The sequence below is a fragment of the Schistocerca serialis genome, chromosome 2 (assembly GCF_023864345.2).
Source record: "Schistocerca serialis cubense isolate TAMUIC-IGC-003099 chromosome 2, iqSchSeri2.2, whole genome shotgun sequence".
Taxonomy (NCBI): domain Eukaryota; kingdom Metazoa; phylum Arthropoda; class Insecta; order Orthoptera; family Acrididae; genus Schistocerca; species Schistocerca serialis.
In genome coordinates, this window is record NC_064639.1 from 1,004,885,598 (window position 1) to 1,005,462,313 (window position 576,716).

The window sequence follows — 576,716 nt, forward strand, 5'->3', positions numbered from 1 at the left end:
ATTTCCAGGAGCAGATTTTGTCTCTGACCACTATTTGTTGGTTACGAACTGTAGATTGAAACTGAAGAAATTGCAAAATTTAAGGAGATAGTACCTGGATAAACTGAAAGAATCAGAGGTTGTAGAGAGTTTCAAAGAGTGCATTAAGGAACGATTGACAAATACAGGAGAAAGAGTTACAGTACAAGAAGAATGGGTAGCTTTGAGAGATGAAATAGTGAAGGCAGCAGAGGGTCAAGTACGTAAAAAGACGCAGTTTAGTAGAAATCCTTGGGTAACACAAGAAATACTGAATTTAACGGACGTCAGGAGAAAATGTAAAAATGCAGTAAATGAAACAGGTAAAAACGAATACAAATGTGTCAAAAATGAGATCGACAGGAAGCGCAAAACAGCTAAGTGGCGATGGTCAGAGGGCAAATTTGAGGTTGATGAAGCATGTATCACTATGGGGATGATAGATGCCACCTACAGAAAAATTAAAGAGACCTATGGAGAAAAGAGAACTACCTGTGTGAATAACAAGAGCTCAGACGATAAGCCAGTTCTTAGCCAAGGAGGGAAAGCCAAGAGGTGGAAGGAGTATATAGAGGTTCTATACAAGAGAGATGTTCTTTAGGGCAATATTATGGAACTGGAAGCGAACATAGATGAAGATGAAATGGGAGGTATGGCACTGCGTGATGAATTTGACACAGCACTGAAAGACCTAAGTAGAAACAATGCGTCGGGAGTAAACAACATTCCATTAGAGCTAGTGATAGCCTTTGGAGATCCAGCCTTGACCAGAATCTTCCATCTGGTCGGCAAGACATGTGGGACAGGCCACAAACCCTCAGACTTCAAGATGAATATGATAATTACAATTCCAAAGAAAGCAGATGCTGACAGGCGTGAACATTACCAAACTATTCGTTTAATAAGTCGCGATTGTAAAATACTAACACGAATTCTTTACACACCATTGGGAAAACTGCTAGATGCTGACCTTGGGGCAGATCAGTTTTGATTCTGTAGAGATGTAGGAACATGTGAGACAATACTGACCCTACCACTTACGTTAGAAGCTACGTTAAGGAAGGGCAAAGCTATGTTTATAGCATTTGTAGACTTAGAGAAAGCTTTTGACAACGTTGACTGGAATATTCTCTTTCAAATTCTGAAGGTGGCAGTGCTAAAATATAGGGAGCGAAAGGCTATTTACAATTTGTATAGAAACCAGGTGTCAGTTATAAGACTCGAGCAGCACGAAAGGGAACCAATAGTTGAGAAGTGAGTGAGACAGGTTTGTAGCCTATCACAAAAGGAGTTAAAGCTCAGGTACAAGGGGGCCGGCCGTAGTGGCCCTGTGGTTCTAGGCGCTGCAGTCTGGAGCCGAGCGACTGCTACGGTCGCAGATTCGAATCCTGCCTCGGGTATGGGTGTGTGTGATGTCCTTAGGTTAGTTAGGTTTAATTAGTTCTAAGTTATAGGTGACTGATGACCTCAGAAGTTAAGTCGCATAGTGCTCAGAGCCATTTGACCCATTTGCAGAAGAGGTTTGCCAGTGACATTGGAATTCTCTCAGAAGCAGGAAAGGACCTGGAAGAGCAGTTGAACGTGTTGGACAGTGTCTTGAAAGGAGGATCTAAGTCGAACATCAACAATTTGTGTTTTGTTTTAATGATAATCACAAAATCATAAATTCGTGTCCAGAACCATATTTTCTATCCTGATCACGAACCTATACAGGGTCCTCACCTAAGTGCTACTAAAACCAAGTATCCTTATTTAAACGAACTATGCTTGATTAAAGTGTTTAAAAGTGAGTTTTTGTCTAATGTAAAAGGTGTAGTAAATGTTAAAGTTAAAAGTATAAAAGTGAAGTTGGATAGGCTTTTGCTAAAGTATCCTTAGATTATTTGAAAATATGGTTTTGTAGAATTACAAATCAAGATTGTGTGAATATTATTGTCTGAAATACCTACTTTGCAGATGATAAAAATGCAAATGTGTGTAGCTCATTTTCAAAGTTAGTGAAGTTTTGATTTTTCGAAGTGAGTGCAGTTTTCATTTTTCGAAGATAACTATGCCAAGTGTTGTATTTCATTGTCTCTCAAAGTAAATTATGAACTACTCCCAGTGAAGTGAATGACTAGATTTTTGAATTAGTCTTTTGTACTGTAATAATCAAAGAGTGTTGTCAAATGAAACTATATTAGTTTGTGGGTCCCCATCATATCTCTCACCTATTAGGAAAAAATTTAACTGTTACTGTTGCTAAGGGAAACATATACATTTAGCGGAGCTTAGCAGTGTATTTATTATATTATTCATCTTAATTTCTTTTCGTGTCAGTTAAGATACAAGCCCCTCATGTCAGAATTTAGTTCTGCACTTCATGCGCTAACATTTTAGTATTTGATTAAGTAATGCTCTTGATTGTATCTGTCTTTAGTATGAGCTTGGTGCTAAATTACTTCTTATAATTTACTGATGTGTGTGTTATTGTTATCTGCTGCTACACACGACTCAGAGTGCAGTTTGTATCCTGTTTGCTATCAGGGGGGGGGGGGGGGGAGGGGGTCCCAACGAAAGTAACTTCAATAACCAATATTCAAATTTCTTCAACATACATTTCCAAATCAACGTGCCAAATTGGGCTGGCGACCGTTAATTTTTTTCATTCACTTATAATTTTACAACTTTCATTTACTTCCAATGTTAATGTCCATTTGGTTTTTATGTTAATTTCACAAAATTCAAAATGATAGTCTGATACATTTGTCCATTAGACACATGTCCGATCAATCTTCTAAACCCTCTCAGAGGATAACATTAACGTGTTTCACATTAGATTGGTATACATTAGTGTTATAAGTTACTTATATATATTTCGAATCCTTACAAACAATCACATCCACAAAAAATTAACAAAAGCAACTTAATGAATCACATCCACAAAAAATTAATAAAAGCAACTTAATGAATCAATATCACATTAAGAGTAATTCAGCATAGAAACTGCACATAGAAATGAGCCCAATAAGCAAAGACAGATATCATTTTTTTTAATACACTAACGACAACTTAACTAAGAACACCATTCACATTCTTTGTAATAAAAATACTGTGGACTAGTGATATCTAGAGGATATTAAAATTATAAATCTCTCTGATGAAGCATGTAAATGTGATAATGTATATAGAGACCATAAAGACATTTAGAGACCATAAAGACATAGAGCACAAGCATGTGGCACATTAATACCCTTTTTACTACATTTTGTAATAAAAAGCCTGTTTATATCAACGATGCACGATTTATTAAAAAGTTATTTGCTACAGCTGTCCCAACTATGTTGCATGGAAAAAGAAAATTAGTTAATTGTGTTGACGTTCATGATAATGGGTGGGATTCATAGAACTTTTATTGTATAAAACTGAATAACTTCTGTATTGGTTACATTTTGCTACCTAGTGGCACATCTAAAGGTAAATCCACTACAACTAGACTCAATAGTTATCATTTACATATAAACTTTTGACAGTAACTGTATGCTGTAAAAAGAGACAGAGATAAGAAAATGGTGTAAATTTATTTATATTTTTAGGCATACCTATTGTGTAAAGATTATGGAATACTTAGAAAAAAGAATGAAGGCTTTAGTTAAAATGAACACCTGTAAGGTAGACATGGCATTTTCCATGAACAATGCGAGACTGGAATAGAAGGGAGAACCAATAGAGGTACTCAAAGTACGCACCGCCACATACCGTCAGGTGGCTTGCGGAGTATGTGTGTAGATGTAGATGTAGATTTGTTCAAGTTATTGATGTGCACATCAGAGAGAGACTGAGTTATGCTACTGTTAATAGTTTTTGGTCTTGTTGTTGCACATTCTCAGGCTCTATGCAGTCTAATTCATTCTTAGTTGAAATGTGGTCGGGCGCTGATAACCTCGCTGTTGTGCGCCCTAAAACACTAATCATCATCATCATCTTGAAATGTGGTAGGTGATGGACATATTAAGTAGTGCTGTGTTGACTTGGGATTGTATCTGTTAGATGAAGAAAGATTTATTGTCAATGAAGGCAATTGTAAACATGATGCATATTCTGAAAAGTGAAGAGAACATAAATTTTCAATAATGTTATTATTTATGAAGAGGAGAAGTTTGTAAGACTGCAGCACTACACAGCCAATTTCTTAGACTAATTACTGTGAGCTAGGTACTTTGCTCAAGGCTGAAAGAAAGATCACACCACTTCCCTGAGTCATTCCTTAAGATATCAATAGAGTAAACTGTTGGGCTCTATAGAAATTCTTTGTAAACGTTGTATTCTTTTCAAATCATTCTTCACTGTGTTTCAGCATAGTATTGTTCAGACCATTGTTGTGGGTGAAGATCTTTTTGAATACATACTTCATTCTAAAATCGTTGTCTTGGATTATTGTTTCATATGAACAGTTACTTCAACCATTTCACTGTTTAATGAAGGTTTATCATTAAGCATTACCACACTGCAGCCACACTTCGAATATTTATTTAGAATAAGAAATCTAGCTTAGCTGCAAAATTTTTATATATTCTGTTCTGCTTTCACGAACCGTATAATAAGGTTGTCAATATGCGAGGTAATTGTAAGTTTTGATTAGGGCCAGATAATTATTTTATTTCTGTTGAGCATTTAATATAAACGCTGCAGAACGTTATCTAGTCCTACTTAGTTTCACGTGAGCTCCCGAGGTCCGTGTCCGTGAGGACAGCATACTGCAGCGACATCATCCGTTATCCCTTGCCACACCCTGCCACGTCATCGCAGTCCATCGCAGACGTACCTGATGGGGCGAGACATCGGTGTTGCAGTACACCAAGTCGCCAGCCGTCGTTACCAGCAGCAGTATCACGAAATTGTACCATTATTATATATCATACGAAGTGAATATTCAAATGCTGAAAAAAAAACAGAGGGTATGGAAGATGAGCTCGCTCCGACGTGGTTTTTTTCCGGGGTTTTTCCCATTGGCCTTTGCCCGAATGGGAGATCGTAACTCAAAATCCCTGAGACTCAAAGGTAAACAAAGCACATGCTTCCAAGTGAAAGAACACACAAGGAACAGACAAGGAAAGTAAGCCTGCTTGGATGTCCAGTCAAACAACTGTGACTGTACAGCCAAAGGGGCAATGCAGTGCTACATCGATGAAAATTAATATTGCGACGATGTCAAACCTTATTTTCATGATTTAAAGAAGTATTCACGATACTAAAAATGTAATTATAATTTTATTATTTTCATTTTTGTGCTCAGTGTATCAAAGACTTTCCAGTGCACGGAAGACATTAGCATTGTTTGTACTACGAAACTATATATGATTGTTAAGGGTTAACCATGTAATAATTCGATGTAAGACGTTTTGATGAGTCTGAATTTTGTTCTCGTACTGGTCGGTAGAAAGGAAAAGTTTCTTAATTGATGTGAAGGTATAAAGACTGTAAAAAGGAGAGAGAGAGAGAGAGAAGGTAAATACAATTTATTCAAAACAAATATCTCGTAGGTGTAACACTTTGTGAATTCCTATAACTAAAAATTGCAAGGTCTAATCTGAGCCGGTCCGAAATAACAGCGAAGAACATTTATGTTATCATATATTTTCTTCGTTTGATCGCGGTTGTGATTCGCATGTTTCTTTTTGTTACGCGACGTGTTATGAATATTTTCATTATACGCGCAAAAGTGCACACAGCTTTAATCGAACCTGCGTCTTTCGGAAACGATAACTTTTAATCAGTACAATTACGCGAATACCGTCTAAATCGCAACCGGGATCGCAAAAGTGTTTCCTGGACCAAATAATTCTTATAAAATGTGTATTCTCCAAAGCGGGCATCATTGCACTATCGCTGACTCGCAATAATCGAGAGTGGAAAAAAAACATTGCTTAAATAAAATTGCCACCTTTTAATAATTATTATTATCCCATTAAATAAATTAATAAAAATTCAGTGACTATCCAATCCATAAACAGAGGGGGAATTCGTAATGGAATTGGTGTTAGTCGGCCAGGTGGTTTCTGAGGAAGTGCCTTTGTCCTCTGGCACTCTCTACAGTGCGACACATAGTGAAGGACAATCCTAAATAAATCTGGCCAGAAACATCTCTTGCAGATTCTACCGTAGGTCTTAATAAATCGTAAATGTCTGTCTTCAGGGGTGTCATGGAATTTCTGCAGAACATCTAAGTGTTTAGGAATCACTTTCCAATAGGATCAAAAGTAATCCATTAACTTCCTTAAATTGTCATTTCGCATTCCCTGACGGATTCAAGGCAAGCATAATTTGAGATATCTGGGCATCCTTCTTGTATTCAGCAGAGAGGTCCTGGAGTGCAGCGAGACAGTGACTATCTTCATCAAAGACTTGATGGTCTTGCATAGGGTTTCTTGAGAGAAAGTCGGCATCTTTGTGTGGTCTTCCACTTTTGTACACTATGGTAATGTCATAATCTTGAAGACGTAGTGCCAACCTGGCGAGTCGTCCTGTTGGATCCTTAAGACCTGCTAGCCAACAAAGTGAATGATGGTCTGTAACAACTGTGAATGACCTTCCATACAGAGATACTGTCGAAATTAGCACCTGGCCCAGATAACAGCAAGACATTCTCCTTTTGTAGTTGAGTAGTTTCTCTCGGATTTTGTAAGTGTCCTAGAAACATTGGCTATAACCTCTTTTCCATCCTAAATTTACACGAGAAGAGCACCTATCCCATACCCACTGGCATCTGTGTGTAATTTGGTATGTGCTCTCCTATCATACAGACCAAATACAGGGTCAGACGTCAGAGCTTTTCGCAGGACATCGAAAGAATCTTGTTAAGCACGACCCCAGATAAATTTAGCATCAGCTTTTAACATATCTTGGAGTGTCCTGGCTTTGATACAAAAATCTTTCGTAAAACGACGGTAATAAGAATATAATCCGAGGAAGCTTCTCACATCTCTACTGCTTTTATGAATAGGAAATCCTGTTATACACCTCACCTTTTCTGGGTCTGACCGCACACCTTCGTTTGACGCAAGGTGTCCGAGTATTTTGACTTTTTTGGTTCAAAGAGTCACTTTCCTGTATTAAGTTTCTGTCCGCCTTGTTGGAGACACTTAAGAATGGTCCTCAGTCTTTTTATATGTTCATCAGACGTCTGTGAGATCACTGTAATGTCATCTAAATAACAAAGACACGTCGTCCACTTCACGTGATGTAGAAGATTATCCATCATCCATTCAAAAGTTGCTAGTGCATTACACAAACCAAACGGCATTACCTTAAACTCATACAGGCTCTCAGGGGTGATGAATGAAGTTTTCCTACGATCAGCATCATCTACTTCGATTTGCCAGTATGTCCATGGTTGAGAAAAACTTAGCCCCCTTCAGACAATCTAGTGTATCGTCAATTCGTGGTCAGAGGGTAAACGTCCTTTTTAGTAATCTTATTAAGCTTCCCGTTATCAACATAAAAGAGCCAACAGTCATGCTTCTTCCTGACGAGGACCACTGGTGACGAACATGGGCTCTGCAAAGGCTGAATAATGTCACTCTTCATCATTTTCCCTGCCTCGTCACGAGTTACTCGACGTTCCGTTGCTGACACACGGTATGCTTTCTGGCTTATTGGTTGATGGTCTCCAGTGCTAATCCGGTACTCTACCGTCGATTTGTCTAGTTTTCTCTTCACCTGTGGATTGAAACATTCAAAGAACTCTTGAAGCATGGCAAGTAGCTTCTTGTGTTGTTGCTTTGTGAGATATGGTGATAGTCGAGCTAGAAGATCTTGTCTCGTAGTGTTTGGGCTAATTTCGCCCATAGACTCGGCATATGAGGTTTCTATTACGCGCATCTGTTCTCCAATTAACGGCTCAGGGTTTGCTATGCACATGCGTCTTGAAAGCAACTACGGTTTTCGGCGACAGTTAACTATCCACAACTGACCGATGACCGTAGCAGTCTGGTCCCTTTAATCCCACAAACCAACCAACTATCCACAACTAAACGAATCCATTCTTAAACGAGACGAAAGACGCTGTGATGACCAAAGTATTCTTCAGTGGTATGCTTCTCTTACATTCTACTACAAGATCCATTGGTTAATGCAAGGCATAACACGTGACAGTTACCTTTCTAGCGCTGACTCCCGGAATGATCACTTCATCCAGCACACATAGTCTACACACACTCGGATGCGCATCTTCCTCTCCATATCTCATCTCGTCTAGCATAAGCTTCAAGTGACCACAATCTGTAATTGCCTGGGAAGCTTTCAAAAAGTCCCATCTGGGAATGACGTCATGACTACACTGTTGGAAGACGGTGAATTTTAAGGGCTGTGTATGACCACTTATACCCACACGAATGGTACATCTCCCTACAGGTTTTACGTATTTCCCATTAGCCACCTTCAGCAGAGATATTTTGCTGTCGACGCGTAAGGTTTTCAGCAACTGGCGATGGTACTTCTCCGAAATGACTGAATATGATGCTCCAGAGTTCACAAGAGCTTGGGTTGGTCGGCTATCCATGAGGATATCGACGTAGTTTCCTATCGTTTTTGTAGTGTTCGACGGCGGAGGATTTTTCTCTTCGGCGGCCTCACCTTAAAGAAGGTCGCATCCTTTAGTTTTCCAGGTTGCGGCAGCTTGGTGATCGGTTGGAGCTTCTAAACAGCGATGGAGACCTTGATCGGTGTGTTGTGGAGCGTCCTCTCCAGCGGCTAGCTTGCATCAATGGTGACCTACGTCGTCCTACACCATCTTCTTTTTCATCTTCGTCGTCCCGGAGTTGGCGTCGGCTAAGAACGGTCTGCTGTCTTCTGGTGCTGGCGTCATCAAACATCCGCGACCTTTCTCGACAATAGCGCACCACATGTCCTGGTCATCCGCAATGGAAACATACTGGTTACTTATCGTGGGTCCTTCAGACGTCAGTCTTCCTCGGTGCCCAATCTAGTTCCTCATGCAGCTTTGTAGGAACGTAACTCCGCCTGAGTCTCGAACCTTTCACCGTTTTAAAGGGAAATGATGGACGACAGATTGGGTTCAATGTCTCTTCCAGTTCCTCCCTTATGACCTCTTGAAGCGTCTCGGGGAAGCTATTCCAATTTCTTGGGTGTAATTCTTTTTTGATGCATTGTCTCGATATACTGGCACCATTTCATGAAGTCGTCTGCTGTCGAAACCTCCTTCAGGAGTAGGGTTGATACATGTTCTCAGCAACACCCCTCATGAGATGTGCAACTTTATCTTCCTCCTTCATTCTAGGATCACTATTTTACACAGCTCTAAGACCTCTTGAATGTAGGATGCTATAGTTTCTTCCGGACGCTGTGCCCTGCACTTTAATTTATCCTCAGTTTGCACTTGTGTCGTTGTTTGTCTCCGAATATTTGCGTGGTTCCGCCTGGAATACATCTCAGCTTGTGAACTTGTCGTTCTCATACCATTGCTTGGCAGTGGCCTTCAAGTATAAATATAGCCAAACACTCGGTGTCATCCCGTTTGTTGAATTTGGCTATACGCTCACATACCTTCAGCCACTTGTTTGTGTCTTGGCCATCGTCACCAGAGAACGCGGAAGGAAGTCTCATGTGGTCGCACACAGCTACTATCGTCGTAACGTCCTCTTCTTCTTCTGTCGTGGCCTGATGGGAGCCACTGTGTTGTCGATAATGTGCGCTATCACAAGTTCCAATACCCAGCGCCTCCACCAGAATAATGTCACGTAGAAGAAGGTGTAATTATATGAATGACAACCACTAACTTCACTTAACGAATGTTTATTCAGAACTTGCACATACAAGAGCGCGGAGCGAACTACCTCCGGCCAGAATACATACAGTATTTATACAGCCACAGAACATTCCAGTACCATGATTATTGACATTTTTGGATACTTCTAGAATGTACGCGAACTGAGTATAGAAATCAAAACTGTACAGTCCAGGTAAGTTTTTAATTCACGACCCTCAATGCAGCAGTTTACTATTATAACCACTACTCTGATTCGTCTGTGACAATATTGGGAGAAGAGGAGAACATATTAAAGTAAATTAACTGTAATATGTCGATGGTTGCTTTATTCTTCCTTAATGCCACATAAATGCAGCAAGTCAGTATTCTGAACAAAACAACCACAAAAAGGGCTTAAGAGCCGTTGTAGAAGATAAACAATATCTTATGAACATATATTGATCAAATGTAATTCATAAAATGTAATAAAATCAGATATTTGAGTGCAGGAACTGAGGGACATTGTTTAAAAATTCTTCTGTAGGTGGGAAGATGCGGAAATTAATCACAAAACTCTGAAATGACGAAGATAAACTAGTAAAATAACTCCCAAAATCTTTTAAAATAGATCTTTAGAAACACCACTGGAATCAGATGTCTGTAAACAAATTTGTTCTGCGTTATGTAGAGTAAAAATATTGGGAAAAACAAAAATGAACAAAAAACCAGATCTATAACAAACTGTGAATTAATATTGCAACTTTAAATATCACACAACTAAAAATAAAGAAGAGACGGATATTCTGTGACCATTTCAACATATCAGGCAATAAAAAACACTGCATCATACACTAAAATAAGAGGAAGACAGACTCACGGCAGTTTAATTCAGTAAAAACGTAGGTTCATTAATGAAATAAATTGAATGGAATGTTCTTGTATTTTTATAACTCGTATCTGTAATACTGTATAAGAAAGAAAACTAGTCAGCGAAGCTGAAAATGTGTTTTTACCTGTGTCTTCAATACCTTCACTGCACCATACCAATAGTTACAATACCAATGAGAGTACCACTAAAGCTGAGTTACTAAACATGATGAAAAAAAGAAGACCCATGCTTCTTTACAGAGCGTAGGGGAACGATGCGGGAGACCCGCACCGCTTTACTAGGCAAGGTCCTAGTGGAGGTGGTTTGCCAGTGCCTTCCTCCGACAGTGATGGGCATGAATGATATTGATGAAGACGACACAACAACATCCAGTTATCTCAAGGCAGGAAAAATCCCTGACCCCGCCAGGAATCGAACACGGGACCCCGTGCTCGGGAAGCGAGAACGCTATCGCGAGACCACGAGCAGCGGACTTACTGAACATATTTCTCCGAAATTCCTTGGCCAAAGAAGACGAAGTAAATATTTCAGAATTCGCATCAACAACAGCTGCCAACACGAGTAAGTTATATATGTAATCGTAGGTGTAGCGAAGCACTTAAATCAATAGAGGCAAGTCTTACAGTCCAGGTAATACACCAAGTAGGTATCTTACAGATTGTAATGATAAAATAGACACATACCGAAAATTCAAATGCAACCGCTCGTTCGAAAAAAAGATTTGTACGTAAAATCTCAAAGTTACGCAGGTCACACCAACATACAAGAAAGGAAATAGGAGTACCCGATGAATCACAGCTCAGTATCAACAACGTTGATTTGGTACAGAATTTGGTAACGTACAATGTGTGTCAAGTACCCCGAAGGAAACGGTGTAATCGCACATAGCACTGACGCAGAAAATATATGCCTTCTGAACATAACTAGCTCTTTATTCGCAAGAAGTAATTAGTGTTACCGAAAAGGGATTTCAAACTGATTCTATGTTTCTATATCTTCAGAAGGTTTTTGAGACTGTTACAAGCATCCTCTAATCAAATTATGTCCTCTCTCAAAATTATAATAGTTCGTAGTAACTGACGGAAAATTTTTGAATGAAACAGAAGTGTAACAAGCCCTCACTATTCTTAATCTATATAAACAATTTAAGAAACGGTCTGAACAGCCTTCTTAGACTGTTTCCAGATAATGCTGTCGTTTCATTGTGAATTACAAAATGCTTTACACTGCATTTCTGCATTGTGCGAAAAGTGAAAATTATCCTTGATCAACAAAAAGTGTGATGCTCTCGATATGAGTTGTGAAAACATTCAGTTAAATTTCTGTCAACTGATAAAGTAGACAAATTTAGACACTGTCAATTCAACTAAATACCTAGATTTTATGACGACGAATGACATGAAAATATCGTGAGTAAGGCGAACCACGTACTGTGTTTCAATGCCATAAAACGTAAAAGATGCAAGTGATATACAAAACAGAGTGCCTACATTACGCTATCATTACTCTTCTTAGTACTGCTAGGGTGTATAGAATCCTTGCCTAATAAGGTAAGGAGGACATCGAAAATGTCTAAAGAAAGGTAACTCATTTCATATTACAGAGAAATAGGGGAGGCGGTGTCATTGATATGCTAAGCGAGTCACAGTGGCAGTCATTAAAACAAAGACGAATTTTCAGGAAAAATCAATTACCAACTATCTCCGCCGAGTACGAAAATATTATCTTGATACCCACTTACATAGGGGAAAACAACCATCGTAATTTAATAGAAACCAGGGTTCAAATGGAAGGATTTAGGTGTTCATTTTTCATACGTGCTATTCGATAGGTACACGCTAGATAAATAGTTGAAAATGATACTATGAGGTCGTGTCAAATATTCAAGTTGAATTGCATAACAATCATATACATGTAGAAGTAGACATATTTTAAGGTAACAGTCAATTAACCACTCAAATATTACTATATTAAAAATGAATGACATTCCAATTTTCATTAACCAATTTCGTCCGCTTTAAGGGTCTTTAAAATAAATCTATGATGTATAAATATACGATTTATGTTCAGGTATCAGAGGGAAATCGCTACTAATTAGTTTTTAGGTAATTATTAGCGGTAATGTCTTTAAACTAGTATGACTGCATTCTCTGTCCGCGATTTTGAATATTTAGTTTTCTTAAGTCCAATTTTGTCACAAAATAGTTCGTGGAGTAAGTCTCAAATATCTTTGAAAATGCCAGAAACAAATGTAACCGTAGCAGTCTTCTAGGAAGAGCATTTGACCTTTCGACCGACAATAGTCTGTCGAATGTCTGTTTTGCCGAGATCTGACAATTAGCAGACTCGCAATAAAGAAGACTCGGCGAAACCCGTGGCAAATAGAGGAGCCGAGTTTTTCAAATGCTGCTGCCGCTCCATTCAAAAAAGAAGACGGCAGCGGCAGGACGATACCGGGTCGCGAACTAATTAGTTTACGAGCACAAAGAGAAAGAAAGTAATTCATTAGAGCTGAATACTGAATAAATCCAAAGAAAAGCCACTACAGCCAAGGTATCGCGAAACGTTTTTCAGAGTACTTAAAAAACTTCGTAGATGTCCCACGTTTAGCTTCAGATACAGCGAACGGAACGTTTCTGCTTTTATCTGCTGTCAGTGGAGCAGTCTTAATTTCCCCACTGCAGGCGATGTGAATAGAGTCCTTAGAAAGTCATTTACGTAGCTATCAAGAGCTGTGTACCATTACAAGGCCTCTGGAACCAACGTCCGTAAATTTATATTAATTTCTGCCTTTGTTTCGTATCGGCCAGGATTTACACAAAAAGGCATTCAGCAAGCTATTTGATTCTTGTTAACAGCACAGTGTTTTACTTGTAGCGCAAGATTTCGGTGAGAGTGGCAGCTGTCTGGGGATTGCGTCAGCGTGGAATGCTATCCAAATGTTTTGTTTTGTCAACAACAGTTTACAGTGCCAGAGCCCATACGTAAACATACAAGACAAACGCACTCGATCTTCAAAATAATTGCCTTCAAACGGAACAGTAATTTAAAAAATCGAAATACTAGTGCCACAGTAATAAATTAATAAAAGCGTCAGTGGGTACTACGAACATAAGAAGGGTGTGAGAAAAGAAATTATGTCGATTTTTTTATCTACCACAGTTTCTATGTTCTTAAAACTGCAGTACTGTTCCCATCAAAGGGGTTCCCTTCGGCAGCTATACACTGGTGGAGTCGTTGTTCCCAGTGTTGACAGAAGCACTGAAAGGCTTTAATATGACGGTCACATTCAATTGAATGTTCTCCTAAGTTCCAAAATGATGTTCTTTCAACACGTTTTTCAATTTCGGGAAGAGAGAAAAGCCACATGAACACAGATCTGGTGAACAGGGCGGCTGTCGGAGGACTGCCTTTTGAGGACAAGAATTCGGTGATGGAAGTGGATATGCGACATGGGACGTTGTCATTATACAGCATCCACTTGTCTGCAATGTCAGGTCTCACCTGATTAACGCTTTTGTTGGACCTTAAGAAGTTTTTGTAAGACATTTGGCTCACCGTTGGTCCTGGAGCAATAATCTCACAGCAGCAAACACATATTCGACGTTTTCGTCAGTTTTCGAAGGTCTCCCTGAGCGAGGCTCGCTTTCAATGCGTTCTCGGCCTTCCAAGAACTTGTGCTCTTGATAAGGAATGTTCTTAACTCGGCTGTCTCAACTTTTCACATGTCACGCTAGCTAATTCTCCGAGTTAAATATGAAACTTGATGATATAACATTAAATACCGCTCTTCCATTTTTGTAACACACAATAAAAACACAACATCACTAATGGTGCTCTCAAAAATTGCGTGATAGCTGTAATGAGCTGAAACTAAACTCAGCATCTGGAAGAGGCGAACTCACCGGTTTACACTAGTAGAACACCACAGGATTGCTAGGTCGCTTGCAATGCTTCCAGTCCCATTACTTTTGTCACAGACCTCATGTAATGGTATTTAAACTAGGATATCTGCTTACACATCACTCATAAAAAATATTGTTTCTGTACTTTCAACATTGCAGCACAGTCAGCAATCGTGATAATCTAAAATATAAGAAAATATCAGCCTCGACTGCGGTACTGAAATGAACTTTTAACTAGGTTTTAGGCCCGAATAATTGATATGTATACTAACTTCTTTCGGACATGTGAGACTCAACTATATATATATATATATATATATATATATTATATATACACTAAGATGGTATCTGTTCTTTCGGACATGTCTAAATTACATCATATTTCACGCACTCTTTCACTCAACAAGAACAATGTGTTTGTTTTTTTGTTTTTTTTGTTTTTGTTTTTTTGTTAGGTGTTCGGCTATTTGTGAGTTTCTTTATCATGATGCAAGTCCATTCGTCCTTCCGACGTAACTGACTATCTGCAATTACAAGTTCATGTCATTCCGTTCCAACATTGATACAGTTCTGCAACGGGTTTAATGATATAGTCAGTAGCAGTTCCCAACACTGTTACGACTCACCACTGTTGCTGACTGATAGATAAAAACACTTGCTCTTGAATTTTAGTTTGCCTGGAATGTTACGTCCACGCATATGGTCCCAAAAACACCCTGAATATTTGGCATTACTAAACACTCGTAGCACAAAATTTGGAAACGAAATCATGGTAACACAACTCACTCACTGAGCGTCCACTTTTGTGTTAAATTCCACTCTTTCGCCAGTGAAATAAAGTTCGTATGCGTAGAGGATAATGTTCACAGGAAGTCTTTGTTCATAGGTCATCTGTGACATGTTCACTCCACCACGTAGTCGCTTGATCACAGTTATCAAGTCTGACAAGGTAAAGTCCTTGTGCTACCCATAAGAATGTCTTTACACAGTCTAGTTGTATAATGATAAATAACTGAATGATTGTACATATCAAATGAAGTACGTAATTGTAGTCATTTACAATATAAAAGCAAATCCTAAGTCATATATTTTCTCGAAAAGGTGCTCCTGGACTTACAAAGAATTGTGCAGTGATAAACACAAGTCTGTATATGTTTGTCTGTGTAATGATCTGTTCAGTCATGGTCAACATCTTGTTTGACCTCGTTTATAGCTCATGCAAGTCCGAGCAATAACTAACGGTGGAAAATTTGTTAAACTTATACGTAACTCGCGTAAGCTTTACATGTTGTAAGTGTATCCTGTACACAGTCTGAAAGAAAAAATAAAACATAACCTGCTCACCCTAGTGAGTTCAAAATAGTTAACAATCAACAAAAGGAAACGTTAATTTTCTTAAGTCACTATACCCTACTGTTGTGTGAAATATGCAGTTCTGTTCACTGTTCGTAGTTTCACACGCATAAGTTCCTGAAAGTTTACTAAATCTCAACTAGTTTGTATTATGTTTGATTAAGTATCTTAGGGTGGAATCATCTTGAAGCAATTCTTCTTCTCCTAGTTGCAGCTCGGCGGATTCCCGCTCACGCTGCGGTGAGTTACGCATAGCTGATTGTCGCTGTTGCTACTCGAGATGTCGGGACGCGGAAGGGGACGCAAAGCAGCTGCCTTGGCGGAGTTGCTGCTCACGCTAGCAGGAACATCCGGGAAGAAGAAGAGGAAGACTGCAGCGCAGTGTTTTCGCTGCCAAAAGCTTGGCCACGTCGCTAAGCACTGCAGCGGAGCAGTGGCGTGCTTGAAGTGTGCGCAAGCACACGACACACGCGACTGCAAAAAGCAGAAGGACGCCCCCTGTACCTGCGCCAACTGCGGCGGCGCACACGCGGCCAACGCCCGTTCCTGCGCTTACAGAAGAAATTGGCGCGGACCGGAGAAGAAGACGCAGAAGCAAGTGACCACCACACACGAAGAGGTGGTCACTTGTACAGAAGACGTCGTCACCAGGCGCCTTAACGACGCCGTCCAAGAAGCCATGTCCGCCTTCAAATCCGCCATGGCGGAAGAGAGGGCGGCCATGCTGGCGGAACTGGGCGAGGCTCGCCGTCAGATTGCTGTGCCGACGCAGGAGCTTCGCTCAGCCGAAGCAGCTTCCGCCACAACAGAAGACACCGCCACCCAGACGACTTCTCCACGTGAGAAGGAGTTTGCGACGGTGGGTGGCCACGCAGACCGACGAGCCTGCCGAAGGGGAGGCGACACAGCACAAGGCGGACACCGAAGCAGCAGTGCAAGAAGAAGAGTGTGATGAAGTCCAATTCCTCCTGCTTCCAGACATGTACAGTGCAAGCGCTGTAACGAAGAAGATCGCTGACTCGCTTCGCGATGGTACATACCCCCACCACGACCACCCTTATCCTTTCGTTCCACCTAACCATCCTATACCTCCACTCCCACACCGCCCACTTGGGTATCCAGAAGGCCTTATTGGTCTTTCTAGGGAGGAGTTCAATCTGATTGACTCCTACCCTATCTTCACAGAGCTGCAAATGCGCTGTATCATCATCTCTCTGGTCAACGGAGAGTATGATAAATTAGGAATCCGCATGCACGGTATCCCAGCCGAGGAAGAGACCTCAGCAACAAGTAAGAAGAAGAAGAAAAATCGTCATATCGACAAGCCCAAGAAATAGGTCACCGGCACGCCTTGCCAGTCCAGAAATACCTACCAGTACAGAAAGAAGATTCGTCAAGATTCCCAGGGGAGTAAAGGCCAACAGGCCACAAACTTCCAATCGAACATCCTCACAGTGAGGAAGTCATAAAAGGAGCAGCAAGCAAGCAGCTCGGCGTCCTCTTCTCCGTCGAACTGGAGCTGAAATTTTCTTACAACTAATTGGTATTCTGAGAGAGCATTCGTCTAATTTCTTTTGTTACTGCTTCCCTTTTCGCGCTGGGTATTGAGTACGTTTGATGACAGTAAATTTCATGGGGAAAAATTTGCATGTTGTACACGTAACCTTTAATTAGACCAGGTTTTTTCAAAAATACTTTACGATAATTAGTAAGTGTGTCAAATAATTGCTTTTGTTGCAGACTGTCAAGACCAGAGGATTGTTGTACTTTTCTGCTATTTCAGAGAGGTGGATATTCTCCTCGTCCTTCACATCTTCCATGACCGGGAATGTACTGCAATTGAAACTATCTTGAAGCCGCCATAAATGTGCGCGAATCGGTTCTATCTTTAAAATTTGACAATATTTGCCGTGCAATTCTTTGGTCTTTACCAAGTCTAAACTGACTCTCGTGTCACCGATACACATGCTGCGTTCACCCTTTGCGAGATCGATTATAGTTTCCGTCTCGCGCGAAATATCTAATCCGAGGAGACAGTTCACGGCTAAATTATTACGATAAGGAAGGTGCACTCTTTGACTCCCATTCCAAAATTAATACAAATCCGTGTCTGTTCCCGAACTAGTTTGGCTTTCTGACTAATGGCTCCTGTAACTCGACAATTAGTGACCGGAAAAACCGGAATCAAAAAATGGTTCAAATGGCTCTGAGCACTATGGGACTCAACTGCTGAGGTCATTAGTCCCCTAGAACTTAGAACTAGTTAAACCTAACTAACCTAAGGACATCACACACATCCATGCCCGAGGCAGGATTCGAACCTGCGACCGTAGCGGTCTCGCGGTTCCAGACTGCAGCGCCAGAACCGCGCGGCCACTTCGGCCGGCGCAACCGGAATCTTTCTAATCTTCTTTAAGTGAAGAAAGAACGATTCATTCAGCACAGATACAGATGTTCCAGTATCTAAAATCACCGTAGTTTGAATACCATAAATATCACAAACTATAGCTGCTTGTACAACTTCCCGTTCAAACAAATTACACTTCTTCCGAAAATCTTCACATAATTCCTCTCGCATATCGACTCCGTCATTATATCTTAACATCTGCATAGTTGAACTACGTTGCTGAGCAACATCAACAGAATTATTCCTACACACTGCATCTTTGGCGTCGTTCGACCCGATCGCTGCTGATTCTATGCGACACACATTCTCATTGTTACTACAGCTGGTTGACTGCACGTTTGGTTGCTCGTTATTACTAACATCATAAATGCTAGTGCCCCCTAGACACCCTGCGACTGACACACGGGAGCAGAATGTCGTCGCATCTAGTTTGACTGACTGGTACTGGTTGATGGTTGCGGTTCACTTACCTCAATGATCTTGATATTTTGCTTCGGTGGTTGCCATGGCTGAGCATTTATATGATGCTGCATGTTATTTGACATATTTGTATCGTACGGGGGCTGTACATGATTGTTGTTGTGATATTGCGGTCGCCTAGGCTGCTGCCATTGCTGTCGTGCATAATTCTGTGTTGACTAGTTATGTGGTGGTTGCATGTTTTGCTGATTATTTGAAAAATTACCGTTATTGTAATTGGCGTTAGCTCTAAAATCTCGTTTCCGTTTCTTTGAAAAGTTTCCGTTGTTGTTCTGTCCGCTATTCTTCTGTGGATGATAAATGTGATTCGGTGCATTACTGTACTGTCCATTTGTATTCATATTGTGGTTCTGCCCTCCTGAATAATTCGGACTATTCCAATGATTTTGATTCCCATAGTAGGTGTTTCTATTACTATTGCTCTTGTGGTTTCGCCCGTTGCCATTACCATTACTATTATTCGACGAATTATTCCCAAAATGGTGTCTGTCCTCTTCGATAACCAAATCTGATGAGTCCAATAGAGAAGGAAAATGTTCCACGTTGTCTTCAGGAATGTGAAACAATTTCTCCTTTAGATCACGCGGTAACATCTTCTTTAATATCTTTAAAACATCACACTCAGGAACTGGTGTGGATAAATATTTCACTTTGTCCAGATACTTGTCGCAATATTTCTGCAAAGTACCGCCTTTTGTATTAAATGACTCAGGACTATAAACTTCTTTTCTTAATCGTTCTTGTACCCCACGCGACCAATACTTGTTTAGAAAAGCTTGTTCAAATTCATCGAAGGAGCTGCATTGTTCAGCTTTCTGTGTCGCGAACAACGCTGGATCGCCTTGAATATGGGTAATGGTAAAGACAATTTTCTCCCTTTCGTTCCAACTTTTTGGCATTATTCCGCGGATCCCTTTGATAAACACAATTGGATGGGGTCCGTTCTTATCATTGGTAAACTTCTGAAACCGTGAATTCTTCACTAAAGCATCCTGAGTCACCAATGATTGTGTGTGGTCCTGATAAACGGATGTTACTCCACGTGTTGGATTGAAATTATTGCCCGTCTGCCCCCTACTTTCAGTTAAAGGCGTTTCATAATGATCAGGGTGTGTTTGTGTGATACTAACACACTCCGGTGAACTGTTATGAGATGTTTGCATACGTGTTTCATTAAGCACTTTCCGCACGTTTTGTAATTCAGTCTGGAGTTCATGAATCTTTGTGTTTTATATTCATGTATCAGCTGTGTTCCTGCTCGTTGTAACTTCACAGGTAGTTCCTTCTGTGTAACAGTACTAATTTGTTTGTCTTTGTCATTTAGCCATGTGTTGAATGTGGTCACAACGCGTTCTTCTTGTTCTTTGCATTTTTGTTCTATTACGTTTTGATAATCAACCGGAAGGTTTTCTATACGTGTACTTATGTTGCGTATTTCTGCTTCCAAAGAAGTGTGTGTGTGTTGTAATTTGTCCACATCCTGGGTTACTTGCTTTACATTCTGTGGTAAGTCATGGTATGTTTGCTGCATTCATGAAATGTTGTTCTGTATAGCAGACAACTGGGCATCTATTTGCTGTCGCAGCTGGCGATCGTGTTCTTTTAACCGGTTTTCAAACTTTTGATCTATCTCTTTTGAGAACTGTGAAAAGCTTAACTGCGTACGCTCGTCTAATTGACTGATTTGTTCATCCAAGGTACTAATCCGTTCATCTACTCTGCTAATATTATTAATCTCAGTTGCAAGCTGTTTAGCAGTTTATTGTTCGCGCTGTATCTGTGATTGTTCCTGTATTTTAAACATTTGTTCCATTTTCATCATTAAGAGAGAAAATGGATCCATTACTGTTTGTGTTGGCTCTACCGGTGGTAAATCGACTGTAACTGGTGTTTCGTGTTGTTCTGCTTCAGTATGCACTTGAACTACCGTCTGAATTCTGCCTGAGTGTTCTACAGCTGATGGATCACTGACTTTAATATTAGTGTCCTGTTCTATATCCTATGTCTGATCTGAAAACATATTATCAATTTCAACATCACTAGTTATTCCTTCCTCCTCTGAATGTTCTACAGTTACTTCCTGATGTGCAGCCTTTCTTACAAGTCGCACTGTATCCACCATGTTTGCAAATGTTTGGGTGCAAGTCTAATCGGGAAAACGTCACACGCAACACATCAATTATTCCGTCACAAAAAACATAAAATAATTACTACATTGCACCGGATTGGAATCAGTACAATAAATGTTCACTTTCGTTTGATTAAAATTCAGTTCCAATCTCGTTCGGTTAACCTCTACTGAAAACACTTGATGCTGTATTTTACTGATCCTTCTCGCAGTTATTTAAATATAATTGACTCTTATAGCTTCCTAAGAGGAAACAATCACATTAAGTATTTTTTTTTTTTTTTTTGTTTCGTTAGTAAGATACAGCACCAGGTCGAAGAAGATGTTGTGCCTAACTTATGCAGTGCTTCGTTCTGCTGCCGCTGGGATGGAATGGTACAGCAAAATTATCGTGCTTAGGGTCGTCGTAGACGTCCGCTCATTACAGCATGAAACAAATAGAAAACACGCACATTAGCTCTCACATATAAGCTAGTCCTGTCAATAGGTTGCCTCTGAATTGCCCCCTCTGTTTATTGATTGGATTGCCACTGAATTGCTATTTATTTATGTAATGGGATAATAATAATTATTCAAAGGTGGTGATTTTATGTAAGCAATTTCTTTTTCTACTCTCGATTGTTGCGAGTCAGCGATAGTGCAATGCTGCTCGCTTTGGAGAATACACATTTTATAAGAATTATTTTGTCCAGGAAACACTTTTGCGATCACGGTTGCGATTTAGACGGTATTCGCGTAATTGTACTGATTAAAAGCTATCGTTTCCGAAAGACGCAGGTTCGATTAAAGCTGTGTGCACTTTTGCGCGTATAATGAAAATATTCATAACACGTCGCGTAACAAAAAGAAACATGCGAATCACAACCGTGATCAAACGAAGAAAACAAATGATAACATAAATGTTCTTCGCTGTTACTTAGGACCGGCTCAGATTAGACCTTGCAATTTTTAGTTATGGGAAATCACAAAGTGTTACACCTTCGAGATATTTGTTTTGAATAAATTGTATTTACCTTCTCTCTCTCTCCTTTTTACAGCCCTTATACCTTCACATCGATTAAGAAACTTTTCCTTTCTACCGAATAGTACGAGAACAAAATTCAGACTCATCAAAATGTCTTACATCGAATTATTACATGGTTAACCCTTAACAATCATATATAGTTTCGTAGTACAAACAATGCTAACGTCTTCCGTGCCCTAGAAAGTCTTTGATACACTGAGCACAAAAATGAAAATAATAAAATTATAATTACAATTTTAGTATCATGAAAACTTCTTTAAATCATGAAATTAAGGTTTGACATCGTCGTAATATTAATTTTCATCGTTGTAGCACTACAACCAGCCGAAACGCCTTTCTAGCGTGTTGGGATTGACCTCGGACGATTTCCAACGTCTGCTAGTGGCAATAGATGGATTATTGTTTGCACTGATTATCTGACACGCTATGCCATTAAAAAGCCGTGAAAACAGCTAAAGCATCAGAGGTAGGCACATTCATCATGGAAGACACTGTATATAAACACGGTGCCCCAAGGTCGTTAATTATTGATCGAGGGAAAGTTTTTCGGTCGAATCTTGTGACAGAGATAAACCGTCGGTGCAACATTACTCATCACAAGACGACTGCCTACGATCCGCAAACTATCGGGCCTACTGAAAGCCTTAATAACACCTTGGCCGACATGCTATTAATATTCGTCAATATTAAGCACAGGAACTTGGGTGAGGTGCTATCTTTCGTGGTGTTGGTCTACAACACACTCAAACAAGACACCGCAGGATTGACGCAATTTTTCCTGGTGCTTCGGCTTGAGGCTACTACGACGATGCACACTGTGTTTCCGTTACGTCCTGATGACGTGGACGACGACTACATCGGCCAGGTGTCAAGTAGAGCTGAGGAAGCTCGGCAGTTATCTCGACTCCGCACGCTACAGGCTCAAGAAAACGATCGCCGAAGGTATGACGCGAGCCACCGCCCTGTTGTCTACCAGCCTGGTGACCTCATCTGGATCTTCACTCCTATTCGGAACGTTGGTCTCTTTGAGAAACTCCTCAGGCGCTATTTTGGATCTTATAAGATCGTAAGCCAGTTGTCTGATGTTACTTATGAAGTTGAATATTTCGACCCAAACACAAGACCTCGAAAGACCAGAGACACGGTCCATGTCCTTCGAATGAAGCCCTACAAGGATCCTGCCACCCAGGGTAAATTCGAAGCTCAAGTGACAGGTAACAAGCGGAAAGGTGACGAAGAGCGTAGCGGCAAAAGAAGTTCTATGAACATCACCGCCAGGGCGAGCATCAGTCATGTGGAGTCGGAGCATGCAGGACTGATGACTCGTTCGCGGACTAGGACGACGTAACACCGAGACGCTGTTCTCTTAAGGAGGGAGCAATCTACATCTACAACTACATCCATACTCCACAGGCCACCTGACGGTGTGTGGCGGAGGGTACCCTGAGTACCTCTATCGGTTCTCCCTTCTATTCCAGTCTCGTATTGTTCGTGGAAAGAAGGATTGTCGGTATGCTTCTGTGTGGGCTCTAATCTCTCTGATTTTATCCTCATGGTCTCTTCGCGAGATATACGTAGGAGGGAGCAATATACTGCTTGACTCTTCGGTGAAGGTACGTTGTCGAAACTTTAACAAAAGTCCGTACCGAGCTACTGAGCGTCTTTCCTGCAGAGTCTTCCACTGGAGTTTATCTATCATCTCCGTAACGCTTTTGCGATTACTAAATGATTCTGTAACGAAGCGCGCTGCTCGCCGTTGGATCTTCTCTATCTCTTCTATCAACCCTATGTGGTACGGATCCCACACTATTGAGCAGTATTCAAGCAGTGGGCGAACAAGCGTACTGTAACCTACTTCCTTTGTTTTCGGATTGCATTTCCTTAGGATTCTTCCAATGAATCTCAGTCTGGCATCTGCTTTACCGACGATCAACTTTATATGATCATTCCATTTTAAATCACTCCTAATGCGTAATCCCAGATAATTTATGGAATTAAATGCTTCCAGTTGCTGATCTGCTATTTTGTAGCTAAATGATAAGGGATCTATCGTTCTATGTATTCGCAGCACATTACACTTATCTACATTGAGATTCAATTGCATTCCCTGCACCATGCGTCTATTCGCTGCAGACCATCCTGCATTTCAGTACAATTTTCCATTGTTACAACCTCTCGATACACCACAGCATCATCTTCAAAAAGCCTCAGGGAACTTCTGATGTCATCCACAAGGTCATTTATGTATATTGTGAATAGCAACTGTCCTATGACACTCCCCGAAATCACTCTTACTTCGGAAGACTTCTCTCCATTGTGAATGACGTGCTGCGTTCTGTTATCTAGGAACTCTTCAATCCAATCACACAATTGGTCTGATAGTCCATATGCTCTTACTTTGTTCATTAAACAACTGTGGGGAACTGTATCGAACGCCTTTCGGAAGTCAAGAAACACGGCATCTACCTGTGAACCCGTGTCTATGGCTCTCTGAGTCTCTTGGACGAATAGCGCGAGCTGGGTTTCACACGACCGTCTCTTTCGAAACGCATGCTGATTCCTACAGAGTAGATTTCTAGTCTCCATTAAAGTCATTATACTCGAACATAATACGTGTTCCAAAATTCTACAACTGATCGACGTTTGAGATATAGGTCTATAGTTCTGCACATCTGTTCGACGTCTCTTCTTGAAAAAGGGGGATGACCTGTGCCCTTTTCCAATCCTTTGGAACCCTACGCTCTTCTAGAGACCTACGGTACACCGCTGCAAGAAGAGGGGCAAGTTCCTTCGCGTACTCTGTGTAAAATCGAACTGGTATCCCATCAGGTCCAGCGGCCTTTCCTCTTTTGAGTGATTTTAGTTGTTTCTCTATCCCTCTGTCGTCTATTTCGATATCTACCATTTTGTCATCTGTGCGACAATCTAGAGAGGGATCTACAGTGCAGTCTTCCTGTGTGAAACAGCTTTGGAAAAAGACGTTTAGTATATCGGCCTTTAGTCTGTCATCCTCTGTTTCAGTACCATTTTGGTCACAGAGTCTTTGGACATTTTGTTTTGAGCCACCTACCGCAATGGCATAAGACCAAAATTTCTTAGGATTTTCTGCCAAGTCAGTACATAGAACTTTACTTTCGAATTCATTTAACGTCCCTCGCATGGCCGTCCTCACACTACATTTCACTTCGCGTAATTTTTGTTTGTCTGCAAAGCTTTGGCTATGTTTATGTTTGCTGTGAAGTTCCCTTTGCTTCCGCAGCAGTTTCCTAACTCGGTTGTTGTACCACGGTGGCTCTTTTCCATCTCTTACGATCTCGCTTGGCACATACTCATCTAACGCATATTGTACGATGGTTTTGAACTTTGTCCACTAATCCTCAACACTATCTGTACTTGAGACCAAACTTTTGTGTTGAGCCGTCAGGTACACTGTAATCTGCCTTTTGTCACTTTTGCTAAACAGAAAAGTCTTCCTACCTTTTTTAATATTTCTATTTAGGTCTGAAATCATCGATGAGGTAACAGCTTTATGATCGCTGATTCCCTGTTGTGCGTTAACTGTTTCAAATAGTTCGGGTCTGTTTGTCACCAGAAGGTCTAATATGTTATCGCCACGAGTCGTTTCTCTGTTTAATTGCTCAAGGTAGTTTTCAGATAAAGCACTTAAAAAAATTCACTGGATTCTTTGTCCCTGCCACCCTTTATGAACGTTTGAGTCTCCCAGTCTGTTTCCGGCAAATTAAAATCTCTACCCAGAACTATAACATGGTGGGGAAATCTATTCGAAAAATTATCCAAATTATCCTTCAGGTGCTCAGTCAGAACAGCTGCTGAGCCAGGGGGCCTATAGAGACATCCAATTACCATGTCTGGGCCTGCTTTAACCGTGACCTTCACCCAAATTATTTCACATTTCGGATCTCCGTCAATTTCCTTCGCTACTGTTGCTCTTCTTCTGGCTATAAACACGCCTTCCCCTTCACTGTCCAGCCTGTCTCTGCGGTATACATTCCAATCTGAGTTTAGGATTCCATTACTGTTTACATCAGGTTTCAGCCAACTTTCTGTCCCTAGTACTATATGGGCGTTGTGACCGTTTATTAATGAGAGCAGTTCTGGTGTAACGTCCCCTTTCAAAAATCATACAGGACTGTGCGTAAACTGACACACAATATTTTGTTAGCGCAACGCAATCTGACTTTCAATAATCCCTACAAAAGAATGGGCCCTGACTAACAGTAAACTATACCTTTCACAAATCACTTACCTCACAAAAATCCTCGCTACTCAACCTACTGCAATACAGCGAGCGCCACTACCGCCAGCTAAATAAAAGATTCAAACTACATAAGGCACTAACTACTGATAGGGATAGTTAGCAAATGAAAGATATTAATAGAGAACAAACAATGTATTTACTTGATATCATCATATATAAATATAGCAGTTCATGACGAATTTCAAAACTCCGCCATCTCTCTCCCCACATCCACCACTGCTGGCGGCTCACCTCCAACTGCGCAACGCTACGCGCTGTTCACAGCCAGCTGCCTAACACTACAATGGCGAGTATTACAACAATGAAAAGCAGCCACAGACTGCACACAGCCCAGACAGTGATTTTCATACAGAGGTGGCGTTACCAATAAAAAAACCTAAACAGCCTACTTACGTAGCCCCCATGCTCCCCACAAAAAATTTTACAAATTGGTTTGGGCAGTGGCCAATACAGATTTGAAAAAATTTTTCATAATTAAAATAACAAAGAAATCAAATGCACCCACTTATTGATACAATGTTGGTCAAAAGCTTAAATTTTCTCACAGTCCATAAAGACAGTCCTGATCATTCATCATAATAGTAATTACAGTTTTTTTTGCAAAGTCTCATTAGTAAAAGAAATTGCACACAGAAGTAGTGGATTTCCATGCAGACTTGAAGAAGTAGTGTTGTCCTTCCAACGGAAAGACAGCGCTGACTCTCGACATGCACACAGGTAATGGGCTACAACAGAGCAAACCCACAGCAGAGTCATTCGATGTTTTGAAGAATATTGGTAGGTAGGTCATCACAGAGCAGACCCACTGTAGCCCTGGTAGAGATTACGGTATTGGTGGGCCACCAGAGGTGCAGACCCACTGCAGTCCTTGCAGAGACGCCAGCAGCCATCTGTTGCGACTGTGCAGGTGCACAATCACCATCTAAGAGTCTTGCGGACAATATGGCAAGTCCATAAACCACCACTTGTGCACTCACAAAGTTTTTGGAATTGTCCTTAGAACCAGCAATGCTGTTATCCAGTCCCTTGCTGAATTAGTAACACACGTGCAAACACTATCAATCCCAACTTGTTACATATTGTGCATTACTATGACCAACAGAAATGTGTGCAGTGAAATGAATGCTTACAAGTTACTTAATTTGATGAACTGGTGTCAATTACAATATTATAACATGAGAATACAATTACAAAGGTACAAAATACATCATTAAAACATAATAATACAGAAAACATTTGTAGATAATAGGGGCTTTACAAAAGAATAGAAATAAACATATACATCAGTGTTACAGGAATTATGACATAAGTACATACATAAAAGATCAGAATAACTTTCGAAACATCAATTTCACACATGAGCATTAAAGCAAAACAGAATAAATAATGTCTAAGCATATTTACAAGGTAAAGAACATATTATTAATGCCAATTATATTTGATGATAACAGTATTCCTCATCATAGTGAATATAGCTTAGCATTAGAAGAAGAAAAAATCCTATGAAACTACAAAGAGACAGGAAGAAGACAAATACACAAGGGTACACAAACATATAGTGGGATAATACAAAAGGAAAGGACAGGGTTTGTTGTACTGCAGTATTTTGCAAACAAAACTTTCTTTACTTCTTGGAGATCTCCCTTCATTCATCATTATTCCCAAAAAGTCCTATCTATACCTGCTTTCTGTATTCTATTGATATTTTCATTCATCATTATTCCCAAAAAGTCCTATCTATACCTGCTTTCTGTATTCTATTGATATTTCTTTCAATATAATTATTTCTCAGTGTACAATACTCATTTTGGCCCAAATCTTTTTCATATAGCTTCTCAATGCATTCTTTCCCTATTGTCCATAGTCAGTTTCTTATATAGTCTACCCCCTCTTAAGCTAACTTAAATCTACTGAGCTCAGATGCTAAACTAAGGGACGAGGCAATGCAGCAGCACAAAACATTTAACACAAACAGCAATGATAAAAAATACAAAAGGCAAAGCAAGCAGCATAAATTACAACTAATATAAGGCAATGAGCAGCAAACAAGAAAAATAAATGCGTAGTAAAACTGGCTTAACAGCGTAATACAAAGTCAAATTCAGTAACATTATGCCTGGCTAACAGCAGCAGTAAATGCTATAATGTATACCTAAGCATGACAAAGCTCAAGCAGAAAAAATAGTACATTAAAAAGGTAACAATGCAGACAAAGGTAATGTATAATCACATCTTAATGTCTATGTAATTAAAGTGGGGCACCACAAGAAGTTATTCTACCAAAAAGTTACCAAGTACGTGAAAAGAAAATTATGAATGCAGTTCCTGTGAAGGTAAATGTCATTTTGTGCTCCCTCATTTTTTTGAAAAAAATTATTATTTACTCGATCTGTAGACAGAAAATATTTATATTAGTACATCTATAAAATTTTATTTTAACCAATGCTGCAGTGCAGCTAGAAACTAGATATCAAATGAAATAAGCAACTATATACAAAGTAAGGCGTAAGAACATCATTCAGTAGTCATTAGGCATTTCATAAGTTAGTAGAAAAATCTCTCAACTAGAGAGACAGTACTCATAATCAGGTGTGTAGACACAAAAATATTTCTCGTCATTTCATTAGGCATTTCAGTAAATATCATAAATTAAGAGTTCCGCAGTGTAATCATATGTTATCAAGTTCGACCGTGTCGTTTTTGCGATGCTTTCTACAAAGGAATGTCGATTGCGAGGATAATGGCCTCCCCTTTTTTTTTCTACCACCTAATGGCTTTTTCTCAAGGCGGCTGGCACACCTGGCCGCTCACGACGCATTACGTGCAGATGTCACTTAACTTTCTTACCGAAATATTTACGACACCAGTTTCCGCTACAGTGACAGTCTCATATAAAAAAATTCACAGGTTAAGAATTTGCGTTACAAATCTGTAGAAACAAAATCCTGTAAATATAACAGAGTCCAAAAAATTTTCGCCAGCATTGTGATACATTCACGCATATACACACATTTCATAACTCTTAAAGTACGATTCTTGGTTTACAACAACCTTTTTCACATACCAGAGTCCCTAACCACTACTCATTATTCCTTACCTTATTCGTCGACACTTCTTCAATATTTCGTCATTACAGATATGTAGCATAATCAAATAACTCATATAGCATCAGCTTACTGATCATAAACATACCGCAACAGCATAATACACATCGTCGTCATAATAATAACATCATAACACCTCAGTCAAATCTCAAAAACGTCGTAGCTTTTTGCATTAATGTCAAAACCTAAAAAAAATTCTCTGCTCATTTCAAGAGTGTCATCTACCTCAAACGTACTTTAAAATCATGCTCCCTTACCAAATACATCATTCAAAGCTCTTATAGTATCACAATGGTTCCGAAAAAATATGAACAATTCATGAAGTACAGCCAAAGTACAATTTCATAAGTGTGAAGTAATCTAACTCTGTAATTGCGTAAACATGTGTCACTGATGTAGTAAAAAAATATTTATCTCTCAGTTAAATGATCAGATAGCTGTGTAATTTGTGTGTTAGAGAAATATGGTACCGATGTGTAAAGTTGTATAAGCAAATACCATATTAGCTAGGGCTCCTTGTGCTTGCCAAACACATGGTACACAAAGTGAGCGTGTACCCCCCTGAGGATTAACGTAATTATACCCTCAGGTGTTACAGATTACAGCAATGGAATGAAATCTATCACTGAAAACCTTTGTATCATTGTACTTCAAATATCTTTAAAAATAAATACTTTTAAGTACAAAATCAATCACTCAAATACGTGTCCTGTAGCGCTAAATGTGCGTCTTGTTGCAACATAATCTCTGTAGAAGTGTCGTAGTTATCGTCCTCCGAAAGCTAAGTTCTGCAGAAGTCAATGTACTTACCTCATGATAAACAAAAATGAAATGCTTGGTTATAGATATCGTAGTTATTACGCTTATTGTTGTGATGAAGAAAGTACTTTACTGTAACATATTGTTGTGCTACGGAAAACCCTGTCTCATTGTAGCTATACTACATAAGTTGCTACTAAAACCTGTTTTACTTTCCAGAAGAATTCAGAAAAACTGTGCAGATATAAAACAGATACACCGCAAAAGCAACATTGTAAATTGTCACTCATTAGTAGCGTCGTGATAAAACCGTGTAGTTGTCACATAAACTAACCACTGTGTCGTCTGGTATCTCACAGAAAGTACTTTAAACCCAGAATGTATTTTCAAGTAAACCAAAATGTTGCATTAAAATCTCATTAGCAATACCAGTATGTTCTAAGTATGTGAGCCTTATAGTCGCTACGTAATCGTGCAACTAACAAGCAAGAATGTACACACACACAATAACAATGCATTCGTAATTTCTGTTTAAATAAGTTCTCTTGGTTCTTGACTGGATATTTAACTTCAAACATTGTTGCATGGTAACAGTTTCTAAAGCATACGAGAAATGTGACGTGAAAAATTTTATGGCAAAGACTAAGTTAAAAAGCAGATTATCTCTCAATAAACGGTTTTACATGTGAAATGTGGTGTAAACCTTTACTCTTCCTAGTACGCAGAGTTTCAACTAAAAAGCAATTGTCATGTTTTATACGTCGGTAAGGAATGCTAAACCTTTTCTCAAGGTTAGCGTCTGTGTTATTTTTCTCTGAGGCAGCCGGCGCAGGTGGCTGCCTGTGGTGCGAGTCATTGTCTGTTCCTTTGTTGGCGCGCGTCGTTATTGGGATTAGGAGACCTAGCTTCCACAAATTCGCCTTGCCGCAAGGGCCCAGCCGTGTTAGAATCCCACCAGTTCTGATGAAATTGACGTCTGTCGTTATGATTATATCGTCTGTCGTCATGTCGGTAGATTCCGTAGTTTCTTCCTTGTCGGTCACGTGGTGGAGAATTTCTCCCTGAGTCGTAACTGTGCGCTGAACTGTTGCGTCTGAAAGTATTCTGTCTCCCTTGATAAAAACAGTTCTGGTTACCATATTGTCTGTTTCTATGATTGTCTCTGTCATATTCATTACTACCGAAATGCGATCTCTGTAACTATTATTACTCTGCCAGTGGTTGTCATATAGGTGGTGTCTGTTTGCGTCACGATTTGCGTTGTAAGAATAGCCTTGTCGTGTCCAGTTATTGTTTCTGTCGTCACGGAATTGTGACGTATGTGACCTGTAGTGATTATTTTCCTGTTTTCGCATCCGGCGACTGTCTGTGTCAATTTCTAATTCTAGTAAGAGTCCTTGAAAAGCTTCAATGTCGTCTTTGCAACGTCCTGCCAAAATAATATGTCGTAAATGTTCAGGTAATTTGATTAAGCAAATGCGGATGAGTTCTGAGGTGCTGTATGGGTTTGACAGATACTGATTCTTGTGCAACATGTCTTCAAAATATTTCACAAGACTGGAGAATTCAGATTGTTCGAAATGTTTCATCATTATGATGCCATGTTTTACTCGGTCTTGTGTAGCTTGAGACCAATATGCTGAGAGGAAGGCATGGTAAAATTCTAGTTCACTGTAACAATCGTGAATGACTGATTGCATTCTTACAGCTGGTTCATTCTCTAAATAGCCACACATAAATTCTAACCTGTGCTCCAATGACCAGTTGGGAGGAAAACAATGAGAGAATTGATGGAGCCACGCTTGTGGATGAATGTCATTGCCGGAATTCTTAAATGTTTTGAATTTACGTGTAGTAATGAACAGCTTATAGTCAAAATCATCATGTCGGCGAGTCGCATGTCGGTCATTGTTACGTCGTGTCGGCTGTTCAATCTCAAAATTCGGTGCACATTGCCAATTTCTTTCATCATTTCCGAAATGCGCTGTGTTATTATTTTGTGGCTGTTCCGTATTTCTATGTCCCTCTTCCCCTATTGGGGCGCGAGTGTCCTCTGAAATACGTAATTCTTGTACTACTTGTGCCAACTGATCTTGCACTTCCCGGATTTCTCTTTTATACTGTGTATTGATTTGATTTTGATTTTGTTTGAATTTTCTAATTTCTACATACTCTTCAGTGTCAGTGAAGGCTACAGGTGTTGTGTTATTCAGATCATCATCTACCTTTGTAGATAAGTTAGTGAACTGATCTGAAAGTTCGGCTACTTTATCCGATAGTGAAATTATTTCATCTGTATGTTTTTCTGAACCAAGTTTCAGAGTATCTACTGTGTCCTTTAAGTTTTCCTGAGCTTTGCAAGTTACGTAACCGAATCGGTAGATGCAACTGAGTCAATTTTAGCTTGCAAGGTGTCGTGATTTTTATGATCAATGGTTTGCAGTTCTTTTATGGCTGCTTCGTGATTCTGTAATATATTTTCATGCCGCGAAAAAATGGGTTGAAAATGCTCACAAATTTGTGTTTTTACATCATTACAGACTTTTTGACATTTCGATTCAATGTTATGTAACTCACTAGTTAAATCTTCACGTGTTTGTTCAAGTGTGGTGTCTAACTTTTGAAGATTTTGTCCCATTGCGTCTAACTGTTGCTGTGTTTGTCTCTGGTGTTGTTCCATTGTGTCTAACTTCTGAAGATTTTGTTCCACTGTGTCTAACTTTTGCTGTGTTTGTCTCTGATTTTGTTCCATTGTGTCTAACTTTTCAAGCTTTTGTCCCATTTGTTGCATTAATTGTAATAACAATGCACTGGTGTCTGAAACATGTTCCTCAGTGCTTTTCGGCAGTGAATTTGCACCGGCAACATTCACATTTTGACAAGCGGAAAATGTGTCTTGACTCATTTGAGAAAACGGTGAGGACGCAAAACCTGAATCTACAGTATTTGCAAAATTGTGTCCTGTCATTTCGGATTCCTGAGGCGAGCTGTTGCCGAGCTATCGATCGATAATGCTTCCCTCTTCACTAATTGTTTCACTGTCCACGCCATTGTTTGCCGCCCGTTCCATTTCCCTATGCACAATTACCAAATTACTACTTTGAACATCAGTTAATTCATTACTCGGTGGCGCTAACACACTGCTTTCATTTTCACTGTCATTTCTCAGTTTACTTTGGAGCCTAGTATTACGTTTTTCACACGCCATTATTGTCACAGTATTTCACACGACAACACAGAAAAACACAATTTGAAGATCAAAAATAAGAGAACACATTAACATAGCACTGAAAATAATATCTAGTTAATTGCAGCTGCGAAATACTTGGTGCAAATCTACATGCATGCCACAACTGTTTTACTGTACAACAATGAAAGACTGCAACTACAGAGGAGATTTTCTCTACAATTACGTGCTAGCAATAAACAAAAACCACACTAATTACACAAACTACAACAAAATATCAGAAGATTCCAGTGAGGTATCCTCGGCTAAGGGTCGACATATGTAACGTCCCCTTTGAAAAATCATACAGGACTGTGCGTAAACTGACACACAATATTTTGTTAGCGCAACGCAATCTGACTTTCAATAATCCCTACAAAAGAATGGGCCCTGCCTAACAATATACTATACCTTTCACAAATCACTTACCTCACAAAAATCTTCGCTACTCAAGCTACTGCAATACAGCGAGCGCCACTACTGCCAGCTAAATAAAAGATTCAAACTACAGAAGGCACTAACTACTGATAGGGATAGTTAGCAAATGAAAGATATTAATAGAGAACAAACAATGTATTTACCTTGATATCATCATATATAAATATAGCAGTTCATGACAAATTTCAAAACTCCGCCATCTCTCTCCCCACATCCACCACTGCTGGCGGCTCACCTCCAACTGCGCAACGCTACGCGCTGTTCACAGCCAGCTGCCTAACACTACAATGGCGAGTATTACAACAATGCAAAGCAGCCACAGACTGCACACAGCACAGCCAGTGATTTTCATACAGAGGTGGTGTTACCAATAAAAAAACCTAAACAGCCTACTTACATTGGGACCTTTCTATAGACGCTTCTGCAGTTTACTATTATCACATTAATATTGTTATTCCCTGTTGCATTTTGCCTACTCCTACCTTGCCGCGTCTCAGGAGGCGTCTTGTCGGGCCTAGGGAGGGAATTCTCTAATCTAAAAATCCCACATGTGCACTCCACACGTACTCCGCTTTCCTTATAGCCGCTTCCGGCGTGTAGTGCACGCCTGACCCATTCAGAGGGACCCTACATTTCTCCACTCGATAGCGGAGGTCGAGAAATTTGCACCCCAGATCTCCGCAGAATCGTCTGAGCCTCTGGTTTAAGCCTTCCACTCGGCTCCAACCAGAAGACCGCGATCGGTTTTGGGAACGATAATACAAATAGTTATCTCTGATTCCACCCCGCGAGCGAGGGTTTCCGCCTTCACCAATTCTGCCAACCGCCTGTACGAACTGAGGATGACCTCTGAACCCAGACGGCAGGAGTCATTGGTGCCAACATGAGCAACAATTTACAGTCGGGTGCACCCAGTGCTCTCTATCGCCGCCGGCGGGGCCTCCTCCACATCTCGGATGAGACCCCCCCCCCCCCGGCAAGCAGACAGAGTAAAAAGTGGCCTTCTTCCCCGATCTTTCCGCTATTTCCCTAAGGGGCTCCATCACCCGCCTAACGTTGGAGCTCCCAATAAATAATAAACCCCTCCCCCAGTGTGCCTGCTCGGACCTTGCTGAAGGAGCAGCCACATGTCCACTCACAGGCAGAGTGGGCGATGCCACACGGCCAGCCTCCACATTGACCCCCCGCCTCGTGCGCCGTGAACGCCGCTGAACCCGCCACTCCCCTTGGGGAGAGAGTTGCCCAACCGCGCCCGGTACCCGCGAAGATGTCTCGGCAGCAGGGACAGTGGGTGAAGCGTGTAACACCTGGGGTATACCATGGGACGCACCAGACTCCACACTGCCGCTACACTCCGAGGCAGCAGCCTGAAGACAGCTGACCGCGGCCATCAACATGTTCAGCTGTTCGCGAACAGTGGCCAGCGCCTCCTGCGTCCGTACACAGCAGTCACACATCCTATCCATCCTAAGAAATCAATTTACTGTAGAGAGTTAATCAACTTTTAACTAGACTGCTAATTCACTAAAGGCGGCTGACTAAACTGTGGTTGCTAGCCACTTCTTGTAGAAAACATTGAAAATAGCACTACCTGTCTCTGGACTGTATTGAAAACAAACACTAGCACTACTGGCACTATGGTTGACTAAAGGGACTCTCTCTGACTGTATTCAAAACAAACACGAAATCTATGGAACACTATTACTAGCACTCAACAATTAAAGCTTCCTAAAAGCAAAAACACACGGAAGAAGAAGTGACAAGTAAGAAAAATACAGTTAATACTTAAATTAAGGTAGCTTGCTGCACAGCAGACGTGAAGCAATGTCACGGCAAAAGCTGAATAGCACCGTGGTGTAGGGGCTATGATAATGAACTGGTGCTTGGAGGGTCGTGAGTTCGAAACTCACTTGGATTGTACAGTTTTAATTTCTATAGTCAGTTCCAGTACGTTTTAGAAATATCCAATAATATCAAGAATCATTGTAAGGGAACGTTCTGTGGCTGTATATATACTGTATGTGTTCTGGCCAGAGGCAATTCGCTCCGCGCTCTTGTATATGCAAGTGCTGAATAAACCTTCGTTAAGTGAAGTTAGCGTTCGTCATTCATCTAATTACGCCCTCTTCTATGGGACAATATTGTTGGTTATGTTTTATATTCTGGTGATGTTTCATTCCATACGCAAATTCTTCTCTGTAGACTACAATTGAAGACATTCTTAATAATAACCTCTTGCCTGATCTTACTCAAGATGTCTGTTTATGTCTGTGGTTGTACGCCATACAACATTTTTGGTAACAGTTGAGGACGATTGAAGATAAATCCTCGACTTGTCGTATTTCAGTACTGAAGTGTTTGAATATTTATTTCAATGAAAAAGAAAGCATTTTTGACATGTTCATCCACTACAGTGTTTTAAGTATAAAACATATAATTAAAGTGATGGAGTTCGAGTGCTGCAGTGCGGGCTGCATACGTCGCTGCACGTTCATCAAGAAGTTGTCTTCATTAATCGGCTTACTTTTGGAGTATATTAAAAAATTAATAGTTCCCTTTTCTGCCACCAGGTGCAAGTATGGTTCTGTAAGCAGTTAGAATACGAAATGATTCCTCTTTTGACGTCGGTATGCTGTTTGTCGCTTGGCGACAATTGTTGATTTCCTTTGTGAAGTGACTGTCGGTGCAAGAGATGAATAAGGTTGAAGTTTAACCATGCCAAACGCAGTGGCTATTGAGAAGAAAGACCACACACTGCTGGTAATGCTTCTTTATCAGAACTGCACTAATGACAGTGCTGTGAGAGTATCACCGACGGAAACAGCTCTGAAGAAACCCCGTGTCAATAAATGGACCAAAGAATACTACTAATAAATGTGAAAAAAAAGAAACATATGAATTAGATGGTACAACAGGCAGAGTGAGGTGGCCCATTCCCGAAGCAGTTGCTGATGAAGTTGCTTTGGCTACAGCCTCCTGCACAGCACACGACTCAGATTCTACAATCAGAGCTCACGTTGTGACGTGTGAAATGTCTTTCCTCGTGAAGAGTTTGTATGATTTTGCGGTGTAATTGACACTCGTGTTCATGTAAGATTCACAATGAGACCCCAAGATAAGCTACAATTCCGTGACTCGTTTTTGGCATTCATGGAAATGGATGCATTTGTTTCACTGGACGAGGCACATTACTACTGGCGCAAACTGTACGTCCATCTGCATATTTTAAAGCATTAACCAAAGCATTATCGCAACTTTTACGCAGTTATCACATGTAACAGACATAATCTTAAGACCCCCTGCTTTGTAAGGTTTACACTCATACAATCACTCCTTCCTCCCTCCCTCTCCCTCACACTTTCTCTTTCTCTTCCTCTCTCTCCACATCCAGCTTTTCATATCTACCTGTGAATCCGAAACAAAACTGTTATTTGTGTTTAATTGTATCACAGTAGCCAACGTAATTATTGTACTTAAAGTTTGTAATACGTCACCTGATTGTATAAAAGAGTATGAAGGTTAAACTATATTAACTTCTCAAAATCGTATTTATATACCTCCTGAAATATTTATTCCAACGCATTTATTCGATACCTCAAAACGAACATCTCCAAAATCATTTAAAATTTATTCAGTAATAATGTTGTTACCATATATATCCTTTGTACTTTGTGATAATGTTTACTCTTCTTGTATACGATCCTTGCACCTAATAGTTTCCAGACGCCATATTTGTTTACAAAATATGACTATACACGTGATGTGTTCCGACAATGAAAGGAACCTGTTCCCACTGGAGGTAGTCTGATTTACTTGTTTTATTTTTACCTTTAGATATGCGTTTAGTTTTTTGTCAAAAGTGACCCATAACCTACTTCTGAAATATTGGTTTGTTTCTCTACAAGACAGTGCCTAAGTTCCTCCAAAATATCGTATCAAGACACACACAAAAATGTCATACAAACAATTGAAGAGTCCAGGGGAAAATCCTTGTAAGTGCAAAATTCGAAAATTTCTGTTTCTTTCATAATTTAATAGACCAGAAAGTGTAGTTGTTGCTGGCTTTACAGAACTGGTCAAAATCCTGATAGGTCAAGAGATATTCTGCTATCTTGTAAGCATGTGCAGGCGAAAAACGGAAGTCCACACAAAACATGGGAATATCCCGACAAGTCCAGAGAATGAAACGATAAAATTTTATGACTTAATGATTCCCAGCCCGCATTGGTCTGTTTTCACAAATTTTATCTTTGTTTTATCATTGTTGCCACAGTCATTGTTGTGTATAAGTTGACCATTGTTGTTAACTTTGTGGAGTATATGAAGGAAGTTAGATCTAGCACTGTATTCTGTCAGTGTAAATTGAATAAAGAAGACAGTGACTAATGTACTTGCGAAGAAAACTATAGAATGTCATAAAAGAAGCAGACAAAGAAAAGGCTTGCCGGAATGGCCGAGCGGTTCTAGGAGCTACAGTCTGGAACCACGCCACCGCTACGGTCGCAGGTTCGAATCCTGCCTCGGGCATGGATATATCTGATGTCCTGAGGTTAGTTATGAATTCCAGTCACCACCTCCTCAAAAATGTCATATACTTCTACAAATATGCAGATGATATAATCATTTTAATCAATGGTACAAAAGATGACATCAGCGAACTGAACCAATTATTCAACAACTGCCATGAAAACATAAGATTCATAGTTGATGACCAAGCAACAAACAGTATAATTTTTTTGAAGACAATAGAATAAAGAGTAATAGACATCAGTTTCACATGTATCAGAAGCCTACCACATCACATACTAGAATCTACAAATCCTCTTGTAACATAACAACCTACAAAATGGCAGCATTCCGCTACATGATAAATAGAGGTATCTAACTACCACTTTCTGAAGACAAATGTGAACAAGAAATTGAAATAATGTAAGAAACAGCTATTGCAAATGGTTACAACGGCTCCACAGTAGACACCCTAAAACACTCAACAGTGAGAAGCAATCACATCACAAAAAACAAAGGAAAAAAGTACCTTCAATACAGTCAGCTTTCTAGCTAACATTTCATATCTTATTAGAATTGTCTTCAAAGGATAAGGCATAAACATATTTACCACAGGCAACAGGATTGGACAGAAGTTATCCCACAACATCAGCACACGAAACCCACTTCATCACACAGGTGTGGAAAAAATTTGGACAGTGACTGCCTCTACATAGGTCAGACAGGCACATCATTTGAGATGAGAATCAAAGATCAAATGTCAGCAATAAAAAAAAAACACAAATTAGCAATAGCCACCCACCTTTATGAAGCAAACCACCATCCAGCCCGAAGGTAAAAACTAGACATCCTTGAAAAACTTCAAATATACAAACACCAAACAAAACAACCAGAATCCATCTTAAATTACAAAAATGACAATATTTAAGATATTAGCATCTCTGTTTCCAGCAGCTGCCTACGTTATCAAATTTGCAATGCGCGCACACACACACACACACACACACACACACACACACACACACACACACACACACACACACACACAAAAAAAAATCACACACACATACACACTCATAAACACACACACACACAACTTAACATTTACCGAAACTATTTAGCTATGTTATCATGACAGTCCCCAGATGTACAACTGATTGACTTCATTTTACAAATAAATCATCACATCAACAGCTTGTACCTCCTGTCAGTTTGAAACTACATGCACATCAACTACTGGCCTAAATTGTACGTCCAGTTGCATATTTTAAACCATTAACCAATGTAGTACCCCAACCTTTATGCAGTTATTACATGCAGGAGATATAAATTTATGACCCCCTGCTTTGTCAAGTTTGCTCTCACACATTCACTCCTTCCACCCTCTGTCTCCCTCTCACTGTCTCATTCGCTTCCTCTCCCTCCACCTCCAGCCTTTCATATCTATCTGTGAATCCCAAACAAAACTGTTATTTGTCTAGAATTGTACCACTGTACCCAACACAAGTATTGTGCCTAAGGTTGTAATATGCCACATTATTTTTGAAATATTTATATGTGTGTGACAAAAAGAACACCAAGGTGAGTAGAAGCTTTTTCAAAAAAATAATGGCTTTGTACTTTGGCACCGGAGATGACACAACCATGCTATAACAGTTACTGCTGAAAGGTACAAATATTTTCTTTGTCTCAAGCATCATTGGTTTCAGGAAAAGCAGTATCTCCTATCCAAACACTAAAACCATGCTGAACTACTGCCCATCACTTTTTAAATAATTCCAAATTAGTTAACACTTAGCACATGAATCGCAGGTTATACCGATAAACGTGTAGCATAGAAGGAGGCAAGCATTATGTTTTATTTCTAGCGATCTCAGTTACTCAAGAGGACGTGATTTGGGGAGATACATATCATACTGGAAACTGAAACAATTACTAGGTAACCTTCATTGCATTTCATTCAGTGACAAGCAATCTGTAAATAGAGATGCTGCACTCAGCCACTCACTTGTATTTAAAGTGTTCATTACGATTTTTCGTCTTATCACATTTTCAATTCCTCGACATATTAGCTTCTGATTTATTTATGACCAGAGAGAGTTATTAGAACCTCCTTAATCCCATCTATTTTTTTCCGTCAGTCATCTCAATATTTTGGTGCGGCTGGCCTCGACTCTTTACCGTGGGACAACCGCTTTATCTCAAAGTAGCAAGATTTACACAAATAATCTCAGTAATTTGTTGGATATATTCTTATTTCTGTCTTCCCCTACAGTTCTTACCCTACACAGTTACCCATGTTACAATGTAACTTAATGTCTGTTTTCGTAACAAATGTCCTATCATCCTGTCCATCCTTATTGTTTGTGTTCTTTTTGCATATTTCTGTCCTCTCCGATTCGATACAGAACGTCCTCATTTCTTATCTTTGCTAGTTCACCTACTTTTCAGCAAAATTTCACAGCAGCACATGTCACTCGCTTTGATTCTCTTCTTCTCCGTTTCCCCCCCAGCCCATGCTTTACACCCATATAATGTGTACATTTAGAGAAACCTATTACTCAAATTATGGCATATGTTTGCTACTGGTACTTTCTCTTGATCAGATATGCCCTCTTTGCTTGCGCTAGACTGCTTTTCACGTTCTCCTTCTCTAGTCAATCACAAGTTACAACACTTCCAAGGTTGGATATTTCATTTACGTCATCTACATTGTAGTCCCCACTTCTGAAGTTATCTATCTCATTTATGCTACCCCTCATTTGTTTCCTCTTACTTCACTTTTCTCCCAATCCGTAGTGTGTGTTCATTATACTGTTTGCTCCATTCAGTATGTCCTCTAATTCTCCCTCCTTTTCGCCGCAGATACCAACATCATCAGAGATACCTATCTCAGCACATCGTTCAAGTTCTTCCAGACTTATTGGTCCTTCCGGGGACTTATAAGTATTACATATTACTCATCATTTCATATGGCTTCCATCTATTTTTCTAGAATGTACAAAATCATGCACTATTTTACATCTTCGAACGCTTTTCCTAGGTCGACATATCACATGACATTTCTTAAGCCTAAGTATCGTTAACAATCAGAGCGCCAGATTTGCCTCTCTGGTCCCTTACCTTTCCCAAAGCCCAACTAACCAATTTCGAAGTTTGCAAGAGCTGAAAAGTGTAAGAAAAATTGTGCAATCAGCTTAACAGCTCATTCACCTAAGTTGCTCTCAAGAATAATATACATAAGAATGGAAAATAATATTGAGGATGCGGTAGACGACGATCAGTTTGGCTTTACGATAGGTGAAGGCAGCAGAGAGGCAGTTTTAACGTTGTGGTTGATACTGGAAGCAAGACTAAAGAAAAGATACGTTCATACGATCTGTCCATCTGAAAGAGGCATTCGACAATCTCAAATTGTGCAACATGTTTGAAATTCTAAGAAAAATAGACGTAAGCTATATGGAAAAACAGGTACAGGAGACAAGATGGGACAAGAGGAATGGAAGATTAAGAACGAAGTTTTCAGATTAAAAATGAAGCAGGACATGGATGTAGGGTTTCACACATGCTGTTCAGTCTGTACATCAAAGAAACAATGACAAAACAAATGAAAGATTCAAGACTGGCCTTAAAATTCAAGGTGAAAGGTTATGAAAGATGACATTCACTGATGACTTTGCTATCCTCGGTGAAAGTGAAGAAGAATTACAGGATCTGATGAATGCAATTGAAACGTCCGTTCAGAAAAATTAATGAATTACTGTGCTGGTAAGCCCCTACGTTATTTGATCTTCCAACAGCTGAGCAGAACTGACGTACTCAGACATTTCGCATTTCGCTCTTTACCTATTCTGGTCAACACTAAAATGACACACAATATTTTTTAGCTCAACGCAGTCTGACTTTCCATAATCCCTACAAGAGAATGGCCCTGACTAAATTAACCTATATGTTTCACAAATCACTTACCTCACAAAAATCTTCGTTACTCGAACTACTGCAATACAGCGAGCGCCACTACTGCCAGCTAAATAAAAGATTCAAACTACTGAAGGCACTAACTACTGATAGGCATAGTTAGCAAAAGAAAGATTTTGGTAGAGAACAAACAAACCTTAAAAGTGTTCAAAAGTAATTATATATATATATATATATATATATATATATATATATATATATATATCAGTCCATGATATCCAATATTACAAATTTACACTTTCTGATGTACACACGTCCAGATCGTCCGCTCTCAGAATTCCACCATGTCTCTCCCCACATCCACTACTGCTGGCGGTTCACCTCCAACTGCACAACGCTACGCGCTGTTAACAGCCAACTGCCCAACGCTACAATAGCGATTATTGCAACAATGCCGACCAGCCTAAGACTGCACACAGCACAGTCAGTGATTTTCATATAGAGCGCTACGTGGCGTTACCAATAAAAAAACCTAAACAGCCTACTTACATAGCCCCCATGCTCGCCAAAAAACATTTTACAAATTGTTTTGGGTACTGGACAATACATATTTGTTAAAATTTTTCATAATTACAATAACAAAGATATCAAATATACACACTTATTGATACAATGTTGTTCAAAAGCTAAAATTTTCTCACAGTCCATAAAGACAGTCCTGATCATTCATCACAGTAGTAATTACAGTTTTTTTCACAGTCTCATTAGTAAAAGAAATCGCGCACAGGGGTAGTGGAGTTCCATACAGTCTTGAAGAAGTAGTGTTGTCCTTCCAAGAGAAAGACAGTGCTGACTCTTGACATGCAGACAGGTAATGGGCAACAGCAGAGCAACCCACAGCAGAGTCAGTCGAAGTTGAAAAATATTGGTAGGTAGGTCATCACAAAGCAGACCACTGTAGTCGTGTTAGAGATTAGGGTATTGGTGGGCCACCAGAGGTGCAGACCCACTGCAGTCCCTGTAGAAACAATGGTATTGGTGGGCCATCAAAGAGTAGACCCACTGTAGTCCTTGTAGAAATAATGGTATTGGTGGGCCATCAAAGATGCAGACCCACTGTAGTCCTTGTAGAGATAATGGTATTGGTGGGCCATCAAAGACGCAGACCCACTGTAGTCCTTGTAGAAATAGTGGTATTGGTGGGCTATCAAAGATGCAGACCCACTGTAGTCCTTGTAGAGACAGTCAGCAGCCATCTGTTGCGACTGTGTAGGTGGAGAATCACCATCGAAGAGTCTTGCGGACAATATAGCAAGTCCATAAACCACCACTTGTGCACTCATTAAATTTTTGGAATTGTCCTTAGTACCAGCAATGCTGTGAACCAGTCCCTTGCTGAATTATCAACACATGTGCAAACACTAACGGTCCCAACTTCTCACATATTGTGCATATACTGTGACCAACAGAAACGTGTGCACTGAAATGAATGGTTACAAGTTACTTAATTTGATGAACTGGTGTTCATTACAATTTTATAACATGAGAATACAATTACAAAGATACAGAAAACATCATTAAAAACATAATAATACGGATAACATCTGTAGTAATACAGGCTTTACAAAAGAATAGAAATAAACATATAAATCAGTGTTACAGGAATTATAACATAAGTAAATATATAAAATAATGAATATAGTTTTCGAAACATTAATTTCACACATAAGCATTGAAACAGAACAGAATTAATAATGTCTATAAACACCTTTACAAAGAAAATAACACATTATTAATGCAAATTATATTTGAGGATAACAGTATTCCTCATCATAGTGAATGTAGCTTAGTACTAGAAAATTTCTACAACATAAATCGTATTAGCTAAACACATAAAGACAGGAAAAACAAATATAAACAAGAGTACACAAACACATAGCAGAATAACACAGGAGGAAAGGACAGGGTTTGTTTTCAGTGTAACATTTGGTACTGCAGTCCCACCCAAAACTTCATTCCACTGATCTTTCGTCTAATTTCAACATTTGTTTCCACAAAAAATATCCTATCCAAGCACGCTTTCTGTATTTATATGTTCACATATTTCTTACCTCATTATTTATTTTACATTATCTTACCTCATAATTTATTTCCAAGAAAAGCCTACCTAAACTTGTTGTCCCTAAACCCTACTTTTTTGTTCATATCCTCATTTAAATAATTTTTTGGCCAAACCGTTTTCCGTGATAAATTTCTTCCAATTCATCACAACTCGTTCTCTTATATAGCTAACCCCACCTTAAGCTAACTGAAATCTACTCAGCTCAGATGCTAAACTAAGGGATGGGGCAATGCAGCAGCACAAAAAAATTAACGCAAACAGCAATGACAAAAAAATGAAAATTTTCAAAGTAAGCAACAGTATATTCAAATTAGCAAAGCAGATGCAACATTACAACTAATATGAGTCAATGTGCAGCAACAAGAAAAATAAATCAATAGTAAAACTGGCTTAACAGAGTAATAAAAAGTGAAATTTAGTAACGCAATCCTTGGCAAACAGCAGCAGCAAATGCAATAATTAACATCTAAACATGACAAAGCTCAAGCAAAAAAAATAGGACACTAAAGACAACAATGCAGATAAGGGAAATGCCTATTCACATCTTAATGTCTATGTAATTAAAGTGGTGCACCACAACTTATTCTACCAAACAAATTACCAAGTACTTGAAAAGAAAATTATGTATGCAGTTACTGTTATTAGTCCCTTCTTATTGTTCTTTCCTTTCCAAGTGCTGCTTTTTCGAAGAATGTAGATCATAAAATAATTATTTACTAGATCTGTTGACAGAAATTGTTCACATTAGCAAATGCATTTAATTTTATTTTATAAAGCCAATGTCGCAACACAGCTGGAAACCAGATATCAAATGAAATAAGCAACTACGTACAAAGCATAAAAATATCATTCAATAGTCATGTGGCATTTCATAAGTTAGTAGAAATTCTCTCAATTCTCGTAGCAAGACACTTGTCATAATCAGGTGTGCAGATGTAAGAATATTTCCCATCAATTCATAAGCATTTCATTAAGTAGCACAAAGTACGATATGTTTCCAAGTAATGAGGGTGTCGTATTTGCGATGCTTTCTGCAAAGGAATGGCAATAGCGAGGTTAATGGTCTACATTTTTCCCCATCTGTGCCTCTGAAGAGCACACACTAACGGCTTTTTTCCAGGTGACTGTCACGCAGCTGGGTGCTTACAGTGCATTTCCTTACTGAAATATTTGTGACATCAGTTTCCGCTACAGTGACAGTCTCACATAAAATATAAAAATTCAGAGGTTAGAAATTTACATTAGAAGTGTGTAGAAACAAAATCTCATATATAACAGTGTCCAAAAAGTTTTGTCAGCATTGTGGTAACTAACATTCACGTATGTACACACATTTCTCAACTCTTACAGTATGATTCTTGGTTTCCAACATCCTTTTCATAAATCAGAGTCCCTAACCACTACTCTATATTCTTTACATTATTACACATGTACATATTAATATTCATCAACACGTCTTCAATATTTCATCATAATAGATACATAGCATAATCAGATTCCTCATATTGCATCATCTCATTGATCATAAACATACCTCAAAAGCATGATACACATCATCGTTGTAATAATAACACCATAACACCTCAGCCAAATCTCAAAAACGTCGTAGCTCTCTGCAATAATTTCAAAACCTAAAAACATTTCTCTGCTCATTTCATTTGTGTCATCTACCTTAAACGTACTTTAAAAATCATGCTCCCTTACCAAATACGACATTCAAAGCTCTCATAGTATCGCAATGGTTCCGAAAAAATATGAACAGTTCACAAAGTGCAGACAAAATGCAATTTCGTAAGTGTGAAGTTATCCAACTGTGTAATTGCGTAAACATGTGTCACTGACATAGTAAAAAAAAATTTGTTTCTATGTTAAATAATCAGATAGCTGCGTAATTGTGTTTAGAGAAATATGGTAGCCATATGTAAAGTTGTATAAGCAAATACCATATTAGCTAGGGCTCCTTGTACTTGCCAAACGCATGGTACACATAGTAGGCGTGTACCCTCTGAGGATTAATGTAATTATAGCCATAGGTGTTACTGATTACAGCAATGGAATGAAATGTATCACTGAAAACCTTTGTATCATTGTAATTCAAAAATCTTTAAAAATAAATGTTTTAAGTACAAAATTAATCACTCAACTGCGTGTCCTGTAGCGCTAAATGTGCGTTTTGCCGTAAGATAATTCTGTGGAACTGTCGTAGTTATCGTCCTCTGTAAGTAAAGTTCTGCTCAAGTCAATGTACTCACCTCCTCATAAACAAAAGTGAAATGCTTTGCATCTAGATATCTTAGTTATTATGCTAATTGCTGTGATGAAGAAAGTACCGTGCTGTAACGTATTGTTATGCTACGGAAAAGGCTGTCTCATTGTAGTTATACCACAAAAGTTACTACTAAAACACGTTTTACTTTCCAGAAGAATTCAGAAAAACTGTGCAGATATAAAACAGATACAGTGCAAAAGCAATAATGTAAATTGTGTGACTCATTAGTAGCGTCATGATATAATTGTGTAGCTGTCAAATAAACTAACCACTGTGTCATCTGGTATCTCTCAGAAAGTACTTTAAATCCAGAATGTATTTTCAAGTAAACCAAAATGTTGCATTAAAATCTCATTAGCAGTAGCAGTAAATGTTCTAAGTATGTGAGCCTTATAGTCGTTATGTAATCGTGCAACTAACAAGCAAGAATGTACACACACAATAACGCTGTGTCCTCTAATCGCTATAACAATGCACTTGCAAATACTGTCTAAATATGTTCCCTAGGTTCTAGACTGGATAGTTAACTTCAAAACATTGTTGCATGTTAACAGTTTCTCAGTGTGACAAATTGTACTAGTAGCATGAAGTGAAATATATTATGGCAAAGACTAAGTTAAAAAGCAGATTATCTCTCAATAAAGGGTTTTACATGTGAAATGTGGTGCAAGCCTTTACTCTTCCTGCTATGCAGAGCTCCAGCTTCAATGGAATTATCATGCGGTATATGGTACATCGGTAAAGAATGCTCAAATTTTTCTCAAGGTTGGCGTCTATGTTATTTGTCTCTGAGCCAGCCGGCGCAGGTGGCTGCCTGCGGTGCGAGTCATTGTCTGCTATCTCTTTCTTGACGTGCGTGGTTATTGGGATTAGGAGACCTAACTTCTACAAATTCACCTTGCTGAGAGGGCCTAGCCCTGTTTGAATCCCGCCATTTCTGATGCAATTCAGGTCTGTCGTTACGATTAAATCGTTTGTCGTCATGTTGGTAGATTCCATAATTTCTTTCTAGTCGGTCCCGTGATGGAGAATTTCTCCCGGAATCGTAACTGTGCGGTGGACCGTTGCGTCTGACGTTATTCTGTCTCCCTTGATAATAATTATTTTGGTTCCCATATTGTCTGTTTCTCTGATTGTCTCTGTGCTAGTCATTACCGCGGAGAGGTGATCTTTCCCTGTAATTATTACTACTCTGACAACGGTTGTCTTATGGGTGGTGTCTGTTCATGTTGTAAGAATAGCCTTGTTGTGTCCAGTTATTATTTCTTTTATCGCGGAATTGTGACGGATGTGACCTGTAATGGTTGTGTTCGTCTCCGTGTCCCGTGATTGCCAGTATCGATATCCAATTCTTGAAAGAGTACCTGAAAAGCATGAATGTCGTCTTTGCGATGTCCTGCCAAAATAAAATGTCGTAAATCTTCAGGCAATTTGATTAAGCAAATGCGGATGAGTTCTGAGGGGCTGTATGGGTTTGACAGGTACTGATTCTTGTGCAACATGTCTTCAAATTATTTCACAAAACTGGAAAATTCAGATTGTTCGAAATGTTTCATCATTATGATGCTATGTTTTACTCGGTCTTGTGTAGCTTGAGACCAATGTGCTGAGAGGAAGGCATAATAAAATTCTCCTTCACTGTGGCAATCGTGAATGACAGATAGCATTCTTACAGCTGGTTCATTTTCTAAATAGCCACACATAAATTCTAATATGGGCTCCAATGACCAGTTGGGACGAAAACAATGAGAGAATTGATGGAGCCATGCTTGTGGATGAATGTTGTTGCCAGAATTCTTAAATGTTTTGAATTTATGTGTAGTAATGAACAGCTTACAGTCAAAATCATCATATCGGCGATTCGCACATTGGTTATTGTTACTTCTTTTCGGCGGTTCCATCTAAAAATTCGGTGTACCTTGCCAATTTCTTTCATAACTTCCGAAGTGCCCTGTGTTATTATTTTGTGGCTGTTCCGTATTACTATGTCCCTCTTCCCGTATTGGAGCGCGAGTGTCCTCTGAGATATGTAATTCTTGTATTACCTGTGTCAATTGATCTTGTACGTCCCAGATTTCTCTTTTTTGTTGATATTAATTTGATTCTGATTTTGTTTGAACTTCCTAATTTGTTCGTATTCTTCTGGGTCATTGAAGGCTACAGGTCTTGTGTTATTCAGATCATCATCTACCTTTGTAGATAAGTTGGTGAACCGTTCCGAAAGTTCGGCTACTTTCTCCGATAGTGAACTGATTTCCTCAGTGTGTTTTTCTGAACCAAGTTTCAGAGTGTCCATTTGTGTTGAAATCCTATCTACTGTGTCCTTTAAGTTTTCCTGAGCTTTTGCAAGTTGCGTAACTGAATCAGTAGATAAAATTGAGTCAATTTCAGCATGCAAGGTGTCGTCATTATCATGAACAATTGTTTGCAGTTCTTTTATGGCTGCTTCATGATACTGTAATGCATTTTCATGACGCGAAAAAATAGGTTGAAAATGCTCACAAATTTGTGTTTTTACGTAATTACTGATTTTTTAACATTTTGATTCGATTTTAAGTAACTCAGCAGTTAAATCTTCACGTGTTTGTTCAAGTGTGGTGTCTAACTTTTGAAGCTGTTGCTGTGTTTGTCTCTGATTTTGTTTCATTCGTTGCATTAATTGCAATAATAATGTATTAGTGTTTGGAATCTGTTCCTCTATGCTTTTTGGCAGTGCATTTGCACCAGCAACATTCACATTGTCACGAGCAGAAAGTGTGTCTTGACTTATTTGAGAAAACGGTGAGGACGCAAAACCTGAATCTACAGTATTTGCAAGATTGTGTCTTGTCATTTCGGATTCCTGAGGCGAACTGTTGCTGACCGATCGATCGATAATGCTCCCCTGTTAACTAATTGTTTCATTGTCCACACCATTATTTGCTGCCCGCTCCTTTTCCCAATGACAATTACCAAATTACTACTTTGATCATTAGATAATTCATTACTCAGTGGCGCTAACACACTGCTTTCGCCTTCACTGTCATTTCTCAGTTTACTTTGGAGCCTAGTATTTCGTTATTCACACGCCATAATTGTCACAATGTTTCACACGATAACAGAGAAAAGCACAATTGGAAGAGTAAAATAAGAAAAGACATTAACATAGCACTGAAAATAATATCTTGTTAGTTGCAAGTGCAGCTGCAAAATACTTGGTGCAAATCTACATGCATGCCACAAGTGTTTTACTGTACAACAATGAAAAACTAAACTACAATGAAGATTCTCTCTACAATTACATACTAGCAATATACGAGGGCGGTTCAGAAAGTAACCTCCGATTGGTCACAGTGCGGGTTGTGGGGGGAGTAGCGACGCCATCTGTGCGTTCACGCACTCAACAGGTCAGTCGGCATCAAGCCGTGGTCGAGTGAACGTCGTACCTGCGCTAGTTTAGTTTTTGTGGCAGTTTGAAATGTGTGCTGCAATAGAAAACCCCGCCAAATGTGAAGTGCGTGCTGTCATAAGGTTTTTTACAGCCAAAGGATATTCTGCAGCAGCTATTCATCGTGAGCTTTGTGCCGTGTACGGACCAAGAGTTATGAGTGAAGGAGTTGTCCGTGAATGGGTACGTTTATTTAAAAGTGGACGAGAAAACGTTCATGATGAAGAGAGGAGTGGTAGACCATCATTGGTGACTGACGAACTCGTTCAGACAGTTGATGCAAAAGTTCGTGAAAATCGACGTTTCTCAATGTCGGAGTTGTCTACTGGTTTTCCACAGATTTCTAAGACTCTCTTGTACGAGATAGTGACAGCAAGATTGGGTTACCGTAAGTTCTGTGCATGATGGGTGCCCAAAATTCTTACCGACCACCACAAAACTCAAAGAATGGCCTCTGCATTAGACTTTCTGTCACGTTATGAGGACGAAGGAGAACCATTGTTAAACAGAATCGTGACCGGTGACGAAACCTGTATTAAGTACGTGAACCCTGAGACAAAAGAACAATCAAAGATGTGGGCACATTCAAATTCGCCTACCAAACCAAGAAAAGCCTCGCAAGATTTTTCTGCCAGAAAACTGATGGCAACGGTGTTTTGGCATGCCAAAGGGGTGTTGTTGGTTGAATTCATGGAATGTGGTACGACCATTAATCAAGACGTGTACTGTGAAACAATAAAAAAGTTACGACGGGCTATACAGAACAAACGCCGTGATATGCTGACTTCCGGTATCGTTTCTTTGCACGATAACGCCCGTGCTCACTCTGCTCACAGAACAACAGCCCTTCTTGAGTCCTTCAAGTGGGACGTTATCAACCATCCACCTTACAGCCCAGACCTGGCGCCAAGTGATTATCACCTCTTCATGCATTTGAAGAAATGGCTCGGGTCACAGCAGTTTGATGATGATGAAGAGCTCAAAGATGCGGTCAATGGCTGGCTCCAGGCACAAGCGGGTGATTTTTATGCAGAAGGAATTTCAAAGCTTGTGAAGAGATACGATAAGTGCCTCAATCGCTATGGAGACTATGTAGAAAAGTAGTGCAAAGATGTAGTTGTAAGATGTATATATTAAAATATTTTTATTTAACTTGGTGTATTTTTTTAAATCAACCGGAGGTTACTTTCTGAATGGCCCTCGTACAATAGCTACACTAATTACACAAAATACTAGAAAAAATCAGAAGATTCCAGTGAGGTATCCTGGCAGGGTCGCCATATGAAATACCCCTTTAGAAAAATTAATGAATTACTGTTCTGGTAACCCCTACATTATTTGATTTTCAAACAGCTGAGCTGAACTGAACATACTAAGACATTTCGCATTTCGCTCTTTACCTATTGTGATCAACACTAAAATGACACACAATATTTTTTAGCGCAACGCAATCTGACTTTCAATAATAGAATGGCCCTGACTAAATTAACCTATACGTTTCACAAGTCACTTACCTCACAAAAATTTTCGTTACTCTAAGTACTGCAATACAGCGAGCACCACAACTGCCAGCTAAATAAAAGGTTCAAACTACTGAAGTCACTAACTACTGATAGGCATAGTTAGCAAAAGAAAGATTTTGATAGAGAACAAACAATGTATTTACCTTAAAAGTGTTCAAAAGTCATTATATATTATATATATATATATATATAATACAAACAATGTATTTACCTTAAAAGTGTTCAAAAGTGATATATATATTATACAAACAATTTTTTACCTTAAAAGTGTTCAAAAGTCATTATATATATATATATATATATATATATATATATATATATATATATATATATATATATATATATATATATATATATATAATGAATATATATGTAATGACTATATATATAATGACTATATATATATATATATATATATATATATATATATATATATATATATATATATAATGACTTTTGAACACTTTAAAAGTCATAATATATATATATACTTCGCTTATATATATATATATATATATAAAATAACTTTTGAACACTTTTAAGGTAAATACATTGTTTTTTCTCTATCAGAATCTTTCTTTTGCTAACTATGCCTATCAGTAGTTAGTGCCTTCAGTAGTTTGAATCTTTCATTTAGCTGGCAGTTGTGGCGCTCGCTGTATTGCAGTAGTTCGAGTAACGAAAATTTTTGTGAGGTAGGTATATATATATATATATATATATATATATATATATATATATATATATATACCAGTCCAAGATATCCAATATTACAAATTTACTCTTTCTGATGGACACACGTCCAGATCGTCTGCTCTCAAAATTCAGCCATGTCTCTCCCCACATTCACCACTGCTGGCAGTTCACCTCCAACTGCGCAACGCTACGCGCTGTTAACAGCCAACTGCCCAACACTACAATAGCGATTATTGCGACAATGCCGACCAGCCTCAGACTGCACACAGCACAGTCAGTGATTTTCATATAGAGCGCTACGTGGCATTACCAATAAAATAACCTAAACAGCTTACTTACACAATGAACAATCGAATAAGCACAGATTATGGATTAAGAGTAAATCGAAGAAAGACAAAAGTAACGAGAAGTAACAGAAATGGAAATAGCGAGAAAGTTACATGAAGATTGGTAATCCTGAAGCAGATGAAGTTAGTAATTCTGGTACTTAGACAGCAAAATAATCTACAACGGAGGAAGCAAGGAGACATCAAAAGCAGACTAACACTGGGGAAAAGGGCTCTCCGGGGCAAGGGAACTCTACTACTAGCTAATGTATCCGAGATGTCGTGCTACAGGAGAATGGGGAAAATTTGGTGGACTGATAAGAAAATGAATGAAGAGGTTCTCCCAGAAACGGCGACGAAAGGAATATATATAAAATACTGATAAGAACCGGATGATAGCGCACATGTTAAGAGGTCACGGAATATCTTCCTTCGTACTATAGGAATCTGGAGAAGGTAAAAACTGTAGAAGAAAAAGACTGGAATACATCCAACAAATAATTGAGGACGTAGGGTGCAAGTGCTACTTAGAGATGCAGATGTTGGCGCAGGTGAGGAATTCGTGGCGGGCTGAATCAAAATCTTAAGACGGCCTATGACCCCCCCCCCCCCAAAAAAAGGGGGAAGCTAATTTAATCGACAAAGTTAAGTGCAGGACGCGCAGCGCCATAGTTACTCATTGTTTTTGTGATATCCGGCATAAGCTAATTTACATTAATTAGATTCATTAATTACAAATAATTCATTTAAATACAGAAATGGTTAATTCAAATGGTGACAACGAGGCAGCTTCTGTACACCAACGTATGTTCCATGAAACATGTCCGTCCCCAGGGTATTCTGGAAATAGGGAGTCTGTTGTATATCTTTCTCTTTACTTACTACCGTTCCTCAAGTATGTGTGGATATCAGAATATCAGAGGTTGTAGGATATAATAAAGCCCAACTCTGGTCGCATACCATGTTAGCAGCACGAGAGGATATACACAGATAAGCTAAAACACAGTGACCATTGCCCACCGCGACGTTGGATGACGGTTTGTGTAGTTAGGGACAGACTCGAACCTTGGGTCACCCTAGCGAAGATAAGAGCTACAAATAGGAAAATCCATTGAGATAAGCGACTTTGACAAAGGGCAGATCATTATTACTCAGAACTTGCGAACGAGTATCTCGAAAACGGCGAAGCTGGTCGAATGTTTACGTGCTGCTGCCGTGAGCATTTACAGAAAGAGGTAAAAGGACAATGTAAGTTCCACTACGTGCTAAATAGTTGGGCGTCCACGACTCTTCAAAGAACTTGGGTTTCGGCATCTTGTCTGCTCTGTAAAGTAGGATAGACAGTGCGCTACGGCATCTCTTCTGAAAGAGCACAATGCAGGTGCACGCACAAGTGTTTCGGAGCACACTGTTTTTCGTAGATTGTTGGACATTGAGCTCCGCAGCAAACCACCCCTTCATGTTCATATGTTGACACAATGATAACAATTATGACCACAGTGGGCACGGGACCATCGGGATTTGACTGTCGATCAATGGAAACGTGTCGGCTCTTCAGGTGAATCACGTTTTGCTTACTAGGTCGATGGTCGTCTCCACAAACGCCATCATCTACGTAACCGGGGGCTCGAATTGTGCAGAGAGCCAAGGACGCAGGCTTGTAGAAGCGATATTATGCTTTGGAAGACATTCTCCTGTGCTTGCACTGGACCTGTGGCTGCGAACCACCTGCATCCCTTCATACTTGATGTCTTACCCGAAGGCGATGTCATCTTTCAGCAGTACGACTGTTCGTGTCTCGGATCCAGAATCATGGTACAGTGGTTTGAGCAGCATTATAGTGAACACACGTTCATCTCTCGGGAACCCAATTGGATCGCTGTCGGGTGCCATAACCGAGTACGCGCATTAGCGGCCCGTTATTTACCGAATTATATGACCTGTGCGTAGACATCCAAAGCCACATACCTCCACAAAACTACCAGTGTCGGATCCCTGATACGTAGAATCGTATTTCGTTCCAAATGTGGAAAAACAAGCTATTAAGCAGATGGTCATAATATTTTGGCTCATCAGTATATGGTGCCTTTGATCCATACGATACGTCGCAGCAGAAGACTAGATCACCATCTGATCGTGTGGGCCGGCCGCGGTGGTCTAGCGGTTCTAGGCGCTCAGTCCGGAACCGCGCGACTGCTACGGTCGCAGGTTCTAATCCTGCTTCGGGCATGGATGTGTGTGACGTCCTTAGGTTAGTTAGGTTTAAGCAGTTCTAAGTTCTAGGGGACTGATGACCAAAGATGTTAAGTCCCATAGTGCTCAGAGCCATTTGAACCATTTTTTTGATCGTGTCGACGTCTTGGGTACCCTATATATTTCTCGACAAAACCGTTATAGTTTCTTCCAAAATGTCAACATCCAGTACTCCTTGGAGCAGCTATGAGCCATAATTTGTAGGCAGCCACCATCAGCTGATGACTTTAAATGTACACTAAGATGCAGATCGTCGACGTTTTGTGATCGAAGGCAACGGTTGAAAGCTCGAATGACGTCGCTGTTGAAGTAAGTCGCTTTATTGGGCAACTTCCAATGCTGACAAACGTTCTTCCAGATTACAGATGCTCTGAGCTTGAAACGGCTTTCCGAAATATGCTGACATATTTAACAGTGCCACTCTGTCCTGCTAGTGGCAGGAGACTTACCCCATCTCTAACGACCTAGATGTCGACGGGACGTTAAACCCTAAACTTCCACCCTTTCGTCAAGACTCAGCATGCTTATCTACCTACGCTGAGATTGAAAACTTACTCTCATCTTTATTATACAGTAATTTTAAGTGATCGAAGGGTGTATTGAGAAAGAGATTTCCCTTCCACAGAAACCAAAACTATGGAAGTAATAAGACAGAAGTGCAAAACCAAAGGAGAAAAAAAATTCAATCCTTTTGGTACATCAAAGTAGGCGAAAGACAGGCAACACCAAAAAGATGAAAGGTTGTAAAGGAGGTAATTACGTGGGGGAAAATGACAACAGAAAGAATGATTTAAAACGATACAGCAATACAAACTGCGGAACCATATTACACCGAATGTTTTGCCGGATCCTTCCATATCTCTAAGTAAATTCTACAGTCCGGAGGGAACAGCGTACCCAAAAGCTCGGCGTTCATTCCTCGCTGTGTTCGTCTCCCCATCCCATGTCGTACGCCCACTCTCCTACATTCTATTTCTCTCTCTACTAAACATGAATTCAAAGACACATGCACACCCACAGATTCACCCGCGGACACACGCACACATCAACATAAATTACAGAAATGCTATCAAGGGATACTTTCGTGGAGCAGAGACGGGTAATTGTACTGCAAAGCAGCTGAAGAGGAAGACGGTTTATGACAGAACGACGCTGGACTCTCTTCCAGTTTTCAAACAGTTCGCGGGCCATGGAGCATGGGCTTCATTTTGCGACCAGAACTAGAGTAATTTGTGACGAGAAGATGAGACACTGCGGCGCTCCGAGTAGCTCTGGTTAAACTGTATGTATACCATTCTGCAGGGACGTGCAGCGTAAATGTATCCTCGTGAACGAAACTTGCTTGAATTTACTGGCGCACGAAGCACACATTAACAATTCACTAAACCGGCACACAAACGTTAGCTGTTACTCTCAACTAGTGAACGTTCTCTGAACCGATGTACGGAGGGAAACAAGCTATCACAAATATCCGTCGGATGTAGAGTGACGGATTTTATTAAGTAAGATAAAACATAGACAATAACATTTCATTGTACAAAAAAAGGATTTTTGTCATGATTACCCAATTAAATTTCACCTTCTGCTTCCTCCAACTTCGTAGTATATTCCTCTACCACACAAGTGATCTCTTTTGATTTTTCCTCCTTTGTCCGTTACTGTTGAGATGACAAAAAATATAACAGATGCAGTTGAATCTTATGTAATATATCATCTATAATCCTGATAAATTGATCACTTTCGATTTAATTGACTGTGCAGATGTGAAACGGACGTACCGGGAAGTAAACACTGAAATTAAGAAAGCCACTCAGTAGGTGACTAGGTCTCAGAGCCACGTTTTAATTGAGATATTCGGTAGCTGATGATGCCTGTCCCAAGTCTAAGTTGAGATGGAGAGTTGGCATTCCGACCATCGGTAGAATGTAGAGAGCCGGAATTGTATTTTTGTCGTCATACCAATTGATCACCTACAGACGTCCTTCGACTTAAACTAGTCGCGTAGTTGAAAAAACGCTATAACGGCAACCACACTAAAATCCAAGCTCTCAAGGTATAATTTCTGTAGAATCGGCAACACAAGTAAAGAAGGAGTCACAGCCTCTTAAAATCTCTTCGTTCTTAGAAACGGAATTTTTTTTTGGGTGCAATTAATGTTAGTGTGGTATTGCAAACAGCTCAGTTTAAACATCTGACAAATACTCTGGGCAAATTTCAAATTTAAGTCGCAGCTATAGAGGGAACAAGTGTCCAAATAAAATCTGTTATCATACGGAAAACTACAATATATACAGTGGTAAAGTACTCCCAAAGTTCAAAGAATTCTGTTTTTGGGGCGGCGGTTGCTGTAGGACTGACCTTTACCTCTGAGAGAATCTCGATACGTACTGTGAACTCAAATAAGTACACCCTTCATCACAGCTGGATGAACAGAGCCAACCATTCGCCCCACTCGCTTATTCTTCCAAACTAGTATAACCACATCCCTTTTCCGGATGTACATGCTTTCCCCTTTCTTCAGATTTTAGACAGCAGCTAAAAACTCAGGTGTAAGTCTCCTATTCGCCCTTACTGTCCCACAGACCCAAGTCATCCGTGCAAGCATGTTATTTGTAGTTGTCACACTGTTGTAATAGTTGTCCTTATAGACATGGCAGATGTCGAAGAGTGGTGCCAATACAGAAAAAATGGTTCCGTCCAGTCTTTTGTATACCCCTACTATTTATTTCTATGTTACGTTTGTAACCTGTTGCGATGTCACATACCATTCGCACAAGTTGGCCATATTTCACCAGCTTTTAGAGATTACAGGCCCTAAACCTTAGCCGGACTCTCCAAGGTATCATGACCTCATCAAGTAATATCACCTGGGTGGGTTTCTATGCGGTCAGAAAACGATACACAAAATGCTGGAGAGCTGGTCAGACCTTACAGAACATTTCTGCTGCATCATCCTCTAGTAAACTGTCAGAAAAGTGCCACGCATTCTCAAGCACTCACCATAGCTGTCCTTTCTAACTAGTCCCACCAAAAGTATGACGGCTAAAAATCGTTTCATTTCAAAAACTGAACTGTTAGTCCACTTTAGTGTCTAGGGTGATGCTTGATACTTATGTAAATTCTGACTGCAATGTTGATTACATTGTAAGACGAAAATATTCATCACCAGAAAAGTGAGCTGGAACCTCTGCAATACTACATGGCTCACGGGGAACAAATGTAAGGCTTGACCGATCTTCAAAAGACTCCAAATGTGTAACTACATTGTCATTAGTGTAGCCTTTGCTTGTATCTACCCCGCGTACAGAAACGTCTACCTCATTATCACTACTAGCTTCACTGTCACGCAGAACACACGTGGCAGTTTCCAAGGTTTATTTGACGTAGAGGGCCCAAACTCACTGCCACCATCACTAACATTGCCACTATTGTTATTCTCTATATACCTTGATAGATCCTATAAGGAATCTGAATATAAATCGTCGCAGAAAGCACGTTGCCAATGGCGCGGCATCTTATGCGTTGACTCGGCACATGAGATCATGTTTGTATACAAGCAGATTCGACAGATATCATGATCATACAACTGGTTAAGTATACCGACGCTGTCATCTACACTCTTCTCACTCCATTACTTACCCGCAAATAGTTCAGTTTTTACACGACACGAAGTACAACAAACCGTAAATGACGTCCGTGCTGGTAAACTGAGATTTCCGTGCCCCATCATCCGCCTCTGGCTGCTGTAGTACGGAGATCTCCAGGGTCAGTCATCAATGTTTTAATAGGTCAGAAAGCCTACTGTTTTTCCAACAACAATCTTTATGTGGTTTTTTCAATTTCGGTCGCTCCGAATAAACAATTTTTGTATTTTATGATCGCTAATGTTTCCCGTGATGGGCCCACATCACCAAAGTGTATTCGAACAGTAATGCTTCTTGCGTAAAGTAGTTTTGGATGTGACGCTGCGTCATTATGAACCACTTAAACTGGTAAAACACCGACGTTTCGACCGCCTTTGCCGGATTCCTCTTCACGGCAACTAGCTGCTACACCCCATTTTGCTTCAAATTACAGACTTCACCCTATCAACAGCACTGTTACCTGGCAATAACCTCCCGTCTCCTCCTACACAATTCACAATTAATTTATATTCATCATGACAACAACGACCTTATAACATTCCATCCGGGTACAGTCAACTGTAGCTACATATCTGACATTAAGAATGACGTCACCAATTTTTTCTGCTACGAAATTCATAACTCAGTGACAGCGATCGTGGAATTGTATCGAACTGACTACAATACTCAGGAAACACGGTATCCTACTTGGACGCTCCTAGGGACAACATTTCGTGGCCGATTTGACACTGATTTCTACAGAGGACGTTTCGAAGGCGCATTGAAAGTATTTCATAACTAGGAAGCAAAGTGATGTCATCTACATTGATCTGTGTAATCACTCTTGTTGGAAACGAGAATGACCGAAACCTTTTTCCAATCTTCTGGAAAGCCTTAGTCGTCCAGTAATGTAACAGAAATTGCTGCTGAAAGGGACGACAGTCTTTTCGCATAATGTATGTATGTTCATTAAAGAGCCCCATTAATGTCTGCCATCTTTCTTCTGTTGAATGATTTTAGTTAGAATTTTAGTTTACGGTTACTTATCCTAATTTTTTATATTTCGATGTTCTTTTGACGAATGACTGAAGAAATCGTATTATTTCCAAGTAAGTAATTCCTTATTTTTTCCTTGTTTTTGTCGTTCCTACAGTTTTGGCCAACACTTATAACCGGGTGAGAACAAATTCACTTGCTTGAAACAATTCTTGCAGTGCAGGGCTGCTATAAACTATGGAGTAGCCCTACGGCGGACAGACTCACATACAAAAATATCTAGGAAAACATTCATTCCAAATGGATTCTGTGGAACAAGGACAAACCTAGAAGTAATTCTCGAAATAAAATTTCATCTCGACGAATAATTAAGGAATTACGATCAGCCCGGTGGATCAAAGAGGGCATGGGGAGGACGCCCCTTAGTTCTGATAAATAATGAAGATATAGTAATTCAAATCGTGGAGATCAGAAATTTATGGCACCCGAAAAAACAAACTGGTAGGTCGCTTTTTTGGGGCATCAGGGAGTTGTTAATAGCCGGCCAGTGTGCGCTAAAGGTTCTAGGCGCTGCAGTCTGGAACCGCGCGACCGCTACGATCGCCGGTTCGAATCCTGCCTCGGGCATGGATGTGTGTGACGTCCTTAGGTTAGTTAGGTATAAGTAGTTCTAAGTTATAGGGGACTGATGACCTCAGATGTTGAGTCCCAAAGTGCTCAGAGCAATTTGAACAATTTTTTTGAGTTGTTGATTTGGTAATGGAAGCGTGTATGGGGAGGGAGATGGGGATAAGAAGTAGGGAGAGATCAAGCGTTGAGTACAGTGAAGAGATACAAACAGGTGTCGGTTGCAGTAGTTGTGTCAATTTATTCTTCGTAGAAACAAAAACATCAACGTATCTCAAAAAGGCCTTTTGACACCGTATGTACTGATAAATCACAAACAGGCTATTGCCTAGGTCTAACGATGGACCAACTCCAATCTGTAGGCTAATCGCTGATGAATTGATTCGGGAGGTGAACCGGATCAGTTCTGTATATTTCCTACTGCTCGTCAAGTAGGAAGCGTTAAAGGATTTGTTGCCATACACAGTGTAACAGAAATGTGTGGCCAAAGGTGTAGGAGACAGTACTCACATTCAAAGTAAGAAAATATGATGTATTGACATTGGTCCAGAAACGCTTTATTTCCATATGAGAGCTCAGTTTCAAAAACTCTTCAAACATTAATCATCTGATTTGAAACGAAGCCCCACCCGTGTACAGTACATTACTTTCACTAAGATGAGAACTGAGACATTGTTGAATAAAATATTCGCAGAAGTGTACCCCTGAAAGAAGATTAGTTTCTGATAGTACCTGCTCACACTGCTCATGGCACAATACTGCAGGTTCTCATGTATCATTTTCCAGTCATGTGGTTAGCGTTACTTGTTGCAGCTAATTGTCTTACGCTGATATTTTGGTTGTCGACAACTGCACAAAAAAGGTTGTCCTCCAGTTGAAGCGCCATCCTCGTCGATCGAGTAGTACCAAGTAGTAAACGTAAACATCCCATGCCCCCTAAGACGACTAACATTTGCTTCAAACTTTCTCCTGTCGGGGCAACGTCTTTGTAAAAACCTCTCCCACTACTATTGTTGAGCGCCACCGCCATTACCTTCCCACAATCTGTCGAGCAAACGGTCAACTGGCCACTCCGTATTTGACACTTCCTTTGCACTGCACCGGAAACCATGCCTGTGATGAAAACGCATACAGTATGCTTCATGAAAAAAGTGCAATTAAGTCAGTCGCACGTCAACACAAGCTCTAAAGTTAGTCACATCTCAACACTATGTCAAAATTATCTTAGGTCAGTTAGAAAATAAAACACTAGCAGTGAACTTGAGAATCACAACATATTGTACATTCCAGCCAAATGTAACCAAGAGGGTAATTTGAACATTTCAGAGTTCCATGTAATCCTGGTACGTTCAGTTTCTGTGTACTTCCCATTCCTGAATTGAATTTGTGGTAAGATCTTATGGGACCTAACTTCTTAGGTCATCGGTCCCTAAGCTTACACACTACTTAATCTAAATTAAAATAACTTAAGCTACGGACAGCACAGACACTCATGCCAGAGGGAGGACTCGAACCTCCGACGTGGGGAGCCGTGCAGACCGTGAGAAGACGCCTGAAACCGCGCGCTACCCCGCTCGGCTTTCCCATTATTAACATGTTTATAAACGAGAAGTAGAAAATCAGCTCTAACAAGATAATAATGCGTTTACGGACCCACGTCCATCTAAAACATTTTATTGCTCTAAGTGTGACGAACGTTTCCTGAAAATATGGCCACACCTTCCTGTTAAATCCTATATACAGAGTGACCATTACTGAGCTATAGGAAATAAAATCGCTTTGCGTTAGGGCGTTCAAACTGCACGATTGGCCGCGGAGGCGTGTTAGGAATTAGTATGTGAATACATTTTGGTTTAGCGACGAAGCCCACTTTCATTTGGATGGGTTCGCCAAAAAGCAAAATTGGCGTTTTTGTGGACTGAGAATCCGTATTTCGTGATCGAGAGATCTCTTTACCCTCAACGGGTGACTGTGTGGTGTGCAATGTCCAGTCAAGAAATAACCGGTGTGATATTCCTTGATAGCATAGTGACTACCGTACTTTATGTCATTGTTCTGGAGGATGATTTCATCCCCCTTATCTAAAGTGACCCCGATTTCGACTAGATGTGGTTGATACAAGACGGAGCTTGACCCCATCGGAGCAGTAGAGTGATGTCCTGGAGGTGCTCTTGGGTGCCCAGAGGCCACTGACAAGTGCCTCGATTGGCCGCCTTAGGCTCCGGATCTGAACACATGCTACTCATTTTTCTGTGGCTGTATTAAAGACAAGGTTTACAGCAGTAACCCCAAAACCATTGCTGAGTTGAAAATAGTCATTCAGGAGGTTACCGACGGCATCGATGTTCCGAAACTTTATCGGGTCATGCAGAATTTTGCTATTCGTCTGCGTCACACCATTGCCAATGATGGCATACACATCTAACATGTCATAACCTAAATCCGAATATCTATAGTTACGTTTATATGTTGAATAAACTGTGTGCACGCCGTATATTGTAACTAAGATATTTTTTTCCATGCAGTACAATAATTGTCACCTTGTTAATGGTCTCTGATAATTAATAGTGTAAACGCATGCATTTAAACGTACACAGTACCAGAAGCAAAAATGTCTCAGCTATCACAGTTCAGCAAACGAACCGTTGGTGAGGTAATTGCAACTTCTTGGTTAACCACTACCTTGATTCTGTGAGCATATCATCCGAGTTAGAAAAACGTAGCAATACTGTGCAACACTAAGAAAATTTATTAGAGATACTTTGGTAGATATTCAGGTGTTTTGAAAGACCACGACATCAATTATATGACTGTACTCGTTGATAAAGGAGATGTTCAAAGCGTCGTCCTTCATCCAGGATGCAGGAATGTACCCTACGTCGCAACTAATTTTAAATCCTTTATAGCACGCCTGGAGCATTACGTATTTCTTGACAGGCATTGACAAGTCTGGTCTAATCCTTCAGCCCTGTTAACCGAAGTGACATGCACTACACCCCTATGGTCTTCACATCAGGTGATCTTGGAGGCCACGGTACACGTCCTCCTCACCCAATCAGTCTTGGGCCATATCGGAGGGTTAGATTTCGTCTCATCACAACACTTGTTATTAGACCCCCGACAGAACGGTAGTCTTAGACCAAAGTCCGCCGTACTCATGTACTGGTTCAAATGGCTCTGAGCACTAGGGGACTCAACTGCTGAGGTCATAAGTCCCCTAGAACTTAGAACTACTTAAACCTAACTAACCTAAGGACAACACACACATCCATGCCCGAGGCAGGATTCGAACCTGCGACCGTAGTTGTCGCGCGGTTCCAGACTGTAGCGCCAGAACCGCACGGCCACCAGCGGCCGGCACTCAGGTACTGATATCGTTCGAAGTGGTAAGGGTACATAACAGTGCGAGGCATTATTCTCCGATTACTATTGCGTCTCACTGCAGGAATTTTTGTGACAAGTGTCCTTGTCGAGATACCTATTCTACTGTTTCCAGCACCACATCTCCAAGCTCAGATGCAATTCGTGCACGCCTACCAGCTCCCGCACATGTGCGATGCTCTCAGTTTCTCACAGGCGTTCATGCACCCTCGAAAATGTTCGACTCTCTGGGCGTAACAGCGTGTTGCATCCCATGCGTTGCCGTTAGCCATGCCATACATGAACCGCAGATCAGCATATTCCGCGTAACCGTACCGTTACCGTAATGTTCCACATTACCAGCAGTACTCGTACAACACAACTGACACTCCGTAGACAGCTAATATGAATAGCGATCTGACTGTATACTGTACTGTCGCATCCATTCAGGTTCCAACAAGACGCCTCTAAAACGTAAAAAAAAAAAAATAGACAGCAATGACTGGCGTGCAGTGTTTACTCAGAATCATGTCAGTAGTGTCTGGTAACCACGAAGTCCCAATTATCTGGCAAGCGGTTCGTTTGCGTACCTACATCCAGTAACGTGAACCTTCGACCGTATGAATTTATGCAATTAAAGTGACCATGTGAAATCGGAATGTAAGTTGGAAAGCAGGAGACATTGTCTGGTGTGTTTATCATGTATTAAGGTTTCTGAGAGACTGTACCATCGTACTGAAAAAAAAACTTTGTAAAATACACTGTAATACAGTTGAAGCGTCACGTTTTTGAAACTCGATAATTGTATCCCATTGCGACGCAGAAGTTTGAATATGCCTACTACTTTCCACTGTAATGGTACACTAACGTGGTCTTGTGACGTCACCCTCTGGCTTGGTGACAGTTCAAATAGCTAGGTGTCAACACATTAGAAGAAGAAACGACTACCCACATTTCAGCCTTCCTTTCAAAGCCTCTGCTATACAAGTCAGAACAGACGCCCAGTCGAAATGACGCTGTTTTCTTATGGTTGGCCGAGGAAAACATTTCAGACACTCCGTCGCTCAGAATGGACAGAAAAAGGCCTCAGAAGGTGACGCATAGGGCATCAATGAAACCGCCCATTCGCTTGAGGCATTGGTTCCCGTACAGTCCAGTCCACAGTGCGCTGAGCACCCAGGCGATGCTCTTGACAACGTTCGGCTCTGCTCACGCCCCGACGTGCCAACCATTTACAAAGACATTATGAGACTGCTACCCCATTGAATGTGATCTGAAACCTTTGGTACTTTGGAGTGTAGTACGACCACAATTTTTGCTCTGATATATAGGGTGGAACCACTAAGGACCTATCGAAATCAGTCGTTAAAATTTGAAAGTGATCTGAAGCAGAAAAGAGTGTTTATGCTCTTTTCACTCCTGTTATTTGATCACGGAGGGAGGGGAGCTGGAGAGAGTGGTTGCAACCTTGACACAGTCGTGAATAAAATGGCAAAACCTCCACGGTCGGTAACTCTCTAGGTACCACTTGCGCATTTTGTAAAGCACATTGCCTTTGACACTCGTTCAGCTAACTGGCGTTCCGTGCTGCTCAGGTGCCAGGCGATAATTTCGACAACTATTAGATACTGCATGCCCGCCAGCTGGCGCTAGAGTGGCAGCAGAGTGGCACTCAGGTGAAAGATTGTCAAAGTCTCTGCGCCGGTACATTTTTAAAGTGCTTCCAGGAGGCATCGAGAGCGCAGCAAAGGTGGGTGACCTCAGCGGCATCTTCTGACATTTTATTCATGCTTGTCACTGTTGAATCCCATCTGGGATGACGCCGCTGGAGTGCGTGAAACAAGAGGCCTGAAAAAACATAAACACCAATTGCTGCTTCAGATCACTTTCAGATCATGTCGAATGGCTATGATGGCCCCTAGTGGTTCCACCTCGTACACCAGAGCAAAAACTGCGATCGCACTACCCTACAGATGGGTCATATTACGTTCTGTGGGATGGCATTATTACAGTAATGCCCTTAGTGAGGGGTTGAATTGTCTGGGGGAGTGGGGGATGGGGGGCATGTTAGCAAACGTTGTCTAGAACATGGTCTTGTTGCTCATCGCACTGTGGACTGTCGTTGTGAACCGTGAAATGTGGGGGACTCCGCTACAACGGAAGGGATGGCCTCATTCAGGCCCTTTATGCCACTTCTTTTGAGGAGTTTTTATGTAGGTTCTTAGTGGCACTGTTTTCCTCGGCCACTCAAAACAAAACATGGTGATTACAAAGCTGGGCGTCGAGACTGAGCACCATATCAGAGAAGTGAGAAAAAGGGGTGAATGCAAGTGAAATGGGTACGACGACCCGTCCATCTTGATACCGTCCATCGTGGTGTTGACCAAAATTGTGGTGAAATTTGATACCAATATCATTAACCCACCTTACACGTCTCATGAACTTCTGAGCTCTGGCCTTTTTCATCTGCATGTGACGATACCCCACAGTTTGAAACGTTGCCGAGCCCGCGGATGACGTCGCAGATAGTCAAGCATTTGCACTGTTACAGAGGAAAGCTTTAAGCATCTTTCAGCCAAACTTCAAATTTCCAAGCCCCAATGGGAGAATGTTAGTAGTTTCCAAAAAGTGCCCCTTTAACTGTATTTCGTCCAATTAATTTATTGAGTGCTCGTTGCACAGTAAGTTTATATACTGTAGAAGACGTTAAGTTGGAGTTTGTGCGTTAATGTGATTGTCCACGAATATCAACGAAAGAAATTATTTTTCCATTTAAACATAATCGGATGAGTACATGGGTAAAAGGTTCCAATATTTTTCCATCATCTTAATGAAATTATTAAATCTTAATTTCCTTTTGCACTGTTTGGCTTTCGTTTTTGTGTTGTAGACGGAAAACGTAAGGAAATATTTATTCAGGGACGAGAATGTCACACCGCATAAAATACAATTACAGCTTGTCACGAAAGTACAAGTCAGCGCCACATAGCGGAATAATTTGGGGTTCCCCATCTTTGTCTGCTAAGAAGACAGCACAGTGGAAAAGATTCAGCAACAAAGCTAAAAGGACAAAGAAAATCAAAGAAAACAGGTTAAAAAAAGTTTCAGTGCTGAAAGTAAATTCACCAGACCTCTGCACCCCTCCATTCTTTTTAAACCCTTACATTATTATGAATTATTTGGATATAAGACATGTGTATGTTTTTTCTGATAGTTAAATTCAATGTCAGATTTACCAAGTTGTTGGTGTTGGGTAATATAAAGGATGTCAGGCATATGCCATGTTCAGCTTACTGGTAAATTAGTTTCATGAAATTGATTATGGATGGACAGTAGAGTCACACATGTTGTAATAATATGAATAATTACAGTTTCTGTAAGACACTCTTAATTGGCTACACTACATTTAATCCTGAACTTTTGATATGGACTTGACATTGTAGCTGTTTTGATTGTTGATTGGTTTTATGCTGTCTGGTTTTAGTGGTTATTGTTTCTTATAACATTTTAAGCTTATATGTCTATCTACATTTTTTATTGTGGTACTGTCCTTACCAAATCTTTGGTTTCTTATGTGACATAGTAATATCACTGTAACAACACACCACATAGTGCAGAAGCTGAGTCGCAGGCGGGTACAACCGAAAGTCTGTCAGAAAACTAGCATTTGGCCAACAAGGTCATTGTCAGAGGTAGAACATACACACACACTCATGCACACACAACTCACACGCACAGGACCGCACCCAGCTGCTGAGGCCACACTGTGAACATCAGCACATGATGGGAGATGCAACGTGGTGTTGCAGATAAGGAGGAGCCTGGGACAGGGATGGGAATAAATAGCAGGTTAGGACCGATGGACGGTAAAGTGCTGCTTGTGGGAGCTTATAGGGACGAGGTGAAGAGAGCATCAGGCAGCTAGGTACAGCTGGGAGGTTAGACCCTTCCCCCACCACTTACAGTGATATTCTGTCACCCACCAAACCAACACAATATTCTCACCCAATCTCCAGTCTCTTGTCTCATATTCCTCTAATAGACCTAGATGCAAGAGTTATACAATACATCCTCCCAATAACACCTACTTCAGTCCAGTCACATGCATCATCTATCCCATGAAATGCAGGACTAACTGTGAAACCAGTCTTGTGATCTACAAGCTAACCTGCATTCACTGTGGTGCATTCTACGTGGGTATGTCGACCAACAAGCTGTCTGTTCACCACATGAACGGCCATCAACAAACTGTTGCCAAGAAACAGCTGGACCACATCACTACTGAGCATGACACCCAGCACAACATTGTCCATTTCAGTGACAGCTTAACAACCTGTGCCATCTGGATCCTTCCCACCAAAACCAGGTTTTCTGAAATGTGCTGTTGGGGACTCTCCCTACAACATATCCTACATTCCTGTAGCCCTCCAGACCTCAACCTTCATAGTCTTTGTCCTTACCCTCTAGCCCCCTCCCTGTTGTCTTTCTATCACTCTATTCCACCAACTCATGTACAGTCTTTTTACTTTTCTTTCTTTCCGCAACCCTTTGCCCAACCTCCTGGCTGAACCTAGTTGCCCTAAGCTCATCCCTATTTGCTCGTGCAAGCAACACTATACTGTCCCCAACTCCTACCCTGCTATCCCTGCCCGTCCCTGCCCTGGCCTCCTCCTTAGCACAACGACCCAGTTACGTTGTACATCATGCACTCCTGCTCACAGAGCTCACTGCGGTCATGTGCGTAAGTTGTGTGTGTGTGTGAGTGTGTATGTTCTATCTCTGGCAAGGGCCTTATTGGCCGAAAGTTCATTTACTGACAGTCTTCTTGTTTTGCCTATCTGCGACTCATCATATCCAATCTAAGAGTCGCTACTATCCCTTTCATAATCGTTACGTTCCATCCTGGATTTTCCATTGTTTAATTGTAATATCACTTGATTTTTCAATAGTATCATATGATTATTATATGTCATAACACTGTAAGCAGCATTTAGTTCCATATTTTGTTGCACTTCCTCAAACCTCTGACGGCTATCAATTTTAATGTTTCATCTTAGCTAGATTGCTTAACATAGTATTTTCAACATCGCATACCGATGTACAGTTTCATATGATGTAGGTTTCACTAAACGGTAAGATAGTTTACCATGTCACATTGTGCCATGTGACACTGCAATACCATTGCGTGACTTTTATTGCATATTATTGTACATGACTATATATGTTTTTATTATTTGGTTGGTATCACCAAATGGTTTGCATCATGTGGCTACTTGTTACATAATATTGAACTGAAATGAAGAGAAAAATAAAAATAGGGTATAAAAAATTATACATTCGTACCTTACTTTATTGAATTTATTTTATTGTAATTTATACATTTGTATCTGCTTTTTTGCATTTCTTTTATTGTGATTCTGTATTTCTCTGTGACTGTACAACAGTGTACACATATTTTGGAAATTGTTTCTTTACCTTGTTCTTTTACTCTGACTTGCAGCTTCTTGGATCAACACTTATATATATTAGAATACTGGATTGTGCTGTGAACTTACTGTTGTCACGTGGTTTCATTTTTCAATATTTCGTGTTTACTTAAGCTGGTATTATGGCGTGAAATATCTTTTTCTGATGTTTGCAAGTCAGCTATGGTATCTTTTCTGGTTAAACAGCATGTATGACATGTGAAGTTGTCACAATATTTTCCGTAAGTACACTTAATTTTTCCGACTAATAATCCTCATGAAATGTTTCCATTTTCTGGTAGCAATATAAAGATGGTCAATAGTCAAAAACGAATGCGAATAAACATACTGTAACACAGCTTAGTAGTGAAAAGGACGTAGTTCTTGTATATTTGCAATGAAAATCTGTTTATTTTGAAATATGTCTTCTGTTTGGACTTAAGTAATTCTGACCCTATTCAGTCGACTTTATAGTCTTCTCTCCTCCTGCTGCCATAAAACCCTCCCACTTCCGCCCTACTGATTCCAGCCGCTGCTCAGGAACCCGTTGCAGATAAAGGCCTCCACGGTGACGTACGCTGTAGGAATGTCATGTTGCTGAAACCGATCACATTCTCATTATTTGAGGTATTTAACAGAGCTGATTGTTAATTGCATTTGAATTACTTCGATGTGACGTTGGTCGTGCAGAGCGACTCCATCACCCTGCACATGAAAGGTGCAGTCAAAAATGCAAATAAATATTTTTTAAGTTCCAGAATGAGATTTTCACTCTGCAGCGGAGAGTGCGCTGATATGAAACTTCCTGGCAGATTAAAACTGTGTGCGGGACCGAGACTCGACCTCGGGACCTTTGCCTTTCGCAGGCAAATGCTCTACTATCTGAGCTACCCAATCACGACTCACGCCCCGTCCTCACAGCTTCCCTTCTGCCAGTACCTCGTCTCCTACCTTCCAAACTTTACAGAAGCACTACTGCGAAACTTGCAGAACTAGCACTCCTGAAAGAAAGGATATTGCGGAGACCTGGCTTAGCCACAGCCTGGGGGGTGTTTCCAGAATGAGATTTTCACTCTGCAGCGGCAAAGGTCCCGAGTTCGAGTCTCGGTCCGGCACACATTTTTTAACTGCCAGAAAGATTCATTTCTTACATTTTGAGAAATATCCTGTACTTGAAGCCAAATTTAATCATTTATGGTTGTTCCTGACCCTACTCTTAGCTCTATAACCAAAAAGATGAAATTGTACAAATTTAAACAGATATGTTACTGTTGGAGGAGTGCCAGTCTGCCTGCCGGTGTGGCCGTGCGGTTCTAGGCGCTTCAGTCTGGAACCGCGTGACCGCTACGGTCGCAGCTTCGAATCCTGCCTCGGGCATGGATGTTTGTGATGTCCTTAGGTTAGTTAGGTTTAAGTAGTTCTAAGTTCTAGGGGACTGATGACCACAGATGTTAAGTCCCGTAGTGCTCAGAGCCATTTGAACCAATCTGAAGTGCCAGTCTGAATAGTTACGAACATTGCAGTTGGTATAGGATAAAGCACCAGCGTGTCTCAGTGCCACAGCGGACTGAGAGCAGTTCTAGAATTCCTGAGGGAAGAGTCACAACACTGTTACCGATTTTCTGTAATCATCACAAAGTTCTGACAAGGGCCGCAGGGGACCCGTTTCCTCACACGATCAGCTGGCGACGTCTGATGTTGTTAGTGGCTCCCGGTCGTTAGTAGACGGTTAACGGCGGGCGGCGTGTGTTTGACCGATAATTTCCGGGAAACAGGAGAAGTTGGGCCGAGGCTGACAGCGGCGGAAGTTGCGGTCGCAGACAGAGACCACGCACGGCTGCCGGGTCCCGGGTCCCGGGTCTGCGGCCGGCGCGTCCGTCTGGCGCCCGCAGGCGCCGCCGACTAACAGGGAATGCGGCCTCGGGAACACCGGCCCGTTAGACAGTCCGATCCGACCACTTCATCTGCGGTCATGTTCACTTATCACGCACCTGCACAGGGCATACAAAGTGTGCCCGAAGATAATTGTAAACAGAAAGAGAAAAATCGTACCTAACACATTACTGGAAGAACAGACAGGTTTTCGGAAAGGAAAGCCCTGCCCAGATTACATTTTCTGTTTAAAACAGTAATAGAAAAAAAGAGATTATAATTTAGTAGTCGTTGTAAACTGTTGTAAAGCATTTGATAATGTGCACAGAGGAAAGCTACTGAATTTCATAGAAAAAAACCGTCCAGGTACGTGTAGAAGTCACACACTCAGGACCGCGCGGGATTAGCCGAGCCATCTGAGGCGCTGCAGTCATGGACTGTGCGGCTGGTCCCGGCGGGGGTTCGAGTCCTCCCTCGGGCATGGGTGTGTGTGTTTGTTCTTAGGATAATTTAGGTTAATTAGTGTGTGAGCTTAGGAACTGATGACCTTAGAAGTTAACGCCCATAAGATTTCACACACATTTGGACATTTTTTTGCAAAAATCCAAATGCGTGTCATATATGGCAGTACCTTTTTATAGCCCTGTCTCAAATACTACATTACTTACATTGCCAAGAGACCGTAGACCTTAACAAGTCACATAACTTTCAACTTGATACATCTTCCAGTTCCTACGACAAAGGGTTTTCACCACTCGGACAGACACAGGCATATGGATAACAAAGTGATCGTACAAGGGTGTCGTTTTAACCGGTAGAGGGACGAAACTTAAATAAGAGTAACACCAGTACAGCTGATCGAAGTTATTCAAAGTACATCTGTAGCGAAAAAGAGAAATGTAAAGGGAAATATCTGGATATGTTGTCCAAGGAAATATTAATAAAGGTGCAAAACAAGGATGTTGTATTTCACAGTTACATTTTAATTTATATCCAGACGACATTGCGAGGGAACGGAAACTACGAATTACAAAACTTGATATAAAAGGAAAGAAATTTTATCAAAACTCTTATATATGATGATAACTACACTCCTGGAAATTGAAATAAGAACACCGTGAATTCATTGTCCCAGGAAGGGGAAACTTTATTGACACATTCCTGGGGTCAGATACATCACATGATCACACTGACAGACGCACAGGCACATAGACACAGGCAACAGAGCATGCACAATGTCGGCATTAGTACAGTGTATATCCACCTTTCGCAGCAATGCAGGCTGCTATTCTTCCATGGAGACGATCGTAGAGATGCTGGATGTAGTCCTGTGGAACGGCTTGCCATGCCATTTCCACCTGGCGCCTCAGTTGGACCAGCGTTCGTGCTGGACGTGCAGACCGCGTGAGACAACGCTTCATCCAGTCCCAAACATGCTCAATGGGGAACAGATCCGGAGATCTTGCTGGCCAGGGTAGTTGACTTACACCTTCTAGAGCACGTTGGGTGGCACGGGATACATGCGGACGTGCATTGTCCTGTTGGAACAGCAAGTTCCCTTGCCGGTCTAGGAATGGTAGAACGATGGGTTCGATGACGGTTTGGATTTACCGTGCACTATTCAGTGTCCCCTCGACGATCACCAGTGGTGTACGGCCAGTGTAGGAGATCGCTCCCCACACCATGATGCCAGGTGTTGGCCCTGTGTGCCTCGGTCGTATGCAGTCCTGATTGTGGCGCTCACCTGCACGGCGCCAAACACGCATACGACCATCATTGGCACCAAGGCAGAAGCGACTCTCATCGCTGAAGACGACACGTCTCCATTCGTCCCTCCATTCACGCCTGTCGCGACACCACTGGATGCACGATGTTGGGGCGTGAGCGGAAGACGACCTAACGGTGTGCGGGACCGTAGCCCAGCTTCATGGAGACGGTTGCGAATGGTCCTCGCCGATACCCCAGGAGCAACAGTGTCCCTAATTTGCTGGGAAGTGGCGGTGCGGTCCCCTACGGCACTGCGTAGGATCCTACGGTCTTGGCGTGCATCCATGCGTCGCTGCGGTCCGGTCCCAGGTCGACGGGCACGTGCACCTTCCGCCGACCACTGGCGACAACATCGATGTACTGTGGAGACCTCACGCCCCACGTGTTGAGCAATTCGGCGGTACGTCCACCCGGCCTCCCGCATGCCCACTATACGCCCTCGCTCAAAGTCCGTCAACTGCACATACGGTTCACGTCCACGCTGTCGCGGCATGCTACCAGTGTTAAAGACTGCGATGGAGCTCCGAATGCAACGGCAAACTGGCTGACACTGACGGCGGCGGTGCACAAATGCTGCGCAGCTAGCGCCATTCGACGGCCAACACCGCGGTTCCTGGTGTGTCCGCTGTGCCGTGCGTGTGATCATTGCTTGTACAGCCCTCTCGCAGTGTCCGGAGCAAGTATGGTGGGTCTGACACACCGGTGTCAATGTGTTCTTTTTTCCATTTCCAGGAGTGTAGATTCTGTTTACTCAGAGCGCTATATAAACTACACAAAATCGCAGAGCAACGTACTTGAAGCATATCGATAGCTGAAACCAAGTTTACGGTATAAGAAATCTCACAACCCTTAAGACGTAAACACTTTCAAACTCTTGGGCAGTGACGTACCGTAGAGATACGATATTTTTTTGAAAAAAGTTTGAGAGATTGGAAACTATTTGAGGCACCATAAAGAAAGCCCTGGGTAGAAGCAGGAAAGTACAAAATTTTAAAATTTTGTAGTGCCATGGCAGTCTTTTGTAGTTTCTATGGAATGGAAAAGTGGAACATACACACACAAACACACACACACACACACACACACACACACACACATATATATATATATATATATATATATATATATATATATATATATATATATATATATATACATATAAGAGACGCGGGGTCGCAAATATTGGGAAGTACCAGAAAAGTGTATGACAAATGGCTCTGAGCACTAGAGGACTTAACTGCTGAGGTCATCAGTTCCCTAGAACTTGAACTACTTAAACCTAACTAACCTAAGGACGTCCCACACATCCATGCCCGAGGCAGAATTCGAACCTACGACCGTAGCAGTCGCACGTATGACAAATAGCAAAATCTGACGTCACCGGATGATGTACCTCGGCGCACTTGCAGCTGCTTGGCCTATCGCTCTATCGCTCCCAATATCCCCAATCCAAGTCCAATACTCAAATGGGTGTGGCACTGGACCCACGTGCGCAACTTTAGCAAGTTGAGCTCAGGGTTCGAGTCTTCGTCTGACTGGCATTAAATTTTTCCGTTGCGTTAGACAATTGTGTGTTTACATTTAGGTAAGATTTATTATTTTATTTACCGTCCTCACGATCTCCGCAAATTTATTGCAAAGTCCTATACAACAAAAACGTAGCAACTGAGCATAAGTGTCCGAACTGCGTCGTTACCAGTAAATGACCTAAGTTTTCCTTAGTAAATAATGTCTGTAAACAAAAAAAAAACACAAAAGGAAAGAAACAAGAAATAACGACAGCTTTTACTTGGTTACAGCGATAACAATAACGATGTAACATCTGTGTTTGCAACAGATCACATTTACAAAAGGTGTTCGAAATTTGCCCAGTTTGCTCCAATGCAAGGTATGCATCGGTCAATGATCTGCTCACGCCTACGCGCAACCGCTGCACGCGCGGGAGGTACGTCATCTGGTGAAGTCATATGTTCAACTTTCCTCATCCGTTTCTTAGAAATATAGGACCTCATGTGCCTTACTTATGTCAGCGTCATGTGTCATTTACGTCGCTTTAGAGATTTCTAACATTAAATATATACATAATCTATCGGAAACTATCCGTGATTGGAGGTTGATTGCGTTAAGAGGAGACATTTTTTTGTTCACTTGACACTGAATTCAAAACAACAGTTTTTTCGAAGTAATTTGAATGTACAAATCAGGCAGTACCTGGTTTTAATTTAAGCTCATTCGTATCTTTAGTTAAAGCTGAATAAAATGATAATCTCCATAACCATTGTCTTGCAACTTAGTCAGCGGACGATTCCTTTGATTAAAGAAAATTTCTATTTTTGTTCTGAGCTCAAAAAATCGCATCAGAGCTTTTACCATAGGTACCACAGCACATTGCTGTAAAATATATTAGTTAGATTTCTTCAATATCTTGAATAAACTTGCGGAACCAACGATGACAGAGACTCGTGGCACTGACAATGACAGAGCGCAAGAGGTCTTACATTATTAACAGCTGACATGACTTACTTCAAATTATTTACATATTCTAGTTTTTTCCTCACAAGAGTGATGATGAATGATGTAATGTACCATTAATGGTCTTGAGCAACCGTCTTTTCTGCCGCGTTTGACACAATATGATAGGCACCATTATTTTTTCCACGAATCTTTTCGCCACCATCAGTTGTAATACACCGTAAGTTCTCTGAGCGAAGATTGTTTTCTGAACAGCATTTTCCACTCCTTTAAAACTTTCTTCTCCCGTGGCTGCGCCAGAACTGCTGTGAACGTCAACAGGTTCGTACACTCTATAATTTTTGTTTATCCCTCGAATAAAAATCTGTACCAACGCAGTGTCTGAAACACCTGTTGCCCCATCCAGAGTCAAAATAACCGCTCTGTCTCGGGTTTTCTCAGACTATTGAGTTACTATATTTTCAGAAATACCATTTACTCTTCGAGCCACAGTGTTAGCTGACAAACTGATGTTTTAAAGTAAATCAGGTTCTCTGGACACATTTCTTCAGCCGCTGCAATCATGCAAACCTGCACGAATCCGCCGTCAGTAAATAGCTGTCGGTGTTTTGGTATCAAGTAAGCCACGCACAAACTAGAACGAGTTTCTGCTTCTCGTTCAATATCTACTTCCTTAAACAACATTTTCTGAGGTTTCAAACAGCGTCTCAAAGACATATATTTCTAACCGTTGGCTTCCAGTATATGTGGAATAACTCTGACAATGTTTGGTCTCATAATGATGTTTCATACTGCATTCTATGTTTCATTACAAATCACACGCATTGTCTCACTACTTGGCTCACAAGCACCCATTGAGTGCGACGTCACAAGTTCAGTCTTTAATAAGGTTCATTTGAAAGTGTTGTGCTAAGAATTACGACACGACAAATGTTACTTCCTGCATCAGGAGGCCGACGGAAGGTCTGTGTCCGGGAGGTGAAAAGATTAACCTTCTACGGGATATATGTATTACATTTCACGAAAAGGACATCGTCGACATTCAAGAAATGTTCAAAACTAGCCATTAACTTGCATCACGAACACCGAGTGAAGAACAGTGCGCCAAAGTGATCACAAAGGTTCGCACCATCAAGATCGAAGGCGAACTCTGTGGGAATTACAAATGGTGCAGGACGTTCTGCTAGGTATCCACTCATAAAGAATGGTTGTAGAATCATATTGGTGCAACAGGGTGATACGAACTGGTGGAATGTGGTGGCATGCAACCGAATGATAACAGTCTGTCGTGGAACTCATCGTGGAACTGGCTATCTTTTAAGGCACAGCTGCCGGCAGTGTGATAAAATGTTTTATAAGCACTGAAAAAACAGTTGCAATGTAACTCACTTTTCAGCAGGGACAGTTTACTCTAAAGGAGTAAGATTTTCATACGCAGACCAGGAATAATAAAAGAAAAAAGTTATAATTTGACCACCTATTGGCAGTGCTTATACCACAGACTTAGTTCTCTTACGCTCATTTTCCAATTCTTGCATGCTTTGACATAATATTCCCTACTATCCTTGCAAAATCACTCGCAAAGGAAAAATCGAAGGAGCAGATTACTACTACTTCCTCACAACTCAATAAATAACTTTACAGCCAATTATCCATCCAGGTTGAGAGTCGGCGTAATTGTATTAATTTTATAGGAATGCGTTAAGGCATCGATGTAAGTTCATCTTCGCACAGTTCTCTTGACACGTAACTTCTAGGATCTCTTTCATATGGATTTCCTCTTCAAATTGGAATTGGTCGGAGCTGAACGATCGGCAAGTTTATTTATCTCATCTACAAATTTTGTGGTCGATTTCGTAGTTAGCTGTGTGTCATCAAGTTGACGCTTTGTTTTAAATTGCGTTGTCTTACACCTCCCAATTCTATAGCACTGTTTTAAGTTACACAATCATCCACTGCTTCCCTTGAATTGTGACTCCCTGTTCGACAATTAACGTTGTACATAACGGTTCGGTACCTGTTTCAATATCACTTTCACTTGCTAAGCCCGTATCATCATCATTGTACTCCTACACTGTCCACATAATTGAGCATATACGACACCACACATTCCGCTGACTCGTCTTTCAGAAACGGTAATATTTGATCGGCCACTTATTTCTGACTCTGTGAAATTCCTTTGCTTCCTTTCTGACGAAATGTCAACTTCGTCCTCTATTGGTGTACAAATAAAGCCATGTTTGTGTTGTTTATCGTTGCCATTTGTGTCATCACCACTAGTACTGTAGCACTGTTGTGAGTTACTCTTCAACTAAGCAGTACAACTACCCTCTGTATCCCCATGCTGTTCTCACCATTTGATACCTCCAGTCCCGCAGCCAATATTGTGCTTGTATGGCAGATAATATGTGGAGCGTTGAGCCCCGTTAACATTCGGGTCCTTTCGCGACCTCACTCTTAAGGGGTACATTCTAAGTTAGGAAATACTTACGTTCTCATCGCTCATTAAAATTTCTGCGCTCAGTGTTTATATCTTCCCTTTCTTTTTCATATTTACGCAAATTCACACAAAAGGGGGGCGGGGGGGGGGGGGGAATTAAGCTCAAAATGGTGCAATTAATAGCGTCAAGAGCAAGGGTTCTCAGTGAAGAATTGTGCTGCATTTTTCTTTAAGGCAATTGCAATTAAATTGAAGATTTACTGTTATACACATTGTATTTTCACTAAGGAACTGTAGACACGAAACACACTAGTCTCACTATATTTTGCTTTTTAGATCACACGTGTTGGCGCCACCTACAATACATGCTGTACTGCTGCACTTCTCTACTGTCCAGAAGATGTCACTAGTATACATTCAGCACTGTCGGATGTAGTCGTAACAATACGTATGGCGCAGTAGGCACATCGGCTATCTGTTGGCAGCGTGGGGGTTATGGTGGCAAAGATAAACAACAATTACATTGTTCATAATAACTGTATTCACGAAGAACGAGTTACGTGGTACACACACAAACTGGACCTTCATTCAGAGACAGCCGACACCCCTTATCTACCGAAGACAAAGAAAAATCAAGGAGACAGATTAGCAACGTAACACTACCACTTAATCTGGTGACAGTTTCAAGCTATGAACAAGATACATATGTTGCTCTACAGCATGTGGTATAGATAACACATCAGCAGGCATTTAATTTCACTGCAAGTACTTAACAACAGTCTCACTACTTTTAACACTTTGTCCAAAAATATGCCTTTTAGGACAAATATGGTTCAATCTGAAATGCAACACAGTTTTTTTAATACTCTAATAGAACTGCGGTTGTCATGATAAATTGTTAAACGATTCTGATGCTTTTCGATGCTCATTCTTTGATAATTCTCCTGTTAACCGTCTCAAATACGCTGCCTCTTTGGCTACAGAATTTGAAGCTACGTATTCAACTTCTGTAGTTGAGGTTGAACATGCTTCAGTTTCTTGCTCACCAAGAAAATTGTTCTTCTCCTCAACAGAAAGCACTTTCATATTGTGAAAACCCTATACTTAATTCATTTTCAAAATTTGTGTCAACAAAATGGATTGTATACAAAATTTTTAAATCTTCTTCATGAAACACAATTCTATATTTCATATTAACGTTCAAATAACGATGAACTCTTTTTGCTGATTTCCAGTTCACACTAGTAAACTTATAGCTACATTGGCTTAAAACACTAGCTGCATAAGTACATGAAGTCTTGTATTAATACTGGTATACAGCAAACATCCCACAAATTATTGATATGAGACTTGAACTTTATCGCCCTGCACATCCCAAACCCTTTATCCATATTCCATTAGTGTTCCAAGAGGAGTACAATCACATATAACAAGGTGTTTCAGCACATCTACAATATAGCCGTTCCGTTCAGGTTTTATACTACCTTCCTCCCAGTTTCTAGTTGTCCACACACATAGGTCTTTAACTTCAAAATGCTCAGATTAAGACTTATACAATTTGTCTTTCATTACATTTCATGACAAAAGGCGTGAAAATTGCGTACATACAAAGCTAAAACTGAAATAGTTTTAACTGACCTTTTAATGAACGCACAATTTTCATCAGTATTTCCAACGTTAATTTGGTCTTTTAGACATTTTCCCTTGGCATTCTACTCCCTAGATTAATGTTTTAAATCGTAAATGGCCATAGATAGTTTATATATACTTCACCCTATAACCCTTTTGATAGAAGACCATCTGGTTGGTTCATGAGAATAGTTTCCTCCAAGTCACCACACAGAAAAGCAGACTTAATATCAAAATGATAAACCTTAAGAAGAAGATTTACAGCTAAGCTAATGAGAACCTTAAGATTACTACGCCTCACAACAGATGAAAAGGTTTCACAGCAATTTGTACCAGACTTTCGAGTAAATACCATATAAAAAGTTTTGCATGTTCGTGTGCTGTATCATCTGCATTTCCTTTCAGCTTAAATACCCACTTGTTATCTTCAATACCTTTAGGTATTGGTGGGCCCACAAGTTCCCAAACATGCTTTATTTCCTCTACCATTACCGTTATTCAGCCTTCTCTGTCACTGCTCGACATGGCATCCTCCAGCTTCGTAAGTTCTTCTCCCAAACTGGAAAAATCGCTTACCAAATTGGTGTTAACCCAGGTAGCCATTAGATTTGTGTGCACAGGGTGATCTTCTGACTCGTGCTCTTCTGGAGTATCAGGGTCTGTCGGCTGCGTTTCACTCTCTTCTTTACTACCACTGACTGTGCATCTGGGATGTGGTGTGGATCTTTAATTGTGTTGCCACTGTCACTCCCAGCTCTGCTGACTTTCACTACTTCTCCTTCTCTCTCCATTCAGTCTGCTGTTTATTCGGCCTGAACATACAGTAATCATCGATATTTATAGCTGGTGTTCTCATGCTGGCAATTATGCACTCACTCTCCAGAAAGAACAGAACTCCTGCGTTTCACAATTTTCTTAGGTTTCTCTGGATCAGTTAGTCTGTAACCTTAGGTCATTTCATCTTAACATACAAAAACAAGTTCTTTAGTCTTCCCATCCCACTGTTATCTACTTTCATGTGGTATATGTAGAAGGGTTCGACAGCCAAAAACTTTTAAATGATCCAAATAAAATTCTTTTCCCTTCCTTAACTTCTGTGAAGTCCTACCATTAAGTGCCCCCTGAGGAATACCTTACCTAATGTAAACAACTGTACTGTATGCCTCTGTCAAATATTTCTTAGGCTCACCAGATTCATACAATATGCACTGTGCTATCTCACAGTCTAATCTACTAGCAATCTCCATTACATCATTGTGTTCTGGACCATCGGGCATCGTTATCTAATGCTCTACTCCATTCTCTCTCAGAAACGAATCAAACTTAGAGTTCATAATTTCGTAGCCATCGTTTGATCTAACTGTTTTTATCTTTACACCAACTGTATTTTCTTCCCAAGTTTTAAATGCTCAGAAAAATTCTATTGTTTGATGTTTACTCGCTAGAAAAAACAGGATATCTTTCTGGAACAAACATGCACTAGTACATACTTGAATTTAGCCACACAATATGACATTCTCTCCTTGGGGCTGCTTAAATCAGTTGGTACAAGGCCAAGCAGCTCTGCTGCACGTTCCACTGTGGTCTTATGGAATGAGAATTTTAACATCTTGCGAAGATTATGCGATTGACAAGTGTCAAGAGTTTCAGGTTCACCACACACCAACGTTATGCCCCCACTCTGTCAACATATCTTAAGTCCAGAGTCAACTCTAACATGACAAAGTTACAGTGCCATAAGTCTTAAATCCTTTAACAGTGAGGGTATGCTTATCAAACAAAGCATGTTCAACATTTTTCAGTTTTTGAGTAACATTTGATTCTGATCCAGAACGAAGTAGTTCTCCACTTTTTAACATCTTACATACATCTTCGCAAAAACAACATTTAAGTTATCCTTAACCAAAGCAGACACTAAAGACAGATTAGTGGCTAAACCATGGGCAAGAATAGCATGCCTGATTGACGATATATATATATGGTGAATTGACAGTAAGATCTCCTTTCCCTTCACTTACTAATTGGCAATTACGACACACTTGCAATGTTCTGATACAAAATTGTGAAGGCATTCCTTTCTTGAAGTCATGAGTGGTGATGATGCAGAGTCAATGATACGCTAGTTCTGATTAAAATCCATTTGCACAAAACAATGATTTGTCTGCTGACTTGGAATTGTTATTCGAAGATTCTTGTTTTTCTGGACAGTCGAAATTGAAATGAGCATACTTTCAACACCATCTTTCCTTACTTGTCTTTGGAGAGACCCTGCTGTGATTTCTTACAGTGCTTTGTGAATAAGATAATATCATTGCTATCTTTGTCCAACTTGAGGTGTAATTCCAATTTCTATTTAGCAACCTTTTTTTGAAGTTTCATGACGTGAAATTTTCGTCCGTTGTACTGGACTCTATACCCATCCAGTAACACAGTCAAACGTTTTGTAAACGTCTTTGCATACTAAGAGCAATTCGTCCATCATCAACTGGTTTACAATGCCCTACAGTTTGTCGCCTGTATCCTGATTATGGGTAACGTGAATGTGAACATTTCCTTACAAATTTGGGCAATGGAGTATAAAACAGAGTATCCCAGAGAGTCACCCACCTAGTTTTATTCTTATCGGCAAACAGGTTTTTCATTGAATAACAAGCTTCGTTTGCCTTTGTTGCGGTCTCCACGGGTACATATGGAGTTTTATCATCACACAAAAGAACAAGTCTCCACTCATCTCTATCCTTCTCCTCATTCGTAGCAGTACTTACACAAGTGGCATAATCCCATAATTTTTTGCGCATTAGATAGAGTTGTGGTTCCAAGCTTCCACGTATTGTAACCACGATTGTTTCTCAGTTCACTTACCACTGGAATAGTAGTTTTGATCAAACTTACTTTAGAAGACTTTTCGGATACCCGAATTCACAGGCACTAAATCACGTAACTGATGTCTTTCGAAAACAAAGAGTTCAAACGCCGAACTCTTTGACATAACACAAATAGAAATAAGTATCACTCACACTGTCGTCACACAACCTAAAATCCTTGTTCAGTTATCTATCTTACTATCAGCACAACTTACGTAGTTCTCTGCACGGGTTTACTGTTGGCAGAGCGACGTTTGTGGTGGTAAAGATAAAATGCGATTTTATTGTTCATAGCACTGTACTCACAGAGAACATATTACACACAGACAGGAACTACATCTTAAGGACAGTCCACTCTTCGTACACACCGGGGGCAAAGGAAAAAAATAGCAAGATTACCAACGTAATAACAGTATCACCACGACAATAAAATGACTTGGACACTTTCCCGTCAGTGTCAACAGAAATATCGGACAGGATACCGCCGCTCGTGTGCCATAGATACTTCAATCACTGCCTAGTTGCGAAATGAAAATTTTTGCGCAATTTAAAACTAATTGTTTTGTTATAATGAATATTTCTTGAGCCATAACGCGTTGACGAGGGATCGAAGAGGTAACCACTGTTGCCACCCCGTGGAGAGGACTGTTGCGGTAGGAAGATTTCCCGTAGTGCCGATACCGTACGCAGCACACTACGTTCCCACTGACCACTTGGTACACTGTTAATGACGCACGGAATGGACAAGGTTTTGTGAAAGTGTGTTACATCGACCTTTACTTGTGGTATTTATTTGCAGCGATGTATGTGAAATGAAAATAAGGCCATAGCTCAAACTGCAGTGGCATGATTGTCATTTCGTAATGATTGGCAGCAGTGGTCAGCGTCACGAAAACTTCTGAAGTGTACCGAGGAGTTCTGACCAGTACTATTGTATCATACCTGAAGAAAACAAACTAAATCAAGATTAGGCACCTTGTGGCTTAGCGGAAGAACCGTTTTGGCCCTTAGGCTAAGATGATTGTGACCCCTTGGCTAGGACATTAATTTTTTTTTCTTTCTCTTGCCTTGTCCTGTTGAAATGGAAATTTTATGTGCCTTTTTGAGTAAACTGAGTTTAGTTCCTTAATTATAACTCTTATATGTTGTCTGATGTGTTATTGTAACTATGATATTTTAAATTGCGTAATTTTGATGGGACATGTAAAGTAAAAATAACTTGTCTACTGCATGTATTACTACCATTAAGACACGGGAACCACAATATACAATAGTATTCCCACGAATGCGTCAGTAAAAGGGATGTTCCAATCAGCATTCACTTCCCGAAACGTTTGTGTTTCAGTCAGCCTAGCGCTATAAAAGATTAGCTTAGTTATGTAATGACGAAAGACCTAGTGCGTAAAGGGACACAGCTTGTTTCATCATATTGATATCCACTAAATTAGAAACGTTCGGGACAGAAAATCTGGAAATCCAATTGCCTTATGGTGACAGGTTCACGGTTGGAATATGTAAGTATGAGTTGAACTGGTCCTCAGCGATATGTAGAGGCGCTGAAGTATTGATAAAAAAAAATGATAGTGCTAATGTACCTAAAAAAATATCAATAAAATTATTAGCTCTGAAAGTGACCAATGTAGTTTTTGGTCCATAGTTAATTAATTCATAGCTATGGTTAATGTAATTTATTACCTAAGGAGAATATTATCTTGAATTTGGAAGTCACTTTAGTGTCTCGTGCTTCTTTACCATGAAGTTAACGTTAGATAGGTTCGATCTCACACAAAAGTTCAACGGGTGAAAGATTCTCGAATGGAACAGAAAATGAAGGAATTTTTCAGTAGCACACAAAATAATCTTCGATACAGACGACAAAGTGAGTATTTGAGAATATACCTGACACAGATGCTACGTTTGCTGTGTGAAACAGTGACAAACATTCGTGTAAATTCTTTTTATTCCTCTTCCAGGTCCGAAAATACAGCACATTTTTCTTCAAGATGGTGATATATTTTATTTACCTTTGTAATGATTTGCCCTCGTTGGATAACTTTCATCATTTTGTAATTTATTTCCTGCTAGATTTTACTTATTCTTGTTAGAAACAGTTATCTTAGTGGCGATCGGACGTGAGTGAGGACAGTGGCGTAGTGAACATTAACTGGTGCCTGGGGCACGACACTTAATTACCCCTCGCTCCCCCCACAAATTGGCATCTGGAGCACAACATTTTATTGGTACCCACCGGCCCCCCTCCTCGCCGTTAAGGGTACAACACAACATTTATTGGCGCCTTCTCCCGTCCCCTTGCAGATATACATATAGTGATATCGAATATAGAATTTGGTCTAACAGTAATACATTTTCCGGAAGATCTTGTTCTAGACCATTTGGCGCCTTTCAGCAAATGGCGGCCGCAATATCATAAGCCCCCTTGGCTCCCAGCTACCTGCCTACGCCACTGAGTGAAGGATGGTTAATACAGAGAAAGCCGGTTGTGTTCCCTTAAATGAAAAGGTCCCTTTACTCTTTACGAATATTAAATTTCCCCAGATTTAAATGAAGAATGTTTCTCTGCAAGGTCAACAGGTAATAAAATTTACTTCCTTTATTGAGTCTCTGAGTAACAGAATTTGTCACAATGGGTAGTCCGAATCAGTCCTATTAGTTGTTGACATTTACCTCCAATATCACACTGACGTTTACCTTTTCTGTAGTTTCACGGCTAAACTAGCAATCTGTAACAGATCATGGAGGCATTAATAGTTGTTCAAATAATAATATAGCCCGCCCGCTGCTCACTCAAGCCGCCCTCACACGGGACGTTGCAGCTAAGGTTGACATGGTCACGAATGATACATAGACCTCTCGAGAGAGAACACCATCGGCAGGACTAGCTGGTTAACGTGATCTGTGCCCTTAGCACACCCCAGTGGCCGTTCTCGACTTTACGTGACTCGCTAACCAACCACACAGTTTCTTTACGACAATGGATGCGCGGATTGTAGCTGTGTTAACTCCATTAGCTATTTTCTAACAAGGGAACCTCCCCATCACAACCCCCTCAGATTTAGTTATAAGTTGTCACAGTGGGTAGGCATTGAAAAACTAAACACAGATGAATCGAGAAAACAGGAAGAAATTGTGTGTAACTAGGAAAAGAATAAGCACAATATACAAACTGAGTAGTCCATGCGCAAGATAGGCAACATTAGGATAGTCTGCGCTCAGGAACGCCGTGGTCCCGTGGGTAGGGTGAGCAGCTGCAGAACAAGAGCTGATTGGTTCGAGTCTTCCCTCGAGTGAAAGGATTATTTTCGCAAAGTTATGATCTATCCGTTCTTCATTGACGTCTCTGTTCGCTGTAATAAGTCTTCCCTTGAGTGAAAAGTTTACTTTCTTTATTTTCGCAGAGTTACGATCCGTCAGTTCGTTCACTGACGTCTCTGTTCACTGTAATAAGTTTAGTGTCTGTGTTTTGCGACCGCACCGCAAAACCGTGCGATTAGTAGACGAAAGGACGTGCCTCTCCAATGGGAACGGAAAACATTTGATCGGAAGGTTATAGGTCAACCGATTCCTCCACAGGAAAACACGTCTGATATATTCTATACGACACTGGTGACGGCATGTGAGTCACATGACAGGAATATGTTGTCGATCCACCTAACGTGTACACTTGGCGAATGGGTAAAAAGATTATTCTACCTTGCCCGATTTAGGTTTTCCTGGTATGTGATTATCACACCCAAAAAAGTGATGGAAACATAAGAGTTTGTCACATAAACTGAAAATAAAAAATTAAACTTTCCACTCGAGGGAATGCTTGAACCAAGGACCTCTTGTTCCGCAGCTGCTCTCGCTAACCACGGGACCACAGCGCTCGTGACTTCACATTATCCTTGATGTTGCAGATCTTGCCCATGGACTACTCAGTTTGTATGTTTTGCTTCTTTTTTTCATAGTTTCACACAACTTCTTCCTGTTTTCTCGATTGATCTGTGTTCAGTTTTTCAAGGCCTATCCACTGTGGTAACTTATAACTAAATCTGAGGGCGGTGCGATGGGGAGGTTCCCTTGTAAGTAGAGCGAATAAAATCAAGAAAAAGATTCTGGACTTGTCTGTGGCCTGAGCAGTGTATTTCTGACAGAGCAACAATGCAAAATGCTCTGCAATGACCTGAGACATATGCTGTTGAAGTTCTACGTAAACTGAAATAAGTTATAACCGTTTCGGTTTTAAAATGAATATAATTAGGGTATAGCGTCAGTGTCATTTAGCGCATGCGTAATTTCATATTCTCGATGCTGCATTCCATACAGACACTAAAATTACGTACTTCATCACATACATTTCAAATCTGAGATTCGTTTCGTAAATTAATTCTAATAGAAGAAGAGACGTTTTCAAAGCTGCTTACCATCACTGAAAAATATATTTTATTTCCCATCAAGATACAAACATGGGTCAGTCTGTAAACCCAAAGCACTGCTGCCATACTTCACACAAAGTTTCATAATAGCAAAAACTTCCAGTGTGAACCTTGTGTTTACTTTTAGACAAAGGCTGGCAGTGGAGAATCCTCCTGTTCTACATCTATATCTACATCTATACTCCGCCAGCCACCTGACAATGTGTGGCGGAGGGTATCTCGAGTACCTCTATCGGTGCTCCCTCGTATTCCAGTCTCGTATTGTTCGTGGAAAGAAGGATTGTCGGTATGCCTCTGAGTGGGCTCTAATCTCTCTGATTTTATCCTCATGGTCTCTTCGCGAGATATACGTAGGAGGGAGCCTTGACTCCTCGGTGAAGGTATGTTCTCCAAACTTCAACAAATGCCCGTACCGTGCTACTGAACGTCTCTCCTGCAGAGTCTTCCTCTGGAGTTTATCTATCATCTCCGTAACGCTTTCGCGATTACTAAATGATCCTGTAACGAAGCGCGCTGCTCTCCGTTGTATCTTCTCTATCTCTTCTATCAACCCTATCTGGTACGGATCCCACACTGGTGAGCAGTAATCAAGCAGTGGGTGAACAAGTGTACTGCAACATAGCGAAACAGCACAGTCGTGGGCCATTGTAACAAAAACATTATTTATAGTAAATAGCATGGGCTTCTGACATAATAATTCTGTTAAATGAATAAGAAAGACCCAGAACGTTTTACAAAGAAAAGGTGAAAGAAAGTTTGGTAGGCAATGGACCCGAAACTGTAATATTTCTCTTTCCGACGTAAGAGTTCACAGCACTTCGACATAGCAAGCGAACTCCCGTGTATGGCAAACACTGTTTAAATAATGTATACGCAGATGTCATTATTTGATATTTAATATGCAATTTGTGATAAAAAGATGGGTTTATGGTACATCGTCATTGTGCGGTAGCATTGAAATGGTATACATTCGTAGCACGCAAGTTATAACAGTAAATACGTTACTACTAGAAGCCTTTACATACCGATGTGGTTTTCTGTCATTTCGTTGTAAGAAATCGTGGGTAAAACGACGCGTTTTCGAGAGATGCTCAGTTTTCAGATGCTCTGAAACAGCTTATGTACACACCACGTATTTTTTGAGAAGAAAACCCACCATACAATATGACGGCTCTGATGTTCTGCTTGTGATTGAAAACGATGTGTCTCTCGTCGGCCACGTTCCTCTCCAGCACGCAAAAGTCTGACGTGCCAGATTTTTTATTTGACCCACCGTAGTGTAGTGTGACGTGAAATTCCAAGCTGTGACGACACTATCTCCTCGACGACGTGCGTTTTCTTGTCCCAGGAGAAAATGGCTTTAAGAATGACGACAGCGATTTGTCCCCTGATTTCGCGGGTCCACTGTCTAGTAATAAGCTAATAACTCACTCACTGGTGCGCCAATACTGCACAGACAACATAGAAACATATTTTATCAACATCTAAAACAGTTCACATATTTTTTGTGCGAATCAGCTACATACGACCCCTACTTGCGAAATCTGAAAGACGACTGCCCCCCCACCCCCCTCCCCCCCCCCCCCACCCCGCGTAAAGCAGCGTAGCTTGTGGTGCTTGCGCTCTGTTATACGAAACAGCAGGACTATACCTCCTACCGGCTATGGCGTGCCCAGTTTCCCCCGTTCCAGAGAAAGTGTGATGCTTGACGTGTAGAAGTGATTAGGCTATACTACGATGGTTAGCAGTAGGCGAGAGCGTACCTAGGAACAAATAATGCTTTTCAGTTGGTACTTTGGTGCAGAAATCTCCAAATTTTTTAGCCCAAGGGCCACACCGGCTCTTCCGCTCAGTTGAATTTATGTAATCGTATGGCTAGGGCCCCCCGCCAGGCCGGCCGTTCGCCGGGTGCCGGCTTTCAATTTGGCGCCACTTCAGTGACCTGCAGTCGATGAGGATGATGGGATAATGATGAAGACAGCACAACATCCAGTCCATGGGCGGAGAGCCCAGATGATTGACAAATCTGTCACGCTGACCATTCAAAAAATGGCTCTGAGCACTATGGGACTTAACTTCTAAGGTTATCAGTCCCCTACAACTTAGAACTATTTAAACCTAACTAACCTAAGGACATCACACATCCATGCCCGAGGCAGTATTCGAACCTGCGACCATAGCGGTCGTGTGGTTCCAGACTGTAACGCCTAGAACCGCTCGGCCACTCCGGCCGGCATGACAATTCAGCTGCCAGGGTCGGACCTTCCTCTCAGTCACAAGGGCTAAGACCTAACTACGTCTAAGTTCTCTTGAAGCCTGATACCTTTGTACTACTCAGAACTCTTTGGTAAAATTCAGAAGATTTCCTGACGCTTAGCACTGCTGCCAGCTTTTACGGGCTGATACTGATTGTGAGTGGCATAGCAGTAGTCCGTATGCTGTGAACTGCTTGTTGTTTGAGCTTGATCTACGCAAAGCAAAATATAGTAGAACTAGGGCGTCTTTCCACTAGATTTGCTTACTGATGACACATAGTGTTTAAGAGTGAGTATTTAAATGAATTACATGGCTTCAAGGATAAATACATTACCATTCTTTTCTCAGAACCCCTACTCTTAATACTATTAATTGGCATCACTTTGATTTCCACTTACATACCATTTTTGTGGATCTGTGTAAATATGGAAAGGAAACGGAAGACAGTGAGTGCAGAAATTTTAAAGAGCAATGGGGATAGCAGTATTTGTGACTGAACCAAGTAATATAGTGATATGTATAATTTGCAATGAAACAGTAACAGTTCTCAAAGGATACAATACAAAACGTCATTGTGAGACTAAACATTCTCAGAGTTGTTCCAAATTTACTGGAAGAAAACGGTTAGAAATATACGCGTCATTGAAATGTGGTTTGAAGCCTCAGGAAATAATGTGTAAGAAAGTAAATACTGAACAAGATGTAGCAACATATACTAGTTTGCGCGTAGCTCACTCGATCAAAATGTGGAAAACTACTTACTGATGGCGAATTGATAAAGGACTTCATGATTCCAACAGTTGAAGAAATGTGTCCAAGGAAAGCTCATACATTTAAAAACATCAGTTTGTCGCAAACACTGTGGCTTGAAAATCAAATGATATTACTGGAAGGTATTAACTCAACTGACTGAAAGAACTTGAGACAGGATGGTTCTCTTTGGCTCCGGATGAGTCAATCGATGTTTCAGATACTGCGTTTGTAAGGTGTCAGGCAAATCCAACACCTTCCATGAGAACCCTAACATGATAGCAAATCCGTCAGTATGTCACATAGCTCGAAATAAATCCTGATATTAAATTAACCAAAGTAATACGATCAACGGGTGAGCAAATGGAATACCACAGACTAACACAAGAACGCCTAAGTGCATGTCATACCATCCCACCGTGAAACAGATGCAGTTCCGAGGGGAGAAACGAGAACAGAAGCCAAGAGCAGAATCGTGTAGGCTAGGAGGCCCTACGATAAGGGACGGACATCCATATCGCCAGCTGACCGCCAAAACCACCCCTCAGACCATGTTAAAAGATAGAGCCCTCCAGAAGAACAGTACAGATCTTACGATAACACTAAAAGGCCCACACCAGCTGCAAATTTTAGCGTGAGACTTTTTCGCGTCTCTGTTACGTTGCAAACGTTAAATACATAGCCCCACCACGAAAAGTACAACGTTTCTCATTGGACAGACAGAATTTTTGTAGGCGGAGCTTAAGGTTAACATTGAGACCCTGATTGGTCAGTTGGAAACACAGCCGGATACCTTCGTTTTTAAGCCAACTTCGGTAAATTGTAGTAAGGAGAAGTTAGGAGAGAGTTCCTTCCGAGGCGGCGAGGTGTGGAGCTGCGCCGCCCACCGCCCCCTGACGCTGCCTAACCAATGACAAGGTAATGAACGCACACAATGCCGCATGAGAGCGCATAAGCCTTCACTCAGAACTGCAGAAGTCTCATCTGTTACACCCCCGTTTTGCGTAATACTAGTGTCGATCGTCAATTAAAGCTCATGGTATTCACATTTGCTACATGAAGTTAAAATATGAAGCACGATGATTTTTCTGTTATATAATTATTGAGAAGCCACATCAGCCACTGTAATTTACGACAAGTTAGATAAGTAACTAAAGATAATTGAGGGTCACTGTAGACCATTTTGATAGTTTTCTCTTTTATGAAACTTAATTTAAACCTAAATTATAGATGTGATATGGCATAGGTCATCCTTCGATCCATTGTAGAACTTCGAAACCCATTCAGGGAATATTCGTACACATTTTTGTTGAACGCAGTTGGTTTTTTTCATCCTGTATTAAAATATTTCCTTTTATCAATAGTGCAATTTATAAACAATGTTTAGTGAGTAGAATAAAACTTCCAATGGTAAACTTAACTGCTTTTTCGACGTTATTTTACCAGCTAACTAAAAATAGGAAAGCCTTGAACCTCTTCCTCTAAATTTAATTAGTATTAAGATTCTTTTACATGGAGTGTAGTGGAGCTGACGCTGAAATCATTAAGTATTTGATTATATCATCGCTAGTGTCACTGAACTCTTCTGAACTCTACATGAAATGTGTGGTCTAGCGTCTCCTTACCAGCAACCGGTCCCAGGTTCAAACTAGTCAATTCCCTAAAAAAACGCTCAGAGCGTCGTTGCGCGAAAGTGGTAGGGAGACACGACCTAGAACAAACAGACACCACGCAGAATGTTAGACGTTAGGTAATGATTTTTATTCGAGGAATAAACAAAAATTAAAGAGGGTAAGGCCTCTTGACGTTCAGAGCAATTATGGAACGGCCACCGGAGAAGAAATTCTTAAGGGAGTAGAAAATTCTGTTCAGAAAAACAATTTTCAACGGGAAAACTTAAGGCGTATCACAACTGATCGTGACAAGAATATGCGCGGAAAAATTAAAGATGTGTTTCATCTTGTGTCGAAGTTGGTGGGAAGATGGCGGTGGATCAAAGCCGTTAATCATGCATTATATCATTCGTTAACAGTTTTTGTGTGGAAAAAGGCTGGATAGGTGAGAAACTTTAAGGCTCAATAAGTTAGCTGCAACTTATGTAACACCTTATGCTCTCTGTCATGGTCAATTCCACGAGTTTATTGTAGAGATTGAAGAAAATAATGTTTTAAAAAGCAGTGCCTTGGCTTATCTGTGAAAAAGCTCTCACGCAATTGTTTGAACTCCAAACAAAAATCGAAATTTGCTTCAATCAAAGGAATGAACCTCTGGTTGAGTTACAAAACAATGAAGGGTTATTTAAGTTATCATTTCATGGAGATTTAACTAAACATAGGGACGAGCTTATATTGAAATTACAAAGAGAGGATCAGTTACTGCCTGATTTGTACACACATATAATTTAGACCGAAAATTGTGTTGATTCAGTCTCTAATGAACAAAAATTATCTCACTCATTTTAATGCACTCAGTCTGCAATCAGAGAACGTTTCCGGCAGCTTTCGATAGAGTGATTCTTATCAACATTATTAAAGTTTAAAAACCGCCGAAGCGAAATAGATGACGCATGACACATGAGGTCCCAAATGTCAGGAAACCTAGAAAGAACGGATGAGGAATGTTGAATATATGACGTCACCAGATAACGCACCTCGCCGCACATGCATTGCTTGAGCTTGGGCGTGAAAGGATGCTGGTGTGGTGCAATACTAGCATTGGAGCAGACGGTGCAAATTTCGAACAGCTTTTGTAAGTGTGGTCTGTTGTAAACGTAGATGTTTCAGACTTATTGTCCCTTCTCTCTAACCAAGTAAAAGCTGTTTTTATTTTGTGTTTCTTTCCTTTTGTAAGGTTCTGCTTACAGACATTATTGAGAAAAGGAAACTTAGGTTATTTACTGGTAATGACGCTATTCGGAAGATTGTACTCATTTACTTGTGACGCAACACGTTGGCTTTTGCTGTACTGTACTTTGCAATAAACCACCGGAGACCTCGAGGCCGATAGATAAAATAATAAACTTTACCTCAGTGTAAGCACGTAACTGTCTAACACAACGAAAAAAACTAATGGCTGACAGATGAGAACTCAAACCCTGAGTTCCAAGTGCTACATCTTACATTCATTCATACCTACGTGACCCTCTACCGCAAGCCGAATTGATGGTGTTCGTGGGCTGGTGTTGGCCAACCGGGTCGCAAATTGGAGAGCCATGGTCTCGTGCGTTGTGCACTACAGACCACCACAAGACGTTCCCGTCATTTTGTAGAATTTTTTTTCTTGTCACACATGACATTGTGTTTTATGCCGCATGTATAAATATAAATAGAAGTGCTGTTTAATGTATTAAAGCAGTCTGGGAAATATCGTTGATTCTTAAAATACAGAGTTTAATGGTGATTAAAAAGCTGTATTCTTTTAGAAATACTTCTACAATATGTGTGCCACGCCTATGAGCTTTATTTCAACTTATATCTTTCAACAAAAGAAGAAGTCTTACTGGGAGAAATTCAAACTTTCGAATGAACCGAGTTTTTTAATGTCTATTCAAAAAATGGCTCTGAGCACTATGGGACTTAACTTCTAAGGTCATCAGTCCCCTAGAACTTAGAACTACTTAAACCTAACTAACCTAAGGACATCACACACATCCATGCCCGAGGCAGGATTCGAACCTGCGACGGTAGCGGTCACGTCGTTCCAGATTGTAGCGCCTAGAACCTCTCGGCCACCCCGGCCGGCTAATATCTATTCTATCTGTATACTGAGCAAGCAGTAAAGGAAACAAAAGAAATATTAGGAGTAGGAATTAAAATCCATGGAGAAGAAATAAAAAATTTGAGGTTTGCAGATGACATTGTAATTCTGTCAGAGACAGAAAAGCCCCTGGAAGAGCAGCTGAACGGAATGTACAGAGGATATAAGATGAACATAAGCAAAAGCAAAACGACGATAATGGAATGTAGTCGAATTAAATCGGGTGATGCTGAGGGAATTAGATTAGGAAATGAGACGCTTAAAATAGTAAACGAGTTTTGCTATTTGGGGAGCAGAGTAACTGATAATGGTCGAAGTAGAGAGAATATAGAATGTAGACTGGCAATGGCAAGGAAAGCATTTCTGAAGAAGAGAAATTTGTCAGCATCGAGTATAATTTGAGTGTCAGGAAGTCGTTTCTGAAAGTATTTGTGTGAAGTGTAGGCATGTGTGGAAGTGAAACATGGACGATAAATAGTTTGGACAAGAAGAGAATAGAAGCTTCCGAAATGTGGTGCTACAGAAGAATGCTGAAGATTAGATGGGTAGATCACATAAATAATAAGGAGAAGAGAAATTTGTGGTACAACTTGACTAGAAGAAGGTATTGCTTGGTAGGAGATATTCTGTGGCATCAAGAGACCACCAATTTAGTATTAGAGGACAGTGTGGAGGGTAAAAATCGTAGAGGAGACCGAGACGTGAATACACTAAACACCTTCAGAAGGATGTAGGTTGTAGTAGGTATTGGGAGATGAAGAAGCTTACGCAGGATAGAGTAGCATGGAGAGCTTCATCAAACCAGTCTCTGGACTGAAGACCTCAACAACAACAACGACAGTTATAACTGTCTTGAAACTGGAAAGTTCCACTAATTTCTAATAAAGTTCACACTGATCAGCCAAAACATTCTGGCCACGACCTACTATCGATATAAACTCATACAAACGACAGCGGCAACACTTGGCGAGGAATGGCTGTTAGTCAGACGATCCGTACGATGCATGTAGTGTCCGTGAGCTTGCTGTTCGCGCGTAAAATGGGGAAGCGACGCAGTGTATCTGAATTTGACCGAGGGCAAATTGTGATGGGCTGGAGCTAATTCGGAAACCGCACGACTTGTAGGGTGTTCGAGGAGTCCTGCGGTGAGTGCTTTCAATACGTGGCGAAACGAAGGAGAAACCATGTCGAGACGTCATGGGGTTGGGCGGCCAGCCCTCATTACAGATGTCGCATGTCGTAGAGTGGGCAGACTGGAAAATCAAGACAGGGGGGCGATCTGTGTTGGAACTAACATTAAACTTCAATCCTGGACCGAATACAAGTGTGTCCGAATACGCAGTGCACCGAACACTTCCAAGGATGGGCCCCCGCTGCCGACCAAACACGCATGCGCCAATGTTAACATCACGACTTCGGCGCGACGTCTTCATCTACGACTGAAGTCTTCAGCTCGTGGTCTCGCGGTCGCCTTCTCGCTTCCCGGGCACAGCGTCCCGTGCTGGATTCCCGGCGGTATCGTTTCATATTCATTCGTGTAAGTGACGAGATTGGACTGAGCAAAGGTTGGGAATATGTACCGGGGCTGATAACCGCGCAGTTAAGCGCCCCACAAACCAAATATCATCATCATCATCATCATTTACGACTGAAATGGGCACGTGACCATATGCACTGGAGGTGATGCATTCGCAGAGCGTTGCATTGTCTGATGAACCCCGAACCTTCTTCATCATGCCGATCGAAGGGCAGGTATCCGTTGTTTCCCAGAGGAACAGTTCCTTGACATTTGTACTGCTAGACGGAGACAAGCTGGTGGCAGCTACACTGTACCGAGGGGAACGTTCACTTTGGCATCCATGAGTCCACTAGAGATTGTGCTAGAAAGAATGACGGTCAAGGAGTATGGTACCCCGGTTGCAGACCACGTACACCCCTTCATGACGATCATGATGCCTGGCGGCAATGGCATTTTTCAACAGGGTAATGCGCCATGCGCCAGATGTGGGAATGGAGTGCTTCGAGGAACAAAATGGCGAGTTCCAATTGATGTGCTGCCCCTCCACTCTCCCCTAAATTCGTCGTCAGATCGGAACTCGATCGAACATGTCTGAGAAGTCTTGTACACAGTGTCGTAGCTCATCCGCCGCCTCCCCAGAATTTACGGTAATTAGTTGATTTGTGTGTGCGGATGTGATACCCACTCCCTTAAGCGACGTTCCAGGACCTCAGTGCTTGTATGCCATTACGCGTCGCCACTGTTATTCTTGCCAAAGGTGGACATGCCGTCTGTTGGACAGGTGGTCATAATGTTCCGGCTGATAAGTGTATTTGAAAATGGATTTAGCTTTTAACTTAATTTGCTTTGGTTGTGTAGTAGAGTAATAATGTAACATAGCGACGATTAAATACAGGACAGAATTGCTCAAATTCACCTCCTTTCAAATTTGAGTGTAATGTTCGTTATTAGGCACATGACCACGTTTTACCTTGAAACATGTGTTCCCATTTGGAAAGAAAACCCATTTTTCCTGTGTAACTTCTCTAATTTCAGAAAATTACTGCAGCAGAGAGAAAGAGAATGCCACCACTTACAAATGGAGTGAGACAATATATCAGTCTTTCATTACAGGTCTGGCTAGAGGCGGAAGTTTGAAAAGAGTTCCACACTACAACAATCTCCCCAACTGCTTACATTTGTGGACGCTTTCGTTAGGTTTACTAAAACCATAACATTTGTCTCTTAAAGGTACTTTTGGGTGTCGCTTTGTGCGTTTGCGTCCAATCAGCTTAAAGAATAGCATAAGAGGTTACTACGATGGGAAGGTAGAGGGTATTACAAGTTTAATGCCTCGGAAAGATGTGAACGCCCGGTGTCAGAGCTTTAAAGAGATCTCGCCGGCCGCGTGCGGCACTTTAATAACAACGTTGGCCGCGCTAAAAGCCTGTTGTGACACGGCTGCGTCCAGTTTGGAGAGACCAATGAGGCGGGCTAACGTGAAAAATGCGACGCGTCAGGTAGGGCCGGCAGGCGTCAACTTTTTAATTACAGCCGTGGCGCTGGTGCCGGTGCAGGCGGTGGCGTTAGCGTCGCCTACCCTCCTCCCCTCCCCTCTCCAACCCCCACCCCCCACCCCCACCACGCCGGCCCTGCTCCAGCGCCCTATTCAGCAGGCGGGAGCCGCGGGCGGCTCGTCCAAAATGCGAGCGGAGCAGACACGCCGAAGCGAGCCGCTTCTGCCTCCTCGATTACGCTGAGTGCTCCTAGCGGCTAAGAGCGTTAAATACCGCCCGCTGCTTGCCGGTGCCGGAGCAGCACTTAATACCTGCCGCACTAATGAGCAACTGTCGAAAGTAACAAGTCAATTACTTTTGTTCATAAACCACTTGCTGGAAATGATTCCGAAACGTGGTTTGTGTAGCTTGTTAACCGTGTGAGAAGATAATTTTTCAATTCTACTTTTATCTTTTGATTCGACTTTCCTCGTTGTCTCTTGACAAGTTTATCTTTGCCGTATACACAGTGTTCTTTTCTTTCCTATCTTCCACAACTGGTAGATCAGTATTGGACTTCCACGTTCTCTAACGTCTACATGCTCTAGTGGTCGAAATTTTGAGCATTACAAAATGTATTAAATTGATAGATCATTTTTTAAATTCCACGTTTTTTGACGTCTGCAGGTTGTAGTGATCGAAATTTTGGGAATTACAATATGTATTAAATCCACTTGAGGGCGGAACTTCCGTATATTTGTACGTAAAAAAGAAAGGATTCCCTATGGTTTCAGTTGCAGCTGAGAGTGACATTTGCAAAGTACACTGGTAAACCAAAACCTTATGACCACTGCCCACCGGGACGTTGGATGCCGCCTGTTGGCATTGGGGTCACGTGACAAGTGTGTAAGAGAAGCAGACACGGAAGAGAGATACCCCTAGCGAAGGTTGCAGTTGGGGAAATCCAGTGAGATAAGAGACTTTCACATAGGGCAGATTATTATTATGTAGAGCCTGTGAACGAGACTCTCGAAAACGGCGAAGCTGGTTGAATGTTCTCGTATTACTGTCGTGAGAACCTACGGAAGGAGGTAGACGAACAGTGAAACTACCACCACTAGGCGCTAAATGGTTGGACGTCCATGAGTTTTCACAGAACGTGGGGTTCAGAGGCTTCTCTGCTCTGTGAAGTAGGATAGGTGGTGATCTGTGGCATCTGTGCCGAAAGAGCACTATTCTGGTGCACGTATAAGTGTTTCGAAGCACACCGTTTATCGTGCATGAAGTTCCGCAACAGACCACATCTACGTGTCAACATGTTAACCCAGCGACATCGTCTACGCACGGGACCATCGGGGCTCGACCGTCGATCAATGGAAACATGTCGGCTTTTAGAGTGGATCAAATTTTTCCTGCACTAGGTCAATGGTCGTCTCCACGAAGGCCGTCATCGAGGTGAACGGCGGGTCGAAACTTGCGGGGGGCCATGGCTGCAGGCTGGTGGGACCGGTGATAATAATCTAAGACACAGTGACAGCCGCGAGCTACCTGCACCCCTTCATGCTTGATGTCTTCCCCGATGGCTATGTCATCTTTCAGAAGAATAACTGCGTCTCGGAGGGAGAGCCGTGCTACAGTGGTTTTAGGAGCATTATAGTCAAATCACGTTGATTTTTGGCGACCAAATTCGCCTGATGTAAATTATATGACGGGTGTGTAGACATCTAGTGCCACATAACTCCAGAAACCTACCAACAAACTGTCGGATTCCTGTTACGCAGAGTGAGTGATGTGTTTCTACTAAAGACCGACAAGTCGTAATGTCAACGCGAATGTGTCGGACTGTGCCCGGGACTTGTGAATTAACGAATGCTTTTCCAGAAATGATTTTTAACTGAGAAAAGACTTATTATTATATTGTGAATTATTATTATATTGTGAAATAACGGCTTTAAGTTTTATTGTTTTATAACCAGTTTCCTACAAAGAATAACCACGTAACAAAAGGTAATACCACTAAAAGAGTGTATTGGTTTTGTATTTTCTGTGGAATTCTTAATTCTTATGTTCTTCTTCTCCATGTTGTACGAAGCGGATGAGATCGAAGATAAGCTGAGGTCTGTTCTTTTAATTATTGTAAAAGGTAGTCATAAGTGGTCAAAGGAAAAATGTAACTTAAAATTTAGTAAATGGAATACTAACTAACTAAATAACCAAGTATGAATGTTTTAAGTTTTGTGTCCGCAGCAGTCCAGACTGTGCTTCGTTTGCCGCCATTAACTGAGCACATGGAGCGGCATTTTTAAACTGCAGAAATAATCAGGCACTAATTCTTTCGATCGATATTACAATATTTGAACTGCGAGGACAAGAACCCACAGGAATTTATTGTTTTTCTATTGTAAAAGTGAAGATAACAATCAATAGAAACATCTTAGACTTTATGTAATGAAAGAATTTTATGGCTGGTGCGTAAGATTAATTTTTCCATAACTAATTCATCAGTGACTTTAAATAGAAATATTTACAGCACCAGAGCTGTTATGGGTAGAGATGGTGGTGTGATATATTAGTTATTTGGTGCATTCATTTTAATGCCATGCATGGAATTATTTAAGCTCGTTATATTCGGGCTCAGCAGCACGTAAATAACAATTATCACAGTTCATTTATTTCTCTCAAATAATACTGTAATTATTGCTGCTACATTTTCATATGTTTTACAGTAATACACACCACAACAACAACATTAAATAGAACTCTAAATTACCCATTACAAAGTTATTATGTAGGTGGTCGTAATGTTTTGGCTGATCATTGTATATAAAAGGGTTAGGAGCAGTTGCCACGAGAATGTAAGGATATTAGTCATAAATATTTATTTTTAGAAACAGATATATCTGTGCACCACGGTTATTCAAATGTAATTTACAAATTGCTTTGACTTATGAGAAATGAAATAATTTGCCCATTATAAATTACAACATTCTCAGGATTGTTGCCAGGGTGTTAAAACCGTTATTGCGATGAGAAAAATGGAACTGGCAGGAACTTTGATGAATGAGACCCGGAGTGCATCTTACCTGTCCCGGCAGCGTGAAAACAGCGGGCAGTCGTCCGGGAATCTGCTATAATTAGGGTAACTAGTGACCTAAAAAATGACATGGACTACGGTGAAGCCACAATACTAACACCACGAAACGTAAGTGGAGACACTACTAGACATCAATATTGCTACTGTCCATATGAATTACTGATGTGCTCACTGCTCCTACAATTAGGCAGCGCTATCGAAATCTTAGGAGAACGCTGCCTGTCCTTTGAGGGGAGGCCGCAGTGCACTTGCAAGAGGATGTGTTTCTGGCATGAGCAGCAACAACTTGGCGCTGGACGGCTCTCTTGATCTGTGTCAGGTAAGCGCCATCGACGCAGCAGACGACTGTGACGTGTTGAAGGTCTGCATGTAGACGCACTTGCGGAGTGAGATCGAGTGGCTCCGGCAACGACAGTGTATCCGGCCTACAGTTTATGAACTGCTGCATTAGTTCTAAAGAATAACAGAGAATCGTCATCATCCACATAGCACTGCTATAGTTGATTCTGACTATTTTTTATGTCATGGTTGGTCGTGTTCTTTCAAGATCCTTGCTGGCGTAGATGATTCTATCACCGTCCCGAGAGTTGCTAATCTTAAAGTTTGGCACATAGTATTAAGGCCCATCTGTTCCCAGACAGTTCAAGTTTCTATTACTAGTTCTTACAAACATTTTAAATGGTTTACTTTTAAAACTGTTGAGGCTCTGTTCATGAGGTATGCGTTGTAGTTACAATTGTCTTACAGTTCGAGAAATGCGCGTGGGTCTCAATCGAACCCCCAAGCGACATGGAGCAGTGGTTGGTTGGCACGGTAGACTTACTTTCGGAAGGAAAGGAGTATTGGGGTTTAACATCCCATCGAAATCGATGTACGAGGGCTTTCCATAAAGTAAGGTCCGATCTGACGCGAAATGGAAACCACTGTGAAAATCAACAGTTAGCTACACCTGCCAGCTACTTCTCAACATAGTCGCCGCTCCGACTTAGACATCTGTCATAGCGTTGTATCAGCTTCCCAAAATTTTAATTATTGAAGGCAGCCGCCTCTGCTTTCCGCCAATTCTCTACGCTAGACTACGGCTCTTTGTCTGAACCAAAATGTTGTCTTCACAGCCAGCGGTTCATGTGACCAGCGATTACTAATTTCTAGCCAATTACTGGCTGTATTGTGGGTGAAATATCGCTTCCCAACGAAAACGCTGCAGGAAATCTCTATTGTCCATGCAGAGCGCGGCCGAGAGTTGTCTTGAAAATGAAACGCTTGAAAAGTATGGCATGTGGGTTGCATGACATCAGGCGAAATCTCTGACCGATCCTGATACTTGACGGGAGACACTATCTTCTTCTCACCTGTATATGCTCACTGTGAGTTCAAAACCGAAAAGAGTGACGTGATGTGATCGACAGGCATACTACAGATCTTGCGTTACACACCTGAGACAAGCTTCATTTAATATTCGCTGTGGTTTCCATTTTGCGCTGATCGGACGTTACTTTCCGAATAGTCCTTATAGAGACCGAGGACATGCTCGTAAGGCTTTAAGAATGGAAAAGGAAATCGGCGTTGCCCTTTATAAAACCACGGGAACGTTTTCCTGGAGCGGTTTAGGAAAATAACGGACAACATAAATTCGGATGGCCAGACGTGAATTTGAACCATCTTCCTCCAGAATGCGAGTCCTCTGCGCTAACCACAGAGACACCTCGCTCGATCTCGTACTCGGAAGTACGACGAATCACATGCGAGTCCGACCATCGTGAATAAATTTTTTTCCCCTAAATTTTTCCAGGTAAATATAGGATAGCTACTTTCAAATCGCTCTGCTGACTTCCTTCTTGATCCTAGAAGCTATCCGTTCTTGAGCTCCGTCCCTAATTACGTCGGTGTCGTCGGGACGTTAAACTCCAATCTTAATTCATTCAATCGGTCAGTCAAACCCCGCCTTTCACTGCCCATCCTAACTAGCTGGTCTGTTAAATATTAGGAAAAAGGTCAGTTATTACATATTGATCAGAGAGTCTAGTGTGGCCAGGTGTTTGGTATAATTCCCTTTCAGCTTAGATGTGATTGAAAAAATCGACCTTAATTGATTCCTTTGCAGTTTGATTTGTTGTCAGATGTAACCTTTTTCGATGTAAATTAATTTCGGGATGGCTGCGTGGATGGTTTCGAGTGTTGCCAAATTACGAAAGTAAGAGTTGGGCTGCAAAGTTACCGTACTAGGGCAGAAGCCCGCTACCAGTTCGGCGGATTGCGCCAATGCGTTGCAATAGGTTCCTTCTGCTGTTTCAGAGCAAGAGGCGAGTCCGTACGTATCCCATATTAAAATCATGCTAGCAGTAATGGTCCATAAAGCTTCTTCCCTTAAAATGGCTCATTCTAGCGTTTAAAATTTAAACGCATGGAGGCGGGATTTGTCCATTGTAATAACTGTTGCATGGCGGGGAACAGACGTTGCTTAGTGTCATGACAGTGTAGTGATAGTAGAATCATTCGACAAGTCAGCTTAAAATTCTGGTTCTCTAAATTCTGTCAATAGCGTTCTTCGAAAAGAACGTCACCTTCCCTCCGGGAATTCCCATTTGAGTTCCCGAATCATCTCTTTAACACTTACCTGTTATTTGAACCTTCCTATAACAAATCTAGGAGCTCGTCTGTAAAATTGTCTCCCACCACTGTCTGGCACCTAGAAATTTTGAATATTCTACCTTAGCTGCCGATTTATGATCGAAGTCTATATTTATTAATGGTGTCATTCCATTTACTGTGTGGAACTGTATATACTGTGTTTTGTCAAAGTTTAATGAGACCCCATTTTCTGTTAGGTATGATAGCTATACTTGTATCATCGGCAAAAAGTACCAGCTTTGCATCTTCGTGAATATACAATGGCAAGTCATTAAAATATATTAAGAACAGCGGAGGACGCAAGATCGAACCTTATGGCACCCCATTTTTGATTGCTCCCCAGTTTGAAAAATCAGCAGTTTATTTGTATATTATGTGAACTGTTTATTTCAACTTTCTGCACACTTCCACTTTGGTATGATTTAAATCATTTGAGCGCTGTCCCATTCATACCACAATACTTGAGCTTATCTAGAAGTATTCCATGATTTACACAATCAAAAGCCTTTGAGAGATCACAAAAAAACCAAAGGGTGACTTCCGGTTACTCAGAGCATTTAATATTTCATTAGTGAAAGTATATATAGCATTTTCCATTGAAACACCTTTCAGAAAACCAAACCGACAGTTTGTTAAGACTTTAATTTTACAAAGGTGTGAAGTTACTCTACAATACATTACGTTTTCAAGAATTTTGGATAATGCAGTCAGAAGTGAGATTCGGCGGTAGTTGTTGACATCAGACGTATCCCCTTTTTCATGCAGTGGTTTAACAATGGCATACTTCAGTCTATCAGGGAAAATAGCCTGCTTCAGAGAGCTATTACATACATGGCTAAGAATCCCACTTATCTCATGGGAACAAGCTTTTATTATCCTGCTGGAAATGCCATAAATTCCATGTGAGCTTTTATTCTTGAGAGAGTTTATTATCTTCCTAATGTCAGAAGGAGATGAGGGTGGAATTTCAATTGTATCAAATGGTGTGGGTAAGGCCTCTTCCATTAACTGACTTGTTTCTTCTAACGGACATTTACATACTATTTTCTCTACAACATTTAAAAAACGATTATTAAAAATATTTTCTACTTCAGGCCTGTTGTTTGTCAAGTTTCTATTCGATTTGGTGGTAATGCTGTCATCCTGTACTCTTGGTTGCCCTGTCTCCCTAGTAATAATATTCCAAATTGTTTTGATTTTGTTATCAGAGGTATTAATCTCACACATGATGCACATGCTTCTCGACTTTTAATAACTTTTCTTAATGTAGCACAGTAGTTTTTATAATATTTGGCTGTTTCTTGGTCATTTCTTTTTCTTGTTGTTAGATACAGTTCCCTTTTGTGGTTAAAAGATATTTTTATTCCTTTAGTAAGCCAAGGTTTTTTGCATGGTTTCTTATAATTAGATTTAACTACTTTCTTGGGGAAACAGTTTTCAAATTCTCTTACAAATGTATCTTGAAATAAGTTATATTTTAAATTAGCATCAGGTTCCTTGTACACCTCATCCCAGTCTAACTGCTGAAGATTTTCTCTGAAATTTCTCATTGTTGAGTCATTAATTGAATGCACAACTTTGGAGGGTAAATTTAATTACTGAATGGATCAATATGTCATATACTGTAACTAGCTGAGCACCATGATCAGAAAGGAGATTCTCAAAAGGAAAAGAATTTATGTTTTTAAACGTATCTTGGTCTATAAAATCTATAAAAGTGTTATCTATCAATGTGCTGCTGTCCTTTACTACCTGAGTGGGAAAATTAATGGCATATGTCAAATTGAATGAACTGAGTGAGACTTCCAGGTCATTCTTCCTATTTAACTCTTTCAGTGAATCAACACTGAAGTCCCCACAAATACTAATTAGCTTTCCCCTATATGACAGATAGCACATCGTGGCATCCAAGTTTTCCAGATATAAATGAAAGTTTTCTGAACGGGACCTATGTACTGTTACAAATATAAAAAAATATAAAAGAGCCCTCTTTCAGTTTAAGTTGGCAGGCACTTGCTTCTATATGTTGCTCTTGACAAAGCTCTTCGTATCTAAGCTTTTTACACAGTGATAACTTTTGATATCTATGGCAACTCCTCCTCTTACCTTATTCTCTCTACTCATACGTGCAGCTAGTTTATAGCCACTGATATTTACCTTTCCCATATCAGACACAATGTGATGCTCAGACAGGCATGTTGTTGTTGTTGTGGTCTTCAGTCCTGAGACTGGTTTGATGCAGCTCTCCATGCTACTCTATCCTGTGCAAGCTTCTTCATATCTCAGTACCTACTGCAACCTACATCCTTCTGAATCTGCTTAGTGTATTCATCTCTTGGTCTCCCTCTACGATTTTTACCCTCCATGCTGCCCTCCAATTCTAAATTGGTGATCCCTCGATGCCTCAGAACATGTCCTACCAACCGATACCTTCTTCTGGTCAAGTTGTGCCACAAACTTCTCTTCCCCCCAATCCTATTCAATACTTCCTCATTGGTTATGTGATCTACCCATCTAATCTTCAGCATTCTTCTGTAGCACCACATTTCGAAAGCTTCTATTCTCTTCTTGTCCAAACTATTTATCGTCCATTTTTCACTTCCATTCCATACAAATACTTTCAGAAATGACTTCCTGCACTTAACTCTATACTCGATGTTAACAAATTTCTCTTCTTGAGAAACGCTTTACTTGCCATTGCCAGTCTACATTTTATATCCGCTCTACTTCGACCATCATCAGTTATTTTGCTCCCCAAATGCAAAACTCCTTTACTGCTTTAAGTGTCTCATTTCCAAATCTAATTCCCTCAGCATCACCTGACTTAATTCGACTACATTCGATTATCCTCGTTTTGCTTTTGTTGATGTTCATCTTATATCCTACTTTCAAGACACTGTCCATTCCATTCAACTGGTCTTCCAAGTCCTTTGCTGTCTCTGACAGAATTACAATGACATCGGCGAACCTCAAAGTTTTTATTTCTTCTCCATAGATTTTAATACCTACTCCGAATTTTTCTTTTGTTTCCTTTACTGCTTGCTCAATATACAGATTGAATAACATTGGGGAGACGCTACAACCCTGCCTTACTCCCTTCCCAACAACTGCTTCCCTCTCATGTCCCTCGACTCTTATAACTGCCATCTGGTTTCTGTAGAAATTGTAAATAGCCTTACGCTCCCTGTATTTTACCCCTGCCACCTTTAGAATTTGAAAGAGAGTATTCCAGTCAACATTGTCAGAAAATTTCTCTAAGTCTACAAATGCCAGAAACGTAGGTTTGCCATTCCTTAATCTTTCTTCTAAGATAAGTCGTAAGGTCAGTATTGCCTCACGTGTTCCAGTATTTCTACGGAATCCAAACTGATCTTCCCCAAGGTCGGCTTATACTAGTTTTTCCATTTGTCTGTAAGGAATTCGTGTTAGTATTTTGCAGCTGTGGCTTATTAAACTGATTGTTCGGTAATTTTCACATCTGTCAACACCTGCTTTCTTTGGGATTGGAATTATTATATTCTTCTTGAAGTCTGAGGGTATTTCACCCTGCTCACCAGATGGTACAATTTTGTCAGGACTGGCTCTCCCAAGGCCGTCAGTAGTTCCAATGGAATGTTGTCTACTCCAGGTGCCTTGTTTCGACTCAGGTCTTTCAGTGCTCTGTCAAACTCTTCACTCAGTATCGTATCTCATATTTCATCTTCATCAACATCATCTTCCATTTCCATAATATTGTCCTCAAGTACATCGCCATTGTATAGACCTTCTATATACTCCTTCCACCATTCTGCTTTCCCTTCTTTGCTTAGAACTGGGTTTCCATTTGAGCTCTTGATGTTCATACAAGTGGTTCTCTTATCTCCAAAGGTCTCTTTAATATTCCTGTAGGCAGTATCTATCTTACCCCTAGTGAGATAAGCCTCTACGTCCTCACATTTGACCTCTAGCTATCCCTGCTTAGCCATTTTGCACTTCCTGTTGATCTCATTTTTGAGACTTTCAGACAGGCATAGTACATCTATTACATTATCAGATTCAATGTCATCCAAACAAAACCAGGAGCTCATCTACTTTATTCTTTAATCCCAGAATATTTTGGTGAAAATGGTAACATCATTTTTTTACTTTACTTTTGTGAGAATGTACTTTTTTCTTTAATCCAACAATATTTTGGTTAAATACAGTAACATTATTATTTACTTTCCTGCTGTGAGAATCTTGTGAGTTTTGGACCTCTTTAGCACCTGTCTGCCTGAACTTCTCATTGGACACTGATATTAGACTAAAAAAGAGGTACATCCATGAGTAGTAGTGTCCTCCCCTTACTGATTTCGCTAACAACCCTGCCAGTTTAGCCTTACTTTCCTATTGAGGTGTAGGCCATGCCTTGTGACATCCCCCCTATCAGTAGCCTCGACAGGAACTAATCCAATGTCTGACAGAGTGGCCGCCCTACATAACTGATCCAACTCCATATTTACCCTCCTGACAGAGCGGTTCAACTGGGGCTGATGATGCTGCATGAAAGCAGGCACCAGCCGGACATTGGTATGGGTCCTTGTAGAGGCCATTTTCACTCGGTCACACTCAGTACTGTAGCCCTGATCCTATCAATACTGTTTCCCACTCCACCCACTATCATAACATAATCCTGCTTTGGGGAACCCTTGCACGAGGAACCTATATCCTCTACCACCTGGCTAAGACATGCACTTGGCTTGAAAAAGTTTGTGACCTGGTACCTGTCACCTAAGTTTTCCTGCAAAATCTGGCCCACACCTCTTCCATGGTTGCTACCTAGCAACAGAACTTTCCTCTTACTTTCTACTTTTTTTGAAACAGTTGATTTCCTAGTGTGATTCTGTTGCATCTTAACTACATCTACTTCTACTGGAGCCTCTTCCTTACTTAACTGTGGTAACAAGGCAAATCTATTGGTTGTGCCAATTGGGAAACTGTCAGACACTGTCCTCTCTCTGTGTTTCTGTGGCCGCTGTTCCCAGCTACCACTCCCCACCGCTGTTTACCCTCCTCCCCCCTTAACCTCTTCAATTCCTCCCACGCTCTGTCCAAACAGGTCTGAAGGGCTCTAATTTTCTCCTCCTGTTCAGCTATAATCCTACCTCTTGAGCAAACCCTGCAAAAGAATGGAAGAATCTCGTTTGCTTCCCCAATTCCCACGTCGCTACAATTTCCCCAATGAAACCACCTGCCACAACAGCTGCACAAAACTCCTGAACTAACTTTCCTACTGCAGCTCACACACTTAGTATCCATGGTAGTCTGGAAACTAGTTAAGAGATTTACTAAGTGATAACGATAATATATTAAATACAGATGCAAAAGGACACTAAATATGTTTTGGAATCTAATATATAAGTAAACTATTACCAAATGCACTTAAATTTGTGTATAATTCTAAATATGCACGATCAAAAATTAGGGCTAAACAGCCGAATTTAGCCAAAACTAACTTTTTGTGATTACTGAAAGAATGCGCAAATAAAAGAAAAACATTTAATGGCAAGCTTGAAGAGCCCACTAATGAACGTATTTATTTAATTAATCTATACCAAATGCACTTAAGATTGCGGTACAACGCTAAGTATGCACATCACTCGGAAAGTGAGGCAAAGCCGTGAAATATAAACAAAACCCTCAGGAGTATATCCAACAACTCTATCAATCAATACTAAACCGAATAACTGCTTCCATAAGGGCCAAAGGTGGTCCTACCTGTTGTTGACTTGTTCGATTTGTTAAGCTCTTTCTCTTGAATAAATCATCCAGTTTTTTCTGAAACTGTAGTTACCTGTTTGCCTGTAAGTGTATTTCACATCCAACGATTCAGGAAATTCCTTCGTGGTGCAGCGCCGTGTTTAACGCAGAGCACATGAGGCAGGCGTTTTGCCTGATGAAAGGGGCGCTGATAAGTCATAGTCTATCCGAAAACGGTTTAAGTGTGTGAATAGCGTTAGTTACGGCAAGACTGCCCAGTTTTGGCTTCGCGCAAAGTTATCACTGCCGCGGGGAAACCAATTGCGAAAGTCCCTTCCCTTGTGGAATGAAATGGCTATTGTTCCAACTCCTCATCTGACTATAACTTATACAGGTATTAATGAGAAGCCAGTTTATGCTTTCCGGATTTGGGTAGTTCTACTTCGAAGATGAGTGCAGTTTGATATTCTGCTTGGAATGTTTTGTGCCTTCATTGGGTCTAGCTGCCAGAGTTTGCAAAATGGTCAATGACCAAAAAGTGAAGTTGGTGAATTTTACTTCAAACTGCAGATTGGTGACTTCTCCTGTAACTGTAGGCCTTACGTGGCACGTGGTTAGGCCTTTCCCTTTATTGTTTGATCGATTATATTCTTTTCTGACCTTGACTGAATACAGAGGAAATTTTCCGTCCGTTTTATAAGATAAAGCCGTATGTTTTTGCGAGGATGGTGACTTTTCGGGCGGCCAGTTCAGTTTGGTTAGCGGTGAAAAGTGTGGCCAGTTCGAACATGATGGCCTCTTGCCCCAATAAGCTACCCCAGTGGTGGATATTCCAGAAATATATCACTTTTAAGCTGTGTATGAACTTATATATATACAGAACCACGACCGGTTTCGTGTTATCAAATCGCATTTTCAGCTAGACATAAGATGTGATTTGGTATCACGAAACTGGTCGTGCCCCTATAAATGTATGTTCATATACAGCCGTTTATGTCTGGAAAATGGAGTACTTCAGCTGGTGTTGTCCTCAAGAAAAATCAATTAGTAGCCAGCGGTGGAAGTTATCCTAGACTTTTTTCCGAAGTAATTATCAATAAATTGGTTGTGTTCAAGCAAGCTGAGTACAAAACTCATGGGCGTCATAAGAGTTAGGAACCCTCTTTATCGACTTTTATCACCCCAGATGAATCAATTGAAGAAGTTGGTTGGCTAGATGCCGGAGTAGAAAATAACTGGACCATCCACCACCCAATAGTCTTCACCCATATTTTTGGTGCCAAGTGGGCTGTGTGGAGTCAGGTGGATAGTCGACTACTACAAGCACTAAAGAAAAAGATTATCCCGTTGCTTGATTTGCACTTTTGTTCTACCGGGTCCAGCAAAGCGTGAGTCACAAGGATGCACGTTTAAATGCTGAAAAGTTGCATTGGCCACATTTCTTAAAAACGTTTGCCCTTCACACTGATAAATCTCTTTTCAGTTTTGCCACGGTGCTATTGAGGAAATACCACGTGGATGGGCGTCCACTGGCTCGTGCGTCGTGTCACGAGCAATGTCGTGCTTGGAGTGGAAGTATTATGTTTGTGAGCTGGAGAGGTTAGCTGTTCTCATTGAACTGCAAGAATTCTGGATCTATGAGCAGCGATCTTTCCTACTGCCGTCGATTAGTTGGGTATTTGGGAGAAAAAGTCGTATTGGACTTATTTTTAGATGGATAATTGGCCTCTCGAATTAACAGTTTAGGTTTTAGTGTCTAAGGAGTTCTAAAATTCGTGTATAGTGTACATTGAGCTTCATGTTTGGGGGAAGAGGACCAACCCCATGATAGTGAAGACCTTTCGAAATCCCTAGTCTATCAGGTCAGCCTTGTACTAATGCACTTGAAACTCTTTGTTGATTGAATGGTTGATTGGGGGAGGGGACACAACAGCGACGTCATCAGTTCCATCATTTACGGAAGGCGATAACTTTTACTTGAAAGTCACTCGCCCGGTGTCGGTGAAAAAATTTAATGTATTTCATAGCGGTTGTAGTCGTCGCAATGTCTGTTCCTTCGGTGATGCATGCATTCCGAAGTAGCATTGCTTCGAAATCCGGAATAACATAGGCACTGCAATATTGTATTTATCCGCCGACACCTGACGAGCGGCTCTCAAGTAAAATAGCTCCCCGTAAGGGAATATACATAATGGAGTACAGGTTGCAGATACGTGGTTGACGGCATACGGATGTTTGGGTCTGGCTGTGATTCGTGCTCTGAGAATCAAATGGTAAAGCGACTGCTCGCGGTAAGCGGGAAATCTGTGTTCATGTACCGGTGCGGCAGAAAGTTCCATTGTCGTCATTCCATTATACTTGCTAATGTTTGTCCATATTCGCAAGTGCTAATACATTTCAAGTGCAGTATCGTTCTTCGTCACGGTGGGTCATTGCTTCTCAGGCCAATTGGGGAATACGTTACATTGGCTACCAGTGGCACAATAAGCACACCTGAACACGAACCTGACATGAATACAATTATAGAGTGTGTCGTACCCAAAAGCCTAGGTGCACCATGCTTCTGAGAGTGTTGTAACACAGATGGACATATGCAGTCGTATACAAATAACTCTGCTGTCGGGATGGTCCCAGAAACTAAATCGCGAGCTCACAGATCGATTGACTCTCACAACAAGAACCCTGGAGTGTGCTTCTACTTGTAAACGCAATTACGTACACAATTTCAAATTAGTAAAACAGAACACAGGTTTGTTTTTTATGGTCCCAACTATTAAGCTAATGCATCTAACGTGTCTTGTGCCGTGTTATTAAAAATATGTGCACTGTGGGCTAAAGGACGTAGAAATAACTATAAAAACAGTGGTGAACAGTTTAATTGACATTCCGTATCCTGATGCCGCAAGGAAGAATCGTGCCCCCAGCTGTATTTTATTGCCTTTCGCGCTTTACGGTGGGTGAGGGAGTACAGCCCCCGCTCGTGATATTTAATGAGCTTTTCGTGAATTCCTTCCGTTAGCTGGAAAGCAAGGCTACCGGCCTAAACCAGTACCTTGCTCTATTCAATAGCATATGTGACCGTCTGCCACACTAACAAAAGCTCAAATTTTCGAATAATACTAGTACGTTTCTTAGACGTAGTTGTAATTCCAACCTATTCCAAATAATCGCTTGCATCGAATATCAACGGCTTTATAGGCTCCAATAAGTGAGTAATGCCGCATTTGGTAGTAGGTCGTCTAGTCATTGCGTCTATGATCGTAAAGTGGGTATTTGCTCTGCCGTGCTGTGATACTGCTTTCCCCAGAATATACAGCGTGTAGCAAAAAGTTTCAATGAAACATAAAGCCACAAATCAGCGCACACAGAAAATAAAATATTTTGTGCAGACACAACCTTTTCAAACGTGTTAATTGTGTGATACCAACAATGACGGAACTGAACATCACAGCACTTGAAACTCTACGTCAAGTGAAATGTTGATTGCCTTCTTGGGCATGCTTCATAATGATCTTATTCCTTTGCTCTTTGTCGGAGTCTTATCTCAAATTTCATTCATGGTAATGTGGACAGGCAACACACATCAATCCCCATGTTGCCATGCGACTAACTTACAGCTTCATTAACGCTCTTTACGGGCACGCAGCCGTCTTTCATCGTCCTGAATACAAGATATTTCAACGGTCCTATTGGCTGTCACCTTCAGGAAAGATTGCAGGTGTACAGTCACTCCGTAAATGAGGTAATGTCAGATATGGTGACTACATTATACCCAGGGAACAGGCCGCTGCACGTGTGTGAGAAGCTGAAGGGCCGCCCTCTTCAAAGCATAGAATTGCAGTGCCGCCGACAGTAATTAACAAATGTGATGAATCATGTCGTCAGAACGATGAAATCCGGCGGCACATCCGTAAAGAACATAAACATCTATTATGCTGGGCAACTCTACATAATCACAACTTACAATTTACAATTGGATCAGCTGTTTAAGTGATCCAGCACTAAAATATTTAATGTCTTTCGATGTTTCCCACGATTAATCTACTGTGGACAGTAGTATAAAGTGAGTTGGAGTATGTAATTAGGGGTTTCTGGTTCCAGGCCGTAAGTCAGTACACGTACAAGAACGATTATCATGTATTTCTCGGCCGTCTGTGATGCTTTCCATGCTGGGGTTACACTTTGTGATCAGAAGTATCCGCACACCCCAAAGACATACGTTTCTAATATTAGGTGCATTGTCCTGACATATACTGTCAGGTACTCCATATCAGCGATCTCAGTAGCCATTACACATCGCGAGAGAGCAGAAACGGTGGAACACACGGACTTCGAACATGGTCAGGTCATTGGGTGACACTTGTGTCATACGTCTGTACGCGATATTTCCACACTCCTAAACATCCCTAGGTCTATTGTTCCCGATGTGATAGAGAAGTGAAAACGTGAAGGGACACGTACAGTACAAAAGCGTACTGGTCGACCTCGTATGTTGACTGACAGAGACCGCCGACAGTTGAAGGCGGTCGTAATGTGTAATAGGCAGACATCTATGCAGACCATCATACAGGAATTCCAAACTGCATCAGGATCCACTGCAAGTACTATGACAGTTAGTCGGGAAGTGAGAAAACTTGGATTTCATGGTCAAGCGGCTGTTCTTAAGCCACACATCACGCCGGTAAATGCCAAACGACGCCTTGTTTGGTGTTTGGAGCGGAAACATTGGACGATTGAACAGTGGAAAAACGTTTTGTGGAGTGGCGAATCACGGTACACAATGTGGCGATCCGAAGGCAGGGTGTTGGTATGGCGAATGCCCGGTGAACGTCATCTGCCAGCGTGTGTAGTGCCAACAGTAAAATTCGGAGGCGGTGGTGTTATGGTGTGGTCATGTTTTTCATGGAGGCGGCTTGCACCTCTTTTTTTGCGTGTTGCTGTCACAGCACGGACCTACATTGATGTCTTAAGCACATTCTTGCATCCCACTCCTGAAGAGCAATTCGGGGATGGCGATTCCATCTTTCAACAGGATCGAGCACCTGTTTATAATGCACGGCCTTTGGCAGAGTGGTTACACTCAGTCGTATAGGACTCCTTTGGGATGTTTTCGAACGCCGACTTTGTGCCAGGCCTCACCAATCGACATCGATACCTCACTTCAGTGCAGCACTTCGGGAAGAATGGGCTGCCATTCTCCAAGAAACCTTCCAGCATCTGATTGGACGTATTCCTGCGAGAGTGGAAGCTGTCGTCAATACTAAGGCTGAGCCAACTCCATATTGAATTCCAGTATTTCCGATGGAGAGCACCACGAACTTTTAAGTCATTTTCAGCAAGGTGTCCGGAGACTTTTGATCACATAGTGTGTATGACAGATAGGATACAACTAAGAGCTACACGTTCATAGCGTGAGTGTGTAGTAAGCACAGGAGCGTTACGAAGTTGCTTGACAAACGTCTCTGTCAGACGTTGCAGATCCCTGAAATACTCACATAATGGGAGATCAAAAATTTTCCTTTTGAGGACGTTGCCTCAGCGTATATGCAATGTCGGTCCTGTTTGGATGCATTTGGTAATAATGTCTCCATAGTTCACTTTTTCGCATTTGCCTCACGCACGTCGGAAAGACACGAATGCTACACTAATACCTTGCTTACGTACCGGCATCAGAGTTGAGCCACCCTGCATACACCGCAGCAACGCCCTCGAACTGAAACTTTTTGATCGCGCCTTGTACTTCATTACCTACAACGTTCGTAACACAGCTAATCATCAATATTTTCCTTTGCATTCTCCGCAGTATCTACCTTAAAATCACTGTCTGAAATTCCATTCTGCGCTATGCAAAAGTTAGGGGCACATACTCTTCCCTGTTCATCAGGTCCGGACTCCATGGCCTGGAAAACGACAACCATTGTCATCCAGTGGCATAAAAACTACTGCACGTAATACAATATTTCACGTACTTCTGCTCTGTCAACCATTTCCTTCCGTAAAGCACACGCTTACTTCGTTTGGCTGCGTAGAGATTTCAGACATCACGTTGTCACAAGATTTTTACACTACTCCCCGTTACTTCCACAGCTCAAAAACTTTGCGTATCAAATAAGCTTACAGCAGCTTCCACAAACTTCGATTCATAATGTCTGTTTGCACTGTATTCTCTCACACAAGCACTTTACTACCGTACTTCCTACTACTTTTTCATAATGACAGCCAGTTTCAGGAAATGAACACCAGGTTCACACTAAGGAGTACACAATATACTGCAAGTTACTGCAGTTTTCATAGCGTATCATAGCCCTTGTACGTTCACGACAATCTCGTGCCCAGTGAACCAAAACGTCAAGAAGTGAGACATTTGACTGGCATAGTCTTGACATTTGGTAACTTCGCGGCCAGGAAGATTTCAAAATGTAGAGCTGGCAGGTATCAAATTCTGTTCACGACAGTTAAACTGAAAGCTGGAGAGGTGGGGAAGTTCACACGGCTGTTCAATAGTTACCCTCAGATTACCAGAAACATCCCTACGATAGCTTGGCCAATGAACTATGTAATGAAAGTGGCCATTTCCAAGGTATAGCTGGCTGGTGCGGTCGTGCGGTTATAGGCGCTTCAGTCTGAAACCGCGTGACCGCTACGGTCGCAGGTTTGAATCCTGCCTCGGGCATGGATGTGTGTTATGTCCTTAGGTTAGTTAGGTTTAAGTAGTTCTAAGCTCTAGACGACTGATGACCACAGATGTTAAGTCCCATAGTGCTCAGAGCCATTTCAACCATTTTTTTCCAAGGTATACAAGATGCTTCTCACTCACCGAACTGTATTGTGTGAAGCGTTTTCTACAAGATGAGTGAAGGTGATGTTGTGATGATGACGACTGAAACAGGGCCAGTCATAGCTACCACTACGTCAGAACCACTTCGGGCCACCAGCTACGACCAGGTCAACATGAGGCCCACTTCTGATCACCTGTTGGTTAGCCACTTCCGACTCCAGTAGTATCCGCGTCAGCGTGAAACCCTTTTTTGACCACCAGTTGTAACAGTAACCCCCACCCCCACCCCCCCGCCCTGGGGTCACGATTTGCAATTGGTGTGGAGTCTGAGAGAGTGATGCGGTTGCGTTACAGCTGCAGGAGGCTGAATTCATGAAAGGGTGAGCGTGACTGTCGCACAGCGTAAAGAGTCAGTTAAACAGCGATGTCTAGAAACATATGTTGTGATTTTACAACATGTCTGTCTATTCTGGCATGGTGGAAGGCAATCTGTCTCGCACAATCGAGCGCAACAGGGAATGTGGAAGCAGCAGTCTGGTGTTGTACAGGGCAGGATCCAACAGCAATGTCACCCAGGTAACTGGATCAGAAGTTTGCGAGCGCAAGCCTATAGCGACTCAGCAACAACTCGTGCGGCCAACCTCAGCGCTCTCGAGGAGAGACGTGCACTTAGACGTTCATTTCGAGCAAATCACAGCCTGCTGGTGTCTTGAAGGTGGAAGCTCAGGATTCAAATCAGCAACACCGTGTGCCGCCAGGGAGGCGGTACCACATACAGCCAGCGAGGTGGAACTCACGCTATGATTGTTATCAATGGCACCCTCCATTCTGCATCACTGACGATCCCCGCATACTTCAGATACTGGGTAACACAAAGTATGAGCCTGACCTGGTTCTCTACCATATACGCCAAGTAATAAAATTTATAAGTGCAACATTAGTTCAGTATTCAACAGATTCGTGTAGTATTTTATTTTGATGCCACCTAGGCAATGTTTCATTTTACATACACTACTGGCCATTAAATTTGCTACACCACGAAGATGACGTGCTACAGACGCGAAATTTAGCCGACAGGAAGAAGATTCTGTGATATGCAAATGATCAGCTTTTCAGATCATTCACACAAGGTTGGCGATGGTGGCGACACCTACAACGTGCTGACACGAGGAAAGTTTCCAACCGATTTCTCATACACAAACAGCAGATGACCGGTATTGCCTGGTGAAACGTTGTTGCGATGCCTCGTGTAAGGAGGAGAAATGCGTACCATCACGTTTCCGACTTTGATAAAGGTCGGATTCTAGCCTATCGCGATTGCGGTTTATGGTATCGCGACATTGCTGCTCGCATTGGTCGAGATCCAATGACTGTTAGCAGAGTATGGAATCGGTGGGTTCAGGAGGGTAATACGGCTGGATCCCATCGGCCTTGTATTGCTAGAAGTAGACAAGACAGGCATCTTATCCGCATGGCTGTAACGGATCGTGCAGCCACGTCTGGATCCTTGAGTCAACAGATGGGGACGTTTGCAAGACAACAACCATCTGCACGAACAGTTGGACGACGTTTGCAGCAGCATGGACTATCAGCTCGGAGACCATGGCCGCGGTTACCCTTGACGCTGCATCACACACAGGAGCGCCTGCGATGGTGTACTCAACGACGAACCTGGGTGCACGAATGGCAAAACGTCGTTTTTTCGGATGAATCCAGATTCTGTTTACAGCATCATGATAGTCGCATCCGCGTTTGGCGACATCGCGGTAAACGCACATTGGAAGCTTGTATTCGTCATCGCCATTCTGTCGTATCACCCTGCGTGATGGTATAGAGTGCCATTGGTTACACTTCCCGGTCAATTCTTGTTCGCAATGACGGCACTTTGAACATTGGACGTTACATTTCTACATCTACATCCATACTCCGCAAGCCACCTGCCGGTATGTGGCGAAGAGTACCTTGAGTACCTCTGTCGGTTCTCCCTCCTATTCCAGTCTAGTATTGGTCGTGGAAAGAAGGATTGTCGGTATGCGTCTGTGTGGGCTCTAATCTCTCTGATTTTATCCTCATGGTCTCTTCGCGAGATATACGTAGGGGGGAGCACTATACGGCTTGACTCCTCGGTGAAGGTATGTTCTCGAAACTTCACCAAAAGCCCGTACCGAGCTACTGAGCGTCTCTCCTACAGAGTCTTCCACCGGAGTGTATCTATCATCTCCGTAACGCTTTCGCGATTACTAAATGATCCTGTAACGAAGCGCGCTGCTCTCCGTTGGATCTTCTCTATCTCTTTTATCAACCCTATCTGGTACGGTTTCCACACTGCTGAGCAGTATTCAAGCAGTTGGCAAACAAGCGTACTGTAACCTACTCCTTTTGTTTTCGGATTGCATTTCCTTAGGATTCTTCCAATGAATGACAATCTGGCATCTGCTTTACCGACCATCAACTTTATATGATCATTCCATTTTAAATCACTCCTAATGCGTACTCCCAGATAATTTATGGAATTAACTGCTTCCAGTTGCTGACCTGCTATATTGTAGCTAAATGATGAGTTATCTTTCTTTCTATGTATTTGCAGCACATTACACTTGACATTTCAGATGTGCTACGACCTGTGGCTCTACTCTTCATTCGATCCCTTGCGAAACCCTACATTTCAGCAGGGTAATTCACGACCGCATGTTGCAGGTCCTGTACGGGACTTTCTGGATGCAGAAAATGTTCGACTGTCGCCCTGGCCACCACATTCTCCAGATCTCTCACCAATTGATAACGTCTTGTCAATGGTGCCCGAGCAACTGGCTCGTTACAATACGCCAGTCAGTACTCTTGATGAACTGTGGTATCGTGTTGAAGCTGCATTTGCAGCTATTCCTGTACACGCTAGCCAAGCTCTGACTCAAGGACCAGGCGTATCAAGGCCGTTATTACGGCCAGAGGTGGTTGTTCTGGGTACTCATTTCTCAGGATCTCTGCACCCAAATTGCGTGAAAATGTAATCGCATGTCAGTTCTAGTATGATATATTCGTCCAATGAATACCCATTTATTATCTGTATTTCTTCTTGGTGTAGCTATTTTAATGTCCAGTAGTGCAGATTACATTAGATCTGTTGTGCAACACTTCCATTATCCAGTGCTGCCTTTCCAGTGCTTTTTTTAAAGACGAAACTGGTAATCACCCAAGGGATTCTTAATTTTCATCGCAAGTCTTCTGTATATGACACTTGCCACTAAATTGGACGTATGAGCTGTTAAGCTGATTGTGGGGCCTCTTTTTTTCTGTTGTTAGCTCTTCGTATTTTCGGAACTGGATGCATGATAGTATCCCAAAAATGTAATGTTATTTCTTTAGTCTAATAGATTCTTCACAACAATTTTAATAATTTGGAGAAACCATTTTTGTGCCATCATCTATACAATTTTGTACGTATGTTTTCTGCCGGTTTCAACTGTTAAAATCATCTTCAAGGAAGAAACATGATGATGACTAGAACAGTCGAAGTAGGCAGAGAATAAACATAAAATTTTATAGCTGATGACCTAAATATGCGTTTTGCAAACTACTTAACAGCTGTATACAATCAACTACGTAAAGCACCCAACTAAACTTCGTGTCTTTGCCATTGTCACCAATGTTTTTAGAAATTTCGAACTATACCGGCTGTCATACTTGATCACAATTCTTCCAATGCTCTCTCAAACTCTGGCTGTAATAGTGGATCCCCTACGTCTTTCAAATCTGCTTCCTTTTGATTTTCTGTCACGGCAGCAGACAGCTCCCTCCCTCATGTAGGCCTCAAGTGCACCCTTCTCATCTATCCGCTCTGACCACTACGACTGAAAGCGGAATTCCTCCTGCAGTTTTAATGCTGCACCTTTGCTTATAAATTCACTGAACGTCCATTTTACTTTTCTGTGTTTTGAATCTGTCTTTCCGACGACCATATACTTTACGATTTCTTTACGTTTTTCTTGCAGCCATTTCGAAGTAGCTTCCCTACTATTTCTATTTACTTCATTCCCAAGTGAGTTTATCACTGTATTCCTTATTTGTTCTGAGTCTTTTCCAGATACGTTTTCACCTCTTATGATTACCGAATATGTCTCATGAAGAGATCACAACGACAAAGCAAAAATAGAGGTCATACCAAGGTTCATCGACCGTCGTACTCTCGGACAAACACCATAAGGTGGTTTGCGGAGAGCAGATGTTTATGTAGAATATATTTTCATCCTCCTGAAATTTAGTCGTATCGTTTCGTTACACCTTTGTCTTTGTCATAATCTTCTATTCATCATAATTAAAGACACCCTCTTAACACTCTCATGCACTGGTGTCTTCAGCGATACGGATTACTGTTGCCCCTACCTCTTCTTTAGCGAAGTATATAACTCTTCCAATTTTTGTTTTCTTTTGTTATCTCATACCTGAGTATTTTGTATTAATTACCTCACTGTTCCCATGAGTGTCCGCATCTCGTGGTCTCGCGGTAGCGTTCTCGCTTCCCGAGCACGGGGTCCCTGGTTAGATTTTCGACGGGGTCAGGGATTTTCACCTGCCTCGACATGACTGGGTGTTGTTGTGTCGTCCTCATCATCATCATTCATCCCCATGATGGTCGGAGGAAGGCAACGGCAAACCACCTCCGCTAGGACTTTGCCTAATACGGCGGGGTCTCCTGCATCGTCCCCTACGCTCTGTCACGGAGTATGGGACATCATCTTCATCATACCACGAGTACAGTTGCTACATAATGCAATTAAACTGTATCACAATACTGAAATATTAATATGATACGCTTCCGTTAAAAGAAAATTGCTAAAAGCCATTCAAAAGCCAAGAACACACAAAATATTTTGTATTCAAGACAACCAGGTTCATCAGTCTATGTCAGATGGATAAAACTCAGCACATTGAGAATGATGTCAGCGTAAAATGAACATGTTTGACTAAAAAAAGGGTTTAAAACCTGAAGATGACAACTAAGACTGTTGAAACTGATTTTCTTGAATAACAAGTATTTTGTGCGAGCTTGGATTTTGAATGATTTTAACAATTAAAACGAATTGCCATTCAGCATTCTCATATCGAAAAAATTCAGTTAGAAAATTATTTTTCATGCGATTGTAACTCCGTGCGGCAGTACAGTGATACCACAGTTTCCTCCAACTGAATCGTTTCTGAGCTGCAGCTCGACCATCGCACCTCCCTATTTAAGTACGAATGTAGCTTGCGGTTTCCCTTCGTTTCTCACAGTGTCCTCCGTTCTCTCGAAATGGACCTCTTAAAATTCAGATCCTTCAGTTGTTTCGAAGGAATTGGTTCTCACAGATATTTTCCTCAGCACCCATTCGCAATGTGCCGCGCGTAATAGACTGTCCTCGCATCTCTTTAAATCTACAAGCCGTATTTTCATACCTTTGAAAAAATTTCCTTGCGAAAGGCTGGAAAATTCTAAGGGAAACAAGAGCGTTTAGAAGCGACGATCACAGTTCCAAAGCCACTGCAAGTTGAAATTTTCTTTATAAAGTAATACAGAATAATCGTCAGTAATAACTATACACTCACCCGAAAAAAGCGAATGCCGATCATCCTACTTGTTTGAAAACGACTATGGTCGTTCTCAGCTCGTCATTCGAAAATTGAATTACAGGCGATCTCTAGTCTTGTACAGTTCTACCTTCGAAATAGCTTGGGCAAGTAATATTTAAGATAGTCGATATACTGTACTACGTCTGACCAAATATTCCACACCTTTTAATGTCGATGGATTATTGAAAACCATTAATAAGCTGCCATTCAAGATAAGGAACAATTTACAAACCGAATTCGACACTTAGGAAACAGCACGTGTCACAAAATCAAACGAAACAAGTGCAAAGCGAACTACATCGGCCAAACTGTTCGGTCCTTTACGTTTGGGTACAAAGAATACAAAGACGCTTTTTGGCTTAACAGTTTCGGTAAGTCAATCATAGCCATGCATACTTACGAAACTGGCCACCTCATAAGGGAAGTGAAGAGGATATCACGACTTGCGTATACAAAATGAAGGAAAGAATTTCTATCTACTAGAACAATAAGAAATTACTGTGCATTGCGTGGGAAGTGATAATATATCAAATAAACAGCTTAAAGGTGACAAAAATAACTTATTTAGTAAATTTCAAAAATGGTTCAAATGGCTCTGAGCACTATGGTGAAAGGTATGTGCTAAGGTCTGTTCAGGGTAGCTCCAGAAAATAAAGTCGGTAGTTGCCAACCGCAAGGTTAAGATAGCCGGGTGCGCGCAGTAAAAAATCCGAGGAGTCGCAGGTAGGTGCCCGATGGAAGCAAATGTGTTCAAAATGGTTCAAAAGGCTCTAAACACTATGGGACTTAACTTCTGAGGTCATCAGTCTCCTAGAATTTAGAACTACTTAAACCTAACAACCTAAGGACATCACACACATCCATGCCCGAGGCAGGATTCGAGCCGGCGACCGTAGCTGTCTCGTGGTTCCAGACTGTAGCGCCTAGAACCGCTCAGAGCAGACGTGTGCAGACAGCTTTAAGGTAGGAGTCGCGCTCGCTGTGCAGTTACCCTAAGACAATTTTTGCACGCAAATGAGAGAAGATATATAATGATTTCAAAAGGGTTTTTGTTAGATAATGTTCAGAGTTAGGATTTGTATGTCCAAGGTTCGACAAAGTAAGCGATTTGTAAAATTCGTGCTACAGAAATGTTGGAAATGGTGGGTTTTGTGTATGACTTAAAATTTTAAGAATATATATAGAGACATCAACATTGTGTTTAAATCTAACAGCCTGAATCATAATCCACATCCTTTTCTTGTATTGAATATGAAAATGAGTAGCAAAGTAAAGTTACCCACCAATGAAAGAACATGAAGAAAATGAGTCCTCTATGCAATATATATGTGCAGTTCATAGTTTGAAATCGATTCCGTATTACTAACGTTATCAGAGCAAAGTTACTTCAAATAACTAATTTTATGCCATCGCACAACTAGCATTATTCAAGTCAAGATATAATTTCATTAAATAAACAACGGGGCCAAAAGTTAATTTTTCAGTACCATCGTAATGCCATTGTACAAATGGCATTATTCTCTTAAACTTGATTGCTGAGTCAAATACATGTTGCAGTTCTGGCAAAATGGAGGAGTGCAAGAAACAAGTTCACAGACGCAGTCAGATGCAGGTTTGTTGAATAATTAATTTAGAACATTCTTACGAATGATACTTTCATGAATAAAAAAAAGGTTACAATTTTGTTTAGATACTTTCACTTGACGACATCCTCTGTGGTGACGTTCTTGGATACATTTTCTGCAACTGTGGACTTTGTTTTCGAGCATTCTTTTCGCCACCACTGTTTCAGCTATGCGCTGCATTGCTAATTGCAGCTTGTGAATATTTATTTTTAGCTCTGCTTCTGCTTATACTGATTTTGTGTGTCTATTCTAAATATTTTACCTTTTTGTGTACAAAATATCGTCTTGTGAATTACGATCATTTTGAGATTTTGTCCGCCATATTGTCTCCCTCAAGATGTCCAAAACGAATCGACAGGGTGATAGGGTACAATTACACAGTTCTTCAAAATCGCGTAAGCAACAACAACCTGGCAATGACCTACTTTTGTCAGCTAGCCCACCTACTTCACAAAGTGTTCTGGAATTTGACATCAATGCTGCAGCAAGTAATGATGCCACAGAGTCACAAAATTCCGCATCGGTTCCTCTTCTGCCTTCGGGCTCTCAGAACACAGTAAGCCAATTAGAAATAGTTTCCCATGACTCGTTCGTGTTAATTCAACTTTCAAAAAGCCATGTGGTTGATTCTGACAACCGTTTTCTCTTGCAATATTCTTCCACAGACAGAGAAATTGTTTCATCTGAGAATTTTCAAACAGTTTTAGGCAACCCTCCCCAGCAATATGAGTTGGAACACCCAAATACCGAGGTGACATCCCCAGCTCTAGCTGAAGATAAATTAGATTGTTTTCTTCGACTACTGAACGAACGTGACGCAAAGTGCGATGAACAATTTGCGCAATAGCGTGCAGACAATGCTAAACATGTTGAACAATTTGCTCAATACCGTGCAGAGAATGCTAAGCGTCATGAACAGAACGCAAAACGTGACGAATACCTCACCGGTAGCATTCAGAAATTAACCCAAACTATCGACACATTTAAAGAAGTAGGTGACAATAAATTACAGGATATCAAAGAAACGCATAAGAGCGACTCCTACCTTAAAACTGTCTGCACACGTCTGCTTCCTCCAGGCACCTACCTGCGACTCCTCGGCTTTTTTACTGGACGCGCCCAGCTCTCTTAACCATCAAACATCTTCCTACTCAGAGATATTACACCTTGCGGTTGGCAATTACTGACTTTATTTTCTGGAGCTACCCTGATCAGACCTTTCAATGGTACTTAACATCTGAGGTCATCAGTCCCCTAAAACTTAGAACTACTTAAACCTAACTAACCTAAGGACACCACACACATCCATGCCTGAGGCAGGATTCGAACCTGCGACCGTAGCGGTAGCGCAGTTCCAGACTGTAGCGCCTAGAACCGCTCGGCCACCACTGCCGGCTTTAGTAACTTTGCTGAACTTTTTTTTTAACATCAGTAATTATTTAGTGAACTCGATTACAGTACGTCATTAGCTTCCTCTTCTTTTCGGGATTTGAATTTCTGGGCGTTCTGGCGTGGCTAGGCATCATCTTTGGTGATTCGGTATTTCTTTGATTTCTTGTTCGCTTTCACCAAGTACTCACTCGCCTTACTTCAGTGTTTGTCTTCGAGATATGGCTTCGAGGACCGTGCATGCGAATGACTGTTATTGTGGCGCCGTCGAAATCCTGGAGAACACATGCAATTCCTACTAGACCATTTTATCCGTTGATGATGGCTACATAATTTTATTTTCGTTTTTCTTGTTTAAATTCTGTACTGGTTGCTTTCAGAGGTTCTACAAAAATTCTGATGAAGAAGGTTTGACTGAAACGCTTAAATTATTGTGGTTTTTACACTGTAAATAGTCGGTAGAGCTGACATTTCATTGTTAATTGTTTACAACCACGGCCTCATACGTGTTATGGGCAAAATAAAATGAACCACTGTGCGGAAGGATGCAGTTCTCACGGTTTTATAATTATTTCTAAGGAACCATGCCGTATTGGTCTTGAATCCATTTCGAAATTCTCTTAAAAACAAAAAGTGGAATACCGATAACAGCTGAGCAACACCATCTGATCCGTGAGAAACCCGTGCATTTTACTTTTGCGTACAACCGCTCTCTAAACCTTAACAATCTCTCACAATTTGAGTACAACGAGTCGCACGTATCTTTTATTTATATACTCTCTGCCAGCTGGAAGTATGACTGATTTCTTTTGTGTGATAGTGACCAACAGTGTTAGAATAGATCTTCGTGTAATACTGATCAGTCAAAATCAATTACACTTACACTCCCTACGATGCAAAGGTTTCAGATCCGTTGTACACCCTTGAGCGTGTGATTAAGTTATGAGTGTTAGACGTTTTAAGATATAGTATCTTTAGTTAATATGTTACAGATGGTGGCTGCGATGCACACTAAGAGAAAAAAGATTATCCGAAAGGGAGGGAAATCGATAGATTTAATGTACATGTGCAGACAAACAAATGGATCCAATTCTTAAAAAAAATAAAATTTCAGTTATTTGTTCAAGAGACATAATGTCACAAATTGAGCTCATCAAAAATTCTTTGGATCATCTCTGGATCTTATGAAAGTAGTTATTTCACTTGGCATTGATTGATAGAGTTGTCCGATGTCCTTCAAAGATATATCGTGCCAAATTCTGTCCACTTGGCACGTTAGATCGTCATATCCCGAGTTGGTTTCAGGACACTGCTCATAGTGCTACAACAGTCCTTAAATAGGGAGATTTCCAGTGATCTTGGTGGCCGTGGTATGGTTGGATAAGCACGAAGACAAGGAATAGAAATTCTTGGCATGAGCGGTCGGGTAGTATCTTACTGGAATGTAAGGTAAGGATGGCTTCCCCGGATGGGTAATAAAATCAAGGGGTAGAACATCTTCAATGTACCGCTCTGCTGTAAGGATGCCGTGGATAACAACTGAAGTGGTACCGCTATTAAAAGAAAATGGCACCCCAGCAAATCACTCTTGTTTGTAGGGCCACATGGCGGGCAACAGACAGGCTGGTGTCCCATCGCTGTCTAGGGAGTCTTCAGGCATGTCTTTTACCTCGAATCTCATTGAATGGAGTTCATTTATCTGCAGTGATGAGTCCCGCTTGGACGTGAGCCGCGATGGGCAGCGAAAATAGTGGGATATCACGAGACTGTCGCCAACCATAAGCCCCAACAGCCAAGAGCGATAACCTTGGTTGCCTTCTAGGTCTGAGGTGCCTTCATGGCAAGCCATCCTAGGTTTACATTTCAGCAAGAATATGCCAGATCGCACACGGCGAGAGTTTCTGCTATTTGTCTTCTTGCTTTCCAAAACCCTACCTTTCCCAGGAAGGTAGCCGGGTTTGTCCTGAACTGAAAACATCTGTAGCATTATGGGCTTGGTCCTCCAACGAGCTCGGGATTTTTACAATCGAACGCGCCGGTTGGGTAGAATTTGGCACGATATCCCTCGGGAAGACATCCAACAACTCTATAAATCAATTCCAAGCATAATAACTGCTTGGATAAGGATCAGAGGGAGATCAACTCATTACTTAATTGCTCAATTTGTGAAGCTCTCTTGAATATGTCATACAATGTGTCTGAAAGTAATGATTTATTTGTTTGTACATGTACATCAAATTAACAGATTTTTCGTCCCATTCCTTCTTGATGCTTCGTTTTTTCTTTCCTCTCTTGGAGTTTACTTCATAACGTAGTACATAGATTTAATTGAGATCAGGGTACCAATTACAATATAATCTTCACTGTTCTCATAAACCATTATACTTTGTTAAGTGTCGATGTTCCATCCACACAAGTTGTGTACTTCCTGTCTACCAGTTTCACATCTATGTCACAGACTGCCGAGCTCTGTAACTGATCCCCTTGTATGAAATTTTTTTAATGTGATGTGTCATTAAAATTCTCCTACTGTGAATAACCTATAGAATATTGCTATATTCCACACTACTTTATTAAAGAAAAGCAAACTACAGTGGCAAATCGTAAATAAGCTACGTTTATTGGATTAGATACAAAAAAAATCTTTAACCTGTGGACTGGCGTTACGCTTATTCCCTTCAGATATTACATCTGCAGTCACTTCAGCAGTATGAGAAAATTTACTCTGACAGATGTTCTTTTCTGTATTTGGAACTGGTCGCGAACAAGTCTATATACGATGATCAGAAGAATGAATCGGTTGCGTCGCTATTTCACTCCATCTTACTGTGCTGATTTCACACATCCAACCAGCACGTCCACACCATCTCACAGCCATGACTTGAGTTGGCGATGAACGTACTGGTCCTACGTCACCTGCAGACCTCCAAAGCGATTAGTGTGCTTGTTTAAGGGAGAGGTGAGGTGAACTTCGCTGTACTTGGAATGTTGATCAGCAAGCTTTCCATTTTACTTAACTGCCTGTCTACATACACTTAATTCAACTTCTTCTCATTTCCGTAGATGTTACATATGAATCATTACCTATTCCATCCACAATTTTAAGATGCCAATTAGCTCTCCAAAGGGTGCACTGGAGTGGAGATTCAATATTGTTATTCAGGTGTGAACCGGTAGACTATAGTTTGAATAAGTTCCGTCCTGTGTTTTCTTCTTAGGAGTGTAGTTACTTGGTCAAAAGACGGTCAGAGAAATTTGAAAGCTAGGAGATGTACAGGCAGCTCCTGGAGAAAGAGCCAATATTTAGCGATATGACAGGCATGATCATACGAAGCAATGAAGTCCAGTAAACATGGGCTCTAAAAGACATACCTTAAGAACTATGAGCGCTTCTTCGTCTTCGATACTTCTCTTCTACTGCAAGATCTTTGCTTTCCATATTTTAGAAGGAGGTAGTATGGAGTAAAACAATAAAAAATTGTAGAAATTTGTCTAGTGAACAGCCGACACGAAAACGCATACCATAAGCGCTATGAGCACGTGTTCTGTAGCAGAAATGCTCGAAAGTCGTAAGTTATGCATTTTCGAGTCCATGTTTAGCAGACTTTCCTGCTTCGACATTTTCTCTTCTTATAAACTGCCAGTTGGCTTGAGTTTCGAATTATTCGGCCAAAGTTTGTTTGATGATTTTTCTGGCGTTTCGCCAGCACGAGTGGCTGGCATTGTCAATGTTTCATTCTCCACTGCTGGTGGTAGACTGGAGTAAAGTCTGCGGCCACAGATTATTGGTAGCCGGCTCGCCAAGGTCAGAGGATCTATCCGTGGTTATTTCTGGTGCGATTCTCCCTTGTTACCTGGAACGGTCGTTCAGAAATGATCACGGAAAAGCGACTGGATACTGGCTCGCCAGGTACATACAAACTGCGGCCGCCAGCTCGAATCCAGACCACCACCAGCCACGGAGGGTGAGGCTTTGATAGCACCAGCCACTCGCGCTGTAAATTGTCCGAGAAATCGTCTAACAAACGCCAGTCCAAGAAACAGATACAGAAGTGAACCGACAGTTGGTCAACAAGTGGCCGCGAAAGCATTAACTACTTTGTACTTTGTCGCCTGCTTAGCAGTTTTAAAGTGTCCTAAAAGTGAATTACGTCGCATGCTCCGCTTAAGAGGGAAAGTTTCGATCTGGAAGTAACACATAGACTTCTTTTATATTTCGGGGTCATCAGTCTTCTGAATGTGTCCTTGCGGCCCGCGACGAATTCAACTCCAGCGCTACCTTTTTCACCTCAGGCTAGGCGTTCCAACCTATGTCCCAATTAATTGCTGGATGTGTTCCAACCTCTGTCTTACTTTATAGTTTTTAACCCTCTGCAGTTCCCTCTAATACGATGAAAGTTGTCGTGTCCCTTCTTTTCAGTATTTTCTATATACACTCCTGGAAATGGAAAAAAGAACACATTGACACCGGTGTGTCAGACCCACCATACTTGCTCCGGACACTGCGAGAGGGCTGTACAAGCAATGATCACACGCACGGCACAGCGGACACACCAGGAACCGCGGTGTTGGCCGTCGAATGGCGATAGCTGCGCAGCATTTGTGCACCGCCGCCGTCAGTGTCAGCAAGTTTGCCGTGGCATACGGAGCTCCATCGCAGTCTTTAACACTGGTAGCATGCCGCGACAGCGTGGACGTGAACCGTATGTGCAGTTGACGGACTTTGAGCGAGGGCGTATAGTGGGCATGCGGGAGGCCGGGTGGACGTACCGCCGAATTGCTCAACACGTGGGGCGTGAGGTCTCCACAGTACATCGATGTTGTCGCCAGTGGTCGGCGGAAGGTGCACGTGCCCGTCGACCTGGGACCGGACCGCAGCGACGCACGGATGCACACCAAGACCGTAGGATCCTACGCAGTGCCGTAGGGGACCGCACCGCAACTTCCCAGCAAATTAGGGACACTGTTGCTCCTGGGGTATCGGCGAGGACCATTCGCAACCGTCTCCATGAAGCTGGGCTACAGTCCCGCACACCGTTAGGCCGTCTTCCGCTCACGCCCCAACATCGTGCAGCCCGCCTCCAGTGGTGTCGCGACAAGCGTGAATGGAGGGACGAATGGAGACGTGTCGTCTTCAGCGATGAGAGTCGCTTCTGCCTTGGTGCCAATGATGGTCATATGCGTGTTTGGCACCGTGCAGGTGAGCGCCACAATCAGGACTGCATACGACCGAGGCACACAGGGCCAACACCCGGCATCATGGTGTGGGGAGCGATCTCCTACACTGGCCGTACACCACTGGTGATCGTCGAGGGGACACTGAATAGTGCACGGTACATCCAAACCGTCATCGAACCCATCGTTCTACCATTCGTAGACCGGCAAGGGAACTTGCTGTTCAAACAGGACAATGCACGTCCGCATGTATCCCGTGCCACCCAACGTGCTCTAGAAGGTGTAAGTCAACTACCCTGGCCAGCAAGATCTCCGGATCTGTCCCCCATTGAGCATGTTTGGGCTGGATGAAGCGTCGTCTCACGCGGTCTGCACGTCCAGCACGAACGCTGGTCCAACTGAGGCGCCAGGTGGAAATGGCATGGCAAGCCGTTCCACAGGACTACATCCAGCATCTCTACGATCGTCTCCATGGGAGAATAGCAGCCTGCATTGCTGCGAAAGGTGGATATACACTGTACTAGTGCCGACATTGTGCATGCTCTGTTGCCTGTGTCTATGTGCCTGTGGTTCTGTCAGTATGATCATGTGATGTATCTGACCCCAGGAATGTGTCAATAAAGTTTCCCCTTCCTGGGACAATGAATTCACGGTGTTCTTATTTCAATTTCCAGGAGTGTATACCTTTCCCTGGCGATCCTCCTTAATCTTCACTTTACCAGACCATGTGAATTTCAACATTTTTGTGTAGCGCCACATCTCAGATGTTTTGATTCTCTTCTGTTTCCTTTTTCCCACACTCTGTGATTTACTATCACACAATACTGTGCCCCAGACATACATTCTGAGATATTTCTTCCTCAAATTAAGACCCATGTTTGATACTAATTGTCTTCTCTAGACCAGGAATGCCCTTTTTTGCCAGCGTTAGTTAACTTTTTATGTCCTCCTTGCGCCATCCATCACTGTTTATTTTGCTACATAAGTAGTATAAGTCCTTAACTTCGTCAACTTCCTGATCCACAATTCTAATGATAACTTTTTCGTTGTTATCATTTCTGCTACTGCTCATTACTTTCGTCTTTATTTGATACACTCTCAATCCACATTCTTTATTCATTACACTGTTCATTCCATTTCACATATCCTGTCTTTCCTCTTCAGATTCACTGAGGATAGCACTGTCAACAGTGAAACTTATCATTCATATACTCCCAACTTGAGTTTTAATTTAACTTTTGAACCTTCCTTATATTTCCGTTATTGCTTCTTCGATGTATAAATCTTTGCTGCCCAACTACGCCGAAAAAACCAAATGGCTCTAAGCACTATGGTACTTAACATCTGAGGTCATCAGTCCTCTATACTTAGAACTACTTAAACCTAACTAACCTAAGGACATCACAGACATCCATGCCCGAGGCAGGATTCGAACCTGCGGCAGTAGCAGCCGCGTGGTTCCGGATTCAAACGACTACAACCGCTCGACCACAGTGGCTGGCCCCAACCAGATCAACATATCCTATGAATGTGCCTTGATTTTTCTTCTGATTGGCTTCCATTATCAACCGAAACGTCACAATAGACTCTGTGTGGCCTCTACTTTTCCTATAGCTAAACTGATCGTCGTCTGACAGATCCCCAATTTTCTTTCCTGTCCTTCTGCATGTTGCTCTTCTCAGCTACTTGGATGCATAAACTGGTAAACTGATTGTGCGATAATTCTCGAACTTGTCGGCTCCTGCTATCTTAGGAACAGTCTACTGACAACTTTTTCGTTAGTATCACTATGTTTTGAAAAGGACCTTGCGTAGGGAAAACACAATTTATTCTCTTCTATCCATTGACGTTTCTGTGAATTTGCATCTGCGTCGGGAAGTACATTTTTATTTTATGTCGAACGAAAAATAAAAGTCGCACATTAATGTGTATAACTTTGTGATTGTGGTCATTATATTAGTAACATTTTCAAGAAAATGTTTCCCTTGCTAGCACATACTAATATCCGTTTAACTCCCTTCTGCGTTTTTAGAACGTTATGAATGTAAGGGACACAATCCCAAAACTTAATATAGTACCATAGCTTTCTTCTGTAATTCGACAGAATACATAAACGAACCCACTGTTGTTAATACAAATCCGCAGGATTATATGTGCGTAGAAAAAAAAAAAACAAAGAAAGCTGTGTTTGCCCAAGGCTAAACTTCTTTCAAAGCCTGTTATGAGCTATTACCTCTAATGACATATTCTCTGCTATAGCCTTCCTCCCAGGGCTACTAATCCAGCAGGCTGTGTGGGAGAGCTCATGGAGTGTTTGGAAGAACAGAAGAAAGATAGTCGCATGCCAACGTTTACTCTGAGGGCATGAGACCCTGAAACTACGTCACCTGGTTAAGCAAAAGATTAGGGTTGAAATACGAACTAAAGAACACAACGTTATCAATGAACCACAAAACGTAGTAGTAGTATTACTGATTATCCGGTGTGTTTTTAGCAGCTGCCGCACTTCGATTCTAAGTACAAAGATGTATGAAATGTGTCACACATGAGACATGCTCTTTAACATTTCGTTAACAATATCGTAGCAATTTACATTAACGGCAGAAGATTACATGATTTATATTCAGAAGGAAATAGATAAACTGTACGAAAGCATGAACATGTAAATAAAGGCAAAGTACTGTGAAAGACTGGTATGTTGGAATGACCTTCAAAAGCGAAGTATCTAAAAAACAGAAAGGTCACATTTCCCACATCAGACGAGTTAGGCACCAGGATACAGAACTTAGCTTAGGTCAAAGATAACAAATGAGTGTGTAGTGTAAATTACAACCTTCAAGGACGCCATAAAAATTGTGAGAAGTATTAGGTTGAGATACAAGTGTCAAACGGTGGGTACTACACTCGAAGCTTGTACGTATATGTCCAATCTCAGAAACCCAGACGTGATAGCGGAGGAATACAGAGTTATTTAAAGATCTGCCGACGGAAGGATAAAATATATTAATCAATGTACTTTTCTTCTCCAGAAAGAAATAATAACTGGAGTAACTAATAAATGAGGACGACGAATGCCAGTAGAGTGGCTTTTATTGCGTAATTCAGAGTCTACTGTAGTAAAAAAAAAATGTAAGCATTTGGATTCATTATGCAAACACTATCCAGGAAAAGGCATATAAATAAGTAACTCGCAGTGTAATGCAATCTATGAACAGTCTGTAAGATCTCTGTTACCAAATGATATCTTCACCACTAGTAGTACACATTTCATCGAATAAATTTGGGAACATAGAAGGCAAAATTAGATACACGATAATGAATGCCTGCAGTCATAAACCAGTTATCACTAAATTTTAACGTGCAGGTGGTACTGGTTACTATAAAAATTCTTACAATTATTCTTTTTAGCAAACAGTGTTTTCTTAGTGGCCTAGTGATTTTTATAGTCTGTCTGTATTATTACGGCCAACACTGTTAACCGTGTATTTGATCGCCTCCGCCGGCCGAAGTGGCCGAGCGGTTCTAGGCGCTACAGTCTGGAGCAGCGTGACCGCTACTGTCGCAGGTTCGAATCCTGCTTGGGCATGGATGTGCGTGATGTCCTTAGGTTAGTTAGGGGACTGATGACCTCAGCAGTTAAGTCCCATCTGAACCATTTTTTGATCGCCTCCTAGTGCTGTCTTTTTTTGCTGAAATTCTGCACATCTTTCGGTCCTGATCGTAACCCGCGCAACTTCTTCCCTCGTAATAATTAACGTTAGTAACCTCCGACCGTAATGGGGATGAATGATGATGATGAAGACGACACAACTACACCCAGTCATCTCGAGGCAGGAAAAATCCCTGACCCCGCCGGGAATCGAACCCGCGACCCCGTGCTCGGGAAGCGAGAACGCTACCGCGAGACCACGAGCAGCGGACACAGCTGGTAATAGCAATTGTGAATCGTTTCGGAGATAAAATCGCTACGTAAATGGAAGTGATAGACGGACTCAAACTAACAGATGTAGTCAATATGGATCTCGGTGAAGTATAACAAGCTCAATTACTCAGTTTTTGTAATAGCATTGAATTGACTGGCGAAGAATGGTACTATGGGGTCAGATTTAACAGGTTATAGCACTAGCAGTCGCTGGTCGCGTAACAGGAGAAAATTACGAGTAGTAATTAATTCAGACAGTGAATGTGAGCAAGGGAAATATTATTTCAAATTGTGTTTCGATGGAAGAGGATTGAACATTACCTGAGCCACTGTCATAATGTCTATTAAACAAGTCACTGCGCCAGCGAGCAACAAGATGCTTAAGACGGGATGTATGTGAAGCTGAAATACTTTGAAAGAAATAACCTTATAAATTCTAACGTTTATAAGGCAATAGAACTGAATTTGACACATTCGTTAAGGGGTGTTATGTAGACACACATTTTAATGCTTACTGAACTTACACCTTTTTAATTATAAAGAACTGAATTTTTTTGCAGAATGTGAGTACAAACTTTCCTTTTTTGAAAAACCTGTCAGAACGTTATTAATATATTATTGTACTAAGTTTGATACACCATTATTACAAATGTGGTGGAACAGAATATTTTCCTATATTTTGCTAGTGTTTTACAGATCTGCCAATTTATTCGAAAAAAGTACCTAATCATAGGGCTTCCCTCTTGTGTAAATGCCTTACAATTTTTTAAAATGAAAATTCGTTCCACAGAATAATTCAGTATAGTATTGACTTACTGCATGCGAAATTTAAGTATTATAATTTCAGTGGTTTGTGAGGAAAAGAAACGTAAAGTTACTAAAATATAACTTATGGGAAATCTGATTCAAAGATTTCACCGTGTTTGTATTAAGCTTTACCCTATATGGATGTACTTGTGAAAACCAGATGCATTTTCCTCTGCATCCTGAAGCAGTCTTTTCTTTCCTTTTCCTCAAACGTTAACCTGATTTTCAAACTGATTAGCAATAATGTCAGGTGCATCAATTCCGCTGTTGTCGAGTTCATTCAGTATCGACAGTGTTAAAGGTACTGGATCAAATCCTAGCCTCTGTAGAGTCCGTTGTCTGCCAAGAATAGCACAAATACCATATGCTGCAACTTCATGAGCAACTGTGGAAACAAATGTTGTCTTGGAGCAAGGTTTTCATATCAGGGAGTTGTAACTTTAATTATGATATTGCGTTCTTACATGCACACACTTTTGCAGAAATTCTGGATTTGCAAAACACGGAAAGGTTCGCCACTTTATGACTGCATATAGCTGAAAAAAAGAACATCTCACTAATAAATATTAGGAGGAAAAAAGAAACAGAACAACCAAGGTTCTGGCGCATGCAAGCTTATGTTACTCATTATCATTATCACACTAAGGAGTGGATTTGGAAAGTAATATTCAGGAACTGACATTTCAATATCATGTAGTAAAAGAAGATCCAATATAAAATTTTCCGCAGTGTTTTTTCGCTTTCGCGTACGTCTCTGTTTAAATGATTTGCTCTTCGAAAATCGCCTGTCTTTCTAGGTTGTCATACACTTCAGCACTCAGGAACACTGCCACAACATCGCGAATAATCTCTACATCCAAATACTTCAGAGGCCTCACAGTATCCGTTACAAAAGTTCGTGCAGATCTCTTCAAGCAATACCGAACTTGAGAGCCTCTGTTCCCAATGGTTCCGACTAAAACCTCACCTCTCAAGTAAACAGTTGTTAGAAGAAGATGGCTCTAATTTGTGTAGACAATCGTACTACTTTTTTGTGCAGCTGTTTCGGAATGGCTACTGTGGAACATTCAGTTGCCAAGTGCTGGCGTTCTCTAACGGTGAACTTCACTTTGTACGTGTGTCGCTACACATAAAATCGTAGCGTCCCGCGAATGTCAGAGAACGGTACATCTACAGAGTGGTCAGAAACAGTCTGAAAATCTTATAAGAGCGTAGTAAGGTAGGTTTTGCTGCTGAAATAATTGTTCCGAATCTAATTCTACACACTGCGTCTTTTCAGAGTTAATAATCATTGAAGTTAGCCTTCACACGGTTGGGCGCGGGAATTCAAGTGGCTCATCAAATACAATTAGTGTCAGTAGTTCTTACAGTAGCCGGCCGGTGTGGCCGTGCGCTTCTAGGCGCTTCAGTCTGGAACCGCGTGACCGCTACGGTCGCAGGTTCGAATCCTGCCTCGGGCATGGATGTGTGTGATGTGCTTAGGTTAGTTAGGTTTAAGTAGTTCTAAGTTCTAGGGGACTGATGACAACAGATGCTAAGTCCCATAGAGCTCAGAGCCATTTGAACCATTTTTTTAGTTCTTACAGTATAGATGATAGCGCAAGAAGCTGCTCAGACTTTGGCTCCTGTTCCGTCCTTTATAACGTCCCATGTCCTGATCTTAAACCGCTCTCTTTTTCGGTTTTAGGAAATCAAACTTCTAATTCTCTGATCCGCAAGGGGATATCGCTTATTGACGTGCTGCCAGTAATGGTGAACAACTGTTTATTAAATCGGTAAACACGGAACATTATCCGGCAGCTGTGGCCGAGCGGTTCTAGGCTCTTCAGTCCGGAACCGCGCTGCTGCTGCAATCGCAGGTTCGAATGCAACCTCGGGCATGGATTTGTGTGATGTTCTTAGGTTAGTTACGTTTAAGTAGTTCTAAGTGTGAGGGACTGATGACCTCAGATGTTAAGTCCCGTAGTGCTCAAAGCCATTTGAGGCACGGAACATACGTCACAGGAAAATAGTCACTGCTTGATGGCAATAACGAAAATAAGAGTCACTTCTAGACAATAAGAAACACGGTTACACTGCATCCACCAGAAAAAAGTTTCAATTGGAGTCTAGTTTAATCACTGAAGTAAGATAGTCTCGTAGCGTTTGTAACTACCGAGTTCCACGAGGCAGGGCGTCCGTGGAGAGCAATTTCAGCGCCTAGTGATAGCTAAGCAGGTCTAGAAAGTAATGCAGACTGTGTCCACAGAGGTTGTAGCTGAGTGTGAGCAGCGGTTGGGCGGTGACGGCGTAGCCTCTCATGGATCGTAGGGCCATGGGCTCACGAGGACATGCGAAGACCGCTCAGGACGACGGCGAAACGTGTAGAGAAGCTGGCGAGGTCCTTCCCGGTTGCGAATGGTTGTACTCCGGTCTGGCTACTAGGATCTCGCGGAACGACTGGCTGGGTGTTGGCTATGCAGCTGTTTAAGTACATGCCCGGCGGACAGATACATGAACAAATCCAAGCGGCGCATGACCAGCGTTAGAAATAGGCTCGTTACTGTGACGCCGCTTGGAGTGATACTAACGCCACGGTGCTGTGCGGTGCTTTTGGCAATATGTTTGTCTATTAGCCGCGGACGTGAAATGGCGAGACAGCACCTGGAAGGCTGGGTGTAATGCTGTAGAGCCGAAGTGTGCGGGGGTACCGAATCGGGACACTGCACAAACGACCAAGTAGTCTGGCGACACCATCCGACGGGCCGCTTTAATTCGCATGCGCAACGGCCTGAATGACTAACTTCGTTGCTAACCAAATCCGAAACGGCACAACGTAAAGAATTCTTTTCTTAACAATTATTTCGCAGCACAAACTACCTTGCGATACCTTAGTCAACTTATCAGGCTGCGCCGGCCGGGGTAGCCATGCGGTTCTAGGCGCTACAGTCTGGAACCGCGTGATCGCCACGGTCGCACTTACGAATCCTGCCTCGGGCATGGATGTGTGTGATGTCCTTAGGTTAGTTAGGTTTCAGTAGTTCTTAGTTCTAGGGGACTCGTGACCTCAGAAGTTAAGTCCCATAGCGCTCAGAGCCATTTGAACCATTTATCAGACTGCTTCTGACTAACCCGTATACCTATGTACTGTCTTCACCTATTTATCGTACCTTGGCAGGCTTCAAATCATATACAAAATCCGTATGCCAGCGACACTCTTAAAAATTATTGACTTTACTGAATTAATTTTTAGAATCATATGCTTCCTTTTGTTTTATCATAAATTTTTATACAACTGTAACCATCCCTTGAAGATGTCGCATAATGAGTGGTCTATTTACAAAACGCCAAGTGGCATTTTCTACCGACACCTTCATCAAAAGCCGGAACATGTTAACATTTGCTCAGACAAACCTCTAAATTTGGTCTCCAAACATACTCAGGGAGAGGAAGAGCAAACTTAGAGCAAAGGCTGACAGACAACTTTGTGTTCCCGTCAGTTGGAGAGGCAGTTGCATAGAGCTCTGTCATTTGTTCCTTCCGCCTGCTACCCGAGACCGGCTGAAAGGCACTGAATACGCGTGGAACGACACGCGAGGACGGAACAAGTGGCGTAATTAATGATCCGTCAGCGACGATAAAAAGGAGCGAGTCGGTTGTGCCGAGTGTAGAATAGGAGTGTCTGGCTGCATAAAGAAACCGGGAGACAAAAGCTCGTGGCAGCGTTCTCTGCAGCGGACGAAAAAGTGGAAAGACGGCTGTATCCGTTCTGTGTAATCCAGCTGCAACAAACTTCAAATACATTCACCTTACACGAAGCTCTTATATCTTTACTGCAAATCAATAGTTCGTTTGTCATAAAAGTTTCCTACAATGTCGCTCGCTTCTGCGCTTAGATTTTGGTTTTCCACGGTATAGTGTCCACTGTTCCGAGACAGTCTCTCAGACCTCCTCGCTTTTAATGTTTCTTACAACTGTAGCAGCACTGTGGAAACAACTTAGCAGTCACAAGATTTTATTATGCCACGTTGTAGTAAGTTAAGGGATTATCCTATCTTGGAAGGAAAGTAACCCGTGACGGACGAAGCAAGAAGGACATAAAATGTTGACTAACACAGACAAAGACGGCGTTGTAACAGAAAGAAGTCCGTTAGTATCAATCATAGGCCTTAGCTTGAGAAATTAATTTTTGAGAATGTGCATTTTGAGCACAGCCATCTGTAGTAACGAATCATGGACTGTGAGAATACCGCAATAGATAAGAATCGAACCACAGACATTTGGCGCTACAGAAGTATGTTCGATATTAAGTGGATAGGTAAGGCGAGAAATGAGGAGGCTCTCTGCAGAATCGGCTAAGGTAGAAAATTATGAAAATCTATGACAAGAGGGGCAGGATGATAAAACATGAGTTAAGATATCAGGAAATAGCTTGCGCAGTGCTAGACGGAACTATAGAGGGTAAAAATATTAGAGGAGGGCAGCCACTGGAGTGCATCCACCAAATAACTGAGGATGTATGTTGCAATCGCTACTCTGAGATGAATAGGCTGGCACAAGGGAGGAATTCGTGGCGACTAGCATCAAACCAGTGAGACGACTGATGTGTCAGAAAAAGATGAATTCCAGGGGTTACTGTCAGGTCCTTGGGTATCGGAAATTGTAAATGGTTCAAATGGCTCTGAGCGCTATGGGACTTAATTGCTCTAGCAGATATTAGGTAAAGTGCTTCGCATTTTTACCACACTAGCGTCAAAATAACCGAAGCATAAACGATAATATCACCCTAACATCCGCTGTGAGTGAGAACGTATAGAAATCATCATGGTGTCAGTCAAGGTTACAACGTGACTGATTAAAGATGTAGTGGCGTGTGCTATCCTCCATACCAACGAAATACATTGTTCCCTTTTATATGGCTCCCAAAACGCTAACAGTAATTATATGGAGAAGAATATAACGACTGGTAGATCCGTCCCGGTGGAGGATCAACATACATTTATGGAAAATATAGGAACAGGCGAGGCAAAATTGATCTACCACTATAAATTTAGAGAAAGCTTTCGACAGTGTTGACTGGAACACACTCTTTGAAATTCTTCCGGCTACGAGGATAAATTACAGCGTCGAAAGGCATAAAAGGGTAACAATAGTCGAGGACGGATTGATGCAGGATTGTGGCCTATCTTCCCTGTTATTCAGTTAGTGCACAGACCAAGTAGTAAAACGAACAAGGAAAGCGGATTGATCTGCCAATTATGTAGTAATTCTACGAGAGAAGCCAAATGCCTTAGGAAACAAATTGAACGGAATAGATAAAGTCTGAAATAAAGTAATAAGTGGACGTCAACAAAAGTGAACCAAGCGAGAAGGGGTGTAGTCAAAGTAAATCAGATGAAACCCAGGAAACTACATTACATAGCTATCTGTAACCTAAATTGAACTTCTTTTTTAATGGGGAATTATTTTTAACATGTGTAACAGGAACAACTGACAGTAAAATGCTCTTTTTATGTAATTCATCCAAATTTCTATCTTTATGGTGCGACTTGATGTTTACATGTTATTTCTATGTATGGGCCCTCGAGGACGGAGCTGCGACCCAGAAACTATAGCGAAAAAACAAATGAACATATAAGAATGTTTAATTTTGGTATTCTTGCTTTCATGGACACATGTTTCTTCACCTACGGATACATACTGTAACTTCTTCCATAAAAAAAGTTTAGATCATGAGAAGCTAGATGTTTCATATAAAATGTCGGAAAGATACACTTTAATTCAAAGCAACAACAACATGTTTCTTGAATTCCTTCCAATGCTGAGTGATTACTGATAGGAGAGGCTGGGTTATGTAGCAGATATAAGGCTTATAACTGTGGTGTCACCGCCAGACACCACACTTGCTAGGTGGTAGTTTTAAATCAGCCGCGGTCCATTAGTACAAGTCGGACCCGCGTGTCGCCACTGTGTGATCGCAGACCGAGCGCCACCACAAGGCAGGTCTCGAGATACGGACTAGCACTCGCCCCAGTTGTACGGACGACTTTGCTAGCGACTACATGGACGAAGCATTGCTCATTAGCCGAGCCAATAGTTAGAATAGCCTTCAGCTCAGTCAATGGCTACGACCTAGCAAGGCGCCATTAGTAACATTGCATGTATCTAAGGAGTCTCACTTGTATCGCCACAAGCTCCAGATGTACCAAAAGGATGGATTAAAGTTAAGTATTCCAGAAGCTACGTACTTTTCTTTATAGCATTCATTACGTATTCTGTTTCAGACCTCCCGCCATCCAGCTTTAACTTAGCGCGTGGCTTTCGGCTTCCTCTCATTGTGTCTAGGCTGTCTTGTCTAGACACAACAATAACAGGTGGAGAGTAATTACTATTAGAGTGCACATTATTTGTGGCTAGGACTAACAAAACAAGATAACCACAGAGGATGTCAAAATCACCATCAGTTACGTAAGACAGCACACGGAGGTGACGCTTAAGTTTACGTCAGAGTAATGGTTTCTACAATGACGGTGTTCAAGTGTCATATACTGATATAAAGCTTTTAACTGCTTCTGGCACATATTTCATGCAGGCACTGTAGCCTTCTATTAAACTCCCACAAACGAAAGCGTTGTCATTGTTATGAGAAAAAACAAATACAATAAAACAGGACTCAGACATGCCAACGTATCCTATGTTGATTTTATGCAGTTAAACATAGCTATAAACACGTCCATATATTGGCACCCTTTCCTAGGATGTTGTGGGACAAATACACATATGAAAGTGAATCTATGATCTATTAGTGCTGTCCTGTTACAGAACTACCATGACATTCACAGAAAATAAATATTTATCACCGTTGCCAATTAGAGATACCTTTCTCTACGCGTGATTTTGCAGCTTTGACGTTAAAGGTTATCATATGCAACTGTATTTGACTTGAATTAATACATTTTGAAAGGGTACTGCAGGCTCTCTTAAGCCAGTGGCGTATAAATTGACTTCACGTTTTGTAGATTTACATCGTCGTAAGCACAGGTAACGCTATTTCTATTAAGGTAAGGGGAGACAACATTGATTGTTCAAACTTTTAGAGAACCGTCAAATAAAATTTATAAAATTACATACAGCAGTGTGGGCACCTTATACAATCAGATTTCATCACTATTGAAAATACGTTAAGTGGTATTTCAGAAAAGCTTGAAAGTAAAATGGCAAAAGTGACAAAGTAAGCCGATCGTAAAAGCAATGGTGCGGAAAGATCTAAGTTTTCGCCTTTCGGCTCGCTCTTCGAGAAGGAAACGGTAGAGGAATAGAGGAAAAGTGGTTGCATGAATGCTCTGCCAGACAGTGAAGTGTGTATTGCAGAACAGTCATGTATATGTAGATGACTGCTTACGATGTATCTCTAATATGCAATTATAATTTATGTATATTTTACTTGTTAAGCGTATCGGAGCCTGTGGATGTCTGGTACAGAATTAATTCCCTCATTAGCTTCTGAAAAGTTATATTCAAAAGTCTTCTGAGTTTCACATCACATTAATCATCGAAACTTGGACTGAGCCAGAGATAACCATATCCAGCGCCGCACACCAGTTGCAGTTATATAAGATTTTCTAGAAACTATGAATTATTCTGTGAAACAGTGATTAAGCTGTAACTGAAACTAGGTTCTGAAATACATATGTCGACTTACTCTGAAATTTTCATGTTACACATACAGAAACACACACACCTACACACAAACCCTCTGGCACACGCACACACACGCACGCGCGCTCATGCGCACACAGCGATTGTATTCAGCACATTGCTGACAAATGACTTCAGCATACTCAAACGATTTCATGGAAGAGGTTTAAATCTTGTTAATAGCGAGGTAGTATAAAATCGCATTCTCTTGTTGCACCAACAACAGATGGATTTCATAGGTGGGCTTCAGATCTGGAAGCAATTCCTGTAGCACTTTTTACTCTAAAATACTGGATTATTTTCACGGCGTTGCGTTTCTCTTACTTTTGTTAAGTTAGTGACTTGTTGCAAAAAAAAACGTACAAAAGGAGGTCATATTTCTGTCTGAGTGAAAGAAATATAATTCTAATTTCTTTTAATATAAACCTCAATTAAAATTAGAGCTTAAAAATTGTCTGTGGGTTTTAAATGTTCATTTTGCAGTATGCCTAGCTCGTAAGGAATTAAAAAATTAATGGAGTCAACTTTTATTGACCAAACGTGAAGATGTTTAAATTTTTAAAAAATGCTTATGATAGCACTACGTTCAAGGAAAGTTATTGGATGGAGAAACTACTCACAATCTAGATAATACCACATGTTTCCCTCTTTTTTAAACAAACGGATTGCCAAAGCTAATGCTGTTATATATTATTTCGGTAGCTATGTTACGCATCTTTAAAGTCTGTCTGCCCCAGTGGGAACTATGTATTTTATATATCTTCCCTATACTGATACACAGTAAAACGTAAGTTATTATCATAGTGCATAGACATGATAACAGTATGTGATATTATATGACACAAATGTAAGCAGGTCAAGATAATTTCATGACTAACTTAGAATGCATGAACCCGTATTTTGACATACTGCGTAATAGATAACAATTGGTGAGAGTAAGTCACCTGCTTGCTTGTGACGATGATATCAAAAATAGATATTTTTCGTGTATTTTATTGACATTTGTCAGATAAGACAGAGTCACCGTAACTTGCTGTTCACCTTACAGTTAACGTCACATTAAATATTTAAGATCAAGTATTCGGAACAGACACCCTACGATAAAAGAGCTAGCATTCTCTTGAGGTATTCATTCATCTTAAAAAACAGTCACAGGAAACATAATTACAATACTACACTCAGAGGCAAAAATTGTATTACCCTCAAATTCTAATAGCAAGATTGATTTTTCCCAGTGAATTAAAAGACTGCTATGAGGTCATGCACATAGTTCTGACTGAAATCTGTGATTATGTTTATCTTCCCAAAGTGAGATCGATAAATGAAGTCATATTAGGGATTCTAAGTTTCACCTCTGCCTAGGGTCTTCTTGAACGAGTTTTGACACGTTCCCATATTCTTGCCACTCAATCGCAATTTTCAGTGCCAGGCATATATTTATGGGTGCTCTAGGCTATAACTGATAAAAGGATTTATCTGAAGAAGAAAATTAGGCTCATGAGTGGCTGACAAGGTTCCACGTGGAGATATGTTTGGTTTAATGAATAGTTCCGCAGGAAGGTTTGAGTAAATGAATTTTGAAGGTCTTCCACAGTTATAAAGTAAAAGTATTATACTTGTTGATATTCCGTAGTGTAGGTAAACCTAGTAGGAAGAAACTGAAGATGGAAGTATGGCGGCGGTAAGTAATGGAATAGGGAGCAGGCGCCGTTGGGTGATTTTTCAGTGAGCCTCATTTTACAGTCTTGTGACGTAATGGGCGAGTTTAGATGGTTTGGTGTGGATGATGGTGAATATAACGTAACACAGGCAGACATACTTTTTCCGAAGAAGTTTGCAGTAAGGCACGTGTCAAGTTTTAAAGGTTGATCGTCTAGCTTCCATTTGGAGTTTGCAAGAATTCAGTTGGGCATGTCATTGCATATATGTGTTTAAGTGGGATAGTGTAGGTTAAGTATTGTTTTGGGAAATGGTGAAGGAAAAGAATACTTCAGAAAGTCACAAGCTATAACGTAACTGGGGCAGATGTATTTTGTTCAATTAAAAAATCGTCTGCAGTGGTGATTCACTGAATATTTTTGATACATTTAAATTACTTTACACCTGCCTGTAATTTTACTTGAGTATTAGATGGCTAACGGCATACACTGTAGATTTGCTTATTCATGATTACAGATGATTTATCGTTTCATTACCAGTGAGTTTGAGGCCAAACTTACAGCGAATATCTCCTCGTCGTTAGGTTTCGTCTCTTTCTGAAATTTCATCTTGTTTTTATGTAAATCTCACTTATGAATTACAAAACTCGCTGTGTTATTGAGCGTGCCTTTTTTTTCGTTGCTTATAGATGACAATTTAGAACACACCACACTCCTGTGATCATTGTTGGGATTGTTTCGTGTCAGTTAGTTAATTAGTTAGTTAGTTTCATGTTCCATGGATCACTAGCACAATATCGTGTGTGTGTGTGTGTGTGTGTGTGTGTGTTTTGTCATTCCAGCCGTAATTAATAAATTGAGAGATTTTGTTCTTCTTTACCAAAAGCTGTACATTATTACAACTGGAAAGCCTGGTTATACCTTCAGTAGAGAGAAATTACTGCAAACGTCGAAAACATAACTTATAATGTGATTTTCATCAGAAGACATACAACACAAAGGCATTACGAGACTATGCAATGAACACATGTGAAAATGTGTACTTCACGACACTTTTTGGAATAATTTATTCACAACAATTTCATATTTCTAATACAGTGTTGCATAAGTTCCCTTCCTTAGCATATGCTGCGATATTGTCCACACAGACGTATATCACAAGGCAAAGGAGGGAGGCAAGTTACTGAAGTGTTGTGCTCGAAAATCGTAAATAAAAGACGTGGCTATAAAATAACGGAACTGATGCTGTCGTAACGTACACATGCGCCTAAGATGAACGACTAGTAGCTATAAAGCGTGAAACCTTCTTAGTTGGCAGCTGCATCTCTGGTACCTATAAACAAGTCATTGGGGGCTTTTTTTTGTGAAAGAGTCCTTCTTTTGTTCTGAATAAAAAAGATAAGTGTAATAGAGAACAAAAATTTATTCTGAAGTTTTACATGAAATTTTGAAAAAATGTCACTAAAACGTATCTTTCACTAAAAGAAGTAGATGGCGAAGACTGTTTATGAAATATGCGAATTTTTGAATGGTTCAGGCTTTTCCAGGATGGTCGAAAAGACTTTCAAGACGTCTCACTCGCAGGACTCCATTCAACACAAAAGACGAGCGAAATTGTGAAAAATATATATAATCTGTTTCGATCTGACGATCGGATGATTCTATAGATTGATGAAACTATAGGAATTGACAAAGAATGCGAAAGACAACTTTTACATAAGCAGTTTTACACTAGAAATGTGTGTGCGAATCTGGTGCCGGAAATTCTCACGATGGAACAAAGAGAAGCTCGTGAAAATGTTTGCATTGACATTATGAATGCCACTGAGAACGATACTGATTTTTTGGGAAGAGTGCTAACTTGTGACGAATCTTGATTTTTCACTTGTGATCCGGAATCTAGGCATCCTTCCATGCACTTTAGGGGCCCAACTTCACTGAGAGCTACAAGAGCTCGAACAAGCAAATCAAAATTCAAAGCAATGACGATTATTTTTATCGATTATCACGGAATTGTGTAACTTCACTGGGGTTCTGGTTTCAAACTAGTAATCAACATTATTAACTTGATGTTCTTGCGCAACTCTGTGAGAAAATAAGGAAAAAAAGGACCCAAATTGTGGAACATCAAGTCATGGTTTCCGCGTCATGACAACGCAGTGGTTCATACGCCATTGCCTGTTAAAAGTTTTCTAGCGAAGTACGGCATCCCAGTGTTGGAGCCCCACCTTATTCACCTCACCTGGCTCCAAGGTCAAATCTGTATTGAAAGAAACAAGATTTAAGTCCGTTGACGAAGTGAAAGAAATAAAAATGGCACGCGTTAGTAAGGACCTCGCAGAGGAAGACTTCCATCAAATTTTCAATCAATGGAAACTCGCACGGAGCGTCGTAGAGATAGGGGAGGGAATCAACTGAGGGTGACAAATGTAAATTCGAACGTTTGTGAAGTAAAATGTTTCACAGCAATAGTCCCATTATCGTAAAGCCACAACTGACAGATCAGCAATTACTTTTTTAAATTATGTCGCTATAACCTCTCACTTTCCTGTCTTTGCCTTTCAGTGACAAGGAATCATTTATAACGACGTAATTAACTCTCACACAGAGCAGACACAAATTATTAATTACAAAATGTTAGACCCTTTGTAATAACGGTTATCGGAACTTCTGTCTGTCTCAGTACTCGTGCCAGCCGGTTCTGCAACCCCACACGTAGGATGCGGCGGGCTGTTACCCTTATTTCTCTTCGCGAGCGAGCTTTTCCAAAGTTTTGACTGGATCTCTTACGCTGCTCCACCGGGACGCCGCGGTGCGGAACTTCTCAACAACTATAACTTGCCGACTTTCGACCGGAGAATACCCGCTGGAGGTGCAATCTCACGTACTGCTTTTGACGAGGTGCTTCCACCACGTCCGCTGTTCTGTGTTTGACAAATTAGCAAACGATCTAATTACTCAAGACTGATATTGTCAGGGTAGAAACCGCGCCCTTAATATAACTTAAGAAATAGAAAGTTGTACTCTACAATTTTTTAATACCTATACCCCATTTTTTCCTTAAAAAGTTATAGCACGATAACTAGTTTCGGTGAGGTTTTACAACCATGTTCAGATTGTCCAAAGCTTTTGCCGCGCGGGTAAGCGGCGCGGTCTTAGGCATCTTGTGACGGTTCGCGCGGCTTCCCTCGTCACTGGTTCGAGTCCTCCTTCGGGAATGAGTGTGTGTGTTGCCCTTAGCGTAAGTTAGTTTAAGTTAGACTAAGTAGTGAGTAAGCATATGCACCGATGCCCTCAGCAGTTTGGTCCCATAGTACTTTACTACAAATTTCCCAAACTTTCCAAAGCTGTTTTTTACGGTTTGGATAATCTGAAGATGGTTGCAGAAATCGACCGAAATTAGCTATCGTGATATAATTCCTTAAGAATAAAACAATGCATTAAAACTTTTTTAAATTAATTTTTTATTTAATGAACCAATTACATTTAGAACAGAGCATTTTGCAAGTGTAATTATCGAACGGGAAGTAGTTTTGGGACCAGCTGGAAGAATGTTTCTACGTGAAGCAATCATGGGTGTACCACTGCATTATTGCATCTATTACAAAGACTGCAAGAAATTAAGAGATACGCATAGATATAATAACTTGTAAAATTAATGAGACAAAACACGTTTATGCAACAATGGCTCAGGTAACCCTGTAACTCTTGTAACAGAGCCGTATTCAGGAAACCCCTCCACACACACTGTACGAAATTACGTATGTGTCTCTGTACTGAAAATCGAAGTCAATAACTACGGTAAAGTGGGATAAAGATAAATTATTTCAGTGCAAATAGCACCTATTTCCGACGCCAAAGTTGCCCATGTACTCTAGCATAGCCATGCCTGATTCAACGATAAATGGTTCGAACCGAACATTTGAAATCTCACGTATTTCATTAGTAGTCGAGTAGTTCTAGCCTGGAGTTCTTGATACCAGTACTTCGCATAAATGGGCTGGATTAAGGTCCAAACCGTTGCACAATGTCTTTGGGAATATGGACATGTTAAGGTGTGGGTGGTCATACATTCATCACGAACTTTGAGACCGCCTTGGCGCACTTGGTGAGGATTGGTGTGTTATCTTTCATTAAGAGGCACATAAATACGACACTCACGTGTGCAAGACAGTTATGTTGTGAACAACCTAGCAGCCAAGCTGCCGTAGTCGAGTTAACTTGAGAAGCGATTCCAGGCCACGAGGCACACCAGTGTACATTTCCCTTTCATGATATCTATAAACACAGGCGAGTCCCATATCTTTAAGCCGGCCGGAGTGGCCGAGCGGTACTAGGCGCTACAGTCTGGAACCGAACGACCGCTACGGTCGCAGGTTCGAATCCTGCCTCGGGCATGGAGGTCTGTGATGTCCTTAGGTTAGTTAGGTTTAAGTAGTTCTAGGTTCTAGGGGACTGATTACCTTGGATGTTAAGTCCCATAGTGCTCAGAGCCATTTGAACCCATATCTGTATCATATTCGTAGAAAAGTGTCATTGTTAAGTGAGGTAACGAACATTTCAGACACTTGTTTTATTGGTGACTATTTTCACTAACACAAGGTTCCCTACAAACTACTATGTGTGTGAAAGGAATTTTAATGAGTTCATTTGGAGAAGCGGAAATTCGTTGTACATCCTCACATCTTCCTTGTTGTTTTGGACTTTCTTGTACGGCTTTCATCGTTCGAATAGTAAACATTAAGAACAGAGAATATGGATGTCGCAAGTTTAGCGGCTTCACCTCATGCAGGAACTACACTCATGCTCATAAATTAAGGATAATTGCAGAATGTGGTGCCAAACATCGTGGTACTACACAAAATTGGCGCTGATAGCATAGGCACTTAGAGAACACACACGACACAGATCGGTAAGTTCACAGTATTCGTGAATTCGTGATAAATTGGGAAAACCGTCCCGAAACACATGTGCTATAAAACGCCATAGTTTCCTACGCATGTACCCCGACATCAGTGAGGGATACGATCACGATGCCCACGTACACAGGCTGCACAACGAGTTGGCATACTCTGGATCAGGTGGTCGAGCAGCTGCTGGGATATAGTCTCCCATTCTTGCACCACTGCCTGTCGGAGCTCCTGAAGTGTTGTAGTGTTTTGAAGAGGTGCAGCGATACGTCGACCGAGAGCATCCAGGACGTGCTCGATGGGGTTTAAGTCTGGAGAACAGGCAAGCCACTCCATTCGCCTGATATCTTCTGTTTCAAGGTACTTCTCCACGAAGCAGCTCCGTGGAGCGGTGCGTTATCATCCGTGAGGAGGAATGTGGGACCCACTGCACTCCTGAAAAGGCGGACATACTGGTGAAAAATGACGTCCCGATACACCTGACCTGTTACAGTTCACCTCTCAAAGACATGCAGTGGTGTACTTGCACCAATCATAATCCCACCCCACACCATCAAACCACGACCTCCATACAGGTCCCTTTCAAGAACAATTAAGGGGTTGTTACCTGGTTCCTGGTTCACGCCAGACGAAAACCCGGCGAGAATCACTGTTCGGATTATACCTGAACTCGTCCGCGAACATAACCTGGGACCATTGTTCCAATGACAATGTACTATATTCTTGGCACCAGGCTTTACGGGCTCTTCTGTGACCAGGGGCCAGTGGAATGCACCTTGCATCTCCGGGCGAATAAACCATGTCTGTTCAGTCGTCTGTAAACTGTTGTTCTGGAGACAACTGTTCCAGTGGCAGCGGTAAGGTCCCGAGAACGGCTACCTGCAGTACTCCGTTGCCGTCTGCGGGCACTCATAGTGAGATATCGGTCTTCCTGTGGTGTTGTACACTGCGGACGTCCCACACTGTAGCGCCTGGACATGTTTCCTGTCTGCTGGAATCGTTGCCATAACAGAGAACACATTTTGTGGCACACGGAGGACCCGTGCTACGACCTGCTGTGTTTGACCAGCCGCCAGCCACCCTAGTAGTATACCCCTCATGCGTATGTGGACTGCTGCCAGCGCCACCATGCGACGACCGCAGGTCAAATGCACCGCATGGTCATACCCTGAGGTGATTTACACCCGCAAACCGCCCACCAGAGCGTTGTTTCACCATGTATCAGCATTATCCTTAATTTATGAGCATGAGTGTACATCATGGAACTGTCGGACTCAAGGGGACCACAAAAATGACAAATGAGCTGGCCGTAGGCAAGAAGAAGTCAGTTGTCTACACGTTGCCACCAGAAACACACCATCGCCAGACACATTTAGCCACCACCGTATCATCACCACTGCCGCTGGACTCGTGAGTGTGACAACGTTCCACTCTTCTGGATTCCTCCGATATTCGTCGTCCTGCTGCACTGACACGCGATTGCCGGTCACAGACTCAGAAATATTTCCTTGTGCTATCTGTCTCCCTAGGCCTATGTCTTGTGGAACACACAGAACTACCTAACACTATTATCAAGTGTCGCTGAATGATTTCAATGTAGTTTATTTTCCGATGTACTTTAAATTTTAGTGGATGCATAAATCTATCGATTTAAGTTGTATTTTTATTTTAAGGCCAGTAGATACTGGAACTGTAAAGGTCTTTATTTATTTCAGTAATTTACAGCAGATTTTGCTTTGTCGTGGAACATTCGAACATTGTTGTCAGACAACATAGGCTTCTGACACATGCCGCCAAATCGTAGAAATTGCTCAGATCCTTCAGTTTTCGAAAACATAGCACAAAACTGTATAGATCATAAGCAATGTAAAAAAGTTAATTCTGGATGATGCTCTATCTGGACCAGCTATATTTCTTCGCAGGTATTATTCATGTGGTTTCAGCCGAGGTGTCAAAATAAATTATATCAAGCCTCTCGTTCTTAACCTATTGCCACTTACTCGATTAAGCTTATTTATCTAATAAACAAATGGTTATGACAACAACGATCGACTTAACAGTGGTGTATCCCCGAACATGCACATTACATTAAACATATAACGTAGTACACAAAACAAAGTAGACAAATGATGACCGCAGGTGACACAGGGCACACATTTGTATGTCATAGTAATTCTATGCTCGATTCGAGCAAATTAAAGTTTGTATATTACATTGCACAAACCCTGTTTTAAAGTACTTCTACAGAGGATATGTTGTAGCATCTATTTGGGAAAAACAGAGACATTCCAAGTGTCGCACTGAGTCATACTGACAATATGATCTGAGATATTCCGAACTAAACTTATTCTAGACAGATATCTCTATTATTCTCTATGTCTGTTCTGACGTTAAAATAAGTGCTCAGCGTCATTGGGTTTGTTATTGCCTTAACAGCAATGTGTTGGTTGGGAGAATGTTGGTAACTGGCGAGTTTGAAAATTATTTTATCTCTGACCCGCGAAAATGTTGACACACCGGTATCTAAAAGTTGTGCCGAACCAACGTAAGCGACATGAGGGGTTAAACGAAGCAGACAAGCGGTTCAGAGTGCTATCATATGTGCAACGTGCGCTATATAGCAGGAGAGTGAAATGTTTTGACAATATTAAAACGCCAAAAAGATGAAAACTTTATCTTCATATTTGTTTGGGAGTAAACAAAGCATGTAAGTGAGTCATGTTGTCCCTTTCTAAGAAGTTTGCGGTTGACAGCCAGAAAAGGAATGAAGCAAAATTTCCCAGAAAATGTTTAACGTATATGGTAAGAGTTCTGAAAGAATGTAGCATAGAAAATACACTGGTGTCCAGAATTAAGCAAGAAATCTCTATTTCCCCGTCTTGTGTCTAATCCACGGTATAATCGCACAAACTGTCAACAGACTTCCGTAAAACCGTGTTTTGCACGGAAGGTGGCATTTCGGTCAACGCTGGCCGGGGTGGCCGAGCGGTTCTAGGCACTACTGTCTGGAACCGCTTCGACCGCTACGGTCGCAGGTTCGAATCCAACCTCGGGCATGTATGTGTGTGATGTCCTCAGGTTAGTTAGGTTCAAGTAGTTCTAAGTTGTAGGGGACTGATGACATCAGAATTTAAGTCCCATAGTGCTCAGAGCCATTTGAACCATTTCGGTCAACGGACAACCACGCCAGCGATGAGGTCAGTGCACCTTTCAAACGGGATACTGTGAGCCGGGTAGTCCCACATCCACAGTCACTGTGTATACAGTCAGAGACGGGGCGGTATGGCACAAAGAAGTCGCCTACCAGACTCTCCTCGGTGGAGGGCCATAAGAATAATGGAGGCAGGACAGTCACAAACTCTTGTGGCCCGTTGGGTTCATGAGAATCGTTCTGTTGTTCTCTACTGTGACGACAATTTTTAGAGACCGGAACAGTATCATGAAGACCAGAACAGGGCCACCCATGTGTGACATCAGAAAGAGAGGAGTGCTACATGGCTATAATGACACGACGGAGTCGCCTTACTACTGCACGGCAACTGGCATTTGACCGCGCAGCGGCTGTTCGGCGTGTTGTATCCACACAAACGGTGACAGAAACCTTTGGCAGAGTGGCCTTTATTGTCGGAGATCTGTATGTGTGTCTCTCATGTGTCTTCACAGAAGGGAACTTCTAGAGTGGAGTCGTCAGCATACCACCCGAAAGTCGAACAATGAGTTCCGATTTGGTCTGGAGAGTGATTCGCCAACCATTCGCATCTGGAAGGAAAGTGGAACACGATTTCGGAAGCCAAGCATTGTGGAAAGAGACCAAATGGTGTGGGCAGGGATTATGTAGACCACTCGAACAACTATTTCTGAAATTCTATGGGTGAATCGGCAAGGTTTAATTGCTGTTAGGGGTATCGTGACGAGATCTTGGGACGTCATGTGCGGTTGTTGCTCGGTGGTGTGGACTCAGACTTCGTATTGATGGACGACAATGCTCGACCCATAGTGAACGGGTGGTCGATGTTTTCTTGTAAACAAAAAATGTTGTACGCTTGACATGGCCTACTCCATCCCCCGACTTGAACCCCATAGAGCACGTCTGGGATGCACTAGGGAGACAGGCTGCATCACGTCAGCATTCCTAACTACTCTCCAAGACTTGCGAACACCTCTGCAGGAAGAACGAGCGCTACTGCGTCTACATGAGATTGAGATCGTTAACATCATGCCCCGTCGTTGTCGGACAGTATTACTTGCCAGAGGTGGTCACATCCCATACCGAACACATTAACCAATTTTCGGAATGTATGTGCAAATCCGTGAGTTGGATAAAACGAATAAAATTTAGGTCTACCGTTATACACACAGCAGTTATTTATCGTATTCATTCTTTACACTGTTTCTATTTTACCGTCACTCTTTATACTGTTTCGTGGTGTGAAATTAAAGCAATAAGCTGAAATTATGCATTTTGCGTTTAAAACTTGAAAAATTTCAGTTCTTGCTTTAATTTTGAACCCCAGATAGTTTTTATTTAATGACGGGGAGAAAATATAAATCATTAATGTTTCTGCAGACTAACATAACGTGTTTTGACTAACAATTTTATTTGTTTATGAGGAGTTCATCATACACCATTTTCCACAGTGTTTTTATATTTTAAGAACATACTTCAGTAGAAACTGAAGGTGTACAACTACTCTCTTAGGTATGTATTAGAAGAAATGAAAGAAGATTTCTGGAAAAATATACTGGAGTGGGAATCATTGCCTTTCTCCTGTAACATTTATTCACATGGATGTATCTTCGTTCTTCCTTGTGATCTTTAAAGCAAAAGAAAACAGAATATCATGAAGAACGAAAAATTTTTCTTCAGCTGTAAATTATCTGAGAGGCTTGAATAGATTAGTCCTTACTAAGGAGCTGTTAATGACCTTGCAGTACACTGTACTAAACGCTTGCTTACAGTAGTTTGCTAGTTATCGAGACCAAAGGTGTTCATCATACCCGACAGACCCCATCCAAACGACAAGCTACAAAAGTTCGAGGAACCCGCCATTCGCCAGTTAATGGACGAATGGATACGGCAGAGACAGACACGACATCAGCGAAAAATCTACGAACTCTGCGTCCTCGCAACCCATAGCCTCTTTTATAATCACGTGATGAGACCAAGCAACTGTCAATTCGTCATTGTCCGCACTCAGTGAAACTTTTGAGATGGTATTGATATCTATGCTCAAGACTGTGTTGGAAACAGCTAATATATCAGATTCACATGCAGCTGTTCATCATTGTGCACCGTGAATTCCATCAGAAGAAATTTATTACCTTCGCTCTTGTTACTGGTTTGATGCACTCCGCCACGAATCCTCTCCAGTGCTACCCTTTTCATGTCAAAGTAGCCCTTGCATCCAAAGTCCTCAATTATTTCTTAGTTATAGGCCCGTCTTCCACAGGCTTTACCGTCGACATCTCCAACTACCCTGACGTCTTCACGCATTACTTATCATCGTGTCTTATTTTTTCTTGTTTCTCCACATGTTCCTGTCCTCGCCGATTCTTTAGAGAACTTCATCGTTTTTTATCTTATCAGTCCACCTAATTTTCAGTTTTCGCTCTACAGCACCTCATCTTAAACACTTCCGTTTTCCCGATTTTTCCCATGATTCACTTCCATGCATAACGGTGTCCAAAAAGTAAATTTACTGCAACTTCTTTATCAAATGTAGGCCAATGCTTGGGAATATAAGACGTCTTTTGGCCGGGAATGCCCTCTGAGCCTGCACTAGCCTACTATATTTATTTCGTCAATCATGTTTTATTTTGCTTCCAGCGTAATAGAATCCCTTCACTTCGTCTACTACCCATCACCTATTTCGATACTAAATTTATTGCTAGTGTCATTTCTATCGCTAATCATTACGTTCGTCTTTTTTCGATTTACGCTCACTCTATAGTGCGTGTTCATTAGACTGTTTATTTCATTCAGAAGATCATGCAATTCTTCATTTTCACTGATGATTAGTATCTTCTCATTTACGATCTTTCACCACCAATTTTAGTCCCTCTCCTGAACCTTCTTTTATTTTAACGACTGTTTATTCTTTGACATAAATTTGTGGTTCTGGAATGTTTCTGTGTTGCCCTTACCTAGCCTGAAACGGCACTGTGCGTTTCTTGTAATGCTGTAGCTGTCTCATCATGCTTTGTTATGACGATCTTTTAATATACTACTTAACAGACAAAGCCCTCCTTTGTTATCAGAAACAGGCTGGCTTCCCTTTTTTACATGTCATTTCTGGGATGAGTTTCGGTCTACAGCTTGTATGAAGCTGCTGAATATCTTTACCGCTAGATGTGCTCTGTATATGACAATAGTACTTCAATTATGTTACATATTCTTGCAAATAATTTGTTGTTTATTTCTGTCAGCGTACTTATTAGACTCATTTCAATTTATTCTGCTGTTGCTCTTTTTACGACTAAATCTGAAGTCGATAACTTCTTTAGTAGCACAATCTGAAAGATACCTGGTAAATGGGAAATGTAAACTTTTCAGTTATTTACTTATCTCGCGAGTTGGTTATAGCAGATATTATGCAAACCTGTTTCTGTATTCAGCATCTACTAGAGAAAATGACTATCTTTTAAGTTTCCCATCTATGACCTTTGCTCGAAGTTTTAGACAGGATTTTTCGGTGTAGTGGCCAATCAGCACCTCGGCGTTTATCACGCTGGAGAGTAGCTTTTTAAAAACAAATGGCTCCTGTAGCTTCGTGAAGACGCTTAACCGGTGTTTATGGTGATGTCGTGGTTTTGCAACCATGACGAGATGGTCCTGTTTATTGCGTTTAGCCGAAGGAATAATTCATACGTAAGCCATTGTATTAAACCACTCGTGAAGTTTTCACATTCCACGACTAAACTTTTCACTAGTTTCATGTTGATAACCTAGCTATGAGTTGCAGAAGTGAATGTATTTTCCACATAGTGTTGCAGTCGGTTCGCGTCTTTGTGAAGTCAGTAAACAAGGGTCTAGTAACCGAATCTAAATTTTGTCATTTAATCCGAAATAGTATACAGGCAGTACAGTCACTCTTGCATACACTTTACTTTATTAAATTATTTTCTTTGAGTCGCGTATAGAAATGAGGTGATGTACTGTTGGATATACGACTGAAGTTCACTTGAGACAGTGATGCCAAGGGGGAGAGTGTTAAAGAGTTCACTTGGTTGTGAATCTATTATGTAATGTAACTTCAAATACTAATCTTATTTCAAATTTCTCGACTAGTTTAGTGAGTATTTAAGTGCAAGCTTGCATGATCATCTGTCTGCTGCGATTTTGCGTTCAAGGATTTCTGGTAAGAAGAATATACATGACGTAACCTCTGCCTCAGCTAACTGTGGCACTTTTTACATTTCATTCATTATTTCATACCTCAGATCGACTCCCTTACATATAACAAAATTTATGCCCATTCTAATGACGCATTGCAGCTAAAATATTGATTTCGAAGACGCACATGTGTTGGAGGAATGATCTACCCGACCTTGCAAAAGTGTATTTATTAACGTTTCACAAACGACCTCTAATGAAGTATTATCTCCATCTGTCTCAAACTACTTGGAAAATTATGCACATTAAAAGATTTCGAACTGCTTAACCATTGAACTAACCTTAAGTCGTAGTGCTAGCAGTTATCCACTGGATCATATTATACTATTTCAATGACAGAACGAAATCTATGTCCCCATGGCATACAAATTGCTTACTACAACACTTTAGATACTGACCATGATGATCTCTCCATTGGAAAATTATTCTGGAATAGGCCCCCATTCGGATGTCCGTTAGGGGGCTGCCGAGGGAGATTACCACGAGAAAAAGATTGAATAATCAACGGAAGGATAACGTTCTACGAGTAGGGCGTGGAATGTTACAACCTTGAAGGAGGTATGGAAACTAGAAAATCTGGAAAGGGAAATGCAAAGGCTCAATGTAGATATATTAGGGGTCAGTGAATTGAAGTGGAATGAAGACAAGGATTTCTTGTCAGAGTAGTATAGGGTAATGTCAACAGCGGCAGAAAATAGTATAACTGGAGAAGGATTCGTTAATAATAGGAAGGTTTGCAGAGAGTGTGTTACTGTGAACAGTTCAGTGATAGATATGTTCTTATCGGAATTGACAGCAAACCAACACTGACAACGATAGTTCAGGTATACATGCCAACGTCGCAAACTGAAGATGAAGAGATAGAGAAATTGTATGAGGATATTGAAAGGGTAATACAGTACGTAAAGGGAAATGAAAATCTAGCATTCATGGGAGTCAGGAACGCAGTTATAGGGGAAGGAGTAAAAGAAAAGGTTACAGTAGAATATGGGTTTGGGACATGCAGTGAGAGAGGAGAAGGACTAATAGAGTTCTGTAACAAATTTTAGCTACTAATAGCGAATACTCTGTTCAAAAGTAAAATACTTGGAAAAAGTTTGGTGATACAGGAAGATTTCAGTTAGATAACATCATGGTCAGACAGAGATTCCGAAATCAGATACTGGATTGTAAGGCTTACACAGGAGCAGACATAGATCACAATATAGTAGTGATGAAGTATAGGCTGAAGTCTAAGGTATTAGCCAGAAAGAATCAATATGCAAAGAAGTGGGATGTGGAAACACTAATGAATGACGAGACACAGTTGAAGTTCTTTAAGCCTATAGAGAGCAATAAGGAATAGCTCAGTAGGCAGAACAGTTAGAGGAATGGACATCTCTAAAAAAGACCATCACAGAAGTTGGGAAGGAAAATATAGGTACAGAGAGGGTAGCTGTGAAGAAACCGTGGGTAACAGAAGAAATACTTCAACTGATCGATAAAAGGAGGAAGTACAACAATGTTCCGGGAAATCCAGAAATGCGGAAATACAAGTCGTTGAGGAATGAAATAAATAGGAAGTGAAGGGAAGCAAAGACGAAATGGCTGCAGGAAATATGCGAAACATGGAAAAAGAAATGATTTTCGGAAGGACAGACTCAATAGACAGGAAAGTCAAAACAACCTTCGTTAACATTAAAAGTAAGGGTGAAAACATTAAAAGTGCAACGGGAATTTCACTGTTAAATGCAGACGAGAGAGCGGATAGGTGGAAAGAACACATTGAAAGACTCTATGAGGGAGAAGATTTGTCTGAAGTGATAAAAGAAGAAACAGGAGTCGATTTAGAAGAGATACCGGATCCAGTATTAGAATCAGTATTTAAAAGAGCTATGGAGAGCTTAAAATCAAATAAGGCGGAAAGGATAGAAAACATTCCATGAGAATTTCTAAAATTACTGGGGGAAGTGGCAACAAAACTATTCACGTTGGTATGAGTCTGGCGACATACCATCTGACTTTCGGAAAAGCATCATCCACACAATTCCGAAGACGGCAAGAGCTAACCACTGCGAGCATTACCGCACAATCAGTTTAACAGCTCACGCATCCAAGTTGCTTACATGAATAATATACAGAAGACTGGAAGAGAATACCGAGGATGCGCTAGATGAGGATCAGTTTGGCATTAGGAAAGGTAAAGACACGAGACAGCAGTTCTGACGTTGCGGTTAATAATGGAAGCAAGACTAAAGGAAAATCAAGACACGTTCATAGGATTTGTCGACCTGGATAAAGAGTTCGACAATGTAAGATGGTGCAGGATGTTCGAAATTCTGAGAAGACTATGGGTAAGCTATAAGGAGGGACGGGTCATATACAAAATGTACAACAGCCAAAAGGGAATAATAAGCGTGGACGACCAAGAACGACGTGCTTGTACGGAAAAAGGGTGTAAGACAAGGATGTAGTCTTTCGCCCCTAGTGTTCAATCTGTCCATCGAGGAAGCAAGGACGGAAATAAACGAAAGTTCGGGAGCGGAATTAAAATTCAAGGTGAAAGGATATCAATGATACGATTTGCTGATGACATTACTATCCTGAATCAAAATGAAGAAGAATTGCATGATCTTCTGAACGGAATTAATAGCCTACTGAGTACCGAGTACGGATTGAGGGTATATCGAAGAAAGACGAATGTAATGACAAGTAGTAGAAATGAGGACAGCGAGAAAGTTAACATTAGGATTGATGGTCACGAAGTAGATGAAGTTAAGGAAATACGCTAACTAGGCAGTAAAATAACCAATGGTGGACGGAGCAAGAAGCATCAAAAGCAGGATCGCAATGGCTAAAAGGGCATTCCTGGCCAAAAGAAGTCTACTAACATCAAATATCGCCCTTAATCTGAGGATATTAACATGAATTTTTTTTTTCTTATCACGGTATCACGGCATGGAAGATTCACTTTGCATTAGTAAAAAATTTCTAAGAAAAACAAGCATCTAACAGTTAGATGACCATTCTGGCCGGACAAGTTCATGTCAAACTTCTGATTAAGAGCTACTGCAGGTCATTTCATTTAACGTTTTACTCTATTTGTCCCAAGGTTTTCAACCCTGGAATTCTCTGCAGCTATAATGAATTACCCTGAAATTTAGTAAATATCATTTACTAAATATCCTGAACCGTACTACTTCTGTTCATTTACATGGAACAAGTTTTAAAACAGAATTTCGTTGCTGCCAATGTCTGATGCCTTTGCATGTTGATGAAAGAGAAACTATGCTAATGATTATTAACTCACTACTGTTGGTAGTTAGAGCACATTATTCAAGTGGTAAAGCTTTCCAATTCTTTATTAGTACATTTTGCTGTGGGAGACAGCGTTTTGTGCAAGTTACATATTACTTATTTGTTGCCATCAGATCAGTGTGATAAAATTTTTGTTTCTATACACAGAGTTCTCGCTACCCAAAGTGGTTTTTAGGAAGTTATATGCTCATTCTATTAATTTGGCAATGTCGGATTCTGTGGGTCTCACTTCTAAATGGTTGGGAGCTTTTTTAATCTGACTGAGGACTTGACACACTTCCACATTTGCGCATTTCTCCGTAGCGAATATATGAAGATTTCTTTTGCGGCAATTAAGTTTATTAAGTCAAAAGAAACTTAATACTTGTCTGAACCATAATAAAGTCTTGGATGGCATATTTCAGTAAAAGTACATGTAGCTATTTTAAAATTGGAATAATAATTTTCTCGAAATATTACACTATTCAAAAAGTCGCTCGTAAAATAAGATGATGAAAGTGGGTTTACATTTGCATGTAGTCATATATATATATATATTACTAAAGAGGCATTCATCCGCACTTGTTAAGGTATTTGTTAACATAAAAGTGGTGAATGATGTAGTGCAGTGATTGTGACTAATTGAAACAATTCCTTGTGACTAAACTTAGTGTGTTTTATTTGTTATTGATGTTTGTGCGAATGAATATTGATTTTATTTTCTACTGTTGACACAGGTTGAAAACATCTTGTTTCTATGTTTTATTGTGAGGAGCCTCTGTCTTTAATATGTTTTTGCAAATGTTGTGGAATGTTTTTGGTTATATTCTTGTATGGTATTGCCTGTGGAAGCTCAGTAGTGTCAGTGAATGAATTTTTTTAAAACAGGGAAGTGATAAGAATTTGATGGGGTTTCTTATAGTCTTTTATTTATTTACTTTCAAGGCCACATGCTTGGAGCATGCTGTATGACATAGGACGAATAACAACTATTTATCGTAGACATGAAGTAACATTTCCTTGATGAATTTTTGTTGAGGGAAATTCTCAAGTGTTCATATTAGTATTTTACTGTATGACTTTATTCTTGTTGTATTTTTATGTATGTAATCATCTGGGAAATTACATTCAAGATCTGAATACTTTTCCAGAAGCCTTGAGTCTATAGGGTTCAGAGCAGCTGAATATGTCTCCCACTAGTCAGTGAATCAAACATTTTAAATGGAAGTCACCGGTGGAGCACATATAGGCTTTTGTAGCAGTTAATTTTAATGTAGTGTAATGAATGGGATAATTTTGTTTAATAATTCTGCAACTGAACTTAAGAGCACAGAGTGGAAATACCCATCCCCCCTCAAAGTTTAACAGTTTGGGATATGAAATATCGTTGTTGGTGGTGGTTATCTGAGGTTTAGGAGATGATGAGTACTTCAGAATGCACAGTCATCACATATTTTCGTAACTGGTTTAGAACATGGAAAATTATTGTGTATGGTGCAGGCTTAAAACAGTACTGGACATAAGAAACTGTGAAGGGATAATTCAAGCTTTCAGTATCAACTGCATAATTTGTTGATTAACGCAAAATCTTTGTAGTTTTTTTTTGAGTTTCTTTATGTTACTGTATAGGACATTGATTATTTTTCATGTCACACTGCATTTAGTTGATAAATGGACAATCATAACACTGCTGAATGTTGCTCAGCATTGTTGAGCATTGCGATAGTGATCTTTGATGATGATTACAGATTTCAGTTGATTAGTGGAAAGTAATTTTGTCTTCTATCAGCAGTTCAAATGTAATTTTTATTTTGCATTTTGCCATGTGGTGTGTTATTGTGAGTTAAATGACCATTATATTTGTTCCTTCCTGGTCTGTTATGTATTGGAGAGGTCTATAGTAACATTGAGCGATAGGTTTGAGAAGATCATATATGCAACTCGAAAGTCTAGGGTAAGGGAGCACTGGACTCAAATAACGCTCTGCCCACTGTGGCTGTTCAAGATAATAAGTCTATACATTCCGATAATTCTAGCAATATTCTGGACAACGAAAGAGAGAATGTTGATGTTAGAGGTTATGATGTTACAGTTCAAGAAGTGAATTATGTAGATACGGCAGTGAATAGTCTCTCGGATATTATGGCTTAGATATTCAACTGACGTCACTTGTGGTGTGGTAATGAGTCAGAAGGTAAGTGATTCTGGAATAATTTTCCCAGCGGAACAAAGTAGTGATGGCAGTGTTTTACCAGATAATTCCACGACTTCTACTGCCTGTAATGTTCTAGTTTGATAGCACAATGTTAGGTCTATTAATGACAATCCGACTATATTTCTGCAAATGCGTAATTTTTATTTCCTGTTGAAATGTAGGAAGACTAGGGAAATGTTGGACATATGTTAATCAAACGGTTGAGTTAAAGTTAAAAGTGGAGACGATCCATGTTTTAATATGTTTAGGTGACGTCTGGTGAATTACAGGCTGTCATTTATTAATTATCCAGGGAATTCCTACGAGACCGAAACAACGCTTTTGGTTGAGCCAGACCAGAATGATCAACTGAATTTTTATCAACACTGAATGAATTATTTAAAAGTGGGCCAACGTTTATCAGGCACGGTGCTTGTAACACTGATTTCTGAAATATATGTTCCAGTTTTCATTAAAGAAAGAACTTTTACATTATATCGATATTTGAGTGATAATGTTGAAACATAACGAATCATTTACCAATATACAGTACAATGCAGCTTCACAGTCTTTTCAAATACACTATGTATTGGAGGGATTTTTTTTATCCTGAGATTGAGCTATATTATCCTTGATTCAAACATTTACGATAGGAGTAGTTACGTCTCTCACATAGTCAGGTGGACACTGAGGGCCACCAAAACGACTATCAATGAACTGCTCTTCGGTATTTTGTGTAGTGGGTAAGGTTTCACCTCAGCCAGAACTATTTTCCTTAAGAAGCGTTCGGGAACGGGAATTTGAGACACTCAGCAGTCAAAATCAATGTTTTCAGTCCCATTAAATACCAGAAACGCCACATTGGTGACCTTCTTCCAGGATCTTACTGGGTTTATAGTGATCTGTAACCTTTTTGTGCACCATGGGAGATGTACTTACCGGTAACTATTTTTCATTATTGCATTCATGGGAACTTGTAGCACTTTTGTAATCACCTGCCATTAAGTGGTAGTCCACTGAACCATTGCAGTTCCTGTGTCTTGTTAAATATTACCTATTGGGTCGTGGGGATTATACAGCCCACCATACAACGTCGTTTTGATGGCCCTTGACAAATATACTTACCACCAAAGTACCTTCTCCAAAAGACTTAGGAATTATATCTACTAATAAGTTAATTTTACTTTTCTTGACTTTTGGATGCTTCTTAGCAACAACTCAGTGGTTATATATGTCTTCAATCTATGGATGTACCTGACACTGTACTAGGTGTATAAAATTACAAAAAGAGTAATTTTGTGTTTGTCTATAAATCATTACTGTGTGGCTTGTGAAGTCGGAACATATTCTTTTCTACACACTATTTGTTATTGTGAGTTCTACCAGCTCGTTTCTTATTGTGTGGTCAACGAAGTTTCTGGGACTGTTTTCAGACTGTGGTAATTAAAACAAATACAAAATGCTGTTTTATTTATTTTTTCACTTGTAATGTCTCACAAGATCTAAGTGGAAAAACCACTTATCACCATTTTATAACAGGTCACAAAAGAAGCGTGGGAGATAGACTTCCATAGTATTTGGTCCTAAATCATAAAAAATAACTATCAGCAAGTAAATGTAGTCAATTGATAATAATTATAAAGCATACAAAAAAGAGAACTTCGCTGAGTAACTACTGTGAAAGGGTTAAAGCGACTTTGAGTTTTAGTGGAAGGATTGTATAATCGTTGGGATTCTGCAGCTTCAATCTGTACGTGAGGTACTAGGGATGTTCAATAAATTACATTGTAGAAATATAGTACTCAGTTTCGTATTAGACAAACTGCACAAAATGCCCAAAGAAAAGGTGATATAAAGTTTGAATTTGGTGACCCCAGAAAAATATTGAAATTTGAATGTAAAATAATATGAAAGAATTTGAATTCTGAAGCTAATCTATTTGGAAAAATCATTCAGGAGAATAGGCAACAAATCGTTATTAACTATCAGATAACTACAACGACACGATAATGACAGATCATACAGCAGGGCCCAAGCAAAAAGGTAACTTAAGTAGTAAGAGTGGAACGTTTCAAATATTATCAGAACTTTATGCGTTAGTGGCTTATCACCGTTATCAAAGGTGACAGATTTGTAGCATTTGTTTGCTAAATGTCGGGAAGTATTAATGGTAAAGGTAGCAACAAGTAGTAAGTCACCTGGAATTGGTTTGCATGGTTAAGTTTCGATATCAACTAATGTAGATTTTATAAGAGTATATTTAGTTTTTGTACAAAACGTATTTACATGGGAGAATGGTAACAATGGAACGAAAACTCTACGGTACACTTCCTTAGCATAGCTGCAACTAGATCAACATACAATTTAAGCAGGGATACAAAAAAAGCAATAGAGGAATTAGGTTACAGAAATTTCTTATATGTGACCTAGTTGGTTATGTACCCCATGCTTCATTTATAGTCATTTTACGGATTATTTTCTTTAGGTTGGATAGAATTAAAGAGAAATAGAGGTGTTTTAGTTATTTAAGATGCGATGCTGTCAAGGAGTATTTTTAAATAGACAAATTTAAGGTCTTTAATGGGTTTCAGGTAGCTTTCGAGAACGGAGTTCTGTCTGGTCTGCAAGTGAAATAGAATGTACGATAATTGTAAACCGGATGTCGAATAATAAATGGACTTTAAAAAGAACTCAGAGACTCAGTTTACTTTCTATACTAGTGCCAATGTGTACCACTTTTTTTTTTTTTAAGTCCACTCTTAACGCTGTGATGCCAGTAGTACATTGCATACGTCGAGCAAGTCAGTCGTTCTACACTGTATACACATAAACAAATACATTTGGACATGATCTCGGATCTGATATTTCTTAACTGCTCTATTCTGTTCCATAACTACGTTAAAAATTATTCCCAATCCCACAAGACTAATCAACATGTTTGTGAAGTTCTCCCTGATTGTAAAGCATTCATGTGAAAAATACCTGACTCAACAGGAGGTCATTACTGTGTAACCTCCCCCTTACTAATCGGCCTACTCTGCTTGCGATATAAAATATGACTGTGGAACGTGTGTATACCTAACGGAATTTTTCTAATTGGATAAGGCCATCTTCCCCGAAGAATTAATACCGATAAGTAGGGGAAAGTGTACAACCGACCTTTCTTATCGAAAAGTCTACCAAAAATAGAAAAGTAATTAAACCGAGCAGGGCTACTATTGGGAAAAATGAAAGGTACTTTGTGCATTCACTCACGAACAACACTGGACAAAAAAGGGGTACCATTGATCATGAATCCAAAAGTTACACTAATGAACGAAAAGGAAATAATTACTGTCGCCAGTCAATTACAGCGATTTACATCCAAAATCCTGTACAAGTTGGTGGGAAAGAAAAACATTTATTATTAAACACTGACGTGGCAACTGAAGGTTGAAAATATCCACTTAAACTGTATGTTATCATTGAACTTCGTTACGTGAACAGTGACTTTGAGAGACCTCAACACAAGGTCATCAAAGAAATTTAGAGAAAGGCAAGCACTTTTTTCTTCGCGGCTACTCAGTTTTCAAATTGGCTTTCATATTATTGTCTGGACAACTGAGCCTTTTTTTCACTGCCTTGAACAGAATTAAATACTAGAATACGTACCCAATCAAACAGCCATGTGCTCCAAGCTTCATGCAAAATAAATGAAACTTCCGTGCTGTTAATTTGTGCATTTTCTTTAGATCCGGGTTTTTTTCCAGTGATAGATTCTCAAACTTCGGTTATCACATAAGAAAAAAAGGGAACAAGGACCCTGCTTGGTAACAATATCTGGGGGCAATGAGGACACCATAGCCCAGAATTTAACTGATTATTATTTAAATAAAATTCATTAATCAAATCACATCAGCTCTGCTGCTAGGATACCCGTCAATACTTTCTACCAATGAACAGTCTTACTTCAGTGCTGTGCATGCGCAGAACTCGGAGCCTACGACGAATCTGTGTTGCTGGAACTATTGCTGTTATTGTTGAAGACGGTAGCATTTTGTGGGGCCACGGCTAATGACAGGAACGGGCAATTGTAATTAATACAGCCTCTCCCGCCCGTCCACTGTCCTTCCTCCTGCTACTAGTCATCTGGCCGGTGCGCGTACATGATGCCGCCGAAATGGTACTCTCTACTGCGAGAGTACACTACAAGCGCTGGACCCCGTCTCCCGCTCTCTCCGCGCGGTCTGCGCAACAACTCCCTACCAAAAGATTTTACAATTCACAAGCATTGCTATTATCGTTGCTAGTCGATGCAAATAACAATTCCTTTGGCTTTTCCCCAGAGCTTGTAATTTTCACAGTAAAACACAGATAAATACAATAAAACGTCAACAGACCTCTACCTAAATGTACATATACAGTGAAGCAATGTCCTTACTTATTAAAAGAAAGCATTTACATCACAAATTTTTGCATACAATTAATATATATATATATATATATATATATATATATATATATATATATATATATATATATATCGGTAGCAGGTCCATGCATTTTCGGTTTCATAACTGGGACAGTACTCTTTACCTAGGGTAAGATATGTATATATAAAAATCTTCTCATAAACTCGGTTCACTCTTAGAATGACCAGCAGACAAGTGGTCGAAACATCTGTGGAAAAGGAAGAATTTTAACGGATTACACATTACGCCATGAAAAGTTGAAAATGCACAGCATGCAACTGATCCTGTACCTTAGGACCTTTTCCACAGCAGGGCCACAATGTGTTCAGAGGGCCACAAAGTGACTGGTGTAGTTTTTCTTCGTATGGTAAAGAAATCGCTCGGAATTAGTGTCACTGATTTAAGCAGGCGACACTTACAGCATAGTCAGGTTGTATGTAAAATGTTGGAACGTAGAATTTCGAAGCAAATTTATTCTACATACGTAGTCTCGCTTGCGAATACGTAGTCTCGCTTGCGAATAAGGTGAAACTTAAAGAAATATAACATACGTAAATAAACATGCGAAATGTACGAATTTTGCCGTAAGTTGATTTAGTGAGGATTTTTACACTAGGACTTCGAAGATGAACACGACGAGTCGGTATCCCATTTTAATATTGTGACAGATAATCACACTTTCTCCGTTGTTGTCGACCAAAAGAAACTGTCGTGTAACTCCAAATGATATTTGGTGACTGTAGTCCGAATAAACCGCAAGTTTTTATGTTTGTCTCAGACTTCAGATAGGCATTGCTTCCTTAATTTGCCTTCCCAGTTTATTTTAACTACTTCGTTCATTCACTAAAATTGTGTTAATAATTGCGTAATACCTTTTACTTTGCTGATAGATGTTGTAGGACGTTTAAATTCATAGTACAGTCGTTTTTGTGTTGGTCTTCATTACAGAGACATTGCCTGATGCATCTCTGAAAGCTAGTTTACGCTTCGTAGGCCTCTTCATCTCGGCATACCTACAGAAACATACATCGATTTAAGCCTGCTAACTGTAGTGAAGCCCCAGTCTTCTTCTACAACCTCTACCTCCCACACTTCTCTCCTTTACAACACTGACGATTCCGCGTTGCCTCAAGATGTGTTCTATTGATTGATGTACTTCAGTCAAATATTGTCTTAAATTTCGTTTCTGTCCAACTATACATTCTTCTACACAAGTTATCCCATACACCGATCTAATTTGATCATTGTTCTATAGCAGCACGTTGCACAAACGTATTGTCCCTTCTAGTTTATTCTTTTCTTCGCTCACGTTTAACTTCTATACAAAGCCACACTTCCATATTTTCAGGAAAAAACCTCCCAGCCTTGTACACCTGCGGAAAAAATCGCAACACCAAGAATTTGTGCGTCATAAACGAAATTTCATCGGTGTGTTTCTATATCTGTAAGATGATATCTGTTCAGATTTCGCGTTAGTCGCATAAGTGTAGCGCTAGTGTTATCACTAGGAGGTTGTAAATCAGATAGGCCTTAAATACACCCTGTAACGGTCATGAGCGTTAGTTAACTCTGAGTTGGTGAGTTGATGTTACTCAGTAATGCCTTTACGGCAACAAAGATGCCCTTATTAACACCTCATGTAGCCCAACTGCATGAACACTGAAAGAGGTCTTGTAGTTGGGCTACAAGAAGCTGGATGTTCCTCCTGCGATACTACAGAAAGACTTCTCATCATTGTAACCACAGTGCACGATTGCTGGGAACGGCGGTCACGGGAATGTACGGTCGCAAGAAGAGAGGGAAAAACATAGTGTTCGGTGTATGGCTCTGGAGCATCGTACTGCATCCGCAGCACCACTTTCAGCAGCAGTTGGTAACACAGCGAGTCAGCGAATTATTACAAACGGTTACATCAGCTGCGAACCAGATGATCTGTAGCGTGCATTCCAGTGACCCCAAACCACAGCTATTTGGACTTCAGTGGTGTCAAGCGACAGCTCATCAGAGAGCAGCGTGAAAGTCTGTTGTGTTTCCTGATGAAAACCGTCTTTCTGCCTCGGTTCTACTGATGGCCGTATCTTGGTTAGTGGCCTGCTATCAACCTGTGTGCGTGCTGGACACACTGGACATACACCTAGAGTTATCGTCTGGGATGCGATTTCGTGTGACAGTCGGAATGCTCTCGCGGTTATTCCACGCAAACTGGCTGCTAATTTGAACGTCAGTCTTGTGATTCCGTCTGTTTTGCTGCCACTAATTAGCAGCATTCTAGGGGTTTAAGCTCACCGACATACTGCTGTTGTAACCCAACACGTTATGCAGAGTGTTGACATGTTGGTTTGGTCTGCCTGTTCACCAGATCTGTGGCACAGTTAATTCATTGAATCCAAGACAGAGCTAGTCACCTGATCCGATACTATGGTATAAGGTAACCGAAACTTCAAAATTCAATTATTTAAGAACACCGGCGGGTGGTAATAACCCGTTACTCTGGTATCGGGGCCATTGCCAGGAATCGAGGAAATTGTTGTTGATTAGAGAACATACCTATTCTCTCCAGATGTTTTATTACATGGCCTGAGGAGATCAAGCCCCAACATAAAAAACAGACTTAACGCCTCTGGTAAACTTAGCAGTGACACTTCCTCAAGTGCATTTTGGCTCTTTGCTCATGTGGCACACTATACATAACACACAGCTCCATGTCACACTTCCTCCACCAAAAGTGCTCTGCTGCATGTCTATTTGTCGCACCTCTCAACATGTGGTCATGAGCTTCCTGCAAAACTTCCTCCTGTAAAACTGCTGCAACCACCACATTTGGTCCACACCTTTTCGTTCTACAAAACAAACCCCCGTGAATAACAAAAATGACTTCAATTCAGCATACGTTATCCATTACCTATGTCCGCTGTCATTCTTCCATTCTCCTCCCTTCCGTCTTCAACATCGCTACTCCATGTCTTAGCGCAGCTACAATTACATGTCATCTCCCTAACTTATGGATTACATCATAGAAGAATTCACTAAGCTTCGGTGCTCACCGAGGAAATCTACTATATGGATCTATGGAACCAAGCAACAATATCAATGAGGCATGTTCTGTCACCACCTTAAACTTGCTACCATGCAAATAACATCGGAAACATGTTATACCATATATGACTACCAACATCTCCTTTCAAGTCACTGAGTAGTTACGCTTCAACTTGTTTAACTGCCTCAAAGTTTCAGTTTCACATGCAGCGTCACATGAAAGGGTAAACTCTTTCTTGATATCTGGCAAATTCAATACTTGATTTGTAGGCAATATTTCTTAAATTTTTCGAACGCCACTAGACATTTCTGCGACTAATGGAATTTCGTCTAGTTTTCAGTAACTGGTTGAAGGGTTCTCATGAACAATATGTAGTAATTACGTAGACCGACGAATAACTGTACCTGCTTGGTTGTTCATTGTGTAAGAAAGTTTTGAACTTTGACTGTAAGATGAGCATCGATCTGAATGCCACGTTCTCTACAACGTGACCCATACAGCTTACCTGAGTTTGCACCAAATGACACTTGTCCATACCTAATGACAAAGATACCGACTGCCGTCTACTAAAGACATACAAATGTCTCATATGCTTTGGTAAATCTTTAAAAAAGTCAATTATGTCACCCAGATACAACATACAATTTTTTGGATTTAATCCTCTCAATACTCCGTTTAACAACTGATGAGTAGTTCCTTGTGTGTTCTTTAGTCCCAAGGACATGCGCTTTAAAGAAACTGGCCAACCAGTACCGTAAATGCTGTTTTCTGCCTATCCTCACGCTCCACTTCCAATTGATGGCACCTGCTCCTGAGATTCATGGTTTTTAAAGAACAGAAATTGAACCAGATTACCGAAAATATCTGGATAAGCCTCCAAAATTGTTCGTTCATTTAGATATATTACTTCGTTCAGTCCACTGTTTTTTTTTCAGCACAATCACTATATCCGCGTTCGAGGAGCACCCACTCAGTTCAGTGATCCCATCTCATAGTTGTTGGTCAATAAACTCTTGTACCAATGGTTTCACTTGCCTTGTTATACAGTATTTTTTTTTTGGTCATCAGTCTACTGACTGGTTTAATGCGGCCCGCCACGAATTCCTTTCCTGTGCTAACCTCTTCATCTCAGAGTAGCACTTGCAACCTACGTCCTCAATTATTTGCTTGACCTATTCCAATTTCTGTCTTCCTCTACAGTTTTAGCCCTCTACAGCTCCCTCTAGTACCATGGAAGTCATTCCCTTATGTCTTAGCAGATGACCTATCATCCTTTCCCTTCTCCTTATCAGTGTTTTCCACATATTCCTTTCCTCTCCGATTCTGCGTAGAACCTCCTCATTCCTTACCTTACCAGTCCACCTACTTTTCAACATTCGTCTATAGCACCACATCTCAAATGCTTCGATTCTCTTCTGTTCTGGTTTTCCCACAGACTATGTTTCACTACCATACAATGCTGTACTCCAGACGTACAGTACATCCTCAGAAATATCTTCCTCAAATTAAGGCAGGTATTTGATATTAGTAGACTTCTCTTGGCCAGAAATGCCTTTTTTGCCATAGCGAGTCTGCTTTTGATGTCCTCCTTGCTCCGTCCGTCATTGGTTATTTTACTGTCTAGGTAGCAGAATTCCTTCGTGACCATCAATCCTGATGTTAAGTTTCTCGCTGTTCTCATTTCTACTACTTCTCATTACCTTAGTCTTTCTCCGATTTACTCTCAAACCACACTGTGTACTCATTAGACTGTTCATTCCATTCAGCAGATCATTTAATTCTTCTTCACTTTCACTCAGGATAGCAATGTCATCAGCGAATCGTATCATTGATATCCTTTCACCTTGTACTGTAATTGCACTCCTAAACCTTTCTTTTATTTGCATCATTGCTTCCTCGATGTACAGATTGAAGAGCAGGGGCGAAAGGCTACAGCCTTGTCTTACGCCCTTCTTAACATGAGCACTTCGTTCTTGATCGTCCACTCTTATTATTCCCTCTTGGTTGTTGTACACATTGTACATGACCCGTCTCTCCCTATAGCTTACCCCCACTTTTTTCAGCATCTCGAACAGCTTGCACCATTTTATACTGTCGAACGCTTTTTCCAGGTCGACAAATCCTATGAAAGTGTCTTGATTTTTCTTTAGCCTTGCTACCATTATTAGCCGTAACGTCAAAATTGCCTCTCTCGTCCCTTTACTTTTCCGAAAGCCAAACTGATCGTCACCTAGCGCATTCTCAATTTCCTTTTTCATTCTTCTGTATATTATTCTTGTAAGCAGCTTCGATGCATGAGCAGCTAAGCAGATTGTGCGATAATTCTCACACTTGGCAGCTCTTGCCGTCTTCGGAATTGTGTGGATGACGCTTTTCCGAAGGTCAGATGGGACCCATATATTCTACACACCAACGTGAATAGTCGTTTTGTTGCCACTTCCCTCAATGATTTTAGAAATTCTGATGGAATGTTATCTATCCCTTCTGCCTTATTTGACCGTAAGTCCTCCAAAGCTCTTTTAAATTCCGATTCTAAGACTGGATCCCTTATCTCTTCTAAATCGACTCCTGTTTCTTCTTTTATCACATCAGACAAATCTTCACCCTCATAGAGGCTTTCAATGTATTCTTTCCACCTATCTGCTCTCTCCTCTGCATTTAACAGTGTAATTCCCGTTGCACACTTAATGTTACCACCGTTGCTATTAATGTCACCAAAGGTTGTTTTGACATTCCTGTATGCTGAGTCTGTCCTTCCGACAATCATATCTTTTTCGATGTCTTCACATTTTTCCTGCAGCCATTTCGTCTTAGCTACCCTGCACTTCCTATTTATTTATTTCCTCAGCGACTTGTATTTCTGTATTCCTGATTTTCCCGGAACATGTTTGTACTTCCTCCTTTCATCAATCAACTGAAGTATTTCTTCTGTTACCCATGGTATCTTCGCAGCTACTTTCTTTGTACCTATGTTTTCCTTCCCAACTTCTGTGATGGCCCTTTTTATAGATGTCCATTCCTCTTCAACTGTACTGCCTACTGCGCTATTCCTTATTGCTGTATCTATAGCGCTAGAGAACTTCAAACGTATCTCGTCATTCCTTAGTACTTCCGTATCCCACTTCTTTGCGTATTGATTCTTCCTGACTAATGACTTGAACTTCAGCCTACTCTTCATCACTACTATATTGTAATCTGTGTCCATATATGCTCCTGGGTACGCCTTACAATCCAGTATCTGATCTCTGTCTGACCATGATGTAATCTAATTGAAATCTTCCCATATCTCCCGGCCTTTTCAAGTATACCTCATCCTCTTGTGATTCTTGAACAGGTTATTCGCTATTACTGTTACAGAACTCAATTAATCTTTCTCCTCTTTGATTCCTTCTCCCAAGCCCATATTCTCCGGTAACCTTTTCTTCTGCTCCTTCCCCTACAACTGCATTCCAGTCGCCCATGACTATTAGATTTTCGTCCCCCTTTACGTACTGCATTACCCTTTCAATATCCTCATACACTTTCTCTATCAGTTCATCTTCAGCTTGCGACGTCGTCATGTATACCTGAACTATCGTTGTCGGTGTTGGTCTGCTGTCGATTCTGATTAGAACAACCCGGTCACTAAACTGTTCACAGTAACACACCCTCTGCCCTACCTTCCTATTCATAACGAATCCTACACCTGTTATACCATTTTCTGCTGCTGTTGATATTACCCGATACTCATCTGACCAGAAATCCTTGTCTTCCTTCCACTTCACTTCACTGACCCCTACAATATCTAGATTGAGCCTTTGCATTTCCCTTTTCAGATTTTCTAGTTTCCCTACCACGTTCAAGCTTCTGACACTCCACGCCCCGACTCGTAGAACGTTATCCATTCGTTGATTATTCAATCTTTTTCTCATGGTAACCTCCGCGTTGGCAGTCCCCTCCCTGAGATCCGAATGGGGGACTATTCCGGAATCTTTTGCCAATGGAGAGATCATCATGACACTTCTTCAAATACAGGCCACATATCCTGTGGATACACGTTACGTGTCTTACAGTATGTCTTCCAATAAATTGGTGTGCTATGCCATGTCGATATATGATGTATCATCGAGGTTACTAGTAACTTCCCGTCTGTAAATAATAAACCACTAAACCGCAACAGTTTTTCTACAATCCTTCAACCACTGCCCTTCAAGTGACTTACTTTCCCTCATAACACCTCCATGTCGACGATTTGCTTGTGTCTTTTCTCTTGATTTCCCCTTTTAAATCCCTCATCTTCAAGACTTCCTGAACCGCTCTGATTGCACGCTTTGACAGAGTCGACTCCCCTCTGTCAAAGTTATCCACACTAGCTGGATTCAGGGCTCCCTTGTTTATACTCCTTTTCCTACGCCTCTGACTTCGTCCCTCTGAGCCGCGCAGGGTAGCCGAGCGGTCTAGGGCGCATTGTCACGGTCCGCATGGCTCCCCCCGTCTGGGGTTCGAGTCATCCCACGGGCATGGGTGTACGTGTTGTCCTTAGCGTAAGTTAGTTTAAGTTAGATTAAGTAGTGTGTAATCTTAGGGACCGACGAACTTAGCAGTTTGGTCCCATAAGATCTTACCGCAAATTTCCAATTTCCAGTCCCTCTGGAGTGGATGAGTGGAGTGTTCTTTTACGATCATAACGTCAGCTTGTTCGTGTCTGGTTCAAACTCAACATTCTGGTTGCTAGGATCTGTTGCAACTACAAGTGCTGTTGCAACTGCCATGTACGGGAAATTTAGAGCATGTCGTTGCTCTGTGTTACACTTGATACGTCACATCGGTCGCCATATTTGTTTACATTTCCCATCAGGTTATGTGTCCTTGCCTACAACTGGTGTCGTAAACCTTCCTCATAGAATGTTTTGCTTAATAATTTCCAGTGCCCATTTCTAGTGCCCATTACCCGATGTGCCCTCTGGTCCTGAAACATCTATGAATCGTGCATTTACTTTCAAAACCTTTTCTTAAGAATTTACTTTATTTACTAACGATTCATCAAGAACATTAACTCATTTGATCACACTATGTGAGCGTGGAAGTAGTTGCCAGTGGGTAACTCATTAAAACAAATTACATTTATTTCAACAAATAGAAATTTTATTCCTAAAAAGCCTTTTTTTAATAAAAAAAACAGATTTAAAATGATAACCAGAAAGGACCCTCAAAATATCAAGCTACGATTTTATTCAGAGGCAGAAAAAACAAATATCGACAGTATGAGCTTTTGGGCGGAGAACCTTCCGCTGGTTTTGACACGGACGTAGTCACGACCGCTCACAACAACCTCTGAAAGACTACACTGGTGCTAATCTGCAACACACCAGATTACTTTAAACTAAAAATTGTAACAACTCACACAAGCACATAAACTATGCGTCCCGTAGGAGGGATGGAAGTGGTACAAAACACAAACATTAAAAAAATTAACTTGCCACCGAAGGTGCAACTTGACTTAAAAAAAAAACTTTTACGGTGGAAGGGTGGCAACTTTATATACTAAAATGACCACTTAAGTAAAAACCCATGAAATGCAGTCTTACACAAAATATACAAACATGCTCTACATTACACATATACCGCCTCTCAAGATGATAGGTAAGATCAAAACATATTTCAGGAATTCGGCCGTTACACTTCAAGCAATAAACTCGTTAACACCGAATCCGACAAACATGACAGAGGCAGCTATTAACGTATGGCAGGTTGACAGGGAGATTACCGAACAACCCGAATCGCAGGTTGCTCTAACCCGCCCCTACTCCACAAGGGAAAAACGGATCACTCAATTATTAAATAACCACTTTTCCGCGGGTGGGCAAACAGAGAAGTATGGTGGGATGACACCAAAACAAAGCGGCCGGTGACCTCACCAAGGAAACAAGTAGAATTTAACATGTAAATGAGACAACATATCTCCAGTCACTTAACGCTCTCTCGAATCGTCCGCTGCCAGCCGCTTCAACGGACGCAGGAAGGCGTGCCGATCTCCCGTCTCACGGCGTCGCAGCTCGCACCGGCCAGTCCGATGTCGTGGGTTGACTCCTGTTGCTCTCGTCGACCGCGAAGCCACTACCGCTCGCTATACGGCGAGGCCCACTAGACTCACGTGGCGACCTCACATGCGCCGACGCTCAGGACGGACAAGTCATCTTGTGTCTCAGTGCGCGACCGGCCGACCGATCGATCCAACCGCCGATGACCGTTGCCCGAGCAACTCGAGCAGACTGGCGGCCTAACGCGCAGACTCAGATGCTGGAACTAAGCCCCGACCGGGCGACCACTAGCTGAGTTCTGTTATTGGCGGAGTGGCAAGACTCTGATTTGCCGGCTTTAAAGTTTGATCCAAACGACAGACATACTAGCACTCTGGCAACAGACAGACACTAACTGCCGCACAAAGGCGAACGAGAGACAGACCAGCAACCGGTGACGCGAGACTGACCCAGACTCACTCCGACTGACCAACCGCCACTCGCGAGCTCATAGCGCCCCTTAAATGCACGTGAACAGGCAACCTTTCCCCTTTCCCACCAGAGGGAGACACCAAAGCTGCGACTGCCACAGCGGCGCCACCGCCCGAAACGGAGGACGACTGCTTCACACAACGCGCTGCGGCGTGCTCTTCGAAACAGCAACTTTTTTCACGGCTCAATATACCTTCCGGAAAAGTGTTAAAGAATTCCCCAAATCCATACCTATACCTATTTGTGGCGCAACACAACGTTTTGTATCATTATCGGGAGGGCCTTACAACCAGCTCGAGATTTTGAATATCTAACGCACCAATAGCACTGAATTTGGCAAAATAACTCGCAGGAGGACATCTAGCAAATCTCTCAATCAGTGTTAAGTTGAATAACTGATTTCGTATGGACCAGATGGGGACCAACGAGTTATTGCCTTGCTCAATTGGTGAAGCTGATTCTTTCGAATAAATACTCGTATTTTTTGGAAACTTGAAGCATTTGTTTGTCTCTGAATGTACATGACATCTACCGATATCCGTCCCACGGGACATTCCTTCGTGGTGCGCCGTTTTTAGAGTGCACCTTGATACTGCAAGACACCAACTTAACACAATGCGGACGAATTCAGAGTTTACTCATATCTCTAAAGTCACCTTTTGTGGACGTATTGCGAGAGAATTCTTTACTACACGCTGCCAGTGGTGTTCTTAGTGTTAGGTGTTTACAGCTGTAGAGAACGTAGGAAAAGTAGTCGCCTTCGAGTATCTTTTGGTAATTTAGGATTGTGAGTGTAGTTTGATATTTCAAATAGTTACCATTTACGTCTTTAAATTCCTCCTGCTTTTAGAGTATCCTATTCAGAAATAGGGAGAAAATATAATGACTCTGAAAATGCTGTTCATTGGAGGTTTTTGCCGATGCGTATTCAGATGTTTCTAGCGAGAATGAAGATCCGAATGACTGGGTAAAGCAAGAGTTTATGGCCCTGAGTCCGATTCCAGTGGGAGTGTGCGATTTAAACGTCTAAAGAAGCTTAAAATGGCAATGCTGTGAAGTCCAATCGTCTGAATTTCATCATGGGGTAATTAAATTCCCAACGCAACGTGACTCTGTTCATCCGGATTATCCTTATGTTTGGTGAAGCGTTTTCTTAATTGTTTTGCTAGGAGGTGCGCACCTACCACCATCAAACCTCAGTGAAACGTAAAATGTCGCTTAAAGCATTCGTGTGGTCTTTTGTTATTTAATTCTAATAGTGGGAGAAACAAGAAGATATAGAAAGAAATAGGCCAACAAACCCTTTAGACCTACACCAGCGATGTCACAGACCGTTAGGCGCAATAAATTTGAACAGATTTTGACATTCCAACACTTCAATGAGAACATAAAATTGAAGAATAGCTTTGGTATACTCTTCACATTTCTACTTATACTGGACTGTGCTTCTATAAATTCGGGACACTTTACAAGTCAGAGAAATCGTTTGATTTGGACGACATGCTACTTCTGAGGAGAGGACGCTGTTTCGAACGTAAAACCGTGCAAGGGTTACAACGTGTGAGTTATTTGTTAAGATGGTGTGCGAGAGTGACACAGGCTATATCTTAAGTATGAGAATTTACGCTAGCGAAGGAAAATAGTTCCAAGAATCATTTTTCTCAGTTCCTTGCGCTTATCCTGGTTCGTGGTACCACATCTACCAGGCCAATTATTATAACAGCACCTCCACTGTAGAGTTACTACTGAAAGAGAAAACCAGAGTCTGGAACACAGTTATGGTGAAGAGAGATTCACCTCAAACTCTGAAAGCCAAAGATCAAGATTGAAGAAAGCTAATATACTTTTTTGTAGGAAAGATGACGTTCTTCTTCTCGTATAGAAAGAATAGCGGGGTGTCAGAATGATATCATAATTCGTGACGCATCTATCTAAAATACTGTGACAAAAAAAAAACATATATTGAACCCTTTGTGTGTAAATGAATACATTATCCACATGAAAGAAGTTGATCGTGCGGATAAGTATCTTTCATACTGCACTATTCTAAGTAAATCAGTGAAAGCGGCAAAACAAGTCATTCTTTCTCTAAAAAACTTGTCACTCGTTTAGAGTTTTCAGTATAAATTATTTTCCCTTTTCGTTTTGAAATACTGATCACTGGCTATTATAACGAAGGCTCCCCAGACCCAAAGAAACATATTCTCAGCCCATACCCTAGTGGAATAACGTAAACATTCAACTGGTCGGCTGTCAGATGACATGTGGTAATATGAACATACGCCCATTTCAGACAACAGAAAGAAAAATTTCCTAACACATCCTGTAGAGTTTGTGCTGCCAGCGGGGAAAAAGATGAAGCAAGGTATATTTGCAAATTTAGGGCGGTTACGCTTCACATGGAGACTTGTTTTACTCTGTAATAAAAAAAAAGTATTAGGTGCTTTTGTTTACGTATAGGCACTAAGCTAAATACAGTACATGAAATAATAAAAACTGTGAAGATAAGGTCTCCTCGACAAATCAAACTCAGTGACAAGGTTTGCGAATTTTCTGTGTGTCTCTGTGGAGTTCTAACTGGATATTAGCAACACTAAATACTACAACAAATGAACAGATCAACAAATGGGCACTGCAGAGTTGTATTTGTGTGATATAATACATTTAATGTTGTGTACACTAATATGGTTGATTACGATGATCATATTTAAATGTAGTTTACGATTACGTTATGAATGTAGCTTATAAGAAGTGATAGTTTTCTGCATGCATGCATGAAAGATCGTTGTTTCGTAATATACAGAAACGTTTCAAGTTCAAGCACCGACACTAACCTAAGTTGGAACTAACATACCCCGTCCTTAATGTGTAAAGGAAGTTTGTGTCATTTACATTCACTGACATTTCTAAGTCGTCACGATTTTAGTTTTTTTTGTCAACTTGTCGTCGACCGGCTGTATATGTCTGGGAAAAACTGTTTGGTCCAAATGTACTGGACTGTCGAAGTCTTCATCTGGGATATATAATTTATCTGATGACAGGCCTAGCTACGAGCGATCTTCCACAAACGATGTTTTGTCGAGCCTTTCAAACAATGTAAAGGGAATAATCTCAGAAAACTGTATTACAACACAAGCTCGTACTAATGTGCAGCAGATCATGGTGGAACAGATACTGCAAGCAAAACTCTTGTGACAATATGTAATGCGTGATGTGTGGGTCAATAAAGTTCAATTACTTTTAAAAATACACGTAAGTTGATGGGCCCTAATGATGCATTATTACTTGTGTGTTAAAAATAATGCATAATAATGCGCACACAATCAGCGTAATTTTTTAAAGCACGTTTTTAACAGGTCTGGTAATTTAATACGAGTATTACACAATGGGTAACAGAAAATATGACAAAATTAAGTATTTTCCGTTGTGAAAGGTTCCTGGATGCAGCAAATTTTCCCAAAACTCAACATCCCCATATTTCAAGATTTCAGAAAAGTTAATTAATCCTTTTTTTCTACTGCGTGGTTCAAGCTTAGAACACAAAATTTAAAACTTAAATTCAATAGCTTTTACACTCGAATATGTTTATTGTCGGACAACAACACAACATTCTACAAAGTAATCCAAGTGTTTGCTAAGTGACTTTTCGAAAACAGTCCATATTGTCGGGCACAATTCCCTTTAATCTTCAGCTATTGTTTCGCTACAAAATTAGTAGCTGTTTGTCTTGTGGGGACATCATCATTAAGATTCACAATACTCAGAAACAGCCCAGGAGGGAAAAAGTGAAAGACAAACCCGGAATCGTGAACGTCAAAAAGGTAAGAAGTACACAATTGCACCATCAGATGAAGATCTGAATGTAGACTTAAACCATACGGAAACAACCAAGGAAGCAGCATGCAAAGCATGATTTTTGTGTTTGAGTTATTTTTTTCAGTTTAGAAACAGCCTTTGGTGAATAAGACAAAGGTCGAAGAGGATTATCCCTCACTATGATACATGATCTTGCCTAGAAGATCCAGAGGAAAGGAAGTCGACAACAGTAACCCAAAATATGTGTCAGCCTCATACAACATAAAAGAAGAAGGCCGAGAGATTTCCTCAACAATCAGTAAGGGCACAGGTGACTATGATTTTGTTTTTAGCCCAAACAGAAAGTTAATAGAACGAAAATGATTGCGTGAACAGGCAATATTTACTTCACGTACATTTTTCCAGGAGTGACTGGAGGCAGAGTATGACTATTGTCAAAATGTATGATCTGGAGGTTGCAGTATTAAGAAGATGCAAGATGGACCAACGCGCAAGCTGCAGGCACTGGACAAAGAGCAGACACGGCACTTTACGGTGAAAGAAGTTAAGTATAAATCTTCTCATTGCTCTCGAAATAAAATTAAGCGGTCATATCTTCCACCACACTTAAACCTTGAACAATAATACATGAATGGTACAATGCTTCTCTAGTCAAACAAAGGTTGTTAGGTTGCTCTGTTTTGAAGTATTAGAGGTATTCTACAAATGTTTCCAGCTGACCTTTGTAAATTCTCACACAAAATCCTCATACAGATATTTGCTGATCTTGTCCACACTCTGCAATAGAGGTAAGGTCATGTCAACATTTGAAATTAAATACTAATATATGAACCGATTATAAGTTGCACAAAATAAGGGCAAAAATTATTTTTTGTTGTAAATGAAAATAAAGACAGTACTCTTTTTTTCGACTCCCAGCAGAATCAGTTATTACCCAAATTGTCAATTGGAGAAGTATTTTATTCCAGACAAGTCTGGTTCTACAACTGAGCGACCTTTAAATATTCACGAAAGAAAGCAGACGGAGTAGTTAGCTACACATGTATTGAAACTGGCTCAGAAAGGCGGCAAATGAAATTCCATTTCCTACAAGAGGCTATTTGAATTATTTAGAGCGTGATTTAAGTATAGAAGGTGCAAAAAATCTAAGTGTCGTTAATTTCTTACTGCTGTGACTCCCAAGACAAAAACTTCACAATGCTTGTAAGTTGTAAATGGAACCTCAAACGTACCTAAAGAACTGTATTATCATTATCCAGTACACTGACATAGTTATTTTTCCCTGATAGGAGTTTTGGCTTTATTGAAAAAGAAATAAGAAAACATAAAACACTCACTCTGCCCAGAGTGGACTATGACCTTTTGAAAATTTTATACTTTAAAGTTTAGGGTAAAGCGTGGTGCAGCTACGATACGAAATCGGTCTCCAAACGTATAATAAAAACCAAGTTGCCTTATAAGGAATATGGGGTTGGTTGGTTTGGTGGAGGGGACCAAACACTGAGGTCGTCGGTTCCATTGGATGAGGCAAGGATGAGGAAGGAAGACGGCTGTGCCCTTTCAAAGGGGCAATCCAGCCATTTGCCTGAAACGATGTAGCGAAATCAAGGAAACCCTAAGCCAGGAGGGCCAGACGCGGGTTTGAACCATCGTCTTGCCAAATCCGAGTCCAGTGTGCTAACTACTGCGCCACATCGCTCAGTGACATTTGCCTCAAGAGTACTGGATTGTGTAATAAGACCTAAGACCGGGACGCAGTGTCTTTTTCAAAATGCCTACTTTGCTTCACCGGTAGATGTTTCAACTTCGAAAGAAAAGGGCTTTAGTGATTCTGAGGCACCTCAGCTTTCTTCCGTGGATTACATAAGCATTAATAAGAGTAATGACACGAAGAGGTTTATACCTGATTCTGGAACTGGGTGAGAGTAAAGTATAGGGTTCTGTTCAATAGTTGGAATTCCGATTTAACTGAAGACGAAATTCTATATCTTGACAAAACTTTACATTAAATAGGACTGTGTTTCTGTATTGTTTTGGGTTTCACACAGAATTAAATCTAAACATTGTATTTAAATATGTACTATTGTTTTACCTGATATTTAATAGTGCCCTTGTGAGTCTCATAATAGCTCTAAGACGTGAGACAAAGATTTTGTTGTTGTTGATACTTCTGTTCGTGTGTTAACTTACAACAGAAATTATATGTTATTAATACATGGTTCCCTCGATACTCTCGTGGGTGACACTCGTCATCCATATGATTTTACTGCTCTGTTTTGGTTGACTGGACTGGATTGAGATCCCGCCATTCTCAGTACCTTTCCATCTGTTAGCTTCAGCCACCATCGGCTTTCAGTTACGCAGGACTGCGTTCTTTATAAACCATTATTATAGCATGAACCATGGACCTTGACTTTGGTGGGGAGTCTTGCGTGCCTCAGCGATACAAATAGCCGTACCGTAGGTCCAACCACAACGGAGGAGTATTTCTTGAGAGGCCAGACCAACGTGTGGTTCCTGAAGAGGGGCAGTAGCCTTTTCAGTAGTTTCAGGGGGAACAATCTGGATGATTGACTGATCTGGCCATGTAACACTAACCAAAACGACCTTGCTGTGTTGGTACTGCGAACGGCTGAAAGCAAGGGGAAACTACGGCCGTAATTTTTCCCGAGGGCATGCAGCTTTACTGTATGGTTAAATGATGATGGCGTCCTCTTGGGTAAAACGTTCCGGAGGTAAAATAGTCCCCCATTCGGATCTCCGGGCGGGGACTACTCAAGAGGATGTCGTTATCAGGAGAAAGAAAACTGGCGTTCTACGGAACGGAGCGTGGAATGTCAGATCCCTTAATCCGGCAGGTAGGTTAGAAAATTTAAAAAGGGAAATGGATAGGTTAAAGTTAGATGTAGTGGGAATCAGTGAAGTTCGGTGGTAGGAGGAACAAGACTTCTGGTCAGGTGACAACAGGGTTATAAACACAAAATCAAATAGGGGTAATGCAGGAATAGGTTTAATAATGAATAGGAAAATAGGAATGCGGGTAAGCTACTACAAACAGCATAGTGAACGCATTATTGTGGCCAAGATAAGTACGAATCCCACGCCTACCACAGTAGTACAGGTAGTATGCCTACTATCTCAGCAGATGACGAAGAAATTGAAGAAATGAAAGAAATTACTCAGATAGTGGAGGGAGACGAAAATTTAATAGTCATGGGTGACTGGAATTCGTCAGTAGGAAAAGGGAGAGAAGGAAACGTAGTAGGTGAATATAGATTTGGGGTAAGAAACGAAAGAGGAAGCCGCCTGGTAGAATTTTGCACAGAGCACAACCTAATCATAGCTAACACTTGGTTCAAGAATCATAAAAGAAGGTTGTATACATGGAAGAAGCCTGGAGATACTGACAGGTTTCAGATAGATTATATAATGGCAAGACAGAGATTTAGGAACCAGGTTTTAAATTGTAAGACATTTCCAGGGGCAGATGTGGACTCTGAGCACAATCTATTGATTATGAACTGTAGATTAAAACTGAAGAAACTGCAAAAAGGTGGGAATTTAAGGAGATAGGACCTGGATAAACTGACTAAACCAGAGGTTGTACAGAGTTTCAGGGAGAGCATAAGAGAATGGGGGAAAGAAATACAGTAGAAGACGAATGGGTAGCTCTGAGGGATGAAGTAGTGAGGCAGCAGAGGATCAAGTAGGTAAAAAGATGAGGACTAGTAGAAATCCTTGGGTAACTGAAGAAATATTGAATTTAATTGATGAAAGGAGAAAATATAAAAATGCAATAAATGAAGCAGGCAAAAAGGAATACAAATGTCTCAAAAATTAGATCGACAGTAAGTGCAAAATGGCTAAGCAGGGAAGGCTAGAGGACAAATGTAAGGTTGTAGAGGCTTATCTCACGAGGGGTAAGATAGATACTGCCTACAGGAGAAAAGAGAACTACTTGTATGAATATCAAGAGCTCGGATGGAAACCCAGTTCTAAGCAAAAAAGGGAAAGCAGAAAGCTGGAAGGAGTATATAGGTCTATACAAGGGTGATGTACTTCAGGACAATATTATGGAAATGGAAGAGGATGTAGATGAAGATGAAATGGGAGATATGATACTGCGTGAAGAGTTTGACAGAGCACTGAAAGACCTGAGTCGAAACAAAGTTCCAGGAGTAGACAACATTCCATTAGAACTACTGACAGCCTTGGGAGAGCCAGTCCTGACAAAACTCTACCATCTGCTGAGCAAGGTGTATGAGACAGGCGAAATACCCTCAGACTTCAAGAGGAATATAATAATTCCAATCCCAAAGAAAGCACCTGTTGACAGATGTGAAAATTACCGAACTATCAGTTTAATAAGTCACGGCTGCAAAATACTAACGCGAATTCTTTACAGACGAATGGAAAAACTAGTGGAAGCCGACCTCGGGGAAGATCAGTTTTTATTCCGTAGAAATATCGGAACACGTGAGGCAATACTGACCCTACGACTTATTTTAGAACCTAGATTTAGGAAAGGCAAACATACATTTCTAGCATTTGTAGACTTAGAGAAAGCTTTTGACAATGTTGACTGGAATACTCTCTTTCAAATTCTGAAGATGGCAGGGGTAAAATACAGGGAGCGAAATGCTATTTACAATTTGTACAGAAACCAGATGGCAGTTATAAGAGTCGAGGGACATGAAAGGGAAGCATTGGTTGGGAAGGGAGTGAGACAGGGTTGTAGCCTCTCCCCCATGTTATTCAATCTTTATATTGAGCAAGCAGTGAAGGAAACAAAAGAAAAATTTGGAGTAGGTATTAAAATCCATGGATAAGTAATAAAAAATTTGAGGTTCGCCGATGACATTGTAATTCTGTCAGAGACAGCAAAGAACTTGGAAGAGCAGTTGAACGGAATGGTTAGTGTCTTGAATGGAGAATACAAGATGAACATCAACAAAAGCAAAACAAGGATAATGGAATGTAGTCGAATTAAATCGGGTGATGCTGAGGGAATTAGATTCGGAAATGAGAGACTTAAAGTAGTAAAGGAGTTTTGCTATTTGGGAGGCAAAATAACTGATGATGGTCGAAGTCGAGAGGATATAAAATGTAGACTGGCAATGACAATGAAAGCGTTTCCGAAGAAGAGAAATTTGTTAACATCGAGTATAGGTTTAAGTGTCAAGAAGTCGTTTCTGAAAGTATTTGTGTGGAGTGTAGCCATGTATGGAAGTGAAACATGGACGATAAATAGTTTAGACAAGAAGAGAATAGAAGTTTTCGTAATGTGGTGCTACAGAAGAATGCTGAAGTTTAGATGGGTAGATCACATAACCTATGAGGAAGTATTGAATAGGATTGGGGAGAAGAGAAGTTTGTGGCACAACATGACTAGAAGAAGGAATCGGTTGGTAGGACGTTTTCTGAGGCATCAAGGAATTACCAGTTTAGTATTAGAGGGCAGCGAGGAGGGTAAAAATCGTAGAGGGATACCAAGAGATGAATACACTAAGCAGATTCAGAAGGATGTAGGTTGCAGTAGGTACTGGCCTCATTCTGCCAACGGCCTTGTCAAAGAGGGCGGAGGAGCGGATAGATGTTCAGGGCACTCTCTTCTCCTAGGGGTGGGAAATTGCTCCTAAAGGCGGAAGAATCAGCAATGAACAACGACATGAGGTTTCAGAAGGCAATGGAAACCACTGCTTTAAAGACACGTAACGTGTATCCACAGGACATGTGGCCGGTAATTGAAGAAGTGTCATGATGATCTCTCCATCGGCAAAAGATTCCGGAATAGTCCCCCATTCGGATCTCAGGGAGGGGACTGCCAACGGGGTGGTTACCATGAGAAAAAGATTGAATAATCAACGAAAGGATAACGTTCTACGAGTCGGGGCGTGGAATGTCAGAAGCTTGAACGTGGTAGGGAAACTAGAAAATCTGAAAAGGGAAATGCAAAGGCTCAATCTAGATATAGTAGGGGTCAGTGAAGTGAAGTGGAAGGAAGACAAGGATTTCTGGTCAGATGAGTGAATAGGAAGGTAGGGCAGAGGGTGTGTTACTGTGAACAGTTTAGTGACCGGGTTGTACTAATCAGAATCGACAGCAGACCAACACCGACAACGATAGTTCAGGTACACATGCCGACGTCGCAAGCTGAAGCTGAACAGATAGAGAAAGTGTATGAGGATATTGAAAGGGTAATGCAGTATGTAAAGGGGGACGAAAATCTAATAGTCATGGGCGACTGGAATGCAGTTGTAGGGGAAGGAGTAGAAGAAAAGGTTACAGAAGAATATGGGCTTGGGACAAGGAATGAAAGAGGAGAAATACTAATTCAGTTCTGTAACAAGATTCAGCTAGTAATAGCGAATACCCTGTTCAAGAATCACAAGAGGAGGAGGTATACTTGGAAAAGACCGGGAGATACGGGAAGATTTCAATTAGATTACATCATGGTCAGACAGAGATTCCGAAATCAGATACTGGATTGTAAGGCGTACTCAGGAGCAGATATAGACTCAGATTACAATATAGTAGTGATGAAGAGTAGGCTGAAGTTCAAGACATTAGTCAGGAAGAATCAATACGCAAAGAAGTCGGATACGGAAGTACTAAGGAATGACAGGATACGTTTGAAGTTCTCTAACGCTATAGATACAGCAATAAGGAATAGCGCAGTAGGCAGTACAGTTGGACATCTACAAAAAGGGCCATCACAGAAGTGTGAAGGAAAACATAGGTACTAAGAAGGTAGCTGCGAAGAAACCATGGGTAACTGAAGAAATACTTCAGTTGATTGATGTAAGGAGGAAGTACAATTATGTTCCGGGAAAATCAGGAATACAGAAATACAATTCGCTGAGGAATGAAGTAAATAGGAAGTGCAGGGAAGCTAAGACGAAATGGCTGCAGGAAAAATGTGAAGGCATCGAAAATGATATGATTGTCGGAAGGACAGACTCAGCATACAGGAAACTCAAAACAACCATTAAAAGCAACGGTGATAACATTAAGAGTGCAACGGGAATTCCACTGTTAAATGCAGAGGAGAGAGCAGATATGTGGAGAGAAAACATTAAAAGCCTCTATGAGGGTGAAGATTTGTCTGATGTGATAGAAGAAGAAACAGGAGTCGATTTAGAAGAGATAGGGTCTCCAGTATGAGAATCGGAACTTAAAAGAGCTTTGGAGGACTTACAGTCAAATAAGGCAGAAGGGATAGATAACATTCCATCAGAATTTCTAAAATCATTGGGGGAAGTGGCCACAAAACGACTATTCACATTGGTGTGTGGAATATATGAGTCTGGCGATATACCATCTGACTTTCGGAAAAACATCATCCACACAATTTCGAAGGCGGCAAGAGGTGACAAGTGCGAGAATTATCGCACAATCTGCTTAGCAGCTGATGCATCGAAGCTGCTTACAAGAATAATATACAGAAGAATGGAAAAGAAAATTGAGAATGCGCGAGGTGACGATCAGTTTGGATTTAGGAATAGTAAAGGGACGAGAGAGGCAATTCTGACGTTACGGCTAATAATGGTAGCAAGGCTAAAGAAAAATCAAGACACGTTTATAGGATTTGTCGACCTGGAAAAAGCGTTCGACAAAATAAAATGGGGCAAGCTGTTCGAGATTATGAAAAATGTAGGGGTAAGCTATAGGGAGAGACGGGTCATATACAATATGTATAACAACCAAGAGGGAATAATAAGAGTGGACGATCAAGAACGAAGTGCTCGTATTAAGAAGGGTGTAAGGCAAGGCTGTAGCCTTTCGCCCCTACTCTTGAATCTGTACATCGAGGAAGCAATGACGGAAATAAGAGAAAGGTTCAGGAGTGGAATTAAAATACAAGGTGAAAGGATATCAATGATACGAATCGCTGATGACATTGCTATCCTGAGTGAAAGTGAAGAAGAATTAAACGATCTGCTGAACGGAATCAACAGTCTAATGAGTACACAGTATGGTTTGAGAGTAAATCGGAGAAAGACGAAGGTAATGAGAAGTAGTAGAAATGAGAACAGCGAGAAACTTAACATCAGGATTGATGGTCACGAAGTCAATGAAGTTAAGGAATTCTGCTACCTAGACAGTAAAATAACCAATGACGGACTGATCAAGGAGGACATCAAAAGCAGACTCGTTATGCAAAAAGGGCATTTCTGGCCAAGAGAAGTCTACTATTATCAAATACCTGCCTTAATTTGAGGAAGAAATTTCTGAGGATGTACGTCTGGAGTAAAGCATTGTATGGTAGTGAAACATGGACCGTGGGGAAACCGGAACAGAAGAGAATCGAAGCATTTGAGATGTGGTGCTATAGACGAATGTTGAAAAGTAGGTGGACTGATAAGGTAAGGAATGAGGAGGTTCTACGCAGAATCGCACAGGAAAGGAATATGTGGAAAACATTGATAAGGAGAAGGAAAAGGATGATAGGACACCTGCTAAGACATAAGGGAATGACTTCCATGGTACTAGAGGGAGCTGTAGAGGGCAAAAACTGTAGAGGAAGACAGAGATTCGAATACGTCAAGCAAATAATTGAGGACGTAGGTTGCAAGTGCTACTCTGATATGAAGAGGTTAGCACAGGAAAGGAATTCGTGGCGGCGGGCCGCATCAAACCTGATGACCAAAGAAAAAAAAAAGGTACTGGGAGATGAAGAAGCTTGCACAGGTTAGAGTAGCATGGAGAGTTGCATCAAACCAGTCTCGGGACTGAAGACCACAACAACAACAACATTATAGCTTGAGGGACTCTGGTCATCCACATGAACACTGTTGCTACCATCTGAAATAAAATGTTTGTTACTCTAATGCTTTCCTAGACTGAATCCGACTCATTTGCGCTAGTTTTAGGAAACGAATTATAGTTAATTTGCTTTCTATCGAGCGTACTTACCTGCAAAAAGCAAACAATCTCCTGACTTTTAATTTGTGGAATATATGTCAAAGGTAAGAGAATCTAGGACTCAGTGTAGCAGAGACCCTGAGATGAGTGAGGAAGATCCCGGGAATGATATTGGTGACTCACAGAACGAATGTCGTGTTCATAAAAATAGTCATGGCTTGGGAACAGAAAAAAAGTGTCAGAAAATAGTGAATATGAAGCAGAGGATGAAGCAATAGCTAAATGGAGAAAAAGGAAGTTAGAACAAGATCTTGTAAGACTGTTACGCAATTATCTAGATCCAAAAATGAACTCGTATAACATAGACAACAATAAATATTATGAAGTTATATTTACATCAAAATATAATGCCCATTATTGCCAAATGTACTAATATTTACACAACTGAAAATAATGATTAATTTTCTAGGAAAAGGAAAGCTAAAGAGACAGATGATAGAGAGATCAGAGCTTTCGTTGGCATGTAATATCTGTGTGAATCTCTGAGACATTCTGGAAAGAGTTTATTAAAGCTATAGGATAAATAAAAGTGCAATGTATTCATGCTACGTACACATGAGTGAAAACCGATTCAGGCTGCACTTGGCATTTCTTAAGTTTCACACTATCGTTGACAGAGTTGGTCGCAGAATGACAAGATGACTGCCATTAGAAAGGTATTAGAGCTATTTCCGAACAGTTTCCAAAAGTATTTATCGCCTCGGTATACCTTACTGTATGTATGTATAAAGTGTTTTACATATTTGTGCAGCAAGTGCATTACATTACATTTAAATAAAACACTTCTCATCTGATTCATATACACCGCTCGAAGTGTCCAAATACACTGTTTGTATCGTGGATGACAAATGTCATCCTCGCTGGTGACTGGGTCAGAAATAATCGAACAAGGAGTGGAGAGTTAACGTCTTATTGTGATATTATCTACAAAATATAATTAGGAGGCCACTGAATTCCTTTGCATAGCATTTATATTCATAATACCTAGTTTAATAACGGTACCAAAAACCATGCATCAAGAAGTGGATATGTATCTTCTCTAATGACCATCAATTGTTCCTTCAGAAATCACTATCTACACAGAAAAGTGTGAGGTGATCTACACGAGTTCCAAAAGAAATCCTTTGGAATTCGATTACTCGATAAATAGTACAATTCTCAAGGCTGGGTGTTAAAATTACGAACAACTTCAGTTGGAAAGACCACATAGATAATATTGTGGGGAAGGCGAGTCAAAGGTTGCGATTCATTGGCAGGACACTTAGATGATGCAACAAGTCCACTAAAGAGGCAGCTTACACTACACTCGTTCATACTCTGTTAGAATATTGCTGCGCGGTGTGGGATTGACAGAGGACATTGAAAGGGTGCAAAAAAGGGCAGCTCGTTTTGTATTATCACGTAATAGTGGAGAGAGTGTGGCAGATATGATACGCGAGTTGGGATGGAAGTCATTAAAGCAAAGACGTTTTTCATCGCGGCGAGATCTATTTACGAAATTTCAGTCACCAACTTTCTCTTCCGAATGCGAAAATATTTTGTTGAGCCCAACCTACATAGGTAGGAATGATCATCAAAATAAAATAAGAGAAATCAGAGCTCGAACAGAAAGCTTAGGTGTTCGTTTTTCCCCCGCGCTGTTCGGGAGTGGAATGGTAGAGAGATAGTATGATTGTGGTTCTATGAACCCTCTGCCAAGCACTTAAATGTGAATTACAGCGTAATGTAGATGTAGTTGAAGATGTGGATAATTAGTATTAAACTATTCATATTTTTTGCATCAACGATATTGAGTTCAACTAAAATGTACCACTCCTGTTCAATTCAGAAAATAGCGTTTGTTGATTTTTTTTAAAGCGGACATCAATTACTTTGAAAACTGCAGGCAGTGCCACTGGGTGGCCCCTAGCAGTGCGCGGCGCGGAACACGCGCTACACGTGCCGCACGGATAAACAAACAGCCTGTGGCAACGCGCTGAATCGCCGTCAGCCGCCGCCAGCTTCCCCTTGTAGCGAAGCCCCGCGCGGCGTCGGATTGCGCCGGGGTGTGGACCGCTACACGGCACGGTGGGTTGGAGGCCGGCGGCACGCGCAGCCCGCGGCCACGTGTCAGCGCGTGCGGCCTCACGTGTCACCGCCTCGGGCCGCGCGATCCCTCTCGCCGCTGCGACCACCACGTGTCGCTCTGCGGTTAGGTGTTAATTTGCCGTGCACCGGGGCCGACCGTGGCGCCTCTACAGCGACGGATGCCGACTTCCGGTCCTGAGGGCCTTTAGCTCTGTGGGGGTTTCTGGCTCATCAAATTGAGAGGGGCCTGGTGCCTCTCGTTGACTTTCAGATTTGTGAGCAATTGTCTGCTACCCATCACTTTATACCGTGTTCCTTTTAGTTTCCTTTCTTGTCTGTCCGTTTGGTACAAAGTTTGCCACTGATTTTAAACCAACTTCCCGATAAGCTAGAGGCTTGGAATTTTTAGCATAGCTCAGAAACGAATTACAATGCAATATTAACTCGCTTTCTTGTCGATTTTTTCGGTAGGGGCGAGGGTGGGAGTGTAAATGTTTGGTAATGCCTGATATCTTGGCTGCTCTGCAGGACAGGCATGTCGTGGGGATAATATTGGAATGCGTTGCAGAGGGTATGAAAGCTAACGGGAACGCCTGAGCAGAGAGAGTGAGAAAGATGAGATGGAAGCGCTTTGTTGTCTGTCTGTTAGGTACAAATCTTGCACTTCATTTTAAACTAACTTCCAGATGAGCTAAAGACATGAAGTTTTACACGCAGTTCAGAACTGGCTAATGCAATATTAACTCACTCTCCTGCCTGGTGTGTGGCGAAGGGTAGTTTGTGTACCACTGCAACTTCCCCATTTTCCTGTTACAGTTGTGACTATTTAACAGGAATAACCATTCACGATAAACCTCCACCTGACATTGGATCTTCCTACCTTTTACCTTCATAAGCTTTTTTAACATTTACATGGAAGGATGGAATATATCATCTGAGTCAGATGAAGACAAACTGATATAAACCCGAAATTTAGCACATGTCTCTACTGTAATCTGATCAGAGTACTTGAAATGGATTTAAAAGTGTCGTATCCACAAGATTAAAGCTAATAAAATAATTATTTAAATAAAAGTTCATTTTAAATAGCCACATTTTTCGATTATACTATAAACTATAAAATAATTTCTCCTAGCCCAGTACAGATTCATAAGCTCAGTCAGATGCCTCTGAAAATTTTTGATTGTGGATCTTTAATACTTGTAAGATTTATAACTAAAGACGTGGGGCACATCCATTACATAATTGATGCAAGAATTTACTAATTTTACTAACTGATGGATGAACGGTCACCTCATTACTATAATTCCATGCAGCTTATGTTTTTCATTTTCAATCATACAAATGTAAAAAATCAATAATCAGACACTTGGAGGGCTGTGTCTATGGTATTGGGAATCTGTATAGTGCAAGGAGAAATTTATTTATTCTTTTTTAGTACGATCTCAAAAGGTGATTATTAAATTCCCTTATTATTAAAATAATTATTTTTAGTTCTTTATTGCTATTGCTGTAACTTCAGGCTTTTCACAAGTTTTTATCAACAGACAGATAAAGCAGTTATTATTTGCAGATCTGCACCTCAGAACTTAATAGGGTTGCCATGAGACATAAGCTTGAGCTAAAACAAACGCAAAGAAGATAAATCACTAAAGTGCGATTGAAATTGCCAGAATCAATTACCCATCTTGGTGTAGCAGGATCTCCTTTTGAGAGTATGGAGCTATTATCGTTCCAAACATCTTCGCAATATACGTATATATATTTTGATAAAACAAAAGCCACTGCGAAAATAGCGGCCGGTCCCGGTGGAAGTTCGAGTCCTCCCTCGGGCATGGGTGTGTGTGTTTATCCTTAGGATAATTTAGGTTAAGTAATGTGTAAGCTTAGGGACTGAAGACCTTAGCATTTAAGTCCTATAAAATTTCACACACATTTGTACATTTGAACTGAGAAAAAAACAGAACGAGAAATGGATGGTTCAAATATAACATCGTCGATACATGCACATGGACGCAAGCAACATGTGGATTTATTGCTTCTTCTCTTGGAGAAACAGCGATCTACTGTAAAAGAAGTTCTCACTATAGTCGACCACAGCACTGTGGATCTACATATTTCCAGTGACGCTCTGTATGGCAACGCTGGTGGAACTTCTCATTCTGGTCGCCACATTCTCTGCATTATGAAGAGCAACGAAGATAAACCTGCCTCAACGCGATCGTCGAGGAGATCAGCAGTTCCCCTGAATGAGACGCTATCGTCGCCTACCTGCACCTCAGGACTGTAGTAGGACCGTATACAGAGGACACGGCTAATGTATCCGCACTTTTATCTTCTTGATAGCCACAATCTTTGACCTCGAATGTGACATTCATAAGTGGCGAAGCATACGATAGGTCCAAAGTAGCATTTCAGTAAGTTTTCCGACAGTCCTACTTTCCACTCAGGCATGAAAAATCCATAAGAAGTATCCCATGCTCTCTCTCACTGGATGGTGCTTGGCGTTATAGCTGTGTTGGTCTTGCTCCCTGGCGTGCACTGTCCATCCAGCTGTGTTGCTTCTTCGATCTTGGTGATGAGGTATTTCATGTAGTCACCATGATTACTGTCTGTTTCAAATGATACTAGTGCATCTACTGGTCTAGAAAGAACGGTGTGCATCGTGTGGTGTCTTGCTTTGCGGTGTTGAATACGAATGTCGCGATGGATAGTACTCTGTCCCAATATTTCCGTTAGAACATCAAGACCGGTTCCATCAACGTGTTATTAACACGTTCTCTGAGACCAGTCGTTTGTGGGTAGTAGACAGTTGTCATCTTGTGGATCATGTCACAATACTGGTCTCGACTGGAAAACCTTTCCACGATCAGAGATCATCGCACAGGTCTTCCATGCTTCAAATTGATGTCTTCCACAAAAAATATTATAATTCCTGGAGCTTCGGCAGCTGACACAGTGGGTGATTCAGTCCTTGCAAATTATTATCTATCCATTTACATTTGTTGGTACCGAGAACCTCTCCAAGAAATCGATTCCAGTTGGGCGGGATGATACTGTTGCAGGCACAATGGTAACAGTTGCCCTAGAGATCACTGTGGCACGTACTTCACTCGCTCTCATTCTTTACAATGGCTTACATAGAATCTAGTATATTTGTAGACTCCTGGCCTGTCTGATTAAGTCTAATGTCTACAAATATCCTAAGCGATCAGAAGTTGGGGCAAGACACGGGAATTACAGACATTGGCTGTGAGTGGGCGTTGATTTAAATCAATGGGGAAAGTTGAAAAACTGAGATGGACCGCGATTCGGACCTGGGTGTCCTGACTGCTAGGTCTCACTTAGCCATTTTAAATTCCTTTTGGTCTTAATTCATAGTGCTATCTGTTCTTTTGAACACATCTGAAATCACACCATATATATTAGAGAGAGAGAGAGCGAGAGAAGTTGGAGCATCATGGAAACACTTCACGATAGCCAGACGTTTGTGAGCTTGGATAGTGATTAATCATTGCCACCTGATCTGAACATAGTTCCTCTTACAAAAGTCTCGTTTATTAACTACGAGTCATCATCATCAGTGTTTTGCCAAAAGGCAGGTTTTCACATGGTAGTTCTCCAGGCGGTCCGGTCTTCTGCCATCCTTTTCAGTTCTGCATAACTTCCTCTTCCCTTTATGTCGTCTATCATCTTGTATCTCCTTCTTCCTCTCAGTCCTCTCCCACAAACCAATCCTTCCAAAGCATCAAATAGCAAGCACTCCCTTCTCAATGAATGTCCCAAGCAGTTCGTTTTCCTTTCTCTTACAACCTTCAGCAGACATTTTCTCTCACCAACCCTTTCCAATACTTTTTCAATACTCACTCTTTCCATCCACCTTATTCTCTCCATTCTCCTCCACAGCCACATCACAAATGCTTCTAACCTTTTTTCATCCTCACGTCTCAGCGTCCATGTTTCTGCCCCATCTAGTGCCACACTTCAGACAAAACATTTGCCAAGCCTTTTCCTTAGTTCTTTATCTAATTTTCCACCTAAGAGTGTCCTCTTTCTGTTGATTGCCTCCTTCGCTATGGCATTTCGTGGTTTCACCTCCTGGTGACATGTCAAGTCTTCAGTTATTGTGCTTCCAAGAAATTTAAATTCACTTACTTGGCTAATGGTAGAGTGTCCTATTTTAATATTGGACAGTCTGCGTCTTGTACTGATGACCATACTCTTTGTTTTGGCTGTGTTTATTTGCATCCCATATCCTACACAAGCTTCATTCAGATCTTTGAGCATGTTATTCACTGTCCGCTCGCTTTCTGCCACTAATACCATGTCATCAGCAAATCTTATACAGTCTATGCTCTTTCCAAAAATACATATTCCTCTTTTCCCATCTAAGCTTTTCGCAATAATCTCTTCAAGGTATACGCTAAACAACAGTGGGGAAAGGCAACAACCTTGTCTAACACGTCGTCCAATGCTGCTTCCTTCTAGCAGAGTAGAATACTCCTTTTATTGGTTCATTATTATTCAAGGCTTCTGTTGCTTTCAGCAGTTATGGATATTCCCTCTTTTCAGCAACAATGTCTTTTAATGCAACGATGAGCGAAATTTAGTCCAGACTACTGTGTTGTCATATGACTCCTTGAAAGGCTGTTGGCTTTAGTATGAGTACGACAGATTTTATATGCCACTGTGACATCATACTCCTGAATCCTCATTTTTTTCATTCCAATGCGTCTAGGCTTGTCATTCGGCATAAAAGGTGGCTCCGTGAATGGTATGCCAAATGAATTTGGACGGAACTTTCCGATGGCTCAAACAACTGCATCACGTTCTTTCTCGGTTGTTGAACAGTTCTGTCGGACCCGGAGATTTCCTTGGAACTATTAGGTGTCACCTTTGCAGCATCTTCTTTAATTTGTACTTGTACTGCCCCTATCCCACAAATGCTAGCACTCGTGTAAAGTTTTGTCTCAGAATTCTCGGTATATGGTGCTCGGAAAGGAGAAGCAGTTAGCGCCTCATTAAGGACAAGGGAAAATCTTTCTCAAACCGCATTCCAAGAAATTTTCCGCGTCCCTGCAATAGTTCTGGCAGCTGACGTTCCTTGGAACAGAAGTCCGATACGAATTGTCAATAGCATGAGCACATTTACAGAAAACTTCTCACGTCACGACTGTGCCAAGGCATCAGAAAATCTGTGACAGCATTTATTTTCTCTGGATCAGAACACGGTCCATCGCCATTCACTATAGTTCGAAAGATTAATATTTCTCGTGCAGTAAAGAGGCGTTATTTCGCATTTAGTTGGAGGCCTGCAGCCTAAACTCTTTCAACACGTTTGACAGAGTCCTTAGAGGATCTTTAAATGTCTTCGAAAAAGCGATATCATCCATATAGCAAATATATGTTGTCCACTTAAGGTGTCAAAGCAGGAGCCCCGTCATACGCTCCAAGGCAGCTCGAGTGTTACATAGTCTAATCAGAAAAAATAGTCAGCCTTTCTCCTGGCCAGCCTCATAAACCCTAATTTGCCAGTAGCCAGTCAGTATGTCCTCAGTTGAAAATTAATTTACTCCTCTCAAGTAGACTAGGGAGTCATCACGTCATGGCAATGGGTAGACATCTTGGGAGGTGCCGGGGCTAGCAGTGTATTTAACACTAAATTCTTCTAGAATCTACATATGTAAATGATGCTCTAAGCCCCCCCCTATTCTAACTCCGACTTTTGCTGTTTCACATGGATTAAAAAATATACACGAATTGACTGTAATCAACCCTGCAAATGGAGTAGAAAAGAGTTTGTCACCTGCAATAATTTAATTTGATAAATAAGTTAAATAAAGTAAGGTTTCATTAATGTAGTGAGAAATGATAGGGTTGCTCTACCGGTGAACAGAATGAAAGTTCTGTCCAAAATAACAATATGATTAATTAAGACTAAACACAAAATAATAAACAAAAACACATGAAACATTTATAATACATCAAATTGGCTCAAATTGGATACTCAGACAAACGCTGTGAAGCTGAAGTTGTCCCTAAACTAGATTGTGAGGTTTATGATGAAGTGGTATGTGGAGCCAATTCCTTGCCGCTCAAATCTTAAGAGAGACACACAGCTAACCCAACATTAATTGCTGCTACCCAAGGCAGAACAAAGTTAGAAAAAGACGAACAGGCGCGCTCTGCTGAGCTCTGATTATCACCTAGGAAAATCCCTATCTGCCGGTGCTGCGGACATACATTACCAAACTGTCTTCTTAACTGCCAGAACACAATCTGGCGTACCGGAGGCGATGGCTGGTTGCTTCGATGTCCTGTCGTGGTGATGACAATGCCGGGAGTATAGCCCAAAACGAATTATCCCGGTTTGGTTGTTCCAGACTAAAGACTTCCTAGCAATACAAATGCGCCTCTGAGGGAGACGAAGAGGGCTCGCCACATAATCACTGACGGTACAGTGATTGATTTTAACAAGCGAAGTCACACTGTAACTCCGATACAGTCAACTTTAGCCAAAAATGCTCAAGACAAACAATTTAGGCCGCTTGTACGCAGAACGCTCAATTGCCAACTGTACTCGGAAAGTTACGTTGAAGTCGAAACTTCAGCAACTTCGTCAAACAGCTACAATTAAATAAAAGTATATTAGACAGCCAACAGAAAGCAGGCTGTCCAGAGCAGCGAGAGCTCAGTCTTGTAACCTACTCTGACCGACAGGCGAGAGCCGACTCCCCTAGAGCACCCTTACATGCCGAACACCGAACATTCCCGCCCCCACGACAGTGGCCATGGTTAAACGTTCCAATCAGCAACTCGAAAACCGGCGGAAAATTCCACTCTATTGCCGGAGCACTACCATTCCACCAATGGAGATACTTGGCGCCAATTTCTGCGCCGATATTGCTACGTCACGGGGCTATGCCCTGAGCAAGCCAATCACAGTTACTATACGGCAGAAAACGCGGGAATTTGCGCGCCAAGGCTGCTTGGGAACACAAGTCATTCCCACGCCTTGGCGGTAGCCCGCCAGAAAGTGTTTTCGCTAAGTTTCTGCGAAGTAACGGAACCTCTAGCCCAGCTGCTACTTCAGGCCCCTGCAGGCGTGTCTTTTGACAATATCAGCGTCTGGAAAGCATTCACTCGACTCCCTCACACCCATTGGCTTACCCTTTCAAAATCAGCAGATCCCGCATGTCACCGGACCACCCGGGTGACGAGAGACGCTGCGTGGGAAGTCCGCCTGTGAAAGAATAGCAACTTTCCACTGCATGCAATTAGAGAGGAGAATCGTAAGATAGATATATGAGAGGGGGCTCATGCCACCTCTCATTCCCCCTACGCCATTTTAGATTGTAATTGGTGAGCGGTTGGCTGAGTTAGGAGCAAGGTAGGGAGTCAATTGCCCAAGAACAATCTTGCAAACTGACTCCACATGCCGCACTCTATAAAGAAAATCACTGCAACTGAAAAATGCAGCTCATAGAGGGAGGTTTATTTATGATGTAGTCAACTTCACCTTCTTGATATGGAACTCTAACACTCACATCACACATCCATACCCAGGGAGCCCCTTCCAAACACCGATTCACACAGACATTCATGCTCTAAATATGGCCCGGGCATGTGAGCCAAATATGGAGCAGTTTATTCTTTACAATCAGAGTTGGAGTGCTCCGCAATTAAATGCCCAAGATGTTACGACAATTTGTATGATTAAACTAACCTGAAATCACTCACACGTGATACTATTTAAGTTAACAATCTCTTTGTGAGCTTTCAGAATCTAATTACAACCTCCGATTCATTCTGTCTCCCTGCAGCAAGAATAAACTTTACAAAATGTTCCCTGAACTGATGGTCCATTCACAATGTCACTGGTGGTATCTGCTTCAGTTTATGGGGACTTCAGGCACACTGTTTGCATACACATAACAATAAATAGAAAATACAAAAAAAACAACATGGTGTGGAGAACAATACAGTAATTTGTAATTTGTGCGCCCTACTCTATCACTTACATAAGAATTACAGTGTAAAACACAAACACATATAAGGTATAACATACATTACAAAAACAACATTAGAGAAAGAAATTTAAGAAAGAAACAAGGTTCATGGGGCATCAAATTGTGTGTGCACATTGCACAATGTTCATGACTGTGCTGAGAATGAGGCACTAAATCACATTGTTAGAAATATTCGAAGCACTTCACAAATTCCACAGTACTGACATCACATAGGGCTAAACGCCGGGTGTTGTAGCTACGTTGTTGCAACAGCAATAGGGTATGCTGGAGCATCTGCAGTACTCTGTTGAGATTGCAGCAAGACCCACGGTAGGAAGACACAGTGATAGGCTCTCCTCACGTCGATTAATTGTCTCTGAGGTCTACTTGTTGGGATACATCACTAGTCTAGGTCTCTTCTCTCGCTGGATAGTACTTTACGTTTCCCTGTATTGCAGTTCGACGAGGGATGATGGCACGTGGAGTGACTCCACAAGTGTGTGAGGTCATCTATACAGGATCGAACTAGTAGCGACGATTGCTATAACTGCTCTCTAATAGAGAGGAGAAGTTAGAAATGAGACAATTCATTAGTTAGAGTTTGTGGCACCATACTGCTTTGTGTATGCAGATCGGCCAATGATAGTGAGTTGTATAAACCCAAACAGGTGAGTATATAGCGTGCCTTTCTGTCCTTAGGCACATGAGACGCCGGTTATGACACCATATGTTATCTTCTTCGTGTACTCACGACAACGTGGTCTGCCGCAGGGACTCCCTCCAAACGGCTGCCGCGTCCGGAGAGCTAGCAGGCTGTCGCGTGTGGGTCGCGTGTCAGTGTCGACGGCCAGCCTCACTTTCGCTTGTGGCCCGGCGAGGATCCCGCCTAATCCCTCAGGTATATGGCCAATGACCTCGTGTTTTTGCTCCGCCTGGCCTCTGCATTGCCACGATTCCCGTCATCTGCACAGTTCTGACAAAAATATTATGCCTAACTTTTTCCCATGACCTTCTATTTTATAATAAATTTACATAACGATACATTGAGGGTCTGTCATTTCAGACACTCTTATTTTAATTTTATAGTTATCAATCTATGGCTATCACTATAACCAAATCTTGGTGTCTCTAAGCTAGACATGGAATTAATCTATCTTGATATTTGTGTAGAGACTGATCTCACTACTCTAGATGGTGTGTGACACTATACTGGATGAACAGCTAAATGTGCGGGCCCGCACTTATATTACTATTACTTATATAGAGCGACAGCAGAAAGAGTTAACTACCAACTTCCAACGATCTATATTCTATGTCTTTTGAATAAATTAGGTGATTGTGCAGGTTGAAGTTTTACTGAGTTATAAAGAACATGCAACTATTCTACATTCGCTCGCCCGTTGTCCCTCCACTTGGGGTCTGTGGTTTGGTGACCTGAAATATAGCATCCCAACAGGCGCGCGCCAAACACTTATGGTAGAAAACCCACACAATATTAAGGATCTAGCTATTGCTAAATCCTAAAGTTTAACTTATCCTAGTATATAGTACTCTCCCTTTTTTTCTATTTTTATTTATTTATTTTTTTTTGTTTACCTTATACAATAGTCTTACATAATTCCTGTTACGTTGAGAGTTTTCATTACACCTCACTGAAACTCCGGAGACTGGGTTAGCCATGGCTATACAAGACAATAAATTTGTAGTTGAATTTTGTATGTGATGCAGTTTTGGCAATGAAAGCGCACCTTTCCAGAGGCAATGTAATATGACCAAGCCAAGACAGGTTCCTGTTGAAGATTCAGTCGCCCACCACACGCCAGCTACACAGTATGTCACGAATATCCAAGTACAAGTCCCTGGTTATTCATCTGTGACAGTCGCAAGCAGCATGCTAAATCCCCAACCAGCACATTGGCATGGTAGGCTTTATGCCCGCTCTTCTATCGTCTAGGGCACCATTGGAGTCAAACGCTCACCGGTTTACCCCGACTTGCAAGACAACGATGCTGGCGCAGCTCTGCAAAAACTATACTGCCCATATTCATCCTTGAAATCACGCAATGTACCACAATCTTGCAATGCACTGTTGCGTGCCTGCAAGCATTGGTATGAACGTCTCACGAACTGGTTGTGGCCGCTATAGAGCGTATCACGACTTCTGAGAACGCTTCTAAGAGCACGTTCTAGCATGCGACCGTTTGTGCGACATCTCCTCACTCATCATTATCCCTCAACATGGACACCAGACAGGAAAGGACAAAAACATTGCTCATGAAAAGGTAGTGTCTCCTACTGCATCGACATTGGAAGTCGCGAACATAAACAAAAAGAGGATAGCAGCAGTAAATTCTTATGCAAGACAACGCAGCGTGTTAATACTTTAGCAAACTTAATCTATTAATGCAACGATTATTGTTCCCCAAAGAAAGGTTCATATATTTGCCTATTCTACAATGCACATCACTTACACTACTACTATAGCAAGGTTCATGTATTTGCCCATTCTACTATGTACACCACTTACACTACTACTATTCCAGGAACTTCTTTATGCGAGAGATGTGGTGGAGCCCTGTGGACTTCTTTCCTTTCAGCGTCTCCAATTCATAAGCATTGTGGTGAGCTGTTCTCCTTATACAGTACGGGCCGTTTTAAACAGAATAGAATATTTGGCATTTCATTTTTTGTTTGTTACAGAGTCGGAAAGACTTCACGAGCACCCTTTATCCAATTTGGAAGTGTCGTAGACGAGCTCCCCTGTCGGCACGTCTCTTCCTGACCTCTGCTGCAGCCCGTATCCTCTTGAGAGCGAAATCCACTATGGCTCGGTAGTGCGTTCGCGCCCTTGGCGGGAAGTTTACCACTTCGGTTATCAAGTCTTTAGGAATCCGGTTTTTCAGTACTGTAATGGGTGCCAATTCTGTTACCCCATGGGGTGCCTTATTGATCACCTCCTTGAAGTCTTTAAGGAAAACGTCCCGTGTCGTGTGCCGGCCGAAGTGGTCGTGCGGTTAAAGGCGCTGCAGTCTGGAACCGCAAGACCGCTACAGTCGCAGGTTCGAATCCTGCCTCGGGCATGGATGTTTGTGATGTCCTTAGGTTAGTTAGGTTTAACTAGTTCTAAGTTCTAGGGGACTAATGAACTCAGCAGTTGAGTCCCATAGTGCTCAGAGCCATTTGAACCAACCATGTCGTGTGCTGTTTGGTACAGTACAACCGGCACAAGTTTCCCAGTTCCTTAATAATCCGTTCTGCAGCATTCGAGCTCGGATGGTGTAAAGATGTAAAAATGGGATCAATTTTACATCGACGCAACGTCTCCTTCCATGTTTTTGACTTAAACTGTGGCCCGTTATCAGAAATAATTCTACTCACATGACCAACCTGTGGTAGGAAATCCCGGATTAGGGCTCGTGATACAGTTCGTCCTGTCGCCCTCTTCCGTGCCGTAAAGGTAACGTATTTGGACGTTAGTTCAACAAACACTAATACGTAAGTATATCCTCTTCTTGTTCTTGGCAAAGGTCCCATCAAATCTGTTGCTGCTAATTGTCTTAATTTGGTTGGTTCGATTGGGTATAATGGTGCCTGCATGCTCACAGTGGTGTGCTTAGCCTTTTGGCAGTCTTTACACACCGACAGTACCATCCGAATTCGACGCTCCATGTTTCGAAAGTAACACATGGTCCTTAGCTTGAGATTGCACTTGCGTGGTCCGAAGTGACCATAACTGAGGTGAGTATGCCATATAATCGTTTATTAGGTGTTGAGGAATGCATACCCCCCATTCAGTGTCATTGGCATAATTTCGGTGGAAAATTATGCCTTTCCGCAAGAGGTAGAACTGCCTGACGGTGGCGTGTCTTCTGTCTATCCATTTCTGTTTCAATAACACTAGGGCAGGGTCCTTGTCTTGCTCCTTCTTGATGTCCTGCATACTACAGGTAATATAGTTTTCAAAGGCTACTTTCTGCATATAGAAAAGGCAATAGTGATTTTCCTCCAGATCTTCTTCCATGTTGTGCTCAAATCCGATCGGTGACCGTGATAAGGCGTCTGCATTAATTTTCTGACTGCCAGGGATATATTCTATCGAAAAATTGTATTGCTGCAGATATGATGCCCACCTAATGAGCCGCCTGTGATTAAGTTTTGCAGTCATCAGGAACTCGAGTGCCTTGTGGTCAGTGTAGACCCTCGTCTTGCAACCAAACAGAAGGTATCTGAATTTTTCAAACGCCCATACAATACCCAGCGCCTCTAACTCGGTTACTGAGTAGTTCCTCTCACTCTTGGCTAGTACTCTGCTACCAAACGCAATTGTCTTCCACATCCTGTTTCCTTCATGTACATAGTCTTGGAACACCATGACACCCAGACCTGAGTATGAACTGTCCGTGACTATGCAAAGCTCTTCTGCTAAATTAGGGTGTAAGAGGATGGGTGCTTGTAATAATGCGAATTTTAATGCTTTCCATTCGGATTCGGCCGCCTCATCCCATTCCCAAGGAATCTTCTTTCCTGTAAGTTGATGCAACCTAGGACTGCTCTGAGTTTTGACATGTATAAAGCGGTTATAAAAATTTATGATCCCAAAGAACCCCCTTAACTGCGTCTTTGTCGTAGGAATGGGAAACTTTTCAATCGCTTCGATCTTTTCGGGATATGGGGCAATGCCCTCACCCGTGATGATATGTCCTAGAAATTTGACAGAGGACGTCCCAAAATTCGATTTTTCGATATTGATAGTCACTCCGTATTCCTTGAATGTCGCAAGGAGTTCACCGAGGACCGCATTGTGCTCTCCCCAAGATTTCTCCGCGATCAGCAAATCGTCCACATAGCTGGTGACATGACGTTTCAAATTATCGCTCAGCATGCTGTCCAGCCCCCGAATGAATGCGGCAGACGAAATGTTTAAACCAAATGGCAGACGACGAAACCGGTAACATCTTCCAAATGCTGAAAAGGCTGTATACTGTCTGCAATTTGGATAGAGCTCGATCTACCAGAAACTCAGTTTTAGATCAACTGATGAGAAGATTGATATTCCATGGAAGTTTTGTAAGAGCTCCTCTAATCGTTCCGGTCTGTCTGTTTCGGGTTCTATTGTGGTATTAATCTGTCGCGAGTCAAAGACTAAACGAATACTACTACCATCTGCCTTCTCGACTACTCTTAACGGGTTATTATAGGCTGAAGCCGTAGGTTCTATTATTCCTTCACTCAGCATTCGCGTAATTTCAGCAGACAGGCCGCTTGTACGCAGAATGCTCAATTGCCAACTGTACTCAGAAAGTTACTTTGAAGTCGAAACTTCAGCAACTTCGTCAAACAGTTACAATTACATAAAAGTATATTAGCCAGCTAAGAGAAAGCAAGCTGTCCAGAGCAGCGAGAGCTCAGTCTTGTAACCTACTCTGACCGACAGGCGAGAGACGACTCCCCTAGAGCACCCGTACATGCCGAACTCCGAACATCCCGCCCCCAAGACAGTGGCCGTGGTTAAACGTTCCAATCAGCAACTCGAAAACCGGCGGAAAATTCCACTCTATTGCCGGAGCACTACCATTCCACCAATGGAGATTCTTGGCGCCAATTTCTGCGCCGATATTGCTACGTCACGGGGCTATGCCCTGAGCAAGCCAATCACAGTTACTATACGGCAGAAAACGCGGGAATTTGCGCGCCAAGGCTGCTTGGGAACACAAGTCATTCCCACCCCTCGGTGGTAGCCCGCCAGAAAGTGTTTTCGCTAAGTTTCTGCGAAGTAACGGAACCTCTAGCCCAGCCGCTACTTCAGGCCCCTTCGGGCGTGTCTTTTGACGATGTCGGCGTCTGGAAAGCATTCACTCGACTCCCTCACACCCGTCGGCTTAACCTTTCAAAATCAGCAGTGCCCGCCTGTCACCGGACCACCTGGGTGACGAGAGACACTGCGTGGGAAGTCCGCGTGTGAAGGAATAGCAACATTCCACCGCATGCAATTAGAGAGGAGAATCGTAAGATAGAAATATGAGAGGGGGCTCATCCCACCTCTCAATCTGTTTTCATGATTTTGTTCAGTCGTCGGTAATCTACGCAGAAACGTCATGTTCCATCCTTCTTCTTCACCAGGACCAAGAGAGAAGACTTAAAACGCGCAGCAAGTACTCGCAGCAAGTACTCGAATTCCTCCCAGATTATCTATTGTTGAGATGGCGAAACATTAATCGAGCATTAACTAATTATGTGGGATCCCACGTTGATATTCTATTTTACCCTGCTTCACTTGGTATGTCTTTTCTCCATTAAGGATTTGGAGGCATAGTACAGAAAAGCTAACACTCACTGATGTTGGTCCTTGGTCAGGCTAGATGTGGCAGTTCGATGGTGGCTTCCTCACCTACGTTTTCGCTAGTGATAGTGGAGTATGATCTTCGTCGATGGTAAGAAGCTGTCTTTCCTGGACAGATTCCGTTGTCGCTGGGGCATTCATAATCTGACGATAACAAATATACTCATTTATTCTTCAGTCTCACCTGAACTCTTATAAATACTTGTATTTAGAAAATGTACAAATGAGAATGAAGGACAATTGAGAACTGTTTTAATTATCAGTACATTTGCAATTCTTTTGTGAGGAAAATGTCAGTCATGGTGACTTAGGGACGAATTGAGGCTACCCGTGACAATTAGTGATCCAAGGTCTCCATTAGCTATCTGCAGTGCTTATGACTCTCGCTCGCATGTAACTTTCTAATGTGAGCCTCAGCAGCTTTTTGCACACGACAAAGCCTTCGTAGTTTAACTGTGCATCTCGAATGGCGGCTGGAACTCGACCGTAGATTAATGCCCAGAGCAATCGTAGTTATGTGTGCTTCTTGAAATAGCTTCGTCAATCTGGAGCTCCGATTTTCCACAGTCACATTTTCACATTGCTTACGATGCCTGCAATAATGTTTTGACTACATTCTAATAAAAAGACGAATTCGAGGATCTATGTTCTATCTGTCGCAGTTATTCTTGGAATACATATCCTGTCAGCTAGGCGTACCTCCAAATTTTTTCTTTCAGCGCGATGAGTTTCGTATCACGGATCATAGGCTTCTGGCGACGATAGGCACTCGAGCCGGCCGCGTTGGCCGTGCGGTTCTAGGCGCTCCAATACGGAGCCGCGCTGCTGCTGCGGTCGCAGGTTCGAATCCTGCCTCGGGTATGGGTGTGTGTGATGTCCTTAGGTTAGTTAGGTTTAAGTAGTTCTAAGCTCTAGGGGACTGAAGACCACAGCAGTTGAGTCCCATAGTGCTCAGAGCCATTTGAACCATTTTTTTGACAGGCACTCGCCATTATAGAAATGGAACGTCTGGGTCGACTAACATCCGAAAAGTTTGGACTTTGATGACGTCAGTGATATTTCCTGACTTCTTTGTGACTGACGTCAATGGACGATCTGCATCTGTGACTTTCATGATCATACATGGCCGTCTTATAGTTTTTCCGTCCTCGACGTCTATGCGAACGGCTGATACCTCTATAAGGCGACAGGGAACGGTAACGAGTTCTTGGGGAAGAACTGCGTGTAGTGTACGCCGATGGGCTTCATCCCATTAGTCAACTATAATCTCCTGCAGTTGACTGGCATGAATATAACTGTTATGATGGTTGGCGTCTGGCGGCTTAGTGCTCGCCAAAAACCCGTATTACTTCTCTCTGTTAGCCTACAACTTGTGCAGGGCGTCCACAGTGGACACATACCGTCGTGTTGCCTTGTGTCCTACGTCTGCTCTTCACAGGGACGCTATGTTTGGAGGAGGAGTTTGCTGAACCTGCTGAGGTCTAAGGCCGAGCAGGCCGAATCGTTTTTCGGGAGCGCGTTCGACTGTTAGTGGATAATGTTGCTAGAAATCTGTACACCTCTCCTTCAGCTTTCTCTTTCACCTCCTGCATTAGATATCGAAATTCGTGACCGCCGTCTCTTGCTTACTCGACCTGACAGTTCTGAATGCCCTAAAACGTTGTAGCTTCTCTATTACAACCTGGCGTAAGAGAGCGGCGACGTCATGATGGGCTTCCACTACTGCCACAGAGAGCACGTTCGGGAGTCGGTCATACCTCTTCCATCTCATTGTTTTCTGTTGCATTTCTTCCATGTGGTGGCAACAGTTGATCTATCCCTCTCTTGTCGTGGCAGCCTTTACCAGAAACGCTTGATGCATGTCTTCTCTGAATCGACTCATCAATTGTGAGATTTTGTTTGACTGTCATATTCAGATACACAGTGTGGAATCGTGCCAAAACATTCTGTAGGCCTATATAGGACTGAGCCGGCTCCTCATGATGTTGGGCCCTGTACATCAATTTTTATTCCACAAAGCAGACTTTCTTCAGATTGTTGCAAACGTCTTCTTCTGTTTGACCAATTATTAACCTTCTCTTCATTGTTCTCGAACCACTGCTGCAGTGCACCTTCCAAGTAAAGGTACACGTTTGCCAAACACATCATACCATCCCACCTTTTGTGTGTCGTGACTCTCTCAAATCCTTTCAGCTGTTTCGTTGGGTCCCAGCCAGTGTCTCTGGAAACCCTGATTAATGCTGATGTGAAGCTGACTTGTTGCTGTTTTAGTACCCATTGATTTCCTGAATAAACGTGCCTTGGAACGATATACCACCTGCATTCCAGTTTCTGGCTACATAGGCAACTGCTTTTACTTTACCTAACTGGAGTCACGGTGTTGTAGATTTTTCGGTGTCTCCAGCAAACCCTGACACCTCAGAAACAGAGTTGTAAATTCAAAAGCTGGGTCGTCATTGAGCCGTTCCACGAGCTTTTCTACATATTGATGTGAGAGAGAGCTTGCTGCAAGTGCTGTTTGGCTGGTTTTACCTGTGACTAAACAGGAAATGAACCACTGTCAGCTGCTGCAGAATCTTAGCAACAGTCAGTCACGAAACACTGTCACCTGGCGTTGGTCGCTGAGTGGGCAGTGTGTGTACTGCAGTCATGAAGGTGCGAACACTGAGCAGCGAGGGCAGTAGCGAGTTACAGGCAACGAGTGCAGGCTCTCTGTCTCTTCCCCTCCCTCGCTGCCACAGACAGAGTACGCACCCTGGTGAATGAAATACATGTCAAGTTCAGATAAACATGCACATAGAAGTACCGTGAGAATGCTAGCGTAATTATTGGTTGTGTTTGCAAGTCAGTAAAAAGCCGCCACGACAGTGATCCTCGGTGTCGGCGACATCCTCTCTTTACCACGCATTCAGATCTGAAGCAAGCTATTTAGTTTCTTTTCCTCTTTATTTCTGTACGATGTTACAGTAGTGTAATGGGTTCATAAGATGTCGGTGAGCTCCAGTGGTCTAGGGGCATCGTCTCTGATTAGTATTGTACACGTCCTAAGCCCTGGTTTCGAAACCTGCCACTGCTTAAATTTGGATTAATAATCAGATTGGTGACCGAAGACTTCCGGCATGAGAAGTCACCCTTACTCGGCAATGGCCTTGTCAAAGTGGGCGGATTAGCAGACGTAGGTTCTGAGAATTCTCTTGTCCTTGGTGTGGGAAAGTGCCCCTAAAGAAAGAGGAGTCTTCAATGATCATCGGTATGAGCATGTAGAAGGCAATGGGAACCACTGCATTAATGACACATAACCTGTATCCACATAACCAGGACATCTAACCTGTAATTTAAAAAGTGTCATGACGATCTTCCCATTGGTAAAAGATCTCCGAAAATGTCCCCATTTGGATCTCCGGGAGGGGACTGCCAATAGGGAGGTAACCATGAGAGAAAGATTAAATAACCAACAAAACGACAACATTTATGCGATGATGCCTCGATTTTCAGAAGCTTGAACGTGGTAGGGACGCGAGAAAATTTGAAAAGGTAAACACACTACTGGCCATTAAAATTGCTACACCAAGAACATATGCAGATGATAAAAGGGTATTCATTGGACAGATATATTATACTAGAACTGACATGTGATTTATATTCTCAGGCAATTTGGGTGCATACATCCTCAAAAATCTGTACCCAGAAGAACCACCTCAGGCCGTAATAATGGCCTTAATACGCCTGGGTGTTGAGCCAAACAGAGCTTGGATGGCGTGTACTGGTATAGCTGCCCATGCAGCTTAAACACGATACCACCGTTCATCATAAGTAGCGACTGGCGTATTGTGACGAGCCAGTTGCTCGGCCACCATTGACCGGACGTTTTCAGTTGGTGAGAGTTCTGGAGAATGTGCTGGCCAGGGCAGCAGTCGAACATTTTCTATATCCAGAAAGGCCCGCATAGGACCTACAACATGCGGTCGTGCATTATCCTGCTGAAATGTAGGGTTTCGCAGGGATCGAACGAAGGGTAGAGCCACGGGTCGTAACACATCTGAAATTTAACGTCCACTGTTCAAAGTGCCGTCAATGCGAACAAGAGCTGACTGAGACATGTAACCAATGGCACCCCATAACATCACGCCGGGTGATACGACGAATACACGCTTCCAGTGTGCGTTCACCGCGATGTCGCCAAACATCATGATGCTGTAAGCAAAACCTGGATTCATCCGAAAATATGAAGCTTTGCCATTCGTGCACCCAGGTTCGTCATTGAGTATACCATCGCAGGCAGTCCTGTCTGTGATGCACCGTCAAGTGTAACCGCAGTCCTGGTCTCCAAACGTCATCGAACTCTTCGTGCAGATGGTTGCTGTGTTGCAAACGTCTGACTCAGGGATCGAGACGTGGCTGCACGATCCGTTACAGCCATGTGGATAAGATGCCTGTCACCTCGACTGCTAGTGATACGAGGCCGTTGGGATCCAGCACGGTGTTCCGTATTACCCTCCTGAACCCACCGATTCAGTATTCTGCTAACATTCATTGGATGTCGACCAAAGCGAGCAGTAATGTCGCGATATGGTAAACGGCAATCGCGATAGGCTACAATCCGACCTTTATCAAAGTCGGAAACGTGATGGTATGCATTTCTCCTCTTTACACGAGGCATCAGAACAACGTTTTACCAGGCAACGCCGGTCAACTGCTGTTTGTGTATGAGATATTGGTTGGAAAGTTTCCTCATGTCAGCACGTTGTAGGTGTCGCCACCGGCGCCAACCTTGTATGAAATCAAAGCTAATCAATTGCATATCACTGCATCTTCTTCCTGTCGCTTACATTTCGCGTCTGTAGCAAGTCATCTTCGTGGTATACACTCCTGGAAATGGAAAAAAGAACACATTGACACCGGTGTGTCAGACCCACCATACTTGCTCCGGACACTGCGAGAGGGCTGTACAAGCAATGATCACACGCACGGCACAGCGGACCCACCATGAACCACGCTGTTGCCCGTCGAATGGCGCTAGCTGCGCAGCATTTGTGCACCGCCGCCGTCAGTATCAGCCAGTTTGCCGTGGCATACGGAGCTCCATCGCAGTCTTTAACACTGGTAGCATGCCGCGACAGCGTGGACGTGAACCGTATGTGCAGTTGACGGACTTTGAGCGAGGGCGTATAGTGGGCATGCGGGAGGCCGGGTGGACGTACCGCCGAATTGCTCAACACGTGGATCGTGAGGTCTCCACAGTACATCGATGTTGTCGCCAGTGGTCGGCGGAAGGTGCACGTGCCCGTCGACCTGGGACCGGACCGCAGCGACGCACGGATGCACGCCAAGACCGTAGGATCCTACGCAGTGCCGTAGGGGACCGCACCGCCACTTCCCAGCAAATTAGGGACACTGTTGCTCCTGGGGTATCGGAGAGGACCTTTCGCAACCGTCTCCATGAAGCTGGGCTACGGTCCCGCACACCGTTAGGCCGTCTTCCGCTCACGCCCCAACATCGTGCAGCCCGCCTCCAGTGGTGTCGCGACAGGCGTGAATGGAGGGACGAATGGAGACGTGTCGTCTTCAGCGATGAGAGTCGCTTCTGCCTTGGTGCCAATGATGGTCGTATGCGTGTTTGGCGCCGTGCAGGTGAGCGCCATAATCAGGACTGCATACGACCGAGGCACACAGGGTCAACACCCAGCATCATGGTGTGGGGAGCGATCTCCTACACTGGCCGTACACCACTGGTGATCGTCGAGGGGACACTGAATAGTGCACGGTACATCCAAACCGTCATCGAACCCATCGTTCTACCATTCCTAGACCGGCAAGGGAACTTGCTGTTCCAACAGGACAATGCACGTCCGCATGTATCCCGTGCCACCCAACGTGCCCTAGAAGGTGTAAGTCAACTACCCTGGCCAGCAAGATCTCCGGACCTGTCCCCCATTGAGCATGTTTGGGACTGGATGAAGCGTCGTCTCACGCGGTCTGCACGTCCAGCACGAACGCTGGTCCAACTGAGGCGCCAGGTGGAAATGGCATGGCAAGCCGTTCCACAGGACTACATCCAGCATCTCTACGATCGTCTCCATGGGAGAATAGCAGCCTGCATTGCTGCGAAAGGTGGATATACACTGTACTAGTGCCGACATTGTGCATGCTCTGTTGCCTGTGTCTATGTGCCTGTGGTTCTGTCAGTGTGATCATGTGATGTATCTGACCCCAGGAATGTGTCAATAAAGTTTCCCCTTCCTGGGACAATGAATTCACGGTGTTCTTATTTCAATTTCCAGGAGTGTAGCAATTTAAATTGCCCGTAGCGTACAAAGTATCAATCTATATACAGAAGCTGTCAGTAAAGTGAAGTGGAAAGAAGACAAGGATTTCTGGTTAGATAAGTGTAGGGTAATATTAACAGCAGCAGAAAATCGTATAACGGGTGTGATATTCGTTATAAATACAAAGGCAGGGCAGAGAGTGTGTTAATGTGAACAGTTCAGTGATAGCGACATTCTTATCAAAATCGACAGAAAAACAAACGCCGACAACGATAGTTCACGTATACATGGGTACTTCACAAGCTGCAGATGAAGAGATGGGGATATGAGGATATTGAAAGGGTTCAAATGGTTCAAATGGTTCTGAGCACTATGGGACTTAACATCTGAGGTCATCAGTCCCCTAGAACTTAGAACTACTTAAACCTAACTAACCTAAGGACATCACATACATCCATGCCCGAGGCTGGATTCGAACCTGCGATCGTAGCGGTCACGCGGTTCCAGACTGAAGCGCCTAGAACCGCACGGCCACACCGGCTGGCTATTGGAAGGGTAATAATGTACGTACAGAGAGATGAAAATCTCATGGACATGGGGGACAGCAATGTAGTTGTGGGGGAAGAGGGCCAAGAAAAGGCTTGGGGCAAGAAATGAGAAAGACTAATTGAGTTCTGTAATAAATTTCACCTAGTAATAGGCAAAACTCTGTTCAAGAACCACAAGTGAAGCCGATAGACTTGGAAAAGGCCAGACAGAGACTTCGAAATCAGATACTAGATTGTAAGTAGTGCCCTACAGCAGATAGAGATTGGGATCACAAAGTAGTAGTGATGAAGGCTAGGCTGACATTTGAGAGACATGTCAGGAAGAATCAATACGCAAAGAAGTGGGATACGGAAGTACTAAAGAATGAGGAGATACGCTTGGAGTTCTCTAAGGATTAAGAAGAGCAGGGACGAAATAGCTGCAAGAAAAAAGTGAAAAATCGAGAAAGAAATGATTGCCGGAAGGACTGACTCAGAATATGGGAAAGTGAAAACAGCCTTCGGTGAAATTAAAAGTACGGATGATACCATTAAGAGTGTAACGGGAATTCCTCTGTTGAATGCAGAGGAGAAAGCGGCTAGGTGGAAAGAGTACATTGAAGATCTCTGTGAGGAGAAAGATTTTTCTGATGTGATAGAAGAAACAGGAGTCGATTTAGAATAGACAGGAAATAAAATAATAGAAACAGAAATTAAAGAAGCTTTGGAGGGCCTAAGATCAAACAAGGCAGAAGTAATAGATAACATTCCATTGGAATTTCTAAAATCATTGTGGGAAGTGGTAACAAAATGATTACTCACGTTGGTGTGTAGAACGTATGAGTATGGCGACATACCATTTGCCTTTTGTATCGACACAATTCCACACAATTCCGAGCTGACACATGCGAGAACTATTGCACAATCAGCTTAACAGCTCACGCATCTAAGTTTCTGACGTGAATAATACAGAAGAATGGACAAGAAAATTGTGGATGTGATAGATGATGATCAGTTTGGCTTCAGGAAAGGTATAGCCACCAGAGAGCCAATTCTGACGTTGCAGTTGATAACGTAAGCAAGACAAAAGGAAATTAAAGACACGTTCATAGGATTCTCGGCCTAATAAAAGTGTTCGACGATGTACAATGGTACAAGATTTTGAGAAAAATGGAGGTAAGCTATAGAGAGAGACGGGTAATATAAAATATATACAAGAGCCAAGAGGGAGTTATAAGTGTCAACAACCAATATGACATGTTCGGATTAAAAAGAGTGTAAGACAGGGATGCAGACTTTCGCCCCAACTGTTGACTCTGTACATCGAAGAAGCAATGATGGATATAAAAGGAAGACATACGAATGTAATTAAAATTCAAGGTGAAAGGATGTTAATGATACGATTCACAGATGACATAGCTATGCCGAGTGAAAGTGCGAAGAAGTACATGATATGCTAAATCGGATGAACAGACTAACGAGTACAAAATATGGACTGAGAGTAAATCGAAGAAAGACGTAAATATAAAATAGAGCAGAAATGAGAACAGCGAGAAGCTTAACATCAGAATTGATGGTCACGAAGTAGATGAAGTTAAGGAATTCTGCTACCTCAGTAGAATAACCAATGATGGACAGAGCAATGAGGACATAAAACAGAGACAAGCACTGGCAGTAAGGTCATTCCTGGCCAAGGGGAGTCTGGTAGTGTCAAACATAGGCTTGCATTTGAGGATGAAATTTCTGATAATGTACGTTTGGAGCAGAGCATTGTATGGTAGTGAAACATGGACTGCCGTTAAACCGGAACAGAAGAGAATCGAAGCATTTGAGACGTGGTGCTAGAGATGAATGTGCAAAAGTAGGTAGACCGATAAGGCAAGGAATGAGGAGGTTCTGTGCAGAATCGGAGAGTAAAGGAATATGTGGAAAACACTGACGAGGAGAAGGGACAAGATGGTTCAAATGGCTCTGAGCACTATGGGACTTAACATCTGAGGTCATCAGTCCCCTAGAACTTAGAACTACTTAAACCAAACTAACCTAAGGACATTACACACATCCGTGCCAGAGGCAGGATTAGAACCTGCGACCGTAGCAGTCACGCGGTTCCAGACTGAAGCGCCTAAAACCGCTCGGTCACACCGGCGAAGGGACAAGATGATAGGACATTTGTGAAGATATGACTACCATTGTACTACAGGGAGCTGTAGAGGGAAAAAACTATAGAGGAAGACAGATATTCAGATACATCCATGAAATAATTCGCGAAGTATATTGTAAGTGCTACTCTGAGATGAAGAGGTTGTCCAAGGAGAGTAATTCTTGGCGGGCTGCATCAGACAAGTCAGAATACAAAACAAAAGACATGTATCCTTAGTGTTACAGCGACGTTGACAGATATTATCGTGGATCAGTATTTGGATGACCTCGCCTGCAGACGTTGTGGTTGATCAGTGTATGTTATTTTAACTGTCACTGTGGTTCATCAGGGCGTTGTCCTTTTAGTTGTGTATCTTCCATCATGTATGTTCATTCATTCGGATGACGTGGTCGCCTCCACATGTGAACTTGCTTCGCTTTTAAACTATGTACGCTAGTCCACTGGTATGTAGTATAAATGAGGGGCTTATTTTGAATGTCTAGATTATTTCTCACTCGTCCCTGGTTTAAAATTAGTGTAAATTTTGACATTTCGTTTGCTTACATTTGCCTGAAACTATGTATCTTACAAGTGATGCAAAGGACTATGAACTTTAAGAGAGGTTAAATTATGAAACTTACCTCCATTTGATTGATTTTGGCTATTTAATGCGCTGGTAACGCTGCGGTTGTGTGACACATGATTCGATACGTTTGAAAGCTATTTGGCTAATGTAGGCACCACTGAATTGTGTAAAGTTTAGTGCAACAGTTGCACCAAGTTTATGTCAGAAGTGGTTCAAATGGTTCACATGGCTCTAAGCAGTATGAGACTTAAAATCTTAGGTCATCAGCCCCCTAGACTTAGAACTACTTAAACCTAACTAGCCTAAGGACATGAGACACATCCATGCCCGAGGCAGGATTCGAACCTGCGACCGTAGCAGCAGCGTGGTTCAGAACTGAAGCGCCTAGAACCGCTCGGCCATAGCTTCCGGCTTTATGTCAAGAGCGCAGAGTGAACCAGGCTAATTGAGTTATATTTGTCATACATATTTTTAGAGAGTTTTGTATCGAAGAAATGTTTTCAGAAAAGTTTCTAAGTACTTGTAAATGTCTATAGTGATTCTTAAGGTGGAAGTACCAGTGGTTGCGAAGTTGCTGCTACTGTAACCATAAACATTTGTTACGACATTCTCTGTTTTGAACCTGACCATTACCATTCGCTTTTGTTATCACCTTGGTGAACGTTTGATGTTTGCTGATAAATGGTTACGTTTTTTTTTCCTACAATGTTCCTGAAAGATTTCAGCCAAAAATTTTTTATTTTCAATTCGAAGCTGAAAGACGTGTTTCTTATGGCCAAATGTAGTGAAATATGCCTGGAAATTAAACTGCGTTACTGTCGGTCATGGTGAAATGGCTCTTATAGTGAAGTTAAACGTTCAGATTGTGTTTTAATAAATTATGAATCAGTCCAAAGACTGGTCTTAAGCAGCTCTCCATACTATACAGTGTAAATCTCTTCGTTTTCAAATAACAACTCCAACCAATATTCTTTTGAACCTGCCCACTGTATTCATCTCTTGGTCTCTCTCCACAGTTTTTAATCCCCTCCGGACTCCCCCCTCTCCCTCCTCTCCCGATCTCCCACTCTCCCACCTCTCCCCCTCTCCCCTTCTCCCCCCTCTCCCGCTCTTCCCACTCTGCCCCACTTCGTGTCTCCCCCATCCCCCCCCTCTCCCTCTCTTCGCCCTTTCCCTCCCCCCCGCCATCCCAACAAAAGGTACTGCTCTTCAACACTGAAATGGTGATACCCTGATGTCTCTTAACATGTCCTATCGACCGACACCTTCTTTTAATGAACTTGCAGCACATAATCCTTTTCTCCTTACTTATATTCAGTACCTCCACACGAGCTACAAGGTTTAACCATCTAACCTTCAGCATTCTTCTGTGGTACCATATTTCAAAAGCATCTAGTTTCCTCTTATTTGGACTGTTCATCGTCCACTTTTTACTTCCAAATAGGGTTACAGTCTAAACAAAAACCTTCAGAAAAGACTTCCCAGCACTGAAATCTACATGTATAGTATATTAACAAATTTCTCCTTTTCAGTTTCGATAAGGCCTGAGGAGCTGATTCGCAAAATCTGCGAGGAAACGAGTACCTCGAAACCACTGACAAAAATAAACTTGTCAGTTATAATTACTTACGACTTTACAAATTAATGATATTATATTGCCTCTGTCCAAGGTCAGCACAGGACGTTACGAGGTCGTCACGTTGCTATTTAATTAGTTTGATTAGCTGAGCACCAAGCGAGGAGCGCCGGAAATTACCAGTTGGAGAAACAGGAAGAACGCTGCGTGGAATGTAGAACTAATTAAATAAGGGAAGTTTAGGAAATATCAGAGAGACAGGCGAGTGATAAATGTTTCTACGTATAACTCTCTGTTAACAGCATTTCCAGGGGGTGCTTTCCTCTACAAGCCATTTTCAAAGACGAGCGCTGGTAACGTTACAAAGGCGAGAGAGGGAGTAATTCAGACCCGGTTGCGGCGCACGAATCTGGAGCGGAAGGGCCAATGCATGTCTGTCTCATTCATTTGCTTCATTGGCTGAACGTAGTGTTATTTTTGAATTTAGGAGATTCATGCGAGCGCTTTCCAAACAAAGGACGTACTAAGGAAAGGTTTTGAAAGAGATTTTCAGTAGATAATGCCCCACAGCTTACAGATATTCTCCGAGAAATATTTTGCATAGCAGCAGCTGCTCTGAAAATCTTTATTACTGTCTCTTATTTTGTGTGTTATTTTTATTTCTCTATTTACTATTAATACTTAATCTTTCGATTGGTTTGTTGCCGCCCGCCACGATTTCCGCAGTGGTGGCAACCACTTCATCAACACTTCCATCTTACGTCCTTCATTACATGTTAGATGCATTCCCATTTCTGCCTTCCCATACTGTTTTTACCCTCTGCACTTTGTTCTAGTGACGGCAAATAATTCCTTGGTGTTTTAAAACATATCGTATCACCTACCCTTTATTCTTGTCAGTGTTTTCCGGATGATCCCGTCTTTGTGGGCCTCATTAGACCCTAAATCTTTAACATGCTTTTATAGCACCACAGCACAAACTTTTCGATTTTATTCTCTCCAGTCTCTCACAACCAAGCTTCAAACGTGCATTCTTAGAAATTTCTTTCTTAAATAAAGGACAAGGTTACATACTAGGAACCTTCTTTTGGTTAGCAATGCTCTCTTTTCTTGTGGTAGTGTGCTTCTCATTTTCATACGTGCTTTTCATCTCGAAGTAGCAACTGCGACCTCACTGCCCGTTTAATTGCTGGATATATTTCCAGTCTCTGTCTACCCCTGCACTTTTTACTCTGTACAGCTCCCTCTACTACCCTGGCAGTCATCCCTGAGGTCTTAATAGATGCCTTGTCAACTTGTTCCTTCTTCTTTTCAGTGCTTTCCATACGTTTCTTTCCGCACCGATTCGGCTGATAGCCTCCACATCCCTTAAATTATCATCGCATCTAATTTGCTCTATTCTTATGTAGCATCACATCTCAGAGGCTTCGGTTTCGTTCTGTTCCCGCACTCCATTTCTCACTGCCATGCAATGCTGTGCTCCAGACGTACATTCTCAGGTTTTTCATCACATTGAGACCTATGTCTGGTACTAGCTTACCTCTCTTGGCCAGGAATGTCCTTTTTCCCAGTACTAGCCTGCTTGCTAGTGCTCCTTGCTCCGTACGTCATGGGATATTTTACAATCTAGGCAGCAGAATTACTTAACTTCGTCTACTTAGTGATCCCCGATTCTGATGTTAAGTTTCGCGTTGTTACCATTGCTGCTTCTTCTCATGACTTTCGTCTTTCTTTGAATTACCTTCAATCCACGACCTATATATACCTTTTAGACTGTTCATTCTGTTCAACAGATCCTGTAATTCTTTCTCACTTTCACTGAGGGTATCAATGGCATCTGGGAAGCTTACCATTAATATTCTGTCACCATAAATTTTAAGCCCATTTTTGGGACTTTCTTTTAATGCCATCATTGCTTCCTCGATGTATCTACATCTACATCTACATCTATACTCCGCGAGCCACCTTACGGTGTGTGGCGGAGGGTACTTATTGTACCACTATCTGATCCCCCCTTCCCTGTTCCATTCACGAATTGTGCGTGGAAAGAACGACTGCTTGTAAGTCTCCGTATTTGCTCTAATTTCTCGGATCTTTTCGTTGTGATCATTACGCGAGATATATGTGGGCGGTAGTAATATGTTGCCCATCTCTTCCCGGAATGTACTCTCTCGTAATTTCGATAATAAACCTCTCCGTATTGCGTAACGCCTTTCTTGAAGTGTCCGCCACTGGAGCTTGTTCAGCATCTCCGTAACGCTCTCGCGCTGACTAAATGTCCCCATGACGAATCGCGCTGCTTTTCGCTGGATCATGTCTATCTCTTCTATTAATCCAACCTGGTAAGGGTCCCATACTGATGAGCAATACTCAAGAATCGGACGAACAAGCGTTTTGTAAGCTACTTCTTTCGTCGATGAGTCACATTTTCTTAGAATTCTTCCTATGAATCTCAACCTGGCGCCTGCTTTTCCCACTATTTGTTTTATGTGATCATTCCACTTCAGATCGCTCCGGATAGTAACTCCTAAGTATTTTACGGTCGTTACCGCTTCCAATGATTTACCACCTATGGCATAATCGTACTGGAATGGATTTCTGCCCCTATATATGCGCATTATATTACATTTATCTACGTTTAGGGAAAGCTGCCAGCTGTCGCACCATGCATTAATCCTCTGCAGGTCCTCCTGGAGTACGTACGAGTCTTCTGATGTTGCTACTTTCTTGTAGACAACCGTGTCATCTGCAAATAGCCTCACGGAGCTACCGATGTTGTCAACTAAGTCATTTATGTATATTGTAAACAATAAAGGTCCTATCACGCTTCCCTGCGGTACTCCCGAAATTACCTCTACATCTGCAGATTTTGAACCGTTAAGAATGACATGTTGTGTTCTTTCTTCTAGGAAATCCTGAATCCAATCACAAACCTGGTCCGATATTCCGTAAGCTCGTATTTTTTTCACTAAACGTAAGTGCGGAACCGTATCAAATTCCTTCCTGAAGTCCAGGAATACGGCATCAATCTGCTCGCCAGTGTCTACGGCACTGTGAATTTCTTGGGCAAATAGGGCGAGCTGAGTTTCACATGATCTCTGTTTGCGGAATCCATGTTGGTTATGATGAAGGAGATTTGTATTATCTAAGAACGTCATAATACGAGAACACAAAACATGTTCCATTATTCTACAACAATGTATAGATTGAACAGTAGGGTCAAAGGCTACAGTCCTGTCTAACACACTTTTCAAATCGAGCACTTGGTTGTTGGTCTTCCGTTGTTCCCTCTTGCTCATTGTACATATTGTATATTGCCCGTCTTTCCCTATAGCTTACACCTATGTTTTCTGGAGGTGAAAAATTTTATGCTGTCGAATGCATTTTTACTAGTATACAAATCCTATGACGGTTTTTTTATTTTTCTTCTGTCTTGCATCTATTATCAGACCTGCCTCTAGCTGTTCGTCATTTAGCAGATCATCAGTTTTCTTTTCCATTCTTCTGTATATAATTCTTGTTAGTAACTTGGATGCATGAGCCGTTAGGCTGATGGTGCGGTAATTCTCGCACTTGTCGGCAATTTTCAGAATTGTTGAATGGTGTTTTTCGGGAAGTCTGATGGTATATCGCTAGCCTCTAACATTAAGCACACCAACGTTAATAGTGCTTTTGTGCCACTTCACCGAAAAATATTAGAATTTCCGTTTGAATGTTTTCTGTCCATTGTGCCACTCTCACATCAAGGGTACATGAGTAGGCCTACTGCTCCGAAAGCCCACTTCGATGTTGATTCGTTTGATGGTTCGCAAACTGACACTTGCTAATGGCCCAGCACTGAACTCTGCAGCAATTTGCGGCAGTGTTGCACTTCTGTCACGCCGCAGCAATAGCGGATATTCGATGTTTTATCGGATTCCTGGTATTCACGGTACACTCGTGAAATGGTCGTACGGGATTGGATTGGATTGTTTTGGGGAAGGAGACCAGACAGCGAGGTCATTGGTCTCATCGGATTAGCGAAGGACGGGGAAGGAAGTTGGCCGTGCCCTTTGAAAGGAACCATCCCGGCATTTGCCTGGAGCGATGTAGGGAAATCACGGAAAACCTAAATCGGGATGGCCGGACGCGGGATTGAACCGTCGTCCTCCCGAATGCGAGTCCAGTGTTTAACCACTGCGCCACCTCGCTCGGTGGGTCGTACGGGAAAATCCCCACTTCATTGCTACCTCGGAGATGCTGTGTCCTATCGCTGGTGCGACGCCTATAACACCACGTTCAGACTCAGTTAAATCTTGATAACTTGCCACTGTAAGAGCCGTAACCGATGTAACAACTGCACAAAACACTTGTTGTCTTACATAGGCGTTGCCCACCGCAAGCCATATTCTGCCTGTTTACATATCTTTGTATTTGAAGCCGCATGCCTTTGGAGTTTCTGTGTAGATAATAAGCTGTATTCAGAAGGACTATTAGGCCATGATACTACAGTGGATCGAACCTCCGATGATCTGTAGATTGTTGGGATGGTGCTAGTGTGAGGTCATATGGTGCGAGAAATTTCGTACTAACGTTTAATAAATAACCAGTCACCAGAAAGGCATAATCTTTATACGATGTCGCTCTGATATTCAAATGTGATCTTTAAACTAATTTAGCCTCCACCAGCCAAGCAGCCAAGCAGAAAAATCGTCTAGCTCCAACTATTACAAAATTTCAGCATTGAAACAATGTCCTGGCGTGTATAGATGTCCATAACGTCTCTAACATAATGTAAGCTTCAGATCAACATACGACAATATGTCATATTTGAGAAGTAAAACATTGAAATGGATACGAATGGCACTCAACGGCGTACAATACTAATGATAGAGAATACATAAGCCTTTTCAAACAGAGTGGAAAGAATTTTTTGCCTTAAGCCATTTACCTTGACACAACATTTATCAACGATCAGACAGGGAAACAAACGAAATTTGTGATCGAATTGAAAATTTCGTGACAGAGAGAACGCAACGTGTTATCTTGGGTCGATGGTTTCCGAGAGATGTAGAAGTAATTTGAACTTCAATCTACCTATGATGACTGAAAGTAAAGTTTCATCAACTGATAAAAAAAAATGTTCAAATGTGTGTGAAATCTTATGGGACTTAACTGCTATGGTCATCAGTCCCTAAGTTTACACACTACTTAACCTAAATTATCCTAAGGACAAACACACACACCCATGCCCGAGGGAGGACTCGAACCTCCGCCGGGGCCAGCCGCACAGTCTATGACTGCAGCACGTTAGACCGCTCGGCTAATCCCGCGCGGCATCAACTGATCTGAGTTAAATCCTAAGAGCTATTGGTCGTACGTAGAATCAGTGAGTGGGGCAAAATCGTCTATAAATTCACTCAGTGTCCATAATAGCACCGAAACGGAAGATAACAGAGAGAAGGCTGAAATACAGAATTCGGTCTTCCAAAATTGTTTCACAGCAGGAGATCGTAACACGGTCTCTCCTTCCAATCGCCGTACGAATGACGAAAGGGCAGATATTGTGATAATCAATCGCGACATAGAAAAACAACTACAGTGCCTACATAGTGGAAAGGCATCAGGACAGATGTGATACCTGTAAGATTCTACAAAGATTGTGTGAAAGGACTTGCTCCCATTCTAGCAATAATTAATAGCAGATCGTTTGAGCACCAAAGGGTACCTACTGACTGGAAGAAATTTCAGGTAATTCCCATTTTTTAGAAGGGTTCGCAGGAGAAATGCACTCATTATAGATCTATATCGTTGACGTCAATCTGTTGTAACACTATGGTACATATATATAAAAGAATTATGACGTCCTTGGAGATGGAAAATCTCCTCCATAAAAATCAACATGGATTCCGCAAACAGAGATTCTGCGAAACTCAGCTCGCTCTGTTCAGCAGATCCATGGGATCCACAGCGCCGTAGAGTACGGCACTCAGGTTGGTGCCGTATTGTTTGAATTCAGGACAGCAATTGGCACCGTCCCGCCCTGTTGTTTAGTTAAAAAATGCAAACTTCGAACATTATGGGTTTGTTTTCCTACTCATCTTCATTAACTTACATTTTTCTACATTTAGAGCTACCTGCCGTAGATTACTAGAACTAAACTTCCCGAACAGGCCATGGACGTAATTCCCGGAGTACCCCAAGGAAGTGTGGTAGGCCCATTACTGTTTACAGCATATATAAATGATATAGTAGAGAGCTTTAAGGCTCCTCGAAGATGATGCGGTTGTCTATAACAACAAAGTAGCAACGCCAGAAGACAGTAACTATTTGCAGAATGACCTCCAGAGAATTGATGAATGGTGCAGGCTCTGATAGCTGACCCTGAATGTAAATAAATGCAACATATTGCCCATACATAGAAAACGAAACCCACTACAGTACAGCTACGCTATTGATGACAAACCGCTGGAAACTGTATCTTCCGGAAAATATCTAGGAGTAACTATTCAGAGCGTTTTTAAGTGGATGACCACATAAAAAAACAAAGTGGGAAAGACAGATGCCATGTTCAGCCTCAGAGGAACAATCTTAAGGAAATGTAACTCATTCGCGGTGGATGTGGCTTGTAAGGCGCTCATTCGACCGATTCTTGAATACTGTTCATCTGTCTGGGATCCTTATCAATTTGGAAATTTGAGGTAAGGTCTTATGGGACCAAACTGCTGAGGTCATAGACCTCTAAGCTTACACACTACTGCATCTAAAACTAACTTATGCTAAGAACGTCACACACACACTCATGCCCGAGGGAGGACTCGAACCTCCGACGGGGGAGCCGTGCGGACCATGACAAGACGCCACAGACCGCGTGGCCTCCCCTGCGTGGCAATAGTGTCTTGGTGGTAAGTGAGAAGAGGAAAAATTGAGGACTACTTCTGCAGTAAGCAGCTTCAAATAGACGTACCTTGCATTAGTTATGCAGAGATGAATTCTCTTGCACAGGGCAGATAGGCTTGGAGAGCTTGTGATACATTTCTTTGAGTTCTCCGCGTTTTGACCAATCAAGGATCGACTGCAGTCACTCAGAATATTCCTAGATAGTAATTCAAAAGGAAGTCAATCTTTTCTTCATTATTTTTATGTAATAAATGTTAATTTGGAAATAACATAACACATTTTCAACCCCTACATAAAGTAACTGCAACTATGTGCCCCCTCTTTCATAACACTCCTTTTGTTGGTATTTGTATGGTATTAGGCCCTTACTATAACTTTGCACTTGGCACAGGTCGATAGGAGGAACAATCGATTGTGACGTGTTGAGAGAGCGAGTGTCGAGATGCGCCAGTGTAGTTGGCGGGTATATGTGTGTGTGAGGGCAATTGTTGAAATACAGGGTCTTTAACGGAGAAGGGTGTCGCCATCGCCGTGGTTAGACCCGTATGTAGTAGACTGATACCGGAAAAGTGAAGAAGTATCATTACGAAAGTGATCAGTGACGTTACTAGTGCCGATATATTGTTTCGCGTCTACCGCGCCGGCCTAACCTTCGATTGCAGTGTTGGATGCAGTGATGGATTAGCGTGTGACGATAATGGAAAATGAAGGAAGCCTGTGCTGAGATTAGCCGTAATTAGATATGCATGGCGAAGGCAGTGGCTGTCTCCTTTTTTGTGTTTTGAGAAAAATTTAAGTTCGTAATTAGTGAAACTGTGTTGGTGTTCCTCATTACCAGACACTCAGTATTATAGTATTGAGCAGAACGAACTGTAAAGTAACAATTTCCGTAGCAGTCAATTCCGATTACCAGCCCCATTAGGTTCACGGTCATGTTAATAATAAATATTGGACTGCTATTCGATCAGATCAGGTCGGGATAAAAAACGGAGGTGTTACAGGACCTAGAAACGACGGAGAGGATTCGTCCCCAACGTAGCCCTAAGTGGTTCACAAGCAAACAACAGGCTACAGCAGTCCACTCAACCCACTGCTGTCCCACACCGAACCCAGGGTTATTGTGCGGTTGGGCCCTCAGTGGAGCTCACACCAGACGAGTGTAACCCCAATGTTTGTGTGGTAGAGTAGTGGTGTGTGTGTGTGTGTGTGTGTGTGTGTGTGTGTGTGTGTGTGTGTGTGTGTGTGTGTGTGCGTGCGTGCGTGTGTGTGTGTGTGTGTGTGTGTGTGTGTGTGTACGTGGAGAAAGTGTTTGCGCAACAATCGCCGACATAGTGTAACTGAAGCGGAATAAGGAGAACCAGTCCGCATTCGGCGAGGCAGATGGAAAACCGCCTTAAAAGCTGGGCGGATTCATGTCGGGGACCGGTACGCCTTCCCGCCCGGAAAGCAGTGCGTTAGGCCGCACGGCTAACCGGGCGGGCTTATTCATATTTACTTTTCGCTGATACTATTTCCATCTTTAGCATTATGTTAAAAGTCGCAAATACCTCTTACTCGGTTTCGCGTAACAGATGCCAAACCTGATAGAACACTGCTTGTTTTAGTTTTGACACATGGTTAGAAAAGCCATTCGAGGCAACTGTGGTATTTCTGTAGAATCAGAAAGTCAAAATGACTCAAACCCCATTGCAGTGTCGTTAGGGCTAAAAACGGGGTAATGTGGGATAAGGACAGGGAGAGATAGGGTTGGGGGGGACGAGGTGGACAGAGATTGGGAAAAGGAGATGGAAACATACAAGGTTCAAAATGGCTCTGAGCACTACGCGACTTAATTTCTGAGGTCATCAGTCGCCTAGAACTTACAACTAATTAAACCTAACTAACCTAAGGACATCACACACATCCATGTCCGAGGCAGGATTCGAACCTGCGACCGTCGCTGTCCCGCGGTTCCGGACTGAGCGCCTAGAACCGCTAGACCACATACAAGAGATAATTTGAGGGAAGAGCAGGAGGTGGACAGAGATGGGATGGGGAGGCGGATTGAAAGAGGGGGAGAGGAGACAGAGAAGGGAAGAGGAGAGGGTCATAGAGTCGAGTATGGAGGAGATGGACAGGAAGACGAGGGAGGAGAAGGGGTTTGTAGACGGCAGGTGGATTATGGAGGGGGCTAGAGGACAGGCAGAAGAGGATGCGAGGGGCAAGTGAAAGAAAGAGATTGTCTGAGATGGGAGAGGGAAGGGTTGTAAGGAGATAGGTAAAAGTCTGAGGGGGTGTGAGAATGCACGTGGAAGAGGACAGTTTGTGATGAGGCAGGAGGAAAATAGGAGGGTGGCAGAGGGGCAGGGTGCGATGAAGCAGGCGGGAGAGAGAAAGGAGTCAGAACGTAGATTATGGGAGATATTTTAATTTGCCCTGGTTATTTTGAAGAATCTATTTAAAAAAAGTACATAACTCATATTCTAAATTAGCGTGGAAGTAAGGTAGCCGCACTACCTCACGGATGGGATGAGGATGAGAAGAGGGTAGTATGTATAAATGTTGCAAAACGACCTGTTAGTATTTCTTTATACATTAAAAATACAAGATATAGTTGGCCTTTAATCGCCCTGTTCAGTGTATTGCTCACGGAGCGAGAAAAAGGTCTACAGCGAATCGATAATTTAGTCAACATAGTTCAGGACTTAATATCATGCCACACGCCTCTATGCGACAGATAAATTTAACATTCTAACTGGATGCGTATTGCGTAAAACAGCCGAGAATGAGACTTATTTGTGTGCAATAAATATGACATACACTCCCGTGGGCGGAGCAGTGTGTCAGTAGCTAATTATCTTTTTATTTGGGAAACAGCTTAACTTAAAATACACGCAACTGAATTTTCGTCTTAAGACACGGGGCAATTCTGATCTAGGCGTTTGATTCCAAAAGGTTGATGTTAAAAACCACCAGAATAAAAGAGTCACAGCCGAGGCTGAGCAACTGTGTGACAAGTTTGGAATATGTTAAGATAGTTAGCGCAGCGATTTTATTCTTCAAGTTAGTGGAATTATATGTTGACAACATTGATTAGCGAGATGTAAGATGTCTTTGTTTCCTTACTGAACAATAACGATTAAGTATTATGCAGTTTTTCAAGATTGTTTATGAAGTGAGTGTGGCCTACAATTTAAAATGAATTCGTGAGCCTTAAACCCTGGACAACCGACGACCACAAGATAACAATTTTTACGGGACTTTAACATTTGTGGATCCGATGAAATAAACAATGACATGTAGGTACATCTCAAGCTGTATTTAATTCGTCTTCGGACTTAATATCGCAGCGGCAACAACAACAACGATTGCTGCAGATTAATGTTATTCTGGAAAAAGAAAACAAGAGAGAAAAAAGGGTCAAGAAAGATTAGACTGGTATCTATCCATACTAGGTAGTGAGCTCATTATATGGCGGGTTGGCAAGTGTTTAGAGGCTACGACGGTGAGTGGTTGGGCGGTGTAGAGGTGGTGAAGGAGGCGCTGGCGGGATGCCAGCTGCTGCCGCCGGAACTGATGAAGACCCCACTGCGGGCTCCCACCCATTGTCCGTCGGTCGCAAAGAAATTACGTCGCCGCGCAAACTGGCGCTAAGAGATTACTCCACACTACGTGTTGACACAAAATCGATGTGTGGCGAGCAAAACCAGGCGCTTAGCGCAAATTTCTTATTTGCGTGATCACAGTAAAAAGGATTTGTGGTTTAGGGAAGACCTTTCTTTTGAAATTGTATGTGATACAAAAGAACGGTTGCGTTTGCCACCCAGTTGAAGTAGTTTTCATATGATATGAAATGCTAGCTATTTCTATCGATGGCGGATCAGCAAGTTAATTGTCCGAGGAGTTGTGTGAAGGTCTGAAGTAGGCTTGTGAAAAGGGGGGAAATTTATATCAGTACTGATGGGCGATTCAAAATTACGGCAGTGCTGCTATTACAGCACTGGCTGCACTGAGACTGGCGTTCTAAATTTATGAGTCGATGCTGGGGAAGTATGTATCCGATCGGTATTTAGGCACTTCTGTATCACATGCAGAAATGTTCTGTACTAAAGTGAATCGATTGAGGGGAAAGGTGTCAATAGAGGCGCTATGGATTGGAATAGAATGGTTTCAGTGCTGAACCTGTAGTTGTTATGTTGTTGCGGTATTGGTCTTCAATCCGATACCTGGTTTCATGGAACACTCCACGCTAAGCTGTCCTGAGCAAGTGTCTTCATATCTACGTATCTGCAGCAATCTGCATCCATTTGAACCTGCTTTCCGTATTCACACCATTGTCTTCTTCTACTGTTTTCATCCCCTACATCAGAGTCGCGCATTGCAGACGCGCCGAAGTGCCATTTACGCGGTGCTCCGCACTGGGCTACAACAGTTTAGGATGAAGTGAGTCAGTGTCGTCACTGCATGGATGAGCGAGGCCTACGAGAAGTCAGGCCGCTGCGCGTTCATCAAGAAGGTAGGCCAAGCTCGCTCAACTCAGCAGATAAACTGCGTTTCTATACCTTTTCACTCGTAACTAGGTGTGTATGTACAAACGAGAATTGCGTCTTGTACTGGAATCAATTATTAAGGAATCTTACTGTTGTTAGTTCTACAATGATGGTAAGTCCACAGGCCTCCTAATAATTGGTTTCTGCTGTACAGAGGTACAATACAATTAAAATTATGCCAAAACGAATATCAGTTGTCACACACACACCATCTTCCATGAAATGAGGACTGTTTGGCAGAAGAGACCAAATGCTATAAACAAGCCTTTTATACCATTTACGTCGAGAATTGTTTCTAAGCTTTTTGTACAACTAGTAATTAGTAATACTTCATAATAGCAAATTCCAGTAGGAGATGCTATTCTCGTTAGTACGTACACACCCAGTTGCGAGTTAACAGGTTTAGAAGGGCATTTCGCCCACTGAGTCAAGCGAACGAGCTCAGGTCTACCCTCGTGAAGTACGCGCCGCAGCCTATGTTTCTTGTGAGCCTCGGTGGGTGAGGAAGCTCTGCGCGTAGAGACCGGTACGCTAGGGCACTCAACACTTCTGAGAGCTGCTGTACATGAGCGGCGAACAGGGCCAGTGCTTTCCTTGGTGCGACGAAATGTGTACGGCAGCTTACGTTATCCGTTTTGTCATGAATGCATGGGAATACTTCATCAGACTGTCACGTCTAATCTGACGCCCCTGTCTCTCTGTGTGTCTCTGTGACTGTGTGTATTTCTGTGTACCACAGTTAAAGATGTGTTGGGTTAAGTAACACAACAGCGTAAAGAAGCTGTTAAGGTAGTTAGTTTGGCCGGCCGGTGTGGCCGAGCGGTTCTAGGCGCTTCATCCCGGAACCGCGCTGCCACTACGGTCGCAGGTTCGAATCCTGCCTTGGGCATGGGTGTGTGTGATGTCCTTAGGTTAGTTAGGTTTAAGTAGTTCTAAGTCTAGAGGACTGATGACCTCAGGTGTTAAGTCCCATTGTGCCTAGAGCCATTTGAACCATTTGAAACACCTTATCTTTCGGCACAGAGGAAGACAGGTAGCTTGGTTGCGACGATGGTCAATAGCAGTCCCATTCCTCGACACGAAGTATCCCAAAAGTGATATCTTTTCACGAAACAGGTTCACCTTCATAGGTTTAACGGTGAGCCCTGCTTCCATGAGGGGCTGGAACATCTGACCCAGATGTTCCACAAAGCTGCTACTTTATGCGACCACGTTGTCCAAGTAGTTATACACAAACTTTAACTTGAAGCCTCCCAGTAACGAATGCAGAAACCGTGACAACACCGCCGCTCCTGTGGCCAAGCCAAACGGGACCCAATTCAATTCGAAAATCGGTGCAAAACGGGCAGCTAGCAGCAGCGGATAATAAGCTTGGTTTAAACCCAAGACGGTAAAAACCTTGGCCCCAGCGAACCAGTTTAAGCAGGTATGTAATTCGGGGAGCGAGACTGATTCGAGCACCACCTTTTGATTCAACGCTCGGTAGTCCACCATGGGTCTAAACACTTCCCCAAGTAGTTTAGCAACTAGAAATACTGGCGCGGCGTAGGATGAGACCGCGGGTCGGATGATTCCGTCCATCAGCAACTGATTTAAAATTTTTCGCAAGTGTTTCATTTTGGGCGGCGACAATCGGTTGCTGATCGATAAGTTGGATCCGATATTCAATTTTATTAGTCACTCCCCAACTCATCTGTCAACACTTCAGAGAATCCGTCCAATGCCTCTATTGCCTGCCGAGCATGATCTTCCGGTAAACACCTACGATTACCCCTACCTGTTGAGCGTTGACCCTGCACTCCACTTTTCCGATACAATGGTGCAAAACTTAACCATATGCGTGAGTCTAAATCTAATATTCATCGCCTGTATAATTCAACATACACTGAGTCGACTGCAAGAAATTACAGCCTAAAATTTGTTTAACCGCTAGATTTTTAATTATCAGCCCCTCAGGCACTCCAATGGTCACGAGAAACCCTGTAGACTCAATTTGAAACGAGTCTTACCAATGATAATAAGCGATTTCCCGTCCGCTGCGTGAGGGATTTGAATAAACGCCTTTAATTCAGGCAATCGGCCCGACTGCTTATAGCACAAGTAACAGTTGTATTCTAATAGAGACATACTACTTCCAGAATCGAGTAGGCCACATACCGTCCCTTTTCCTGACATTGTGCGTGCGTAGGGTGGGTACCCGCTGTTTACTGCTAACATCATATGACAGCTTGGATGGAGCTGCCTGCGTAATGCAGCGCCGCCCCTTTGCTGCTCGTGTCAGCTGTCCCTACGCGTATATTTGGTGACAGGACATTCTCTAACAAAATGGCCAGGCTTGCTGCAATGATAACAACGGTTACTGTTAAATTTAACTCTCCGCCAGCTTATGGTCATTATATTGAACACTCTCCACCCTAACCAAAAGCTTGTTTAAATTAGGAAAGCATACTGGTTTCTCGCTACATAATATCCTGAAGTGTCCTCTGCTCACATGCCTTCCAGGATACTAGCCACTGCCTGTTCTTTGGTAATCTCAATACACAATGCTAATATTCCGAGATCAATTTAACTAAGATACTGAGCCAACGTCTCATTTTAGGCCTGTAACCGTCAGACAAACTTTTTCCTTTAAATACTTGAACTCACGAGAGCCCATACATTTACTCAGTAGCACCTATCGGAAATCCCATAACGTGGTATTGACTTCTAAAGCTTCGGGAATAATCCTTCCTAAACGGCCCACTGCCAATGGATCAGATAATTGCAGAACTATCCTATGATTAACATGCAGTACATTAGCTTGTTTGCGTAGCTTGGCCAATAACCACAAAAACTCCGCTATTTCCTCAGTATTGCCTACTGCTAAATATGACATTCCCTTAGTAATGTCAGCTTGGCAAAGGCACTGTTAATTTCTGGTACCCTGTTGCCTCTCCCATTATTAACCTCAACCACCTGCTTATCATCCCGCCAACTTAATGATAACCTCATTCTGCAACAGCTGTACTTCAAATAGCAGACAGCGGTCTTTATTAAGATGGCATATGTCACGAATCCAACTGGCGAGATGACTTAGCAACGCTTGCACTCGGCACACTTGCCTGCGAAATGGAGCAACAACATCAAAGCTTGATACATCGCCCTGAGGATAATCCAACAGATTTTTACAGAATCCTATGGCTTCACTCGCATCTCCCACCACTTCGGCCGAAGTATTTACAGGGATAGACAAGGCGGCACGCAGACGCTGACAGAGTTTCGATACGCTGCTTTCGTCGTTCTGTTTATAGTAGTGCAGACGTACTGCAAGCAACGTTTCCTGAGGCTCGCTACACAGATGACCTTTCCGACCACTAGGGTATCCATGATGAAACAAACAGTCACTATACAGCATGACATATAGTCAAAGAATTACAGACAAAATAAATAGAAGTTTGTCACCAACAAAATACTACTAAAATATAGAACACTATTTTACCACCAGAGTACAGTTGGAATCCTCAACCCGATAAACTGCAACAACGCTCTGCTACCATTGATAAGTGATTGCAAGGCAAACAAGCTGCTGACGTGGTAGGAGTAAGACAAATTGAGGATACAAAATGTATTTAAAACTATGTTTATAAAATCACAGCACTGAACACATACACTCGTGACAACATGTATAAATTTAATTAAGATAAGTTTATTATAATCGGCACTTACTCAAGGATATTGCACTCCAAAAAATTTTTCATTAAGATAGACATATCTAAAATCTACAATAAGGCAAAATTTTGGATAGATGATTCATAGAACGTCAACCAAACTGACAGTATGCTGCTGCATAAACCCTTGACAACTGAAACATAGACTCAAATTAATTTTAGCAAGTTAATCGATTGTCAAATTTTTGATTTAATTACAAGAGCCAGCCAGAAGGGCCACCACTCACTAATATGCTTCAAATATATTAATGAAGGAGAGAAATCTATCACAAGAATTTATATCAGCTTAATAAGGCACCACGTTTAATTTGATTTTCTCAGTTAACATTTCCTTTAGAATATTATCTATTTCATCCAGTTCGGCATGGAGCCAGAAAAAATTATAATATCTAAGAGAAACCAGAGCACCATCTTAACAATTATTTTAAAAAACTGAAAAAGGTGAAACTAATAAAACACTACATTTTTATAGTAGTTCACGCCTTATAGTGTGCCCTCCAATAGCAAGGAGGCCGTCACGACTATTCTGGTGGAAACAACACCGGCCACAGTGTCATACCAACAGGCCAGATTAGATGTACTCTATAGCTTAAAGAACTTATACTAATTACAAGCCAAAAGAGGTGACACAGCTAAGCCGTTACACTTAAGAAAGGAAAGGAAATACTGTTACATCATATTATCCAAGCTGAATGGAACTTTAGTTTTTTAACAATCAGAGTAAGCTTAACTAACTTCATAACCATACATGTGATGGTACCTTCAGTCTCCAGGTCAAAACTACTCGCGATATTAGGAAAAGCGTAAATAAGTTCATAAAGGGAAACCAACGGTTCTCCAATACTAAATACATAAATGCAGTTTTCTGTAACTTAGAGCAACGCAGAACAGACTGTGGCATATTATGAATCGTAATCTGGCTCTGAGAACTTTAAGTTACGTCAGAAATAACATTTAATATACAACAGTGAAGTTATTGATTATGTTTCTTGAAACACTTTCAACAAATAAGTGCCTGTTTCCCACGCATATTAATTATCTTAACACATACACACACACACACACGCACATTGGGAGTCAATAATATAAGGGTCAGTTTTGGAACAAACCGCAGCCAAATGACAAACAGCTTGCAGATATTGACACCGTGTATAAGCAGTCACTTACGCCTAACATAATGTTGTTCGCTCAGAGTTGCACTACGAAGCCGAGACGCTCACCATTTGAATAATCCCAACGGTCACAGTTATTACGAAGGCGTCAGACACAGTGTATAGTTGGAAGCGAAATATCGGCGTGATCCAGCACCGATGGTCCACGGACAACATGGCTTCTACTGCGGCCATGCTAGACCAAGTTCTGCAATGACAGGGAGTTCCCTTACATTCGCTATCCAAGCAGCTGAGCTCCAGGCTACACTGCAGCGAGCGCGTCGCCACTACCTGTCATACATGGCGGCGCTACTCAACAGCGACTTCCCAACCCGGTCACTGCGACACAGCCCTCTCGCAAACAGCACCCACAAACACGACTCATCGCAGAACGTGTGGTTCGGAGGCTTCTCTGGTTTGTAAAACAGGACACATTGGGATCTGTAGTATCTCTTGGAAAAGAGCACAATACTGGTGCATGCACAGATGTTTTGGAGCACATGGTTCATCGTACGTAGTTGAACATGGTGCCCCACAGCAGACAACCCCTTTTCGATTCATATGTTGACCAAACAATATCGTCAGTTATGATTGCAGTGGGCATGGGATCATCGGGATTTGACCGTCGATCAATAACACCGTATAGGCTCTTGGGGTGAATAACATATTTCCTATACTAGGTCGATGATCGTCTCCACAAAGGCCGTCATCCAGATGAACGGCGGTTCGAAACGTGCAGCGCGCCATGGACTCAGACTTGTGGGAACAGGATTGTGCTATTGGAGACGTTCACCTGCGCTTGCATGGGATCTGTGGTAGTAATCCAAGACATGCGGAGAGCTGCGAACTCCCTTCATCCTGTCATGCTTGATGTCTTCCCCGACGGCGATGTCATTTTTCTGCAGTGTAATTATCCCTGTGTCGGAGCCATAAACGTGCTACAGTGGTTTGAGGAGCATTGCAGTGAACTTATGTTGATGTCTTGGCCACCAAATTTGTCCGAGTTAAATCCTACGGAACTCATCAGGGTCGCTATGGGGGATCATCACCCATGCATACACATCTAATGCCATATACCTTCACAAACCTACCAACAAACAGTCGAATATATGATACGAAGAATCTGTCATGTATATCGTTTCAAAGACGAACAAACTAGTTATTAAACATGTGTTCATAATGCTTTGGCTCATTAGTGTATATTGTGCGCAGCTTTGTGTGTGAAATGTCTTAGAAGGCAGGTCTGCAACCACACTGTCGTAGCTGTCCTGCGGGCAGGTGTGCTCATAGGCGTTCTTTGTGATCACAGTGTAACAAAAGCGAAGGAACTTACGAGACAACCCAATATGTGCAAGCCTAGCAGTCAAGTGTTTCTGAAATGGCAGCTCTACTAGCTTCTACTTCAATTCATAACAGGACGGAGTTGTCGGACGAAAATATTGAATAACAACGACGCCATTCACTCCAGATTTCCCGTCACATCTGCGCCTCCACAAGCTTTGTCGGTGCAGTGTTTTTTGAAATTTTAGCATGCTGAATACATGTTGCCACGATATCATCCTTCGATGTGTCCCTCAGATGAGTCATATGAGCCGTTAACTTCGCCAGGCGAAACTGTGAAGCAACAATGGTGAAGAGGTATGTGCGAACACAAAGAGGTATTTCCTTTTCCAAATTCTGCAAAAACCCAGCTGCCCACAAAAGTAAAGGAGTTGGTTTTTTGGCACAGGTATTGATGATGGTCCTACTGTAACAGATAAATTGAAGAGATATTTACACGAAAGCTATAAAATTGAGGAAAATATGGCTCCTTTTTGCAAAACGGAAGGACATAACTTTTCAACTCTGCAGAAGATGGCCAGATAAAATACTGTTAATACAAGCATGCAGTTCGGCGTCAGGAGGAAACTTTAGTTCTGCCGGTTTCATTGACAACGTGAGACCGACGATGTTACTCCAAGAGACTGCTGGTGCTCTCCTTTTTGTTCATAATAACTCTACTAAGCAAAACTCGCGTTCTATGGATTAAAACAGAAGAAACTGCAAAGGGAAAAAGGATTTTAGTGAGATGAGAGCTGGAAAACGATGAGATGTTCTAGAGAATTTCTGGGGGAGCATTAGAAAATGGAATACGGTAAATGAAGAATGGGCATATTTCGAAGATGAAATAGTGAAGGCAGCAAAGGAACAAGAAAGTGAAAACGGGAGCGCTAGTAGAAATCCTTGGCTAATAAAATACAATTTATGAAAGGAGAAATTATGAAAATGCAGTAAATGAAGCAGTTTAGAGGGAATACAAAGGCCAAAAGAATGATACTGGCAGGATGTGCGAAATGGCCAAGCAGGAGTGGAAAACCAGTCCCAAGTAAAGATGTAAAAGCAGAAAGATGGAAGTAGTATATGGATAGTCTATACAAGGAAGATGTACCTGAGGGCAACATTACGGAAATCGAAGAGGACAAAGATAAAGATGAGATGGAAGATATGATACTGCGTGAAGAATTTGACAGAGCACTGAAAGATCAATGTCGAAACAAGGGCCAGGAGCAGACAACATTCAAACTACTGGTAGCCTTGAGTGTACCACCCTTAAGAAAACTCTTCCACCTGGTGAGCAAGGTGCATGAGACAGGGGAAATGCCCTCACACTTCAACAAGAATATAATAATTCCAATTCAAAATAAAGAAGTTCCAGACAGGTATGAAAATTACCGAATTACCAGTTCCATAGGTCGCGGCTAGAAAATACTAACACGAATTCTTTACAGAAGAATGGAATAACTGGTTGAAGCCGACTTTCGGGAAGATCACTTTTGATTCCAGAGAAATTTAGGAACACACGAGGCAATACTGACCGTACGACTTCTCATAGAAGATAGGTTGAGCAAAGGCAAACCTAAGTGTATAGCATTTGTAGACTTAGAAAAATCTTTTGACAATGTTGCCTGGAATACGCCCTTTACAATTCTAAAGGTGCAGGGATAAAATACAGGAGGCACAAGGCTATTTTCTATTTTACAGAAACCAGATGGCACTTATAATATTCGAGAGGTATGAAAGGGAAGCAGTGACTCAAAAGCGAATAAGACAGGGTTCTAGCCTATCTTCGATGTTATTCAATCTGTGTATTGAGGAAGTAGTAAAGGAAACAAGAGAATTTAGGAGTAGGAATTAAAGTCCAAAGAGAAAAGATAAGGATTTGACATTGACATTAAAATTCTAGAGACTTGGAAGAGCAGCATCTTGACAGTACGATATAAGATTAACGTCAACAAAAACAAACAAGGATAATGGAATGTAGTCGAATTAAATCAGGTAATGCAGGCAATTAGAATAGGAAATGAGACACTTAAAGTAGTAGACGAGATTTGCTATTTGGGCAGAAAAACTGTTCTGGCGCAATCACAAGGGTCGGAACGAAGACGAAGAACGCAAGACCAGAGAGGGTTGTGAAACGACGTCGGGCAATGGTGCGAGTAATAGGACCGCACCACGACAGCAGCACCGTCAAGCCAAAGTGAATACAAGCGCCATTCCTGCCAGCCTCGGCCGCTCAGATCGGCTGAGTATATAGACACTACTGCTCAGTAGCGGACGTTAGTAGACAGCATTAGCGCGGCTTAGCCGAGAGTGCCACGAGTTCAGTTATTAGTGATCATCCCTAAACTCAGTGACAAACTTGCATGAATTTTAACTTGGTTGCATATCGCCCATCGCTTGCAGAACCTTGTAAATACAAATTAAGTATTGTCAACCTGCTTTATTGAAATAAAGCTACTAATGTTATTTGCTTGAACTGTTGTATAGCATTCCGATAATGCAGCATCCCTTAGGCTCCCTATGTGGGACGAGTGGGCAAGATCCAACAAAAATAACTGATCACGGTCGAAGTAGAGAGGATACGATCTGTAAAAGGGCTATGACAAGAAAAGCACTTCTGAAGAAGAGACATTTCTTAACATCGAGTATGGATTTAAGTGTCAGAAAAAGTTTTCGGAAAGTATTTGTATGGAATATAGAAATGAATGGAAGCGAAACATGGACGATAAACAGTTTTGAGAAGAAGGGACTAGAGGCTTGCATGTCGCCCGTCGCTTGGAGAACCTTGTAAATACAAGTTAAGTATTGTCAATCTGCTTTACTGAAAGAACGCAACATCCCTTACGCACCCTATATGAGACATGTGGCCAAGACCCAACAAAAATACCTGATCACGCTCGAAGTAGAGAGGATATGAACTGTAAATTGGCTATGACAAGAAAATCACTTATTAAGAAAAGAGATTTCTTAACATCGATTATGGACTTAAGTGTCAGAAAATCTTTTCGGAAAGTATTTGTATGGAATATAGAAATGAATGGAAGCGAAACGTCGACGATAAACAGGTTTCAGAAGAAGAGACTAGAAGGTTATGAAATGTGGTGCACAGAATAATGCTGATAATTAGATGGGTAGATCACGTAACTAATTAGGAGGTACTGAATACGATCGGGGAGGAAAGAAATTTGTGGCACAGCCTGACTAGAAGAAGGGATCGGTTTGTGGGACACATTCTGAGGCATCAAGGGATCACCAATTTAGTACTGGAGAGAAGCGTGGAGGGAAAAATCGTAGAGGGAGACCAAGAGATGAAAACAGTAAGCAGATTGAGAAGGATGTAGGTTGCAGTAGTTACTCGGAGGTGAAGAAGCTTCCACAGGATACAGTAGCATGGAGAGATGCATTAAACCAATCTTCAGAATGAGGACAAACTACTAACAGAGACAGAGGAGTAATTACGCATTAAATATTTTTGAATGTTAAGTTTGACTTTATGTAGTTTGTATTTGCATAAATGTTTCTAATTTTTGCTCACGTCGGTTATTTATACGAAATTTTCTTTTAAACTACTTTTGTTTAATTGACTTGAAATAAAACTATTTTTATTTCGAAACTGTGGTTGAGTGACAGGGACGATATTGTCAAATTTATTTCTATCTCGGACAATCCAGCTGTAGAGTTAATGTTCTGGAAAATAACTCAGTGAGAGCAGATCCAGGTAGAACACGCACGACGCATAGCCGACCAGGGGTACATACAGTTAACCCTAAGTAGATCGAGGTTACATTCCAATTTTTGTTTCTCAAAACATATAAGAAGCAATTCTACGTGGTTATAGTGTAAAGGCAACGAGAAAGACAGACAGGTGGATAAATAACTGGTTTGTAGAGGTCTTCGTTAATATTTAAACTGTAGCCTTGCAACAATATCGATGTTTTTCGTACCTTGATAACAAATAGACATTATGCACTTACTAAACTTAATTTATTCCAATAATACACATACAGAATATTCACGAGAATCATCAAGTCGTGCCTTCTGGATATTATTTTATAATGAATTAATTTCCGTAATTGCTTTTGTGCCATTTTCTACATACATTAAAATGCGTAAATTAATAAGATTTCTATCTTCAGTAAAAATTCTATTATATGTTGTAGACCATCCAGGCAGAGTATCCTCTGAAAATTACGATTCATGACTTAAACAAAAAGACACTAGGAATCTTTTTGTAAGAATATGAACTGAGGAAATCACCTTTCAAGTTTTAAAAGTGTTTTACTGTACCTTACGATGGTTTCTGGTGAGTGATATACTCCCTGCTCCCCATCTTTCCTTGTTCATTTTGCTGTTTCGCGCTCTTTCCTGCTTTCCTTTCGTCCTTGGTCGATGATTTTCACCTTTTTTTGGAGAGTTTAATCTATGTGTGTCTTCATTCATCGAACCCCTTTTAACCTACCATCCATTCCATCACTGGAAGTAATCACATCACCACTATCATGCTTATGCTTTGGATATAACTTCCTAATTATGGAATGGAATGGTTCATTAGCATTTGCTTAGATTCTCACTTTTTGTCATGGTGGCATTTGGTGTGGGTTTACGTTTGTTATTGATGTGTTGGTAAATGTGCCAACACCTTGTAGATAGAGGCGGCCTAAATGCACGCTATCTAACGCAGCCAGGCGTGAATTCTGGAACAGGATAAGTAGTGAATTCTCATAAGAGAAGTATGCAGCTCCTCGAATACTTAACTTTTATTTATCCTTGTTGTGAATACATCGTTCTGATGAGACATTTCATATGATAACTTTCAAACTATGTAAGGCTAATGGCGCCTTGCTAGGTCGTAGCCATGGACTTAGCTGAAGGCTATTCCAACAGTCTCTCGGCAAATGAGAGAAAGGCTTCGTAAGTGTAGTCGCTAGCAAAGTCGTCGTACAATTGGGGCGAGTGCTAGCCCGTATCTCGAGACCTGCCTTGTGGTGGGGCTCGGTCTACGATCACACAGTGGCGACACGCGGGTCCGACATGTACTAAATGGACCGCGGCCGATTTAAGCTACCACCTAGCAAGTGTGGTGTCTGGCGGTGACACCACAGTTATCATTCCCATGTAAATTACTAAGTCTGTCTCCTTGAGCGCATGACATTTTCGTTTTCTAAGATGCTTTGGGCTTTTCCGTTTCTAAATAAGAAAGAAGTAGCGCTAAAACAGCTACTTAGAAAGTAATATGCACATGCATTTCTACAGAGGATAATTGAAGGACTCAACTGTACCTAACATTACAGTCCTGTTCAGTGACACACAAGTATGACACATATATATATTGAAGGAAAACTGACAAAAACTGATAGTCTGGAACTGATGGAGAGAGTGGACATGGAATGCTCAAATGTCACACACTTAAACTGGAATAAAATTTGCTTCAGTTTCGGCTGGCGCTGTACAGCATCTCTGCGACGATCACGACGGTTAACAACAAAATCAAATTTTGGCCTTTCTCACTTGTTTGGCCTTTTCTGTTTGCGTCCCGTTCCTTATCCATTACATATGGAAACATTTCTACACGTGAAACCTCGTGCAGATTAAAACTGTGTGTCTAACTGAGATTCAGTCGGTAGACCAGATGTCTCCGAAAGGTAAAGTTTCCGAGTTCAACTGTCGGTCCAGCAGCCAGTTTTAATCTGCCAGAAAGTACCATTTCTGCATACTCCGCTGCAGAGTCAAAATTTCGTTCTGGTTTTCTGTACGTCTTTTTGCATTCACAGCGCCAGATTTACACCTGCTGTCCACAGTTGGAACTAAATTTTCTCCAGCGTAAATCGGTTCCGTACTGACGCATTAGAATGTCTATCATGTTTCGCCGCCGTACGATAATTGCTGCCCACACGGCATTTCTGTGAGTGGCTGAACTTTAATTACAGCCACCCGGTAACTTGGCAACTAATTTGACCCATAACTGGAGCAGAGACTGAGCCAGTCGAATGCCCATTGCCGAAGACTAGAAGCGGAACTGGGAGCATTCTCACTGAGGTAACAAACGTGATGGGATAGTGATATGCACCTGTACAGATGGCGGTAGTACAGCGTACACAAGGTGTGAAAGAGCAGTGCATTGGCTGAGCTGTCATTTGTACTCAGGTGGTGCGTTTGAGGAGGTTTCCGGCTTCATTACGGCCTCACGACGGGAATTAACAGACTTTGAACCGGATTGGTAGTTGGAGCCAAACGCATGGGTCTTTCCGTTTCGGAAATCGTCAGGGAATTCTATGTTCTGGGTACCACAAAATCTTATGCACATGATGCTAAATTTCTTCATTACTTCTCATTTCGGACAACACAGGAGCCGGTGGCCTTCACTTGAATACCGAGAGAGGCTGCATTTGCTTAGAGCTGTCAGCGATTACAGTCAAGCAACACTGGGTGAAATAACCGTAGAAACCAATGTCAGACGTACGTCGAAAGTGTCCATTAGGGCAGTGCGGCAGAATTTGGTTTCAGTGTGCTATGGCAGCATATGACCGACGTGAGTGGCTTTGATAACAGCATGAAATCGCCTGCAGCGCTTCTCCTTGGCTCTTAACCAAATTTTTTGGGCCCCACACGACTGGAAAACCAGTCAGATGAGTCCCGATTTCGGTTGGTAAGCGCTGTTAATAACAAGGCACTGTGAAAACTGGAGGTGCCTCTATAATGGTGTGGGCTCTGTTTACGTGGAATGGACTGGCTCGTCTGGTCCAGCAGATCCCATCACTGACTGGAAATGGCTACTTTCGGTTACATGGAGACTATTTGAAGCTATTCATGTACGGATGACATTGCTCCGTATCACCGGCCCACAGTTGTTCACTGTTGATTTAAAGAACATCCCGGACAATTCGAGCAAATGATTTGGCCACCCAGGTCAGCATGCATAAATCCCATTGAAAATCTATGAGACATAATCGAGAAACCAGTTCGCGCGCAAAATATAGGTTGCTATACATTCCACCGCGGCTCAACATTTCTGCAGGGGACTTCCAACGACTTCAATCCATGTCACGTCGAGGTTCTGTAGTACGCCGAGCAAAAAGAGGTCCGACACGATATTAGGATCGATCCCACGACTTTTGTCACCTCAGTGGATACTTGCTGAGGTCAGTAGTTTCATGAGAAGAGGAACACTCCTTTCAAGTACTCAGCAGTAGAAACGCCGCGTTTTGCTATCGCGTGTAGCCGTCTAGTCCGCCTCTTACCGTAGATGATGACCTTGACGCAAGATGCTCAGCCAGCACTGTTACTAAGTTCAGCTGCAGAGTACGAGGGTGATTGTGCCGAATATTCCTTGGCTAGTTCCAGAAACCAGCCTAAAGTTGTTGTAGCAACAGTGAAGTCCTCTGCGATTCTCTCATCGGTACTAAACAGCCAAGATCAGTCGTATGACTCCTTTGAATAGTTTTCTCACTGCTAGGGTCAGGGTCAACCGCTCCTACAAAATCCTTGAAAGAATTGCAATCTTCTTAAGCCATAAGTTTACGTGAGCCTGTTTTTTTTTTTATTTTATTTTTTTATTTGACATGAGCACTCTACGTAAAATTCAAATCACTCCATTCCATGTTTACCACAATGGCATTCTTTCAGCAACCGTAATAAATACTTAGGAAAGAGAAAACAGTTCTTGTTGCTCAAGATAGGTTTATTTAATCCTCACATGTGTAGCGCTTTGCTTGTTCTAGGCGCCCGACACATCATGTAAACTACAAACTAGTATAAATATAAATTGCTATTAAAAGCAATTATAAATGAATAAATTAAAAATAATAAGACGACGATATACACCGACTGGACTATGGAACACAGGGCCTCATTGGCGTTTCAGACGGTGACTAGGGATTAAATTTCAACTAATAAAATATTTTACCATAACAAAGTTTGCCGATAAAAATTCTTGCTGATCGTAATCGAGACGTCGAACGTAAGAGTCCCATAGAACTGAGAGATGAAAGCCAGATAGCCATTGGCAATGTTTCATTATTTTATCCAGAAGGAACACGTAAAAGGGTAATGAGAGCAGAAAAAAGAAAGCTACTAAAGCATGCAACGGGGGCCAACTAAGGCAAATAGGCACATTCAATGAGGAGAAAAAAACAATTGCAAAATACACTCATATAATGGCTAGGCTAATACGTCTTTGACAAGTGACTGGGTACCAGTAACAATAAAGGAACAGTTAACATTTAGAGTAAAAATATGAAGTAGCGAAACCAGAAGGAAAACTAATCCGGAAAACTAACTGTAACGACGATAGCTTACCCATTCAGTTGGTTTCCCGGTTTAACGTTGCTTCTGGTTTCAGTGCGTTATATTTTTACTAAAAAATTGTAGCTGTTTCTTTATTCTTTTAGTGCCCAGCCATTTGCCAATATTGTGTTAGCCTAGCCATTATATGGCTGTATTTTGCACTCATGAGCTCTCTCTGCTTATTGAAGATGCATATAACCAGATGTCAGTTACCCCTTGCACGCTTAGGAGCTTCCTATTTCTTACTTTTTTTCGTTGTTGCTTCTTAGTGATGTAATGACTCACTGACAGCGGCTGTCTGGCTGTTACCTACCAGTTCTTTGGAATTCCTAATCATTTCTGACGCCCGCTTATGTCCAGGAAGGATTTTATTGGTGATGTAATGAAGAACTGACAGTGGCTATCGGCGCTTCAGTCCTGAACCGCGCAGCTACTGCGGTCGCAGGTTCGAATCCTGCCTCGGGCATGGTTGTTTGTGACCTCCTTAGTTTAGTTAGGTTTAAGTTGTTCTAACTCTAGGGGACTGGTGACCTCAGATGTTAAATCCCATAGTGCTCAGAGCCGTTTGAACAGTGGCTACCTGGGTGATACCTCCCTGTTCTTGGGGACTCTTAATTTTCTTCGTCGCCTCGGTTACGATTAGCAAAAACTTTTATCGGTAAACTTAGTTGTGGTGCAATATTTTATGAGTTTGAATTTATACTCCTCATCACCCCCTGAAAAACAAATCTGACCCTGGGCTCCATGGGTCAATCGGTGTATGTCGTCCTCTTGTTATTTTTAATTTATTCATTCATTATGCCTTTACTACCAATTTATGATATACAGGACGTAAAATTCCGTCTGAGGCCAGCGATCATTTTCATGTTAATAATTGGCAACCAGGTCTGTACAATCAGAATAAAGTCATGAGATGTTCAATTGACTCTTTTATTAGAACATGTTACACGTTTCGTGATTACACTCATCTTCAGACATCACAAATTTCAACACCTTCCCAACCAACCAGGCATACAGATTTGACAACTCAAAGAAAGTGTCCAATAACATATGACTATAACTGCGACACAAACAGTCGAGTTCAAGTCATATCTTCTTGGACACTTTCTTTGAGTTGTCAAGGCTGTACGCCTAGTTGGTTAGGAAGGAGATGAAGTTTGTGATGTCTGAAGATGGGCGTAATCCCGAAGCGCGTAACATTTTCTAATAAAAGAGTCAACTGAACATCTCATTACGTTATTGCGATTGTACAGCACTGGTCGCTAATTATTATCTACCAGTTTAACTTAACCACTTTTAACTTTCCCAGAGTGTCCGATGAAGCCTAAAACAGGCGAAACGCGTCACATGTGAGGATTAAATTTATATACCTTGAGCAAATGAGACTGTTTTATTTCTGTTCTAAGCAATTTTCTCGTATTTAATTCCGTTAAAGTAGCTTTACCCCACATGGACATGATCAAGAGAAATTGCTTGTAAATTGCGTTAAGTAATTGCAATATGTACGTCTGACGGCGTTCTCAATAAGCAGGTATGTTATACTCTACATGTAGAATCAAAATGGTGCAACTCCTGAACGAATTTTGTCACCGTACTCTGAATAATTATGGCAGTTGCGTCCGGGATGACCACACTCGCCTTGGAGTTTCATCAACTTCTGTACGGACGCCATGCAGAACAAAGAATGTTATTACTAATACAGCCCTCCTGACTCAGCGTCCACCGCAGTTCCGTCAGAATGCAACCCATCATTCTTCCCACACTCGTCACTCTGGGGTAGAATCGACCATCATGGCTGATAATGATTTCCGTGTTCTCGGTATGTCTTCTTTTTTTCATTTTTGTTTTTTAGTTCTCAGTTTTCTGACTTGGTTAAAGCAGTCCTCGGCGAATTCCTCTCCTATGCCACTTTGTGCCAACCCCTTAATGTCAGAGTAGCATTTGGCAGCTACTTCCTCAATTATTCGCTGGATGTATCGCAATCTCTGTATTCCTCTACAGTTTGTATCTTCGACAGCACCCTCTAGTACCACGGAAGTAATTCCCTGATGTCCTAACGGGTGCCCTACCATCTTGTCCCTTCTTTTTGTCAGTGTTATCCATATATCCCTTTCCTTCTCGTTGCTGCGGAGAACTTCCTCATTCCTTCCCGTAGCAGTCCACCTAATTTTCAATATTCCTCTATACCATCACTACTTAAATGCTTCATTCTCTTCTTTTCGGTTTTCTCTCACTCCACGTCTCTCTACCGTACAATACTGTGCTCCAAATGTAAATTCTCAGAAATGTATTTCTCAAATGAAGACCTATATCTTCTCTTGTCCAGGAATATTCATTTTGTTATTTCTAGTTAGCTTTTTATATCCTCCATGTTCCGTCCGTCAGGGATTGTTTTACTGCCGAGGTAGCAGACTTCCTTAATTTCATGGTCACCAGTTACGACGTTAAGTTTCTCGCATTTCTCATTCCATCTACATTACATTACTGTCGTCTGTCTGTCATTTACACTCTATCCGCATTCTTTACTCATTAAAAGAATCATTCCATTCTACAGATTATGCAACTCTCCTTCACTTTGCCCGGCGGGGTAGCCGCGTGGTATCAGGCGCCTTGTCACGGTCGGTGCGGCTCCCCCGTAGGAGGTTCGAGTCCTCCCTCGAGCATGGGTCTATGTGTTGTCCCTAGCGTAAGTCAGTTTAAGTTAGATTAAGTAGTGTGTAAGCTAGGGCCGATGACCTCACCACAAAGACCTGTAACACCTCCGATTTTTGTTTCCCGCTCGATCGGGATCTGATAGCAGCCCAAATAATTATTAATTAATGTGACCATGTACCTAATGGGGCTGGCAATCGGATTTGACTGCTACGGAGTTGTTACATTCCATTTTGTCCTTCTCAAATGCTGTAATAATGAAATGTCTGGTGACAAGAAGAACGCCAACACAGCTTCACTAATCAAGACCTATATTCGTCTCAAAAACACAAGAAAAAGGAGACAGCCACTGCCTTCGTCATACATAATTAATAACCGCTAATCTCAGCACAGGCCTCTTCGTTATTCATTATTGTCACACGCAAATTCAATCACTGCAATCCAACACTGCAATCCAACACTGCAACCCAAATGATGCCGGCGCGGTAGACGCGAAACCAAAAGTATCAGCACAGAAATATCACTGATCACTCTAGTAATTATACTTCTTCACTTTCCCGTATTATTGTAACACAAAGGGGTTAAACCGCGGCGATGGCCACGCCCTTTGTCGGTCAGCCTTGTATTACCGCAACAGGCCTCCACACGGCTCGGCCCGCAACCTCGGAACTAACTCAACTCTACACTCGTTCTCGCAACCCGACACACTATCGATTGTTTGCCCTATCGACCTGTGCCGAGTGCAAACTTATGGTAAGGGCCTACGGACCCCTTACATCCCCGCCCTCGAAAACTTCTTTGGAGCCTCCAGCGTAAAAGACTCGGCAAGGGAATTAGACATTACTGCATCTGAACAAGACACACAGTGTAAATAATTAATGAAATTACAATTCACTGAACAATCCCTCGACTCCGGTAGTGGGCTGCCTCCACAATAATATTCTACAAAAGGTTATTACATCTCGTAAACATGGCATTGTCCTAATTACAATTTTTTTTTATCAAACAGCAATAATTCTCTATAGTCCATGTTGAATGAAACACACAACATACAATCAGAAATTATTACTTGAACACATGACATATGAGATATTTATATTACAAATTAGCTGTTACAGGTTTTTACACCCATTCTCAGGTAATCGTCGATATCAAATATGAAGTTCTAGTTATAATACATCAGAAAACACAATATAAATAAACATTCCCCTTTTTCTAATGTCCATTTAACAACTAAATGTTCTAAACATGTCCTACTCAACTACATCAAGGAGCTTGAACACTCTCATTTCAGACCTTTGCCCTAATCGAGTTCCCCTTCCTCATCTGGGTTATCCCTGTTCTCATGTGAGTAGTACCTTTTTATATTTTCCACATGTTCCTTAGCATGTCCGTGCATATTCCAACTCCACACTGTTAGGATGACCAATTTTTATAATCCTATACGGTCCCTTATAAACGTGGTTGAATTTAATTATTTCAGAGTTTATTTTCTTTGATTTTGCATGAACCTTTACTAGTACCAAGTCTCCCACTCGGTAAGTTATCGGTTTCACTAGCTTGTCGTGTCTTTCCTGTCTTTTCCTAGCCTTCTCCTTCATACTTAATTCCACTAGCTCCAATTTCCTTTCCCAAGTCAATGAACTTCCTGGTGGGTAGACTACCAACTCACGAAAAATGCTGTTGCGTTCTTGATTGAGCAATACTTCACATGGTGCAAACCCTGTAGAATCATGTGGGAGGTGATTCCTGACCCGCTCAAATTCTTCCAGATATTCTTTCCATGAACCATGCTTCCTATGACAGTATGTTCGGCATAAACGGTTCAATTCCTTCATTGCTCGTTCAGCTGGGTTAGAAGCTGGCCTATACCTAGAAATGGCAATTTGCTCTATTCTGTGTTCATTTAGCATCTCTGTCCACTCCTTTGACCTAAATTGTGACCCATTATCACTCAAAATTAGCTTAGGAATACACACCTTTTGAAAATAGTCTTTCTCAAAATGGTTAATGATGGCTCTACTAGTAGCTTTCTTCAATGGGTAAAATTTTATGTACTTGGAAACCAGTTCTTCCACCACTAAGATTTGTGTGTAATTCCCTCGTGAGGCAGGAAGTGGCCCAAAGAGATCCACTGCAACTATGTCCTTAATTGCTGTTTGTACAATTGGATGCAAATGTCCTTTCTGCTGTACTGTAACCGTTTTAGATTTTTGACAGGTGTCACATGTACTCAGTATCTTACATATACGCCTTCCCATGTTGTTGAATGCACAATCTAACTTCAACTTTTCCAGACACTTCTTCGGTCCATAATGCGCATTACCATAGTGCGTATATCAAATTAATTTTTCTACCACATGCTCAGGCACACAGAATTTCCAGTTCTCCTCACTCTCCTTGTTTCTTTTGTAAAGTATCCCATTATGAATACAATAAAATGTGCGAATTCTTTCCTCTCCTGCACACCTGTATTTGTTTTTAATTGTCTTTAATTTCTCGTCCTCGTTCTGTTCCCTGCGCACATTCTTTAGGAACTTCCTTACGAATTCTTCATAATGTACTCCCTTCATCAAGTTAATTCTAACTCCTTTCCCTTCTGGCCTGTCCACCAACATTCCTCTCGAGTCAGCTGGTAATCTTGACAAAGCAACAGGTATTATATGTGTTGCTCCTGGTTCACAAATTATCTCGAAGTCATAGTCCTGTAATGCCGGGGCCCATTGCGTGAGTCTGCTATGCCTCAACTTGCTGGTGGTCAGAAATGTATGGGCCTTATGGTCAGTCACGACTTTCACATGCCTCCCAGCCAAATAATATCGGAAACGCTTAAATCCCCACACAATTGCCAATGCCTCCCTTTCAGTAATCGAATATTTCCTCTCCCAAGCATTTAAACTTCTGCTACCGAACGCTATCGTTCTTACACTCTCACCACTTCCGCTCCTCTCCATATGGTACAAATGTATTCCTAGTCCATAGTCAGAGCTGTGTGCTCCTAAATAAAATTCCTGGGAAAAATCCGGGTGGTACAATATATCTGCACTATATAGTGCTTCCTTGATATTCTCAAACTCGGTTTGGCACTCTGCACTCCAATGCCACGACATCCTCGCCTTGGTCAATTCCCTCATACTCGGGGCATTAAGTACAGATCCTTTGACAAATTTTCTATAAAACTCACAAACCCCAAAGAATGCTCGCAATTGCTTCTTACTATGGGGGGTCAGATTAGATACCCTCCTCGGATATTATATGGCCCAGGAATTTTATCTTTGATTTGCCAAATTCCGACTTGTCCAGGTTTACAGTTACCCCTGTGGTTTCAAAAGCTGCCAAGATTGCATCCAATCTATTCAAATGTTCTTCCCATGATTCGCTTGCTATCAAGAGGTCATCCACGTAGACAGTGACCTTTTTAAGTAACTCCTCGCCTAGTATCTTATCCATCGCTCTTATGAATTCAGACAGTGACACATTAAGCCCAAATGGCAACACACTAAATTGATAGCACCTTCCTCCATAAGTAAATGCTGTATACTGGCGGGATTCTGCGGCCAATGGTATTTGCCAGTAACCAGCAGTTAAGTCGATACTACTAAGCACCTTTGCTCCTCGGAATTTTTGAATCAGTTCTTCTATAGTCTCAGGTTTGTCCCGCTCCGGCTCGATGATTTAGTTCACTGTTCATGCATCCAAAACCATCCTTACCTTTCCATCCTTCTTATCAACAACAAATAGGGGGTTGTTATATTGACTGTTGGCCCTTTCTATAACACCAAGGTCCATCATCCTCTGTATCTCTTCATCTACTGCTCTTCGTTTCGCCTGGGGAATGGAATACTGTTTTATATTGAATAGTTTATGGTTCTCTATCTTTGGCTTACACTCCACCCCTTTCATGATACCTGGCCGTTGAGAAAATACTTTACAACGCCTGTACAATACGGTGGCTAATTTCTTCTTAGTCCCCTAATCTAGGTGTGTCATCTCCTCCAACTTTTTACTGATCTTATCCGCTTTATGTCTATCCTCTCATGCTAATCCCTCAAGGTATATCAACACTTCTTCTCCTAGTTCCTCTTCCCTGTATCCCATGGTGGATTCCTCTTCATGACACAAATTTATTCTTCTGAATTCCTCCTCTTCTTCGACTGCACTCGCCTCAGCAAACTTTAACCTCTTCTCTTCTCCCTTTCTTCCTTTGACCTTGATAGTACCTTCATCAAAACTCACTACCGCATCAACTTCATTCAACCTATCTATCCCTAAAATAATTGATGTGTTCAATCTGGCCACCACCAAAAATGTTGCTTCGTATTCTTCTCCCTCTATCTCGAAGGTAATCAACACTTGTTCCTTAATAGGTTTACTCCTCGCACCCAACGCGTTCACAATTTTCACTCCACTCACCGGGAAACTAGGCAAGCTAATATTTGCTTTTAGTATCTGTTCATATAACCTTTTGGATACTGCACATGCTTCACTTCCTGTATCGACTGATGCCTCGATATTCAGTCCACATAGCTTGATCCCTATCATGGGTAGCATGGGTTCCTTGGGAATCCCACTTCTTTCCTCCAGTAGATCTTCTCTCAGATCTCCACCATTGTCGTGTCTTAATAGGTTTACTCTGGTCCTGGTAGCTCTCACTCCTGACCGGACCTCCTCTGGAGTGTCATTCAGTTTTCCGGTCTCTCCGCCTCTTCTATATGCACTGTGTCATTCATTCGCCTATCCCATTCTCTGTCATGATCTCTTGGTTCTTCACTCCTTCTCCAATCATTTCTCCATTGCCGTTCACCACCATGGTTCCTGTACCTATGGCCGCCACCTCTTCCTCAATAATTAGACGAATTACCAAAATGACTCCTTGGGTCATTACTTCCCCCCTCAGTATTGATCATTAGCTTGATTGTGTTCTTGTGATCCAACAGATTCCAATTGTTCCAGTATTTCCATCAAGGCCTCCCTATCTTTAATTAGGCTCCCAGATACAGTTTCTTGCATTCTCCGGCTCATTCTTCTTTTTATCGCTGATATCATTACGTCATCACTCAGGGGTTGTTCCAAGGTCTCTTTCAATTCCCACAAATGTTTGGCAAACTCTCTCAACGTTCCTCTCCATGTACTAAGTGACTTGCGGTGGAGTAGGTCCTCAATTGCTGCACACTGATGACTTTTGGACCAGTATTTCTTCAAGAATTCCTCTTCAAACTGATCATAACTAGTGGTCCCTTCCTTCTTCCTGACTCCCCAAGTGAAGGCCTCACCTTCCATTCTATCTATTGCAAATTGAATCTTGCCTGAGTCTTTAAGATGTGCTGGGAAAACTCCTTTTAACCATTTCATAAATATCATTGGGTGCAACCCTCCTTTCGGTCAAAATTTCTGACCTGTATTATTTTGGATGTACCGATTATCACTGCTCATCAAGGTAACGACTCTACCTTCCCCAACGGTTAAAGTGGCATTGCTAATTCGTTTATCAATTTCTTCTGTCTTGCTCTCCAATTGCTGCACTCCCTGTTGTAATTGTCTGACCTCCATTGCAACCCTCTTGTTATCCTCTTCTCGTTGCACGGCTATAGCATTTCTCAGATTGACAGCTAGTTGGTTTTGCCTATCTCCTATCCCCTTAACCGCATCATTGCATTGTTTCTGCATCTGCGTCACGTCGGCGATTTTATGATTGCAATTTGTTTCCACTTCGTTGATTCTTTCACCCAATTCGGCTTTCCTTTCTTCAATATCATCTTCTACCTTTTTTGTTAACTTTCCTTCCACCTTCTCCACGTCTCCCTGGATTTGGTCTATATTCTTCTGTAACTTACTCTCTCTCTCGTTGATGTCCATTTTCAACTGTTCTTGTAGCTCCTGCATTTCCTTCTTCAGATTATATTCTATCTTCATTTGTGATGTTTTGATCTCTTGTGCTATAGTTTCCTTAAATGACTCCAAGCTTTCTTGTAAACCCTTTTCTAATGATTCGTGGAATATTTTTCCCTCTTCTCTAGTTTCTTGTAAACCTTTCTCTAATGATGCGTTATTTTCTTGTAAAACCTTTAGTGATTCTCTTGTTTCTTGTAAACACTTCTCTAACGATTCTCGTAAATCTTCCTTTAGTGATTCGTTGTTTTCTTGTAAACTTTTCTCTAATGATGCGTTATTTTCTTTAGCAAGGCTGCCAACATCGACCGTATATCTGCACCCTCTTAAACTGGCTTATCTCCCGTCGATTGTCCCGGTGTCTCAGGATAACAAGTTGAGTGTGTTAATGGGCTATCTAATGACAATCCATAATCACTAATTCCTGAATCATCTCTGTCTTCCTGTTCTATCCCTTTCCTTTCAACTACTGCCTCACAAACCTGCTTATCTTCAGTAGACATGTTTGTTTATTTTTAATGCACAGGTAAGCAATATAGAATAACCTCTAGTAACCCAAAACACTCCTAATTAACATGAAACTAATCAAACAGTACCTGCAGTATTTTCAGTTAATCCCAAAATTGATACACTGCTTATGAATACTGACGATAACAATTCTCAAAAACTAATAATTTCAAATATCAATTCTCACATACACAGCTTATGTAAAATGTTATAAATAAGATAAATCACACCACTCATAAAATCTATAAATGTAAAATCCCCAAAATCAATGAGCATATCTGTATAATTACCATTTAGACAGCGCAGTATGCATCAATAAGTATGCTATATTCCAGAGTATGTTTCGCAAACTTTTCGGAAATTACTGTAATTGGGCACTTTTCCTAATGTGAACTTCCGTTAACAATTGTTTATTTCCCTCGAAGACTGCGCACTACAATTTAATGTTAGGCCAACCAGTTGTCTTCACTCACCAACTGACGTTACCACGAGTCGCGATGTTTTGACGTTTGAAGTGGGCGTGGCGCTGTACTGCTGCCGGAGCCACGGGAAGTCGCGCTGAAGATCTGTGGCGAGTCGTCGTAGTTCTCTGTCGGCCGCTCCGTGGCGCTGCAGGCGCGCGTAGTTTGTAGTTCGGCCGCTAGTTGCCGGGTCGACGCTCGGTGTCTCGAAGTCGCACTGAAGACCGTCGGTGTAGTGCGTCTGTACTTGACCTACTCCTTGCACAGGTAGTTGGGATGACGTGTGAAATCACCTCGCAGATCAGAGCTCTTTGGCGCAGCTGCTACACGGGTCTGCGTGACATCACTCAACAATTGCGTCGCCACAATAAATTGTCGTCTGCATAACAGTTTATGGGTCCACATGAAGCTGTCCGATTTTCACTATTCAAAAAGCAGTTTCAGTCAAAATACTACCACTAAACACTTCTTAAAGGCTTTCGTGACGAATTCTTAGTTCGTTTTGCTATAGTAATGTTCACACGTATTTTCCTTTAGTGCCCACTTTTCACAGTTTTTCGGGCGGATTTACGCATTTGCACATTATAACACAGTTTATTGACACTATTATTCTTATCTAATATGGCAAGAAAAAACAGTTTATTCATTATCGTAAGATATTATTACTTCGTATTGTACAAAAATGCACTGACTTTTGTCGCGATTTTAAAGTTTATGCTCTGTCTCGATCCAAAATTGGAAAAAAATTTTCTCGCGTTAAGCAAGGTAAAATTACCTATTGTTCTTTACGATTCGTCCGAAAATTGCACTTGTCCTTTGATGGTAAGCCAAGGGTGTAACACCTCCGATTTATGTATCCCGCTCGATCGGGATCTGATAGCAGCCCAAATAATTATTAATTAATGTGACCGTGTACCTAAGGGGGCTGGCAATCGGATTTGACTGCTACGGAGTTGTTACATTCCATTTTGTCCTTCTCAAATGCTGTAATAATGAAATGTCTGGTGACAAGAAGAACGCCAACACAGCTTCACTAATCAAGACCTATATTCGTCTCAAAAACACAAGAAAAAGGAGACAGCCACTGCCTTCGTCATACATAATTAATAACCGCTAATCTCAGCACAGGCCTCTTCGTAATTCATTATTGTCACACGCAAATTCAATCACTGCAATCCAGCACTGCAATCCAAATGTTGCCGGCGCGGTAGACGCGAAACCAAAAATATCGGCACAGAGATATCACTGATCACTCTAGTAATTATACTTCTTCACTTTCCCGTATTATTGTAACACAAAGGGGTTAAACCGTGGCGATGGCCACTCCCTTTGTCGGTCAGCCTTGTATTTCCGCAACAGGCCTCCACACGGCTCGGCCCGCAACTCTACACTCGTTCTCGCAACCTGACACAATATCGATTGTTTGCCCTATCGACCTGCGCCGAGTGCAAACTTATAGTAAGGCCTTACGGACCCCTTACAGACCTTACCAAAGATTTCCAAATTTCTCCTTTACTTTCACTGAGGATTGCAGTGTCATCGGCGAATTTTAACACTGATAACCTTGAATTTTAATTCCTGTCTTAAACCTTTCTACTATTTCCGTCATTACTTCTTCGAATTATAGATTGAACAGCAGGGGCGAAAGACTAAATCCCTGTCTTTCGCACTTTTTAATCCGATCACACCATTCGTGCTGTCTTGCTCCCACTAGGTTCTCACACTACTATATTCTGTTCTCTGTGTGGAACGAAAATACCGCAATTTCTAAACGAATTGTGTCACAGTACTCCGAATTGTTGAGGCAGTTGCGTCCTGGATGACCACACTCTCACCAGAGTGTCATCAGCTTCCGTACGGACATAATGCGGAATAAAGAATGGGTTTGCTAACTGACTTCTCTTGACTCCGCGTCCACCGTGGTGCAGTTAGAAGGCGACCCACCATTCTCCCACACGCCATTCTGAGGCAGAAGCGACCGTCATTGTTGATAATGGAGTCCGTATTGTCGGTATCATTACAAAATCATTTGTGTTCCAGTAATCTAACTTAGTGGAAGTGGCAGATGTGTGAGAAATGACAATTCTGTATTTCTTAAGCGACGATTTTCTTGTGTGAATCACATTTACTTGCGATTCCTATTCTACATGTTATATCAATAATGTCCTACCTAAGTATACACTCATTTATCACGCTGGAATATTTACTATCAAGGTGAAACAGGTGAAGAAACGGAACATTTCCCGAATTCACACTTAAAAAGGAGAAAACAGAGGCAACTCCTGCCGTATTTGGTGGATAAGAAGAAATAATTTGAAAATTTACAAATGTTCACCTTGCCTCTGTGACAATCTCTTAGAAAAGAAATAATGTTAGAACCGTATAGAAAAGTTTTTCTGGGATCTACATGATCTAACTCGAGCTCGTTCCTTAACTTCATTCAATTTTTTGTTTTCCAAATAACCGACTTCTACTGTCTAATCTCTCAAAGAGAGACAGCCTATATGTGCATCAGCATTTTGAACTGCTGTATTCTAGCAAAGCACTGTGAAGACGTTTTCATCATACGCGCAAAGGAAGCCCATGAGGTTGTGAGAGGTGGCTTCTTATCTGCGTATGCCTCAACCGTCATGAGTGACAAACTACACAGCAATAACAGTCAATACTGCTAAATATTAGTGTAGTGAGAGTAATCTACTTACCTTAGCCGGCCGAAGTGGCCGTGCGGTTAAAGGCGCTGCAGTCTGGAACCGCAAGACCGCTACGGTCGCAGGTTCGAATCCTGCCTCAGGCATGGATGTTTGTGATGTCCTTAGGTTAGTTAGGTTTAACTAGTTCTAATTTCTAGGTGACTAAAGACCTCAGCAGTTGAGTCCCATAGTGCTCAGAGCCATTTGAACCATTTGTACTTACCTTACAGTGAGTGCCATGATTTGTTACACCAGTAACATTCCTCTCCTTCATTTGCAACTATTACTGCCATTTGCTGAACACATTTGCCCTCATTAGACAAAATTTCACACAAATTATGTAAAGCGTCTTTCTCAGTGTCATGTTAGACTATTTTTAGAAATCGCATTTGTAAACCCTCGTTACATTTATTTATAGAGATGACAGAAAGAAAAGGCTAGCAAGAGCAGATGGGTGGCGAAACTGCAAGCAGAAGAGAATAATTTCGCACTTTATAACGGCTACTGTAAATTAGGTAAGTTGAGAGAAACAAACGTGAGAGTGAGATTTAGGGAACTTTAGTCAGTGTTGCATTGTAATAGCCTCATTTCACGACCCTCCCACAGCGATAGTTAGTGCGAGCATAAATTTACTTAAAGAGTAATAACGCCGTACCTTCAGTGTTTATTACAATCCAAGAACGATATTTTTCTTCTTAAAGGGATAATTGTAACGTTTGTCGACGAAGTACAGTACTACAAAGCAATCAACATTTTCAAAAGTATAGTTGAAGAATTCTCAGTGACGGCTAATAATATGTAACCAAAACGTGGTCGGAACAGAGTCAGAAATTACAGAAGTATGTGTGTAATGTGTACATGCCTTGACAAATACGTTAGCTGATTTTTTTTTTTTTTTTTTTTCCTCAAAGGCTATACGTCGTACTTCAGGGAACGATAACACAAAAACGAAGGGTTGGAGAAACTGATAATCATAGCAGTTAATATTTTTGGCAAAATACAACTAATGTAAGAAGAATTAGAATAAATTGTACCATGAAGGATGTCAAACAATATACTCTGAAGTATAAGATAAAACCCATATATATCAAATGCTTACCATGTCCTTTGCAGTGAAGTCCTTAACACCAGAATAATTAAAGTTAAAATTATACTAAATACTGACGTTTTCATGTTAGTGACAATTTAGATATTACTATCTTTTCTCTTTGCTCTCAAAACTAGGATACATTAGTCGGCAATATGGCTTTTTCACTGCATCTAAACATTTTAATTTTTTTGTCTCTGATAATTTTTAATCGATTGTCAAGATCTTGTTTGCCGCTCACAATCCTCCTCCCATTTATTTTAAAACACGTAATACTCATGTGACGTTAATCACACGTAGAAAGTAACATTAATGGATGGTATCTCGTCAATTGCTCCATTCCACGGAAGACTTGAATTAACACCATTAGAATGTAAAACACTGAGAAGTTTTACCGACTCTGAAACAGCGGAAAGCCTTTCACTGTCAGCGAGCGCATTCGGGAGGACGATCGTTCAATCCCGCGTCCAGCCGTCCTGATTTAGGTTTTCCGTGATTTCCTCAAATCGCTCCAGGCAAATGCCGGGATGGTGCCTTTGAAAGGGCCCGGCCGACTTCCTTCCTCGTCCTTCCCCAATCCGATGAGACCGATGACTTCGCTGTTTGGTCTTCTCCACCAAACAACCCAACCCAACTCTTTCACTGTCTTCTGCTATAAGGAAAGATCTTTATGTCCCGAATGCCCTAATGTGGGGAAGAGAAGAGACCCTTAGATCTCGCTTCTTGGTCTGATGGCATATTTACTGCATGTCATTGATCCGCCAGTATAGATGAAAAGTGATTCATAAATTTATGCTAATGATGGATGATACTAGTCCCATGGTGAAAGTGGGTAATGAAACGTAAATGATTTATCGAATAAAATATAAACAAAACATAGTACATACACTTTCGGTCCAGAAAATCTTTTAGTATGTTACTTATAAAACCACTTAAATCAACCGTCTTAGAGTATGTAGACTGGAGATAAATCAATTTCCCTCTTGAAAGTATGACATTCTGAAACCTTGTGTGGAAGCTAAATGTTCTTATCTTTCCCCTAGGCATAATTTTCAAATTGTGTGACAATGAAATGTGGAAGATTACTTTTTATAATACCACTGTTATATCCTGCGATTCATATTTTGAGGTCTTCTTCTACATGCACGTATAGTAGAACAGAAAAAATAGCCAACGACCGGTTCCCATCAGATCAGCGAAGTGAAGCGCTTTTGGGCCGGCCTAGAACTTGGATGGGTGACCATCGGGTCTGCCGAGCGCTGTTGGCAAGCGGGGTGCACTCAGCCCTTGTGAGGCAAAGTGAGGAGCTACTTGATTGAGAAGTAGCGGCTCGGGTCTCGGAAACTGACATACGGCGGGGAGAGCGGTGTGCTGACCACATGCCCTTCCATATCTGCATTCAGTGACGCCTATAAGCTGAGGATGACACGGCGGCCTGTCGGTACCGTTGGCCTTCATGGTCTGTTCAGGAGGAGTTTCCTTTTAATTTTAGAACAGAAGAAAAACAGTCACAATAACACGTAGTATCAGGCAGGAAACGTTTACGACTTCTAAATTTACCATCCCTGCACACAGTTCTTTGCGTTAAGTGGGATTAATAATATTGACTCATTCGAATGTAACTGCCACAATCACTTATTGTGCACTATACAGGAAAAAGATTTATACTGGAACAACTCTTGTACAAAAGTTATGGTTTTATTTTCAACAGGCTTTCGTGATTGCCCACAGATTTTTTAAATTTATATTAACAAACAGAGACACCTAGAAGAAAGAACGGAGGATCATACACACCAATGAATTAGAATGTGATTACGTGAAACAGCACTTGAAGCAATGGGGCAGCAAGACGTAGAAGGAAATCGTCGTCCACAGCGGCAGACTTAAAGCACTGGAGAAATAATCCTAAAAGTCATGTTCTAGTATAATTAGTTGAGAACAACTGACAAGTAGGATAAAGTTTTGTATGTTAGAACGTATGTAGAAGTAATAAAGGACATCTGTTGTAGGAAAAATGAAATCTGGGTGAATACATGTGAGAGAGGCGATAGATATACGGGGAACAGTATGAAAAATGGTTGCAAATCTGATGGAAGAAGTAAAAGAAAGGAAAGGGGAAGTATTTAAAGGGTTTGCTGAAAGTAGAAAGGGTAGAGTGCGAGGAATTAACTGGGAGATATGAGAGAAACAGAATGGTGAAGAGGCAGATGAAATAACCAGGAAAAGAGGTAAGAAGGCGGCCACAAACGAATGAAAATTGGGAAATCACTAGGTCTTGGAAATGTGTCAGTTCGTTTATTTATGTGTGGTACAAGTATATTCTTTGAATCATAAGTATTACTTAATAAAAGTGTACGGTAAAGGGAGGAATTTCAAGCTGAATTAAACTCTGCTGATATAAGTCCCTTACATTGAAAGGGAAAAGAATGCATCTAGCCTTTATGGAGGCGTGTAACAAGTTCAGTTAGCAGGTCTTACAGGAGGATTTTAGAGTCAAGAAGGATAAGATTACAATAAATGAAGGAGAAAAACCTTTCAATAACATCTTTGCCCTAAGACAGATCAGGAACGAGCGACTCGAAAGGAATCAAAGCAGTTATTTGGTCACCATACATGCTGCGGAAGCATTTGACACAACGCCACTAAAGATATCGTTCAAAGTACTGTAGTCAGCGGAATTGCCAGAAGTTTATGTAAGAAGTATCATAATCCTTCAAAAGTAGGAAGAACTTATCTTTAAAGACGGGAAAGAAATCTTAAAATAAGTTGATGAAGAATGTTGTCTGCCTCCCACCCTCTTAAGATTATGCAGAAGGCACTAGATCTCTGGCGTTGGAGGTACAGGGAAATTGGGATTGGGATTCCCAGCAACCATCAAAATATTGGTTGCGGATAAAGCACAGATTAAACAGAGTCAGAAAGACATTTTGTTAAATAACTCCTCTTACTCTATAGATGAATATCGTTACAGGGATCGTTAGACCAGCTTAAGCAAAAAATGTCTGTTAGAATTCAGCTTTGACAGCACTTGGTCGCAACAGATTAGGTATTTTATGTATGATAAAATTTATTAAAAGTGCATAACTATGTTTCATTAAGACAGCGTATTAATTCTGTAAATATTAAAAGTTCAAGTTTACTGTAATGTATTCACCCATTTTCAAACCTCCTGACAAATGATCAGTGCAGTGAGTAGTGTATTCATATATTTCATGTTCTTTATGTTACACTTTCTGACATATTACACACCGACGAGAATCAAATACCACTTATTTCGGATATGTGGAACGAAAACTGATTCTAATCTAATCTATTCAAATCCAGTCTAGCCAGTGTACATACACACTTTTATGTGCTGATGATCAGGTCGTTGCAACACAAAAGTGAAGATGATATATCTTACATGCTTAAGCAGCTGTAGTAGGAATGTAAGAAAATGGTTCAAATGGCTCTGAGCACATCTGAGGTCATCAGTCCCTTAGACTTAGAGCTACCTAAACCTAACTAAACTAAGGACATCACACACATCCATACCCGAGGCAGGATTCGAACCTGCGACCGTAGCAGCAGTGCGGTTCCGTACTGAAGCGTCTAGAACCGCTCGGCCACAACGGCCGGCTAGGAATGTAAGAAATTGTGTCTGAAAATAAATTGCGATATGACCAAAAATCTAATTTTTTCAGAGGACTTAAACAGTGGTGAACATCAGACTAACGTATTTAAAGAGTTTAAGTATTCTAGTAGTATCTTATCACGCGATGGAAGATATGGAATTGATATCCGAAAAGACATCAGACAGGGAAGGGCATATATGTGAAAATTAAATCCTGTATTTCAGTCCTCGACAATGAGTTCAAAGGTTAAAACACTATTGTACAAATCCACGGTAGAACTAATAACCATTTGTGGAAGGGAGTGTTGGCCATGCAGAGGAAGAAATATAAAGCGAATTAGAGCTTTATAAATTTATCACCTGAGAAAAGAAAGTAGAATTTCACGTCTTCACCGAGAAAGAAATGAGGAGATAAGAGAAAGGACGTAGATCTATTACAGTATTATGTTCACAATAGAGTAAAGGTAGCTGGTTAGGACATGTCAAAATAATGGAAGAAGACAACTGGGAAACAGAGCACTTTCATGGCAGCCTCCTGGAAGAGAAAGGAAAGGAAGGCCACGCAAGGGTGGCTACGAGGTATTTAAAAAGTGATGAAGTGAAGAAGAATATAATGAGAGAGGATGGCGTGATTTAGGCTTTTGGCGAGGGAAATGTAGGATACAGTGACAGCTGTAGGATCTCTGCGACAAGAAGAAGAACAAGAACAAGAACAAGAAGGATTGAAAAGTCTTCTTCTGATCCATATCTTTTAATTTGTACAGGAGTTTTAGTAGTGCAGAGTGTTGCCCTGGAAGGTATTAGGTGAACCCAAACTCCAGTTTCTGAGGTTATTAAAGGAAATATTCTGGTGTAAGGACTCAAGGTCTCTTTTGGCCAGTTCTGTGGTACTAATGCGCTTATGATTTATTATGTTTGTTGCACCAGCTAACTTTGTTTGTATTAAAATCACATTCATAACACTGGAACACATGGCACGACACAAAATCCAGAGTAGTTCAAAACACTCCCATGCAAAACTTCTCTGATGCTCTGCAGAAACAGCTCATTATAGTGTTGTGGCGCAGCTCTGCCATTGCATTCAGTCAATCCAAACATACATGATGTGAACATCGATCAACACTTTACAATCCTCTAGCGGTCTGCTACGATACTGTGACACAGCGATTTCGATGTTCATGACTGCTAACATGGACCAGTAAATTAACCACATATTAGTTTAATTACGTTACTTTGTCTTTTATGGGTGACGATTAAAACACTGTGGCTGCTCGTTGTACGAAGCTGTCCTCACTACTAAGTCCGAGGGAGTCACGAGAAGGCTTAGCAGGCAGTGTTGCGCACTTTCCACAGGCACTTGATGTAACAGTTAAGCTTCTCCCCTGTTGAGCTCTAGTTTAATTACAGTTTCTTCTTTATTATTTTTCTCTCTGTCATTTTCCTTGTCGTGACCTTATTTTTCTATAACTGCGCACCTAATATTGCTATAGAACTTTAATGGATTACCATTTTCAAAGTTGGGTATGTGTTATCCTGCCCAGGCAGTATCATCTCTCACTTTTTCTGGGAAATGCTCGTAAAGTGGTTGATATTTCATAAAATTAAACACTTTGCGACTGCACTTATTAGCTGTACTGTCAATCTATTTGTTTTAAGCCTTTCCATTGCTTCCAGTGATTTTGAGGGATACACAGTCGTGATTTTCAGTCCTCAGAATTGACCATATTGCATTTATTGTCTTATTTCATCTTCTGAAATCAGCAATGTGAAATAAAACGACATGAATGTAATTTAGTCTGAGGAGTCCGTCGGGTCTGTAGACTGTTTCGTATTCTGTTTTGTTCCAGGCCTCTATAAATGGTAAATGATTATTGCAGCATTTTCACACTGCCACCTGATGTAACATAATTTCATTAGTCATCCAATTATTGCAGCGTTCAAATTAACTAACATCAGAAGAAACATAACTAGGCTGTTAATCAAACTTTTTCACCGTGTTATAAAACAAATGTTTCTCCAGAAATCTCGTTGGATCCATAAACTTTATTGCATGGAAGTCTGGAACTGATAATATATCTGGTACATATCTAATAATAATACGTTTTTATTAAGCTGCTTATTCATAAATTACTGTGACTGTAATCACTTTCTGGTGATATTCATTACTGTTCAAATTTCAAATCGTTCAAATGGCTCTGAGCAGTATGGGATTTAACTTCTGAGGTCATCAGTCCCCTAGAATTTAGAACTACTTAAGCCTAGCAAACCTAAGGACATCACACAAATCCATACCCGAGGCAGGATTCGAACCTGCGACCGTAGCGGTCGCACGGTTCCAGACTGTAGCGCCTAGAACCACTCGGCCACGTCAGCCGGCCATTGATTACTGTTACTGAACTTAAAAATTCAGGGTCGGTTTCTAATAACTTGAAACATACTTGATTTTGATAATCGTATCAGGTAATGTAAATCAAGAACACTTGTTAAGTTTAGAGCCCAATTACGACAGGCTCGAACGACTCTAAACAGCAAGGTGCTCTCCAGTCCGAATCTAAACGCCACCTGAGAGAGCATTAGTTAAAAACTGAGGATCCTTGTCAGGAATCCCACTGGTCGAAGCCACACCTAGAAACGCAAAGGGTAATTCGTCTCCCAGACGGACGACGTCTGTATGAAAGAGATTAAGGAACCTGAAACAAAGTAGAAACAGTTAATGGCCCGATTGGAGAGTTGCAGCATTTTGCTCCATCGCCAAAATATATGATTAATACTGATTCTGTTCACGCACTGCTACAACCATAACCATTTCGTAGCCAACGTCGAGTCATAAAGCTGGTTGTACAGTCTGTATTCTAACAGGAAACCGACCATACGTAGTAACGAGCCATGAGCTTTAATTTTATTTTATTAGGATTGATAAAGTAATTTGAATTGTTAGATAGGCGATGTTTTTAGGGTTTAGTGTTAATGTTGGATTCCTGGTTTGTTCCTTTTATATTTTTTCAACTTTTTACTCTTTTACTTGTTTCATCATCGTGCTATGAAAGGTAACTAACACTCTGTTTTGCCGCAGTCTGGATGAGTAACATCTTTTCCAATGTTGTTTGCAAGTAACACCTTAGACGACGATAGTTAAAGTCTGATGACAACCTTTAGAGCAGAATACCGGTTAACATACCAAATTAATCTTGTAGCACAGGCAGAGTATTGTGCTGTACAGTTTTTAGTAAATGACGTCGTTACGAAGTTCCATACTAAATGACGTGCCAGCTACCACCAGTCACAAGTACCATCTGATTAGGCACCTCACTGACCGGCGTTGTATGTCTACCATATATATTCCCCCTGATTCATCACTGACTGTAGTCCTAGCAGTAGAACGGACAAACTATAAAGCTTTTCTCGCCCTTTTGTTCAGAACCTGCTCTCATCTCATTCGACACTTTCCACGTAGCCTTGAGACTGACGTCTCGTTTGAGATGATAACTTCAACGTTCTTTTATAAACGATGGCAGCACTTTTGATGTTCCAATAAATTTCATTGTTCTCCAGTCCGCATTTCTGAATACCTTGTTAGCTGGTAACATTTTGTGGATCTAGTTGTTACCATTTTAAGAAATACGCTAACCACTTGTTATGTTCACAAAACATTGTTTCAGTATTCAACATTAACTTCATTTCAGGTAAAAATCTCCTTCCATCTTGCCTCCATAACCGCGGAAGAGATATAATATTCATTACAACGTAGCTGTAAAATACTGTCAAATCGATAAATGCAACTTACAAAACATCGTTCGTAAACGTATGTTATTGATCTAGTAGTATCTATTGATTATGAATCAGTTACCTCAGTCAGGTTTTACTTCCTGAAGACCTGATACGCTGCAAGATGTAGCAGTAGCACGAAACAATGATTAAGATCTTTTCTCCCTCAAATTCTTTTATATTGATTTTAGTCGAGTCATGAGACCAACGACTTATTTTTCCTGTATTGGAGCTATAAATAAATGAATCCCAGGAATTTATTAATATGTTTCTTGCACTTACTACATTTTGTCTCACTGCATTTAACAGGTAAACGAAGATTCGAGCTAGAAGTAAAGAAGGGACGTTCATTTACTAGTAATCAGGAACTTATAGTACTTTGGTGAATAGATAAATAGCTTCTCACTGCTAATACGTTAAAACTTTATCTTCTTCAGTAAAACTTCACCATCAAGTAGCAGTCAATAAACATTTTAACATTTCATTAATATAAATGAATAAGAAAGATGCATATGTTATTGTCTTAATATACGAGTACTTCTCTTTGTTCTCTCTGCCTAATGCAGCGTCTAATATCTAGGAATCGTGACCACTGATTAGATTTCACTCGTTCTTGTGAAGGTCTGGAAATTCATGAAAGATGGATACTTGTTCATTAAGTCACATGACCTGATCGATATATGTCTTACTTCCTCGCTTTAATGATTACAGAAAATTATGACACATCGGTAACTGAAATACAGTCTTTCAAAGAAAAAATTAAGAATATAAACGAAAAGAGAATATGGCAAATATTTTAAGGTATTGTGATTTTTGTTTGTATCTCGTGCTATATTCAGCACGAAACGCACATTTTAAAGTGGGTCTTCTGCGGAGGGTGCAGGGGGCGAAAGCTTGTGTGGGACTCATTGCACATTTGCTGCTAGGACACACACCACATCAGTCTCCCAGGGCTGCCAGCTTATATACACTGAAGCGCCATAGAAACTGGTATAGGCATGTGCAATCAAATACTGAGATATGTAAACAGGCAGGATACGGCGCTGCGGTTGGCAATGCCTACATAAGACAACAAGTGTCTGGCAGAGTTGTTAGATCGTCTACTCTTACTACAATGGCAGGTTATAAAGGTTTAGGAGAGTCGGACCATGGTATTATACTTGGCACACGAGAGATGGGACACAAAATCTACGAGGTAGTGATAACGTAAGCGTTTTCCCGTACGACCACTTCATTTTTTACAATTAGTAGTCACGAATCTTAATGGGTGCTTATTGGGAAATATGCAAGATGTTATTATGCAGCGTGAAATCTTGCACGAATTTCATAAGAGGAAATGTAAGGAAAACGTAGTGCACGATTTCATTCATTTGCGTTATGGGCGCGACCAAACTATTCAAGAAAAATTTACCTGCCATTTAAACGAGATTTAAACTGAGTACAAGAGTCCTGGGTCAGGATTCATCAGTCGTTAAATGTACGACATGTTCCAGAAGTTATGCGGTCTGAGGACCGACAAAGAGCGGTGGTTTGTGAAAGTTTCTACGATTTTCTTCGCTTCAGTGCTATGGTTTGCCACATGCAGGATGTTTCTATGTTAATGAGTGAAGGAAAGAGGAAAAAATAACGGAAGCCAAACCATTTAATAATACCGCATATGCAGGCCAAGGTAACTTAAGGTGTTTTATCTTGAGTTGTCCTTGGCCAACTGGCCCGGCGATGTCCTATACGTCGAGACAGGTAGCAGAACAACGGTAGTTGACTCATCCCGTGTGGCGACCATGCGAGAATTGCGGGTTGGGTCAGTTACAACCATGAAATGGAGACAGTGTAAACAGCTTCCATACATACAGTGGTACGTTGATAAAGAGCTGGTTCGTGGATTGGTGAATTCTGACAAAGTCCTAATGACGTTGGATCTGGATTGGGTTAGAAGAAATAGTATTTGTTGCAAATGGAAAAAAATTAAACATGACTCGATGCAAACAGTAATAGTTAACGACACTCATGTGGAGATCAGAGGGGTGTTCCATGTCTGTTTGAGAAGACAACACTTTACGTGGAAGGTTAAAGATAGGCTAATAACTAATTTGTCAACTTCTTTTGTTACTGGCTCGGATGTTATAAGGAAGTTCGGGGTAGTTACTGACCGCGCAGATAGTACTTGTTATTTCAGGTTTGCCCAGAAACTCAGATTTACGTTCACTGCCCATGATGGTTCTAAAAGTAAGCTGATACAGGGAAATATTCCAGAGGTGGATGGGGCAGCAACACCAATAAGTGAGGTATCACTGAAAGAGCTGAATGATTTGAGTAACAAGCTGAGGACTCAAGGTTGAAACCTGTGTAAACGCTTTAGTGATATCTTGATCTTAAGCTGGGAATCACTTCAGTTTTTTACTGTAAAATAGAGCTCACAGATGAAATTACAGTCAGGAAGCCACGTATCGATTATCACCACCTAGACTAAAGGAGCGAGAGGCACATTGAGGGAATGTTCAAGCAGGGATTATTACACAATCAAAATCACCTTATATATTTTTGTCCCTAAGCCGTGGGGCCGAGGGGCTCAAGACCTGTTTTAGATCCTAGGAAACTTAATAAAAAGGTAACTTATATATCTATACGCCTCCTGTTCTCCATTCGTCTTTCGCCTGGCTCAAGGGTACAGTGATGTTGACAGTAATTGCTAAGTAGCATATAGTCAGATCTCCTTACACAAGGTCTCTATGGAAGTCACTGTATTCATTACACACTAAGATTTATTGGAATTTTTACGGGTGCCCTTTGGTTTAGCCACTGGAAAGGCAGTATTTTGACAAGTCATTGATTCAATGTTTCAGATTTTATGTTTGATTTCGTTTTCTGCTACCTTGATGATGTTGTGTGTAGTGGGAAGTGGAACGGTGGAAGAACAGTGGGATCGTTTGAATCACATCTTTGATAGATTACATCGTGCTGGTTTGACTGTTAAACCATATAAAATCAAGTTTGCACAGATACCGATTAAATTTTTAGTCAAATAATTTCTGCAGAGGGAGTATTTATTGACCTACGGGGAGTGCAAGCAATTTTCAACTGTTCTAGGCTTAAGGATGCCGAAGCCATTGCCAGTTTTATTGGAATGGCAATTTTTTGAGAAATTTGTTTCCAAATTTGCCCAAAACACTGCACCGCTAAATCACCTTAGGGGAAAAGGACAGAAGTTTGAATGACGTTCATCTCAATAAGCTTCCTTCCAGGCAATGCAAGAAGCATTGATTTCTGCTCTAGTTTTAGCGTTGTAGAATTTTAATAAAAGTATTCATTGTACAGATGTGCACATGAATGTCTGGCGTAGGATCTACCTTATTGTACGAAGGAGATCAAGTTATGTGACCAGTTGCATATTCATGCAGAGGATTATATAATGTGGAGAGGAAATATTCCGGTTACGAGCAGGAATCTCTGGCTGTTCTTTCCGCCATAGAAATGATTCGTTATTATACTGAACATACGACCTTTCAGCTCGAGACTGATAACCAGGCGTTGATCGAGATCCCGAGGAGGCCTTGTAAGACGAGGCAAATAGCAACATTGGTTATCCGAATACAGGCATTTAGGGTTAAGGTTGTGCACGTTAAGGGCACAGAAGATTTGTTTGGTGATAATCTTAATAGATTGGTTAACGTGCAACATATTGCCGAAAGCCAAATGTTACCAAACAAACCGTCTCATTCTGAACAAGGTAATTTAATTTCTACCGACTTTCCATCATTGTACAAAAGTGTTGCAGAATATGAAGTCCAAGATAAGGTCATTAAGGCCATTTGGGGTCGACTGTAACCCACCTCTTCTTAACGTTGTGTACGACACAATAGTACAAGTCAGAGGGATATTTGCTGCACCATTAAGGAATGCTTAATTCGAGCCTTGGTGGAGCAATAGAGGGGAAAGCAGACGAGGTACTCGAAAAATAGAAATTTCAAAACACTTTATACAGTGCATGTGATGGTGTAGTTACGTACTCATGATCCCTAGACACGATAAGGGGTAGGAAGCCACCAGGCCATTTGAGAAACTATGACCTAGAAATATCTTTTTAGATTAGTGTAAGTTGATTGTTCTAGATACATACCTCGGAATACACAGTGATCCTGTAACGATAGAGAATGGAACACAAACAGGGAAATAAGGAACAACAATAAAATAGCGTCGCTAACGCAAGTTATAAATGAAAATATGTGTTCCATTTCCTTAAACAGAATGATCTCTAAGCAGTGAAGTCTGTTTCAGTGAGCGTATGCGCTTTTTCATGAAGAAACACGTCAGGCCCAAAGCAACGTCAATCAGACTGAACCGCAAAAGATACATAAGCAACGGCCAGTGCAATGTAACAAGCCCAAGACCCTTGTCGTGGTTCAGTAACATCAAATTCTTGTTACATTTTGCGAAATAACGCGACGAAAACGATTGAGGTATTGGTTCAAGTGTATGGGATAAAAGCTACATAGAAGGTATGTGATTTTGACTGATTCAGATACTCACTGTGCTTGAAAGAATTATTTTGGCAAAGCGCTGCAAGTACCCAAACTAGTCGAGAGTCAAAACCTGTACCGGCAGATAGCATCTGAAGTATACCAAATCAGAACAAACGAATTTGAGATGTTTTTAAGAGAATCTGAGATTAGCTGAAACAGGGTTAACCACAAGATGTACAAAGGTTTGGTAACCAGATCAGCTCTCAATGTGTGCACAATTCATCTCAAGAGCAAAATAGATGGAAACTGATCAACTTTGAAATATGTAACGTAGACATATCTTTTCTCCTAAAAATTATCGCAATGGTCATCTTCTATCGACTCACTCCACAGAATAATTTCAAAGAAACAAATAATTGCTGATGAAAGCACCAGAAGCTTTGCACTAGTCCTGCATTCTGGAACTATTATTTTATTAATGCTAATAATCTCGTGATTAACTTCGTTGAACCGCGACTGATATTCCGTGCAACAAGTGGAATTACTTTAGAATCCTTCACAGGTTTCTGGCAATCATCTTCGGGAAATCTTGTAGTGCAGATAACAGCGTTATCATCAAACAATTTAAGACTGCTGCTAAAACTACGTGATAAACTGCTCGAGTGCGTACTGCTGACATTTTACAGCTAAACATAATGTCTGCCAATTTTTAAATGACATCTGATTTGTACAAAACGCCTTGGTAGGAAATGGGCGACATCGTGTAATATCTGTACCCCCGGTTGGAAGCTCAGTTTTGAATTTCTATTGCTTCAGTGTTCGTCTCACCGACACAGGGTCTGACGACAGCCAACCTAGAATTTGGCAATTAGGTATTTCATTTTCACTATGCAGTCGACTTGCGGAAAAAAAGGTCTAAGTGTTGAATTAAAATTAAAGGCGAATGTATATGAAAAATATGATTCGCTGATGACTTGCTATCCTCAGGGAAAGTGAAGAACAATTACAAGAGCTGTTAATTGGAATGAACAGCCTAGTGAGTACAGTGTATGGGTTTAGAGTAACCCAGAAAAAGACGAAGTAACGAGAAAAAGCAGAAAAAGAGAATAGCGAGAAACGTATCATCAAAATTGGTGAACATGAAGCAGATGAAGTTAAGGAAGCCATGTTAGGAGCAAAATAGCTAATCACGGGTAAAGAAAGGAGGACATAAAAAGCAGACTATCACAGGGAAAGATGGCTACCCTGGCCAAGTAAAGTCTGCAGCTATTAAACACTGGCCGTAGCTCGAGGAAGTAATTCCTGGGAATATGCATTTGGGGTAGAGCATTGTACTGCTGCGAATAATGGTCGAGGGGAAACCGGAACAGAAGAGAATTCGTGTTTGATATGTACTATTAGAGAATAACGTTAAAAATTAATTGGATCGAGAAGATAAGTAATGAGGAGATTCTCGGCAGAATCGGGGGAGAAAGGAACACAACGAAAACACTGACAACAACACGTGACAGAGTGATGTGACATGTGTTAAGATGTTAAGGAATAATCTCCCTGATACTAGAAGGGGTTTTAGAGGGAAAAAGTGTACGGGAAGAAAGAGGTTGGAATTCAACCAAAATATAACTGAGGTAATTAGTTGCAAGCTGTGCTCTGAGTTGAAACATTAATGCAGAGGAGAGGAAGTCGTGGCGGGCACCATCAAGTCAGTCAGAAGAATGATGACGCAAAAATACAGCCGACTGCTTGTCATGTAACCATAACATTCAGTTTACAGCGGTCGTGCATTATGTATCTTCCAGACTATCAAAATATTTCAATTTCGTCTGCAACATGGTACCCTATTTTGATGTTAAGTTTGTTGCTACTTTTATTTCCGTTACTCCGCAATACTTTTGTTCGTATTAGTTTGCTCTCAGCCCAAGTCTCCAGAGCCATTTTCATTTCCTTTTACGAATGAAACGATTATATGCTAAATTTTAAACTGATATTTAAAGATTTGGTCTAATTCTGTCGTTAATTCTTCGCTATGCAGTTTGAAAAGTAAAGACTAAACTATTCATCCCCGACATTCGCTGTTATTAATCCAAATATTTGTCTCTCGTTTTCCACACATGTCATCCTCGTAGTTGTTGAGAGTTTTATGTATTAGTCATGTATTATTACTTGCGGAGGATTTCAAACACTTTCCACACTTTCCACAGTCGAATTCTTTTTTAGATCAGAACATCCACCAATAAATGATTATATTCGCCCCCCCTCCCTCTCTCGTTCCGTGTGTGTGTGTGTGTTTGTACGTGTATGTGTGTAACTACACCGTAAATTTATCTGTGACCATGTAATATTCGAATGGGCGCTAAAATATGCTCTACTATAGGGTCTCCAAGACCTCAGGATATGAGAGAAATTTAGAATAAAGGGAATTTCATAACACGTTTCAAATCATCTTATTCGCGCCGTAACCCACACACCAAAAACTACAATATACTTCAACCGCTAAGCGATCAGTTAGTCCTTCTTTCTCTACCTACATTGTATTGAGTTGTGTGTGTGCCGTAGTCGCCAGTAAACGCGATTGAAAATTTTCTATCAAGAGATCCTAAAGGCAACTTTCACACTGTTTGTAGTCTAGAATTGATTAATATCATTAGCAGCATATCCAGTTAAAACGTACTATAGTAAAAAGTAAGTGTAAGGATTTCAAGGCTTTTAGGGACATTTCGAGATGTGTAGCTCTCTACCTACCAAGCTGTCATTTCTATTATTGTAGTTTCTCGCCTTTGCTGAATAAAGGATATACATGCTGTAACTGGATTGGCCATTAGGTAACGTGGGGTAAAATTTTCGTTCATTATACATCAAGAAAAGTGCCAGAGTTTTTTTAGCAGTAAAAGTGGATTTTTCACAATGAACAAATGCTATAGTTGTATCTGGCGCAGGTGGATGACTGCAGCATAAAACGTTACGAATGTTAACATAAAAAATTAAACAGGGATTTTTTTCCACTAGGTACTCGCCTTTTCCACATACAAAATATTCGGAAATTTGGAAAATAATCTAACATTAATTTCAGTATATCCGTACTAAAAACAATCACACAAATTTATTTCGTAATTAAATCCCTAACGGCGTGACAATCTGTGATGTATAAAAGCTTTGTAGAACAAATTTTATCTAAGCTGCTAGAGGAAAGCTAAGTACAGAACCATGAAACGAATAATTTCTCTAGCAATAAAAGCATCTTACGGCATGTCTTGCGTAAATAGTAAATAATGAGCAGTACTTTAATCATTGTTTCGTTCCAAAAGAAGTTGCGTTGCTCGCTGCTGCTGATGAACTAGGCAGGCTCCTCTCACAGAGTGGTGAGGATCGAAAGGTGATGGAGCGCACCGCTCCCTATGACAGACAGGCCAATCTGCGGGCCGTCGGCTACCGAAGATGCGGAAGAAAACTCGCCCGCCCGAGCAGCATGGGCGCCAACGAAGGAAAAACCGTTGAATCCCTCCGGCAGTCTGAAAAGCACGTCCCATGCTTGTGGCGTCTTGCATTTACCCGCATGAGACCGATGAGGGAAATGCGACGGTGTGGAGGATTCTGCCTCTTTTGGGAACTTTCAGCACCAAGAGAAAACAAATGAGGACAAAAAATAAATTCGTGCACAAATAATGAAACTTCCTGGTGGTGTTATCGAAGTGCAGCAGTTCTGCCCATACCGATCCCCTTGATAACTGCTGTAGCTGGCACAACGTAAAGGTGGTCTCTGGAAAACCAGTGTTTACTGCTGAACTGTCTGAAAAGATGTCTTTGAGCAAATAATGTCAGCAATGGACAGATATTCAAAAACGATACCTAGGTTGGGGAACTTATTGCGCTTAATGAATAGTACATCCGTCACCGCTATTTCCTTAGTTAAACGAACAATGTGTCAATGCGGTGGAGTTGCAGGGCATCTTGAAAGCTACAGTGAATCACATACACTGATTTCAAGCACTCAGAAGTTATCGTTTTGCCCTACTAAAACCTTCAACTAAGTTGCTAGTCAATACATGCTTTCAATGTATACACAATGCTATCTTCTTGTTGTCGGATCCGGTAGCTGAGAGAAGCTGTAACGACATACCAATTTTCCTTAAATAAAAGGAAAGAAACGTAAGTATATGTGAAGTGTTCGTCATTGAGTATAAATGACTGATATAGAATATTTCTCGCCTGAATGGCGCTTCCTCCACAAATTAGTATCTCCTAGTGAGAGGCGTAATATCTCACTGAACGTAAGTAGCGTTGTGACATGTTAAATAATTACATCTTCGTGTACATATATAACCTGCAAGTCACCGTATAGTCTGTGACAGAGGGAATCTTGTACCATTACAAGTCATTTCCATCCCAGTTGCACTAGCAAACAGAGCGCAGATAAAAACGGTCGTCTAGATATCTGCATAAGAGCCTTCATTTCTCTCACCGCTTCTCTAAATTTTCTTTACAGTCTTCCGCGAAAAGAACGTTGCCTTTCCTCTAGGTATTCTCCCATTTGCATTCATAAAGCAACTCTTTAATACTCACGCGTTGGTCGAACTTTCCGGTAACAAATCTAGCAACCCGCCTCAGAATAAGGGGACTTTCTATGTCCTATGCCGCCACTGTTAACTTTGTGACCCATTATCTTGGTAACTTTTTAAGACACCAACTTACAATTTTCTATAATTATTCGTTGCACCTTTCTGATACACTGACTTAGAATTATTACTAAAGTTGTATTGTGAGGCATATTACCTTTTTTTTAAAAACACTCCATTTTTTGACAGAATTTTGTAAATAAATGAACATAAAAACGAAACAACTGAGGCTATTTTAATTATTCTAGTTCCAAATGTGTTGAAGAGCTGACAAGTGCGAGAATTATCGCACAATCAGCTTAACAGCTCATGCATCGAAGCTGCTTACAAGGATAATATATAGAAGAATGGAAAAGAAAATTGAGAATGCGCTACGTGACGATCAGTTCGGCTTTAGGAAAAGTAAAGGAACGAGAGAGGCAATTCTGACGTTACGGCTAATAATGGTAGCAAGGCTAAAGAAAAATCAAGACACTTTCATAGGATTTGTTGACCTGGAAAAAGCGTTCGACAATATAAAATTGTGCAAGCTGTTCGAGATTCTGAAAAAAGTAGGGGTAAGCTACAGGGAGAGAGAGTCATAGAGTCATATACAATATGTACAACAACCAAGAGGGAATAATAAGAGTGGACGATCAAGAACGAAGTGCTCGTATTAAGAAGGGTGTAAGACAAGGCTGTAGCCTTTCGCCCCTACTCTTCAATCTGTACATCGAGGAAGCAATGATGGAAATAAAAGAAAGGTTTAGGAGTGGAATGAAAATAGAAGGTGAAACGATATCAATGATACGATTCGCTGATGACATTGCTATCCTGAGTGAAAGTGAAGAAGAATTAAATGATCTTCTGAACAGAATGAGTACACAGTATGGTTTGAGAGTAAATCGGAGAAAGACGAAGGTAATGAGAAGTAGTAGAAATGAGAACAGCGAGAAAATTTAACATCAGGATTGATGGTCACGAAGTCAATGAAGTTAAGGAATTCTGCTACCTAGGCAGTAAAATAACCAATGACGGACGGAGCAAGGAGGACATCAAAAGCAGACTCGTTATGGCAAAAAAGGCATTTCTGGCCAAGAGAAGTCCACTAATATCAAATACCGGCCTTAATTTGAAGAAGAAATTTCTGAGGATGTACATCTGGAGTACAGCAATGTATGGTAGTGAAACATGGACTGTGGGAAAACCGGAACAGAAGAGAATCGAAGCATTTCAGATGTGGTGCTATAGACGAATGTTGAAAATTTGGTGGACTATTAAGGTAAGGAATGAGGAGGTTCCACGCAGAATCGGAGAGGAAAGGAATATGTGGAAAACACTGATAAGGAGAAGGGACAGGATGATAGGACATCTGCTAAGACATGAGGGAATGACTTCCATGGTACTAGAGGGAGCTGTACAGGGCAAAAACTGTAGAGGAAGACAGAGATTGGAATACGTCAAGCAAATAATTGAGGACGTAGGTTGCAAGTGCTACTCTGAGATGAAGAGTTTAGCACAGGAAAGGAATTCGTGGCGGGTCGTATCAAACCAGTAAGTACACTGATGACAATTAAAAAAAAAAAGCGTTGATTCTCACACTTGGCATACTAAATAAATGAACATAAAAACAAAACAACTGAGGCTATTTTAATTATTCTAGTTCCATATGTGTTGAATCTTACACTTGGCATGCTGTGAAAATTTCATGTCTCTACAATCAGAACTTTTTTAGAAAACGGGTCATTTATTGCAAAAAAATGTAGTTCAGAGATATTGAGGTTTAAAACTATTTTTTTACAAATTCTTATACAGACTTAAATTTCTGCGTCTTTTATGCACTAGAATTGCCCTGGCCCATTGTCCGTGTCTTCTTCAGTATCACAACAGCCCAGTGCTTGCCTCCTCCTTTTCTTTCTTGGTTCTTTTATCATTAGCTGAGCAGCTAACTCTGCTTCACGTACACGAATCTCATCCAGTGACCGCAGCCCTTTAGCTGTGTTCTGTCCAAATCTTACTCCTAACTTCTCCAGAACGTTTAGTCTTTCATAGTTCCTAACATAGAAGTTATTACAGCATCAGGCGCTGCTAACGTTAGAGTCATAAGGCCAACAAATACATTTTTAGGCACATGGCACCACACGAGATTATTGAAGGACTCATTCACATTTTGTGTCTTCCCATGTAAACACTTCTTTAGTAGTTCAGGATTTGCCAAATCTCTGTAAATAGGTTTGATTGCCTCTATTACTGCCACAGGAAGAGAATATTTATGCGTGAATTCATGCCGGTTGCCAGAAAATTCAGCTTGCCTATGTTTACACCAAGTGTTTGGTGAAGAATAGAAAAATGCGTCGCACTAATGCTATACAGTATGGTTAACAAGCTGGTTAACGAATCTAGCAGCCCGCCTCAGCACTGCATCGATATCTTCCTTTAATACAAGCTGGAGGGGATCCCAAACAATGGAGCAGAACTCAAGACTGCGTCGCATTAGTGTTATGCAGTATACCAGGTCTCCTCCAAAGATGAACCACAGTTTCTTAAAACTCTCCCAACTGACCAAAGTTGATCATTCGCCTTCCCTGCTACCGTATTTACGTGCTCGCTCCATTTCACATCGGTTTGCAACGCTACGCCTACATATTTAACAGACCTGGTTGTATAGAACAGCACAATAGTAATGCTGTTTTCGTACAATATGGGATCATTATCTACCCATCTAATTTAACGTACACTTCTCTATATTTACAGAAAACTTCACATTCAGATGTAAACTAGAACTTTCTCTCTGTCATTTCGTATCCTCCTACAGTCACTCAAGGACAAGATCTCCCCGTACACCACAGCATTATCGCAAAACTCACAGAGATTGCTGCTCACCCTATCCGAAAAAACATTTATGTACTGAGAGAATGCAAGCGATCTTATAACTCTTTCCTGAGGCACTGCTACGATACAATTGTCTCTGATGAACACTCAGGACCAACTGAGTTCTATTACCTAAGATGTCTTCGAGCCACTCACCTATCTGGAAACCTATTCCGTATGCTTGTACCTTCACTAATGGCCTGAGATGGGGTACCGTGTCATACGCCTTCGGCAAATCTAGGAATATGGAACTTGCCTGTTGCTCTACATCCACAGGTGGCAAGATATCATGTGGGAAAATCAGAAGCGATACGTTTTAAACCCGTGTTGATGTGTCTGCAGAAGCTTTTCTTTCTCTAGGTATTTTATTATACTCGAGAATATGCTAAAGAACTCTGCTGCAAATCGATGATATGAAAACGCTTTGTAATTTTGGCGGCACTTTCTTTTACCCTTCTTACATACAGGAACCACCTGCGCTTTTCTCCTGTGGCTTGGTAATTTATAAGGCTTGTAGTACTTACTTACCTTTGAAAGAACGATATCCTGATTTTTTTTAATTTTTTTTTTTTTTTTTTTTGCTCCCCTAAATCTAGAGGTGAAATTTTTCAGACAATCTAGTTTTAGTAATGGAGTGATAAGTAGATAAAAAAGATGTATACGGACTGCTGCTAATAGTGAATAAACAAAAACTCATTTCTGAGTAAGCTGTTAACGAAAACACTGAAGGTTACAGTTCTAGCGCATGCTTTCTGAGCACCCAGTTGCATTTCTGAGATGCCTGATGTAGCTATTATCTCAATCCATGTGTCTTGTTTATCAAAACAAGCTTCTAATTTCATTTTGGTTTCTCCGTATCTCTCTGAATTCCGTCTGAACCGAACATCTCTTCCTTGATCACATGTATTAGGTTCAAGCGCGTTATTTTAAGCTGAGAATTGCTTTGGCTTTTTGAACAAGCAAAGCAACTCTGACTAATGTTGAATACGCATGCACACCGGAATACAAGTTACCCACCTACACATTAAACAATAATGCCCACCAACAGTGTACAGAAGATAAAATTTTGCCTCGGTGCGGAATTAATTTACTATCATTGATCCAAGAGCTGACACAGAATAACGTTTGTACTGGGACGCCTATGCCATCTTTTCCATTATTATGTAATAACCATATCTGAGACATACTAGCAGTTTTGTGGGGTAAGCGAACAGATTAGCACAAATACGTAATCATATTCGTAGCCCGTTTAACACACATAAAAAACTAAAAAAATGAAGCGCTGCTGTATTGTGTCCTGCAGCAAGCAGCTTCCTTGGTATTCACCACATGATTAATAAGATGTTTCGCCATTTGATTTAAGTAACATCTTACTAATTCGGCCCCATAAAAATAACCTTCGGGCTGAAAATTCGATTTAACAAATGAGGCTGGTGACATACATACGATGAATAAGTGCAAGAGAAATTTTCTTCAATACAAATTAACAGTTTCCAAGGAAATGAAAATACGAACGCATGACTCACATTGCTCTAGTTTTTGCTACATTTGGCTAAATTTAAAAATGTTTGTCACACCTGGCATAAAGTTTGTCGCAGGACAAAGCATTTGGGAACAAAGGAAATCAAGTTACAGAAAATATTTCACGCAGTTTATCTTTAAATTAATATTCAGAAGTCGCACTAATAATGTAAATGACCAAATATAATATACAGGTAATACTATAAAAGAAGATCTCAGACTTGTCACAAAGACTTAAGTTTCCCACAGTTAACTTGAAAGTTAACTACTTAACCAGAAAAGTTACACCAATTATCGCTTTATAAAAGCCGAGGGTTCCAGTTCTCATTAATCTTCCATGTTTATGATTCCTAACGGAATTTAGCTATAATCGGATTCCTATGCGCTATGTCTGTAACACTCGTATGTTTTACAAGGAAGTGCAACGGATAACACTTAGACACTAATGTGAACGGAGCATGTGGCACTCCAGACAGTAGTACGTGGGTAAAGTACATGCCTTTCTTTCAATTAGCACATTTTGTTAAAAGGAAATATTTGTCCCTGAATAATACTTATTAATAAAAGAGCATAAAGCCATAGGAACAGAGGGTATGTTATAACGTCGTAAGTTGAAGAACTTTTGCCAGCTATGAAAGACAATTTCATTGCGTCGATAATGCGCAGAATAGTTAACTTGAGCAAAACCGTCAATAGATTAACAATAGTATGACAAACAAGGCGACATTTACTCGTGATAGCTACCAGTAAAAGAGATAAATGAGACATTATCTTCGCACCCATAACTTGGAACAACATCAAGTGGTGCAGAAGAGGCGGAAGGATACAAATAAAATAAAAAACCATTCATCAATCAGTTCACAGGTGAAATAAGAATAAAACATCATTATTCACCTCGGCTTGTGACCACACACCAATAATTTCCATGGGCAGTCACAATTTCGCAGGAAACTACGTTAAATATATTGAATTTTGAGAAAATCTGGAAATATTATGTTACTTTGTTGATACGCAATCGGCAATGAATGCCGCGCGTTATTCACACTATAAACAGGCTAGTTAGTACTCAAGCTTTCAGCTGAAGGAGGATGCCGTACTGACATCACTTGCTGTCATAACCTGGCAGAGAAAGGGCAGAGGGCATCTGTGATGTTTTGCGCAACCATTTCATCGCTAGACGGGCAGAGGCTGTAATAACCTACAGCGACAAGAAACGGAGAAGCAATTGTGGCATTGTTACACGTGCTTCTCGCCCTTGAAAACCATTTTAACTTTTCATATAACGCATTAAATGAACCTCAAGTCTGTCAGAGAAGTGACTTCTTGCAACTTTTCCTTCGCCACCTAATTGCGTTACCGGAAGTAACACAAGCATAACAGAATGAAACTACTGCGGATTTACTTCCCACATACATTAGTAAAAAAAGGCAAGTTACTTGGAAGACAGTATCTGAATAGGTACACAAATGGATTGGATGAGGCGGTCAACCCTAAGACTGCTTGTCGGAACTAAGGAAGTTTGGAAAGACCCGAAGAATGTTGAAAACAACTTGCTTAGCGTAGAATTCAGCTTATGAAAACAACAAGTAAAGGCGAACGTGAGTAAGAGAAGCGTCATGTGACCGCGCTTGCAGCATACGAACTAGGAGGAATTCTTAACACAACTGCTGTGCTTCAGTGATCTCTATGTGTCGTCGATATCGTTAACAAGCTAACTGACGCCTCTAACAGAATAATTGTGCACAACGCAGTGGGTAAAATACGTCGGAGCGAGGCATTAAGATAATTCTGTGTTGTCGAAAGTAGACTTTTCCAGTACCGCGGCTGAAGTACAATTAACTTCTTATTTTTCTTGCTGCTTTGTCCCACATCGGCACAGGGTAGGCGTGGTTATTTCTTCAGTAACGGATTTCGCAGGGTTAGTTTAAGGGTGTGTCTTGAGGCCCTGTCGCCACTCCGTTCCCTGGCCCTCACCCGTCGTCCGGAAGGGGTGTACCAGCTGTCTGCGTGTAGTGCTAATCAAGTGATAGTGGCGTCCTTAAAACCACACCCAGGCTTATCTGCACGCCGACACTCGTCGTTAATCCAGCTGGAGGGTTCGATCCATTGGAGCTCTAGCAGGCACTGCAATCCGGGCGGTTACGTGTAGTACAATTACGAGGATTATAATTTAAAATGGAAACGAGCCACAACTGTTTTAAGAAGTTTATTTAAATCGAACCATTACCATCTCGGATTTATTATTTCAAATCCATCTCGAGATGGCTCATGAAATAAATCAGAACCCTATAATGGTTACATTTAAAAAAATATTTTACTTGTGGCTCGTTGATGTTCTAAATTATCAATCTCACATTATCAGTATTTAACGTGGATAGGCATACTGGTGAAAAGTCCCAATAATATGTACTATCGTATGGCCAACTCCAAGTCCCGGTTTTCTCGTCCGTTTAGCGTGGATCTGCTCTAATAACAGTTGGTAGACCGCATGCACAGTGATCGTGTGGCTGAATTTACCACATGCTGCGGAATCGACACTCTCACGATGTTAACTACAAAAAAATGGTTCAAATGGCTCTGGGCACTATGCGACTTAACTTCTGAGGTCATCAGTTGCCTAGAACTTAGAACTAATTAAACCTAACTAACTTGAGGACATCATACACAGCCATGCCCGAGGAAGGATTCCAATCTGCGACCGTAGCGGTCTCTCGGATCCAGACTGCAGCGCCTAGAACCGTACGGCCACTGCGGTCGGCATGTTAACTACAGATCGATTTAAAACTGCACGAGGGCAAAAAGTATTCGTAGAAGTAGAGTCCACCCACAAAGGAATTTACTTACCACACCATCCACTGATACGTGGGCCTTTCGCGAACCTTTAGGATCTTCACCAGATAGGAAGAATTACTGAAATAGAGATCAAAAGGAGAGCACATGTTTCTTCACAGGTTCGCTTAGTACGCTTCGAAGCGCAAAAGATTCTCACCTAACTACGTTGGCTTCAAGAGACGCGTTGTGGATCGCGATGTGGTTTACTGTTAATATTTCGATAAACGTCTTTCCTTGAAGCTTCTATAGGTATATTGCTTCCTACTACGCATATTACGAGACAAGATCTAAGTTGGTGAAGTTTGTGAGATTCGAATTCGTACGGGTTTACCAATAGTCCTCCTTCCTACGCGTCATTTGCGATAGGAATGGGGAGGGAGGAAGTGACAGATTACACTAAGTACCCTTCGCTACGCACCATGAGGTGACTTGCGTAGCACAAATGTAGATATACATGTAGCTACTATCGCTCCTTGCAGCTACTATGCTTCGCAACTCTATTTCAGTGTTTTGTTATAGGAGCGCTAAATAAGTTTCCGTTAGAAGAACGTAGAATCCATACTCGGTATGCAGACCAGGCAAAATCACCGTAGGAATTGAGGCAATCATCCCTCCGACACAACCGGTTGCATAGTCCCATTTCCTGAAATACCTTTTCCTGCAGCGTCAAGAAGTCCGTAACTGCATTTTGCACACCCTCATCCGACAGAAATCGTCGACTCTCCAAGGTCTAACGGACCGAAGGCGTGATAATCGCGACGGCAGAGATCAGGTCTACAGAGCAGGTGCTCTTGTGTCTCACACGTGAGGTGTTGTAACTTCTACGTTACGACTTCTGCATTATGGCTAGTGGGCTACCATGAAGCAACAGCCCCACTTGCCTCAGTTTCATACAACGGTGGCCTTTGACATACATGCTGCTCTATACACATTCTTCATTCTCCTATGGATGTCTACCGGTGTTTGTCCTTCTGTCGCCAAGAAAAGAATAATAGCACGTTGATCACGACTGGACGCATTTTGTAATAAGGTCGCCACATTTCACTTTCCGCATTTACTGCACGCACATCGGAAAGATATGATTGCCACACTACTCCCTGCCATAATGTCGGTGCTCACACACTGGCACCGGAAACGCCCTACGTTTTACGCAGGCTGCAGCAACGAACTCAAACGGAAATCTTTTGATCGCTCCTTAGAGATACGGAGCTATTGAGGAAACCTTGACTAGTGAAACACCCATAGAAATGGCAACATACTGCAGCAACCTAAGAAGGAGATTATTAAAATTGGTCTAAACGAGACAGGACTCAGACGCTGAAGATGAATAAAACTTGGCTCAATGAAACAAAATTGTAATATTCTTCCATATAACAAAATCTAGTCTACTGTACCATAATCACAATGAAACTAATTGCTACATGTTTTGTGTTTAACGCTGCCACACTCCAACTGTTTAATTCAGTTATATATAATGTAAAATTTACGTAACTGAGGCAGTACATTGCCGTTGGAATGCTTCTACGCTACGAGCATATTTCGTCTGAGGTTACTGTTTGCTCTTCTTATTCACAACCAGCGCCGCATTACTAGATATTTAAGACGTTACAAATAACAGGAAACACTGAAACAGTTAAGAAGGTAAAGAAATCAATGAGATACACCTGAAGTGTGAAATTTTATTGACATCGAAGGTATGCGAGGATGTAACTTACAGCTCAAATGACTTAGTCGATCATTGAATCCGAAAGCGAAGATCTCAGATGTCGGTATACAAGTGCCCATCTGCAGCATTGTTGAAATATGTTAGTAATATGCATTGATGAGTACAAAGCGGGATAAAAAAAAATTCCTTATGGACCGTGCAAATAACTTGTGTAGCGCTGTTCCGATTTACGGACATAAAACCTAGTGATTTATTGCAGATGTAGAGTATTTGAGTCTTAGAGAATGGTAAGTAAATAGTTTGACAACACTTGTTTCTATTTACAGGAGCCACATCATACATGTGCTATTTTTGTCATTTGGCCTTTCACATTATTCATAAGAGTATTCGACATATGTTTCTGAAAGAAAATTTATTTGCACGGGATCAAAATAATGATTTCTATTCTCTACGTGTGATGAAACTGTTGAATCTAGTTTTCCTGCAAGAATTTTTTTAGTCGGAAATAATTATTTATTTGTCATTATTTGCCATTCACGACTAATTTGAAGTTTCCAGATGAATATACAAAAGGGTGTTCCTTATCTTCCGACTTCAATATTTTTGAGCGCTCACCCTTCGATATTGTTTTAATAACTCTAAAACATGTCTGCACAGAATTTTATTGTGATCGGAGTTCTGTTAACCGTGCCGACTTGAGGGCAATCTTGCACGAGGAACAGAATATTTCACTTTGCTCCTAGATGTCGCGCTGACGTCACCTCCTCAGTTTATGAGTACGTGCACGCGCAGTGCAGTCACTTGTTTACTTGTCAACGATCGTGTGGCACGTATTTTCCAGTCGCTATCCAATTTCCATTGCTAACGAATGTGTGTTTTTAATAGGAGATATGAGACAGCAAATAACGTGACACAAATTATCTTCAAACAGACAAGTGCTACAAGTTTTATTTTCTAACATACGGGAAGTAAAATTAACCGTTAGTGAAAGCGGTAACTCAGTGGTTCGCGAGTGCATTGTACTTTGGTAGAAAGAATGTTTTGGAAGAAAGAAAGCATTTTCAATTTCAGATGAAGTTAACGTTGGTGAAGATGAGATTTTAAAACATGCTTCTGAGAGTAAATCGTTGGCGAATGGTGTAAGGTGAGGTGCAAAGGATTTTATTACTGAAAAATTAACAGCTACCGTCTACAGATGGCAGCTGAGTCTAAGAAATTCTGTATGTATCCTTCAAGCCACACCAGAGGCACTTCGTCACAGTACTGGAGGGCTGTATATTAATAACTCTTCTCTTCACAGAATAAGACAGAAGAAGAGAAGAGAGCGGTAAAATTAAAAAAAATTTTAAAAAAATCGGATTCCAAGATTATTATCCTTGCAGTTCTTTCTGTTCACTGGGATGGTAAGCTACTGCCAGCATTAAATTTCAGGGAACCAAACGAAGGAGGACTCCAGTCTTCGTTAAATTTGAGGACAATAGAGAACTCCCTGGCGTTCCAGTAAATAACGGACGAACGCTGTCTGGAATGCGTTAATATATTAGGACGCAGAAGGAAATGAAAAATTCTCTGCAGTGACGCACCTGCCTCAAGCACTGGTCGTCTTAATGATGCATCCATCTTGCTTGATTAGAAATTCAACAGGGATTAGTATTTCCCACGCCGTCATCACACATAGGAACTTATTTTAAAAAGTGTATTTGAGTGTAAAGTACTTCGTGTGACAACCAGCCCTGAAACAACAGTTTCTCAACGCTTGAGGGAAGACTAGGAGCTTCAGTCCGGAACCGCGCTGCTGCTACGGTAGCAGGTTCGAATCCTGCCTCGGGCATGGGTGTGTGTGATGTCCTAATGTTAGTTAGGTTTAAGCAGTTCTAAGTCCAGGGGACTGATGGCCTCAGATGTTAAGTCCCATTGTGCTTAGAGGCGTTTGAACCATTTGAATACTAGGAATTTTCAGTAATTCAGTAATTTTCACACTGGCAGGAAGAGTGTGGATTAGTTTTTCAGTGAGTATAAATCAAATCTTAGAGTTTCATGAAACTGGATTAGATAAATTAATATTGACAGAGAAGTGACTGCTGTAAACCATGCAGCTCCGTGTAATATTTTTTGAAAGAAACTTTGGAAAATAATGTAATCATACGATCGTGTAACGTTGTGTTAAACAATACAGATGGCAAGAGCAAATTATTGCTTAAAATTATTCTGTTAAGATCACAACGAGAAATATTTATTGAAAATAAAAAGGCATTAAGAGATATATATCTTTTCATTATAGATGTATAAGTGAAAAAGTGGCATCAGTGCACTCGAGTTGAGAAAGCTCTTAATCTGGATGTCTGATTCTTAAAAGATATGGAATTACAAGACAGGATAGATTCCATGTTTTCGAAAGCAGCTGCATGGAAATTTAGTCATCATTTGTGGTATCTATCAGAATAGTTGTCTCTCTTATCGCTCTTTCGCGATGAGGTAGACGTACAAACCAAATTTAGAGAGAGATAATCTACAGATGAAAAATAGTTTCGGATGCGCCATTATATGGTTTGATATTATTCTGTTTACCATTTATTGCCAGCCGGGTGGCCGAGCGGTTCTAGGCGCTACAGTCTGGAACCGCAAGGCCGATACGGTCGCAGGTTCGAATCCTGCCTCGGGCATGGATGTGTGTGATGTCCTTAGGTTAATTAGGTTTAAGTAGTTCTAAGTCTAGGGGATTGATGACCTCAGAAGTTAAGTCCCATAGTGCTCTGAACCATTTGAACCATTTATTATTTGTTCCATATCGTTAATTGTAGATCTGCTGCTGCAATCTCATCTTCGTTTCTTTCAAGAATGTCCTTCGAAATAAACGAGTTTCATTTCATTTTTAGAAGCTAAAAGGATAGTTAACGAGTGAAGACCTGTCAATGACTCTGCTGAAAAGTATGTTAAATTAATGCAAGATTTTCACGAACTATTCACTGTAGATGAGGTGCAAGAGGAATCTGTATTGCCGTATTGCTTGTTTTCAAGAACATCATAAATTGTAACCGGATAAAAGAAAGAAACATAGTAAAGAATATATTGTCAAGAATGCTAAAAGTATCCTAAGAAACAAGGCATTTCATTTTGTTTCTATGGAGTTATGAATGCAGTTTTAAAATTTGTCGTTGTTGTCGGCACGCCATAGTGTTAGCCTAGTGTGACGAAATATTTTTCCTAAGTAAATCGAACCAAACAGAAAGATTTTATGCGTATGTTTCAGGCGGAATCCTCTGTTTCATTCGATACTGAGGTGCTATTCGAACACAGTTGAAGAGCTTCTGAAATTCTTTTTGAGTTTATGGGAAATACCGAGTGGGCAGAGGCATGAATGGTGGGAATTTGGATCGAGGAGGGAGGCGCAGTAGTGTAGCCCGTGCAGTTGTGCGAAGCCACTGTGCCAGGATGGCGTAGTGGTTAGAAATCTACCTAGTGAGCAGGAGACCTGGTTTCAAATGCCAGTACCGGCCCAAACTGCCATTCGTTGCTTCACTCTGCATGGCATGCATACCAATACAAAGCATTTCAGAGATGAGCATAAAATTTTCCGAAAACAATCTTTTGGAGGAAAACAAGGGACATATTAATACACATTCTAAATTGACTTAAAAAAGGCAGAGTAGAAGTTTCATGTTGATGGGGTATAAATCTGATGAATAATAAATATCATCCTTTCTCGAAAAATGGTTTTATTTGATACTTAAATTGGATCACAACTCCTCATTTATCCGAAAGAATTGCGATGTCGAGACATGGGTACAATAGAAATAACCTGAGAAAGTACGAACTTCATACAAAGCCTATCACTGCAAATAAGTTAATGTCCAACCAGTAGCTCCCCACAATGCGCGGATACGTCTTCAGTTTGTTCAAGTTTCATTTCACTGTAAGACACAGACAGCTTTAGAAGAGCTAATGTTTAATCTTCTCGTTTTCCAAGCCACATTACTTCGAATAAAACACTCGAACACTAGATAGCTGCCTACGCAATGGTCATCAAGGGTTAAAATCACTGAGTAAAAATATCATTCAGTTATTTTAACTCCTGACGACGGTGGTAGAGACATCGTTCGTAAGCTCAAGTGTTTTATGCGAAGTGACGGAGCTGTAAACCTAGAAAATTTTATTGTATTTTCGAATTTTAAGAACAGAGAATAAGCGATCAGCTTTTACTTGCTAAAAACATTCTAAGGTCCAGATTGCATAAACATTTATTTATTAGATCTACTGGTTTAGACAGACTTTGCTGTCATCTTCAGGACCCTGAAGATATTTTTGTAATAATGTGCTGGTTTTTGTCCACATGACAAAGTGGTGTGAAATTCTATTTAAAATGAAGACGTTTAATAACAGAAATATCTAAGCTCTGAAGATGACAGGAAAATCTGTCGAAACGAGTTGTTTTAAATAAATAAATACTTATGCGAACTTGGCTTTAGAATGTTTTTTGCGATAAATATTATTCAACAATGTCAGCGTGGTTGACTCTGAGGACACAACAGAAATAATATTATGCTATCGATTACCATTATGCGAATTTGGTTTCACTCCAGCTATTTGTGTCACATGAAAATTTTCGTGCCGGACAGGAACTCGAGGCCACATTTCCCGTTTACTGGGAGCGATCGCCTTAACCGCTTTTCCAGACCGATCCAAACTTCGATGTATCATGGACTCATCTACCCGCATGCTCGCACAGCACGAGACAAATATTTTATCGTCATTTTTAGTCCGTCGACGCATGAATACATTATTGATGGATATAATGTTTGTGTTTGTATAGTCTGCTTTCATGTATATCCGAGGAACATTGTAGTGTGAAGATACAGACAAGGTAAAAACACAGATATTTTAACCATCAACAAGAGTGAATGTTGTCTGAAGAAGCAGTTCGAATGTAAGCTGAGCGATGAAAGATAAACTGGTGCAAGGAGAAGAAATTTTCATTGAACTGGTGGGTCTAGAAACTATGGAGACAAGAAGTAATTTACAGTTCCACGATCGCCAGTTACTGTGAGAACACAGTGAAAATGTTTGCCAGTAGTCTCCTAATTTCTTAAAGATGTGTGTTCAATTGATAATTCAAGACATGAAAGGCGAATTTAAAAAGGCAATATCGTTGTAGCTGCAGAAACGAAAATGTAGCAGATTGTACTCTTCTGGAATGGTTAGGGTGAGTGACACTGAAACCAGTTACACTCATCAGCCAAAAAATTGCGACCACCGATCTATCATCTATATAAATCTGTACAGGCGATAGCAGTGACACCTGACGAGGAAAGACTGCTAGTCAGATACATGTACCGTGTACATGGTATCAGTGAGCGTGTTGTCCGTACGTAGCACGGGGAAGGCGTGCGATCTGAGTTTGACCGATGGCACATTATGATGGCCCGGAGGCGCGGCTCTAGCATTTCGTAAAATGTACGACTTTTCGGGTGATCGAGGAATGTTGTGGTGAGTGTCTTCAACACGTGACGAAACTAAGGTGAAGGCACATCCAGACGTCGTGGGGTTGGACGACACCCCTCGTTAGGGAAGTCGGACGTGGTAGGCTGGGCAGACGGTAAACGAGGGTAGTGCGCTGAACTGTGGCTGAACTAGTACCAGACTTTAATACTAGCCAGAGTACAAGTGTACTTGAGCAGGCAGTGCACCGAACAATCCTAACGTTGGGCCTCCGTAGCCGACCACCCATTTATGTGTCAATGTTAACACCACGAAATCGTTAACTGCGACTGAAATGGGCATGTGACCATTGGAACTGGACATTGGAACAGCGGCAGAGCGTTGCATGGCCTGCTGGATCCCAATACCTTTTTGATCATACCGATAGGAAGGCGGGAAGCCATCTTCTTACAGGGAACAGCTCCTTTAGACCTGCAATGCGTGCCGGATACAAGCAGGTGGCGGCTCCATTATGCTCTGATGAAGATTCATGAGTGCATCCATGAGTATAGCGGAACCCGTGCAAGGCACCATGACGGCCAAGAAGTATCGTACATGGTTATAGACTACGTACACACCTTCATGACGATCATGTTTCCCTGCGGCAGTGGCATTTTTCGGGGAGGTTAGTACCATGTCACAAGACCTGATGATTAATGGGGTGAGTCGAGGAACACAATGCAGAGTTCGAAATGATGTGCTTGCCCACCAGCTCGCCAGATCTGAACGCGATCGAACACATGAGGGAGGTGACTGAACGTGGTCTCAGAGCCCATAGCACCCTCTCCCGGAATTTACGTGAATTGGGTGCCTTCTGTATGGAGATGTGGTGCCAAAATCCTCGAGCGACCTACCAAGGCCTCATTGATTCCATGCAACGACGCGTCGCCGCTGTAATCCGTGCCAAAGGTGACATACCAGCTATTACTTGGTTCAAAATGGCTCTGAGCACTATGGGACTTAACAGCTATGGTCATCAGTCCCCCAGAACTTGGAACTACTTAAACCTAACTAACCTAAGGACATCACACAACACCCAGTCATCACGAGGCAGAGAAAATCCCTGACCCCGCCGGGAATCGAACCCAGGAACCTGGGCGCGGGAAGCGAGAACGCTACCGCACGGCCAGGAGCTGCGAACCAGCTGTTAGGTGGATGATGATATTGTTCTGGTTGGTCAGTGTATATACCGACAGGGAAAATGGAGACGCAGTTTGTAAAAATGGGTAGTACTACGAAAATTTTGGGTCAGTTCTTTGTGGACGTGCAGTTTTAACTCTGAAATAAAAACTGACGCTAAAGTAATATGCTGGAAACTAACTGGATGGATGAATAAGAGTGAAACCTCTTAGAGAAGGAAGAAGTGTATGAAAAGATTTGACAAAGGAAACGATTATATGATGTTCCATGTCCTTTGTCATCGTGGAAAGACGTACGAAGAAAAAATTCTTTATCCTAAACCTTTATTTCTTAGCATGGATGCTGCAGTGAAGCCTCTCTTTCAGTTAACACCACCGCATGTGTTTAGACGTGCGAAACATGGTATTTGATAAAAATATCTTTATCTCAAAAGCTTTGTTCCTCAAAGCTACATTTAAAACTCTCATTCAGGCCACCATCTGCTCCAATGTTGCATAATTTTGGTGTTCAGCAATTAGAAATTTTAGGTAACTGTTGTATAATTAAAAACACCAAATTAAGAAAGTAAAGAATGGAACTGAAAAGTACCGTTGAGTACCAGCAGTATACTATTTGCATGAATACGGTCAGTTGGCTCTCCGAATTACTCTGTCTTGGATTCAAAATTTGTATTATATTATGCTGAACAACAGATATCACACAGCCAGGAAAACGTTTGCGTTCCAGAAGGATCACCACACTTTTCAGTAAGGTTCTGCAGCTAAACATCTAGAGTTTAATGAAGTCCGCTTACAACTGCTATTTGAAAAATTTGAGGAGCTTTTTCTTCCCTCGCAGAACCATTCTGTATCATTAAATACTCCTTGTACTGATTGTATCATATATTCCGAATTGTCCCCTGTTTTGTGATAATGACAGAAACAAGACAGTCTTCACCAGCAATTGCTGACGTAATGATGTTATAGCTACAGAAAAATTAGGCCTTCCTCCTGCATTTTTTCCAAAATTATTAATGATTCCATGAAATGGAACTGAATAAAAGTTTCGTTAATTGATCAACGAAGGAATGTTCAACACATGGCGTGAGTGCGTCCATTGTACTTAGCTATTGTCTCACAAAACGTTTTCTTCCATCATGTACTACATCTACATGCATACTCTGCAAACCACATTTAAGTGCCTGGCAGAGAGTTCATCGAACCACCTTCACAATTCTCTATTATTCCAATCTCGTATAGAGCACGGAAAGAATGAACACCTATATCTTTTCGTACGAGCTCTTATTTCTCTTATTTTATCGTGGTGATCGTTCCTCCCAATGTAGGTCGGTGTCAACAAAGTATTTTCGCATTCGGAGGAGAGAGATGGTGATTGGAATTTCGTGAGAAGATTCCGTCGGAACGAAACACGACTTTCTTTTAACGATTTCCAGCCCAAATCCTGCATCATTTCTGTGACACTCTCTCCCATATTTCGCGGTAATACAAAACGAGCTGCCTTTCTTTGAACTATTTCGATATACTCCGTCACTCCTATCTGGTAAGGATCCCACACCGCGCAGCAGTATTCTGAAAGAGGACGGACAAGCATAGTGTAGGCAGTCTCCTTAGTAGGTCCGTTACATTTTCTAAGTGTCCTGCCCATAAAACGCAGTCTTTGGTTAGCCTTCCCTACAACATTTTCTATATGTTCCTTCCAATTTAAGTTGTTCGTAATTGTAAATTGTAATACCTAGGTATGTAGTTGAATTTACGGCTTTCAGAATATCCTGATTTATCCTGTAACCGAAATTTAATGAATTCCTTTTAGCACTCATGTGGATGACCTCACACTTTTCGTTATTCAGGGTCAACTGCCACTTTTCACACCATTCAGATATTTTTTTCTAAATCATTTGGCACTTTGTTTTGATCTTCTGATGACTTTATTAGTCGATAAACGACAGCGTCATCTGCAAACGACCGAAGACGGCTGCTCAGATCGTCTCCCAAATCGTTTATATAGGTAAGGAACAGCAAATGGCCTATACCACTATCTTGGGGAACGCCAGACATCACTTCTGTTTTACACGATGACTTTCCGTCAATTACTACGAACTGTGACCTCTCTGACAGGAAATCACAAATCCAGTCACATAACTGAGACGATATTCCATAAGCAAGCAATTTCAATACGAGCCGCTTGTGCGGTACAGTGCAAAAGCCTTACGGAAATCCCAGAAATACGGAATCGATCTGAAATCGCTTGTCAATAGCACTAAACATTCATGTGTATAAAGAGCTAGTTGTGTTTCACAAGAACGATGTTTCCTAAACCCATGTTGACTGTGTGTCAATAGACAGTTTTCTTCGAGGTAATTCATAATGTTCCAACACAATATATGTTCTAAAATCCTGCTGCGTATTGACGTTAACGATATGGACCTGTAATTTAGTGGATTACTCATACTAACGTTCTTAAACATTGGTGTGACCTGTGCAACTTTCCAGTCTTTGGGTACAGATCTTTCGTCGAGCGAACGGTTGTATATGATTGTTAAGTATGGAGCTAACGCATCAGCATACTCCGAAAGGAACCTAATTGGTATACAGTCTGGACCAGAAGACTTGCTTTTATTGAGTGATTTAAGTTGCTTCACTACTCCGAGAATATTTACTTCTACGTTACTCATGCTGGCAGCTGTTGTTGATTCGAATTCTGGAATATTTACTTCGTCTTCTTTTGTGAAGGCATTTCGGAAGACCATGCTCAGTAACTCTGCTTTGGCAGCACTGTCTTCGATAGTATCTCCATTGCTATCACGCAGAGAAGGCATTGATTGTTTCTTGCCGCTAACATACTTCACATACGACCGGAATCTCCTTGGAATTTCTACCACGTTTGGAGACAGAGTTTCATTGTGGAAACTGTTATAGGCATCTCGTATTGAAGCCCGCGCTAAATTTCGAGCTTCTGTAAAAGATCGCCAAGCTTGGGGATTTTGCGTCTGTTTAAATTTGGCATGTTTATTTCGTTATTTCTGCAACAGTGTTCTAACCCGTTTTGTGTAACAAGGAGGATCAGCTCCGTCGTTCGTATATTTGTTTGGTATAAATCTCTCAATTTCTGCCGATACTATTTCCTTGAATTCAAGCCACATCTGGTCCACACTAGTATCATTAATTTAGAATGAGTGGAAATTTTCTTTCAGGAAGGCGTTAAGTGTATTTTTATCTGCTTTTTTGAATACTTATATTTTTCGTTTATTTTTCGGGGATTTTGGGATTAGAATATTCAATCTTGCTACGACAACCCTGTGTTCACTAATTCCTGAATCGGTTTCTATGCTCGTTATTAACCCAGGATTATTTGTTGCTAAGAGGTCAAGTGTGTTTCCACAACCGTTTACTATTCGCGTGGGCTCATGAACTAACTGCTCGAAATAATTTTCAAACAATGCATTTAGCACAATTTCAGATGATATTTTATGCGTACCTCCGCAATTAAACATGTATTTCCGCCAAGATATAGAGGGAAAATGAAAGTCATCACCAACTATTATCGTATGAGTCGGGTACGTGTTTGAAATCAAACTCAAGTTTTCTTTGAGCCTTTCAGCAACTGTATCATCTGAATTTGGTGGTCAGTAAAAGGATCCAATTATTATTTTATTCCGGTTGCCAACAATGACCTCTGCCCATAGTACCTCAGAGGAAGTATCTACTTCAATTTCACGACAAGCTAAACTACTTCTGACAGCAAAAGCACGCCACCGCCAACCGTGTTTAGCCTATCCTTTCGGAACACCGTTAGGTTCTTCGCAAAAATTTCGGCTGACCTTATGTCCGGCTTTAGCCAGCTTTCAGTGCCTATAACGATTTGAGCCTCAGTGCTTTCTATTAGCGCTTGGAGCTCTGGTGCTTTCCCAACACAGCTACGACAATTTACAAACGTTATACCAATGGCTCCTTTATCTACGTTCTTCCTGCGTTCAGCCTGCTCCCTTTGTGACTAAAGCCCTTCTTGTGTTTTCCCGAGACCCTCTAGCCTAAAAAACCGCCCAGTCCACGCCACACAGCCCCTGCTACCCGTGTAGCCGCCTCCTGCGTATAGTGGACACCTGACCTATTCATCGGAACCCGAAACCCAACCACCCTTTGGCGCAAGTCGAGGAATCTGCAGCCTACACCGTCGCAGAACCGTCTGAGCCTCTGATTCAGACCTTCCACCCGGCTCTGTACCAAAGGTCCGCCATCAGTCCTGTCGACTTCGCTGCAAATGGTCAGCTCTGCTTTCGCCTTGCAAGCAAGACAGGCAGCCTTTTCCACTTCTGTTAGCCGCTCGAAACCAGAGAGAATCTCATCTGATCCAAAGTGACACACATCATTGGTACCGACGTGAGCCACCACCTGCAGTTGGCTGCACCCTGTGCTCTTCATGGCATCCGGGAGGACCCTTTCCACATCTGGAATGACTCCACCCGGTATGCACACGGAGTGCACATTGGATTTCCTACCCTCCTTGTCGGCCAAGTCAGTAAGGGGCCTCATAACGTGCCTAACGTTGGATCTCCCAACTACCAATAATTCCACCCTCTGCGACTGCCCGGATGTTGCAGGCTGAGTGGTTTCCTCTGAAACAGGATAGGCGACAGCATCTGGCTCAGTGACAGTGTCAGCCACAGACAGCACCTGGAACCTGTTTGTCAGACAAACCGGGGAGGCCTCACGTGCGGCCGCCTGGGAAGTCTTTCGCCGCCTGCTTCGCCCTGGGGCGACCTCTCAATCGACCGTAGGTGAGGGGTCAGCCTCAGAGCCAGCAGTAACTGGGCTGGCCACCAGTGAGGACCGATCGGAGGACTCTGACGCGCTGGACGTCCGCTGGATCCCCACGGCCGGCCCACAACAGTGGTGCCCATCCACTGCAGCTTCAAGCTGTGTAACCGAAGCCACCACAGCCTGAAGCTGAGAGCGAAGAGTCACCAACTCGGCTCGCATCCGTACACAACAATCGCAGTACCTGTCCATACTAAAAACCGTGGAAAACTAAACTACGCAGATAAACGGACTATCGACTCACGCTACAGAAATCTACTGTAGAACCTGACGAAAACGCGCGGACTGTGTCTAGTAATACGCAAATATTCAAAAACCTAACCACCGAAGCATTCAGGTGAAGCTAAATAATTTGCCCCTGTTAACGAACTTGTAATATGTCACAAAATCGGTTTACTTTCTGACGCAAACGAAAACGCGAGGACCGTGGCTATTAGATTTTAAATCTACACGTAGAAACTCAAGAAACTAAACTATTAAAGCACACAAATATTATAGAATTCGCTTCTGGTTAGGAACTCGTAAATGACACAAAAGCGGTTTACTTATCTGCTGCAGCGTCTGTTGCGGTCGGCTACTTCTGTCTGGTTGACTACTCAATTACAACATCTTTTGTGTTCGTTCGGTACCTAACATTTGGTTTTTGTTCAGTCCTTTTCTCTTGTTTTACACCAAATACCACACTGAAAGTCTCTTACAGCAGAAGCAGTGCTCTTGTGCCATAAGAAATACCGTTATGTCATTAATGGTGAATGGTTCCTCCGAAACGAAGTTTGCGGACGCCAATATTTTCACGACACTCCAAATCAGAACTTGTTCAGTCACCAAGTACTTACCGCCCGTGGTATTGCAAGCACGTAAAATGTTCCGGAGTGCGCCTGAATATGTAACTGATATACGATTCCGGAGAGGAAAGAGAAATCGGCTGTCATTGATGAACGGCCACTGCACGTTCCAAGAATACTGGCTTACTTTTTTTGAAGGATACAGATGTGCGTCGCCTGGGGAGCCTTACATAAAATTGACGGAGGGAAATGCATTGGTGTGTGAAATGTATTGGCAGCTGCGTGAAAGGTCGAAACTGCTCGTGCGTAAAGTAAAAACATGCACGTGTGTTAAGAACGATCTTCCAGCTAGAAGGTTGTGTGGTGTGTTGCAGTTGATCAATCAAAACGACGTTTATACGCATTGATCACAATTTTTAATGAAACTAATAAACAAACACGTAAATCTGATTAGTAGGGGTTCTTCCAAGGAAATGGAAGGCACATATATCAGAATATGAGATTTCTTTATCGCTCTTAATTCTATTTTACTGTTTTATTTTAGTTTACCAGCAATTAATATGCTGGTACACGACAGTTAGGATAAGCAGCATTTTCGAACAACGCAAACCAAGTGAAATTGGAGATAGACGTGTTTAAAATTTGATTGACATGACCACATCATTGAAACATCGTCACAGTCTCATTTTGGCTAGTGATATTAACTCTGAGTTTTGACAAACTGCCAGTAAGTTTTTTTCCTTTCTTTTTTTTAAACTTCAGTCTACTCTTCATCAATACGGCATTGTGATCTGATTCTCTATCTGCTCCTGGGTATGCCTTACAATCAAGTATCTGACTTCGGAATCTCTGTCTGGCCATGATGTAATCCAACTGAAATCTTCCGGTATTCCTGGTCTTCTCCAAGTATACCTCTCCCTCTTGTGATTTTTGAACAGGTTATTCGCTATTACTATCAAGCAGTTATTTGAGTCTGCAGAGCAGCAGTCAAGCAGCTGCAAAGAATTCATTGGTGATCTTAATTGAGGAATGGGTCAAGTAGCCTTATTTGTTCATGAGACCCAGAAAATATTAGATACAGGCTCCCAGGTAGATGCTATTTTTCTTGACTTCCGGAAGGCGTTCGATGCAGTTCCGCACTGTCGCCTGATAAACAAAGTAAGAGCCTACGGAATATCAGACCAGCTGTGTGGCTGGATTGAAGAGTTTTTAGCAAACAGAACACAGCATGTTGTTATCAATGGAGAGACGTCTACAGACGTTAAAGTAACCTCTGGCGTGCCACAGGGGAGTGTTATGGGACCATTGCTTTTCACAACATATATAAATGACTTAGTAGATAGTGTCGGAAGTTCCATGCGGCTTTTCGCGGATGATGCTGTAGTATACAGAGAAGTTGCTGCATTAGAAAATTGTAGCGACATACAGGAAGATCTGCAGCGGATAGGCACTTGGTGCAGGGAGTGGCAACTGACCCTTAACATAGACAAATGTAATGTATTGCGAATACATAGAAAGAAGGATCCTTTATTGTATAATTATATGATAGCGGAACAAACACTGGTAGCAGTTACTTCTGTAAAATATCTGGGAGTATGCGTACGGAACGATTTGAAGTGGAATGATCATATAAAATTAATTGTTGGTAAGGCGGGTACCAGGTTGAGATTCATTGGGAGAGTGCTTAGAAAATGTAGTCCATCAACAAAGGAGGTGGCTTACAAAACACTCGTTCGACCTATACTTGAGTATTGCTCATCAGTGTGGGATCCGTACCAGGTCGGGTTGACGGAGGAGATAGAGAACATCCAAAGAAGAGCGGCGCGTTTCGTCACCGGGTTATTTGGTAACCGTGATAGCGTTACGGAGATGTTAAATAAACTCAAGTGGCAGACTCTGCAAGAGAGGCGCTCTGCATCGCGGTGTAGCTTGCTCGCCAGGTTTCGAGAGGGTGCGTTTCTGGATGAGGTATCGAATATAGTGCTTCCCCCTACTTATACCTCCCGAGAAGATCACGAATGTAAAATTAGAGAGATTAGAGCGCGCACGGAGGCTTTCAGACAGTCGTTCTTCCCGCGAACCATACGCGACTGGAACAGGAAAGGGAGGTAATGACAGTGGCACGTAAAGTGCCCTCCGCCACACACCGTTGGGTGGCTTGCGGAGTATCAATGTAGATGTAGATGTAGATGTATATGTAGCTTGTTTAGGAGAGTATCTGAGGAACGCAGAACAAATTGTCTATTGTATATGTGACGTATAGGAAATGTACCTGAGCCGTGCACGACTCGTGTTCATGCCATTTGTTGTTTGTCATCTTCTATTACGGTACTGCCGCCTCGTTTTCTTATTCCATTTACTGGCGTCACTAACTTCCTGCCTTACTTGTCCGTGAGTGGCAGCAGCAGCGCGTATCGATAAGTGCACTGTCGTACCACCTCTGGAGTGACCGATAGTATTTCGGGGTCGTTGTGTGTCGGACTAGTTAGTTGGAGACGGACCAGCAGTGCATTCGGAACGGAGCAACAGTGTAGTCGGGACGGAGCGGCGGTGAGGCTCTGACATCCAGTGCTCGCCGACCGCTGGTGACACACATGAACTGTCCGACGGAGGGAGATTGGAGCGGGACGACCGTTGGTTGGTCGTTCGGTTTGTCGTCTAATAGGCCGGCGTCTATTTGGTCCTTTCACCGTTTCCGGGCCTGGCAGTTGGTCGGTTGGCGTGGGGCAGAGAGGAAGTTTCCGTGGCGCGTGTCTGGCCGGCGCTGCTGGCGGGGTCCGCGAACGGTCGGAGTGTGAGGGGCTGTTCTCATTGCTACGAGGTCCGTCGCTCACCGAAACCGGACACAAAAGTTGAGTCTTTACTTAATCTACCAGCCAGCCCCAGCTGTTCACATTGTGTCGTTTGATTTTGGTTGTGGGCTGTTGAGACATTCCCGTCAGCAACAACGTGTGTTATCAAGTTGGCGGAATTCCAGCCGTCCTCCTGTGGAGTTTAACGTGCGGAATCTTCTGCCTGGTGGCCGTTAACGTTCCGGTTGCCTGCCATGGCCGTTGACGTAAATTCAGGCAGTGTATTTTCCTCGTCGTGTTGTGGCTGTCCAGCACTGCTTGTAGTTTGACAGTTGAATGTGTAATTCGTTGTGGGCGCCGATACCTTCTGCGTTGTTCCACTAACCTCCCTGTTGTGTGCTGGTCGGGTGGAGCGGAAGTTATCCTGTCGCTTGGTCCGTTGACTGTCTGTCGGTTGTTTTGCCGTCGGATTGAGATTTGTTGGGCCGACTGCCTGTCTCACCAGAGGTGTTTGAATGCCAGGCCAAACCTTGGAAACTTCTGGGCGCCGTTTGATGTGCGGCCTTTTCTTCTTTGTCCTTGTCGTTTGTTTATGTATGACTTCTAACCGATTTTAAATTAAAGTTGTTTTGCTCTTAAGGCATGAGATTGTTTGGGACTTCAGCCTAATTTAGAGAAATGTTTTAAAATAGAGTCTTCTGCGTTTTAAAATTCAAATTCTTGATTTTGAGTCTTAAGTTATAGGCCTTCAGCCGGTTTTAAAATAAAGTTGTTTTGCCCTTGAGGTGTGAAATAGAACGGCGCATTTAGCTGAGAATTAAGTTCTAAAATCAATGTTTGGCTTGTTCAGTTTTTTCTTTATTTTTTTTATTTTTTTACGCTTGGAATATTTGTCAAATGAATGAAGTAGTATGTTCGAGTACAACTGACAGCCACTCGTTTTGGCCCCTTTCCAAAAACTATCTGTCCTGTCATGCGGGAATAGCAGGGAATTTCATTACCATCGTTCACTGCAAACTGTCAATTAACCTTCTTAACGTGGCTAACGCTCAACATTCTTGTAGTTAATTTCCACGAGAAGTGTTAAGGATGTATGAAAGATGGCGCTATGTTAATAGTGCGAACTGACTACGATAACAGCTTCCTTTTCATACAGGTTCATTTCGCATAAGGTCATCTTGGTTTTGAATCTTCAGTCAGCGACCTATTCAAGAGCTTATAGACAGCATAACTGCTAGTTTCTTCCAGTCTTTCATTAAATGTGCACCTTACTGGACCCCAGTAGCTGTAACCCTCGACCTCATGTTCACTGTGATTTTTATATGTTTCAAATGATTTATGTCTTCAGTGCCACAGTAGTACACCATAACCTGAAATTTATTGAATTGGGTACGGTATGGAAAATTTCATATTTCTCATTTGCTATGACCGAGACCATTTTTCTTGTCATCACTGTTAATTATGTGACTGTTATTTGTGCTTGTATGGTGAAAATTTTATAACAGCATTTGGTACAGACTCAAAAGTTGATAAACGTCCAACCAACATGTAGGGATCTCATCACTATTACAGTTGCCTATTCCAGGTGAGTCACTGGTTATTAGAGAAACGGGATGAAATGTTACTATCTCAAGGATATAAAGCAAATATGTTAGCGATATCACATACTTTTAAAGAAACCACTCGCATTTTCAAGTTTCGTAACTAGTTTTGTCTTGGTGTAAATGTAAACGTGTCAGTTGACAATTTTCTTTTTTTTATACGGGAGGACTCGAATGGAGTTTCGTGAGCCGCCTGAATGAGAAACAGCGAAACTGAGTTCTGTGAGCTGAGAGCTGACAACGGGCGTCAGAGTGGTGTCCTGATCTCCTTGATTTGTCAGCGACGTGACACGAAGTTCTACACTTTTCTTGTAGTTTATTTAAAGGTGTCGCTTCGTGCAGCAGTAGTTAATGTCAGTAGCTTTTTGGCTGATTTATTCAAGAGAATGAGCTTCACCAAATGAGCAGATTTTAAGATAGGATAAACCCTTGCAATCCTCAAACAACGAAAACTGAAAGACGATCCCTCAAGCTGTCGTCCAGTTCCCCTTCTCAGAGTCTGCTACAAACTACTGAAACGGCTAATTTACAATAGGATCTACCAAACAGTTGACAGCAAAGTGCCTTCTTATCAAGCAGGCTTCAGGAAAAACCACAGCTGCTGTGAGGTGATGTTGGCGCTCACTTCATTTTTCGAAGCTGGTTTCCAGAAAAGGCTGAAAACTACAGTAGCATTTGTAGATCTAACCGCTGCTTACGACACTGTGTAAGTGGATTGACTAATGCTGAAGCTAAAGGGAACTGTTCCATGCTTAAGATTAACAACGCTTCCGTCCTACATGCTGAAAAACCGATATTTCCGAGCCTGTCTTCATGACAAAACGAGCAAGTCATATAAACTGAAGAACGGTCTACCACAAGGATCTGTCCTGGCCCCATTATTGTTCAACTTGTACGTAAGTAACATGCCAGTAATTGTGTATTGGAAGTTCTGGTACGCTGACGGTACCGTCATTGCATATCAAAGCAAGCGCCTAGAGGAGGGAGAAAATGTGCTCACACAAGACCTTAGAGTACTTGGTGACTATCACAGAAAATGGAGATTATGCCTTAACGCTACAAAAACTGAAGTGACAGCTTTCCACCTCGACATCCGATTAGCAAACCAGCCAATAAAGGTCACGTACTGTAACAGATCAGTTAAAAACAACGCTCATTGTAAGTATTTTGGAATCAAACTGGACCGATCACTTACGTACAGGACTCTCCTCACTAGCAGAAGAGTTAAGGAGCAGGAGCAAGATTATCCGGAAACTTGCTGGAACTTCCTGGGGTGCACAAGCTGACACTCTCCGTACAGCGACCTTATCTCTCGTATTACCTGTGGCTGAATATTGTGCACCTGTCTGGTACAGCACCGTGCATGCCAGTAAGGTAGAAGATCATCTGAATGACACCATGATAATTGTAACGGGGACCCTGAGATCAGCCCCATCACCTTGGCTGTCTCCCCTCAGTAGCAACACCCCACCAAATTTGAGACGACAAGAAGCAGCGACCCGCCATCGGGAAAAGATTAATAATGTAAAGCTTTGCCAAAATCTACCCGTCCAGGAAATACTGCACAATCCACTCTGCACGCTTCGCAAATCAAGAAAACCTTTCTGTATAGCTCACGAACCCGAACCATTCAAGATCGGAGATGTGTGGAAGGAGACATGGAAAAACGACAACAGCATACTTCACCGTGGCCTCGAAGACCCTACATGCGTACCAGGCTTCCAACTACCTAGAAGAACCTAGTGTGTGCTCAATAGAACCCAATGTGAACATGGAAGAACGAAGTCCTTCACGTACCAGTTGGGACTCTCAGACTCCCCGTTGTGCGACTGTGGAGCAGCAGAACAGTCTGTTGAACACATTGTAGAGCAATGTTCGAATAGGTGTTTCAGTGGAGGCTGGAACGACGTAATCAACGACTCGCCAACAGCACTGGATTGGATAGACTCTCTTGATATCTGTTTGTGATGTAATTAGTGACCATAACTCTTGCACATTTCTTTTGCTGTTTATAAATATCGCTGCAAAAAATAAAATAAATAAATAAATCAATGAAATAAATAAATAAAATAAAAAATAAATAAAATAAATAACAAACAAACTGAACAAGTCAATAACGCAAGAAGTTACTCCATTTTGTATTGACAGAGTTGTTGTGTATTCTCCCGAGGGATTTCGTGTCAATTTCTATTGATTTCGCTAGCTAGAGCGTCAGAATTCCGAACTGGTTGAAGGCCCCTGCCCTGCCCATAATGCTCCTTAGGTTCTCATTATCCAGCGATATTGTTGACTTAGGTATGTTATATCAAGCACGAAGGCAAGTGGAACAAACCCTTGCCGTGTGCAGGCGGGTATCATCTTTTTGAACTGTAAGCTCTGAATGGCTTGCCGTGGAGGGACAGCAAACGGACGTAGAGCATCGTCGAAGCACCGGTCGACTAAAAGAGTGCTACGGATTACAATCGAAGGAGTCCTGCTATGAAAGAAATGGCATCCCATATCATCATATCTCGTTTCCGCGCCTTTTGGTGGGCGACGGTCAGGATCATAACCAACCACTGTCCTGGGTGTCTCCAGACTCGTCTCCGGTGGTCATCGGAGCTCTCGGTTAGAAGCGGGACCCGCCACTGAAGACGATTCTACGCATTCATTCATCGGTAGCAAAATTTGACAAGTTTTCATTTCCCGACGATATTTGTATGAATATAAATTTCTGACCCATTTACATAACTCCATGATGCGACGTCTTTTCGTCTCAGAGTGCAACATTGCTCCATTAAATTTCGGCCATGAACAGAAGGAACATGTACATTGCAGAACAGAACGTGGTGACACTTTATGGAAAGACAGTAACTAAACCGAAGTCACCGCGAGTCATGGTGGTCCCGCGGACATTACAAACTGCAGGACATGACTTTTTATAGGGTGTGTGATCACTACGGACGGCAGTTAATGCTCAGCAACGTGCCCTCATACTGACCACATGGTTGGTAAGGAGTCTATTGGTAGAGCTTTCCATTCCTCCAGCAGTGCGGATGACAACCGCTGGATGGTCGTAGGAGCTTTGGAGGTGCTGCAATAAGCTATCCCAACACCTCTCAAACGTGCTCGATGGAATTTAAGTCGGGAGAACGGACGGGCCAACCCATACACCTAATATACTCTCGTTCCTAGAACCACCTGCGCAGTTTGATGCAGTCGCATATATATATATATATATATATATATATATATATATATATATATATATATAATACGATCGTGTTCAACCATGTTCCCACTCGCCCTACGAGGATACGTCAAGCATTCGAACATGTCCATATTGGTGGTTCTGGGGTTATTTGTGTGTGTGTGTGTGTGTGTGTGTTTGTGTGTGTGTGTGTGTGTTTGTGTGAACAGAGTACACTCATCGGTCCACGTTATTGTTACACTGTAATCCTTCCCTACCCGCGTCTTTTCAGGGGTGCATTCGGACCTGACTTCACCTTTCTGGATGACAATGAGCGGACGCCTCGAATTGTGCAGGTGAGCAACCTCTTGGAACAAGATGGTATTCTGATAATGGTCTGGTCCGCCCGTTGCCCCGCCTTAAGCCCCATCTAGCACGTGTGGGATACGTTAGGGAGACATACTGCAGAATGGCCACATGCACCAACGCGCTGGTGCAGGAATGGAACGCCCTATCGCTAGAGCTTCGCAGTAGTTGACGTCTTTGAATGAAAGTGTCATTCTGTTCGTTGTACTGCGCATTTATTTCAGGCACCTTCTGTACTACACTATAGTTCATTATACTACAATAGATACAGGTTTTATCGACATGTGTTACTTGGAAGGAACACATCATGTGAAAGGTTCTTCCATCGTAATGTTCCGCACACCACTGTGTTTCGAAACACTTACACGACGAGTTGTGAAGACCTCTAACGTTTGACTAAAATATGAACTAACATTTATAGTATATGTTACGAATGGTAACACAAACAACACTGGTCTAATATTGTACAATGTATATTATGTATTTCAAAAACAAGTTTTCCGCTGTTACGCCATCGCCAGGTACAAAGGTAAGTATGTGGTGCAATGAAACTCTGTTGGATCAAAGATTTGAAATTAGTGCATTTACAGAATATCACCATTTCTAGAGACGACAAATGCTGACTTTAAATTTAGGAAGAAAGCAAGAGCGATTACGTTAGTCAAAATGCGATATACAATAATTTAAGCAAGGTAATATATGTGACATATTAAACGATGAACTATATACATATTATAATAGCTGCTGATAAAAGAAACTAAATACAACAGCAAACTTTTGTGACATACTGCAAAGATGTGGCTTAACAGAATGTTCTTGTCTGTAGTAGGTCCTAAACCACAAACAGATAAGTTACGCTGATGAGATAAATCAGGTCAATAAAGCAGCTGAGATTACACAAAGTAGAATGGCCCAACACAACAGGAGAAATTATGGTAACTCACATAAAGGAAAATCGGGCATGTGAGTAAGAGGTGTAATTTACAATGTGGCCAGTTGGGATTACCAGAATTATATGCAATTATAATTGGCGAGTAAGGGAACTGTGTCTGGTCATTCAGTAATAATTAATTTGCATTATTTCAGTATAGCTCGTCTTCCTTCCATTATGGACGTCATTAAAACTTCATGTTGCAGCTCCTAACCATTGTTGTGGCCACATGTAGTAAGCGTTGCTTCACGCAGTGGAGAATGGCAAAACAGAGGCACGCCGGAGACCGAGGTGTTGCGAAGTAGGCAAGCACAGGTAGCCTTACTGACAGCAGCAGTCTACCAACAGACTGGCCCAAGGACGCACACAGACCGAGCGCCGAGCGAAGCCTGGAGAGTGCTGAGTATGGGGAAGTGAGGCCTGCACGCTAAGTTACGCTTCAGTATACTGCGGGAGTAATAACAAAAAGCTACCACCGAGGGTAAAAAACGTCCTCCTGCCAGATATAAATAGTGGATCGCAGGCAGCAACAGACAGAACCCATTAGGAAGCAGTTCGGATCTGAGGACGGACGTGGTCCGTGTCCGAATGTTCAATCTTCGTAGGTGACGATTCCGAAGGTCTGTTCCAGCTCCCAGGAGTCACCCGTTCGCCACCAGATGTCAACTTCAGCTCTGGAAGTCGGCCCGAGTTCGGTCGGCGCCATGGCCGACTAACTAAAGCGAGAATATCCAGCTGGACCGGCCGCAGCGCGGTCTTGGTCACAGACGCCACCAGCGACTGACGCCCGGACTTCACGGCAACCTGGCCCCACGGCGCGTGGTCCGTCCATGACGGGAACTTGCGGACTTCGCGACTGATGGCGTCCCAGTCGCCGGTGCAGCAGGCGTCGGCAGATGACCTCACGGCGACGCTGCTCCGTGGATGTGCCCATACTGGGGCGCCGAGCGGCGATGCGTTCATCTCAACCACAGGGCATCCTGGCTTCAGCGAAGTACTGGTGGCCTGAGGCTCCCGAGTGAGATCAGTGAATTGTCGAAAATCTACACAACAGCATCAAGGCGATGGGATCCACAGGACTGGGCAACGACGACGAGGGAGATATTGTAAAGAGAGTTCAATAAATAATTGTGAAACTCCACGCCGTCTCAGTCTTTGGCGTAGCCACTGTGTCTGCTGCTAACAAGTGGTGCAGAAGTCGTAACACTACGGCCATCTGCAAAAGAAGAGTGTCTTTTTCTGTTTCCAACTTTGTGGTGTTCCTTCAGGGAGGAGCATATTCCCCGGCCAGATGCATCTATATGGAATTTGCCACACTTAAAAGTAGTTATATATATTCCCCTCTTTTCGAAAGCTGGAGTGCTGTTTGCATCATTCTGCAAACAGTGTTCAGCAGTGTTTTGCAGATAAAATAATGTTTTTACAGTCGTGGATCTAAGCTGTCTAGCTACATCGTGTGAGACTTTTCGCAAACAAGGAATTGTGTTCCATTTAATGTGTTCTTGAGATGGTGGGACAAAAACAGGATAAAGAAGGGAGAACATCTGTTTTTTTCTGCTTTTTGTGCACTGTGGCGGCCACCAAGGTAGGAGAATAGCCATTTTTCGATGCTATTGTTTGGTGGAATATAATTCCATTTTGATGCTGGCTTCACTCATGGTGATGGACTTTAGGTGATGTTATCACTGAACGAAAGGCAGCAAGTTTATGGGTCACTGGGTGTTGACAATTAGCAGGTATTACAATATCTGAGGTTGCTGCAAATCTTGAAAGTATGAATATCGTTAACGACGTCTATCATTAGATCTAAATAATTTAAACTAAGAAAAACTAAACACCGCCCAAACAGGCCATGAAGGCCCAACGGTACCGACTGGCTGCCGTGTCACCCTCATGCCATAGGCGTCAGTGAATGGAGTTATGGAGGGGCATGTGGTCAGTACACCGCTCTCCCGGCCGTATGTCAGTTTCCGAGACCGAAGCTGCTACTTCTCAATTAAGTAGCTCCTCCGTTTGCCTCACCAGGGCTGAGTCCACCCCGCTTGCTAACAACGCTCGGCAGGCCGGATGGTCACCCATCCAAGTGCTAGCCCAGCCTGACAGCATCTCTACACTTAGGCCTGTTGCTCTTCCGTTCGTTGAAACTACGAAATTTCTGGGGCTCGTGCTCAATAGGAAACTCTTTTGGTCCCCCCATGTGTCTTATCTGGCCACCCACTGTACGCTCTCACTCAATCTTGTATGTGTCCTCAATGGTACTTCCTGGGGTGCCAATCAAACCACCCTACTCCGTTTGCATCAGCCGCTCGTCCGTTCGAAACTCGACTATGGGTGCTTTGTTTATACGTCTGCACGTCCATCCCTCTTACGGCGTCTCAAGACTATCCACCATCATGTCATCCGTTCGGCCACTGGTGCCTTTTACACCAGTCCAGTTGAGAGTCTGTATGCTGAAGCCAATGAACTCCCACTGTCCTACCGCCGTGACTTTCACCTCAGCAGCTATGCATGCCATTTGTCTGCCATTCGTGCCCACCCCTCTTATGCCTCCGTCTTTGATGATTCCTTTGATTGTCAGTATGGGGCTCTGTTACCTCCTGGAGTCCTCTTTCGCCACTTGCTACATTGGCCTAACTTCTCACTACCTGCAACTTACATGGTGGGTGTGTACCCTTCACAACCTTGGGTTTGTGAAGTGGCCCATGTTAACATTGACCTACATTCGCTTCCTAAGGACACTAGTCCAGCCTCGGTCTATCGCTTCCAGTTTCGCGATACCACCTTTGTCTACACTGATGGCTCTTGGACTGACCGTAGGGTTTGGTGTGTCGTCGTCATTGGCACCCGCATCTTTCAATATCGGGTTCTGGCACACTCCTCAGTATTTACAGCCGAGATCTTCTCCTTGTAGCAGGCCACGGAGTACATCTGGTAACACAGCCTTTCCAATTATGTCCTCTACTCAGACTCACTCAGGGCCCTCCAAAGTCTATGTGTGCTGTACACTGCTCATCAGCGAGTCCAGGAACTTGCCCACCCTTCGTGGAGCCAGTGTCATGTTTCTGTGGTTCCGTGGTTTTGTTGGTCTGCCAGGAAACGAGGCTGCTGACGCAACTGCCATGGCTGCAGTCCTCGTACCTCAGCCCACGAGTACCTATATTCCATCCGATGAGCTCTGTGTTGCCGTCTGTCAGGAGATGGTGTCCCTTTGGCATCGCCAATTGTCCTCCCTTCGTGGTTTTAAGCTTCGGCTCTTCCAGCGCCTTGGACGACCTACTATGGGCCTTCCCTTCCGGAGGAGATTATTTTAACTCGGCTGCCTTTTTGTCACTGTCGTTTCAGCCATCATCATTTGCTAAGTGGCGCTACCGCACCACTTTGCACGCATTGCGTACAAATTTTAACTGTCCGCCACTTGTTGCTGGAATTCCCTGTTTTTAACAATTAACGTTCCAGATTGGGTTTCCCGTCTGATTTATCAGCCGTTTACAGAATGACGCGCGGGCTGTCGACCGCGTTTTACTTTGTATCTGCCGAAGCCATATGGCGAAGGTCATTTAATTTTTAGTTTAGGACCTCCATTTCTGCATGGTGCTTTTTTTAGCACTTTTTCCACGAGCCTGTTTTTGGCTGCCTCCATTGGGACTGATATATATTCGTTTAACTCGTCTCAGTGTTCATGTTCTATAGTTTTGACTTGGGCGCGTATGGCCCCAGTTGTATCTTGCGCCCTGAAGCAAAACAAAACAAAACAATCGAAAGAGGGTGGCTTGTAACTAAGGGGGCATATCTTTGAACTTCTTCACTAATTCGATTGAATTAAGAATACTATAACTAGGTTTAAGCTTGGTTATGGTCTCGACAGAGTTATATAACTCTCCGCTTGATTTTGTAATATTGAGCTGATAATGAAGACTCGACCGTACAGTTTGGGATATAATACTCTTGGAGCTTAGGGAGTCCATAAAGTCTGGGAGCTGTCGGATTTATGTTGTTGTGAAAGCAGGCATCGGAGTCTTAGATTATACTTTTACACTTTTTAATAACGCCTTTAATTATATCCTTATAGAACTATGTGGGTTCTTTCTTTATCTGTTGGTTTTGGTGGGGTTTCGGAAATCTTTAACTTTGTTAATACAGTCATATTTGTTCACTAACACAACGGAATTTCCCTTGTCTGATCGAAAATATCTAACTTCGTTTCTAGTGCCATACCAGATAAAGAAAAACTGTTAAAAAGCTTCGAGAAGAAAATGAATGGCAATAGTGTCATAGCAATGCAATCCTCCTCGCACATACAAAGAACAACCAACTGGTTAGGAATTTCTAGCCGGCCGAAGTGGCCGTGCGGTTAAAGGCGCTGCAGTCTGGAACCGCAAGACCGCTACGGTCGCAGGTTCGAATCCTGCCTCGGGCATGGATGTTTGTGATGTCCTTAGGTTAGTTAGGTTTAACTAGTTCTAAGTTGTAGGGGACTAATGACCTCAGCAGTTGAGTCCCATAGTGCTCAGAGCCATTTGAACCATAGGAATTTCTGGCGAGAATGGTTCGCTAATTTGCAACAACATGTTAAGGGGAACACGTATTTATTAACACATCCACTCAGGGACCTTAGCCCGCTGCACCTCTGAAGTTGCTGCCGCAACATGATGGCGAATGAAAACTTCCAGGGAATGAAAGCATTTTCACGAGTTCAGAATTTCGCCAATTACTGTAATCCCTGTCTACAAAATCAAAGGTGGTTAGTCCTGTATTCGATCGCATGCACATTTTATATACTGAATAGAAACTATGAGATACACAGGCCGATGTAATCCACTACAAGTCACCCTCAATCAAGTGTATCTCTCAACTGGGGGGGGGGGGGGGGGGCTCCAGAAGCACTCTTCTGAGTTTAAACACTTCCGCTGGATACCAAACTCCCCAGAAATGAACATTATTGACCATATCAGAGATGCCCTGCAACGTGCTGTGCAGAAGAGATCTCCACCCCCTCGTACAATTAAGGATTTATGGACAGCCCAGCGGGATTAATGGTGTCAGTTCCCTCCAGCACTAATTCGGACATTAATCTTGTTGTGGCACTTCTGCGTGCTCGCGGGTGCCCTACACCATAATATGCAGTTGCCAAGTTCCTTTGGCCCTTCAGTGTGTTCTAAAAAAATGTTCAAATGTGTATGAAATCTTATGGGACTTAACTGCTAAGGTCATCAGTCCCTAAGCTTACACACTATTTAACCTAAATTATCCTAAGGAAAAACAAACACAGCCATGCACGAGGGAGGACTCGAACCTCCGCCGGGGACACCCACGCAGCCCATGACTGCAGCGCCTCGGACTGCTCGGCTAATCCCATGCGGCTCTCTTCAGTTTCTCTCCTGAACTATGTGTCGTACAATGGTATAATTTTGCACGTAAATTCAGTGGTGTGTGTGGATACCGTCTGCCAGCTGAGTTGCGAATAGAGCAATCAATAAAAATATCGTATCTGATGCTGTAGTTTTACTCTACGAACAGCGAAAATGTAGTAAGAGATAAATCTTTCTCCTCTCGTCATTTTCGGCGGGAAGGGTGGGAGTCGCGGAGGGGCAGCGGGAAGAAGGATCAGTGAGAAAATGTTACCTAAAAGTTTGAAGTTGTGTGTAAAGTTTGTTGGAAGTCAGTAAGTGCTCTCATTCTCAAATATGGGTTGAATAAAGTCCGGGCATTTGAGCACCTTCAATCTTCAATTACACTGGCGCAAGACCAACACACAGTTTCTGACTGTAGCAACTGTCTCATTATATCAAACCTTTAACATAGAATTATGCAAATGAATCCGTTAGAGAGGCAACCTGCAACTGTGGTTCCGTGTTCCGTGTTCCGGGATAGCAGCATTGTACTATGGATAGTCGTATATATCGAGGGCGCGGACGGTGATTGGTCGAGGAATCGTAAGCGAGCTTCTGTTGTGAGAGATCGCCTGTTGATTCGTTGCCAAGCACAGTTAAAAATTTCAGTGAAGGAGTTGTTTATTCTTATGTCACTCCTTCATCACTAAGGGTGTCTGTAAATTATAATGAATAAGGGCGCCTTCCGTATTTGTGTGTCGTCTCGTCGGGGTTACAATCATTCGTTCGGCGACTGATACGCAGGTCTTTCGCGTGGCAGCCATCTGCCCTGATCACTTACATAATGAACCGAATCAAAGAACGGAAGCCTTCCAGATATTTTTTGATTTGTTATTTGTTTCCTCTAATCATGTGTTGTAGTATCTCCGTTTATCTATTCTAGTTTCAAATATGTTTTTTGAATTCTATGAATGTGTTACATCTTTCTTCATCTATATGACTTTTTTTTATTTCTTTCTGAATGTAAGTCTATGCTGTAATGCTACGTCATATTTCATTTTCGACCATATATGTCTTCCCCTTCTTGATAACTGTCCTGAAATTTTTCAGTTTCTTACAGACCGTCTCTGATATCATCTCAATCATACACGTTCGTCTTATTTTTTTTTTTTTTAAGAATTTGTTTCCGATTTTCAAATAAAGATCATGTGTCAGCTCTTTCGAATTCTCCTGCGAAATTCTGATTTTTAGCTGCGCTAAAGAGGCTGTTGTACTTATTTATTCATTATCTCTGTTGTTTACATCTTCCAGTTGTTGCAGCCGTTCTTAAAGTCTTCAGTCGCACGTTTCGTACGCATGCATGGCTAATTTAGCTCCTAAAATTTGTGGTCTCCACACCTTAATTATTAATGTAGTATCCCTGAGCATCCCGACTTGCGTCTTCCTGGAACAGATTACAGCTATTTTCCAGAACTGTTCATTTAGGAAGCGACAGTAAATCTGTTGTTCGTGTAACATTTAAGCAGCTCTGCGCGTGCCTGATTAAATCTCGCCTGTTATTCATGGTGGAGCGGCGCGCTGTGCGGACGTCTCACCACACATTTTTATTCCTGTAACATTGAACTTGTGTTCCTCACAAAATATGCCGTGCTGTGCTCCTCGATCATAAGGGTACATGCAGTGGAAAATGTATAGGCTTATTAAACCTCTCCATAATGTATAGCGTGCTTAAGCATAACATCGTCTTGCGTTAGGAGTGTTGCTGATTAATGTTGGCCAACAGATAAACACAGTTCGTGAATTTAGGACGGAAAAAACTGATAGTGAATGTATTACTTAGAAATTCTGGAAAGTCGTTAATATATGAGGGACAGTGGTATAAAGCAGCAGAGAAAAAGCGTCACGATTCACAGTAACGTGAGCCCAAATCAGTGTTGAAGGACAAAACCTGAATAAACAGGTGCACACAATTACACAGTATTCACAGTCAAACTCAATATCCTGAAATGAATGTAACAACTGTATTGGAGAATCGGCGGTGCGATGATTCACTTATCCATCGTTCGGGTCGAGTATTAATCCTTGTAGAGGATCAGCGGCCATCCACATGCGACCTGTTTGACGCAACTTCTTCAAATGTGTTTGTCGGAAGCTGAAATACGTGCAACACAAATATTGTCACGGTCGGTCTCCAATACAGCGTCTGTATCATTGAAGCTGCTAGATGTTAGTCCATAGAGGCTACAGCGGATAGGGTGAGAACGTGAACGTCAGAGTAGATCAAACCCGCCAAACGCTCTGCAACATATGACGTCAAAGCCAGGGCCACAGGACTTTCAGCTGATAGGGTTTACAGAACCGGGCGCAGTGGTCTAGTGTTCGTAGGCTGCCCACAACTGTTATTTCAGATTGCGTTGTAGAAAAAAATTGTTCAAATGGCTCTGAGCACTATGGGACTTAACATCTGAGGTCACCAGTCCTCCAGAACTAACCAACCTAAGGACACCACACACATCCATGCCCGAGGGAAGATTCGAACCTGCGACTGTAGCAGTCACGCAGTTCCGGACTGAAGCGCCTAGAACCGCTCGGCCACACCAGCCGGCGGCGTTGTTGAGACAAATATTTTTGACATATCTGAGACACAGGGAAGGTAGTATTAAATTAATAACAATAATGAAAATAATATTAGTAATAACAATGAACACATTGTTTGACTTGATAAAACTGTCCAATGTAAAATAATTCTCAGCTAATGAGTCTATATCCATGTTAGTGTATTCTAATATAGTCTCCAGGTAAATATAGGTTGGGGTCAATCGTCGTTGGCTGACCTACTTGTCTGATGTTTTAGCTAGAATTCAAAAAATGCAATCAGTCTTCACGTAGGCCTCACGGCGTCTGATCGTGTGCAGTAGCAGAGATGAGATGTCCATTGGATCCCGGCGGTCAAGCAATTACATGTACAACGCCAATTATTATTCTTAGAAACCTACTTTCACAGATGAATTTGACCACATAATCTGCAGGTTCTCCTGGAGTGTCTGTCAGATTAGTTTACTCGAGTCATACCAGTGCATGAACTTCGTACTTCGGATCAGTGAAATGAAACTCGAACGTACCATTTATTGCTTTATGTAAACTTATATTGCCTTAGTTGTTTACAGTTTAAATATAATAGTCATAAGCTACTCTTCTGTCTGTTGTTGTTGTTGTGGTCTTCAGTCCTGAGACTGGTTTGATGCAGCTCTCCATGCTACTCTATCCTGTGCAAGCTTTTTCATCTCCCAGTACCTACTGCAACCTACATCCTTCTGAATCTGCTTAGTGTATTCATCTCTTGGTCTCCCTCTACGATTTTTACCCTCCACACTGCCCTCCAATACTAAATTGGTGATCCCTTGATGCCTCAGAACATGTCCTACCAACCGATCCCTTCTTCTGGTCACGTTGCGCCACAAACTTCTCTTCTCCCCAATCCTATTCAATACTTCCTCATTAGTTATGTGATCTACCCATCTAATCTTCAGCATTCTTCTGTAGCACCACATTTCGAAAGCTTCTATTCTCTTCTTGTCCAAACTATTTATCGTCCATGTTTCACTTCCATACATGGCTACACTCCATACGAATACTTTCAGAAATGACTTCCTGACACTTAAATAAATACTGGATGTTAACAAATTTCTCTTCTTCAGAAACGCTTTCCTTGCCATTGCCAGCCTACATTTTATATCCTCTCTACTTCGACCATCATCAGTTATTTTGCTCCCCAAATAGCAAAACTCCTTTACTACTTTAAGTGCCTCATTTCCTAATCTAATTACCTCAGCATCACCCGACTTAATTAGACTACATTCCATTGTCCTTGTTTTGCTTTTGTTGATGTTCATCTTATATCCTCCTTTCAAGACACTGTCCATTCCATTCAACTGCTCTTCCAAGTCCTTTGCTGTCTCTGACAGAATTACAATGTCATCGGCGAACCTCAAAGTTTTTATTTCTTCTCCATGAATTTTAATACCTACTCCGAATTTTTCTTTTGTTTCCTTTACTGCTTGCTCAATATACAGATTGAACAACATCGGGGAGAGGCTACAACCCTGTCTTACTCCCTCCCCAACCACTGCTTCCCTTTCATGTCCCTCGACTCTTATAACTGCCATCTGTTTTCTGTACAAATTGTAAATAGCCTTTCGCTCCCTGTATTTTACCCCTGCCATTTTTAGAATCTGAAAGAGAGTATTCCAGTCAACATTGTCAAAAGCTTTCTCTAAGTCTACAAATCCTAGAAACGTAGGTTTGCCTTTCCTTAATCTTTCTGCTAAGATAAGTCGTAAGGTCAGTATTGCCTCACGTGTTCCAGTGTTTCTACGGAATCCAAACTGATCTTCCCCGAGGTTGGCTTCTACTAGTTTTTCCATTCGTCTGTAAAGAATTCGTGTAAGTATTTTGCAGCTGTGACTTATTAAGCTGATAGTTCGGTAATTTTCACATCTGTCAACACCTGCTTTCTTTGGGATTGGAATTATTATATTCTTCTTGAAGTCTGAGGGTATTTCGCCTGTTTCATACATCTTGCTCACCAGATGGTAGAGTTTTGTCAGGACTGGCTCTCCCACGGCCGTCAGTAGTTCCAATGGAATATTGTCTACTCCGGGGGCCTTGTTTCGACTCAGGTCTTTCAGTGCTCTGTCAAACTCTTCACGCAGTATCATATCTCCCATTTCATCTTCATCTACATCCTCTTCCATTTCCATAATATTGTCCTCAGGTACATCGCCCTTGTATAGAACCTCTATATACTCCTTCCACCTTTCTGCTTTCCCTTCTTTGCTTAGAACTGGGTTTCCATCTGAGCTCTTGATATTCATACAAGTCGTTCTCTTATCTCCAAAGGTCTCTTTAATTTTCCTGTAGGCGGTATCTATCTTACCCCTAGTGAGATAGGCCTCTACATCCTTACATTTGTCTTCTAGCCATCCCCCCTTAGCCATTTTGCACTTCCTGTCGATCTCATTTTTGAGACGTTTGTATTCCTTTTTGCCTGTTTCACTTACTGCATTTTTATATTTTCTCCTTTCATCAATTAAATTCAATATTTCTTCTGTTACCCAAGGATTTCTACTAGCCCTCGTCTTTTTACCTACTTGATCCTCTGCTGCCTTCACTACTTCATTCCTCAAAGCTACCCATTCTTCTTCTACTGTATTTATTTCCCCCATTCCTGTCAATTGCTCCCTTATGCTCTCCCTGAATCTCTGTACAACCTCTGGTTCTTTTAGTTTATCCAGGTCCCATCTCCTTAAATTCCCACCTTTTTGCAGTTTCTTCAGTTTTAATCTACAGGTCATAACCAATAGATTGTGGTCAGAGTCCACATCTGCCCCTGGAAATGTCTTACAATTTAAAGCCTGGTTCCTAAATCTCTGTCTTACCATTATATAATCTATCTGATACCTTTTAGTATCTCCAGGGTTCTTCCATGTATACAACCTTCTTTCATGATTCTTAAACCAAGTGTCTATGCATATATAAACATCAGAAACTCAGTAATTAAAAATTACAAAATGTCTGTGGTTAACAACAGTACAGGATTTGATTTTCCGCATTTCCGTCTCCTCTGACTTCTCAGACAGAAAAATTTAATTACCTGTTTTCATTCCGAGACTCGTAGCACGGCACAGATTATTACCGTTCGCAGTCGCAGTAGAAGGTAGCTATCTTCTTACACAGTGTTATCACAAAACAATACTTTCGGTTAGTGATCCGTGTTGCCTCTTTGACACGCAGTCTCATGATATACCACAGTACACAATTACTTAAATGTAACCTACCATACTAAAATGACACCATTGCAGTTCGAGGAAAGAAGCAACGAGTTGACTAGCGGTAATATCCAAAATTATTCACTTGATGAAACGTAAGTCAGTTGTTAGTTCAGTATCAGCGCCATAATACATACTGGCAAAAACTGCTTCACGTCCACATTCCCTACTGAAGAATACAAACAGGATGATATCAGTCCACTGCAGCGTAACTAACTCTCCCATTAAGGATCTAAATTCATAAATTAATTGGAAAATACTATCATATCATAATATCATAAATCTCAGTCATTCAGGGTGCTTCCAACGATATATAATTAATGAAAGATTTCCTTGTGTGAACTGTACTAATGTGCCTTCGTCATTAAATTCGTCTTCTCTTTCTGACTTTGACTATCGCATTTATTATCCAATCCGTACATAATTCTTGTGGTGTTCATCTGAAAACCCGTTTCATATAGCTCTCCGTGCTACTTTAATCTGTTTAAGTCTCGTCATTAAAACATAACTGCGGCAACCTACATCTTGTTGAATATGGTTGCAGTTGTCAAATGTTGGTCTTCCTTTAGAATTTTAACACCATCCTCCATTACCAAATTAACTATCCTTTAGTGGCCCTGGATACACCGATTAACCAACCCATTCCTGTGGCCAAGTCGTGCTAAAAACTTTTCTCCGCAGTTTAATGCAGTATCTCTCTCTAATCTTCGGCATTCTACTGTAACACCTCGTTTACAAAGCCTCGATTCTCTTTCTCTTCTCTGTACAGTTTATCATCAATATTGGGTTAACAGATTCGTCTCCTTAGCTGAATGGTAAAAGCATCTGACTACCATGCAGTGGTCCCGGTTCGCTTCCCGGCCAGATCGGAGATTTTCTCCGCTCGCTGATTGGGATTTGTGTTTCATAATCATCAAAACGCAGGTCGTCCAATGTGGCGTCAACTGAAAAGTCTTGCAACTCATCAACTTCCACTGGTGAGGAATCTCTTCATTTCATTTTTCACTTCCATGTAAGGCTTGGCTCCAGAAAAATACTTCCAGGGATGACGATAGCTGTTAACTATATCACGGAAATCTCATTTACAAGAAATATTCTACTGGTAACAGAGGTCTGCAATTCATAACCTCTTTCATTCGGTTATCGTCAGCTACGTTACTGCCCAGACAGGAAAACGGCTACACTGTTTCCTATTCTGATTCTCTTGGCATTGCTTGATTTAATCCGACTACACTCTATTAGCGATGTTCACCTAACAAGCAATTTTGTGTACAATGCATTCGATAAAGGGACGTTGGAAGTGCCGGCCGAGGTGGTCTAGCAGCAGATACGAATCCTGCCTCGGGCATGGATGTGTGTGATGTCCTTAGGTTCGTTAGGTTTGAGTAGTTCTAAGTTCTAGGGGACTGATGACCACAGATGTTAAGTCCCATAGCGCTCAGAGCCATTTGACGTCGCAAGTCCTCCCGATTTCCAAAAGTGTGTTAGACTGAACGTTGTGAAAAGCGTTCAATTCATCCACTAATGCTACGAAGGTATGTTGGCCTTCATTCACCCTTTTTCCACGTTAAGTTACTATGTTTAATACCCAGAAAATGGCAGTGATAATAACTGCTTGGTTCATACATCCGCCTTTTTGCTTCCGCGTCTCGAGGAGCGGCTGCAAAGATATCGTATGGAGATGGGCGTTGTTCTTCTGTAGCTGATATCCTAAAGGCCCGTCTCTTTCCCACTATTGGCCAGTTTCGGCCGAAAATGGTGGAAAATAATTACAGCTACTAGAGGAAATGACATTTGAGAAATCTCCGTATGTTGATCCTTGATACTGTTGTTACACTGCTGTCTGCTGGTCGACATTGGCTATGAACTGTGTGTGTGGATATTTGCTGTCGTTTTGACGATTATTAATTTGTTCTTCTGTACAGATCTCAGCTCTCGTTACCGATAGTCGTAACGTTTGTTCTTTGCTGCGTTTTTGGACATAAACTTAACGTCGTTCTGGGTTTCCACACGCTATGTGTTTCGTGGAGGTTAGTGCTAGTGTACCACACTAAAGCAAAGGCGGGAAACACGAAATCTTGTTTCATTAGTGCATCCTGGATGAAAAGGATTCTCGAATTGCTATAGAAGCAGGTGACATAAACCTGGTAATTTGCGCTCCACTTTAAACAAAAGATAGCTTTTCAAGCGTCCTCATTTTTATGGGGTCGTGTCTCCTGAACTGTTTGTTGTACATTGTTATTATATACATTAAATGACGTACGCTGAGGATACAAAAGCCGGATACCTCCTATTATCATATCGGTCCTCCTTTTGCTCCGGGTAGGGCAGCAACTCAACGAGGCATGGAGTGAAGAAGTCGTTGGAAGTCCCCTGCAGAAATTCTGAGGCGTGCTGCCTCTATAGTCGAAAGTAATTGCGAAAGTGTTGCTGCTGCAAAATTTCGTGCACGAACTGGCCTCTCGATTACGTTCCACAAATGTTCGAGGGGATTCATGTCGACGAGGTGGCCAAATCATTTGCTACATCTGTCCAGATTGTTCTTCAAACTATCCGCGAACGATTGTGGCCCCATGACACGGCGCATTATCATCCACGAACACTCCATCGTTGTTTGGAAATATGAAGTCAGTGAATGGCTCAGATGATCTCCAGGTTGCCGAGCATAACCATTTCCAGTTAATTACAGGTACAATTTGACCAAAGCACCCACTCCATTCCATAAAACCACAGCCCACACCATTATGGAGCCATCGCCAACTGGCACAGTGCCTCGCTGACAACTGGGGTCCATGGCCTCGTGGCCGGAAAACTTCCTTGCGCCAGTGATGCATTACGTATAGCGCTAACGACATCGCTTATCATGTTACAACAACTTTTCAGAATTCTATTTGATATTTGATCAACACCTTACGAGCATTATATTGTTTATAATAGTATAAATTTCAGTGAAGGACGTCGGTAGTACTTTTAGTTGCTTAAAATTGCCTGGGCTATAACCTTTAATCGATTCTCTTGCTTCTTCACTCGAAGTATTTAATCCCATTTCTGCTGCTACATTAAGAAAGTACTGAAAACTTGTGAAGCATCGGGCACAGCATTGTTATTGAGTTTAATTTTCATGGTTTTTTGTTCATTGACTGGCTGTCCTACCTTCCGTTTGACAATATGACATATGGATTTCATCTTATTATCTGCGTTATTACTTTCTTAACTTTTGAATAACTTTTCCGTGAAACAATTTTTTAGATGCTGTTATGATGCTGGTATGCCATCAGCAAGATATTTCATAGTTATTAGGTTGATGCATAGTTTCGTAGAGTTTTCGTGTTGGTATTCCGTTTGCTATTAGTTTGTTTATCGATTGTTATTTTGTTATTTGTATTTCACTGCTGTGTGTGTGAATTCCTAAGGGACCAAACTGCTTAGGTCATCGGTCCCTAGACTTACACAGTACTTAAACCAACTTATGCTAAGACCAACACACACACACACACCTAAGCCCGATGGAGGACTCGAATCTCCGTCGGGAAGGGCCACGCAGTCCGTGACATGACGCCTCAAACATCACTGTTCCTAATTGAGTTTATATATTGTTGTTCTGGCATTTGAAGATAGTGTGTAGAGCTGTGGACGCTGGGTAATGGAGTGCCAAGTGGAGAAATCGGAACATCTCCGACATATGCTTCTGTTTGAGTTTAGTAGAGGGGTGACAGCAGTGGAGGCACCCGAAAATATTTGCACCGTGTATGTATTTGGACACAGCACGGCACAAAAATGGTTTTCTAGTGTTAAAGACCATTATTTTGATGTTAGTAACTCCCCATGTATTTGGAAACTTGTGGAAACGTCTTATGGGACTAAACTGCTGAGACCATAGCTCCCTAAGCCTACGCACTACTTAATCTAACTTAAACTAACTTACACTAAGGACAGCACAAACACCCATACCCGATGGAGGACTCGAACCTCCGACGGGGGCAGCCGTTCGGGCCGTGACAAGGCGCCCTAGACCGCGCGGCTACCCCGCTCGGCCTCCGAGTGTCAAGGAAGACCTAGGGGTGAGACAAAGATCGTTTAAACTCATGAATCCACTATGACCCACGTCAGTGTACTCGAGAACAGGCAAATGTGAGGATCTGTGACTATTCCAACATTGAGTGACATTTATGTGCAATGGCGAAGGTTCCAAATGCGGGCGTATGGCTGCCGCAGCTCTAAGTCAAAATGCAAAAATCTGGGTGTTTATCCATATCTGTATCTCTGCTTGCTTGTCCTTAATTGGTTCGTGAACAACACCGACCATTCCTATCGTGTTTCGTTACTGGTGACGATAAATGGTATCTTTATACTTACGTAAGGAAAAGAAAGGAATGGTTGACCCCAGACAATTCCCCCAAGCAACACTGTACAAAAACCTGTGTGCATTCACAAAAATATAATGTTATGGATTTGGTGGAACAGCGGCGGTGAGGTGTACTACGAATTGCTTCCTCGAGGTGTAATCAACACTGCTGACATTTATCGTCCACAACTGAGATGTCTTGCAGACGCAGTCCCAGAAAAACGATCAGGAAGACTGCATGAAGTGGATAGCACTCCACGATAACGGCAGCCTGCGTTTTTCAGGACTGCTCAAAAAACGCTCTATAGAAGTTGTGTTGGAAAGTCATTCAACACCCGCCAGAGTAGCCTGATCTTGCGACCACAGATTTTCACCCTTTTCTCCGTGTATCGAACAACGTGCAAAGAACTTCCTTTCCCGATGAAAATGCGCTCCGAAAGTGGCTCGACGATTTCTTCGTCTCAAAATCATGTGTTTTCTACAGTGGCGGAATCGAATAATTAACCCAGCAATGGCAATTTCTTGTATGTAGTGAAGGAGAATATGTTACTGACGATTTACGTCTCTGTTATATGTATGTGTAGTCTACATTAAACTTAAGGGAACACCTTACGAACTTATGAAACTAACTGGATGTTTATTTGAGGAAAAGGCTACCTCAAATGGTTCTATATTCCACATTCAGAGACGCGAAGTGCAAGGTATGAGAAACTCTTTAATGCCCTCCACATCGTTCACGGCAGAGAGAGCGGCAGGTAGTGAGACATGAATTTTCATCTGCGCATATCTTTCAGTGAAAACGATATCGACGAACAAGTCGGATGAATAATGCGTACAGAGCGAGCGGGGCAGGCAAATTTCCCATCCCCTGAGTGAGAGAGGGCGTGGCACTCGAGTGGAACGACACGTGGAGAGTTATAAGCGGCAAGAAAATGCGCCACAGATGGAAGCGCCCATACATCATACAGATAAACACGCACACGGCAGCGAGCCCCGCCAGTTGGGAATAGAGGGAAGCGAGCGCGCAGGAGATTCGAGTGCATGCGAGGAGAATACGCTCCGCCCTCGACACGTCCTCCATATTCATCTGCGAGTGCCTCAGGTGCTGCTCTCTATATAGAACTGTAATAACGCTTGTAACCTCCCAAGAAAAAAAATGTTATATTAAAAAAAATGGAAATTGAGCCAAGTGTAACCTCGCCGCAGAAATCAAAGAATGCTAATTGACCAAAAACCACATAATAATAATAATTAAATAATGAACCATGAACTGAATGTAATAACTCAACAGCAATAATTAAACCTGACAAATTTTATAAGGACAGCAGCGCTGACCTATGGCCCTGCGAAATAATTAAACCAAAATTCTTACCTTAGTAAAACTGCATCTTTATCTGCTCTTATTTTTCGGCATAGCTTCGTGCATTGCTGGCTTATATTTAATTTTGGTTCTTGGAGGGAATGCATAGGAAATATAATTTAACTTGAAATGAATCTTTTTCTTTAAATGAGTTTCTTTATAAAAAGTTATTATTGGGGCATCATTTTGAACAAATTAATTACAATTAATATACGTTATTAGCTGAGCGCAATGCTGCTTCATTACCTGCTACAATAATACACATCGTCCACCACAATCCTGACCAGACTCGTGGGCAGAGCACACCGCGGACGCATGCCGACTCGCTACACACAACTGTACCAGACTGACTACTCCCTCTGCCGACTCGCCACACACTACTGCCGACTGACTACTACTGCAGACAGAGTGCAACTCGCAACTGAACACTCGCGCGGTCAAGCGCAGACTAGCCACGATAAATAACTCTCTGGTCAGAGATTCTGTCATGCCTCGCCATCGCTGGTAATGAATACATATGAAACGTACGCGTTTCATAACCCACCACTAGGGGGGGGGGGCAAAAATTTGGCAGCGTGGTGAGTCACTTGGACTTGCCATGAGCAACAAATTTTTCTTAACTAATTAACTTTACAATTACAGAATATATACAGATATATATAGTGTAGAACATGAAGTAAATATAGTGCACATGCACTGAGTACAGAACATATCAGGCAAAGACAAAATATATACAATGAGTACAAAACATATTCACTAATAGCAAAAGTGCACACGCACAGTAGTACAGAACATATCAGCAAATCACAAAAAATGTTTATGCAATGAGTAGAAAACATGTTAACAAAATGACAAAAGTGCACATGCTCCGTAGTTCAGAACATATCAGCAAATCACAAAATGTATAGGCCATGAATGCAAATCGTGATAACAGAATGACTTTTAATATGTTACAAGAATTAGGATAGGAAAGGGAAGGATTGCGTCATGGTTGTAGCACTTTAGGTTGCATGCAGCTGCACTGAAAGTCCATATCTTTCTACAGAAGCACAACACCAAGCGAGGCAATCTAAAGTTCTTTTCCCAGAAGTATTAATCAGCGTAGCCAAGACACTGAAATGCCGTAGTAATATTCCATGTTATCCTTTTGGTAGTACATTAGGTACACCAAACATTGGGACCATAATAGCATCTCATCGCTCATTGTGGTGGACAGCATGTCGTGTCAACACCACGTTCTTGTCTCTTACAGCAACGTAGAATTAGTGCAAAAACCAAATATAGTGCTCCATGATCATGAGGATATACAGGACAAACGGATATTGCAGTAATTTCAGGTAATTAGGTTAAAAGGTGAAGGACATTAAGTCACATACTAGTCTTCATTGAGAATTACACTAGTAATGGGTGGCACTCATTGCCCAGTTATTGAACATTTCTGTACCATGTATGTAGTATTACAGAATAATGTTCATGAGTAACTTTACAGAGAATATTGGCACTCATTGCCTAATTACAAACCATCAGAAGTCATTTACAGAGAACATTGGCACTCATTGCCTAATTACAAACCATCAGAAGTCATTTACAGAGAACATTGGCACTCATTGCCTAATTACAAACCATCAGAAGTCATCTACAGAGAACATTGGCACTCATTGCCTAATTACAATCAGAAGTCATTTACAGAGAACATTGGCAATCATTGGCTAATTACAAACCATCAGAAGTCATTTACAGAGAACATTGGCACTCATTGCCTAAGTACAAACCATCAGCAGTCATTTACAGAGAACATTAGCACTCATTGCCTAATTACCATCAGAAATCATTTACAGAGAACATTGGCACTCATTGCCTAATTACAAACCATTAGGAGTCATTTACAGAGAACATTGGCACTCATTGACTAATTACAAACCATCAGAAGTCATTTACAGAGAACAATGGCACTCATTGCCTAATTACCATCACAAATCATTTACAGAGAACATTGGCATTCATTGCCTAATTACCATCAGAAGTCATTTACAGAGAACATTGGAACTCATTGCCTAATTACAAACCATCAGAAGTCATAATTGAAAATGAGTTAATAAATGGTATAATTAATCTAATTATAGTAAACATTGTCCTCATAGTTCATCTTATTACATTAATCAGTGGCATTCATTTGCCAGTTACAAAGCATTTTTTTTTGTGCTAGCAATTCATTGCGTTGGGATCGATAATTAATAACAATATTTGCTTTTGAGCTATTGCTGCAAATGAAGATGTGTAACGTCATTCGTCATGAGTCAGCTGTATCAAGATTATGAAACAAGTAGAGTATATGTAATCACATTCATAAATGACATGGGTTTCATGAACAACTGCTTATAGTACATTAATTTCATGAAGAATTTCTCCTGCAAAATATATAAAAAGGGATTATTAGACTGAAAGAAGAAACGCATTTTATGCTGAAAAGTAGTGAACTTCGATTTAACAGGTAGTGAAATGTATGTAAAAAATGTGTGTTCCCTAGCTGTCCTTTCCAAAACCTTCAGTCATCCTACTATGCAATATAACACATACTGTCAAAACGAACTGCAATAAATACTTAAATAACTACATAGCATAAATACATAAACTTCAACATTATCCTCATCTGTAAAGAAAAAACTTCATTATCCATCACTTCATTATCATACCTCCATTATTATCATCACCTGTAAAGAAAAACTTCATTATTCATAGTAGCATATTCTTCATCATTGTTCATCATCATTCATTATCATCTGCAAAAAAGTCACTTCATTATTCATTATACAATTATTCCTTATTTCTATCATATTTTCTCACTAAAACTAAGATGTGAAGTTCTGTCTGACAGCCTGCATCAATCGCTTCGTATTCTGAAAGAAAAAATTAGTTAAGACTGCTGTTCTACGATGTGTATAGTATATTCTTGTTAATCCTGATCCATTTACTTTTCCTCATAAGGTTTTTGCATCTTCTTTTGATCATTCCGGAGGTGAAATTCCCATTTCTGTTTAATTTATTTCATTTACACGTTATTTCTTTCTGAAAATGATGAACAAGGATTAATGTCTTGCATTTAATTCATATACACATTAAATGAAAACAGGTTTATAGTAACATAATTCAGCATTCAGCATAGCATGACAGAAAACGCAATATGTGAAAAACGTAGACAGTGATCAGAGGAAAAAATGTACACAGTGTCTCACAATGTAGCAGCAAAAAAAGAGAAAAATGTAAATTAGTCACGATGTTGAGATATCATAAGGCAAAAAATGTCAATGTCAATTGGTGTTTGTTATATCTTAAATATTTCATAGTGCATACATACAAAACAGGAAAACAATCATACATACAAAAAAAAATGGAAAATATGCACGGTCTGATGTGTAACAACAAGAGTAGCGACCTGCTAACCTTACCTTGCTGGGCACTTGCCAAGAAAAATACGACAATCATCAATAAGTATTCACATGAATATAATTGCATAAGTGGTCATAAAAATTAGGAAATGGCACTACAGCATGTTAAACCATAAAGTATCTTCATTCAATAAAAGGTTTGATATTCGATATGTGGTGGTTTCCTTTGGATTTTCTGGTTCTCAAAGTTTCGACGTGTACAACATTGGGGTGAGGAATACTGCGAATCCGATATGGACCTGCGTATAGAAGTTCAAATTTACTGCACCTTCCTTTTATTTTGTTGTATAAATAGTGTGTACGTACTAGTATCTTCTGTCCAACGTGAAAGTCACGGAGCATACAAACCTGTTTTTGTTATCTTCTCCGGCGCTCTGCGGCACGTTTGATGCTGTTCAGCGCAGTGTCAATTATTTCATGGTGTCGTAGTCGACGAGATGTAGGAAAGTTTACCAATTCTTTAATTTTGTTATGTGGTTCAACACTTTTCAGTATAACAGACGGAGGTAGCATAGTGGATTCATTTGGTATGGAATTAATTACGTCCTGGAATGAGAGTATGTGTGTGTCCCAATCAATATGTCTTTTATGGCAGTATATTCTGCACAGTTTACCAATTTCTTTCATTAATCGTTCACAAGGGTTCGAAGAAGCGTGGTACCTGGATATATAGATCGGAGAAATGTTTGTAGCTCGTAACATACGTGTCCATATAGCAGATCGAAACTGTGATCCATTGTCGGAAATTACTTTCAACACATGCCCTACATGAAATAGAAAATGTTTTACAAATGCTTTCGAAACAGTTTTAGCAGTAGCTTTGCGTAACGGAGTGAAGGTAACAAATTTTGAAGTGAGTTCAACAGCAACAAAGATGTAGCAAAAACATCTATTAGTTCTGGGAATCGCACCAAAAATGTCTACAGCGGCCATATATCTTAATTTAACATTTACAATGGGATGTAATGGAGGAATATGAGAAGTTGTGTCTGACTTAGCTTTCTGGCAGATTTTACATGACGCTAAAAATCGTCGTATACTTTTCTCCATGTTGGCAAAATAACAGTTCTGTCTCAGTATAAGAAAACATTTTCTTGCTCCATAATGTGCGTAACTTAAATGAGTATACCAGATTAATTTGTTAACAAGCTCGTCAGGAATGCATAATAACCAATTGTTGCTGTCAGGATGAGAGCGGCGAAACAGAATGTCATTACGTACAGTGTAATGATTTCTAATGGTAATATTATTCCTATCTTGCCAAAGGTGTTTAATTTCTTTCCGTACGTTGTCTTTATTCTGCTCTTGTGCTGTCTTGTAATGACGACGAAATGAAATTTTCAAATGCAACTTGTTGAATGTACATGACGCTGAAATTTGCTTTGCAGAAGTTGGTTGCGATGTCTTGCTGATTGTTGCCGAGAGAACGAGATAGTGCGTCTGCTACAACATTTTGTGTGCCGGGAATGTGAACAATTGTGAAATTAAATTCCTGTAGATAAAGTTTCCATCTGCTTAATCTGTCGTGTGTAAATTTAGCCGAAAGTAAAAATTGTATCGCTCTGTGGTCTGTGTAAACGGTGGTGTGTCTTCCATAGAGAAAATGCCTAATTATTGTAAAAGCCCAAACAACACATAATGTTTCCAGTTCTGTAACGGAATAATTTCGTTCAGCAGGTGAAAAAATGCGACTTGCAAATGCGATGTTTTTGATTATTGTAGAACCATCTTCTTCAATTTCCTGGAAAATATGTACGCCTAAAGCGGTGTTAGAACTGTCGGTCGAAATGGAAAATTTCTAGTAAGATCTGGGTACGATAAAAGTGGTGCATTCAACAAAGCATGTTTCAAATAACGTTTTCGTGAACAAGATTCTGCGTGTCAAAAGTATTGCTTGCGTTACTGGAATATACAATTTGTACTGTATTTAATCAAATTCCATCTGACGTGTCATTATTTTCACGAGGATGCTGTGGCATTTCAACTATTTGTACTGTTCTGTTATTTCTTCCTGACGTCTTACGTTCTGGATGATACCTATTATCTGGTTCATTCATGATAATATGTTGTTGCTGATGTTCTTGCTACCGATAAGATCGACTGTTATTGAATGTACGCTGAAAATTGTGCTCATTATTTGTACGTCTGTCGTGATAGTCATTTCTATACGGCGCATTGCGATAGGGATTGAAATATTGTGTTTTCTGTACGTAGTTATTTCCTTGCTGCCGTGCGTTACTATTTGTTGGAGCGGAGACTATACGTGCACGCGGAGAAACATTAAAGCTTGGTTGACCTTGTACATTACATTGTTGGTTAGGTATGCTAACCAGTTGGTTTTGTTGCTGCTGCGGTGAAAAATCTGTATCGTTACCAAAATGTGGCTCCTGTTGCTGATAATTTTACACATACTGATGATTAAAAATTTTTTTATATTAAAATTACGCTGGTAGTTGTAATTTCGGGAGTGTCTAAAGAGAACTGTCACTTTCGGTAAAATTTGTCATATTGGGTTTTCCTTACACTTTTCTTAATCCTAGGTAGAGCAATAGTTAAAGAGCTGTTTTGATAGATATAAAGGATAGTAGAAGAGAAGGCAGCAGTGCAGAAAACTAAAGATGAAACAGCACTACTACAGCTCGGGGCCCTGTGCACGCTACAGCACATACTCATTAAAGCGTAATGAATCCCCTGAGGTCTATTATGCGCTGCAAATACATTTTAGCTTTTGCGTTACAGGCAATGGCGGTAAAAATTCAGAAGCCTATTGCTGTATCCATGCTAATTGTAGTTTATGCATTACACGAAATGTTGGTGAAAGTACAAAAATAAATTGTCATATACGGTTCGAAACGTGTACCTGGGCTCTGTCATTATTAAGTACCTTAGATTTTTTTACACATACAAATTGCTTATAGTCAACGTTCTCGTCACTGAATTTGAGAACACGTTCAGGTTTGTGTGAAAATCTGTTTGTCTGTGTCATTTCGGATTTCAAGTAGCGTAGCTTTTCAGATTTTAAGTCGCGTAGCTTTTCGGATTTTAAGTCGCGTAGTCTCTGTAAATTGCTTAAGTTACACTGGCTGTACGAGTGTGAGAAATGTTCGGAACGGCGCGTATGCTGTGCTGTGTTATTGAGTGAAACATTTTTCATTTATGTTACTTTAATACGTTCGTCAATTTGGTTGTTCTGTTGTTCACATTTATTATCGACTTCCATATTCACAGTGTGTGAAAGTTAAATAAAACTCGTCGTATAACTGTGTCGCATTTTCAGAATATTGTTCAGCGACTGCATTAATTTCATCTTTAACTGATTCTGTTGTGGCTGCATGTCTATTATTTAATTCTTGTGCAACAGATGTAATTTCTTCATTACTGTTCCTAGCATGAGCCTTACTTTCTTCACATAATTGTTCTTTCGTGTCGTGGCGTTGCACGGTAACAGCTGTAATCTGTTCACTAAGTTGTTTGTTCTGTTCGTTAAGGTTGTCGTGTTTTTCGTTCGTTAGTTTGAAACCTTCATCAATTATTTCGATCGACTTGTCATATTTTTCATTGAGTTTTTTCCGCGATTCAATAAGTTTGTCGTAATTTTCATTAATTACATTAAGTTGTTTGAAATATTCACTATGTTGTAGCAATACTGCCATAATTTGATCCAAAGTAACATTACCTACTTTATTTTCTGTGCTGCGTGTTGGTGTATCTGCATTTGTCACGTTTTCTGTAACCATTTGGCCATTCTGTGATTCTATAAAATGTTTGCTGATCGTATGTGCACTATCGGTCACTACCTCGGAATTAAATAAGTCTGTCGTACTCTGATTATACTGTACATTTTCATTAGAAAAATTTGTCTGCTCGTGACGTGAATTTAGCAAACCGATTGTGTTGAGCTGGGCAGCGCTCATTGCAACAGAGCACCCCGCCTCATCAATTGTCGTCAGATTAATAGACGACACAACTGAATTTGTCTGTTCATCACTAGGATCAAAATCAACATTAATGGTCGGTACACACTGATTGTCCGTAAATGGAGGATTGTCATCATTACACTGCGTGTCAAAAGTACTATCGGTCAAGTTGTTTAAGTCGGTTATTTCACTCATTATACCTCGCGATGTGCTATTAACAGTTTTTCGCGGCATTTTTCTCAGAACAAATTAATCACAAATGAAATAAGCACAATGCAAAAAGCAACAAACACAAATACAATAAAGAGCAATTGCCGATGATCTGTGAGAGAAAGTCACAAAATTAGTAAAAGCGTTGCGCCAAATGCTTATTATATTTAATTAAATAAGAGCAGATATCTGACTACTTATAAGAGGATTCTCAAAGAAATACGATCCTGGTTCGGATGTCGCCAAGTGTAACCTCCCAAGAAAAAAAAATGTTATATTAAAAAAAATGGAAATTGAGCCAAGTGTAACCTCGCCGCAGAAATCAAAGAATGCTAATTGACCAAAAACCACGTAATAATATTAATTAAATAATCAACCATGAACTGAATGTAATAACTCAACAGCATTAATTAAACCTGACAAATTTTATAAGAACAGCAGCGCTGACCTACGGCCCTGCGAAATAATTAAACCAAAATTCTTACCTTAGTAAAACTGCATCTATATTTGCTCTTATTTTTCGGCATAGCTTCGTGCATTGCTGGCTTATATTTAATTTTGATTCTTGGAGGGAATGCATAGGAAATATTATTTAACTTGAAATGAATCTTTTTCTTTAAATGAGTTTCTTTATAAAAAGTTATTATTGGGGCATCATTTTGAACAAATTAATTACAATTAATATACGTTATTAGCTGAGCGCAATGCTGCTTCATTACCTGCTACAATAATACACAACGTCCACCACAATCCTGACCAGACTCGTGGGCAGAGCACACCGCGGACGCATGCCGACTCGCTACACACAACAGTACCAGACTGACTATTCCCTCTGCCGACTCGCCACACACTACTGCCGACTGACTACTACTGCAGACAGAGTGCAACTCGCAACTGAACACTCGCGCGGTCAAGCGCAGACTAGCCACGATAAATAACTCTCTGGTCAGAGATTCTGTCATGCCTCGCCATCGCTGGTAATGAATACATATGAAACGTACGCGTTTCACGCTGGCCATTGTCACTACAGTCTGACGAGTGACGGGCTTCACATGCTGCTTGGGTTCGACCAATCAGTTTCCTTACAGGAAGACCAGATTATTTCTTTACTTTTGGTAGCTGTTATAAATATTCAGAGGCGGTACGACAATGCAGTTATAGCTGCATCTTGAGTGTTCTTTTTAAGTGAAAAGTGTATACCTGACATGGGCTCAAATTCATCTGCCCAACGATCCGAGCACAGCTTTGTCCCTTGTCCAGGTATTGCCAGGGTTTGTAATAAAAATTCAAATACTGAAACAAGGAGGAAAGCGCTGTCATGTTCCACACTACGTACAAGTACGCCCAGCGCAAGTGGCTGGTTTTCAAAGTATTGCCAATTGACTGACCGGCTTGTGCTGTGTTTTATGCTGCCTAACGTTACCTCATGATCTTTGACCCGCAGGAGTGTATGAGTCACAGACTGCCAAAACTCGGTTGCTCTGAAACAGTAAACTTCATAGGACCGTTAGTCATGTGATATAGTCGTTCTGGTGCATGGAGGTGATTGGTTGGTTCGGGGAAGGGACCAACCAGCGAGATGTGGCGGTAGCGTTGTGCGGAGTTCGCCGTCGTCGCCTGTGCCACTACGAGATGACAATGTGGTGCTCTTGCGGATAATACACCTATAGTTTAGTGTATTTAACCTTGAAGATTGCTTATAATTAATTACGAACGAACTGATACTGTAAGGTTTTTGCTTGACCGAAATTACATTAGATCGAGATATGCTGAAATAAAACTTGGAAAGCAAACGAAATAAAGATCACTGAAGAGGACATTGTGGGTATGCATCTCCGTTTTGTTACAGACGCTGTTTTCTCGCAAATGAGCAGTCCCGAGTTATATCATTCTGTCATCGAAAACTGTGGTGAAACAGCTAAATCTGATCACGTACTCGTTACTCATGCTGCACCGATATCAGAACTGTTAGATTGGCTCTGGGCACTATTGGACTTAGCTGCTGTGGTCATCAGTCCCCTAGAACTTAGCACTACTTAAACCTAACTAACCTAAGGACATCACACACATCCTTGTCCGAGGCAGGATCCGAACCTGCGACCGTAGCGGTCACGCGGTTCCAGACTGTAGCGCCTAGCGGTACTTGCGGCCTTCCTTCGGCGACAGATGCTGAGGAGAGTGCAGCAGGGTCCGATGACGGCGTTCGTGGAGCACTTCCGCCGGCGATTGTCCATCTCGTGGGTGCGAACGATAGGAGACGAGAAACAGATGCTATACTTGATCCTTGGTGTGCGTGGAGCGAAGCTTTGCCATCTGCCATTCTGACAAAACGTTCCGCTTCGCCGTTTGACTGGGGATGGAACGGCGCAGTAGTTAGATACTGTATGCCATTGCGATCACAGAATGTTTCAAATTTATTTGACGTGAACTGAGGGTCGTTGTCTGGCACTATTATTTCAGGTAAATCTTCGAGGCAAAAAATCTATGAGAACACCGGAATTGTGCTACGTGATGTTGTCGAGCTCATTTAATTATCTATTTACACATAAATTTCCGTAGGACCAAATTGAGGAGAAAATATCCGAGGTCATGGAATGTGTCAGTACATGAAATTACAACATAAAAGTAATAATAGATTAAAATAAATGTTAATGAACCCGAAAAATGTCAGTCCATGCGTTTAAGTAAAAGCAATCAACAATACAACAAGAATCAACTTAATTTTTCAAGGAACTCCTCTACAGAATAGAAGGAGTGACCCATGAGCAAACTCATCAGTTTCGATTTGAAAGCCCGTGGACTGCTGCTAAGATTTTTGAATTCGAGTGGTAGCTTATTGAAAATGGATGAAGCAGTATATTGCACATCTTTCTGCACAAGACTTAAGCAAGTCCTATCCAAATGCAGGTTTGATTTCTCTCAAGTGTTAACTAAGTGAAAGCTGATAATTCTTGGGAATAAGCTAATATTGTTTACAAGAAATGACATCAAGGAATATATAAACAGGGAAGCCAATCTCAAAATACTCCGACTCGTGAACAGAGGTCCACTAGAGCTTCGTGAACCTACCACCGCTTAATGCCCGAACCGCCAGTTTCTGACCCAAAAATATCCTTTCAGAATAGAAAAAGTTACCACAAAATATAATACCATACGACTAAGGGAATAAAAATTAGCAAAGTAGACTAATTTTAGTGTCGAACGATCACTCACTCCAGATACCGTTCGAATAGTAAAAATGGCAGCATTAAGCCTTGAACAAGATCCTGAACGTGTGTTTTCCACGACAGCTTACTACCTATCTGGACACCTAGAAATCTGAACTGTTCAGTTTCACTAATCATATGCCCATTCTGTGAAATTAAAACTCAGGTTTTGTTCAATTGTGTGTTAGAAACTGTAAAAACTGAGTCTTACTGTCATTTAGCGTTAGTTTATTTTCTACAAGCCATGAACTTAGGTCATGAAATGCACTACTTCAAACCGAGCCAATGTTGCACACAACATCCTTTACTACCTAGCTAGTGTCATCAGCAAATAGAAATATTTTTACAGTTAGCATTAATACTGGAGCGCATATCATTTATATAAATAAGGTACAGGAGTTGCCCCAACACTGATCCCTGGGGCACCGCCGACTTGACCGTAACCCACTCAGACCCCACATCACAGTCGTTCTCAACATTGTCAATAATGAACTTATGCTGTCTGTTGCTACGGTAAGAGGTGAACCAATTGGAAGCTACTCCCCGTATTCCATAATGGTCCCACTTCTAGGGGAAATGTTTTGTGATCAATACAATCAAATGCCTTCGTTAAAACAAAAAATATCATGTGCACAGCAAAATAAAACTTGCTCTATGAGTCAACCACAATCAACCGTCGAGTGTTCCAGAAAGGTCCCAGGAAGTGTATGTGCACACGTTGCCATGGCGACTGCGACTTATTCCAAGCGTAGAATTTTTGTGGCGGAGTGGATTGATTTTCCGCACGTGCGTGACACTATGACGTCATCTGTTCTATTCCGGTGTCCATAACCTGCGAAGTACAGTGCCGACGCGCTAACTGTCTCGTACGAACAATCCCCCAGTGTCCTGGGTGAAGTAACTGTAACAATTTGTTTTGCAAAGCCTTAGGGATCAACACACATGACTGTTCACCGTCATTATGAACAAGAATCACACCTTTCTGTACAATGAGGCTATGCCGATAGGCGAAGTATCGACCCACTACAGAGTTCTTCATGCTATTCAAGGAACGAGGCAAGGCTGTGCATACGTATGTTAGCAAAATGTTCAATTCTGAATTAGGTTCCATGGCCTGTGCAATTTTCCTATAGTTCAGCGGAAAAGATTGAAGCAATATAGAATCCTGAGCACCGACGTGACAACAAGATGCAGCTGAAGCGTCAAATTCTGTATCAGTGTCAATCGGAAGGCGTGAAAATGCGTCCGCATTGCCGTACTGAGCCGTCGGACAATACACAATCTCACACTGGTAATGAGACAACAAAAAAGCCCATCTTTGCCATTTTTGGGCAGTTCGTACAGGAATCGGTTTCGTCGGATGAAACAAGGACTGCAAAGGCTTGGGATCGGTTACTAAGTAGAAACTTCTTCCATACAAATAGAGGCGAAATTTAGTGACACTATACACAATAGCCAAAGCCTCTTTTTCAATTTGTAAATAGTTACACTGAGCTTTGTACAACACTTTTGATGCGAGAGCAGTCGGTCTGTCATTAATTCTGTGCGAAAGCATTGCACCGATTCCGTAAGAGGAAGCGTCAACTTGCATTATAGCTGGTGTGTCCGGATAAGAATGAAATAAGCTCCGAACACTGAGCAGTGCACCTTTAAATTTTTGAAAAGTTACTTGGCACTCATCTGTCCATACAAAAGGGGTATTCTTGCGACACAAAAGGTGCAATAGGGCCGTGATTTGCACAGCATTCGGTATGAACCGAATATAATAGTTCATTTTCCCTAAAACTGACTGCAATTCTGAGACATTGCGAGGAACTGGCAAATCACGTATGGCTAACAAATGTGACTGGAGAGTAAGTATACCTTGTCTGTTTATGATATGACCAAGATACTGTAACATAGGTTTTAAAAAATCAGTCTTGTCCAGTCTACAATTTAGTCCTGCATCAGACAACACATGAAACGTCGCTATCATATGTGTCACTCCCTCCCCTACGTCGCCATAATAGAAAACGTGCTTCCCTTTTTTAGAATTTATCGATTTCCTTAGTGAGTCCTATCTGGTAAGGATCCCACACTGCGCAGTAATACTCCAGCGAAGTACGCAGAAGCGCGGTGCAGGCGGCACCTTTAAAAGACCTCTTGCATCTTCTACGTGTTTTGCCAATAATACGCAGTCTTTAGTTTGCTTCTTCCATAACTTTACCCACTTTTGTGTGATCTTTCCAGTTTAATCAGTTGCAAATTTCACTTTCTTTTATTTACTCGATGACTAGTGTCGGGCAGGGAGCCATTTTCAAATCAACGTGCGAGCTAGTTAAAATGGTATTTCCTAAAATACAAAAAACATGTAAAAATGTTATGAAGCACAAATAAACAGTTACAACGCATACCGTTATCTGTTTGCAATGTAACTGTTCATATGCAATTAGTAAAAGTGCTTTGCATTTCTTTCGTACACCGAAGATGTCTACTTATAAGTTATTAGTGTTTCCAGCTATTCTTGATTCGAATACTGAAATATTTACGTCACCTTCTGTGATGAAGTAATTTTGGAAAACTATGTTTAATAACTCCGCTTTAGGGGCGGTGTTACCGGTAACATTATCAGTGTTCCATGTACCTATTTTATTTGTCTGACAAACCCTGTTTTCAGGGCTATATTTTATATGATTAATGTAACTATGCCGATGTTTGCCTAAACGATAAGGACATATCACTTCATGTTGTTATAATACTGCCGTCTTCTGAAGAAGATAGATTTATATCTATTGAAACCTAGGTAAAGATTACTTTATCCTTTGCAACTGGTCGGCTGCTCTTAGTCTGAGTTTTTATTTTCGTAATCTGTATAGCAGATTCATTTACACAAGACCAATTCTCCAAAACACTGCCGGTAATTTAATGAGACCTGCTGCAGCTTTTGAAACCTATTATTTTTTAGTTTCTATAACGAATTGTTAGTGAGTATGAAGATGGATTATTCTTAAACATACGATATTGCAGTTTCCAGGTTTGTGATTACATTTGAAGATGATGACTCAGCTTGTCGAAATTAGTAATATAACGTTTTAAAAATTTTGTTCTTTTAGTGACTGTGGCTTCACGACCATTTGTGGCGTCAAATGAACATTTTAAATTTCATTCCGGCACACTCTTTGATGACAGTTTTATATTTGTCAGTTTCTAAAAATACCAGAGTTTAGTCTTTCAAAATGCTGCTACCTCATGTATAAAATAAATATATAGTTAATTACTTTTGTTTTTCTAATTAGCTGTATGTCAAGTTAAAGCTCCCTCCCTAATACCAGCTACAATTCCTGCTAAACCAACACAATCTGTTCGTGAATATGGTTTCGATCTTCGTGCTGACAACAGCGAATACGACCTGTATTCCTGCCAATTCCTTCTTCCGGCCTCCCACTGAAACTTGCTCATTTTCTGTGAATAGCGTTCAAGTGTTTTGTTCCCAAGTGCATGTCAACTACAGCAAGTGAAGTTAAATGGCCGATTAGAAACGGCTGTAAACACTTTTCAAGTTCTATGCACAAGTTAATATTGTTGTTGCGAGGCTGACATTCTGTGTTACAGCTTATTGCCATCAATTCCAACACACGATGTAAAAGAATATGCATGACTGCGACAGGCACAAGTCGTTGTTAATGCTGACAATAATGGAACCATAGGAGATACACACGTAAACTGTAATAACAGAACATGGTGAAATATTTGCACTGGAAGCGTGCCAGAACACCAGTGTAGCTAAAATAACCTCCTCTGTCGAAGTAGTAAATATACACTGCAAACGAACGTATAGTCTGTGGTGTAAGCTTCGTGCTCTTTATTCAATCACTGTACATATTGTCTTGTGTTACGCCGCAGTTTTAGTTACCTACGTCAGCCACTGTGGGTTAGTTTTGGTTGTCTATTTCAGCCACTGTGGGTTACCTATACAAACCACAGTATCCACATTCATGATGTGTAGGAAGCACATTAACTGCGCTTGTAAACTATTCACGTTGACTGTTTTGACTGAATGTGTTTGTAGGTGACACATTGTTTATTAAGTTTTGGTGTCTGATTTCCACCTCTCCATCACGTAGCCTATTACATCTTGATATAATATATTTCTATTGTTTGCTTCGCAGTGCATCGTGTTTTCTAAAATGTAAAACCAAAAGGAGTTTAACGTCCTTCGACAACGAGGTTGTTAGAGACGTATCACAAACTTGAGAGATGACGAGGAAAAGAGATCGTCCGTGCCATTTAAAGGAAGGATACCGGCATCTGCCTTATTTGATTTAGGCAAATGACGGATAATTAAAATCTGAAGTGCAAGACGCAGATTTAAACAGTAGTTCTCACGGGTGCGAGGCACTGCCCCACATTGCACGGTTTATACATCTTCTCCAGCTACAGTCATTTTCGGAATTTTTATCTCGAAAAGATCTTTACAAAATGGTCAGTGTCATATATATCATTCTGATGAGTGTGGTAAATTTCTAAGAGACTTCAGTAATTATTTTTATGCCGTCTGATATAACTTCATTCTTTCTCCAAATGTTTAAATGCAATACAGAGAACTTTGTTGGGAGTTTCTTGCAACTGATGCGGATCACATGTAACGTAAGATCTGACAAAGAATAGTGTAGTTCAGTGATAAAATTTTTTTACCTGAGAATCGGATCACAGCCAGTATATAAAAGGAACGATGATAAATTCGCAAGGAAACTTCCGCTTCACTCAAGATCCTTTATTACTGAATAAATAAGTTTAAATCAGGTCTTGCAGCCTAGTCTTGCACTGTATAATGGCAAACATGTCTGGTTTTTATGGTCTATTCTAGCACGTGAAAAACACCGGACACAAAAATTTCTTTTTTTGAGAAATGGTCTACAAAATTTCCTGAATAGTGACAAAAGACATCAATATATCTCACGTTGCTGAGATCACAACTGCATGTGGAAGAACCACCATGACTATGCGCCGACCTCAAAGTCAATGAATAAGAGTTACATTGCTGACCAGTTTCCGCACCCCAGAATAGGTTTTCGAGACCAAAATTAATCGGCAAGAGAATGCAGCTTAGGAAACAAGTATTATGAGTAGATGGACTTTTCCTAAACTGGGGAAATAAAGTATGTTGGAAAAACTCGGGACGCAATTCATGGGGTTGTATGAACATTTTGTTGAAAAATTAATTTCCATTTATGTTAATAAGTTACATGATTTGTCGAACTTTTCCAAAACATGTCAAGCCGTTCTCGAAGAAGTTTATTCACAAAAGAAGCGTATACCCAACATACATCAATTTTAATGATCTTGTACCCATATGTAGTACTGTAACCAAAACTGTTTGACTATGATGCGCCTCTAAAGCGTTTTTGGATAACAGGGGTAAAAAAAATTTACGACCTCGTCATTTTCTCTTATTCCCAACGTTCAAAAACACTCGCAATACACAACAACGTATCATATTTCTTCTGAGAGAAAGAACAATAATACAATCTTGACTGTTTAGTAACTTAGAAACAGAATGCCATTGGTGTAGAGAAAACACTTCAATGGCTTAAAAAAGGCAAGCATTCTTGTACAGACTGTAAATCAGGTTAGTTCCTTTGAGAGTACACTGAGAAACTGTCTCCCTACCTAGCAGTCATATACAGGGTGTTACAGAAAGGTACGGCCAAACTTGGAGGAAACATTCCTCACACACAAATAAAGAAAAGATGTCATGTGCACATGTGTCCGGAAACGCTTAATTTTCATGTTAGAGCTCATTTTAGTTTCGTCAGTATGTACTGTACTTCCTCGATTCACCGCCGTGATTTCATACGGGATACTCTACCTGTGCTGCTAGAACATGTGCGTTTACAAGTACAACATAACATGTGGTTCATGCACGATGGAACTCCTGCACATTTCAGTCGAAGTGTTCGTACGCTTCTCAACAACAGATTCGGTGACCGATGGATTGGTAGAGGCGGACCAATTCCATGGCCTCCACGCTCTCCTGACCTTAACCCTCTTGACTTTCATTTATGGGGACATTTGAAAGCTCTTGTCTACGCAACCCCGGTACCAAATATAGAAACTCTTCGTGCTCGTATTGTGGACGGCTGTGATACAATACGCCATTCTCCATGGCTGCATCAGCGCATCAGGGATTCCATGCGACGGAGGGTGGATGCATGTATCCTCGCTAACGGAGGATATTTTGAACATTTCCTGTAACAAAGTGTTTGAAGTCACGCTGGTACGTTCTGTTGCTGTGTGTTTCCATTCCATGATTAATGTGATTTGAAGAAGTAATAAAATGAGCTATAACACGGAAAGTAATCGTTTCCGGACACATGTCCACATAACATATTTTCTTTCTTTGTGTGTGAGGAATGTTTCCTGAAAGTTTGGCCGTACCTTTTTGTAATACCCTGTATATACTCTGGTTCAATGAAAAATCCTTATCTAGAACAGGGAAGTTAGCATAGGTCACACCAATTCACAAGAAAGTAAACAGAAGTAATCAGATGAATTACCGATCCATATCACCGAGGTCGAATTGCTGTAGGATTTGGAACATTTATTGTATTCGAATATTTTCAATTAACTCGAAGAAAATTGTCTATTGACACGGAGAAAATATCGTTCTTGTGAGGTGAATATTCATTCACACAAAGTAATGAGTCTCGTCGACAAGATATGCGATATATGTCCCAAAGACAATAAAATAAATAAGGCGAGATTTCTAGTATTCATTGTTGGAGAGGTGGTACGCGTCACACTGATAAAAGCAGAAGTGTGATTTGAGACTGTAGACGTTTTAGATTAATGATTATATTAACTTCTTGCTGTGTCGAATGAAAACTATTACCTGAAGTTTCACCATCTGGTGAAAGTCAGGCGCGAAATTTGTCGTTGGGTAGCGGAGAAGCTTGGTAACGCAGGACAGTGTAAATATTAAGCTACAGTGACAGAAAGGATTTGCATGACAACAAGAATGACAGTCGGACTTCGTAAAAAAAAGGAAATTAGACTGCAGATGTTACTTGTCAAAGTACATTCGATAGCGCGCTGAAGGCGTTCGCTTATCATATCACCAAACCGTCTGTATGCAACGTTTTATTTAGCTGCAACATATAATGCAAATTTCAAATAATATTAGTTGAAGGAATTGACCAATTTATCAATAAATTATTAGACTCAGATCACAGACAATTCAACATATAGGACCTTACAGGACGGTGGTCAAATGGCTCTGAGCATTATGGGACTTAACATCTGTGGTCATCAGTCCCCTAGAATTTAGAACTACTTAAACCTAACTATCCTAAGGACATTACATACATCCATGCCCGAAGCAGGATTCGAACCTGCGACCGTAGCAGTCACGCGGCTCCAGACTGAAGCGCCTAGAACCACACGGCCACACCGGCTGGCGACCGTGGTCAAAAAATTGAGGTCACCACATGAGTACCGGTAGGAAACCGTTAAATTTCGATTACTCACTTACAAAACGGGATAGTAACTATGGAGAACACAGAAAAATGTTGTGGGGAAAGTAAACCAAAGACAGTGTTTTATTGGCAGAACTGAAGATGTAACAGATGTATTAGACTCCCTTCTCTGAGCCTGGTCTCCTCTTTCAGAGTATTGGTGGGCGGTGTGGGTTCCTTACCAGATATGAGTGACGGTGGGCACTGAAAGGCAATGCAACGTAACTCGTTTGCACAACGAACATGATACGCGAACTGATGAAGCAGTCATTGAAACAAAGTCGTCTTTCGTTCCGGTGAGATCTTCGCACGGAATTTTAATCACCAACTGTCTCCTCGGAATCCGAAAATGTTTTGTTGAAGCCCACCTACACTGGAAGATGTGATCATCATAACAAAATAAGAGAAGTATATGCTCACAAGGGAAGATTTGCTCCTTGTTCCCATTCGCTGTTCGAGACTGGAATGGCAGAGAAATAGCCTGAAGGGGATGATCCCTCTGCCAAGCACTTAAGTGTCAATTGTAGATTAGTTGATGTAGGTCTCTGTTCGATGTTCGTTGAAAGATATTATGGTGGTCATATAAGGTTAATGACTGTTCCATAATCCACACACTCATGCACGTAATACAAATGCATTCTTTACATTCAATGGGATATCTCGGTATGACTTCATTACCTTTGTGTTACGTACTCACACATGGTACATCATAATAACAGGGTATGGTAATGAAATGAAAGTTTATTTATCTCTTCATTCATGCGCATCAAATACACTGTACGTTACTCGAAGCAGATTTGACCCGACATGACAGCACTGTGTTGCGGGAATGAAAGTGTCGATGAATAAAGGATCACAAGTCCTCATTAAACCTTGATTAATATCTCGCCACGATTGTACCACAGTCACTGTCCTTGTACTGTGACAGTGGAAAACGCGAACACAATTTCTGACCCATCCCGCTCCCCCCTCCGGTTTACGCTTCTGTGTCTGACGATTTTTCCTAACCGTCGTGTACCAATTAAAAATCAGACATATATGATTTTCTGTCTCAGATCAGCAACTTTAATAACCTCTGTGCTTTATTTAAGGCGTTGTTACTTATGTGTTCATATTTTAATGGAGTCTCAGGATAACCGTTTTATATGTTCTATTGTGAATTTTACGCCTTTAACTTCTCTTTTATGTTTCCAGTTGGTCTTCGAGTGGTATATCTTTTCTAGCTAGATTTTATCCAAAGGAGTTAATTCTTGAGATGACTTTTAAGATGGATTAATTGCTTGTCTTTACTTGTTTTCTATACGTTTAACTGGCTCTTATTCTTTTCGTTTATGGTATTACTCAATGTTTCTCAACAACGGTACCAACACAAAACAGGCACCTGACTGTATGACGGCACTGCTTAATCTACGCTGCGGTCAGGACTGTCATTGTATAGATTCAGTGACGGGGCCCGCTCAGAGGTCTAAGGAGGCGTCGCCGCAGGCAGCAATCCATTAGTGCGAATTCCGATACCGTAACGAACTGGAATGCGGAGCGCTCACCTGCGACGGTAGCTTGAAGCGCTACCAACGGCTTTTGATGTTCAGCTTTGGATCACCCCCGGGAGTAGTGGTGCTCTCCTCCGGGTCTGCTATAATCCCCGTACAATATCTGGCCAACATAGTTTGGATAGCGCAGTTTAACCTATCATTTTGGGAGTTTCACAGTTACAAACGCTTGACATCTGCCTCTTCCCTGGACTCCCGTTGCATAAAAGCTTTATGGGGTTCGGAGGTCATAATCTATACTTAAATGAAACTCTCATCTTTTTATTTCAATGGTTCTTAAGCACTTAAGCATTATTTTAGCTTCAAAGGAACTGAATGTAAAAACAAAATCACACAATGAGGAAGATATGAGCATCACCCCCCAAACACACTACGCAGACCAGCCTCCGTGGCCGACGCCGCTCACGAATGCTTGTACACTGGCACTCGACCCGAAGGGAACCCGGTTTTATTCCGGTGATGGAAAACAGTTTCACTGCTAGTATTTGACGGGAAAGGGGAGCAGAGTTAGTGGTGTAAGGTGCCTGATCGCCACATTGTGCACTAACGTTCTGGCTTAAATTCCAAACGTCTCCACTGTTTTAATGGCGTGTGGCAGGTGACACTGTTGACTGAGATCCGTACGTCGTATCGGAACATTAAGTCCCCTTGGGTGCGCACTTGCGAGGAGTAATTTAAGTGACGGGACAGGGTTTTACCCTCTCCATTATCACCATACAACACAAACATTACACTACTCTACACACAGTACATACATGTAATATTACAAATATGGTCACGGAGCCTATTGTAAAATAAAAGATACAACATTCCAACAGCAGAACTTGCTCTTTCCGAAATGCTGTTGAAAAAGGTACAGCATTCTATGAAACATAAGTGCAAACTGGCTTATATATGCCCATTAAATGATGACAGCTCCCCCAGATGGCGTTAACATAGAATAGAAACACATGAGCACACATGTGTACATGGATTCACTTAATGATTTATATAGAAACAGGGTGGTTACAATTAAAATTAAACTTTCAAAACGCTGTAGAAATAACACCACTGGTCAGAATGACGTCCGATTTCAACGAAATATATTCGGAGAAGGGGGAAAACGTATGGCAGTAAACACTTTTCATGCGCACGACCCATTGAAGTTGGTATATACACGCCGCGTATATGGCTTTTCCTCCTTTCGCGTCTGCGACTTTCGCCATGACTGTCTCAACGCAGGATCGCGCTCTGCTTGTAAAGCTCTATTATAAGAGTTATGACAGTGCACACGTCGCTCAGCAGAAGTTCCGGACACTGAGGGGTTTGAAAAAGTGCGTTGGTCCGATGACTGACGTGGGTCTGGAGAAAATGATTCGGAAATTCGAAAAGACGAGTTCTTTTGGTGTGCATCATGTTAGAGGGAGGAAACGAATTGATTCGACGTCAGTGGAAACAGTGGCCACAGCAATGCAGGAGGAGACGAATGGTTGTGTGCAAACGTGTAGTGCACAGAGAATCGCCCGAACATAGGAAATAACCGTGAGCACATCTGAAAATATGAACAAATACGTAATCAGTGCCGTTTGTTGCATTGTAAAATGTTAATTACATCTGGAGATATTGTAACCTAAAGTTGACGCTTGAGTACCACTCCTCCGCTGTTCGATCGTGTGTATCGGAGAGCACCGAATTACGTAGGGATCCAGAGAGAACGGTGATGGACCTTAGGTACAGAAGAGACTGGAACAGCACATTACGTCCACATGCTAACATCTTTTTATTGATCTTTTTCACTGGCGCACATGTACATTACCATAAGGAGTGAGGTACACGTACACACGTGGTTTCCGTTTTCAATTGCGGAGTGGAATAGAGTCTGTCCCGACATGTCAGGCCAATAGATGTTCAATGTGGTGGCCATCATTTGCTGCACACAATTGCAATCTGTGGCGTAATGAATGTCGTACACGCCGCAGTACATCTGGTGTAATGTCGCCGCAGGCTGCCACAATACGTTGTTTCATGTCCTCTGGGGTTTTAGGCACATCACGGTGCACATTCTCCTTTAACGTACGCCACAGAAAGATGTCCAGAGGTGTAAGATCAGGAGAACGGGCTGGCCAATTTATGCGTCCTCCACGTCCTACGAAACGCCCGTCGAACATCCTGTCAAGGGTCAGCCTAGTTTTAATTGCGGAATGTGCAGGTGCACCATCATGCTGAAACCACATACGTCGACGCGTTTCCAGTGGGACACACTTTATTCCACTTCGTAATTGAAAACGGAAACCACGTGCGTACGTTTACCTCGCCCCTCATGGTACTGTACATGTGCGCCAGTGAAAAAGACCAATAAAAAGGTGTTAGCATGTGGACGTAATGTGCTGTTCCAGTCTCTTCTGTACCTAAGGTCCATCACCGTTCCCTCTGGATCCCTACGTAATTCGGTGCTCTCCGATACACACGCTCGAACAGCGGAGGAGTGGTACTCAAGCGTCAACTTTAGGTTACAATATCTCCGGAAGTTATTAACATTTTACAATGCAACAAACGGCACTGATTACGTATTTGTTTATATGTTCAGATGTGCTAACACAACTAACGGGGTTCCATTTACAAAAAACGTAGGTTTGTGTTAAAAAACATACTTCCGTGCATTTTTTTATGGTTTGTATTAACCAATTACACTATCCCCTCTCCTCACGTTCGGTCTGTGGAATCGATTCGTCAGTATTTGATGTGGTTTACGAAATATATCCAGCGGTAACGTTAGGTGACTCACCCTGTATATCCAACAAAATTATGTGTTCCTACATTATGTAAGTTAACATCATTATGTGTGAATATTTTTATAATTTGCTTAATGAAAAATTTTCTAGAAATACAGAGAACTTTGTTTGCCACTTTACTTTATGGAATAATAGTGTTAGCTACATATAACTATAAGCCTCATAGAAAGGAATAATCTTCGTATGAAAGTGGCAACACAAATGTAATGTCAATATACGTCATCAGTACAAATTCTTATATAATGTAGGGCAGTATCTAAAGATATGTGGCATTATAATAATTCAATGTATGCAAAAATACAGGCAGATCTCTGAAAAAAAATTTTCCTCACGTGAAGTCTTTTCACATCCTCATCCACGAATCTTTTATCATCCCCGTGTAGAGCACATCCATAGGAATACTGAAAGCTTTGTGATTCACCAGAGTTTATGCTACCCCAATGATTTTTGCGTAAAACTGTAAGACACCCAACAGCGAAGAGGTTCCAAAAGTAATTTTCAGCATAAATAAAATTTCAGTTTTTCTTGACAACAAAAAGCCACAGGAAATTTATACCCTCATCTAGAAGCCCCAGTGTCCTCTGACCCGTATCACCTGTAAATGTACTTAACATCATGACAATGACCTGTATCAAACATTTAGTCCAGCAGGTAAGTATATGTGAAGAGTATGCAGCATATGGTGAAAACATTGTTTACTCCCTTCCTCAATTGCACCAGACCTGAGCAGGTAGAACTGCAGATCAATGATCAAGTGCTCGTAAATACAGTGTGTAAGACATGTTCTTAAACTGATTAACCATCCTGTTAATAAAGGGACCACCATACATCAAAGTAGCCACTTCTTACCGTTCTCGGTTTTCTAGCACTTAGTTATATGACCATCTGTGTGACTTCGCCTTTTCTTCTGTACTTGCTCGTCGATCTTATATTCATTAGATACATAGCCGCGCCTGCTGCTAGCACTAGCTATGTGAGCCTCCAGCTTTTAAGGTACTTGCGAAGATGAAGAAACTCCATCTCCTTCACTACGTTAATGTCATTGCTTTCTCGCCCTCTATTCTACAATCCAGAAATCAAAACGGTCTCTCTAAATCTACCTCACTCACTTTACCTGCTGGCGTAACCAACGGCTCCTTAAGATTACCCCCTCCAAAAACCAGGCAAAAAAAAAACAGGATGCACCATCCGCACCTTTCGTCTCCATGACTTTCATATCACCAATTAAGATAGTCTCATCCATCTAACCAACACACTAAAATACGTTATACTAACCATCGACCAACAACTAACGTTGAAACCTCACTTACTAACCATCCAAGAGAAAGCTCACAATTGACTAAAACTACTAACCGGACTAATATGGGGACTATATCCTTCTAATGTCCTTCACAACCAAAATCGTTTATCTGCTTCGTCCTTTATAGTGCAAAGTGATTTACATTCCAAGTTCTATAAGTCGCTCCAGATCCTCAAACACCATGCTCTCCACCTTACATACTGCATCAGCTTACTTTCCCTTACAAGAATCCTTTACCAAATCAGTAACTTCCTATCTCTTCTCGCCTACATTGAATACCTCCGACTAACCTACTACATCCGCCGGCAGGTGTGGCCGAGCGGTTCTAGGCGCTTCAGTCTGGAACCGCGCAACCGCTACGGTCGCAGGTTCGAAATCTGCCTCGGGCATGGATGTGTGTGCTGTCCTTAGGTTAGTTAGGTTTAAGTAGTTATAAGTTCTAGGGAACTGATGACCTCAGATGTTAAGTATCATAGTGCTCAGTGCCATTTTAACCATTTAAACTTACTACATCAAAATTTGTGACCAACAATCCCTTCACCTTTCCAATCCAAGTGTGCTGCCGCACATCTTCCTACATATACCACCAACCCTACACCTGCCTACCCACCAAGTTCTCTCCCAAAAAATTTCAACTACTTCCCTCTCATGCATCATGAGCCCCACCCCGGCATATAGCCATCCTACCTTACCCTCCCTGTAGCCATCCCATAACAGCTCCCTCCCTCCTCTCCCCGAACTGGATCTCCTCTCTCCCACTTCCTTATGGTCTCCCACTCCCTTTTCCTCTCAACTCTACAGATCCGAATACCAGCTATCCGTCTCTCCCTGTCAAATCATCACTTCTTACTAGTTCTCATTCCTCATTACTGCAACTCTCCATTCACACTCTCTAGCCACTGTTCCATTCTTCTAGAATCTACCATCGCACTGCAAGTTCTTTCCCACTGAAAGTGTACAGTGTTCCATTTTTATGGGAAGTGTATCTTCTCTCATGTATAGTGTTTCTTTTACAAGTGTTTTTTCCCGAGGTCTCAGTATTCTTCAGGTGTTCCTCAAGTGGTTTCAACTGTGCTGCCTGCCCACATTTTAATCACTGTCTTTACACAGGTTGTCAAGACAGCATTACATTACCTACAATATCCCATTAACTTGACCTTTTAAAATCATTTTACTTCATTGTACATATATGTCTGCTTGTTTTGTTTTTGTTTTACTGTCTACATTAGAGACATTTTCAAGAGCGGGCTGTTTGCACCATTGCCGGCCCGCTGCCCTGCCCACATGGCGTGAGGAGGATGAAATAACAACAGAGAAAACAACTGAAAGCACTCTGAACGAAAACTGTAATAACAAATCCAACTGTCCTTACTGCAAGGAACATCATTTTCGCAAACAGAGCCCAAATACAACAACTGCTGCCAGTCTCATCCTACGTACTCCCGCAAGTGCAAATCCAAACCTTCTCCACAAAATTTTGAATTTACTCTCCTCCACTCAGTATATAAGATAATATTCACTCTGTGAGCTCAGTCCTGCCAATGGCACACCCTTAAGCAAATACCCCTTGCAATTGCACCATCTTGCATCTTAAAACATTAGCTATTCCTTAAATCGGACACATTCAATTTTTTATCGCCTCGGAAATCTTGTTTAAACTTAATCCTCAAACACTTCCCTGGTTGACTGAAGGTAGCGCAGCAGGCATACAACCTTCTGTATGCCAAAATACCCGTTGCCTCTGCATCAATAAACAGATTATTATCTGTACGCCCCGGCACTGCCAAATCCATACCCTACCCATCGAAACCTTACACCAACCCAATATTTCTATACTCCAGCTACGTTCTGCGTCACACTCCTATTTTCCATCGCATACTAGCCATTGCGCGTCTCTGAAATATCTCTTCTACTCCTCAGCGTTTCCTAAATGATCCAACTCAGAACCTCATCATCACCATCTTTCCCCAGAAACCACAATAACCACTGCGTGCTATCAACATGTGCCCCAACAATTCCATCCCTTACGACATCCTAAGCCACGTAGACCGATCCTTTAGCACACACGTAGCAGCCCGATCTTAACCGACACTCCCTCACATATTCCGAAAAGCAGCGGTGGCGTTAGTTCTTCAGAATTCTCAGTGGCAACGATACTCACATCCCTACTCATACCCAGCCTGACACAAATACTTCCCTCTACGCCATAACTGTTTCCCCCAACCTCCTGAGGGGCACCGAAGCATGTCCTGGAAGTAATCACCTACCTGTTATTCTCCTGATGTCAAATTCTGTGTCAAACCCACCACAGCCCGTGCGTAGACATCCACCGCGACAAATCTATAATGAATCCATTCAGGCTGAAATGCTTACTGTGGCTAGATCCATATCCGAATCAAAAGCCATGACTCCAACCTTCAAAGCACGGAGGCTTTCAGACAGTCGTTCTTTCCACGAAACATACGGGACTGGAACAGGAAAGGTAGGTAATGACAGTGGCACGTAAAGTGCCCTCCGCCACACACCGTTTGGTGGCTTGCGGAGTATAAATGTAGATGTAAACGTAGAAAATCCTGACAACATGCAATATGTGGCTGATATTCTACAACACACCATCTAAGATGTAATTTACAATAATATCTCACTCTGAACTATCTACTATGACTGTTCAATTCCCCCTCCATGTCATCTCGGCCTGTTTCAAGAATGAAGTTGGGTCTACAGAAAATTCCTTTGTAGTCCCCAAAGGGACACGCTTACATGCCACCGACAGCTCCAGTGGCATGTTCGCAGTTACATCTAAGACTTAACAACGTGGGGGCAAGCTCAAAAAATAAACTAAGCCCCCATAATCTTTACATGGTACTGTAAAGTACTCCGTAGGCTCTTCACAAAAAAACCCATACAGACGTATCCTACACTACGTAACAACAGAACCCTCCCCCCCCCCCCCCCCCCGCCCCATATGGCAATCGCAACAAAGCCAACCGCTTTAAATCCTGCCTAAAAGACACATTCATCATGTCACATGATCTCAACTTTTGTTACTCTACCTATGTGGGTGAACGTACGAACATACCTACCCCAACTCAGGCATTCAATTTAGAGCTACACACCACGCCACAAGCAGGACTAAACATGCCAATAACAGCTGGAAACATGACACAAACAATCTCCAAAAAGCAAGACACTCTACATTGTCACGATACAATTACCTACCGCCACTTTAAGGAATGTCCCAGAGTCTATTATATCCCATGTCATACTTTACAATGCCTTCCTCTACCCAAAGCAAGGAAAACGTCCTAAGTCCTTCTTACAGAAACGTGATAAATCAGCCTCACAGACGTCATCCTATCGAACTAGCACCCTCACATCAGCAATATCCTTGAAAATACACTCCTGGAAATGGAAAAAAGAACACATTGACAGCGGTGTGTCAGACCCACCATACTTGCTCCGGACACTGCGAGAGGGCTGTACAAGCAATGATCACACGCACGGCACAGCGGACACACCAGGAACCGCGGTGTTGGCCGTCGAATGGCGCTAGCTGCGCAACATTTGTGCACCGCCGCCGTCAGTGTCAGCCAGTTTGCCGTGGCATACGGAGCTCCATCGCAGTCTTTAACACTGGTAGCATGCCGCGACAGCGTGGACGTGAACCGTATGTGCAGTTGACGGACTTTGAGCGAGGGCGTATAGTGGGCATGCGGGAGGCCGGGTGGACGTACCGCCGAATTGCTCAACACGTGGGGCGTGAGGTCTCCACAGTACATCGATGTTGTCGCCAGTGGTCGGCGGAAGGTGCACGTGCCCGTCGACCTGGGACCGGACCGCAGTGACGCACGGATGCACGCCAAGACCGTAGGATCCTACGCAGTGCCGTAGGGGACCGCACCGCCACTTCCCAGCAAATTAGGGACACTGTTGCTCCTGGGGTATCGGCGAGGACCATTCGCAACCGTCTCCATGAAGCTGGGCTACGGTCCCGCACACCGTTAGGCCGTCTTCCGCTCACGCCCCAACATCGTGCAGCCCGCCTCCAGTGGTGTCGCGACAGGCGTGAATGGAGGGACGAATGGAGACGTGTCGTCTTCAGCGATGAGAGTCGCTTCTGCCTTGGTGCCAATGATGGTCGTATGCGTGTTTGGCGCCGTGCAGGTGAGCGCCACAATCAGGACTGCATACGACCGAGGCACACAGGGCCAACACCCGGCATCATGGTGTGGGGAGCGATCTCCTACACTGGCCGTACACCACTGGTGATCGTCGAGGGGACACTGAATAGTGCACGGTACATTCAAACCGTCATCGAACCCATCGTTCTACCATTCCTAGACCGGCAAGGGAACTTGCTGTTCCAACAGGACAATGCACGTCCGCATGTATCCCGTGCCACCCAACGTGCTCTAGAAGGTGTAAGTCAACTACCCTGGCCAGCAAGATCTCCGGATCTGTTCCCCATTGAGCATGTTTGGGACTGGATGAAGCGTCGTCTCACGCGGTCTGCACGTCCAGCACGAACGCTGGTCCAACTGAGGCGCCAGGTGGAAATGGCATGGCAAGCCGTTCCACAGGACTAAATCCAGCATCTCTACGATCGTCTCCGTGGGAGAATAGCAGCCTGCATTGCTGCGAAAGGTGGATATACACTGTACTAGTGCCGACATTGTGCATGGTCTGTTGCCTGTGTCTGTGTGCCTGTGGTTCTGTCAGTGTGATCATGTGATGTATCTGACCCCAGGAATGTGTCAATAAAGTTTCCCCTTCCTGGGACAATGAATTCACGGTGTTCTTATTTCAATTTCCAGGAGTGTATCTTTAGCCAACGAATATGTCTCCATCTTGCAAAACACCTTACCTGCCTTTGCAGATAAGCAGATATCGACTACATTTGACTCCTTTCATATCCAAAAAGCCTTTGATCGGATACGGCGTTCTGGTATTTTCTGCAAGCTACAAACCTATGCCTTGCCAGTTAACTATGCCGCATTATAGCACTCCTCCGGCGCCACTGTCCTACGCATGATAATTGACCACACCTGCTATCGCATATTTCATCTCACAGTAAATGTGCCTCAATGCTCCGACCTACATCCACTCTTTCGCATCCTTTACGCTGTCAACTGCTCCTAACCACTACCCCAAACATGCCTCCTGCAAAATGCTGATGAAACTACCAACCTAGTCACACACCAAACCCTTCAACACTCCCATTCCTCCCTCCAGCACTCTTAAAACTCCTGGTAAAATGGATCAATAAGTGGAAATTTCAAGAGATCCACAGACAAGTCAAGCCACCATCTTTGGTCCCACAGCTAGTAGTTTCCGTCGTCTAGATTTCCGTCTTTCCATCAGCCACCTAGAACTTCCGCTGACTTACATAAATAAGTTAATTCATTTCGCATATAATGCCATTGCAGCAGATGCGAGTGATTCCTGACACAAACATTAAAACATCTGTGGTTAATTTTTATTTGTGTACAGGTGTCAGTTTCTCATCCATCTTCAGAGAAATTTCCGTTAAAAAGTGAAGTAGGGCATAAGAATACATACTATATTTAAAAGAAATATGGATATCCTTGTAGGAGATAGTAAAGTTGTAAACTAGAAAAAATTCCTATAGATACATAACTGTGCTTGGTAGACCTCCAGATTATTCCTCTAACGTTTCTCTCTAGAACAGCATGCGAGAAAAACGAACGCTTATATTTTGTGCGAGCTCTGATTTCTGTTATTTTATTACGGCGATAATTCTTCGTAAGTAAATGGGCCTAAAATAATATTTTCGTATTCGGAGGAGAAATTTGGTGTTATAAATTTCACGAAAAAACTCTCACCGGAATGAAAAACACGTTTTTTATAATGAATTTCATCCCAGCTCGTGTATCATATCCGTGTTACTCTCCCCTACAGCTCGATACTACGAGCAGCACTTCTATTCACTTTTTCATTGTCCTCAGGCAATCTTGTCTGTTAACAATACCATAGACCCCAGATAACTCCAGAAGAGGGCCACCAAGCCTACTGGAGGCCCTCTTTTTAGTAGAGCTGTTGTATCTTCCAAACCTTCTTTCAATGAAGCACACACTTTGGTTCTCTTTCCCCAACTTTTTTTGTACAGTGGTTCAAATGAAGCTGTTCGTAAATGTAATCCATACTGTTTTATACAACTGAAAATATTTTGATTTGTGTGATTCACCATGTCACCGAAATTTAAAGAACACCTTTTAGTACTCATGTGACTGAAGCAACCATTTTTTATTACTTAGAGGCACTTTCGCAACCTACGGACATATAGTCTAAATAATTTTACAGTGCGTTTTGATCGTGTGATCACTAAAAGAAGAAAGACATCATCACGTGGAAATATTTTAAGGGGTCTGCCCAGATTGTCTCCAAAATTGTTTACATTGATTAAAAATAGCACAGTTCATATAGCATTTGTTGGGGACTTATTAAGATGTGAGCAATTAAGGTGCTCAGTGTAGTTACCAGCCATTATTAAACACACTTCAGCCCTACTCCTAATAGAGAGACCACCTCACACTAACACACCTGATATCCCTCGGAATTGGTAGCATGCGTTAGACATTCTTCATGTAACACATGTGCCCCATCGACGTATGAGGAATAGTCGAGAGATTTTAAATGCCTCCAAAACCATAAATCTGAGGAATTAAGGAAAACTGAATATGGAAGCTACGCACCTGAACTACCACATCCAGGGTTATCAAATTTTCCTATTTAATTCATGTATGAAATGAAGGCTAAATAAGTGTCTCTCCACTTAGTTACATGCAACAAAACTCTATAAAAATACATTCAAAAGAAATTGCTTGCTAGATTTGGGCCAATTTAGTCCTGTCGAGTGTGCCAATGGTACGTACCGGTTTCGTCTACGTCTTTATATTGCTAACAATTGTGAAGATCGCGATGAAGGTACACTAAAGTGACAAGTCATCAGATACCGGTATGCACATATACAGAGGGCAGTAGTACCACGTACACGTGGTATAAAAGGTCAGCATATAGGTAGAACTGTTCTTTGCACTCCGGTGATTTATGTGAAATGGTTTCCGACGATGGAAATTACCACATTTGAACGTGGAATGGTGATTGGAGCTATACGCGTGGGACATTCCACTTCGGAAATTATTAGGGAATTCAATATTCCGAGACCCACAACGTCAAGAGTGTGCCGAGAATACCAAATTTCAGACATTACCTCTCACCACGGACAAAGCAGTGGCCGATGGCCTTCACCTAATGGTGGAGAGCAGTGGCATTTGTGTAGAGTTGTCAGTGCTAACAGGCGAGCAACACTCCTTTGGGGCAGTACGGCAAAATTTGGCGTTTATGTTCTATGGCAGCAAACGACTGACGCGAGTGCCTGTGCTAGCAGCACGACATCACCTGCAGTGCCTCTTCTGTCCTCGTGATCATAGCGGTTGGGCCCTAGACTACTGAAAACCCATGGCTTGGTCAGATGAGTTCCGCATTCAGTTGGTAAGAGCTGAAGGTAAGACTCGAGTGTGGCGCAAACCCCACGAAGACATGCACCCAAGTTGTTAACAAGGCGCTGTGCAAGCATGTGGTGACTCCATAACACGGGCGGCGTATACGTGGAATGGACTGGGTCCTCTGGTCCAACTAAATCGGTCATTGAATGGAAATGGTTCTATTCGGCTACTTGGAGAGCATCTGCAGCCGTTTATGAACTTCATGCCCCAAACAATATCGGAATATTTACGTCATCAAGCTACAACTGTTCGCGATTAGTTCGAGTGCATGATCTGGCCACCCTTCGAACATCTATGGAACATAACCGAGGGAAGAGCTCTTGCACAAAATCCTGCACCTGCAACACTTTCGCAAATATGGATGACTACAGAGGTAGCATGGCTAAATATTTGTGCTGCGGACTTCCAACGAATTGTTGAGTCCATGCAAGGCAAATGGAGGTCCAGCACGATATTGGCTCGTGTCCCATGATTTTTGTCGCCTCCGTACATATTCATCGTTGATTTTATAATGGCTGGCTTCCTATCTGTACTTATTTCTCTGTTAATAGTGCTAATTTACGGACAAGCCGAGAGCACAAAAACTCTAAGTAGGCAGATTCAATTCCTCGAGCGATCACCCAACCAAGGCATTAAATTAGCCGTCGTATCCAAACATATGCAAAAACTGTGGATGACAGTTTCGGATGGTAGTCCATTTTAATGGGCGTATTGACAAGTGAACATCAAGAATTTTGGAGAGACAGCTTACGCGAACTCTAGGATAATGTACCATTGCCCGAAGAGATAGCATGTGGTTTATATATGACAAGACAGAAACCCGTTTTCTACGCCACGGACAACGGTATCCATTCTGAATGATTAATGAGGTACCGACTGGTTGAGGAGGTTCAATACCGATGGGGACTTTGGCGCCCCTAGTAAGAAATATTTTATTTGTTTACGTTTATGAACAAATCACGACCCCTTATCTATTAACTCATTATGACATCATAAGCCATAGTTCTGTTTCAGTGACGGTGGATGGTGAGAAGTTTAAAAATGAATGATAGCGGATTGCAGGAAGTTTTAAAAATTAAAGATGGAAGATTGGATGAAACTACAATACCAAAACTGGAAGACAGCAATAAATTTGAAAAGTAAATAAGTCGACGACGGTATCTTAAAAAAAATGCAACATAACACTGGCGCAAAATATTTTTCAGCCAATCATAGTGAAAGATGGTGACTTTGGGAAAAATTTCCATAAAAATGAAATAACAAATTCCACTATAATATTTTCGCCTGTAGTCAGTTATACCACAGTATTTCTCCATAAAAAATACGTAAGCTTCGTCGAGTGAATTTGCTTTGCGTTAAAAAAGGAATTTTGTCAATACAACAGTACTAAAAGAAAATTAAACCAGCTCCTTCACCTGATATGTGCAAAAAAAAAAAAAACAAAAAAAAAAAAAACTCTGTGCTGTACGAACTAAAAAGAGACAAAAATACATTAAAATTTTCATTTATGAGATACGGGTAATTATAACAGCATACTTTATTTTTGCAATCCCAGTATCTTGTCAGTACAAAATGTATTTAATGGTAAAGTTCCTACAGGTGTTATACAGATATTACGTAGTAGCTAACTGAATGGATACTTGTCAGTTAATGAACTCTAATTGGGCCCATTAGTGCCATGTGAATAGGTAATACACTCATTTAAATTCTGCTTTGTAGCTTCACCATGAAGGCAAAGACTATCTGCCTTTTTACGACGGTCCTGCAGTCGCTTTCTGTCTACAATGTCATCGGTGGCCGGCCGAAGTGGCCGTGCGGTTAAAGGCGCTGCAGTTTGGAACCACAAGACCGCTACGGTCGCAGGTTCGAATCCTGCCTCGGGCATGGATGTTTGTGATGTCCTTAGGTTAGTTAGGTTTAACTAGTTCTAAGTTCTAGGGGACTAATGACCTTAACAGTTGAGTCCCATAGTGCTCAGAGCCATTTGAACCATTTTTTTGTCATCGGTGGGACCGTATTGGTGGGTGACCGCAATCAGACGTACGGAAAGCATCGCAGTCGCGCATTCTGTGACTCCTTGATTAGCTTACTAACATCTTTTTCGCAGAGGTGACAGTAGAACTTTTTGTGTTGGAGACCAGGAAAATGGGCGTTTCGAGAGGCTCCATCTACGACTAGAAAAATATTACTACCCACCACTTTCGATGGTGATTAGATTTTGAACAAGTCATGTAGATCGGCCTGACACATCTGCTGACTCAGTTCAACGGATATTTTGAATGGACGTAAGTAGTCGTAGAACCAAGAGGGTACTGAAGTTTGTCATACTCAAAATGTCGTGTAAGTTGTCGAAAACTGATCCATGGCTGATTTTACTTTTTCCACATTTTCCTTGGCGTTACCAGACTGCTGACTATGGCCTCAATTGTAGTGTCAGGAACACCACGCTGGTTCATTACGAGGGGATGAACTGCCACTTCATTCTTCGTCATTAAAACTTGTTTGACCACAATAGAAGCGTCTACTCCAGCTAAGCATCGGTTCACATGCACACTTGCCGTGGGCTTCCTCTGCAAATATACACTGAAGAGAAAAAGAAACTGGTACACCTGCCCCCGTGAGCACGCAGAAGCGCCGCACCACGACGTGGAAAGATCTCGACTTATGTCTGACGTAGTGCTGGAGGGAACCGACTCCATGAATCTTGGAGGGCTGTCCATAAACCTGTAGAGTACAAGGGGGTGTAGATGTCATCTGAACAGCACGCAGCAAGGCATCCCGGATATGCCCAATAATGTTCATGTCTGATGAGTCTGGTGTCCAGCGGAAGTGTTAAGAAACAGAAGCGTGTTCCTGGAGCCACTCTGTAGCAGTTCTGGACTTGTACGGTGTTGCATTCTCTTACTGTAATTGCCCAAGTCCGTCGGAATGTCCAATGGACATGAATGGATGCAGGTGTTCAGATAGGATGCTGTCGTACGTGTCATACGTCAGAGTCGTATCTAGACGAATCAGGGAGCCCATATCACTCCAACCGCAAACGCCCCACACCTTTACAGAGCGTCCACCAGCCTTAACAGTCGTCTGCTGACATACAGGGTCCATCGGTTCAAGACATTGTCTCCATACCCATACACGTCCATTCGCTCGATACAATTTGAAACTAGGCTCGTCCGACCAGGCAACATGATTTCAGTCATCAACAGTCCAATGTCGGTGTTGAAGGGGTCCAAGAGATGAGTAGAGCTTTGTGTCATGCAGTCATCAAGGATACACGAATGGGCCTTCGATTCCGAAAGAACATATCGAGATGTTTCGTTGAATGGTTCGCACTGTGACACTTGTTGATGACCTAGCACTGAAATTTTGCGGATGGGCGCACTTCTCTCACACTGAAATATTATCTTTAACCGTCGTTGGTCCCGTTCTTGGAGGCTCTTTTTTCTGGCTGCAGCGATGTCAGAGATTGATGTTTTACTGGATTCCTTTCACGGTACACTCCTGAAATGGTAGCACGGGAAACTCGCCCCTTCATAGCTACCTCGGAGATGCTGTGTCCCATCGCTCGTACGCCGACCATAGCACCACGTTCAAACTCACTTAACTCTTGCCGGCCGTTGTGGCCGCGCGGTTCTAGGCGCTACGACCGCTACAGTCGCAGGTTCGAATCCTGCCTCGGTCATGGATGTGTCTGATGTCCTTAGTTAAGTTAGGTTTTAGTAGTTCTAAGTTATAGGGGACTGATGACCTCAGATGTTAAGTCCCTTAGTGCCCAGAGCCATTTGAACCATCTCAACCAACTTATTTGATAACATGCAATTGCAGCAGCAGTAACCGATCTAACAATTACGCCAGACGGTTGTTGTCTTATACATTCATTACCGACCGCAGCACCGCATTCTGCCTGTTTACACATCTGTGTATTTGAATACGCATGCCTATACCAATTTCTTTTCCACTTCCGACTTTATTATATTTCCAAGGTATCCGAACACCCCCAAAAATATACGTTTTTCAAGTAAGGTGCATTTTGCTACCACCTACTGCCAGGTACTCCATGTCAGCGACCAAAGTAGTCATTAGACATCGTGAGAGAGCAGAATGGGGCGTTCCGCGAAACTCACGGAATTCGAACGTGGTCATTCGGTGTCACTTGTGTCATACTGTATGTACGCGAGATTTCCACGATTTTCACACTTCTAACAGACATCCTTTTTTTTTTTTTTTTGGTCATCAGTCTGCTGACTGGTTTGATGCCGCCCGCCACGAATTCCTTTCCTGTGCTAACCTCTTCATCTCAGAGTAGCACTTGCAACCTGCGTCCTCAATTATTTGCTTGACGTATTCCAATCTCTATCTTCCTCTACAGTTTTTGCCCTCTACAGCTCCCTCTAGTACCATGGAAGTCATTCCCTCATGTCTTAGCAGATGTCCTATCATCCTGTCCCTTCTCCTTATCAGTGTTTTCCACATACTCCTTTCCTTTCCGATTCTGCGTAGAACCTCCTCATTCCTTACCTTATCAGTCCACCTAATTTCCTACATTCGTCAATAGCACCACATCTCAAATGCTTCTATTCTCTTCTGTTCCGGTTATCCCACAGTCCATGTTTCACTACCATACATTCCTGTACTCCAGACGTACATCCTCAGAAATTTCTTCCTCAAATTAAGGCCGGTAGTTGATATTAGTAGACTTCTCTTGGCCAGAAATGCCTTTTTTGTCATAGCGAGTCTACTTTTGATGTCCTCCTTTCTCCGTCCTTCATTGGTTATTTTACTGCCTAGGTAGCAGAATTCCTTAACTTTATTGTCTTCGTGACCATCAATCCTGATGTTAAGTTTCTCGTTGTTCTCATTTCTACTACTTCTCATTACCTTCGTCTTTCTCCGATTTACTCTCAAACCATACAGTGTACTCATTAGACTGTTCATTCCGTCCAGCAGATCATTTAATTCTTCTTCACTTTCACTCAGGATAGCAATGTCATAAGCGAATCGTATCATTGATATCCTTTCACCTTGTATTTTAAGTCCACTCCTGAAACTTCCTTTTATTTCCATCATTGCTTCCTCGATGTACAGACTGAAGAGTAGGGGCGAAAGGCTACAGCCTTGTCTTACACCCTTCTTAATACCAGCACTTCGTTCTTGATTGTCCACTCTTATTATTCCCTCGTGGTTGTTGTACATATTGTATATGACCCGTCTCTCCCAATAGCTTACCCCTACGTTTTTCAGAATCTCGAACAGCTTGCACCATTTTATATTGTCGAACGCTTTTTCCAGGTCGACAAATCCTATGAAAGTGTCTTGATTTTTCTTTAGCCTTGCTTCCATTATTAGCCGTAACGTCAGAATTGCCTCTCTCGTCCCTTTACTTTTCCTAAAGCCAAACTGATCGTCACCTAGCGCATTCTCAATTTTCTTTTCCATTCTTCTGTATATTATTCTTGTAAGCAGCTTCGATGCATGAGCTGTTAAGCTGATTGTGCGATAATTCTCGCACTTGCCAGCTCTTGCCGTCTTCGGAATTGTGTGGATGATACTTTTCCGAAAGTCAGATGGTATATCGCCAGACTCATATTTTCTACACACCAACGTGAATAGTCGTTTTGTTGCCACTTCCCCCAATGATTTTAGAAATTCTGATGGAATGTTATCTATCCCTTCTGCCTTATTTGACCGTAAGTCCTCCAAAGCTCTTTTAAATTCCGATTCTAATACTGGATCCCCTATCTCTTCTAAATCGACTCCTGTTTCTTCTTCTATCGCATCAGACAAATATTCACCCTCATTGAGGCTTTCAATGTATTCATTCCACCTATCTGCTCTCTCCTCTGCATTTAACAGTGGAATTCCCGTTGCACTCTTAATGTTACCACCGTTGCTTTTAATGTCACAAAAGGTTGTTTTGACTTTCCTGTATGCTGAGTCTGTCCTTCCGACAATCATATCTTTTTCGGTGTCTTCACATTTTTCCTGCAGCCATTTCGTCTTAGCTTCCCTGCACTTCCTATTTATTTCATTCCGCAGCGACTTGTACTTCTGTATTCCTGATTTTCCCGGAACATGTTTGTACTTCCTCCTTTCATCAATCAGCTGAAGTATTTCTTCTGTTACCCATGGTTTCTTCGCAGCTACCTTCTTAGTACCTGTGTTTTCCTTCCCAACTTCTGTGATGGCCCCTTTTAGAGATGTCTATTCCTCTACAATTGTACTGCCTACTGCGCTATTCCTTATTGCTGTATCTATAGCCTTAGAGAACTTCAAACGTATCTCGTCATTCCTTAGTACTTCCGTATCCCACTTCTTTGCGTATTGATTCTTCCTGACTAATGTCTTGAACTTCAGCCTACTCTTCATCACTACTATATTGTGATCTGAGCCTATATCTGCTCCTGGGTACGCCTTACAATCCAGTAACTGATTTCGGAATCTCTGTCTGACCATGATGTAATCTAATTGAAATCTTCCCGTATCTCCCGGCCTTTTCCAAGTATAACTCCTCCTCTTGTGATTCTTGAACAGGGTATTCGCTATTACTAGCTGAAACTTGTTACAGAACTCAGTTAGTCTTTCTCCTCTTTCATTCCTTGTCCCAAGCCCATATTCTCCTGTAACCTTTTCTTCTACTCCTTCCCCTACAACTACGTTCCAGTCGCCATGACTATTAGATTTTCGTCCCCCTTTACATACTGCATTACCCTTTCAATATTCTCGTACACTTTCTCTATCTGTTCATCTTCAGCTTCCGACGTCGGCATGTATACCTAAACTATTGTTGTCGGTGTTGGTCTGCTGTCGATTCTGATTAGAACAACCCGGTCACTGAACTGTTCACAGTAACACACGCTCTGCTCTACCTTCCTATTCATAACGAATCCTACACCTGTTATCCCAATTTCTGCTGCTGTTGATATTACCCGATACTCATCTGACCAGAAATGCTTGTCTTCCTTCCACTTCGCTTCACTGACCCCAACTATATCTAGATTGAGCCTTTGCATTTCCCTTTTCAGATTTTCTAGTTTGCCTACAACGTTCAAGCTTCTGACATTCCACGCCCCGACTCGTAGAACGTTATCCTTTCGTTGATTATTCAATCTTTTTCTCATGGTAACCTCCTCCTTGGCAGTCCCCTCCCAGAGATCCGAATGGGGGACTATTCCGGAATCTTTTGCCAATGGAGAGATCATCATGACACATCTTCAATTACAGGCCAAATGTCCTGTGGATACACTTTACGTGATTTTAATGCAGTGGTTTCCATTGCCTTCTGCATCCTCATGTCGTTGGTCATTGCTGATTCTTCCGCCTTTAGGGGCAATTTCCCATGCCTAGGTCAAGAGAGTGCCCTGAACCTCTATCCGCTCCTCCGCCCTCTTTGACAAGGCCGTTGGCAGAATGAGGCTGACTTCTTATGCCGGAAGTCTTCGGCCACCAATGCTGATTATTTATCAAAATTTCGGCAGTGGCGGGGATCGAACCCCGGACCGAAGACGTTTTGATTATGAATCACAGACGCTACCCCTGGACCACGCGTACTACAGATATCTATGTAGAGCATTACACAGGAATTCCGATTGCATCAGGATCCATTTCAAGTACTATGACAGGCGGGAGGTGAGGAAACTTGGATTTCATGGTCGAGCGGCTGCTTATAAGCTACACATCACGCCGGTAAATTCCATAAAGGCCGCCTCCGTTGTTGTAAAGTGGGTAAACCTTGGACGAGTGAACAGTGGAAAAATTTTGAGTTGGATGACGAATATCGGTACACAATGTGGTGAAGTGACAGCAGGGTGTGGGTATGGAGATTGCCAGTGCGTGTAGTGCCAACAGTAAAATCCGGAGGCGGTGGTGTTATGGTGTTGTCGTGTTTTTCATGAAGGGTCTTGCAACCCTTGTTGTTTTGTGTGGCACTGTCACAGTAGAGGCCTACATTGATGTTTCAAGCACCAGCTTGCTTCCCACTGTTGAAGAGAATTCGTGGATGGCGATTGCATCTTTCAGCACGATCGAGCACATGTTCACAATGCATGGCCTTTGGCGGAACGGTTACTCGACAATAACATCCCTGTACTGGACTGGCCTGCACAGAGTGCTGATCTGAATCCCACAGAACACCTTTGGGATGTTTTGGAACGCCGACTTCGTGACAGGCCTCACCGATCAACATCGATACCTCTCCTCAGTGAACAATGGACTGCCAGTCCCCAAAAAACTTCCAGCATCTGACTGCACGCACGCCTGCGAGAGTGGAAGCTGTCGTCAAGGTTAAGTGTGAACCAACACCATACTGAATTCCAGCATTACCGATGGAGAGCGCCACGAACTTGTAAGTCATTTTCAGCGAGGTGTCCACATCCTTTTGATCACAAGGTGTAGATAGCTAATTTCAGCAATGTATCACTCAAATCCATCAAAAATCAAATCCGGCTTGGCTGCTCTAGCGGGGTAGTTCAGTATTGCTGTGCGGTGCTTTCAGTAGGTACAAGGACTGCACGTACTTTACTTTTTCAACAAAGGAGTTGGCAGACTAACTCCATTATGTAATACGTACGACCACAGACACTTTCGCCAACTCGCCGCGAGTGGCCAAGGAGGAGGAGGAGGGAGCCGGACACCCTGGAGCGAGCCGCTGAAGAGAGGACACTGTGGGAAGCCAGGCAGACATCCTCGCCTCGCTCAAAGAGGGACACGATGCGAAGGGCCTATCTGACAGTGTGAAGCGTGCCTAGAACTGATGGACACATGCAGCCATTAGGACGGAACGCGAAGAATTAAGTGCGAAAGCATCTGAGATCTTCTGGCCCGGCGGCAGCCATTTTAACTGCCTTAGAAAGCAGGCATGTTCCGACTATTCCAGCAACCCACGGGCACGGGGAGGAGCATACAAAATCCGCGGGAATTGGCGCAGGGAGGCGTGTGAAAGAAGACAGCAGTCTTAAGAAGATGTTTTTGTCGACGTTGAGGACATTCCTTATAAATCACGGGCACTGGCAGATTTTGAGACGGAGCTTAAACATGGATCTGTCCACAGCTCTTGCAGAGAGAGAGGTTATAAAGAAATGTTGTGTAGCTGCTCTCCCAACAGCCTCGGAATGCAGGAAAACATCTTAAGAATGTGAAATCGTGAGAAAGATGCCAATTCACGAGGCACACGCCAGCCCACGCCAGATAGGAAATTTCCACCCCGCACGGAGAGGGGTGGCGATGAAACAGCGATCTGCCAATAGGCTGCATAGAAAATTTTGTCCGCGAATGACAACGCCGAAAGGAAGAATATTTCGAAGAGGAGTTAAGCTGAGAGATGGAGGAAAAGCGAGTAAAGGGAGTCGTGGAGACACCGCCGAAGCGAGAGGACATGGTCGCTCTTCCATCCATCGCCAACATCCGCCTTCCGACAGTGTGGTAGCATGCAACCGATAACGGACAAACAACGCGGAGATCGTAGCTAGGCCGCGCCGCAAAGCCACGATTACTGGTGAGGGCGGCCGACTCGAGCCGCACATTTCCTAGGTGACGCGCCGAACCGGCGCAGCGCCTGCCACCGACAGCAGTACACGACGAACGATAAAATAATGGTGAGACGATCCATCCATTCCTCCTTCCCTTAATAACTGAGTCGTGTCCATACCCAGTCCAATCGTTCCTGAAATTTTAAATTTTGTTTTGGTTTGTGTAAACAGCACGAAAATAAATAAATATTTTTCATGGCTCAAATGGCTCTGAGCACTATGGGACTTAACATCTGTGGTCATCAGTCCCCTAGAACTTAGAACTACTTAAACGTAACTAGCCTAAGGACATCACACACATCCATGCCCGAGGCAGGATTCGAACCTGCGACCGTAGCGGTCACGCGGTTCCAGACTGAAGCGCCTAGAACCGCACGGCCACAACGGCCGGCTATTTTTCATGTTTTGATAATATAAGCAATCTTTACAATCATACGTGAACACCTTAATTTTTGTGCACTTTGTGTTTGATTTCATTTAACCACTGATATAAGTAATTGTTGACTCCTAACGTGGAGCAATCTCATCAGTCATCTACTCGTCGTTCGACGTCCGACAGCAGACAGAAGAATTCACAGTTCATTACAATTTTAGCGCCCAACGCCGGGCGACCCGACTGGTAATTTCCACTGTATCTGATGCCACAAAATAATTTCTCGAGCTCACTAGAATTAGTAAGTTACCCATGTTGGCACTGCAGGCTTCCCGCTTCGAAACCTAATGCTTAATGTTGGGCTGACTTCCTTTTTTGCTTCCTAAACAGGGTAGACTTTCAGAAAATATTCCTCACATGTAGAGGAAGAAAATATACCGTACGGACATGGGTTAGGGAACGCTTTATTTTCATGTTAGAGTTCACTTCCTACACTTGATACGAATACAGCAGATTCTCGTGTAGAGCTCTCCCGACAGTCATGTGGTCAACACCACTTGTCTCAGCTAACTGTCTTAACGTGACACTAGGGTTTTAGTCCACTGGACGAAGAAGTTCCTTCTCAAGCTGAAGTGTCCCCGTCCTTCTAGCCCCCCGCCACCTTCATCAAGATTCGAGTACTAGGCTTAAACGTTCCATGCTCCCTAAGACGACGAGCAATTGCTCCAGAGGTCCTCCACTTGAGGCACAGTCTTTCTGGAAATCTCTCCCAATACAAATATTCAGCATCACTGTCACTATGGATAGTTAATCTATACAGCAAATCGGCATTTGAAAACGACGCTGTTGGGTGCACTTATCCTGCATTGTCCTAGAAACCAAAACCGTGATGATCACAACTAAACTGTTGACGCTACGTGCTTGACACTAGTAGAGCAATACCTTCGTTCAGTTGGAACGCAAAACATTGGCGGTAAAACTACGACTACGAATTACACTATCCTGTGCATTGTAACCAAACATAACCAAGAGATTTTGAACATTTCATATAAGGAAACGTTTCATGTAATTGTGGTAGGTTCTATTTCTGTGTGTTCCCCTTCACTGATGTAATTATAAAGAAAAGAAAAGAAAAGAAAAGAGCCCGAAACAGGAATAAACCGTTTCCGGACCGATGTTCATCTAACATATTTTATTGCTCTATGTCTGAGAAAAGTTTTCGGAAACTTAAGCTACAACTTTTTGTTCCACCCTGTATACAGCGTGGTCAATTGATCGTGACCGGGCCAAATATCTCACGTAATAAACGCCAAACGAAAAAACTACAAAGAACGAAACTTGCCTAACTTAAAGGGGGAAACCAGATGGCGCTGTGGTTAGCCCGCTAGATGGCGCTACCATAGGTCAAACGGATATCAACTGCGGTTTTTTACATTACATATTCATGTAGTACGTAAAGAAATATGAATGTTTTAGTTGGACCACTTATTTCGCTTTGTGACAGATGGCGCTGTAATAGTCACAAACATGTGGCTCAAAATTTTAGACGACACGTAGGTTTTTTAAATTAAAATACAGAATGTAGTTACGTTTGAACGTTTTATTTCGGTTGATCCAATGTGATACATGTACGTTTGTGAACTTATCATTTCTGAAAACGCATGTTGTTACAGCGTGATTACCTGTAAATACCACATTAATGCAATAAATGCTCAAAATGATGTCCGCCAACCTCAATGCATTTGGCAATACGTGTAACGACATTCCTCTCAACAGCGGGTAGTTCGCCTTCCGTAATGTTCGCACATGCATTGACAATGCGCTGACGCATGTTGTCAGCCGTTGTCGGTGGATCACGATAGAAAATATTCTTCAACTTTCCCCACAGAGAGAAACCGGGGACGTCAGGTCCCGTGAACGTGAGGGCCATGGTATGGTGCTTGGACGACCAATCCACCTGTGATGAAATATGCTATTCATTACCGCTTCAATAGAACGCGAGCTATGTGCCGGACATCCACCATGTTGGAAGTACATCATCACCCTGTCATGCAGTGAAACATCTTGTAGTAAAATCGATAGAACATTACGTAGGAAATCAACATATGTTGCACCACTTAGATTGCCATCGATAAAATGGGGGCCAATTATTCTTCCTCCCATACAGAAACCCGCCAAGGTCGCTGATGTTCTACTTGTCGCAGCCATCGAGGATTTTCCGTTGCCCAATAGTGCATATTATGCCGGTTTACGTTACCGCTGTTGGTGATTGAATCTTCGTCGCTAAATAGAACGCGTGTAAAAAAATCTGTCATCGTCCCGCAATTTTTCTTGTGCCCAGTGGCAGAACTGTACACGACGTTCAAAGTAGTCGCCATGCAATTCCTGGTGCACAGAAGTATGGTACTCGTGCAATCGATGTTGATGTAGCAGTCTCATCACCGACGTTTTTGAAATTCCAGATTCTCGCACAATTTGTCTCCTACTGATGTGCGGATTAGCCGCGACTGCAGATAAAACACCTACTTGGGCATCCTAAATCGTTGCAGGTCGTGGTTGACGTTTCGCATGTGGCTGAACACTTCCTGTTTCTTTAAATAACGTAACTATCCGGCGAACGGTCCGGACACTTGGATGACGTCGTCCAGGATATTGAACAGCATACATAGCACACGCCCGTTGGGCATTTCGATCACAATAGTCATATATCAACACAATATCGATCTTTTCCGCAATTGGTAAACGGTCCATTTTAACACGGGTAATGTATCAAGAAGCAAATACCGTCCGCACTGGCAGAATGTTACGTGGTACCACGTACTTATACGTTTGTGACTATTACGGCGCCATCTGTCACAAAGCGAAATAAGTGGCCCAACTAAAACATTCATATTTATTTACGTACTACACGAATATGTAATAAAAAATTGGATTCCTATTTTAAAAAACGCAGTTGATGTCCGTTTGACCTATGACAGCGCCATCTAGCGGGCCGACCGTAGCGCCATCTGATTTCTCCCTTTAATTAGACGAGTTTCGTTTTTGTAGTTTTTTCGTTTGATGTTTATTTCGTGAGATATTTGGCCAGGTCACTATCAATGGACCACCCTGTATTAGCAGACTACGACAGTAACACCCCCGACCCCTCAAACACACACATACGCACACACACACAGACACACACACACACACACACACACACACACACACACACACACACACAGCGAGAGAGAGAGAGAGAGAGGGGGGGGGGGGGGGAAGCCAAAAGCAACAGACAACGTGCGTCGTGACCTTGCTACAAAGTGTCCCTGTCCTGTTACCAGCACCGAGGTAGATTCGAAGTGGCGTGTAGATAATTTCACAGATAGTGTCAGCGTAACGATATGTAATCTGCCGGCAGGTGTGATTTACAATGAGCACGATCGGGAGGCCATTTTCTTTAACGGGTCCGAAACGAGAAAGCGCAGAGGCCCGCGATAGCACGCGAGCTCCGAATGGAGCACATGGGGAGGCATATCGCTTTAGGGGGGATCGTATTTTCCGTGGCTCACACGCGATGTGCCCACATTTAAGCATGCCGCGGGGACATAACTATGCCAGTTATGAATTTTATGCGATGTGTACAAATAGTAAACCACATCTCTTCGCATATAACGCTGGAAGTGATCAGTTGCCGTACACTCCGGCGGCCGGTGAAGTTATGATTGTTACTGCAGATTTGAATTCACATCACAAAAACACAAAAAATAGGACGCATCGTACGGTTCACAAGAGAGCATCTGCGGCAAGGTGATACATTCCAGTCTTCTTTCTTAGTCATCAGTTCCCTGTAGCGCAGTTTACGACAGAACAGGGTGACATATCAATCCTTAGTGAAGCACAATTGCATTTGAGCTACCAAACTGTTGAGTTTGCACTTGATGAAATCTACAGATTTATAACACTGAAACTAGAGAAATAATGAAACAGATATGTATTCCCAGTAGCACACATGCTGTTGGGAAAAAGTCTGATACTTGCTTATCCTTCACTATTACTTGTATCTACAATATTTGTTTACAGGACGTGAAAAATTCGTTTCTTCGGAACACTTATATGGTTGTGTAAGCTGAGCTGTTAAATGAACATACTGGACAATAAATTAAAGGTACTGTATGGCTTTAAAACTGTTCCTAATCTCTATTGGCTCCGAAAAGCACTAGATATGAATCGGATAAATCAACAGGTGGCGTTTAGTAGTCGACACAGCCCCATGTCGACTGGCACCTGGTGAACTAAACTATACAACGGAACAGTGAATATTAAGTAACACTTCTTCCAGGGCTTGGAGTATTTGGAAATGTTTTGAACAATTCCAATAAGAGCTGTACTATCGTACCCTGGCAAAGAAAACAATCATTAAAACGTTAGATGTATACTAAAGAATATATAGAGAAATAAATAGTTCAAAGTTTTATGTTTGAATGCGGCATATTGTTTGGATGGGTACAGATGGATGTTATGTTGGCAAATTGTTAATTTAACTTAGTTGTTCAGACCAGTGCCCACTTTCCCGAATGCACAACTGAGAGCTGGTTGTAAGTTTGAGAACATAAACACGATACTTTTATATTCCAACACACACACACACACACACACACACACACACACACACACACACACACACACATATATATATATATATATATATATATATATATATATATATATATATATATGCACCCCCATCGGCGATGGCCATGAGCACCTCCGAACTAACTGCAGTAGGGCTTGATTCGACATGACGTTCCCAAGTAAAATTGTTACGCAGCAACCACAGTCAAGTCCAAATTCGAAGGAAGATTTTTCAGCGAAGTTCATCACTTATTACTGAATGCACGATTATTTCTGACACCGAAGTCCAGACAGAACCTAACTCAAATCTGGACGAAGAGTGTAACTACTTAAACAAATATCAAATATTCAAGAAAAAGCTAAGAATACATACATAAGAAATTTCGAGGACTTTCATCAATGATAAATACTTAATAAGGGTGCGTTATTCGGTTCGAACTGGGAAACCGCAGTACGCCAGCCCCTGACACTAACAGTTATGCCACTTTGCATGCAGTACGACACACCACATTGCTCCCTCTCCTTGAGAACCTGCCATTCGCTGTTTCAGAAGCTCCCTTTGGAGTTGAATGCAGCACACTGGATCTAGATCTTGTTAATGGTGCTCTATGTATCGGCTCTGGCAGATCCTCACTATGTTGAGCAGCGAAAGCAGCACCTACTTTCGAAGTTTCGCGATCGTAGTGTCATTCTTAGCTGCCTTGCACCCCCACCGTCGATGGCGATCTGCGCCTTCGAGCTGCAGTACGGCTTCATAAGGTGGACAGGAAAACGTGTGTGAGCTTTGGCCTTCTTGGTAAAGGGTCAAATAATACGATACGGCCAAAGCAGCGCTTTACTAACGTATGTCGGAGATATATCTGCCACCGTTCTGTGATCCCATTAATCCATTGATGGTAGGCAGTTGTCATCCAAATGGTTCAAATGGCTCTAAGCACTATGGGAATTAACATCTGAGGTCATTAGTCCCCTAGACTTATAACTACTTAAACCTAACTAACCTAAGGACATTACACACATCCATGCCCGAGGCAGGATTCGATCCTGCGACCGTAGCAGCAGCGCGGTTGCGGACTGAAGCGTCTAGAACTGCTCGGCCACAGCGGCCAGCAGTTGTCATCCCGTGTGTGATACTGCAGCGTGAAATTACTCTGTTACCAGCAACAACTGGAAAACTTTTCCACGACCAGTGATCATCAGACGAGGTGCTCCGTACTTCAGAATGATGTCATCTACACGAAAATTTGCAATTTTGGTGACAGTATGGCGGTTCAGGAAGTCAACGCACCTTTCGAGACCCGTTTGTCGATTTAATGTACCTCCACAGGAGCTCCATTCCAACTTGGTAGAAAGGCGCTGCTGAAGCGGGGCACGATAAGGTACTCTGTATCGATTCAGATACACAGGTCACTTATCCCCACCCAGAATCTTATGACATTTTATGAGTGTGGCCGGCATTATCCCACCAGGACTGAACAAGTTCTGGAACTCCAGTAGTTGTTTCTCCATGATTATGTTATTTTCACCTTCCAAATGCTCAACTTCTGCACGTAACGCAGCTGTACTAGCAGTTTGCTTATGGCTCCATGGAACTTAGTCGGACACTGTCCTGGCTGGGGGATACTACTGCCAATGACGCAGTGTCTCAAGGTTCTCTTGTCATGAGAGCAAAAAAAAAAAAAAAAAAAAAGAAAAAATTGCGTAAACAGTCGTTACGACTCAGTTCATGTGATTAGTGCCGCACGCCAGAGTAAAATTACTTTGGGAGAGGGCAGGTACACAACGACTGACCAATATACGTGAGCCGGCCGCGGTGGTCTAGCGGTTCTAGGCGCGCAGTCCGGAACCGCGCGACTGCTACGGTCGCAGGTTCGAATCCTGCCTCGGGCATGGATGTGTGTGATGTCCTTAGGTTTGTTAGGTTAAAGTAGTCCTAAGTTCTAGGGGACTGATGACCACAGTAGTTAAGTCCCATAGTGCTCAGAGCCATTTGAACCATTTGAACCAATATACGTGTGGTAGAGCTGTATAAGGTCAATGGCGTATGAGATGTATATTTTTATATGCTGGCGTGTTGCACGCGCACAGAAAGTAGTTCTTGAATATGTTGTTCCTACCAGTGTGGATGACTTTCACACAAGTGAAGTGAATTTGGCAAAATCGTTGTTATCTGCCAATGTTAGACAGTTCAAGTGTGGACATGTGTATCACAAACGATATATAGTACCTCAAACTTCTCTTGTCCAAGAGGTCTAAATTCACATCGGATATGTGAGCCTCTCTGCCTGACAATAACGTATGATGTCTACAAATTATTTCACCAATAGAGCAACCCTCTATTTCTCTTCTTCGTAGCACTGAAATTTACTGGGAGCGCCGTCGGCGGCTTTAAAGCTCCCGTTTCGGCTGTTGCCCGTTGTTCCACGTCTATAACTCTTTGCATCTCCAGAGGTGACACTTTTTTGTTTAATACCCATGTCGCCATGACTGTTTCTTTTAAAGCCATGGCTATGCTGATGACAGCAGCTATGTCTTTCGCGTTTTCTTCACGCACTCTCCTTCACTTATTGGGTGTACTCCCCCCTTAGAAAGACGTCCAATGCTCTATGTTCTCCTTCCTGAATTATTTCTTTCGTCTCATCATTCTCTGCCAGCGGAGAGGCTGAGCGTTTACTTTCCGTTCCTTGTCAAGAATACTCTCCATCGATTCGTTTCGTTTCTCCTGCACTCTATTCACTTGTTCACGAAAGAACCTCGTGCTCTTCTGTGCTCCTATATAGAGTAGCGCGAGCCGTTCCAGAAGTTGCTGAAATGCACACGCATGATAACAGCGTACTACCAGTTTTCTCTGTTTATGTTTCCTTCTTTTAATTAAACTACTTTACTTAGAGGTAGTATAATAGTCTAACTCTAAACGTGTTATTTTTGATGTAGGATAGATACATGTGTATGGGACATGCAGTCGTAATACGTGAAGTCCGGACCATTTAGTTTAGAACGTAAGTTATCGTTGCAGAGCAATTCGTCTTTTGTCAGACTTTTTCACTCGTTACTTCTCTCTTCATCTTTTCTCCTACTAGCCCCGATCTGTTAAGATGCATGTGTCAATGTAACATTCTTTAAGTGAGAACAGTCACTCTTTTTTGTTCAAACTATGTTTAATACTCTTATGTTGCACCACTAGTTGCTTCGTTCGTGATTTACGGATTTTACAGTAGAAATGAGGTGTAGTCTGATGGTATGAAGGCGAATAACTGGCTTGCACGATATCCGTTTTGCTGCCATTACAGCTATCTCACTGTGATCGCTAAGAGTTGTAATAATTATTCAGAATCTGCAGCTACTTGATTTATGAAGTCCGACTTGCTAGTGCGAACGTTATTGACGCACTTGAGATAATGGGAGCTGACAAAGTCGCGAAAATAAGAAACCCAGCCAGTTACTCCCGAAACATTAGTTTTTCGCGTAAATGACAGGACTTGCGAAACAGATCATTAGCATGCTCCATACGTAATTCTAATTCAACTCATGCGTCTTTTATTATTTTCCGTGCCTCTTCTTACGTACACCAAAGACGCGTACGTGTGGCGTCAGATCAAATCTGTCAGTTGCGAAAGGGTGAACATCCATTTTAAAAACTGAAACAAAATTCATTTAAAACAAATAAAATCAACGAACAAAAGGCACGAAATATAAAGAAATTGTAATTGAGAAATTTTTCGAGGACACCATTGTTAACTACTACAAATCGACGTAATCAATATCTCATTCATTCCGCCTACTTCTACTTTCTGTGGCTGTAATATTTGTTTATCTACGGATTCTAAATTAAAACAAATAAGTTCTCATTTCAAAACTTTGTAATTACGTGTACCGAAATGATTTTGCGTTTTATGAATGAGCCACAAGATGGCAAAAATACGTAGGCGTGTAACTTGACGTTGTTATCTGCAAGTGTTTCAGAACGAAAGAAGATTTAATTAAGTGTGAAGATGCGCTTTGCGAAAATACCATCTGTTAACTGCTTATAACTTAGCTGCATTACGTTAAGTAGTACATTCGTGTACTGCATTGTACGATGGTACACAGGTAGCCCGTCGGCAATTTAGAGTGATGGCTGAATCCAACCAGATATCAGAAGCAAATCTGGTACTGAAACTTTAAATAACTCAATAGCAGCAGCCTGTGAAATTACGTCCCCAGCTACAGAAGAGAATACTGCTGAGCCTGTTACTGTAGCAAGAGATCCAATTTAGCAACTACTCCTGAAACTTCGCAGTGAAGTGAACGCTATCAAACAAAACTTTGAAACGACGGAAAACAGTATGTCCAGCACGAAAAATATATATCCATTATGAAACGACAAAGGAATGACATGATTCAAAACAGTGATAATATCATACAGAAACAAGACTATATAACTGATGACTTTACTTCTGACGTTCAGAAGCAAGACAATTTGGTTAACAAATATAATCGTTAACTAGATTGGGAATACACATTTCCGAACGGAATGAAGATTAATCTGAAAAGTGCACTGAAGCATGCACTGAGGGAAACATTGCTATACAAATGATCAATAACGAGAAACTTTAACACAAGATTTACTTAAATCGCAGGGAAATGTACAAACTCACAGTAATGAACAAATAGGTAACACAGAAAAAGAATTACTCGCGGTAAAGCAACAACTTAGGAATGACGCATCCCAGGTGACTGATGTAGCTGGGACTTACGATGTTTATCATAGTCCAGTTACCAAGGAGAATAATTATGTCGATGTGCAGCATTGCAGTAATCTGTCGCCACAGATATTTCTATGTTATTCTGCAGTCTACTCTGATGCAAACAGGTTCAGATGTTCACCTTTATGATCAGCAGTGTTGATGACAATGACAAAACGTACAACACTTGCGATGTGAATCATTTCTTACAGCCGCATCTAAAGTTTTGTCGGCGTGCTTTATCACAAGGTGGAGACGTCATTTCGCTGACGCGAGAGATGACGCGAACACTACGCAACACAAGCAAAGCAGAGCGCGGCGTGCCTTGCATCAATAAAACGAGACTGATCGAACCCTATAGGGTTATCGTCCTCCATATTATGACACGATATACTGAACATGGCATATTACACATGCTATGACGCATTACACAGAAAACGAACCACCAGAATTGTTGGGGGCAATTGAATTCTAAATTTGTTGTTTGTTGCCATATTCCACTACCAGGAAGATTACAGAACTTTACTCGCACAGACACCTTAAGAAATACTTTCACCTCGTACAGAAGTAGAAAATGAATAACGGTCTCAGAAATAACAATTATTTATATGAGGTCATAATTATTAATTGTTCAGTGAGACACCGCTGAATGCTTTCAAATTATATCCGAACTAAGGCACAATAAAAGTGAACAGGTATTACCCCACTTTTACGAAGTGAGTAATGTCGTAGGTTATCTCTGACTTGCTTCACTCATGTTTTGCTGAGTGAATCTTATACTATTTTGTAAGTAACTAGAACAGATAGGTAATTTTCTGCCCTTATTCAGTAGGTACACACTTATGGTGAGTAGGGCTAGATAAAGAACCACTGTAATTTTTAGGATAATTTTTTAAAAGGGAATCGAAGTCGAACAACACGGCCCAAATAAATATTAAGTTTGTAGGTTGGTCGAGAGTATGGAATACTGGGAAGGAAGATAGGGATCGGTTATTCATAAGGAACGGAATTTAACAAATGAATAGGTAAACAGGTGTGTAAGTCTTACCACTATGATTTACGTAAATTATTTACGTCACTGAGATTATAATAGCAGTTGCCCATGTCCACCTGGAAATGACACTAAAATCTACGCCTCTCCTATGAAGTCTCTGGAAAGCTGAAAGAAATAATTTTAATGTACCATTACTTGCCCGCTTAATTGCGGGAAAACTGCTATCATTCAATTATGCGACCGCGGCACAGTTCTGCTCCATGAAAAATTCTAAATATGCTAAAAACAGCTGAAAATGTAGAATGAAATACTGGCCAAGCTAGCAGTAAATTATTACAAGTATTTTTAACTATTTCTATATTAAAAATCAACATAAATTCGAAGTACACACCTTTTTATACATCAGCCTCAAATGGTGTCTTTCTCGAACAACGAACAAAAGAAAGCTAATCAAGCATTCAAGCGAACGTCACGGGCTCTTGAAACTTTAACGGCTACAAGAAGACAGAGAGAGTAATATCTAAGCCTCCACTATTTATAATCAATTCAGTACGCTAATAAATATCTTTGTTAATTTTTTCAGTTATCATTGTCTGCTTCAATTTCTACACTCGCCGACCACAGACGTTATTTGCAAAATATAGATACATAAATATTGCACAAAAATAAAAATGAAAAATGATTACTTTCTTCTTTTACAGAATCTACATAATCGACAACCGTTAATATAGAAATGAAATAATAGTAATAATACAGATAAATGTCTCTTTTTCAGAAATATTACATCGATTTTGCATATGTCTTGGCAGGAGACGTCACATGTTACAAGAATATGTAAAGATCTTGAAGCAAAGGGTATCCCAGAGGACAGAATCATGGATAGGAATCAATGCAAACAAAAGGTGAAGGTATCGGACATTTAAGCATGGAGAAGATACAACGACTTTCTAGAGAGACCAACCAGGGCTCAGAGACACTGTGAGTAACAATACCAATACTTAACCCTCAATAGTCATTCAAATCATAGTAAAAATTATAACAACTAAAAACTCAAGAATGATGTGTTTCCAAAAGCCGCATAGCTGTATGAAGGTGCTTTATTGCAGCTACAGGTTTCACCTCTGTATAGACTTATTTTCAGATTTATAATGTGTTGTGGCGTAACAAGACAGCTACGCCACACTGAAGTAGCCGAAAGGCACGCGTAATCTCACTTAGGCTAGATAGATGTCTGAAACAGGATACGTAATGAATGGTAGCAAGAAAAGTACGTAGCTGCTTTAATACTTAACTTTTAATCCTTCATGTGAATACAGCATTCCTTGATGATACAAGTGAGACTCTATCTTAAAATGGTTAATGGCGCCTTGCTAGGTCGTAGCCATGGACTTAGCTGAAGGCTATTCTAACTGTCTCTCTGCAAATGAGAGAAAGGCTTCGTCAGTGTAGTCGCTAGCAAAGTCGTCGTACAACTGGGACGAGTGCTAGTCCGTATCTGGAGACCTGCCTTGTGGTGGCGCTCGGTCTGCGATCACACAGTGGCGACACGCGGGTCCGACATGTACTAAATGGACCGCGGCCGATTTAAGCTACCACCTAGCAAGTGTGGTGTCTGGCGGTGACACCACATAATGATAATATTTCTGTAATGCAGATGGATAACTACAGAGTCCGAAATTTCAGTAAGCTACCCACGTTAAGAGTCAAATCACAATGGTGGATCGTCATCGTCTACACCGACGTTAAACCGGAAGTCGCGAACAGAGCACCTTCATACATCTATGCGGCATTTGGAAACACCTCATCATTCTTCGAGTTTTAATTGTTATAATTTTTATGGTAATTTAAATGGTTATTGAGCGCTGAGAGCCGTTATTATTATTTACAGTGAGAAGAGCTCAAGAGGCGAAGCTATCCCTATCGGAAGCCCGGAAGAAGGCCCTGGTGATGGGCTCAAAATATACTGGCAGGACTTCAAGCTGGCCGGTGAACAAGACCTAACAATGGAAAATGATAGGGGTCCTAATTTCGCAAGGCATGCAGGAGAACTTTTGAGGAATTTGGAAGGTGTGAGGTGAAGTGTTGGCGGAGGTAAGACTATGAGGGAGCGTAGTGCTTGAATACCTCGGTCTGTCGAGCACTTGCTGACGGAAGTCAAAGGTCCGAGGTTCGAGTCCCGGTTACGCACGCAATCTCTGTCCACCACGTAGTTTCAAATCAACACACACTCTGCTAAAAAGTGTAAATTCATTCTCAAAATCATATCGATTGTTAAAACCTACACTGTAGTAGCTTAAATCGAATGTTAAAGAATACTGCTGAACTGACTGTATCACTTTGTTCAACTAATCCACAACAAAACCACAGGAAAAGTGATTGAGAAACAATGACGTCTCCATGTAGCTCCCATTCGCAAGACGGTCATTAGAAAAAAAAAAGTGTTAGTCTCTGATTTACTGCGGCATCACCTCGCCCGTTTTATGCACTGATATAAAAGGAGCCAGGAGAGCAACAGCGATAAATAAAAACAGGCCGAGTCCGGCTAGCGGGCAGAATGAGTTACGGCTGGCTGTAGCAGAGGGAAAAACTGCCGGCAGACTCCATAACTCACGGCTGGTCCAGCGGCGGTGCGGCCAATCATGCAGAAAGCGAAGTGCGACGGGAAGTGATTGGCGGCAGGGAGGCGCCCGTAACGCGGGTAATCGATACCCAGAGGTAGGGGGGACGGAGCAGCGCGCCTACCTAAACGACTCCCAACCAGATTGGATACACACGACAAGGCCGGAGCAGATTCTTCCATTGGCTTCTTCTCATTTTACCAGCATGTACTCTGAGCATCTACATCGAGGGGAAGAACGTGGCGCAAGCGTCCTTCCCTGTGCACGAAAATGTGTGGTCTTTTAACATTGAAGAACTTTATAATGTACATTTCAACGTATAACCCTTACGTCCATACACGAACACCAGGAGAAAATACACTGATGCATATAAGCTAATGTAGCTTTTACTGTTTCAGAGTTACGTGAACCAAATCTTGCACAGGTTGTCAATTTTGTTACTGTCTAGAATAGGGTACTTTTTAAATTATCTTGCCAAATAACATGATCAGGACGTTACTGGTTGCTATTTTAGAGCACGTACTATCGCATAGGGAACATTTTCTTAATAGGAACTTCACCCATGACTTTCAAAATGTGGTACGCTATTATTAGTAACTAGATAAATAAACCTGTGTATCAGTTTTTTAATATCAGTCTCAGAACTCCTTTAACTTTTTTTTTCAATTTAATGTGTGAGAATGGGGGAAGCAAGGTTACCCAAGAGAGTCATGGGTTCAGCAGTAGAGGGTAGGAGGAGTCGGGGCAGACCAAGGAGAAGGTACCTGGATTCGGTTAAGAATGATTTTGAAGTAATAGGTTTAACATCAGAAGAGGCACCAATGTTAGCGCTGAATAGGGGAACATGGAGGAATTTTATAAGGGGGCTATGCTCCAGACTGAACGCTGAAAGGCATAATCTGTCTTAAATGATGATGATGATGGTGATGATGATGACATATGTGAGAAATAGAAATTTTTGTTTCACAAGAATTTTAATAAACTCGGCAGTAAAGCAATTTCAAAAATTTTGTGCCACAGGAAATTACGTTTTGGTCTCTACAAAATCTTTCGCAAATTTCACTTTTTTATCTGTAATGGTTCTGCAGGAAATGTTTCTTATGGATTGAAAACTGAAAGTTGTACGAAATGCAGAAAAAAGTTACTTTATTGGCGTTTATGCAAGAAACAAGCACCTTAACGTCGGCCAGAACCATACATTTGTTAGTTTTGATCTTCATGTAGCACTTTTCCTCTAGCCTGACATTCTCGTGTGCCCTTTTGATAGTATGTTCCGCTGACAATTCTGAACAAGCAACACTACTTCGAAAAGCTTTCAGTGTAGGAACGTCTATTACAAATTAGTCTCATAACGGTCATGATTCTTCTTATATTACTACCACCGAACATCCGACAGGTGTCACGTGACAAAATTTGAGCAATTTATCTTTGCGCGTCTCTTCTAAAGGAGGTTATTAAAGCTTTCGTTCGAGTTCTGTTCCATAACGTGCCCATTTCTTTTATAAATCGTAATTAATCGCATCGTAAACGGGCTGCCAGACTACTATACTTCACTGACGGCTTTTCTGATGGTAGGAAATAATAAAATATCGCAAACAAGAAGCACAGAGTCGTGTAGAAAAAGGTGTGTGGCACTGCGCCTTGCTTGAAACAAGATGGCTTTCGCATCATTTGTAGCACACATTAATCTATGAAAATTGCAGACAGAATTTCTAACGTGCTACAGAACAATCTGATGGATCCAAATATCCAGCATTTTTGACCAATTTTACGTACATCTGTCATTACTTAGAGAAGTGAGTGAGAGTCTCCATGTTGCTTTTGTTCACTGGTTGTTAGAAACCTCTATCACATCCGCAGTTTTATACATATTTATAGAAAACTAATCGTTAGTGGGAATTAGTGAAGTTCGGTGGCAGGAGGAACAAGACTTCCGGTCAGGTGAATACAGGGTTATAAATACAAAATCAAATAGGGGTAATTCAGGAATAGGTTTAATAATGAATAAAAAAATAGGAGTGTGGGTAAGCTACTACAAACAGCATAATGAACATATTATAGTGAGCCGGCCGCGGTGGTCTAGCGGTTCTGGCGCTGCAGTCCGGAACCGCGAGACTGCTGCGGTCGCAGGTTCGAATCCTGCCTCGGACATGGGTGTGTGTGGCGTCCTTAGGTTAGTTAGGTTTAAGTAGTTCTAAGTTCTAGGGGACTTATGACCTAAGATGTTGAGTCCCATAGTGCTCAGAGCCATTTGAACCATTTTTGAACATATTATAGTGACCAAGATAGACACGAAGCCCATGCCTACTACAGTAGTACAAGTTTATATGCCAACTAGCTCTGCAGATAACGAAGAAATTGAAGAAATGTATGATGAGATAAAAGAAATTATTCAGGTAGTGAAGGGAAACGAAAATTTAATAGTCATGGGTGACTGGAATTCGACAGTAGGAAAAGGGAGAGAAGGAAACATAGTAGGTGAATATGGATTGGGGCTAAGAAATGAAAGAGGAAGCTGTCTGGTAGAATTTTGCACAGAGCATAACTTAATCATAGCTAACACTTGGTTCAAGAATCATAAAAGAAGGTTGTATACATGGAAGAATCCTGGAGATACTAAATGGTGTCAGACAGATTATATAATGGTAAGACAGAGATTTAGGAATCAGGTTTTAAATCGTAGGACATTTCCAGGGGCAGATGTGGACTCTGACCACAATCTATTGGTTACGAACTGTAGATTAAAACTGTAGAAACTGCAAAAAGGTGGGAATTTAAGGAGATGGGACCTGGATAAACTGAAAGAACCAGGGGTTGTACAGAGTTTCAAGGAGAGCGTAAGGGAACAATTGACAGGAATGGGGGAAAGAAATACAGTAGGAGACGAATGGGTAGCTTTGAGAGATGAAGTAGTGAAGGCAGCAGAGGATCTAGTAGGTAAAAAGACGAGGGCTAGTAGTAATCCTTGGGTAACAGAAGAATATTGAATTTAATAGTTGAAAGGAGAAAATACAAAAATGCAGTAAATGAAGCAGGCAAAAAGGAATACAAACGTATCATAAATGAGATCGACAGGAAGTGCAAAATAGCTAAGCAGGCATGGCTAGAGGACAAATGTAAGGATGCAGAGGCTTATCTCACTAGGGGTAAGATCGATACAGCCTACAGTAAAATTAAAGAGACTTTTGGAGAAAAGAGAGCCACTTGCATAAATATCAAGAGCTCAGATGGAAACCCAGTTCTAAGCAAAGAGGGGAAAGCAGAAAGGTGGAAGGAGTATATAGAGGGTCTATACAAGGGTGATGTACTTGAGGACAATATTTTGGAAATGGAAGAGGATGTAGATGACGATGAAATGAGAGATACGATACTGCGTGAAGAGTTTGACAGAGCACTGAAAGACCTAAGTCGAAACAAGGCCCCGGGAGTAGACAACATTCCATTAGAACTACTGACGGCCTTGGGAGAGCCAGTCTTGACAAAAATCTACCCTATGGTGAGCAAGATGTATGAGACAGGCGAAATACCCTCAGACTTCAAGAAGAATATAATAATTCCAATCCCAAAGAAAGTAGGTGTTGACAGATGTGAAAATTACCGAACTATCAGTTTAATAAGTCACGCCTGCGAAATACAAACGCGAATTATTTACAGCCGAATGGAAAAACTGGTAGGAGTCAGCCTCGGGGAAGATCAGTTTGGATTCCGCAGAAATGCTGGAAGACGTGAGGCAATACAGACCTTAAGACTTACCTTACAAGGAAGATTAAGGAAAGGCAAATCTACGTTTCTAGCATTTGTAGGCTTAGTGAAAGCTTTTGACAATGTTGACTGGAATACTCTCTTTCAAATTCTAAAGGTAGCAGGGGTAAACTACAGGGGCGAAAGGCTATTTACAATTTGTACAGAAACCAGATGGCAGTTATAAGAGTCGAGGGACATGAAAGGGAAGCAGTGGTTGGGAAGGGAGTGAGACCGGATTGTAGCCTCTCCCTGATGTTATTCAATCTGTATATTGAGCAGGCAGTAAAGGAAACAAAAGAAAAATTTGGAGTAGGTATTAAAATCCATTGAGAAGAAATAACAACTTTGAGGTTCGCCGATGACATTGTAATTCTGTCAGAGACAGCAAAGGACTTGGAAGAGCAGTTGAACGGAATAAATAGTGTCTAGAAGGGAGGATATAAGATGAACATCAACAAAAGCAAAACGAGGATAATGGAATGTATTCGAATTAAGTCGGGTGATGTTGAGGGTATTAGATTAGGAAATGAGACACTTAAAGTAGTAAAGGAGTTTTGCTATTTGGGGAGCAAAATAACTGATGATGGTCGAAGTAGAGAGGATATAAAATGTAGACTGGCAGTGGCAAGGAAAGCGTTTCTGAAGAAGAGAAATTTGTTAACATCGAGTATAGATTTAAGCGTCAGGAAGTAGTTTCTGAAATTATTTGTATGGAGTGTAGCCATGTATGGAAGTGAAACATGGACGATAAATAGTTTGGACAAGAAGAGAATAGAAGCCTTTGAAATGTGGTGCTACAGAAGAATGTTGAAGATTAGGTGGGTGGATCACGTAATGAGGGGGTATTGAATAGGATTGGGGCGAAGGGAAGTTTGTGGCACAACTTGACTAGAAGAAGGCATCGGTTGGTAGGACATTTCCTGAGGCATCAAGCGATCACAAATTTAGCATTGGAGGGCAGTGTGGAGGGTAAAAATCGTAGAGGGAGACCAAGAGATGAATACACTAAGCAGATTCAGAAGGATGTAGGTTGCAGTAGGTACTGGGAGATGAAGGAGCTTGCACAGGATAGATTAGCGTGGAGAGATGCAGCAAACCTGTCTCAGGACTGAAGACCACAACAACAACAACAATCGTTAGTATTCGTAGTGTCCAAGTCATCTTCCCTAGTCGATACAACTGTCCATCTTGATCGCTAACAACATTTAGACTTTTTTTTTCTTTCTTAAATGTACATATTAACGCGTTTCGGTGGCGACTGTCATCAACAGAATCTGAAGGATAAGCACAGCAAATGAAAAGTAATTTCTGCAAGAATTACAGAACGATTACATGACACATTTAAATCTCCATACACTCTGTAGCCAGTTCACATGAACACTTGCACCTTAAACCGATATAAAGAAAAATTAAACTGTCCGTTTGTTCAAAATCGTACATCTTAGAAGGTACTTGACAACTGCGATGACATTTTCACTCATGGTTGAGTTTTAATACAGGCGTGACTTAGGTACCTATTTGTTGAATGTATGATGTACAGGACTTGTGTATGTATGTTTTTACAATTTTTTATAACAAAGTTTCTCTACTATTTAATTTATATGAATTTATGTATTACATATATCTAAAAAATACGTAATAAAAACACGCACTCACACCGGTGGAACGTTGGTCGTACTTTTTAATATCTAAATATAAATATGCAAAATACACAATAGTGAAATGTTGTTAGCAATCAGGAACGTTGTATTTTTGGCTGCTTGGTTTACGATTAGAACATTGCTTTTCTTTAGAGTCATCAGTCTTCTGAGTCGTTTGATGCGGCGCGCCACGAATTCTACTCCTGTGCCAACTTCTTCATCCAACTTCTTCATCTCAGAGTAGCACTTACAACCTACGTCCTCAATTATTTGCTGGATGTTTCCCAATCTCTGTATTCCTCTACAAGTTTTGCCCACTACGATTCCCTCCAGTACCATGGAAGTCACTCCCTGGTGTCTTAATTGACGTCCTATCATCCTGCCCCTTCTCCTTGTCAGTGTTTCACCACACACATATTCCTTTCCACCCCGAATCGTCTGTAGCACCACATCTCAAATGCCTCGTTTCTCTTGTGTTCAGGTTTCCCACAGTTCAAGTTTCACTACCATACTATACTGTGCGCTAAACGTACATTCTCAGAACCGCGCGACTGCTACGGTCGCAGGTTCGAATCCTGCCTCGGGCATGGATGTGTGTGATGTCCTTAGGTTAGTTAGGTTTATGTAGTTCTAAGTTCTAGGGGACTGATGACCGCAGATGTTAAGTCCCATAGTGCTCAGAGCCATTTGAACCATTTGAACCATTCTCAGAAGTTTCTTCCTCAAATTATGACCCATGTTTGATACTAGTAGACTCTTCCTGGCCAGGAATGCCCTTTTTTCCAGTTCTAGTCTGCTTTTAATGTCCTCCTGGCTCCTTACGTCATTGGTTATCTTGCTGCCTAGATAGTAGAGTTCGTTAAGTTCATCTACATCGTGATCATCAATGCTGATATTAAGTTTCTCGCTGTTCTCGTTTCAGATACTTTTCAGTATTTTTCTGTTTCTTCGATTTGTTCTGAATCCATATAGTCTACTGATTAGACTGTTCATTCCATTCAGCAGATACTGTAATCCTTCTTCACATTCACTCAGGATAGCAACGTCGTCAGTGAATCGTATGATTGGTATCCTTCCACCTTGAATTTTAATTCCATTTCTGGACCTTCCTTTTATTTACAGTAGTATTGACATTTTTCCAGTAGTCAGATGGTGTGTCGCCATATCCGTACATTCTAGACCCAACGTAAACAGCCATTTTGTTGCCAGTTCCACGAATGATTCTAAAAATTATGATGGTATGTTATCTATCCCTTCTGCGTGATTTTATCATAGGTTCAAATGGTTCAAATGGCTCTGAGCACTATGCGACTTCTCAGGTTATCAGTCGCCTAGAACTTAGAACTAATTAAACCTAAGTAACCTAAGGACATCACACACATCCATGCCCGGGGCAGGATTCGAACCTGCGACCGCAGCGGTCGCTCGGTTCCAGGCTGTAGCGCCTGTAGGTCCCACAAAGCTTTTTTAAATTATGATTCTGATACAGGGTCCGCCATCTCTTCTAAATGGACTCCTGCTACCTTTTCTATCGCATCAAACAAATCTTCCCCATCATAGAGGTCTTCAATGTACTCTTTCCAGCTACCTCCTCTCGTGTACGCATTTAACAGTAGGACTCACGTTGCACTGTTAATGTTATCACCCTCGCTTTCAATTTTACCGAAGGTTGTGTTGAGTTTCCTATATACTGAATCAGTCCGTCCGAATATAATTTCTTTTTAGGTTTCGTAACATTTTTCAGACACCCATTTTGCCTTAGTTTCCCTGCACTTACTGTTTATTTATTTTGTAAATGGCTTGTATTTCCATATTCCTGAATTTCCCTGAACATTTTTGTACTGCCTACTTTCATCGATCAACTGAAGTATTTCTTCTTTTACCCATGGTTTCTTCGCAGTTGCCTGATTTATACCTATGCTTTTCTATCCAACATTATCCTTTTTGGAGATGTCCATTCCTTTTCAACTGTACTGTCTACCGAGCTTTTTTTAATTGGTTTATCTATAGCCTTAGAAAGCTTCAACTGTATCTCGATAATCCCTAGTACTTTCGTGTCCCACTTCATTGCGTTTTGATTCTTCCTGGCTAATCTCTTAAGCTTCAAACTACTCTTTATCACAGCTACATTGTGAACTCAGCCTATATCTGCTTCTGGGTACCCCCTACTATCCACTATCTGATTTCGCAATCTCTGTCTGACCATGATGTAATCCAAGTAAAATGTTCCCGCACCACCCGGCTTTTACGAAGTATACCTCCTCCTCTTGTGATTCTTGAACCGAGTATTCCCAATTACGATTTGAAATTTATTACGTAACTCAATTAGTCTTTCTCCTCTCTCAGTCCTTGTCCTATGTCCATATTCTGCTGTAACCATTTCTCCTGCTGCTTCCCCTACAACTGCATTCCAGTCCCCCTTGACTGTTATATTTTCATCTCAGTTTGCATTCTGCATTGTCCTTTCAATATCCCCATATATTTTCTCTGTCTATTCATCTTCCGCTCGTGGCGTCGGCATGATACCTGAAGTATCGTTGTCGGTGTTGGTTTGCTGTCGATTCTGATACGAACAATCGTATCACTGTAATGTTCACGGTAACACACACTCTGCCACACCCTCCTATTCATAACGAATCCTACTGCCGTTATACAATTTTCTGCAGCCGTTGATATTACCTGATACTCATTTCACTAGAAATTCCTGTCTTCTTTCCATTTCACTACACTGACCCCTACTGTATCTAGACTGAGCCGTTGCATTTCACTTTTCAGATTTTCTAGCTTCCATACCACGCAAAGCTTCTGACACCCCACTCCCCGACTCGTAGAGCGTTATCCTTTTGTTGGCTATTCATTCTTTTTCTCTTTGTCGCCTCCCCTTTGGGAGTCCCTTTCCAGAGTTCCGAAAGGGGGACCATTCCAGAATCTTTTGCCAATGATCATCATGACACGTTCTCAATTACAGGCCACTGGTTCCATTGCCTTCTGCATCCTCATGCTGTTGATCAGTGCTGATTCTTCCGCCTTTAGGTGCAGTTTCCCATTCGAAAGGACAGGAGAGTGCCGTGAACCTCTGTCCATTTCTCCGCCCACTTTGAGAAGACCGTTATCAGGTTGAGGGTGACTCCTTACGCTCGAAGTGTTCGGCCGCTAATGCTGATTATTAATCAGAATCTAAGGGTTGGCGGGTTTCAAATCCAGGACCAAGGTTGTTTTGATTACTAATCAAAGATGCTATCCCTAGACTACTGTGGAACCTGAACTCGCGATAACAATAAACAAGGTTCTAGATTATGGAGACAGGGGAAGACGGGATGGAGAGAAGATGGAGAGAAGGATGGGAGGAAATGAATACAGAAAGTGGGTGGAGGGGATGAACAGAAAGAGGGGGCAGCAGGAGGTGGAGAGAGAGGGAGGAAGAGAATATGCACAGAGAAAGGGGAGGAGGTGATGCACGGTGAGAGGGGTGGAGTGAAGGGGTGGGAGGAGGGGGAGAGTGTGAGCGAGGAGGGGAGGATGGAGTGAAGCAGATGAGGACGTCTATCCAGTTCCCATAATTATTAGAAACGTGTGCTTTTTTTTCTTACCTTTCCATATAACTGCCTGAGCGACAAGAAAACGTGTCCAGGTACATGTAGTAATAAAATAAATAAGGATAATGCTACTGGACGTGTCACGTTAAAATTCAAATTAACGATTACAGATTGGGGATACAGCTATTTCCTAAAATAATATACAAAAAAATTATTTGTTCCTACGACGCTAAAATACAGATTAACGTCTAAAAGCCTAGTGCACAGTAATTTTATGAAGAATAATCTATAAAAGTAATGAAATGAAACACTCGCGCTAAAAATTCAAACGCAATTCTATGTAATGCATACTGGTATTTCACAAAAGTAATGTATAAACGTAATGAAACCGACAAATTGTGTTGACAAAAACAGCTTAAAGTATAGCTTTAAAAATATACATGGTAGAGCTTAACGTAACTTTACCTGTGCTGTGAGGTATGTAAAGCTCTTTGTGACCTATTTTCCTTTTCTAAAAAGAGTATACAAAGCAATGCTTTTATTCTTAAAAGATAAAAGAAGGGTATCAACATATATAAGAAGAGCTGTAGACTCTGGTATCCTCTCCCTTTCATGTCTGTTGGTGTACACGTGACGTTGGCACTGCAAACGTGGGCTTCTCAGCGGCGGTCCGCGCCCGATGCACACAAGATGGACGACAGGAAAGCGCCATTCTCGGTCCAACCTGCGCCACTCAATGCACTGCTACGCTAGTGCAGATTTCTAGGTAGCAACTAAATATGGCTTCATTTTCTTCGATAAGGAGGTGCTTTGGTTCTCTTTAGCTATAAATAAAGATTTCTATTTCTTCTAGTATATTTAAGGTGTACCTTTAATGTGTTAAATTTCTAAAGCACTCATATTTTGTAAATAGTTTATTTCATGATTATCAGTGTTCACATCTGAGCTCTATTGTTCTAATCGTATTGGTATATGGTAGTCTAATGCTGGACTGACATGTCTCGTGTTTCATTTTCATATTTTACTTAAACCCAGAACGCTAAAGGGGTGGAAGTGTTATGCTGCTGCTAAATTATTTTATTCAAGGAACTCATAATTTATATGTTAAGCGTTAGTTAACTACCGTTCGTGAAACTCCAATGGTACCAAATTAAGTTCAAAATGTTATGGTTTATGACCTACTGCAGTCGCTAATTTTACAAATGGTGAGTATTCTATGGCTAAATTCATTTGGTTTCAGTTCGATCGATGTCACTTGATTAATCCTTGCGTTTATGGAACATTTTACTAATTAGCAGCTAGCATATGGAATAATAGAGGAAAGCACTAGTCAAAAGGGCCACTCCGGTGGTCGTTCCAAAGAAGTTACGAAATGGTTCTAAGAAACATAGGTTCTACTGTGAGTACAAACATCTTCACAGCAAAGCATTTTCTGATATTTAGACGGTACCAAACGTGACTGAGACTATCAAGAAGTGTCAGTATCTCCCATCAGCTATATGTATTGCCTGAGGACCGACCAAAGACGGATTTATAGCTACCCTAGGGTCATTATAATATCGAAGGACACTATTTTGGTTCAAAAATGCGTCAAACACTTTTCAGCGGTTTTAGGCTGGGTTTTTGAGTAGTCTGATACCTTGGCACCGATAACATAATAGTTTTCTCAGAGGATATGACAGAGCGCATATCATGGCCGCAATAGGATACTGAAACGTTATGTGCAGCACGTTTGCTGCTAAGTGCAGAGTAGTGTCGTTTCGCTCTAGAGATAGCTGTACACTTCCTGCATGTAATTGACAGTGGAGGGGTTAATACGGGCCTGATATTGATCCTGGCAGTGAAAGATTACCCAGTTTCTGTGGTGTCACCGCCAGACACCACACTTGCTAGGTGGTAGCTTAAATCGGCCGCGGTCCATTTAGTACATGTCGGACCCGCGTGTCGCCACTGTGTAATCGCAGACCTAGCGCCACCACCAAGGCAGGTCTCGTGATACGAGAGAGCACTCGCCCCAGTTGTACGAGAACCTAGCTACCGACCAGATGTACGAAGCCTTTCTCTCTCATTAGCCGAGAGACAGAATAGCCATCAGCTAAGTTAATGGCTACGAACTAGCAAGGCGCCATTAGCCATACAGTGATTGTACTTAAAGTCTCCTGTGTATCGTCAAGATCGATGTACCTCAATCATTGAGTAAAGTTAAGTATTAAACCTGCTCCGTACTTTTCTTCCTAACATTAATTACGTATCCTGTTCCAGTACTTCACGCCCGTCTGCGTTAGTCTAGCTTGCCTTTTCAGCCATCTCAACTTCACGGTGTCGGCCCAGATACCGACACAACATTGGCGACGAGGGAAAAGAGTTCTTTCTGATTGCTTACATTTCATTGTGTCATGGCTTCGCCACATTCTCCAGATGTACTGTCCGAATTTTATCGCTTGCAGAATCAGCAGACGCAGGCGTTACTGAATGCCCTTGGACACCTCGTCCAGGGTCAACGTACCATTCAAACCGATGCGGCCGCCGCCGCTTCTTCGCTACCGCTGCCACTAAACGCTGTTGCACCTCCCTTTCGACCATACGTGGCAGCCGATGAGACCTGGCACGAGTGGTCTCGCCAGTTCAACTTTCATCTAGCAGCCTACAGAATTCAAGGTACAGAGCGGCAGCCGTTTTTGCTTTCTTGTGTCGGTGTGTACACATACCGTGTGATAGTGAAATTGTTTCCCCGACGCGACGTAGCAACTCTATCCTACGAGGAAATTTTGTCTGCATTAGATGCCTATTTCAAAGAAACAGTTAATGTGGTTGCAAAACGGTATACGTTCTTTCGTACAAAACATACGGCCGGTCAAACTAATAGGGAGTGGGTAGCAACATTGCAAGGACTTACTAGGGACTGTGCCTTTGAATGTGACTGTGGTCTTTCTTATTCAGATACAATGGTGCGTGATGCAATTGCACAGAACGTTTCTGATGTTCGCATACGGGAGCAAATTTTGAAACTAGTTAATCCCTCCCTTCAACAAGTGATAGACATATTGGATAGACAGGACACACTTGACTGTGCTCAGGAATCTTTTGAAACTTCGCCAGCCGTGTGTAACATTAACCGGCCCGCTGGACGTGCTGCGCGGCCCGGTAACCGGGCCTCGCGCACGTCCGCACAGCTGCCGCCGCGCTCTAAGCCACGTGTGCCGGGCCAGCCCACAAATGTAGTGAAATCGTGCCCGCGGTGTGCTACTAGACATTCGCGTGAACATTGCCCGTCACGCCAAGCTATTTGCTTTTTCTGCAATAAGAAAGGACATGTTCAAAGTGTTTGCCAGAAAAAGCTCAGATCAGACAATCGCAATCATTCCAGGCCCTTTGCTTCGCGCCGGAATAGAACCAAGGACACTCAGGCTCGTGGACCTTCGCCTATGGACATTCATGTCGTTAATTCCACTTCGTCCAGTGACACTTTCTCTAACAGTAACTGTGTTCGTCCCACAAAAACTGTGCGTCGACGTCGCCGGAAATCACGTCAATTAGCAAGTGATTCTGTACCAGTGTCTGTTCCAATTGCACAAAACAGTCGCTCTTGTCGTCAGCAGGACAATAAACTTTTTGTGGACTTAGACTTTGAAGGCAAAGTGATACCATTCCAGCTCGATACCGGAGCTGCAGTTTCATTGCTCAATCACGACACGTACAAATATCTGGGCAAACCTCCATTGCGTTCCGCAAATGTTCAGCTAACTACATATTCCGGACAGAAAATTCCTGTGTTAGGACAGTGCAGCCTTCTTGCAACATACAAGGGACAAACAAAACTTGTGTCATTTTACGTTCTTCGTTCTTCTTCTGCAGTGAACTTGTTTGGTCTAGATTTATTTCAGTTGTTTAACATGTCTATTGTAAATCAGGTCCTATCAGTGAATCAGACTGTGCCTACAGACAGTGTTTCTCGGCTGTGTGACGAATTTGCAGACATTTTTGCACCGGGCTTAGGTTGCGCTAAAAACTATGAAGCACATTTAGAACTGAAGGTAAACGCGCAACCGAAATTTTTCAGGGCGCGCAATGTTCCCCACGCATTGCGTGATGAGGTCGCAAGAACGTTACACGATCTCGAATCACAGGGTGTAATTGAACGTGTGGAAGCTTCTCTCTGGGCCTCACCCTTAGTAATTTTGCCAAAACCTTCCGGAAAATTGAGACTTTGCGTGGACTTCAAGGCCACAGTGAATCCACAGCTAGTGCCTGCTACTTTTCCTTTGCCCCGCCCGGAAGATCTTTTTGCTAAACTGTGCCCGGGAAAATATTTTTCAAAGTTGGACCTAGCCGATGCGTACTTGCAAATACCGGTGGACGACGAATCCCAGCGCGTATTGGTGGTTAACACGCATCTTGGATTGTACCGCTTCAAAAGACTGCCATTCGGGTGTGCAACTGCCCCTGCCTTGTTTCAGCAATATTTACAAACTATTTGTGCGTCGGTCCCTACTGCAGCAAACTATCTGGACGATATAGTGATCTCCAGACAGACAGAAGAAGATCATCTTGCGAACTTACGAACATTATTTCAGGTCTTGCGGCAAAATGGTCTTCGCTTGAGGAAGGACAAATGTGTGTTTTTTGCTCGTGACTTACCATACCTGGGACATGTCATTAATGCCCAAGGCATACATCCGAGTCCAGGGCACCTCCGTGCCATACAAGAATTGCCTTCCCCTCAAAATGTGAAACAGCTACAGAGTGTGTTGGGTAAAATTAATTATTACAATCAATATGTGCGCAATGCCTCTTCCATTTCAGCTCCGCTTCATCGCTTACGCCGTAAAGGTGTTCCGTTCGTATGGACGACGGAATGTGAACGCGCCTTTCGCCAGTTGAAATCGGCGTTGCTTTCTAATACTTGCCTTACGCCATTCGATCCCCAGAAACCCCTTTTGTTGATGGTAGATGCATCGGATTTCGGGATCGGTGCTGTGCTTGCGCACAAAGTTGGCTCCCATGATCGCCCTATTGCCTTTGCGTCCAAACTGCTCACGTCTGCGCAAAGAAATTATTCACAGATAGAGAAAGAAGCTTTGGCTCTCGTGTTTGGTGTTACTAAGTTCCATGATTTCTTGTATGGTCGTCACTTTACCATCATCACAGACCACAAACCTTTGACATCGCTTTTTCATCCGACCAAGCCTGTACCTCCACGTACAGCGCAGAAATTCATTCGCTGGTCTATTTTCCTCTCGCAGTACCGCTACGATATCTTGTATCGGTCCACTGCTAAGCACGGAAACGCCGATGCGTTGTCCCGTTTGCCTGTTGCTGAGGATAAAGCATTCGATTCTTCCGAACTTGCTTGCATGTTCATTGATTCGGAAACCGATGAAGTGGTCGAATCGTTTCCGATTGATTTTCGTCGTGTCGCTACAGCCACAGCTGCTGACCCTGTCCTTGCTACTGTTTTACGTTTTGTTGCTACGCAATGGCCTTTGTCAAAGTCTCGGATCGAGGATCCGTTGGTTCGCCGATTTTTTGCTCACAAGGAGAGACTTTTTGTTCGACGTGGTGTTTTGTTGTTGCGTTCTGATAATGATCAGTCCAGAGTTGTGGTCCCACGTTCGTTACAGTCCTCTGTTTACGGCTTCTTCACCAAGGACATTGGGGTATAGTGCGAACGAAACAACTTGCTCGTCAGCACTGTACTTGGTTCGGAATCGATGCTGCGATTACGAATATGTGTTCTTCGTGCCCGGCGTGTGCCGAACAACAGTCCGCACCGCCGCGGAAAGTCTTTGCGTGGCCAAAAGCCACTTCCCCTTGGCAACGCTTGCACATTGATTTTGCTGGTCCCTTCTGGAATGCTCGATGGTTGGTTCTGGTCGACGCCTTCAGTAATTTTCCTTTTGTTGTCCGGATGTCTTCCACGACGTCCTCCGCCACCATCCAAGCGTTGTCTGCTATCTTTTGCATTGAAGGTCTTCCGCAGACTATTGTTTCCGACAATGGCCGGGTGCGGGTGGCACAGCCTCGCCTGTTGTTAGGCTCCCCGCCTCATCGCATACGTCAACATGTGGTCCTCCCCACGGCGGGCGGAAATCTTATCACACGACCGTTCGCCGATTTGCGGGGGAGGAATGTGGTGTCACCGCCAGACACCACACTTGCTAGGTGGTAGCTTAAATCGGCCGCGGTCCATTTAGTACATGTCGGACCCGCGTGTCGCCACTGTGTAATCGCAGACCTAGCGCCACCACCAAGGCAGGTCTCGTGATACGAGAGAGCACTCGCCCCAGTTGTACGAGAACCTAGCTACCGACCAGATGTACGAAGCCTTTCTCTCTCATTAGCCGAGAGACAGAATAGCCATCAGCTAAGTTAATGGCTACGAACTAGCAAGGCGCCATTAGCCATACAGTGATTGTACTTAAAGTCTCCTGTGTATCGTCAAGATCGATGTACCTCAATCATTGAGTAAAGTTAAGTATTAAACCTGCTCCGTACTTTTCTTCCTAACATTAATTACGTATCCTGTTCCAGTACTTCACGCCCGTCTGCGTTAGTCTAGCTTGCCTTTTCAGCCATCTCAACTTCACGGTGTCGGCCCAGATACCGACACAACAGTTTCTATGAACAGTAAAAAAATTCCGTCTCTTTTAGGTTAAGAAAATTGTTATATAAAACTCGTAAAAATGTTTGCAGAAGTCGCAAGAAAACTTATCCAGTTGTTGAAGAAGGGTGTATAGTTAGAGCGGGAAAAGGAATGGTAGGACTCATTCGAGTAATTGAAGAGGGGATTAACATTGAGCCCAGTGTTAGTATTTCCAAACGACAAGGTAGAGTTTGTGCTTTGATGTGACGCTTCCATTCAGGCTTTGGAGTGTGTTTTACATCAAATGATGGATGATAAATGACATTTTATATCATGAGATTCTTGGCCACTGAACAGAGAAGAAAGGAACTCCTGCATGAGGGAAATGGAAATGCTCAGTGTGATATATGGGATTATGTATTCTCTGTGTTATTTGTTTGGGAACATATTGAAGTCGGCAAACTGATCATGGAACTTTTAAATTGTTTTTAGTTATAATAGACCCTTTTAGTCGGCTTATGATGTAGGCGCCAGGACTGAATGAGTTCAGACAAGGAGTTGTACCCAAACGTGGTAAGAAAAACAGGAGCAGAGATGGTGTAAAAGAAAGATACCAGTAACACAGGTACTTGGTCAGGAACGTGAACGACAGGTGGTGCCCCATGTAAAGACATTGCTTTCCCGAAAGTCGATAATAATTTTTTTTTCTTTTGTGCATTACCTTGTCATAGTACGTATGTATCATTTATTTCAACTATTCTTTGTTTGTTAATACGTCACATTGTTTCTTTATTCATTTTGCTACTGTTTTATTTTTTTATGTTGTACGAATATGAATGCTCTCGTTTTATATGCTTTGTAAATCTTTGGTTAGGCTAGGAGAAGTACTGTGTGAGACAGAGAGCGAACGACTATCGATAGAGTACGTGCGAGTTGGTGTGGTATCGCAGTCGGTTCGCGGGTTAAAAAACGTTGCAAGGTTCGGCGTGAAAGACGGTGATACGCGGAGGAACAATTAATTACAGTACGTATGCTGTGTCAATAGGAGATCGTGCATTATTAGGTGAACAGTAAAACCTGACAAGTATATCGAGGGTTTGTGGTGACGATTTTACATACTGTGTGAACTTGTGACAATTAGCCGTGAACCAGACACCACTATCGTGTGGAGACACTAACTGTTAGAATTGCGTGAAAGTGGAACAAACCAAAATGTTAAGTAAAATAACAGTGCTGTGATTTGATCAAGAAACATTTGTTACATCATCCAAACTGTCTTAAAGACGACGACGTAAACTGAACTGATGGGTAATGGACTGTTATAGTGATGAACACATGTGACTGTTTTCCTGTGGCAACACGGTGACATAACGATGTGAAGTATAGGCATTAACGGGCTGCATATCTTAAACACTAAAGACACTGCATAATTCCGACCTACCCGCACCACGAGATTAATAAACTTTTACTAATAAAACGTCGCGTGCGTATAGACAATGCACACACTGGAACTATTATTATCGTGCCAGTGCTGCCAGCTGATTCGACTACAACGGAGACGTGGACCACCGCCGTAACTGGAATATTAATGAAACAGGAGGAGCCAGCCGGTGTGGCCTTGCGGTTCTAGGCGCTTCACTCTGGAACCGCGTGACCGCTACGGTCGCTGGTTCGAATCCTGCCTCGGGCATGGATGTGTGTGATGTACTTAGGTTAGTTAGGTTTAAGTAGTTCTAAGTTCTAAGGGACTGATGACCACAGATGCTAAGTCCCATAGTGCTCCGAGCGATTTGAACCAACCAGGAGGATCCATCATTATCTTCACGCCACGAACCAGGATTAACATCACACATCGTCCGCGCGGACCACCGCTGAGTTCATCGCACTGCCGGCAGCAACAGTTAAGACATTAAAAGAAAATTATTACGCTCTCTCTCATTTCAAAATTAAAGACAATTGCAGTTAAATTTTCTATTTTAAAAATACTGTCACAATACCTCAATTTTGTTTAGTTCAAATAAATATTCTTTCCATTATTTAGTCTTGTTGACAGTGTTGGAAACACGCCAAAGTAAAGTTCAATTAATAATTTTCTTTCTAAATTCTTCGCAGACATTTTGCTGCTCACCATAATTTTATTTTAACGTTTGTGTGTAACTTCTTTTGGAGGGAGTACATATTTAATTTTTTGTGCAGTAAAATTAGCTACCATAAAATTACGTATATTACCAGCTGATGCTGTACACCACTACTGCTTGAAAACTGCACCTATTTTCTCATTGGCTGTCAGCTTCAAAACAAAATTACGTACTTCGTGGGCATCTAGCAGATGCGCGATGTCTATGTAGGCCCCTAAAATATATATATTTTTTTACTTTTGCAGGTTTACTGGAATTATATTGACTTTTTGTTCATTTGGCCCCCGTAAAAGTGATTTATCGTATCTATATAATAATTGTACTGAATTACCTAATTTATTTTTTTATTACATTAACATTGGCATACCATATTTAGATTAAAATTGACGTCTCATTGGCCCCACATAAGATTCTGCACGTTCTGAGATTGACTAAGCCTTATTTTTTCTCTTCCATGACTAACACGGGTAGTCAGATTCCTTGTATAGGTCATGTTTTATTATTTATAGGTTTTTTTTTCGGAAGTAGAGAACCAGTTTCTTTACAACTATCCTAACACTGACCGAGCGAAGTGGCGCAGTGATTAAACACTGGACTCGCATTCGGGAGGACGACGGTTCAATCCCGCGTCCGGCCATCCTAATTTAGGTTTTCCGTGATTTCCCTAAATAGCTCCAGGCAAATGCCGGGATGGTTCCCTTCAAAGGGCACGGCCGACTTCCTTCCCTTATCCGGTGAGACCGATGACCTCGCTGTCTGGTCTCCTTCCCCAAAACAATCCAAAATCCTAACACTGACTGAAAGCTGTATACAACACAGCTGTAGTTCATTTTATATCACAGTCTGGTATGTAAGACGACAACGCCGGGGCCATACATGCCAGCACCAGGTAAACTGAAACAAGGAGCGCTGGTGGGGGCACATGATCACACGCGACAGCGTGGGAGGCATTCCTAATCAGAAAGCAGCAACAGTGGCGCCATCATTGTTTAACAGCTGGCTGCTCAGATGTGGTGTGTAACCATAAACACAGACGAGGGGTGAACTTCATGTCTGATTTCATAAGATAACTATCTCATTTTCTAAAGTATGAAAATTAGTAACTGGTTCACTACACCTACAGACTAACTGTAGGACTGAGCGAGTACATTGCACTATTGGTGAGATGTTGAGTCAGTATATGAGCTTGCATCATAACGACTGGTACATTTAATTATCGTTTGTTGTGTTCACATATAATCTGAAAGACCGTACGAGTGTTACGTTGTTTGTGGAGGGAGGATGCGTTTTCTATTTGTCAATGGCAGGGCGAAATACTGGTAAGGTAAGTGTTCTTGTCAATTACATTGTCAAAACCGGAAGACGTTTTCATGTGTTAAATACTCAAACCCAGAAACTCCAGGACCACCTAGGGCATGGGACAGGAGAACTGCCACAGTTGAAGGAAGGGCAGTGGTGACTTTATCAAGCCCTCCATGTTCCGAAAGGAAAAGCCAAAACATGTGTCCCAGGTACCAGGGACCACATTATGGTCCAGTAACGACGTCACAGAAAAGTTCCTTTGCCTGCTAAAAATGAGGTACAAGATTTCACTATTTATCTTGAGTATATCCAGTAGTAGAGAGTATGTTGCAACAAAGTTTCCGACGTTAAGAACCTCGGGACAAATTTTTATGGCCAAAAACCAAGAAAGTTTGATACATTTTTCGGGTTCTAGACTATTACTCGGAAACTGTGTATCCTACTGAAAATGTTACCCTTACCAAAGTGAAAGAGCATTAAATTTTACATCGAATAACCTTTTTAAATGTCAAAATCGGGGCAGCTGTTTGGCCATAATCGGTTGTCAATGTCCGTTCACTTTTATCAACTTCGCAAAAAAAAAAGTCGGTTCCAACGCCTGTAGCTCAAAAACGGCTACTCCAAATGAAAAATCTCAAGTTATTACATTACATTTGATGTTACAAAATCATCTAGTTTTTCAATTTTAGGGACTATTGAGGATTCATGCACTTTAAACCCAAACTAATTCCATTTACATGTTTTCTATAACTTAAAACCATTTAATGAAAAGAAATTTCCAAAAGGGTGACATAAATATGCCTCAGCATCGGGTGTAGAGAATCTATAGATCTGCGTCGAGACTGCTAGCTTGTTAGCAGCTCCCAGTCTCCTTGTGTTGTGCGAGTGACGCGTGGAAAACTTTTTGTGTCTTGGAACTTCTTGCGTCTTGGATCATCGTTTGAGTTTACTCTTGTTATGCGATCAGTGGATTTAAAAAGAGTGCTCTAGATCGTATGGAGATGTGTTTTATATGAGACAGCAGTTTGGCAGATGGTGATGTGGTTACAGTGAAACACAATGGACTGCATTCGGTACTACAATCGAGCAACTATTGGAAAATAGCAGCGCGCCGTATGTTATAAACTTGTTTGGCTGGAGCCGAAGTGCACAGCGCTTGTCCAATGAATTACAGTAATCCAAAATAGATTAGATCGTGTTTGGCAAAAGGCACTGCACCGTCAACGTTGGATATTCGATCATACAAGAAGGTACACTCCTGGAAATGGAAAAAAGAACACATTGACACCGGTGTGTCAGACCCACCATACTTGCTCCGGACACTGCGAGAGAGCTGTACAAGCAATGATCACACGCACGGCACAGCGGACACACCAGGAACCGCGGTGTTGCCCGTCGAATGGCGCTAGCTGCGCAGCATTTGTGCACCGCCGCCGTCAGTGTCAGCCAGTTTGCCGTGGCATACGGAGCTCCATCGCAGTCTTTAACACTGGTAGCATGCAGCGACAGCGTGGACGTGAACCGTATGTGAAGTTGACGGACTTTGAGCGAGGGCGTATAGTGGGCATGCGGGAGGCCGGGTGGACTTACCGCCGAATTGCTCAACACGTGGGGCGTGAGGTCTCCACAGTAAATCGATGTTGTCGCCAGTGGTCGGCGGAAGGTGCACGTGCCCGTCGACCTGGGACCGGACCGCAGCGACGCACGGATGCACGCCAAGACCGTAGGATCCTACGCAGTGCCGTAGGGGACCGCACCGCCACTTCCCAGCAAATTAGGGACACTGTTGCTCCTGGGGTATCGGCGAGGACCATTCGCAACCGTCTCCATGAAGCTGGGCTACGGTCCCGCACACCGTTAGGCCGTCTTCCGCTCACGCCCCAACATCGTGCAGCCCGCCTCCAGTGGTGTCGCGACAGGCGTGAATGGAGGGACGAATGGAGACGTGTCGTCTTCAGCGATGAGAGTTGCTTCTGCCTTGGTGCCAATGATGGTCGTATGCGTGTTTGGCGCCGTGCAGGTGAGCGCCACAATCAGGACTGCATACGACCGAGGCACACAGGGCCAACACCCGGCATCATGGTGTGGGGAGCGATCTCCTACACTGGCCGTACCCCACTGGTGATCGTCGAGGGGACACTGAATAGTGCACGGTACATCCAAACCGTCATCGAACCCATCGTTCTACCATTCCTAGACCGGCAAGGGAACTTGCTGTTCCAACAGGACAACGCACGTCCGCATGTATCCCGTGCCACCCAACGTGCTCTAGAAGGTGTAAGTCAACTACCCTGGCCAGCAAGATCTCCGGATCTGTCCCCCATTGAGCATGTTTGGGACTGGATGAAGCGTCGTCTCACGCGGTCTGCACGTCCAGCACGAACGCTGGTCCAACTGAGGCGCCAGGTGGAAATGGCATGGCAAGCCGTTCCACAGGACTACATCCAGCATCTCTACGATCGTCTCCATGGGAGAATAGCAGCCTGCATTGCTGCGAAAGGTGGATATACACTGTACTAGTGCCGACATTGTGCATGCTCTGTTGCCTGTGTGTATGTGCCTGTGGTTCTGTCAGTGTGATCATGTGATGTATCTGACCCCAGGAATGTGTCAATAAAGTTTCCCCTTACTGGGACAATGAATTCACGGTGTTCTTATTTCAATTTCCAGGAGTGTATTTGATTTTAATGAACACTGCTTTTATTGTGACAAGGAAATTGATTCTAATTGGGAGAAACTTAGCCGACTTCAATATGCAAAGGAACATATTGTTCGTAAAGTGATGTTATTGGGATTGCTGGAAGGCTAGCCGATAACAGGGCTCACAAAGTGTGGGAACGTTTACCTGATAAGGACCTTTGTGGAAACGATGCCTAATGTCATTGGTTTTCTCAGAGGGGATTTTTCCAGACAATCAGGGGTGTAGCAGAACAAGGAAGTCCTCTATCCACACAGATACAGTGAGCAATGAAAATGATTTATTTCTACGTAGAACAGTCAGAAGAGTGCCAATTTACTTTGCAGGAGTTAAAGAACCTAATCAAGAAAGGCTAGGAGGCAGATGTAGGGACCATAAAAATCCGCCTCTTCTGGAAGTAAGACGAAAAAAATAATGGTTGCTGATATACATAAAAAGAGCAAGGCAGTGTGTTTCAAAAGTAAAAGCTATAAGATTCCCTCTGACAGTTCCTAACAGAGCAAGCTATCAGATCCACGAGAAGAGCATCTGAGAATTTTACTCGCTGCTGGAAATGTACTTCGTAGAGACATCTGAACACACGTCTTTTATACATCGCAATACCCCCGCCTGACGAGTATTTGTCAGATGTCCTGTGGTGTCACCGGCAGACACAACACTTGCTAGGTCGTAGCCTTTAAATCGGCCGCGGTCCGTTAGTATACGTCGGACCCGCGTGTCGCTACTATCAGTGATTGCAGACCGAGCGCTGCCACACGGCAGGTCTAGAGAGACTTCCTAGCACTCGCCCCAGTTGTACAACCGACTTTGCTAGCGATGGTTCACTGACAAATTACGCTCTCATTTGCCGAGACGATAGTTAGCATAGCCTTCAGCTACGTCATTTCCTACGACCTAGCAAAGCGCCATTACCAGTTACTATTGATGCTGTAAAACATGTACCGTCAAGAGCGATGTTCACCATTTACGGATTAAAGTTAAGTATTCCAACAGCTACGTCCTTTTTTGCTAAAGTCTAACTTCCTTGTCCTGTTCCGGACCTCACGCCAGCCTGCGTGAGCTAAAACGCGTGCCTTTCGGCTTCCTCTCATAGTGGGTTGGCTCTCTTGCCAATCCACAACATGTCCAATCAGTTATCCCCTGATCAATGCTCCATCTCCTTGAGTCGTTGATTTTTCTAAACCAAACGATGGAAAAAATGTGTTGCTTTGTCACATGCAGTGGTTTCTGCAATAAGGGCATGGCCATTTCTGTCTTCACAACTGACTGGTCTTAGTACATTCATTAACCAACGATTCGGATCAAGACCTATTGTCGATGGTCTTAGTGCAACTGGATTCGCAGCTCCATATATGGATGCTTCCCTACTTGAGACGTCCTCGATTGTGCGATTTGAGCATCCTAACATAGCCAGTAAGCGATTCATTGAGCTCATCTCTGCGAAGGCCGATTTTAACATCTGCCCCACTGAGGGGTTGAATACTTTCCATTCCATAGAAGGCATCATGCAAGTCACTCCTTGTACAGTTATGGAGTCAGACAAGCACATTGATCGGAAAGAACTTCCGAATTTTAGTCTACCCAAGTGATGCTTCGGAACAGGCGCAAAGGCTTCTAAAAGATCTCGTCGTTTAAAGACACGAGGTTCTTCATGAGATATCACATTCGTTGAAGATACAAATCCCGCAGTTTATCATAAACAAGAACAACAAGAATCACTTGATTTTGATACTCATGAGGAAATTTGAGTACGGAGATATTCAAATGCAACAGGCAGAGGAGGATGCGGATTTATTAATTTTGGGAACAACTATTTCCAGCTTGCTGAGTCTGACAGTGTGGCAGTCGTAAGCGGGGATATTGGCGTGCTTGCCCTCCTAACGGGTCGAGGAAACAACTTTACCTTGTATTTCTATAAACGGGGTAGAGGGAAATCAGCAAGAGTGTGGTACTCAGATAATTCTTACAAATCCGATCCTGCATGCCTTTCTAAGCCATACCTTTAAAAGATGTGATACCACATCGTCTTTTTTGGCCAAGGAAAAGGCAAATTTCTAAACCAACATAGGACGCATCATGGTGTCACCCATTGCGATCCTACCATGAAGTGCTATCTTGGCAGGGGGAGAAAACTAATCCATGCCACTGGGGTTGGAAGGAAAAATTCTATAATTTGTTTCCTGTGATGATGGCAGAAGATTCGGCACCACACACGCTACTGAAGATGGTTTCCCGCGCATGAAAAACAGGGTGCATAGCAGTGTGTGGATGTCACGAATTGGTACCGAATTGCTCCTTGACGTGCAAACACTGTTGTGGCTTATCTTGCGAGAACGCCCCAGAAATTGGGCTCGACAAGGAAGGAAGAGAGATGTTCCAAGACGAGGAAGTTGGTGAAGGTGCCGCAATGGATCCTGAAGATCGGATGTTGGACCGGGACATGGCGCAGTCTCCAAAACGACCTCAATGGAACTAAAAATTTGATAAAACGCTTATCTCTGACATTTTTTTAAATGTGCCATGACATTTTATTTGTTCATTTGTACAAATTTTTATATTACTAAATACATACCGGGCATTACTGTGTACTTCGTTTTCATTTTAGCAACCCACTCTTACCAATTAAGGTTTGAATAAAAAGGAAATAAAATCTACATGAATGAAGAAAATGAGAAAGAGATAGATGGAGGACTTAATTGGCTCGTTAGAGAGCAGTCTTCCCACTGGAAATTAAATATGGAATAGCCGATTTTGAGTTACAGGCGTGAGCCGTGCGTGGCTCATGTTTGTGCTGTCTCTTATTTAACATCCTGTGTTTACAGTACTGCCGCCTCGTTATGTTAATTTTTAATACTGGTGTCACTGAGTTTCTGCCTTGCCTGCCCTTGAGCGGCGGCAGCAGCGCTTATCGATATAAGTCCTGCCGTATTATCTTTGGGACTTCTATTACTTCCTGGTCGTCGTTTGTCGTCCAAGGGGTTGGAACGCGCCAGCGGTGCAGTTCTGACCGGGCAATGATGTTATTTGGAACACGCCAGCAGTGGAGTTCGGACCTGGTAGTCGGACAGTTGGGACGCGGCAGAAGTTCGGTCGGTTGGAGCGGCAATGAGGTTGGCATAGCCATGACTCGTCCTACCGTTGCCGGCACACATGGCTGTGAACGGTCTTGGTTGATCGTCGGTTAGTCGTCTTACCGGACGACGTGTATTTGCTCGCCGATCGCTTATTGGTTGGCGGTGTGTGTTTCAACTCGTGGTTCGTCGTGGTGATTGTACAGTCACTACTTTTAGCATTGGTCTCGTTCTTCGTCGAAGTGTTTGTGAAATTGTGTGTAGCCTGTAATGTTCACTGCCCAGTTATTTCAGTGCTGTCTCCGTGCTGATGTGTAGCAGTTGGTCGGTTGGCGCAGTCGCGTTGTAGCACCAGTGGGACATGCAGCGCCAGGGAAGCGTGGATAGCCATCACTCGCCTATGATTGCCGACACACACGATTGAGTGGCCACGACCTTGCTTGGCTGTTTGGTCGGTCGTCTCATTAGACGACGTGTATTTGGGTCGTCCACCGCTTATGGATTGTCTGTGATCCGTTCTGGTTTTGTTCCCGCGCCCGCTCTTAGCATCGTTTGAGTTTTGGTGCAAGTGTGGAGCGGAACTGATCACCATTGGTCTATCGGCTGTCTATCGGTTGGGTTCCCAGCGGATTGAAAATGATTGGCTGACTGCCTGTCTCACCTAAGCGAGCGTTAGTGTTTGAATTCCATGCGGAACCTACAACATCTGAGCGCCCTTGGGTGTACTGCCATATTTTTTTAAATTTGTTTTTGTTGTTTGTATTTGTATAGCTTCTAGCCAATTTTGGTTTTAAATTAGAGTTGTTTTGCTCTTGAGGCCTTCGGTCTAGTTTAAAGTACTGTTTCACGTAAGCCGTTTGGTATTACAAACAATTTAATGTCGTTAAATATTTAACTCTTGGGCCTTCAGCCAATTTTGAGTTTGAGTCTTGTGCCCTTAGGGCCTTCAGGCTAGTTAAAGAACTGCTTCACGTAAGGTTTTTAGTAAAAAAAATTGAGGTTTTGAAGTTTTAAGTGTTAGGCTTTCAGCCGATTTCAATTTTACATGTTTACTTCAGTCTAACTAAAAAACTGTTTTAAGATAAGGCTTGCCTTTTAAATTTCTGATTAAGCTAGCGTTTTAAGTTATTGACCTTCAGCCGTTTTTTTAAATTATTGTGGTTTTCCGTCGGTAATTAAGTTCCATAGATTAAATCTTTGCGTTAAAAAAATTTTTTTTTGGATTCTTGTGATGTTTCAATAAATAATAAAATGTATGTTCGAGTGTAACTGACAGCCCCTTATTTTGGCCCCTTTCCACAATCTATGCTACCTGTCCTGTCCTGCGGAAAAGCGGGGTGTCTCAAGGCGTTAGAGCCACCTTATTAGCAAAGTTGTTAAAAACGAACGGAATTGATTATGGCAAGCGAGTACATCGATTGTAAGTCATTCGACACAAAATTTAATATTCTTTTATTTTGGGACGGTAACATTTTCAGTAGGATGCATAGTTTCCGAGTGATAGGCGAAAGTGCTAAAATTTGTAGTTTTATTGGCTACAAAGAGTTGTGCCGAGTATTTCGGATGTCAAACACTTGGACTCAACATATTCTCAACTACATACACAAAACAAAATAATAAAATCTTCTTCCTCGTTCTTTGTAAGCCAACGACCTTGCCGCAGTGATAACACCGGTTCCCGTCATATCACGGAAATTAACCGCTGTCAGGCTGGGCTAGCACTTGTATGGGTGACACGCCGGTCTGCCGAGCGCTGTTGTCAAGCGGGCTGCACTGAGCCCATGTAAGGCAAGATGATTGAGAAGTAACAGCTCCGATCCCGTAAACTGACATATGGCCGTGAGAGCGGTGTGCTGACCACGTAACCCCCCACCCCTTCCCAATATCCGCATCCAGTGACGCCTGTGTGCTGAGGATGACACGGCAGCCGGTCGGTACCGTTGGACCTTCCAAGACCTGTTCGGACGGAGTTTAGTTTAGTCCGGTCTTTGTAAGCAAAAAGTATCCCGTTACTGGACTATTAGATAACTGAAACGATGTCACCAGTTTGCCGGCCGCGATGGTGTAGCGGTTCTAGGCGCGCAGTCCGGAACCGCGCGACTGCTACGGTCGCTGGTTCGAATCCTGCCTCGGGTACGGATGTGTGTGATGTCCTTAGGTTAGTTAGGTTTAAGTAGTTCTAAGTTATAGGGGACTGATGACCACAGATATTAATTCCCATAGTGCTCAGAGCCATTTGATGTCACCAGTTAACATCAAACCTCAGTTACCGACTCACACAACAATAGTTCATGTTCGATACCTATGACCATTTCAAGGTCCGCTGGACGCATTGGCGCAGATACACTACACGCAGGAAGCAGCTACAAGGGTAGCGCCTCCTGAGACGGGGCAAGGTAGGAGTAGGCATAATGCAACAGGGAATAAGAATATTAATGTGCTAATAGTAAACTGCAGGAGCGTCTATAGAAAGGTCCCAGAACTGCTCTCATTAATAAACGGCCACAATGCCCACATAGTACTAGGGACAAAAATTTTGCTGAAACCGGATGTAAACAGTAACGAAATTCTAAACTCAGATTGGAATGTATACCGCAGAGACAGGCTGGACAGTGAAGGGGGAGGGGTGTGTATAGCGATAAGAAGTGCAATAGTATCGAAGGAAATTGACGGAGATCCGAAATGTGAAATAATTTGGGTGAAGGTCACGGTTAAAGCAGGCTCAGACATGGTAATTGGATGTCTCTATAGGCTCCCTCGCTCAGCAGCTGTTGTGGCTGAGTACCTGAAGGATAATTCGGAAAATATTTAGAGTACATTTCCCCACCATGTTGTAGTTCTGGGTGGAGATTTTAATTTGCCGGATATAGACTGGGAGACTCAAACGTTCATAACGGGTGGCAGGGACAAAGAATTCAGTGAAATTTTTTTAAGTGCTTTATCTGAAAACTAGCTTGAGCAGTTCAACAGACAACCGACTCGTGGCGATAACATGTCAATACTTCTGGTGGCAAACAGACCCGAACTACACTCCTGGAAATGGAAAAAAGAACACATTGACACCGGTGTGTCAGACCCACCATACTTGCTCCGGACACTGCGAGAGGGCTGTACAAGCAATGATCACACGCACGGCACAGCGGACACACCAGGAACCGCGATGTTGGCCGTCGAATGGCGCTAGCTGCGCAGCATTTGTGCACCGCCGCCGTCAGTGTCAGCCAGTTTGCCGTGGCATACGGAGCTCCATTGCAGTCTTTAACACTGGTAGCATGCCGCGACAGCGTGGACGTGAACCGTATGTGCAGTTGACGGACTTTGAGCGAGGGCGTATAGTGGGCATGCAGGAGGCCGGGTGGACGTACCGCCAAATTGCTCAACACGTGGGGCGTGAGGTCTCCACAGTACATCGATGTTGTCGCCAGTGGTCGGCGGAAGGTGCACCTGCCCGTCGACCTGGGACCAGACCGCAGCGACGCACGGATGCACGCCAAGACCGTAGGATCCTACGCAATGCCGTAGGGGACCGCACCGCCACTTCCCAGCAAATTAGGGACACAGTTGCTCCTGGGGTATCGGCGAGGACCATTCGCAACCGTCTCCATGAAGCTGGGCTACGGTCCCGCACACCGTTAGGCCGTCTTCCGCTCACGCCACAACATCGTGCAGCCCGCCACCAGTGGTGTCGCGACAGGCGTGAATGGAGGGACGAATGGAGACGTGTCGTCTTCAGCGATGAGAGTCGCTTCTGCCTTGGTGCCAATGATGGTCGTATGCGTGTTTGGCGCCGTGCAGGTGAGCGCCACAATCAGGACTGCATACGACCGAGGCACACAGGCCCAACACCCGGCATCATGGTGTGGGGAGCGATCTCCTACACTGGCCGTACACCACTGGTGATCGTCGAGGGGACACTGAATAGTGCACGGTATATCCAAACCGTCATCGAACCCATCGTTCTACCATTCCTAGACCGGCAAGGGAACGTGCTGTTCCAACAGGACAATGCACGTCCGCATGTATCCCGTGCCACCTAACGTGCTCTAGAAGATGTAAGTCAACTACCCTGGCCAGCAAGATCTCCGGATCTGTCCCCCATTGAGCATGTTTGGGACTGGATGGAGCGTCGTCTCACGCGGTCTGCACGTCCAGCACGAACGCTGGTCCAACTGAGGCGCCAGGTGGAAATGGCATGGCAAGCCGTTCCACAGGACTACATCCAGCATCTCTACGATCGTCTCCATGGGAGAATAGCAGCCTGCATTGCTGCGAAAGGTGGATATACACTGTACTAGTGCCGACATTGTGCATGCTCTGTTGCCTGTGTCTATGTGCCTGTGGTTCTGTCAGTGTGATCATGTGATGTATCTGACCCCAGGAATTTGTCAATAAAGTTTCCCCTTCCTGGGACAATGAATTCACGGTGTTCTTATTTCAATTTCCAGGAGTGTATTTGAAACAGTTAACGCAGAACAGCGTATCAGTGACCATAAAGCGGTTACTGCATCAATGATTTGAGCCGTAAATAGAAGTATTAAAAAAGGTAGGAAGATTTTTCAGTTTAGCAAAAGTGACAAAAAGTGTTGTTTTAAGTACAGATGTGTTGAGGATCAGTGGACAAAATTCAAAACCATTGTACAATATGCGTCAGATGAGTATGTGCCAAGCAAGTTCGCAAGAGATGGAAAAGAGCCACGGTGGTATAACAAGCGAGTTATAAAACTGCTGCGGAAACAAAGGGAACTTCACTGCAAAGATAAACATAGCCAACGCCTTGCAGACAAACAGAAAATACGCGAAGCGAAATGTAATGTGAGGAGGGCCATGCGAGAGGCGTTCAGTGAATTCGAAAGTAAAGTTCTATGTACTGTCCCGGCAGGAAGTCCTGAGAAATTTTGGTCTTGTGGATCAAAACAAAATGTCCAGACACTCTGTGACCAAATTGGTACTGAAACAGAGGAAGACAAACTAAAAGCCGAAATACTAAATGTCTTTTTCCAAAGCTGTTTCACTGAGGAAGACTGCACTGTAGTTCTTTCTCTAGATTATCGCACAGATGACAAAATGGTAGATATCGAAATAGACGACAGAAGGATAGAGAAACTATTAAATTTACACAGAGTAGGCGATGGAACTTGCCCCCCTTCTTGCAGCGGTGTAACGTAGGTCTCAAGAAGAGCGTAGCGTTCCAAAGGATTGGAAAAGGGCACTGGTCATCCCCGTTTTCAAGAAGGGACGTCGATCAGATGTGCAGAACTATAGACCTACATCTCTAACGTCGATCAGTTGTAGAATTTTGGAACACGTATTATGTTCGAGTATAATGACTTTTCTGGAAACTAGAAATCTACTCTGTAGGAATCAGCATTTGTTTCGAAAAAGACGATCGTGTGAAACCCAGCTCGCGCTATTCGTCCAAGAGACTCAGAGGGCCATAGACACGGATTCCCAGGTAGATGCCGTGTTTCTTGACTTCCGCAAGGCGTTAGATACAGTTCCCCACAGTCGTTTAATGAACAAATTAAGAGCATATGGACTATCAGACCAATTGTGTGATTGGATTGAAGAGTTCCTGGATAACAGAACGCAGCATGTCATTCTCAATGGAGAGATGTCTTCCGAAGTAAGAGTGATTTCAGGTGTGCCGCAGGGGAGTGTCGTAGGAACGTTACTATTCACAATATGCATAAATGACCTTGTGGATGACATTGGATATTCACTGAGGCTTTTTTGATGATGCTGTGGTATATCGAGACGTTGTAACAATGGAAAATTGTACTGAAATGCAGGAGGATCTGCAGCGAATTAACGCATGGTGCAGGGAATGGCAATTGAATCTCAATGTAGACAAGTGTAATATGCTGCGAATACAGAGAAAGAAAGATCCCATATCATTTAGCTACAATATAGCAGGTCAGCAACTAGAAGCAGTTAATTCCATAAATTATCTGGGAGTACGCATTAAGAGTGATTTAAAATGGAATGATCATATAATGTTGATCGTCGGTAAAGCAGATGCCAGACTGAGATTCATTGGAAGAATCCTAAGGAAATGTAATCCGAAAACAAAGGAAGTAAGTTACAGTACGCTTGTTCGCCCACTGCTTGAATACTGTTCAGCAGTGTGGGATCCGTACCAGATAGGGATGATAGAAGGGATAGAGAAGATCCAACGGAGAGCAACGTGCTTCGTTACAGGATCATTTAGTAATCGCGAAAGCGTTACGGAGATGATAGATAAACTGCAGTGGAAGACTCTGCAGGAGAGACGGTCAGTAGCTCGGTACGGGCTTTTGTTGAAGTTTCGAGAACATATATTCACCGAGGAGTCAAGCAGTATATTGCTCCCTCCTACGTATATCTCGCGAAGAGACCATGAGGATAAAATCAGAGAGAGAGCCCACACAGATGCATACCGACAATCCTTATTTCCACGAACAATACGATACTGGACTAGAAGGGAGAACCGATAGAGGTACTCAAGGTACCCTCCGCCACACACCGTCAGGTGGCTTGCGGAGTATGGATGTAGATGTAGAGCCCTCCACCAGGGGAATAGTAGAGGGTATTAGTAAGACAGGTGTGTGCAAGAACCTTGTGCGACATGTGCATCAAATTCCATGGCGATTGACGTGTAGGAAGTAGTAGAGGATATTTAGCCTTGTATACAGTTATTGGGTTAGGGTTAATCGTAATTTTTACTGGAGTTCCACTATGTAAAGTCCCAGTAAGATGATGTGTGGTTGGTCAGCAGGAGTTGCCTGCATAAGTATTGCTGATTTATTTTCAATTTTAGGTAATTAAGACTGTCATTCTGTATTTGCTGGACGGTTGACCCTTCCAAAGCGGAGAGGGGGAATGATTATAGATCCCTGTTCCCAGGTTTCCACATGCCAGGGGTAGATATGAGGAGAATCGTAGTTGTGGTTGTGCCTTACCTCCTCCAGGAGTGGAGTCCTGGCACTGCAAGTACAAGTTTTAAAGGGCAGAGAGCTTATCGATAGTCAAGAGTTTGTGGCTCTCGCCATTTATCCATGGACGGTGGGACCATCTTTAAATGTTTAGGAGATGTGAAACAACATGAGGGGCTTGGCAGATGTATTTATGGGTCTACGAGGAGATCGGGAGCCAAGAAGATGTTTGGAGGGGTGTAGGGTGAGTACAGTAAGTCACTTATGCCCTATGAGGGGCTATGGGGAAGATGTAACGGATAGTAGGAGTAGTGCATCATTCCATTTCTTGGACAAAACATACGCGGTTTGTATACTAACGCGAAAATATTAAAAATGATATTCTGGACTGCAGACTTTGATAACGTCCAGGAGATAAGTAGTACCATGGCAATAGTTGAGAATGTGACAAGAAGTACTGAGGCATCTATGAAATGGCACACTACACAACTATATCCTTTGGAGCATCAGTACTGAATAATACACACACACACACACACACACACACACACACACACACACACACACACACACTACGGGAGACTAAAGAGATGACACAGTTTCGGAATGCGTTGGTGGAAGCTGTGGACTGAGTCCTGCGAGTTATGAATGCACTGGACACAAAGTTGCGAGGATGATACAGTCGTTAGCCAATAGCATGCTGGATGCGCAAGTATGGTATCAGCTTTGCAAGATTCGGTGCACAGGCAACTGGATGCAGCACTGGTAGCAACAGACCATTTCCTGTTAGGCTTACTGAAAACCAGCTGGAGATGTAACCTAACCTGGAAGTCACTGCCGGCCTCATTAAGCAGTCTCTACAGCTGTATTACCACATAGCAACTGTTGAGGCTAAGCTGGGCCAGGCACACTTTTACAGGTTGATTCGATTTTCAGTTATCAGTCTTCACAAACATTATAACTGTTTAACCATTCATCTTAAGGTGGAGGACCTCAAGGAAGTTTCTGCAGGTTAAAACAGAGGAAATATTGCTGATCTGCTAAGTTGTACATAGAAAAATAGTGATGTCTGGAGAACTTAAGCACTGTCAGATGGAAGGGGTTACAATCTGCCAGGCCAGGATGATTCAGAGCAGCATGCATACGTTCGAAATTCAGTGGTACTTACATAAAGCTGTAGCCACACTTCCAATAAATGGTGAAACACTGTTTTAATTCCATCAAAAGTAAAGTAGTGGTAATAGCTAACTGCTAAGGAGCCGGCCGCGGTGGTCTTGCGGTTTTAGGCGCTGCAGTCCGGAACCGCGGGACTGCTACGGTCGCAGGTTCGAATCTTGCCCCGGGCATGGATGTGTGTGATGTCCTTAGGTTAGTTAGTTTTAAGTAGTTCTAAGTTCTAGGGGACTGATGACCTAAGATGTTAAGTCCCATAGTGCTCAGAGCCATTTGAACCATTTTTTTTAACTGTTAAGGGCAGGTTCAAAAATGGGTCTGAGCACTATGGGACTTAACTGCTGTGGTCATCAGTCCCCTAGAACTTAGAACTACTTAAACCCAACTAACCTAAGGACATCACACACATCCATGCCCGAGGCAGGATTAGAACCTGCGACCGTAGCAGTCGCGCGGCTCCGGGCTGCGCGCCTAGAACCGCGAGACCACCGCGGCCGGTTGTTAAGGGCAGGAAAGGCTCACAGGAACTAAGCATTTGAAACTGTATGCAGTGAATAAATAATTAACAGAACAGGTCATGGCATTATAGGGTCAATGTTTCACCCATAAGTGACTGTTGTAAGAGGTACCAAGGTACAGATTACGCTGCCACAGTTGTTCTGGCCAGATAAGCCATTAGAAATATTCCAAATGGTAATTTGAGCTATCTAAATGAAACATTAGATCCTGACCTAATCTGTTCCTTGAATCAGCAAATAGACGAATTGGCTGAAAGATGAATCGGCTAATAGACGAATTTCGGCTAACAAATTTGAACATGCGCTTCAATACTGGGAGGAGCAACTACATATATCATGACTATAAGTTTCCCAATAACGAGCATAGTGGTAGTTTTGTGGCTGTTTTGTACAGATTTCGAAAACCATAGGCAGAGGGCAGCTCGCCAACGTGGCCGTCCACTGTATCAAATACCATTAGACTGGTTGACTATTTGTATATGAAATGGAGGAGCTGAGCACAGGAAGTTTCGGATAAATTTGCATGTAGTTGTAGAGTAAGCGGTGTTCTCATAGTAACAATGCGTGAAATTCAAAGGGCGTGGGACCATTAGTAAATTTTTGGTACCAGCACTGTTATTTGCTAGAATGAAGAAGAATCAGGATGACACAATGAGTGAAAAATGATGTCAGTAGTAGTAGGTGTAATGAACACTGAAAAGGTTAGCAAAAAGACGAGAAGTTCATACAATTGTTACGAAACGATGAATGGAAATGGACGTGCAGCAGCCAGTGGGCTATAACTGTAGAGTGGCTCTGAATCTTGTGAATGAAATCACTTGATCTTTAGAAGGGACCTGCAAATGCTGTGTGTTGTGTTCATGTTTATGGGGTATTTGTTACAGACCAATCACGACAAGAGAACAAGGGACTGGGTCTTTCCAAAGGAAGAAACTGTGTAAAGTCATTACATACTTTCGGACACTATTGTACTACTGCTGCATTGAAAACTACTGGCATCTGATGGCACTGATATGCATATTTGATCAAAAAGGGTATTTACCTACCAAGAGGTGGGTGGAGCCATCCCTCGCAATCCTGGCTATGTAAGAGAAGTGCATTGCAGCTACAGGAGATACTACAGAGATTCTACACCTTTGAACCACTGGGGTGTTGATGCCTATTTCGTTGGAAGCTGTGCATTTGCATAACAAATTTGCCATTGAATTTGCATAGAAAATTTGCCATTGACCAGTATAAATATTCGTCGATTTTGGCAGAGATATTCGAAGTCTAGCAGCACCCTTCCTTTAGGACGCGATGGCCACACCACTCACCACCAGATTACGGGCCAACAAGCAGCAATTGCTGGACAGAGCTCCCATCTCCATCAGACCATACCCCACTGCTAAGTCCGCCACCTGTAGACTAGGTGTAGCGTGGCGGATGAACTGCTTCCAGATTCACCACGGCAGCAGCCAAACTTCTGCCTTATACGGCAACGGCTCGTGTCCAGGGCAATGTGGTACTCCACATGCTGACACTTGGGTGAGCGTTGCAGCATCCTCAATCATGGTCTGCCACCACTCCATGTAGACTGGGACACACGTTACCAAACGGACAAAAAAGGTGTCAGTAAGACTGTGCACGGACGTCGCAGCCAGACATACCACCAGCAGCTGGCTTCCTCAGCGGTTAGCAGAGCCACCAAGTTCCCACGCCCAAGGGGTGTGATTGCTGCGTCACTGCACTAAGAATGTTGCAGCACAGGCTAAGTAAAAGTGTTTTAGTTTCCCTGTGTGCATTCCTAGCCAGCACAGGCTAACACCCACTTAGTGGTCTTTAACCACCCCCCCCCCCCCTGCCCGTTACAGCCCATAGAAACGCATAACGTTCATGTAATCCACAGCTGTTATGGTCCCTTCGATTATTACCACATGTCCTATCATGACAGACCAGGTGACCCCACAGCATAATTTCTTTCCCATTGGCTTGTAATCGTCTTACTATCTGTATTTCGAGCTACTGTTCACCTGAATGATGGTGTATCCCAACACGACCATCAACCTGGTGTAACAAGATCAGTGATTCGTCTGACCAGGAGATAGATATCTTGATCCGCAGTCCATTTTCGATGGTCCTGTGGTCACTAAAATCGTAACTATGACGCTGTACCGTTGCAGAAACCATTAGGAGTGGCCTGTTATGATGCATGCTGAACGGAGTGCACCAAAACATTTGTATCTTCACCAGCACTGTAGTCTTTCACCATGCTTTTTACTGCTGGTTGTCTATACTGCTTCACAGACCAGACTAGCCTCTGGCCTCCACGTTCTATGATGAGGCTTGTATTTGCAACATCTTGTCCCCTAGTTGTCATTTGACCGTCCTTCAACAACTCGACGATGATCCTGACAACAGCATCACGTTAGTAGGCGACAGATCATCTGCTCCGTTCAGTGATACTCGTCTCCAGGCGCTGGTCCTTAAGAATCATCACTACGTCGAAGTAGCTTACGTCATTAAATATCCCCACTTGCGGTCCATATCATTCAATGTTGCCCCAATATTCAAGAAAGGTAGCAGGAGTTATCTACCAAATTACAGGTCCATATCATTAAAGTCTATATGTAGCAGGATTGTGGATCGCACATTGTGTTCGAACATTATGAATTACCTAGAAGAGAATGGTCTATTGACATACAGTCAACACGGATTTAGGAAACACTGTTGTTGTGAAACACAACTAGCTGTTTCCGCACACGAAATGTTGAGTGCTGTCGACAACGGATTTCAAACTTAGTCCGTACTTAAAAATTTCCAAAAGGCTTTTGATACTGTAACACACAACTGGCCGCAGTGAAATTGAGTGTTTAAGGAATATCGCCTGAGTTATGTAATTGAAATCGTGATTTTCTGTCAGAGAGGTCGCAGTTCGTAGTAATTGACGGAAAGTCATGGAGTAAAGCAGAAATGATTTTTGGCGCTCACCAAGGTAGTGTTACAGGCCCTCTGCTGTTCTTTATCTATATAAATGATTTAGGAGACAATGTGAGCAGCCGTCTTAGGCAGTCTGCAGATTATACTGTCGTTTATCGTCTAGTAGGGCCATCAGAAGATCAAAACAAATTGCCACACAATTAATAAGAGACATCTGTGTGGTGCGAAAATTGGCAATTGACGAGAAATAATGAACATTATGAGGTGATTCACAGAAGTTCTGAAAGGAATCGATTAGACTTCGGTTAGACGATAAATCAGTCAAATGTAAAGGCCGTAAATTCAATTCAATACCAACGAACTACAATTACGAACAACTTAAATTTGCAGGAACACATAGAAAATGTTGTGGGGAAGGCAAACCAAAGACTGTGTTTTATTGCAGAACACTTAGAAAATGTAACAGATTTACTAAAGAGACTGCCTACACTACGCTTGTTCGTTCTCTTTTGGAGTACTGCTGTGCTGGGTGGGGTGCTTACCAGGCAGTGTTGACGGAGTATATTGAGAAAGTTCAACGAAGGGCAGCACGTATTGTATTATGGCGAAATAGAGGAGAGAGTGTCACTGACATCATACGGAATTTGTAGTGGACATCATTAAAACAAAGTCGTATTTTGTTGCGGCGGAATCTTCTCACTAAATTTCAATTGCTAACTTTCTCCTCCTAATGCGAAAATATTGTGTTGACTCCGACCTACGTAGAGGGAAACGATCATCATGAAATAAAATGGTTCAAATGGCTCTGAGCACTATGGGACTTAACATCTATGGTCATCAGTCCCCTAGAACATAGAACTACTTAAACCTAACTAACCTAAGGACATCACATAACACCCAGCCATCACGAGGCAGAGAAAATCCCTGACCCCGCCGGGAATCGAACCCGGGAACCCGGGCGTGGGAAGCGAGAACGCTACCGCACGACCACGAGCTGCGGGCATCATGAAATAAGTGAAATGCGGAGCTCGCATGGAAAGGTATAGGTGTTAATACTTTTCTCGAGCTATTCGAGATTCGAATAATAGAGAATTACTGTGATGGTGGTTCTATGAATCCTTTCTGATTTGCAGAGTAACCATGTAGACGTAATGTATATGTAATGGAAAATAGTATGTACGTACCTACTACCTGCCAGTCTGCCTACCTGCTGAAGTAGAACATTTGCGTCCGGAGAGACAGACGTCACAGGTGATCAACATAGACGAGGGGAGACTGCAGACGCGGCGGCAGCGGTACACAGAGGTCTGTCCGGGGCAGCGGCGGCGCTGTCGGCCGACAAATAGGCAATTAGCGGACGCTTGTCGCGGCTCGTCTGCGTGCGACGCACGGATGATTCAGTAGCGCCGCTGACAATTCAATTCCCCGTGGGAGACGTGCCGGAGATCGGCACCACTGGGTAGACCACAGACCACTCCACCAACAGCCCTGGCGGAGTTGATCATTACAAGCTATTTAACTTGAACTTTGTTGCTGTCTACAAGGAAAATATCGATCACGCGATGCAAAGTAATAATTAGAACGAGTAACTAAATTTTACGGACGTGCTGTCGAAACTTTTCGTAAATGAATGAACTGTGAAAGAGATGGCGTATCTCCTTGTGGTAAACAGTTAGAAAATGATCATGCCATGAAGGAACAGGGCAGCGCTGGATTAGCCTAGCGGTCTTGGGCGCTGCAGTCAAGGACTGTGTGGCTGGTCCCGGCGAAGGTTCGAATCCTCCCTCGGACATGGGTGTGTGTGTTTGTCTTTAGGATAATTTAGGTTAAGTAGTGTGTAAGCCTAGGGACTGATGACCTTAGCAGTTATGTCCCACAAGATTTCACACACATCTGAAAATTTTTTGAAAGAACAGGCTGATATCAAGTCGAGTGAATCAGTGCGATACAAAAAGCAATGTCTGAATAAAAATTTATTGCTATTAGCTGGAAGAGTGAAGATGTTCGAAGATACAGGAAGTCAGAAACAGAAACCCGTCCTAAAATAGTAGAAAAAATAACACGTCAAAAGAGACAGTTAATTATACAAAGTGATTCAGCTGCCACTACCGATGTCGTTTTAGGTAACCCGCTGTGTTATTGCTGGCCATCATAAAGAAAACGCGAGATTTTCATATTCTCCCGCTCAGCTACGTGCAAACTGTTAGTCCTACAGAAAAAAATCCAAAGAGCATTTGTGTAGGAAATTAAGTGTAGCTAAATTTTGTATCGGCACACTTTTTCTGTGGAGACCACGGTTTTCGCTTTATTCAGGAAAAACGGACCAAAGTGCCCTTCAAACGCACCTTCACCCTATATTCATCCTGAATACACAAGATTTCTGGTAAATGAAATCCAGACCATTAGCTGCTGACAGGCGTCGATAAATATCAAATGGGACAGTTGAAAATGTGTGCACCAACAGGGACTAGAACTCCTGCTTACATGGCATACGCTCTATCCAATTTTATTTCCATTGTATTATCAGCTTTTTTTTTAATGTTTATTTAAAGAACAATGTTATGTATTCCAAATACGTACTAAATACATTTTCATACCATGCACACATGTTAAATATGAAATGATTTAAACAAAAACAGTTTGATCACTGCAGTTATTCTGATGTTAAATAAATACAACATAAGATTGTGTGGCTGACTAAATTCCCAGAAAGAATTAATTGGAGCATCAAGAAAAGTTTTTAAAAGACATTTAAACTTCTTCAATCCTGAATAAATAAGAAACTGCACCATGAATTACATGTGCTCCAATCTTTACAGAAGCATAAAGAGCACTTTACGAAGGTTATCAGCAAGGTTTTGGGTTAAGGGAAGAAACTGATCTTTAACCCTCTCAGTTCAATCAGACTAGATACGAACATTTCACGCAACTGTATGGATGTCACCAAAACTTATATGGAAGATCTATGCCCATCTCACATAAAAACAATTTAATAATCAAGTTAGACAATCTCTTAAATCTTGAGAATGGCGTAAAAGACATGTTATAATGTTGACTAGCCTTCCAACTACACTTTTTGGACATTAATGAAACGTTAATTATCCGAAGTGTTCAGACCAACATAATAGATCTTCCGCTAGAAAACTGACTTATACATCACAGTGCGAAAATGAACAAGGCAATCTGTCAGCCATTGAATATTACATTATATCAGACACAATCCTATGGTTTTTACGAATCGATAGAGACATGTCCGTAAAAACTGTCAGTATTCATATGTACACTGCAAACCAATAAGGCTGCTTTAATGTTTGGTGTGTTGACACTACTAGTCACACAATCTGTCACTTAAGTTCTGTACATTAACTTACAAAATTTCAAAAACTGCTTTCTGAAGTAGAAGAAAACCCACCAAAAATTACAGTAAAATGTTAAAGAATATCCTTAAGGTACATGTCAACACAGTCTTCTCTTTTATATTAACCAATGCCTATTCTTTCATATATAATTTTTAGCATATTACCGAATTTTTCCTTGTGATTGGAATACTTTCTAATTTTGTGGTATGCACACACCATGTGTACCTTGAACTCATCTTGCTGTCAGATCCTAGTTTGTTAAGGACGTAATCACCAAAATTTCCCAGCAATCAGTACACAGTGTTTTTTGCCTGTGGGAAATAGCGTGTTTCAGGCCTGTGTATCAATGACAGCGATACACTCTCAGGGGTTGACCTTGTAATCAGAGGTATTTGCTCTCGGATCCACTTCCATCTATTCATGTGACCGCTGCAAGCGTATCTATGAATTAGTGTGTCGACTGGATGGCGTTGTTGACATAAATTTGTTTCACACAGTCAGTTGCGTGTAATCTTTCACTGATGCTAACTAAGTTGTTAACTTTCTTGTACGGTGACGTTTTTATATCAGACGTGAGCACATTAGAACTAATGTTTTTTTCCTAGTCTTGGTCCTTCGCTTTTCTTTCGTTCCCGCATTATGGCTCTGGATTATGTGTCGTAACTGATTTCGGCACTTACATAACCGAACTCAGCATAGAAGACACTCATATGCTGTAAACGACTATTGATATTCTGCACGTCAGTCGGTGGGAATCAGGATTCGAGGTTTAATGATCTCGAAAAGGTGGCTGCTTATGCTATCTCGCGAGTCTCTTATTAAATTAACTTATCTTTTGATAAAAAGTGCAGAGGCTTGAACTCAAAAATTCCATTCTAATTAATAAATATCACTTTCCACGTTGTTACCGAATATTTTCGTGTTCAAAACTTTATTTACACATCAAAATCGTTTTCAACAGTGTTTTGTGTGTAATAGCCAACAAAATGAACGAAATTTACCTTTTTTCTTAAAAAAATGTGTTAGCCTTGGTAGTACACGTTATGTAATGATATTTTGAAGAGTGTGGTAAGAGATATTTTCGTGTTTGGGATCCCACCTAATCGTTAGTACCTCTTTAAAACGTATGTTGATAATATAAGTCATCAACAGTTAGCGAATGTTTTTTCTACTTCCTTTAGGGCGCTCAGAAAGTACTAGCCTCCCCCCCCCCCTTCCCCCTTCCTTTGGTACGGCGCATTATGGAGAATGCATTGATATTGCTGTGTTAAGTGTTAAATTTTGGTTAACGCCTTAGTTTGATTATTAGATCTGCATTTCAAAAAGATGATACGTTCGTGAATTTGAAAATTAGCTCAATAATAAAGACTCATAGTGCTTGTGAATATGTGATGTTGAAAGCTGTCTTCTGTTAGACACCTTTCATTCCATTAATCCATCTGTGCATAGAGAAACACCTGTGTGTCTAAAAGAATTTTAGTCACTTATCTGACTGCTAGAGTACGTTATCTTTTGACAGGAACTGCAAAGCATATCTTAGTCAGTCGCCTAAACTCTAAGGTGAAATGTCCACAAGAAATGATTGGTGAGCAGATTCTTTAGACAACAGCGACACGCTCTGTTCTTCTGCTACGTAATGTCAGAACGTGATGATCTTTTTGATGTTGATACTTTGTCTTGCGACGAAGAAATGGACACAATGAAGTGACACCATTTATGATTGTGATGAGATAATTGGTTGCTTTCGCTGCATTTGTGTAATGCTGCCTTGTGGAATATCAGATTCGATTATTTGAGATACTTTGAAGTTTTATTCAACGCAGACAATATCAGTTCTTTGTTGGAGTTCACAGTTTTGTTGGAACATGTAAGAAATAGTATTTAATTTCCATTCAGACATGCATGTCTGCAAGTTGACCATCTCATAGTTTTTCCACTCAATAATATCATGTGTGTTACTAATGATATAGGGTGTTTATCATTGTCTTTTTTATAATGAAGTCATGTAAAGACGGATTGTCCATCGAAGAGCAGTTGTACACGAGATATGAATTCATTTTCTGAGCAATATACTCTGCCGGCAAAAATAGTACATCCTTCTAAAGGTTACAAATCCACTCAAAATTCATTGTTGTGACCAGCATATGGAATCATGAATTGATTACATTTACAGATAACAGCACAAGCGGTTCTGTGATACCAAGTATCGGCCAATTCTGAACCACCCATATTACTACGTGGCGTACCCTCCAAGGGCAGCAACGAAGGCGCTGACTCGGGCATACGGGATACGTTATCATGTGGCTGCTCGACCTGTTCACATAGTTCTGTAACAGTTATTGGTTGACGAGCCACCCGAATCACTTCTCATCGCTCCATATTCCACATGTTCTCCATTGGAGACATGTCCAACGATCGTTCTGGTCAAGGAAGTTTCTTTTTGTCTTGCAGAGCATGTTGGGTTTCACAGGCAGTTTTCGGGCGAGTATATGCTGTTGGAACAACACGTCACCCTCATGTTACACGAGCGGCAAAAGAACAGGTGTAACAACATTCTGAACGCACGCAGAACTGGTTATCATTCCCTGTCTAAACGTTAGTACTTCTTTAAAAAGTATGTTGTTAATATAAATCAAAAGCAGTTAAAGAAGTTTTTGTACTTTCTTTAGGTAGGGCATAAAATACTACCCCCTCCCTCCCTATGGTAACACGAGTTACGGAGAACGCATTGATAATGCTGGGTCAATGGTTAAGTGTTTTGGCTAGCGCTTTGGCCTGTTGAGTAGATCTGCATCTCATAAAGAAGATACGTTCACGAATTTGAAAACTTAGCTCAATAATAGAGGCTTATACGAGTACGAGTGCGCCTCCATTGCGTAGTTGCCAGCTTTCTTCAGGCGTTTGTACCGCTCTAAGCCTTCTGGCTATAAGCATTCCTTATTTAAGAGGAGACACAGATGGCGCTCAGGTAGCTATGCAGTTGTACTATCCGTTGGCGGACGACAATGAAGCGATTATCAGTACATCTACTCTCCCCAGATGGCTTATGCCGTTATGGGATGAAATTCGACGTCGTTTGTCCAGGTGTACTAATTTTATTTTCTAGTAGTGTATATTCAGTATTTATATAATTTCGGAATCTTATGAACTTACTGTTCACTTCTCTGAACTTTATTCAATTCTTTACTTGTGTTCACCTAAGAACTATTTTCTCGAACGATCTACGCTTTGCTTTCACAATATTTCAAGCTTCCCTCAGAGTGATGTCACTTCGTTATTTTTAAATAAAATATTTACGTGGCTTGGTAAGTTTGCATTGCAGTGGAACTTCAAGGCATGTGGTTACAGTGACAGAGACTTCCATACTTCCATATCATACTAGCTCATGTCATATCAGTTTACTACTTGTTGTTGGATGCACGCCACAAACACATTTGCATTGCACTAGACACTGATCAGACGTAATTCATAAACGCTCTAGTGAGTAGCTATATGAGATCCGAAATGCCTGCCGGCGTGGTCGAAATCAACGTATGAAAGAACTGTAATATCCTAGATTACTGCAGACATGTCATATCGTCAGCTTAGAAGGAAATCCTCGTATCTCTATAATAAAACCGGTTCTAGGCGCTTCAGTCTGGAAGCGAGCGACCGCTACAGTCGCAGGTTCGAATCCTGCCTCGGGCATCGATGTGTGTGCCGTCCTTAGGTTAGTTAAGTTTAATTAGTTCTAAGTTCTAGGAAACTGATGATCACAGATGTTAAGTCCCATAGTGCTCAGAGCCATTTGAACCATTTGAACCATTTGAGATCCGGAATTACGTTTTCCGTTTTGTCTTCGTTTAGCTTAAGTTAGACATTTCTTTAATTATTCCATTGTGCTATTAGAAAGTTCTCTGTCACTACGAAATCAAAAACAAAGGTATTCAGTTTACGTTCTGTTTCAGATATCATTTAAAGGGGAATGATTCACAGCATTGAAAGCCAGGTTCACAGCCTCTCATGAAAGAGCTGGTTGAAGTATAATGTAGTGATAGCCTTTCGGTATATATATACCATTTGAAACAACACCATAAAATTTTTATTTGTATTAATATCTTTCGCTCAAATTATGGATGCCTTAGTTTTTATTGTTTCCCAAGTTGCGACACAGTCGCCAGTAAAATAGTGGGTCAGAAAGATTGGTATAAATTTTTTATCATTCCGGACTATGAGCACGAAAGTTTTGGTACTTAGATTACCGGTTTCGGTCAGCGATTACCATCTTCAGATCTGCAACAAAAAAATGGGAAGAACAAATACAGCTAGTGGATAGTTTGCATCTTAAAACGATAAAATATGTCATAATGAAAAGTAGTGCTTTCATACATCTGGATAGTACCTTCATAAATCTGTCAAATTTGCGCATTAAAATTTGACGAGGTATCGAAGTCTTAAGACATGTCGCAATGTAATATAGTCTAACGACCAAACGTTTCGTGATTACCAACGGAATTAAAGGATTTTTTTTTATTTGATGCGGTTCTATGTAATCTCTATAATGCACATTACATATATTGTTCCTTCCAGTAATGTGTCACTATAGCTCCGAGGTACTGGCTGTGGGTGTGAAACTTAATCAGTATCAGCAAGCGATAAATTGTGTCACTAACTGCGGGCGTGGAATGGGTTTGCTGTGGGATGTACAGCCAGGAGCGACATAATTAAGCGCCAGATGTATTGATAATTGCGGTCAGGGTGACGCGTTCCGATCTGCAAATGCCTTGAGCTGCATCCGCCCGTTGTGCTAACATTTTCCATTACTATTGGCATTTGCCTACGTGGTTCTCGCGTCTCATCCATGTGCCAAAAAAAACCTATTGAATTATCAACAGGTAGAATTAATTATTTGCCGTCAATACTGATTGGTCAGATACTGCGGAAAATATTTATGGAGTGCTGGAAAGCAACCAACTTTTGCAGAGCTAATACTACTGTCTCCAACATACATACACACTCGTAATGTACACACGAGCATCATCAAACTCCCTATCATCAGCCATTTGACGTAAAATTACGGATGATGTCGTGATTTAAACATAACAGAAATGTGACCGAAATACTGAATTCGGTCTTCCGATGTTGTTTCACCGTAGAAGATTGTAACACTGTCCCTCCTTTCAGTCGTCGAGCGAATGTCGAAATGGCAGATATTGAGATAACCGATCGCGGAACTGAAAAGCAGCTACAATCGCTAAGTAGAGGAAAGTTTTCAGGACCAGATGAGATACCTATAAGAGTCTGTAAATATTATACGAAAGAACTTGCTCCCCTTCTAGCTGTAATTAATGGTAGATCGCCGGATCAACGAAAGGTATATAACGACTGGAAGATAGTGATTGCCGTTTCTAAGAACTGCCGTAAGACAGATCCACAGAATTACAGACCTATATCGTTGACATTAATCTGTTATAGAATTGTGGGACATGTTTTATGCTCAAGAACTATGACGTTCTTGGAAAATGAATAGCTCCTCTATAAAAATCAACATGGATTCCGCAAACAGAGATCCTGCGAAGCTCAACTCGCTCTGTTCCTCCACGAGATCCACAGCGCAGTGGACAACGGCGCTCAGGTTGATGCCGTGTTCCTAGATTTCAGTTAGGTATTTCACACCGTCCCGCATTGCCGTTTAATGAAAAATATACGATCTTACGGAGAATCGGAGCAGACCTGCCATTGGATTCAAAACTTTCTTGCAGATAGAAAACACGCCGCTCTTAACGGAACTAAATCAACAGATGTAAGGTTGATAACCACAGTACCACAGGAAAGTATGATAGGACCGTTGCCGTTCACAACATGTATAAATGACCTAGTAGAAAGCTTCGGTTGCTTTTTAAGGCTATTCGCAGATGATGCAGTTTTTTTATACCAACGTAGCAACGCCAGAAGTTAGTAAGAATTTGCAGAAAGACCTGCAGCGAACTGATGAATGGTGCAGACTCTGGCATACACTGGAAAATAAATCCACTCCTGTACAGTTACACTATTGATGAGAAACAGCTGGAGGCAGCGTCTGCCGTAAAACATCTGGGCGTAACTATCTAGAGCGACCTTAAGTGGAATGACCATATAAAACAGATAGTGGGAAAAGCAGACACAAGACTCCGATTCATCGAAAGAATCTTAAGGAACTGTAAATCATCCACGAGAGAAGTGGCTTATAACGCGCTTGTTCGCCCGTTTCTTGAGTGGTGTTCATCTATCTGGAATCCCTATCAGGTAGGGCTGATAGAGGAGACAGGAAAGATCCAACGAAGAGCGGCTCGTTTCGTCACGGGATCGTTTAGCTGGCTAGAGAGCGTTACGGAGATGATAAACAAACTCCATTGGCAGACGTTACAAGAACGATATTGTGCATCACGAAGAGATTTACTACCGAAATTTCGGGGCAGTACTTTTCAGTAGGAGTCAGATAACATGTTACTTCACCCCACATACATCTCGCATATTGACCACGTGGAGAAAATTCGAGAAATTAGAGCCAATACAGAGGCTTACCGAACATCACTCTTCCCACGCACTATTTGCGAGTGGAACAGGGTGGAGGGATCATACAATGGTACCGAAAGTACCCTCCGCCACACACCAGTAGGTGGCTTGCAGAGTATGATGTAGATGTAGATGCTTCGTATACTTTATGCGCTGTAATATAGTGCAGCCCGGAATCTGAAACCTGTCAGACTGAAACGTAAATTCGGTTAACTGGGAAACAGCTTTTCCCGCCAAATTATGTGATACAAATAATCTGTAATACTGTGTAATATAGCACAAAAAAAACAAAGCTCATGGCTAAACTTAAACGAACGGACAGCCAAATTGTAACGTGAGCGCTCGCGATTAGCTGAAGTCCAAGTTCTCATACACGCATCAAAAAAAGTTTTGCATCATCCCGGTTCCCAGAACTTCTGAAGATTGTGGATATTGTATCACAGACTGTTGAGAGACGTCATTAAACTCGCCCACAGATGTAAACAACCGCGCATGAGCAGCGCTTATGAGACGGAAGGGGTGCGACAGCCCATCAGTTCCAGTCATTCCACCAGAAAGGAGTACAAGGGTCGTGTTGTCTGTAGTTCAACCATGCCTAGGCGGTCAATACCGCGGGTCGATTGCGTTCGCATTGCTACTTTGTGCCAGGGAGAGCTCTCAACAAGGGAAGTGTCCAGGTGGTCGGATAAATAACTTACAGAAACGTTTTCTACGGCACTAAACGGAATATATCTTCAAGTTGTATTCCCGTCTAATACTGTTAGCTCCCGATGTTCCCGCTAGGTGGTAGGCGCGAATGAGTTATCTCAACAGTCGACACTGAGTGGTGTAACGTTGCAGAGCATGTGCAGTGTCGTTTATAGTTTCATGGAAAGTGTGCTAGTATAGTTCAGAGACAGTTCAGGACTAAATTTTGGAAGCCGCCATTTCAAGGACAAAGTGTTATTAATCGATTTCACCGAAACTGGCTGTGTAAGCTGTAATACTATTTACAGTACTTTCTTTTTAGGCGAGTCAGCTGTAACTGATATATCGTAGCTAGACATTCTTGACTCTACTACAACAGATATGGACACAGAATTTATTTTCCAGGAAGATATCGCGTCACCACATTGTTATCTTGAAGCTGTCGCTTAATTCCGCAGGAATTTGTGGACTTGGAGCGGACGTACTGGAACAATGTCCTGACCACCATGAGCAGTTAATCAAACGCCAGTGGACTACGGTGAGGGGAGTTACATTAAAGACATAGTATTTGTTCCTCTGCTTCCAGGAAACGCTGACGAGCTACGATTACGGATAACACAAGCAGTTGGCACCATAAATCAGGAGCTGCTTCTTACTGTTTGGAGGAAACTGATTACAAATGAGACACGTTTTGTGGATCAAAAGGTAACAAAACTGAACGTCTGTACACAAAACTTGAATATGTACTACATTCAGTGCTGTATCAAACATTTCTGCAAGTTATTTCCTTTTTTCAAAAGTAGTAGTTACTTTTGTATAACTTCATTATAAATACCCCGTGTTGTCACTGTCTTTAGGAATTGTTGATAAATAAGCAAATCCTTTTGAAGATGGCACATAATTGAGATCATTCATTTACCTTTTAATATGGTAAGATGACGAATACATGGTGACTGATCAGTTTCATTTTGTTCGCCGGTAAAATACTGAGCTATGATTGGCTGATTTTCTTCAGTTGCTGGTAAAATACGACGCAGACTAGCAGTTTCACTTTAATGGCTAGTATAATGTCACCGTTACGACACAGTAAGTGGACGAAGCTTCTAGCCTCATCATGATGACATCATAGAACGGGGTGTGGTTTCAGACAATGTGGGTAATTTACTGACCGGCGAACGACGTGGCATCACAAATGTAATAAAGTGTTCCAGGTTCGCCTTAGTAATTCTACTGACAAGCTGAACAGGGCTTCACCTACTGCGTTGTGACCATGCACTGGAAATTCCGTTTTCTGGTCAATCGATTGAGAAATGCGTGTCCTCGTCTCCCACTGGCACGACCATATAAGAAAGCGCTACATTTTCTGGCCTCTGATTGGCTAGTGTTTGGGAACAGAGTCTTCAGAACGCTGTCCAGGAGCGGTGTCAACCTGAGGATGAATGCGCACGAGAGCCGAACGTAGTGTGGGAGACCGTTGTACATACTACAGTTTTTAACCTACTTAAGTTGTATATGGCTATCTATCAAAGTGAATGTGATTACGAGTGGTTACGTCTGACAAGGAGAGTTCTAGAAGTAACTTTAAGGTGTCATGGCGCCATTAAAAGTTATTTGCTTATTGTCAATAGCCAAGCAACCTATTGAACGTCTAGCAATTTTCGTTGCACTTAGGGTGAGTGATATCAACCGACCTACCACCGAGCGAGACCTTCTGCATAAGGAACAAAAATACAGAAGTGGCAGTGTGAGTGGGAAGAACATGCATAACGTAGACCTCAAGTGATAATCCGGTCTCTTTTGAAATTGTACCTGGGCGATCGTAGATGCTTATGAACACGGTTTGCGCCCGGAAAAATAGGCCCCGATACTGAGCATGATCCACTAGCAACACAATCCACATGAGCCCCTAGTAACAGGGTCTCAATCAGAGGCTGAGACGGTTCTGCGAACGTGTGGGCTGCAGATTCCTCGACTTGCGCCATAGGGTGGTGGGGTTTCGCGTTCCGCTGGATAGGTCACGAGTCCACTACCCATAGCAGGCGGCTACACTGGTAGCAGGGGTTGTGTGGAGTGGACTGGCCGGTTTTTTTAGGTTAGGTGGCCGCGGGCAAATACAGAAAGGGCAACAGCCTCAAAAGCGGGGCAAAGTCAGGACATGCGGGGACCAAGCAGTAATCAGTATTGTAATTTTAAACTGTCGAAGCTGCGTTGGTAAAGTACCGGAACTTCAAGCGCTGATAGAAAGCACCGAAGCTGAAATCTCTATAGGTACGGAAAGCTGGTTGAAGCCAGAGATATTTTCTGCCGAACTTTTTACAAAGGCACATACGGTGCTGAGAAAGGATAGATTGCATGCAACCGTTGGTGTCGTGTTTGTCGCTGATAGTAGTAGTTTATCCTATGTGAAATAGAAGTGGATATTTCCTGTGAGTTATTATGGGTGGAGGTTATACTCAACAACCGAGCTAGGTTAATAATTGGCTCCTTTTACCGACCTCCCGACTCAGCAACATTAGTGGCAGAACAACTGAGAGAAAATCAGGAATACATTTCACACAAATTTCTTCAGAATGTTATAGTCATAGGTGGAGATTTCAATTTACCAGATATAGACTGGGACACTGAGATGTTTAGGACAGGTGTTTTGAGACAGAGCATCGAGTGACGTTATAATGAGTGCACAATCCGAAAATTACCTCGAGCAATTAAACAGAGAACTGACTCGTGGAGATAACTTCTTGGACCTACTAATAAACACACCTGAACTTTTCGACTCAGTAAGCGCAGAACAGGGAATCAGTGATCATAAGGCCGTAGCAACATCCCTGATTATGGAAGTAAATAGGAATATAGAAAAGGGAGGAAGGTTTATCTGTTTAGCAAGAGTAATAGGAGGCAGATTTCAGACTACCTAACAGATTAAAACGAAAATTTCTGTTCCGACACTGACAATGTTGAGTGTTTATGGAAAAAGTGCAAGGCAATCGTAAAATGCGTTTTAGACAGTTACGTGCCGAGTGAAACTGTAAGGGATGGGAAAAATCCACAACAACAAAGTTAGGAAACTACTGCGAAAGCAAAGAGAGCTTCACTGCAAATTTAAACGCAGCTAAAATCTCTCAGACAAACAGAAGCTAAACGATGCCAAAGTTAGCGTAAGGAGGGCTATGCGTAAAGCGTTCAGTGAATTCCAAAGTACAATTCTATGTAGCGACTTGATAGAAAATCCTAGTAAGTTCTGGTCTTACTTTAAATCAGTAAGTGGATTGAAACAGCATATACAGGCACTCTGGGATGATAATGCCATTAAAGCAGAGGATGACACGCGTAAAGCTGAAATACTAAACACCTTTTTCCAAAGCTGTTTCACAGAGGAAGACCGCACTGCAGTTCCTTCTCTAAATCCTCGCGCAAACGAAAAAATGGCTGACATCGAAATAAGTGTCTAAGGAATAGAAAATGTACTGAAATCACTCAACAGAGGAAAGTCCACTGGACCTGACGGGATACCAATTCTATTCTACACAGAGTATGTGAAAGAGCTTGTCCCCCTTCTAACAGTCGTGTACCGCCAGTCTCTAGAGGAACGGAAGGTTCCAAATGATCGGAAAAGAGCACAGGTAGTTCCAGTTTTCAAGAAGGGTCGTCGAGCAGATGCGCAAAACTATAACCCTATATCTCTGACATCGATCTGTTGTAGAATTTTAGAACTTGTTTTAAGCTCGCATATCATGTCATTTCTGGAAACCCAGAATCTACTCTGTAGGAATCAACGTGGATTCCGGAAACAGCGATCGTGTGAGACCCAACTCACTTTATTTGTTCATGAGACCCAGAAAATATTAGATGCAGGCTCCCAGATAGATGCAATTTTCCTTGAATTACAGAAGACATTCTATACAGTTTCGCTCTGTGCCCTAATAAACAAAGTAAGAGCCTGTGTGGCTGGATTGAAGAGTTTTTAGCAAAGAGAACACAGCATGTTGTTCTCAATGGAAAGACGTCTACAGACGTTAAAGTGAGGTCTGGCGTGCCACAGGGGAGTGTTATGGGACCATAGTTTTTCACAATATGTATAAATGACCTAGCAGATAGTGTCGGAAGCTCCATTCGGCTTTTCGCGTATGATGCTGCAGTATACAGAGAAGTTGCAGCATTAGAAAATTGCAGCGAAATGCAGGAAGATCTGCAGCCGATAGGCACTGGGTGCAGCGAGTGGCAACTGACCATTAACATAGACAAATGTAATGTGTAGCTAATACATAGAAAGAAGGATACTTTATTGTCTGATTATATGATACCGGAACAAACATTGGTAGCAGTTACTTCTGAAAAATATCTAGGAGTATGTGTACGGAACGATTTGGAGTGGAACGATCATATAAAATTAATTGTTGGTAAGGTGGGTGCCAGGTTGAAATTCACTGGGAGAGTCCTTAGAAAATGTGGTCCATCAACAAAGGAGGTGGCTCAAAAAACACTCGTTCGACCTATACTTGAGTATTGCTCATCAGTGTGGGATCCATACCAGGTCGGGTAGACAGAGGTGATAGAGAAGATCAAAAGAAGAGTGGCGCGTTTCGTCAGAGAATTATTTGGTAAGCGTGATAGCGTTACGGAGATTTTTAGCAAACTCAAGTTGCAGACTCTGCAAGAGAGGCGCTCTGCATCGCGGTGTAGCTTGCACGCCAGGTTTCGAGAGGGTGCGTTTCTGGATGAGATATCGAATATATTGCTCCCCCTACTTATACCTCCAGAGGAGATCACGAATGTAAAATTAGAGAGATTCGCGAGCGCACGGAGGCTTTCCGGCAGTCGTTCTTCCCGCGAACCATACGCGACTGTAAGAGGAAATGGAGGCAATGCAGTGGCACGTAAAGTGCTCTCCGCCACACTCCGTTGGGTGGCTTGCGGAGTATAAATATAGATGTAGATGTAGAACATAATCTGACACGAAGGGAAGACGTAAGGTAATGAATCTACGAAACCCAAATGTGCAGTAAGTCCAATCTAGTGCTTGAATAAATTAACTGCGCAGTGTTAAGCATGCTGGACAAGTAAAAACATCGTATTAGAAGGTTCAGCATTCCCACCGAACATAACGGTAAAAAATTATGTATAAGTTAATTTACAAAGTTTAGGATACCAAACTTGCAAGAGAGAGACACCGCACGGTACTTGCATTTATGTATGGTTTATTCAGAAACAGCTAATGATCAGAACATGTTCTGATGAAATGGAAAGCAACAACAAAGGCTCAAGGTCTTCCATTGCAAGCTAGAATGCAAAATGCAAGATGAAAAGGAGAGAATTTCACGTGATTCCTACACTCTGTCGATTTACAGTCATGTGAAAACAGCTCGGATGTTCGCAGATTCCTACGATCCCACGATTTCGTTGAATATTTGCTGTCGCATGCCCCCATATTAAATACACAAGAGAAGAATCAATTCTGGTAGGCGTGCTGCCAAGGCCGATAGAGAGACGAGGATATTCCTTATGCTTCATCTTTGTGAGGTGACCAACAGGAAAATACGCGCCTAGCGCTCTGATTGGCCAGCATTGGTCACGAGAGATATTTGCCCTTTCCTGCTTGCAAAGATGTAGTGCCTCATGTTACAGAGTCAGCTAGTGACTGCTAGTCTGTGAGCTGACACATCAACTATGCGTGGCGTTCGGGTGAGCAATTTACGAATGAAGGTACGAGCCGGCCGGGGTGGCCGAGCGGTGCTAGGCGCTACAGTCTGGAACCGCGCGACCGCTACGGTCGCAGGTTCGAATCCTGCCTCGAGCATCGATGTGTGTGATGACCTTAGGTTAGTTAGGTTTAATTAGCTCTAAGTTCTAGAGGACTGATGACCTCTGAAGTTAAGTCCCATTAGTGCTCAGAGCGATTTGATTTGAAGGTAGTGATGGAGCGGCCACCATATCACTTACAACGCTCACGTGAAATGTGTGGCTGTTACAACCAGCGCACGTCATCACGTCCCCGTCAGTGATGATGACTGAAAATCCAAAGTGCTCTTCCAAGTTTCCTAATGACCACTCTGCACCTTCTACTTGAGCTTTGGCTCTTGGAATACAGCTAGTGCTCAGAGCGATTTGATTTGAAGGTAGTGATGGAGCGGCCACCATATCACTTACAACGCTCACGTGAAATGTGTGGCTGTTACAACCAGCGCACGTCATCACGTCCCCGGCAGTGATGATGACTGAAAATCCAAAGTGCTCTTCCAAGTTTCCTAATGACCACTCTGCACCTTCTACTTGAGCTTTGGCTCTTGGAATACAGCTAAGATTACGCTTGGGTCGTCTACTATCCATTCACAAGACTACATGTAGTGCCCATCATTTCATTTTCGTAATAATAATATGTTTCCTGCTTCAGTCTATTACACTTTTTGCTTCTCTTGTCTCCTCTAGCTTTTCGTTGCTTGCTTCTGTCTATTGCTAACTGAACTATTCTCAGCATGTAAACGGTTTTTACGTTCCAAGTCGAAACAGTGAAAGGTGGCTACACTGAGCCACTGCGCCAGAGATTGCGCCAAAGAGTATTATTAAGCCGCCTACACAGTGCCTGTTAAGAACTCGTAGAAGTCAGTGCTTGGAGACAGCTCGTAGTAGTCAGTGCCTGTTAAGAACTCGTAGAAGTCAGTGCTTGGAGACAGCTCGTAGTAGTCAGAGCCTGTTAAGAACTCGTAGCAGTCAGTGCTTGGAGAGAGCTCGTGGTAGTCTATGCTGAGATGTTGTAGCAGAGAGTGTTTGTTGAGATGTGCTATTAGGCAGTGCTTGCTGAGAAGTGATATAGGAGAGTTCTGGTTGAGATATCATGTAAGGATTAGAGTGATTTTCATCAATATAAATGAGGTAACTAACTCCGTTTGTTTTTAATTCCAGTATCCTAAATAATGCGTCATTACAGGTTCAGTCAACAAAGCATCTGGCGTGTGTTCTTGTATTAGAGTGTAATTCTGCTTTCCTTACGCAATTATCGTATTTCTAATTTTCTTTTATCACGTCAGTAAAATTGGTATTTAAAAATTCTTGTCTTGTTGAAGAAGAACCGTGCCAGATGTCCGTTGAGTCATACTTCCACATACAGAACAGTTATACTTATGCTTTGGTTTCGTAGGTTTCATAGTTGCTGGGGACTTAATTAATTAATTGTGTTAACGAAAAATTCCATTTCATTCTTGTTGTTGTTCTTTGCAGTCAGATAGCGTAATAATACTAGTCAGGGCCAACCGATTACGAGACACAGCGTAATCGGACATACAGCTACTAAAAACTAAAAAGTATTTCCAATCATATTTAATTAAGCCCCCATGCACGTGGCAACCCTGCCAGGATCGTCCCTTGGAATTCTTCTGATTGTAAAAATAGTAGACCGTAGTATTATTGTAGTAATTTGAGTTTAGTAATTGTAGTCTGTATTGCATGTGTCGATTTGGTAATTGTCATTCTTCTAATGGTATTTTTCAAAATTTAAATTGTTGTCTTGTCTACGGGTTTGACAATTTAGTGCAATTATTTCAATTGTTCGATTAATCGTGCTTGAGGGAAGCTTTTCATGTAAATGGTGTTGTTGGAGATAAAGAGTCATTGTGTGTAATTTTCGTACAGTGACGAGTTTTGTATATTTTGTAAATGATTACGCGATCAATGAAAAAGGCAAAAATGATGAATAGTGAGAATGACGATATTGTTAACATGTCGAACTCGCCAACAGAGGAAAACAGTATCATGAATAATGAAGTGGAAAACAATTTAATAAGTCGGGAAGATAGTCCGGAACCATTTCAAAATTTTTCTCAATCAGAAAATTCACAGAATACGAGATTAACGATAGAAGATTCTGGAATAGTATCGAACACAGATAGCTTTACAGCTATGACGAAGGAAACCGGTTTTGCGGGAGATGTTAGGGGCGAAAAGAATTTCGAACAAGTTAATATGGAGCAGCTGATGAGTGCGATATTAAATTTGGGATCTCGGTTAGACTCACAAATGGGAACAATGGAGCATTTACGATCTGAATTAAAAACAGACAGGGGAACAATGGAAACACGGTTAGACTCACTGGGAACACAAATAGGAACAATTAAAACAGAGATGGGAACCTTGGGATCTGAATTAAAAACTGATATGGGAACAATGGAAACACGGTTGGACTCACAAATAGGAACAATCAGAGCTGAGATGGGAACATTGGAAACACGGTTAGACTCACGAATAGGGACATGTTTCAAAAATATGAAAGATGAATTAAAGAAAGAAATCAGAGAAGAAGTACAACGAATTTTGAATGCTCACAATAATAGATTAATTGCAGTAGAAATCAGACAAAGGGAACAGGATAGAGAACAGGAAGAAAGAGATCGCGTGATAGTACAGAAATTTTCAGAGTTAAATTTACAACGTGCACACGATAAGAAAGAAATATTTGAGAGAATCGAGGAATCCGTACCAAATGACAGAATAAATATTCTAACACAACAATATGAACAGTTAACTACCAAATGTGTCAATACTGAAACCCGAGTCACGACACTTACGGAAGACGTAAATAAACAGAAAGAAAAAATAGGTGATTTAGCGGAAAGAGTTGAGGAGATTTCAAATAAATTGACAAATCTTAGTTTAAATGGGGACAGAGATTCGGATGATATAGCTCCATTACCATTTTCAGAAACCGAAGAGTACCAGAATATAAATAAGCATGTTTAAAATCAGGGAAAATTTAATGAACGCGTGAAAAGGGAATTTGAGGCATTACAAAAGCAAGTCAAACAAATCGAAGGCGAAATAGTAGGAAAGGACAGTAGAAGGAACTTAGAATCACAGATAGCAGAGGGGTATGAAGAAAGTAATTTATTTCATTTACGAGAAGCAACAAGAGAGCGCCAGGCGCGCGAACTTGACAATAATCGACATTCGGACTGGGACAGACGCGGTAGGTCTTTGTCGCCACGAGGCGAAAACTTTGACTATAAACACTTTTTGACTGTCCGGAAATTTAAGATCTTCCGCAATTCTAAGAATGACATACATCCATGTTCATGGTTAGATCAATTTATGTACGCACTTCCACCAAATTGGCCACTAAGTCACAAACTGGAATTTATGTGTGGATATTTAGAAAACGAACCGGCGACGCGGATGCGCGCACTCATTAGAGATTGTAATAATCTAAATGATTTTTATCATGCATTTCTATCAGCATATTGGTCCGAAAGCACGCAAGACAGAGTCAAACACAGTCTTATTATGCAGCGTAATTTCAAACAGTCTGAGTTCCGCACGCCAGCAGAATACTTTGAAGACGTGATTCGAAAGAATCAGTTCCTGTCCAACCCTTATAGCCCGACTGAATTAATTCGCATTTGTTCAACTAAGCTGCCACAATCCATAAGACAAATTGCTTTAGCCGGAAGATGTAAAGACGACATCGAGACTTTTAAGACTTTGTTGCAAGAACTTGAGTATGACAACGACGACGGGACTTCTTGTAACTTTTTCGGTAACAGCATTTACAATAGATTTTCAGAGAAAAGAGATAGTGATCGGAACGGGCGCTATATGGGTAACTTTGAGAATGACAGACATAAAAGACAGGACAATAGATACCAGCCCTATGACAATAACATACGTTCTAACAGAAATTACACAGACAATCATAATAACGGTAATTCCTACCGGAATGATCAATCATACGGAAACAGTAATCGGTATTATCAAGACAGAAATTATTCAAACAGTAATAGAAATTCTTACTAAAGAAATAATCAGGGAAGTAGATACAACAATAATTTCAGGAGTGACAGTCGAAATTATACAAGAAGTAGTTATGCAGACAGACAGGAAAACAGAAATTTTAATAACAGACACAACCAAGAATTTGCATCTAACAGACAGGAGGGACCTAATTGGCATCCTCCACGTGACAGAACTTCTGAGAGACAAGTGCAAATCGTTGAAATTGATCCGCGAAATGACGCGAATGATCAAAGACGTGACTCAAACAATCGACAATGACTTGTAGCTTTGGCTTCTGGCAGCAATATAGACGGTTCAGAAAGTAATGACACTACGACTTTACACTACGTACGCCTGGAAGACATGAGAGACATTTTGTTAGACGAAAAGGAAAATAATGTAGACGCGTTTTTACATCCTGTTATTGAAGTATGTGTGGGTAAGAATAAGTTCACTGCAGTTTTAGATTCTGGGAGCCCACTGAATGTCATTAGTGAATCAGTTTTTCGTATATGTGAAAGAACTATTGCCTGTCCCGTGTTACCTATTTCAAAAACTACAATTCGAGGAGCGATTTCTGGAAAAAGTGTGGAAGTCAAACAACAGACCAACTTAAATTTCATTTGTCAAGGATACGAATTTTCTGCTAATTTTATTATTGTTCCATTACTCAGTACACAAATTATATTAGGTATGGAATTTCTTAACGCACATAAGGCAATTTTCAACTTTAGAGAAGGAAGTGTGAATTTGACTGTTGCCGGAATGCCGAAAAGTTTGAAATTTTTCGAGTGTTTAACAAGATCTGAGTCAGATACAACATGTTTAAGGTTTCTTACTACTGATGTTTTCGTTGAGCATTATGACGACAGTGTGTTTATTCATGACAATGACAATAGATACAGAGACGCGATGGATGATATAATTAATAGCGAAGAATTAATTAATGAAAAGGTTAAGAAAGCTGAAGTGCCAGATGACGTTGCAAGAGAAGAGCTGCACCACATTTTGACTTCACATGCTACAGTATTTAGTCATCACACAGGAACTATACAAGGTTTACAATATTTATTTAAAGTAAAAGAACACACACCATTTCGCGGGAAAACGTACGCTATTCCTTTGTCTTACAGAGACAAGGTTAAGAATGTACTTCAGTACATGTTAGATCAGGGCATTATTGAGCCTGCAGTCAGTCCTTATACTAGCCTATTACACGTTGTTCTTAAAAAGGATGGATCAATTCGTTTGGTTCTGGATTCCAGACAGATAAATAATATCATCATTCCTGAAACTGACCGTCCACAAAATTTAGATGAACTTCTTCAACATTTCCATGGAATTAAAGTTTTATCCACGATTGATATGCGCGCAAGTTTTTGACAAATAGAACTCCACCCTGATTGTAGAAAATATACTGCCTTTTTAGCCTTTGGTAACTGTTACCAGTTTCGGAAATTACCGTTTGGACTTACTGTATCTTCAGCAGCATTCATTCGTAGCTTAAATGAAATTTTACCTGTTTATCTTCGTGACAATATTACTTCATATGTTGACGACATTCTTATTGCTAAACATTCTTGGAGTGAGCAAAACAAAAATTTTGGATTCATTATTACGTATTTTTGCAAGAGTTGGCATTACAGTGAACTTAGAAAAATCTGAATTTGGTCGTTCACAGGTGAAATTTCTCGGTCACATTATTTCTACAGAAGTATTCTTCCTGATCCAGAGAAATTAGACGCTATTCGTAACTATGCTGTTCCTACCACAAAACGTGATTTTCGTAGTTTCCTTGGCGTCTGTAATTTTCTTAGACGCTTTGTTAGTTTGGACGATTTGGCCACACCTCGTTTTTGCGATCTATCTGGAAACTTCTTTTTAAACGAAAATCGGTCGACAACTCTGTTTGGTTAGTTTGTATTCCTGATGAGTGGGTTAATAAGCTGATTTGGAATACGCATTTCAGTTATGCACACTTTGGTCCCAGAAAATGCTTTCATAAATTACGAGAAAATTGCTGCTTCAGTAATATGGAAAAACGTATTCGATCTGTTCTGGCCAAATGCAAATTATGTCAAAAGGCTAAGCCGCCAACAGTTTCTCATAGAGCACCGTTGTTTCCTATCATTCCAGCGAAATTAAAGGAGATGGCTGCAGTCGATTTGTTCGGTCCAGTGGTTCGTTCTACTTATGTTTTTGCGTACATTTTCGTAGCAGTGGAGTTGACGTCAAAATATGTGTGTTTTACACCTTTACGCAAAGCAACAGCTCGTTCAGTATCTAACGCTTTCATCAAACATTTTCTTAAAGAAGTTGGTCGTGTTGATAAGGTTATATCAGATAATTGATCACAGTTTCGTTCTAAAATTTGGCTTCGTACTCTACAGCGTCGTAAAATTAAACCAATTTTCAGTTCACTTTTTCACCCTCAATCTAACGCTTCCGAGAGCTGGATGAAGGAAATCAATAAATTGTGTCGTCTTTACTGTCATCAGAATCACAGAACTTGGGATTAGTATCTTCATATTTTTCAAAACATTCTGAATGACCTCTCTAATGATTCAACTTCTTTACCGCCTATACTGGTATTAAAAAATGAAGCACCGACAAATCGCATTTCTGAAATCGTTCCTTTTCCGCCTTCACGGAAACTGCGGCATTCTGAAGTTGTCAACCTGGCTCTACGAAATATTGCATCTGCGGCTGCTAGAAGAGAGAAATCAGCTAAGCGTCCTGGTCGTTCAAAAATCTTGTCAGTTGGTCAAAAAGTGTTAATTAAGTCCCACCGTTTGTCTCACAAAGGAAAAGCTTTGTGTCGGAAATTTATTCTGCTTTATAACGGTCCATATAGAATTCGCAAAATTATACATGATAACACTGTTGAAGTAGAAACTCTTAAATCACGACGCTCTAAGGGAATACATCATATATCTAACGTTAAAATTTTTGTGGAATGACATACCTGTGAGAAACTAACAGCTACATGTAAACATGCGGAGACTACAAGGATACCGCACTGTGTTTTGGCGGCGGCATATACTCAAAGCAACAGTCAAGTCTGCGCGCCGCACAAAGCAGTCGTTGACCGTGAACAATTGCTTCCTACGTCACGCGCCTACAGCTGATCGAGCGTTCAGTGCGAATGCACTGACAGCCGTAAGCAAATACACAGTTTAATTTCTCCGATTAAATTCAGTATAAAGCTATAGTGACTTGATGAATTATGTTATTAACATTCAGTATTTTTCAGGATACGGTTCTATAAAATATTTAAGAACTTCAGGTAAATTCTGTGTGTCTCCGACGTTAAGACGACTTGCTATCGAGAAATTTTCAGAAAGAATGTAATTTCGAAGAAGAAAGTAATAAACTAAAAAGGTAACTATTAATTGAGTTTATTTTTCAGGTAACATATTTCCACTTAGGTACGTACTTTAGACGTAATTTGCTGCTCGCGATTACGTGATTCATACTTTGTGCTACTTTCATGTTCTATGAATTTACTTGTGAAGCGACGTGCTTGCGTACGTTAACTGATTCTGACAATGATTATTAATGAACTGGATTGTTATTTGTATATATTATGCATCGCTTGGCTGCAATGCTTTTTCACTGATGTCATATTTTTTAATTATGTGCCTGCTGTGCTTATTTATTTAAATTATAATTGTCACCTGATTAATTGTGCTGACTGTGATTATGTATGTAAGTTATACTTTATGATTTATCTGCTTGCGCCTTCATGTTTACTTATTAAGATGACATATGAACATTTATTTGCTTATGCTGATATGACGCTAATGACCTGTTTGCTGCTATGCGTATGGATTGCATATTTATACATATCTGTTGTTGTCATAACTACTCTTTAATTTGGTGTATAGAAATGCTGATATACTGTGTACAAACAGAGAGTTTAGGTCACACTATTGGATTAATTATAGATTGTTCGCTTGGCAGAGCCTCGTTGTAGGAATTGTGCTGGATCCACTTGTTGACATTCTGTTCTCTACTGGTATATTTACTCGCTAGTGCTTGTTTTGCTTACGCTAAGTGCCTTATATTTTTAAGATAAGAAAATGAACTGCTATAATTCGACGAACAACATTAGTACAAAAAACTTCATAGAAGTCACATGAGCTGGAGGTTTTATGGAAGCTGTATAAATGTATGCTAATAGGAAGGAAGCTAACGACATGACATACCATTACTAGGTTTAGACCATTGACAATTATTACACTGCATTTTTCGTGAGCAATTGAAATAGGAAGTGACACTTGACACAAGAAATACTCCACATGTTTGCTTCTGTTTGCCATAATTCTTGAAGTGGTGTGCACACTGTGAAATATTATGATTATTCACACTCCGTAATCGTACTTAATTACTGAGAGTTATTCGAACTAAGTCTGTTAGAGGTCATGTATGCATTTCTTTGTTTATAATTCATAATGAGCAGAAGATTTGGGTCAGATGGATTACACAGAGGTTGTGTGTTGGCAATGTGTCTTCAGATTGTATGGGATGATGAACTGAAGTTTGCTTTAGGATTTTATCTGTACTTGTTCGAGGAGACTGACTAGAGGAAAGAGTTGTTATGGAAGTGAAATGATATTGGTAATAAGGTTTATATGTATCGACGGATTGAAGAGGTATTATTGAGGTATTATTGAGATTGTGTGAAGTTGATGATTATTGGAGTTTTGGTGGATAAGAGGTAAAGTAAGTGAGATGCATTTTTTTTGTTGGTCTTACGGAACAAGGAGGATGAAGATAGCAGACTAGAACATTAAGGTAGAAGGAAGATAGTCTATACACACACTTTGTTAAATCACTAAGCAGTATATACTTTTTTTTGGAGAGAGGAAGTATTTGCATATCTTGGCTCACTGACAGTTGTTCAGCAACAGTACATTTTGATCTGGCTTGGCAAACATTGGTCTTGACATGATGACTATGACGTTGACCTAACTATTATTTACTGTTATACATTGCTGCCACTACTACTTGATACACATGATGAACATCAGATTTTGACAGAATTACATTTACACAGTTAACACCATTCAATTACACAGTAGTACTTAATGTGGATGAAAGATGAATGAGTGTGTTTTGTGTGTTTTCCTTTCCTAATCCTACCCACCTATCTCGTAAATATTATTTTATTTGTTTGTAGTGGTTTGCACTGACACCCATAAATATTATAGGTTTACTGATATTTGAGTATTTGTAATAGTTAATATGAAAATTATCTGACATCATTTGTGTGTTTGTTATGATTTGTATGTTTAGTGTAAAAGCATTTGTATGTGCGTTCAAACTATTGTTCATGCCTGAACTGTCTGATTAGTGAGGGTAAATATTATGAACTGTTACCTGCACTTTTTCAACATAATGTGTGACACTTAGGAATGATTAATTTCTGCTGATGAACTGTGTGATCAGTGATAGTGAATATTATGGACTGTTACTTGTACTTTTTCTACATGATTGGTGCCACTAGGACATGTTTAATTTCTGCTGATGAACAGTGTGATCAGGGATAATGAATATTATGGACTGTTACTTGTACTTTTTCTACATGATTGGTGTCAGTAGGACATGTTTAATTTGTGCTTATATACTCTGATGAACAGTGTGATGGGTGATAGTGAATATCATGGACTGCTCTCTGGACCTGCTCATCATTGCTAGGTGTAACTGATGGACTACTTGTATGGAAATGATGTCACTTGCCGGTGTCTGCACCTACTCAACATTGCTGGGTGCCACTGATGGACTGCTTCTACTGAAATGATGTCACTTGTTGGTGTCTGCACCTCCTCAACATTGCTGGGTGCCACTGATGGACTGCTTCTACTGAAATGATGTCACTTGTTGGTGTCTGCACCTCCTCAACATTGCTGGGTGCAACTGATGGACTGCTTCTACAGAAATGATGTCACTTGTCGGTGTCTGCACCTGCTCAACATAGCTGGGTGCAACTGATGGACTGCTTCTACTGAAATGATGTCACTTGTTGGTGTCTGCACCTGCTAAACATTGCTGGGTGCAACTGATGGACTGCTTCTACTGAAATGATGTCACTTGTTGGTGTCTGCACCTGCTCTCAACATTGCTGGGTGCAACTGATGGACTGTTTCTACTGAGATAATGTCACTTGTTGGTGTCTGCACCTGCTCAACTTTACTGGGTGCCACTGATGAACTGCTTCTACTGAAATAATGTCACCTGTTGCTGTGTGTACCTGCTCAACACTACTGGGTGCCACTGATGGACTGCTTTTTACTGAAATTATGTCACCTGTTGCTGTGTGTACCTGCTCAACACTACTGGGTGCCACTGATGGACTGCCTTTTACTGAAATAATGTGACTTGTTGCTGTGTGTACCTGCTCAACTTTACTGGGTGCCACTGATGAAACTGCTTTTACTAAAATGATGTCACTTGTTGGTGTTTGCACCTGTTGACCATCGCTGGGTGCTACTACTGGAACTAATCATTGAAAGCATTTTATGTGAACATTTGTATAAACTGATTTCTTGTGTATTGTGTAAACTATTATGTAAAGCCACATGTATGAAAAGAATTTGTATTGCCTACTGTATTTTATATATTAGGTTATTGAAAGGTCAGTGCAAAGGCAAAATTTTAATTAATTATGTGATATTTAGGTATTAATATTATCTTTTATTTTTGTCTGCATTTTTCTGGAGTAATTTGGTGGTATTTTCACCACCAATGCTGGCAAAAATACCATCAAATTCTGGCCTGTGGAGAAGGGGCATATAAAAGGTGGCTACACTGATCCACTGCGCCAGAGATTGCGCCAAAGAGTATTATTAAGCCGCCTACACAGTGCCTGTTAAGAACTCGTAGAAGTCAGTGCTTGGAGAGAGCTCGTAGTAGTCAGTGCCTGTTAAGAACTCGTAGCAGTCAGTGCTTGGAGAGAGCTCGTGGTAGTCTGTGCTGAGATGTTGTAGCAGAGAGTGTTTGTTGAGATGTGCTATTAGGCAGTGCTTGCTGAGAAGTGATATTGGAGAGTTCTGGTTGAGATATCATGTAAGGATTAAAGTGATTTTCATCAATATAAATGAGGTAACTAACTCCGTTTGTTTTTAATTCCAGTATCCTAAATAATGCGTCATTACAGGTTCAGTCAACAAAGCATCTGGCGTGTGTTCTTGTATTAGAGTGTAATTCTTCTTTCCTTACGCAATTATCGTATTTCTAATTTTCTTTTATCACGTCAGGAAAATTGGTATTTAAAAATTCTTGTCTTGTTGAAGAAGAACCGTGCCAGATGTCCGTTGAGTCATACTTCCACATACAGAACAGTTATACTTATGCTTTGGTTTCGTAGGTTTCATAGTTGCTGGGGACTTAATTAATTAATTGTGTTAACGAAAAATTCCATTTCATTCTTGTTGTTGTTCTTTGCAGTCAGATAGCGTAATAATACTAGTCAGGGCCAACCGATTACGAGACACAGCGTAATCGGACATACAGCTACTAAAAACTAAAAAGTATTTCCAATCATATTTAATTAAGCCCCCATGCAACAGGTGATTTCACAATAATTGGAAAGTACTCCGTTTTTAAATACATGTAATTTTCGAAACGCATACCTTATCAGTTCTACTGTCATACGTATCTGTCTTCATTTGTAAACATTCTGTAAACAATTTTGCAAAGTTATTTCCAATGACTTTTCTTCCAAATACAGTTACGAACTACACACATATTTTAATAAAATTTCAATGCTCGTAATATTTTATCTCTGTAATTACTTGTAGTTGCTGTGCCAGCTGTGTAATCTCACATCCTCTCTAAAACATATAACTCCGTCTGTATGGCCACAAGTGTCCCATCGGGACCATCCGACCGCCGTGTCATCCTCAGTATGCGGATAGGAGGGGCGTGTGGTCAGCACTCCGCTCTCCCGGTCGTTATGATGGTTTTCTTTGACCCGAGCCGCTACTATTCGGTCGAGTAGTTCCTCAATTGGCATCACGGGGCTGAGTGCACCCAGAATAACGGCAACAGCGCATGGCGGCCAGGATGGTCACCCATCCAAGTGCCGGCCACGCAGACAGCGCTTAACTTTGGTGATCTGACGGGAATCGGTGTATCCACTGCAGCAAGGCAGATGCATATCTAAGACTTATTCGAATAATTTATTGTAATTTAGTGTACTTAGACATTCCCTTCTGATCATGCGAAACTCGATAAGTGCATCGTTTGATATTCGATTTTCTTTTCTTCGATTAAAGCATATCTAAAGCAGCATTTTCTATTTGCACAGCTACCATCGTAATATAGTTGCACGTGTCATCAATGACATAATAACGTTCGTTTCCTAAAGATTCTGAGCTTATACCACACATTATTAATTCTCATAGTATACTAAAGCGGCTTCTTATCTGGGAAACCGACTCAGCGGATATACACACATAACTGAGCACTCTGGAGGAAACATCGTTATCTCAGTGGAGTTCTACAGTATCTTTCACAGGTCCTGCTCCACACACCTATGGTACTATCACCCAATACTCTCCTGAAGTGATCAGCTTCCATTCTAACCTGGTTGGTATTTGAATGACAGAAATAATATAGGATATCAGACGCTTCCCCAAAGAGACTATTTCTACGGCAGACATGGTGTTCGCCAACTTGAAACCATGTATACATTTAGAGACTGTGTAAAAAATTTGAATAAGTATTGCCTTGTCATATTACTCAGTGATAAGGAAAGTACTACGTAATGAAAAAAATTGACGGGACGGTGGAATGCCACCATTTTTGGTTAGGAGTTGGAGTGACCTTTACTGATCTCATGATCAAACTACAGACGTAACATTAGCAGTCACTGTTTACTTCTTTCCGCTGTTTAAACCTCCATCATCGTATGGATTCGTGTGGATCAATATAGCATGAATGTGTTACGTTACGACACTGGCCAGCAGAGAAAAAAATAAAACCCTATTTCAGTACGTGTACTGAAATAGTGTTTGATTTTTCTGATGATCATCCGTAAAACATAAAACCACTACCAGTATTTTTACTATACGTGATTCATCTAGTCCTTATTGACATAATTCCCCTGTACCGCTGTCACTATCCTCCTCCTCGTACCCTTTTCCCGACCAACGCCAGTGACTGTGTAGTTGGTTCGCTGCGGCACGGACTTGTAATTGAAAGTGTAGATAGACCGATTTTAATCACGGTAACAGATTTATTCGCGGACCACCGCATCCGCGGTAGAACGGTCATTATGTCATGCAACACAGTATTGCCTTGCGTCCTTCAGTTATAGAATCATAGAGAACTTTGTTATGGCTGGTATTCTCAAATTTGTAGCGTAAGATTTGGATGGACTGGGGATTGGGCGGGCGGTTGTGTGGGAGTGTGCTTGAATTCAAATACGTTCCAGTGCAACAGTAATCCATGCTAACACTAAACATGGCCCCGGTGATCACAAAAAATTGAGACATTAACAAAACAATATACAGCTCACAGTGCTTGATCTCTTGGCCCGTGAAACACAAAGCAGAAAATAAGGAGCTCCACTTGGCCCGAAAGAAATAGTATCAAACGCAAAATCACAGTGGCGACCCTCTGACTTTACAATAGGGAGTACATTCACTCAATCCACCATTAATCGTTGCTGATAATATTACTACCATAAGTAAAATTTACCTGTAGTTATGGCGCAGGAAATGGTGCAAGTGAAAAGTGGCTGGGTGTTGCATTGCAGTAAATCCTTACCAAGTTTACATACCTTGATCAATAGAACTCATCATTTCCAAGCATGAGAATAGGATGGTCATAAGCAAATAATTCAGAGGTCAATTTATAAATACCTGCTTACTGCCGAGCACACTTCAGAATTCGATAATTTTTCTCTCCCTCATAACATTTTGAGGTTTACAGTAAGGTAGCACAAAATAATGTACCATAGCAGTCGCAAACTATATTTAAATAGCTGTAAAATTTATATGGTTATTTACAAATTATGTGAGACGGTATACAAAAAACATCAAACATTTTTTCCTTGTTAGTCATTTAGGTCATATATAGTTGTACCTACGCTTAGAGACTGTAGAACCCCTTTTACTTCTGGTGCCTTAAAACTCTTTGGAGTAAAACAGGTGACCCAGAACAAGGATCGGGATTAATTTAAGGAAAACACCGGGAAGTGTGGCCCAACTTGACTCGTCATTTATCATTCGAAAACAAATATTTTTTTGATAAGAAGTCTATCATAAACTAACAAATAGTTACCAAGATTCTTGCCAAATTCAAGATTTTTAAATTAATATCAGAATGCGTAAGAACGTAAAATTACAAATGGCACTCGAAGAACATGTCAACTGTGCAGTACGATTGTTGCCCAGTTACAGACAGTTAATTGATTAAATAAATTAGCGGGGGCGCTCTGTCCGACTAGCATCACAGCCGTGGGCTAATCCCACAACAAGGCTTGAATATAAGTTCAACAAACGTTAAATACCAGGCATTAAAATGCGTATATACGGCGACATCTCCGTCGCGTGGCACGATGCCAAAACAATGACAATAAACTACTCAACTTGAGGCTCGACCTGAAGATCTGCAGAAGCGCGTGTGACCTGTCAACACCTAGGCCTTGTGCGAAGACGGTAAAGCCACCCAAGTAGAAGGAAAACGCGACCCTCCCTCGGAGCAGCAGAACAGCAACGGCAACCCACTCCGATACAAGGCTGTCAACATCTACCAAACAACAAAAACAAGTTTGACAAACATACACAGCAATACTTAAACGGTTAATTAAACATTTTCAAGGAAACTAAATATTAAAACTTCAATATAGTAGGGCCCCGCTCCTAACTGTTGCAAGTTAACCTTCCTAGCAACAAATGGTTCAAATGGCGATGAGCACTATGGGATTTAACATCTAGGTTTGTCCGTCCCCTAGAACTTACAACTACTTAAACCTAACTAACCTACGGACATCACACACATCCATGCTCGAGGCAGGATTCGAACCTGCGACCGTAGCGGTTGCATGGTTCCAGATTGAAGCGCCTAGAACCGGTCTGCCACACCTCCTAGCAACTACACAAAACACTGTAAAAACATTTAAAAAAATAATTACATAAGAATTCCAACAAAATTAAATATGTCAAGACATGTATTTACTTTAGCCTCTTAGGGACAAATAGACACTGTAATTTGGATACGCAGCAGATGGCACATTTCGGTTAAAATGTACACCTGTAACCAGAAACGTTCTTCAGCACAGAGTGATAGTGTGTGCAAGTACAAGGGTGTGCACACACATGATCCACAGGTGGGTAACTTTAGGCTGAGCACACAACTTTAGTTACAGGCCAAATCCCATAACTCGCCCCAGGAAGAACCATAACGTCTACGCTAAACAGGAACTGCAACCAGTAATATCAGATACTCAATAATAACAAAGAACGATTTCAAGTACCATAATTATATAGCAAAATACTAGCCTGGCGCTTTCAGAAACCTCCAAATAGACACACACAACCCCAAAAGGAGTTACTGAAAGGTGTAAAGGAACGGGATTCCCGGCCAGCTCTCACAATCTTTAAGTACAGTACTTACCAAGCAGTTCTCATATGTAATTTCAAATAAATACCAAGAAAGCCAATAGCTTCAGGACTCCAGGTAGGCACCGGATAATACTGTCCTCCTGCTCGTAGTTGCTGGCAAGTTATTCAGAACATCTTGGCTTATGCTTTTCCATAAGGAGTCTCAGTGCTAGAACCCCTTCTCTTGATCCCAATCCCCCTCTGAAACCACACTCTTCTTCATTCAGCATATCCTCCACCTTGTCTTCAATTATTTTCAGAATTATTTTTATGGGAATTTTTGATGCATGTGATACTAGGATTAAAGTTCGGTACTGTTCACTTTTTGTTACTGCTGACTTCTTTGGTGTAGGAACAATGATGCATTTCTGAAAGTCTGTCGGTATCTCTTCTGTGTTATAGATAGTCCTAATAGTTTTAAGCCGCGTGGTCTAGCCGCCTTGCACGGTTCGCGCGGCTCCCCCCGTCGCGTCGGAGTTTCGAGTCTTCCCTCGGTCATGGGTGTGTGTATTGCCTGTAGCAGAAGTTAGTTTAAGTTACATTAAGTAGTGTGTAAGCCTATGGACCGATGACCTCAGCAGTTTAGTCCCATAGGAACTTGCCACAAATTTCCTAATAAATTTAAGCAGAATCATTTTCATGTTGTCACCAGCACTCTCTATTGGTTCTGCAGGGATGTCATCAATACCCCTTGTTGTGTTGTCCCGTAGTTCTCTTCGAACTTTGTCAAGTTCTTCTTGCAGAATGTCATCTCCCTTGCTTTTCTCTTCCTATTACTTCCTCCGAAAGATGTGTTCCGGCATACAACTCCTTCATGTATTTTTTCCATCTCTACACCATGTCTTCACCAAACAGCATTTTCCCCCACTCAATTTTCTATTGTACCTGAGAATGTTGTTTTACGTTTGTTAAAAAATTTATTTGCTGTTTTTTAAGCTAAATCATTTCTTCCGTTTTGCATATTTCTTCCAATTCCCAGCAGATTTCCTGAAGAAAATTTTCTTTTGCTTTCCTAGCTTCTGTCCTGACTAAATTCCTCAGTCTTCTGTATACAGCTTTTCATTGTCCATCACTTGCGTTTTTGTATAATATCTAGTTTCCTATAAGCTCAATAACGTGTGCTGTATTCCATTTTCTCTTGTTTTTATGTTTAGTTTTTCCAACTTCTTTTCTGCTGCTTTGTATATATCAGATTATTCTTATCCCAATCTTCATTTAATCCACCATATCGAAAATGTTTAGCTAGGTTTTCTGTTTCGTGAGTATAGCGCTTAGACAGTCCCTCGGTTTTCAGTTTTCTAGTTCCCGTGTAAGTTTTACTGTCTTCTTCTTCAGACATTTGAATGTGAGTGAACTTTTCATCAGGACCAGGCTATGATCACTGCCTATGTCAGCAGATGGATAGCTCCTGCAATCTTTAACCTGGTTCCTAAAACGTGCTTTCACTAGAATGTAATCAATCTTCTGTCTCCTCAGGTCTCCGGGGGCCTTCTATGTGTTTCTTCTTTTTTGTGATGTTGGAAAAGTGTGTTTGCAACAAATAACTTGTGCCTCAAGCAGAACTCCATTAGTCGGTCTCGTCTTTCACTTCTTCTCCCAAGTCCAAATTTGCCAACAATGGTTCTAAAGGCTCTGAGCACTATGGGACTTAACTTCTGAGGTCATGAGTCCCCTAGAACTTAGAACTACTTACACTTAACTAACCTAACGACGTCACACACATCCAAGTCCGAGGCAGGATTCGAACCCGATACCGTACGGTCACGCGGTTCCAGACTGTAGCGCCTAGAACCGCTCGGCCACAAAAGCCGGCCATTTGCCAACAATTCTAGCCCCATGACAATCAGGTTTTCATCCCCCTTAACATTTCTCATCGCATTACTTATTTCTTAGCATATTTAGTCAACGACTGCATCTACTTCTTTGGATGTTGGCATGTTTACTTATATTATAACATTGTCCTCTGGTTTAGCTTCACGTTTGACTAGTATTATTCGAGAGCTTTATTACACATGTCCCTTGATACGTGAGTCATAACTTTCCCTCAATATTTTTCCAGCTCTTCCCATTACTGGTCTATCTTGGTCACTTCCGGTCTGAATCACTCTGCATTCTGCAGACCATAAATCACCTGATTTGGGCCATCTGATCTCCGATATGCCTAGGATAACGATTTCCAGTCGTTCCAGTTTAAGTTTTAGGTTTTCTGGTTTGCTACACTCAAGCTGTGTTCTCACATTCCAAGTTGCTACTTTAAAATTGGGATTCTTTTCCTTCGCCCTTAGTAATCCTCACCTGGAGACCCGGTTGGGGAACTATTTTACTTTCGGAAAATTTTACAGAAGATACGAAAAACAGTATTTGTAGTAATTACTAAACAATTAGAAAAGTATACAAAAAACTGAAAATAAAATTAACAGCATTTTGACTGCATCTCCAACAGTGTCCGTCACCTAGTGACCTCTATCCTATGGCATAGAAACTACATGTCCTCCAGCCATTTGAAGCCACTTGCCTGGTGCGTGACTCAAACTGTACGCCTGTTCATAAGTCTCCAATCTCAACAGGGACGATGCAGAGGCACTCCGCCTCAAGAGAACTCCTCGTCCATTATCAATCCACCGAATAGTTAAAGAAACTAAGCATGTATTTTCTGTGTTTTGGGTGAGCGGAGCAGAGAGTGTGATCAACACTCGAAACTCTATATCTACATCTACATTCACTTCGATACTTTGCAAATCACATTTAAGGGCCAGGCAGAGGGTTCATCGTACCCCCTTCAGAATTCACTATTATTCCAAACTCGTACAGCGCGCAGATAGAATGAAAACATACATCTTTCCGTCCGAGCTCTGATTTCCCTTATTTTATCATAGTGATCATTTCTATGTAGGTAGGCGTCAACAAAATATTTTTACATTCGGAGGAGAAAGTTGGTAATTGGAATTTCGTGAGGAGATTCCTCCACAGCGAAAAACGCCTTTGTTTTAATAATGTTCATCCCAAATCTGTACCATTTCAATGTCCCCTATTACGAGGTAATACAAAACGTGCTGTCCTTTCAACTTTTTCGATGTGCGCTAGTCTCCTTACTAGATACGATACATTTCCTAAGTGTCCTGCCAATAGAACGCAGTCTTTGGTTGACCCCAGCAGTTTGGTCCGTCGGGAATTCACACACATTTGAACAATTCACTTTTGTTTTACTCGACGACTTTCCGTCAACTACTAAGAACTGTGATCACTCTGACAGGAAATCACGAATGCAGTCATACAACTGAGACGATATTCCATACGCATGCAATTTCACTACAAGCCGCTTGTGTGGTACAGTGTTAAAAGCCTTCCGGAATTCCAGAAATACAGAATCAATTTGAAATCCTTTGCCGACAGCACTCAAAACTTCATGCGAGTAAAGAGCGATGTTTTCTAAATCCGTGTTGAGTTGTCCCAATAGACCGTTTCCTTTGACGTAATTCATAATGATAGAACACAATATACGTTCCCAAATCCTGGTGCATATCGACGTTATTGATATGGGCCTGTAATTTAGTGGATTACTCCTACTACATTTCTTCAATATTGGTGTGACCTGTGCAACGTTCCAGTCTTTGGATACGGATCTTTCTTCGAGCAAACGTTGTATATGATTGTTAAGTATTGAGCTAATGCATCAGCATACTCGGAAAGGAAACTAACTGGTGTACAATCTGGACGAAAAGACTTGCTTTTATTTGCTGATTTAATTTGTTTCACTACTCCGAGGATACCTACTTCTACGTTAACCGTTTTGGCAGCTGTTCCTGATTCGATTTCTGGAATATTTACTTCGCCTTCTTTTGTGAAGGCATTTCGCAACGCTGTGTTACCACCTCTGCATTGACAGCACTGTCTTCGATAGTATCTCCATTGATATCGTGCAGAGAAGGCATTGATTGTCTTGCCGATAGTATACTTCACAAACGACCAGAATCTCTTCGAATTTTCTGCCAGGTTTCGAGATAATGTTTCGTTGTGGAAGCTATTATAAGCATCTCGCCTAGAAGTCCGTGCTAAATTTCGAGCTTCCGTAAAAGAGCTCCTGTAAAAGGTCGCCGTTCTTGGAGATTTTGCATCTGTTTACATTTTGCTTTCTTCCGTTTCTTCCGCATCAGAGCTCTGACCCGTTTTGTGTACGAAGAAGGATCAGCTCCGTCGTTTGTTAATTTATTTGGTATAAATCTATTGGTTGCTGGTGATACTGTTTCTTTGAATTCAAGCCATATCTGATCTGCACTTACATTGTTAATTTGGAAGGAGTGGAGATTTTCTCTGAGGATGGCGTTAAGGGAATTTTTATCTGCCTTTTTTTTTAATATGAATGCTTTTCGTTTGCTTTTGGAGGATTTAGGGGCTACAATATTCAATCTCGATACGACAACCCTCTGTTCTCTAATCCGTGTATCCGTTTTGATGCTCGTTATTAACTCAGGATTATTTCTTGCTAAATTAACGCCCTGAAGGCCATTACATTGTCACAGGTGGGTTTCCGCTAGTAGCAAGAACGCTTGAAGATATAACTAGAAGCTGCTAGTAAAGGCTACACAACCCATACTGTCTAGGAATCAAAAAGAAGTGTTTAGAGAAATGCAATAATAACTAAATTAATGTTTTAGTGTTTGAAGATACAAACAGTGGCTAACGATGGAGACAAGTCTGCCTGAGAATCGAAAACCAGAGGTTAACACATGTAAATATTGAAAAATAATAGAAAAGTTGACAGAGTGGAGGGATGATTGCCCTACAATTTCCAGAGGCGTCCTCAGAAGTGCTGAGGTAGTAGAATGTGCTATATGAGGGTGTTCCCTCTCACGTCACTGGAAGACGTGTAAAGTTCACTGCCAGCGGAAACTTGGGGACTTTCACTTCTTACGTAAGCTTGGTGGAGTGTAAATACCATGAGGTATGCCGTTTTGGTGAATCGTAGCGGCGTCGATACTCGTTTCTACCCGCTAAATGTAAGACCTCATATGTTACTATTACAGCCGTTAGGTTTTCGTGATGTATTAAAACAGGCAGAGTATTACGAGAACCGCGCGGGATTAGCCAAGCGGTCTTGGGCGCTGCAGTCATGGACTTTGCGGCTGGTCCCGGAGGAGGTTCGAGTCCTCCCTCGAGCATGGGTGTGTATGTTTGTCCTTAGGATAACTTAGGTTAAGTAGTGTGTAAGCTTAGGGACTGATGACCTTAACAACTAAGTCCCATAAGATTTCACACACATTTTCGTATTACGCGTGCTGACGTATGCAATGCAACAACAATGTCTCTGCAAAGGCACTTGTAAAATGAGTACACTACTGGTTATTACAATAGCATACACCAAGAAGAAATGAAGATGATTAACGGGTATTCATTGGACAAATATGTTATACAAGAACTGGCATGTGATTAATTTTCACGCAACTTGGGTGCATAGATCCTGCGAATTCTGTACCGAGAACAACCACCTCTGGCCGTAATAACGGCCTTGATACGCCTGGGCATTGAGTGAAACAGAGCTCGGATGGCGTGTACAGGTACAGCTGCCCATGCAGCTTCAACACGTTACCACAGATCATCAAGAGTAGTGACTAGCGTATTGTGACGAGCCATTTGCTCGGCCACCATTGACCAGACGTTTTCCGTTGGTTAGAGATCTGGAGACTGTGCTGGCTAGGGCACCAGTCGAACATTTTCTGTATCCAGAAAGGCCCGTACAGTAACTGCAACATGCGATCGTGCATTATCCTGCTGAATATAGGGTTTCGCAGGGATGGTATGAAGAGTAGAGCCACGGGTCGTAACAGATCTTAAATGTAACGTCCACTGTTCAAAGTGCCGTCAATGCGAACAAGAGGTGACCGAGACGTGTAACCAATGGAACCCCATACCATCACGCCGGGTGATACGCCAGTATGGTGATGACGAATACGCGCTTCCAATGTGCGTTCACCGCGATGTCGCCAAACACGGATGCGACCATCATGATGCTCTAAACACAACCTGGATTCATCCGAAAAAATGACGTTTTGCCATTCGTGCACCCAGGTTCGTCGTTGAGTACACCGTCGCAGGCATGGTCTCCGAGGTTATAGTCCACGCTGTTGCAAACGTCGTCGAACTGTTCGTGCAGATGGTTGTTGTCTTGCAAACGTCCCCATCTGTTGACTCAGGGATCGAGACGTGGCTGCATGATCCGTTACAGCCATGCGGATGTGATGCCTGTCATTTTGACTGCTAGTGATACGAGGCCGTTGAGATCCAGCACGGAGTTCCATATTACCCTCCTGAACACACCGATTTCATATTATGCTAACATTAATTGGATCTCGACCAACGCGAGCAGCAATGTAGCGGTACGATGAACTGGAATCGCGATAGTCTTCAATCTGACCTTTATCAAAGTCGGAAAAGTGATGTACGCTTTTGTCCTCCTTACACATGGCATCACAACAACGTTTCACCAGGCAACGCCGGTCAACTGCTGTTTGTGTATGAGAAATCGGTTGGAAACGTTCCTCATGTCAGCTCGTTGTAGTTGTCCACACCGGCGCCATCTTGTGTGAATGCTCTGAAAAGCTAATCATTTGCATATCGCAGCATCTTCTTCCTATCGTTTAAATTTCGCGTCTGTAGCACGTCATCTTCGTGGTATAGCAATTTTAATGGCCAGTAGTGTATATTAAACTTGTGCATAATCACGTGTTTTACTGAACTCCACACACTCCCAACAATCCGGTCGCACTCGAGTTTTATTTTGAGTGTCAGACTTACATTCACCTTCTTCTCTTTACGTGTACAGGGGCAGTCGTAACGTAAATAGGTGTACTGAGGCTTTTTCCACCAAATCTATCTTTGTTTACAACTTAAGTACACGTGAAACCGACTGCTATTCGAGTCACAATCAAAATTTACTACTGAGAAAGAAACTAAGGTAAAAATTATCTTTCAGTGATCTGTCGCTCGAAGGATTCGTGTGGTGTAACGATGTTATAAATTACTGATGGATATGCACTCAGTGACAGGAATAGGAATTGTAAGGGAAATGAAATAATTAATGAAACTAGTTTCAGGTCACTATTTATACTATAGATGAGTTGTGTCTGTGAGACTCTTGTGGCAATTTTACCAGACTTAGACAGATAACAACTGCGGACGTTCTAAGTAAGAATCTTTTGTATATTAACAGCCCCTGGCGTCCACTACACTCCACACCCACCACTTCCTTTTGCGAGAAGCGGACGCTGAGATTATGTTTTGGTTTTGGTTAGCATCGAATTTAGTTCAACGTCCTATTGTTGACAGACTGGCAGTGGAGAGCACAGACCTCGACATCTTCATCAAAGGTATGCTGGTAAAAGAGGAGAGACGTTAGCAGGTGTCTGATCTGCCAGATGGCGCACCACCTCCCTGACTTGCGTTACTCCAGAAGAATCAGCTCGCCAATCTCTACAGTGTGTAAACGTTGCTCTACACTTTCAGAAATGCTGTTTCTCCGACAGTGTTCACACCAGTATGAGATTTTTAGATGTACACTTGAAAAATCCGTCATTTGTCGAAAGCCCCTCTGATCCTAGCTACAGTGACCATGTTGGTAAATCCCATAACCACCTAACATATAATGCTGATCAAGACAGTTATTTCTGATCTCAACAGAAAGTAAGATATTCGTTACATTAATAACAATCAACTACAACCGGTGACTATTTGTTCTCGCAATTTACAATTATAAGTTTAATATGGCAGTTAAATACCTGTACTACAAATATAACCGGTTCTTAATTAATTACTTCCCTGGAACAGAATTTTTGTATGACATCCATTCATTTCTCCAGTTGACAAGTACCCTGATAATTAATTTTTTCCGTTTGAGCCACGTATTTTTAAAGAGACAACGGCGGCTGCAGTCTCTCACAACAGTTTTGGAATTGAAGTGCTACAAATTCATTAACGAATTTCATCGATACGGCGATAAAGAACTGCACTCAACATGCATGCAATATATTAAAATATAACAACGTGAAAACTCTTTTCTGCCTGTTGTGATATTTTTAATATTTTTAATACTTTTACTGTGTTGAGGCTATTAATATTGTTCGAATGGTTACTTATTTCTTAAATTAAATGAAATCTCTCCGTATCAGCATCTCATATTCCTTTATGCAGAATGTGGCATCATATTATCTTCTTTAAATTGATACTACGTATCGGTCTAGCCTGAAAGACGGATTACAACTGCCAACCTTTATTTCAGTTTATTCATGAGAGTACTTCATATCCGTGCAAGTAGAGTGCCCATTTAAAATCAGCTATTACAATGTTTTGATGTAAAATTTTTTTGCCGAAACCATTAACTTGTGGCCACACTCAGTTGTGTAGCAGAACGAGAGAATTCCCGCAACGAGTATCCACTGTGGCCTGTGCCAGCCACGCAGTAATTTATGCAAACGATGCGGTTATATCGCATCCAAACTTTCCACATAAGGCCCCACCACTCACCTAGCAGGCTCTAACTTGCACATTGGCTTGCGGATGGCGTACTTTGATGTCATTAGTTCCAAACTCATTTCATCCTCAGTGATGACAAAACTAAATGAAGTGAAGTAATGACGCAAGAAACACAAATACATCCCAGATGCCCCACAACAAAAATTAAACGGGTCAGATAATGTATTTGGTAGCGGTAATTAAGTCCAACAGTCAAATTACGTACAATGCTAAAACCACCTATCTCTACTGCTTACTGTTTCCGATATATTAACACGCCTCCAGAAAAGAAAGTAATATACCTTCATAAAATAAGTCGAAAAACCACAAAACTAAACATCAGCTTGCGTAACAGGTGTACTATCTACTAGAAGTTCACATGGCTACCTGTAACTACTTACTTCACCTTACACCTTTATGAGAGGCGTACTTGAGTAGTCATTCTTAGCACTGGAAACCATTACACAATCCTCGCGGGAGCCTATCTGTGTTCAGTACGATGTACTCCATTTGAAACATCCACTAACGTAAAGAGCGATTTTCGGATAATATTGGTCGACATGTCATGAATCATCAGACAATGAAATCTGTCATCAGTTCAGCAATTCACTGACTTCCTACCAGATGAGCACTTGAATCTAACACACACTTTTTCGTTTGCTGTCTAAGGCATGTTCACACTATTCTCATCGGCACTGCCCTTTGCAACACCAAAAATCGCGAACTCAGTTCCTAGCAATTGGTTCAGCCCATTTCAGTGACATGTCCCTCTTATTGAGTTTACACTTTATTTTCACTAGTGTTTGTGTCGTCCTTCGACGATTAATATACATTGCGCCGGTAATGACGAAGGTTTTCCCTTATAAACCTCGGAATTTTCTTCTGAGATTCATAGCTCACTTTGGTCTTTGCGCGTCGGCTTCGCTACATGCCAGGGACAAAGCCATGGCAACACAATCCCGCTCCTCTTGTCTATTACCTGACAAACGAACCCCCCCCCCCCCCATCCCCTATCCTTATGTTTAGTGTAATAACTCATATCACCACTATCCCTTATATCACAAACAAGTGGCGGTAAATTGCACCCTCCCCCCCCCCCTCCAACCGTAGTGCAGTATATTGCCATGAACAGCCTGATAAGGGAATGCATCGCCGCCTCATAAAACGCCCATCAAGGACTAAGTGGAAAGACTGGACCTTGAGAAAGGAATAATTTCATTCGCCTTTTATTGTACACGAAGTTGTATTCATGTAAACAGTTAATCAAAATAAAGATTATAATAAAACATTTTGCAAAATGAGTGATTACCAGAGATCTAAACGGGCACAATTTGCTCTTGAGACAATAATTATGACACAGATGCAATCCATAGAAGCTGCAAACTAGAAAAAAATAACACTTGTCACTATAGTGATTGTATTGTATGGTATTATATGTGAACCGGAGGCTTATAAACGACGGAGAGGCTCCGTCCCCGTTGCAGCTGCAGTGGTCCTGAGGCGTCGCAGCTAGGGCACGATCGCCAATTTGTCTATTAAAGCTTTCTTGTATGAATGTATGTGGGCTCCAGTGTAAGTACTCAGAATCTTATACGATCTGCAACCGGCGAGCTGTGTCCTGCAGACATGCGTCATGACCATATGGCGTGACTGCAACGTGTGAAAGTAGCCGAGAGGCGCTTACAGAGTAATTACACTCTCTGGAACTATAAAAATTCATAACTGATCTAGAAATAGCCCGAGGAACTTCATATTAGGTACATAACCTTCTGTTGTGAAGAGGAACAAAATGTCAAAATCTGAAGTCAATAATTGTCATAATTTGGAAGTTACAAAAAAAAAGGTTAGTAAAAAACGTAACTATCCGACACTTAAAAAACTATATATATATATATATATATATATATATATATATATAAACCCTTTCGTAATTTTGCTGTAGTAATAACTTTAAGAATTTCTAGTAGATGTTTATATTTTGTGTTAGGCTGAGTGTGAAAGAAAGTACTTGTGTATGTGGGACATTCGCCAATATTAAATTTTCAGTTTGTAATTCTCTATAGGAACTTGCAAGTGTTCCAGCTCTGCATCGTGGGAACGAATTCACTAGTGGTTCCCCTGCTAGTGGATGACGGATGTTCAAGCATGTTGGAATATGTAAGAGACAACTAGAACGTTCGTGACTATGTAGTTAAATTCCAGACTAACTACAGCTTAAAGTTTATTTCATTTTATTTATTTAACAATGGAGTTTTGAGTTGCTTATTTTAATGACGTCAGTTAGCTGAGAGCAGTGGTTGGTTCTTGCCAGATTTTGGTGCGAGCCGCGCCCAGAAAGTTAGTTCTGATTGGCCGTAATTCTGTACAGCCAGTAAGAAGTGAGGCGGTTTGCCACCTAACGCATGGGAAAAAGGTGCTTGTAGAGGCAGAGAGAGAAGAACGGAAGTGGTGGACTAGCTTTCGAAGGAGCCGGTCATGCTGAAAGTGTCCGAACGCATTATGTGTAAAATGAAGTGGTACTGTGACTGCCGCGTTTTGGTACAGTGATAAAGGTAGCTGGTGTTTAGCATTAACAATTTGAGAAATTTGAAGAGTCGAGAGATATTTTGGTCAGTAGAAAATTGCGTGTGTAATCTTTGAACTAAAATAGTGGCAGTAATAAGTAAATTTTTTGGCTGAGTATTTATGGCGAGCAAAAACTTCATTTAAAGTCAACCACTGAATGCCGAATGCAAAATACCAGAGTATTGACAGTGTTACTCTCGTAAATGATTTGGGAAATGGATAGGAAAAGTTCTGGCTGTTTGAGTGTGACGAGGACTGTGAACAGGAACTTTAATGATTTGAACACATGTGGGCTAATGATCTTGCTTAATAGCAACAAAAAAATTATAATGCAAGTTTAAAAGACCTTTGAACTTAGAAATTTGTTCAGCAACCCATTTCCGATTAATTCTTGAGTTCACAAGACTATTTTCAGCTTTCTGTACTTATAGCGGCCTCCGACGTGTAGTTGTGAAATCTCAGTTTCTTCAACACTGCTTTTCTGAGATCTCTTTAAGCAGTTGCAGTCAGAAGTGTGCAGATCTGCAGCAGTATCGAGGTAGGTGGACAATTTATATTGAAGAACTGCCGCCGATGTGCGAAAGAGCGTTTTACGTCGCAGCCCGACCAGTAGTGTGAGGCATTCAAGCCTCAGACTGGCTCTGTCTCACGTATACTCTCTCAAATAGTATTAATTTGGAAACAGGCAACTGTTACTGGGTGTTCCTTGAGCATAAATGGAACGTTAGAATCTACTAAATAAGAAATGCACGCAAGGGCCCGAAGACGTAGGTCAAACCCAAAACCCCGGCTCAGAGATACAATAAATAGTAAGCAATTCGATAACGAACACGCAACAATTTAAAGTCCTTAAATACATGATCACATCCTAATAAACCCAAGGTTGTGCACTCAGAAGAATATAAGATAAGAAATAAGATAAAGTTAATTTAGTACCAGAACACGTTAATCAAATTGTCACTGCCTCCAAGTAGTAAGCAAATCACACTCAAACACCAGGTATTTTAAACAAGCAATTTAAATCACACTTTAATAAGATTACCTCAACGAAAGGCATAAAACGATAAATCGGCCTTACAATAATTACACGTCCTTTATGGACGCAAACATTCAAGACTCCGCAGAAGGATCTGGCGGAATCACCCTACATTGGTACACCGGTCTGTTCAAAGATACACAGTGCTTTCTAAAAGAGACTAAACAGTAAGATTGGAAGTAATACACAGTTGGCCGGCCGGATTGGCCGTGCGGTTCTGGGCGCTACAGTCTGGAGCCGAGCGACCGCTACGGTCGCAGGTTCCAATCCTGCCTCGGGCATGGATGTGTGTGATGTCCTTAGGTTAGTTAGGTTTAATTAGTTCTAAGTTCTAGGCGACTGATGACCTCAGAAGTTAAGTCGCATAGTGCTCAGAGCCATTTGAACCCAATACACAGTCATGCCAACACGGATTACTACAGTCAGAACGGCGTTACAAGCTTCGCAGCGGCAGACCACAAGATACATTGGGCAGAGAGTTTCGTGATTGGCAGTCAACAAGTAATCTGTCTCAGGTTCATCGCACTTGCAACACGGAGGGCAGAAAATTTGTCTCCGACGACTGGCGTAAGTACAGTGGTATCACCTATTACGTCAGTTGAAGTCCATGTGCAACAGCATCGGAAAGGTAGGTCACGAGTCAGGACCCGCAGCAACATATAATCGACTAATGACCCCCAAACTTCTTCCCTGCGCAGTCCATCTTAAAACGCGCCTAATACAGCCAGCTTCAGCGAAAATGGACGTTTTCATAGCGACAGTATTTGCTGCCAATGTTTCCTCTCGTGTCCGCTACCAACCACATGCTGTTACTAAATCCCCACACACCTCACGTTCACTCGGTCGATCGCCTCTCTCTGCGTGCGCTACCTCGCAACTGCATCATGAGCGTCGAAAGGGTACAATGTCTCAAGGAGAATCGGTAGGACGGAAGCCAGCATGGCTGAACCTTCCCCCCAACGTAGGATCTAGCCGACCACTCGGAGCTAGGAAAGCCAAGCTTAACCATTTCCTAACCTGGCTGATCCGATCCCCTATGGCCAGATGGCGCACCAGGAGATTGACAGGATTCAAGGATTTGAGCATCCTTCAGGGTCCCAAAAAATGGGACGCAATTTCCCGGATTCGTCGTCCTCTCGCTTTGACCCGGTACCAAAACTCCGGACAAACTCGCAGTCTCGCACTTTTGAAAGGACGCCCGCCCTGATTCCGACGAATCTGCCTCCTATGCTCTAGCTCGATGTTGCATTTAGCGCTCTTCCAGTTACGCTAGATAATCTCGGGACTGATCTCATTGGGCAGAATTTCGTCCAATGACCACAAGTTAGCCAGATGTAGGTTGAATGGTATGCGAACATTAAAGACGCTTCGTGTTGAGCAGAGTTAAGGGAAGAAATTAGTGACGGTGTCGAAGCATCCCACCTTTCCTGGACTTTGGCGTGATAAATGATCAAGGCAGACTTGAGGTTCCGGTTAAGTTTTTCAGCAAAGGTAGCCTAGGAATAATATGGAGTGAAGTTTATGTGCTGCACTGCGTTCCCAAAGCAAAACCTCTTAAATTTTCAGGAAGTAAATGCCGGGGCGTTGTCGCTCACCAAGGACTTAATAGGTCCAAATATCGAAGGTATCCCGGTCGGACGTTTACTGGATATGGCAGTGGTAACTCCACGGACGGGAATCAACAAGGTAAAACGTGAGAAGGCAACGATTACCAACGGAATATAACGGTTTCCGAGAAAAGATGTCACGAGTGAGGACCAGCAACAACATATAATCGGCTAACGACCATCAATCCTCTTTGCTACGCTGTCTATCCAAAAATGCGTCCAACACAGCCGGTTTCGACCGGAATGGACGTTTTTCAAAGCGCCAAGGTTGCCTCTCGTGTGTGCTACCATCCGCACGCTGTTACTAACTCCCTACACTCTGCACTTTCGCTCGGTCGATCATCACCCTCTGTACGCTCCGCCTCGTGACCACATCACGAGTGCTGAAAGGGTATGATCTCTGGAGGAAAATCGATAGTACGAAATCGGGCAAGGCTCGCAGCCAATCACAGCTTAGTACTTTAGCTGCCATTAAAATAAAACAAATCAGTCAGTATCCATCGGGCGTGTTAGAAGTATCCGAACGAGCTATATTATCTACCAGGATCACGAGAAACAGTATGACAAACACCATACCAATCGACTCACATTAGCACATACGGCAGGAAAAATTACATAACGTGTGTAAATTTAAAGTTTCCCGAGACGGGCAAATGCGGGCGGACCAACAGCCACGTCATCCTCCGCCAGTAGCACCATTGGACGCAGTAATACACCATCACCCTCCCCCCCCCCCCCCCCGACCCTCACACACACACAAACACACATAATTTTTCTGCTGTGCACTTACAGGATAAGGAGCAATTCTTCCGTAGTTTCATCTCAGTACCATACTTAGTGTAAGGCATAACAGTCCCTCACATCAAAAAATGTTTGCATCACCTCGGTTCCGAGAGTTCCGGAACCGGCAAAGAAAATTGGAATAGAGGTCAACATAAACATCACTTGCTCATGAAAACCAAACATTGCATTTAGTACCACCATGCAGCGAGACCTTCAGAGATGGTGGTCCAGATTGCTGTACACACCGGTAACTCTAATACCCAGTAGCACGTCCTCTTGCATTGATGCATGGCTGTATTCGTCGTGGCATATTATCCACATCTTCATCAAGGCACTGTTGGCTCAGATTGTCCCACTCCCTCAGAGTGGTTGGTGGGTCACGTCGTCCATAAACAGCCGTTTTCAGTCGATCCCAGGTGTGTTCGACGTGGTTCATGTCTGGAGAACATGCTGGCCACTCAGGTCGAGCGATGATCCTAAAGGAAGTCATTCCCAACATGTGCGTGATGGGGGCACGAATTTTTGTCCACGAAGGCGAATGCCTCATCATTATGCTGCCGATATGGTTGCACTATCGGTCTTTGGACGGCATTCACGTATCGCGCAGCCGTTACGGAGCCTTCCATGACCACCAGAAGCGTACGTCGGCCCTACATAATGCCACTCCAAAACAGCAAGGAACCTCCACACTGCTGCACTAGCTGGACAGCATGTCTAAGGCCTTCAGCTGGGTCGGGTTGCCTCCAAACACGTCTACGACGATTGTCTGGTTGAGGGTATATGTGACACTTATCGGTGAAGAGAACGTGATAACAATCCTGAGCGGTCCATTCGGCATGTTGTTGCGCCCATATGTACCGCGCTGCATGGTGTCGTGGTTGCAAAGGTGGACCTCGCCATGGACGTCGGCAGTGGAGTTGCGCATCATGCAGCCTATTGCGCACAGTTTTAATTGTAACACGACGTCCTGTGGCTGCAGGAAAAGCATTATTCAACATGGTGGTGTTTCTGTCAGGGTTTCTCCGACCCATAATCCGTAGGTAGCGGTCATCCACTGCAGTAGTAGCCCTTTGGAGGCCTGATTGAGGCATGTCATCGACAGTTCCTGTCTCCCTATATCTCCCCCGTCAGAACAACATCGCATTGGTTCACTCCGACTCTTCCCTTGTTGAGAGCCCTTCCTGGCGCAGAATAACAGTGCGGACGCAATCGAACCACAGTATTGGCCGTCTAGGCATGAATGAACTGCAGACAACACGAGCCGTGTACCTCCTTCCTGGTGAAATGACTCGAACTGAGCGGCTGTTGGACCCCTCCGTCCAATAGGCCCTGTTCATGCACGGTTGTTTACATCTTTGGGCTGGTTTAGTGACATCTGTGAACATGAGGGACTGTGTCTGTGATACTATATCCACAGTAAACGTCTATCTTCAGGAGTTCTCGGAACCGGGGTGATGCAAATTTCGCGAACGCTGTTTCCGGCAAGTGTTACAATGCCGATGGGAACGTATTTTTGTCTTGTTTAACGTTTTTAGCTTTGGTATCAACAGAGATGTTGAATCAAGTATATTTCTTGAAACGGACCCATATAATTTTTATAACTAAATTCGACGGTACTCGTGAAGACAATTACAATGATATAGTGTTTGTTAATGTTGCCAACGAGACCTGTTCCCAAAAGAATTCGAGAAATGTCTTAGAATGTGAGAGCACGTTGACCGGAATCGGCATTAGCGTTGCAGACGCCGCCAGCGTCTACAGTGCCTATTTACATGTCTTCACTGCAGGCCGCTCACTTCTGCTTCAACATTCGTTGTGTACAAACATGAGAAGTTGGAGAAGAGGAGAAGTTGGATATACTACTTTTATATGGTGAATGTAAAGGAAATGCCGTAAAAACAGTACTACGGTATAGGGCTGTCATCCGGTTCGCCAGGCGATTGCACGAATTATTAAGACGCTAGTGCGAACAGCCTACTTGAACTTTAAAATAAGGGAACACGAAGAAGCTGTTCTGGCTACAAGGCTAAAGAATACGCACAGTGTTACGAGACATACAACCAAGGAGTGTGGACCAGCTAGATGAGGGTCATTCGCATCCTACATCGACAGAATTTCCATTCCTCTTATCTGTCACTGTATCAAGCAGTCTAATATCGTCGCTTTGAACATGTGACGTCCCAGATTATTGCGGGATAACATTTATTGCAGTAAGATATCCAGACTTGGAGCCCGATGAACTTACAAGAGGTTGCAAACTTGTGTCTCAGTCATGACTCATAGCTCATCTGTCGCTACTAGCCAGCTTGAGAACAGTCTTCCTTGTCACTTAGAACGACCGTATATTCATACCCCCTACGAATCTAAATAAAACTGATTAAATATTAACCGATTATTTTCAAATTTGGTATACTATTTTTTGTGATTCAGAAGAAGATCTCCTACAAATTTCAAAGCTGTACATGTAATAGTTTCGGAGATTCAGAAAATTACCTAAAACCCACCAAACCGACACTCATGGTTATAAACTGACTTAGGAACGATTAAATTTTGTCTTTTATTACCATTTGAAATCATTCACAGAGTTCTCAACATACCAAATCAATTAGTTTCGATTTTTATTTTCAAAACTTTAATTATTCATCAGTTCATAGTATAAAAATTCAGAAAAATTTAGTATCGGTTTATTATTTGTTGTGTGAATAAATGAGAATGAGTGAGAGTATGTATGTGGGACTTACGAAACAATTCAATATTATATTATGTACAACATTACGTAATTGGAACATGGGAAAGATGTGTTTCACCCACATCGCTGATGACGTATGTATTGGTGTGAATCCTTTTGTAAGAAGGCAGCCAGAATATCAGTTTAAAGTGCAATCGTTTTCTAAATTATTTTCAAGATTAATTTTATTTTCGTTTTGTTACATTAAACATTGTGTTAGTATCTGCATTTTGGAAGACACAAATGCGTTTCTGAATAGTGATTGGCTTAGGCGAGTTTTACGGCGAGAATGATCTCGAAGGATCATTCTGATTGGTCCGTCAGACTGATCAGCCAATCACAATTAAGTAGTTCCCGCTTACTTCTAGTTAGATGTGCTGTGAGTGAGAGAGTCTCGAGAGAGTCGCTCGCCAGCTTCGGACGTACAAATGTAATGTTAAATGTCTCAAGTTCATTATCAGTAAGGTGCAGAATTATTGAGTGCCGCTCGTTTAAAACGAGTTGTAATAAAAGACGTTGCAATTACGGAGAGAGTGATGAAATTTTTGAGTTTTTGGATTGTTTTGTTGTAAAGTTACGAACATGTGAACTTTCGGCTTTTGTGAACATTCCACATGGCGTATTCTGTAATCATTTATGGAGTATTTGGCGAACAGTTTCTTTTAAGGAAACCTCCTGAAAGGACCGAATGTGAACTTCATTTATAGTAGAGTATATGTGACTGTGAGATTGCGTCTTCAATCGGGGTTGACTTGTGTAAAATTCTGGCTGCTTTTCGTGAGAGGTTTGTTGTTTGACTGAGCAGTAAGAACGATAGAATAGTTCTTCACTAAATGCGGACTTGGTAGCACATAAACTCTTGTTATTCATCAATAAACTTTACTAGTCTGAAAATTGTAGGACGTTCATTTAAGTCAAATGCATCATATTACCGCACGACATCCCGATAAATGAGAGATCGTAGGACCTGAAATACTACTAGATTTTTTGCGGAGTTTGCAAGATAGATTTTAGGCGACGTCTTTCCTCAACGCTGCTTTTTCGTAGCCTAGTAAGTATCAACGCTCGTAGAGAAAAGGGACAGTGAGCGGACGCCGTTCTGAGGTAGGTGGACATTCAATGTTGAGCAGTACGACGAACGAAAAATATAACCCGCCCCGCCGCAAACGTCATACAGAAGTTTCGCGGTTGTTCCTTCAGCAACTGAGAGACGACTCATTGTATTTGCACCGTGTAATGCTTCCCGATGATCAATATTTACTAAACACACTAATGTAAATTTGAATAACATGCGCTACTGGGCAGCCTCAAATTCAAACTGGCTTCATCAGGTGCTGCATCAACGACCATGGAGAATAAACGTATTGTGCAGCATCATAGGAAATTACGTTGTGGGATCATACTTCGTCTCAGGCATTCTAAATGGACATTCGCACGCACACTTTCTGACGAACATTCTGTCTGTTCTTCTAGACGAGGACCTACTGGATATTCGGCAGTGTATGTGGCTGCGACACGACGTCCAACTCACGCGTCCCGTGTTGCAACGCGGACACATACTGAGAACTTTCCTGGACGTTGAATACGACGAAATTCTGTTGTCAAATAGCGTGCGAGATACCCCGATTTCACGCCTTTTGATTTCGTTCTTTCGGGAGCAAAGTCTTTGGGCTGTGACGAAGACCCAACTATGCCAGACGATATGTGTCGTCGGATCACCAGTACGTGCTCTATCATATAATCCACTGTAATTATATCTGTTACTCGTTCTTTCTAACGGCGACTGCGAATGTGCCTTTTAGTTTATGGCCAAAGGTTGGAACACCTGCTTAAATAAAGTATAAAGTTATTTTTCTGGAAGACAAAATTTGTGTTATATTATTTGATTGGTTACCAAATCCGTGTTAGCATTTGTTTATTAGATTTACGTGTGTTCTAAATTGCATTGCAACGTCAAATAAGTTGATACCTTATATTGAATGTAATTGATAACACTGTCATTACTCGCTTACATTCAGCATGAAACAACTTTTCGTTGAGTAGAATATTTATTTTATAGTATACGGGTGGTCACCTAAACATTTTTATTAAAACGTTTAATTCAACGAATGTATCCCATATGATATAATTCAGACCAGTGTATGCAGACACAGTTGTCCGATAGTATGTAATTACCTCAAGAAGCATACAACCAAGTACAGGAAAAGATAGGTTAAATCGGCCATCTAACAATTAGATATTTACAACAGCTGTAGTTTTTTGCAGCGTGTAAAACCTCTTTATTTTTGATAAACGTGAAGTTGATTACTCTGTTTCAACTCACGTAAATCTGGGGGATACACGAATGTGAAATAGTTTTCCTAAGCCCTCCGTGATTCACTAGATTTTAGTCTATTTTGTATTTCCATATGCACACTTCGTAGGTGAACCTGCTTCTAAGTCGTAAGTTGGTTCTAGGGGAAATAAAGCTTTATTGTCGTAGCGCAGGTCTATCTTAAGATTTACAACTACGCAGCTTCCTCCGAGACGCCTGCTTGTCAGTGTTCGAACCGCAAATGCCGTTTACTGCCACCGTGCTGTCATATTCTAGGAAATATCTCGAATTTTTTAACTGAAAGTTTCAACGTGAACATTAACAAACGCTGTATCACTGTAGTTGTCTTCTCAATGGGTATCGAAAACAGTTACAAACGGTATACGGTTCCATTTAAAAACGGGACTTGTCTCAATATCTCCGTCGATACTAGTGCTAAAAACATTAACTAAACCAAAACATACGTGCCCCTTGTAATGGTATATGAATTACGTAACCATTACAGCACCTCACCTCAACCTCTCGATACCAGCAATATTCTACTGTGTTTCTGCAAAATAGTTAACATATTTCTGTGCCAACATTCAGATTGGATTTCATTAATGTAGAGGTACTTTGATACATCGATATGTTTATATTGCAATGATATTATTCTTATGTGTATTCTTTCTTTTGTCACTATGATCTTTGACGTACTTGTAACTCGGATTTTTGGGCGCGTAAGCAGTTACTAGAGAGTCAAGTCTTGATCGTCATGTTGAAAAGACGCAAATTGTAGTCAGTTTATGAAATGTGAACTTTAACAGTGAGGAAGATATTTTCAAGTATGTTTATATTGTGAAGTGATGTTGCAACAAAAGTAATAAAAAAGAAGTGTAACTTAAATTCGGGGTGCTGATTACTGTTTTACATCACCATTGTCCTAACTTGCAAAAGTTTAATCTTCAAGAATGGTTTGTGAAGCGCATCTGTAGAATTTTTGAATATCGCAGAATAACACCTAGGCCTCTTTGCATCCGAGCTTGGAATCATCACTACCTAGATTTTCGACGATTGAGCCATGAGTTCACAACGAGACCAGCGTGGGAAACAAGAAAAAATGAGTGCCTAGTTTATCCATTATTTCAAGAAATAACTTTATTATCTGTACTCTAATGATACCTGCTACATAATGTAACTTTTTTGTTGCCCAAAAATGCAATATTTAGCAGCGTGAGCAACAGTACAATCATAATTAATTTTTGACCTTTGTTGTGGTAGGGTTGTTAGACCCTCGACGCTCTAACATTTGCCAAAAACAGCATTTTGCTATGTGTAACCATTCACGAAATAAAAAGGAAGTCCACTTTTGTATGTTGTGCAGCTGCAGTTAATGACGGTGTAGAAGCGAAACCGGTAGAAAAATAAAATAATGATATTACAGATAGCACTTATTCTTCAAAATCATTACACTTAGTGACCTGCTTCTCTAATGACCATACCCAGGACAGAAGCATATCTAAGGGAACGGCAGCACAGGCGTTTCTGTTGCGGTCGACCAAGTTTTCACGGCCTGTTTGCACTTGCTGGTACACCTTATCGTTTAAATATGCTTACAGAAATAAATCTGGCATTCAAATCCGCCGACCTAGGCGACCAATTAATAAGGCCACCTCTGTCGATCCACCGACCTGCGTAAACACGACTTAATACCTCCCGTGCCTCAATTGCGCAATGCGCTGGGCAACCATCATGCTGAAACCACATATGTTGTCCCACCTCCAGGGCAACGTCCTGCAGTAGTACCGATGGTTCCTGTTCCTTAAGTGTTCGATATTTTCGTCCATCGACGTTCCAACGATAAAATACGGACCAGTGAGTTTGCTCCCTGTGTAGCCACATCATATGTCAACCAACCAAGGACGTTGAGGTTAGCTAGCCGTAACCAGTTGGGATTGTCTACAGTCCAGTAATGCATTTTATGACGGTTAAAGGTGCCATGGTTTGTGAATGTAGACTCATTGGAAAAATAGCACCTCGCAAAGAACGTGGGGGCCGTTTGCATTTGTTGACTTTCCCATCCACAAAACACTACGCGGTTTTGGAAATCAGCGCCATGAAGTTCTTGATGCAGAGCCACTTGCTATGGATGATACTTATGATGATGAAGTATTGTGACAGTGCTACCTACAGACATCCCGGAATAGTGATGTTAATTGCCGGGCGCTTACCCGTGGGGGGTGGTGCACTGCCGTTAGTACAGCTATTTCATTAGCTTCTCCTGTAACACGTTTGCTTCGTTCCCTTTTGCTGGTATGTAAGCTGCCATCACACATAAAGGCGTTCATAACCTTGTTAAAGAACGAACGAGAGTGAGTCTTCTCTGGAAAACGCTCGGAACACAAGGCAACAACAGTCTCAACATTTCTCCTGCATTCTCCAGAAATGAGAGTCATTTCAATTCCTTTTTCTGTGGTTGCAGCACTCATCGTCCATTTGCACGTCTGTTCTCCAAATGGTGGGCAGGTGTGCAGAGAATAAACACTGCGCAAATAAGGTGAGGCTTAGACCGACTTCCGTTCTACGTTTGTACAATAAGTGAGCTCTGCTCACAGTGTACTGTCTGATTCGACAAAGTTCGGTATACAGACGTAGTGGCGCTTCGAGTAGTCCCCTTTCAATTATGTCGTAGGGTCTTGCGAATGGGGTTTCCAATTAGAGGTTATGAAATGCTGGCCTGTTCTAACCTCGCAGCGTGGAGGTGGGGTCCCACGTATCATTGGATATTCAGGGGCCATTGAGTAGTATGTCATAAATTCCGAATGGCTACCCATTTCGAGTCCACCGATTTACAGCGCCATCTGTGGCGAAACGAAGAAAATGCTTCAGACAAAACGTATGTATATATTGCCGTAGAATAGTAAATTTTAGTAAAAAAACTGCAGTTCCCATTGAAGATTTTAAAGTTGCTCCCCGCCACCCAGGCACGGATGGGGTGGTGGGTCGGGTGTGGTATCGTTGGTTGTCAACGTCTGAGAGAAACAAATATGAATTATTTATTCAATGTGTAGTTTTCGAGGTATTTCAATGTATTCAGTTAAAATGAACACTCTGTACATGATAACCGAAATCTAATCTTGGTTGTGGACTCTCAAATTAGAGCACTAATACTTTACCAGATCTAAACTGCTACAAAACAGATGTGGCTAAATAATCATGTGGTTGACATTTGGTTTTTAGGCCTACACTTGGTGAAAGGCAGAATGAACACTCAAATATTTCCACATACAAATTGTTTTACAAAGCACACGATGCTCGTCGAGTGTCGTAATATTAACTCAAAATCTAAAATGTCAGCAAAAATACATAAGCATCTTACCAATACAGTGGTTATGTCAAGGTTATTTCCATTTTTTTTTCAAAAAATACATCAGCAACAAACACTTACTGTTTAAGTCACGTATTACTACCGTATTTGTGTCTCAAAAATGTATCGTAATAAGTAAAGGCTGCCGGTATGTTGATTGGTAGCTCTGTTACTCATGGTTCAAGAGCTAAACACTTTCGCAAATTTTTCAGTAGTGCACTAGAAAAGTATGATCGATGATACTGGCTAGCGTAGACCATTCTGCGCACATAATTTTATAATTATTAATTCGTTAATTTATAATACACTCCTGGAAATTGAAATAAGAACACCGTGAATTCATTGTCCCTGGAAGGGGAAACTTTATTGACACATTCCTGGGGTCAGATACATCACATGATCACACTGACAGACGCACAGACACATAGACACAGGCAACAGAGCATGCACAATGTCGGCACTAGTACAGTGTATATCCACCTTTCGCAGCGATGCAGGCTGCTATTCTCCCATGGAGACGATCGTAGAGATGCTGGATGTAGTCCTGTGGAACGACTTGCCATGCCATTTCCACCTGGCGCCTCAGTTGGACCAGCGTTCGTGCTGGACGTGCAGACCGCGTGAGACGACGCTTCATCCAGTCCCAAGCATGCTCAATGGGGGACAGATCCGAAGATCTTGCTGGCCAGGGTAGTGACTTACACCTTCTAGAGCACGTTGGGTGACACGGGATACATACGGACGTGCATTGTCCTGTTGGAACAGCAAGTTCCCTTGCCGGTCTAGGAATGGTAGAACGATGGGTTCGATGACGGTTTGGATGTACCGTGCACTATTCAGTGTCCCCTCGACGATCACCAGTGGTGTACGGCCAGTGTAGGAGATCGCTCCCCACACAATGATGCCGGGTGTTGGCCCTGTGTGCCTCGGTCGTATGCAGTCCTGATTGTGGCGCTCACCTGCACGGCGCCAAACACGCATACGACCATCATTGGCACCAAGGCAGAAGCGACTCTCATCGCTGAAGACGACACGTCTCCATTCGTCCCTCCATTCATGCCTGTCGCGACACCACTGGAGGCGGGCTGCACGATGTTGGGGCGTGAGCGGAAGACGGCCTAACGGTGTGCGGGACCGTAGCCCAGCTTCATGGAGACGGTTGCGAATGGTCCTCGCCGATACCCCAGGAGCAACAGTGTCCCTAATTTGCTGGGAAGTGGCGGTGCAGTCCCCTACGGCACTGCGTAGGATCCTACGGTCTTGGCGTGCATCCGTGCGTCGCTGCGGTCCGGTCCCAGGTCGACGGGCACGTGCACCTTCCGCCGACCACTGTCAACAACATCGATGTACTGTGGAGACCTCACGCCCCACGTGTTGAGCAATTCGGCGGTACGTCCACCCGGCCTCCCGCATGCCCACTATACGCCCTCGCTCAAAGTCCGTCAACTGCACATACGGTTCACGTCCACGCTGTCGCGGCATGCTACCAGTGTTAAAGACTGCGATGGAGCTCCGTATGCCACGGCAAACTGGCTGACACTGACGGCGGCGGTGCACAAATGCTGCGCAGCTAGCGCCATGCGACGGCCAACACCGCGGTTCCTGGTGTGTCCGCTGTGCCGTGCGTGTTATCATTGCTTGTACAGCCCTCTCGCAGTGTCCGGAGCAAGTATGGTGGGTCTGACACACCGGTGTCAATGTGTTCTTTTTTCCATTTCCAGGAATGTAGAACAAAGGCTTTCATGAGAGGTGGTCATGGTTCATGAAGCTTTTCTGTTTATGACATTTCGCCCAATGATGCGTCGGTCATCCTCAGAGCAACTCGTGGTACCGTTGGGTCTTGCTGATCTGTTTGTTTAACCAACTTGAACGTTATGAATAGAGTAACTGACACCCATTTTGACATTTCGACTCGTCGCTTAATGATCTGCCTAAGCTAACACACGTGAGTCATGCTTAGCACCAATCCATTGCAGACAACATTGCCTGATCGAGAATCGGCGCCTCGCATATCACTACGCTGAGACAGACAACGTGAGTGAAGACGCCAAGTTGCTACTGCCTACAGAACTTTGCGATCATTCACAGTTTAGTAAGATCAAAGCGCAGTCGTCACACGGACTGTAAACTCAGTATAAATATGTTTGCTATCAAGGACACAGTACCCGCCTGGATAGCTGACATTTGAGGGATTCGGGCAGACATGCTGGCCCCGGATGGGATCCTCTAGGCGCATAACTCGGTGGGGCCGTGTGCCGGTCAGCCTGCATGTGGATTTTAGGCTGTTTATCACGTCCGACTAGGTATATGCCTCGCTGTTACCTATGACTTGCCTCAGTTACGCAATCTGCAGAGATTCAGTGGCTAAACACTGGGTAATCGGTTCAACATTTCCACAAAGTTGTACACTATACAGCAAAAATTATTATTTATGAAATAGTGGTGTTCGCAGAAAATAAACTGCAATGGAAACGAATTCAAGTATTACTACGTCAGATCCGTTATGTCTCTCTCTGGAAAGGAGGGTTATTCCCAGCCGTTTCTTGAGATAGGAAGAAATGAAGTGAAAACTCCTACTGTGATGGCAGCTTTCGCGTATTTGGTCACTGTATTCCTTTATACTTAATTTTTTTGCCATTATGAGTGTGTGTGTGTGTGTGTGTGTGTGTGTGTGTGTGTGTGTGTGTGTGTGTGTGTCCGCTGCCGACCGCCGTACGTTGTGCACTGAAGAGCCAAAGAAACTATTACACCAGCCTAATACCGTGAAGGGCACCCGCTGGCACGCAGAGGTGCCGCAGCACGACATGGCAATGACTCGAATATGTCTGAAGTATTGCTCGAGGGAACTGACATCTTGAATCCTGCACGACTGTCCATAAATCCGTAAGAGCAAGAGAGGGTGGAGATCTCTTCTGAAAAGCACATTGAAAGGCGTCTTAGATATGAATAACAATGTTCATGACTCTGGGGGTTTGGTGGCCAGCGGACCTCTTTAAGCTCATAGGAGTGTTCCTGGAGCCACTCTGTAGCAATCCTGGACACGTGTGGTGTCACATTGACCTTCTGGAATTGCCCAAGTCCGTCGGGATGTATGACTGCATGAATACATACAGGTGATCAGACTGGATGCTTACGTACGTGTCACCTGTCAGAGTCGTGTCTGGGGTCCCATTATCGCTCCAACTGCACACGTCCCACACTATTACAGAGCCTCCACCGGCTTGAACAGCCCCCGCTGACATGCAGGGTCCATGAATTCATGAGGTTGCCTTCATACCGGTACATGTCCATCCGCTCGATGCAGTTTGAAACGAGACTCGTCCACCAGGCTAAATGTTTCCAGTCATCAATAGTGCAATATCAGTGTTGAAGGGCCCAGGCGAGGCGTAAAGCCTTATGTCGTGCTGTCATCAAGATTACAGGAGTGGACCTTCGGCTCAGAAAGGCCATATCGATGTTGTTTCATTGAATGATACGCACGCTGACACTTGTCAGAAGATGTCTGCAGCAGTTTGCCGAAGCGTCGCTTTTCTGTCATGTTGGACGATTCTCTTCAGTGATTGCTCGTCCCGTTCTTGCAGGGTTTTTTTCCGACCGCAGCTGCGTGGGAAGTTTGATTTTTACCGGATTCCTGACATTCACGGTACACTCGTGAAATGGTCGTACGGGAAAATCCCCACTTCGTCGCTACCTTGGAGATGCCGTGTGCTGCAGCTCGTGCGCCGACTGTAACACCACGTTGAAACTCACTTAAATCTTGATGACCTGTCATTCCGATCTAACAACAGCGCCAGACACTTGTGTTATATAGGCGCTGCAGACCGCAGCGCCGTATTCTCCTTGTTGGCATATCTCTGTATTTGAATGCGCATGCCTATACTATTTTTTTTTTTTTTTTGCGCTTAAGTATATATCTGGTATCTTTAACTTCATTTTTTATTATTACAATCTTAAATGGAGAGAATTCTCTCAGATATTACAATACTTTCAAAGAGACTGCGTTTTCACACCACGCCAATTGTCATGACAAGGTCAGGGTATGTATTTTCCCCAAGCATGAACAGATTCCTCCCTCATCGGTGTTCTAACTTTCCTGCCTGAGCTGCCGTTGTGATTCAGACTAGTGAATAGGCATAAACTTAATTGAGATCGCGGAGCACGTTTTCTCGTGCCATTCACTATGTTTTGAGTTTCCTCTTGTTCTGCATTTCAAGTGTTACAGTACGTACTACCGCGTTTTCACATTTGACTGATATTCTAAGTATTCTTTATACCTCCCCTCTTGTCCTCTCGACTGTAACATTTGTTACGGTAACTTTCTTCTGGAAGACGTTCGATACAGTTTCGCGAAGTCGCCTATTGAACAGAATTCAGAAATCAGGCCAGCGGTGTGACTATATGGAAAAGTTCTTGCAAAATAGAAACAAGCCTTTATTAACTGAGAGAAATCTTCGAAAGTACCCACAGGGTATGTTATAGAGCACAGATGTTCGCTAAATGTATGAATGACCCTATGGATAAGAGCGGTAACTCCATTAAATTATTCGACAATTATGCTGTTGCACGTAGGCAACTCCCAGCTATAGAAAATATAGCGAAATGCCGAAAGCTATATTGTTCTCATATAACTGCACGATTACCGGACTACCACTGGCAGAAATCACATCCAGTAAATAACTTGGAACACGCGCACGAAGCAATTAACGCGGAACAACGACATAATTCTAATCAGAGGAACACGGGTTGCCAGAGATCAGTTGTAAGACTCTCATTAAGTTTAGTCTATCCAGCAAGGAAGTAGCTTACAACACTCTCATTCGACAGATATTTCATATGGTCTTATCTGACTGGATTGATAGAGAAAATAGAGAATTTTGGAAGAAAATCAGTACTTTTCGTCCTTGGTTTGTTCAGCAAACGTGAAACAGGCACCAATTGCAGTGGCAGGCGCCACAGGAGAGGCGGTGTTTATCGTACTGTGCTTTAATGTTAATATTTCGAAAGCTAACGTTCTTAGAGCGGCCAACAAAATTGTTGCTTCCTTCTACGTACACCTCGTAAATGACCACGGAGGTAGAGTTAGAGGGCTTCGAGCTCATATAGAGGCTTGTATGAATGAGAAGTATGATAGATGGTGAGTTCTGAGAGGACGAAGGAAAATAAAAGTGCATATAAAATTTTTCCTTATGTAGTCTTATGGACAACATTTCTGGATAGAGACTGGGGGCAGCTTAAACATATCAGAATTTCTGATGAATTCATGATGAACCAAAGTATGGGAAAGAAATATCCGAAGTGAGGGGTTTGACAGAGGAATTGAAGTCAATTACTCATGTGAAACGGCCATGTAAGTTTCAAATGAACAAAGGGAAACAGCTGCTAAAGAATTTAGGAAACTGGGATATAACTTGGACATTGAATCTGGACAGACGTAGGACTCAGAATAGCTATGGACAAAATAATGGCAGGGGGAAATAAATAATGAAATACTTTGTAGAAGGTCTGGTCACGATGGATGAAAATTTTATATCTGGGGTTACTGGTTGAAGATAATTGTAAGCTCGTAAGTGTGTAATATTTGAAGACGTAGTATGGATTTGGCATCATTAATATGCAGCAATAGGTCAGAATCAGTATTCGGTTGTGCTACCTGAGAGGATGAATTGTTATGGATAGGCTGATCAAGCCTATAAAGAGAAAAACATTTTTAATGGGTCACGAGTTACTTGTATACGTGACATTAACTGGTGTCGAGAGTTAACTGCTCTTTGGAGGGGTATGCGTACAACTTCACGTTGGATATGTTAAAAGTTCGATTTGACATTTGGCTCTATCACGGAGAGGAGTTAGTCATGGTCTAGTTCCCGTTAAACTAGTGCCCAAGCCCTACAGACAATTTTGTTGTTTTTGCAAATGCTCTCAATTGACAGTACAGCGACTATAGTATGTCTTGTAGAGAGCGGTTTTTACGCCTTTATGTTTCTCTGGATTGGTTGTCATTAACCCCGAACATTTCATTTTTGTAAACGTAGTGAAGGCGCAATTTGTTGGAGGATATTAATAGTCAGCGGAGTTCCAATACTGTTCGGCAGACAAGCAATAATAGAGCCGTGCGTAATCCTCAGATGAATTCAGTTCTTTCTGTTTTTTTTTTTTTTTTTGTATGTTTGAAAGTAGCCGTGTGTACGCGGAGTCGACTCAGACGTCTTATCTGCTGATTAGCAGCAGACTCCTTTGTAATTTCCAAAGCTGATAATCGTTAGAAAATTGGATACCTCCCAAATAATGAACAAGATACTAGTCTCTGTAGGAAAGGAACAAGATAATGAGCCCTTAGAAACATTAACTGAAAAATGGTAGCATCATTTTCTTCGAAACATATCTGAGTCCACAGACCGAACTTTTGTACCATTTTCTTTGGGGTCCAGCTGAACAGGAGCCGACGCATGAAGTGGGAAAGTTTGTTAAATATTTCCCGATTATAAAAAAGGCGTCTGAGGAAACATCTCTTGTTGATGTGCTACACGGGCATGTGGCCGGATTTCAATCGTCCTGACGACACGATGTTTCGACGTTCCTACTGGCCGCCAGCTTCAGGTGAGATTACGTCGACGACGGAACATTTTCTCAACGAAGGGTATAATATTTCAGTTAAAGGGAATGAAATTATTGTTCCGCCTTCCAGTTATTGGGATTGTGTACTTAAAGGATCCGATGACATGATTAATAGAGATAAAGGCTTTCCTTCATGCAAGATGTGGCATCCTATTTTACCAGATATAATACAACAATTGTCCGGTTTTCGACTGGTTGTATCTTAATTTGAGATTCTTCACTTTTATTAGTTTCTACCGCCAGCGGCTCTGCAAATTTTAACTTCGCAGAGGGCAGCCCTTTCACTTCTCGTGCACGTGCAGTGACGGACATAAAGAAGTCGCCGCATCTGATAGTACCTACTTCCACCGTGATTGTGCACCTGCAAACTTACCTGAAGATTGCGGCCAGTTGGACCGTCATGATGATGAAATCCCGCCGCATACCCGTGAAGAGCATCAACAACCATTCAGCCGAATAAATCTAAATAATCACAATATCTGTTTACATCCCAATAGGTGAGTTTGTTAGTAGCACTGTTCCCCATTGACCTTCGACGTATGTAGCATTTTACCTTTCATGAATTAAGACTATTGTCTGATTTTATACCCAGTTAGCTTAAGTGAAAGGAGTATAATAAAAGTAGACAATGATAAGCTCTTATTTTAAAAAGGAAAGGAAAAGTAAGAAAATAATATGTGTTGAAGAAATGTGGTGTTTTATTCGTGCTCAGTTTAAAGCTAAAAATTATCCAGATAAGCCAATGATTTAGAGATTCTAATTGTCTTTGATAAAAATTACTTACAACTAAAAATCATTCCAAAGAATTTACAGGGCTATTACGAGTGGTAACAATCCATCACTAATTTCGTATTGAGTGCTTTAAGGCAAGGTAACTGCGACTATTTAGCTTATGTTAAAGTCATCATTGAATGGTAAGTAAAATACCTTAAAAAAGAGAAGTCCATAAAGGAAATCAAAGTAAAGAAAAGTCATAAATAAAGATATAGTTTAATACGACGTCAACAACGTATTAACGACTATACCGTTGACATTACTGGTGTAGAATATTTGACTGATCAATTGCTAAATTATTTCGCATATTATCATCACCAGCTGGGAAGCAATATTATATTTGGATAAAATATGCCTCGTCTTCTCGGGAAATATGTAATACAGTAATTTATTTGTCTGATGAAAATATTGCGCATCAGGACATAGTCAGAGGGAAATTAGGAGTTATTTTTGTTAATTCACTCAGCAATATCATCCTTCTCTGTGCCAGGACGACCGTGTAACAATAAGACAGCACAATTTTATAATGTACTTGAAGTGCTACCAAGGAGAGTATTCCTGTTTTGCGTTAAATTTGTTGTTAAGTGAGACATAAAAGGTCAAGAAGGAACCTGCCGATCGTAAACATATTTTTACGTGGTAATAAAATTAGTGCAGCGTAAGTTGAGATTATATAAGAAATCACATCACAGATGCACGACTACTGAAAATCTGAATACTTCAGTCTCTAACTGTAATTAGTGACCTGGTGTATAAAAGACTGTATTAGGATACGCTACCTTCTAATAACTTGTTCGATGTAATTTATTGGGAATGAGATTCTTCAGAGAGTAATTAACAATGTTAACTTACGAAGCAAAACTTTTGTTGTGGAGGGTAAAGACATTACTTATTGGGTGAAGTTGTTTATTATTAAGTACATGTCTTAGTGACATTCTAGTAATATAACTGAAGGCGTTTTACTTAGAGTGTAAGCTACATATACACAAGGTGACTGAAACTAGTTTTATTTAGCACTTGTCAATTTTAAAACCTGCCGAAGCAATCAATCTATTTCGTTCTGAACAGTTCAAACGTAGTCAGATAGGGGTGCCTCAAAAGGTAGTCACGTTTATCAAACTGGGTGTAAACTGGTTATATAAATTTGTGCTGGGACAAAGGATCTGTATACAGTAGAATATGTCTAAAGATCTGTGAAATGTCGGCTACTTGAGTGCCTACAGACTAATTGGTAAACGTTAGTGCTTCTGCACTGTTGAACTGTTTACTCGTTTCTGACACTTACGAGTGTAACCAACGTCTTGCTACTATTAAAAGTACAAATTCGTTTAATCCCTCCTGTCACTTAACTTGATGAATTGAAGTGGTACAGATAAACTGGATAATTTTGTTTTTACTTAGGTTAAATATGTTGGAGATCATATTGTCATGTATATTTTAGGTTAACATTTCGAGGGTGATTTTATTGTCTATGTACTATGTTTATTTAAAAGTTTGAAGTTGTATGTTTCTTGTGGTTATGTGTATACTTTTGGGGTACACTTATTATGGGATTTTTACATCTTAGGATGGGTTGGCTGTATGTGTTTTGTTTGATAATGGGATGATAAATTATGAGCTACAGATAACAGAGAGAATAAAATTGTTGTTCAACAAACTGCAACTGGACATAAATGTGTTTAATCTGGGTATGCAACAGGGATCGGTAGAAATAAGATGTAACTGCATCTACTGTTGTTGCATCCGACTATGAAGTATGTATTAAGAGGGTACTAAGTACATCAGGGAGTCACACCGTGAGGATTTTTTAGAGTGAGAGACTGTGAAAGTTTGAACCAGACTTAATAGCAATGAGTACGACGCATAAAATAACAAAAACCAATAAGGATTAAAGATACAGAATTGCTCAGTCTCAAATGACAATACCCAATGAGTAACACATTCGACGACGCACCCTCCAGGTGTAACAGTTTATTAATTAGTGAAAATTAAAGGGTTGAGTTGCCTTGGTATTTACAAAAATAATGGCTGTGTGTGTTGTCCATAGCGTAAGTTAGTTTAAGTTAGATTAAGTAGTGTGTACGCTTAGGGACCGATGACCTAAGCGAGTTGGTCCCATAAGATCTTACTAGAAATATACAGTTTTTTTTACAAAAATAATTACTTCCATTTCCGAAATCGCTAATTCTGTAAACAGTTCGGGTGTTGCCATGGTTAAAGTATACGTTGCATGACCGGATAACGAAACCCAAAACTGACACAGAGGCAACTGTGGTGCACCACGGTCCATACATGACAGGGGTAAACGACAGCCGCGAATAGATGAGCAACTTTTCTGCAGCTGACAAGCAAGATGCCCAAGGAGCTACCAACAGTTTCTCTTCAACTACGGCTCAACGAATGTTGGTGCTTATGGGCCTCTGCGGCAGGTGCCTGGTTCATGTGCCCACGCTGACTGCTGTTCACCCGTGATGAAGGCTGGAATTGCACGCCTTATCGCAACTCGACGTCCCCTGAGTAGCGACAGATGGCGTTTTCAGATGAATCACGTTTCATGCTCCATCGGACAGTTGGCCGTTGTTGTATAGGGCCCTATAATAATCGTCGGGAATGTTCAGGCCAGATGAGGGAGGGATATGGTCTGGGGAATGGCCTTGTGACATTCCCTGGGTGATCTCGTCTATCCTTGTTGACCATATCGATTCTACATACAGTTTGCTCCTTCCTCAGCACGACAGCCTCTACCAATAGGCATTACAAGGTGTCAAAGAGATTCCATTGTACTTAAGTAGTTCAGAAAACACCAAGATGAGTTTACGTACTGCTCTGGCCACAAAACTCCCAAGATTTAAACACATTCCGGAATCTATGGGACCATCTCAGTCGGGCTGTTCGCTTCATGGATCCTCAGTTGAGAAGCCTTGAGCAAATGGGTATGGTACTGGAGTCGATGTGGCTTTATATCCACATCGGTATCTCCCAGGACCTCACTCATTCTCTTCCAGCCTGTCTCGCAGCGGTCGGAGCAACAATAGGTGGTTGGACATTCTTTCGACAGGTGGTCACGCTAGTATGATTGATCGGTGAAAGATCATCCAACAGCACTTGACCATCGCTCACAAAAGATAGAATTAGGTTTTAATAAACTGAAGAAAATTTGAATGGAAAGTTGGAAAGATGATCATGATGAAAAGTAGTTAATTAACTGGTGGTGGAGAACAAGAGGATAGAGCGCAGACCTGGTGATTCTGGCTTCAATCCCGGATAGAGAAGAGTTTTTTTCCTTGTTCCAGTTCCTGAAAGCCGGCTCCAGGTTCACTCTGTTTACGTGAAATGGGTAGTGAGGGCATTAACTAGGTGCAAAACTAGGTGCAGCAATGGATACATCACATTCCTCCTCCTAGTGTCGCGGCGAAGAAAGGTTCCACTCTGCCCTCAGTCACAACAGTAGCTTGGTCACCAGCGAACAACACAGATTTTACCTTTTTTTTTACATTGATAAAACAGTAATTACCACCATGGCACACGATCTTACATCCCATTACAAATCATTAGTTATCAAGTAACCTTAGGTTAACTAATTGTTTACGGGTTGTAAGGTGACAGATTGAATGAATGTCTAGTTTATCACCTTACATCAGACATTTTATACATCATAACAGGAAGCTGAATATGTAACATGACATACTTAGGTGAAAATAAGCCGATTTGCCTATTAAAATGTACAGCAAGCAATGTAAAGGGATGACACTCAGTCGACGGTATTAACACACTGAACCTAAATCCTGCATGTCAGTGAGCAAGAGAAGAGAAAAACGGTTAGAGGAAACGTTTTAGTTTGGGACAGATGCGAGGTGCCACGTCATGCAACAGAGCACTCGTAAACTGACCTATGGCGAGGGACAATGGACACGCCGGCTGACTCATCGAGCAGAGCAGGTAGCGGGCCAGCGGCATGGTACGGAAAGAATCTTTAGAATAATGCATTCGGGAATTTCCAGATGGATATGAACAAACCAGTGACGAAGTTGATCACGTGCACGGCGTGTGGTATGGAAGTGACGTACGCATGTAACTTTTAGGCGTCTGGAGCGGGCACAAAATATCCGATTGACTGAAATGAACTAGAAAGGAGTAAAGTGCCGCAATTTCGACGTAGTTTAATAGTAAGCCCTTTGCGATTGGCAGAGATAGTTTCCACAAGATGAAAGAAACACTCCTATTGGTTACAAAAATCCATGACGTGAAGCCCAAAAGACCCAGATGGGGGACCGTTTTGCTACTAGGGACACAAGACCGAAAATTTTGGAGACTCTATTCTGAACCAGCGTCAAGTGCAGAACGGGACGCATCATGCTCTGTACGATGCAAAGAAGAAATTATGTGTGAACACTGCGTTCACTTTGGCTGTCATTCAGCTAGATATTAGCTGTAGCATCGTTGAACTCCAATAGCGGAAAAACGAAACAGCTATGTAGTTAATTGTTCTTGCCAGAACTGAGAAGGCATTGTAATATGCATGCTGCTCCATCCATGGACGTGTATATCGCCATATTTCAAGACTAGGGATGAGTGCATGTTTTCTCACCTAACGAGAGACATAGGACAGTTTCTACTGACATAGCCAGCAAAGATTTTGATTCGCTTTTGCATTACTTTCAGAGGACGAGAGCACCCATGCAGCCGATAGCTCATTGCAGCTAGAGTAAATACTGCTAGCAGAGGCGTAAACGTGTTGGTTCACCAGCTTGCGTCCACTGTGAACTCGGGCAATTTTGAGTAATCTTTTGCTCAGCTAGTCAGAAAAACTAACCATCCTCCGTAGACTTCACTGTCATCCTAAAAAGTAGCGAACTTAGAACCGGTATGGGATGATATGTCGTAAAATTGGCCAAATTCCCGATGTAGTAGTAAGAATAATTTTGCAGAGAACATTCTGGTTAAAATTTGATATTGTTGTGTTCCGAGTTATTTCGATTAAACTGGACGAAGTGCGTTATCTTGACAAATGTCCTAACATTTTCACGTTACAGCCTATGTAAATTCGTGTTCTTCTTTGACAGTAATCTTGAATTAAAAAGAATTTAATTGCGTAGGCTTCCGCGGCCAGAGTCAGTCGACATAAAAGTTTTCTGGGTTTGGTACCGCGTCATAATGTAAAAAACAGTTACTGCTGCTATAGAAAAACCAACGTTTCGGCCACGATTGCAGCGGACAGAAGAAGGCCGCTGGCCGAAACGTTGGTTTTTCTATAGCAGCAGTAGCATTTTTACATTAAGACGCGGTACCAAACCCAGAAAACTTTTATGTCGACTGAAAACCATTTGTATACAGCTAAACACCGTTGTGCTCTGTCGTAGAATAAGGGTCCACTCCTAACCAAAATCATTTGTTCTGTAGAAGCTAACGCGCACACAGGGTGTTTTTGCTATTGTCTGCCTATAGAGAAAAGGAGTGTAGTGTCAGAGGGTAATATTGATTGTGCTTCTTTATCGCCTGCAAAGTGCCACAGCTCAAAACAACCAACTTACGATGAAGCTGGTGAAATTACAATTCACCTTCATGGTAGCAATAACACAGGGAGTAGTTTTTATTCATTAAAAAGTTCACTCTCGACCGGCATGCCTTTGTAAATGGTAACTCATTTTAAGGTATCAAACAGGGATTCGGTCATATTTGAAGGGGCTGTCTCCATGTGTACTTGACGAGAGACGACCTGTGTGTAGACAATAGAAGAACTTGGTTCATGCACAGGCCATTAGTCGGTCGCTTAAAGTGGGTGAAAATTTTCAGGCGATAACAAGTTGGAAACTTAGCAATTTTCGCAGGTGCTCTCTTCACGTAGTAATATATTCAAGGGTTTGGTGGAATATACTTCTATGTACTTTTGTGAACTATTGAGCATTACTTCTGACACGTTCTGTGGAAAGTACGTGAATTAAGGGCAGGGACAACTGTCACATTTGATCGTGGAAACAGATTATTTATTTTAGCTGAATTTTAACCAGTGGGTTCTGGGCTGAACCTATCATTATTTCGTGATGTACCACGCATGGCCTGTACTTACACACATCAAGAAAGTTTTGCATCGCCCCGGTACCCAGAATTCCTGAAGATAGAAGTTGACTTGTAACGCCGGAAATGCATATCCTCCTATTTCCATCTATTGCACTGCAATTTTTTTTCCTTATTTTGTTACCTGAAGATATAACATTTCTGTGCCTTTATGTGTTGTAATTGTTTTACTATTTTATTTACTATGCATTTATGTCGATGTATAATGCGATTGTGTTGTAAATATTATTTGTATCTTTACGCTGGGTCTTGCCTAGGGCAAACTATGCTACCGAACGAATACATCGATAGGTCGTGTGGAGAACCAAAATGCTTAGGATCTTTAGTAGTGTTAACTCTGTCGCGTGGAGGGCGGGCAGAGGGGAGTCTGGCTGGAGTAGTGCGGTTGAACAGGTGTGTTGTGTGACGCTCCCGCGAGTTGCCGCGCTTTCGGGGTTTGGCAGCATGTAATTGCGCTCGACTTGCTATGTTAGTTTCTGACACGGTGTCGCAGACTGGAAGCATTAGCTGGCGCACATCAAGAGCCCGTTTCGCCTGGTGACCGTGTCGAGAAGAAGACGCGCCAACATCCAGCTTCTGCAACAGCGACGGCCGACAATGAGTGACTGTCGCCACCTTCTCGATCGACAACTACAAACCTTCAATCAACCAACAAGAAAGCCTGGTACCACGTAAGGTTTTAGAACTGTATGGCAGACCTCAGCTTTTCGAACCGTTAAATTTTTCTCACTAAATTACAGCAACGTAGCATGAACGTTTGTTGCTCATTGTCCCAATTGCATTACCAAGCAGGATCCCTTCCTTTTCGGGAATGAACCCGAGTATCGTTGAAATTCAAACGCCAGCATTAAAGTAATATCATGCGATTTCACTGCTTTAATTTCAAAGTTCAGTTAAGGTATTCATAGCTGGCTACAAAATTTAGATTACACAAGCACAAATTAAGAGGGCGAGTTTTGTTACCTGTGACTGCAGCTCAGGTTGGTTCGTACTAAATTTTACTATTGCTAGTTGTTCAGAATCATTCAATTCAAGTTCAAAGTTAAATCTCTTATTTCTAAACTGCATAGATTCAAGTAGCTTTTGAAATGATTGTTGAGGTAGCCCAAGACTAACCGTATTCTACTGAATTTCGATGTGCTTCAGAAACAAAGCTGACTATTAATCTCAGTCACTAAATTATCTTTCAATTTTCCGGTTTTATTAATTCTTTTGCTAAATTAAGTCAGAGTGTAGAGAAATTTATTACTTCTGACAAACTTTCAGTTTTCACACTACACGTTTCAACCTTCAGTTGCTATTCTTCTAGTGCTAATTATATGTGCAATAACCTTTCTTTTTCAGTTACTATAGTAATTGTCCATAGGACTGGCGACCGCAATTTTCCAAAAACCTCAAATATCTAATTACCGCAAGTTAATTGTTAACGTAACGGTCACACATTTACTTTCTTTATTAACTATACCCCTTTTCTAAATTAATTTCCACCAGTTTCATTTGCATTTTTCGTTTCATTTAGATGTAACCCTTTCCTTCCTCTTTACCGACAGATTAACTTCGGTGACGATTGCTTTTCCCAAATTACCATTAGGTACACGCGGTTTAATTTTTCACTGTCATTAAGGTCGATAAGTGAGGAGGAGGTTACACGTGGCGACCTGGTGACAGGACAATCTTCAGATTTGATGTTGATCTGGACACGAATTTTGTATGATGCAAATCTCGTAACAAAGTATTGGTTACGAACAGGTCGTTCCGTCACCGAAGTTAAGTAAAATGAGGAATCTTAATTAGATATGAGATTTGTCATTTATATTGAAAATTATTAAAATGAGTGGAGGCAACAATTACCAAAATTTGGTAGACTTGGATACGGAAAAATCGGTCGAACAGTGGGAAACGCGCACCGCGGTACCCATTGTTCAGGGGCAGGCGGCTAGCATGAAAGACGCGACCGCCGAAACGCAACAAAGAGCAGAAATGGAATTCCAAACATTAGAAAACGTTTCGGAATCGGAAGTGAAAATCAAATCTGAACCCCTTGATGACAAATACTGGGAGATAATTAAAGAGGAAGCCGCTGCGGAAGTAAAACCGGTAGTTTCCGGGAATTTAACTGATTTATTGAATGTTTTGATTAACGAAATCAAGAGTCAATCGGCAGAAATTAAAGCTCAGGCTGCCAAGCAAGAAGCTCAGTCTGCCAAGCAAGAAGCTCAGTCTGAAAAAATTGAACGGAAGCTAGACAATCAGAACAAAGCTATTAATGTTGTTAACAACAATGTTGGAGTTGTTAACACAAAAGTTGAAAAAATCAAAGAAAATATTGGTGTAATTAATAACGAAATCGGTAATCTTAAACAGGAAATAATAGGCGTTCAGGCGGAAATTGCGAGCATAAATACTCGTTTTAATTCCAAAATTAGCAGAATCGAGAAAAGTGTAGGAGAAGCAGTTGCTCCGATCATAGAGAATAAGGTGACGGAACAAATTCAATTAGTGAAAAAAGAGGATCAATAGAAGGTGAAAACTTTAAAGGCTTTAGTGTCCGAAGTAGACATTAAAGTGAGGAAGCAGGCTAATACCTGCGAAGAGAAAAAGTGGGATGTGGAAATGCTTGCGACAACCACTTGCTAAGTAATTACGAGAGTGTCGGAATTAGGAAAGAAACTTGACGAAAAACAGAGCTATGTGCCAATCTGTGCACACAGTTCGGAATTGTTGACGAAAGAGGAGCGGTTCGACCCCTTGAAAAAAAGGCGGTATACACGCGACGGATTTCATTACAAATTCTGAAAGGGTTTTACCCAGATCATGGACTAATGAGAGAAAAATTAATACGGTTATTGATGTGTTGGGTGGAGAGGCCAAGCGTTGGGGCTTAAACCTCAACATTACGAACCTGACTTTTGACGAGTTTAAAAATTTATTTCTGGCTGAATACTGGTCAGAGCAAGAACAACAAAGTGTCTGGCGCGAATTTGTCGTATCGAGGCCTTTCGATGCGGATTCGCGCGGCTCGATGAAGGAGTTTTGTGAGGGCTGGATCCGCAAGTTGGAATATTTGCGTGATCGCCGCACGGAATCCGAAATAGTCTGGGAACTCTACAAGAAGCTTCCAGATGATACAAAACGCTACGTAGGAGGCAATTACAAGACAATCATTGATTTCCTGGAAAGAGTTGAGGACGAGGACAATTGGCGCAATAATCGCGACAGTGGTAGAGGCCGTGGTAACAACAACGGGTACCACAACAACCACAACCACGATAACCATGGGAATAATGCATACCGCAACCATGGCAGCAATAACAATAATGGTTCGGACCGTAATAGCAATCGGTACAATGCAAATAATAACAGGAATGACGGAAACCATTATCATACTAACGTGATAAGGGCTTCGCAGAATAGTAATAACGCCAGAGGGTGTGATCAGCCGCCTCAGCAGCATCCGGGGAGCGGGTCTGCTGGGACGAGACAGGGAAACCATTTGCCGCGCCGGTGAGGGGCCAACCGGGCGTGGAGAAATTTTGGCGGCCCAATAACAGGAGAAAACCCAGGTGTCGTCGTCACGAAAATTCCGTGTGGAATAATCAACGGCGAGAGAGTGTGCCAGTGTTAGGAGAAAGGAGTGCTCCAACGAGTAGTAGATAAGCTCTAGACACGGCAGTAGAGAATACATTTACTGTCAGTGAGAACAATTTAAGTAGTGTTCCGGGTATCGATTATAAAGTGGCAGCTGTAACACCCACAGCGGAACTGGAGATTGAGTTTAAGAATGATTCGCAAGTGTTGAGAGAAGATCAGATGTTGGATAAAACGTCCGTCATCAAGCGTGGGGATGCAAAGAGGGATAAGGTCCGGTTAAGGCAGTTCGGTCGCTTATACGACGAACTAAGAGATTATAGGGGCCTGTATGGGGGAAGTGTTAATGGGGAGCGCGTGCAGGATTTTCCGCGTCTCGTCCCGCAGGAAGATAGTGTTTGTGAAATGATAGAAAGTTCTGGCCCTAACCGGCAGGCCTTACCAGAAATAGTTGATGTTAATGGGGAACACGAGCAAGATTCGTCGTGTTTCATACCGCAAGAGTTGGATGTTGAAGTAGTAACGGAAAGTTCTGGCCCTGACCGGCAGACTTTACCGAAAGTTATAGTGTCAGAAGTGGCCGACCCATCCGACGCAAAACTCCAGTTTAAACATTGCGAAAGTACTAAGGAGAAAGATTACGAGAATTTTAGTGATAGCCGGACACGATTGGTAGAAAAGCACGTAGACTGCAGCGTGTATGAGGTTAGAGCTGATGTTATACGGTCAGACGGCAGCAGTGTGGGTTGTGCAGATCCAGAGAAAGTAATTGCAGATACTATAGTCACATTCCTCCAGGTAGATTGGCAGATGAGATCAATCTGACCAAAGAGGAATCAACGAAGGTGACAATTAGTGAATTGATAGCATAGCAACACTCACTAGTTGACGAGTTACAGGAAAAGCTTTCGGTATTGGAGGCGGAGCTACAAAACTAAGCCTCAGAACAAACGTGTTGAAATTAAAACTGTATGTGAACAGAGGCTGAAAAAGCCGCCAGATAAGCCGGATTTAGGATCAAAGTCGGATGGTTTTTCCTGGAATGACCTGGATATAGACGAGGATTTACTGTGGGAAAATAAAGAAACAGTCGAGGACAAGTGTAGACACATGGTAGTGTCTGTTAATATGCTCGGCCTACAACTAAACGTGTAGATTGACACTGGTGCAGAATTGAGTGCTGTAACTGGGAAAATATTTGCGTTACTGAAAGACAGACCTGGTATCGTAGTTATGCCAGTAACAGGAGTGAAAATTATCGGTGCTACTGGGAAGGCCAGTAAACCGGTCACAAAACAGATTTTTGTCAACTTCGAGAGATGTGGGGCACGATTTGAACAAGAGTTTGTCGTCGTGACAGACTTAACTACGGAAGTAAGTATCGGGTTAGATTGGCTATTAAAGTACCGTGCAGTGATTAATTGCGAAATCAAAACTTTGACATGTACGTCACAATATAAAACAATAGTAGTTAGTTTTGACGAGGCAGGAGACGGTGTGCATGGGCAACACCAGCCTATACACATTGTTAGCTGGCTGCAGAAGTAAAAGTTTAGTGGAAGAGATAATCAAATTCCCTCCTCGGATTGACATTAGTATTGGTGTGAAAAAAGATTGTTCGCGAGAAGTAATGAAGCTAAATTCCGATGCTCGCATAGGTCGTCATTACGCTAAAGCGCGTTTTGGTAAGTTTGCAATCGGAGACTTAGTACTTGTAAAAGCCCATGAGGAATCGAGCGAGACAGACAATGAAATCTCTAAATTTAAGTTGTTTATATTGGACCATATAAGGTCATTGGCATACCTCACACAAATGCTTATTGCTTAGAGTATCCAAGCTCTGGAAAACTAAGAGGTATACGGAACATTGTAAACTTGAAATTGTACCAACCAAGGATTGATTAATACCACAGAATGGGTAATTTGTACATTATGTAAATATAGAGTGTAAGATTTAAGGATTTGCCATGTTGCCATGCTTTTGCCAGACCAAGAGGTCGTTAAAGAAGTTGTGATCAATAAGTAATTATTTTTGATTAAATGATTTAAGAATAACTGATTAATAATCAATTGAAAAATCCAAGCTGCTAGTTGAAGTTTTCAGCTGACACGGTGTCGCGGACGGGAAGCATTAGCTGGCGCACATCAAGAGCCCGTTTCGCCTGGTGACCGTGTCGAGAAGAAGGCGCGCCAACATCCAGCTTCTGCAACAGCGATGGCCGACAATGAATGACTGTCGCCACCTCCTCGATCGACGACTTCAAGCCTTCCGTCAACCAACAAGGAAGACTGGTAGCACGTAAAGTTTTAGAACTGTATGGCACACCTCAGCTTTTCAAACCGTTAAATTTTTCTCACTAAATTACAGCAACGTAGCATGAACGTTTGTTGCTCATTGTCCAAATTGCATTACCAAGCAGGGTCCCTTCCTTTTCCGGAATGAACCCGAGTGTCGTTGAAATTCAAACGCCAGCATTAAAGTAATATCATTCGATTTCACTGCTTTAATTTCAAAGTTCAGTTAAGGTATTCATAGCTAGCTACAAAAATTTAGATAACACAAGCATAAATTAAGAGTGCGAGTTTTGTTACCGTATTTTAGCTTACCTGTGACAGCAGCTCAGCTTGGAACGTACTACATTTTACTATTGTTAATTGTTCAGAATCATTTAATTCAAGTTCTAAGTTAAATCTCTTATTTCTAAATTGCATAGATTCAAGTAGCTTTAGAAATGACTGTTGAGGAAGCCCAAGACTAACCGTATTTTACTGAATTTCGATGTGCTTCAGAAACAAAGCTGACTATTAATTTCAGTCACTAAATTAACTTTCAATTTTCCGGTTTTATTAATTCTTTTGCTAAATTAAGTATTACTTCCGACAAACTTTCAGTTTTCACATTACACGTGTCAACCTTCAGTTGCCACGCTTCTAGTGCTAATTATATGTGCAATAACCTTTCTTTTTCAGTTACTATAGTAATTGTCCATAGGACTGGCGACCGTAATTTTCCCCAAATCTCAAATATCTAATTACCGCAAGTTAATTGTTAACGTAACGGTCGCACATTTACTATCTTTATTAACTTTACCCCTTTTCAAAATTAATTTCCACCAGTTTCATTTGCATTTTTGCTTTCATTTAGATGTAACCCTTTCCTTCCTCTTTACCGACAGATTAACTTCGGTGACGATTGCTTTTCCCAAATTACCATTAGGTACACGCAGTTTAATTTTTCACTGTCATTAAGATCGATAAGTGAGGAGGAGGCTACAGACGGTGGATATTGTATCACAGACACAGTCCCTTTGACTTATCAAAGCTGTCACTAACCCCGCCCAAATATGTAAACAACCACGCATAAGCAGCGCCTTTTAGACGGAGGTGGTCCGACAGCAACTCAGTTCCAGTCATTCCACCAGAAGGACGTATACAGCTCGTGTTGTCTGTTGTTCAACCATGCTTAGACGGTCAATACCGGGGTTCGATCGTGTCTGCATTGTTTGTGCCAGGGAGGTCTCTCGACAAGGGAAGTGCCCAGGCGTCTCGGAGTGAACCAAAGCAATGTTGTTCGGAGATGGAGGAGATGCAGAGAGACAGGAACTGTCGTTGACATGCCTCGCTGAGGCCACCAAAGGACTACTACCATTTATTTATTTACTTATTTCATTAGCAGTACAGAGTAACCTACCGCCTTGAAATGTAAGGTGGGTCGGATGATTCTGTATCCATCAGAAAAAACGTCTCAGTATTACAATGTTATTGGTATAAAGTTGTTAATGTTTTTTTTAAAAATAATATAAAGAACATAATATAAAAATTTCTCTAAGGTTACTGTGGATTGAGTGCTTAACAGTTGTTAAAATGGTACTATACAATTTGTTTCTGCCTAGCTGATGATAATATAATTTATACATGCAAATATCAAAGAAAAAGAAAAATGTAATACAATGAGTGTGGTGGAAATAATTTGCAATATGTAGCATGAGGTGATTACTGTATCTGGATGTGTAGTATAGCCTATGTAGTGTAATGGCTAGTAATGGCCGATTTCTACCTGTTTCATGTGAGAAGGTCTATGTAGAACCTCGAGCTATTCTCATCTGAAAAGGTTTGTGCTTATGTATGTTACTGTGATTGTGTGTATTGGTGTATTACTGGGAGTGTTGCAAGTCAGGACGCTACATGATATTAAGCAGCTGTTTGGCCTATTGTTGGTAGTTGCGGTATATTCTACTTGGTATCTTAGATAAATACACCGAGTATTATACAGATTAATTACTGATTGAGCATTTGATATATGGAATACATGACTTGTAGCTTTACATGAAAAATACGCTTATGTTTGTAATTCTTTTTTCTTAGTAGAAAAAGACTACTAGAGCAGTGGATGACCGCTACGTACGGATTATGGCTCGGAGGAAGCCTGACAGCAAAGCTACAATATTGAATAATGCTTTTCGTGCAGCCACAGATCGTCGTGTTACGACTGAAACCGAGCGCAGGCGGCTGCATGACGTGCAACTTTTTCCCGACGTCCATGGCGAGGTCCATCTTTGCAACCAAGACACCATGCAGCGCGGTACAGATGGGCCCATCAACGTGTTGAATGGACCGCTCAGGAATGGGATCACGTTCTCTTCACCGATGAGTGTCGCATATGCCTTCAACCAGACAATCGTCGGAACGTGTTTGGAGGCAGTCCGGCCAGGCTTGACGCCTTAGACATGCTGTCAAGCGAGTGCAGCAAGGTGGAGTTTCTCTGATGTTTTGGGGTGGCATTATGTGGGGCCTACGTGCGCCGCTGGTGGTCATGGAAGGCGCCCTAACGGCTGCACGATACGTGTATTCCATCCTCCTACCGATAGTGCAACCATATCGGCAGCATATTGGCGAGGAATTCGCCTTTATGTACGACAATTCGCGCCCCCATCATGCACGTCTTGTGAATGACTTCCTTCAGGATAACGACATCGCTCGAGTAGAGTGGCCAGCATGTTCTCCCTATCGAACTTGCATGGGAGAGGTTGAAAAGGGCTGATTATGGACGAAGTGACTCACCAACCACTATAAGGGAACTATTCCGAATCGCCGTTGAGGAGTGGGAGAATCTGGACGAACAGTGCCTTGATGAACTTGTGGATAGTATGCCACGACAAATACAAGCATGCACCAATGCAAGACGACGTGCTACTGGGTATTAGAGGTACCGATGTGTACAGCAGTCTGGACCACCGTCTCTGAAGTTCTCGCTGTATGGTGGTACAACATGCAGTGTGTGGATTTCATAAGCAATAAAAAGGGCGGAAATGATATTTATCTCTATTCCAGTTTTCTCTACAGGTTCCGGAACTCCCGGAACCGAGGTGATGCAAAACTTCTGTTAATGTGTGTATATTTATTTTACAACGCAACGCAACTTTAATTTGAGTGTTTGAGTGTTCGACAGTTGGCCCGAATACGGAAGTAACGAAGGGGCATAACAGTCGAAAAACTCTAACGAAATCGGTAGTGAAATCTTAAGTAAGAACCTGGATTTTCTTTAAGTATTGCCAAAAACCCGTCAGACAGATATATTCAGTGAGCATCATTACATCTTCTTGTCACATTCTTTTTTTTTCGGCATAAACACTGTAATTTAAAGCGAAATGACCGGTTTCGACAAGCATCCGCCATCCTCGGATCAAGAAACACACACAGTGGTGCAATCGCGCCACTACGAGAACTAGGTTGTCGAATGAAACAAGTTTAGAGGTACCGTCACAGTTTATTTTTGTCTACAACGCCTTTCCAAGGCTTTAACATCCATCATCAGGTGGATTTACATGTGTTACGGTCGTGTGTTGTGTTCCTATTTATGAGTAACCTTTGGTACTGTCGCCAGTGGTCACAGACGGCTTTCTCTGTCGTGATACTTTACCTGTAAACTGTCACACTTTCCAAACAAAGACAGTGCCTTGAAACTTCCCGATGATTGAGGTTTATGCCTTTGAAATGCATTGTGGATATAAATAAATAGTGTGATTCTTGGTCAAGAGAAGGGCTGACAGCACCCTAGGTCATGGGGTGTATCGGAAGACAACGCACACTGATCTGTATTTGCACGCAGACAGCTGCCACCATCCTTCACAGAGGAATGGGGTACTTAAAACTCTAGTACATACGGCGCGCACTATCTCTGACGCAGAGAGTCTACCCCAGGCATTAGAACATCTGAGAACTGTATTTCGAAAAAATGGGTACTCAGAATGGCAAATTCAACGTGCTCTCCGCCCAACCACTTCAGTACAACCTGTGGAGATGGATGAAATCACGAGGGGGGAGGTAGGCACTGCGTTTATTCCATATACAGGCGCACTCTCGGGGAAAATCGCCCGCATTTTGAAGAAACACCGGGTCGGAACTGTGTTTTGTCCTCCGAATAAAACTCGTGCACTGGTGGGGAGCGCCAAAGATGACATCGGTTTGAGGAACGCCGGCGTTTACCAGATTCCGTGTCAATGTGGCAATTCGTAAATTGGTCAGACGATGCGTACCGTCGAGGATCGATGCCGTGAACACCAGAGGCACACTCGACTGATGTATCCGAGCATATCGGCTGTCGCTGAACATTGTTTGTCGGACAATCACGCTATGAAGTATGAACGCACGAGGATTCTGATACAGACGTCGAGATACTTTGACAGCGTTGATAGAGAGGCCATGAAATTCGCACCAATGACTGCCTCATAAACCGTGACTGTGGCTATAATCTTAGCAAAGCTTGGGAACCAGCGATTGGGTTAATCAAGAGTAAATCGAGCAAACGTGTAGATATGACGATCACGGCGGACAGAGCCATCACACAGACGTCATCTCAGACGCCGTCGCAATCTGTTCCACCGCGTGACCGTGGCGCGGGGCGCGGGGCGTGACAGCGGAGGGAGCGCGCCGCGGGCGGAGGGTATTTAAATCGGCCGCGGCCGCGACCGAACCCAGTTCCCCCTGAGCAGCCATAGCGTACGGATCTCCGTGCCGGCACGTTCACAGGAGCTCAGTCTGTCAGTTCACCTGATGATGGTGACATGTATGATCACCGAAATATTGTGCCTGTTGGACACTGCAGACCAGCAGTATACTCGCGGATATTTTGAATATAAATAAATAGTGTCTGGTAAGGGGGTTGGAACTTAAATAGTAGCAACTATTTATTCACAATGGATACAAAAGTGTTACATATTTGCACCTGTTACTGTCCTTCAAAGTAGTCACCAGCCTAGTGTAGAACCCGTTGCTAGCGAAGATGAAGGAATCACTTCGTGATATTCGCCTCAGATCTGTTCCAGACATTGGACAGTAGCCCACTCCATTCGCACCATCAACAGAATATGCTCTCCTAAAATTATACTACGCCTTCCACATCGCTGCCAACGTGTTATACACTACGGTAGTGACTATATGATTTATGATATATGATTTATCTCAGGCATATTGTGAAGGTGTACAGCAACCCCTAAACATCTACTGTCCCATAGGTAATTGACTACAAATTTGCTGTAGACTCACCTATAATAAACTTGGAAATTTATAAAATTCACTGAAGTAGGTATTGGAAGAATGCCATCGAAGTACCATGAAGTAATAAGGAGCTTTACACTGTTTCCAACTGTTTCAATTACAGCCAATTAATTCTGGAAAAGAAAGAGAAATTATGGAGCAGTGAAGAGTGGCTACGCAGTTTCACTGCTTCCGCACGTGGCAAAACGACACGCGGCGCAGATTTATTTAAGTAATGGGCTTTAGGCTTACAAACCATTTGGTGAAAAGCGTTAATTAACCGGTGAATGTAGCACAGCGCGTAATGAGGCTCTCAGCCACGGGGTGTGGGAGGGAGGGTTGAGAGAGTTTGGGGGTGGGAACGCGGAAGCACGGAGGATATTAGCGGCGGTTGGTCTCGTCTGATTCAAACGAGCAGCGCCGGCGGACAGGAAGTGGCCTCGTATACAGTCGCCCCTTCGGCTCGAGGAAGCCGTCCCCAAGTAAAAGCTGTGGCCCGCAGTCGCTCGTCCAGTCTAAATATGCAAGCAACTGGTTGTGCAGTTCCATAATAATTTATTCGATGTGTTAGTTTCACAATACTGCAGGTTACAGTCATATGGTATGGTAGGCTAGGAGACGCCATGTGGCACGTTCAGCCTCCTAATTCGAAACGTTTTTCGTATCATTTGCACATAGTGACACCTTTCCTTTGCGAAGTGTGTGGTCGTACTTTATGTGTATTGATACGTGTAGATGACTGTAATGGCTATGTATGTAGTGTGGTTTCATGTTTACGTTGCACGATGATGAGTGAAGTGAGAGGGCGAAATCCGATGCTGCACATAGTCTAGTCCTCTCCAATAGCGATCAGGGGGCCGCCAACTTAATGTCCCCGATGGGCACTCGAGTCACCAACAGTGTCCCCTGCCCTTACTCCATGAGACACTATGTGGAGCATTGTAAGTTAATCCAGGACATAGGCGTACAGTCTAGTGATGAAGCGCTTCGCCCTGCTGCCATTCCTCACCATATGCCAAAGTACCGGCCACGAAAAACGATGCGTATCTTCGGTGATCTGACGGGAACCGGTGCATTCAACAAGGCAAGTCCATTAGAAATACAGAGGTGATCCTCTAATAAAAACTTAGGAAGGGTTGAGTTGAACATTATCGCATACGAAAGGGAATGTGAAAGAAGTTAAGGATAACAAAGTTTTTGAAGAGCCAGCTCCGTTACTCTGACGAAGGGCGTCTGTCTTTTACAGATTTTAATTTTTTTAGGCGTCCTCATCTTCTCACGCCTTTCTTTCCTTCAGACACTATGCTGGTATTCAAATAATATGGCTCATTAATCAATTTTATAGCCTCTATCACATCATGTAGTTGGTTTACGAAGACACAGCTCTATCATTGTCAGATTCTAAGTGCGACTATTCACAACATTTACGTAAAAACTACAGTTACTTAGCTAAGATGAATAAAACAACGAGCAAAACTGAATTGAAACTTCCTGACAGATTGAAACTGTGTGCCGGACCGAGACTCGAACTCGGGTAGAGCAGTAGCCCGCGGAAGGCAAAGTTCCCGAGTTCGAGTCTCGGTTCAGCACACAGTTTTAATCTGCCAGGAAGTTTCATATCAGCGCACACTCCGCTTCAGAGTGAAAATCTCATTCTGGAAACATCCCCCAGGTTGTGGCTAAGCCATGTCATCTAAATATCCTTTATTTGAGGAGTGCTAGTTTTGCAAGGGTCGCAGGAGAGCTTCTGTAAAGTTTGGAAGGTAGGAGACGAGGTACTGGCAGAAGTAAATCTGTGAGGACGGGGTGTGAGTCGTGCATGGGTAGCTCAGTTGGTAGAGCACTTGCCCACGAAAGGCAAAGGTCCCGAGTTCGAGTCTTGGTCCGGCACACAGTTTTAATCTGCCAGGAAGTTTCATATCAGCGCACACTCCGCTGCAGAATGGAAATCTTATTCTGGATACTTAAGATTGATCTGAAATGTGAAAAATGACGCTGCCAGCTCACTGTCAATAAACAATGTGCACAGCGAACTTAATTTTCGGGACCTATACAGTTAACCTAATTTACATAATGATGAAAAATACATTTGCTGCACTTCTCAAAATTTGTACATTTAGTATATAGCAGTTAGTACAAGTGACAGAAATACCGTTAAGAAACGTATTGGAATTTTTCCCCCTTCCTAACAACTGAAGTCAGTTGTCACATATTGTATTCTTTCACTCCCATCAGTAAAATTTTTGATATCCCTTCCATATGTATTCAAAGATACAGTGATGCAAGGAAGGAACAGAGATGACCAAGCACACAGAATAAATTTATTAAATATACTTTAGATCTCGGACTTTAATTTTTAATCGTAATACACTGAAGGGCCAAAGAAACTGGTACACTTGGCGTGTAAGGGCCCCGCGAGCACGCACAAGTGCCGCAACACGACGTGTCATAGACTCGATTTATGTCTGAAGTAATACTGTAGGGAACTGACACCATGAATCCTGCTGTGCTGTCCATAAATCCGTAAGGGTAAGAGCGGTGGAGATCTCCTCTGAATAGCACGTTGCAAGGCATCCAAGATATGCTCAACATTGTTCATGTCTGGGGAGTTTGGTGGCCAGCAGAAGTGTTTAAACTCGGAAGAGGGTTCCTGGAGCCACACTGTAGCAATTCTGAACGTGAGTGGTGTTGCATTGTCCTGCTGCAATTGCCCAAGTTTGTCGGAATTCATAATTGACATGAGTGGATGGAGGTGATCAGACAGGATATTTACGTACGTGTCACCTGTCAGAGTCGTATCTAGACATGTGAGGGGTTCCGCATCGCTCCGACACCATTACAGAACCTCCACCAGTTTGAAATATCCCCTGCTGACATGCAGGGTCCATGGATTCGTGACGTTGTCTCTATACCCATACGCGTCCATCCACTTAATACAATTTGAAACGAGACTCGTCCGACGAGCCAACTGTTTAGAGTCATTAACAGTCCAACATCGGTGTTGACGGGTCTAGGCGAGGCGTAAAGCTTGGTGTCCTGCAGTCATTAAGGGTGCACGAGTGGGCCTTCGGCACCGAAAGCCCATACTGATGATGTTTCACTGAATAGCTCATGCGCTGAAAGTTGCTGATGGCCCAGTATTGAAATCTGCACAAATTTGATGAAGGGCAGCACTTGTGTCACATTGAACGCCTCTCTTCAGTTTTTGATGGCCCGTTGTTGCAGGATCTTTATCCGGCTGCAGCGATGTTGGAGAATTGTTTTACTGGATTCCTGATATTCACGGTACAGTACTGAAATGGTCGTACGGGAAAATCCACACTTCATCGCTACCTCGGAGACGCTGTGTCCCATCGCTCGTACGCCGACTATAACACCACGTTAAAACTCACTTAAATCTTGATAACTTACCATTGTAGCAGCAGTAATCGATCTAAGAACTGCGCCAGACACTTTTTGTCTTACATAGGCGTAGCCGACCTTAGCGCCGTATTCTGCCTGTTTACCTATGTTCGTGTCTGAGTACGCATGTCTATGCCACTTTCTTTGGCATAAGTTGCAACCTTGTCTCACATTCTTCTTAATTATTTTTTCCATATCCGTCGAGTGAATAACAAACTTGTTTCTGTACAAGTTAAAGATAACGTTTCGCTTCCTGCTCCCTTCAGAAATGCAAACAGTGGATTCCTGTCAACATTGTTATATGCTTTCCCGGCATTTACAAAAACTATAAAATCAAGGTTGTCTTTACTCAATTTCTTCTAAGGTACGCCATAGGGATACTATTGCCTCTTGTGTTCCTACACTTCTCAGAAGCCCTAAATGTTCAAAAAGATATGTTCAAATGTGTGTGAAATCTTATGGGACTTAACTGCTAAAGTCATCAGTCCCTAAGCTTACACACTACTCTACCTAAATTATCCTACGGACAAACATACACACCCATGCCCAAGGGAGGACTCGAACCTGCGCGGACCAGCCGCTCAAGCCCTAAATGATCTTCCTGGAAATCGACTTGCAAAACCCCTTCCATTCTTCAGTATTTGTAGCCACAGCTTACTGAACTGATCTTTCTCTAATATTTACACATCGGCGCCTGCTATGTTCGCAGACGGAATTAGCGCATTCGTCTTGAAGACTCGGGATGTTATGTTTGTATTGTTTATCTTCCTTACTAGGTTTTCTAAGTGGTATTCTCTCTAGGATGTCAATAATTACTGAGAAAATCATCTACTTCAAGCGCCTTGTTGCAGATTGCAAATTTCACTGCCCTCTCAAATTTGTCCATGTCTCCCATCTCATCTTAATCTACTTCCTCTTCAGTTATCATACATTGCCATCAAGGTACGTTTTTGTGTGTAGCCTGTAACCTCCCCCTCACTTACCGACCTTAATGACAGTGAAAAATGAAACCGCGTGTACCTAATGGGAGTTTTGGAAAAGCAATCGTCACCGAAGTTAACCTGTCGGTAAAGAGGGAGGAAAGGGTTACATCTAAATGAAAGGAAAAATGCAAATGAAACTGGTGGAAATTAATTTCGAAAAGGGGTAAAGTTAATAAAGAAAGTAAATGTGGGGCCGTTACGTTAACAATTAACTAGCGGTAATTAGATATTTGAGATTTGGGGGAAATCACGGTCGCCAGTCCTAAGGACAATTACTATAGTAACTGAAAAAGAAAGGTTATTACACATATAATTAACACTAGAAGCGTGGCAACTGAAGGTTGACATGTGTAGTGTGAAAACTGAAAGTTTGTCAGAAGTAATAAATTTCGCTACACTCTGACTTAATTTAGCAAAAGAATTAATAAAACCAGAAAATCGAAAGTTAATTTAGTGACTGAAGTTAATAGTGAGCTTTCTTTCTGAAGCACATCGAAATCCAGTAAAATACGGTTAGTCTTGGACTACCTCAACAATCATTTCAAAAGCAACTTGACTCTACGCAATTTAGAAACAAGAGATTTAACTTTGAACTTGAATTAAATGATTCTGAACTATTAACAATAGTAAAATGTAGTACGTACCAAGCTGAGCTGCAGTCACAGGTAAGCTAAAATACGGTAACAAAGCTCGCACTCTTAATTCGTGCTTGTGTAATCTGAATATTGTAGCCAGCTCTGAGACTTTAACTGAACTTTGAAATTAAAGCAGCGAAATAGAATATTACTTTAATGCTGGCGTTTGAATTTCAATGACACTCGGGTTCATTTCGGAAAAGGAAGGGACTCTGCTTGGTAATGCAATTGGGACAATGAGCAACAAACGTTCATGCTAAGTTGCTGTAATTATAGTTACGAAAATGGAACAAGATTAAAAGCTGAGGTCTGCCATACAGCTCTAAAACTTTACGTGCGTCCAGTCTTCCTTGTCGGTTGATTGAAGGTTTGAAGCCGTCGGTCGAGGAGGTGGCGACAGTCACTCATTGTCGGCCGTCGCTATTGCAGAAGCTGGATGTTGGCGCGCCTTCTTCTCGACACGGTCACCAGACGAAACGGGCTCTTGATGTGCGCTAGTTAATGTTTCCCGTCCGCGACACCATGTCAGAAACTATCATCGCAAGTCGAGCGCAATTACATGCTGCCAAACCCCGAAAGCGCGGCAACTCGCGGGAGCGTCACACAACACACCTGCTCGACTCGCTACTCCCGCCAGACTCCCACTGTTCCGGCCGCGCTCCACGCGGCAGAGTTAACACTACCAAAGATCCTACAAACTTTGATTCTTCACACGACCTATCGATGTAATCGTTCGATAGCAGTTTTCCCTAGGCAAGACCCTGTTGTGTCGGTAGCTGGGCCGACACAGTGAAGTTTAGATGGTGGAAAATGCAAGCTACACTAACGCGGTAGCCGATAGGGCACGCACGGCTAAAGCAGACGGGCGTGAAGTCTGGAACATGAGAACTTATAAATGAATAAGAAGAAAAGTATGTAGATGCTTATTACTTATCTTTTATTTAGTCCTTGGAATACATCTCTCTTGAATACTCGTAAGCTATAGGCACTGATACAACTGGCGCCTTGCTAGGTGGTCGCTATTAACTTAGCTGAAGGCTATTCTGTCTCTCGGCTAATGAGAGCGAAAGGCTTCGTACATCTGGTCGGTAGCTAGGTTCTCGTACAACTGGGCGGTAGCTAGGTTCTCGTCCAACTGGGCGATAGCTAGGTTCGCGTACAACTGGGCGATAGCTAGGTTCGCGTACAACTGGGCGGTAGCTAGGTTCTCATACAACTGGGGCGAGTGCTCTCTCGTATCACGAGACCTGCCTTGGTGGTGGCGCTAGGTCTGCGATCACAGTGGCGACACGCGGGTCCGACATGTACTACATGGACCGCGGCCGATTTAAGCTACCACCTAGCAAGTGTGGTGTCTGGCGGTGACACCACATTCCTCCCCCGCAAATCGGCGAACGGTCGTGTGATAAGGCTTCCGCCCGCCGTGGGGAGGACCACATGTTGACGTATGCGATGAGGTGGGGAGCCTAACAACAGGCGAGGCTGTGCCACCCGCACCCGGCCATACGGTCCGAGGGGAGCTAGGAAACGCCTGCAAAACTAGTCCAGGGTGCACGTCAACATGCGGTGTATGCGCCCGTAATGAGACAGGAGGGACCGAAGGGTCGATTTCCATTGCGTCGGGGTAGCCGACGCGCGATGACGTCATGTGGTCCGGAGCGGGCGGGAGTTCCATGGCGGAGGACAGCTGGTCACGGGAAGCGATCGGCGGCGCGTGACCCTGGGAGGCGCTTGGCGGCTGCAACGAAGCGTCGAACGCGGGCGGCGCCGGCGGGAGAACAAGCGGCGGCGGCGGCGGCTGTTGCTGCTGCGGCGGCGGCGGCGCGTCGCCATGGGGCAAAATGGAAGGCATCGTCGGTAACACCTGGGGATGAGGCGAGCCAGTAGATGGGTCCCCAGGGCGCTGACCGGACGGCACCGTCGCTGAAAGCAGACGGGGAGCGGCAGAACCCGAGCGACGACAGAGGCGCAGCTGATTGAGATGCCGACGCACCTCACCAGAGGCCCCCAAAACCAAATACATCGCGCGGCCGAGGCAGCGAAGAATGCGCCCTGCGAGCCAACGCCGTGAACCTCGATAGTTGCGATAAAATACAACGTCGCCTGGAGCAAAAGCAGGAGTCTGCCGCTGCACAGGAACCTGATGCGGCGGATGCAGCAAAAACATCAAGGTGCGATGAGGACGACCGTGGAGCAACTCAGCCGGCGAGCGACCATCTCGGGGCTGAGAGCGATACGAAGACAAAAAGAGCAACAATGCGTCCTCCCGAGAATGCGACTCTTTCAATTTCAACATCTGTGACTTGAAAGTCCGGACCAATCGTTCAGCGGCACCGTTGGACTGAGGCGAAAACGGCGCGGATGTCAGATGTTGAATACCATTGGCCTGGCAGAATGACTGAAATTCTGCGGACATGAATTGTGGGCCATTGTCGGAAACAATAGTCTGCGGAAGACCTTCAATGCAAAAGATAGCAGACAACGCTTGGATGGTGGCGGAGGACGTCGTGGAAGACATCCGGACAACAAAAGGAAAATTACTGAAGGCATCTACCAGAACCAACCATCGAGCATTCCAGAACGGACCAGCAAAATCAATGTGCAAGCGTTGCCAAGGGGAAGTGGCTTTCGGCCATGCAAAGACTTTCCGCGGCGGTGCGGATTGTTGTTCGGCACACGCCATGCAAGAAGAGCACATTTTCGTAATCGCAGCATCGATTCCGAACCAAGTACAGAGCTGACGAGCAAGTTGTTTCGTTCGCACTATACCCCAATGTCCTTGGTGAAGAAGCCGTAAAACAGAGGACTGTAACGAACGTGGGACCACGACTCTGGACTGATCATTATCAGAACGCAACAACAAAACACCACGTCGAACAAAAAGTCTCTCCTTGTGAGCAAAAAATCGGCGAACCAACGGATCCTCGATCCGAGACTTTGACAAAGGCCATTGCGTAGCAACAAAACGTAAAACAGTAGCAAGGACAGGGTCAGCAGCTGTGGCTGTAGCTACACGACGAAAATCAATCGGAAACGATTCGACCACTTCATCGGTTTCCGAATCAATGAACATGCAAGCAAGTTCGGAAGAATCGAATGCTTTATCCTCAGCAACAGGCAAACGGGACAACGCATCGGCGTTTCCGTGCTTAGCAGTGGACCGATACAAGATATCGTAGCGGTACTGCGAGAGGAAAATAGACCAGCGAATGAATTTCTGCGCTGTACGTGGAGGTACAGGCTTGGTCGGATGAAAAAGCGATGTCAAAGGTTTGTGGTCTGTGATGATGGTAAAGTGACGACCATATAAGAAATCATGGAACTTAGTAACACCAAACACGAGAGCCAAAGCTTCTTCCTCTATCTGTGAATAATTTCTTTGCGCAGACGAGAGCAATTTGGACGCAAAGGCAATAGGGCGATCATGGGAGCCAACTTTGTGCGCAAGCACAGCACCGATCCCGAAATCCGATGCATCTACCATCAACAAAAGGGGTTTCTGGGGATCGAATGGCGTAAGGCAAGTATTAGAAAGCAACGCCGATTTCAACTGGCGAAAGGCGCGTTCACATTCCGTCGTCCAGACGAACGGAACACCTTTACGGCGTAAGCGATGAAGCGGAGCTGAAATAGAAGAGGCATTGCGCAGAAAGCGATGATAATAATTAATTTTACCCAACACACTCTGTAGCTGTTTCACATTTTGAGGGGAAGGCAATTCTTGTATGGCACGGAGGTGCTCTGGACTCGGATGTATGCCTTGGGCATTAATGACATGTCCCAGGTATGGTAAGTCACGAGCAAAAAACACACATTTGTCCTTCCTCAAGCGAAGACTATTTTGCCGCAAGACCTGAAATAATGTTCGTAAGTTCGCAAGATGATCTTCTTCGGTCTGTCCGGAGATCACTATATCGTCCAGATAGTTTGCTGCAGTAGGGACCGACGCACAAATAGTTTGTAAATATTGCTGAAACAAGGCAGGGGCGGAGGCACACCCGAATGGCAGTCTTTTGAAGCGGTACAATCCAAGATGCGTGTTAACCACCAATACGCGCTGGGATTCGTCGTCCACCGGTATTTGCAAGTACGCATCGGCTAGGTCCAACTTTGAAAAATATTTTCCTGGGCATAGTTTAGCAAAAAGATCTTCCGGGCGGGGCAAAGGAAAAGTAGCAGTCACTAGCTGTGGATTCACTGTGGCCTTGAAGTCCACGCAAAGTCTCAATTTTCCGGAAGGTTTTTGGCAAAATTACTAAGGGTGAGGCCCAGAGAGAAGCTTGCACACGTTCAATTACACCCTGTGATTCGAGATCGTGTAACGTTCTTGCGACCTCATCACGCAATGCGTGGGGAACATTGCGCGCCCTGAAAAATTTCGGTTGCGCGTTTACCTTCAGTTCTAAATGTGCTTCATAGTTTTTAGCGCAACCTAAGCCCGGTGCAAAAATGTCTGAAAATTCGTCACACAGCCGAGAAACACTGTCTGTAGGCACAGTCTGATTCACTGATAGGACCTGATTTACAATAGACATGTTAAACAACTGAAATAAATCGAGACCAAACAAGTTCACAGCAGAAGAAGAACGAAGAACGTAAAATGACACAAGTTTTGTTTGTCCCTTGTATGTTGCAAGAAGGCTGCACTGTCCTAACACAGGAATTGTCTGTCCGGAATATGTAGTTAGCTTAACATTTGCGGAACGCAACGGAGGTGTGCCCAGTTGTTTGTACGTGTCGTGATTGAGCAATGAAACTGCAGCTCCGGTATCGAGCTGGAATGTTATCACTTTGTCTTCAAAGTCTAAGTCCACAAAAAGTTTATTGTCCTGCTGACGACAAGAGCGACTGTTTTGTGCAATTGGAACAGACACTGGTACAGAATCACTTGCTAATTGACGTGATTTCCGGCGACGTCGACGCACAGTTTTTGTGGGACGATCACAGTCACTGTTAGAGAAAGTGTCACTGGACGAAGTGGAATTAACGACATGAATGTCCATAGGCGAAGGTCCACGAGCCTGAGTGTCCTTGGTTCGATTCCGGCGCGAAGCAAAGGGCCTGGAATGATTGTGATTGTCTGATCTGAGCTTTTTCTGGCAAACACTTTGAACATGTCCTTTCTTATTGCAGAAAAAGCAAATAGCTTGGCGTGACGGGCAATGTTCATGCGAATGTCTAGTAGCACACCGCGGGCATGATTTCACTGCATTTGTGGGCTGGCGCGGCACACCTGGCTTAGCACGCGGCGGTCGCTGTGTCGACGTGCGCAAGGCCCGGTTACCGGGCCGCGCAGCGCGTCCAGCGGGCCGGTTAATGTTACACACGGCTGGCGAAGTTTCAAAAGATTCCTGAGCACAGTCAAGTGTGTCCTGTCTATCCAATATGTCTATCACTTGTTGAAGGGAGGGATTAACTAGTTTCAAAATTTGCTCCCGTATGCGAACATCAGAAACGTTCTGTGCAATTGCATCACGCACCATTGTATCTGAATAAGAAAGACCACAGTCACATTCAAAGGCACAGTCCCTAGTAAGTCCTTGCAATGTTGCTACCCACTCCCTATTAGTTTGACCGGCCGTACGTTTTGTACGAAAGAACGTATACCGTTTTGCAACCACATTAACTGTTTCTTTGAAATAGGCATCTAATGCAGACAAAATTTCCTCGTAGGACAGAGTTGCTACGTCTCGTCGGGGAAACAATTTCACTATCACACGGTATGTGGACACACCGACACAAGAAAGCAAAAACGGCTGCCGCTCATTACCTTGAATTCTGTAGGCAGCAAGGTGGAAGTTGAACTGGCTAGACCACTCTTGCCAGGTCTCATCGGCTGCCACGTATGGTCGAAAGGGAGGTGCAACAGCGTTTAGCGGCAGCGGTAGCGAAGAAGCGGCAGCGGTCGCATCGGTTTGAATGGTACGTTGACCCTGGACGAGCTGTCCAAGGGCATCCAGTAACGCCTGCGTCTGCTGATTCTGCAAGCGATAAAATTCGGACAGTACATCTGGAGAATGTGGCGAAGCCATGACACAATTAAATGTAAGCAATCAGAACACTTTAAATCGTCGCCAATGTTGCAAACGAATTAATACAAACTCTTTTGCTCGTCGCCAATAAATGTTGTGTCGGTAGCTGGGCCGACACAGTGAAGTTTAGATGGTGGAAAATGCAAGCTACACTAACGCGGTAGCCGATAGGGCACGCACGGCTAAAGCAGACGGGCGTGAAGTCTGGAACATGAGAACTTATAAATGAATAAGAAGAAAAGTATGTAGATGCTTATTACTTATCTTTTATTTAGTCCTTGGAATACATCTCTCTTGAATACTCGTAAGCTATAGGCACTGATACAACTGGCGCCTTGCTAGGTGGTCGCTATTAACTTAGCTGAAGGCTATTCTGTCTCTCGGCTAATGAGAGCGAAAGGCTTCGTACATCTGGTCGGTAGCTAGGTTCTCGTACAACTGGGCGGTAGCTAGGTTCTCGTCCAACTGGGCGATAGCTAGGTTCGCGTACAACTGGGCGATAGCTAGGTTCGCGTACAACTGGGCGGTAGCTAGGTTCTCATACAACTGGGGCGAGTGCTCTCTCGTATCACGAGACCTGCCTTGGTGGTGGCGCTAGGTCTGCGATCACAGTGGCGACACGCGGGTCCGACATGTACTACATGGACCGCGGCCGATTTAAGCTACCACCTAGCAAGTGTGGTGTCTGGCGGTGACACCACAGACACAGCGTAAAAATACAAATACTCTTTACACAACAAACCAATTATACATCGACATAAGTGCATAAATATATATATATACAAACAGTAAAACAATTACAATATATAAAGAGACAGAAATGTCATATCTTGAGGTAACAAAACAAGGAAAAAAAATAATAGTACAATAGATGGAAATAGGAGGATATGCATTTCCGGCGTTACAAGCCCTAGAGAATGAAGCAGAACTCCACCGACAAATTTTCATGAGACGTTCACAGAAACCTTCTGAGTATTTTGGTATCAAGGACACGTAGTCTCCCCCGGTTCGTTGCAGTGTTATTGCACTTCACTTGGTTTCTTTCCCCAGTTAGCACTGTATATCTATTGTACTGATAACAGTGCTCAACATTTAAAATGTCGACGGTATGTGCTCTGTATTTGTTTCCTTCGCTCAGGCTATCTGATGTTGACAACATATCTAATGCATATTATTTATTCTTCATTTCCTTCTAGGGTATTGTTTTCTCGCAGTGTTCGTTGTGCGTTAGTGGCTATTCACGGCAGTACCATAGATAGGTTTACTGAGAAAGAGTAGGCCGATGGGCACCTCGCGTTTGAGTTCACTGAATGCAATGGAAGAACGGCACAACTTTGCTGTACTTAGCTGATCCCCAGCCAACGGCAACAGCACCACAGGACCCTCCCATCAGTACACAGGCGCCTACGATAAAGTGGGTCCTTCCGTGTTAGAATGGAAGATACTAGAAGTGTGAGGTGTGCTAGAACATCCGATAAGGAAAGATGTTATAAGTGATTGGTGATAATACTGCGTCTAGTGGTCGGCGCGTTAAAGGAGCTGTGAACAAAAACCAGTCAGCCGTTTAAACTGTCGCACTTGAACAACAACGGTATCCATATTATCCACAGCATGTGCAATCACTGCAGACCACAGACTTCAAATATACAATGGCTTTTATAGATTGGTTCCTACAACAATGTACAGAAAACCCCACGTTTCCTGCATTCGTGCTGTTTAGAGACGGTCACACGTTTACAAAAAAAGAGGTTCAAAAATGATTCAAATGGCTTTGAGCACTATGGGACTTAACTGCTGAGGTCATCAGTCCCCTAGAACTTAAAACTACTTAAACTTAACTAACCTAAGGACATCACACATCCACACCCGAGGCAGCATTCGAACCTGCCACCGTAGCTGTCGCGCGGTTCCAGACTGTAGCGCCTAGAACCCCTCGGCCACCCCAGATAGCCATGTATGGGAGTACGAAAATCTACACTCACCTGTGTGTTGGTACTGTTTGCTTTGAATGTATGGGGTGGTACTGTGAACGATTTTGCTGTTGGACTTAACCTACCTTCCGATACACTGAACGTGCAAAACGTTCGTTCAGCATATTCTCACATTGTTCGTAGACGATGTGCCTCTGAGAAGTCGTAAAATTATATATTTGTGAGCTAATTTTGACTGAAAGGGATGAAAGTGTAGGAAGTGATTTTTTGCTATAATCTTGCATGGCCCACTGAGAAAGTAGTTCTCTTCGTTCTGTCGTGCGCGTTTATTAGTTTGCCCACAGCAGTATACACGGTGAAGAAAAATTCGCGTAATCGGACCTGACAGCGCGTTTCCTTACATCCTGGAAACAAAAAATGTTAAAATCTGTGTGAAATCTTATGAGACTGAACTGCTAAGGTCATCAGTCCCTAAGCTTACACACTACTTAACCTAAATTATCCTAAGGACAAACACACACACTCCCATGCGCGAGTGAGGACTCGTAACTCCGCCGGGACCAGCCGCATGGTCCTGGACTAGAGCGCCTTTGACCGCTCGGCTAAACCCGCGCGGCTTCTGGCAACACAAAAACCTCACAAAATTTTGTCTTGCGCATATTTTGGGCAGTAAAAGGACGTTAAAGATTGACAATCTTGCAACAGTGTAATAATATGTACGGTAACTACTTCTGTCAGTACGTATGACAGACAGTGCAGTGCTGCTGGTGCAGTGAATGGCGCTCTGGCATAGCGTGCAGGAACTAGAGGATTCGATTCCGGGCCAAGGGTTATTTGTTTTTATTTGCCAAAAGTAGTCTACGTGGTACGGTATATAGCATCTTAATCGTCATACGACGATTACAGGTCTTCCACAAAAAATTTGCAATTACGTACTACAAATACAGATATGGAAGTGTAATCGCTTTCATTGGTGAACTGTTAAAGAAACATGTGGCACGTCGTGAACGCGAAATGTTTTGTTGCCACTGCATCTACTAGATTCCAAACCTCTTTTCTGTGTAGCCTCCCCCAATGATACCACCGAAATCATCTGCAAAGCACGTTGCTAGCCGTAACGAAATGCAATAGACCTGAACGTGGCTAGAATACTAGGTGGTATTAATCGATGGGACCATTGGGGGAGTGTACACAAAAAACAAGTTTGAAATCAAGTAGATGCTGTGGTGTGAAACAATTCGCGTCAACGAGACGCAAACGGTTTCTTTAAAAGCTGACCAATTAGAATTGTATTTCCATTTCTGAGTTCGTAGTACGTAACTGCAAATGTTTCGTAGAAGACCCACCGCACTTGCCGTATGACAGTTAAGATGCCAGATACCGTACCAAGCAGACTGCCTTTAGCGAATATAAACAAGTAAGCCTCGACCCAGAATCTAACCCTCGACCTCCTGCCTGCTAACCCAAAACGGTGCCCGCTGTACCAACTGCACAACATTACTGCCGTACCCTGACAGAGGCAGTTACCATACACATGATTACAGTGTTGCCAGATTGTCAATCTTTAAGGTCCATTTACTGCCCGAAACAAGCGCTGGACGAAATTTTGTGACAGGCATATTTGTATTGCGAGTGTGTGAGGACTCGCTCGGCGAAGTCCGAGTGCATGAATCTTTCTTCACTCTGTACACTTTTATACTTTCAAACTTTTTAAAATTTATTTACTTTTGTTCATATTTGTATAAACACTTAAACTGCTATTTTAAGCCGGATCTTTTATATGCCTTTGCTGTTTCTCATGTTCCTTTTTGTGATTATATCTGGAAACCTAGTAACCATTGCAAGCCCATTGCACACTGGCGCCGTCTGTTGTGGGCTGCGTATACTAGCTGTATACTTCTTGTACGTTTTTATGCCCAGTACTATCTGTAAAGCCGCTACTACGTATTTTCTATGTATGGTGCACAAACATAAGCTTGATCCCGGATTAGTGGATGTTGACGGTGCTACATATCTGACATGGTAAGGTACTGCCTATTTGTAGAGATGTATGTAGTTGTTGTGAGACTAAGCCGGTTAATTGTTTTTCAGTACTTCTCGAGATGATATGTCTTCCTAGGACACAGAGAGAGACCTTTTTAAAAGAAATTGACAAGGGCACAGACCAGATGTGGCTTTCATGTGTTTTAGGCGCGGTTTCCCATGTATTTAACATCCCCCTATGTCAATAAGTTTTCTACTTATATATTCGTAAATTCTGTTTCAACGTGTTCTGGGCTTTTCGGACATTTGAGTGTAATGAATAGGAAAATAGGAATGCGGGTAAGCTACTACAAACAGCATAGTGAACGCATTATTGTGGCCAAGATAGATACGAAGCCCAAGCCTACTACAGTAGTACAAGTTTATATGCCAACTAGCTCTGTAGATGATGAAGAAATTGAAGAAATGTATGATGAAATAAAAGAAATTATTTAGATAGTTAAGGGAGATGAAATTTTAATAGTCATGGGTAACTGGAATTCGTCAGTAGGATAAAGGAGAGAAAGAAACGTAGTAGGTGAATATGGATTCGGGGTAAGAAACGAAAGAAGAAACCGCCTGGTAGAATTTTGCACAGAGCACAACGTAATCATAGCTAACACTTGGTTCAAGAATCATAAAAGAAGATTGTATACATGGAAGAAGCCTGGAGATACTGACAGGTTTCAGACAGATTATATAATGGTAAGACAGACATTTAGGAAACAGGTTTTAAATTGTAAGACATTTCCAGGAGCATATGTGGACTCTGACCACAATCTATTGGTTATGAACTGTAGTTTAAATCTGAAGAAACTGCAAAAAGGCGGGAATTTAAGATAGGACCTGGAGAAACTGAAAGAAGCAGAGGTTGTAGAGAGTTTCAGGGAGAGCATAAGGGAACAATGGACAGGTATGTGGGAAAGAAATACAGTAGAAGAAGAATGGGTAGCTTTGAGGGATGAAGTGGTGAAGGCAGCAGAGGAGCAAGTAGGTAAAAAAACGAGGGCTAGTAGAAACCCTTGGGTAACAGAAGAAATACTGAATTTAATTGATGAAAGGAGAAAATATAAAAATGCAGTAAATGAAGCAGGCAAAAAGGAATACAAACATTTCAAAAATGAGATCGACAGGAAGTGAAAAATGGCTAAGCGGGTATGGCTAGAAGACAAATGTAAGGATGTAGAGGCTTATCATACTAGGGGAAAAATAGATACTGCCTACAGGAAAATTAAAGAGACCTTTGGAGAAAAGAGAGCCACTTGTATGAATATCAAGAGCTCAGATGGAAACCCAGTTCTAAGCAAAGAAGGGAAAGTAGAAAGGTGGATGGGGTATATAGAGGGTCTGTGCTAGGGCGATGTTCTTGAGGACAATATTCTGGAAATGGAGGAGGATGTAGATGAAGATGAAATGGGAGATATGATACTGCGTGAAGAGTTTGACAGAGCAGTGAAAGACCTGAGTCGCAACAAAGCTCCGGGAGTAGACAACATTCCATTAGAACTACTGACAGTCTTGGGAGAGCCAGTCCTGACAAAACTCTACTATCTGGTGAGCAAGATGTATGAGACAGGCGAAATACCCTCGGACTTCAAGAAGGATATAATAATTCCAAACCAAAGAAAGCAGGTGTTGACAGATGTGAAAATTACCGAACTATCATTTTAATAAGTCACATCCGCAAAATACTAACACGAATTCTCTACAGACGAATGGAAAAACTAGTAGAAGCCGACCTCGGGGAATATCAGATTGGATTCCGTAGAAATATTGGTCCATGTGAGGCAATACTGACCCTACAACTTACCTTAGAAGCGAGATTAAGGAAAGGCAAACCTACGTTCCTAGCATTTGTAGAGTTAGAGAAAGCTTTTGACAATGTTGACTGGAATACTCTCTTTCAAATTCTGAAGGTGTCAGGGATAAAATACAGGGAGCGAAAAGCTATTTACAATTTGTACAGAAACCAGATGGCAGTTATAAGAGTCGAGGGACATGAAAGGGAAGCAGTGGTTGAGAAAGGAGTGAGACAGGGTTGTAGCCTATCCTCGATGTTGTTCAATCTGTATATTGAGCAAGCAGTAAAGGAAACAAAAGAAAAATTCGGAGTAGGTATTAAAATCCATGGAGAGGAAATAAAAACTTTACGGTTCGCCGATGACATTGTAATTCTGTCAGAGACAGCAAAGGACTTGGAAGAGCAGGTGAACGGAATGGATAGTGTCTTCAAAGGAGGATATAAGATGAACATCAACAAAGGCAAAACAAGTATTATTGAATGTAGTCGAATTAAGTTGGGTGATGCTGAGGGAATTAGATTAGGAAATGAGACACTTAAAGTAGTAAGGGAGTTTTTCTATTTGGGGAGCAAAATAACTGATGATGGTCGAAGTAGAGAGGATATAAAATGTAGACTGGCAATGGCAAGGAAAGCATTTCTGAAGAACAGAAATTTGCTAACATCGAGTATAGGTTTAAGTGTCAGGAAGCCGTTTCTGAAAGTATTTGTATGGAGTGTAGCCATGTATGTAAGTGAAAAGTGGACGATAAATAGAAGCTTTCGAAATGTGGCGCTACAGAAGAATGCTGAAGATTAGATGGGTAGATCACATAACTAATGAGGAGGTATTGAATAGAATTGGGGAGTAGAGAAGTTTGTGGCACAACTTGACTACAAGAAGTGATCGGTTGGTAGGGCATGTTCTGAGGCATCAAGGGAGCACCAGTTTCGTATTGGAGGGCAGCGTGGAGGGTAAAAATCGTAGAGGGAGACCAAGAGATGTATACACTAAACAGATTCAGAAGGATGTAGGTTGCAGTAGGTACTGGGAGATGAAGAAGCTTGCACAGGACAGAGTAGCATGGAGAGCTGCATCAAACCAGTCTCAGGACTGAAGACCACAACAACAGAGTGTCTACTGCCTTCTGAACATTTTCTAGGTCACATACCGATGTATTTTTCTTTTATTTTGTAGGACACCCCCAAAGCTTTTTCGGATTCTCATCACGGCGGTTTCCAGCTTGAACACTTGTACCAATATATACATCCACGCGATTACTCTGCTATTCACAATAAAGTACGTGGCAGTGGGTTTAATGAACTACCTTCAAGCTGTCTCTCTATTGTTCCACTCTCTAACGGCACGCGAGAAAAGCGAGCTGTTATTTCTCTTATTTCATCGTGATGATCATTTCTCCCTATGTACGTGGTTGCCAACAGAATGTTCTCGCAATCGGTGGAGAAAATTGGTGATTGAAATTTCATGAGAAGACCCCGCCGCAACGAAAAGCGCCTTCGTTTTAATGATTGCCACTCCAATTCACGTATCATGTCTGTGGCACTATCTTCCCTATTTCACGATAATTCTAAACGAGCAGTCTCTTTAGTAGATCTCTTGCTCCTTCTAAATGTTCTGCCAGTGAATCGCAGTCTTTGGTTTGCTCTACCCACAACATTATCTATGTGATCCTTCCAATTTAGGTTATTTGTAATTGTAATCCCTAAGTATTTAGTTGAATTCACAGCCTTCAATTTGTGTGACTTATCGCGTAATCGAAATTTAGCGGATTTCTTTTAGTGCTCATGTGAATAACCTCACACGTTTCTTTATTCTGGGTCAACTGTCACTTTTCGCGCCATACAGATATCTTATCTAAATCATTCTGCAATTCGTTTTGGTCATCTGAAGTCTTCGCAAGATGGTAAATGACAGCATCACCTGCAAGCAATCTAAGACGGCTACTCAGATTGTCGTTAATATAGATCAGGAACAATAGAGGGCCTACAACACTTCCCTGGGGAACGCCGGATGTTACTTCCTTTTTACTCGATGACTTGCCGTCTATTACTATGAACTGTGTATGACCTTTCTGACAGGAAATCACGAATCCAGTCGCACAACTTAGGCGATATTCCATAGGCATGCAGTTTGTTAAGAAAACGCTCGTGAGGAACGGCGTGCGAGCCTTCTGGAAATCTAAAAATATGGAATCAATTTGACATCCCCTGTCTATAGCACTCATAACTTCATGAATATAAAGAGTAAGTTGTGTTTCGCGAGAACGTTGTTTTATGAATCCGGCTGACTATGTGTCAATAAATCGTTTCCATCGAGGTAATTCGCAATGTTCGAACACAGTATATGTTCCAAGACCCTACGGCAAATCGACGTTAGTGGTATGGGGCTGTAATGTGGCGGATTACTCTTATTTCACTTTTTGGGTATTGGTGTAACTTGAGGAATTTTTCAGTCTTTAGGTACGAAACTTTCTGTGGACGAGTGGTTGTATATAATTAGTAAGTATGTAGCTATTGTATCAGCATACTCTGAAAGAAATCTGACTGGTATACAACCTGCACCGGAGGCCTTGCCTTTATTAAGTGATTTAAGCTGCTTTGCTTCACCGAGGATATCTACTTCTGAGTTTCCCATCTTGGCAGTTGTTCTTGATTGGAATTCAGGAATATTTACTTCGTCTTTTTTGGTGAAGGAGTTTCGAAAAACCGTATTTAATAACTCTGCTTTAGTGGCACTGTCATCACTGACTTCACCGTTGTTATCGTACAGTAAAGGTATTGATGGCGTCTTGCCACTGGTGTGCTTTGTGTATGACCAGAATCTCTGTGGGTTTTCTCCCAGATTCCGAGACAGAGTTTCGTTGTGGATATTATTAAAAGCGTCTCGCAAACTTCTGCAAAATTTTGCCAATCTTGGTGATTTTGCGTTCTTTTAAATTTGGCATGCTTTTTTCGTTGTACGTGCAACGATGATCTGACCCGTTTTGTGTGCTATGGGGGATCAGTACCATCACTTACTAATTTATGTGGTATATATATCTCAATTGCCATCGATACTACGTCTTTGAAATCATTCCACATCTTTTATACGCTTATGTGGTCATATCGGAAGAAGTGGAGACTATCTCTTAAAAAGGCGTTAAGAGCATTTTTATCAGCTTTGAAACAGATGTGCTTTGCGTTTCTTTTTGTTGATTGTGGGTGTTAGGGTATTTAGCAGCAACTGCCTCCTGGTCACTAATCTCTGTATTCGTCATGATTCCCCCTATCAGTCCAGGATTATTTGTCGCTAAGAGGTCAAGTGTGCTTTCGCAAACATTTATGATTCGAGTGGGCTTATGAACTAATTGTTGAATTTAACTTTCTGAGAAAGCATTCTGTACTATTTCGGATGACGTTTTATGCCTGCTGCCGGCTTCAAACGTAAGTTCCACCACATCGAGGATAGATCGAGGTCACCACCGACAATAATTGTATGAGGGGGGGGGGGGGGGGGGGGGGTTCCTATTTGAATTGTTCAGCAACTAATGTTCTGAATCGTGTGGTCGGTAAAACGATCCTGTTAATAGTTTAGTCCGATTGTCGGGTATAACCTCTACCCATACTCTTTCACATGAACTACCTACATCAATTTCGCTACAAGGCAAACTACCTCTGACAGCAATAAATACTCCACCACCAACTGTATTTAATCTATCCCTTCTGAACACTGTTAGATCGTTAGAAAAAATTTCGGCTTAAGTTATTTCCGGCATTAGCCAGCTCTCTGTACCTACAACTATTTGAGCTTCAGTGCTTTCTATTAGGGCTTGGAGCTCTGGTTCTTTCCCAGCGTAGCTACGACAATTTACAACTACGATACCAATCGTCTCTACAACTACCTTACTGTGTTTTACCCGCCCACTTTCTGATGGACGCCCCTTCTGTGGTTCCCTGAGACCCTCTAACCTAACAAACCGCCCAGTCTCTTCCACACAGCCCTAGCTACCCGTGTAAACGCCTCCTGTGTGTAGTGGACTCCTGACCTATTAAGCGGGACCCAGAAACCCACCACCCGATGGCGCAAGTCAAGGAATCTGCAGCCTACACGGTCACATAACCGCCTGAGCCTCTGATTATTCTTCTAGAATAATTCCTCCTTCTTGTTCGAACTGTTGTACTGATCGGATGTGATTGATGTCTTGTAGCTCTGAGATCTGTAAAAGCTATATTATGTTGTTAAGTAATATTGGAAATTAGATTTTCTGTGTCATGGAAGTCAATACATGTGTTTAAAATTTTATTTTTGTATGATTCTCGTCCTATATAAATGTTAGTTGTTCAGCTACAGTGGAGTGCAGCCATTAGCGGCTATTGATCTACGGCGTGGTTTATTGGTAAAATGCTCAATAATAGGTGATCAACATTGAAAATTACTTTTAAATGTTATGGATATAGTAATGGTACCTAAAGGATTTAACATATATAATTTGTTAATAGTAAAACAATGCCTGAACAAGATTCGATAAGTGATTGTCTTATGTTAGACGCCATTTTCGTGAAATATTGCAGCGGCAGCTTTACGTTGAATTTTTAAACAGACATAAATCTTGATGGTCAGTTATTCCGATAATAACTGCCAGTTAAATTGTGAATAATCTTTAAATATAGTGCAAAAATGATCTCCCACTCGGCCACGGGTGAGGGGTCAACCTCAGTATAGGCAGTACCCGGGGTGGACACAGCAGTGGACCGATCGGAGGACACGTGGGACGTGCTCGACGTCCCTCGCATCCCTGCGTTCGATCCCTCACAGTGATGCCCCTTGGCAGCAGCCTCAAGCTGTGTGACGGATGCCAACGCAGCCTGGAGCCGCGAGCGAAGGGTTGCCAACTCAGCTCTCATCTGTACACAACAATCACAGCTCCTATCCATTACTGCAGTCGCTCCTGTTTGAAGCTCCTAAAATTATATAATAAACGAACGGTGTACTCGCCTTCTTATCAGCGGGAAATCGAGGTGCTCTCTCACTGACAGTGAACCGACACTGAGCTGTTTTAACCATGCAAACAAAAGCCTGTGCGATACGAGTGCCGATAGCAATGGCGGTACTGTACACTATACTGTTATTGAAATAAAAATTTTGTGCCCAGTAAGCACTCGGAAACGCAATAAATTACAAAAATAAACTACTAACTACTCAGATAACTGAAAATAAGTCGCTCCTGTTTGAAGCTATTAAAAATATGTAACAAGCGAACTGTGTACTGGCCTTAGTAGCAGGACCTCACGGTGCGCTTTCGCTGACAGTCCAACCGACACTCACCGGAAGGGAACTGCCAAGGCGGAGATAACCATGAGAAAAGGCATGAATAACCAGATTAAAGGATAACGTTCTTAGAATCGGGGCGTGGAATGTCAGAAGCTTGAACGTGGCAGGGAATGTAGAAAATTGGAAAAAGAAATGCGAAGACTGATTTAGATGTAGTACGGGTCTGGTCAGATGAGTAGAGGTGGTACAAACAACAGCAGAAAATGGTATTACAGCAGTGGGATTCGTTGTGAAGGTAGAGTGAAAAGTGTATTGCTGTGAACTGTTCAGTGATAGGGTTGTTCTTATAAGAATCGACAGCAAACCAACACCGTCACCGATAGTTCAGGTATACGTGCCGACGTCGCAGGAGATTGATAAAGATGGTGACGATACTGAAAGGTTAATACAGTACATAAGGAGATGAAAACCTAATACTAATGGGAGAATGGAATTCAGTTGTAGGGAAAGGAGTGGAATATGGATGTGAGACCAGAGATGAGAGAGGAGAAAGACAAATTGAAACGTATAATAAATTTCAGTAAGTAATAGCGAATACTCTTTTCAAAAATCACAAGAGATCCGGAAATTAACTGCCGGCTTGTAAGGTGTGCCCAGGAGCAGATATAGACTCAAATCACAAAGTAGTAGCAATGAAGAGCAGGTTGAAGCTTAGAAGTTTAGTCAGGAAGCATCTACATGCAAAGAAATGAGATACGTAAGTGCTAATTAATGACGAGATACACATGAAGTTCCCCATGGCTATAGATACGGCAATAGCGAATAACCCAGTAGGCAGTGCATTTGAAGAGGAATATAAATCTCTAAGAAAGGCAATCACAGAAAAGAAAAAGACAGGTAAAAAGAAAGTAACTGCGAATAAGCCATGGATAACAGAATAAATACTTCAATTTATCGACAAAGGAAGGAAGTACATAAATATTCTGGAAAATTCAGAAACACAGAATTACAAGTCGCTGAGAAATGAAATAAATAGGAAGTACAGGGAAGCTAAGACGAAATTTCTGCATGAAAAAGTGAAGAAATCGAAAAAGAAATGATTGTCGGAAGCACTGACTCAGCATATGGGAAATTCAAAACAACCTTTGGTGAAATTAAAAGTAACGGTGGTAACATTAAGATTGCAACAGAAATTTTACTGTTAAATGCAGAGGAAAGAGCGGATATGTGGAAAGAGTTCATTCAAGGCCTCTAGGAGCGGGAACATTTGTCTGATGATGTGGTAGAAGAAGAAATAGGAATCTATTTAGAAGAGATGTGGGATCCATTATTAAAATCAGAATTTTAGAGTACTTTTGAGGACTTAAGATCAAATAAGGCAGAAGGGATGGATAACATTTCATCAGAATTTATAAAATCACTGGGATAAGTGGCAAGAAAATGATAATTCACGTTGATGTGTAGAATGCAAGAGTCTGGCGACACACCATCTGACTTTCAGGAAAATATCATCCATACAATTCCGAAGACGGCAAGGGCTGACAAGTGCGAGAATTATCGCACAATTAGCTTAACAGCTCATGCATCCAAGTTGTTGACAAGAATAATATACAGAAGAATGGAAAAAAAGTAAGATGCGCTAGATGACGATCAGACGGATAATAAACAATATGTACAAGAGCCAAGAGGGAAAAATATGAGGAGACGACCAAGAACGAAGTGCTTGGTTTGAAAAGCGTGTAAGACAGGAATATAGTCTTTCGCCCGTACTGTTCAAACTATACAATGAAGGAAGCAAAAGTAAGCTTCAAAAGTAGGATTAAAATACAAGGTGAAAGGATATAAAATCAGTCAGAAGACTGATGACTCAAAATAAGTTGTAAATGTGTGGAATTAATTAACTTACAGGATAATGAGCAGTAAAGTCAAAAGTAGTTACTTTTCTAATAGCGTGTCTTGTTTATCTGTTTGTTAGATTCCAACCTTTGCCATTATACTTTTGTTGAGCTTATTTTTATACAAGAGATAACATACTTCATTAATTTATTACGTTAGCAATTATGATTTATATATAATTTACCACAATTTTCATTACGGCCCCTGTACCTTTAAATAATGTGTTCCCAACACAGATGCATAAAATGGTTTGATACACTTTTCTAATTCCCTAAGCTACCACATACTTTATAAAGGAACTTATTATTAATAACTATAGGCCATTCCGAGAAGTAAAAGCTAATTTAGGAGTTTTTAAATGATTGTGTAGTTCCTGGAATAACAATGTGTTCGTCTGCCAGTCTTTCAGTAGTCGGACGTCCCCCGAAATAGCCACTCCTGGTCGAACGAATAAAAGCTCATCACATGTGCAGAGCCTTTTCCAGTAATCACTCACGTAAAAGCTACGTGCAACATTTCCTCGAAAGTACAGTTATTGGTATCTGTAAAAACTTATTAATGTAGAGTGGTGAACTGCAACCACAACACGAGGGAACGCCGAATAAATGGACAGAGTAGAGGGCACCGCAGTCCATCACGTAGTGTAGCTACAAGATCATCTCTCGATTGAAAGTAAACGATCGTCATTATTCTGTTGTAGTGTTGGGAGAGCCAGTCCCTACAAAACTCTACCATTGATAAGCAAGTTGTATGAGACAGGCGAAATACCCTCAGACTTCAGGAACAATATAATAATTCCAATCCCAAAGAAAGCACGTGTTGACAGATGTGAAAATTACCGAACTATCAGTTTAATAATTCGCACCTGCAAACTACTAACGCGAATTCCTTACAGACGAACGGAAAAACTGATAGAAGCCGACCTCCGGGAAGATTAATTAGGATTCCGTAGAAATATTGGAACACGTGAGGCCATACTCACCCTACTACTTATCTTAGAAGAAAGATTAAGGAAAGGCAAACCTACGTTCTAGCATTTGTAGACTTAGAGAAAGCTTTTGACAATGTTGACTGGAATACTGTCTTTCAAATTCTGTAGATGACAGGGGTAAAAGACAGAGAGCGAAAGGCTATTTACGATTTGTACAGAAACCAGATGGAAGTTATAAGAGTCGAGGGACATGAAAGGGAAGCAGTGGTTGGGAAGGGAGTGAGACAGAGTTGTAGCCTATCCCCGATGTTATTCAATCTGGATATTGAGCAAGCAGTAAAGGAAACAAAAGATTAATTTGGAGTAGGTATTAAAATCCATGGAGAAGAAATAAAAATATTGAGGTTCGCCGATGACATTGTAATCCTGTCGGAGACAGCAAAGGACTTGGAAGAGCAGTTGAACGGAATGGACAGTGTCTTGAAAGGAGGATATAACAGGAACATCAACAAAAGCGAAACGAGGATAATGAAATATAGTCGAATTCAGTAGGGTGAAGTTGAGGGAATTAGATTAGGAAATGAGACACTTAAAGTAGTAAAGGAGTTTTGCTATTTGGGGAGAAAAATAACTGATGATGGTCGAAGTAGAGAGGATATAAAATGTAGACTGACAATGCCAGGGAAATCGTTTCTGAAGAAGAGAAATTTGTTAACATGGAGTATAGATTTAAGTGTCAGGAAGTCGTTTCTGAAAGTATTTGTATGGAGTGTAGCCATGTATGTAAGTGAAACGTGGACGATAAATAGTTTGAACAAGAAGAGAATAGAAGCTTTCGAAATGTGGAGCTACAGAAAAATGCTGAAGATTAGATGGTTAGATCACATAACTAATGAGGAGGTATTGAACAGAATTGGGGAGAAGAGTAGTTTGTGGCACAACTTGACTACAAGAAAGGATCGGTTGGTAGGACATGTTCTGAGGCATCAAGAGATCATCAATTTAGTATTGGAGGGCAGTGTGGAGGGTAAAAATCGTAAAGGGAGACCAAGAGACGAGTACACTAAGCAGATTCAGAAGGATGTAGGTTGCAGTAGGTATTGGGAGATGAAGAAGCTTGCGCAGGATATGGTAGCGTGGAGAGCTGCATCAAACCAGTCTCAGGACTGAAGACCACAACAACAATAACAACAACGACAATGCTGACATCCAAATTTTGTCTACTTTAACACCTTCCTCTTTTCATTTAAAATTATTGCAATGCTGATACATCTCAATAGCTTTTCTATACATGTGCGCATGATAATGCGATATTTACGATATGATACTCTACTCAGTGAATTTTATTTCATGATCACACCCATGGTAAAGATGTTCCCCTACGGCCGATTTATCCTATGTCCCCTACGGCAATACCTCTTGTGTTCAACTTACAAGTGATTTATTTAATTCAGTTTTGTTAATGCTTTGACTACATTGTGTTGTGTTTGGTAGCAGGCTTCGATCATCATTGTCATTGGAAAGACTAATTGTTGAGTGGGGTGACATTCGTTAAGGATTGGACAAAGAAAACATTGGCAGAACGACTTCTCTGGCGTAGCTGTAATTAAGTATACGGACCTCTGCGTAGACATATGGTTGGAATTCAGAGAATAGTTTTAGGTAACTGAATATAAACTCCAGTTACCAGTATTATTAAATGACTTAAGAACTGCGCACCAAGAAATTTCTCAAGGGCAAGTCTCTATCGACCAACGCCGTGATAGTTCAGCCATTATGAACTAAAAATTTGTAAATTATCTACACAAGCGTGGCTTATGAGTCAATCGACGTATTACTGACAAGGGTATCAAAATTCCTACAATAGCTGTCGATATTAGACTTCACATACAGATAGACACATGGCTGGTGACTTAAGCTTATCATAGTTCTGCCAATTTGCACGAAATATTTGTAAATTATATAAGCTAACAGTGCTCGGACTTAAATAGCGTAAACCGAATCAAATTGCGTGCAGTAGTTCCTGAGATTAGACTTCATATAAAGACAAGTAAACTTGGCGGAACACATTTATAGAGTGATACAGTACTTACAGTAGGGTACAGAGTAATGGGTTTCAGTTACACACCAATTTTTTATTTCAGTACCGTAGTTGTTTTGTCGACGTTGATAATTTTAAGGGATGGAACGTTCATGTTTATGGAGTGGTCATGGTTTTTTAAAGGTGCCTCATAGGTATTGAGCTCTAGCCGGGTGAACGTGCTTGTGTGTGTGTGTGTGTGTGTGTGTGTGTGTGTGTGTGTGTGTGTGTGTGTGGGTGTGGGTGTACTTGTGTAGGTCGCAGGCTAACGACAACATGCACAAGGGTGCGTATTGATTTGGAGCACTGAGATGTTCTTAGCTGCAACTGAGTTATTTACTGCAACTGCATTAATTCATGTATTAATGCAACAGATACGGTACATAAACCGGTTGCTGACCATCGTTGTAGGTGATTCATGCAACATGCATTGAGGGAAAGAACTATTCAACCGTTAAGCGAGAAATGTACGTCCTCGACAGTCCCTAAACATCATCAAACTTAAGCTCCAATATTACGACGTTGTAATACAGTAACAAGTACAAAACGTGCACAGCCTGAAAGGAAATATGTACCTGAAGTTCACTTCATTACACACAGTAGGAAAGTGACAGTACGTTAGTTGTTAAGAGAGCTCTGACCGCTAGAAAATATTATTGTGTGAAGTGACGCTGTGATTCAGAGACAGCCACAGAACATTGGGGCATAAATCAAATACGACCTGGATATGATGTTAGCGACGTTCGCACAACGCATCTGCAGTTACTACAATGCGACTGGCTGGAACATGGTGTCGATGAACCATTTATAGAAACTCAGTGCTGCCACAGCGCTGGAAATTGGTACGTCAGCACCGAAATAAAAGCCTTGAGGGACGTTGCATGTTGTGCGGCTGGCGTACTGACGGGAGACAGTGCAAACCAGATTACCAAAATTTTTTGTTATTTAATTTAGTATTCATAATTTCTGACTGTATCGTGGGCCCCTACCACCACGACACAGCGCGTCCCCAGGTTACGGTTATGGGATACGGCCTTCAGATATGAAGGGTAGCTGCGAATACGAGAAATAGCAGTCGCGGACAGCCGGTGGGGAGCAGGCGATGGCGTGATGAACCATCCCTGTTTCTTCTTCTCTTACTATCAAATCTATTCCTCAAGAATCAGCAACATTAATGGGCATGGGTTCCTTTGAAGTATAATATTCCGGAGGTAAACTAGGTTCCCATTCGGATCTCCGGGCGGAACCTACTTCGAAAAGATTCAGGCGGAAAGGAACTTTCAGGTTGGGAACATGGAATGTTAAAAGTTTGAACAGACCAGGAACATTCCACACATTATTAGACGAATTAGATAGATACGATGTAGACATTACAGCTATTCAAGAAACTCGATGGCAGGGGGAGGGTAGCATAAAGAGGGGTAACTATACATTTTTCTATGGAGGTGCGGAAGCTCACAGTTTCGGAACAGGTTTCGCAGTACAGGGAAAAGTGCTTCACGCAATCAGGGATATAAGGTTCATTAGTGATCGACTATCAGTTATAGTGTTGTCCGGCAGGTGGAATAGACTAGTAGTAATTAATGCACGCGCACCAACTGAGGACACTGAAGAGGTTGTTAAAGACGGCTTTTATGAAGAACTAGATCAACTGGGGAATGAGTTCTCCTCGTATGATACAAAATAAATCATAGATGATTTTAATGCGAAGATAGGGAAGGAGGAAGCATTCCGGCCTACAATCGGGAAAGTTTGCATAACATTTCGAGTGATAATGGCACAAGGGTGGTTAATTTTGCTGTTTCAAAAGACATGATTGTTGAGAGCACATATTTTAAAAGGAATGACATTCAAAAGCAACTTGGGCCTCTCTGAATGGACACACCGGAAACCAAATGGATAATGTTCTTGTAGATCGGAGATGGCGCACTAGTATAAAAAATGTTAGGACTTTCAGGGGAGCAGACTGCGATTCTGATCATTTTCTTGTAGTTGCCAAAGTTCACCAAAGGCTATCTACAGCAACATCAAGGTGTCACAATGCAGAACTTGTTAGGTTCGACACTGACAAGCTAAATGATGAAAACTTTAGAAGGTACATGATATAAATTTCAAATAGGTTTGATGCTCTCAGGACACACGAAGATTAAGACGAGGATGTAAATAAACAGTGGATCACGGTGAGGAATAATATTAAAGAGGCAGCGAAGGTCACAATAGGTACAATTAAGAAGAACAGGGGGAAACCATGGTTTGATGAGGAAAGCAAGAAATTGGTAGAGGAAAGGAGAAAAGCGCGATTAGATTGGGATAGGATGGGAGACAGAAAACGAGAGGAGTTATTGAACTAGAGAGGGGAAGTTGGTCGTAGGCTACGGGCAAAGAAGAGGGATTATTTGAACAATCACATTACAAAAATGGAAACAAACAGTAAAACAAAAAACATTAGGGAACTTTACCTAGACATAAATGGGTATAAGAAGGGCTTCAAGGCTAGGACAAATGCACTTCGAGGGGATGCTGGGGAAATACTGACAGACCCCAGTGCTATATTAAGTAAATGGAGGGCGTATTTTGAGCATCTATTAAATGTACACCAGGAAGCAGGAAATGAGCAGGCGTACGAAATACATAACGCAGAACCCCAGATACCTGAGCCAACGTTAAAGGAAGTAAGAGGTGCAATCAAAAAATTGAAAAACCATAAGGCACCAGGATCAGGCTGCATAACCGCAGAATTAGTTAAAAATGGGGGACAGAAATTAGTGGAAGTAGTTCACAAAGTGATAACTAAAGTATGGAACTCAGAGATGATACCTGAAGAGTGGCAGGAGTCGATTCTGATCACAATTTTTAAGAAAGGTGACCAAAAGGATTGTAGTAATTACAGAGGGATATCGCTATTACCAGTTCCAAAATTTTCTCGAATATTCTGTTAAGCAGGCTTACACCGCATGTAGATGAAATTGTGGGGGATTACCAGGCCGGCTTTCGGAGGAACAGATCAACTATAGACCAAATATTCACCCTGTGACAAATTTTGGAAAAGAAATGGGAATACAATAAACCAGTTCATAATCTTTTCATAGATTTTACAAAAGCATGTGTTTAGTATTGAAGTCAAAATTATACAGAATTCTTTTGGAACTTGGAATACCAAAGAAGTATGTTAGACATATAGAAGCGAGTTTGAAAAACACAAAAGGTAGAGTACGCGTGAGGAAATCGAAGTCAGAAGAATTTGTAATAAAGAACGGACTTAAGCAGGGAGATGCCCTGTCTCCGCTACTTTTTAATTTAGTCCTAGAATATATTGTACGAATGGCAGCAGATAATTCAGACGGTGTGGAGTTAAATAGAAATATTAAGAAATTAGGGTATGCAGATGATCTAAACATCATTAGCGATAGGAAAGAATCTGTAACAGCAAATGCGAATGCGTTAATGAAGGCTAGTGAAGATGAAGGTCTAATGATAAGTGAAGACAAAACTTAATACCTGGTTACTACTGGAATGACAACATCAGTAGATCAGGAAATGTTAAGAGTTGGAGACATGCAGTTTGAAAAAGTGAACACATTTAAGTATCTAGGCGTGGACATCACTTGGAGAAATGAGATTGAATCCGAAGACGAGATTACGGGCGGGAAATGCGTGCTACTTCTCACTAAATAGATTAATTTCATCACAGATATTGTCTAGGAATTTAAAGATTAGAATATACAAAACTATTGTTCTACCAGTTATACTGCATGGGTGTGAGACTTGGTCTCTCACTGGGCAAAATGAAAAGCCGTTTCGAGTATTTGAAAACAATATTTTGAGGAAAATTTTCGGAGCAAAAAGGGATGACATTAGCGGAGAGTGGCGAAAACTGCATTACGAAGAGGTTCACGAACTCTATTCAAGCCCTAACATAATCAATATTATTAAATCACGTAGGCTGCGATGGGCGGGTCACGTAGCTCGAATAGATGAGGGCAGGGCAGCGAGCAGAGTACTGGTAGGGCACTTAGAGGGAAAACGTCCTGTGGGGAGACCGAGGCGTAGATGGGAGGACAATGTGAAGGCTGATATGAGGAGCCTAGGTATTGAAGGTGAATGGAAGGAAATAGCCCAAGACAGGGACAGATGGCGAAAATACGTTGCTGCGGTAATGGACTCTCGAGTCCGGTATGACCAGTGAGTTAGTAAGTAAGTAAGTATTCATAATTTATGGAAGTTTCTCGAAATTTCTCACTTCGTAATGTTCTACGGCCTCAAAATTTTTTGCTTATATAAACAGCACGACAATCAGTCCAGAAATAAAGTTCTGCTCTGTTGTGGCTGCGCGTTGGTGTTCGTAATAAACGTGCTTTCAGTGCCAAGTATTGTCCTTACCTGACGACGCTACTGTCGAATCTGGACTTGATATGATTTTGATGCGACAATGTTTTTTATTGAGAGAAAAGGCCATTGTCTCACAAAGTTTCTTCCTCTTAGCTGAGTTTTATATCTTAATTTATTTCCAATCTGTTTTGATGCAACTACATCTTCTTTATCAAACATTTTAGCACTTTCACAGCAAGTACGAGGTGCATTCAAGTTCTAAGGCCTCCGATTTTTTTTCTCCCGACTGGAAAGAGATAGAAACATGCGCATTGTTTTAAAATGAGGCCGCGCTCATTGTCAATACGTCCCAGAGATGGCAGCACCGTACGGCAGTTGGAATTTTACCGCCAGCGGCGAGAATGAGAACTCTTTTAAATACTTAAAATGGCGGCGTTTTCCTTACTTGAACAGCGTGCAATCATTCGTTTTCTGAATTAGCTTGGTGTGAAACCAGTTGAAATTCATCGACAGTTGAAGGAGACATGTGTTGATGGAGTTATGGATGTGACGAAAGTGCGTTCGTGGGTGCGACAGTTTAATGAAGGCAGAACATCATGTGACAACATACCGAAACAACCTCGGGCTCGCACAAGCCGGTCTGACGACATGATCGAGAAAGTGGAGAGAATTGTTTTGGGGGATCGCCGAATGACTGTTGAACAGATCGCCTCCAGAGTTGGCATTTCTGTGGGTTCTGTGCACATAATCCTGCATGACGACCTGAAAATGCAAAAATGTCATCCAGGTGGATGCCACGAATGCTGACGGACGACCACACGGCTGCCCGTGTGGCATGTTGCCAAGCAATGCTGACGCGCAACGACAGCACGAATGGGACTTTCTTTTCGTCGGTTGTGACAATGGATGAGACGTGGATGCCATTTTCAATCCAGAAACAAAGCGCCAGTCAGTTCAATGGAAGCACACAGATTCACCGCCACCAAAAAAATTTCGGGTAACCGCCAGTGCTGAAAAAATGATGGTGTCCATGTTCTGGGACAGAGAGGGCGTAATCCTTACCCATTGCGTTCCAAAGGGCACTACGGTAACAGGCTCATCCTACGAAAATGTTTTGAAGAACAAATTCCTTCCTGCGCTGCAACAAAAACGTCCGGGAAGGGCTGCGCATGTGCTGTTTCACCAAGCCAACGCATCCGCACATCGAGCTAACGTTACGCAACAGTTTCTTCGTGATATCAACTTTGAAGTGATTCCTCATGCTCGCTACTCATCTGACCTGGCTCCTAGCGACTTTTGGCTTTTTACAACAATGAAAGACACTCTCCGTGGCCGCACATTCACCAGCCGTGCTGCTATTGCCTCAGCGATTTTCCAGTGGTCAAAACAGACTTCTAAAGAAGCCTTCGCCGCTGCCATGGAATCATGGCGTCTGCGTTGTGAAAAATGTGTACGTCGGCAGGGCGATTACGTCGAGAAGTAACGCCAGTTTCATCGATTTCGGATGAGTAGTTAATTAGAAAAAAAATCGGAGGCCTTAGAACTTGAATGCACCTCGTATATTCTAGTAATCTACCCAAGTATCCTGCCATAGTGTAACTTAAATTTGCTTTGCTAGACAGTACTGAGATGAATCATCAAAACATAGCTGCGGTGGTTCTTACGACAAATGAATTGCAACAAATGGCGTTTTAGGGCGATTTATTAATGTACCGATAGCCAAATAATATAGAATATGTGCTGCATTGCAAACCATTAGCTTTGGGCAAAACGTCCTTCTCCTTGTAGTTTGTGAAATTTCTGGTCTTCAGTCTCGCTTCCCTTAACATCACCTTGACGTTTGCTGCGAATGCCTTTCCATCTCTTTCTTGGTGGTTCTGCATTACTTGTATTAGAAAAGCCTTAACAGCACAGACGTTGTAGCTAAACCATATGGTAATGCAATGAAAACTGAATATAATACTAGTTGCACTGCAGTCATATAACGTGTTGCTGACTGTCAGCTGTTTAGCAGTCAGGTTCAACAACCTTAGAAAACAAAGTAAACTACAGAGGAAACCAACGAGAAAACAGAGAGAATGATATTTCAATTATTAAGCGTAGCATCAGTAAAATTTGCTATCACGTAACATGGAAACCATTTGGTGGACATGAGGTACTTCTATCAAAATCCATATCGCTATCTTCGAAGATACCATTATACCATTTTTCAAAAAACATGTGGTCATGAGGGGTTTCTGATTTTATCGATTCATAGATAATTCTGAAAAAGTTACTGTAGATGAAGCTGCAGTTGCTTTGAAATCAGTCGAAAAGAAACTACAACAACAAACGCAGCCAAGTGGAAGCCGAATTGTAAAAGAATATATTTTATTCTTCGTAACAAGAAATCTCGTACATGCTGTAAAAGCAGCCTAGTATCGGTGCTACAGTAATGAGTTAAAAAATCACTGTCTACTGAGAAACTGAAAGCCGCTTGGCGGTGTTGTCGGCGTATAACGCCGTAAGGTAAGTAGATTTGTGGAGCAGAGACGAGTGATAAAAGATTTTTTTCGATGACACTAACCGCAACTCGTAAAATTCACTTAGATAAGTGACATTAACAAGGACTGGTTGCTGCAAAATTTATCTGGAAAACGGCCAAACTAGTCGGTTGCCGGTGTTATAACGTCATGAGCATCTATAGAAAAAGCTTGAAGGGCAGCGGAACCAAGAGAAGATAAGTTGTTGGGCGTTCATGTCACATCACATGTCTTCGAGTACGGATTCTTGCCCCTTCGGCAATGGAGGATTGGCGGTGATGTGTAAGCAGGTCTGACTTTTCAGTTTAATGCTGTTGCAGCCACAAGTGTTGCGGAGCACACGGTGCAGCACACATTGTTTCTTGAACATGGGGTTCCGCAGCAGTCGATCCTTCTGTGTTCTCATGTTAATCCCATGAGATCAGTTTGGATTGAAGCTGGCATGGGATTACTCATACTGGACCGAGATGGTACGGCCGTGTTGCCTGGTCAGATGAATAACGTTTCTTGTTACATCAAGTCGATCTTCGTGTCAGGATTCACTATCATCAAGGCAGACGGCTGCTCGAAGTACACACTGTACACTCATATAAGCCGGAGAGGCGCAGTTATGTTGCAGGGAACATTCACATCGGCTTCCATGGGACCAGTGGTGGCATCAAAGACAACATGACAACTGCGAAGTGTGTGAACAGTAATGCAGACCACTTATATCCCTTCGTGATTGATTTTTTCCCTGGTGATGGCATAATCGAGGAGGATAACTGTTCCTGACACAAGGAAAGAATAGCGGTTTCAGGAGCATGATAGTGAACTCAAAAGATGTACTGGATACAAAATTCGACTGGTTTGAATCACATGGAACACTTCTAGGATGTTATTAGGAGCCAGCTCCATGGCCACAAAGTGTTGACCCTTAATCTACGGGAACCGTGTGACCCGTGATTAACTATTTGGTGTCACATACCTCAGCGGTACTACCAAAGACTGGTCGAAACCATTCTCTTGGAATCACTGCTGCACTGCGTTCCATAGGTGTAGCAATACGACGTTAACCAGGTGGTCATAAAGTGTTAGCTTGGCATTGTACCTGCGGCTGTCGGTCACATCGATAACTGTGATAATGTGCTTGTATTTAATGCGATAGTGGGTATTAAAACGATTGAAACCAAGTGAAGAGCATAAACGCTAATGAATGGAAGCAAAGGCGTAAGAATAACCTTTCTTCTTCATAACGGAAAATGCCAGACACGTTGCAAGCGCTCATTGTATGGTTACTATTTCGTAAGAGTTACTGCTGCAGCGAAAACGTGCAGTCACGCCATTATTAGGAGATGACGTTACGTCAAGAGTGATGTTACGTTAGGAGTGCGATGTCGGCGACCTTACACATAAATACCAGCTGATTAGCTCCTGTTCTGACATGATGTCTGCAGTTCATGTTTAGTTTCTTTATACTAATTCCGTACAGACACTATCAACATAATGACCATGGCAATTTTCTGCATGCACCTTATTGTTGACTCTCGCAAATGAAGCTATACGTATAACCTTCTGAAGAAGGGTACCGAGAGGTCAAAAACAGTCATTAAATTACATTCTTTTTTCCACTTGGTTACTCGTTATTTCTCTATACACGACTACATTTACTGAGGAAGAATTAAATACTTTCACATTGTACATAGGACAACTGACTTTTTCACAGGATTTCTGAATGGAGAGATGTAGGTTTAGAAATTCAACATTTACCACATACTGTAAAATTGTTTACTGCCTTGAACAGCCCTTAAGTCCACATTTTAAAGTATAATCTGCAAGACACTACTACATTTGTATGCTAGAGACGCACATGTAACTACTGAATGGACACCAAACGTTGTACTCTCCACGTAGACAGAACTATTTGACTGGAAACACCTGATTTAATTCCTCAACACTCTGCAGTATATTATCCGTCTTATGGGTTATGCGGGACACAGCTGGCCCTCTTTGTGTATGACAGACAACAGGCTCTAGATACCGGCTCCCAGGTAGATGCCATACTTCTCGACTCAGTTCCGCACTGTCGCTTGCTCCAAAAAGTGCGCGCTTATGGTCTATCCGATGACATACGCGGTTGGATAGAAACTTCTCTAGCAGGCAGAGAGAAGTATGTCGTCCTGAATCGGGTGACTTCAACAGAAACAAGCATAGCTTCAGGTGTGCCCCAGGGCAGCGCAATAGGACCACTGCTTTTTACGATTTATGTAAACGATCTGGTTGGTGGTATTGACAGCGGCATTAGACTGTTTGCCGATGATGCTGTAGTCTACAGGAAAGTAGTGTCACATGAAAGTTGTGAACAAATCAGTGAAGATTTGCAGAGAATAAATGCATGGTGTAATGACTGGCAGTTATCTCTCAATATTAGTAACCTGGGTGTGACTATTCGAAATGATCTCAAATGGAATGATCAGCTTACACAAGTAATTGGTATGGCGAACTATAAATTGCGGATTATTGGCAGAATCCTAAAGTGACGCAGTCCTTCAACAAAGGAAACTGCTTACAATGCGTTAGTTCGTCCAGTCCTAGAATATTGTTAGTCTGTATGGGACCCTTACCAGTCGGGCCTCATTCAAGAGACTCAGAAGGCCCACAGAAGAGCGGCTAGATTCGTGCCTGGTACATTTATCTATCGGGAGAGCGTTACAGATTTCATTGAAAGTTTGAAGTGGGACACACTTGCAGACAGACGACGCGCTAAATGTAAGGGGCTGCTCACTAAATTCCGAAACCCGATCTTCACTGAGGATTTAGAGCGTGTATTAGTACCATAAAATTTCAAATCGCGCAATGATCACCATCTACATCTACATCTACATACATACTGCGCAATCCACTATACGGTACGTGGCGGAGGGTACGTCGTGCCACAACTAGCATCTTCTCTCCCTGTTCCACTCCCAAACTGAACGAGGAAAAAATGACTGCCTATATGCCTCTGTACGAGCCCTAATCTCTCTTACCTTTGTGGTCTTTCCGTGAAATAGAAGTTGGCGGTAGTAAAACTGTACTGCAGTCAAACTCAAATGCTGGTTCTCTAAATTTCATCACTTGCGATTCACGAAAAGAACGCCTCCTTTCCTCCAGAGACTTCCATCCGAGTTCCTGAAGCATTTCCGTAACACTCGCGTGATAATCAAACCTACCAGTAACAAATCTAGCAGCCCGCCTCTGAATTGCTTCTATGTCCTCCCTTAGTCCGACCTGATTGGAATCCCAAACGCTCGAACAGTACACACGAATATGTCGTATTAGTGTTTTATAAGCGGTCTCCTTTGCAGATGAACCACATCTTCCCAAAATTCTACCAATGAACCGAAGACGGCTGTGCGCCTTCCCCACAACTGCCATTACATGCTTGTCCCATTTCATAACGCTTTGCAGTGTTACGCCCAAATATTTAATCGACGTGGCTGTGTCAAGCGCTGCACTACTAATGGAGTATTCAACCATTACGGGATTCTTTTTCCTATTCATATGCATTAATTAACATTCATCTATATTTAGAGTTAGCTGTCACTCTTTACACCAATCACAAATCCTGTCCAAGTCATCTTGTAACCTCCTACAGTCACTCAACGACGACACCTTCCCGTACACCACAGCAGCATCAGCAAACAGCCGAACATTGCTATCCACCCTATCCAAAAGATCATTTATGTAGATAGAGGAAATTAGAGATCGTAATGAGGCGTTCAGACAGTCGTCTTTCCCTCGCGCGATTGGCGAGTAGAACGGAGGGAGGGGAATATGACTTTGGCGCTAATTGTGCCTTCCGCCACACACCGAAGGGAGGCTAGCGATGTATATATCTAGATGTAGATGGACACAGCGTCTATTCTGTATTTATTGGTTTTATTAAACTCTCGATAGCTCGAAAGGGGCTGAGCATGTGATTTATGAACAAGTACACCAACCTTCTCCTTTCGTGAAATATATTCTGATGAAAATGTTTCCTGCTGAATTTGGTGGATGCCAGAAATATAAGAATACTGTCACTGAGTCATTTCCGATGACATTGCTGCACCACAAATTATCCAAAAATATAGAAGCAATTTGTGAAACGTTTCACATCCGTAATGGATTGTTTTCTGGAGAAATGTGTCTTTCGTCAGCTTATACGTTTTCAAAGGATTTTGAAAAGGTTTTTGATGAATGCTGATGTCAAATGGTGTAGTTCACATACCTCAATCACTCTGTAGGGTGGTAACATCCAAAGTCAAAAGGGACTGCAATTTATATTCAGGTATCAGCGAATTTTCTAGTGAAATTATCGAATTTTGCGTCAAAATCACTGTTTTGTGCCAAAATCAATGAATATGTTACTAAAAACAATCAATGCAAGACAAACTCTTCTTCACCGGAACTGTTCATCAAATAACTAAATATAGTTAACCATTCAATTTTAAACCAACGAAAAAATACTTGACAGCAACTAAATCTCAGAACATATTCTTGTATGTGTTCTTTCTCACTCTGTTTTATGTAATACGTACGACATCAGACAGTTCCAAAATGATTTGTAAATCATATCTGGTAAATGTATCCCAAATCAGAATGTCAGGAAAAGTTGCGCTGATTTGCTGAATAGTCCGGAACCGCGCTGCTGCTACGGTCGCATTTTCGAATCCTGCCTCAGGCATGGATGTGTGTGACGTCCTCAGATTACTTAGGTTTAAGTAGTTCTAATTCTAGGGGACTGGTGACCTCAGATGTTAAGTCCCATAGTGCTTAGAGCCATTTGAACCATCTGCTAAAGATACAACTACAAGCATGTTATAAACGTCAGTTGTTTCTACAGTACTGTTTGTCTATAGATTAATGCTAAAATATTCCATAGAGAATTGTTTAAGTTCATCGTAAATTTATGTAGGCTGTTCTGAAATATTTCGGATGAAGTTGGGAGTTTGAATATTTTATTTGAAGTGAGAATAGTGTGGGAAATTGAACAATTTGTCCATTTAATCAACATACAACTTGCGTTGAGTGAGTGTGCTGAGGAAATAATAAATGCAGTGGGTCGATAATGCTATCATAAGCGATTGCACCATAGATTTGACAATATATTTCACATCATACATCGATATGTTACAGGTAAAATGTTACAATCTGCCCCAGGTTACATCGAAATTTTAACAATCTGCCCCATGTGTCACACTTTACACTTAAATTGTAACATTATAATAATGTGGCCCATGGCACCATGAAACTGTAACAAGTCCCTCCGTGTAATAGTGAAATTGTAACAATTTGCCTCATATTACAGGAAAATTGTAAAAAGTGCCCCACTTTACAGCAAAATTGTAACTGACTGCAGAATATTAAAGCAGAATTGTATCATAATGACCAATGGTACAGAAAAGTTGCTGCTATAACTTTACTCGATATATCTTCCTGTTATAGCAAAATCATTATGTTACAGCTGCATTTCCTGAGCACCTGCAAGTTGTAGAGTTTTCAAAGAACTGTAGGCTTGACCACAAATGCACCATAACCGGTTGGTACAAGTTGTGTCAGTCACATACCAAATGTGACGATTTTGGGCTTTCTATAGATGCAATGTCATGGTTTTTATTAGTGTTTAGTGCCATTAAAACACCTTGTAAGTGCCTCACTGTTAAATAGTGCGCCTTCCCCACAACTGCCATTACATGCTTGTCCCATTTCATAACGCTTTGCAGTGTTACACCCAAATATTTAATCGACGTGGCTGTGTCAAGCGCTGCACTACTAATGGAGTATTCAACCATTATGGGATTCTTTTTCCTATTCATATGCATTAATTAACATTCATCTATATTTAGAGCTAGCTGTCACTCTTCACACCAATCAGGTAAATAGTGCAGGGTTTTACCCCAACATCTCAGTGATTGTTGGTCACTTTAGCTAGGACCTAAACCCAATATGGCCATTTCTAAAATCCAAGATGGCAACTTGTACGAAGTAGGAAATCCAGGAAAGCCACTTGTCATACTTGATTTACCCATGATATTTTGCGGTGTAGAAGGTATTTGTACATTGTTTATTTTTCTTTTTGAGTCTTCAGTTTTCTGACTCGTTTGATGCGATGAACCACAAAGTCCTGTTAAGTACAAACCTTTCATTTCAGAGAATCACTTGCAAACTATTTCCACAGTTATTTACAGATATGCTCCAATCTCTGTCTTCTCTACAGTTTGTACCCTCTGCAGCTCCCTCTAACACCATCAAAGTTATTTTGTTATGGTTTAACATAAGTTCTTTCGCTCTGTTCCTACTTGATGTTGGTGTTTTCCATATATTCTTTTCTTGGCCAATTCTATGGAGAACCTTCTCATACCTTACCTTATTGGTTCACCTATCAGCCTTCTTCTGTAGCACCAAACCTCAAATATTTCCTCTTCCTGCTGTTCTTGTTTTCCCATTGTCCCCATTTTTCTACCATACAATGCTGTGTGCAAATGTACATGCAAGGTGGCTAACCCAAAATAGTTCTTCCAATTTCTGCTGCAGTCATCTACCCATGAAATCTCTCCACCTCATCTGCTGATCCAGGGAACTCAGCAAACGCACTCAGTACACCATAGTGATGGGTTGATCATCATGAAATGTCAGAGATCTATACTCTAAGGGCAAGATAAAAGAAAACAGGCTCACATACTTGAATGTAAGTATTAACATCTCTGTCTTTCTTGTAATAATAATAATTATTATTATCTTTATTATTATTTATGTGTATTTTTTCAAGTTTTTAATTCACTTCTCCCTCATCTCCATGACTTCCTATATATTAGAGCAGAAATTAGCATGGAGACATACTTCCTGATTTAATTGGCTAAGAAAAGAAATGTTGGGGCAGCATGCGGAACTTTGAGTTTCCTCTCCTACATCTGTACCACTTGTTAAGCCACTAGCATTGTATAGTGCACCAATGAATGTGCTGTTATTATCTGCAATGAACACACTGAATGTCAGTGACAGTAAATTTGCTGTCATAGGCTGAATGGTACATACTTGTGCTTCAAGTACACATCCTATGCGAATAGTTAGATTGAAAGTGACTCTGTTGCTTGTTTTCACAGAATAATTTTCAGTCACGTATATTTATGAGTTGGTTAGTAATTAAATAACTGGGATGTTATCTCCCTGGCTAGAAGTAGATTACATACGAAAACCAAACTTGAATTATCACACCAAATAAAATTTTAAAAAAATCCAAACAGTCAAATAAGATTGGTCTGAGAGAGCCAGACCAAAGAGTTGCAGAGATTGAACGAGTAATGTCAGGTAATATAATATAGAAGGCATGTGACATTTACTTAGTAATAAAATCACAAGTAACTTCAATTTCAAACAATAATGATTACCAGAGACCGGACTACATGCATCATAAAAATCTTGAAATATACTTGCAAATATGCATGCGAAGTGCTTAAAAATGCATGAAAAGTGTCGAAATATGATACATCAAATAATAAAAAAAAAAACCGTAGTAGTTACTGCTTGCATTATATCTCAAAGTCAAACCTATGTATATCAATTACGAGGAAGAGCGCCGGCCACTCGAAAATTACGTAGATTCAGACCGCTGATATTTTCTGAATTTCGGAAGTAGGTCTTTCTGTGATTATTTTTTTTAAATTTGCAGAATTGGGACGCATACCGTATTTCAAGAACTGTTCTTTCTTTACTATTGTTGTCGGTAACACGTGGATGCGATGCGAGTGAGTCGCAGCAAAACACTTGATATGTACAGGACCAACGTCTAGATATATCGCACGCAGGACGGCATGCTCAAAAATTCCGTAATATTTTATTTAAACAGCAACATTAATTTTTTGAACAGTATGAGCTTCCAATTAATACTATTGGATCAAAACATAGTTTACAATTTATTTTACATTTTCCTACTATTGTAAACAAACGACCAATCCAAATGTTCGATATTAATATTATGACTTCGATCACTCAAAACATTTTTATAAGTCGAAAAAGACCATTCTACATCAACTGAGGTAACGGGGCAGCATTTGATTTTGGGTGCTATGTTGGCACTTATTGTTTCTGGTAAAAGTTCACCCATTGCATTAACAAAACATCAGTCTAGCATAAGGGTTCAAGGCCTGGGCTATTGTTTAAAATGTTTTCAGACTTTTTTAAGTTTTCTTGGGAATACCTCTGGCAATGAGGAGTTCACTAGAATAATTTTATTCATTAACTAAATAGATTCATTCAACGCCAAACCTTGACTTTCAAGCTTTTCATACTTGCAGTTATGGGAAAAACGAATGCTAATCACAGTAATGTCATTTTTTATATCGGAATCATTAAAAAGTTACTTGCACTAGCAAACTGCCAAAGCCACTGCAGTATCGAAGTCGTTTACTACCCCTCTAGTGACCTCGAAATGTTCATTGTAAAACAACACAGCTTCGACCCACATACCTCACCGAGTTACCACTGGTTCGGGAGATAAAGGCAGGTTTGTATGGGGGCAGGAGGCTTTACAAACACTTTCATTGTGGATGAAATTAGTTTATTTATGTACACAAACGTGAAACGTACTTCTTCAGCAAGGCGATGTACTCCATGAGCAAAGCATGTCACATGAATCAAGTTGGGATAAAATACTTGGAGGGGTTTCCCTGCTTTCATCATATAGGGAGCAGCATTTGGAATAAAAAAAAACACCCTTTCATTTGCAGGAGATTCTGAAAATCTTTTGTAATAGACTCATTCACAGACCTGGCGATCGTAGAATGATTTACCTTTTAAAATTGTTTACAGACCGTTAAATAGGAAGAAGGCTCTTGTCTTAAAGCACCAACAATGCAAATTTTCAATGTAACGGCCACTAGTGTCTGCAGTTTCATCAATTGGAAACCACACAATGCTGATCTTGAGTTAATTGCGTATTTCTTCAAGATCATTTACGTAAACTGTCGGTATGTAATATTTACGCAATGCTGATTCATCTTGTATACTTTGATTTGTGCAGGAAGCATTTGAGGATAGGATTTGTAGGTTTGTGAAGAAGAATATTGCGTGCAATAAATGCGTAACATAGATAAATGTTAAAACGATTTTTTGGTTACCTTTGGACAAATTCCAACTACTGCAACATGCTGTTGTCAGAAGTTGTGGTTATGGTCCTTTATTCTGAATTCCTGCGATATGAAGACTTGTCTTGACATACTGGTCAATTTGAAACGTTTTTCTCGGAAACTCGACAATATAAAACAGTTTCATCATATGTAAATATTCCAGGATGATCAGGTATCCACGGATCGACGTCTCTTGTTTTGGGCGGCGTGGCGCATAATACGTTACACACTACATGTCGTAAACACTTTCAACTGTGTGCAAGTAAACAGAAAGCTAAATTGAAACAATGGACATGCGACTAAAGGATTGCGTAGTTTAATTGTTGCCGACGCGTACGGTATGGCAGCGGGAGGGGTTAACCAGAACCAAGAGCGCAGAAGCATTGACTCTGCCTGCCTGCCCCTGTTCCTCTTCTGTAATGATTTCGCTAGACAGTGGCCCCTCGGTTAACGATTGCACCCAGTTCTAAGTCGCGGTCACTCCGTGAGACACCAAAACTAGATCGAGCCACAGACTGCCCGTCTAAATTTTTTAAACGTTGTAAACATAGAGTGAAAAACCGCATCCGCACTAGTTTTTAGTTAAAATATGCAAAACCGTTGAAAAAGAGCCTAATATGCAAAAGCAACATGCAAATGCATATAATACGGTCTCTAACGATAACTAGGGCCAACAGAAATGCCTGATATACTTTCTGCCACACAATAGCTATTTCATAAACTGTATTCTATCGTATAGAGAAAACCCCAATTCCTTATAAGGAAGGATTTGCGTCGTCTGCATGCACATGCACATTCATCCCACAATGCACAAACAGAAAAAAAGGAAATGTGAGGATAAATATACACAGCGAAATGAAACTCAATGGACCAAAGAAAGGTTAAATTTCCTGACCGACCGTGTAATCATTATTTTACGTAGACAGGTAAAAAAAAAACTCAGATATATATGGGATGAAAGCAAATTCTCATAAGATTCAAATATCAAGTTCAACAGCATGCATGCTAATTTCTACTCCATGGAGTAGAAAGTACTGTGGTGTAGATTAGCTAACAAACAGAAAGACAAAGTGAACTTGCGAAATTTATTCAAATTAAGGAAAACTGTTCTTTTTTTGCGTCCTCAGTCTTCTGACTGGTTTGATGCGGCTCACCACGGATTCCTATCTTGCGCCAAACTCTTCACCTCAGAGTAGCACTTGCAACCTGCGTCCTCAGTTATTTGCTGGATGTATTCCAATCTCTGTCTTCCTCTACAGTTCACTCTAGTACGATGGAAGTCATTCTCTCGTGTTTTAATAGATGTGCTATCGTCCAGCCCGTTCTCCTTATCAGTGTTTTCCACATATTCCTTTCCTCTCCGATTTTGTGCAGAACATCTTCCTTCCTTACCTTTTCAGTCTGCCTAATTGTCAACATTCGTCTGTAGCACCACATCTAAAATGCTTCGATTCTCTTCTGTTCCGGTTTTGCCACAGTCCATGTTTCACTACCAAACAATTCTCTACACTCCCTCAAATTTAGGCCTATGTTTGATACTAGTAGACTTCTTTGGTCAGGATGCCTTTTAGCCACTGCTAGACTGTTTTTGATGTTCTCCTTGCTCCGTCCGTCATTGGCTATTTTACTGCCTAGGTAGCTGAATTTCTTAACTTCATCTACTTCCTGACAATCAGTACCGATATTTAGTATCTCGGTGTTCTCATTTCTGCTACTTCTGATTACTATAGTCTTTCTTCGATTTAGTCTCAATCCATATACTGTACTCATTCGGTTGTTTATTCCGTCCAGCAGATCATGTAATTCTTCTTCACATTCACTCAGGATAGCAATGTCATAAGCGAATCGTATCATTGATATGCTTTCATCTTGAGGTTTAATTCCACTTCTGAAACTTTCTTTTATTTACATCATTGCTTCTTCGACGTGCAGATTGAAGAGTAGGGGTGAAAGACTACATCCCTGTCCCACGCCCATTCTAATTCGAGTACTTCGTTCTTGGTCGTCCATTGATATTATTCCATCTTGCTTCTTGTACATATTGTATGTTACCTATCTCTTCCTACAGCTTACCGCTATTTTTCTGAGAATTTCGAACATCTTGCACCAATTTGCGTTGTCGAAGTCTTTTTCGAGGTCGACAAAACCTATGAAAGTGTCTTGATTTTTCTATGGTGTTACTTCCATTATCAACTGCAACGTAAGAATTGCCTCTCTCGTTCCTTTACCTTTTCTAAAATTAAACTGATCGTTATCTAGCGCAACCTCAATTTTCTTTTTCATTTTTCTGCACATTACTCTTGACATCAACAAGGATGCATGAGCTGTTAAGCTGATTGTGCGATAATTATCGCACTTGTCAGCCCTTGCCGTCTTCTGAATTGTGTAGATATTTTTCTGAAAGTCAGATGGTATGTCACCAGACTCATACATTCAACACACCAACGTCAATAGCCGTTTTGTTGCCACTTCCCCAACGATTTTATAAATTCCGAGGGAATGTAATCTATCACTTCTGCCTTATTTGATATTAAGTCCTCCAAAGCTCTTTTAAATTCTAATGCTGGATCCCATATCTCTTCTAAATCGATTCATTCTGTGAAATCATACAAATATTCTGCATTATAGTACAACAGATACAGCAATTGACTTTCTTCTCCCAAGAAATTAATATGGCTTTTGTTCGGCTACTACAGAATGCAGCTAATTAAACAGGCGACAATTGATACATACGTCAAAAAAGTGAGATTGGCGAAAAGTATAAAACTCTTAATCTGGAATGGCTGGAGGACATATGCTAGGTGACAGATATATACTTCCTTTAGAAGATTCAGGAGATCTTAATAGAAAAGAGCAGCGACTCTATGAATATCAAGATCTCAGACGGCAAGATAGTACCAAACAAGGAAGGAAAAGTATAAAACTGGATCTAATATATAGTCGGTTTCTACAAGGGAAATTAAGACAAGATTATACGGAGCGAAGAGGAAGTAGATGAACATGAGGTGGAGAATGTGATAAGTGAAAAAAAAAAAAATACCTGGCAGGTTTAAACTGTGTGCCAGACGAAGACTCGAACACGGGAACTTCGCATTTTGCGGACAAGTGCTCTGCCGGCTGAGCTACCGTTGTACGACTGACGAGAGGTCCTCATAGCTTTTCTTCATATAGTACCTCGTCTCCTGCCCTCCCAAAGCTCTTGCCCTCGAAAGGCAGAGGTCCCGAGTCCGAGTCTTGGTCCGGCACACAATTTTAATCCGACAATTTCGTATCAGCGCACACCCCGCTGCACAGCGAAAATTTCAACATGAAAAGAATCTTACAGGCTACCGAAATTTCTATGTCGAACAAAGGCCTCTGGAGTCGACAGTAATCTCTCACATTTTCTGAGGTCCCTGGGAGTGTCAGCCTTACAAAACTATTCCTCCTGGTGTTCAAGACAGATAAGACTGGCGAAATACCACCAGACTTATGAAAGAATGTAATAATTCCAGTTCCAAAGAAAGCAGGTGATGACAGGTCTAAATATTTCCGAATATCAGTTTAATAAATAATGTTTCCAATACAACGCCACTAATTATTTATAGAAGAATGAGAAATTTCTAAATAAGACCCCAAAGAAGATCTGTGTGTGTTTCGGATATGTGGAGGGATGCGTGAGGCAATACTCCCTCTACGATTTATAAGACAAATTAAAGAAATGGAAACGTCCATTTTGATCATTTGTGGACTAAGAGAGCTGACTGTAATTTGAAATTTTGTAGGTAGCAGAGATAAAATATAGGGAGCGAAGGTCCACACACAGCTGTGGTGATGAACGGAGCAGGTGTCGTGATCCCTCGAGCGTCAACCGCCAAGGAAAACAACGGAGTTCTTTCTTAAGTACACGATGTTCCACCCACCAGATATCGCATTGTGTCAGCAACAGCCAATTAGCTGTAAAGCTCACAATAAGGTATATACAGAACAGTTCCACAAAGTTAATAACAAATGTAGAAATACATACATTATGTAATATAAAATAACAGATAGAGACAACATTTCGCCAACATAAGATAAAATATATACAGAAGAGGTAACCAGTAATGATCGACTTGGAGAACGTCAGTAGCCATCTATGGGAATTTACCGAAAACTTGTAGATCGTGTGTCAGCGAAGATATTGCTTACGTGACGCCTGTGCTTCCCATTGAGACGGGGCGGATATATTGATAAGTGCCATCCAGGCGACGAAGATTTCAGATCCGCGTCAGAGACAGGACGTTAAAATCGTATTGGTATGCAGCAAGAATGTAGAAATGGAAGTCGTATATTGTATATTTCTCGTAGATTGTTGAGACAGTGGAAATACTGTTGGAGTGACGCCGTTGTTTACTATGGTGGCGGAGTGCAAATACTGGTGTGCACGTTTCAATGTGGCGTAGTGTTCCTTTGATGTAGCCTATATTTCCACGCATCTGATAATATGTACACTTATTTTACTTCTTACATTGTTTGCCCCCTGGCCACGTACATCTGGGGAATTTTACATACATTGCTATACAGTTATCTTGGATTCATATCAGAATTCTGTAACAGCTAGTCGCTGCCGCAACTTTAAAATTCGTCTTTCGTTGAAATGTGCATATCGACATCTCCACGGCGTCACTCAAGCAGCTTTTTCAGTAACACCACGATCACTGGCACTACAGTATCTGACATGCATTTATACAAGCCTGCCCGCATACTAGTACTTTTTAATATCCAGTCGCTGCCGCAGATCTGAAATTGGCTCTGCTGGATGGGACATATTGACGTCCACTCCACCTCCATGGTTAATACTGGCTTTATCTTTACTGGCATACGATTTACGAGTTCTCGGCAGATCTGCACAGATGGCTGTCGATGTTCTCACAGCCGATTGTTATTAATGATCTCTTCTGAATATATTTTTATCACATACTGACGAAACGCTATCTATAACATTTATTTTATATAATGTTATCCATATTTCTTCACTTGTTATTAACATTTTGTTAACATTTGTGTAACTATTCTCTATCTACTTTACTGTGATACACGTTTTACGTACTGTGTGCTTGACTGACTGTTGCTTACGTATTTCGGTCTGTTGTGGGCAGAGCATCGTGTATTTAAGCGACAACTCTTTTGCTCCCCTCAGCAGTTGACGCTCCTGGAGTCACGACACCAACTCCGTTCACCACTTACCATAATGGCTATAATATCGTCCTCAAATTTTTGTTTTATATTATGTATTTTATGTGTTACTGCTACTATCAGGTCCCGTCTAAGTCCAGTCTGTATTTATATTTCAGTGTAAATGGTCTCGAGCTGGTCACACTGTGAACGAAAACGGTTACCATTGCCAACAAGTATTTTATTGCAATCAAGACTGTTGTTAATCCAATTTTAAATAAAGAGAAGCTACTAAAGCGAACTGGGGGGAAAAGAAATTTATGTCACAATTTATGTAAAAGAAAAGTTCTGTTGGTAGGACACGTTCTAAGGCACCAAGGCACTGTCTGTTTGGTGCTTGAGGGAGTTGTTGGGAATAAAAACTGATAGTGGAGAGCAAGAGATGACTACATCAAGCAGATTCGAGTGGATGTAGACTGCAGTACTTACTCGATGACGAAAAGTCTCGTACAGGATAAACTGTTGCGAAGATCAGAGCCAGACCAACCTTTGGACTGAAGACCATAGCAACAACAACATTGAAAGAACGAGTTACACAAGAAAGCCACATTTCGGAAGCACAGACAGATGCTGGTAAAATAATTCTTTATTGATTACCGGTTATCATCATCTGATGATCTTCAAGTATCATAACTTTATGTGGATATAACGACATTTCTATCAAGATAGAGATCACAGTGACAGATCACAATGAGGGATAGGCAGTGTTGGTACTCATCCGCGGGCAATCTGAGTATGAGCAGTTATTTCGTTAGTAATAAATGTGACTGTGTCGGATAAGCAAAACAGTTTCACAAATTTAGTTACGACAGGATACAATTAAACATTGCTACATTCGGAAAAATTTACGAACAATTACAGGACCTAGAGAATGGAGAAAATTCTGATGAGAACAGAATGTGGATTGAGAGTAAATCGAAGAAAGACGAGAGTAATGAGGAGTAGCAGAAGTGAGACCAGCGATGAATATGAAGGTGGTGCCACTAGAAAGGAGAAAATTTCGAGGTCGGCCGCCTCAAGATTCAATACAGTCAGCTCCGGATCTACTATACTTCCGAACCGGGTCAAAACTTAATAGTACGCCCTTCGCCCCCCCCCCCTCCGCCAACGCTCCCTCCCCCCCTTCTGACGTCCTGAGTCAGGAAGTAAAAAATTTTGGAAAAACGCTTTTTCAAAAATATATTTAATTTGTAGCTCACATCTTTCTGAAGAGTTTGATAATTGGGGGTATGTTTTAGAGGAAATGTAAGACACGTTATTTGTTCTGAGGTGCCATGCTTCTTCCCAGGATTCTTCTGTCATATGCCACTATATTTCGCTCTGTGGAATTTAAACGTGTATATTTTTTAATGGAAGCCATCAAACCTATTTCCAGGACAGAGGAAATTAAAATGTCCTATTACACCTCTCCTGCTGCCAGTCGGCCGGTTAGACATCCTCTCCCTGTTAAAAGAAAAACTCACATTTAATACTGGGTGCGGTTACTTGTGGCCAGGAGAGTAAGAACCCTCCAGAAAATTTGCACTCTTTATTGACTATTAGCTAATAACATTCTCTTTTGTGTGTCATTAAATTAAAAACAAGGAACATAAGACCATTAAAGACAAGAGACAAGAAAGTCAGGACACATCTTTTTCTTTTTAATTTTGCTACAGCATACCACGACGTGCTTTCCTTTCTGCGAAAGAATCTATTACTTAATCAAAGTTCATCAAACGTTTTGTTACATGAAAAATCAAAAAGTCTTCAAATACTGAAAAAGCTGATAAAAAGAATAATAACGAAGACTGGTTTGGATTCTCGCTTACGTCTATATTGTCACCGTCTGCTAGATGCAACGAAATAAGCCTTTCTAATAGTGCAGCACTTGTAACACGCGCCAAATAAGCGAGACTGTTTTGGCACAAATGGTCATTATTATCCACCCCATTTACATAAATAACTGGACAGAACATAATTCGTCAAATACCAATATCATGAGATCGTAAAGTAGTAGTATTGGGAAATTTTTGTATAAATGTGGAATCGTCATATTCTTCCATTTAATTTGTGTGATGTCCTCGTCTCTTCTCCTTCCCCTTTCTTAGAAACAATGTTGTCATCATGGCTGATTCTGTAACTATTTCTGCCATTGTGAAAACTTATTCTCCGGTTAACTTCACTAACCGTGCTGAATAACCAATTCAGTCATCCCGTGTTTATTCTCCTGCTAGGTGTTATTACGCCCTCGTACATCGAGTATTCCACGTTATCCCGAGAACAAAAGTTAAGCGACTGCTAACCGGGGACTGCACAACTGTCCTGTAGTAGTGCAGCGATCTGGCAAAAATTTTCTGTCAGAGTTTAATTTTCTTGGATACACCGAGAAGATAGTATGCAATCTTTCTTACCTGTTATTCATTTGAGTCGTTTATTTCCATTCTGGCAGTCAGAATCTATGGATTTCGCTAATTATTATAACAACGCTTATCGTTCACACATCGAATCAACCACATAGGGAAATAGCGATTGCGTTCATCCGTTCGGGCTTATTCGGCAGTTCGTAAAACCTCATCCCCTTTTGTCTGCGGGAAAGAGTTTTGCTTCTAGATGCGACTGGGATTCCCCTGTGAGAGACATCACGTACTATATGCACGCATTCAAAAAATCAGCTTATTATTCGTTCAGAAATAAACTTAGAATGTGCTCAAAAATGTTCAAAATTCAACAGGGATGAGTTTCAAAATCATGTGAACAATCGATGGAACAACGCGCGCTTGATACTAGGCGCTTTGTACAACAAGATTTCTTTCTTCAAGAATATGAAATTGGCGTCACCTGACATTGCCGCCCGGGACAAATTCCGCGTTTACGCACTCCCCCCCCCCCAGATCCGGGCCTGAATCCAGTCAGAAGATAAAAAAAAAAATTATTCCGAAGATAAGTAGATTAGAGTAATCCACAGGTAATAGTAATTGTTTCAGCAGCTCTCGGTGGTTCTGAAACTTGAATCCCTTATCTTGCTTTTTTTTTTCTGACGTGGGTTTTAGGGCACCTCTTGCTTAGAAAGCATTGAAAAAGTAACAGTCTTTATAAATGACTCCCTTGCTTTCTTACTCATTAAAGCTGGAGAGCACATTATGGAACAGTAGGATGCGGCCACCTAAATCCTTAAACGTCCTCCATGGCGTACTGCTTTTAAACTATTAGGCCCAGGCCTTCCGAGTGAGTGGTAACGCATCGGAAAAGCATTAAGAGCAATATCTGACAACCTGCAAAGAGTAACATCCCCCAATCTGTCAGATTATCCGCGGATTTGCTCTAATGAAAGTGAAATTGGTTTCCCAGCCGTTTCGGGAGCTTGAAATGCGGAAGGCTGTAAAATTTGCGTTATTAGATTTATTGTCTCGCTAGGCCTGCGCAAGCTTAGCTGCACAGTCGCCATAAATTTCCCCGTCTGACTGATAGCCAGATATTGCATTCCTGTTTCTTAATGCTTGAACGGTAACTCATTCACGCGATAGAATATCGCTGCTCTCCGCATTTCACAGGCAAAGCAGTCCACAGGCTATGACCGACTTACGTTACTTTCAAACTTTAAAACGTTACATATTCTATACTAGTATCTTGTTCACAACAGGGTAGTGATAAATAACATACCGTGATGTACGAGGGTTATCCAGAAAGTAACTTCCGACCAGGCGTGAAATAGAAACCACAGTTAAAACCAGAAACGTTTTATTTGCAACAGTTAGGTAGACTCTCCACCTACTTCTCTACATAGTCGCCGCTCCAACTTCGAGGGTTGTCGTAGTGTTGTATCAACTTTCCAATATCCTCGTCATAGAAAGGAACCGCCTGTGCTTTCGGCCTGTTATCTGCACTGGTCTGCAACTAGTCGTCTGTGAAAAATTTTTGTCTTCATAGCCAGCGGTTCTTGTGAGCAGAGATGAGATTCAGGGTGAGCCAATTACGGACTGCGTTGTGGGTGATCAAACACTTTTCATCGGAAACGCCGCAGGAGCGTCTTCGTTGCCCCTGCAGTGTGCGGCTGAGAATTGGCGTGAAGTAGGAACTGCTCGACAGTTGTGTTATGTGGGCTGCATGACACAGGCGAAATCTCTTAACAGGCCCTTATACTTGGCGGGAGAAGCTAATCCCTACGCATCTTTACGTGATCACTGTTCACTCAAAACTGAAAAGAATGACGCGACACACTCGACGGGCATACCAGAGACACTGTCCAAGACATCTGTGTAACGCTTTACTAGATTTTCACAGTGGTTTCCATTTCGTGACCGATCAGAACTTACTCTCTGGACAACCCTCGTATATCACGGCAACACGTTTCAATTTTGTAGTCTGTCTTCAATAGCCATATCAAAGTGTGCTAATAACTCAATGTAACATGAACGCGTTGTACATAATGCGTTTACTTTTCAGAAAATAAGTCGGTGTTGCCTTCTTCTATTTCTGAAAAGCACATTATAAAACGAAAATCTCTTTTTGGACCAGTTAGTCTTTCCTTAGTGTACTTATACCCAAGTTTTCCACTCCAGCAGTTCTAATTTTCGATGTTGCTACGTACCAGTTTAAGTTCTGTGACGCATTTTATTTCTTGTTACATTAATGGCGAAAAGGGTTATTGTTGGGCCGTAAGGTTTAAAGAGATTGGTGATTGTCACCATAAATACACCAGCATCCCGAAGCGTGCTGTACGATTGATGTACAAGGATTTCACTCAAAAACATGACATTTTTCAATATCTACTAAATTTTAGTTCATGTGTTCGCAAAATAATCGAGGTTGACAAGTATATTGATATAAATTGCTGTTAGTATGAATGTTGAAAATTATTTTTACACTAATTTCTGGTTCAGAATATTGTATAAATTTAATTATCAGGTTTTTGAAAAAACCCATCTGACAGCTGAGGCCACTAACATACGCTAGTGTGGTGGTTATGGACTCGAAGGGGGGCCAGTTCTATATCTGTTGGTGTGAAATTTCCACTTCCACTATTTAACCGGCATGGATAAAGTTGGGTGTGGTGTCGGATTCCTGATCACCAGTCCTCGCGCCAATGCCCTATCTGAATGTACGGGGTAGCAGCCAGTTAAGGAATATTTTAGGGAGTTGGCTTAAAATAGTTTGTCTGAAAAGCCACACCGAAATTCTTAAAAGTTTTCCCCTAGTATGACTCCACATCCCTCTACTGAAACTGCTATCGAATTCATGCCATCGGTTTTAGGCAACAGCGTGGGAGGGGGGGGGGGGCAGGTCACGTGCACGGACTGTGGAGGGTTCCGCAGTTACTTCTCTCTCTTGTGATCCAGATCTCGAGAAGAACAGACGTCTTTCTTGGGTGGTAGAGCTTCTGGCTCTGCGCTCCACAACCGGGTACCAGCAGAACTTAACAGAACCACCATCCCTCCCTTTGCCCACTTTATTCAGATGTTACATCTCCATTTAACTTCCTACGCTAGTCACGTCCATTATATGCTGTACACTGAAATATATTCTTTGACGAAATTTCCTTTTCCATCATTTACCGCCTCCCTGGAGACCCACTCGCCAGTCCTGGATACCCATTCCCTCATCATCCAGCAACGCAGGCCCAACACCATGCTTTATAAGCATTCATCCATGCAACGTAGTCACGCACTTGCCACTTTAAACAGGTCGGAGGCAGGCAGAGGCTGTGATTCAGTATTCTTGCATCGACTCCTGCACACCTATTCCCAGAGAATGGGATTACTCTGACTACTGAAAGAAAACTGTGGCATGATTTCCTCGTGATCTCGAGCAGGGAAGATGGAATAAGCGAAACATAGGTTAGACCGTATACATATACCTACAGTTCATATTGTTTTTCCTCCACTCACTTTGCGATTAGGCAGAAAATGATACTTTTGGTACGAAATACCGCCCGTCATGCACTGTAACTTGGCTTTCATGGTATATTCTAGATGTAGTTATCTTACTTTTAACAACAATACTTGATAATATTCAAATTTCAGGACATTGTGCCGATATCGTTTCTCGACAGGAACACAAAATACCCAAACTATCATAACTGTAATCGAATTTTATAAACAAACAAATTGTCTTGCGCTGCACAACGAAATGTATGTGGTTCTAGTCTCAGACATAGATAGATATTTTCATGTGCCAAACCTTCTTGTACCATCAATACTTTTCATGTCCACTGTGCAGGAAACCTCATTTGGAAGACTCATTTGTCGCTTGAAATAAAATTATGTACTTAATCCCAAAATATGAGTTACGTAGTGAAACGAACAGGTACACTACTGGGGAACGAAAACACGGCATACAAAGTGAAACAACATTGTACTGTTTCTTGGAAATGAAACTGTAATTAAAATTTTATAAGACTATTTCTCCCTAATTATTGACCAAATATTAAAACACTTAAATCAAACTTATCGCGTTAGAATATTCACGCTGTGGCAAATGGTTCAAATGGCTCTGAGCACTATGGGACTTAACATCTGAGGTCATTAGTCCCCTAGAACTTAGAACTACTTAAACCTAACTAACCTAAGGACATCACGCACATCCATGCCCGAGGCAGGATTCGAACCTGCGACCGTAGTGGTCGCGCGGTTCCAGACTGAAGCGCCTAGAACCGCTCGGCCACACTGACCGGCCACGCTGTGGCAAAACGTGATAGATTTCTTAAATATTACATATTTGATCACCGTCTAACTTAACGTGATAGGACACACGATGCGTTAACATAAGTCAGGCAAAGACTGTAATTCTTTTCTTTGACGAAAGAGAGCCTGAAATCGAATACCAAATGTATAAATGCAAAACAATATCGACCGCGTAAATTACTACTCAAATTTATATTTCAATGTCTGGAACGGACCTCGATTCACATACTGCATTTTCTTTAAATGATACTAGTGGGATTCTGTTTTCGGAAAAATAATTGAGATGAATGCATTAGGTGTACAAGATTCAACATAGAAGTTTATTTATGAAATTATTTCAAGGCACATCACCATATAGCGGTAGGTAGATACATCAACCTACGTCTGTGTACAAGACAATAGTGGTTTCCGTAATAGCGGATATTTCCTTTTACGACAAAGTCGCAAGAAAGCAGACGGTGGACAGCGATTTGAAACTCGTGCGTACTGTTCCTTGGAATCTATCTACACTCCTGGAAATTGAAATAAGAACACCGTGAATACATTGTCCCAGGAAGGGGAAACTTTATTGACACATTCCTGGGGTCAGATACATCACATGATCACACTGACAGAACCACAGGCACATAGACACAGGCAACAGAGCATGCACAATGTCGGCACTAGTACAGTGTATATCCACCTTTCGCAGCAATGCAGGCTGCTATTCTCCCATGGAGACGATCGTAGAGATGCTGGATGTAGTCCTGTGGAACGGCTTGCCATGCCATTTCCACCTGGCGCCTCAGTTGGACCAGCGTTCGTGCTGGACGTGCAGACCGCGTGAGACGACGCTTCATCCAGTCCCAAACATGCTCAATGGGGGACAGATCCGGAGATCTTGCTGGCCAGGGTAGTTGACTTACACCTTCTAGAGCACGTTGGGATACATGCGGACGTGCATTGTCCTGTTGGAACAGCAAGTTCCCTTGCCGGTCTAGGAATGGTAGAACGATGGGTTCGATGACGGTTTGGATGTACCGTGCACTATTCAGTGTCCCCTCGACGATCACCAGTGGTGTACGGCCAGTGTAGGAGATCGCTCCCCACACCATGATGCCGGGTGTTGGCCCTGTGTGCCTCGGTCGTATGCAGTCCTGATTGTGGCGCTCACCTGCACGGCGCCAAACACGCATACGACCATCATTGGCACCAAGGCAGAAGTGACTCTCATCGCTGAAGACGACACGTCTCCATTCGTCCCTCCATTCACGCCTGTCGCGACACCAGTGGAGGCGCGCTGCACGATGTTGGGGCGTGAGCGGAAGACGGCCTAACGGTGTGCGGGACCGTAGCCCAGCTTCATGGAGACGGTTGCGAATGGTCCTCGCCGATACCTCAGGAGCAACAGTGTCCCTAATTTGCTGGGAAGTGGCGGTGCGGTCCCCTACGGCACTGCGTAGGATCCTACGGTCTTGGCGTGCATCCGTGCGTCGCTGCGGTCCGGTCCCAGGTCGACGGGCACGTGCACCTTCCGCCGACCACTGGCGACAACATCGATGTACTGTGGAGACCTCACGCCCCACGTGTTGAGCAATTCGGCGGTACGTCCACCCGGCCTCCCGCATGCCCACTATACGCCCTCGCTCAAAGTCCGCCAACTGCACATATGGTTCACGTCCACGCTGTCGCGGCATGCTACCAGTGTTAAAGACTGCGATGGAGCTCCGTATGCCACGGCAAACTGGCTGACACTGACGGCAGCGGTGCACAAATGCTGCGCAGCTAGCGCCATTCGACGGCCAACACCGCGGTTCCTGGTGTGTCCGCTGTGCCGTGCGTGTGATCATTGCTTGTACAGCCCTCTCGCAGTGTCCGGAGCAAGTATGGTGGGTCTGACACACCGGTGTCAATGTGTTCTTTTTTCCATTTCCAGGAGTGTATATTAGAGGTTCATGTTAAGCAAATTCTAGATTTATTATTTCCATCATACTACAAAGAATTTAGTTACATCACTCACACCATTAATTACAAAAACAAATATCCATCAGTTATTTCTCTTTTAAATCTTGTTTCCTGACACTGTACACAAAAATCACTACTTCCCTCCTCCCCCCCCCCCTCCCCGCCTACCTAATCCACATCGCAAGTTGGAATATTTGCTGTCGGTATGTGAATTGTTGATGTATGAGAGATTAGATAAAGAAATAGATTATCCTAGTAGAGCATTACATGTGACAAATACGATTCCTCCTGTTCACTCTTTTTTAATTTCAGGCACTTCATAAATTATCAATATCGTCTTTGTCTGGTGTTTCGAAAGACATACTTACTATCGTAAATTGTATTAAGTTAAGGGAATGATGGCCGATACAATACGCTATATTCATCTGCACCATTATCCAGTTTTTAGTACTGGCTGACTGTGTTGCTAATCACATCTGTCTACGGCGCCTCGTAGTTACATTTGGTCTAATTTTTCGGTTTATGCATTCGTCTGCTGCAGCATTACGTAAATAACACTTGTTCATTATGAAGCCCATTTAATCAGTGGAGTGATATATGTCAAATGCAGATATTCTATCGTACACTCTTGCAATCCCCAATATAATCCCAAACTGCGACTGTATCTGCAGTAGAACTAGGCAAAGCACCCACACTATTTTTGAAAGGGTACAATTTGAACCACCATCATTCGCACATGGTACGCGAGATGTCTTTGTAATTTAACCACAACATAGATTAAAGGACATATTACTGAAAAGAAATGACGTTTGTGGCTCAGTTGCTGATTATTTCCTTACAGAATTCTACGACTAAATCTTTCCGTACACAGAGGTTTACTTGTACCATCTTCCACTGGGAGTAACGGCGCTTTCCCGTTGTGATTCCCCACCCCTCTGAAGCTCTTTTTATCACTTCTGTTTATTTATCTGAAGCCAATATGACGGCAGATTGGTGAGTAAATTCAATTTGCTGGCAGAACTGACTCTACACTGACATACCGCAAAATGACATTTGTGCAATAGATGTGCTGGCTGAGTGAATACCTCCATTCGCAGCGAAGTCAGAACACTTAATTATGAGCGCTCCGTACGTACCCAGGAATGTATCTGGAGAATGATTCACTTTTTATACTCAGAAGTAAAAAATGGTGCCGAAATTAATCGAAGAAGGCAGCAGCAGTATGATGATAGGTACCATAGTAAACGAATAATTTAGGAGGGGATAAGTCACTATAAAAATGGAAGTATATCTGTATGCGACGAAGCATGTCTAGGCAGACTATACATTACGGAAATAAACAGGAACATCGAGATACAGAGCGAGTGACTCTTGATGATGGTGGGGCCAGACAGATATTACACGTGAAGTTACCATCAGCTGCGCTTCAGTGTTTATAGTCTCTCACGAATCTCTGAATTGTCGAAAAGGCTGTATTCGATGAGCTGCACGTTAAATGACCGAAAAGACCAACAGGAACACTTTGAAATATTGTAATCATATTCAAGGCCTTTTCATGAATTGAATGAAGACTTTATCACTCGCACAGTAACCGTTTGTGACACGCGGGTCCGTCACAGTGAACCACAGAAAAATCGGCAGAGCATGGTGCGGAAACAGACAACAGCTAAATATACCGAAAGCAGGAAGTTGACGATTGTAGGGTTTAGGGATATGTAATTTCCACTGCTCGTTCGTTACATAACTGAACACTAACACTTACTATGTGCTATGGCGCAGCGTGAAAACCAAAACTAAAAGGTAGAGGGAAGCTTTCGGATGATGTCATTTCGCTTCTGTTTAATAGCCGATCATGCCACTATGGTCGAGGTCATTAACGCACGATTGCGCGGTGGAGTTGCATTCAGAGGTAATCTGTCTGGAATCCTGGTAGTGGAAAAATTTCCCTTCGGTACTTCGCGAGCAAGGGGACTAGGGGTAGTGGAGTGAAGTTCCTGAGCACCAGTATTTTCGCAAATGTCCCTGAATAAATTCCTATTCTCTCCGCAGTGTCTCATGGTCAGATGACGATACTGATGTTGAACCATCCGTCGAATGATGAGTTTAATGTCGGCGACCCCAAAAATACTATTCAAGTGAAATAGGATGCGTGCAGGTGAAGAGTTTCAACCTCTACCTTTCCTTCATAGATGACAACACAAACCTGGCACTAGATCAAACATTTAGTCACTTGACATTTCATAACAGGTCATAGGAAGACAATGGCAGACCGCCTGCACAAGCATACTCCCCAGGATGGCGATGGAGGACTTCTTCATCTAATCCCCTATGTTCATTCCCTGAGTATGGGACTGTTGTCATTTTACGTTACTAGCCCTCACACACTGGCCGGCCGGTGTGGTCGAGCGGTTCTAGGCGCTTCAGTCTGGAACCGCGCGACCGCTACGGTCGCGGATTCGAATCCTGTCTCGGGCATGGATGTGTGTGATGTCCTTAGATTAGTTAGGTTCTAGGGGACTGATGACATCAGATGTTAAGTCCCCTAGTGCTCAGAGCCATTTTTGAACCTCACACAGTTGGGAAAATAATACAGGGCAGTTGTGATACTAGTTTCCACCTGAAGGACGTAGCCTCTCCTAGCTACATATCATTTCCTCTTTTTTGATACGGTGAAGGAGCATTCACGTGTATCAACGTTTTCGTCCGACGAAGAGATCGTGGAGGTCGGATAAGAGTGGAGCTATAGCACATCAGAGAACGGCTTCAAAGACGAAGTTAGACAGCATAGCAAGATATGGACGCCGTGGATGGAGATTAAGAGAGAAGATGTAGACAAATGCAACGCTACTCATGCAACACAGAGTACCAACTGGGAATAACGCTCCAGTGTACAAGAACCCATTTGGCTCCACGTAGAACGCGCAAATACCAAAGATTAGAATGACAAGAGGAGACAGGAAAACACCCACGAAAGTTACTGCAACATGGATTCTTGTCCCAATATCATGGACCATACCAGGTACTGGAAATGACGTCACTGTTAAAACGCGGATGGCAACGAAGACTTGGATTATTAACGGGGGACGTATTAAGCGTTTTATGGGAGCTGTCACCGTTTCGCCACAGATACCACTTGTGTCAGCTGTACGGAATGTGAAGCGTCGTGGAACAAAGAAGAAACAGAGTACGCCCAAAATGCCGTACGTCCTTAGACCACGTCGATAGATATATTTCATTTTGTTCTTGTGTAGATTATTAGGAAGTCATATAGTTTTACTTTGTTCCACTTGCACTTTGTTTAAAGTAACATTTTCTTTTATATTTCACTATCAAGGTAGCGATAAAGTGTTGTTTTAGCATGTGGGGGTATAGTTTGGTCCGCGCAATCTCGACATCTGAAGGGAGGGGGAGATAGTGATAAAGGTTCCTTTACCTCAGGTTGCTTACCAAAATGGGTACAGGTTTGATGTATTACTAATTTCTGATGGCTTCGCTCTAATGTCGCTGGAAAGCCTACGGAGATGCCAGAGGGAAAGTTTTCCGATCTGCCCACGTATGAATGATACAGTCTGGCGTACAGGCATTTGGGGTCCAGGAAGCGAATGCCAAAAGTAAGACATCACTGTGTCTACCCAGGTTTTTCAACAAAGTACTCACGGTAAACTATTAGGAACACAGGAAAACTACAGGAATGAATAGAGCAGATTTACGGGATAGTGGAATAGTAACAGTCGGTATGACTTGTGACTTAGCAGGCGCGAAATAACGTCTACCAGCTACGATCATTGCCACTACCAAATTTAATTGGGAACAACTTGTGTTGTACTGCCCCGATAAGCCGCTAGAAGTATTACCTACCCAAAGGTAACCTTCCTAAATAATACTCCGAGTCCAGGAATTGTTTGCTCACTAGACGAACTAGTAATAATGGAAAAAGGGAGAATTACAGCCGAAAAAATCTTCACTTTATACAGGAATGCGGCGGTAGACAATATCACGGTATATCGACTACAAGCTTGGCATCTGGCAGTGCTGTTGTGCCTCTGATTGCGATTTGTGAAATCTAATACTGTTTTATACGAAATCCATTGCACCGCCCAGATGAGCCTGTGCATCAGATCATCGTTCATTCGTTTGTAATTAAAGCTCAGTCATAGTAAGGTAACTGCAAGTAATCTAATAGATGAACCTATAATTATATGAATAATTGTGTTAGTGTATGAGAAATGACTTCTGCAATGACCTGCGTTATCTCTTCGATATATCAGTCGTTGAAAGTCATATAAATTAGCTGTATGGTAATAGTATAATAACCAAGTTGTACAATGTTTAACTACTCGTGGAAATATATGGCATTAATTTATTATGCGAATTTTCTGAAGGAAGGGGGAGATGTTAGCCCCAGGGTAGTGTCCCCGGCAAACACTAAAAATTCGTCCGCATTCTACCCTGATGGCTCACCGAAGCCAAACCGCCAGTGACAATGATTACCGAACAGTCAGCTACGGGAAATGCTGAGCGAGTTGCGGCAGACACAGGGGCCACGGCAGTCAGGAGGTACGACTGAGCGCCCAACTCTGCAACCGAAAGATAATGACGTGTTGGAAGCCGGGAGATAACGTCATACTAGTGACGAAGCAGAGTTTCATAAGAGTAGCTATGTCCAACGTGTGTCGAGCCTGCAGCAAAGAGCCTCTGAAATGGGAATCTGCGAAAGTCTGAAACCACTGGGAGAGCCGACAGCGAGGGAAAACCAGGACACGTGATGTCACAGCCATCCCCACCGCCGCAGAGCACACCGAAGCGCCCTTCGTTAACAAATGTCTCATTGCTGGCTGCTGAGTGCTGATTGCCAACTTAGTCTCAGACCCTGTGTGCACTGGCAACTTCTGAGGCAACGCTGATGGGGCGTGGAGACCGCCACCACACTGCGGGCTTGCTGGAGGCTTCACCTGCATGTCCTGGACGCTGTGAATCACCCGCCTCCGAGAGAAGGGGCATCGCTGCTGCTCATAACTTCCTATGGCAAACACCGATCCTGCTGGCTCCTGTTTCCTAACCGGGGGCTGTGAGCTGAACCCTGCCTGCCAACGAGTATTTCAGGTGAACCTGAGATGTATCGCCCTGACTGCAAATCTTCGACGTCAACGAGGCCACTCTGGAGATAGATTTGTGGAGCTGGAGGCTGCCGTAATTCGCCGGTCAACAGCCGTCCCGTGTCGAAACAGCAGCCACTAGACGCTTCGCTGTACTGGGAGTACTGGGAGTCGATTGCAGGCCACCATTCGGCCGATGATGAGGCGCTACTCCACCCACCAGGTTGTGGCACAGCGCTTTGGAAGACAAGCCCATATTTGTGCCTCATAATTCTATTATTGACAGTGATGTTTTCTTGCCGCTCTCGGGCATAACTAAGACCTCATCACCGCATCGCGCCCTGCTCTCCCCTGACGACTGTAGGAGTCTGGGACTGAACCCCGATAATCGAATCTCGCGATCTTAACCATACGTAGCTAGAGTCATCCCAGCGGACCGCCAACAAACAAAGAGCATTGAATTATGAAAATATCGGAAATAAGGATGCTCCACACTGATTACCTGCAGGTTGATTACAGCCCATTCCAAACATTCATTTCCCTCTTCAAACCCATTGCTGACTTGGCTACAGAATTCGTGGTTTGGACTAGATTATGTAATCACTAATAATCACTGAAATAAAATCATACAATATTGGCCATTAAAGTTGCTACAAAAAGAAGGAATGCAGATGATAAACGGGTATTCATTGGACAAATATATTATACTAGAGCTGACATGTGATTACATTTTCAAGCAATTTGGGTGCATAGATCCTGAGAAATCGGTACCCAGAACAACCACCTCTGGCCGTAATAACGGCCTTGTTACGCCTGGGCATTGTGTGAAACTGAGCTTGGATGGCGTGTACAGGTACAGTTGCCCATGCAGCTTCAACACGATACCACAGTTCATCAAAAGTAGTGACTGCCGTGTTGTGACGAGCCAGTTGCTTGGCCACCATTGACCAGACGTTTTCAGTTGGTGAGAGAGCTGGAGAATGTGCTGGCCAGGGCAGCACTCGAACATTTTCTGTATCCAGAAACACCCGTACAGGACCTGCAACATGCGGTTGTGCATTATCTTGCTGAAATGCAGGGTTTCACAGGGATCGAATGAATGGTAGAGCCACGGGTCGTAACACATCTGAAATGTAACATCCTCTGTTCAAAGTGCCGTCAATGCGAACAAGAGGTGACCGAGACGTGCAACCAATGGCACACCATACCACCACGTCGGGTGATACGCCAGTTTGGCAATGACGAATACATGCTTCCAATGTGCGTTCACCATGATGTCGCCAAACACGGATGCGACTATCACGATGCTGTAAACAGAACCTGGATTCATCCAAAAAAGTGACGTTCTGCCATTCGTGCACCCAGATTCGTCGTTTTCACCATCGCAGGCACTCCTGTCTGTGATGCAGCGTCAGGGGTAACCGCAGCCATGGTCTCCGAGCTGATAGTCCATGCTGCTGCAAACGTTGTCCAACTGTTCGTGCTGATGGTTGTTGTCTTGCAAACGTCCCCAGGGATCGAGACGTGGCTGCACGATCCGTTACAGCCATGCGGATAAGATTCCTGTCATCTCGAATGTTAGTGATGCGAGGCCGTTGGGATTCAGCACGGGGTTCCGTATTACCATCCTGAACCCACCGATTCCATTTTCTGCCAACAGTCAATGAATCTCGACCAACGCGAACAACAATGTCGCAATACGATAAACGGCAATTGTGATCGGCTACAATCCGACATTTATCAAAGTCGGAAACGTGATGGTACGTATTTCTCCTCCTTACACGAGGCATCACAACAACGGTTCACCAGGCAACGCCGGTCAACTGCTGCTTCTATGTGAGAAATAGGTTGGAAACTTTCCTCATGGCAGCAAGTTGTAGGTATCGCCACCGGCGCCAACCTTGTGTGAATGCTCTGAAAAGCTAATCATTTGCATATAACATCATCTTCTTCCTTTCGGTTAAATTTCGCGTCTGTAGCATGTCATCTTCGTGGTGTAGCAATTTTAATGGCCAGTAGCGTATAACAGCTAGCTGCACAAACTGGCAACATAACAGGATGCAGAAATTTCTGCTGGATGTGATGCTTTCCGATTTTGATTCTGTGCTGAGCGATGTATTTATAGTCTACTTATAAAAATGACGCAGGGTAAAGAAAAAAGGCTAAAAATTGAGTACACTCTCATGTTTAGGTTTTTAAACCGCATTTCGTCCCATATAATTACGTAGGTATGGGTGTAGTGATCTTTTTTCATGCAGAGTATTGTGTAAAGTTATTGGTGTATGTAATCCACCACGGCAATCTTTACCTAAAAGAAGCAGGACAAGTGCGAGTAATACTCGCGCTCTGAGGATTCAGTGCATGTTTAATTATGTTCATAGATAATAATAATTATTTCGCATGGCTCAGTACCCTGGTGCAAGCCTTCTTATTGGACGCAACTTCGACGACTTGCGTTTCCCTAACCTAAGCCAATTACACAGCAGGGGAAAGGGGTCTTACAGATTAACGTGGAATCCGAAGCGTGCGTTTTTCAGGCAGCTCATATCGGTGACATGTGAAGCCTAGGTTAAATGGAAGCCTGTGAAATTGTCAGTCCTATCGTGTATTTATCCCACGACCCCTCAGTTATCATTCACACGCCTCACTGCTAGATCACCAAATTCTCTAGATAGATTATAACCTGTCGAAAAGGTACCAATTCCTGTAGAAATTGGTGACGTTACCACTTAGCTAGCAAGGCGATACTACCAAGATATACACGTATATACACAGAATCGCAAGGAAACTGGTATAGACCTGAGTATTCAGAAGGATGTAAACAGGCAGAATACGGCAGTGCGGTCGGCAACGTCAATAAGAGACAACAAGTGTCTGACGTGGTGGTTGGATCGGTTACTGTTACTACTATGACAGGTTATCAAGATTTAAGTGAGTTGGACTGTGGTGTTACTGTCGGCGCACGATCAATGGGGCACAGCATCTCCGAGTTAGCGATGAAGTGGGGATATTCCCGTACGACCATTTCACGAGTGTACGTTGAATATCAGGAATCCGGTACAACGTCAAATCTCCGACATCACTGCGGCCAGAAAAAGATCCTGCAAGAACGGGACCAACGACGACTGAAGAGAATCGTTCAACGTGACAGAAGTGCATACCTTTAGCAAATTGCTGCAGATTTTAATGCCGGGCAATCAACAAGTGTCAGCAACATTGAACGAAACAACATCGATATGGGCTTTCGGAGTCGAAGGCGCACTTGTGTACCCTTGATGACTGCACGACACAAAGTTTTACGTCTCGCATGGGCCCAACAACATCGTCATTGGGCTGTTGATGACTGGGAACGTGCTGCCTGGTCGGACGAGTCTCGTTTCAAATTGTATCGAGCGGCTGGTCGCGGACAGGTAGGGAGACAACCTCGTGAATCTATGGGCTCTGCATGTCAGCAGGAGACTATTCAAGATGGTGGAGGCTCTGTAATGGTGTGGGGCGCGTGCAGCTGAAGTGGTACTGGACCATGAGATGTCTAGATACGGCTCTGACAGGTGACAAGTACGTAAACATTCCGTCTGATCACCTTCATCGATTCATATCCATTGTGCGTTCCAACGGAATTGGGCAATTCCAGCGGGATAATGCGACACCTCACACGTCCTGAAATGGTGCAGAGTGGCTTCAGGAACACTCTTCTTAGTTTAAACATTTCCACTGGCCGCCAAACTTTCCAGACATTATCAATATTGAGCATATCTGGAATGCCTTGCAACGTACTGTTCAGAAGAGACCTCCACCTCCTCGTACTCTAACGGTTTTATGAGCAGCCCTGCAGGATTCATCGTGTCAGTTCCATATATCACTATTTTAGACATTAGTCGAGTCCATGCCACGTCATGTTGTGGCACTTCTGCGTGCTTGCGGGGCACTACTCGGTATTAGCCAGGTGTATCAGTTTCTTTGGCACTTCAGTGTAGATTCTTCATTATTGGATTTGATGAGTGGGTTTGCGAGTGGGAAGATATGTGGGATACGTGGCCTATCTTTTGAATACTTTGACTTAGAAGCTTAAATTAGTTGCACCGCCAGGGTACCATAGACGTCAGTATTAGACATCGAATCCCCTACTTGATTCTGAGAAAAAGAGGTCTGAACTAACAGACAGACAGAAAGACGATGAAAATCTCGATTAAACGAAATAAAGGAATGCATAAAATTGGATAGCCAGGCGGGAATTTCTACTACACTGTATTAATTTCATATACAGAAAATAATGTTTGGCCCACACAACAACAAAAACAAAAATAAAGCAAATACATAGGCCAGCGAGAGTTCTGAGAAGTTAATATCATGCATCTAGCGACATTATGGGGGCTCTGAGCACTATGGGACTTAACATCTATGGTCAACAGTCCCCTAGAAGTTAGAACTACTTAAACCTAACTAACCTAAGCACATCACACAACACTCAGTCATCACGACATTAGGGAGACATTATGTGTTAAAAAATGAATCCCAAAGGTATCTCAATCGCAGTTGCCTTCTGTTTCAGCAACTGAGACACCTTACGATCGCAACATATGGAAAGGTACTAAGGAAACTGCGACTGGTGTTTGTACTCTAGGATAATGCCCATCTGCACTCAACTGGTTTCACAACGGAACCTATCCAGGAGCATGGCTGGCAAACAATCCCAACTGCACCTATTGTTCTGATCTAGCGCCGTCAGTCGTTACCTTTTTCGGTCATTATCGAACAAGTATCAACAAAATTTCTGTGTCGACGAAAACGCACTTTAAACTTAGCCTGGTGACATCTTTTTCTCCAAACCAGTAGCTTTCTACAGGCGTGGAGTCCACAAAGCGTCTGACCATCGTTACACTTTCATAGTTGTTCTGATGACGTTGATTACTAATTTCTCTCATGTTTTTCTGTTATATTCAATAAACCAATGAGAAAGACTATAAAAATGAGTTCTGTTCCAAGTTAACTGAATTAAGCTGTGAAATGATACCCTGATGACAAAGTCTGATTTAATAAAACATACGCTCTCAGTAACAAGAGCCAGCCCAGAATATCACGCATTAGCAAGATATTATGCGCTTTTGAGCCACATATGGTCTGTGTCTACATGAAGTCCCTTACTATAACCAAGAAACACTTCGGGATAACTACGAAAATATATAAAATTCGCAGTGAGAGGAAATTCAAAAAGAAAAACATTTAACAAATTATTCAGCACCATACATAACAATAAACTGAATAGCGTGTTCACAGAAAACTGGAATGTGTCAGTGTAAGCAAAAAAAAGAAAATGCAAATTTTAACAATGTCACATTTACCAAAATTTTTCACCTGTGGAACTACGGGGTACTTAAGGTGGTGAAGTTAAATTTTAACAACGTCAGATTTACTAAAATTTTTCACCCGTGGAACTAGGGGGTACTTAAAGTGATGAAGTTAAGATCTACTGGACGACATTCGATGTGGAAGTTTATAGCTCTAACTGTGGTATTGTTGGTTAACACAGGTAATTGGTAATGTTGCTTATGAAACTAGATACAGGTTATGTGAAGAATGTCCTTTCTGGAATCAAAAAATAAATTTGATACCCAGCGTTTTATCTTAAGTGAGAATCATTCAGATTCAGTATCAAGTTAATTTAGTAGGACAGTTCTGAACCACTGCTGGAAGTACTTCGACGGTCACATAGTTGCCAAAGGTATTCTACAGTGTTGCCAGTTGTCCAATCGACTAGCGACAGGGACGATACGTTCCCTCAGCCGTCGTGCTAAGCTGGCTGGCAGTTGGGAAGGTCGCCTATCGAAGACGCGGAGTCGCTGGCTGCTACCGCATTGACTGGCAACCGAAATACCTGAAGCGTAACCCGACGATTTCTATCTAAATTATAGTTATGAATAATATCCTGACACACACTGCAACTCAGTCATCGTTGATAAAGAGCAGGGGGATTTATTTAGAAGGCCCTACTCCTTACTACTTGGCCGGCCGGGGTGGCCGTGCGGTTCTAGGCGCTTCAGTCTGGAACCGCGTGACCGCTACGGTCACAGGTTCGAATCCTGCCTCGGACATGGATGTGTGTGATGTCCTTAGGTTAGTTAGGTTTAAGTAGTTCTAAGTTCTAGGGGACTGATGACCTAAGGTGTTGCGTCCCATTGTGCTCAGGACCTTTTGAACCATTTTTTTCCTTACTACTTGTTGTAATTAATTTTTCTGACAAACTGAAAAACTCATCCTCCAGGTATGATTCAATTATTTTATTTCGCAGCATCACACGAGATTGTCCTGTAACCATTATGAGGAGATGGCAGTTATTCTTTTGATCGTTATGACTGTACAATTTTTTTTTTTTTTTTGGTTAAGAATAGTTTCATTGACATGACATAGGTTTCAATTCAAGCAAGCAAAGAAATGGACCCGGCGAGTATGTGCAGAGAAAATCCCATTCGTGCTTCTATTAATGCGAAGGGAAAAGCAGCCGTCGTCAGCACATCTATAAGAAAAATAACGCTGACAGTATTTCTGTATTTTCTGAAACATCTCTTCATTAAGATAAACTGCCATTCCGTCAGCAGTTACCAAAATGAGGATTACTGTCATATGCTCGTAGTGATTAAAATATAATCGTTGATATCACTTTGTCACTGGAAGCGAAATTCGTTTGATGAATGGCCGTGCCAACGTGCAGTGCACTATAGACAAAGGAAAGCCAAAATATCAGTAAGAGGTAAATCAAGCTGAAAGCGGCTGAAGTTTCCACGCACCGGCTCGCAATTGGCGTTGGTTTTCTTTACACTTAGTTCCTAATTTTTTATACCAGCTAAGCCTCTGGTGTATCATGAAGTTCATATGTGAAATAATGCAGTGTAATTGTTAAAACGGACTACTACGTGTAATATTACCTACTTGTAGCTGAATATGAGTCAGACGGCGGGCCTGATTTTAATTTCATTTCACATTCCGATGAAATGAAGGATGAGTCCGAACTGCTCTGAAAATAATGTTCCCTGTTTTCTGAAAGCTCACGGGCAATGTTGTATCGACTGACAGTCAGAATCGGTTGTAGACATGCTCCAAACTCTTCATAGTTGTATGGAATTATATCTTCTTAGAATCGAGTTGTTACCGCCGTAGTTGGTTGCTTGCTAAAGTTATTAAGTCCCAGAGCCCATTAGAGAACATTTCCACGCAAACGACTTATCATTTGGCGGAATCACCCCCCCCCCCCCTCTTCCTCCCCAATCCCCCATCGTAGCTTGTCACGCGCGTCGATTTTCGCTACTACGAGTACTTGCGATATGCGCAGTATAAAACTCTTTCATCTGGGCGTCAGGGGTGTCGCAAGCGGCCGATACTGATTCTGGTAGTCCTGTACACAAATATCACTGTTGTGACACCTATGGCACCCCTCCCAACTTTGCACCCCAAGCAGGAGCTTGCATTACTTGGCCCTAATCCTACGCTCTGACTTCCTCAGATAGTTTGCACAACAAATCTTGTTGTCTCGTACACAAGCGAAATGATTACTGCATGTGTTTCATGTGTTACAGAATGATGAAATCAGTTCGCTGTCACCTACCTTTCAACGTTCTAAATATGACTGAAATTTAGCATGTCCTGAAATAATTTTACCAAGAGTTTGTACAACGTATTTATGTAGGCTCGTTCCTGTCTACACATCACTTTCGATGCCCTACTTTGACTTCACAAGTTAGTTTGTGTTTACAAAATATCAAAACACCTGCCGAAATCTGAGATACTGGCTGATCCTCAATGTTTTATCATACTAGCAAGTGCCTTATGTATTCTAACTACTGGAATGGCTCATTCTAAAACGTTTCCATGTGAACTTTCACCTTTTATAATTTTTGTGACGTAATGATATTTTCATTTGAAAACTGGAAAAAACAGTGTCTACTCATTTGAGGTGTAGTTTTACGAAAGAATGATGAAAATTAAGCATCTTATAAGATAAGGAATGAGGAGCTTAGATGCACGAACGATGACAAAGGGTATACGTTGTAAATACTAATGAAACATAGATCACCTGTTAAGACAGTAGGAGAAAACATGCATATTTGTAGAGCGAGCAGTAGAAGTCAAAAGCTGTAGAGGAAGGCAGATATTGAAATATATGCAACACATAGCAAAACACTTTTAGTGCCAACGGAGAGGCTGGCACAAAAGAGAACAGCGTGTATGTTGTTGCTGTTGTTGCAGTTGTGATCTTCACTTGAAAGATTGGATTGATGGAGATCCCTAAGATAACCTGACAAGTGCATTACCTCTAGACAAGTACGGCAACCTCCTGCTACCTTGACCTTACTGTGTTCAACTGTCCGTCTCCCTCAGCCTCTCCCTCAACAAACCACCATCCGCTGTCAAACAACGTTTCCTTGGTGCTTCAGGACGTATTCAATTAATCAAACGTTCTTTTGGTCAAAATGTAATGTTAATATCTTTCCCTTCCAAGTCGATTCAGCACCTCCCCATTATCCGATCTACCATTTTAATCTTTATTACTCTCCTGGATTACCATTTTTGAAGAGGTTTCGGTTTTCTGACTGAATTTTCTGAACTGTTTATATCTTACGTTTCAATTCTACTTCAGAGAAATGCATTCTGGAAAGACTTCCCAACATTTAAATTTATATTGCATGTAAGGTAGTTTCTCAGTTTCAGAAAAGTTTTTCTTGCTTTTGCACCTTGCTCTTTCTGCTCTCTCTACTTCACTCATTTTGCTGTTTAAGTTACAAAACTCAGCCACTACTTTTAGTGTTTTGTTTCCTCAGCATCAGGTTGTTCGACAGCTCCTCTAACACTTCTGCGCTTAGAGAATTGCAATGTCGTTGGCAAAACTCACAGTTTCTCTTCTTCTTCTTCTTCGTGGATGGATCACTTAGGACCACGCGTAATCAACATTTGTTGGCCTTCCTTTTCGCTCAGTATTCCTTCATAAACAACGAATGGGCTAGCTTTCGATGCGTAGACCATGTATGTCGGTTAGTTTTTCTCTCTTCTTCCTCAAAACCCCGTGTGTTTGTGATTTTTCTGATTTCATTTCTATCATGTAGATTTAGAGACCCTAATTCTCTCAGGTCTTTTTCCGTCTGTTTGTACCAGTTCGGTCTTGTAGTTTTGTTCTTTAAAAATGTATGGATTTTGTGCGTTAACCTGTTTGAGTCCATTCTTTCTAAGTGCCCCATGAATTGGATTCTGCTCATGCGCATTGTGTCTGTTACTTTGGAGATATTTTTATATATTTCTGCATTGGGTTTTGGATAATGTACCCCATCCTTAGTTCTTGGTCCTAGGATTTTCCTCATTTTCTTACGTTCTTTCACTTCTAATTCCTCTTTTAGTGTTCTGTGTTGAAGGTTTAGCGTCTCAGATGCGTAGAGAGCTTCGGGTCTAATTAATGTTTTGTAGTGTCGTATTTTGCAGTTCCACGAGAGACTCTTTATGTTGTAAATGTTTTTTGTTAACTGAAACGCCGTCACCATTTTCTGGACTCTTCATCTGACAGATTTCTTTTCATTAGAATTTTCTGCAATCCATTCACCTAAATATTTAAATTCTTTTACTCGAGAGATATAGTTATTACCAATTTTGAGATCAGAAGGTGCATCTTTGACGTCAGTCATAAATTTTGTTTTTTCAAATGAAATTTGTAATCCTATTTTAGCTGCCTGTTCTTGTAATAATTCGAGCTGTTTCTGTGCATCGGTAATGTCTTGTGCGATCAGTGCCATGTCATCAGCAAATGCTAAACAGTGTAATTCTATGCCCTTATGTCTTGGTCCCAGTCTGTGTGCTGGTGCACCTGCTTTTTTCCATTCTCTAACAACTTTTTCAAGAGCACAATTGAAGAGCACTGGGGACAGTACATCCCCTTGTCGTACTCCTGTGTCTATTTCAAATTCTGTGCTCAGTTCTCCTATAAATTTTACTTTGGATTTGGTCTCCATGAGTGTTTCTTTTAGATGTTTGTTGTCTTTTGATCTAGTACAAATTCTGCTAATACTTCCAAAAGGGATTCTCGGTCTATACTGTCATATGCTTTTTTAAAGTCGACAAACGTGATGACATAACTTTTGTTTGAAATACTATGTAAATATTTCACTGAGTTTTTCAAGTTAAGGATTGGTTCTACGCCAGATCGACCTTTTCTGAACCCACCTTGGTATTCGCCTAGTTTTGAATCCAGCTGAGGTTCTACGCGGTTTAGTAGGGCTTTAGACAGAATTTTGTATGTTATTGACAATAAAGAGATTCCACGATAGTTGTTGGGGGCCGTTTTACTTCCTTTTTTGTACAGAGGATGTATGATTGCAGTCTTCCAATCTGTGGGGATTTTTTCAGTTTTCCAGATTTCATGTATAATTTCTCTGAGTTTAGCTATAAGATTTTCTCCTGCATTTTTCCATAATTCTGCGATGATTTGGTCTTCTCCTGATGCTTTGTTATTTTTGAGTGACTGAATTATCTCTTTAATCTCTTGTAAACTTGGTGGCTTTGAGTCTGGGTTTCGTTGTATACGATGGAACTCAAATTTTTCTGCAGGCTTTTCACAATTCAGTAATTTAGAAAAGTATTTAGCAAGAATTTCACAGTTTTCGGTGTTGGTATGAGCAGTTTCCCCATGGTCATTTTTGAACTGGAGTGGTGGAGGAGAGTACTTTGTTAATTTTTGTTTGAATACTCTGTAGAAATTTCGGGAATTGTTTTTCTTGAAATCATTTTCTATGTCTTGCAATTTTTTGTCTTCGTGTTGTTTACGGACTGTTCGTATTGCTTTTGTGACTGTTTTCCTGGTATCTTTGAGATCTTCCAGGGTCTTTTGATTTTTGTTGCACAACCAATTTTGCCACGCCTGTTGTCTGAGATTTATCAGTTGGTCACACTCATCTGTCCGCCATGGGTGTTTACGTGTTCTTATTCGCGGTGCTACAGTTTCAGCTGCATTTAAAAGTCCTGCTTGCAGTTGTTGCCAATTTTGTGGTTTTAAATTTTGCGTTTCTTTTGTAAATTGTTCATTGCCATTTATCTTTTGTACATCATATTTACGGTGTGGAGATTTCTTAGTGAATTTTCTTTTTTCTGGAATGACATCTAGGGAGAATTTTGTTGGGTAATGGTCGGAATCTAGGTCTAGCCCATTAAGGACTTTAAGTTTCATGATTTCTACTGTATTTACGCGGGAGATCATTACATGATCCAACTGATATTCACCTAGTAATGGATTAAGTGAGATCCAGGTTTTCGTTTTCGAGGCTCTTTTCTTGAAAAATGTTGATTTGAAAAATACGTCATGGTTTTTGCAGATTTCAATGAGTCGCATGCGGTTCCGGTTGGTCTCTGTATGCCCTGACCATTTACCAACCCAATATCGATATTCCTTTTCTTTACCGATTTGTGCATTGAAATCGCCCATAAGGATTTTGACATGGTTATTTGGGATTTTTTGGTGAATATTATCTAATTTGTTCCAGAATTCTTCTACTTCTTCTATTTTGTTTTTGGTAGTGATGTTAGTTGGTGCATGTCCGTTGATTAGGGTGTATATCTTATTAGCTGATTTTATTGTCATCGTGGAGAGCCGACCCGAGTAAGATTTGAAAGTTGCGACTGAATCAAGTATTGATGTATCTACTATATATCCAGTTCCAAATTGTGGACAATTTGTCATGGCTCGTTTTCCAGGTTTTCCTTTGTATATACTGTATCCTTCCGAATCAAAAGGATTTTGGATTTTCATCTGTATATCGTGATTCCTGAAACGCAATAATTTTGATTTTACGTTCTCTGGATTTGTCCAGGATATTTTTTAGTTTTCCCATTTTTAAGAGAGAATTTACTTTAAATGTCATTAGCCAAATTCTAGATTTTGGTTTGATTTTGTTATTACGGGGTTTTGAGGTACTCCGATTTACCTCCATGCACACCTCTGTGGTCTCCCAATCCGAATAAACCACTTGCGGTTTTTCAACTGTGGGACCCACTGGCGTAATTTGTCTTTGAAGGTGCTGTATCCATGTTGATTTAATTGGACTGGGTTTGTGACTGAAATTGAGATTTCAGTCTGGTTAAGCTCAGAGTTCCACTTCTGAGTTTTATAGATCAGCCGCCACCAACATGTGGAACAGACGCTGTAGGGTTACCGCCACTAACCTGTGGAACCGTTGTGCCCTTTGTCCAAACAACCTTGGACGATAGCTTTTATAGTATCCCAAAAAGCAAGGTTGCCTCTTCCACCAGTTCCACCGTACCGATGATCTTCATCTCCGCCTTCATTGCCGTTGAGGTCTTCACCGTGTCCCCGGCAAGGGGCCCTCACGAGGTACTATCACCCGGGCCAGGTGAACCAAGGTTTTTTTATGAGGTGTTACTCCTCCCCCTCCTCCTTTTTCAACCGGGCTTGGGCCCGGCTATGGCAGAGTTCACAGTTTTTATTGATTTTCTATGAATTTTAATTTCCTTTACAAATTTCTCCTTGGTAACTTTGACTGGTTGCTCAATACACAGATTGAATATCACCGGGACTAAACTACAACAGTATCTCACTACCTTGTCAACAAATGCTATGCTACCCTTCATGACCTTCAAGCATAGTCTTCTTTTTATACAGGTTGTAAATATCCTTTCGCTCCCTGTATTTTATCCCTGCTGCCTTCAGAATTTCAGTAGGCATTCCAGTTAACACTGTTAAATGCTTTCTCAAGGCCGCTGAATGCCAGAAACGTAATTCTGCCATTCTTGAACCTAGTTTCTAAGACAGTGATAATGTTACCTCAAGTATTGATTCTTTCTTCGATCCTTCTGTAAATGGTCTGTGTAACTGTACTGCAACCGTGACTTATTAGACGAACAGTTCGATAATAGTGTCACCTGTAGGCAACTACCTCTTTTGGTATTAGGGTTATTACATTCTTGATGTGCGAGGGTATTTTTCCCACATCGTATGGCTGGCATACGCGCTGGAATAGTTTTTTCATGGAAGGTTCTCCTGAGAATCTCAATAATTTTGAGGCAATGCCGTCTACCTCAAATATCTTGTTTCATCTTATGAAAGTTAGTGTTCTGTCAGTTAAATTCAAGATCTCATATGCTATCCGAGCGCTTTCAAATGAACTTCTCATATAGCATTGATGGTCGGGACGTCTGGGGTAGCTCGGCTGACGAGTTGAGAGCCTTTTTAGGTGAGGTCTTATTGGGCGACTTACATGTCGGCGATGAACAAATGATGATGAGGAAAACACGATGAACCGTTTGGCGCAGAAACTCTGTGACACAGCCAGGAATTGAACGAGGTGGACATCCAAAGGTTGTAAGAAGTATGCTTCGCCGGCGATGGGCGAAGCATGACAGAATCTCTGACCAGAGAGTAGTTTATTGTTAGTTGTTGCTTGTCGCGAGTCTGCGCTAGTCTGCGCGAGTCGACAGTAGTAGTCAGTCGGATACAGTAGTAGTCGGTCGGCTTTAGTAGCGAGTGGACAGTAGTAGTCGGCGGGTGTCGGCATGCGTCGGCTGTGGGCTCTGTTCGCGACTCTGGTCAGGACTCTGGAGGATGAGTATTGTTGTAGAAGGTAAAGAAGCAGCCTTGCGCCTATTTAGTAATGAATGTCAATTGTAATTAATTTTGTTCAGAAAAAATGCCCCCAATAATAATTTTTTATAAAGTACCTCTTTTAAAGAAAAGCATTCATTTCAATTTCCAATGCATTATCATTGCTTCCAAGAATAAAAAAAAAAAAATTATATATACCCCAGCATTGCACGAAGCTTTGTCGAAGAATGTGTAATTAAGAGCAGATATAGATGCAGTTTTTATTGAGGTAAGAATTTTTGCTTTTTTATTCAGAATACAGGGCCGAAGGTCAGCGCTGCTGCCCTTATAAAATTTACTGGGATGTTACATTTGTTTCAAGGTTTATTATTTAATTAATATTATTGTGGGTTCATGGTCAATTTTCATTCATTAATTTTTGTGTGAGAAGGTTACACTTGGCTCCATTTTGCATTTTTATTTACCAATATTTCGTGCGGAGAGGTTACACTTGGCGACATCCGGCCAGGATCGTATTTCTTTGTGAATCTTCTGAGAAGTAGTCATATATCTGCTCTTATTTACTTAAACGTAGTTTGCATTTGGCGCAAGGCATTTACTAATTTGTCACTCTTTCTTCCACTGATCATCGGCAATTTGTTGCTCTTTGTTGTAATAGTGTTTGTTGCATTTTGCATTGTGTTTGTTTCATTAGTGAATAATTTTGATTTGTGTAAAAATGCCGCGAAGAACTGTTAACAGTACATCGCGATGTGTAATGAGTGAAATAACCGACTCTAATAATTTGACCGATAGTACCTGCGACACGCAGTGTAATGATGACAATCCTCCATTTACAGACAATCAGTGCGTACCGACCACTAATAATGATTTTTATCCTAATGATTAACAAATAAATTCAATTGTGTCCTCTGTTAATTTGACGACAATTGATGACGCGGGACGTTCTGTTACAATGAACGCTGCCCAGCCTGACACACCCGGTTTGCAAAATTTATGTAACGAACAGACAAATTTTTCTAACGAAAATGAACAGTATACTCAAAGTACAACAGATTTATTTAATTCCGAGGTAGCGACTAACAGTGCACATCCGATTAGCAAACATTTTCAAGAATCACAGAATAACCAAATGGTTACACAAAACGTGACAATTGCAGGTACGTCATTAAACAGCACAAAGAATACAGTAGCTAATTTTGACATGGATCGATTCATAGCATTAATGATACAACTTAATGAGAATCTCAGACAAGAAATTAATGAAAGTTTCAAACAGCGGAATGAAATGCTAGATAACCATTTCAAACAATTAAATGAAAGTTTCAAACAGCGGAATGAAAATTTCGACAACCATTTCAAACAACTTAATGAACAATTTAATGAAAGTTTTAAACTGCCGAATGAAAAACACGACAACCTTAACGAACAGAACAAACAACTTAGTGAACAGAGTAGAGCCGTTACCGTGCAACGTGATGATACTAAAGAACAATTACGTGAGGATACTAAGACTTGTGCTACGAACAGTAATGAAGAAATTACATTTGTTGCACAAGAATTAAATAATACACATGCAGCCACAACAGAATCTGTTAGAGATGAAATTAGTGCAGTCGTTGAACAATGTCGTAAAAACGCAACACAGTTACGCGACGAGTATAATTTAAAGTCACCGGAACTTTCACGCACTCTGAATACGGAAGTCGATAAGAAATTTGAACAACAGTTCAGCCACATTGACGAACGTATTAAAGTAACAGAAATGAAAAAAGTTTTTGCCTTAGCGACAACAGAATCACTTAGAGATGAAATTAATGCAGTCGCTGAACAATGTTCTGAAAATGCGACACAGTTACACGACGAGTTTAATATAAAGTCACCAGAACTTTCACACACTGTGGATACGGAAGTCGATAAGAAATGTGAACAACAGAATAGCCAAATTGACGAACGTATTAAAGTGACAGAAATGAAAAATGTTTCAGTTAATAACACGTCACAGCATACGGCACATTCCGATCACTTGTCAGACTCACACAGCCAGTATAACTTAAGTAATTTACAGAAACTACGTGACTTAAAATCTGAAAAGACACAGACAAATAGATTCTCATGCAATGCTGAACCTGTTCACAAAGTCAGAGACGATAACGTTGATTACGAGCAATTATTATCCGTAAGAAAATCTAAGGTATTTGAAAATGACGGAGCACAGGTACACGCTTTGAACCGTATACGACAATTTGTTTTTGTACTTTCACCGCCATTACCTGTAATGCAGAAACTAGAATTAGCATTGATACAGCAATTTGCTTCTGAATTTTTACCGCCATTGCCTGTAACGCAAAAGCTGAAATTTATTTACAGCGCGTAAATGACCTCAGGGGATTCATTACGCTTTAATGAGTATGTGCCGTAGCGTGTACAGGGCCCCAAGCCGTAGTAGTGCTGTTTCATCTTTAGTTTTCTGCACTGCTGCCTTCTCTTCTACTATCCTTTATATCTATCAAAACAGCTCTTCAATTATTGCTCTACCTAGTATTAAAAAAGTGTAAAGAAAACCCGATAAGACAAATTTTCCCGAAAGTGACAGTTCTCTTTAGACACTCCCGAAATGACAACTATCGCCGTAATATTAATAACAGATAAAAATTATAATCATCAGTAGGTGTAAAATTATCAGCAACAGGAACCACATTTTTAGTAATAATAGAGGATTTTCTTCGCAATAGCAACAAAACCAATCGGTTAGCATACCTAACCAACAATGTAATGTACGAGGTCAACCAAGCTTTAATGTTTCGACGAGTGCACATATAGTCTCCGCTCCAACAAATAGTAGCGCACAGCAACAAGGAAATCAGTACATACAGAAAACACACTATTTCAATTCCTGTCGCAATGCGCCGTATAGAAATGTCTATCATGACAGACGTAAAAATAATGAGCACAATTTTCAGCATACATTTAATAACAGTCGATCTCATCATCAGCAGAAACATCAGCAGCAACATATTATCATGAGTGAACCAGACAGTAGGTATCATCCAGAACGTGGTACGTCAGGAAGAAATAATAGAACAGTACAAATAGTCGAAATGCCACAGCATCCTCCCGAAAATAATGACACGTCAGCAAGAATTTGATTAAATACAGTACCGGTTGCATATTCCAGTAACGCAAGCAATACTTTTGATACGCCGAATCTTGTTCACGAGCATGTTATTTGAAACATGCTTTGTTGAATGCACCACTTTTATCGTACCCAGATCTTACCAGAAATTTTTCCATTGCCACCGACAGTTCCAACACCGCTTTAGGCGTACATATTTTTCAGGAAATTGAAGAAGATGTTGTACAGTAATTAAAAACATCGCTTTTGCAAGTCGCATTGTGTCACCTGCTGAACGCAATTACTCTGTTACAGAACTAGAAACATTATGTGTTGTATGGGCATTTACGAGATTTCGGCATTTTCTTTATGGAAGACATACCACCGTTTACACAGACCATAGAGCTATACAGGTTTTACTTTCGGCTAAATTTACACACGACAGATTAAGTAGATGGAAACTGTAGTGTCGGCAGACTTGCCAACACTACGCACACTAATTGAAAGAGGCGGCCAACATGCACGCGCTAACTCACGCAGGCGGGCGTTAGGTCTGAAACAGGATACGTAATGAATGCTATAAAGAAAAGTACGTAGCTGCTGGAATACTTAACTTTAATCCATCATTTGTATACAGAGTTCTTGATGATACAAGTGAGACTCTCTCTAGATAAATGCAATATAATGCTAATGGCGCCTTGCTAGGTTGTAGCCATGGACTTAGCTGAAGGCTATTCTATCTCTCGGCAAATGAGAGAAAGGCTTCGTCAGTGTAGTCGCTAGCAAAGTCGTCCGTACAACTGGGGCGAGTGCTAGTCCGTCTCTCGAGACCTGCCGTGTGGTGGCGCTCGGTCTGCGATCACTGACAGTGGCGACACGCGGGTCCGACATGTACTAATGGACCGCGGCCAATTTAAAGCTACCACCTAGCAAGTGTGGTGTCTGGCGGTGACACCACAGAAACTTTATTTGCAGGAATTTAATTTTACAATTGTTCACATTCCCGGTACACAAAATATTGTAGCAGAGGCACTATCCCGTTCTCTTAACAACAATCAGCAAGACATCGCAACCAACTTCTGCAAAGCAAATTTCAGCGTCATGTACATTCAACAAGTTTCATTTGAAAATTTCATTTCGTCGTCATTACAAGACATAGCACAAGAGCAGAGTACAGACAACGTATGGAAAGAGATTAAACACCTTTGGCAAGGTAGGAATAATGTTACCATTAGAAATCATTACACTGTACGCAATGACATTCTGTTTCGCCGCTCTCATCCTGACAGCAATAATTGGTTATTATGCATTCCTGACGAACTTGTTAACAAATTAATCTGGTATACTCATTTAAGTTACGCACATTACGGAGCTAGAAAATGTTTTCTTATACTGAGATAGAACTGTTATTTTACCAACATGGAGAAACGTATTCGACGAGTTTTAGCGTAATGTAAAATCTGCCAGAAAGGTAAATCAGATACGACTTCACATATTCCTCCATTACATCCCACTGTGCCTGTTAAATTAAGACATATGGCCGCTGTAGACATTTTTGGTCCGATTCCCAGAACTAATAGAGGTTTTTACTACATCTTTGTCGCTGTTGAACTCACTTCAAAATTTGTAACATTCACTCCGTTACGTAAAGCTACTGCTAAAACTGTTTCGAAAGCATTTGTAAAACATTTCCTATTTCATGTAGGGCATGTGTTGAAAGTAATTTCCGACAATGGACCACAGTTTCGATCTGTTATATGGACACGTATGTTACGAGCTAGAAACATTTCTCCGGTCTATATATCCAGGTACCATGCTTCTTCGAACCCTTGTGAACGATTAATGAAAGAAATTGGTAAACTGTGTAGAATATAGTGCCATAAAAAACATATTGATTGGGACACACACATACTCTCATTCCATGATGTAATTAATTCCATACCAAATGAATCTACTATGCTATCTCCGTCTGTGATACTGAAAAATGTTGAACCACCTAACAAAATTAAAGAATTAATAACCTTTCCTACGTCTCGTCGACTACGACACCATGAAATAATTGACATTGTGCTGAACACCATCAAACGTGCCGCAGAGCGCCGGAGAAGAAAGCAAAAATAGGTTTGTATACGCCGTGAGTTTCACATTGGACAGAAGATATTAGTACGTACACACTATTTATCCAACAAAGGAAAGAGTAGATGCAGAGCTTTTATACGCAGGTCCATATCGGATTCGCAGGATTCCTCACCCCAATGTAGTACACGTCGAAACTTTGAGAACCAGAAAAACCAAAAGGAACCACCACGTGTCGAACGTCAAACCTTTCATTGAATGAAGATACTTTATGATTTATCACACTGTAATGCCATTTTCTAATTTTTTATGACCGCTTATGCAGTTATACTCACATGAACACCTACTGATGATTATCGTAATTTTTTCTTGGCAAGTACCCGACAAGGTAAGGTTAGCAGGTCGCTCTTCTTGTCGTTACACACCAGACCGTGCATATTTTTCCAGATGAACTTATACATTTTATGACCACTTATGCAATTGTATTTATGTGACTACTTAATGATGATTGTCGAATTTTTTTGGCAAATGCCCGTCAAGGTAAGGTTAGCAGGTCGCTTTTCTTGTCGTTACACATCAGACAGTGCACATTTTCCAGATAAAATTACGTATCTTACGAATCATTATGCAATTCTATCTAGTGATATATTAATTTTATCAAATTTTCTCTCCATTAAAGTCTTCAATTCTCGCCTCCATTAACTACACAACATACAAGCTGTACACAAAGAAGATCACATTTCTTGTCGTTACACATCAGACCGTGCACATTTTCCAGATAAAATTACGTATCTTACGAATCATTATGCAATTCTATCTAGTGATATATTAATTTTATCAAATTTTCTCTCCATTAAAGTCTTCAATTCTCGCCTCCATTAACTACACAACATACAAGCTGTACACAAAGAAGATCACATTTCTTGTCGTTACACATCAAACCGTGCATATTTTCCATTTTGTTATGTACGTATGATTGTTTTCCTGTTGTTTGTATGCACTATGAAATATTTAAGATATAACAAACACCAGTTGACTTTAACATTTTGCCTTATGATAGCTAAACATCGTGACTATTTTACACTTTTTTTGCTGCTACATTGTGATACACTGTGTATATTTTTGCTTCTGAACGCTGTCGATGTTTTTGACATATTACGTTTTCTATCATGCTATGCTGTATGCTGAATTATGTTACTATAAACCAGTTTTTATGTAATGGGTATATGAATTAAATGCAAGAAATTAATCCTTGTTCATCATTTTCAGAAAGAAATAACGTGTAAGCGAAATAAATTAAACAGAAAAGGGAATTTCACCTTCGGAATGAACGAAAGAGGATGTAATACCTCGTGATGAAGAGTAAATGGATCAGAATTAACAAGCATTAACAAGAATATACTATACACATCGTATGATAGCAGTCTTAACTATTTTTTCTTTCAGAATACGAGGCGATTGATGCAGGCTCTCAGACAGAACTACACATCTTAGTTTTAGTGATGAAATATGCTAGAAATAAGGAATAGTTGTATAATGAATAATGAAGTGATTTTTTTTGCAGATGATAATGAATGGTGATGAATAATGATGAAGAATATGCTACTATGGATAATGAAGTTTTTCTTTACAGGTGATGATAATAACGGAGTTATGGTGATATGGATAATGAAGTTTTTCTTTGCGGATGAAAATAATGATGAAGTTTATATATTTACTGTTAGTTAAGAGATGCTATGTAGTTATTTAAGTATTTGTTGCAGTTCGTTTTGACAGTATGTCTTATATCGCATGGTATGATGACTGAAGGTTTTGGAAAGGTCAGCTAGAGAACATATATATTTTAATACACATTTCACTACCTGTTAATTGGAAGTTCACTACTTTTCAGCATAACATGCGTTTCTTCTTTCAGTTTCATAATACATTTTGTTTATTTTGCAGGAGAAATTATTCATGAAATTAATGTGGTATAAATAGTTGTTTATTAAACCTATGTCGTTTATGAATGTCATCACATATACTCTACTTGTTTCATTACCTTGCTACAGCTGACTCATGACGAATGACGTTACACATCTTCATTTGCAGCAATAACTCAAAAGCAAACAAAGAAATTACCAGTCCCAAGTAATGCTACTAGTTTAAGAGAGTTCTGAGTAATACTGATCAGCTCAGAATTGTATGTCACTTCAATAATGACTTCTGAATAATACATACAAAAAAAATGTTTTGTAACTGGCCAATGAATTCCACTGATTATTGTAATAAGATGACCTATCATGCCAATGATTACTATAATAAAGTGAATTATGTTAATACTATGCCATTCATTAGCTTCTGTTTTGAATGATGACATCTGACGGTTTGTAACTGGGCAATGAGTGCCAATAATTACTATATTCAGATAATTTATGAACATTATTCTGTAATACTACATACATGGTACAGAAATGTTCAGTAACTGGGTGATGAGTGCCACCAATTACTCAAATCAGTTGTTAGACTAGTGTAATTCTCAATGAAGACTACTATGTGACTTAATGTCCTTCACCTTCTAACCTAATTACCAGAAATTACTGCAATATCCATTTGTCCTGTCTATCCTCATGATCATGGAGCACTATATTTGGTTTTTGCACTAATTCTACGTTGGTGTACTTTATGAGAACATGGTGTTGACACGACATGCTGCCCACCACCTTGAGCGATGGAGATGTTATTGTGGTCCCACTGTTTGGTGTACCTAATGTACTATCTAAATGATAACATGGAATATTACTACTATATTTCAGTGTTTTGGCTACACTGATTAATACTTCAAGGAAAAGAACTTCAGATTGTCTCACTTGGTGTTGTGCTTCTGTAGAAAGATATGGACTTTCAGTGCAGCTGCGTGCAACCTAAAGTGCTACAACCATGACGCAATCCTTCCCTTTCCTATCCTACTTCTTGTAAAATAGTAAAAAGAAAAAGGTATATAGAGTGCGTGTGCACTTTTGTCATTTTGTTAACATGATTTGTATTCATTGCATATACATTTTGCGATTTGCTGATATGTTCTGAACTACAGTGCGTATGCACTTTTGTCATTTGTACTCATTATGTTTATTTGTTGTAAAAATGTTAGAGAGTTTTACAGTGTGTGTGCACTTTAAGCCATTTGTACTCATTACGTATACATTTTTTTTGTGATTCCCAGATATGTTCTGTATTACAGTGCGTGTGCACTTTCGTCATTTTGTTAATATGATTTGTATTCATTGCATTTTGCGATTTGCTGATTTGTTCTGAACTACAGTGCGTGTGCACTTTTGCCATATGCTAATATGTTTTGTACTCATTGTGTATACATTTTGTCGTTGCTTGATATGTCTGTACTCATGAAAAATTTGTTGCTCATGGCAAGTACAATTGACTCACCATCGCTGCCAAATTTTTGCACCCACAATGGAGGGTTGTGTAAGAAGTATGCTTCGCCGGCCTTGGGCGAAGCATGAAAAAATCTCTGACCAGAGAGTAGTTTATTGTTAGTTGTTGCTTGTCGCGAGTCTGCGCTAGACTGCACGAGTCGACAGTAGTAGTCAGTCGCATACAGTTGGTGGTCGGCGCGTGTCTGCGCGAGTCGACAGTAGTAGTCAGTCGGTTCAAATAGTTCAAATGGCTCTGAGCACTATGGGACTCAACATCTATGGTCATCAGTCCCCTAGAACTTAGAACTACTTAAACCTAACTAACCTAAGGACATCACACACATCCATGCCCGAGGCAGGATTCGAACCTGCGACCGTAACAGTAGTCAGTCGGATACAGTAGTAGTCGGTCGGCTTTAGTAGCGAGTGGACATTGGTAGTCGGCGGGTGTCGACATGCGTCGGCTGTGTGCTCTGTTCGCGACTCTGGGCAGGACTCTGGAGGATGAGTATTGTTGTAGAAGGTAAAGAAGCAGCCTTGCGCCTATTTAGTAATGTATGTCAATTGTAATTAATTTTGTTCAGAACAAAATGCCCCCAATAATAATTTCTTTATAAAATAACTCTTTTAAAGAAAAGCATTCATTTCAATTTCCAATGCATTATCATTGCTTCCAAGAATGAAAAAAAATATATATACCCCAGCATTGCATGAAGCTGTGTCGAAGAATGTATAATTAAGAGCAGATATAGATGCAGTTTTTATTGAGGTAAGAATTTTTGCTTTTTTATTCAGAACACAGGGCCGAAGGTCAGCGCTGCTGCCTTTATAAAATTTACCAGATACGATTATTTCTGTTGAGATGTTACATTTGGTTCAAGGTTCATTATTTAATTAATATTATTGTGGGTTCATGGTCAATTTTCATTCATTAACTTTTGTGTGAGGAGGTTACACTTGGATCCATTTTGCATTTTTATTTATCGATAAATATTTATCAATAAATATTTCGTGCGGAGAGGTTGCAAGGTTTTGCTCCATACAGTGTTGGGAGAACTGCTGGATGTCTGTAACTTGCTGCCACGATGTTTCGGCGCAGAGTCTTCTGGCCATCTTCGGGTGAATATTGACAGGAAAGGAAATCAGCCGACGTTTTTAAGACCCCGCCGCCACTTCCATGGTGTGTCGAATTGGCGTTGCGCGTATGCTGTTTTCCTGCAAGTCTGTGGACTGCGTCGCACGTCTTCTGTATTGAAAGCTGGCTTCAGCGATATCAGATGGATTTTCTCCGCATGGTAAACGACACCGGCTACGCAGAGCACGAAGTTTTCCTATGACGGTGGCCTCATCCTATTGTCTGCCTGTCGTTCATACGTCTGTAGCTCTCTGTACATGCTAGGACGAATATCCATTGTTGTAGAACAAAGTTTACAGGTGGTCCAGTTCCGTTTGCAGATTAACGGAATCCGAGATAGTTTGCGCTCGATGCGTTAAGGTCTTTAGAACGCCCACCGTTTGTGCCGGAAGGTGCAAACTAGTAGCTTGCTGGTGAGTGGGCTTTCGAAACAGTTAATGCCCATGTGTGCCATCGTTCTTCCGTTGCACCAAGCTGTCTAAAAATAGCAAGCAACCATCTTTTCCCATGCAGATGTTGCAGAAACTCTCGGACACTGTCCAAACCGTCAGGGCAAACTATAACAGTGTCATCAACATACTGCCACGATACATTGGTTTTAAAGTAGGTGAGGCTAGTACTCGCTCCTCAAAAACGTCCATAAAGAGATCGGCCTCCTGGGAGACAAAGGGCACTCCATGGCGGCATCTCAGATTGCTTAGAAAACTCACTGTTAAACAAAATGTAGGTCGAGAAGAGAGTGTGCTCCAACAAAGATGTAACGTCAGCTCCGAAATGTATTGCCGATTATATCAGTGAGTCCACGAGAGACACATTTGTAAAAAGGGAAACGACATCGAAACCGGTCAACAAGGCGTTGCTTTACAGATCAAATGACTCAAATCTGCTGATAGAGTCGCTTTAATTTCTTATATTGTGTGCCTACTATGGGTTTCAATACAGACGGTAAGTATTTGGCCAAATGAAAGGTGATTGCTCCAGTATTGCATACTGTAGGACGCAAAGGAACTTTTTGTGGACCTTGGAGCTACATCAGCAAAGGATCAATGGACACTCTGTTTCCAGTTATTGCATCATGGAATCCCGTCATAGAAAAACTTCGTGCTCTGTGTAGTCGTGGTCGTTTTCAATGCGACGACAATCGTTCTGATATCGATGAAGCCAACATTCACCACATAGGACGCGCGACGCAGCTCCCAGATTTGCAAATAAACAGCACACGCGCAACGCCCAACGCCAACTCGACACATGTGCCGGCGGAGTCTTAAATACGTCAGCTCAGTGCCTTTCCTGTCAGTATTCACCTGAAGATGGCCAGAAGACTCTGCGCCGAAATATCGTGGCAGCAAGTTGCTGACATCCGGCAGTTTACCAGGATTTTAAGGAACAATCTGTTTGAAATCACATTGCAAGGATTTGGTTTATCTATCACTACAGCTGCTGTCAGTATTAAGCGTTGCAACAATTCTTAATCAAAGTCATTTAGTTCCACCAGGGGTTTATATTCAGATAAACAAACAATACAGTGTAAATGATTTATTTACCAATCACATATAGGTGGCAGTGAAGTCTTGGGTTGTTGATGCAGTTAATACACAGGTTTGAAACTTTTTCCCTATCAGAGATTAGGTAAGAGTTACAATGAAGCGACAAACAGTTGCCGTTGAATCGTGTCCAGCGAATGAGATTTTTGGTTAGCAAGGCACATAACACAGAAGAAAATAATAACAACAGCTACTGAAAAGTTGGGCCACCCAAATACTTTCCCCTAATTTTAATTTATGGTGTTTAGACTGCAGTCAGTGAATATGAAAAAAAATTCTAATTATAATTTGCCTTCAACTCCTAGTTACAGAAGCGATAGTAAAATTCGTTGGCCTAATCATATGGTTAACTAGGCAGCTGCCTTCTCCATGTCTTTCAAAAGCAAGCAGTAGACACACAAGATACATCTCAGCTGACACTGGATAGAGATATTAAGGCACTCGCCGGCCTGAGTGGCCGAGCGGTTCTAGGCGCTACAGTCTGGAACCGCGCGGCCGCTACAGTCGCAGGTTCGAATGTTGCCTCGGGCAGGGATGTGTGTGATGTCCTCAGGTTAGTTAGGTTTAACTAGTTCTAAGTTCTAGGGGACTGATGACCTCAGAAGTTAAGTCCCATAGTGCTCAGAACCATTATTAAGGCATTCAAAAATATATTTGTCAACTCTATGACCATAGACTTACTTCCTGGAGTGGCAAAGAATGGTCCTGCTACACTATCATTTTGTTTAATTATTCTGAATATTTATCGCTAAAGGGTTGAATTAGAGTTAGAAATTTATCTTTTTTGGCCAATGAAGCTTGTTCAAAGATCAAACTGCAATTACACCCATTTTTCACATTGAAAATTGTCAGTCTTGGCCATTGCTGTGCAATGAGAGAGCTCTACTGGCTCAGTGGTAAAGTTTTCATCTTTCGACGGGAAGATTATGGTACCTCTCGGTTCAAATGTCGCTGGAAACAAGACTTACTTTTTCTGTGGCAATCTTACACTCAGGCAGATCGGTGATCGATAAAGAAATTTTTAAGGAACCTTTACCTCATAATTTTTTTATTACTTTGATTCATCATCCTGTAGATCAAAACTTGAAAGAAATTACATGTCTGCACAGTTGTTATTGCTGGTTTTTCTGCTTCTGCAGAGATAATTTTTAATTTTTTTGTATAGAAACAACTGTAGTGGCGTAATTGCGGCACTGAATAACTTGTTAACCAGATTTCGCTGTTTGTCTGCCCACGGTGCTGCATTTCTATACTGTCAGTATGGCCATGGGGTGACAATAGTCACAGACGGTTGGTATTTGTGGCAAGAGTGCGTAATATCTTGCTGGTTCGTGATTATTTGGGTGCGTTTGTGTCATGGTTACTTTAATTCATTATAGGAGACCTTCATTGTAAGATTACCGTGGTAAATTGCAGTTCATATATATTAGTACAGTGTATACATTACAGCAATTTCTCGTTAGTTTATTGAAAACATGAGATAAACATATGAAATACGTTAATCATCAACAATATTGTGCTCCAGACGCATATTCTCAGAAATTTCTAACTGAAATTAATGCCTATGTTTGAACTTAACAGACTTCTCTTGGCCAGGAATGCCCTTTATGACTGTGCCAATCTCCTTGCTCTTCCTGTCACTGGTTATTTTGCTGCCTAAGTAGAAGAATTCCTTAACCTCATCTACTTCGTGACCATTAGTCCTGATGTTAAGTTTCTCGCTGTTCACATTTCTGCTACTTCTCATTACTTTGTTTTCCAACGATTTACTCTCAATCCATATTCTGTACTCATTTGGTTGTTCATTCCACTCAGCATACCTTGTAATTCTTCTTCACTTTTACTGACGATAGTAATGTCGTTAGCGTTCGTATCATTGATATCCTTTCATCTAAAATTTTAATTCCACTCGTTAACCTTCCTTTTATTTCCATCACTGCTTCTTCCTTTTTATAGTAGGGGGAAAGACTACATCACTTTCATACACCCGTTTTAATCAAAGCTCTTTCTTCTTGGTCGTCCCCTCTTATTATGCCCTATTGGCTCTTGTACATGTTGCATACTACCCGTCTCTCCATACAGTATACAACTATTGTTCTCAGAATTCCGAACATCTTACACCCTTTTATGTTGTCGAACACTTTTTCCAGGTCGATAAATTCTATGAACGTGTCTTCATTTTTCTAATCTTTCTTCCATTATCAACCGCAACGTCAGAATGCCTCTCGTGTGCCTTTACCTTTCGTAAAGCCAATTTAATCGTCATCTGTCTCATCCTCAATTTTCTTTTCCATTCTACGGTATATTATTGTTGTCAGCATCTTGGATGCATGAGCTGTTAAGCTGATTATGCAATAATTCTCGTACTTGTCAGCTCTTGCAATCTTCGGAATTGTGTGGATTATATTTTTCCGAAAGCCAGATGGTATATCGCCAGACTCATACATTATACACACCGACGTCAGTACTCGCCTTGTTGCCACTTCCCTAAGTTATTTTAGAAATTCTAATGGAATGCTATCTATCCCTTCTGCCGGATTTGACCTCAAGTCCTCTAAAGCTCTTCTGAATTCTGAATCTAATATTGGGTTCCCTATCTTTTCTAAATCAACTCCCGTTTCTTCTTCTACCACGTCCGACAATTCTTTCCTCTAAAAGAGGCCTTCAATATATTATCTCTACTTATCCGCTCTCTCCGCTGCATTTGCCAGTATAATTACCGTTGCACTCTTAATGCTATCGCCCTTGTTTTTAACGTCAAAGAATGTTGTTGTGCCTTTCCTATATGTTGAGACAGTTCTTTCGACAATAATTTCGTTTTCGAAATCTTCACATTTTTCATCCAGTCATTTCGTCTTAGCTGCCTCAGTGACTTTTATTTCTGTATTCCTGAATTTCACCCATGGTTTCCGCGCAGTTACCTTCTTTGCACCTATGTTTTTCTTTCCAACTTCTGTGACTGCCCTTTTCTGAGATGTCCATACCTCTTCAACAGTACTGCCCATTGAGCCATTCGTTATTGCCGTATCTGTAGCTTTAAAGAACTTCAAGCGTATCTCGTCCTCCATTAGTACTTCCGTGTCTCACTTCTTTGCGTATTGATTCTTCCTGATTAATCTCTTGAACTTCAGCCTACACTTCATCACTACCAAATTGTGATCTGAGTCTATATATGCTCCTGGCTACACCTTACAATCAAGTATTTGATTTCGTAATCTGTGTCTAATCATGATGTAGTGTACTGAAATCTTCTCGTATAATCGGGTCCTTCCCAAGTATACCACCCCCTCCTGTGATTCTTGAACAGAGTATTTGCTATTAGTAGCTGAAATTTATAACGGAACTCGATTAGTCTTTCCCCTCTCTCATTCCTTGTCCCAAGCGAATATTTTCCTGTAATATTTTCTTCTACTCCTTTCCCTACAGCCTCATTCCCGTCTCCCCAATATCCTCATATACTTCCTCTGTCTCTTCATATTCAGCTTGCGAC